Source organism: Xenia sp. Carnegie-2017, unplaced genomic scaffold (genome assembly GCF_021976095.1).
Source record: "Xenia sp. Carnegie-2017 unplaced genomic scaffold, XeniaSp_v1 HiC_scaffold_2, whole genome shotgun sequence".
NCBI lineage: Eukaryota > Metazoa > Cnidaria > Anthozoa > Malacalcyonacea > Xeniidae > Xenia > Xenia sp. Carnegie-2017.
In genome coordinates, this window is record NW_025813482.1 from 2,533,946 (window position 1) to 3,012,500 (window position 478,555).

The 478,555-nt window shown below is 33.7% G+C and overlaps 42 protein-coding genes, 16 long non-coding RNA genes, 2 other non-coding genes and 5 pseudogenes across 86 annotated transcripts in view; 36 read left to right on the top strand and 29 right to left on the bottom strand.

Annotated features, from left to right (window-relative positions):
* The first annotated feature begins 8,504 nt into the window (after window positions 1-8,504).
* On the top strand, window positions 8,505-10,655 carry LOC124439777. The gene is made up of 3 exons (XR_006946453.1): window positions 8,505-8,676; window positions 8,797-8,826; window positions 10,426-10,655. It is a non-coding gene; the product is annotated as an uncharacterized LOC124439777 (long non-coding RNA).
* A 488-nt stretch (window positions 10,656-11,143) lies between these two features.
* Window positions 11,144-11,742, top strand: LOC124440449. The gene has a single exon (XM_046990844.1). The coding sequence runs from the start codon at window positions 11,144-11,146 to the stop codon at window positions 11,636-11,638; it is 495 nt and encodes a 164-aa protein (XP_046846800.1). The 3' UTR covers window positions 11,639-11,742.
* Window positions 11,743-32,014: 20,272 nt separating this feature from the next.
* LOC124440451 lies at window positions 32,015-35,211 on the bottom strand. The gene is made up of 3 exons (XM_046990845.1): window positions 34,589-35,211; window positions 32,586-32,603; window positions 32,015-32,028 (listed from the first exon to the last, which is right to left on the bottom strand). The coding sequence occupies exons 1-3, from the start codon at window positions 35,085-35,087 to the stop codon at window positions 32,015-32,017; spliced, it is 531 nt and encodes a 176-aa protein (XP_046846801.1). The 5' UTR covers window positions 35,088-35,211.
* A 10,619-nt stretch (window positions 35,212-45,830) lies between these two features.
* Window positions 45,831-46,501, top strand: LOC124440452 (annotated as a pseudogene).
* Window positions 46,502-53,490: 6,989 nt separating this feature from the next.
* Window positions 53,491-57,778, top strand: LOC124439785. 2 transcript variants are annotated; one of them, XR_006946463.1, is made up of 6 exons: window positions 53,491-53,593; window positions 54,186-54,348; window positions 55,422-55,466; window positions 55,583-55,686; window positions 56,024-56,125; window positions 57,568-57,778. It is a non-coding gene; the product is annotated as an uncharacterized LOC124439785 (long non-coding RNA). The 2 variants fall into 2 exon arrangements; XR_006946464.1 differs by lacking the exon at window positions 57,568-57,778 and adding an exon at window positions 56,437-57,502.
* Window positions 57,779-64,516: 6,738 nt separating this feature from the next.
* LOC124440453 lies at window positions 64,517-65,112 on the top strand. Its single transcript, XM_046990846.1, has one exon. The coding sequence runs from the start codon at window positions 64,517-64,519 to the stop codon at window positions 65,006-65,008; it is 492 nt and encodes a 163-aa protein (XP_046846802.1). The 3' UTR covers window positions 65,009-65,112.
* A 4,860-nt stretch (window positions 65,113-69,972) lies between these two features.
* LOC124439783 lies at window positions 69,973-71,314 on the top strand. The gene is made up of 3 exons (XR_006946461.1): window positions 69,973-69,996; window positions 70,117-70,146; window positions 71,281-71,314. It is a non-coding gene; the product is annotated as an uncharacterized LOC124439783 (long non-coding RNA).
* A 1-nt stretch (window position 71,315) lies between these two features.
* On the top strand, window positions 71,316-76,894 carry LOC124440454 (short-chain collagen C4-like; the record flags this gene model as incomplete). Its single annotated transcript, XM_046990848.1, has 3 exons — window positions 71,316-71,424; window positions 76,169-76,339; window positions 76,433-76,894. Coding segments are annotated over 3 exons (543 nt in total), but the record flags the coding sequence as incomplete, so codon positions are not given.
* A 3,420-nt stretch (window positions 76,895-80,314) lies between these two features.
* Window positions 80,315-114,593, top strand: LOC124440455 (annotated as a pseudogene).
* On the bottom strand, window positions 87,097-100,442 carry LOC124439789. Of its 2 annotated transcripts, none has more exons than XR_006946470.1 (3): window positions 100,354-100,442; window positions 100,156-100,206; window positions 87,097-87,270 (listed from the first exon to the last, which is right to left on the bottom strand). It is a non-coding gene; the product is annotated as an uncharacterized LOC124439789 (long non-coding RNA). The 2 variants fall into 2 exon arrangements; XR_006946469.1 differs by lacking the exon at window positions 87,097-87,270 and adding an exon at window positions 99,750-99,960.
* On the top strand, window positions 87,242-92,228 carry LOC124439767 (short-chain collagen C4-like). The gene is given in 6 exon segments (XM_046990034.1): window positions 87,242-87,771; window positions 89,598-89,665; window positions 89,786-89,815; window positions 90,792-90,935; window positions 91,562-91,819; window positions 91,822-92,228. Coding segments are annotated over 6 exon segments (837 nt in total). The 5' UTR covers window positions 87,242-87,658; the 3' UTR covers window positions 92,046-92,228.
* On the top strand, window positions 102,997-105,727 carry LOC124439776. The gene is made up of 4 exons (XR_006946451.1): window positions 102,997-103,279; window positions 103,854-103,920; window positions 104,041-104,070; window positions 105,709-105,727. It is a non-coding gene; the product is annotated as an uncharacterized LOC124439776 (long non-coding RNA).
* LOC124439779 lies at window positions 108,348-110,622 on the bottom strand. Of its 2 annotated transcripts, XR_006946456.1 has the most exons (3): window positions 110,386-110,622; window positions 110,093-110,095; window positions 108,348-108,405 (listed from the first exon to the last, which is right to left on the bottom strand). It is a non-coding gene; the product is annotated as an uncharacterized LOC124439779 (long non-coding RNA). The 2 variants fall into 2 exon arrangements; XR_006946455.1 differs by lacking the exon at window positions 110,093-110,095.
* A 739-nt stretch (window positions 114,594-115,332) lies between the features above and the next one.
* On the top strand, window positions 115,333-118,693 carry LOC124439788. Its single transcript, XR_006946468.1, has 3 exons — window positions 115,333-115,475; window positions 115,630-115,705; window positions 118,319-118,693. It is a non-coding gene; the product is annotated as an uncharacterized LOC124439788 (long non-coding RNA).
* Window positions 118,694-121,354: 2,661 nt separating this feature from the next.
* Window positions 121,355-122,840, top strand: LOC124440456 (short-chain collagen C4-like). Its single transcript, XM_046990849.1, has 3 exons — window positions 121,355-121,406; window positions 121,597-121,740; window positions 122,359-122,840. The coding sequence occupies exons 1-3, from the start codon at window positions 121,355-121,357 to the stop codon at window positions 122,838-122,840; spliced, it is 678 nt and encodes a 225-aa protein (XP_046846805.1).
* Window positions 122,841-123,818: 978 nt separating this feature from the next.
* On the bottom strand, window positions 123,819-127,157 carry LOC124439762 (centromere protein P-like). Of its 2 annotated transcripts, XM_046990024.1 has the most exons (3): window positions 126,585-127,157; window positions 126,282-126,284; window positions 123,819-124,412 (listed from the first exon to the last, which is right to left on the bottom strand). In XM_046990024.1, exons 1-3 carry the CDS (start codon window positions 127,081-127,083, stop codon window positions 123,931-123,933), a joined length of 984 nt encoding a protein of 327 aa, XP_046845980.1. In that variant the 5' UTR covers window positions 127,084-127,157; the 3' UTR covers window positions 123,819-123,930. The 2 variants fall into 2 exon arrangements, with proteins under 2 accessions (XP_046845980.1, XP_046845981.1); XM_046990025.1 differs by lacking the exon at window positions 126,282-126,284 and having other exon boundaries at window positions 123,821-124,412; window positions 126,585-127,155.
* A 24-nt stretch (window positions 127,158-127,181) lies between these two features.
* On the top strand, window positions 127,182-132,251 carry LOC124439775 (annotated as a pseudogene).
* A 4,556-nt stretch (window positions 132,252-136,807) lies between these two features.
* Window positions 136,808-148,510, top strand: LOC124440381 (metal cation symporter ZIP14-like). The gene is made up of 10 exons (XM_046990773.1): window positions 136,808-137,179; window positions 138,437-138,697; window positions 138,915-139,295; window positions 140,186-140,384; window positions 140,884-141,053; window positions 141,333-141,467; window positions 141,840-141,944; window positions 146,584-146,815; window positions 147,949-148,136; window positions 148,231-148,510. Exons 1-10 carry the CDS (start codon window positions 136,838-136,840, stop codon window positions 148,366-148,368), a joined length of 2,151 nt encoding a protein of 716 aa, XP_046846729.1. The 5' UTR covers window positions 136,808-136,837; the 3' UTR covers window positions 148,369-148,510.
* On the bottom strand, window positions 137,963-139,743 carry LOC124440382. Its single transcript, XR_006946666.1, has 2 exons — window positions 139,614-139,743; window positions 137,963-138,269 (listed from the first exon to the last, which is right to left on the bottom strand). It is a non-coding gene; the product is annotated as an uncharacterized LOC124440382 (long non-coding RNA).
* Window positions 148,511-151,640: 3,130 nt separating the features above from the next.
* Window positions 151,641-161,505, bottom strand: LOC124440457 (cytoplasmic dynein 2 intermediate chain 1-like). Its single transcript, XM_046990850.1, has 23 exons — window positions 161,275-161,505; window positions 161,109-161,162; window positions 160,890-160,979; window positions 159,174-160,601; window positions 158,564-158,659; window positions 158,076-158,147; window positions 157,926-157,946; window positions 157,698-157,760; window positions 157,061-157,180; window positions 156,592-156,705; window positions 155,894-156,005; window positions 155,121-155,224; window positions 154,771-154,894; window positions 154,383-154,536; window positions 153,480-153,555; window positions 153,231-153,339; window positions 152,875-152,947; window positions 152,770-152,804; window positions 152,570-152,634; window positions 152,423-152,474; window positions 152,140-152,206; window positions 151,981-152,069; window positions 151,641-151,696 (listed from the first exon to the last, which is right to left on the bottom strand). The coding sequence occupies exons 1-23, from the start codon at window positions 161,287-161,289 to the stop codon at window positions 151,641-151,643; spliced, it is 3,189 nt and encodes a 1,062-aa protein (XP_046846806.1). The 5' UTR covers window positions 161,290-161,505.
* A 1,062-nt stretch (window positions 161,506-162,567) lies between these two features.
* On the bottom strand, window positions 162,568-167,900 carry LOC124439957 (origin recognition complex subunit 2-like). The gene is made up of 14 exons (XM_046990267.1): window positions 167,676-167,900; window positions 167,200-167,331; window positions 166,482-166,565; window positions 166,315-166,374; window positions 166,151-166,235; window positions 165,987-166,023; window positions 165,601-165,702; window positions 164,908-165,014; window positions 164,660-164,792; window positions 164,363-164,524; window positions 163,671-163,752; window positions 163,347-163,580; window positions 163,152-163,270; window positions 162,568-162,878 (listed from the first exon to the last, which is right to left on the bottom strand). Exons 1-14 carry the CDS (start codon window positions 167,758-167,760, stop codon window positions 162,792-162,794), a joined length of 1,509 nt encoding a protein of 502 aa, XP_046846223.1. The 5' UTR covers window positions 167,761-167,900; the 3' UTR covers window positions 162,568-162,791.
* A 31-nt stretch (window positions 167,901-167,931) lies between these two features.
* Window positions 167,932-175,925, top strand: LOC124439958 (poly(rC)-binding protein 2-like). Its single transcript, XM_046990268.1, has 16 exons — window positions 167,932-168,105; window positions 168,272-168,362; window positions 170,185-170,208; window positions 170,290-170,322; window positions 170,735-170,778; window positions 170,856-170,928; window positions 172,010-172,123; window positions 172,390-172,410; window positions 173,028-173,079; window positions 173,297-173,352; window positions 173,477-173,584; window positions 174,035-174,077; window positions 174,145-174,212; window positions 174,303-174,352; window positions 174,647-174,766; window positions 175,226-175,925. The coding sequence occupies exons 2-16, from the start codon at window positions 168,273-168,275 to the stop codon at window positions 175,272-175,274; spliced, it is 945 nt and encodes a 314-aa protein (XP_046846224.1). The 5' UTR covers window positions 167,932-168,105; window position 168,272; the 3' UTR covers window positions 175,275-175,925.
* Window positions 175,926-176,934: 1,009 nt separating this feature from the next.
* On the bottom strand, window positions 176,935-179,038 carry LOC124440334. The gene is made up of 3 exons (XM_046990707.1): window positions 178,791-179,038; window positions 177,831-177,941; window positions 176,935-177,458 (listed from the first exon to the last, which is right to left on the bottom strand). The coding sequence occupies exons 1-3, from the start codon at window positions 179,029-179,031 to the stop codon at window positions 177,262-177,264; spliced, it is 549 nt and encodes a 182-aa protein (XP_046846663.1). The 5' UTR covers window positions 179,032-179,038; the 3' UTR covers window positions 176,935-177,261.
* A 357-nt stretch (window positions 179,039-179,395) lies between these two features.
* On the bottom strand, window positions 179,396-182,203 carry LOC124440458 (non-reducing polyketide synthase PKS16-like). Its single transcript, XM_046990852.1, has 5 exons — window positions 182,078-182,203; window positions 181,630-181,929; window positions 181,275-181,410; window positions 180,978-181,162; window positions 179,396-179,677 (listed from the first exon to the last, which is right to left on the bottom strand). The coding sequence occupies exons 1-5, from the start codon at window positions 182,201-182,203 to the stop codon at window positions 179,396-179,398; spliced, it is 1,029 nt and encodes a 342-aa protein (XP_046846808.1).
* Window positions 182,204-201,921: 19,718 nt separating this feature from the next.
* Window positions 201,922-204,256, top strand: LOC124439950. 7 transcript variants are annotated; one of them, XM_046990257.1, is made up of 6 exons: window positions 201,922-202,024; window positions 202,219-202,293; window positions 202,469-202,528; window positions 202,813-202,966; window positions 203,076-203,121; window positions 203,254-203,489. In XM_046990257.1, the coding sequence occupies exons 1-6, from the start codon at window positions 201,941-201,943 to the stop codon at window positions 203,267-203,269; spliced, it is 435 nt and encodes a 144-aa protein (XP_046846213.1). In that variant the 5' UTR covers window positions 201,922-201,940; the 3' UTR covers window positions 203,270-203,489. The 7 variants fall into 7 exon arrangements, 6 of the variants coding, with proteins under 6 accessions (XP_046846213.1, XP_046846208.1, XP_046846210.1 ...); XR_006946506.1 differs by adding an exon at window positions 203,808-204,256 and having other exon boundaries at window positions 202,813-203,418; XM_046990252.1 differs by having other exon boundaries at window positions 202,813-203,121.
* LOC124439951 lies at window positions 203,475-204,838 on the bottom strand. Of its 2 annotated transcripts, XM_046990259.1 has the most exons (4): window positions 204,339-204,427; window positions 204,145-204,163; window positions 204,030-204,067; window positions 203,475-203,842 (listed from the first exon to the last, which is right to left on the bottom strand). In XM_046990259.1, exons 1-4 carry the CDS (start codon window positions 204,395-204,397, stop codon window positions 203,683-203,685), a joined length of 276 nt encoding a protein of 91 aa, XP_046846215.1. In that variant the 5' UTR covers window positions 204,398-204,427; the 3' UTR covers window positions 203,475-203,682. The 2 variants fall into 2 exon arrangements, with proteins under 2 accessions (XP_046846215.1, XP_046846214.1); XM_046990258.1 differs by lacking the exons at window positions 204,145-204,163; window positions 204,339-204,427 and adding an exon at window positions 204,606-204,838.
* Window positions 204,839-207,753: 2,915 nt separating this feature from the next.
* LOC124439947 (pre-mRNA-splicing factor ATP-dependent RNA helicase DEAH1-like) lies at window positions 207,754-215,095 on the top strand. 2 transcript variants are annotated; one of them, XM_046990247.1, is made up of 5 exons: window positions 207,754-208,976; window positions 209,873-210,077; window positions 211,210-212,468; window positions 212,630-213,391; window positions 213,962-215,095. In XM_046990247.1, exons 1-5 carry the CDS (start codon window positions 207,861-207,863, stop codon window positions 214,169-214,171), a joined length of 3,552 nt encoding a protein of 1,183 aa, XP_046846203.1. In that variant the 5' UTR covers window positions 207,754-207,860; the 3' UTR covers window positions 214,172-215,095. The 2 variants fall into 2 exon arrangements, with proteins under 2 accessions (XP_046846203.1, XP_046846204.1); XM_046990248.1 differs by having other exon boundaries at window positions 212,630-213,440; window positions 213,962-214,105.
* LOC124439952 lies at window positions 209,380-211,317 on the bottom strand. Its single transcript, XR_006946507.1, has 2 exons — window positions 211,156-211,317; window positions 209,380-210,090 (listed from the first exon to the last, which is right to left on the bottom strand). It is a non-coding gene; the product is annotated as an uncharacterized LOC124439952 (long non-coding RNA).
* Window positions 215,096-219,783: 4,688 nt separating the features above from the next.
* Trnat-cgu lies at window positions 219,784-219,855 on the top strand. The gene has a single exon. It is a non-coding gene; the product is annotated as a tRNA-Thr (tRNA).
* A 266-nt stretch (window positions 219,856-220,121) lies between these two features.
* LOC124439948 (molybdenum cofactor sulfurase-like) lies at window positions 220,122-227,734 on the top strand. 2 transcript variants are annotated; one of them, XM_046990249.1, is made up of 12 exons: window positions 220,122-220,228; window positions 220,607-220,758; window positions 220,916-221,462; window positions 223,487-223,763; window positions 223,887-224,243; window positions 224,899-225,061; window positions 225,831-225,915; window positions 226,006-226,118; window positions 226,184-226,302; window positions 226,786-226,908; window positions 227,273-227,377; window positions 227,486-227,734. In XM_046990249.1, exons 3-12 carry the CDS (start codon window positions 220,939-220,941, stop codon window positions 227,579-227,581), a joined length of 1,962 nt encoding a protein of 653 aa, XP_046846205.1. In that variant the 5' UTR covers window positions 220,122-220,228; window positions 220,607-220,758; window positions 220,916-220,938; the 3' UTR covers window positions 227,582-227,734. The 2 variants fall into 2 exon arrangements, with proteins under 2 accessions (XP_046846205.1, XP_046846206.1); XM_046990250.1 differs by lacking the exons at window positions 220,122-220,228; window positions 220,916-221,462 and having other exon boundaries at window positions 220,695-220,758.
* An 881-nt stretch (window positions 227,735-228,615) lies between these two features.
* On the top strand, window positions 228,616-241,865 carry LOC124440058 (zinc finger protein 830-like). Of its 2 annotated transcripts, XM_046990384.1 has the most exons (13): window positions 228,616-228,712; window positions 230,918-231,017; window positions 231,856-231,948; window positions 233,507-233,557; window positions 233,770-233,815; window positions 234,118-234,142; window positions 234,321-234,433; window positions 234,748-234,811; window positions 235,029-235,095; window positions 235,163-235,240; window positions 235,424-235,500; window positions 235,715-235,907; window positions 241,530-241,865. In XM_046990384.1, the coding sequence occupies exons 1-12, from the start codon at window positions 228,621-228,623 to the stop codon at window positions 235,881-235,883; spliced, it is 975 nt and encodes a 324-aa protein (XP_046846340.1). In that variant the 5' UTR covers window positions 228,616-228,620; the 3' UTR covers window positions 235,884-235,907; window positions 241,530-241,865. The 2 variants fall into 2 exon arrangements, with proteins under 2 accessions (XP_046846340.1, XP_046846341.1); XM_046990385.1 differs by lacking the exons at window positions 228,616-228,712; window positions 230,918-231,017 and adding an exon at window positions 231,396-231,719.
* LOC124440860 lies at window positions 231,422-231,636 on the top strand. Its single transcript, XR_006946787.1, has one exon. It is a non-coding gene; the product is annotated as a small nucleolar RNA U3 (small nucleolar RNA).
* On the bottom strand, window positions 236,028-245,158 carry LOC124440057. Its single transcript, XM_046990383.1, has 9 exons — window positions 245,017-245,158; window positions 244,078-244,166; window positions 243,525-243,682; window positions 243,379-243,431; window positions 242,434-242,595; window positions 241,267-241,452; window positions 240,922-241,102; window positions 238,114-238,178; window positions 236,028-237,994 (listed from the first exon to the last, which is right to left on the bottom strand). Exons 1-9 carry the CDS (start codon window positions 245,140-245,142, stop codon window positions 236,930-236,932), a joined length of 2,085 nt encoding a protein of 694 aa, XP_046846339.1. The 5' UTR covers window positions 245,143-245,158; the 3' UTR covers window positions 236,028-236,929.
* Window positions 245,159-245,319: 161 nt separating this feature from the next.
* On the top strand, window positions 245,320-248,808 carry LOC124440732. The gene is made up of 2 exons (XM_046991164.1): window positions 245,320-246,211; window positions 248,498-248,808. Exons 1-2 carry the CDS (start codon window positions 245,845-245,847, stop codon window positions 248,599-248,601), a joined length of 471 nt encoding a protein of 156 aa, XP_046847120.1. The 5' UTR covers window positions 245,320-245,844; the 3' UTR covers window positions 248,602-248,808.
* Window positions 248,809-255,081: 6,273 nt separating this feature from the next.
* On the top strand, window positions 255,082-258,444 carry LOC124440461 (cyclic nucleotide-binding domain-containing protein 2-like; the record flags this gene model as incomplete). Its single annotated transcript, XM_046990854.1, has 6 exons — window positions 255,082-255,217; window positions 255,684-255,778; window positions 256,179-256,313; window positions 256,394-256,534; window positions 257,165-257,422; window positions 257,767-258,444. Coding segments are annotated over 6 exons (1,032 nt in total), but the record flags the coding sequence as incomplete, so codon positions are not given.
* Window positions 258,218-261,649, bottom strand: LOC124440591. 4 transcript variants are annotated; one of them, XM_046990990.1, is made up of 7 exons: window positions 261,578-261,649; window positions 260,652-260,706; window positions 260,327-260,473; window positions 259,754-260,057; window positions 258,934-259,184; window positions 258,651-258,852; window positions 258,218-258,372 (listed from the first exon to the last, which is right to left on the bottom strand). In XM_046990990.1, the coding sequence occupies exons 1-6, from the start codon at window positions 261,602-261,604 to the stop codon at window positions 258,656-258,658; spliced, it is 981 nt and encodes a 326-aa protein (XP_046846946.1). In that variant the 5' UTR covers window positions 261,605-261,649; the 3' UTR covers window positions 258,218-258,372; window positions 258,651-258,655. The 4 variants fall into 4 exon arrangements, with proteins under 4 accessions (XP_046846946.1, XP_046846945.1, XP_046846948.1 ...); XM_046990989.1 differs by lacking the exon at window positions 258,218-258,372 and having other exon boundaries at window positions 258,409-258,852; XM_046990992.1 differs by lacking the exons at window positions 258,218-258,372; window positions 261,578-261,649 and adding an exon at window positions 261,177-261,192 and having other exon boundaries at window positions 258,409-258,852.
* Window positions 261,650-262,878: 1,229 nt separating this feature from the next.
* LOC124440036 (major facilitator superfamily domain-containing protein 6-like) lies at window positions 262,879-265,062 on the top strand. The gene has a single exon (XM_046990363.1). It carries the CDS (start codon window positions 263,182-263,184, stop codon window positions 264,790-264,792), a length of 1,611 nt encoding a protein of 536 aa, XP_046846319.1. The 5' UTR covers window positions 262,879-263,181; the 3' UTR covers window positions 264,793-265,062.
* A 3,272-nt stretch (window positions 265,063-268,334) lies between these two features.
* LOC124439752 lies at window positions 268,335-269,978 on the bottom strand. Its single transcript, XR_006946443.1, has 2 exons — window positions 269,840-269,978; window positions 268,335-268,815 (listed from the first exon to the last, which is right to left on the bottom strand). It is a non-coding gene; the product is annotated as an uncharacterized LOC124439752 (long non-coding RNA).
* Window positions 269,468-282,791, top strand: LOC124439750 (metal cation symporter ZIP14-like). Its single transcript, XM_046990016.1, has 10 exons — window positions 269,468-269,791; window positions 269,895-270,176; window positions 271,830-272,225; window positions 272,401-272,566; window positions 276,012-276,190; window positions 276,736-276,930; window positions 277,548-277,679; window positions 278,347-278,599; window positions 278,840-279,030; window positions 282,474-282,791. The coding sequence occupies exons 1-10, from the start codon at window positions 269,585-269,587 to the stop codon at window positions 282,612-282,614; spliced, it is 2,142 nt and encodes a 713-aa protein (XP_046845972.1). The 5' UTR covers window positions 269,468-269,584; the 3' UTR covers window positions 282,615-282,791.
* A 469-nt stretch (window positions 282,792-283,260) lies between these two features.
* Window positions 283,261-284,404, top strand: LOC124439754. Its single transcript, XR_006946445.1, has 2 exons — window positions 283,261-283,480; window positions 284,015-284,404. It is a non-coding gene; the product is annotated as an uncharacterized LOC124439754 (long non-coding RNA).
* Window positions 284,405-284,947: 543 nt separating this feature from the next.
* Window positions 284,948-293,106, top strand: LOC124439749 (zinc transporter ZIP4-like). The gene is made up of 10 exons (XM_046990015.1): window positions 284,948-285,400; window positions 285,501-285,785; window positions 287,495-287,887; window positions 288,092-288,257; window positions 290,045-290,223; window positions 290,645-290,839; window positions 291,142-291,279; window positions 291,692-291,944; window positions 292,177-292,367; window positions 292,773-293,106. Exons 1-10 carry the CDS (start codon window positions 285,191-285,193, stop codon window positions 292,911-292,913), a joined length of 2,151 nt encoding a protein of 716 aa, XP_046845971.1. The 5' UTR covers window positions 284,948-285,190; the 3' UTR covers window positions 292,914-293,106.
* Window positions 293,107-293,865: 759 nt separating this feature from the next.
* Window positions 293,866-295,357, top strand: LOC124439753. Its single transcript, XR_006946444.1, has 2 exons — window positions 293,866-294,003; window positions 294,756-295,357. It is a non-coding gene; the product is annotated as an uncharacterized LOC124439753 (long non-coding RNA).
* A 388-nt stretch (window positions 295,358-295,745) lies between these two features.
* LOC124439748 (zinc transporter ZIP10-like) lies at window positions 295,746-304,050 on the top strand. 2 transcript variants are annotated; one of them, XM_046990013.1, is made up of 10 exons: window positions 295,746-296,063; window positions 296,163-296,435; window positions 297,370-297,912; window positions 298,044-298,209; window positions 300,326-300,504; window positions 300,995-301,189; window positions 301,676-301,816; window positions 302,333-302,591; window positions 302,820-303,010; window positions 303,570-304,050. In XM_046990013.1, the coding sequence occupies exons 1-10, from the start codon at window positions 295,854-295,856 to the stop codon at window positions 303,708-303,710; spliced, it is 2,298 nt and encodes a 765-aa protein (XP_046845969.1). In that variant the 5' UTR covers window positions 295,746-295,853; the 3' UTR covers window positions 303,711-304,050. The 2 variants fall into 2 exon arrangements, with proteins under 2 accessions (XP_046845969.1, XP_046845970.1); XM_046990014.1 differs by lacking the exons at window positions 295,746-296,063; window positions 296,163-296,435 and adding an exon at window positions 296,630-297,116.
* Window positions 304,051-312,191: 8,141 nt separating this feature from the next.
* LOC124439751 (zinc transporter 2-like) lies at window positions 312,192-319,741 on the top strand. The gene is made up of 7 exons (XM_046990017.1): window positions 312,192-312,627; window positions 314,110-314,256; window positions 314,861-315,014; window positions 317,021-317,192; window positions 317,993-318,098; window positions 318,226-318,360; window positions 318,925-319,741. The coding sequence occupies exons 1-7, from the start codon at window positions 312,414-312,416 to the stop codon at window positions 319,083-319,085; spliced, it is 1,089 nt and encodes a 362-aa protein (XP_046845973.1). The 5' UTR covers window positions 312,192-312,413; the 3' UTR covers window positions 319,086-319,741.
* Window positions 319,742-324,110: 4,369 nt separating this feature from the next.
* LOC124440463 (zinc transporter ZIP10-like) lies at window positions 324,111-332,186 on the bottom strand. Its single transcript, XM_046990855.1, is given in 14 exon segments — window positions 324,111-324,491; window positions 324,789-324,976; window positions 325,469-325,536; window positions 325,538-325,662; window positions 325,750-325,791; window positions 325,912-325,989; window positions 326,128-326,331; window positions 326,824-326,993; window positions 327,621-327,741; window positions 328,127-328,573; window positions 329,441-329,575; window positions 330,457-330,756; window positions 331,854-331,871; window positions 331,965-332,186. Coding segments are annotated over 14 exon segments (2,256 nt in total). The 3' UTR covers window positions 324,111-324,353.
* A 3,829-nt stretch (window positions 332,187-336,015) lies between these two features.
* Window positions 336,016-344,920, bottom strand: LOC124440775 (metal cation symporter ZIP14-like). Its single transcript, XM_046991201.1, has 10 exons — window positions 344,584-344,920; window positions 341,928-342,239; window positions 341,200-341,634; window positions 340,806-340,980; window positions 339,554-339,723; window positions 339,043-339,207; window positions 338,623-338,724; window positions 338,102-338,288; window positions 337,257-337,444; window positions 336,016-336,418 (listed from the first exon to the last, which is right to left on the bottom strand). Exons 1-10 carry the CDS (start codon window positions 344,809-344,811, stop codon window positions 336,281-336,283), a joined length of 2,100 nt encoding a protein of 699 aa, XP_046847157.1. The 5' UTR covers window positions 344,812-344,920; the 3' UTR covers window positions 336,016-336,280.
* Window positions 344,921-354,812: 9,892 nt separating this feature from the next.
* Window positions 354,813-358,515, top strand: LOC124440776 (serine/threonine-protein kinase DCLK1-like). Its single transcript, XM_046991203.1, has 2 exons — window positions 354,813-356,914; window positions 357,627-358,515. Exons 1-2 carry the CDS (start codon window positions 355,445-355,447, stop codon window positions 358,179-358,181), a joined length of 2,025 nt encoding a protein of 674 aa, XP_046847159.1. The 5' UTR covers window positions 354,813-355,444; the 3' UTR covers window positions 358,182-358,515.
* Window positions 358,426-380,685, bottom strand: LOC124440777. Its single transcript, XM_046991204.1, is given in 21 exon segments — window positions 358,426-360,236; window positions 360,328-360,496; window positions 360,567-360,857; window positions 361,316-361,635; window positions 361,777-362,647; window positions 363,758-363,988; window positions 365,274-365,657; window positions 366,212-366,385; window positions 366,692-366,940; window positions 367,247-367,468; window positions 368,143-368,265; window positions 368,369-368,539; window positions 368,729-369,048; window positions 369,415-369,656; window positions 369,847-370,344; window positions 370,710-371,392; window positions 371,395-372,459; window positions 372,462-375,653; window positions 376,157-376,329; window positions 376,809-377,507; window positions 380,456-380,685. Coding segments are annotated over 21 exon segments (11,592 nt in total). The 5' UTR covers window positions 380,541-380,685; the 3' UTR covers window positions 358,426-358,806.
* Window positions 380,686-383,723: 3,038 nt separating this feature from the next.
* Window positions 383,724-388,354, bottom strand: LOC124440464 (sterol regulatory element-binding protein cleavage-activating protein-like). The gene is made up of 9 exons (XM_046990856.1): window positions 388,295-388,354; window positions 386,945-387,060; window positions 386,737-386,812; window positions 386,139-386,224; window positions 385,781-386,060; window positions 385,080-385,157; window positions 384,665-384,880; window positions 384,257-384,319; window positions 383,724-383,906 (listed from the first exon to the last, which is right to left on the bottom strand). Exons 1-9 carry the CDS (start codon window positions 388,352-388,354, stop codon window positions 383,724-383,726), a joined length of 1,158 nt encoding a protein of 385 aa, XP_046846812.1.
* On the bottom strand, window positions 386,945-397,027 carry LOC124440377 (sterol regulatory element-binding protein cleavage-activating protein-like). Of its 3 annotated transcripts, none has more exons than XM_046990764.1 (18): window positions 396,858-397,027; window positions 395,913-396,077; window positions 394,909-395,008; window positions 394,654-394,811; window positions 394,158-394,301; window positions 393,511-393,578; window positions 392,961-393,075; window positions 392,776-392,869; window positions 392,172-392,247; window positions 391,687-391,819; window positions 391,449-391,561; window positions 391,273-391,367; window positions 391,097-391,195; window positions 390,466-390,508; window positions 389,664-389,881; window positions 388,692-389,032; window positions 388,295-388,615; window positions 386,945-387,060 (listed from the first exon to the last, which is right to left on the bottom strand). In XM_046990764.1, exons 2-17 carry the CDS (start codon window positions 396,053-396,055, stop codon window positions 388,540-388,542), a joined length of 2,016 nt encoding a protein of 671 aa, XP_046846720.1. In that variant the 5' UTR covers window positions 396,056-396,077; window positions 396,858-397,027; the 3' UTR covers window positions 386,945-387,060; window positions 388,295-388,539. The 3 variants fall into 3 exon arrangements, with proteins under 3 accessions (XP_046846720.1, XP_046846721.1, XP_046846722.1); XM_046990765.1 differs by lacking the exon at window positions 396,858-397,027 and adding an exon at window positions 396,665-396,779; XM_046990766.1 differs by lacking the exon at window positions 396,858-397,027 and having other exon boundaries at window positions 394,909-394,961; window positions 395,913-395,974.
* A 418-nt stretch (window positions 397,028-397,445) lies between these two features.
* LOC124440642 (F-box/LRR-repeat protein 4-like) lies at window positions 397,446-404,179 on the top strand. 2 transcript variants are annotated; one of them, XM_046991049.1, is made up of 16 exons: window positions 397,452-397,493; window positions 397,584-397,811; window positions 398,577-398,670; window positions 398,958-399,075; window positions 399,214-399,306; window positions 400,029-400,257; window positions 400,588-400,658; window positions 400,860-400,929; window positions 401,040-401,149; window positions 401,401-401,513; window positions 401,823-401,952; window positions 402,033-402,122; window positions 402,237-402,344; window positions 402,432-402,515; window positions 402,803-402,907; window positions 403,494-404,179. In XM_046991049.1, exons 2-16 carry the CDS (start codon window positions 397,614-397,616, stop codon window positions 403,621-403,623), a joined length of 1,743 nt encoding a protein of 580 aa, XP_046847005.1. In that variant the 5' UTR covers window positions 397,452-397,493; window positions 397,584-397,613; the 3' UTR covers window positions 403,624-404,179. The 2 variants fall into 2 exon arrangements, with proteins under 2 accessions (XP_046847004.1, XP_046847005.1); XM_046991048.1 differs by having other exon boundaries at window positions 397,446-397,811.
* A 1,615-nt stretch (window positions 404,180-405,794) lies between these two features.
* On the top strand, window positions 405,795-410,585 carry LOC124440466 (stress response protein NST1-like). Its single transcript, XM_046990859.1, has 9 exons — window positions 405,795-405,983; window positions 406,105-406,209; window positions 406,412-406,504; window positions 408,494-408,589; window positions 408,948-409,025; window positions 409,202-409,291; window positions 409,536-409,580; window positions 409,778-410,061; window positions 410,108-410,585. Exons 2-9 carry the CDS (start codon window positions 406,117-406,119, stop codon window positions 410,451-410,453), a joined length of 1,125 nt encoding a protein of 374 aa, XP_046846815.1. The 5' UTR covers window positions 405,795-405,983; window positions 406,105-406,116; the 3' UTR covers window positions 410,454-410,585.
* A 780-nt stretch (window positions 410,586-411,365) lies between these two features.
* LOC124440467 (collagen triple helix repeat-containing protein 1-like) lies at window positions 411,366-412,787 on the bottom strand. The gene is made up of 3 exons (XM_046990860.1): window positions 412,725-412,787; window positions 412,089-412,337; window positions 411,366-412,009 (listed from the first exon to the last, which is right to left on the bottom strand). The coding sequence occupies exons 1-3, from the start codon at window positions 412,785-412,787 to the stop codon at window positions 411,656-411,658; spliced, it is 666 nt and encodes a 221-aa protein (XP_046846816.1). The 3' UTR covers window positions 411,366-411,655.
* Window positions 412,788-418,737: 5,950 nt separating this feature from the next.
* Window positions 418,738-420,961, bottom strand: LOC124440074 (collagen triple helix repeat-containing protein 1-like). The gene is made up of 3 exons (XM_046990403.1): window positions 420,839-420,961; window positions 419,479-419,790; window positions 418,738-419,292 (listed from the first exon to the last, which is right to left on the bottom strand). Exons 1-3 carry the CDS (start codon window positions 420,911-420,913, stop codon window positions 418,939-418,941), a joined length of 741 nt encoding a protein of 246 aa, XP_046846359.1. The 5' UTR covers window positions 420,914-420,961; the 3' UTR covers window positions 418,738-418,938.
* On the bottom strand, window positions 418,738-427,468 carry LOC124440078 (collagen triple helix repeat-containing protein 1-like). The gene is made up of 4 exons (XM_046990408.1): window positions 426,820-427,468; window positions 426,185-426,403; window positions 425,774-426,106; window positions 418,738-418,959 (listed from the first exon to the last, which is right to left on the bottom strand). The coding sequence occupies exons 1-4, from the start codon at window positions 426,907-426,909 to the stop codon at window positions 418,939-418,941; spliced, it is 663 nt and encodes a 220-aa protein (XP_046846364.1). The 5' UTR covers window positions 426,910-427,468; the 3' UTR covers window positions 418,738-418,938.
* A 2,484-nt stretch (window positions 427,469-429,952) lies between these two features.
* Window positions 429,953-431,165, bottom strand: LOC124440091. The gene is made up of 3 exons (XR_006946551.1): window positions 431,069-431,165; window positions 430,641-430,749; window positions 429,953-430,385 (listed from the first exon to the last, which is right to left on the bottom strand). It is a non-coding gene; the product is annotated as an uncharacterized LOC124440091 (long non-coding RNA).
* A 1,278-nt stretch (window positions 431,166-432,443) lies between these two features.
* LOC124440468 lies at window positions 432,444-433,137 on the bottom strand (annotated as a pseudogene).
* An 8,049-nt stretch (window positions 433,138-441,186) lies between these two features.
* Window positions 441,187-442,465, bottom strand: LOC124440075 (collagen triple helix repeat-containing protein 1-like). 2 transcript variants are annotated; one of them, XM_046990405.1, is made up of 3 exons: window positions 442,307-442,465; window positions 441,672-441,890; window positions 441,187-441,593 (listed from the first exon to the last, which is right to left on the bottom strand). In XM_046990405.1, exons 1-3 carry the CDS (start codon window positions 442,394-442,396, stop codon window positions 441,240-441,242), a joined length of 663 nt encoding a protein of 220 aa, XP_046846361.1. In that variant the 5' UTR covers window positions 442,397-442,465; the 3' UTR covers window positions 441,187-441,239. The 2 variants fall into 2 exon arrangements, with proteins under 2 accessions (XP_046846361.1, XP_046846360.1); XM_046990404.1 differs by having other exon boundaries at window positions 441,672-441,920; window positions 442,307-442,438.
* Window positions 442,466-445,904: 3,439 nt separating this feature from the next.
* On the bottom strand, window positions 445,905-446,835 carry LOC124440469 (collagen triple helix repeat-containing protein 1-like). The gene is made up of 3 exons (XM_046990861.1): window positions 446,823-446,835; window positions 446,538-446,785; window positions 445,905-446,459 (listed from the first exon to the last, which is right to left on the bottom strand). Exons 1-3 carry the CDS (start codon window positions 446,833-446,835, stop codon window positions 446,106-446,108), a joined length of 615 nt encoding a protein of 204 aa, XP_046846817.1. The 3' UTR covers window positions 445,905-446,105.
* A 3,765-nt stretch (window positions 446,836-450,600) lies between these two features.
* Window positions 450,601-453,661, bottom strand: LOC124440089. Of its 2 annotated transcripts, XR_006946547.1 has the most exons (5): window positions 453,535-453,661; window positions 452,338-452,456; window positions 451,713-451,898; window positions 451,288-451,396; window positions 450,601-451,033 (listed from the first exon to the last, which is right to left on the bottom strand). It is a non-coding gene; the product is annotated as an uncharacterized LOC124440089 (long non-coding RNA). The 2 variants fall into 2 exon arrangements; XR_006946548.1 differs by lacking the exons at window positions 452,338-452,456; window positions 453,535-453,661 and adding an exon at window positions 452,029-452,074.
* Window positions 452,109-457,433, top strand: LOC124440092. 2 transcript variants are annotated; one of them, XR_006946553.1, is made up of 6 exons: window positions 452,109-452,232; window positions 452,314-452,470; window positions 456,137-456,243; window positions 456,704-456,798; window positions 457,147-457,224; window positions 457,403-457,433. It is a non-coding gene; the product is annotated as an uncharacterized LOC124440092 (long non-coding RNA). The 2 variants fall into 2 exon arrangements; XR_006946552.1 differs by lacking the exons at window positions 456,137-456,243; window positions 456,704-456,798; window positions 457,147-457,224; window positions 457,403-457,433 and adding an exon at window positions 453,005-453,271.
* Window position 457,434: 1 nt separating this feature from the next.
* Window positions 457,435-458,733, top strand: LOC124440085 (annotated as a pseudogene).
* A 5,301-nt stretch (window positions 458,734-464,034) lies between these two features.
* Window positions 464,035-465,547, bottom strand: LOC124440077 (collagen triple helix repeat-containing protein 1-like). Its single transcript, XM_046990407.1, has 3 exons — window positions 465,156-465,547; window positions 464,521-464,739; window positions 464,035-464,442 (listed from the first exon to the last, which is right to left on the bottom strand). Exons 1-3 carry the CDS (start codon window positions 465,243-465,245, stop codon window positions 464,089-464,091), a joined length of 663 nt encoding a protein of 220 aa, XP_046846363.1. The 5' UTR covers window positions 465,246-465,547; the 3' UTR covers window positions 464,035-464,088.
* Window positions 465,548-468,641: 3,094 nt separating this feature from the next.
* Window positions 468,642-478,555, top strand: part of LOC124440088 — a 13,569-nt gene continuing 3,655 nt past the window's right edge. The window contains exons 1-3 of one of the 2 annotated variants that reach the window (XR_006946545.1): window positions 468,642-468,826; window positions 471,276-471,284; window positions 475,553-475,564. This is a non-coding gene — a long non-coding RNA (uncharacterized LOC124440088). Of the gene's footprint in view, window positions 468,839-469,859; window positions 469,863-471,275; window positions 471,285-475,552; window positions 475,565-478,555 lie in introns of both variants that reach the window. The other variant, XR_006946546.1, reaches the window with a different exon arrangement.
* Window positions 471,100-473,629, bottom strand: LOC124440084. Of its 2 annotated transcripts, XM_046990415.1 has the most exons (4): window positions 473,031-473,629; window positions 471,834-471,939; window positions 471,521-471,761; window positions 471,100-471,389 (listed from the first exon to the last, which is right to left on the bottom strand). In XM_046990415.1, exons 1-4 carry the CDS (start codon window positions 473,275-473,277, stop codon window positions 471,351-471,353), a joined length of 633 nt encoding a protein of 210 aa, XP_046846371.1. In that variant the 5' UTR covers window positions 473,278-473,629; the 3' UTR covers window positions 471,100-471,350. The 2 variants fall into 2 exon arrangements, 1 of the variants encoding a protein (XP_046846371.1); XR_006946540.1 differs by lacking the exon at window positions 473,031-473,629 and adding an exon at window positions 472,035-472,532 and having other exon boundaries at window positions 471,521-471,939.

Sequence of the window (478,555 nt, forward strand, 5' to 3'; positions counted from 1 at the left end):
GGTCCGAGCGTATTATAAACTAAATATTGTATTGAATTTAAAAACTTGAACATTGAGGTCAGGGTTAGTTTTGTTAATGTGGAGTGCTTCTTTGATTTTAAGGGTGAATGAGGTGTCGGCAGTGTCGATGATTTTGAAGCAAGAGGGTGAATAGTTGGTTTTACATGAGTGAGATTTAAGAAGGTGTCGGTAGATATGAGAGTTTTTGTCTGTTGTGGTATGTTCCCTGATTCTGGTGGATAAATGGCGCGAAGTTTCGCCAATGTTTTGGGAACTACAATTGAATTCATATACCACTATAGATTTAATTGAATCAGGGATTGGATCTTTGAATGAGAAAAGGTTTTTGATATTGAATGATGTGAAAATTAGTGGAATGTCAATATCTGTACAGAAGCGTTTTATAATGTTTGTAAGTCTGCGTTGTGTGTGTCTTGAGTAATGTCCGATGTATGGTAGTTTGAAGTATAGAGTTGTTATTTTGGAATTTTCATTTGTGTTGGTTGTGATCGTCGTGTCAGTAGTTTCGGTGTCTATTTTGAGGTTGTTGTTTTGTTTGTTTTCGAGATATCGTTTTACGGTTCTGTTAATAAAGTGAAGTGGGAAAGAGTTTCGTAAAAGAGTGGATGTGATGTTTTTTATGTCTCGTTGAAAGCCATTGTTCGTATTGTTAAGTTTGTATGCTCTGTCGATTAGTGTGCGTATAAGTCCGGTTTTGTATGAAAGTGGTGTGAAACTAAAATAGTTCGTCAGAAGTCCTGTGTATGTTGGTTTGTGGTATGTGATGTCGAAACATGTCTATTTTCAAAAAGTTGACGTTTAATTAAAGTGACGCAATAGTGCTTTTACGAAATTATGAATATTTATGCTGTTATAACCTTACGAGCAATTGAATGCAGAGAAAAAATGGCTTTCGTATTATCTACTTTTCTAATGTTAAATGCTTAGAACTCATTTTTCCCATTTCCCTGACCATGTCAATGATTTTTGAAATTTTGTTTTAATTTTAAAATGAACTCTTCCTATTTTTTACCGTATGGGGTTACTAACAGCAAATGAAAAGCAAAAGAAAACTGAACTTAGTGGGAGGAACAGGTATTGCTCAAAGGCCCTTAACTTTTTCTTAGTCTACAGGCCCCCGTAATTATCAATCCGCCACTGATATTTAACAATTCTTGTCATCTTTTGCTTACATTTTTAGATTTGAAAATGATCATAATTGTAGCCAGTAAAACGTTTCGCAAGCATATAGTGCTATATGTTATCTCACATAGTATGTGCAATTATTCAAAAACAACGAAAAACGCATTTAAATTCATGAATACGAATTATACTACCAATAATAAAAATTTTCAGAAATTCTTGTACTTCAATTTTACTCATCCAAATCGTCTCTCAAACCACTTGAACAACATTTAAAACACTGAATATATGTAAAAGTAACATCAAAATTTAATGAACATTGTAGCTACTCTATTATACCTTTCAGTCATATTTAATGATGTTTTATCTCAATATAACACAGAACAGGGCCACCATGAGAATTTGTGAGGCGGGGGTCAAAGTTTTTTTTGGCCTATGACGTCGTTTTTGTCCAACGGCGCAATAAAAAGAATGGAATTGTTGCAAAATTGAGTGAACAATTTGAACTAAAGTGAACAATATAGAACAGAAATAGGCAAATTTATGTTGAGGCCTGAATTTAGTCTCTTAAGACTCTCAACAATTCAACTTATAAAAAATCTACTTCGTTTTGCAGCAAATAATTTGTGCTTTTAAGCATTTGATGTTCTCAACATGCATTTTGCCATCACTATTTAATGTATTTATAGGCAGCCCAAATTTCATTTTATAATCTATATTTTCAGTAGTATGAACGATTATAGTTATAATTATATGGATAAACAAAAACATAAAACACTCAAGTAATTGAGAATGAATCTTATTCATTTATTATAAAACTCTTCCTCAAAGATGCTGCATTTTGTACACTTAAATTTTAATATGCAAACAACCATATCATGTGGGCATGAAACAATCAGCTGAACTGCACAGATGATCAACAAAATTTTTCATTTATAAATCCTTCAGCTTTTACGCGCACATAGAGGTTGATTGCAAAACCTATAGCTTGTAAGCAAACATATTAGTAAACAGAAAACAGCAAAAATACTCAGTTCCAACATTGCTGACATCATTCGACGAAAATAAAATCTGGCACAGATTTCATATTAATCTGACTTAAAACTGTACCTGCAGTAACATTTCTGTGGGGCAAAGTTCATGTCACAGTATTGTCAAAAACAATGGTGCAATTATTAGCGACTTATTTTGTATTTCTTTAGCTATGTTCTATGAAATTGTTTAGGATAAAGTACTTGACTTCATGTTCTTTCCCAAAACAAAGTCTTACAGACGACGTAGAAGGCGCATGAATTGCCCATGTTTTATTGCTGTCTCCCGGTATGATTAATTAGAGATAACGCAATGCTGAAAAATTATTTTAACAGCTTAAAAAGTCTTATGATTCTATAATTTCTTTTAATCCTAGCTGAAATGGACTAAAATGGAAAATATGTAAAAAGCGAGGAGCATAAATCCATCGATAATTTTTCTTTTGGGAGGGGGGTGCTCACGAACTAAAAAAATCAAAGTTAGTGCTTTTTTGTCGAAAAACTTACCAATAGATTTGGAAAAAAAAATTTAAAAAAAGAGAACAATTCAGTAGTTCTTGAACATTATTTTTTGAGAAACTGACATTGTTTTTATCAATTTGAATTTTCTTTGCGTATTATATTTGCGTACTATACAAGTGATAACATGCCCCTTTTTTGGGAAAATTAACTATTACCTCAGAATAGCATATTTGTTTTTCTTTGAAAAAGAAAAACTAGAAATCTCACTTCAATGGGTTGATGACTGCCATAAAGTGTTTTAGAATGTGGTAGTCAATCTTAAAATAAAAATTAATTGTATGACACTCATACTACTGCCATCAGTGCTGTCTAAAATAAGTGTTTGATAAGCCAAAGACAAAAAGACATGTGACTTAGGCATGGATTTTTTAAGTTTGTCATGGAAGTACAGAGAGAATCATCTCTGAGCTTATTCTTGTTTACTATGGTGATGAACACAAGAGATTATGAGAAAAGATAAAATTTTCAATTCTTACAGATGACGTTGTAATTTTTAGTAAGAGAAAGCAACGGGTAAATGACACTCGTGAGACATTGAGGTATGTTTAAAAGATGAAGTAATTACACTAAAAATAAGAGTACGTACATAGCTATGTTTGTAAAAACTAAGTTTTGGACACATTTGAGACAAAAAGGTTTTTACAAGATTTTAAATTTTGAAAAAAATTATCAAGGATTTCATCAAAGGGAAGGCATGAGTTATAATGTGAAGGAAAGATTTTATTCACATGGTGGGAGTGGATCAAATTATCTCTGTTTACCATTGAATCCAATATACGAGAAATACGCTGCTGGCGCTCAGAGTAGAGCAATCATTTATGGTACTGAATACGAGATTACTTCTGCTGAGAAACATATCTTTCCAAATCCAAACTTACACAACCGAGATGCTCCATGTGCTGTATATCATGCTAAGTCACGTGGTAGTCACATGATGATTCCAGCGCACAATATCTGTCCTCCAGGATGGACTATGGAATACAAAGGTTATTTAATGGCTGAACATTATACTCACAAGCGATCTAAGTACATTTGTGTTGATGGCAAGCCAGAAGCAAAATTTGGATCTCATGAAGATAAAAATGGAGCATTATTGTATCTTGTTGAAGGCCATTGTGGTTCTTTACCATGTCCACCATATACTCATGGAAAGGAACTTACCTGCGTAGTCTGTACTCAGTGATTTATTGCGTTTTAATGCACATATGTACGTATTTTTCCATTATCTTTAGCAACACTAATAAAACATAATTTTTAATTTACTTAATAATAACACATCTGTGACGTCACCATTATTTTCCAATAAATATCCTTACACGCACTTAAGTTCAATGATAAAAATACAAGAAGAAATGTTGGTCACCAACAATTAATGACTTGTTTTCCTTTTATGAAGTAAACGTAAGTTCTGAACGTTTTGCACATATGATGTCTGTCTGTCTATAATTCTGTCTATATCTCATGGTACTCATAGTAAAGGCAAAGTGCACAATTATCTGATATTTTCTGTAACATTTTTTTACTAATGTCACTTGCGATTAGTTATGCAAAAGTCTAATTTGTAGTGTTTGGTTAGCCTGTGCTAACCAAACTTGGTGCCATATGCATATCTAATAAGATTACTTATTGCTCTTATTGGTTAGAAAACGCATTCGACTAGTACTGGCAGCCATCATGCCAATTGACAACTTACATGCAACATTAATCCAAATTGATTACTTGGGAATAAGACCAAATATAACAAAAAACACATCCCACTAAGGGTTAAGAAGCCACATGCATTGTTCAAACTGCAGAAAGAAGAATGCCTCTTAAAGAGCAGCATTCCAATAAATATTTTCAGAGGTTACTGACCGAAACATTTCCTTTAAAAGCTTTCATAAATACGAGTCAACCTTTTGACGTTCATTGCATCAACAAAATTGTGAGGTGAAACGCCAAATCCCAACTTTGGGCATAAAGAACTAATGGAAAATCATAATTTCTAATTAGCAGCAATTTGTAACACTTGAGAAAGAGTTTTAGCAGCATGTTTCGACATTATCAGAATGTTATTCAGTGTAGATGAAGAGTATATGATAATATGATATGAATTAATTTATTCATATCATATTCCGTATCATATTACTTAACACTAACCATTCTGCACTGAAGATGGCGTTCTGATAATGTCGAAACATGTTTGCTTTCAAAAAAATCGTCGTTTTTCTCAAGTGTTTTTTATAATGGAAAATCACTCCCCAAATATTCAAAAGCTTAAACTAAACTGGGAGGGAGGGCTCTTCAAGTAATCCTTTCTGTCACCCGTCTTATAAAATGAACAATTACCTTTCCCTGTCAGCGATAGACAAGATCCAGGAGCAAATTGTCAAGTTACTTCTTTCCCTTTTTCATTAGAGGGTCGATAACTGAAACAGGTACTTAAAAAATATTTACGAATATTGGTTTAAATAATTTCAGTATGTAAAATGCAAGTTTGCTGACCTTTCCCCTTGAATTTTGGCCTTGCAACAACGTGACTACTTTCACATTTTCTCTGTCTTTAATAACACGACAGTAAGGTAACTCACAAGTCAATAGCCAATTAGCAGGGAGACTTGTATCCATCAATCGTACTCAACAGCTGTTGTTTGAAATTTAGAACTTGCTTTGCTCTGCATGAAAAAAGAGTACTTTAATGTCAGCTCAGCAAAGACGAACCAGCTGGTGTTTTTTTAAGAGAAATTAATTACATTTGAACAAATCTTGTGTCTGTAAGGGTCAAAAAAATTTGAATGTACATCGTTTGGCTATGATCAATGACTTACTCAAAATTGAGAGGAATCTTCAACTTAAGACCATGCAGTATGCACTACTGCCAAAATCATTGAACATATGGAATATTGAAATCATCATTGACTCCACGATCTTTCATGAGAATGACAAGGCGTTATCAATAAAAAGGTTATCACTTGAAAGCTTATACCCCCATGGTCATTTGCTTATCATCTAATGGCCAAAAGATAACCAAAATATGCAGCAAGATAGAAATTTTTTAACAAATGATATTTATCTGCACATGCGCAGGAGCTACTCTTAAAAACTGTGGCTATTTCTCACACACTCACACACATAAAATTACTGTAGCACATTTTTGTCTATGCTAACACCAAACTTTTTAGTTAATTTTTTCCAGTATTCTAAGATAAAATTGACAATGGGTTTAAGTCAAATTCGATGATCACCGATTCTTTATTATAAAAGAAAAAATAAATCGCGTGCACTGATTGAACTAGCTTGTTTTATAATAGCCTCAGTGTGCAAAGCAATTTGATCACTGTCAATTAAATCAATCTCAACCTTCGATCTCTAGTTCTCTCAAAGGTATCCATGATTTTCATAAGCCTGTGAAAACTTGGTTACATGTTTTATTTTTTTATGAAATATTTACAGAATGTGAAATTATACGTAAACCCTGCAATGTTCTTATCTTCTTGTTAACTCTTCATATTTATATTTGAGTACTAAAATGACATCAATTTATTAGCAGGGATTGTGGTAGTTATAATGGCGTAGCTACTACAAGGTCTATCAAAAAAACTGAACAGTTTGGAAAACGTCACTAAAGTCATCTGCTTGCAAGATCTGCAAAAACGTTTGTTAGAAATAGTTGGACCAATGGTCTATCTGACAGTGACATTATCGCCAACAATGACAATTTTCAAAATGAGAATTGTGTTACCTTCTAAAATTTTTAAAATAGCTTGCGCACGAAAATGAGACATTTAAAAAGCAATTAAAACACACAGATTCAAAATATGGCTCGTTGTTTAAACGTGCTGAATATATAATATTTTTTTGAGTGCTGTTTTATACTCGTTCTGAATTATGCATAATTTTGAACTAAGGACAATACGAATGAAATATGAATAATTAATAAAGATTTGCTAAGCGTTCTTTTATGTTCTTGACAAATTTTGCAAAACTTTTTTGGCTTGAACAATATGTGCCATATTTTAACCCTATGAGTTTAAATTGCTTTCTAAGTAAGTCCTTTTTGTGCGCAATCTATTTCAAAAATGCTTCTCGGTAACACAATTCTCATTCTTAAAATTGTTACTATTTACAAACACTTTACTGTCAGATGATTCATTGGAAGTCTAACAATCTATTCCATCAATAGATTTTGCAAATCCTACAAGCTGACAGCATAAGCAACTTTGTCCTATCCGTTAAATTCTTTTGCACACCGTTTTGTCCACTGCTATAGTCGTACTATAGTCGTATAACAAATTGAATAATAATAGTGTCCTCAAATTCACATTTCAAGACTAAAATTTGCTGGCAGGCTACGCTACTGACTAAGTATTTATCGCCAAATATATTCTCACCGTAAAGCAAATAAACAATTGCTTCTTGCAAAAGTTTATCAGTAAATATAAATTCCCTCGCATGCAGAGGCGTAACTAGAACGTTAATTGGGGGAGGGGGGTGTATATTCATATATTACGTCGGGCCATACTAATTTCTTTTGAAGTATTTTGTATTCAAAAGAAATCAGTAGGGCACAACTAACTATATGAATATACACCCTCCCTCCCCCCCCAATTTAACGTTCTAGTTACGTCTCTGCTCAAATGAACTTTGTACTCTTTATTAAATGAATAGACAATCATCGACATTTAACGATCTATAACATACAAAATAAACAAAATATAGTATACACATTACAAGGAACAAAGTGACCATAATCTTCGCCAAAGTTAAAAAAATAACAACGACGTTGCATGATTAATATGTTGATTCACATTGTAACATTACAGTACTCCAGCTGTTTGTGTGAGTGCAATCTATTAAATAAAATAGAAAAGAAGAACTGAAGGAAGTTTCAATCAAACAAAAGACCGAGCCAATCAAAGGCAAAGGAGACGCTTGACAAATCAAACTTAATGCATTAATATGGCTAACAACGCCCAACGCAGAATTATAAATAAAGGGTGTTTCAATGAATAGTTCTTGTTTTAACTAGAAAAATCATTATGGAGCTGAAGCAAAGCAATTTCACTCATTTGTCTCTTAATGAATCTGATGGAAGCCATCGATTGGATGAAATATGAAAACAAAGCATATGATTGGATGTAACTGATTAAAAATATCACAGACTGCATTGCAAGAGTTTACTTGTAACTGCAATAGCTGACAGAGAGGATAAGTTTCCGTCTTATAAAAAAACGTAAAATAACGTACATCGCTACTCTCCAGATTATTTTACATTTTCTAATAAAAGTCATCTACTGCAATTATAATGATGACAATGTTGAAGTTAAAATACAAAGCAAAAGAAAGGTTTGTGGCCATCACTTGTATTATTATTTGATGTTTTAGATACGATATGTTGTGTTGAAACGTGGCATATTTTATGATTACTGATCATATTCAGGTTGCATTGAAGTAACCTATAAAAGAAGTAATAAAAATCTTAACCAGTTGAAAACAATTTCCGTACTCATACTAACTCACACATACACTAGTACGCACACATTAAATAATGATCTGTAAGATTTTTGTGTTTTGAACTCTTTTTGTACCCCCAATTGTTGAGTTTGTTTTGTCATTGCTCAACTGTTCGAAAAAGTTTGATTTCCCAAGCCTTGGTAGCTGAAGATTAGAGAAACTTGAAATGATTCAGACAGATTTAACTAAGAGAGTATTTATCATCTAGCAAATTTATTTTCGCATTTTCTCAACATTCAGACTTTGCATGGATAGAAAAGTACACAAACTTACTTCGTATGGTGCTTAATTAAAAATTTATGAGTTTTTTTATTTCAAATTTGTACTCCTTTCCATATTTTAAATCGTTTCACGTTTCACTAAATTTAGGCTGGCTGCGAATTATCACTTTATAGTTATGACTTTAACTGTTTGTTAAGTATTTTTAAGAGACAGAATGGCAAAGTAACAAGTTGTCAAGGACTTCCAGGACTTCCAGGCAGAGATGGTGAGTTATACAACATTCTTTACTTTTGAAGTTGTGAAATATTTTAAGAGAATGTTTACTACCACAACGTAGCTCTATTACTACTGAATCTAATTTTTCTAAAATAACCTTAAAATTTAGGGCGTGATGGCAGAGATGCTTCATTGCGTGGTGAGTTTTTTTTAACAGAGGTTATTTTCTTTTTTATCTGTAGTGCAAGTGTGGTTAAATGTATTTCCTGGAAACTACGTTAAATCTTTTATTAACTCTTATACCCCTCTCAGCTAAATAAACTATTTGATCGATTTTGACATAATAGCTTATAAACTCGTATAAAATAAATCACTACCCTTTTGGCTGCGTGCCGTTTACTAGTCCAGATCCTGATTTTATGGATTCTAATTACTTAGATGTTTAATTCAAACGGAACGTAAAAAATCTATTAGAGATTTTTATAGCAGGCTCTTTTCTGAAATGGTCAGAACTTTATACATGCATTTTCCTTTTGTCGTGTTTTGTGTGATAGCAGATTGTGTTAAAGAAATGGATAAGTTATTCAAATCTTTGTGCATTTTTATTCGCGGAATGTTTTTAATGATTTATTAGTTTTATTATTTACGCTTTAGTATAGACGTGTTATAATTATATTCGCCAAAGCATAATGTTATCGCTAAAGTGCGAAAGTTATTCTGACTTGTTTGATATTATATGACTAAATGTAAACATTTACATGACTTGTGACATTATAGATTGCCTGTGCTCTTGGTTTTTGAAAAAGTTGCACCCTTTTTGAGATTATTTTTTAGAAGGGCCAAACAATAAACGCAATGCAAAGAAATTGATTACACCAACAATACATCGAAATAAACAAACACGAGTTTTCAAAACTTGCATTTCACAAAACCTATGAACCACTGTGATTATATGACATAGCATAATAATCATATTTATAGATAACACAATAATCTCTTTACACTTGCATTTGCTCGTCACAAAAAAATGAATGATATAAGAAAAATCATAAATATTGTTATGAAATTATGAAAAATTTGACGCTTTCAAAAGTTGATAACCTTGTTAAACAGTCTCTAGGCGTTATAAATAAACAATATCAATCGCTTATTGCTCTCGCTAATTGGGGGCTCTTATTCATATATGCATGATATGCTGAATTAATATCTTTTGAAATGTATTATCTACGGATTCATAACATGCGTATATGAATAAGAGCCCTCTTAATTAGCGATAGCAATACATCCCTGATTTTGCTGTGAGAAAAAATCAGAAAACATCTTAAAATGCCAGAAGCAAACGTAGTTAAATAGCTAATGGACATAGTTAATTAGCTAATGGGACATAGAATTTATGCTGGAAGCTTTTAAAAGATTAACGTGTTTCATACTCAAAATGTGATCATTTACAATAGTAAAACCTGTAATGAAACTTTTTGATATTAGACATTTTTATTCAGTTTTTAACTGTATCATGTTAGAGGAATCTGTCGATTTTAAAAAATGAGTACACCTGCAAAAAAGTGGAATTCATTCATATATGACAAACGTTCAAGTAAAAAGCCAATTTTTAAGTGTCCTTCATGTAAGGGAACCCCACGATCTACAAATTGTGGTTGTCTGGACACCAATGGGTTACTATAAGCCCAGTAATTTCTAAAAGTCATTTTTCTCACTGTGTCTAACGGACATTAGAAAACTATTCCTGTCTAGGCTTCATATAGTCAAAGGTGCTAATATTAAAGTTAAATATTATAAGGTCCTCGTGGTAAGCAGGGAAAACCTGGTCCAGCTGGTCCACCAGGACCTAAAAGTAAAGCCACGTCAACCGGTGGAGTGGTCTATACCAGATGGGGAAGAAAACATTGTCCTAAAACAACGAAAACTGTTGAGATTTATTCTGGTAAGAAAATCTACGTAATTGCGATTCATGATTTAGCTACAACCAGTATAGGTTTAAACAAGTAAAATAAGCATGTATGAGCGATAAAACTTCTGTTTCCTAGTTTGAGTATTTTTTAATGGTTTAAAATACAAAGAAATCGGCTTTCTGTTTATTTTAAGATGAAGTCTTTTCCTTATGCTTGCATCAACTCACAATCAAACAACAGACTTCTTGACTTCATATTGCATGACCTGCTAATGTTGACAGTTCATCCGACCAATCATCAAACTTTCTTAGAGAGGCTCCCCTCATCCCTTAAGCCTATTTCAAATGCTTTGATGAATGTCGTTGTTTAATCTTGTTAACGCTCTTGATTTTGTTTATTTTACTCGTGTGAATCAGGCATAAGAATTTTATTAAATATGCTCATTAGAATTTTTTATGCGCTCAGAACGTAAACCTGGACTGTCATATTCTTTTTAAATGTAAATGTTCGACGCAATATACGCGAATCGACATTTGTATCATAACATATGTTCTTGTAAAAACCATGTAGTCGTATTCATTAGTTGTAGTTATAAAACACATTTTTATGAAAACAGGAGCAATCGGAGGATCGTATTATTCACACGGTGGGAGTGGATCAAATTATCTTTGTTTACCGTTGAATCCAATATACGAAAAACACGCTGCTGGTCTTCAAAGTGACGCAATCATTTATGTTACTGAATACGAGATTACTTCTGCTGAGAAACATATTTTTCCAAATCCAAACTTACACAACCGAGATGCTCCATGTGCTGTATGTCATGCTAAGTCACGTGGTAGTAAAATGATGATTCCAGCGCGCAATATCTGCCCTTCAGGATGGACTATGGAATACAAAGGTTATTTAATGGCTGCACATTATACTCACAAGCGATCTGAATACATTTGTATTGATGGCAAGCCAGAAGCAATACTTGGATCTCATGCAAATAGAGGTGGAGCATTGCTGTATTTTGTTGAAGGCTATTGTGGTTCTGCCTTACCTTGTCCACCATATACTCATGGAAAAGAACTGACCTGTGTAGTATGTACACAATGATTTAAGGGTTTTAATGCACAAATGTACGTATTTTGGCATTATCTCTAGTAACACTAATTAAACATTATTTTGAATTTATTTAATAACCACATCAGTGACGTCACCATTATTTTCCTTTAAATATGTTTTATGCACTTAAGTTCAATAATGATAAAAATACAAGAAGAAATGTTGATCACCAACAATTAATGACGTGCTTTCTTTATATGTAGTAAACGTAGGTTCTGAACGTTTTGCACTGAGGACGTCTGTCCATAATTCAGTTTTTATCTCATGGTACTCATGGTAAGTGCATAATTGTCTGGTATTTTCTGTAACCACTTTATACCAACATCACTTGTGATTGGATATGCAGAAGTTTACTTTTCAGTATTTGGTTGGCCTGTTCTAGGGGAAAGCTTGTTACGCCTTTTTTCTTCAGATTTAAGGATAGTATTTTAAGCAAGGATTATTTAAGGTAATGCGACGAGGACAAAATACCAATTTTCCAAAAAAAGCCGCAACTAAAGAAAAGTACTCAGCGTGTTCTTTGTATAGTTTGAAGAATTTTGTTAACTTGTCTTCCAGTCCTGTCCTTTAAGCTGTTTTCAAAGGCAACAGATCGAAATTTGATGGATTCGAAAACCAAAGTGTGCAGAAATGGCAAAACTATACAACTTGTCGTTTTTCCCAAAATTTAGAAACTAACATGCAGTAGAAATGGTGATGGAAAACAAAATATCGTCACTTAATTAAGCAATCCTTACATCACTCCCAATTGCAGTCACGCATTTAAATTTCAGTGTGGAAATAAACAGGCGCAGAAAGTTGCACAGACCGCAGATGAAATTTCTCTTGGACGTAAAGGTCTGCGCACACGTTTAAATTTTGAGACTTTACTTTCATCTTTTTCTTCTCTTCTATAAAACGTTGCGGTTAAAAGTGATTTGAAGTTTGTCCCATGGTAGCTACACTAATTAAGTTAATGAATAACCTTGCCTTTTTTAGGGCAAATTCAAAATGTTAATAAGATTTATCTACGTATTTTTTATGACAAATTTATGGAAAATAAACGGCTACTTCGCCTCCATTTATTCTGTCATGGTAAGGAGTATTACCTCAATTGATTTTTCTATACCTACACTTTTCAACAAACCAGTGAATTTCGCTTGCATATTCTTAAGAAAATTACCGTTATCATGTTTTTTTGGTATGACGGCCTGCATAGCAAATGCTGGTTTAACATCACCAGTTCTAGAGACGATTATCTTCAAAAGAATGTTGATAAGAAAATTTGGATGCTGCTTGTTGCAAGCTGTCATGACGTCATCATCTTGTAAAGGTACATACGTCACTAATTCTGGGTATTTATTACGAAAATGGTTAAATGTTTTCAATCTGTCTTTTTTCCTTTTTCCATAACACTGCAATGTTACAAAAAACTGCTGTAATTGTTTTTCTTCTTGCACATATTCCAAAAAATGTTTAAAACATGAAGATACTTGTTCATTTTTCAAACCGACTTCCAGATAAATGACTCTAGGGTTGTTTTCACAAGCATCTCCTGTTTTCGCTGCAAATGAAACAAAAAAGCAGCTGTAGATTTTGCATGTATAAAAGTAAAATTAAAAAAAGGTACGCATAACGTACATGTGGGTAACTTAAATCGATGAATAGATGGCAATGTCGTGAAATTAATTGATGAAAACGGTCAAAATAATGTTATACATTGTTTTTGCTACTTTCTGAATAATATCTTTATGGAATAGAAGTACATTGCAAACGATTCAGTTGTGATTGCAATTAATTCATAGTTAATCTTGAACGCAAAGGCTTCTCTAATAGCAAGTATTTTATTTTATTCATTACCCACAGCTTTAAACTTCATTGTCATGTTCAATCTTTTTTTAAAAATCCACACTGACTTTGACATCATTAGTAGTTATAGAAACTTGAAAGAAAAATCCTCCTTTGCTTAACTTCTTTTCTGTTAACTATAAACTCATTAATACAGAGGGACATGGTTGAGGATTGCACGCACAATGGAGAAAATTTTCATTTTTGTCGAAAATGACCAAGCTCCAAGCTACGCTATTTCAAACATAGAAGTCAAATTATCTGGACGAGATAATTTGTGATCATCATTTTACAGTCAAACCGGATGTTCTGCTCAATTGAAGTAACGCAATTGCTATTGAAATATTGAAAGGCAATTTACGGAGAAAGTTCTTTCGAAAGTTCAACAAAGTTTGCACATCCTTTTAGCAAATACTGAGAGGGTTTGTATACTATACCATAGGTATGGTAAAAAGTCAGGTACCTGACAAACAAGACCAGTTACGTGATGAAAAATAGGGACACAAGTCAGTTAATAAACTTTATAGATACTAATTACATTCATTGTTGTCATATAATCTCAGACCAGAGGAAACAACTCAGTTGTATATTAACATGGAAGTCAGATGATCTTTTAAGACTAAATTATCAGTCTTGCATTTGTTTCCATAAACAAATTAGAAACTATGAAAGTTAATCAGAAAATCTACGTAATTGCGACTCATGATTTAGCTACAACCAGTATAGGTTTAAACAAGTAAAATAAGAATGTTTGAGCGAGAAATGTTTGTTTCCTATTTTGAATATTTTCTAATGGTCTAAAATACTAAGAAATCAGCTTTCTATTTGTTTTAAGATGAAGTCTTTCCCTTATACTTGCGTCAACTCACAATCAAACAACAGACTTCTTGACTTCAAATTTCACGTCATAACTTCTTTATCACTTGTCTTTTTGCCCGACTTGCTAATGTTGACAATTCACACGACCAATCATTAAACTTTTTTAAAGCGGCTCCCCTCGTCCCTTACGCCTATGTCAAATGCTTTGATGAATGTGGTTGTTTAATCTTGTTAACGCTTTTGATTTTGTTTGTTTTACTCGTATGAATCAGGCATAAGAATTTTATTAAATATTCTCATTAGAATTTTTTATGCGCTCAGAACGTAAAACTGGGCTGTTATATTTCTTTATAACTGTAAATGTTCGACGTAATATACGCGAATCGACCTTTGTATAATAACCTAAGTTCTTGTAAAAATCAAGTAGTCGTATTCATTAGTTCAGGGTGGACTATGGAATACAAAGGTTATTTGATGGCTGCACATCATGAACACAAGCGATCTTAGTACATTTGTGTTGATGGCAAGAAAGAAGCAATATACTTGGATCTCATGCAAATGAAGCATAATTGTGTCTTGTTAAAGGCAATTGTTGTGTTGTTGCTTTACCTTGTCCACCATATATTCATGGAAAGGAACTGACCTGTGTAATCTGTACTCAGTGATTTATTGGGTTTTAATGCACATATGTACGTATTATGCCATAAGCTGTATCAACACAAATAAAACATAATTTTTAATTTACTAATAATAACATGTCTATGACGTCACCATTATTTTCCTTTAAATATCCTTACACGCTCTTAAGTTCTATGATGAAAATACAAGAATAATTTTTAATCAACAAGAAATTATGACTTGTAATCGTTTTATGTAGTAAACGTAAGTTCTGAACGTTTTGCACAGATGATGTCTGTCTGTCTATAGTTCTGTCTTTATCTCATGGCACTCATGGTAAAGGCAAAGTGCACAATCGTCTGATATTTTCTGTAACATCTTTTTACCAATGTCATTTGCGATTGTTTACGAAAAATTTTAATTTGTAGTGTTTGCTTAGCTTGTTCGAAAGATATCTCGCTAGGCCTACTTTCTGATTTTACGGAAAATATTTTATGCAGGAATTAATGAACGTACTTTACTGAGGACAAAAGCAAAAAGAAATGGCTGAAGTTGCCATCGTGTTTTTGTATAGTTTGAAGGCTTGTGTTGCCCAGTTGTTCTGTTATTTGCTTTGAGCCGTTTTGTTACCTTTGAAAAATTTAATGTTCGCATGTACTTTGCATTGATAAGAATCAGGTCAATTTATCTTTTGATATCTACGCATGCGCAGCAGCTACTCTTAAAAACTGTGGCTACTTCTCACACACTCACAAACATAAAATTACTGTCGTATCTTTTTGTCTATGCTAACACCAAACTTTTTAGTTTATTTTTTCCAGAACACTAAGATGAAATTTGTATTGGGTTTAAGTCAAACTCGATGATCACCGAATCTTTAATATAAAAGAAAAATAATAAATCGTGCACTGATTGATCTAGCTTGTTTTACAATAGCCTCAGTGTCCAAAACAATCTGATCACTATCAATTAAATCAATCTCAACCTTCGATCTTTAGTTCTCCCAAAGGTATTCATCATTTTCATAAGCCTGTGAAAACTTGGTTATATGTTTTTTTTTATGAAATATTTACGGAATGTGAAATTATACGTAAACCATGCAATGTTCTTACCTTCTTGTTAACTCTTCCTATTTATAATTGAGTACTAAAAGGACATCAGTTTATTAGCAGGGATTAGGGTAATTAGAATGGCGTAACTACTACAAGATCTAACAAAAGAACTGAACAGTTTGGAAAACGTCACTAAAGACATCTGCTTTCAAGATCTGCAAAAACATTTGTTAGAAATAGTTAGTTGGACCAATGGTCTATCTGACAGTGAAATTATCGCCGACAATGACAATTTTGATTGTGAGAATTGTGTTACTTTCTAAAATTATTAATATTGCTTGCGCACGAAAATAAGACATTTAAAAAGCAATCACAGAGATTCAAAATATGGCTCGTTGTTCAAAAGTGCCGATAATATAAAATTTTTTTTTGAATGCTGTTTCATACTCCTCATGAATTATGCATAAATTTTAGCTAAAGATAATCCTAATAATGAAATATGAATATTTAATAAAGATTTGCTTAGCGTTCTTTTATGTTTTTGACAAATTTTGCAAAACGTTTTTGGCTTGAACAATATGTGCCATGTTTTAACCCTATGAGTTCAAATTGCTTTATAACTAAGTCATTTTTGTGCGCAATCTATTTCAAAAATGCCTCTCGGTAACACAATTCTCATTCTTAAAATTAATATTATTTACAAATATTTTATTGTCAGATGATTCATTAAAAGTCTAACAATCTATTCCATCAATGGATTTTGCAAATCCTACAACTGACAGTTTAAGCAACGTTTTCCTATCCGTTAATTTTTTTATACACCGTGTAGTCCATTGCTATAGTCATACTATGTATGATACTATGTTAATTTTTCTTTGTTCACGTACCATGAAAAGAATAAATTTCTAACAAAATGAATAATATGATATTTCTAACATAATGATTACCAGTAAACATAAATTCCCTCTCACGCAGAGGCGTAACTAGAACGTTAATTGGGAGGGTGTACATTCATATATTACGTTGTGCCATTTTAATTTCTTTTGAAAGTATTTTGAATTCATAAGAAATCAGTAGGGCACAACTGAATATATGAATATACACCCTCCCCTCCAATTAAAGTTCTAGTTTCGTCTCTGCTCACATGAACTTTGTACTCGTTATTAAATGAATAGACAACCATCGACATTCAACGATCTTTAATATACACCATAAACAAAATATAGCATACACATTAAAATAAACAAAGTGACCATAACCTTCGTCAAAGTTAAAAAAATAACAACCACGTTGCATGAATAATATGTTGATGCACAATGTAACATTACGGTACTCCAGCTGTTTGTGTGAGTGCAATCTATTAAAAGAATAGAAAAGAAGAACTGAAGGAAGTTTCAATCAAACAAAAGACCGAGCCAATCAAAGACGAAAGAGACGCTTGACAAATCAAACTTAATGCATTAATATGGCTACACAATGCCCAATGCAGAATTATAAATAAAGGGTGTTTCAATGAATAGTTCTTGTTTTAACTATAAAAATAATTCTGGAGCTGAAGATGAGATGCTCCATGTGCTGTATGTCATGCTAAGTCACGTGGTAGTCACATGATGATTCCAGCGCGCAATATCTGTCCTTCAGGGTGGACTATGGAATACAAAGGTTATTTAATGGCTGAAGCTCATACTCACAAGCGATCTGAGTACATTTGTGTTGATGGCAAGCCAGAGGCAATGCATGGATCTCATGCAAATAGAAATGGAGCATTGCTTTTATTTTGTTGAAGGCCATTGTGGTTCTTTACCATGTCCACCATATGTCGGTGGAAAGGAGCTGACCTGTGTAGTCTGTACTCAGTGATTTAAGAGTTTCAATGCACATATGCCCGTATTTTGGCATTATCTGTAGTAAAACTAAAAAAACATAATTTTGAATTTATTTAATAATAACTACATCAGTGACGTCACCATTATTTTCCTTTAAATATCCTTACATGCACTTAAGTTCAATGATAAAAATACAAGAAGAAATGTTGATCACCAACAATTAATGACTTTCTTTCTTTATGTAGTAAACGTAAGTTCTGAACGTTTTGCATTGATGACGTCTGTCTATAATTCAGTCTTTATCTCAGGGTACTCATGGTAAAGGCAAAATGCATAATTGTCTGTTATTTCTGTAACCTCTTTTTACCAACATCACTTGTGATTGAATATGCAGAAGTTTACCTTTCAGTATTTGGTTGGCCTGTTCGAGGGAAAAGCTTGTTACGCCTTTTAAAAATTTTTCTTCAGATTTAAGGAAAATATTTTAAGCAAGGATTATTTAAAGTAATGCGACGAGGACAAAATACCAATTTTCCAAAAAAGCCGCAACTAAAGGAGAAGTAGTCAGCGTGTTCTTTGTATAGTTTGAAGAATTTTGTTAACTTTCCTTCCAGTCTTGTCCTTTAAGCTGTTTCAAGGCAACAGATCGAATCCGATGGATTCGAAAACCAAAGTTGTAGAAATGGCAAAACTTGACAAGTTGTCGTTTTTCCCAAAATTTAGAAACTAACATGCAGTAGAAATGATGATGGAAAACAAAATATCGTCACTTAATTAAGCAATCCTTACATTACTCCCAATTGCAGTCATGCATTTAAATTTCAGTGTGCTAAAATCGGAAATAAACAGGCACAGAATGTTGCACAGACCGCTGATGCAATTTATCTTGGAAGTAAAGTTCTGCGCACACGTTTAAATTTGGAGACTTTACTTTCATCTTCTTCTTCTTTTCTATAAAACGTTGCGTTTAAAAGTGATTTGAAGTTCGTCCCATGGTAGCTACACTAATTAAGTTAATGAATAACCTTGCCTTTTTTAGGGCAAATTCAAAATGTTAATAAGATCTATCTACGTATTTTTTATGACAAATTTATTGTAAAAAAACCGGCTACTTCGCCTCCATTTATTTTGTCATGGTAAGGAGTATTACCTCAATTGATTTTTCTATACCTACACTTTTCAATAAACCAGTGAATTTCGCTTGCATATTCTTAAGAAAATTACCGTTATCATGTTTTGTCGGTATGACAGCCTACATAGCAAATGTTGGTTTAACATCACCAGTTCTAGAGATGATTATCTTCCAAACAATGTTGATAAGAAAATTTGGATGCTGCTTGTTGCAAGCTGTCATGACGTCATCATCTTGTAAAGGTACATACGTCACTAATTCTGGGTATTTATTACGAAAATGGTTAAATGTTTTCAATCTGTCTTTTTTCCATTTTCCATAACACTGCAGTGTTACAAAAAGCTGCTGTAATTGTTTTTTCTTCTTGCACATATTCCAAAAAATGTTTAAAATGTGAAGATACTTCCTCATTTTTCAAACCGATTTCCAAATAAATGATTCGAGGTTTGTTTTCACAAGCATCTCCTGTTTTTGCTGCAAATGAAACAAAGTAGCTGTAGATTTTATTTGTTTAAAAGTAAATTTAAAAAAGGTACGCATACCGAACATGTGGGTAATCTGAATTGATGAATAGATGGCAATGTCGTGAAATGAATTGATAAAAACGGTCTAAATAATATTATACATTGTTTTCGCTACATTCTGAATATCCTAATGGAATAGAAGTACACTGCCAACGATTCAGTTGTGATTGCAATTAACTCTTATTTAATCTTGAACGCAAAGGCTTCTCTAAGAGCAAGTATTTCATTTTATTCATTACCCACAGCTTGATTTGTACGTTGCTATAATGTCTTTAAATTTCATTGCCATGTTCAACCTTTTTTTAAAAATCCACACTTACTGTGACATTATTAGTAATTATAGAAACTTGAAAGAAAAATCCTCCTTTGCTTAACTTTTTTTTCAGTTTAAAATATAAACTCATTAAAACAGAGGGACATGGTTGAGGATTGCACGCACAATGGAGAAAATATTCATTTCTGTCGAAAATGACCAAACTCCTAGCTACGCTTTTTCAAACATGGAAGTCAAACTATCTCGATGAGATAATTCATTTTACAGTTGAACCGGATGTTCTGCCCAATTGAAGTAACGCAATTGTTATTGAAATATTGAAAGGCAATTTACGGAGAAAGTTCTTTCGAAAGTTCAACAATGTTTGCACATCCTTTTAGCAAATACTGAGATGGTTTGTGCACTATAGCATAGGTGTCGTAAAAAGTGAGGTACTTGACAAACAAGACCAGTTACGTGATAAAAAATAGAGACACAAGTCAGTTGACAAAGTTTATAGATACCAATTACATTCATTGTTGTGATATAATCTCAGACCACAGCAAACAACTCAGTTGTATATTAACATGGAAGTCAGATGATCTTTTCAGACTAAATTGTCAGTGTTGCATTTGTTTGCATGAACAAATTAGAAACTATGAAAGTTAATCAGAAAAATTAACGTAGTTGTGATTCATGATTTAGCTACAACCAGTATAGGCTTAAACAAGTAAAATAAGAATGTATGAGCGATAAATTTTTGTTTCCTATTTTGAATATTTTCTAATGGTCTAAATAACAAAGAAATCGGCTTTCTATTTGTTTTAAGATGAAGTCTTTCCCTTATGCTTGCATCAACTCACAATCAAAAACAGACTTCTTGACTTCAAATTGCATGTCATAACTTCTTTATCACTTGATTTTTGCCAGACCTGGTAATGTTGACAATTCACCCGACCAATCATCAAACTCTTTTACAGCGGCTCCCCTCGTCCCTAACATCTGTGTCAAATGCTTTGATGAATGTCGTTGTTTAATCTTGTTAACGCTCTTGATTTTGTTTATTTTAATCGTGTGAATCAGACATAAGAATTTCATTAAATATGCTCATTAGAATTTTTATGCGCTCAGAACTTAAAACTGGGCTGTCATATTTCTTTTTAACTGTAAATGTTCCACGCAATATACGCGAATTGACATTTGAATAACAACCTATGTTCTTGTAATAACCAAGTATTCGTATTCATTAGTTGTAGTTCTAAAGCATATTTTATGAAAAAACAGGAGCAATAAGACGATCGTATTATTCACATACTGGGAGTGGAGCAAAATATCTCTGTTTACCAATATACGAGAAATATGCTGCTGGCGCTCATAGTCAAGGAACCAATTATGGTACTGAATTCGAGATTACTTCTGCTGAGAAACATATATTTCCAAATCCAAACTTACACGACCGAGATACTCCGTGTGCCGTATGTCATGCTAAGTCACGTGTTAGTCAAATAATAATTCCTGCGCGCAATATCAGTCCTTCAGGATGGACTATGGAATACAAAGGTTATTTAATGGCTGCACATCCCGAACACAAGAGATCTGAGTACATTTGTGTTGATGGCAAGCTAGAAGCAATGTATGGATCTCATGCAAATACAAATGGAGCATTGCTGTATTTTATTTAAGGCAATTGTGGTGCTGCTTTACCTTTTCCACCATTTATTCGTGGAAAGGAAGTGACCTGCGTAGTATGTACTCAGTGATTTATTGGGTTTTAATGCACATAAGTACGGATTTTGGCATTATCTGTAGCAACACTAATAAAACATAATTTTTAATTCATCTAATAATAACACATCTGTGACGTCATCATTATTTTCCTTTAAATATCGTTACATGCACTTAAGTTCTATGATGAAAATACAAGAAGAAATGTTGATCACCAAGAATTTATGACTTGTTTTCCTTTTATGAAGTAAACGTAAGTTCTAAACTTTTTGCAATAATGATGTCTTTCTTTTTATAGTTCAGTCTTTATCTCATGGTACTCATGGTAAAGGCAAAGTGCACATTTGTGTGATATGTTCTGTATTATCTTTTTACAAAATGTCATTTGCGATTATTTATGCAAAAATCTAATTTGTTGTGTTTGGTTAGCCTTTTAAAAGATAGCTCGCTTGGCCTATTTACTGATTTTAGGAAAAATATTTTATGCAGGAATTAATTAACGTAATTTACTGAGGACAAATTGAAAAATTTCCAAAAAAGACGAGAAATAAAAGAGAAATGGCTGAAGTTGCCAGCGTGTTTTTGTATAGTTTGAAGGCTTGTGTTTCCCAGTTGTTCTGTTATTTGTTTTGAGCAGTTTTGAAATGTCAACTGATAGAAATTCAAATTGTGTGGAGATTGCAAAACTTGACAAATTGATATTTTCCTCACCTTTAGAAACTTACATAGAAATGGCGACGAAAACAAAACATTGTCACGTAAGCAATGAATAGGTCACTTCTAGTTGCAGTTATGTATGTAAAATTTATTTGCAGTACACAGCATAATTTATACACAAAGTATTGCATCAGGTATCTTCCTCAAAATTTGCTGGAATTGGTATAGCTATCACAGCAAGTTTTCCTTTGAATTTAAACAGACCGCAGACATAACTTTTTGAGTGACTGTCTGCATGCAAGCTAAATTTTGAAACTTTAGCTTGACTTGTTTCTTTCTTTTCTGTTGTTGCAGTTTGTGCCATGGTGGTTAATACAAAAGTACATCAATAAGCTCAATATTTTGATACATATAACCTTGAATAATTAAACTCATTAAATCAATTTTTTATTCAGATTTCTCTTATACTTTTCAGGGCATATTAAAAATGTTAACAAAATTTATCAATAAATTTGTTATCTATGAAAAATTTAATATTTGCATGTATTTTGTGTTGATAAGAATCATAGCATTTTATCTTTTGATATCTACACTTATCAATATCTATCGTCCTATCAACTGAAAAACAACTAGTTTTAAAATATAATACTTTACATGGGATGAGTGTGTATGATGTCTATAGCAAAAAACTGTTTTCAATGAAAATGACAATTTATTCGTTCAAAAATTTGCGAGATATCTTTTACAATATGAGCAACGTCACAGTTACCTGACATGCGGTCTGAGCGATGACGTTTGCGAAATGCAAAAGTTTTGACAGTTGTTGGGTAATTTCACTGAACAGTGAGCACAAAACAGTTATTCAGATTTTGAACAAGTTTGGTGTAAAGAATATTAAATATTTATCATTATTTCAACTACTTTATTAATCTACTTTATTGTGTTTATAAATTTGTGAGCTACCCACAAGTACACAATGTGTACCTATTTTAAATTGCTGTATGCCATAATCACTGTTTACAATTCTCCATCGAGCACCATATGAAGCATGTACACAATGCATACCTATTTTGAATTGCTGTATGCCACCGTCACTGTTTACAAATCTCTAACGAGCACCATATGAAGCAAAAAGTTGTTTGCTCAGTTGACGTTTATTCAGTAAGAAAACAGCCTGGAAAACTGTTGCCTCGTTTAAATGTTTTCCAGCAGCGGTTTTTTCATGTCTTTTAAACCCGATCGTCCCATTACCTTATTATTAAGATTGAAATGATATTACTAACAGTTATTTTAAATGATTGAATTTTCCCATTATAGGACCATTTTAAAATTGTAGAAGATAAAAGGATTACAGTATGAAAGACATGCATTACTTGTATTGCCATGCAATTTAGCTTAAGTAGTTTGGAGCTATAAAATTTGACAGTAAAATATGAATAAAATCCAGCATTCACCTTAAATTTCTAAATGAAAAAACTTGAATGTCCTTCAATGAAATTTTATAAGAGATCATACATTTGATAGTGTAATAACGAATAAGTGAGCCTCTACATAATAAATAAATTAAACTCTGGACTCACTTTACTGTGAAACTTGGTGCTGTATGTATATCTAATAAGATTATTTATTGCTCTTATTCGTTAGAAAACGCACTTGACTGGTACTGGCAGCCATCATGCAAAATGACAACTTACATGCAACATCAATCCATATTGATTACAGGGGAATAAGACGAAATAAGAAAATAACTCATCCCATGAAGTGTTAGGAAGCCACATGCATTGCTTAAACTGCAGAAAGAAGAAAGACACTTAAAAAACAGACCCCCAATAAATATTTTCAGTAGTTACTGACAGAAACATTTGCTTTAAAAGCTTTCATAAAGACGAGTTCACCTTTTGATGTTCATTACATTAACAAATTTTGTGAGGTGGGACGCCAGATCAGAACCTTTGGCATAGAGAACTAATGGAAAAACGCTCCCCAAATATTCAAAATCCTAAATTAACTGAAAGGGAGGGCTCTTCAGGTAATCCTTTCTGTCACCTGTCTTACAAAATTAACAATTACCTTTCCCGTCAGCTAGGGACAAGATCCAGGAGCAAATTGTCAAGTTACCTCTTCCACTTTTTCATTAGTGGTTCGATATATGAAACAGGCACTTACAAAATATTTTCGAATATTGGTTTACATAATTCCAGTACGTAAAATACAAGTTTGGTAACATTTCCCCTTAGATCTGAGCCTTTCAACATGGTGACTACTTTCATATTTTTTCTACTTTTTAATAAGACGACAATAAGGTAACTCACAAGTCAATAGCCAAGTAGCAAGGAGACTTGTAGCCATCAATCGTACTCAACAGCTGTTGTTTAAAATTTAGAACTTGCTTTGCTCTGCATAGAAAAAGAGTACTTTAATGTCAGCTCAGCGAAATTGAACCAGCTGGTGTTTTTTTAAGAGAAATTAATTACATTTGAACAAATCTTGTGTCTGTAAGTGTCAACAAAACTTTGAATGTACATGGTTTGGCTATGATCAATGACTTACACAAAATTGAGAGGAATCTTCAACTTAAGACCATGCAGTATGTACTACTACCAAAATCATTGGACATATGGAATATTGAAATCATCATTGACTCCACAATCTTTCATGTGAATGACAAGGCGTTATCACTTAAAAGCTTATCACTTAAAAGCTTATACCCCCATGGTCATTTGCTTATTCTATAATGGCCAAAAGATAACCAAAATATGTAACAAGATAGACATTTTTTCACAAACGATATTTATCTGCGCATGCGCAGCAGCTACTCTTAAAAACCATTTACTCTTAAAAACTGTGGCTTATTTCTAGGTACACTCACACACATAAAATTCTGTCGCATCTTTTTGTCTATGCTAACACCAAACTTTTTATTTTATTTTTTCCAGTATACTAAGATAAAATTGACATTGTGTTTAAGTCAAATTCAATGATCACCGATTCTTTATTATAAAAGAAAAACAATAAATCTCGTGAACTGATTGATCTAGCTTGTTTTATATTAGCCTCAGTGTGCAAAGCAATCTGATAACTATCAATTAAATCAATAAAGTAAATGGTCAATAAATTCAATCAATAAAGTAAAGTAAAGTAAATCAGTTAAGTAAATCATCATTTACAAACATATAATTAAATCAATCTCAACCTTTGATCTCTAGTCTCTCAGCGGTATCAATGATTTTCAAAAGCCTGTGAAAAAACGGTTACATGTTTTATTTTTTATGAAATATTTACAGAATGTGAATTTATACGTAAACCATGCAATGTTCTTATCTTTTTGTTAACTCTTTATATTTATAATTGAATACTAAGAAGACATCAACTTATTAGCAGCGATTGGGGTAGTTAGATTGGCGTAGTTACTAAAAGGTGTATCAAAAAAACTGAACAGTTTGAAAAACGTCACTAAAGGCATCTGCTTGAAAGATCCGCAAAAAAGGTTTGTTAGAAATAGTTAAACCATTGGTCTATCTGACAGTGAAATTATCGCCAACAATAACAATTTTCAAAATGAGAATTGTGTTATCTTCTAAAATTTTTAAAATAGCTTGCGCAAAAAAGAGACATTTAAAAAGTAATTAGAACACACACATTCAACATATGGCACGTAGTTCAAAAGTGCTGAATATATAAAATTTTTTTTGAATGCTGTTTCATACTCCTCATGAATTATGCATAAATTTGAGCAATGCAATAATTAAAGATTATTCAAATAATGAAACATAAATAATTAATAAAGGTTTGCTTAGCGTTCTTTTATGTTTTTGACAAATTTTCCAAAACGTTTTTGGCTTGAACAATATGTGCCATATTTTAACCCTAGGTGTTCAAATTGCTTTCTAACTAAGTCATTTTGGTGCGCAATCTATTTCAAAAATGCTTCTTGGTAACACAATTCTCATTCTTATAATTCTTACTATTTACAAAAATTTTATTGTCAGATGATTTATTGGAAGTCTAACAATCCATTCCATCAATGGATTTTGCAAATCCTACATACTGACAGCATAAGCAACGTTTTCCTATTCGTTAAATTTTTTTCATACACCATTTAGTCCACTGGTATAGTCGTACAACATATGATAATATGTTAATTTTTCTTTGTTCACGTACTACGAAAAGAATAAATTTCTAATAAAATTAATAATAATAATGTCCTCAAATTCATATTTCGAGACTAAAATTTGCTGGCAGGCTACGCTATTAAGTATTCATCGCCAAATATATTCTCACCGTAAAGCAAATAAACAATTGCTTCTTGCAAATGATTATCAGTAGACATAAATTCACTCGTATGAACTTTGTACTCGTTATTAAATGAATAGACAACCATCAACATTCAACAATCTTCAATATACAGCACAAACAAAATATAGCGTACACATTACAAGGAATATAGTGACTAATATCTTCGTTCAAAGTTAATAAAATAATAACAACGACGTTGCATGATTAATATGTTGATGCACATTGTGACATAACAGTATTCCAGCTGGTTAGTGTCACTGCAATCTTTTAAAAGAATAGAAAAGAAGAACTGAAGGAAGTTTTAATCAAACAAAAGACCGAGCCAATCAAAGGCAAAGGAGACGCTTGACAAATCAAACTTGATGCATTAATTATGGCTACACAATGCCCAACGCAGATTGATAAATAAATAGATTTTCAATGGATAGTTCTTGTTGTAACTAGAAAAATCATTGTGGAGCTGAAGCAAAGCAATTGTACTCATTTGTCTCTGAATAAATTTGATAGAAGCCAACGATTGGATAAAATATGAAAACAAAGCATATGATTGGATGAAACTGATTAAAAATATCAAAGACTGCATTGCAAGAGTTTACTTGTAACTGCAATAGCTGACAGAGAGGATAAGTTTTTGTCCTATAAAATAACGTAAAATAATGTACATCGCTACTCTCCAGATTATTTTACTTTTTCTAATAAAAGTCATCTACTGCAATTATAATGATGACAAAAATGCCATGTTGAAGTTAAAAGACAAAGCAAAAGAAAGGTTTGTGGTAATCACTTGTATTATCATTTGATATTTTAGATACGATATGTTGTGTTGAAAGGTGGCATATTTTATGATTACTGATCATATTTAGGTTGCAATGAAGTACCCTATAAAAGTAGAACTAAAAATCTTAAACAGTTGATAACATTTTCCCCTACTCATACTAACTCACACATACACGTACACTAGTACGCACTCATTAAATAGGGATTTGCAAGATTTTTTTGTTTTGAAGTCTTTTTTTTGACTAAATAGAATGCAATAGCCACATAGAAAATTAACATAATAACAGTAATATCTTTGACAAGTGCTGTTTTGCATTTCCAAATGTAAAAATGACAAAAAATATTTATAAATGATAGGCTATAAAAACATGGGTGGAAAATTTGATCCTGCCTATTCAAATAAACGGTTTTCGGATTTGTAACAAAGAAGAGCGTCATTTTGCAATGAAATTTAATAAAGCTAATTCTTTAATCAAGACATACACAGTAATACATTCATAAATAAGTTTGCTGCTTGTGTCATGTGGGTGGAATTATTGAGTTTGTTTTGTCATTGCTCAATTGTTCGAGGAAGTTTAATTTCACAAGCCTTGGTAGCTGAAGCTTAGAGAAACTTGAAATGATTCAGACAGATTTAACTAAGAGAGTATTTATCATCTAGCAAACTTACTTGTGCATTTTCTCAACATTCGGACTTTGCATGGATAGAAAATACACAAAGTTACTTCGTATGGCGCTTAAGTAAAGATTTATAAGTTTTTTTATTTGAAATTTGTACTGCTTTCCATATTTTATATCGTTTCACGTTTCACTAAATTTAAGCTAGCCGCAAGTTATTTCTTTATAGTTACGACTTTAACTGTTTGTTAAGTATTTTTAAGAGACAGAATGCCAAAGTAACAAGTTGTCGAGGACTTCCAGGACTTCCAGGACTTCCAGGCAGAGATGGTGAGTAAAACAACATTCTTTACTTTTGAAGTTGTGAAATATTTTAAGAAAATGTTTACTACCGCAACGTAGCTCTATTACTACTGAATCTAATTTTTCTAAAATAACCTTACAATTTAGGTCGTGATGGCAGAGATGCTTTATTTTGTGGTGAGTTTTTTTTAACAAAGGTCATTTTCTTTTTATCTGTAGTTTATGTGTGGTTAAATGTATTTCCTGGAAACTACGTTAAATCTTTTATTAACTCTTATACCCTTCTTAGTTAAATAAACTATTTGATCGATTTTGACAAAATAGCTTATAAACTCGTATAAAGTAAATTACTGCCTTTTTGGCTGCGTGCCATTTACGAGTCCAGATCCTGATTTTATGAATTCTAATTACTTAGATGTTTAATTCAAACGGAACGTACAAAATCTATTATAGATTTTTATAGCAGGCTCTTTTCTGAAATGGTCAGAACTTTATACATGCATTTTCCTTTTCGTGTTTTTTGTGATAGCAGATTGTGTTGAAGAAATGGATGAGTTATTCAAGCCTTTGTGCTTTTTATTCGCGGAATATTTTAATGAGTTATTAGTTTTATTATTCACGCTTTAGTATAGACGCGTTAATATTATATTCGCCAAAGCATAATGTCATCGCTAAAGTGCGATAGTTATTCTGACTGGTTTGATATTCATTGTGACTAAATGTATAGATTTAGATGACATCTTAGATTGCCTGTGCTCTTGGTTTTGAAAAATTTGCACCATTCTTGAGCAAATTTTTTAGAGGGTCAATAATAATCGCAATGCAAAGAAATTGATTACACCAACAATGCATCGAAATAAACAAACATATGGTTTCAAACTTGCATTTCACATTACCTATGAACCACTATGAACGTATGACATAGCACAATAATCATATTTATACATAACACAATAATCTCTTTACACTTGCATTTGCTCATCACAAAAAATAAATGATATAAGAAAATCATATTGTTATGAAATTATGAAAAGTTTGACGCTTTCAAAAGTTGATAACATTGTTAAACAGTCTCTAAGCGTTATAAATAAACGATTTCAAATGACATATTGTTGTTAATCAATAATGCGCTCATTGCTATCGCTAATTGGGGAGGGCTCTTATTCATTTATGCATGATATGCTGAATTAATATCTTTTGAAATGTACAGATTTATAACATGTATATATGAATAAGAGCCCCTTAATTAGCGATAGCAATACATCCCTAATTTTGCTGTGAGAAAAGTCAGAAAACATATTAAAATGACAGAAACAAACGTTTTTTGAGCTAACAAAGACATGTAATATAATATAGCATCCATTATCCATATAGGCTTACATAGCTAAATATTTAATGGGACATAGAATTTATATTGGAAGCTTTTATAAGATTAAAGTGTTCCATACTTAAAATGTGATCATTTACAATGGTTAAACCTGTAATGAAACTTTTGATATTAGATATTTTTATTCAGTTTTAACTGCATCATGTTAGAGTGATCTGTTGATTTTAAAAAATGAGTACACCTTCAAAAAGTGGTATTCATTCATATATCATAAACGTTCAAGTAAGAAGTCAATTTTAAGTGTCCTTGTAAGGGAACCCCACGATCTACAAATTGTGGTTGTCTGGACACCAATGGGTTCCTATAAGCCCCTAATTTCTAAAGTCGTTTTTTCACCGTGTCTAACGGAGATTTGAAAACTACTCCTGTCTAGGCTTCATATAGTCAAAGGTGCTAATATTAAAGTTAAATATTATAAGGTCCTCGTGGTAAGCAGGAAAACCAGGTCCAGCTGGTCCACCAGGACCTAAAAGTAAACCACGTCAACCGGTGGAGTGGTCTACACCAGATGGGGAAGAAAACATTGTCCTAACACAGCAAAACTGTTGAGATTTATTCTGGTAAGAAAATCTACGTAATTGCGATTCATGATTTAGCTACAACCAGTATAGGTTTAAGCAAGTAAAATAAGCATGTATGAGCGATAAAACTTGTTTCCTATTTTGAGTATTTTTAATGGTTTCAAATACAAAGAAATCGGCTTTCTATTTATTTTAAGATGAAGTCTTTCCTTATGCTTGCATCAACTCACAATCAAACAACAGACTTCTTGACTTCAAATTCATGTCATAACTTCTTTATCACTTGTTTTTGCCAGACCTGCTAATGTTGACAATTCATCCGACCAATCATCAAACTTTTTACAGCGGCTCCCTCGTCCCTACGCCTGTGTCAAATGCTTTGATGAATGTCGTTGTTTAATCTTGTTAACGCTCTTGATTTTGTTTATTTTACTCGTGTGAATCAGGCATAAGAATTTCATTAAATATGCTCATTAGAATTTTTATGTGCTCAGAACGTAAACTGACAGTCATATTTCTTTTAATTGTAAATGTTCGACGCAATATACGCGAATCGACATTTGTATCATAACCTATGTTCTTGTAAAACCAAGTAGTCGTATTCATTAGTTGCAGTTCTAAAGCATCTTTTATGAAAAACAGGAGCAATCGGGGATCGTTTATTCACACAGTGGGAGTGGATCAAATTATCTTTGTTTACCGTTGAATCCAATATACGAGAAATACGCTGCTGGTACTCAGAGTCATGCAATCATTTATGGTACTGAATACGAGATTTATCTGCTGAGAAACATATATTTCCAAATCCAAACTTACACGACCGAGATGCTCCGTGTGCTGTATGTCATGCTAAGTCACGTGGTAGTCACATGATGATTCCAGCGCGCAATATCTGCCCTTCAGGATGGACCTTGGAATACAAAGGTTATTTAATGGCTGAACATCATACTCACAAGCGATCTGAGTACATTTGTGTTGATGGCAAGCCAGAAGGAATACTTGGATCTCATGCAAATAGAGATGGAGCATTGCTATATTTTGTTGAAGGCCATTGTGGTTCTTTACCATGTCCACCATTTATTCATGGAAAGGAACTGACCTGCGTAGTCTGTACTCAGTGATTTATTGCGTTTTAATGCACATATGTACGTATTTTTCCATTATCTTTAGCAACACTAATAAAACATAATTTTTAATTTATCTAATAATAACACATCTGTGACGTCACCATTATATTCCTTTAAATATCCTTACATGCACTTAAGTTCAATGATAAAAATACAAGAAGAAATGTTGTTCACCAACAAATAATGACTTGCTTTCTTTATATGTAGTAAAGGTAAGTTCTGAACGTTTTGCAATGATGACGTCTGTCCATAATTCAGTCTTTATCTCATTGCACTCATGGTAAAGGCAAAGAGCACAATTGTCTGGTATTTTCTGTAACCTCTTTTTACCAACATCACTTGTGATTGAATATGCAGAAGTTTACTTTTCAGTATTTGGTTGGCCTGTTCGAGGGAAAGCTTGTTAGGCCTTTTTCTTCAGATTTTAGGGAGAATTTTAAAAAGCCGCAACTAAAGGAGAAGTAGTCAGCGTGTTCTTTTTATAGTTTGAAGAATTTTGTTAACTTGTCTTCCAGTCCTGTCCTTTAAGCTGTTTTCAAAGGCAACAGATCGAAATTTGATGGATTCGAAAACCAAAGTGTGTAGAAATGGCAAAACTATACAACTTGTCGTTTTTCCAAAATTTAGAAACTAACATGCAGTAGAAATGGTGATGGAAAACAAAATATCGTCACTTAATTAAGCAATCCTTACATTACTTCCAATTGCAGTCATGCATTTAAATATTAGTGTGCTAAAATCGGAAATAAACAGGCGCAGAAAGTTGCACAGACCGCAGATGCAATTTCTCTTGGAAGTAAGTCTGCGCACACGTTTAAATTTGGAGACTTTACTTTTATCTTTTCTTCTCTTCTATAAAACGTTGCGGTTAAAAGTGATTTGAAGTTTGTGCCATGGTAGCTACACTAATTAACCTTGCCTTTTTAGGGCAAATTCAAAATGTTAATAAGATTTATCTACATATTTTTATGACAAATTTATTGTAAAAAAAAGCCCGCTACTTCGCCTCCATTTATTCTATCATGGTAAGGAGTATTACCTCAATTGATTTTTCTATACCTACACTTTTCAACAAAGCAGTGAATTTCGCTTGCATATTCTTAAGAAAATTACCGTTATCATGTTTTGTTGGTATGACGGCCTGCATAGCAAATGTTGGTTTAACATCACCAGTTCTAGAGACGATTATCTTCCAAACAATGTTGATAAGAAAATTTGGATGCTGCTTGTTGCAAGCTGTCATGACGTCATCATCTTGTAAAGGTACATAGGTCACTAATTCTGGGTATTTATTACGAAAATGGTTAAATGTTTTCAATCTGTCTTTTTTCCATTTTCCATAACATTGCAATGTTACAAAAAACTGCTGTAATTGTTTTTCTTCTTGCACATATTCCAAAAAATGTTTAAAACATGAAGATACTTCTTCATTTTTCAAACCGACTTCCAGATAAATAATTCTAGGGTTGTTTTCACAAGCATCTCCTGTTTTTGCTGCAAATGAAACAAAAAAGCAGATTTTGCATGTATAAAAGTAAAATTAAAAAAAGGTACGCATAGCATACACATGGGTAACCTGAATTGATGAATAGATGGCAATGTCGTGAAATGAATTGATGAAAACGGTCTAAATAATATTATACGTTGTTTTCGCTACTTTCTGAGTATCTTTATGGAATAGAAGTAGATTGCCAACGATTCAGTTGTGATTGCAATTAACTCTTATTTAATCTTGAATGTAAAGCCTTCTCTAAAAGCAAGTATTTCATTTTATTCATTAGCCACAGCATGACTCTTATATAGCTATAATGTCTTTAAATTTCATTGTCAAGTTCAACCTTTTTTAAAAAATCCACAATGATTGTGACATTATTTGTAATTATAGAAACTTGAAAGAAAAACCCTCCTTTGATTAACTTTCTTTTCTCTTTAAACTATAAACTCATTAAAACAGAGGGACATGGTTGAGGATTGCACGCACAAAAGAGACAATTTTCATTTGTCGAAAATGACCAAGCTCAAGCTACGCTATTTCAAACATAGAAGTCAAATTATCTCGACAACATAATTTGTGATTATCATTTACAGTCAAACCGGATGTTCTGCTCAATTGAAGTAAAGCAATCGCTATTGAAATATTGAAAGGCAATTTACGGAGAAAGTTCCTTCGAAAGTTCAACAAAGTTTGCACATCCCTTTAGCAAATACTGAGATGGTTTGTATACTATACCATAGGTATGGTAAAAGTCAGGTACTTGACAAACAAGACCAGTTACGTGATAAAAATAGAGACACAAGTCAGTTGACAAACTTTATAGATACCAATTACATTCATTGTTGTGATATAATCTCAGACCAGAGCAAACAACTCAGTTGTATATTAACATGGAAGTCAGATGATCTTTTGAGACTAAATTATCAGTCTTTCATTTGTTTGCATAAACAAATTTGAAACTATCAACTGCCATAAATGACCTTTAAACAAAAAAACCATAAACAACATTTAAACAAAAAAGCATTGTATAAAAAACTTCAATTGTGAATTTGATTTATCATGAATTTAATTTGAACGTAAATATTAGGCAACCTTTACTGTAACAAAAAATTGCTAATCAATTTAGTTTGGTCACCTTGAAAAAAATGAATTTTGCTTCCTAGTTACAAATCAATTTTAACACTTTTTCAATTAAACCAATTTTCATAATTTTCATAAATTCATATTACTTCATACAGTTGATACAGTAATTTTTTCAGTATCAATAAATATATTTTTCCAATACACCACAGCATCCTGAGTATATCCCAAACAATGTAAATTGTTCTAATGAGCAACGGTAATGAGAATAATTGTGAAATTCTCATGCAAACAAAGAACAACTAAACAAGAATATTATAATTGCTTCACTTGAATGGAATGATGTTTTATAAAGTTGTACAATGTACTTAACAGAAGCAGCAGATTTATTAGCAATTGCTAAGATAAATTTTAACAGCTGATTCATATCACCTCATTTATGCCTCATTGTTCACACATACAGGTTTATAAAATAACAACAATAAAATGCCTGCAATGGTTGGTTAATGGCTGAGTTTGCAATTTGCTTGTGCAAACCGATATGAGCTCAACCACTGGAGCTGAATGAATGAAATGAACTAAAGAGAATTTACAAATCAATCATCAATACATGCTATAAGAAAAATTAAAACATTTGTTTAAATTTATCTGTTTTGCATGATTGGTATTTTATAGAAAAATAAAAGATGTTTTTGTGTTTGCACTTGATTATACAACCAAGGAGAAATTTGTGAGAACTCTCAAGAAGGTGGAAATCACTGATCTGTTCTCAATTTCTTCTATACGTCTCCTCGGTTTGCATAAGACTGTGCAATACTGGTAAACATCTATTATTTGTTGAATAACAAACACTCATGCAGAGACTTGACTCTGCCAGTCTAGCTTGTCTTTATACTGTATTTACCTGACTGACTTTGACTATCTTGCTGAGTGACCTCTTCTACTGAGAATTTCATTTGAAATTCAATTCCACGACAAGCCCCTTGTATTTGATGTTTTCTAATACATTTAACCCCATCATCTTTCTCAACTTGGATTATTATATCATGAATATATAAGCTTGTAAACCTTTCTAGACGTTCAATATCGATATGGCCATCATCATGCAGTTTGCCATGAATATCTTTTCCATCTAACAAAGCCTTTTTGTCTTGCGGTAAGTTTTCAGTCAACTTGTCAAGAGTCTGGAGTAAATGTACAGTTGAAAACGACTGCTTGTCCTCGTTTAGCTCGGCTTCCAATTCAGATATTTCTGAGCGTAATTTATCAATTTCTGCTCGATACCATGATTCGGTGCGGTTGAAGTTTGAACACAAGTAGTCATCCCATCGATCGCGTTTCAGTTTAGTTTTTACACGCAAGTGAGTGGTAGAAAGACTTGAAGACACAAATTCGTCTTCCATTTTCCATGAGAACAACAAAATCAGTGAACATTACAAGTGAGTTCGCGCCAAATGGCTAAAATAAGCATGTCCCGTTTTATCCGTAAGTACTGCCTGTTGCCCAAAAATGTTGCGCAAAGAAAATACAGTATCATCAATAAGCACGACAACGTCAAATGGTCAAAGATCAATTTCATCGTTCAAAATTTCGAATTGAATAGTTTATATCTTTGAATCATGCTAAACACGGGGTAAGTACGAGAAGATTGCTCTAATTTTCGGCATTTCTGTCAAAGCAGAATGTTGGAAGGTTGATTGTGAAGAACAATCATTTGCTTATTTTTGAATGTCATGTCAACTGGCCTTTTTTACCTGATGAATTTCTGTATGACTAGTATTTTAGACAGTTTTATTGATTTTTATTTAAATGATCGCATTAAAAATCCTTCCCGTTTTTGGTCTGAACGAAAGGCAAAGAAACCTTTATTTATGCACTCTGATGATAAAATGTAATAGTTTTTAATCATACATGTATTATTTTCCCATTGGATTTTCTGTTTTGTGATCATTCATTATTCAAGTATCTTAGGTTTGCATAATAAACCAGTGCAAACATGAAAAATATCTTTCGTTTCTATTACTAAATAATGATAATGCATAAACAAATGTTTGAATTTGTCCTCTTACATATATGTATTGATGATTGATTTGCAAATTGCCTTTCAGGAATTTAATTGATTTAGCTCAGATTGGTTTGCACAGGCTAATACAAAGTAAACTCGACTTTAGACCAATCAATGCTAGCATTTCATTGTCTAGACTCTTTTCTCTTGTTTTCTAGAAAACTTGCTGGAAAAACAATTTTTATTAGTGGAGCAAGTCGTGGTATTGGTAAAGCTATAGCTTTAAAGGCAGCACAGGATTGAGCAAATATTGTCATTGCTGCTAAAACAGCTGAGCCGCATCCAAAGCTCCCAGGAACAATTTACACAGCTGCTGAAGAAGGTCAGTTTTTGATGTCTGTTTTGATGTACACAGTCAGCAATGTTAGATGTTTAATTCTTGCAAAAGAAATTTGTTTCAATAAAAAGATTTTCTTGTAGATATGCATATTGTAAAGAATTATGTATCACTTTGAATAAGGAATTTCCAGATATTTATAGGATAGTGAGGGAAATTTTATTACCGTTTGCATAGAGTGCTAAATATTTTTCCTTTTAATAGTATTTGCCTAAAAGGATTCTTTTCTTTTAATGAAGATATTGTTTACAATGACATAATCTAGTAATTTGCTATCTTAAAATGTTACTCTACAGTCTACCAACATTCTGGTTTACAAAACAGCTGAAATTTTCAACTCAAGTTTCCTTTTCTACAGTTTTGACTGCACACATTTTGGAAGTTCTTTACAGGAAATCTGTTTGTTAATGTCTCCATGTTCTTATACATACAGCACCCAAATACGAATACTACAAAATAACTCGCCATGTTTTATTTAGATGTTTCATGTATGTTTTTACTACTTCCGTTTCCTGCAAACCAACTTTCAAAGATCTTTTTACCAATTTTCATAACCATTGGTTATATAGTCTAAAGATGAATAATGATGTTAAGCGACTCGCGTGATCAATTGTTTGATGTAAATCGTTAAAATGTGCCTATTAGTTCAACATTTGTAGCTATTGCTCAAAGGGGAGTTAAAAAAGTAATTCTAACCAAAATTCTGAGAAAGTACAAACGGCTATATTAGTTAAGGAATTGGGTCTAGAATAAGGAATTGTATCTCTAAACATAATGGCGAGAGTCTCTGTGTATCTTATGTATGTATTTAGTAATGTTTATTTTTTCTCAGATACGACCTAATGAATGGTGTCAAAACCAGAGGAACATTTTATGGTAAAATCTTTGTTCTATTAAGTACCCAAATAGCCTAACCTATCCTACTTGGAATTGCTGACTACGTATGGTGTTTTATTCATCTCATTTCTTTACGATGTTTAATTTATGTAGCTCTCAAGCGTGTATTCCATATCTGAAAGTTGGCCAAGAACCCTCATATTTTAAACATCAGTCCGCCATTAAACATGAAACCTCTTTGGTTTAAAGGACACGTAGGTAGGCCATCGTATTTCATTTCAAGTAGGTCCACGTACTTAGCTGTTGAGTCCGAAGGCCCTCTTACACGTATGTGCCGTACATATGTAGCTATAAGGTAGTCAACCAGTTCTGTTTTCCAGCTTTTTCAGTTTGTTCAAAACACTTTTATTCACATATATTCTGTATTTTAGTGGACATTAATTGAATCAAAAGTATTAACAATGCAGTTTTAAAATTAGTGGTGCTCATATTTATGTACTTAGCTACGTGCCCTGCGAACTATTCGAGAAAAGTCAGTCACTTTTGCCAGTGAATTAAAACCGATTTTTATGTTCTGGTATTTTGATAGCATACACGATCGCTAAATATGGTATGTCCATGTGTGTTCTTGGTATGGCTGAAGAATTTAAAGATGATGGTGTAGCAGTGAACGCTCTTTGGCCAAAACAGGTCAGTTACGTGTTACAGTGTCATATAGCTAGGGGTTCATCTTAACATTGTGCTACAGGGGGTATGGCATGCATCATATAGTAGCGATCTAAATATTTTTTTTTATTTTTCTGTCACTTGAACGACTTTATAATCTTTTTATGGGCTTATTTGGTTGAGTTATTTTATGTATTTCTGTATGTAAACATATACGTGTGCTTACTGTGCTTCCCATTCGTGCATTTTAACATTAGTTTCCTCATCCATAGACAACTGCCCTAGAGGCTTACTTTGTGTTTCCTCATCTTTATATAAACGCCCTTCCTCATACTCACAGGACTTTGACAACAATGTTGTATCGTAGGACAGCAGCAATGGAGATGCTTGCTGGTGGAGATGTCTTAACAATGTCGTAAGACAGACATCATGAGTGATGCGGCTTATGTTTACTAACTAGAGACAGTAAATCAAGGACTGGTGAATTTCTTATTGATGAGGATGTTTTGAATTGCTGTATGCCATCATCACTGTTTACAAATCTCCACGGACCACCATATGAAGCATGTACACAATGCGTACCTATTTTGAATTGCTGTATGCCACCATCACTGTTTACAAATCTCCACCGAACACATATGAAGCATGTACACAATGCGTACCTATTTTGAATTGCTGTATGCCACCATCACTGTTTACAAATCTCCACCGACCACTATATGAAGCATGTACACAATGCGTACCTATTTTGAATTGCTGTATGCCACCATCACTGCTTACAAATCTCCACTGAGCACCATATAAAGCATGTACACAATGCGTACCTATTTTGAATTGCTGTATGCCACCATCACTGCTACAAATCTCCACGGATCACCATATGAAGCAAAAGTTGTTTGCTCAATTGGCGTTTAGTCAGTAAGAAAACAGCCTGGAAAACTGTTGCCTCGTTTAAATGTTTTCTTGCAGCTGTTTTTTCATATCTTTTACGACCGATCATCCCATTACCTTATTTTTAAGATTGAAATGATATTACTCAGAGTTATTTTAGATATTTAAATTTTCCCATTATAGGACCATTTTAAAATTTTAGAAGATAAAAGGATTACAGTATGAAAGACATGCATTACTTATATTGTCTTGCAATTTAGGGTATGCAGTATGGAGCTATAAAATTTGACAGTAAAACATGAAAATCCAGCACTCACCTTAAATTTTTGAATGAAAAAACTTGATTGCCCTTCATTGACCTTTTATAAGAGAGCATACTTTTGATAGTGTAATTACATATAAGTGCACCTCTACATAATAAATAAATTAAACTCTGGACTCACTTTACTGTAAAACTTGGTGCTGTATGTATATCTAATAACATTACTTATTGCTCTTATTGGTTAGATAACGCACTCGACTAGTACTGGCAGCCATCATGCCAATTGACAACTTACATCCAACATCAATCTACATTGATTACTGGGGAATAAGACCAAGTAATACAAAACACGCATCCTGCGAAGGGTTAAGAAGCCACATGCATTGTTCAAACTGCAGAAAGAAGAAAGTCACCTAAAGAACAGCATCCCAATAAATATTTTCAGTAGTTACTGACAGAAACATTTGCTTTAAAGGCTTTCATAAATACGAGTTCACCTTTTGATGTTCATTGCATCAACAAAATTGTTAGGTGAAACGCCAGATCCCAACCTTTGGCATAAAGAACTAATGGAAAATCGCTCCCAAATATTCAAAATGATAAATTAAACTGCGAGGGAGGGCTCTTCAGGTAATCCTTTCTGTCACCCGTCTTATAAAATTAATTACCTTTCCCTGTCAGCTGGAGACAAGATTCAGGAGCAAATTGTCTAGTTACTTCTTTCCTTTTTCATTTGTGAGTCGATATCTGAAACAGGTACTTACAAAATATTTACGAATATTGGTTTAAATAATTCCAGTATGTAAAATGCAAGTTTGGTGACCTTTCCTCTTAGAACTGAGCCTTGCAACACCGTGACTACTTTCACATTTTTCTACTTTTAATAAGACGACAGTAAGGTAACTCACAAGTCAATAGCCAATTAGCAGGAGACTTGTATCCGTCAATCGTACTCAACAGCTGTTGTTTAAAATTTAAAACTTGCTTTGCTCTGCATGTAAAAAGAGTAATTTAATGTCAGCTCAGCGAAGACGAACCAGCTGGTGTTTTTTTTAAGAGAAATTGATTACATTTGAACAAATCTTGTGTCTGTAAGAGTCAATAAAACTTTGAATGTACATCGTTTGGCTATAATCAATGACTTACAAAATTAAGAAAATCTCAACTCAAGACCATGTAGTATGCACTACTACCAAAATATTTGGACATATGGAATATTGAAATCATCATTGACTCCACAATCTTTCATGAGAATGACAAGGCGTTATCACTTAAAAGCTTATGCCCCCATAGTCATTTGCTTATTCTATAATGACCAAAAGATAACAAAAATATGTAGCAAGATAGACATTTTTTAACAGATGATATTGATCTGCGCATGCGCAGCAGCTACTCTTAAAAACTGTGGCTTATTTCTCACACACTGACACACATAAAATTACTGTCGCATCTTTTTGTCAATGCTAACACCAAACTTTTTAGTTTATTTTTTCCAGTATACTAAGATGAAATTGACATTAAGTTTAAGTCAAATTCGATGATCATCGATTCTTTATTATAAAAAAAACAATAAATCTCGTGAACTGATTGATCTAGCTTGTTTTATATTAGCCTCAGTGTATCAAACAAATCACTATCAATCAATCTCAACATTCGATCTTTAGTTCTCCCAAAGGTATCCATGATTTTCATAAGCCTGTGAAAACTTGGTTACATGTTTTATTTTTTTATGAAATATTTACAGAATGTGAAATTATACGTAAACCATGCAATGTTCTTATCTTCTTGTTAACTCTTTATATTTATAATTAAGTACTAAAATGACATCAATTTATTAGCAGGGTTGGGGTAATTAGATGGCGTAGCTACTACAAGGTCTATCAAAAACTGAACAGTTTGGAAAACGTCACTAAAGTCATCTGCTTGCAAGATCTGCAAAAACATTTGTTAGAAATAGTTGGACCAATGGTCTATCTGACAGTGAAATTATCGCCAACAATGACAATTTTCAAAATGAGAATTGTGTTACCTTCTAAAATTTTAAAATAGCTTGCGCACGAAAATGAGACATTTAAAAGCAATTACAACACACAGATTCAAAATATGGCTCGTTGTTCAAAAGTGCTGAATATATAATATTTTTTTTGAATGCTGCTTCATACTCCTCATGAATTATGCATAATTTTGAGCTAAAGATAATACAAATAGTGAAATATGAATAATTAATAAAGATTTGCTTAGCGTTCTTTTATGTTTTGGACAAATTTTGCAAAACTTTTTCGGCTTGAACAATATGTGCCATATTTTAACCATATGAGTTCAAATTACTTTTTAACTAAGTTATTTTTGTGCGCAATCTATTTCAAATATGCTTCTCGGTAACACAATTCTCATTCTTAAAATTGTTACTATTTACAAACATTTTACTGTCAGATGATTCATTAGAAGTTTAACAATCTATTCCATCAATGGATTTTGCAAATCCTACAAGCTGACAGCATAAGCAACGTTTTCTTATCCATTAAATTTTTTCATAAACCGTGTAGTCCACTGCTATAGACGTAATACGTATGATACTATGTTAATTTTTCTTTGTTCACGTACTATGAAAAGAATAAATTTCTAACAAAATGAATAATAATAATGTCTTCAAATTCAGATTTCGAGACTAAAATTTGCCAGCAGGCTACGCTACTGAGTATTTATCGCCAACTATATCCTCACCTTAAAGCAAATAACCAATTGCTTCTTGCAAATGTTTATCAGTAAATATAAATTACCTCACATGCAGAGGCGTAACTAGAACGTTTGGAGGGTGTATATTCATATATTACGTCGTCCCATACTAATTTCTTTTGAAAGTATTTTGAATCAAAAGAAATCAGTAGGGCACAACTGAATATATGAATATACACCCTCAATTAAAGTTCTAGTTTCGTCTCTGCTCACATGAACTTTGTACTCTTTATTAAATGAATAGACAACCATCGACATTCAACGATCTTTAATATACAGCATAAACAAAATATAGCATACACATTACAAGGAACAAAGTGATCATAACCTTCGCTAAAGTTAAAAAAATAGCGACGTTGCATGATTAATATGTTGATGCACATTGTAACATTACAGTTCTCCAGCTGTTTGTGTGAATGCAATCTATTAAAAGAACAGAAAAGAAGAACTGAAGGAAGTTTCAAACAGACAAAAGACCGAGCCAATCAAAGGAAAAGGAGACGCTTGACAAATCAAACTTAATGCATTAATATGGCTACACAATGCCCAACGCAGAATTATAAATGAAGGGTGTTTCAATGGATAGTTCTTGTTTTAACTAAAAAAAATGTGGAGCTGAAGGAAAGCAATTTCACTCATTTGTCTCTGAATAAATTTGATGGAAGCCATCGATTGGATGAAATATGAAAACAAAGCATATGATTGGATGAAACTGACTAAAATGATCACAGACTGCATTGCAAGAGTTTACTTGTAACTGCAATAGCTGACAGAGAGGATAAGTTTCGTCCTATAAAATAACGTAAAATAATGTACATCGCTACTCTCCAGATTATCTTACTTTTTCTAATAAAAGTCATCTACTGCAATTATAATGATGACAAAAATGCCATGTTGAAGTTAAAAGACAAAGCAAAAGAAAGGTTTGTGGTAATCACTTGTATTATCATTTGATATTTTAGATACGATATGTTGTGTTGAAACTTGGCATATTTTATGATTACTGATCATATTTAGGTTGCATTAAAGTAACCTATAAAAGAAGTACTAAAAATCGTAACCAGTTGAAAAAAATTTTCCCTACTCATACTAGCTCACACATACACGTACACTAGTACGCACTCATTAAATAGGGATTTGCATGATTTTTTTTTTAACTCTTTTTGACTTATTAGATTGCAATAGCCACATATTAAAGTAATATAATAATAGTCATGTCTTTGACAAGTGCTGTTTTGCATTTCAAAAGTAAAATTACAAAAATATTTACAATGATAGGCTATAAAACATGGGCGGAAAATTTGATCCTGCTTATTCAAATAAACGGTTCTCGGATTTGTAACAAAAAGAGCGTCATTTTGCATTGAAGTTTGATAAAGCTAATTCTTTAATCAATACATACAGTAATATATTCATATAGTTTGCTGCTGTCATGTGGGTTTGCGTGTCATTTGCTCAATTATTGAGTTTGAGTAATTGATTTCACAAGCCTTGGTAGCTGAAGATTAGAGAAACTTGAAATGATTCAGACAGATTTAACTAAGAGAGTATTTATCATCTAGCAAATTTACTTGGGCATTTTCTCAACATTCGGACTTTGCATAGGATACACAAAATTACTTCGTATGGCGCTTAATTAAAGATTTATGAGTTTTTTATTTCAAATTTGTACTCCTTTCCATATTTTAAATCGTTTCACGTTTCACTGAATTTAGGCTAGCTGCGAATTATCGCTTTATAGTTACGACTTTAACTGTTTGTTAAGTATTTTAAGAGACAGAATGGCAAAGTAACAAGTTGTCGAGGACTTCCAGGAGGCTATACAACAGGCAGAGATGGTGAGTTATACAACATTCTTTACTTTGAAGTTGTGAAATATTTTAAGAAAATGTTTACTACCACAACGTAGCTCTATTACTACTGAATCTAATTTTTCTAAAATAATCTTACAATTTAGGACGTGATGGCAGAGATGCTTCATTGCGTGGTGAGTTCTTTTTAACAAAGGTTATTTTCGTTTTATCTGTAGTGCATGTCTGGTTAAATGTATTTCCTGGAAACTACGTTAAATCTTTTATTAACTCTTATACCCCTCTTAGCTAAATAAACTATTTGATCGATTTGACAAAATAGCTAATAAACTCGTACAAATAAATTACTACCTTTTTGGCTGCGTGCCATTTACGAGTCCAGATCCTGATTTTATGGATTCTAAATACTTAGATGTTTAATTTAAATGGAACGTAAAAAATCTATTAGAGATTTTTATAGCAGGCTCTTTTCTGAAATGGTCAGAACTTTATACATTCATTTTACTTTTGTCGTGTTTTTTTTGTGATAGCAGATTGTGATGAAGAAATGGATGAGTTATTTAAGCCTTGGTGCTTTTTTATTCGCGAAATATTTTTAATGAGTTATTAGTTTTATTATTAACGCTTTAGTATATACGCGTTAATGTTATATTCGCCAAAGCATAATGTCATCGCTAAAGTGCGATAGTTATTCTGACTGGTTTGATATTCATTGTGACTAAATGTATAGATTTACATAACTTGTAATATCTTAAATTGCCTTTGATCTTGGTTTTGGAAAAAGTTGCACCCTTTTGAGAAATTTTTAGAGGGCCAAATAATAAACGCAATGCAAAGAAATTGATTACACCAACAATGCATCGAAATAAACAAACATGAGGTTTCAAACTTGCATTTCACATTACCTATGAACCACTATGAACGTATGACATAGCACAATAATCATATTTATACATAACACAATAATCTCTTTACACTTGCATTTGCTCATCACAAAAAAAATAAATGATATAAGAAAATCATAAATATTGTTATGAAATTATGAAAAATTTGACGCTTTCAAAAGTTGATAACATTGTTAAACAGTCTCTAAGCGTTATAAATAAACAAAATCAATCGCTTATTGCTATTGCTAATTGGGGAGGGCTCTTATTCATATATGCATGATATGCTGAATTAATATCTTTTGAAATGTACGGATTTATAACATGTATATATGAATAAGAGGCCCTTAATTAGCGATAGCAATACATCCCTAATTTTGCTGTGAGAAAAGTTCAGAAAACATATTAAAATGCCAGAAGCAAACGTTTTTTGAGCTAACAAAGACATGTAATATAATATAGCATCCATTATCCATATAGGCTTACATAGTTAAATAGCTAATGGGACATAGAATTTATATTGGAAGCTTTTATAAGATTAAAGTGTTCCATACTTAAAATGTGATCATTTACAATGGTTAAACCTGTAATGAAACTTTTGATATTAGATATTTTTATTCAGTTTTAACTGCATCATGTTAGAGTGATCTGTTGATTTTAAAAAATGAGTACACCTTCAAAAAGTGGTATTCATTCATATATCATAAACGTTCAAGTAAGAAGTCAATTTTAAGTGTCCTTGTAAGGGAACCCCACGATCTACAAATTGTGGTTGTCTGGACACCAATGGGTTCCTATAAGCCCCTAATTTCTAAAAGTCGTTTTTTCACTGTGTCTAACGGACATTTGAAAACTACTCCTGTCTAGGCTTCATATAGTCAAAGGTGCTAATATTAAAGTTAAATATTATAAGGTCCTCGTGGTAAGCAGGAAAACCAGGTCCAGCTGGTCCACCAGGACCTAAAAGTAAACCACGTCAACCGGTGGAGTGGTCTATACCAGATGGGGAAGAAAACATTGTCCTAAAACAACGAAAACTGTTGAGATTTATTCTGGTAAGAAAATCTACGTAATTGCGATTCATGATTTAGCTACAACCAGTATAGGTTTAACAAGTAAAATAAGCATGTATGAGCGATAAAACTTCTGTTTCCTATTTTGAGTATTTTTAATGGTTTCAAATACAAAGAAATCGGCTTTCTATTTATTTTAAGATGAAGTCTTTCCCTCATGCTTGCATCAACTCACAATCAAACAACAGACTTCTTGACTTCAAATTGCATGTCATAACTTCTTTATCACTTGTTTTTTTGCCAGACTTGCTAATGTTGACAATTCATCCGACCAATCATCAAACTTTTTTACAGCGGCTCCCCTCGTCCCTTACGCCTGTGTCAAATGCTTTGATGAATGTCGTTGTTTAATCTTGTTAACGCTCTTGATTTTGTTTATTTTACTCGTGTGTGAATCAGGCATAAGAATTTCATTAAATATGCTCATTAGAATTTTTATGTGCTCAGAACGTAAACTGGACTGTCATATTTTTTTAAATGTAAATGTTCGACGCAATATACGCGAATCGACATTTGTATCATAACCTATGTTCTTGTAAAACCAAGTAGTCGTATTCATTAGTTGCAGTTCTAAAGCATCTTTTATGAAAAACAGGAGCAATCGGGGATCGTATTATTCACACAGTGGGAGTGGATCAAATTATCTCAGTTTACCATTGAATCCAATATACGAGAAATACGCTGCTGGTGCTCAGAGTAAAGCAATCATTTATGGTACTGAATACGAGATTACTTCTGCTGAGAAACATATATTTCCAAATCCAAACTTACACGACCGAGATGCTCCATGTGCTGTATGTCATGCTAAGTCACGTGGTAGTCACATGATGATTCCAGCGCAATATCTGCCCTTCAGGGTGGACTATGGAATACAAAGGTTATTTAATGGCTGAACATTATACTCACAAGCGATCTGAGTACATTTGTGTTGATGGCAAGCCAGAAGCAATATTGGATCTCATGCAAATAAAATGGAGCATTATTGTATTTTGTTGAAGGCCATTGTGGTTCTTTACCATGTCCACCATATATTCATGGAAAGGAACTGACCTGTGTAGTCTGTACTCAGTGATTTATTAGGTTTTAATGCACATATGTACGTATTTTCCATTATCTGTAGCAACACTAATAAAACATAATTTTAATTTATTTAATAGTAACACATCTGTGACGTCACCATTATTTTCCTTTAAATATCCTTACATGCACTTAAGTTCAATGATAAAATACAAGAAGAAATGTTGATCACCAACAATTTATGACTTGTTTCTTTTATGTAGTAAACGTAAGTTCTGAACGTTTTGCAATGATGACGTCTGTCCATAATTCAGTCTTTATCTCATTGCACTCATGGTAAAGGCAAAGAGCACAATTGTCTGGTATTTTCTGTAACCTCTTTTTACGAATGTCACTTGCGATTGGTTATGCAGAAGTTTACTTTTCAGTATTTGGTTGGCCTGTTCGAGAAGAAAGCTTGGTAGGCCTTTTTTCTTCAGATTTTAGGGAAAATATTTTAAACAAGAATTATTTAAAGAAATGCGACGAGGACAAAATACCAATTTTCCAAAAAAAGCCGCAACTAAAGGAGAAGTAGTCAGCGTGTTCTTTTTATAGTTTGAAGAATTTTGTTAACTTATCTTCCAGTCCTGTCCTTTAAGCTGTTTTCAAAGGCAACAGATCGAAATTTGATGGATTCGAAAACCAAAGTGTGTAGAAATGGCAAAACTATACAACTTGTCGTTTTTCCCAAAATTTAGAAAATAACATACAGTAGAAATGGTGATGGAAAGCAAAATATCGCCACTTAATTAAGCAATCCTTACATTACTTCCAATTGCAGTCATGCATTTAAATTTCAGTGTGCTAAAATCGGAAATAAACAGGCGCAGAAAGCTGCACAGACCGCACATGCAATTTCTCTTGGAAGTAAGGGTCTGCGCACAACTTTAAATTTGGAGACTTTACTTTAATCTTTTTCTTATCTTCTATAAAACGTTGCGGTTAAAAGTACTTTGAAGTTTGTGCCATGGTAGCTACATTAATAAAGTTATTGGATAACCTTGCCTTTTTTAGGGCAAATTCAAAATGTTAATAAGATTTATCTACGTATTTTTTATGACAAATTTATTGTAAAAAGCCCCTCGGCTACTTCGCCTCCACTTATTCTATCATGGTAAGTAGTATTACCTCAATTGATTTTTCTATACCTACACTTTTCAATAAACCAGTGAATTTCGCTTGCATATTCTTAAGAAAATTACCGTTATCATGTTTTGTTGGTGTGACGGCCTGCATAGCAAATGTTGGTTTAACATCACCAGTTCTAGAGACGATTATCTTCCAAACAATGTTTATAAGAAAATTTGGATGCTGCTTGTTGCAAGCTGTCATGACGTCATCATCTTGTAAAGGTACATACGTCACTAATTCTGGGTATTTACTACGAAAATGGTTAAATGTTTTCAATCTGTCTTTTTTCCATTTTCCATAACATTGCAATGTTACAAAAAACTGCTGTAATTGTTTTTCTTCTTGCACATATTCCAAAAAATGTTTAAAACATGAAGATACTTCTTCATTTTTCAAACCGACTTCCAGATAAATAATTCTGAGGGTTTCATAAGCATCTCCTGTTTTGCTGCAATGAAACAAAAAGCAGATTTTGTATAAAAAGTAAAATTAAAAAAGGTACGCATAGCGTACACATGGGTAACCTGAATTGATGAATAGATGGCAATGTCGTGAAATGAATTGATGAAAACGGTCTAAATATTATACGTTGTTTTCGCTACTTTCTGAGTATCTTTATGGAATAGAAGTAGATTGCCAACGATTCAGTTGTGATTGCAATTAACTCTTATTTAATCTTGAATGTAAAGCTTCTCTAAAAGCAAGTATTTCATTTTATTCATTAGCCAACAGCATGACTCTTATATAGCTATAATGTCTTTAAATTTCATTGTCGTTCAACTTTTTTTAAAAATCCACAATGATTGTGACATTATTTGTAATTATAGAAACTTGAAAGAAAATCCTCCTTTGATTAACTTTTCTTTAAACTATAAACTCATTAAAACAGAGGGACATGGTTGAGGATTGCACGCACAAAAGAGACAATTTTCATTTGTCGAAAATGACCAAGCTCCAAGCTAAGGTATTTCAAACCTAGAAGTCAAATTATCTCGACAACATAATTTGTGATTATCACTTTACAGTCAAACCGGATGTTCTGCTCAATTGAAGTAAAGCAATCGCTATTGAAATATTGAAAGGCAATTTACGGCGAAAGTTCCTTCGAAAGTTCAACAAAGTTTGCACATCCCTTTAGCAAATACTGAGATAGTTTGTATACTATACCATAGGTATGGTAAAAAGTCAGGTACTTGACAAACAAGACCAGTTACGTGATAAAAAATGGAGACACAAGTCAGTTGACAAACTTTATAGATACCAATTACATTCATTGTTGTGATATAATCTCAGACCAGAGTAAACAACTCAGTTGTATATTAACATGGAAGTCAGATGATCTTTTGAGACTAAATTATCAGTCTTGCATTTGTTTGCATAAACAAATTAGAAACTATCAACTGCCATAAATGACCTCTAAACAAAAAAAAACCCATAAACAACATTTAAACAAACAAGCATTGTATAAAAAACTTCAATTGTGAATTTGATTTATCATCAATTAATTTGAACGGTAATATTAGGCAACCTTTACGGTTACAAAAAATTGCTAATCAATTTAGTTTGGTCACCTTGAAAAAAATGAAATTTGCTTCCTAGTTACAAATCAATTTTAACACTTTTTCAACTAAACCAAATTTCATAATTTTTATAAATTCATATTACTTCATACAGTTGATACAGTAATTTTTTCAGTAATAATCAATATATTTTTCCAATACACCACAGCATCCTGAGTATATCCCAAACAATGTAAATTGTTCTAATAAGCAACGGTAATGAGAATAATTGTGAAATTCTCATGCAAACAAAAGAACAACTAAACAAGAATATTGTAATTGCCTCACTTGAATGGAATGAAGTTTTACAAAGTTGTTCAATTTACTTAACAGCAGCACCAGATTTATAAGCAATTGCTAAGATAAACGTTAGAATTGCGCCAACGTATCCTCTGCGTGTCGTAAAAGACGACTAAAAGGGGTTGGTGTAAGGAAGGGCATCCTACCGTAAACTTTTAATTCCAACAAAATTCATGAACTTTGGAAAAGAAGAAATGGCCCCAGCCCCGGCAGCTCTTCAGTGGGCAGGGGGTGCGAAGAATCTCCAGATCGAATGTTGGGGAAGTGTCACCCTTCGGGTAGGCAACAGTGAACGTTGGGACAATGAAGGGAAGGAGTGCAGAAGTTGGCGCAGCGTTGAAGAGAAGGAAAGCGATGCGTGGGTTTCAGGAGGTGGTTTAAAGGTGAAGGTACGAGAGTCATAAAGGGTAGATAATGGAGCAAGATTTTATGGTTTTGGAAGGGAAACGGGGTGGCACGAATGGTGTTGGCTTTAAGCGATGAGAGGATTGGGCGAAGTCGGTTGTAGCAGTGAAGAGAGTTTCGGACAGAGTCCTGAGAGTTGATGTAGTTATTGAGGCCGAAGTTGTGAGTTTCGTTGTGGTGGTGTGCTCCGCAGGTTGGACGAAGCGCGGAGGAGAAGGAAAAGTTCACGACAGCGTGTATGCAGAGCAGACATTAGAGGGCGATGTGTGATGCTTGGTGATTGGAACGGTCATGTGGGAAGCCTAAGAAGAGGATACTGTGCGCGTGGAGGTTTTGGAGTTGGTGATATGAATGCTGAAGGCGAGGCGATACTGGAGTTAGCAGCGAGTTGTGGGATGGTGGAATACGTGGTTTATAAGGAAGAAAGCAAGCGTGACGTATGAATCTAGTGACAGTAGGACGGTGGTGGATTATATACTGGTGAATGAAGAAGAGAAAAACGGAAGGATGCAAAAGTGATTGCAGGAGAAGAATGTGACCAGCACAAGCTGCTGGTCATGGACTGGAGAATCAGAAGGTGAAGAGGAGAAAGGTTGAGGGTAAAGGCAAGCTATGGAAGTTACGATCGAATGAAGGGAAGCAGTGTTCCGTGACGAAATTGCAACATTGGAATGTTGAGGGTGAGACGGTGGAGAACGATGGACGTGGAGAAGGGTGTTTAACGGCAGCGGAGAAGGTATGTTAGAAGTAGTAAAGAATGGTGGAATGGAAGTGGTGGATGCGAAGAAGCATTTAAAGGTGGAGAAAGTGGACTGCAAAGGATCTGACCGGGAAACGGAAAGGAGGTGGCTAAAGCGAAATAGCTTTAAATGCAGGAGAATGGACGAAAAGCGTTGTTTAGAACGGCTAGAAGGAGCAAGAAGGAGGAACGATATTTGGTGCCCGGCGTGCAGAACCACGATGGGGAGTTGAAGGGTTATTGGAAGACAAGAAGTGTGGAGGGCGTACTGTGACCGTTTGATGAATGTAGAGAATGAGTGGAATGAGAAGTTGAAGCGGATGAAGTTTTGGGGCCGTGGGAAACAGTGACTGTTGATGAGGTGGCGGCGGCTTCGCAAGATGAAGAAAGGAAAGGCGACAGGACCGAGGAAGTGGGTAGCGAAATGTTGGACAATGAGCTATGTGAGAGAGTTGTGTAATGTAGCGAACGAGGTTTTGAGGGGCTCAAAGATGCCGAGTACATGGAGAAAGAGTCTAGTGGTCCCGCTGCACAAATGGAAAGGAGCAGGACGGTATGTGGGAATTACAGGACTATTGCTGATGGAGCATGCGTTGAAGATAGTAGAGAGAGTGTTTGAAAGAAGGTTGAGGAAGTTGTTCGGATGGGGAAGAGCAGTATGGATTCATATCGGGGAGAGGAACGACGGATGCGTGTTTTGTTTGAGGCAGCTGCAGGAGAAATTTTGAGAAGGACAGAGAATTGTATATGGTGTTTGTAGATTTGGAGAAGGCGTTTGATAGAGTTCGAGAAAGGTGATCGAGTACGCGCTGCGTAAGAAAGGTGTGACAGAGAATATGGTTCGGGCAGTTATGGAGACTTATGAAGGTGTAGAGGCGGTGGTTACGGAGGAAGGTGTTAGATCTGGTGTTTTTGAGGTAAAAGTTGGTGTTCATCAAGGTTCAGTCTTGTCGCCGTTACTGTTTGCTTGTGTGATGGATGTACTGACAGAGGAAGGGAGAAGAAAAGAAGGATGCTGGTGTTTGTTGTATGCAGATGACATGTCTTGGTGGCGAGTCGAAGCAGAAAGTCATGGAATGGTACCGAGAATGGAAAACGGCAATAGCAGTCAAGGGACTGAAAGTGAATGAGGCAAAGACGAAGGGCATGAGATGCTCGAGGCAGGTGGAGGTGAAGGACAGTGATAAATGGCCATGGTGTGTGTGGGAAAAGAGTTGGAGTGAATTCGATAATGTGTGGAAATGCAGTAAGTGGGTTCATGGAAGATGTTCAGGTGTCCGTGGTGCATTGACAAGAGTAACTGATTTTGAGTGCGGGACGTGTCGAAGTGCTGGGCGAGTCGCGATTGAACGGTTTGAACTGGGTGACGTGAGTTTGAAGGTGTATCGGGTTTAAATATTCTGGGGATGTGTTAAATGATGGTGGAGGATGCGAGCAAGCGGTGAGGAACAGAGTTCAAGCAGTGTGGTGGAGTTTTAGAGTTGTCAGGAATGTTGTGCGGAAAGTCGACGTTGAAGCAGAAGGGAGAATTGTACAAGGATGGGAAGTGTTTTGGGATATGGAGTGTTGAAGGAAAGCAGGGATTGAGAAGATGGATAGGAAAGGAGAGATAGGTTGATGGAGTGTATCGAGAATTGGGTAAGGCGCCAGCGTTTGAGGTGGTTTGGGCATGTGGAAAGGAGGGAAGAAAGTGCTGAAATTCGTAGAACGTTGCATATGAATGTTGATGGAGTCCGCAAATGAGGTAGACCAAGAAGGAGATGGATGGATGCTGTGAACAGTGATATGAAGGTGATGGGTATAACGAGAGATATGGCGAGAGATAGAGACGTTTGGCATAGAAAAGTTCATGGACCGGTCAACCCCCCTGGCGGGGATTATTACTGGCCGGAATACAAATGTTGTTTGTTTGTTTGTTTGTTGCTAAGATAAATGTTTCACATCTGATTCAAATCACCTCATTTATGCCTCATTGTTCACACATACAGGTTTATAAAATAACAACAATAAAATGCCTGCAATGATGGCTGAGTTTGCAATTTGCTTGTGCAAACCCATATGAGCTCAACCACTGGAGCTGAATGAATGAAATCAACTAAAGAGAATTTACAAATCAATCATAAATACATGCTATAAGAAAAATTAAAACATTTGTTTTAAATTTATCTGTTTTGCATGATTGGTATTTTATAGAAAAAAAAAACATGTTTTTTGTGTTTGCACTTGATTATACAACCAAGGAGAAATTTGTGAGAACTCTAAAGCGGATGGAGATCACTGATCTGTTCTCAATTTCTTCTATACGTCTCCTCAGTTTGCATAAGACTGTGCAATACTGGTAAACATCTATTATTTGTTGAATAACAAACACTCATGCATAGAGAGACTTGACTCTGCTAGTCGAGCTTGTCTTTTATACTGTATTTATCTGACTGACTTTGACTATCTTGCTGAGTGACCTCTTCTACTGAGAATTTCATTTGAAATTCAATTCCACGACAAGCCCCTTGTATTTGATGTTTTCTAATACATTTAACCCCATCATCTTTCTCAACTTGGATTATTATATCATGAATATACAAGCCTGTAAACTTTTCTAGACGTTCTATATCGATATGGCCATCATCATGCAGTTTGCCATGAATATCTTTTCCATCTAACAAAGTCTTTTTGTCGTGTGGTAAGTTTTCAGTCAACTTGTCAAGAGTCTGGAGTAAATGTACAGTTGAAAACGACTGCTTGTCCTCGTTTAGCTCGGCTTCCAATTCAGATATTTCTGAGCGTAATTTATCAATTTCTGCTCGATACCATGATTCGGTGCGGTTGAAGTTTGAACACAAGTAGTCATCCCATCGATCGCGTTTCAGTTTAGTTTTACACGCAAGTGAGTGGTAGAAAGACTTGAAGACACAAATTCGTCTTCCATTTTCCATGAGAACAACAAAATCAGTGAACATTATAGTGAGTTCGCGCCAAATGGCTGAAATAAGCATGTCCCGTTTTATCCATAAGTACTGCCTGTTGCCCAAAATGTTGCGCAAAGAAAATACAGTATCATCAATAAGCACGACAACGTCAAATGGTCAAAGATCAATTTCATCGTTCAAAATTTCGAATTGAATAGTTTATATCTTTGAATCATGCTAAACACGGGGTAAGTACGAGAAGATTGCTCTAATTTTCGGCATTTCTGTCAAAGCAGAATGTTGGAAGGTTGATTGTGAAGAACAATCATTTGCTTATTTTTGAATGTCATGTCAACTGGCCTTTTTTACCTGATGAATTTCTCTATGACAAGTATTTTAGACAGTTTATTGATTTTTATTTAAATGATCGCATTAAAAATCCTTCCCGTTTTTGGTCTGAACGAAAGGCAAAGAAACCTTTATTTATGCACTCTGATGATAAAATGTAATAGTTTTTAATCATACATGTATTATTTTCTCATTGGATTTTCTATTTTTTGATCATTAATTATTCAAGACGTATCTGAGGTTTGCATAATAAACCAGTGCAAACATGAAAAATATCTTTCATTTCTATTACTAAATAATGATAATGCATAAACAAATGTTTGAATTTGCCCTCTTACATATATGTATTGATGATTGATTTGCAAATTGTCTTTCATGAATTTAATTGATTTAGCTCATATTGGTTTGCACAGGCTAATACAAAGCAAACTTGACTTTAAACCAATCAATGGTAGCATTTCATTGTCTAGACTCTTTTCTCTTGTTGTCTAGAAAACTTGCTGGAAAACAATTTTTATTAGTGGAGCAAGTCGTGGTATTGGTAAACCTATAGCTTTAAAGGCAGCACAGGATGGAGCAAATATTGTCATTGCTGCTAAAACAGCTGAGCCGCATCCAAAGCTCCCAGGAACAATTTACACAGCTGCTGAAGAAGGTCAGTTTTTGATGTCTGTTTTGATGTACGTAGTCAACAATGTTTGATGTTTAATTCTTGCAAAAGATATTGGTTTCAATCGAAAAAGATTTTTTCTTGTAGATATGCATATTATAAAGAATTATGTAGCACTCTTAGAATAAGGAATTTCCAGGTATTTATAGGATAGTGAGGGAAAATTTTATTACCGTTTTGGCGACAGAGTGCTAAATATTTTTTCCTTGTAATAGTATTTGCCTAAAAGGATTCTTTCTCTTTTGATGAAGATATTGTTTACAATGACATAATCTAGTAATTTGCTATTTTAAAATCTTACTCTACAGTCTAACAACATTCTGGTTTACAAAAACAGCTGAAATTTTCAACTCAAGTTTCCTTTTCTGCAGTTTTGACTGCACACATTTTGGAAGTTCTTTACAGAAAATCTGTTTGCTAATGTCTCCATGTTCATTTAAAAGAAGATTTGTTAATATGTATTTCCATGTTCTATCAAAAGAAAATTTGTCTATATCTTCTTGTTCTCTTGAAAAAAAAATTGTCTCCTAGATTGTCCTCATCTTTTCAAACCATTGTAGTACAAATGTTAGGTAGATGATTTTTTATTCTTTTTCAGTTCCTTGAACCTTTTACCTCACTCTCTTAAATCTTAATAACGTATTTTGACCTACACCACCCAAATACGAATACTATAAAATAACTCGCTATGTTTTATTTTGATGTTTCATGTATGTTTTTACTACTTCCGTTTCCTGCAAACCAAATTTCAAAGATCTTTTTACCAATTTTCATAACCATTGGTTATATAGTCTAAAGATGAATAATGAGGTTAAGCGACTTGTGCGATCTATTGTTTGATGTAAATCGTTAAAATGTGCCTATTAGTTCAACATTTGTAGCTATTGCTCAAAGGGGAGTTAAAAAAGTAATTCTAACCAAAATTCTGAGAAAGTACAAACGGCTATATTAGTTAAGGAATTGGGTCTAAAATAAGGAATTGTATCTCTAAACATAATGGCGAGAGTCTCGTGTGTGTATCTTATGTATGTATTTAGTAATGTTTATTTTTTTCTCAGATACGACCTAATGCACGGTGTCAAAAACAGAGGAACATTTTTATGGTAAAAATCTTTGTTCTATTAAGTACCCAAATAGCCTAACCTATCCTACTTGGAATTGCTGACTACGTATGGTGTTTTTATTCATCTCATTTCTTTACGATGTTTAATTTATGTAGCTCTCAAGCGTGTATTCCATATCTGAAATTGGCCAAGAACCCTCATATTTTAAACGTCAGTCCGCCATTAAACATGAAACCTCTTTGGTTTAAAGGACACGTAGGTAGGCCATCGTATTTCATTTCAAGTAGCTCCACGTACTTAGCTGTTGAGTCCGAAGGCCCCTCTTACACGTGTGTGCCATACATATGTAGCTATAAGGTAGTCAACCAGTTCTGTTTTCCAGCTTTTTCAGTTTGTTCAAAACACTTTTATTCACTACATATATTCTGTATTTTTTGTGGACATTAATTCAATCAAAAGTATTAACCGTGCAGTTTTTAAAATTGGTAGTGCTCATATTTATGTACTTAGCTACGTGCCCTGCGAACTATACGAGAAAAGTCAGTCACTTTTGTCAGTGAATTAAACCCGATTTTTATGTTCTGGTATGTTGATAGCATACACGATCGCCAAATATGGTATGTCCATGTGTGTTCTTGGTATGGCTGAAGAATTTAAAGATGATGGTGTAGCAGTGAACGCTCTTTGGCCAAAAACAGGTCAGTTACGTGTTACAGTGTCATATAGCTAGGGGCTAATTTTAACATTGTGCTACAGGAGGTATGGCATGCATCCTATAGTAGCGATCTAAATATTTTTTTTCATTTTTCTGTCACTTGAACGACTTTATAATCTTTTTAAGGAATTATTTGGTTGAGTTCTTTTATGTATTACTGTATGTAAACATATACGTGTGCTTACTGTGCTTCCTCATTCGTGCATTTTAACATTAGTTTCCTCATCCATAGACAACTGCCCTAGAGGCTTACTTTGTGTTTCCTCTTCTTTATATAAACGCCCTCACTCACAGGACTTGACCTATCGAGACAGCAGCAATGGAGATGCTTGCTGGTGGAGATGCTCTACAACAATGTCGTAATACAGACATCATGAGTGATGCGGCTTATGTTGTACTAACTAGAGACAGTAAATCAAGGACTGGTGAATTTCTTATTGATGAGGATGTTTTACGTGAAATGCTGTATGCCATCATCACTGTTTACAAATCTCCACGGACCACCATATGAAGCATGTACACAATGCGTACCTATTTTGAATTGCTGTTATGCGATCATCACTGTTTACAAATCTCCACGGACCACCATATGAAGCATGTACAAAATGCGTACCTATTTTGAATTGCTGTATGCCACCATTACTGTTTACAAATCTCCACCGAGCACTATATGAATCATGTACACAATGTGCACCTATTTTGAATTGCTGTATCCCACCATCACTGTTTACAGATCTCCACGGACCACTATATGAAGCATGTACACAATGCGTACCTATTTTGAATTGCTGTATGCCACCATCACTGTTTTCAAATCTCCACCGAACACCATATAAAGCATCTACACAATGCGTACCTATTTTGAATTGCTGTATACCAACATCACTGCTTACAAATCTCCACGGATCACCATATGAAGCAAAAGTTGTTTGCTCAATTGGCGTTTAGTCAGTACGAAAACAGCCTGGAAAACTGTTGCCTCGTTTAAATGTTTTCTTGCAGCTGTTTTTTCATATCTTTTACGCCCGATCATCCCATTACCTTATTTTTAAGATTGAAATGATATTACTCAGAGTTATTTTAGATATTTAAATTTTCCCATTATAGGACCATTTTAAAATTTTAGAAGATAAAAGGATTACAGTATGAAAGACATGCATTACTTATATTGTCTTACAATTTAGCGTATGCAGTATGGAGCTATAAAATTTGACATTAAAACATGAAAATCCAGCATTCACCTTAAATTTTTGAAAACTTGATTGCCCTTCATTGACCTTTTATAAGAGAGCATACTTTTGATAGTGTAATTACATATAAGTGCACCTCTACATAATAAATAAATTAAACTCTGGACTCACTTTACTGTGAAACTTAGTATTGTATGTATATCTAATAACATTACTTATTGCTCTTATTGGTTAGATAACGCACTCGACTAGTACTGGCAGCCATCATGCCAATTGACAACTTACATCCAACATCAATCTACATTGATTACTGGGGATTAAGACCAAATAATACAAAACACGCATCCTACGAAGGGTTAAGAAGCCACATGCATTGTTCAAACTGCAGAAAGAAGAAAGTCACCTAAAGAACAGCATCCCAATAAATATTTTCAGTAGTTACTGACAGAAACATTTGCTTTAAAGGCTTTCATAATTACGAGTTCACCTTTGATGTTCATTGCATTAACAAAATTGTTAGGTAAAACGCCAGATCCCAACCTTTGGCATAAAGAACTAATGGAAAATCGCTCCCCAAATATTCAAAATGATAAATTAAACTGCGAGGGAGGGCTCTTCAGGCAATTTTTTCTGTCACCCATCTTATAAAATTAATTACCTTTCCCTGTCAGCTGGAGATAAGATTCAGGAGCAAATTGTCTAGTTACTTCTTTCCCTTTTTTATTTGTGAGTCGATATCTGGAACAGGTACTTACAAAACATTTACGAATATTGGTTTAAATAATTCCAGTATGTAAAATGCAAGTTTGGTGACCTTTCCTCTTAGAACTGAGCCTTGCAACACCGTGACTACTTTCACATTTTTCTACTTTTAATAAGACGACAGTAAGGTAACTCACAAGTCAATAGCCAATTAGCAGGAGACTTGTATCCGTCAATCGTACTCAACAGCTGTTGTTTAAAATTTAAAACTTGCTTTGCTCTGCATGGAAAAAGAGTAATTTAATGTCAGCTCAGTGAAGACGAACCAGCTGGTGTTTTTTTAAGAGAAACTGATTACATTTGAACAAATCTTGTGTCTGTAAGAGTCAATAAAACTTTAAATGTACATCGTTTAGCTATAAACAATGACTTACCCAAAATTAAGAAAATCTCCAACTCAAGACCAATTACTATGCACTACTACCAAAATATTTGAACATATGGAATATTGAAATCATCATTGACTCCGCAATGTTTCATGAGAATGACAAGGCGTTATCACTTAAAAGCTTATGCCCCCATAGTCATTTGCTTATTCTATAATGGCCAAAAGATAACAAAAATATGTAGCAAGATAGACATTTTTTAACAGATGATATTGATCTGCGCATGCGCAGCAGCTACTCTTAAAAACTGTGGCTTATTTCTCACACACTGACACATAAAATTACTGTCGCATCTTTTGTCAATGCTAACACCAAACTTTTAGTTTATTTTTCCAGTATACTAAGATGAAATTGACATTAAGTTTAAGTCAAATTCGATGATCATCGATTCTTTATTATAAAAGAAAAACAATAAATTTCGTGAACTGATTGAACTAGCTCGTTTTATATTAGCCTCAGTGTATCAAACAATCAGATCACTATCAATCTCAACATTCGATCTTTAGTTCTCCCAAAGGTATCCATGATTTCATAAGCCTGTGAAAACTGGGTTACATGTTTTATTTTTTTATGAAATATTTACAGAATGTGAAATTATACTAAACCATGCAATGTCCTTATCTTCTTGTTAACTCTTTATATTTATAATTAAGTACTAAAATAACATCAATTTATTAGCAGGATTGGGGTAGTTAGAATGGCGTAGCTACTACAAGGTCTATTAAAAAACTGAACAGTTTGGAAAACGTCACTAAAGACATCTGCTTGCAAGATCTGCAAAAACATTTGTTAGAAATAGTTGGACCAATGTTCTATCTGACAGTGAAATTATCGCTAACAATGACAATTTTCAGAATGAGAATTGTGTTGCCTTCTAAAATTTTTAAAATAGCTTGCGCACGAAAATGAGACATTTAAAAAGCAATTACAACACACAGATTCAAAATATGGCTCGTTGTTCAAAAGTGCTGAATATTTAAATTTCCTTTTTTGAATGCTGCTTCATACTTTTCATGAATTATGCATAATTTTGAGCCAAAGAAAATACAAATAATGAAATATGAATAATCAATAAAGATTTGCTAAGCGTTCTTTTATGTTTTTGACAAATTTTGCAAAACTTTTTTGGCTTGGACAATATGTGCCATATTTTAACCCTATGAGTTCGAATTGCTTCTTAACTAAGTTATTTTGTGCGCAATCTATTTCAAAAATGCTTCTCGGTAACACAATTCTCATTCTTAAAATTGTTACTATTTACAAACATTTTACTGCCAGATGATTCATTGGAAGTCTAACAATCTATTCCATTAATGGATTTTGCAAATCCTACAAGCTGACAACATAAACAACGTTGTCTTATCCGTTAAATTTTTTCATACACCGTTTAGTCCACTGCTATAGACGTACTACCTATGATACTATGTTAATTTTTATTTGTTCACGTACCATGAAAAGAATAAATTTCTAACAAAATGAATAATAATAATGTCCTTAAATTCACATTTCGAGATTAAAGTTTGCTGGCAGGCTACGCTACTGACTAAGTATTTATCGCCAACTATATCCTCACCGTAAAGCAAATAAACAATTGCTTCTTGCAAAAGTTTATCAGTAAATATTAATTCCCTCACATGGAGAGGCGTAACTAGAACGTTAATTGGGGGAGGGGGTGTATATTCATATATTACGTCGGGCCATACTAATTTCTTTTGAAAGAAATTGGAATTCAAAAGAAATCAGTAGCGCACAACTGAATATATGAATATAAACCCTCCCCAATTAAAGTTCTAGTTTCGTCTCTGCTCACATGAACTTTGTACTCTTTATTAAATGAATAGACAACCATTGACATTTAACGATCTTTAATATACAGCATAAACAAAATATAGCATACACATTACAAGGAACAAAGTGACCATAACCTTCCCCAAAGTTAAAAAAATAAGAACGACGTTGCATGATTAATATGTTGATGCACATTGTAACATTACAGTACTCCAGTTGTTTGTGTGAGTGCAGTCTATTAAAAGAATAGAAAAGAGGAACTGAAGGAAGTTTCAATCAAACAAAAGACCGAGCCAATCAAAGACAAAGGAGACGGTTGACAAATCAAATTTAATGCATTAATATGGCTACACAATGCCCAACGCACAATTATAAATAAAGGTTGTTTCAATGGATAGTTCTTGTTTTAACTGGAAAAATCATTATGGAGCTGAAGGAAAGCAATTTCATTCATTTGCTTCTGAATAAATTTGAGGGAAGCCATCGATTGGATGAAATATGAAAACAAAGCATATGATTGGATGAAACTGACTAAAAATATCACAGACATCATTGCAAGAGTTTACTTGTAACTGCAATAGCTGACAGAGAGGAGAAGTTTCGTCCTATAAAATAACGTAAAATAATGTACATCGCTACTCTCCAGATTATTTTCCTTTTTCTAATAAAAGTCATCTACTGCAATTATAATGATGACAAAAATGGCATGTTGAAGTTAAAAGACAAAGCAAAAGAAAGGTTTGTGGCAATCACTTGTATTATCATTTGATATTTTAGATACGATATGTTGTTTTGAAACTTGGCATATTTTATGATTACTGATCATATTTAGGTTGCATTAAAGTAACCAATAAAAGAAGTACTAAAAATCTTAACCAGTTGAAAACAATTTTCCCTACTCATACTAGCTCACAAATACACGTACACTTGTACGCACTCATTAAATAGGGATTTGCATGATTTTTTTATTTTAAACTCTTTTTTTGACTTATTAGATTGCAATATCCACATATTAAAGTAATATAGTAACAGTCATGTCTTTGACAAGTGCTGTTTTGCATTTCCAAAAGTAAAAATTACAAAAAATATTTACAATGATAGGCTATAAAAACGTGGGCGGAAAATTTCATCCTGCTTATTCGAACAAACGGTTCTCGGGATTTGTAACAAAAAGAGCGTCATTTTGCATTGAAGTTTGATAAAGCTAATTCTTTAATCAATACATACGCAGTAGTATATTCGCAGTATTGAGTTTGTTTTGTCATTGCTCAATTGTTTGAGGAAGTTTGATTTCACAAGCCTTGGCAGCTGAAGATTAGAGAAACTTGAAATGATTCAGACAGATATAACTAAGAGATTATTTATCATCTTGCAAATTTACTTGGGCATTTTCTCAACATTCGGACTTTGCATGGATACACAAAATTATATCGTATGGCGCTTAATTAAAGATTTATGAGTTTTTTTATTTCAAATTTATACTCCTTTTTATATGTTAAACCGTCTCACGTTTCACTGAATTTAAACTAGCTGCGAATTATCACTTTATTGTTACGACTTTAACTGTTTGTTAAGTATTTTTAAGAGACAGAATGTCAAAGTAACAAGTTGTCGAGGACTTCCAGGACTTCCAGGCAGAGATGGTGAGTTACACAACTTTCTTTACTTTTGAAGTTGTGAAATATTTTAAGAAAATGTTTACTACCACAACGTAGCTCTATTACTACTGAATTTAATTTTTCTAAAATAACCTTACAATTTAGGACGTGATGGCTGAGATGCTTCATTGCGTGGTGAGTTTCTTTTTAACAAAGGTCATTTTCTTTTTATCTGTAGTTCATGTGTGGTTAAATGTATTTCCTGGAAACTACGTTAAATCTTTTATTAACTTTTATACCCCTCTTAGCTAAATAGGCTTTTTGATCGATTTTGACAAAATAGCTTAAAAACTCGTATGAGGTAAATTACTACCTTTTTGGCAGAGTGCCATTTACGAGTCCGGATCCTGATTTTATGGATTCTAATTACTTAGATGTTTAATTCAAACGGAACGTAAAAAATCTATTAGAGATTTTTATAGCAGACTCTTTTCTGAAATGGTCAGAACTTTATACATGCTTTTTCCTTTGTCGTGTTTTGTGTGATAGCAGATTTTGTTGAAGAAATGGATGAGTTATTCAAGCCTTTGTGCTTTTTTATTCGCGTAATATTTTTAATGAGTTATTAGTTTTATTATTCTCGCTTTAGTATAGACGCGTTAATATTATATTCGCTTTGGCGTCTATAATGTCATCGCTAAAGTGTGATAGATATTCTGACTGATTTGATATTATGTGACTATATGTATAGATTTAGATGACTTGTGACATCTTAGATTGCCTGTGCTCTTGGTTTTGGAAAAAGTTGCACCCTTTTTGAGATAATTTTTTAGAGGGGCCAAATAATAAACGCAACGCAAAGAAATTGATTACACCATGAATATATCGAAATAAACAAACATGAGGTTTCAAAACTTGCATTTCACAATACCTATGAACCACTATGAATGTATGACATAGCACAATAATCATATTTATACATAACCCAATAATCTCTTTACACTTGGATTTGCTCATCACAAAAAATGAATGATATAAGAAAAATCATAAATATTGTTATGAAATTATGAAAAGTTTGACGCTTTTAAAAGTTGATAAAATTGTTAAACAATCTCTAAGCGTTATAAATAAACGATTTCAAATGACATATTGTTGTTATGTTCAATAAGTGCATGTTTTGCTCAGGGATGTATTGCTAATATTGATTGTGAGGGGGGGGGAGAGGTGATCTTATTCATATATATGCATGATATGCTGAATTAATATCTTTTGAAATGTGTGGATTTATAACATGTATATATGAATAAGAGGCCCCTTAGTTAGCGATAGCAATACATCCCTAATTTTGCCGTTAGAAAAGTTCAGAAAATATATTAGAATGCCAGAAGCAAACGTTTTTTGAGCTAACAAAGACATGTAATATAATATAGCATCCATTATCCATATAGGCTTACATAGTTAAATAGCTAATGAGACATAGAAATTATATTGGTAGAAGCTTTTATAAGATTAAAGTGTTCCATACTTAAAATGTGATCATTTACAATGGTTAAACCTGTAATGAAACTTTTTGATATTAGATGTTTTTTATTCAGTTTTTAACTGCATCATGTTAGAGCGACCTGTTGATTTTAAAAAAATGAGTACACCTTCAACAAAGTGGTATTCATTCATATATCATAAACGTTCAAGTAAGAAGTCAATTTTTAAGTGTCCTTCTTGTAAGGGAACCCCACGATCTACAAATTGTGTTTGTCTGGACACCAATGGGTGGCCTATAAGCCCCCTAATTTCTAAAAGTCGTTTTTTTCACCGTGTCTAACGGACATTCAAAAACTAATCTTGTCTAGGCTTCATATAGTCAAAGGTGCTAATAGCAAAGTTAAATATTATAAGGTCCTCGTGGTAAGCAAGGAAAACCTGGTCCAGCAGGTTCACCAGGACCTAAAAGTAAACCAACGTCAACCGGTGGAGTGGTCTATACCAGATGGGGAAGAAAACATTGTCCTAAAACAACGAAAACTGTTGAGATTTATTCTGGTAACAAAATCTACGTAATTGCGATTAATGGTTTAGCTACAACCAGTAGAGGTTTAAACAAGTAAAATAAGCATGTATGAGCGATAAAACTTCTGTTTCCTATTTTGAGTATTTTTTAATGGTTTCAAATACAAAGAAATCGGCTTTCTATTTATTTTTTAAATGAAGTCTTTCCCTTATGCTTGCATCAACTCACGATCAAACAAAAGACTTCTTGACTTCAAATTGCATGTCATAAGTTCTTTATCACTTGTTTTTTTTGCGAGACCTGCTAATGTTTACAATTCATCCGACCAATCGTCAAACTTTTTTACAGCGGCTCCCCTCGTCCCTTACGCTTGTGTTAAATGCTTTGATGAATGTCGTTCTTTAATCTTGTTAACGATCTTGATTTTGTTTATTTTACTCGTGTGAATCAGGCATAAGAATTTCATTAAATATGCTCATTAGAATTTTTTATGTGCTCAGAACGTAAATCTGGACTGTCCTATTTCTTTTTAAATGTAAATGTTCGACGCAATATACGCGAATTGACATTTGTATCATAACCTACGTTCTTGTAAAAACCAAGTAGTCGTATTCATTAGTTGCAGTTCTAAAGCATCTTTTTATGAAAAACAGGAGCAATTGGGGATCGTCTTATTCACACGGTGGGAGTGGATCAAATTATCTCTGTTTACCATTGAATCCAATATACGAGAAATACGCTGCTGGTGCTCAGAGTAAAGGAATCATTTATGGTACAGAATACGAGATTACTTCTTCTGAGAAACATATCTTTCCAAATACAAACTTACACGACCGAGATGCTCCATGTGCTGTATGCTATGCTAAGTCACGTGGTAGTCACATAATGATTCCAGCGCGCAATATCTGCCCTTCAGGGTGGACTATGGAATACAAAGGTTATTTAATGGCTGCACATTATACTCACAAGCGATCTGAGTACATTTGTGTTGATGGCAAGCCAGAAGCAATATTTGGATCTCATGAAGATAAAAATGGAGCATTATTGTATTTTGTTGAAGGCCATTATGGTTCTTTACCATGTCCACCATATACTCATGGAAAGGAACTTACCTGCGTAGTCTGTACTCAGTGATTTATTACGTTTTAATGCACATATGTACGTATTTTTCCATTATCTGTAGCAACACTACTAAAACATAATTTTTAATTTATTTAATAGTAACACATCTGTGACGTAACCATTATTTTCCTTTAAATATCCTGAGATGCACTTAAGTTCAATGATGAAAATACAAGAAGAAATATTGATCACCAAGAATTTATGACTTGTTATCTTTTTATGTAGTAAACGTAAGTTCTGAATGTTTTGCACAGATGATCTCTGTCTGTCTATAGTTCTGTCAATATCTCATGGTACTCATGGTAAAAGCAGAGTGCACAATTGTCTGATATTTTCTGTAACATCGTTTTACCAATGTCACTTGCGATTAGTTATGAAAAAGTCTAATTTGTAGTGTTTGGTTAGTCTGTTCCAAAGATATCTCGCTAGACCTATTTTCTGATTTTAGGGAAAATATTTTATTCAGGAATTAATTAACGTAATTTACTGAGGATAAAATGCAAAATTTCCAAACAAGACGAGAAATAAAAGAGAAAGGGCTGAGGTTGCCAGCGTGTTTTTGTATAGTTTGAAGGCTTGTATTGCCCAGTTGTTCTGTTGTTTGCTTTCAGCCGTTTTGAATTGTCAACAGATAGAAATTCAAATTGTGTGCAGTTTGCTAAACTTGACAAATTGCCATTTTCTTCACTTTTAGAAACTTACATAGAAATGGTAACAAAAACATTTTCACGTAAGCAATGGTTAGGTCACTTCTAGTTGCAGTTATGTATGTCAAATTTTTTTGCAGTACACAGCATAATTTATGCACAAATTATTGTATAAGATATCTTCTCTAAAATTTCCTGGAATTGGTATAACAATCACAGCAAGTTTTCCTTTTAATTTAAACAGACTGCAGACGTATCTTTTTTTGAGTGATTGTCTGCAACAGTGGCGGATCCAGAGTACGTCAAAATAAATTACGGCAGCACATTTTGGCGTATATTTACATTTCTAAAAACCTTAGAGGCTAATCCATTGGTAAAATTATATTCTTTAGAAATTAAAAACCAATTGTTTTTTTCTGAATGTAAATTGAATTTAAAACTGAGGAGCTATAATATGTTTTGATGTACATCAATCCACATTGATTACTGGGGAATAAGACCAAATAATACAAAAAACGCATCTCACGAAGGGTTAAGAAGCCACATGCATTGTTCAAACTACAGAAAGAAGGAAGTCACTTAAAGAACAGCATCCCAATAAATATTTTCAGCAGTTACTGACAGAAACATTTGCTTTAAAAGCTTTCATAAATACGAGTCAACCTTTTGACATTCATTGCATCAACAAAATTGGTGAGGTGGGACGCCAGATCCCAACCTTTGAACTAATGGAAAATCGCTCCCCAAATATTCAAAAGCTTAAATTAAACTGGGAGGGAGGGCTCTTCAGGTAATCCTTTCTGTCACCTGTCTTAAAAAATTAACAATTATCTTTTCCCGTCAGCTGGAGACAAGATCCAAGAGCAAATTGTCAAGTTACCTCTTCCCCTTTTTCATTTGTGGGTCGATATCTGAAACAAGTACTTACAAAATATTTACGAATATTGGTTTAAATAATTTCACTACGTAAAATGCATGTTTGGTAACCTTTCCCCATGTCTGAGCCTTGCAACACCATGACTACTTCATATTCTTTCTACTTTTTAATAAGACGACAATAAGCTAACTCACAAGTCAATAGCCAAGTAGCAAGGAGACTTGTAGCCATCAATCGTACTCAACAGCTGTTGTTTGAAATTTAGAACTTGCTTTGCTCCGCATGGAAAAAGAATACTTTAATATCAGCTCAGCGAAGACGAACCAGCTTGTGTTTTTTTAAGAGATATTAATTACATTTGAACAAATCTTGTGTTTGTAAGAGTCAACAAAACTTTGATTGTACATCGTTTGGCTATGATCAATGACTTACCCAAAATTGAGAGGAATCTTCAACTTAAGACCATGCAGTATGCACTACTACCAAAATCATTGGACATATGGAATATTGAAATCATCATTGACTCCACGATCTTTCATGAGGTTGACAAGGCGTTATTACTTAAAAGCTTATGACTCCATGGTAATTTGCTTATTCTATAATGGCCAAAAGATAACCAAAATATGTAACAAGATAGACATTTTTTCAGACGATATTTATCTGCGCATGCGCAGCAGCTACTCTTAAAAACTATTTACTCTTAAAAACTGTGGCTTATTTCTAGGTACACTCACACACATAAAATTCTGTCGCATCTTTTTGTCTATGCTAACACCAAATTTTTGTTTTATTTTTTCCAGTATACTAAGATAAAATTGACATTGGGTTTAAGTCAAATTCAATGATCACCGATTCTTTATTATAAAAGAAAAACAATAAATCGCGTGCACTGATTGATTTAGCTTGTTTATATTAGCCTCTGTGTGCAAAACAATCTGATCACTATCAATTAAATCAATCTCAAATTTCGATCTCTAGTTCTCTCAAAGGTATTCATGATTTTAATAAGCCTGTGAAAACACGGTTACATGTTTTGTTTTTTTATGAAATATTTATAGAATGTGCATTTTTACGTAAACCATGCAATGTTCTCTTCTTCTTGTTAACTCTTCATATTTATAATTGAGTACTAAAAGGACAATAATTTATTAGCAGGGATTTTGGTAGTTATAAGGGTGGAGCTACTACAAGGTCTATCAAAAAAACTGAACAGTTTGGAAAACGTCACTAAAGTCATCTGCTTGCAAGATCTGCAAAAACATTTGTTAGAAACAGTTGGACCAATGGTCTATCTGACAGTGAAATTATCGCCAACAATAACAATTTTCAAAATGAGAATTGTGTTACCTTATAAAATTTTTAAAATAGCTTGCGCACGAAAATGAGACATTTAAAAAGTAATTAGAACACACAGAGTCAAAATATGGCACGTTGTTCAAAAGTGCTGAATACATAAATTTTTTTTTGAATGCTGTTTCATAGTCCTCATGAATTATGCATAAATTTGAGCAATGCAATAATTATAGATTATCCAAATAATGAAATATAAATAATTAATAAATGTTTGCATAGCGTTCTTTTATGTTTTTGACAAATTTTGCCAAACTTTTTGGCTTGAACAATATGTGCCATATTTTAACCATATGAGTTCAAATTGCTTTTTAACTAAGTCATTTTTGTACGCAATCTATTTCAAAAATGCTTCTCGGTAACACAATTCTCATTCTTAAAATTATTACTATTTACAAACATTTTACTGTCAGATGATTCATTGGAGGTCTAACAATCTATTCCATCAATGGATTTTGCAAATCCTACCAGCTGACAACATAAGCAATGTTTTCTTATCCGTTAAATTTTTTTCATACACCTTTTTGTCCACTGATATAGTCGTACAACATATGATACTATGTTAATTTTTCTTCCTTCACGTACTATGAAAAGAATAAATTTCTAACAAAATGAATAATAATAATGTCCTCAAATTCACATTTCGACACTAAAATTTGCTGGCAGGCTACGTTACTGACTGAGTATTTATCACCAAATATATTCTCACCGTAATGCAAATAACCAATTGCTTTTTGCAAATGATTATGAGTAAACATAAATTCACTCGTATGAACTTTGTACTCTTCATTAAATGAATAGACAACCATCGACATCCAACGATCTTTAATATACAGCTTAACCAAAATATAGCATATACATTACAAAGAACTAAGTGACCAATACCTTCATCGAAAGTTAATAAAATAATAACAACGACGTTGCATCATTAATATGTTGATGCACATTGTAACATTACAGTACACCAGCTGCTTAGTGTCAATTCAATCTTTTAAAAGAATAGAAAAGAAGAACTGAAGGAAGTTTCAATCAAACAAAAGACCGAGCCAATCGAAGACAAAGGAGACGCTTGACAAATCAAACTTAATGCATTAATATGGCTACACAATGCCCAACGCAGAATTATAAACAAAGAGTGTTTCAATGGATAGTTCTTGTTTTAACTAGAAAAATCATTGTGGAGCTGAAGCAAAGCAATTGTACTCATTTGTCTCTGAATAAATTTGATAGAAGCCAACGATTGGATGAAATATGAAAACAAAGCATATGATTGGATGAAACTGACTAAAAATATCACAGACTACATTGCAAGAGTTTACTTGTAACTGCAATAGCTGACAGAGAGGATAAGTTTCGTCTTATAAAAAAACGTAAAATAATGTACATCGCTACTCTCCAGATTATCTTACTTTTTCTAATAAAAGTCATCTACTGCAATTATAATGATGACAAAAATGCTATGTTGAAGTTAAAAGACAAAGCAAAAGAAAGGTTTGTGGTAATCACTTGTATTATCATTTGATATTTTAGATACGATATGTTGTGTTGAAACGTGGCATATTTTATGATTACTGATCATATTTAGGTTGCATTGAAGTAACCTATAAAAGAACTACTAAAAATCTTAAACAGTTGATAACATTTTCCCCTACTCATTCTATCTCACACATACACGTACACTAGTACGCACTCATTAAATAGGGATTTGTATGATTTTTTTGGTTTAAACTCTTTTTGTACCCCCAATTATTGAGTTTGTTTTGTCATTGCTCAATTGTTCGAGGGAGTTTGATTTCCCAAGCCTTGGTAGCTGAAGATTAGAGAGACTTGAAATGATTCAGACAGATTTAACTAAGAGAGTATTTATCATCTACCAAATTTACTTGGTTATTTTCTCATTATTCGGACTTTGCATGGATAAAAAATACACAAAGTTACTTCGTATGGTGTTTAATTAAAGATTTATGAGTTTTTTTATTTCAAATTTGTACTCCTTTCCATATTTTAAATCGTATCGCGTTTCACTGAATTTAAGCTACCCCGAGTTATTTCTTCATAGTTACGACTTTAAGTGTTTGTTAAGTATTTTTAAGAGACAGAATTTCCAGGACTTCCAGGCAGAGATGGTGAGTTATATAACATTCTTTACTTTTGAAGTTGTGAAATATTTTAAGAGAATGTTTACTACCACAACGTAGCTCTATTACTACTGAATCTAATTTTTCTAAAATAACCTTACAATTTAGGGCGTGATGGCAGAGATGCTTTATTGCGTGGTGAGTTTTTTTTAACAGAGGTCATTTTCTTTTTATCTGTAGTTCATGTGTGGTTAAATGTATTTCCTGGAAACTACGTTAAATCTTTTATCAACTTTTATACCCCTCTTAGCTAAATAAACTATTTGATCGATTTTGACAAAATAGCTTAAAAACTCGTAAGAGGTAAATCTATTAGAGATTTTTATAGCAGACACTTTTCTGAAATGGTCAGAACTTTATGCATGCATTTTCTATTTGTCGTGTTTTTTTGTGATAGCAGATTGTGTTGAAGAAATGGATGAGTTATTCAGGCCTTTCTGCTTTTTTATTCCTGGAATATTTTTAATGAGTTATTAGTTTCATTATTCTCGCTTTAGTATAGACGCGTTAATATTATATTCGCCAAAGCATAATGTCATCGCTAAAGTGTGATAGATATTCTGACTGATTTGATATTATGTGACTATATGTTTATATTTAGATGACTTGTGACATCTTAGATTGCCTGTGCTCTTGGTTTTGGAAAAAGTTGCAAATTTTTTAGAGGGTCAATAATAAACGCAATGCAAAGAAATTGATTACACCAACAATACATCGAAATAAACAAACATGAGGTTTCAAAACTTGTATTTCACAATACCTATTAACCACTATGAATGTATGACATAGCACAATAATCATATTTATACATAACACAATAATCTCTTTACACTTGCATTTGCTCATCACAAAATAATGAATGATATAAGAAAATCATAAATATTGTTATGAAATTATGAAAAATTTGACGCTTTCAAAAGTTGAAAACATTCTTAAACAGTCTCTAAGCGTTATAAATAAACGATTTCAAATGACATATTGTTGTTAAGTTCAATAAGTGCATGTTTTGCTCAGGGATGTATTGCTATCGCTAATTGTGGAGGGCGGCTCTTATTTATATATACATGATATGCTGAGTTAATATCTTTTGAAATGTATTGTTATCTACGGATTTATAACATGCATATATGAATAAAAGCCCCCTTAATTAGCGATTATTATAGCTAATTGGATATAGAATTTATATTGGAAGCTTTTAAAAGATTGAAGAGTTCACTACTCAAAATGTGAGCATTTACAATGGTTGATAATATTAAAGTTAAATATTATAAGGTCCTCGTGGTAAGCAGGGAAAACCTGGTCGAGCAGGTCCACCAGGACCTAAAAGTAAAGCCACGTCAACTGGTGGAGTGGTCTACACCAGATGGGGACGAAAACATTGTCCTAACACAGCGAAAACTGTTAAAATTTATTCTGGTAAAAATTTGTTAGTCAAAAAATCCACGCAATCGTTGTTCATCATTTAGCAGTTGCGGTTCAAAAGAGTATAATAAGCAAAAGACGCCTGTTTCTTTTTTTCGTGAGGTTTACAAGGACAAAGAAATCGGCTTTCATATTTAAAACCTTCAATTGTCCCCAATTTTTGATAGAGCTTTTCTTCATACTTGCACTTTTTTTGATGTTTATGTCATATATATGCCATAGACGTATACGGGAGATATCATTTCCGTGGTGGTAAATATTTCTCTCAACTCACAATCAAGTTTTAGATATCTTGAAATTAAATAGTATGTAATAATTCCTTTCTCCCGTAATCTTTTGCTCTACTAATGCTACAATTTCCTCAACTTTTCAATATTAAAACTTCCTTGTGGAGGGAGGAGGAGAGGTAGCTTTAATTTTGTTTTCGCTTGTGCTTATGTTTATTTTTCCTATGTAAACCATGCATGAGAGTTTCATGACATATGCTAGGCAGAGTCCTTATGCATTCAGAGAGTGTAATAGCTTCAACTATAAATGTTTGACGCAATTTAAAAGAATATGTGGATAAGATACACGTGTATCATAAAGGACTTTAGTACATATATAGAGACCTTGTAAAAACCATTTAGTTATATCAAGTAGTCATAGTTCTATAGTTTATGGTATAATTCTTATGAAAAACAGGAGCAATGGAAGGATCATATTATCAAGACAGTGGTAGTGGATCAAATTATCTTTGTTTACCATTGAATCAAACATACGAAAAATATGCTGCTGGTATTCACAAAACAGGGTTTATTCACGGTGTTGAATATCGGATTATTTCTGCTGAGAAACATATATTTCCAAATCCAAACTTAAACGACAGAGAAGCTCCGTGCGCTGTGTGTCATGCTAAGTCACGTGGTAGTCACATGATGATTCCTGCGCGCAATGTTTGCCCTTCAGGATGGACCTTGGAGTACAATGGTTATTTGATGAGTGAATATGCTTATCATAAGCGATCCGAGTTAATTTGCGTTGATAGCAAGCCTGAGGCGATATTTGGATCTCATGCATACAAAAAAATATGGGGCATTTCTGTATTTTGTTCAAAGTTATTGTAGTTTTTCTTTACCTTGTCCACCATATCTCCATGGAAAGGAACTGACATGTGTAGTCTGTACTCAGTAACTCAGTGTATCGTAGTAATTTTGGTGGAAAGACGTATCTAAATTTGGTAGTCTTACCTGGAAAAAACTATAAAAAAGACAGTTTTTGATTTATCTTGTAAAAATTACGTTCCCATTATTTTTGTTCTAACGTTTTATGTACTTAAGTTTGGGAGAATTATTTCTTATTTTTAGTTTTTTTTAATTTTTATGAATACACCAGAAAAAAATGTTTGTTCTCGCTAATGAGGATTTGCAATGACTTTTTATGAGTTTTTTATGTTACTACACAGTAAATTTTTTGAAACGCCCCGTTTATGTCGAATCGAAAACGCATCGTTTTAATTGCATCCACACCAGCGTTTTCATAGCATTTTCGGCTACCCACACTTAAACACACGAAAACGATGAATATGTGATATATTTAACTGCGCATGCTTATACATAAAGCAGCAACGGTTGCTTGTTGCGGCCACTGATATATATATATATATATAAAGACTGGATAACGCAACCTAATTCTGGTGCCTAGAAAATTTTGAAAGCGGCGGCCATATTGGACTATCAACTTTTAGTATATATTTTATAATAAATTTTTGTCGTATTTTGTATTTTTGTTATTTTCTCTTTCAGAAATCATGCCAAATGTTTTATTATGATAAGATTTTTTTATGAGAAGATTTCTATATGAAATTTAGCAAACATGAGTTTTTGCTCAAAACCGTTCTATTGCAGCCTTGCCATCATAATAATTTTTTTTTGTCCCAAGACTAAAACATATGATCCAAAATAAATGCAAGAGTAGCAGTTTGTTATATAAAACCTATATAAAAAGTGAAAAAGTGGATAGCCCAATATGGCGGCCATTCGGCTTCAAGTGAAGCACTAAGTTGTGTTATCCAGATTCATTCATATCAGTGGTTGTGACATCAAGCGCCATTTTACGCCATTTCAAGACATCATTCACGTCATTATTTTTAAAAGGCTCCATTTTTGATCGTCCACTTCAAAACAAAACGCACAGCTTCCATCTTCAAACAATAACTCATATGTTTTCTTTCCATCAAAAGATCTATCAAACGCTGTCATTTTGGCAATGGCTTTTTCCATAGTTATCTTGCTTTTTTTGCAATATTACCTCTTCATTGCAAGCATTTGAGTAAACCATCTTTGAACCTTTCTAGTACAATAAATGTTTTTACTTCTTCATTTCGGTTCAATTTATAACTTTCTTAGCTGATCGAAAATGTGCACAGTTCTTTTTGCTTGACTTCTTCTTCAAAACTGTACAAATGTGAGTACCTTACTGCAGGTGGTTTCCGGTGGTTATAACACATTCTTCCTTTCATTTTGGTCGAACATAAGACTATGGGAATTTGATCAATTGTTGTACAAGTTAATATAGAGGTTGGTGTAGCTAACTCATAGCTTGATAGATTACGTCTTGAGTTTTTCGTATGTTGCTGTCAGTTTCTGAAATTCAGCCGTGAGATTTTTATGTTCAAATGTTGCCGTGAAATTTTAAAATGTTGCCGTATTTTTAAATGTAGCTGTGAAATTTTTGAATGTTGCCGTGGGTTTTTTAATGTTTCCTTAAGCTTTTCATATGCTGTAATAAATTCATAAAAATTGCTATACATCGTAGCCTTTCTTACATCGTGGACATTTCTTTAGTAGCCTTGTTCAAAATAATGCTATTATCGTCGATGAATGGAAAGACATTGTTATCTTTATAGGATATTTATGTCTCAATATAGGATATTTATGTCTCAATATAGGATCTTGCAGCTTCCAAGGCTTGTATCATTCCACTGATCATCATCTGTATTTTATATGCTGTGGTTTCGCTGGACACCAGAACCGTAGAAAATGTTGTTCGATACACGGCGATTTATTATTTAGGCATGATACTTATCACAATTGGAATTATAGTGGCGTCGAAAATTGTGTAGGGCTTGGACACTTAATTATTCTAACGATAGTTAACTAAGCTCCATGCAAACTTTTATGTTTTGCATGAAGCTCAAAACTACTGCAATAATTATCAAACAAAATATGAAATTGAATGAGGACAGAATTTGCTTTTAGTTCTTCTTTTAAGTGAGTTTTGCGATGTTTGCGCAATAAATTAATGATCTCATATAATAAAAAGAATTTTAGTTAATTTCATTCTCTGTTGAGAATCAGCACTATGATGTACTCTCCAAAATGCCCGCTGTGACGTCACATGCAAACACTGTATAGGCTGTCCTCAAAAAATAGGAACCGCATTGGTCACTCAGAAACTTCAACATGTCTTCTTAAAAAATGGTTGGCATTCCCATTTATGATATTTGTTTCAGAGAAAAACTAGGGTGGAAGGGAATTGCTAAGGAAAAGCAGGTATATTTAAAACATAAAATAATTTGTATAAAGCAATTTTTATCTTTATTTTCATAACACCGTTCAGGGTGCTCCCTGTCAAGCTGATAGCTTGGGTGCACATGGTTCTGCTCATAGCAGGTACGCCACTGACATCATTGTATTCATAAGATAGCAACATAGTTACACGAAGGGCGGTAAATTATAGAGAAGATGGTTTCGCCGATGGTTTCGCTTGCGTGATCTTGTGATTTCTGTAAAGTTTCATAGACATGCATGAGTACAATCATAACATTTGAATTCATTCAATATTAATTTAAACAAACATCGTACAATTTGACGATACAGTTTGAAACAGTTTGATTTTTACTGACGAAAACTATAAAAAGTGAAAGCCAACCCGTACCAAATAGCCAAGACGAGGAACAAAGCAAGCTTCGTTTCATGTCCAATAATGCCATAAAATAAACCTTTTAATAACCTCGCTTTTTTTGTCTTTACTGAGAAATATCGGCCTTTTGTGTTTTTGTACAAACCTCGTCCTACGGGCTCGGTCTGTACAAAAACACCTCGGTCCGATATGTACCCGTAAAGACCTCGAATTCGGTTATTAAGGGCTTATTATCATGTTTAATAATGACTATTTTTATTTCTCATTCTATTAGTAATATTCTTTTTTTATTTGACTTGCTTTTGAGAGTTGATTAATTAGTAGAGTTAATAATTATTTCCGAAATTCTGAAATTCGTTTGTCAGCAAATATCTTTGCAACTATTCAAAAATGATATATTCAACGAGACGTGATATTAACACTAATATATACAAATATACTAATTTCAGTATGGTACCATCAAGTCACCAGGCAAATCCTGCAATGATATTCTTCAGAAAATACCAGGAGGCTGTTGTCTACCAGGACCTAAAGGTAATACCACGTCAACCGTTGGAGTGGTCTACACCAGATGGGGAAGAAAACATTGTCCTAACACAGCGAAGATCAGCGCAGTTATTCCTTCACGACTTAAAATATTTTAGCACTCTCAAACTATTTTCAAACATTTGTTTTTGATCATTTATCAATATACACTAACTAAAATATTTTCGGGAAAATGGAGATGCTCTTTAGTAAAATTAATGTTTTTATGCTTCTTGAAAATTAAAAAGAAATTAAATCATTTCTATTTGATACAAGTTTGCAATAATTTCTTAAACATTTTTGTTAATAGCAACTGGTAAAGACACTTTTGTTTACTGTGTTATTTTAAAAATAGGAGCAATCGTAGAAGCGCACTATACACACGGTGGGAGTGGATCAAATTATCTTTGTTTACCGTTGAATCCAATAAACGAGAAATACGCTGCTGGTACTCAGAGTAAAGCAATCATTTACGGAACTGAATACGAGATTACTTAAGCAGAGAAGCATATTTTTCCAAATCCAAACTTATACGACCGAGATGTTCCGTGTGCTATATGTCATTTTAAGTCAGGTGGTAGTCACATGATGATTCCATCGCGCATCATCTGTCCTTCAGAATGGACTATGGAATACAAAGGTTATTTAATGGCTGCACATTATAGTCACAAGCGATATGAGTACATTTGTGTTGAAGGCAAACCAGAGGCAATGCATGGATCTCATGAAGATAAAAATGGAGCATTATTATATTTTGTTGAAGGCCATTGTGGTTCATTACCTTGTCCACCATATTTCCATGGAAAAGAACTGACCTGTGTAGTATGTACTCAGTGACCAAAAATTGTTTTGGAAACATGCAAACTTTGCAAGGTTTAAGACGCTTTTCAGTATTTCTTCCGGAAAGGATATGTTTTATTTTTTTATAAGCATTAGTTACAACCACACCTTTTCATTAGTTTATATTAGATACGAAGAACTACATTGGTTTGATATTAATTTCTTTTCTGGATAAAATAAACATGGAACAACTTAGCAATGGTTCCCCTTGAGTATGTTTCTCAATAATAATTGAAAATGTATATTTACCAGGGGGGGAATTATCCAGTAGGCTGAGTAGGCTAAATATAGGTTGAGTAGGCTTAGTAAAGTCTGAGCAGGCTTAGTATAGGCTGATTATGCTTAGTATAAGCTGAGTAGGCTTAGTATAAGCTGAGTAGGCTTAGTATAAGCTGAGTAGGCTTAGTATAAGCTGAGTAGGCTTAGTATAAGCTGAGTAGGCTTAGTATAGTATGAGTAGGCTTATTATAGGCTAAGTAGGCTTAGTATAAGCTGAGTAGGCTTATAATGTGTGTGAATAAATTTGTTTGTAGCTGATGATTGGTTGAATCATAGAAATGAATCATATGATGGGACAAACTGACAACAAAAAGAAAAAAAATCAATCACGAAGTATCACTTGCAACTGTATGCCTAAGCAGAGTTAGTGAATTTTCATTGTTTAAGAATACCCAAAATGATAAAAAATAAACTTGTTGTTCTTGTAACTTTTGTTCTGATTTCAATTACATTTGTCAACTGCACATTAAAAGATGACAAAAAAATTGATATGCCAAACTTTCAAAACCAAATTGAAGAAAGGTTAGTGAGACTTTGATCTTGTTAATGTTGACTTACGTTTTGATAACCTTAGTGGTAGTCGTTCGTTTGTTTGAGGTTAGGAATTAAGCACAATACGAATACGTATGAACAAAGGTGGCGCCAGGAATTCCCCCGACGGAGGTGCTAAGGTCTCCGACGGGTGGGGCTGACTTACTTGGCCGATGTGACTATGCGCTTCCATGCAAATGTATTTTTCGGACAAAATTTTTAAAAATAATTATGAATCCTCGCTTTTACCATATCTTTGAAACATATAGTTTGTTTTGGAAATAATAATTTACATCTACATGAAAAATTAACACAACGTATTCGAGTTGTGAGAGCCGCAACGAGAACGCTAATTTGGGGAATGGGTTGTTTTTTGGGTGGTTTTTTGATATATTTAGTTGTGCCTAATTGATTTTTTTGGAAAGAAATTTAATTTTTAAAGAAGTCAGTCTGACAAAACTGAATATATGAATACCTCCACCTATCATCGCTGTACTAACAGACCTGCTAGTCATGCATGCAATCCTGGGATAGGCATATGATAGGCTATAACAAAGCTATACAGTAAGTAGAAAGAAAGACTTGGGTATATTCTAGTAATGTTGGATAGTAATAATCAAATAATAATTATCTCTGTCAAACCTTTATAAATATATACTAAGCTTTAATCAAAGTAAGAAGAGGATCCATTAGTTATTAGATATACTATTATTTTTTTCTTGTTTAACTTAAATATTAAGTTTGGGCACTTTATCTCAATGTTACCCTGCATGTTAAACTATTTTGCTGGTTGGCAGTTTTTTTTTTGACTGCATGTATATAATGAATCAGTGGTGTACAAGAAAATAATTTATAGGCATAAGAGGCAATATTAATAATGTACGAGTAAGATATAACTTCGGTGAATCATTCGATTTGATTGTTTCATGTTCAGAGAACAATTCTACTCTTAGGAAAGCTGGCATTCAACTTGTTCATTACGGTAGCAAAATCCAGTTTGCTCCCTCACCACAATGAATTCCTTACATCATAGGCTGTCCAGACGCTTGATGGTGATTTATCAATGACAATATCTGCAATAAATGTAAACTGTCAGAATCTGATGCTATTGCTCGTTTGAAACTCAAACAGCAAAGTTTTTTCACAAAAAATTTCCTTTCAAAGTTCGAAAGTCGAGTTGCAAAAAATAACAGACAGACAACTAATAGCGGGAAAGCGTTGTGGAGATTGCATATGCAAATATTTCTCATGTAGCATTTTCATTTCTGTTTTCTAATGAACATTCAAAAATAAGTATTTCAGAGTAACTTTATTATTTTTTAAATTTGATGTCGGATAGCTGACATGTATGAAGATTATTGCCAATACCGAGTGCTCACATTATTTTAAACGAACGGAAATAATCGACATTGGAAATTACATTTTTTCGTTATTCATTCCTCGACAAATCGTGAAATAGCTGTACTCCCCCCTTTGGTGCCACCCCTGCGTATGAACAAGACAACTGCTAACACGGCTAGCCTGACGTTTACTCCTTACTTTTTCTCTAAAGATGACTACTATTGTAAATTGTCATGTCAAGTTATGTAGCCTGTGATTGTGTCATATTATACATCATAGGATTATAACTGATATTATTAAATTGATGGAAAATACATAGATAGTTAAAAACTGTGGTTTCAGTGGAAATCGTGCACGTAAAATAAAAGTACTATAGTCATGTCAAGGGAATACTTTCTCTCCGCAATGCGTCGTTGCGGTAGGATGTGGGTAAAAACGAAACTCTACAAACGGAATGGCGAAGTTGCAAGTCATGTAAACGCCTAAAACCACTTCCTAATAATTATTTATAAATATAGCTTGCAAGCTTTGGTTCGGGGTTTCGGAAAAGTTTACTTTATTGGTGTATGAATTGGTCATAAAAAATTGATAAATTAGCAGTCGTATTGCAGAAGGCAATAGAGTTTGAAAACTCAGGTTTAGGATTGAAAGTTGTCCGTAATCTTAACGATATCATTTTAAATATTCCGTATCGCGAAGAACCAACGTAAAAATGTGCAAAACCACTGTAAATATCCCATCAAAGTGTTAAATAGAATTGTAAAAATACAGTCCTGTCGTTCGAATAAAGTTTTGAGAACAGTGAACCAGCACTTCGTAAAGATTGTGCGAAAACTACCGCTAAGGTTATCGAAACTTTAGTAAACATCAACACCAACAGTCCTACTCAGGACTTTATTATTATAGATGACCTTCATTTACAAACATTTAACGATACTCTGTGGTTCAAACTATTCATTATAATAAAAATACGCAAAGTCTTAATAAAGACAATAATAACAAGTTAAGTTTTAAGAAAGACCATTGGAGACATAATTTTTCTTACTGAAGATAGATCTTTTCATCTTGTGATGGAGATAAGCTTTATTTTCTTTTCTTGACCTTGTTCTAAGGAGAAGAATAATCAGTTATAAGTATGCACATTAAAATGAAGTCCTCAATAGGCTTGCAGTCTGTTTCAGAGCCTCATTGCATCAATTAAAAAAATTTAGTTCTTCATTTTAGCACAAGTATTTCTAAGAGAAAGAATCGCAAAGCAACAGCTTGTCAAGGACCTCCTGGACTTCCGGGCAGGGATGGTGAGTTATAATTTACTTAACAAGTCGTGATCGAGACTGTTTAGTTTTTAAATATATAACTACCACAATGACGTAAACGAAGTAGCTTTATTAATGAGTAATTGACTATAATTTCTTGAAAACAAGTTAAATTGATATTTTTATTTAGGGCGTGATGGCCGCGATGCTACATTACGGGGTAAGTTATTTTATTAACTATTAGAAACTTTTCTCTTGCCATATGGACTAAACCTAGTTACGTATATCTGCATGAGTTTCCTTTGATTCAGTTGTTTTTTACCAAGAACTTTACTGGTCGATGAAGTAACCGTACAGAACTTTCTGTAAATACAATACAAAAATATCAAAATTTGAGTCTAAGAAGGCATATTTAAAGGGCCATCAGGAGAACTGTGAGACAGTGTTTAATCAGTTAAAGGACATGTGTAGAGGGCATTATCGTTGATCTAAATTGCATCTGATATTTGATATAGAATACATATGTGTTATGACTAAGAACAACAGACTGTAACTGTAATATAGAATACAACATGATATGACTTTAAACAATAGACAGTAACAAACTAACTTCAAAGCATCGCAAATCTATAGCTTGTTTGCAGATTTCAGCATTATACTAAAGGTCTGTCCTTTCAAATTTAACTTTGAGACTTAAAAGTGTATTTGCCTGGGCACTATACATAATCTTATTTACACAATTTTTCAACAGAGTAACAATAAAATTTTAATTTTTATTGAAAAGGACTGTAATGTTGTGATTAACATTGTTCTTTGCAAAATAAGTAGTACATTCAATTTATTGATGAGTTATGTTAAGAGGACAAGCAAATAATTTTTTGAATTTTGATGTAATTGTCACTTTCCCATTCTGTAAAGAAATATTATGACAGTTTGTGCTGTTTATGATACAAGCTATGTATATGTCTTCATTCTGTATGCGCCCCTTATATTTGGGTCAAATATTTTAATGTGATGGATGTATCAATAATTATTACAAGATACCAATGTGATGGATGTATCAATAACTAATACGAGATACCAACGTGTTAACAAATTCATCAATATAGAAACAGCTTCAAATTAAAGTTGATGAGCATACCAGCAGTTTTTACAAACTAAAATACTGCCTAATGGAGGATGGAAATTTGTTGAAGAGCGAGTGCTCAACAACTGATGAATAGTTTCAGTTTCAGAATAACGGAACAGCTAACAGTTATCGGCCAAAAAATGAGCACTGAAAAGCAGATTTGATTAGAAAGAGTAGATGAACAAGTGCTGTCAACAGGGTTTATTCCTCAAAAAAATTCTGTTATTTTCTGGATCATTCATGCGATCACCATAAAGGAGAACATGTTAATTCAAGTGCACATAATGTCATCCACCTAAAAATATTTTTTGGTGAATATTAGATAATCGTATCAATAGAAAACCAGAGCAACTTTATTATGACCGATGATCCATTATAATATAAAGGAAATCTCAGAATATCACAACAGCTCACAACACTAAAGTAAGCAATGTGTTTGATTTCTCTTTGATAAAGACAACATTTTTTGCCAATTTTATATACACTTTTGCCGATTTATAATGTTCAACAAGACAATCGTTTTTAATGTATTGCAAAGCAAAGTACAACAACAATCAACTGCGTTACGGTTACTGGCATATTAAAGAATGTTCCATTGCTAGCTACATGTATTGTTTTATTTGTTTACCAATTTAGATAGAGTATTCACCAGCATATAAACGATGCAAAAGCACTTTTAAAGCAAAAATGTGAACTAATACAAAAATTGTTTAGAAAAGAAGACAAAGTTTATATATGAATGATGCTGGATGTGAGCAATTAAGAAATGCAATTGCTGCAAAAATTTGTTTTTAGAGAGTTTGTACGTTCAAAAATAAGATAATGCATTTACCATTAGCTTTAAATGTAGGTTGTGGATTATAAGTCACATATAGAGGCGTAACTAGAAAGGTAATTAGGGGGTGGTGGGGTGTATATTTATATATTCAGTTGTGCCCGTTCTTTAGAAGGCCAAATCACATTCTACGTTTTATAAAAAAGTTGCAGTTGGACGAAACCAGAAGTGTTTCATTAAGAATAATCGACATAAAAATCTTTCATGCCAAACTAAATAAATAAATTAGTTGTATGACTTCTACAGCAGATTGGTCAAAAGCAACAAAAGCCATATGTGCTGTTTGTCTACAGGCTGTACATACAAATTCGACTATTCTAAATCAATGAAGGAGAGAAAGTTTTGAAGTGTGATGCAGACAAAAGGTGGTTTAAAATAAATTGTTAATTTCTATAAAAATTTAAAGTCAGCCTTTCGTGAACAACTATGGCAATGTGCTGGAAGAAAAATAAGGGTTGTGCAGTTTCCATCGACAAGGATGTTAGCAATTAAATTGAGTGTATAAGAAGCTGATGGAGGCAACTCTTCCGAAGTAAAGAAAAGCTAAGACGAAATTTTTCAAAACAAGATAGAACTAGAGAGATCAAATTAGTGCTGAAAGGGTATAAGGAGAAAAATTTAAAAAAGTTAGGGAGAAAGAAATGGATTTTAAATGATGCACATTAGTGGATCAGCGAGAATTTAAGGAAAGGTGTGCAGAACTTTCGTGAGAGAAGCAAATGATCGCATGAATTTTCTATGTTTTATTTAAATGATCGCATTAAGAATCCTTCCCGTTTTTGGTCTGAACGAAAGGCAAAGAACCTTTATTTATGCACTCTGATGATAAATGTAATAGTTTTTAATCATACATGTATTATTTTCTCATTGGATTTTCTATTTTTGATCATTCATTATTCAAGACGTATCTGAGGTTTGCATAATAAATCAGTGCAAACATGAAAAATATCTTTCATTTCTATTACTAAATAATGATAATGCATAAACAAATGTTTGAATTTGTCTTCTTACATGTATATATTGATGATTGATTTGAAAATTGTCTTTCATGAATTTAATTGATTTAGTTCATATTGGTTTGCACAGGCTAATACAAAGCAAACTCGACTTTATACCAATCAATGGTAGCATTTCATTGTCTAGACTCTTTTCTCTTGTTTTCTAGAAAACTTGCTGTAAAAACAATTTTTATTAGTGGAGCAAGTCGTGGTATTGGTAAAGCTATAGCTTTAAAGGCAGCACAGGATGGAGCAAATATTGTCATTGCTGCTAAAACAGCTGAGCCGCATCCAAAGCTCCCAGGAACAATTTACACAGCTGCTGAAGAAGGTCAGTTTTTGATGTCTGTTTTGATGTACACAGTCAGCAATGTTTGATGTTTAATTCTTGCAAAAGAAATTTGTTTCAATCGAATAAAAGATTTTCTTGTAGATATGCACATTGTAAAGAATTATGTAGCACTCTTGGAATAAGGAATTGCCAGATATTTATAGGATAGTGAGTGCTAAATATTTTTTCCTTAATCTTTAAAATATATCTGTGTATTATTTCAACAATCATAGCAATTGCTCAAAGAGGAGTTAAAAAAGTAATTCTAACCAAAATTCTGAGAAAGTACAAACTAAAGAGTAACAAACTACGATTGATTTCTCATGTACATCTTCAAAATTTCACTATGTGCCTTGTATTTTTTCATTTGTAAGCAGTTCTGATGATTTTTATTTTCCCCACTCTCAACTCAAGAAAATTTTTTGTTCAAGATGCGTATGTACTTACAAACTCAAGGCTTTCTTCCATTGTATTTTCTACTTTGCTCTGTTGTTAAAGTTGTGCATCTGGATTGCAGGCACATGGATTATAATTTTGCCTGTTGACTTATGATAATGATTTGATGTCTAATTGTAACACCCATCTTTGTTTTATGTGTTGGCTCACGTGTCATCATATATATATATGTTTTTCACTCATGAACATCATTCGTTATATGTAGTTGAAAAAGCTGGAGGACAGTGTCTGCCATGTGTAGAACTTTGACATACGAGATGAATCGGTCGTAAAAACTGCGGTAGAAAAAGCTGTTCAAAAATTTGGTGGCATTGACATTCTTGTAAATAATGCAACTGCTATTTGCTTGACTGGAACATTGGCGACTCCTATGAAGAGGTCAGGAAGCACGTCTTTCACATAGTAGACATTTAGCTATATGGTGACAGTAAAATATTAAATATTTTGCCTTAGTTAATATTGATATCTTTAGATGAAATGAGTAAGTACTTTGAAATAAAGGCTTACTGTTTCCTGGCAACTCGTAATGTCTGATAGAACTGTCAATTGACTGATATCCACACTGTTCACAGTTTTGTAATTAAGTACAGATAGTTGTCATCATAGGCTTATACGTATTTTCAAGACAATGTGAGGTATTAATTTGGAGTGACAAGAATATCAACTTCGAAAGTAAATTATTATTGTGTAATTATATTAAATTGAAGGCTCATTTTCAAGGATGCAAAGCGGTAAAACGCCCCTATGCTCACTGCTTATAAATACGGTGGATGTGCAAGAATAATAGCAAAGAGCAAAGATAAACCCAATAACATAGCCATCAATTTTTAATGAAACGAATATAAAAATAATTGAAACGGCTATAATAGATAAGGAATTGGGTCTAGAATAGGGAATTGTATCTCTAAACATAATAGCGAAAGTCTCGTGTGTGTAACTTATGTATGTATTTAGTAATGTTTATTTTTTCTCAGATACGACCTAACGAACGGTGTCAATACCAGAGGAACATTTTTATGGTAAAAATCTTTGTTCTATTAAGTACCCAAATAGCCCAACCTATCCTACTTGGAATTGCTGACTAAATATTGTGTTTTTATTCATATCATTTCTTTACGGTGTTTCATTTATGTAGCTCTCAAGCGTGTATTCCATATCTGGAGCGGGTGGCTGAATGGTTAATTGCGTGAGCTGTAAGCCAGACGGCGCGGGTTCAATCCCGGCTCGTGGCACATTTGGCAATGTGTCTGTAAACCTAGCCCGGGTCGACCAAAGCCATGTGAGGGAAATTTGGTAGAGGTAACTATGTCCTCGGATGGACTGTATCTGCATCTGCAATGTTGCAGCCTTGTCACACTGTCTCACGCTGATATCAGCGTTGTGGTTGCGTGAAGGGTACGAGTGATTGTAGTCTGGTCAGCTGCCTTCACTATAAGTGACCAGGATGTTCCACTTTGTGGAACCCTCATACGTCGAAATCGACGGAGTCCATTATTATTATTTTTTTTTATTACAGGAGGTATGGAATGCATCATATAGTAGCGATCTAAATATTTTTTTCATTTTCCTGTCACTTGAGCGACTTTATATTCTTTTTATGGGATTATTTGATTGAGTTCTTTTATGTATTACTGTATGTAAACATATACGTGCGCTTACTGTGCTTCCCCATTCGTGCATTTTAACATTAGTTTCCTCATCCATAGACAACTGCCCTAGAGGTTTACTTTGTGTTTTTTCATCTGTATATAAATGCCCATTATCAATATCATACTCACAGGACTTGGACAAATGCATCCCCCAACAAGTGTTGTTAATTTACCTTGTCTTGTGTAGCTATCGAGAGAGCAGCAATGGAAATGCTTGCTGGTGGAGACGCGCTACAACAATGTCGTACAAAGGTATTCATGCTTTTCATAAGCCTGTGAAAACACGGTTATATGTTTTATTTTTTTATGAAATATTTACAGAATGTGAAGTTATACGTAAACCATGCAATGTTCTCTTCTTGCTAACTCTTTATATTTATAATTGAGTACTAAAATACTCAATTTATAAGAACGCAATTTATTAGCAGGGATTGGGGTAGTTAGAATGGCGTAGCTACTACAAGGTCTATTAAAAAACTGAACAGTTTGGAAAACGTCACTAAAGACATCTGCTTGCAAGATCTGCAAAAAAATTTGTTAGAAATAGTTGGACCAATGGTCTATCTGACAGTGAAATTATCACCAACAATGACAATTTTCAAAATGAGAATTGTGTTACCTTCTAAAATGTTTAAAATAGCTTGCGCACAAAAATGAGACATTTAAAAAGCAATTACAACACCCAGATTCAAAATATGGCTCGTTGTTCAAAAGTGCTGAATATTTCAAATTTTATTTTGAATGCTGTTTCATACTCCTCATTAATTATGCGTAAATTTGTGCTAAAGATAATCCAAATAATGAAATATGAATAATTAATAAAGGTTTGCTTAGCGTTCTTTTGTCTTTTTGACAAATTTTCCAAAACATTTTTGGCTTGAACAGTATGTGCCACATTTTAACCCTATCAGTTAAAATTGCTTTTTAACAAAACCATTTTTGTGCGCTATTTAGTTCAAAAATTCTTCTCGGTAACACAATTCTCATTCTTAAAGGTGTTACTATTTACAAACATCTTACTGTCAGATGATTCATTGGAAGTCTAACAATCTATTCCATCAATGGATTTTGCAAATCCTACAAGCTGACAGCATAAGCAACGTTTTCCTATCCGTTAAATTTTTTTCATACACCGTGTTGTCCACTGCTATAGACGTACTACGTATGATACTATGTTAATTTTTCTTTGTTCACGTACCATGAAAAGAATAAATTTCTAACAAAATGAATAATAATAATGTCCTCAAATTCAGATTTCGAGACTAAAATTTGCCAGCAGGCTACGCTACTGACTAAGTATTTATCGCCAACTATATACTCACCGTAAATCAAATAAACAATTGCTTCTTGCACATGATTATCAGTAAACATAAATTACCTCACATGCAGAGGCGTAACTAGAACGTTAAATAGGGTGTGTATATTCATATATTACGTTGTGCCATACTAATTTCTTTCCAAAGTATTTTGAATTCAAAAGAAATAAGTAGGGCGCAACTGAATATATGAATATACACCTCCCCAATTAACGTTCTAATTACGTCTCTACTCACATGAACTTTGTACTCTTTATTAAATAAATAGACAACCATCGACATTCAACAATCTTTAATATACAGCATAAACAAAATATAGCATACAAATTATAAGGAACTAAGTGACCTTAACCTTTGTCCAAAGTTAATAAAATAACAACGACGTTGCATGATTAATATGTTGATGCACATTGTAACATTACGGTACTCCAGCTGTTTGTGTGAGTGCAATCTATTAAAAGAATAGAAAAGAAGAACTGAAGGAAGTTTCAATCAAACAAAAGACCGAGCCAATCAAAGACAAAGGAGACGGTTGACAAATCAAATTTAATGCATTAATATGGCTACACAATTCCCAACGCACAATTATAAATAAAGGGTGTTTCAATGGATAGTTCTTGTTTTAACTAGAAAAATCATTATGGAGCTGAAGCAAAGCAATTTCACTCTTTGTCTCTGAATAAATTTGTAGAAGCCAACGATTGGATGAAAAATGAAAACAAAGCATATGATTGGATGAAACTGACTAAAAATATCACAGATTGCATTGCAAGAGTTTACTTGTAACTGCAATAGCTGACAGAGAGGATAAGTTTCGTCTTATAAAAAAACGTAAAATAATGGACATCGCTACTCTCGAGATTATTTTACTTTTTCTAATAAAAGTCATCTACTGCAATTATAATGATGACAAAAATGGCATAGTGAAATTAAAAGACAAAGCAAAAGAAAGGTTTCTGGTAATCACTTGTATTATCATTTGATATTTTAGATACGATATGTTGTGTTGAAACTTGGCATATTTTATGATTACTGATCATATTTAGGTTGCATTAAAGTAACCTATAAAAGAAGTACTAAAAATCGTAACCAGTTGAAAAAAATTTTCCCTACTCATACTAGCTCACACATACACGTACACTAGTACGCACTCATTAAATAGGGATTTGCATAATTTTTTTGTTTTGAGCTCTTTTTGTACACCCAATTATTGAGTTTGTTTTGTCATTGCTCATTTGTTCGAGGGAGTTTGATTTCCCAATCCTTGGTAGCTGAAGACTGGAGAATATTGAAATGATTCAGACAGATTTAACTCGCTACGTAGATGACACAATCACAGCAGTACATGCAGATGAGATTGATGACTTTCATACTAACATCAACTAACAGAACAGCCACATACAATTTACCGAAGATGTCAAAGAAAACGGAACTCTTCCTTTTCTCGATTGTTTGGTAAAACATGACAATCAAAAACTACGAACAACAGTTTATCGCAAGCCAACACATACTGACCGACTACTAGACCAATCATCTTACAACCCTACATCACACAAAGCCACCACAATCAGAACGTTAACAAGACGTGCACAAATCATATGTGATTCACCGGACGCTCTACACAACGAAAACAACCATCTCGAACGTGTTTTTGACAAAAAAAACTATAACTCTGACTTTATCAAACGCAACACTTACAAACCCAACGAACCCAACGAAACGAACAACTCAGTGACAACAGCAACGATACCTTAAATCAAAGGTACGTCTGAGACTATCTCGCGTATCTTACGACCATACAACATACGTGTCGCACATAAACCAATCACAACGTTACGACAAGTACTAACGAACATAAAAGACAAAGAACAACCCAACGAACGACAAGGTGCAGTTTACAAAATAAACTGCTCCGACTGCCACGCCTCCTATATCGGGGAAACTGGCAGGAACTTAAACATAAGACTTACTGAGCACAAACGAGCTACTAAGAAACAAGACAAAACTAATCACATTGCCGAACATCACCGAATCACAAAGCACAACATTGACTGGGACTCGGCAAAATGCATTACTTACAGTACTGACTATAGACAACGGCTTACATTAGAAAGTTGGTATACCAACTTGGAACAAACCCCCCTGAACAGATCACAGCAATTACCGTCACCTTACAAACGACTTATTCACAATACAAACAAACGATCAACTAAAAACATTACCCTTCACACTAATTCACAATGACAATAAACAATTGACACCCACACATTACAACTAAAAACATCACACCTAAATCACACATCACAACTAAAAATAAAATATTTCACTTCACACTAATTCACAATGACAATACACATTTCCTTTACACACAATACAATGACGTAAGAACCAGATAACAAATACGGCTAACACCTGACGTTTACTCCTCATTTGACTCTGAAGATGACTACCGCTAAGGTTGTCGAAACGTCAGTCAACAACAACAAAAACAGTCCTTCTCAGGACTTTATTAACCTGGACGATCATCATTTACAAACAGATTTAACTAAGAGAGTATTTATCATCTAGAAAATATACTTGGGCATTTTCTTAACATTCGTACTTTGCATGGATGGAAAATACACAAAATTACTTCGTATGGCGCTTAATTAAAGATTAATGAGTTTTTTTATTTTAAATTTGTACTCCTTTCCATATTTTAAATCGTTTCACGTTTCACTGAATTTAAGCTGGCCGCGAATTATCGCTTTATAGTTACGACTTTAACTGTTTGTTAAGTATTTTTAAGAGACAGAAAGGCAAAGTAACAAGTTGTCGAGGACTTCCAGGACTTCCAGGCAGAGATGGTGAGTTACACAACTTTCTTTACTTTTGAAGTTGTGAAATATTTTAAGAGAATGTTTACTACCACAACGTAGCTCTATTACTACTGAATCTAATTTTTCTAAAATAACCTTACAATTTAGGACGTGATGGCAGAGATGCTTTTTTGCGTGGTGAGTTTTTTTAACAAAAGTCATTTTCTTTTTATCTGTAGTTCATGTGTGGTTAAATGTATTTCCTGGAAACTACGTTAAATCTTTTATTAACTGTTATGCCCTTCTTAGTTAAATAAACTATTTGATCGATTTTGACAAAATAGCTTATAAACTCGTATGAGGTAAATTACTACCTTTTTGGCTGCGTGCCATTTACGAGTCCAGATCCTGATTTTATAGATTCTAAATACTTAGATGTTTAATTCAAACGAAACGTAAAAAATCTATTAGAGAATTTTATAGCAGGCTCTTTTCCGAAATAGTCAGAACTTTATACATGCATTTTCTTTTCTCGTGCTTTGCGTGATAGCAGATTTTGTTGAAGAAATGGATGAGTCATTCAAGCCTTTGTGCTTTTTTTTTTCGCGGAATATTTTTAATGAGTTATTAGTTTTATCATTCACGCCTTAGTATAGACGCGTTAATATTGTTTTCACCAAAGCATAATATCATTGCTAAAAAGCGATAGTTATTCTGACTGGTTTGATATTATGTGACTAAATGTATAGATTTAGATGACTTGTGACATCTTAGATTGCCTGTGCTCTTGGTTTGGAAAAAGTTGCACCCTTTTAGAGAGTTTTAGAAGCGCCAAATAATAAACGCAATGCAAAGAAATTGATTTCATGTGTTGGTGTACACCAACAGTACATCGAAATAAACATGTTGATTTTAAAAAATGAGTATACCTTCAAAAAAGTGGTATTCATTCATATATGATAAACGTTCAAGTAAGAAGCCAATTTTAAAGTGTCCTTTATGTAAGGGAACCCCACGATCTACAAATTGTGGTTGTCTAGACACCAATGGGTTCCTATAAGCCCTCTAATTTCTAAAAGTCGTTTTCTCACCGTGTCTAACGGACATTTGAAAACTACTCCTGTCTAGGCTTCATATATTCAAAGGTGCTAATATTAAAGTTAAATATTATAAGGTCCTCGTGGTAGGCAGGGAAAACCTGGTCCAGCTGGTCCACCAGGACCTAAAAGTAAAGCCACGTCAACCGGTGGAGTGGTCTACACCAGATGGGGAAGAAAACATTGTCCTAACACAGCAAAAACTGTTGAGATTTATTCTGGTAAGAAAGTTAATAAGAAAAGCTACGTAATTGCTATTCATGATTTAGCTACAACAAGTATAGGTTTAAGCAAGTAAAATATGAATGTATGAGCGATAAAACTTCTGTTTCCTATTTTGAGTATTTTCTAATGTTTTCAAAACAAAGAAATCGGCTTTCTATTTATTTTAAGATGAAGTCTTTTCCTTATGCTTGCATCAACTCACAATCAAACAACAGACTTCTTGACTTCAAAGTTCACGTCATAACTTCTTCATAACTTGTTTTTTGGCCCGACCTGCTAATGTTGACAATTTACCTGACCAATCTTTAAACTCTTTTACAGCGGCTCCCCTAGTCCCTTACATTTGTGTCAAATGCTTTGATGAATGTCGTTGTTTAGTTTTGTTATTGCTCTTGATTTTGTATATTTTACTCGTGTGAATCAGACATAATTTCATTAAATATGCTCATTACAATTTTTTATGCGCTCAGAACAGAAAACTGGGCTGTCATATTTCCTTTTAACTGTAAATGTTCGACGCAATATACGCGAATCGACATTTGTATCATAAGCTATGTTCTTGTAAAAACCAAGTAGTCGTATTCATTAGTTGCAGTTCTAAAGCATACTTTTATGAAAACAGGAGCAATCGGGGGATCGTATTATACACACAGTGGGAGTGGAGCAAATTATCTCTGTTTACCATTGAATCCAATATACGAGAAATATGCTGCTGGTTTTCAAAGTAATGCAATCATTTATGGTACTGAATACGAGATTACTTCTGCTGAGAAACATATATTTCCAAATCCAAACTTACACGACCGAGATGCTCCGTGTGCTGTATGTCATGCTAAGTCACGTGGTAGTCACATGATGATTCCAGCGCGCAATATCTGTCCTTCAGGTGGACTATGGAATACAAAGGTTATTTAATGGCTGCACATTATACTCACAAGCGATCTGAGTACATTTGTGTTGATGGCAAGCCAGAGGCAATGCATGGATCTTATGCAAATACAAATGGAGCATTACTGTATTTTGTTAAAGGCCATTGTGGTCATGCTTTACCTTGTCCACCATATGTGAGTGGAAAGGAACTGACCTGTGTAGTCTGTACTCAGTGATTTTAGAGTTTCAATGCACATATTTACGTATTTTGGCATTATCTGTAGTAACACTAATGAAACATTATTTTGAATTTAATTAATAACCACATCAGTGACGTCACCATTATTGTCCTTTAAATATCCTTACATGCACTTAAGTTCAATATGAAAAATACAAGAAGAAATGTTGATCACCAACAATTAATGACTTGCTTTCTTTATATGTAGTAAACGTAAGTTCTGAACGTTTTGCATTGATGACGTCTGTCCATAATTCAGTCTTTATCTCATGGCACTCATGGTAAAGGAAAAGTGCACAATTGTCTGTTATTTTCTCTAACCACTTTTTACCAACATCACTTGTGATTGAATATGCAGAAGTTTACTTTTCAGTATTTGGTTGGCCTGTTCGAGGGGAAAGCTTGTTAGGCCTTTTTTCTTCAGATTTTAGGGAGAATATTTTAAGCAAGAATTATTTAAAGAAATGCGACGAGGACAAAATACCAATTTTCCAAAAAAAGCCGCAACTAAAGGAGAAGTAGTCAGCATGTTCTTTGTATAGTTTGAAAAAATTTGTTAACTTGTCTTCCAGTCCTCTCCTTTAAGCTGTTTTCAAAGGCAACAGATCGAAATTCGATTGATTCGAAAATCAAAGTGTGTAGAAATGGCAAAACTCGACAACTTGTCGTTTTTCCAAAAATTTTGAAAATAATATGCAGTGGAAATGGTGATGGAAAACAAAATATCGTCACTTAATTAAGCAATCCTTACATTACTTCCAATTGCAGTCATGCATTTAAATTTCAGTGTGCAAAAATCGGAAATAAACAGGCGCAGAAAGTTGCACAGACCGCAGATGCAATTTCTCTTGGAAGTAAAGGTCTGCGCACACGTTTAAATTTGGAGACTTTACTTTAATCTTTTTCTTCTCTTCTATAAAACGTTGCGGTTAAAAGTGATTTGAAGTTTGTGCCATGGTAGCTACACTAATAAAGTTAATGGATAACCTTGCCTTTTTTAGGGCAAATTCAAAATGTTAATAAGATTTATCTACATAATTTTTACGACAAATTTATTGTAAAACCCCCCCCCCGGCTACTTCGCCTCCATTTATTCTGTCATGGTAAGGAGTATTACCTCAATTGATTTTTCTATACCTACACTTTTCAACAAAGCAGTGAATTTCGCTTGCATATTCTTAAGAAAATTACCATTATGTTTTGTTTGTATGACGGCCTGCATTGCAAATGTTGGTTTAACATCATCAGTTCTTGAGACGATTATTTTCCAAACAATGTTGATGAGAAAATTTGAATGCTACTTGTTGCAAGATGTCATGACGTCGTAATCTTGCAAGATGTCATGATCTCGTAATCTTGTATACGTCACTAATTCTAAGTATTTATTACGAAAATGGTTAAATGTTTTCAGTCTGTCTTTTTTCCATTTTCCATAACACTGCAATAATACAAAAAACCGCTGTAATTGTTTTTCTTCTTGCACATATTTCAAAAAATGTTTAAAATGTGAAGATACTTCTTCATTTTTCAAATCGACTTCCAGATAAATGAATCGAGGGTTGTTTTTACAAGCATCTCCTGTTTTCGCTGCAAATGAAACAAAAAAGTAGCTGTAGATTTTGCATGTATAAAAGTAAAATTAAAGAAAGATACGCATTGCGTACATGTGGGTAACTTGAATTGATGAATAGATGGCAATGTCGTGAAATGAATTGATAAAAACGGTCTAAATAATATTATACATTGTTTTCGCTACTTTCTGAATATCTTTATGGAATAGAAGTACATTGCCAACGATTCAGTTGTGATTGCAATTAACTCATATTTAATCTTGAACGCAAAGGCTTCTCTAAAAGCAAGTATTTCATTTTATTCATTAGCCACAGCTTGAGTCGTACGTAGCTATAATGTCTTTAAATTTCATTGTCATGTTTAACCATTTTTTAAAAATGCACACTGACTGTGACATTATTAGTAATTATAGAAACTTGAATGGAAAATCTTCCTTTGCTTAACTTTTTTTTCTGTTTAAAATATCAACTCAGATTCAGAGATCAAGTGTCTCGGAGACAAACAAGACATTTGCATGCTGAAATTGAAATAAAAACTCGAGTTGAGAGTAGATGCCTTTTAAAAAACGCAGTCTCAGTTAATATAATTAAAATTACGTCAATTGCCTTTGGAACGCTTGCTTTGCTTTAGTGCAACAACTCGATCTTTGACAACAGTCTCTGTTCGCCTTTTCCTCTGATTGTTTAGGAAGACGTTACAAATAATTCTTATCGCCCGGTTATTGGCGATATCTTCGTGCTGTTCGCAGACGAACCCTTCGTTACACAAACGGTTTTCAATAGATCCTCCGCAACAAATCGCGATGGCAAGCTAGAGTCTTGAATAATATTTGTTGCTGCATTCAGTACAGCAAATCCATGAGCAACAAAATTACCCAACGCAGCAGATGGTTCCTTCAATCCGCCGCGAGAAAGTAACTGCACATATGGCGAAACACCCTTATTGGTTAGTAGTTGCTCACAGCAACTATTGCAAAGCTTAATCAGCTTTTTTGCAATGTACCCAGCAACGTTATCAGAAATTTCCTTAGAAGAATCCGTCAAACATATCCTATTAGAGTCAGATATGATTGGCTGCACGGAGTCTCTAAATTCTGCTACTTTTTCCGGTGATTTTTCATCGGTGACTTTGACCCGATCATCAATGTCCAGTCCTTCCTTCACAAGGCTTTTTATTTTTAGAATCTTTTCTAAGAATACCACATCTTTTAAGCCGACCAAAAAACGACCACCACTCATTTGGCGGTACTGACCATACCGTTTTTCAAAAGGATCACTCTGGAAGCGCGAAGTCAGCACATATAAATAACCCTCACTTAAAAGTTCTTCAATTAAAACAGCATGGCAGCGAAGGGCGCATCGAAGCGCATGACTAGTTTGAGCAGTAAGATTGAATTTGTCGCAATTGGGCAACTTAAGGTTATCCCACTCGTCAATCCAATCTGCAAAGGTTCTCAAGAATTCGGGTTTTTTTCTTCGAGAACTGCTGCATTCCCAAGGCGATTACAGGTGTTAAATCGGGATTTTGAATTTGAAATTGTCCACCAAACATCAACAAGGTGCAGGAAACTTGCAGCGTCGTCGGATTTGTCAGGAAAATAATGTCTTATGCCGGTAGCAGTTGAACGTGAAAAAATGGCTAAAGCTACGGGTACATTCTGTTTACAATTTCCCGGGTGTAAAACCTTCGCACTAAGTTCAGGCGCTGCCCTTAAATTTTCCTCAAGATTCTGATCTTTCTCGTACACCTCATGAAGTAACCGCCACGAAATCTCTCCTCCGCCTACTTAAATAGGTTCATAAAACTCAGTAAAATTGAAAGTAGGAAAAAGAAACCTTTTGCGATTCAGCAAATTATTTCTGGTGTTCTTCACCAGGTGAACAGAGTCGAAAAACAGATAGGTCTTCTGACTATTCAGGGTGATATACAGATCATCAACACCGGCGCCACACGCAGAGCGAAATTCCTTGTATGAATTGACGTTCGAAGAATGATCATCCGATACAATTCTTCTGACACGGAATCCGTTTTCTTGAAGTAGTTTCAAACAGGCTAAAAGCTCGTCTTTTAACCATTTCCAGGTTATTTGTTTCTCGGGAAGGGCTTTCCCAACATATGGAATGTTACTATTTAACCCAACGATCATGAAACATACCACACCTTTATACAGCTCACCTTGTTCATCTGCGCCATATGATTCACCAGCAATGTACTTCTGAAGAAACATTTCATCAGAAATATTGCCGTTGTCTTTAAGAAGGTTCGCAGCTTTCAATGCATCGATCTTGCCAGTTGTTATTCGCCGGAGAAGGGAAACAGATGGCATACTTTTACTAGCAATTTACACTGACCCTACGAAACCACTCGTAAAGGAAACGGGGCACCTCGGTGGTAATGGCATACGCGCAGATGAACATCCACTCGGATGCAAACTGTAACTTCAAGCACAGATTGTTTATTCTTTCCATTTTGAAAAAATGGCATGGTCGTCATGGCGTGAAAACGAAAACTGGTGACCAAGTTCGTGGAGCAGTGAGTCGTTAATGTCACCAAAATCTTTGATTATGTCAAGTTGCTTCAACTTGTCAAACTCATCTTCCTGAAAAACGCGTTGAGTCGGAGGTTTTCGAAGCTTTGGGATTGAAGGTTGCACTGAGGGACGATCTTTCAGGCTCTCTGGATGGATGGTTGGAATTGGCTTCATTGACTTGATGAGGCGAGGATACTTGGTATTTCGCTGGATATACTTGTCCTCGTAGTGATGTTCGCATATAAACACGGATATCAGTTCAGCGGTGTCATGAGCTACTCTGTTCAAGAACAAGCGCATTATCGGTTACAGCTCCTCGTCTTTTGTAAACTCGAATACAGTCCCACTAGCGTGTCCTTTGTAGTTGGTGTAACACCCAGCAACGCTACATTTGTTTGGCATTCTGCACTGCAACTGACGAACAACTCAATCAAGATGTTATCACAAACACTCAACTAACCGAGAGAAATTTACTTTTCAAGTGAACAACTTGAAACAAGCATAACAATCTTTCAGAAGAAAACAAGAAACGATTCATGAAAAACTTCCTGCCTGTCATGCTCTATTTTTAGATTTGAGAAGAAAACTTGCTGACTCATTGAAAATTCAGTGGCCTTGCATTTGTGGCCTTGCTATGGCAAGATATCAGGCCGTGTAAATTTGAGTAGGCAATGGGACATGGTTGAGGATTGCACGCCGAAAGGAGAAAATTTTCATTTGTCGAAAATGACCAAGCTCCAAGCTACGCTTTTCTAAATATAGAAGTTAAATCATCTCAACGAGACAATTTGTGACCATCATTTTACAGTCAAACCGGATGTTCTGCCCAATTAAAGTAACGCAATCGCTATTAAAATATTCAAAGGAAATTTACGGAGAAAGTTCTTTCGAAAATACTGAGATGGTTTGTATACTATAATATAGGTGTGGTGAAAAGTGAGGTACTTGACAAACAAGACCAGTTACGAGATAAAAAAATTAGAGACACAAGTCAGTTAACAAACTTTATGGATACCAATTACATTCATTATTGTTATATAATCTTAGACCAGAGCAAACAACTCAGTTGTATATTAACATGGAAGTCAGATGATCTTTTCAATTTAAATTATCAGTGTTGCATTTGTTTCCATAAACAAATTAGAAACTATGAAAGTTAATCAGAAAAATTAACGTAATTGCGATTCATGATTTAGCTACAACCAGTATAGGTTTAAACAAGTAAAATAAGAATGTATGAGCGATAAATTTTTTGTTTCCTATTTTAAATATTTTCTAATGGTCTAAAATACAAAGAAATCGGCTTTCTATTTGTTTTAAGAGGAAGCCTTTCCCTTATACTTGCGTCAACTCACAGTCAAACAACAGACTTGTTGACTTCAAATTTCATGTCATAACTTCTTTATCAATTGTTTTTTTGCCCGACCTGCTAATATTGACAATTTACCCGACCAATCATCAAACTTTTTTACAGCGGCTCCCCTCGTTTCTTACGCCTATGTCAAATGCTTTGATGAATGTGGTTGTTTAATCTTGTTAACGCTTTTGATTTTGTTTGTTTTAATCGTATGAATCAGGCATAAGGATTTTATTAAATATTCTCATTAGAATTTTTATGCGCTCAGAACGTAAAACTGAGCTGTCATATTTCTTTTTAACTGTAAATGTTCGACGCAATATACGCGAATTCACATTTGTATCATAACGTATGTTCTTGTAAAAACCATGTAGTCGTATACATTAATTGTAGTTATAAAACATATTTTTATGAAAAACAGGAGCAATCGGGGGAGCGCGTTATACACAAAGTGGGAGTGGATCAAATTATCTCTGTTTACCGTTGAATCCAATATACGAAAAATACGCTGCTGGTCTTCAAAGTAACGCAATCATTTATGGTACTGAATACGAGATTACTTCTGCTGAGAAACATATTTTTCCAAATCCAAACTTACACGACCGAGATGCTACGTGTGCTGTATGTCATGCTAAGTCACGTGGTAGTCACATGATGATTCCAGCGCGCAATATCTGTCCTTCAGGATGGACTATGGAATACAAAGGTTATTCAATGGCTGCACATCATGAACACAAGCGATCTGAGTACATTTGTGGTGATGGCAAGCCTGAAGCAATACTTGGATCTCATGCAAATGGAGCATTACTATATTTTGTTGAAGGCGATTGTGGTGTTGCTTTACCTTGTCCACCATATATTCATGGAAACGAACTGACCTGTGTAATCTGTACTCAGTGATTTATTGGGTTTTAATGCACATATGTACGTATTTTGCCATTAGCGGCAGCAACACTAATAAAACATAATTTTTAATTTATTTAATAGTAACACATCTGTGACATCACCATTATTTTCCTTTAAATATCCTTACATGCTCTTAAGTTCAATGATAAAAACACAAGAATAATTTTTAATCAAAAAGAAATTATGACTTGTAATCGTTTTATGTAGTAAACGTAAGTTCTGAACGTTTTGCACAGATGATGTCTGTCTGTCTATAGTTCTGTCTTTATCTCATGGCACTCATGCTAAATGCAAAGTGCACAATCGTCTGATATTTTCTGTAACATCTTTTTACCAATGTCACTTGTGATTGGTTATGAAAAAGTTTAATTTGTAGTGTTTGGTTAGCCAGTTCGAAAGATATCTCGCTAGGTCTATTTTCTGGTTTTACGGAAAATATTTTATGCAGGAATTAATTAACGTAGTTTACTGAGGACAAAAGCAAAAAGAAATGGCTGAAGTTGTTTTTGTATAGTTTGAAGTCTTGTGTTGCCCAGTTGTTCTGTTATTTGCTTTGAGCCGTTTTGTTTCTTTGAAAAATTTAATGTTCGCATGTACTTTGCGTTGATAAGAATCAGGTCAATTTATCTATTAATATCTACACTTATCAATATATATCGTCATATCAACTAAAAAACGACCAGTTTCAAGATATAATACTTTACATAGGATTAGTGTGTATGATGTCTATAGCAAAAACTATTTTCAATGAAATGACACGTATTCGTTCATAGAATTTGCAAGACATTTTTAAAATATGAGCGACGTCACAGTTTTCTGTCATGCAGTCTGAGCGATGACATTTAAGAAATGCAAAAGTTTTGACAGTTGTCGGGTAATTTCAATGAACAGTGAGCACAAAACAGTTTTTCAGATTTTGAACAAGTTTGGTGTAAAGAATATTAAATATTTATCATTATTTCAACTACTTTAATAATCTTTTTCATTGTGTCTATAAATTTGTGAGGCTGCCCACATAAACACAATGCGTACCTATTTTGAATTGCTGTATGCCATCATCACTGCTAACAAATCTCCACCGAGCACCATATAAAGCATGTACGCAATGCGTACCTATTTTGAATTGCTGTATGCCACCATCACTGTTTACAAATCTCAACCGAGCACCATATAAAGCATGTACACAATGCGTACCTATTTTGAATTGCTGTATGCCATCATCATTAGTTACATATCTCCACTGAGCACCATATGAAACATGTAGACAATGCGTACCTATTTTGAATTGCTGTATGCCAACATCACTGCTTACAAATCTCCACCGAGCACCATATGAAACATGCACAATGCGTACCTATTTTGAATTGCTGTATGCCACCATCACTTTTTACAAATCCCCACCAAGCACCATTTGAAGCAAAAAGTTGTTTACTCAATTGGCGTTTATTCAGTAAGAAAACAGCCTGGAAAACTGTTACCTCGTTTAAATGTTTTCCAGCAGCGGTTTTTTCATATCTTTTTACGCCCGATCATCCCATAACCTTATTACTAATATTGAAATGATAATACTCAGAGTTATTTTAGATATTTGAGTTTTCCCATTATAGGACCATTTTAAAATCGTGGAAGGTAAAAAGAATACAGTATGAAAGACATATATTACTTACATTGTCCTGTAATTTAGAGTATGTAGTATGGAGCTATAAAATTTACAGTAAAACATGAATAAAATCCAGCATTCACCTTAAATTTTGAATAAAATTGACTGCCCTTCATTGACCTTTTAAGTTCACTCTACATAATAAATAAATTAAACTCTGGACTCACTTAACTGTGAAACTTGGTGCTATATGCATATCTAATAAGATTACTTATTGCTCTTATTGGTTAGAAAACGCATTCGACTAGTACTGGCAGCCATCATGCCAATTGACAACTTACATGCAACATCAATCCACATTGATTACTGGAGAATAAGACCAAATAAAACAAAAAACGCATCCCACGAAGGGTTAAGAAGCCACATGAATTGTTCAAACTGCAGAAAGAAGAATGTCTCTTAAAGATCAGCATCCCAATAAATATTTTCAGTAGTTACTGACAGAAACATTTGCTTTAAAGGCTTTCATAATTACGAGTTCACCTTTTGATGTTCATTGCATTAACAAAATTGTTAGGTGAAACGCCAGATCCCAACCTTGGGCATAAAGAACTAATGGAAAATCGCTCCCCAATTATTCAAAATGATAAATTAAACTGCGAAGGAGGGCTCTTCAGGTAATCCTTTCTGTCACCTGTCTTATAAAATTAACATTACCTTTCCCTATCAGCTGGTGACAACATCCAGGAGCAAATTATCTAGTTAATTCTTTCCCTTTTTCACTATCAATAAAGGTCGATATCTGAAACAGGTACTTACAAAACATTTACGAATATTGGTTTAAATAATTCAAGTATGTAAAACGCAAGGTTGGGGACCTTTCCTCCTAGATCTGAGCCTTGCAACACCGTGACTACTTTCACTTTTTCTCTGACTTTTAATAAGACGACAGTAAGGTAACTCACAAGTCAATAGGCAATTAGCAAGGAGACTTGTATCCATCAATCGTACTCAACAGCTGTTGTTTAAAATTTAGAACTTGCTTTGCCCCGCATGAAAAAAGAGTACTTTAATGTCAGCTCAGCGAAGACGAACCAGCTGGATTTTTTCTAAGAGAAATTAATTACATTTGAACAAATCTTGTGTCTGTAAGAGTCAACAAAACTTTGAATGTACATCGTTTGCTATGATCAATGACTTACCGAAACTTGAGAGGAATCTTCAATTTAAGACCATTTAGTATGCACTGCTACCAAAACATTTGTACATATAGAATATTGAAATCATCATTGACTCCACAATCTTTCATGAGAATGACAAGGCGTTATCAATAAAAAGCTTGTCACTTAAAGCTTATGCCCCATAGTCATTTGCTTATTCTGTAATGGCCAAAACATAACCAAAATATGCAACAAGATAGACCTTTTTTAACAGATGATATTTATTTGCGCATGCGCAGCAGCTACTCTTAAAAACTGTGGCTACTTCTCACACACTCACAAACATAAAATTACTGTCGTATCTTTTTGTCTATGCTAACACCAAACTTTTTAGATTATTTTTTCCAGTATACTAAGATGAAATTGACATTGGGTTTAACTCAAATTCGATGATCACCGATTCTTTAATATAAAATCGCGTGCACTGATTGATCTAGCTTGTTTTATAATACCCTCAGTGTACAAAACAATTTTATCACTATCAATTAAATCAATCTCAACATCCGATATCTAGTTCTCTCAAAGGTATTCATGATTTTCATAAGCCTGTGAAAACACGGTACACGAAAAGAATAAATTTCTAACAAAATGAATAATAATGTCCTCAAATTCACATTTCGAGACTAAAATTTGCTGGTAGGCTACTGACTAAGTATTTATCGCCAACTATATCCTCACCAAAGCAAATAAACAATTGCTTCTTGCAAATGATTATCATTCAAATTGCTTCAGAGTGAAAGAACGTGTTGAGTGTATATTACGTTGTGTGAATTTCTTTTGAAAGAATTCTTGAATATTGAATATACACAATTAACGTTCTAGCTCTCTAACATGAACTTTGTATTATTAAATGAATAGACAACCATCGACATTCAACAATCTTTAATATACAGCATAAACAAAATATACCATACACATTACAACCAACTAAGTGACCATAACCTTCGTCAAAAGTTAATAAAATAACAACGACGTTGCATCATTAATTGTTCACGTACTATGAAAAGAATAAATTTCTAACAAAATGAATAATAATGTCTTCAAATTCACATTTCGAGACTAAAATTTGCTGGTAGGCTACGCTACTGACTAAGTATTTATCGCCAACTATATCCTCACCGTAAAGCAAATAAACAATTGCTTCTTGCAAATGATTATCAGTAAAATAAATTCACATGCAGAGCGTGACTAGAACGTGTGTGTATATTCATATATTACGTTGTGCCATACTAATTTCTTTTGAAAGTATTTTGAATTCCAAAGAAATCAGTAGGGCACAACTGAATATATGAATATACACCTCAATTAACGTTCTAGTCACGTCTCTGCTCACATGAACTTTGTACTCTTTATTAAATGAATAGACAACCATCGACATTCAACAATCTTTAATATACAGCATAAACAAAATATAGCATACACATTACAAGGAACTAAGTGACCATAACCTTCGTCAAAGTTAATAAAATAACAACGACGTTGCATGATTAATATGTTGATGCACATTGTAACATTACAGTACTCCAGCTGTTTGTGTGAGTGCAATCTATTAAAAGAATAGAAAAGAAGAACTGAAGGAAGTTTCAATCAAACAAAGACCGAGCCAATCAAAGACAAAGGAGACGCTTGACAAATCAAACTTGATGCATTAATATGGCTACACAATGCCCAACGCAGAATTATAAATAAAGGGTGTTTCAATGGATAGTTCTTGTTTTAACTAGAAAAATCATTGTGGAGCTGAAGGAAAGCAATTTCACTCTTTGTCTCTGAATAAATTTGATAGAAGCCAACGATTGGATGAAATATGAAAACAAAGCATATGATTGGATGAAACTGATTAGAAATATCACAGACTGCATTGCGAGAGTTTACTTGTATCTGCAATAGCTGACAGAGAGGATAAGTTTCGTCCTATAAAAAAACGTAAAATAATGTACATCGCTACTCTCCAGATTATTTTCCTTTTTCTAATAAAAGTCATCTACTGCAATTATAATGATGACAAAAATGCCATGTTGAAGTTAAAAGACAAAGCAAAAGAAAGGTTTGTGGCATTATCATTTGATATTTTAGATACGATATGTTGTGTTGAAACGTGGCATATTTTATGATTACTGATCATATTTAGGTTGCATTGAAGTAACCTATAAAAGATAAAAATCTTAACCAGTTGAAAACATTTTCCCTACTCATACTAGCTCACACATACACGTACACTAGTACGCACACATTAAATAATGATTGGTATGATTTTTTTGTTTTGGACTCTTTTTGTACCCTAATTATTGAGTTTGTTTTGTCATTGCTCAATTGTTCCAGGAGTTTGATTTTCAAACCTTGGTAGCTGAAGATTAGAGCAACTTGAAATGATTCAGACAGATTTAACTAAGAGAGTATTTATCATCTAGCAAATTTACTTTGGCATTTTCTCAACATTCGGACTTTGTATGGATAGAAAATACACAAAATTACTTCGTATGGCGCTTAATTAAAGATTTATGAGTTTTATTATTTCAAATTTGTACTCCTTTCCATATTTTAAATCGTTTCACGTTTCACTGAATTTAGGCTACCTGCGAATTATCGCTTTATAGTTACGACTTTAACTGTTTGTTAAGTATTTTAAGAGACAGAATGTCAAAGTAGCAAGTTGTCGAGGACTTCCAGGACTTCCAGGCAGAGATGGTGAGTTATACAACATTCTTTACTTTTGAAGTTGTGAAATATTTTAAGAGAATGTTTACTACCACAACGTAGCTCTATTACTACTGAATCTAATTTTTCTAAAATAACCTTACAATTTAGGGCGTGATGGCAGAGATGCTTTATTGCGTGGTGAGTTTTTTTAACAGAGGTCATTTTCTTTTTATCTGTAGTTTATGTGTGGTTAAATGTATTTCCTGGAAACTACGTTAAATCTTTTATTAACTCTTATACCCTCTTAGTTAAATAAACTATTTGATCGATTTTGACAAAATAGCTTATAAACTCGTATAAAGTAAATTACTACCTTTTGGCTGCGTGCCATTTACGAGTCCAGATCCTGATTTTATGGATTCTAATTACTTAGATGTTTAATTCAAACGGAACGTAAAAATCTATTAAAGATTTTTATAGCAGGCTCTTTTCCGAAATGGTCAGAACTTTATACATGCATTTTCCTTTTGTCGTGTTTTTGTGATAGCAGATTGTGTTGAAGAAATGGATGAGTTATTAAAGCCTTTGTGCTTTTTATTCGTGGAATATTTTTAATGAGTTATTAGTTTTATTATTCACGCTTTAGTATAGACGCGTTAATATTATATTCGGCAAAGCATAATGTCATCGCTAAAGTGCGATAGTTAGTCTGACTGGTTTGATATTATGTGACTAAATGTATAGATTTAGATGACTTGTGACATCTTAGATTGCCTGTGCTCTTGGTTTTGGAAAAAGTTGCAAATTTTTAGAGGGTCAATAATAATCGCAATGCAAAGAAATTGATTACACCAACAATGCATCGAAATAAACAAACATGAGGTTTCAAACTTGCATTTCACATCACCTATGAACCACTATGAATGTATGACATAGCACAATAATCATATTTATACATAACACAAAAATCTCTTTACACTTGCATTTGCTCATCACAAAAATAAATGATATAAGAAAATCATAAATATTGTTATGAAATTATGAAAAGTTTGACGCTTTCAAAAGTTGATAACATTGTTAAACAGTCTCTAAGCGTTATAAATAAACGATTTCAAATGACATGTTGTTGTTACGTTCAATAAGTGCACGGGGGTATTGCTATCGCCAGTTAGGTGAAGGGCTCTTATTCATATATGCATGAATGCTGAATTAATATCTTTTGAAATGTACGGATTCATAACATGTATATATGAATAAGAGGCCCCTTAGTTAGCGATAGCAATACATCCCTAACTTTGCTGTGAGAAAAGTTCAGAAAACATATTAAAATGACAGAAGCAAACGTTTTTTGAGCTAACAAAGACATGTAATATAATATAGCATCCATTATCCATATAGGCTTACATAGTTAAATAGCTAATGGGACATAGAATTTATATTGGAAGCTTTCATAAGATTAAAGTGTTCCATGCTTAAAATGTGATCATTTACAATGGTTAAGCCTGTAATGAAACTTTTTGATATTAGATATTTTTATTCAGTTTTTAACTGCATCATGTTAGAGTGATCTGTTGATTTTAAAAAAATGAGTGCACCTTCAAAAAAGTGGTATTCATTCATATATCATAAAAGTTCAAGTAAGAAGTCAATTTTTAAGTGTCCTTGTAAGGGAACCCCACGATCTACAAATTGTGGTTGTCTGGACACCAATGGGTGTCCTATAAGCCCTAATTTCTAAAAGTCGTTTTTTCACTGTGTCTAACGGAGATTTGAAAACTACTCCTGTCTAGGCTTCATATAGTCAAAGGTGCTAATATTAAAGTTAAATATTATAAGGTCCTCGTGGTAAGCAGGAAAACCTGGTCCAGCTGGTCCACCAGGACCTAAAAGTAAACCACGTCAACCGGTGGAGTGGTCTATACCAGATGGGGAAGAAAACATTGTCCTAAAACAACGAAAACTGTTGAGATTTATTCTGGTAAGAAAATCTACGTAATTGCGATTCATGATTTAGCTACAACCAGTATAGGTTTAAACAAGTAAAATAAGCATGTATGAGCGATAAAACTTCTGTTTCCTATTTTGAGTATTTTTAATGGTTTCAAATACAAAGAAATCGGCTTTCTATTTATTTTAAGATGAAGTCTTTCCTCATGCTTGCATCAACTCACAATCAAACAACAGACTTCTTGACTTCAAATTGCATGTCATAACTTCTTTATCACTTGTTTTTGCCAGACCTGCTAATGTTGACAATTCATCCGACCAATCATCAAACTTTTTACAGCGGCTCCCTCGTCCCTTACGCCTGTGTCAAATGCTTTGATGAATGTCGTTGTTTAATCTTGTTAACGCTCTTGATTTTGTTTATTTACTCGTGTGAATCAGGCATAAGAATTTCATTAAATATGCTCATTAGAATTTTTATGTGCTCAGAACGTAACACTGGACAGTCATATTTCTTTTAATTGTAAATGTTCGACGCAATATACGCGAATCGACATTTGTATCATAACCTATGTTCTTGTAAAACCAAGTAGTCGTATTCATTAGTTGCAGTTCTAAAGCATCTTTTATGAAAACAGGAGCAATCGGGGATCGTTTTATTCACACAGTGGGAGTGGATCAAATTATCTTTGTTTACCGTTGAATCCAATATACGAGAAATACGCTGCTGGTACTCAGAGTCATGCAATCATTTATGGTACTGAATACCAGATTTATTCTGCTGAGAAACATATATTCCCAAATCCAAACTTACACGACCGAGATGCTCCGTGTGCTGTATGTCATGCTAAGTCACGTGGTAGTCACATGATAATTCCAGCGCGCAATATCTGCCCTTCAAGATGGACCTTGGAATACAAAGGTTATTTAATGGCTGAATATCATGGTCACAAGCGATCTGAGTACATTTGTGTTGATGGCAAGCCAGAAGCAATACTTGGATCTCATGCAAATAGAGATGGAGCATTGCTATATTTTGTTGAAGGCCATTGTGGTTCTTTACCATGTCCACCATATATTCATGGAAAGGAACTGACCTGCGTAGTCTGTACTCAGTGATTTAAGGGTTTCAATGCACATATGTACGTATTTTGGCATTATCTGTAGTAACACTAATAAAACATTATTTTGAATTTATCTAATAACCACATCAGTGACGTCACCATTATTTTCCTTTAAATATCCTTACATGCACTTAAGTTCAATGATAAAAATACAAGAAGAAATGTTGATCACCAACAATTAATGACTTGCTTTCTTTATATGTAGTAAACGTAAGTTCTGAACGTTTTGCACTGATGACGTCTGTCCATAATTCAGTCTTTATCTCATGGTACTCATGGTAAAGGCAAAGTGCATAATTGTCTGGTATTTTCTGTAACCTCTTTTACCAACATCACTTGTGATTGAATATGCAGAAGTTTACTTTTCAGTATTTGGTTGGCCTGTTCGAGGGAAAGCTTGTTAGGCCTTTTTTCTTCAGATTTTAGGGAGAAAAAAAGCCGCAACTAAAGGAGAAATAGTCAGCGTGTTCTTTGTATAGCTTGAAGAATTTTGTTAACTTGCCTTCCAGTCCTGTCCTTTAAGCTGTTTTTAAAGGCAACAGATCGAAATTTGATGGATTCGAAAACCAAAGTGTGTAGAAATGGCAAAACTATACAACTTGTCGTTTTTCCCAAAATTTAGAAACTAACATGCAGTAGAAATGGTGATGGAAAGCAAAATATCGCCACTTAATTAAGCAATCCTTACATTACTTCCAATTGCAGTCATGCATTTAAATATTAGTGTGCAAAATCGGAAATAAACAGGCGCAGAAAGTTGCACAGACCGCAGATGCAATTTCTCTTGGAAGTAAGGGTCTGCGCACACGTTTAAATTTGGAGACTTTACTTTTATCTTTTTCTTCTCTTCTATAAAACGTTGCGGTTAAAAGTGATTTGAAGTTTGTGCCATGGTAGCTACTAATTAATTATCTACAAACTAAGATTTATCTACATATTTTTATGACAAATTTATTGTAAAAAGCCCGCTACTTCGCCTCCATTTATTCTGTCATGGTAAGGAGTATTACCTCAATTGATTTTTCTATACCTACACTTTTCAACAAAGCAGTGAATTTCGCTTGCATATTCTTAAGAAAATTACCGTTATCATGTTTTGTTGGTATGACGGCCTGCATAGCAAATGTTGGTTTAACATCACCAGTTCTAGAGACGATTATCTTCCAAACAATGTTGATAAGAAAATTTGGATGCTGCTTGTTGCAAGCTGTCATGACGTCATCATCTTGTAAAGGTACATACGTCACTAATTCTGGGTATTTATTACGAAAATGGTTAAATGTTTTCAATCTGTCTTTTTTCCATTTTCCATAACACTGCAATGTTACAAAAACTGCTGTAATTGTTTTTCTTCTTGCACATATTCAAAAATGTTTAAAACATGAAGATACTTCTTCATTTTTCAAACCGACTTCCAGATAAATGATTCGAGGGTTGTCTTCACAAGCATCTCCTGTTTTTGCTGCAAATGAAACAAAAAAGCAGCTGTAGATTTTACATGTATAAAAGTAAAATTAAAAAAAGGTACGCATAGCATACACATGGGTAACCTGAATTAATGAATAGATGGCAATGTCGTAAAATGAATTGATGAAAACGGTCTAAATAATATTATACGTTGTTTTCGCTACTTTCTGAGTATCTTTATGGAATAGAAGTAGATTGCCAAGGATTCAGTTGAGATCGCAATTAACTCATATTTAATCTTGAATGTAAAGCCTTCTCTAAAAGCAAGTATTTCATTTTATTCATTAGCCACAGCTTGAGTCGTACGTAGCTATAATGTCTTTAAATTTCATTGTCATGTTCAACCTTTTTTAAAAAATCCACAATGATTGCGACATTTGTAATTATAGAAACTTGAAAGAAAAATCCTCCTTTGATTAACTTTTCTCTTTAAACTATAAACTCATTAAAACAGAGGGACTTGGTTGAGGATTGCACGCACAAAAAGAGACAATTTTCATTTGTCGAAAATGACCAAGCTCCAAGCTACGCTATTTCAAACATAGAAGTCAAATTATCTCGACGACATAATTTGTGATCATCATTTAACAGTCGAACCGGATGTTCCTCTCAATTGAAGTAAAGCAATCGCTATTGAAATATTGAAAGGCAATTTACGGAGAAAGTTCGTTCGAAAGTTCAACAAAGTTTGCACATCCCTTTAGCAAATACTGAGATGGTTTGTATACTATACCATAGGTATGGTAAAAGTCAGGTACTTGACAAACAAGACCAGTTACGTGATAAAAATAGAGACACAAGTCAGTTGACAAACTTTATAGATACCAATTACATTCATTGTTGTGATATAATCTCAGACCAGAGCAAACAACTCAGTTGTATATTAACATGGAAGTCAGATGATCTTTTGAGACTAAATTATCAGTCTTCATTTGTTTGCATAAACAAATTAGAAACTATCAACTGCCATAAATGACCTCTAAACAAAAAACCATAAACAACATTTAAACAAAAAAGCATTGTATAAAAAACTTCAATTGTGAATTTGATTTATCATCAATTTAATTTGAACATAAATATTAGGCAACCTTTACTGTTACAAAAAATTGCTAATCAATTTAGTTTGGTCACCTTGAAAAAATGAATTTTGCTTCCTAGTTACAAATCAATTTTAACACTTTTCAACTAAACCAATTTTCATAATTTTCATAAATTCATATTACTTCATACAGTTGATACAGCAATTTTTCAGTATCAATAAATATATTTTTCCAATATATCACAGCATCCAGAGTACATCCCAAACAATGTAAATTGCTCTAATGAGCAACGGTAATGAGAATAATTGTGAAATTCTCATGCAAACAAAAGAACAACTAAACAAGAATATTATAATTGCTTCACTTGAATGGAATGATGTTTTATAAAGTTGTACAATGTACTTAACAGAAGCAGATTTATTAGCAATCTCTAAGATAAATTTTTAACAGCTGATTCAAATCACCTCATTTATGCCTCATTGTTCACACATACAGGTTTATAAAATAACAACAATAAAATGCCTGCAATGGTTGGTTAATGGCTGAGTTTGCAATTTGCTTGTGCAAACCGATATGAGCTCAACCACTGGAGCTGAATGAATGAAATCAACTAAAGAGAATTTACAAATCAATCATCAATACATGCTATAAGAAAAATTTTTGTTTAAATTTATCTGTTTTGCATGATTGGTATTTTATAGAAAAATAAAAGATGATTTTTGTGTTTGCACTTGATTATACAACCAAGGAGAAATTTGTGAGAACTCTCAAGCAGATGGAAATCACTGATCTGTTCTCAATTTTTTCTATACATCTCCTCGGTTTGCATAAGACTGTGCAATACTGGTAAATATCTTTATTTCTTGAATAACAAACACTCGTGCATAGAGAGACTTGACTCTGCCAGTCTAGCTTGTCTTTTATACTGTATTTACCTGACTGACTTTGACTATCTTGCTGAGTGACCTCTTCTACTGAGAATTTCATTTGAAATTCAATTCCACGACAAGCCCCTTGTATTTGATGTTTTCTAATACATTTAACCCCATCATCTTTCTCAACTTGGATGATTATATCATGAATATACAAGCCTGTAAACTTTTCTAGACGTTCGATATCGATATGGCCATCATCATGCAGTTTGCCATGAATATCTTTTCCATCTAACAAAGCCTTTTGTCGTGCGGTAAGTTTTCAGTCAACTTGTCAAGAGTCTGGAGTAAATGTACAGTTGAAAACGACTGCTTGTCCTCGTTTAGCTCGGCTTCCAATTCAGATATTTCTGAGCGTAATTTATCAATTTCTGCTCGATACCATGATTCGGTGCGGTTGAAGTTTGAACACAAGTAGTCATCCCATCGATCGCGTTTCAGTTTAGTTTTTACACGCAAGTGAGTGGTAGAAAGACTTGAAGACACAAATTCGTCTTCCATTTTCCATGAGAACAACAAAATCAGTGAACATTATAAGTGAGTTCGCGCCAAATGGCTAAAATAAGCATGTCCCGTTTTATCCATAAGTACTGCCTGTTGCCCAAAAATGTTGCGCAAAGAAAATACAGTATCATCAATAAGCACGACAACGTCAAATGGTCAAAGATCAATTTCATCGTTCAAAATTTCGAATTGAATAGTTTATATCTTTGAATCATGCTAAACACGGGGTAAGTACGAGAAGATTGCTCTAATTTGCGGCATTTCTGTCAAAGCAGAATGTTGGAAGGTTGATTGTGAAGAACAATCATTTGCTTATTTTTGAATGTCATGTCAACTGGCCTTTTTTACCTGATGAATTTCTGTATGACTAGTATTTTAGACAGTTTTATTGATTTTTATTTAAATGATCGCATTAAGAATCCTTCCCGTTTTTTGTCTGAAAGAAAGGCAAAGAAACTTTTATATGCACTCTGATTATAAAATGTAATTGTTTTTAATCATACATGTATTATTTTCTCATTGGATTTTCTGTTTTTTGATCATTCATTATTCAAGTATCTGAGGTTTGCATAATAAACCAGTGCAAACATGAAAAATATCTTTCATTTCTATTACTAAATAATGATAATGCATAAACAAATGTTTGAATTTGTCCTTTTACATATATGTATTGATGATTGATTTGCAAATTGTCTTTCATGAATTTAATTGATTTAGTTCAGATTGGTTTGCACAGGCTAATACAAAGCAAACTCGACTTTAGACCAATCAATGCTAGCATTTCATTGTCTAGACTCTTTTTTCTTGTTTTCTAGAAAACTTGCTGGAAAAACAATTTTTATTAGTGGAGCAAGTCGGTATTGGTAAAGCTATAGCTTTAAAGGCAGCACAGGATTGAGCAAATATTGTCATTGCTGCTAAAACAGCTGAGCCACATCCAAAGCTCCCAGGAACAATTTACACAGCTGCTGAAGAAGGTCAGTTTTTGATGTCTGTTTTGATGTACACAGTCAGCAATGTTAGATGTTTAATTCTTGCAAAAGAAATTTGTTTCAATAGAATAAAAGATTTTCTTGTAGAAATGCATATTGTAAAGAATTATGTATCACTTTTGGAATAAGGAATTTCCAGATATTTATAGGATAGTGAGTGCTAAATATTTTTCTTAATCTTTAAAATATCTGTGTATTTTTTCCAATAATAGCTAATTGCCTGTAAGGATTCTTTCTTTAATGAAGATATTGTTTACAATGACATAATCTAGTAATTTGCTATCTTAAAATGTTACTCTACAGTCTACCAACATTCTGGTTTACAAAACAGCTGAAATTTTCAACTCAAGTTTCCTTTCTACAGTTTTGACTGCACATTTTGGAAGTTCTTTAGGAAATCTGTTTGTTAATGTCTCAACATTTGTTAATATGTATTTCATGTTCTATCAAAAGAAATTTGTCTATATCTTCATGTTCTTTTGAAAAAATTGTCTCCTAGATTGTCCTCATCTTTCAAACCACTGTATTGCAAATGTTAGGTAAATGGTTTTTATTCTTTTTCAGTTCCTTGAACCTTTTTCCTCACTCTCTAAAATCTTAATAACGTATTTGACCTACACCACCCAAATACGAATACTACAAAATAACTCGCCATGTTTTATTTAGATGTTTCATGTATGTTTTACTACTGTTTCCTGCAAACCAACTTTCAAAGATCTTTTACCAATTTTCATAACCATTGGTTATATAGTCTAAATATGAATAATGAGGTTAAGCGACTCACGTGATCAATTGTTTGATGTAAATCGTTAAAATGTGCCTATTAGTTCAACATTTGTAGCTATTGCTCAAAGGGGAGTTAAAAAGTAATTTTAACCAAAATTCTGAGAAAGTACAAACGGCTATATTAGTTAAGGAATTGGCTCTAGAATAAGGAATTGTATCTCTAAACATATTGGCGAGAGTCTCGTGTGTGTATCTTATTTATGTATTTAGTAATGTTTATTTTTTCTCAGATACGACCTAATGAATGGTGTCAAACCAGAGGAACATTTTTATGGTAAAATCTTTGTTCTATGAAGTACCCAAATAGCCAAACCTATCCTACTTGGAATTGCTGACTACGTATGGTGTTTTTATTCATCTCATTTCTTTACGATGTTTAATTTATGTAGCTCTCAAGCGTGTATTCCATATCTGAAAGTGGCCAAGAACCCTCATATTTTAAACATCAGTCCGCCATTAAACATGAAACCTCTTTGGTTTAAAGGACACGTAGGTAGGCCATCGTATTTCATTTCAAGTAGGTCCACGTACTTAGCTGTTGAGTCCGAAGGCCCCTCTTACACGTTATGTGCCGTACATATGTAGCTATAAGGTAGTCAACCAGCTCTGTTTTCCAGCTTTTTCAGTTAGTTCAAAACACTTTTATTCACTATATATATTCTGTATTTTTAGTGGACATTAATTGAATCAAAAGTATTAACAATGCAGTTTTTAAAATTAGTGGTGCTCATATTTATGTACTTAGCTACGTGCCCTGCGAACTATTCGAGAAAAGTCACTTTTGCCAGTGAATTAAAACCGATTTTTATGTTCTGGTATTTTGATAGCATACACGATCGCTAAATATGGTATGTCCATGTTCTTGGTATGGCTATGTGTGTTCTTGGTATGGCTGAAGAATTTAAAGATGATGGTGTAGCAGTGAACGCTCTTTGGCCAAAACAGGTCAGTTACGTGTTACAGTGTCATATAGCTAAGGGTTCATTTTAACATTGTGCTACAGGAGGTATGGCATGCATCATATAGTAGCTATCTAAATATATTTTTTTTTCATTTTTCTGTCACTTGAACGACTTTATAATCTTTTTCAGGGATTATTTGGTTGAGTTCTTTTATGTATTACTGTATGTAAACATATACGTGTGCTTACTGTGCTTCCCCATTCGTGCATTTTAACTTTAGTTTCCTCATCCATAGGCAACTGCCCTAGAGGCCTACTTTGTGTTTCCTCATCTTTATATAAACGCCCTTCATCAATATCATACTCACAGGACTTGGACAAATGAATCCTCAACAAGTGTTGTTAATTTACCTTGTCTTGTGTAGCCATCAAGACAGCAGCAATGGAGATGCTTGCTGGTGGAGATGCTCTACAACAATGTCGTAAGACAGACATCATGAGTGATGCGGCTTATGTTGTACTAACTAGAGACAGTAAATCAAGGACTGGTGAATTTCTTATTGATGAGGATGTTTTACGCGAATTGCTGTATGCCACCATCACTGTTTACAAATCTCCACGGACCACCATATGAAGCATGTACACAATGCGTACCTATTTTGAATTGCTGTATGCCACCATTACTGTTTACAAATCTCCACCGAACACCATATGAAGCATGTACAATGCGTACCTATTTTCATTTGCTGTATGCCGCCATCACTGTTTACAAATCTCCACCGAACACCATATGAAGCATGTACACAATGCGTACCTATTTTGAATTGCTGTATGCCACAATCACTGCTTACAAATGTCCACTGCACTACATGAAGCATGTTCACAATGCGCACCTATTTTGAATTGCTGTATGCCACTATCACTGCTTACAAATCTCCACTGACCACCATATAAAGCATGTACACAATGCGTACCTATTTTGAATTGCTGTATGCCACCATCACTGCTTACAAATCTCCACCGAGCACTATGAAGCATGTACAATGTGCACCTATTTTGAATTGCTGTATGCCACCATCACTGTCTACAAATCTCCACGGACCACCATATGTAGCAAAAGTTGTTTGCTCAATTGGCGTTTATTCAGTAAGAAAACAGCCTGGAAAACTGTTGCCTCGTTTAAATGTTTTCCAGCAGCGGTTTTTTCATATCTTTTACGCCTGATCATCCCATTACCTTATTTTTAAGATTGAAATGATATTACTCAGAGTTATTTTAGATATTTAAATTTTCCGATTATAGGACCATTTTAAACTTTTAGAAGATAAAAGGATTACAGTATGAAAGACATGCATTACTAATATTGTCTTGCAATTTAGTGTATGCAGTATGGAGCTATAAAATTTGACAGTAAAACATGAAAATCCAGCATTCACCTTAAATTTTTGAATGAAAAAACTTGATTGCCTTTCATTGACCTTTTATAAGAGAGCATACTTTTGATAGTGTAATTACATATAAGTGCACCTCTACATAATAAATAAATTAAACTCTGGACTCACTTTACTGTAAAACTTGGTGCTGTATGTATATCTAATAACATTACTTATTGCTCTTATTGGTTAGATAACGCACTCGACTAGTACTGGCAGCCATCATGCCAATTGACAACTTACATCCAACATCAATCTACATTGATTACTGGGGAATAAGACCAAATAATACAAAACACGCATCCTACGAAGGGTTGAAGCCACATGCATTGTTCAAACTGTAGAAAGAAGAAAGTCACCTAAAGAACAGCATCCCAATAAATATTTTCAGTAGTTACTGACAGAAACATTTGCTTTAAAGGCTTTCATAAATACGAGTTCACCTTTTGATGTTCATTGCATCAACAAAATTTTGAGGTGAGACGCCAGATCCCAACCTTTGGCATAAAGAACTAATGGAAAATCGCTCCCCAAATATTCAAAATGATAAATTAAACTGCGAGGGAGGGCTCTTCAGGTAATCCTTTCTGTCACCCGTCTTATAAAATTAATAATTACCTTTCCCTGTCAGCAGGAGACAAGATTCAGGAGCAAATTGTCTAGTTACTTCTTTCCCTTTTTCATTTGTGGGTCGATATCTGAAACAGGTACTTACAAAATATTTACGAATTTTGGTTTAAATACTTCCAGTATGTAAAATGCAAGTTTGGTGACCTTTCCTCTTAGAACTGAGCCTGGCAACGCCGTAACTACTTCACATTTTTTCTACTTTTTAATAAGACGACAGTAAGGTAACTCACAAGTCAATAGCCAATTAGCAGGGAGACTTGTATCCGTCAATCGTACTCAACAGCTGTTGTTTAAAATTTAAAACTTGCTTTGCTCTGCATGTAAAAAGAGTAATTTAATGTGAGCTCAGCGAAGACGAACCAGCTGGTGTTTTTTTTAACAGAAATTGATTACATTTGAACAAATCTTGTGTCTGTAAGAGTCAATAAAACTTTGAATGTACATCGTTTGCTATGATCAATGACTATGATCAATTTAAGGCCATGTAGTATGCGCTACTACCAAAATATTTGACCATATGGAATATTGAAATCATCATTGACTCCACAATCTTTCATGAGAATGACAAGGCTTTATCACTTAAAAGCTTATCACTTAAAAGCCTATGCCCCCATAGTCATTTGCTTATTCTATAATGACCAAAAGATAACAAAAATATGTAGCAAGATAGACATTTTTTAACAGATGATACTTATCTGCTCATGCGCAGCAGCTACTCTTAAAAACTGTGGCTTCTTTCTCACACACTCAAACACATAAAATTACTGTCGCATCTTTTTGTCAATGCTAACACCAAACTTTTTAATTTATTTTTTCCAGTATACTAAGATGAAATTGACATTAAGTTTAAGTCAAATTCGATGATCATCCATTCTTTATTATAAAAAAAACACAATAAATCTCGTGAACTGATTGATCTAGCTTGTTTTATATTAGCCTCAGTGTACAAAACAATTTTATCACTATCAATTAAATCGATCTCAACATTCGATCTTTAGTTCTCCCAAAGGTATCCATGATTTTCATAAGCCTGTGAAAACTTGGTAACATGTTTTATTTTTTTATGAAATATTTAGAGAATGTGAACTTATACGTAAACCATGCAATGTTCTTATCTTTTTGTTAACTCTTTATATTTATAATTGAGTACTAAAATGACATCAATTTATTAGCAGGGTTGGGGTAATTAGATTGGCGTAGCTACTACAAGTTCTATCAAAAAAACTGAACAGTTTGGAAAACGTCACTAAAGTCATCTGCTTGCAAGATCTTCAAAAACATTTGTTAGAAATAGTTGGACTATTGGTCTATCTGACAGTGAAATTATCGCCAACAATGACAATTTTCAAAATGAGAATTGTGTTACCTTCTAAAATTTTTAAAATAGCTTGCGCACGAAAATGAGACATTTAATAAGCAATTACAACACACAGATTTAAAATATGGCTCGTTGTTCAAAAGTGCTGAATATATAATATTTTTTTTGAGTGCTGTTTCATACTCGTCATGAATTATGCATAATTTTGAGCTGAAGATAATACAAATAATGAAATATGAATAATTAATAAAGATTTGCTTAGCGTTCTTTTATGTTTTTGACAAATTTTGCAAAACTTTTTTGGCTTGAACAATATGTGCCATATTTTAACCCTATGATTTCAAATTGCTTTTTAACTAAGTCATTTTTGTGCGCAATCTATTTCAAAAATGCTTCTCGGTAACACAATTCTCATTCTAAAAAATTGTTACTATTTACAAACATTTTACTGTCAGATGATTCATTAGAAGTTTAACAATCTATTCCATCAATGGATTTTGCAAATCCTACAAGCTGACAGCATAAGCAACGTTTTCTTATCCATTAAATTTTTTCATAAACCGTGTAGTCCACTGATATAATCGTACTACGTATGATACTATGTTAATTTTTCATTGTTCACGTGCTATGAAAAGAATGAATTTCTAACAAAATGAATAATAATAATGTCCTCAAATTCACATTTTGAGACTAAAATTTGCTGGCAGGCTACGCTACTGACTAAGTATTTATTGCTAACTATATCCGCACCGTAAAGCAAATAAACAATTGCTTCTTGCAAATGTTTATCAGTAAATATAAATTACCTCACATGCAGAGAAACTAGAACGTTAATTGGTGGAGGTGTGTATATTCATATATTACGTCGTCCCATACTAATTTCTTTTGAAAGTATTTTGAAATCAAAAGAAATCAGTAGGGCACAACTGAATATATGAATATACACCTCCCTCAATTAACGTTCTAGTTACGTCTCTCCTCACATGAACTTTGTACTCTTTATTAAATGAATAGACAAACATCGACATTCAACGATCTTTAATATACAGCATAAACAAAATATAGCATACACATTACAAGGAACAAAGTGATCATAACCTTCGCTAAAGTTAAAAAAATAGCGACGTTGCATGATTAATATGTTGATGCACATTGTAACATTACAGTACTCCAGCTGTTTGTGTGAATGCAATCTATTAAAAGAATAGAAAAGAAGAACTGAAGGAAGTTTTAATCAAACTAAAGACCGAGCCAATCAAAGGCAAAGGAGACGCTTGACAAATCAAACTTATTGCATTAATATGGCTACACAATGCCCAACGCAGAATTATAAATAAAGGGTGTTTTAATGGATAGTTCTTGTTTTAACTAGAAAAATCATTGTGGAGCTGAAGGAAAGCAATTTCACTCATTTGCCTGTGAATAAATTTGATGGAAACCATCGATTGGATGAAATATGAAAACAAAGCATATGATTGGTTGAAACTGACTAAAAATATCACAGACTACACTGCAAGAGTTTACTTGTAACTGCAATAGCTGACAGAGAGGATAAGTTTTCGTCCTATATAAAAACGTAAAACAATGTACATCGCTACTCTCCAGATTATTTTACTTTTTCTAATAAAAGTCATTTACTGCAATTATAATGATGACAAAAATGCCATGTTGAAGTTAAAAGACAAAGCAAAAGAAAGGTTTGTGGTAATCACTTGTATTATCATTTGATATTTTAGATACGATATGTTGTGTTAAAAGGTGGCATATTTTATGATTACTAATAATATTTAGGTTGCATTCAAGTACCCTATAAAGGAAGTAATAAAAATCTTAACCAGTTGAAAACATTTTTCCGTACTCATACTAGCTCACACATACACGTACACCAGTACGCACTCATTAAATAGGGATTTGCATGATTTTTTTCTTTTTAACTCTTTTTTTGACTTATTAGATTGCAATAGCCTTATATTAAAGTAATATAATAATAGTCACGTCTTTGACAAGTGCTGTTTTGCATTTCAATAGTAAAATTACAAAAATATTTACAATGTAGGCTATAAAACATGGGCGGAAAATTTGATCCATCTTATTCGAATAAACGATTCTCTGGATTTGTAACAAAGAAGAGCGTCATTTTGCATTGAAGTTTGATAAAGCTAATTCTTTAATCAATACATACACAGTAATATATTCATAAATAAGTTTGCTGCTTCTGTCATGTGGGTTTGCGTAGACTCATTTGTACCCCCAATTATTGAGTTTGTTTTGCAATTGCTCATTTGCTCGAGGGAGTTTGATTTCACAAGCCTTGGTAGCTGAAGATTAGAGAAACTTGAAATGATTCAGACAGATTTAACTAAGAGAGTATTTATCATCTAGCAAATTTACTTGGGCATTTTCTCAACATTCGGACTTTGTATGGATAGAAAATACACAAACTTACTTCGTATGGCGCTTAATTAAAGATTTATGAGTTTTATTATTTCAAATTCGTACTCCTTTCCATATTTTAAATCGTTTCACGTTTCACTGAATTTAGGCTAGCTGCGAATTATCGCTTTATAGTTACGACTTCAACTGTTTGTTAAGTATTTTTGAGAGACAGAATGGCAAAGTAACAAGTTGTCGAGGACTTCCAGGCAGAGATGGTGAGTTATATAACATTAAAGTAAATGGTTTGAACCCAGGAGTATCGTTAAATGTTTGTAAATGTAGATCGTCCATGATGGTATAGTCCTGAGAAGGACTGTTTTTGTTGCTGTTGGCTGACGTTTCGACAACCTTGGCGGTAGTCATCTTCAGAGTCATTTGACGAAAACGTCAGTCAACAACAACAAAAACAATCCTTCTCAGGACTATACCATCCTGGACGATCTACATTTACAAACATGTAATTATACATTATTCTTTACTTTTAAAGTTGTGAAATATTTTAAGAGAATGTTTACTACCACAACGTAGCTCTATTACTACTGAATCTAATTTTTCTAAAATAACCTTACAATTTAGGACGTGATGGCAGAGATGCTTCATTGCGTGGTGAGTTTTTTTTAACAGAAGTCATTTTCTTTTTATCTGTAGTTCATGTGTGGTTAAATGTATTTCCTGGAAACTACGTTAAATCTTTTATTAACTCTTATACCCCACTTAGCTAAATAAACTATTTGATCGATTTGACAAAATAGCTATTAAACTTGTACAAATAAATTACTACCTTTTTGGCTGCGTGCCATTTACGAGTCCAGATCCTGATTTTATAGATTCTAAATACTTAGATGTTTAATTCAAACGGAACGTAAAAAATCTATTAGAGATTTTTATAGCAGGTTCTTTTCCGAAATGGTCAGAACTTTATACATGCATTTTCCATTTGTCGTGTTTTTTTTGTGATAGCAGATTGTGTTAAAGAAATGGATTAGTTATTTCAGCCTTTGTGCTTTTTTATTTGCGTAATATTTTTAATGAGTTATTAGTTTTATTATTAACGCTTTACAATATACGCGTTAATGTTATATTCGCCAAAGCATGATGTCATTGCTAAGGTGCGATAGTTAGTCTGACTGGTTTGATATTATGTGACTAAATGTATAGATTTAGATGACTTGTGACATCTTAGATTGCCTGTGCTCTTGCTTTTGGAAAAATTTGCAAATTTTTTAGAGGGTCAATAATAATCGCGATGCAAAGAAATTGATTACACCAACAATGCATCGAAATAAACAAACATGAGGTTTCAAACTTGCATTTCACATCACCTATGAACCACTATGAACGTATGACATAGCACAATAATCATATTTATACGTAACACAATCTCTTTACACATGCATTTGCTCATCACAAAAAATAAATGATATAAGAAAAATCATAAATATTGTTATGAAATTATGAAAAGTTTGACGCTTTCAAAAGTTGATAACATTGTTAAACAGTCTCTAAGCGTTATAAATAAACAATATCAATCGCTTATTGCTATCGCTAATTGGGGGGGGGGAGGGGTTCTTATTCATATATGCACGATATGCTGAATTAATGTCTTTTGAAATGTACGTATTTATAACATGTATATATGAATAAGAGGCCCCTTAATTAGCGATAGCAATACATCCCTAATTTTGCTGTGAGAAAAGGTCAGAAAACATATTAAAATGACAGAAACAAACGTTTTTTGAGCTAACAAAGACATGTAATATAATATAGCATCCATTATCCATATAGGCTTACATAGCTAAATATTTAATGGGACATAGAATTTATATTGGAAGCTTTTATAAGATTAAAGTGTTCCATACTTAAAATGTGATCATTTACAATGGTTAAGCCTGTAATGAAACTTTTTGATATTAGATATTTTTATTCAGTTTTTAACTGCATCATGTTAGAGTGATCTGTTGATTTTAAAAAAATGAGTGCACCTTCAAAAAAGTGGTATTCATTCATATATCATAAAAGTTCAAGTAAGAAGTCAATTTTTAAGTGTCCTTGTAAGGGAATCCCACGATCTACAAATTGTGGTTGTCTGGACAGCAATGGGTGTCCCATAAGCTCCCTAATTTCTAAAAGTCGTTTTTTTCGGAGATTTGAAAACTACTCCTGTCTAGGCTTCATATAGTCAAAGGTGCTAATATTAAAGTTAAATATTATAAGGTCCTCGTGGAAAGCAGGGAAAACCAGGTCCAGCTGGTCCACCAGGACCTAAAAGTAAAGCCACGTCAACCGGTGGAGTGGTCTATACAAGATGGGGAAGAAAACATTGTCCTAAAACAACGAAAACTGTTGAGATTTATTCTGGTAAGAAAATCTACGTAATTGCGATTCATGATTTAGCTACAACCAGTATAGGTTTAAGCAAGTAAAATAAGCATGGATGAGCGATAAAACTTCAGTTTCCTATTTTGAGTATTTTTAATGGTTTCAAATACAAATAAATCGGCTTTCTATTTATTTTAAGATGAAGTCTTTCCCTCATGCTTGCATCAACTCACAATCAAACAACAGACTTCTTGACTTCAAATTGCATGTCATAACTTCTTTATCACTTGTTTTTTTGCCAGACCTGCTAATGTTGACAATTCATCCGACCAATCATCAAACTTTTTTACAGCGGCTCCCCTCGTCCCTTACGCCTGTGTCAAATGCTTTGATGAATGTCATTGTTTAATCCTGTTAACGCTCTTGATTTTGTTGATTTACCTTGTGTGAATCAGGCATAAGAATTTCATTAAATATGTTCATTAGAATTTTTTATGTGCTCAGAACGTAACACTGGACAGTCATATTTCTTTTTAATTGTAAATGTTCGACGCAATATACGCGAATCGACATTTGTATCATAACCTATGTTCTTGTAAAAACCAAGTAGTCGTATTCATTAGTTGCAGTTCTCAAGCATCTTTTTATGAAAAACAGGAGCAATCGGGGGATCGTTTTATTCACACAGTGGGAGTGGATCAAATTATCTTTGTTTACCGTTGAATCCAATATACGAGAAATACGCTGCTGGTACTCAGAGTTATGCAATCATTTATGGTAGTGAATACCAGATTACTTCTGCTGAGAAACATATCTTCCCAAATCCAAACTTACACGACCGAGATGCTCCGTGCGCTGTATGTCATGCTAAGTCACGTGGTAGTCACATGATGATTCCAGCGCGCAATATCTGCCCTTCAGGATGGACCTTGGAATACAAAGGTTATTTAATGGCTGAACGTCATAATCACAAGCGATCTGAGTACATTTGTGTTGATGGCAAGCCAGAAGCAATACTTGGATCTCATGCAAATAGAGATGGAGCATTGCTATATTTTGTTGAAGGCCATTGTGGTTCTTTACCATGTCCACCATATATTCATGGAAAGGAACTGACCTGTGTAGTCTGTACTCAGTGATTTAAGGGTTTCAATGCACATATGTACGTATTTTGGGAATATCTGTAGTAACACTAAAAAAACATAATTTTGAATTTATCTAATAATAACCACATCAGTGACGGCACCATTATTTTCCTTTAAATATCCTTACATGCACTTAAGTTCAATGATAAAAATACAAGAAATGTTGATCACCAACAATTAATGACGTGCTTTCTTTATATGTAGTAAACGTAAGTTCTGAATGCTTTGCACTGATGACGTCTGTCCATAATTCAGTCTTTATCTCATGGTACTCATGGTAAAGGCAAAGTGCATAATTGTCTGGTATTTTCTGTAACCTCTTTTTACCAACATCACTTGTGATTGAATATGCAGAAGTTTACTTTTCAGTATTTGGTTGGCCTGTTCGAGAAGAAAGCTTGGTAGGCCTTTTTTCTTCAGATTTTAGGGAAAATATTTGAAGCAAGAATTATTTAAAGAAATGCGACGAGGACAAAATACCAATTTTCCAAAAAAAGCCGAAACTAAAGGAGAAGTAGTCTGCGTGTTCTTTTTATAGTTTGAAGAATTTTGTTAACTTGTCTTCCAGTCCTGTCCTTTAAGCTGTTTTTAAAGGCAACAGATCGAAATTTGATGGATTCGAAAACCAAAGTGTGTAGAAATGGCAAAACTATACAACTTGTCGTTTTTCCCAAAATTTAGAAACTAACATGCAGTAGAAATGGTGATGGAAAGCAAAATATCGCCACTTAATTAAGCAATCCTTACATTACTTCTAATTGCAGTCATGCATTTATATATTAGTGTGCAAAAATCGGAAATGAACAGGCGCAGAAAGTTGCACAGACCGCAGATGCAATTTCTCTTGGAAGTAAGAGTCTGCGCACACGTTTAAATTTGGAGACTTTACTTTCATCTTTTTCTTCTCTTCTATAAAATGTCGCGGTTAAAAGTGATTTGAAGTTTGTGCCATGGTAGCTACACTAATAAAGTTAATGGATAACCTTGCCTTTTTTAGGGCAAATTCAAAATGTTAATAAGATTTATCTACGTATTTTTTATGACAAATTTATTGTAAAAAAACCCCCGGCTACTTCGCCTCCACTTATTCTGTCATGGTAAGGAGTATTACCTCAATTGATTTTTCTATACCTACACTTTTCAACAAAGCAGTGAATTTCGCTTGCATATTCTTAAGAAAATTACCGTTATCATGTTTTGTTGGTATGACGGCCTGCATAGCAAATGTTGGTTTAACATCACCAGTTCTAGAGACGATTATCTTCCAAACAATGTTGATAAGAAAATTTGGATGCTGCTTGTTGCAAGCTGTCATGACGTCATCATCTTGTAAAGGTACATACGTCACTAATTCTGGGTATTTATTACGAAAATGGTTAAATGTTTTCAATCTGTCTTTTTTCCATTTTCCATAACACTGCAATGTTACAAAAAACTGCTGTAATTGTTTTTCTTCTTGCACATATTCCAAAAAATGTTTAAAACATGAAGATACTTCTTCATTTTTCAAACCGACTTCCAGATAAATGATTCGAGGGTTGTCTTCACAAGCATCTCCTGTTTTTGCTGCAAATGAAACAAAAGCAGCTGTAGATTTTACATGTATAAAAGTAAAATTAAAAAGGTACGCATAGCATACACATGGGTAACCTGAATTGATGAATAGATGGCAATGTCGTGAAATGAATTGATGAAAACGGTCTAAATAATATTATACACTGTTTTCGCTACTTTCTGAATATCTTTATGGAATAGAAGTACATTGCCAAAGATTCAGTTGTGATTGCAATTAACTCATATTTAATCTTGAATGTAAAGCTTCTCTAAAAGCAAGTATTTCATTTTATTCATTAGCCACAGCATGACTCGTATATAGCTATAATGTCTTTAAATTTCATTGTCATGTTCAACCTTTTTTAAAAATCCACAATGATTGTGACATTATTTGTAATTATAGAAACTTGAAAGAAAAATCCTCCTTTGATTAACTTTCTTTTCTCTTTAAACTATAAACTCATTAAAACAGAGGGACATGGTTGAGGATTGCACGTACAAAAGAGACAATTTTCATTTGTCGAAAATGACCAAGCTCCAAGCTACGCTATTTCAAACATAGAAGTCAAATTATCTCGACAACATAATTTGTGATTATCACTTTACAGTCAAACCGGATGTTCTGCTCAATTGAAGTAAAGCAATCGCTATTGAAATATTGAAAGGCAATTTACGGCGAAAGTTCCTTCGAAAGTTCAACAAAGTTTGCACATCCCTTTAGCAAATACTGAGATAGTTTGTATATTATACCATAGGTATGGTAAAAAGTCAGGTACTTGACAAACAAGACCAGTTACGTGATAAAAAATAGAGACACAAGTCAGTTGACAAACTTTATAGATACCAATTACATTCATTGTTGTTATATAATCTCAGACCAGAGCAAACAACTCAGTTGTATATTAACATGGAAGTCAGATGATCTTTTGAGACGAAATTATCAGCCTTGCATTTGTTTGCATAAACAAATTAGAAACTATTAACTGCCATAAATGACCTCTAAACCAAAAAAAACCATAAACAACATTTAAACAAAAAAGCATTGTATAAAAAACTTCAATTGTGAATTTGATTTATCATCAATTTAATTTGAACATAAATATTAGGCAACCTTTACTGTTACAAAAAATTGCTAATCAATTAGTTTGGTCACCTTGAAAAATTGAAATTTGCTTCCTAGTTACAAATCAATTTTAACACTTTTTTAACTAAACCTATTTTCATAATTTTCATAAATTCATATTACTCCATACAACTGATACAGTAATTTTTTCAGTATCAATCGATATATTTTTCCAATATACCACAGCATCCTGAGTATATCCCAAACAATGTAAATTGTTCTGATGAGCAATGTTAATGAGAAAAAATTGTGAAATTCTCATGCAAACAAAAGAACAACTAAACAAGAAAATTGTAATTGCCTCACTTGAATGGAATGAAATTTTACAAAGTTGTTCATAGCAACTTGTAATTTGTTTATAGCAACTTGTAATTTGTTCATAGCAACTTGTAATTTGTTCATAGCAAGTTGTTCAACTTGTAATTTGTTACTTCATAGGTAATTTGTTCATAGAACATTTTTCATAGCAACTTTGTAATCATAGCTTGTAATTTGTTCATAGCAACTTGTAATTTGTTCATAGCAACTTGTAATTTGTTCATAGCAACTTGTAATTAACAGCAGCACCAGATTTATAAGCAATTGCTAAGATAAATGTTTCACATCTGATTCAAATCACCTCATTTATGCCTCATTGTTCCCACATACAGTTTTATAAAATAACAACAATAAAATGCCTGCAATGGTTGGTGAATGGCTGAGTTTGTAATTTGCTTGTGCAAACCGATAAAGAGAATTTACAAATCAATCATCAATACATGCTATAAGAAAAATTAAAACATTTGTTTTAAATTTATCTGTTTTGCATGGTTGATGCTTTATACAAGAAATAAACGATGTTTTTTTGTGTTTGCACTTGATTATACAACCAAGGAGAAATTTGTGAGAACTCTCAAGCAGATGGAAATCACTGATCTGTTCTCAATTTCTTCTATACGTCTCTTCAGTTTGCATAAGACTGTGCAATACTGGTAAATATCTATTATTTGTTGAATAACAAACACTCATGCATAGAGAGACTTGACTCTGCCAGTCTAGCTTTTCTTTTATACTGTATTTACCTGACTGACTTTGACTATCTTGCTGAGTGACCTCTTCTACTGAGAATTTCATTTGAAATTCAATTCCACGACAAGCCCCTTGTATTTGATGTTTTCTAATACATTTAACCCCATCATCTTTCTCAACTTGGATTATTATATCATGAATATACAAGCCTGTAAACTTTTCTAGACGTTCGATATCGATATGGCCATCATCATTCAGTTTGCCATGAATATCTTTTCCATCTAACAAAGCCTTTTTGTCGTGTGGTAAGTTTTCAGTCAACTTGTCAAGAGTCTGGAGTAAATGTACAGTTGAAAACGACTGCTTGTCCTCGTTTAGCTCGGCTTCCAATTCAGATATTTCTGAGCGTAATTTATCAATTTCTGCTAGATACCATGATTCGGTGCGGTTGAAGTTTGAACACAAGTAGTCATCCCATCGATCGCGTTTCAGTTTAGTTTTTACACGCAAGTGAGTGGTAGAAAGACTTGAAGACACAAATTCGTCTTCCATTTTCCATGAGAACAACAAAATCAGTGAACATTATAAGTGAGTTCGCGCCAAATGGCTAAAATAAGCATGTCCCGTTTTATCCATAAGTACTGCCTGTTGACCAAAAATGTTGCGCAAAGAAAATACAGTATCATCAATAAGCACGACAACGTCAAATGGTCAAGGATCAATTTCATCGTTCAAAATTTCGAATTGAATAGTTTATATCTTTGAATCATGCTAAACACGGGGTAAGTACGAGAAGATTGCTGTAATTTGCGGCATTTCTGTCAAAGCAGAATGTTAAAAGGTTGATTGTGAAGAACAATCATTTGCTTATTTTTGAATGTCATGTCAACTGGCCTTTTTTACCTGATGAATTTCTGTATGACTAGTATTTTAGACAGTTTTATTGATTTTTATTTAAATGATCGCATTAAGAATCCTTCCTGTTTTTGTCTGAACGAAAGGCAAAGAAACCTTTATTTATGCACTCTGATGATAAAATGTAATTGTTTTAATCATACATGTATTATTTTCTCATTGGATTTTCTGTTTTTTGATCATTCATTATTCAAGTATCTGAGGTTTGCATAATAAACCAGTGCAAACATGAAAAATATCTTTCATTTCTATTACTAAATAATGATAATGCATAAACAAATGTTTGAATTTGTCCTTTTACATATATGTATTGATGATTGATTTGCAAATTGTCTTTCATGAATTTAATTGATTTAGTTCAGATTGGTTTGCACAGGCTAATACAAAGCAAACTCGACTTTAGACCAATCAATGCTAGCATTTCATTGTCTAGACTCTTTTTTCTTGTTTTCTAGAAAACTTGCTGGAAAAACAATTTTTATTAGTGGAGCAAGTCGTGGTATTGGTAAAGCTATAGCTTTAAAGGCAGCACAGGATGGAGCAAATATTGTCATTGCTGCTAAAACAGCTGAGCCGCATCCAAAGCTTCCAGGAACAATTTACACAGCTGCTGAAGAAGGTCAGTTTTTGATGTCTGTTTTGATGTACACAGACAGCAATGTTTGATGTTTAATTCTTGCAAAAGAAATTTGTTTCAATAGAATAAAAGATTTTCTTGTAGATATGCATATTGTAAAGAATTATGTGTCACTTTTGGAATTGCCAGATATTTATAGGATAGTGAGTGCTAAATATTTTTTCCTTAATCTTTTAAATATATCTGTGTATTATTTCAACAATCATAGCTATTGCTCAAAGAGGAGTTAAAAAAGTAATTCTAACCAAAATTCTGAGAAAGTACAAACTAAAGAGTAACAAACTACAATTGATTTCTCATGTACATCTTCAAAATTTCACTATGTGCCTTGTATTTTTCATTTGTAAGCAGTTCTGATGATTTTATTTTCCCCACTCTTAACTCAAGAAAATTTTTGTTCAAGATGCTTAAACTCAAGTCTTTCTTCCATTGTATTTTCAACTTTGCTCTGTTGTTAAAGTTGTGCATCTGGATTGCAGGCACATGGATTTTATTTTTGAGTGTTGACTTATGATAATGATTTGATGTCTAATTGTAACACCCATCTTTGTTTTATGTGTTGGCTCACGTGTCATCATATATATATGTTTTTCACTGTGAACATCATTCTTTATATGTAGTTGAAAAGCTGGAGGACAGTGTCTGCCATGTATAGTTGACATAATGAGATGAATCGGCCGTAAAACTGCGGTAGAAAAAGCTGTTCAAAATTTGGTGGCATTGACATTCTTGTAAATAATGCAAGTGCTATCAGCTTGACTGGAACATTGGCGACTCCTATGAAGAGGTCAGGAAGCTCATCTTTCACACAATAAACATTTAGCTATATGGTGACAGTGAAATATTAAATATTTTGCCTTACTTAGTTATTATTGATATCTTTAGTTGAAATGAGTAAGTAGTTTAAAATAAAGGCTTACTGTTTCTTGACAACTAGTAATGTCTGATAGAATTGTCAATTAACTGATATCTACACTGTTCACAGTAACAGATACTTGTCATCATAGGCTTATACGTATTTTCAAGACAATGTGAGTATTAATTTGGAGTGACAAGAATATCAACTTCGAAAGTAAATTATTATTGATGAATTATATTTAATTGAAGGCTCATTTTCAAGGATGGAAAGCTTTAAAACGCCCTATGCTCACTGCTTATAAATACGGTGCATGTGCAATGATAATAGCAATGAGCAAAGATAAATCCAATAACATAGCCATCAATTTTTAATGAAACGAATTTAAAAATAATTGAAACGGCTATAATAGATAAGGAATTGGGTCTAGAATAAGGAATTGTATCTCTAAACATAATGGCGAGAGTCTCGTGTGTGTAACTTATGTATGTACTTAGTAATGTTTATTTTTTCTCAGATACGACCTAATGAACGGTGTCAATGCCAGAGGAACATTTTTATGGTAAAAATCTTTGTTCTATTAAGTACCCAAATAGCCTAACCTATCCTACTTAGAATTACTGACTACATATTGTGTTTTTATTCATCTCATTTCTTTACGATGTTTAACTTATGTAGCTCTCAAGCGTGTATTCCATATCTGAAATTGGCCAAGAACCCTCATATTTTAAACATCAGTCCGCCATTAAACATGAAACCCCTTTGGTTTAAAGGACATGTAGGTAGGCCATCGTGTTTCATTTCAAGTAGCTCCATATACTTAGCTGTTGAGTCCGAAGGCCCCTCTTACACGTTATGTGCCGTTTATATGTAGCTTTAAGGTAGTCAACCAGTTCTGTTTTCCAGCTTTTTCAGTTTGTTCAAAACACTTTGATTCACTACATGTATTCAGTATTTTAGTGGACATTAATTGAATCAGAAGTATTAACAATGCAGTTTTTAAAATTAGTGGTGCTCATATTTATGTACTTAGCTACGTGCCCTGCGAACTATACGAGAAAAGTCAGTCACTTTTGTCAGTGAATTAAACCCGATTTTTATGTTCTGGTATTTTGATAGCATACACGATCGCTAAATATGGTATGTCCATGTGTGTTCTTGGTATGGCTGAAGAATTTAAAGATGATGGTGTAGCAGTGAACGCTCTTTGGCCAAAAACAGGTCAGTTACGTATTACAGTGTCATATAGCTAGGGGTTCATCTTAACATTGTGCTACAGGGGGTATGGCATGCATCATATAGTAGCGATCTAAATATTTTTTTTTATTTTTCTGTCACTTGAACGACTTTATAATCTTTTTATGGGCTTATTTGGTTGAGTTATTTTATGTATTTCTGTATGTAAACATATACGTGTGCTTTCTGTGCTTCCCCATTCGTGCATTTTAACATTAGTTTCCTCATCCATAGACAACTGCCCTAGAGGTTTACTTTGTGTTTCCTCATCTGTATATAAATGCCCATTATCAATATCATACTCACAGGACTTGGACAAATGCATCCCCCAACAAGTGTTGTTAATTTACCTTGTCTTGTGTAGCTATCGAGACAGCAGCAATGGAAATGCTTGCTGGTGGAGATGCGCTACAACAATGTCGTAAGACAGACATCATGAGTGATGCGGCTTATGTTGTACTAACTAGAGACAGTAAATCAAGGACTGGTGAATTTCTTATTGATGAGGATGTTTTACGCGAAGTTGGTATTACTGAATTTGAACAATATTCTTGTGTTCCCGGTAAGAAAATAATATTTTTTTTCTTTACTCGTTTCTTCAACACACTATTTTGTGAATGTTGTACCCGTCTTTCGCTAGAAACATCGAGCTATCATTATTAGAAAAATAGCGCATTAAGTTTTGTTTAAAATATGTGATTTTGACAATGTACGTAGCTACTCTCCCCTTCTATCACACTAAGAGTTTGCTGTGGTCTCGAATCTTCGATTTATAAACAATATTTTGTCACTGATTGTCAAAGAAGTTAGTGTGCACCAATTTACCACGTCCTTGGTACGTCACTTTATTTTCGGTCTTCATAAACTTTTCAAAATGTTTATGGCTTAAAGTAGCGATGTTTGTGCAACGAATGTTTTCACACCACAGTTTATGCCTTAGTTTATGCAGTAAAAACGTTAAAATGAAAATAAAGTGATAAATGGATGCTCCTTTTGCGTAAATTTTCACGCAGATAACTTATTTTATGGATTGAGTGCCTGAAGAAGAGTGGCTTCGTAACATGTCGAGTTTTTTTCCTGCTATTTTTTGACAGATTGTTTTGTTTTCATTGTATGTATTTTAAGTGATGACGAAGGCTGTGACCATCAGATTAATTTCCTACGTATGGACGTGACTTTTCCGTCTTTTTATAGGCTCAGACTTGCTTCCAGATTTTTTCCTTGATGTTGAGGATATTTCAGCGCGTGATTTTCATAAATTGAAACAAAGTAATACAAGAAAGGCTGCTGATGGTGGTAAAGATGACTGTATTTCTTCTGTGTTTGAAAAGATTCAAGGACTTTGTGATGAAAATGTTGTGGCTGGTACTCAAGCCGTCTACCAATTTAATATTACCGATCATGGGACGTGGTTTTTAGATCTCAAAACAGGAGGAGGTACTAAATTATAAAACACATTAAGTTGATGAAGAATTTTTCTGTGAATACGCGGCATTTGATCACAAATAGTGTGAAACTGTTCGAAGAAAACTTACGAATGGTGTTTTTTTGACTTATACAGATAAAGTGAGTTGCAAATTCTGTGTGAATGTATAGATGCATATTATTCATTATTTAGGAAGTGCTGGAGAAGGAGAACCTTCAACACCGGCTGATTCAATATTTTCATTGAACAAAGACAACTTTATTGCGATGTTTACTGGAAAACTTAAACCTACAGCCGCGTTTATGCAAGGAAAACTTAAAATCAAAGGAGATATGCTAAAAGCCATGAAATTGGAAAGTTTAATGAGTAAATCAAAGTTATAGCTGAAGGTGATGTTCACAGCACAACCCTATTCGCACGCACTTTTAATTTTCTCGCGTAACGAAAAAATGGAAACTTCTTTTTTCTTATGATAAATACATATGAACGTCAAAAATCTTCACTCTTTATTTTCCTGAAGCAGTACTCCGCTGACATTTTTACCGGCTTACATTTAATTCTCACAACTCAAACAGTTGTTTACTTTCTATGACACATTGACATCCAAATTTGCGGCTATTTTTTAATAAAACATTACTTTAAACCCTAAAGAACTGGATTCATTTGGTATTTGTTAGATGACAACAATAACGACCTTTCTTTGCCAAACAATCCACGCGGGATTGTTAGTTTTCTGAAAAATCTTAGGTACGCAGAGGTCACAAGAAATATCTGTTCCATGACAAAAAACTGTCAATAGTAGCTACTTTTTCATTGACAAAACGAATGTATTTGCTCACGAGAAGTTCAGAGGCCGGCTGCACGAAGGCCGAATAGCGCTATCCACTGGATAGCAAATTTTTTTGAACGTTCAAAAAATCTCTTATGAAAGAAAATTATACGATTTTAACTGTGCAATCACTGAAATAAGATATTGTTTCGAAGATTACAAAATTTCTTTGTCGCAAGAAAATATAAACACCATTTCTACAAATTTGAAAATTTTGCTATCCAATGGATAAAGCCTCGGTCACACTGCACCCGATAACGATCCGATAACGATGCAAAAAAAAATTGGCTTGTTATTCAAACTCTTGTGTGCGGTCACATTGGAGCGATAACGATAACGATTTATCGTTAGTATGTGACCATTGAATATCCTTATAGTTTATTGTTATCGTTTATCGTTATCGTCGAACCGAGGCTTGACGCTATCCAGGCTTCGTGCAACCGGCCCAGTTGTTGGTTTTCATGCATTTGCGAATGCTTACGGTACAGCAATAGGCATCAGTCGAAGGTTAATTGAAGGGGACCATATTCATATATTGATTGCTATGTTTCTTTTAAAGTTAAATTGTTTTCATGAGAAATTAGCCATGTAGGCATTGCTGAATATATGAATATAGTCCCCTTGACCAACGTTCGATTGACGCCAATGCAGGTATATATAATATATATAACCGCACATCCTGTGTCCCAAGTGCAGGAGTCACCATTTTAATACACTTTGTATATTACGCTAAGTTTGCGTGCGCAGTTTGAGCACTCTCGGATTGTGTGGAGAGTCTCATAATAAGACGTTCACTGTGTTCGCGATATGCAAAGCTCACCTTTATAGGTTTAAGCACTCTTGTGACTCTACAATACAATCCATACAATGTGTAACCGCACATCCTGTGTCCCAAGTGCAGGAGTCACCATTTTACTATGGTGATAGCCGGGAGAGCACATTGTAATACACTTTATATATATATACATCAGCTTAAGGTGTCAAGGCTTGATATTTGTTATTAGTTCGGTTTATTATATTATTGACGTGGATTGCTGTTGGCATTTTAGAGAAGACAAGTGAAGTATGTTAGACGTATTACACAATCAATATTGTGGAGGTGGTTGCCCTCAGATGTTTTCATGTTATATACAGGAGTTATTTTTCTATCTTTGTTTATAAGGCAACAAGTTTGAGCTTAGATATCGCAGCCAGCCTGACTTCCTGCCTTGCGAATATTTGGGAAATGAAAGATGGTAATGATTCAACATTTAAAGACTAATTATTTGCACATTAAATGAAGAACTTTGGTCGATACTTATGCAATATCTAATATACCCTTGATTTTCTCCAAACAAAGTCTCGTTGCTATGTACAGTAATATCCCTTGTTTATAGTCTGTATACGCCAATATCCATATCTCAATCATTGTATTGATTGATGAGTAAAATTCCGTATATAAATGTAAAATTATCTTTTTTACCTGTAGTTTCAATAATTATATCACTGTGGGAGTAATATCACATGGCTTTTTGATGTTGTACGGTTGTTATGTACGTACAAAGTATTGGAAACATTGTGTCTGTAGAATATTGTCATGATCATTTTGCCTACATTTTCTGTGTTGTTTTTGTGATAGCTAACTCCAGCAAGTTCTTTTAAGTCAATGCGTGTAATATTCTTCCATCTGTTTTACAAAAAATGCACATATTACATGAATTTGATATCAGATTAGATCTTTTAACCAACTTGTGCAATGTGTACTATAAATACCAAAATTTGTTTGCACCAGACTTCACATTAGACTGTCAATGGCTAGATAAATAATTACTCATTTGGGGTTTAAAAATACATTTCCACGTTGAGTAATACACGTAATAATGATTGTATGTACAAAGGGGGTTACCAAGGTGTGCACTGCGTCCTTACGTCGGTCATTATTCCAGCCAGATGATTAGGATTTCTCACTTGTTTCCAACCATTAAAATTACATCACGTCAATACTTAATAATGAATTCAAGAATATTTTGAGATAAGAAATGACTTCGGATCATTTTGAAGGTTTGGAAAAAGTCAAAACCCCTAATGAACTGGCTGGAATAATGGCGGCCACCATGCGCGGCACAACATGTGCGAGGACAAAAACATCAAAGGCTCCGATATGAGTGACTCTTCTGTATATTCTTATTCTGTGCTTTAGGGCTTGTCACTTGTTTTCAACCATTAAAGAAACATAACGTCATTTCTGAATAATGAGTTCGCGAATATTTCGACTTAAGAAATGACTTCGGATAATTCTCAAGGTTGGGAACAAGCAAAAAGTCCTTATCACCTGTCTGGAGTAATGGCGACCGATGTACCGGGACAACCACTGGGCACAACATGTGCGATGACAAAAACATCAAAGAGTCAGACACGAGTGACCCTTCTTTATAACCATTATTCTTTGGTATTATTAAATTAAACTTTCAAAGTTATTAAAATTAGTTTGATTCATTACGAATGGCTCAGCGTATGGCTTTAACGCAATTATAAAATCCCGGAAGCTTAATTATTTGCAGAGCCATTGAAGTTCTAATGTTTGATCTCGTGCATACAAATTATGATATTAGCAGTTTTTTAATACATTCTGTGCAAAAGACGTACGCCTGGATTAAGATGAAGAAATTGGCGTACTGCGATAATTTCATTACTCATCATCATTCTGAGCCCCCGGGTGCACACACACACTCATGTCAGCTACGTGCAAATGTACAGCGTGGCCCAAAAATGTCACCCCCACCCTATAAAAATTACTCATCTCTTCTTGAATGCGCTTTATCTTACCTCTGGAAATTAAAAATAGTTTGCTTCCATCTTAGCGATTAATTCATTGAGGTATAAATTACTTACAACGTTTATGTACAGTTCAATAACGTCAAGAATGATATTTGTATACGTGGGACATTTTTGGGGGACACCTGCATATTACATATCTTTGTTACCATCATAAAAGCTTTTCTGCTCCTGGGAATTTAAATTTCAATATTGTTGTACGTTACGTAAACGTTGCGACTTACATTTGAATAAAACTGATGAAAGTGGAGGAACATATGATGCCACTTTCTCACATACCAGCCTAAATACAAATGCTAATTTTGAAAATCGCAAACACAATTACACAATTAGTTTTATGTGAAGAAAGTTGGAACTAACATGCATACCACTCTTTCCGCACAACCTGACAGCCTTTTACTTCATTTATATTTAAAATTTATTGTTGACAAACTCTATACTGTACATGTTAATAAATATATTAATTGTGTTTGATGTTTGCCTTAAGATATAACTAGCTATTTTAATTTTTGAACAACAGACGTATGTTTAAGGTTCACAAATTCTGGCTTTTATCAGTCCTTGTATCACATCCACTAACTTATTTTCGCAAAACTAAAAAAGTAATACATAAAAACTTGATCCATCTTGGTATGTCACACTTTGGCACGAGAGGAAGTTTTCGCTGTTAGAATAATGTAGATTCTTAAGAATAAATATTCTATACTTTTTTAGTTTTCTTTTTAAGAACGTTCTAAATTATCAATATAGCAGTTGATACATCAACTACTAAACAAAATTTTTAATACAAACATGGACTAATAAGAGACAAAACAAAGTCTTTGAAATAATCTTCAGGTCTCTCACACACCTGACCGAAAAAACCTCTAAGCTGATATGAGATATTTTGTTTTTCATAGACGAAACAAACTTTAATCTGAAAATGTAAAAGGATAATACTGCAATATGAAGATTATGTGTGTTCATCCAGAATAAACATGAATTATGTTTTTATCGAGTTACATAAATATTTTTGCCCATGGACTTGCATTGATTAAACTGTCATTTAATTGTGAGAGTTTAAAGTTTATTTGAAAATTTAGATGAATCAAACGCAAGGTTTGAGCTGATGCTGTCGATTTAAAAGAACGCAAGGCGAGTAAAATTTTAAATGAAGTGGAAACTCATCTTTCAAGTAGTAATCGATCCGAACGAGATATTTTTGCATTTCGCGTTATAGTTTTTGCAGGAAAATAACCTTTTTACAATTTTCAACAAAATTGTGAAACTATTTTGCAGCTATACGTTTGCATGACTTCTAGCATCAAATTTTTCCAAATTTAAAGCAAGGGGATTGGTAACTATCACATAGCGGGCATCATGAAACACTTAAATGTCTTATCGAATGATCTAAGCGATTGGGCATGATGGTTGATGTAATGACGATTGACGTATGTCTGACATCCTTGTATGTAATACATTATGCATAGAACATAATTGTGGCGTGGAGTATGTTAAAGTGTTCGGACCATTTAAGGTATAAGTACAATATTCATTGCTCTGTTATAATATCCTGATTATTTCGGAAAATTCCTCTTTGCGTACTATTTCACAATGGCGCTTCTTGATGCCACTAATTTTCTTTCAGTATTTTGTCTCTGCTTTTTTGTGCTGAGCGTTTTAGAGTCTTCGTATGAAATGAATAACACGGTGAAAGTATACAGCACAACGATTTTCATGAATAGTACTTTTTCTAACAAGGTAAATCCGACACAGCAAACTACACCGAATACAAGAAATGATTCAGATATTCACGGAGAACTTGAGTCTCGCAGAAAGATATTTGAGAATATTTTACAAACATTGCAAGTCGATGGCGAAATGAAAGTTGAGAATCTTGAAAGTCTATTACAGAAACTGGGAATGAAAAATTGTTCAAAAGCAAGCCCATTCAAGGTAACAAAACAATATTCATTTTCACAGATTCTATTACTGTTGAAAAAAAATACGAACCGATAATAATGTGATCGTTTGTTATGTTTCACGTTAAAATAACATGACGAGCATTTCTATAGAAATCTCAAGATCTCCAAATGAAGTTTTTCATTACTAAGGGGTCGTTCTACTTTGTGTGGTACAAGTATTTCAATTTGAAAGTACGATTACATTTGCTGCAAAAAATAACCTATTGTTGCAAAAGTTATTGCACTAATCTTTATTTTGCAAAGGAGGAAACTCCTTGACTCTTGAAAAGTTATAGCTATAAAAGTATATTTAACGCACGACAGCAACTAACGAACAATTATACATTATGTAGACCAACATTTTAATATTGTGGAAACTGTTGTCACCCTGGACACAGAGTGAGATTAAACGTGGATATTGTTATTTTTAATGGCTCAGCAAGTGCGCATGCACGATAAATTAAAATTCTCCAAACAATAAAAATGATTATGCTCTTTAGTGCTGTAGGCATGAACGATTTTCTAGTTTTTTCACTAACTCTACATCCAGTTTTAAGAACTGAACGTGAAATTATGGCGAGCATGGAAATACATGGAGAAGAAAAAGAAATGCACGTAAATTATAATAAGGTTTTAAAAACGCCATGATCAACTTGTGACATCAATAAAATGATGGTATCAGCGTGGTATCAATGGTTAAGGTCTTTCATTTCCCCGCTATTCCCTCGTCACTGTATCCAAGACAAGCTGGCGTTGTTGCAATGTTAAAAAAATATCGAAAGAAACAGAGTAGGAGTATATTAGAAAAAAATAAAAGCATTATTTTTACTGGATTATTATGTACAAACGTATAATAATTGCACTATTCCAAACATTGAAATATGTAAATTCGGCACTCCACTTGAAAAAATTCCATAAAGCTCAGCTGGGCAATTTCGGCACAAGCATCTGTTGATGTGGGGCTTCCTGTCAGTGAATGTTCATAACTGAAATACTTTCTTCGTTTATGGGTGTGCAAAGATTAAGTTGGTGCGTTCCAGCTTTAATTTTTCTTCATGCATATACGCCTGACGTTTTTACTTCTGTAATTCATTTAGAGCTAGTTACTTATATATTATTTTTTTACTTTTTCTAGTCAATAGTTGAAAAGTGATTTGTGCATCACCTTTTCGTGAATATACGTACAAGTTTTACTTTCATTAATGATTGATCTCAAGTTAAGTAATTAATTTTTATTATTTTTTCATAGTGTGTATCATTGCAGTCTTTGAAAAACATCCACAGTTTGGAAGAAGATGTTGTCATCAAAGAAAGTGTTTTTTCTCAGATTTCAACAACGATTATAATTTCTTTGACTTTGCCCAAGTCAAAAACAATTTTCACAAGAGAATTTGATGCTTACGAAGAAATAAAGAAAAAATATTCCACAAGTGCAATATGTGAACAAATTGTTGATCAAATGCTGTACGATTTAAATAGAACACTTGGAATTAAGCTCGAGCGAGAGAAGGTTTGAATAATGATAATTCTATGTTTGCTTTTGAAAGGAGTTTCTGTGAAAGAAATCTTGAATGGTTTTAGATAAATATTCTTCGATAGAGAGATCTGTTTTCACTTTTTCAGCATGCCTTGTGCATGACTACTAAACTTTATGCAACATTTGGGAATTGGGAGCACAATTACTCAAACAAATAATTTTTACACGAATTTTTTGCTGCATTTTGCAGTGTTTTTCAGCAGCTGATTTGCTAGTTGACCTGAATCTTCCTATTAATGGTAATATTAAAAAGAAAATGGTCCCAAAACTACACATGGCAATCATCTCCAAACTTCTTCAAAAACAATGTATCAAAATAAAATACGAAAATCCATTACCTTGTACTTCGTATTTTGCGATCAATCTTTTTCAAGAGTACGCTCATAATAACGTTATTTACAAAGAAAGCGTTCAAGAGCTAATGAAGAACTTAAAACTTGGTCGGCAGCTCAAGAATGAAAATTACTTGCAAGAAGAGTTATCGGAAAACAAGTTTGCTAGGCGCAAAAGAAGACGTTCTTCAAATCTACGCAAAAATCAGCATGGAAATTTCTCCAATGTCTATGAAAAAGTTAGTGATAATAATTATACAGAAATAGCATTTTCTGAAGAGTTTATAATCAAAGTTATATAGTATTAAGGTTGCGTTTGTATGTGTAGGATTCACAGGATCATAGTTTAGTGCAAAAACTTTACACGGAAGATTGGATAATGTTTGCAATTGATCAAAATGGTATACTTCGTATATTTCAAAAATTTCAAATTAGATATTTCAAAGTCACACAGAAAGTCATATATAGGAAATCTGAAGTGTCAAATTCAATATGTTCATGCATCTTGCACAAAACGATTTTGAATGATCTGAAGCTAATATTTGAGGTATACTTACGAACAATAAATTTGAGATCCACATCAGACTTTATAGTGAGATAACTTTGATTTACTCATCAGATTTATAGTGAAATGACCTCGCAAAGACGAACGTCGTATCATACATACCAAAAAAAGTCATATTTGATATGTCTTCCACCTTTTCGAAAAAAGACTATGCACATAACTCAAGTGAACATCGTATATTCTTTCAATTAAGCCATGTTTATGCATGCAAAAAAATTATGATGTTATTTTTGCATCCAGGTGATATGTGGGCGAAGGAAATTGTTTTTTAGCCCACTCCATCTCCCAAGATTGATTGCTCGGCAAGACTTTTAATTGTAAAATCAGTGGTGCATGTAGACATCAAATTGTCTGCAAAAGATTTTCTGCGCTCAATTACTGTACAGTCTAAGAATGTGTAGTGAACATTATTGCTCTGAAACTTACTTTACATGGCAAGCATAGTCTGTGTATACTATCTCTAGCTTTTCTTTCAAATGCTGATTTTTTATTATCTCAAATAATTACATTAGATGAAGACATTATTATTAATAAAAACTGCTCAACATCCATATTCTCTTTCAGTGTTACTCTGTTGACGAGCTTTTCTCAATATATCACGTGAATAAACACGATGGCTTCAATATTAAACGTTTTGAAAGTTTATCAATAGCTCTTATCGATCAAATCGAAAGTAATGTGTGCGTTGATGAACACAATGATAAAGACGTAGGCAATGATGAAAACAACTACGATAAAGAAACAAAAACTCCCAATGTGGCAGGTATTTATAAAGCAAGTATTACGTTTTTGTACTCCAAACTTCAACAATCTTACACAATAGACATAAAGGTCACATGATCACGTTTGCCATCTTTTCGAAAAATTCATTACACGAAGCTTTTAAAGACATTCTTTTTGCTTGCTTTTTACATTTTATTTCAACCAGAGCATGTGCTTAATAAGAGAAATGAAAAGAATGATTGACAAGTCATATGATGTACATTAACAATGTTTAAATTAAATGAAGATATGATCTTCGCACTTTGCTGGACAATTTAAGCAATCGTCTCAGGACCTGAAAAAATCAGGTGACTCAACGGGATTCGAACCCATGACCTCTGCGGTTCATGGGTTCGAGTCCCGTTGAGTCACCTGATTTTTTCACGTCCTGAGATGATTGCTTAAATTGTCCAGCAAAGTGCGAAGATCATATCTTCATTTAATTTCAAACCGCACTGCATAAAACATTCATTAACAATGTTTGTTACTTTTACATAAAGTTTCAGTATGGGGATTTGGAGTTGCTGCTGCTTCGATTGTCAGTCTCATATCCGTTTTAATGATCATACCACTGCTACATACGTCATTCTACAAAAAATCTCTCGTGTTTCTCATTGCTTTGGCTGTGGGTACCTTGGTTGGCGATGCATTGTTTCATCTGCTTCCACGAGTATGTATTTTTTTGAAATTTCACTTCAGAAAAATATTAAATATAGAAATCACTTGGAAGGAGAAAACATTCGATTAAAAATTCAAGACGATCTTTTGTCACTAGTGAATATAGTTTGAACCCGGAAGTATCTTTATACGTTTGTAGATGTAGATTTTCCAGTATAATGGAGTCTTGTGAATGAAAGTTGGTGTACGCGATGACGTATCAGTAGTCACTTACCATTACAAAGATTTGACTATCTTTTAATCAAATTTAATTGAATTTGTCTCGCTTCAGGCAACAGGCTTCAGTTATATTGGAACTGATAAAGATCACTTTTGGAGATTTTTTTCAGTTCTTGGTGGAATTTATGGTTTTTTTATTTTTGAAACAACAGTCCATCTTGTTTTGCGACAAAAACGCACGATACAGGTAAGCTATATTGCTTGACCATTAATTAATATCATGAAGGTAGAATGCTTATAAAATTTTACCTCTGTTTTTCATTGTTAAAGTTCGCCCTTTTTACTCGTAGACAATAGCTTGAGTAAAACCATTCATCCATGCAATCGTGTATAGTAAAATTTTTCAAAAAATCATTTCTTTCTATTTGAATGCATTTATTTTATGCGTTTAAAATTGACGACAAAATTTTTAGTATAAACATTAAATCATCTTGAGTATATGAATGAAGTTAAGTAATTTATATGATTTTTCTTACTTTCGGATGGGTTTACTATCTCTATTATAATATATTAAAAACAACCAAATCATAAAATATTCAAATGTTTTCATAATTCATAGATTACAAGTAAAAAGCAAGAATGCATCGACAAAAATTTGGCGACAAAAACAGATGAAAAGAATGGAAAGAAGATGGACAATCCGATATTCATCATTTCCAACAAGGTAAACAATTATTTAGACAGTCCAACTGTAAAATATAGCATGAAAGGCTTAGGTCGTAAGCCGAGTGACAAAATAGCAATGATTGCGAAAAAATTGTTTGATATTTTATTTTTCTTACTGATTTTAAATTTCGATAAAATTTTAGCTGCGTCTTTTTTTTGCATGCGCCATGCAGTTTTCACTTATTTAAATGCCTTCGTGATTTCAGAAGCAATCACGAAGAATGACGTTTAATTAAATACTTAATTGCGAAAATTGAAAATTTAGAAAAAGCAGAATACAAATTCCCTACTTTTTTGGAATCCACCAGAAAGGATGAAATGCCGCCAATTTAATGGACTCGAAATCAATGCGTTTTTTCATTGCTTTTTACCTTCAACTAAAACACAGGAGATAAAATATCTAATAAAATATTATATTTTATGAATTTATATATCAAAAATACCTTCCCTGGCATTCCACGATCAAAGCAAAAATTTACAAGCATTACACAGCTTTATTTTCATAAAATCTTACGAAAAATTTAACCACGTTAAATCATAGAGTTATCCAGCGAGTAATATTGTAAACAATAGTTGATTTGAATTGAACAATTGCATTTGGTCAAACTTTAAAATTTATAAGAATGTCATATGAACACATGAATCAACTTCGAATAGCAATAATTATTTACATATAATATCGTCAAATTTTGTTTCATAATTGCTAGGCCTAAAACAATTTACTATAAGCAACTGTACGAATGAAGTCGAAAAAAGATTGACGACTTTTTGACAGATTTCCACATATTGGGGAGGAATTCATATATTTTTAAAGTGATCATGCAAGCCAGCCTACACAAACTAGTTTTCGGACATTAATAGCTACATGGTTGTTAAATGGCAGCTGAAAACGTTCAACTGCACGCTACGCCATATGCAGGACGTTATTGATTTCTGTATCTTAGCAACTATCGTAAAATCAACAAAATCTATATGGACATTTTGTAATTATGTTTATAGACTAGTTTTTTCAAATGAACATTCTGTGTGTTTACGAAAATATTAATTCATCGCACAAATTAAATTTTCTGTTGATGTCTTTCTACATTTTCATGCTATATTATTTTCTACAGCGCATCAATGTTGAAATACAACTTGTTTCCATTAAAAATAACACTAAACTTTGAAATTATTATCATACTATCATCATAGATATTTCTGAAATTGAACACTGTTAACTTTGAATTATTTTACTGAAAAATGAATTTAATTGATCAGAAATTTCAATATTTGAAATTGTTTAACCATGTTACAATGATGGAAAAAATTAAAGCTTATGACATATGATTTTCACAGTACACGGCAACAGGCTTATCTACTATGAAAGGAGTCATTGTTTTTTTTTTACATACTACAAGACGAATAATACAAGGTTGAGAATTTTGACAAAAGTCTGCTAGGTTGCTAGCTGTTTTTCGTATGTTCAAATGCAATTCTGAGGAGATTAAGCTCATTGAAAAAGTCAGACGATTTCTAACATTTACGGTTTCGTTTGAAAACATTCTGAAAACTGTATAGAACTTTGATTCCTTCGCTTCTCAAAGCGTTATTTTTCCAAAAAAATATGAGACAGTTTAAGGTTGCATTGATAGTTAAAAGGCATGTGTCATAGTAATGTATTACCGTTCGCATCTCTTTATTTAAATTCTTTAAGTAGGATGTTGCTTTGAGACAGATGATAATAAGTGAAGGAAATGAGCAGATAAATACACACGCAACAGCCAAAGCACATGTTGATGTTTTTTTGACTTTCATCAAAGTAGTTTTGTTTTTCATTATATCGATGCTGGATTCTGAAAAAGAAGGAACAACGACACTTTCTTGCAGATTTCTTGCAATCTTATGCAGCTTAAAGTATACGAAAAACATGACAATTAGGAGAATTGATAACAGAAATATTGACAGGAATGTTCCATCTTTTTTCTTCCAAAAACAAAGCACAACAACTGATATAATCGTCATTTGCAAAACCAACATTACCATAAACAGTCTTCGTTTAGTGACTGATCTCTCGTGGAAAAATGGGAATATCAACGCCATGTATCGCTCCACATTCATCATCAACAATGTAACAAACGAATTAGAATATAAAATTAGACGAATATAACGAACAATATTTTCATTAAGAGGTCTTTTTCCATCTTCATACAGCCGCCATATTGCACGATGCACGAGGTCGGAATGAACAAAACTAGATAGAAGAAGATCATTACAAGATAGCAGTAGAATCATAAAATAACATGTCTTGTTTCGAAGGTTTATTGAGCTTACGAAAGTCAAGATAACCATTGAGTTCAAAAATACGCCACATACTGCAAAGAACAAGTTTATTATGCAGATAATAGCCAAATGAATTTGAAAATGTGTCATCCTCTTTAATCGTATATTTGTATTTCCTGATGCTGTAATGTGGCTTAAAAAAAGAGCGACAGCATACTATTTTTCAAATGAAAGTTTTGAGACTACGTCAATAACTCCTCTTAATTTTTATACACAGATGACATAGACAAAGAAAATAGGAATTTGCATAATCGAAAAAGATGCCGTATAATCGTATAATAAGTATGGAATTAGATATACTAGATAATTAGACAATTTAGTTATAAGTGCAAACAACGGTATCGAGTTGAATACCCATTTCTTAAAAGTAACTAATGATAGCAAAGTAAAAGATAGTGAATCTTTTTACACAGTAGATATTATTTACTATGCAGTACTACAAAACTGTTTGATTGCAAATGTAAATTCAATAATTTATTTAATGAGCTGAGCAAATATTATATTTTTGCAGTACGTACAAATATTACATTCAACAAGTAAAGTTAACATTTTTGCAGTATAAGTAAAGATATATAACTTGAAAGACTAAAGCTTGGACATGATAGAACAAGCCGCAGTACTTCTCGAAACAGATGAGTACAGCTGGCATGCTATTTGCTATGGCAAGGAAAACAGAATTTTTGAAGAGAAGTACAAATATATGACAGCTTCTGAAACAAGTTTTAAATGGCAGTGTTGCAGCGAAAAAGCTGGCCAGTAGAGAAATGGGAAAGAGTGTTTTCAGATCAATCAATTTTCCAGTTAACACTGGAGGAAAAACATTAGTTACAAGGAGGTTAGGGAAGCACTCTCTTCTAGAATGAATTTTACAGAACAGGAAAATACGTGTATGGGGATGTGTGAATTGCTATTGGGGCTGCTGCCTTCATGGTGATTAAGTCGGTTAGATATTTTGAGTTGAGCTAAATACAATGGGCTGTTCTGTCGCAATATTTTGTGTTATAAAAAATCTTCTAATAATGTTTTCATTATCGTGGCTTGCAAGTACAATAATAGCCGTACAATCATCAGATAACATAATTGGTTTCGAAGGGACATTGAGCTAAGGAAAGTCAAGATAACCATCAAGTTCAAAAATACGCCATATAATGCAAAAAAATCTTATTATATACAGATGAGAACAAAGTGAATTTGAAAATATGTTTTTATTTTTTGATGCAGTACTATATGGCTTACCAAAAAAGCGACAGCAAACTATTTTTTACAATTGCATGGTTGACACTCAAGAGAACATTAATTTGAATACATACAAAGAAAATGAGAATTTCATAATCCTATCACTGTAAAAACTGATTGGTTGAAATAACCATATGATTGGTTAAAGTAACCATAAAAATATTGGTTAAAGTGGTTAAATGCATCTGAGGTAACTAATTTTTATGGTTATTTTAACCAATCAGTTTTTCCAGTGAGGGAAAACAGATGTCGTGTAACTACATAACGAGACAAATTAGTGCATAGAACGCACGGTAACATGTTGAGTATCTACTCATTAAAAATAATTTAGGGCAGCAAACTGAAATATAGTGAATTTCTTTACAGAGTAAAATATTGTTTCCTTGTACTGCAAAATTGCTAGGTTACAAATGTTAATTCGATAATTCGTATTTTGACAGTATCAGGTACAAATAAAATATTTCACAAGTAAAATAAGCTCTTTCGCAGGAAAGTAAAGACTTTTATATTCTAAAACCTGTCTGATGTTAAGAAAAGACAGCAAAAAAAACAAAACTTGGTCGTATATATATAGCAACAAATAATAAATATCAACAAATAATAAATAGCAACAAAACGTGACTTGCAAGAAAGAAGATAAATCTTTGTCTCTTTCTGGCAATTGCTAGTGAAAGCCCTGACCTAAGCCCTATTGAATATCTTTGGGACATAATGAAGAAGTTAGATAGAAAGCCTTGTAGAGTTTATTGTGGAATTTATGGCTATTATAAACATAGCCTGTTCACATCAATGATTTATTTGTGCAGCTGTGCAAATGTAAAGAGTTTTAAAATATAACGTTTCTACAATTATGATTATTTTTGTGGGGGAACTAAAACTTTTCTACAAAGCTCTTATGCACAGCATTTTTCAACTCACACACCAACAATAAAATACCAGGCTTAAGTTCCAGTAAAATTCATGTTTGCATGTTTAACATATTCCTTTCAAAACATAAAGGTTTGCATCAGTTCCATATTTCGGCCTCGCCTTGTTACTTTTAAGATGAACGAAAAAATACAATATTATTTCTTTCAATATAGATGAATGAAAAAGAAGAATCTGCTGTGGCAATGAACGGTCATAAATTTGAAATTGAAGATGATATTGATGATGAAAAGCACATTGCACCAATGGCTTGGACAGTTATTATGGGTGATACTTTGCACAACATTGCTGATGGGATTGCTATTGGTGTTGCCTTTAGTGATAATATTGCAGGGGGGATTAGCACATCCATTGCTGTATTATGTCATGAAGTTCCACATGAGCTAGGTAAATCTAAATTTACGTAAAAGCCCAAACGACCTTGCGAACTGAATGTAAAATCAAACTTTTTAGTGGCATATATCTTATGTGCCATTCATAATGACCAGTTCGTGTATTCTAAAAACAAGCTCACACTTGCACTCATTGATTGCGACTCAGAAATGGCGCTCCCACTGATCAACGGCAAATTCATTTTTCTATCAATGGCAAGGTTTTGCATAAATATTTAAAATCAAGCAGTCGATGGAGTGAAAATGCTTTCCTGGAATAATTATAAGATGATTTTCTAGCCCCTTTCAGTAAGTGTGAGCTTTTAGGATACGGTTGTCAATGTTTATATTCAGTTGACAACAGGCAAGCTATTTTTAAGATGTAGCAACATGCCACGGCGAAACGGAATTACCAACTTACATAGCATATAAGGACTAAGTAATTATTTTTTAACATGCTATAGTCAAGTGTCGTTACTACGGACACTCTAGAGACCACAAGTTGTTTGTCCGTAATGGTGGGTTGCGAAATAAATGACTCGTTTATTGTTTAAAAAGGGTTTGTTTCTAACTCGTAGTTTCAAAAATTAAATGTCCAGCACAAATCAATGATGAATTACTCAGAGATTTCTCAAGTGTTAACTCTCTACAGATAAATGGGCAATAAAGAGAAAGTAGCTATATCCTTTAGCACTAACTGAAGAAAATAGACGATTTTTAGGTCACATTCTTCTGGCCGCTATCGAAAAGCTTTTAAAAAGATAAAATTAAATGGCCGAGCAAATATTTGTGGGAAGAGAGTAAACATAGGAGTTGATATGGAACTTGAGACTCTAGGGAAGTTTAAATTAGGTATAGCTATGAAAAAGAGCGATTTACTCGTTTGTTATAGTGGAGGCTGTCAAAATAGACGATTGGGAGAACACAAAGTGTCCAAATTCTATAAAGCCAAAAATCCACAATCGTGAGAGTATATGATTTTAATGCATTTCATAACATTTTTAGTTGTTGGTGAATCTGCCGTCCGTAGGGTCCATTAGGCGAGAGTTGGTTGTTTTTGATACATCAAGAAAAACAAGATTATATAACTATATCTATTTTAACATATGTGAGTATTTTCAAACGAGAAAATATGTGGTTGTGTTTTAGGTGACTTTGTTGTGTTGCTCTCGGCGGGAATGAGTGTTCGACAAGCTGTTGTTGCCAACTTTTTGTCATCGTGTTTCTGTTTTATGGGTCTTGTACTTGGAAAGAAAATTGCTGAGATTGAAGATGCTAATTTGTGGATACTCGGCGTTACTGGAGGATTTTTCTTGTACATTGCTCTTACAAACAAAGTAAGTGTAATTTTATGTATACGCGTCAGACGTGAAAACTCGATTAACTGTAATGCTGCTGATAATCAAAGTACGTATCATTTTCTTTTTTTAGTTACCTGAGTTGATGCACGTGACTGAAGAAAGTGACCAATCAAAGATCACCTTATTTCTTCTACAGAATACTGGAGTTATAATTGGCTTTGTCTGCATGTTCTTCTTGGCTTATTACAAAAAGGAAATAAATATTTAGCTATAGTTATTGCACTTGACTGCACAATTACTTTCATTGCTTTGCTGGACAATGTTTAAATACATAATCTTTTCGTGGCTTTAGCTGTATGTTAACAATGAATAACGATAACTTAGTAATAAATAAACAACGACAAAATGGATTTATATGTATGCCAATCGTTTGAAAAAGTTTCTTCAATTTTTTTTCACAATTGCAATGATTTCAATGCTATCAAACATTTCTTTTCATGAGTATTTAGCGCCCATTTATGTTTTTGCTCTTTACTAGTTATTTTCTTATAAACATAACCACAAACATCAGCAATGAACCGAATGATGAACAAAAGAAACTTCCGTTTTTTTTTGTATTTCATCAGTCTCACGAGAATAAAAAACTTTAGATTTGTTTTTCATACTTATTTTTAGTGGAACTCCATTCATTGATGACCTCAATTTTAAACTATACGCTGAACTTGTCAGAACGCGTCTGTTAACAATAGGGCGGGCATCAAGCCGTATGTTTACAGAATTCGTCGAGCAATTTCTTCTGTTCTACATCGAATTTACATTAAAACTTCAGGATGTAATTCCTTTAAGTTAATATATTTTATATAAATTAAAATTTTCTGGGAGTAGAGTATCTGAGAGCAGAGTATAGAGTAGAGTATCCCCTTAAATTAACGCTAGCTAATCCCGCAAGTTTCATCTGAAAAGCGCATTGCATTGAGGTAATGGATTAAGGTAAAATCTTAAATTTTGCGAGCTGGAAGCTTTAAGGCGGATTTCCATTCAGTGCAAATTTTCGCGCGATCGACTTTTTGCGATCACTTTCTTTTGAACTGTGTGCAGCAGTGTGAAACTGTTCCGGTCAAGACCTTACAATTGAAAAGAAAGTGATCGGGAAAAGTCGATCGCGCGACAGTTTGCACTGAATGGAAAGCAGCCTTTAGGTTGGCTGCCTTTCTCGCTGGCTTATTCCCGAACATCAACTTCACAATAATATAGATGTGAAGATATGACTTTGACATGCTCACTAGACAATATTTAACGTCCACAAGTATGCTCAACAGGCCGACGGGCTAAACCATTTAAGTCGGTGAATGTGATTTTTAACTACATTTCTGGCAGACCCACACTGACTCCTGTAGTGAACTGAATACATGCAATGACGTTACTTCCAAGAGATTAAATGAATTAGGTCAATTGGTCTAATGTAACAAAGATGCATCAAGCAATTTAGTGACTGAATTCTGTGTAGGCTTTTTTAATCACAAAACAAGAAAATGACGGCATGCATGACGTCATATATTTGATGTAAATAATATTAAATCTTTAATTTTAGTTTAACTAGGTTTATTAAATCTACTTCATTCCGTAGCTATGTACTTGCTGGCTACCAACATGTACACACTGCGCACCTATTTTTGTAATGCACACCGTTGTATTTAATAAATGCATTGTTGTAGGAGATATACCCAAAGGTTAAGAAATGAAAAAGAAACGTATTAGAAAACATAAAGAATATTCATGATAGCTACAACAAATAATGTTATGAGAAATGGCCCCTAATTTGGACACCGTTTTTTCCCAAAACAAAACGAAATGGTAGGGGAAACCGGTTGATCCGGTAAAAACCCCTCCAATAAAAGAAAAGATCAAAAATTTAGAAAAATTTCCTTAATTTTTTGTACTCTTAAGAAGTTTCATATTTTTGTTGTTTTCAATGATCCCGATGATCCACTTCAACAAGTAGCGTAGTCAGATCGTGAGTTACGGTCGTATGCATATTTGAATTTACACGGCGAAAAAAAAGCCGGCTGATTACCCAATTGACACAGCAAATATTTTTTACTCGAGCAAAAGTAACGCAAACTTTGGTAGAGAACAAAAAATAAATGAGCTATACTAATAGCAAGAAACTAATAGCAGCCATATCTATATCATATGAAAAAATTATTCAGTACGAACGACCTGACCATTCACCGGTCGAATTGACGTCATTACTTGCAAAAAAATCATTTTTGATGTCTACTAGACTTCATTCGATTCAAAATTTCCATGTTGCTTCATTAAGACCTTCATTAATAGCTGGCTTTCACTCGTGTGTTTGGTCAGAAAATTTAATAATTGTGAAAATTTAGTTTTACGGAAATTTTTAACGGTTGAATTTGAAAATATTAACAAAAGTCGCAAGTGTAAATCTTTCAATAAGAACACTTGTTTCTTGGTGCTTTAGTTGGTCGTTCATTCATTGTCCAGTTTGTAGGCCAATAGAAATATTAATCTATGAAAAAGCACCTTATATAGTTACCAACATAATGAATATTCCAGGTTAATCAAGTGTAGACAAGTTACAAACGTATTTTGATGTTGTTGAATATGGTCGACACCTTAGCGGTAGTCATTGTTGTAGTGATCACTACAACATTATTTACCCAGAAATTCAATGAACCCTACCTACAGCATTGCAATTTTCTTTATAAACGTTAAATAAAATAAGTAAAAGGAAGTGTGTGAAAGCCAGCTATTTTCTCACAGAAAGTGACATCTTTTATTGACATTTTTTTATTTGAATGTTTTGTTGTTTGTGGTTAAAAGAAAAATAGAAATCAGGATCCTTTTAAATGTTTGGTCGAAATCCCATACAACACGTGTTACTTACCTTACAAACCACCAGACATGGATAACAATGGTTTTTCCAATACTTAGTTTATTCAGTATTCCTTAGAACGTATTTACACGATTTATTGTTCTAAATTTCAATGAAAAAATGTTCATAAATACATAAACCGTTATGTGATTGCATTCATTTTATGTTTCATCCAATTGCAACAAACAGAATGTGATTTCATGGCTAGAAGTCTACTCTTTCATAATATTTTAAAACTGCGGTCCATTTCCATATATTACCCATTTAAATGCATTCTTATGGAAACTTATAAGCAAAGAAAAAAAAATCACTACAACATCCCAATTATATCATATGGAAAGAATGATAATGCAGAGTTGATCTTATGAGAGAAACTTGACCATTTTTGGGAGGGCTATATAAAATTATCATCATTATATAAATACAACTGTATTATTGTAAAATAAAAATAAAATAAAATTTTTTGAAAAGAATCCCTGACCACTGTATTGACAATCTAGTAAACTAATTGAAGTGTTTAGCCAGCCCGCAAGTAATTAAACTCTATCCATTTCGGATCTTTACGTTATCATTTCTATGAAACATTGTTTCGTTTTCATGAAAATAATTCACATATGACGTTAATTTATGTTTAATAATTCTTAATCATAAATATTGGATGAGCAAATTCCAATATGAGAACAATTCACGACCCAAATGGAGAATTTGAAAACCTAATTAGAACAAACCTCTTTCAGTCGTTGCACTGTTAAAAAAATTACAGCAATAACGCATGCATGCATTATGATTTAAAAAATGAACATGTGTGGGATGACATGTTCGACTTGGCAAAAAGAGTGATTACCATAACATATAACTATAAGATAAGTCTATTCTCTTGAGCGAGCGTTGGTATAAATGAAAGTGCTTCCACTTTTTGTAAAAAATTTATTTTAAAATTGTATCAATAAATTGAACGTAAAAAAAAACAACTCTGACTAACCCTATCAGTGCCAACATGAAAAATGTTCGTATCAAAATTCGACAATTGCACGACTGAAGCCTGGATTGGATGACCAAAAAACATTTCCCTTAAAAACAAGAAAATCCACCAGCTATCGATGGCGGTAATATTTTATTGATTGAACATTTACAATACACCTTTGAGGTGTCGGAACAATAATAGAAGTAGTCTTAATCAATTTTACTCGTCCTCCAGGTATAAGACCTATACAAACAGAAAAAGATTAAGTAGCTATGGGGGTATTTCTTGATAAAACCATATTAAAAACCGACCAAATTAACAATAGAAGGTCGCACTCCGAAGAATTTCAAAACATTTTGCACTGTACATGCGTATCCAAACGACAAGAGACATTCACAGGAATTTTACAAACAAAACTATTCACGTCAACAATACAAAGTCTGAACAAGTATTTCTTACCTAAATCATTTTCAGATCCTGCTTCATCAGGTCTATCAAATTCAACCACAACCTGGTACAGGAAACAATAGAAAATCAAGACGTAACGAATTGTAAATCGCCAGCAAGATTCATATGAAATATAACAAAAATATAAACTCGACTTACCCAGATGTTAATAGTACCGCTTTCATCCATCGAGGCAACCTGAAATGCTATGCCACCAAAATCATCTACAGAAATCAGTGAACAGAATGAACAGTTGTCATGCATGAAAAAAGACTTTGATACAGAATTTTTTAATAATTAACTAACGTGCTGCGGTAAACAAAGGAAAAATTACAAGACGTATTTTAGTAAATTTATACCTTGAAGAGAAGAGGATTCCGGCAAAGCTTGGAGACTAAAAATAAGACAAACAAGGTGCAAAGGAGATATGGTTATAGAATCAAATATTAAATGAAGAATCCAACCTGTCCATGCGTCGTGTTATTGGTAAAATACAAATCACGGGACTCAGATGGTTTTCATTGAACAAAACCCCGGCTATAAAGTGTTAAAAAATAAGAAAGGACGAGAGAAAGCGACAACCACACAATAAAATGCAATGTCGTTGATGAAACACAGGACATGCAGTAATGAAAAATACACTAGTAAACAATTAAATGATAACTTAAGTTAAATTTTGTTTAATGTCATCATCTAACGTCATCTTACTTTTACAACTTAAACAATAAACTTAAATATTATTACACGTATCATCATCATCGCAAGGAATGTTGTGCAAGTGACCTTTTACATGTTTTTGGTTTAATGCAGTGTAGCTTACCTGTGGAAAACGTAGGTCTACGTACTATCCAATGATGATCTTTGATTTTTATTTTCTTATGAAGAGATGACGATTCACGAACATCCCAAACCACCACAGATCCATCATCCTTTCAAGGATAAAAAACAAGTGTGAACAAGTAAAAAAACAAAAACAATGGCTATCCCTAAAGTCTTTAATAAAGGGTTTTTTTAGGACAAAAAGAACTATATTTTAAGGTCAATCAAATATAGTTTTAAACACACTTACTAAGCCAGCGAAAACAAGTGACGACTTCAAAGGACTGAAACAACAAGCGTTTGGCCAAGATTCGCAAAGTAAGATTCTAGTAAATTAAATCAAATAATCGTATTGTAATGGCTGACATAATAAACAACATACAAAATTACACCAGAAAAAAAACCAACTTAATCAATGTTACTTGGTTTACCATACAACCAAATAGCATTTGAAAAATCAAAAAAATATTATTGAAAATGTTATATTATTGTAGTTATGTGAACGACCAACAAAAAATGACATACGTAACAGTTTAAGTTTACTTTTAACTATTTATCGTACGTAAACCGTACGTCGCCAGAGTTGTGTTAATGTCATTACAAATCCAAAAGTATTGCAGCAAGCATCACAATAATAAAACACTTTTTTCTAGATGAAATGTACAACTTAAATTACACAAAGCCGGAAATTAGAGATATAAGAGCCAACGAACAAGACGGAAGCACGCGGTGATCATCACTATCACCATCTTAATAACTAACACAACAAACATTGCAATGATTATTGTGACCATAGATCAATAGCAATAACATACACAATGACCATTTACAATGACCATCATAAGAGGCACCTACAATGACCATCACAAAGACCATTATAATGACTGTTACAAGACCCACTTACATTGACCATAACAAGAACATTGTAATGGCTACTACAAAGACCATTTACAATGACCATCATAAGAGGCATCTACACTGACCATCACAAAGACCACTATAATTACCCTTACAAGACCCACTAACAATGACCATCACAAGAACATTGTAATGTCTATTACAAAGACCATCTACAATGACCATCATAAGAGGCATCTACATTGACCATTGGAATTTGCAATACAGTAAAGTAATTTGGCTTCAAACCACTAACTTTTGAGGTCGACTTGGTTCATTGACGTTCCAGTAGCAAACTATTCCGCTTCTTGCAAAACAGTCTTCTTCAGTGCTGTTCTCACCATCGTCATGCGCAGTCAGCAACAAATGTGTTTGTACAGAATTAAACTTCATGTCAAGAATACGACGTCCTATGTAAAAAAACATATGATTCCTCGTCATCATCAGGTGACAAAACACGTGACACTAAAAATGTTTGTAAATACGTGTTTACAGTCTTGAAGGCAATACCAATGATTCTTTACTTATGTAAACAAATGAACAAACCGTCCCAAATAAGAGGCGAAACATATTTCTTAATCCCTAGGTAAAGTTTTATAAAGTACGGAAATCATTCATTCAGTTATAGCTTAATTTTATATTACCTTCAAGAAAAGAAAGTTTCCTTGCAAGTTGAATAAATCCATCGCTGATATTCAAATCGTTTTTTTCTTTGAACATCACATCTTTTCTGGCAGAGACTTTTTCTTCCAACAGAATCAGACATACCTAATAAAAATTAAATTTACAAAAATACTCATACAATAACTAAACGGTATCGACTTTCATAAGTACTATCACACATATATATATGTAACCAGCTGAGTTTCAACAGCTCAATCAAAATGATAAGAGTTGATCTTAGATGAAGTAAGTATCTCAAAAAAGTTGTATTTTCCAAGCTCAAAAATGTACCTATTTACACAAGATTTGAGCAATAGTTTTCTAGTTGTACCTGTCCGGCTTGTTGTAAAAAGTTTGTCAGACGAATACTGTCAAAAGAAAGAGATGTAAAATCCTGCTCTTGAAGATTATGTTCTTTCGGATTTTCATCATCGTCTATAAATAATTATACAAGATTGATACGATATCAGCTATACTTTGGCAACGACATATTGCATATTTACAACTTTTCATAGTTTCTTCCATCATATATCATGTACACGTATCGTGCATGGATATTAAAAAATCCAATAATTCAACATGATATAAGGATTAATTTGCGATGCATTGCCAAAGTTAATTTAGTCCACAACGAGGACTTACGCAGCTTTTTATCAATCATATCATGGTTCAAGTGCTTATTACTTACATAACTGAATGCATGTATAAAGCAACAACAAAATATAAGCCTTTATTTTTTTACAAATTCAAATGCCTTTCCTAATATCTGATTGGCTGTAGCAGTGAGCGGAATTCTGTGATATCTGACCGCGGTCCAGAATCCTACAGCTAAATAGCTACTTGAAAGAAGCGTTGTTTTGCTATGTTTTGTTTTGAAAAGGCAATTATTGGCCTATTTGATTGTAATCATCTATTTTAAGTGAATTTTAAGTTTTTTATAGTAAAATGAACATTGGGGGAGGCTAATATTCATTAATCCATTGTATGCTGTGTTAAGTTTCTTTTAACTTCATTGTTTTTACTGACTACAACATGCATGCATATGAATATGAGTCCCCCTTCTCTGACAATTATCGACCTTCCAGTACGGTCACGTGTACCCACCTCCCGATCCCTTGAAATCATCGGGTGGATATTGCGTCCATTTTGTGCGGGTCTCAATAAAGTCAGTCTGCAGTTCCTTCTCAATTACATCTTCACGACATTGTACGTATGCCTAGATTAAAGACAAAATAAACTGATCATTCAGGTTAAAATGTGTTTGCACCAAAGGTATCAAATGTAGACAATTTATCGTCAACTGTGATCAGTTGTATGTGAAGATGTAAAAAAATCATCCTATAAAGAGATCAGCTACAAGATAATTTATCCTGACATCAACTGAAAGATGGCTTATATCTTGTACAACGATCAGCTGCAAGGTGGTTAATCGGATAGCATGATCAGCTATAGGATCGTTAACCATGTGCTTATTCAGGGTGTAAGAATATGTATTTTGTATCAATAGACGTAGGAGGAGGGGCGTTATGTATTATGAGAAATTGTGTGCTTTATTGAAAGCATTAGTTAATCTTTGAAAAAACGTGTATTGGTTGCAGAGAAAATTGCTGGAATCTAAAAGAACATTTAACTCAAATTTAATATAACTAAGCATTTATCAAAAAAATAGTTTTTTAAAATGAACTTGACAGAAATTCATAAAGTAAGAATAAAGAAGTTATGGATCAAATCCATCACAATGAAATTCTTCTTTAAAATGAGGAATTTTGAGCTAAATTCGTGAAAGAATTTCTAAATCTAACCTGTTTACAATCAGACTGACCATAACTTTTTATATATAGTTCATATTCATTTAGAGGTGGGAGATCAAATATATCAAATGAAGCCACATCAAGTTCAATGAGGTGCAATAATTCCTAAACAGAATGTTAAATAAATGAAGATTAAAACGTGACAGTTGTTTGGATAGAGATGGTGTGAACAAAACTTAGGAAATGAATATTGACACGTGACAGATGTTAAGATAGAGATGGTGTGAATAAAATTTAGGAAATGAATATTGACACGTGACAGATGTTAGGATAGAGATGGTGCTAATAAAATTTAGGAAATGAAGATTAACACGTGACAGAAATGGATAGAAATGGCGTTATGAACACATTCTGACATCTGACAAACAAGGAAAGTGAATATAAACTAATTTCATTTCCCAACGATTGTTTAAGTGTTTTCAACACTGCGATTTTTTCATCCGAGTAACAACTATCTTACTTTTGCTCGTTTCTTCGTCTTAGATACAATAATATCTGTCGCGTGTTTTTGTTTTGCAGCAAAAAAATTTATTCTGCCGTGTGGTTCACCATTATTATTATTTTTTGATTTTTCGATTATCTACAAAAAAATAAAGATAGCTGTTTCTAGTCCACTACTAATTTTTAACTGTTCCCATAAAGCTCAACACCTCTTCACTCTAGATAAACAGTCTTTTATATGATAGTAAATCCCTTTATTCTATCCAAAAAATATTCAATTTACTCATTCCGCTTGTTTGGTTTCATCCCCTTCCTTCCCGCACTCCTACAGTTTTAGCATTTACATAGCTCAACATTTTTTTGTGGCGTCTTTGTTTCACCTTCCTTTGAGACAAAATCGTCTCCTTTCATTTTCAAACCCCTACTCTACAAAACGTTTTCTTCTTTTGCGATTAAATCCTTCGTCAGTTCAATTCTTCTACTTCATTCACTCTCGCTGTTCTTGTCAATAAATCCTAATTACGTACATGCATCATGACATTCACAGAGATTCCCAATTATGCAAAGAAAGTTTATAAAATTTACGTAACGCAGTGGACGAGAATATACGTATATCCTAGAAGAAGTGTAATAGATTGAAAATAAACGTTTATTACCTCAACATCTTTTTTTCGTACAGATCTTATGTCGTTGTTTTCAGCATTGATAGCTTCAAAAATCTTAATGAAGAAGATTATGATAACAAAATTAGAAGATGATCAGCGAGAGCATAGATTAATACAGCCATTTATTTACAAACTACACAAACATAGATTTAAAGATTTTAAGTTTGAAATTTCAACCAAGAGCATGTGAAACATGAATAACAGCCTAAGAAAGTGTACCTCGAAAAGTTTTCCTTTATCCTAAAAAAAATAATTTAAGAAAGATGACATAATAAACTCGCAATGGTATACGTTAACAGGAACTTCTTTGGTTTTCGTGTAATTTAGAGTGAATAATTTGCCATTTATAAATAAAATTGTGAAACCTACCTCCTTGTGTTCGCTTTGATCATCATCAATGTCAGCATCTTCATCATCATCTTCAAAATCATCTTCATAATCCTAAAAATGAGGGAAAATTGGGTTTCATTAGGTGAGTGAACTTATGCATGTCACCTTTCCATGATAAGCCCATAATAAAACATGTAAAATTTCTGTAATGTCAGTTACCCATGTCAATTAAACATGTCATTTACACATGTTAGTTACACATGACTGTGTTATAAATATCAGTTAAACATGTCACAGTTAAACATGTCAAGGTTAAACAGGTCAGTTACACATGATAATAACTCAATGTCAACTTAACATGTCAGTTCAACATTCAGTAAAAAATAGCAGACTGAATAAAAATGTTGGTCAGGAGAAGATCCTGTGTTGAAGTAAGCCGATGAAGTTTCATTCAATCCAAGTTGACTAACACAAATACATTATCCATACACAGAAATTTGTGAAGTCGTCTGAAATTTGAATCTAACCTCAAAGTCATCCTCATAATTTTCATTACTGTCTTCATTTTGAATGTCTTCATCAACTTCAGTCGCATTTTTGTTTGCTAAAGTGTCGTTGTTAATCTGCGTAGATAAAATCCATATCATTAATTCGCATTACACATGCAATAAACCAAAGCAGGCGTTGGTGGTAGTGGTCAGAAATCCAGAGCTTAAAATGAATCATAAATTTAGTATAGAATGTTAAAATTTAGAGTAACCTCGAACAGTGTCGTGGTCAGCCTTTTAGTCCAATGATGTTCTTTAAATATTGGATCATTCGATGCATTTGTTTATATGTAAATCTATTATTTTTACAGTGAGTGAGCAACGAAATGTTTTCAAAACCAATGGCAAAGCCAGCCCAAACTTTTATCAAACAAATTATTGTTTATTACTAAGGAAATGACTACCATTCATTATTTTTCCAGTGAGTGAAAGCAAAGATTATTTGCATTGTAGGAAAAAAAAGCGCTACCTTTGCGACTGAGCACGACTAAAATTACAAGATTTGATCTTAATATCGTGAATTATTTAAATAAAATATTTTAGAGTATTATACATTTCTCAAAACGTCTTACCAAAAAAGTGTTCCTACCTGATCTTGCACGCTTGATTTTCTTTCTTTTTTATCATCTTTCAAACTTTCAAGACGATTCCTACTTCTTGTATCTTTCTGTTTTGCTGGATCATAATCACCATCATTTTTTTCTCTTCTTTTTCTACCACCTTCATTATATCCAAGATTGTGGTCTTTATCAGTTTTCTCGCGTTCATTATAATCAATTTTTTGTTTTTCTTTATGCTTTTCATCTTTATCCCGTCGTCTTTCTTTTTTATTTTCATTGAATTCATGTTCATCCTGTCTTCCTCTACCATCCTCAAAAATTTTCCTTTTCCCCTTTTCCCGTTCCTCTTCATCCACTCTACTTCTGTGTTTTCCATTTCCTTCACTTCGATCGTGCCATGTATCAATATCTCTTCGATGTCCACTTTTGTCTTTAACTCTTTCATCCTTCTCTCGTCTTCGAATGTCATTTCCGTATAGGCTACCTTTATTGATACGGGGATCTTTTCTTTTTTCTTTATAACTATCGTGTCTGTCTCGCAGTCTTTGTTCGGTTCCACTGTCATCTTTTTCACGTTTATCTTTGTCATGGTGTGATTCCATTTTTCTCCTTTCTTTGGCTTCTCCATCAAATGGTCGTTCATTGATATCTTCTGAAACTGTAGCCTTTCCTTCATCTCTAGAACTTTTCCTTTCTCTTCTGTCTTCCTTTTGTCCTTTTTTCTGGAGTACTTTCTTATCTTTACTTTCTTCAACATTATACCTCCTATCACCATCATGTCTCCTTTCACCATTATGCCTTCTTCCACCATCATGTCTCCTTTCACTATCATGTCTCCTCTCACCATCGTGTCTTCTTTCACCATCGTGTCTTCTTTCACCATCCTTCCTCCTATCACTTCCATGATTCCTTTCACTATCACGCCTCCTTTCTCTATCATGACTATGCTCACCAACACGCCTCTTTTCACTATAATGCCTACTTTCATCTCCATGAATTTTTTCACTTTCATACCTCTTTTCATCACCATGCTTTCTTTCATCTCTATGTTTCTTGTCACCATCAAGTTTTTGTCCACTTTCTTTTTTTTTATCTTTTTCTCTTTTCCTTGAATGTTGATCTTCTTCACTTTTATGTGGTTTCTCTTTAAATCTTTGTCTATCAAAATTTTCAACATTATGTTCGTCATCATCCCTAAGCCTCCTCTCCTTTTGGCCACTTGTTTCTTTAGAATACTTTTCATGTTTCCTATTTTTCTCTTGAAATCTTTCATCATGATATCCAATATCTTCTTTCTCCCTCTTTTCCATTTTTTTCTTAAATCTTTCCTGACTCCCATCACCATCATCTGGCTGTTTCCTGTTTTTTCTCTCCCTTGTTCTCAGACTTCCACTCGTACCATTGATCTCTGTTAAATCTTTGCCTTTATATCTCTCTGATTTTTCATGTCTACCATCCTATTAGGCAAAATTATCACTATTGAAGGTACTATAGATCATGTTATGTGAAGAAAAATAATTTTTTGGGTTGACTATGCAACAAATTTAACTTAAATTAAATCAAAGTTATGAGGGAAAATGGCATGATGTCAATGACTATTATCATATTTACTGATAATTCCACAAAAAATTCTCGCAAATGCAAAGTAACATGAACAAATTATCATGTAAACACACAATTTTACAAGAAATTCAATAAGGGATAAAATTAATAACTTGATCAATTTTGATCAAAACTTTCTTTACCATATCATCAGTCCCCTTGTGTTTTGAATCCTTCTTTCTCTGCAAATGCGAGTCTTTTCCAGAATCTTTTGTTTGCTTTGCTGTATTCCCCTAGAATGTAGGCAAACTGGTGTCTTCATTCAGTATAGTTTTCAAATTTGATAAATGGATACTACATTGTCAATGGTTTAACAATGCTTCCCATAGAAAAATTGTTACCAGAATTTATAACGCACACACCTGTATTGCATCGGCCAAATCTTTCTCTGTCCATGTATCTTCTTTGCTCTTACTCTAAAAAATGGAAGCATAAAATTAAGAATAATTTTTGACGAGATGTTGTTGATGTTAACGAACAGTTATTTGTAATTTAAAAATATCGTTGTAAAACTTTTTATATACATACTTTTCGTAACGACATTATTTGATAAAAAATCCCATTTTCTAACGTCTTTCTGAAAATCAAAAGCTTTATATATCTGAGCACGTATGAAAACACAGTAACACAAATATATTTTGATGTTTGACAAATGACAAGTTTGCTTTATTTTGCCGCCATAGTGACAGACACCCGATTCATTTAAGAAATACGTCATGTTACTGTGATCACATTAAATCTCGCATGCTTGGAAAACGTCAGTCAACAGAATGTCAACACCTACACCAAAACAGTTCTCGCAGGACACCACCAAACTTGACGATCTAATTCTACCAACATATAATGGTGGACTGTATTTTAAGATACTCGAAGAACATGAAAATATTTGACGACAAATTAACAACGTTTAGTCGCTCATGATCTTCCTTCGTCAAAGTTAATGTGGATGATTAACAGTAACAGTACATAACGGCTAAGTGGCAACAGGTGATGGTTGATGACATTATGTGATAATAAATGACAATGGTCTAGTATAATTGATATTAGGTAATGGTGGTGACTGTAGATGATGGTAGGTTGCCCCAGTTGACTTCCTTGACTAGGGGTGACCGGTGACGGTAGTTGACGGTAGATGAGGGTAGGTTACAGTGGATTACGATAAATAACAATAGATAACAGTAGATTAAAGTGAATTACAGTAGACGGACGGTACACGACAGTAAATGATAAGTAGGTGACGGTAGGTTACATTTGGTCACAGTAGATTATGTTAGCTTGTGGTAAACGATACGTAATAGTAGATTATTGAAGATGAAAATTGATGGTGGTAGTTGTCAGTAGGTTACTGAGGGTGACAATAGGATACTGAACACTATAGACAATGGATGACGGTAGAGAAAGAACAGAAGGTGACGATGACAATGTTATTAATACATGTTGCTTCCTCCAAATTGGCGTATGTAGAATATGGAATTATAACCAAAATTTGTTGGCATAAAAAATCATGCTTGGTAACAAATTGCTATTTACGTATCCATCAATTTTACTAAGTTAATTCAACAATCTCCAAGAATATTGTTAAAAGCGTGAACAACATTGTCAGGCTTTATTGACATAGTACAGCACAAAATTGCTGCAAACTTGTTCTCAACAATCTTTAGCAAAGTTAATGACGTCTTGCGACTATTTATATGATTGAAACCATTTCAACAGTCGACCTCTCCCCCGTCCAACACAGGCACACACGTCAAAAAATGCTCCGCCGTCATTAAACTTCACAAACATAACGCATTAGCAATGCTTGTCACATTCATAGCCTTATTATAGGTTCAGTTTTTTTATTTTGCAATTGCATATGTTATTATAAGTACAGCTTACGTACAGTGCAGAATAACAGATCACTTTTGATGAATGACAAAGTTGGAAAGTGTGAGCAAACCAAGTTATGTATGAAGGTACATTTTTTTCATCTTGCGAAACTCAGTTAATTCACAACAAAAAAACTATACATTCAATATACATTCACTATACAATCCGCTGTACATTCAAACAAGATCTTTGTGTTCTTCAATAAATTTCTTTAAAATTATAACGTCCAACAAAATAAGAAGATAGTCCACGCCATCAGTTCCCTGGAAAAATAAATGTAAAATGTAATCTCAAGGTTTAGTTTGGCGCACGGAAACTACGGAATATCGTATGAGTTGGGCGAAATGGGAATGGTTATTACATTAGTCAAACAGCAAGCATGATAAAGATGGTGTTTCCAAGATACACGTTAATTACCATGCATGACCTAAACAATATACCGACAGAGCTCTTCCGATAGACTTCTTCCGTGATTATACAAACACTTTCTAAACGAATGCGTTTACAAAAATCGTATTTTTCAGAAAATCACAAACCTTTTTTAACCGCATCAACTTGTGATCCTTAAATTCTGTTAATTGAGCTCGAAGTGCTGCATCGCTATTTACAAGAAAAGCCTCGCGACACTTTGTGTAACAATCGGAAAACGACATTCCTAGAGATAGAAACTTGGCTATTAAATGTAGTCTATATTGGTATTAACTAATCTTATTCAGTAGACATGGACTAACCAACATAATTTACTTCGTTTGAACGTTCCAATTGATAATTTCCAATGAGCAGGAATATACCTTTCGCATTCGCGGTTAAACTTTGAAATACGTGAATTAATGAGCTAAGGCCCATTGATCCAGATTGTTGAACCAACAAAGAATTTTCATAAGAAGTTTCTTCAGTATAAGGCTCAAACGTTGTAACATCATACCACAACCAGTTAAAACGGCCCATTTGGGATTGATCCCAAACTACACGTAAACAAATCAAACTTGTTGTTGTCACAGAATCGATTTTAGTAAAGGTGAAAAAAATTGTTGTCATTCAATTTGTTTACTTACTAAGAGGTGCATGTATATGATCTATAGACGCTATAACAAAAATAGACGAGCATTGTGCAAGTAGGCTGATAATCGTTTGAGTCTATATGAAAATATAAAGTAATTTTATAAAACATTTATACATGAAATAGGCTTGGACTACAGGGGCCTGATTCAGTCTTACGTTGTATATGCGATATAGCCCAAAAAATGTCAAAGAAAATGACTGCAAAGTATTACATGGCGTTTTTCATTATTAGGCTCATCACCGAGTCATAATGACTTAGAATTTAAGCAATGAAGCCAGACTGCCTTTAAAACAAAGTTCTACAAGTTCAAATGTTCACATTAATAGCAAGATCATCTTTCATGCTTCAATGTATGTGGTACAAATGGCAGGCACGCTTTGAACAGTCGAAGAAAAATTTTCATTGATTTAGGGACATTGTGTCGACAAAACGTATATTTTGCGAACTTGCAACATGATCTTTAGAGGGCAAAATAAAAATTGAACTCAAGAAAAAGTGAATGTTTTCGTATATTATTCGACTACTTCATGTATGACAAATAACAAATAATCGCCAGCTGATCTCACGTCTTGCACAACTTCCTTCGACAGCATAAATATCATGCAAACTATATTTAGCTGTTCACATGAACTAATGGAACCTGGTTGCAAAGTTCATTTGCTCACAAATTGGTGCAAAACTTACCGAACTTGATCTCAACATTGTCCCATCTATATTGTGAATGGTTAAATATAATTCTTCATCCTTATTTTGTTCAAAGTAATCAGTGATAAATGCACAATGTTCAACAAGATTTTTGAACGTTTCATCGTGTTCAAGAACATCATTCGTGATGGTATTGAGAATCTGCGTAAAACACAAAACCTTAAGAATACACGTACGCAATTACTTCATGTAAAATATTACAAAGGCTCTATGAAAAAAGTTCTTTCGAGAGTATACTTCATTTAATGAAATATTTAATTATATTTATCAACTAACGCTTTTTATAGTGACGCTCGGGAAAAATCCATTGACAACCATTTGCATACGTTGTGAGAGCATTTTTTCTCGAAACTGATCAATGACGGTTCGTTTGGATCCAAGGCCATAAAGTAGCAAATTGAAACCGTTTCTAAAATAGAGTATTATTATCGACTTAATAACAGCACATTGAATCCATTGATACTTGATAACAAGAAATGTGGAGGAAAAAATATACTGAAATATAATAACATCACAATTCTCACCGTAGTTGAAACATCCATTTTGGAAAGTACGTTTTATATTCATTGAACAATCTTAATCGCTCATTTTGATGATCTCCGATTCTGAATTTCAGTACAGAGGACAGCGTCTGGATGAAGAACCATGTAGATGAGATGACATACGAAAATAGCGTTTGCTAATTTTGTTAAAAGATGACAAACAAGAAATACTAATCCATATGAATCAAGTACGTAGCTTATACGTGTATACATACGTATACGTATTACGCTCGCTGCGCTTGCGCAGTTTGAGCGCTCTCGGATTGTGTAGAAAGTCTCATAAAGAGACGTTCACCGCTTTCGCTTTATGCAAAGCTCGCCTTCATAGGTTTGAGCGCTCTGATGACTCTACAAAACAATCCATACAATGTGTAACCGTACATCCTGTGTCCCACGTGCAGGAGTCCCCATTTTACTATGGTGATAGCCGGGAAGGCACATTGTTATACACTTTGTACGTATACGTATTATGTACATACATGATTTCATACAGTACCACCTTAAGATAATATCACTTTAAAAGTGTATGCGAATATAAACTCCGGATTGTTTTACGACGATGGTCATTAAAAAACACTTTAAATTCACGATTCACATCGTAAAAAAAATCATATAATGACGTAATCAACAATTGCGTGAAGTACAAATAAGATAAACTTTATGGTCCAATCAAACCTCTGGATCCATTCTTGGAGTAGGAAGACTTGAGAGGGTTCTGTCTGACGTTAAACAATCCCTTTCATCGTGTGCAAGAAAGTATTCATCTAGCATTCCTTCCTAAATAAATCAAACTATTTAGTATAAACTAAACTGGAGAGAGAGCGGGTGTTTGCATGTAATGGCCATAAAAAATGGCGAACTCTTAAATACAAGACTTTTACCACACAAACGAGAATTTCACTGCAGAAAGGACTCAGGATTTTTTGTCATAACGTGCTCATTTCTGATGCCATTTAAAGTGCCTACACTACGTCTACATTTTCTTCTGGACGTTGTATATACTACGTAAAACACGAGGCAACACAAAAACCATCCTCCAAAAAAAAATTTTGATGACATACCATATTATTTTTTTTATCGCTCCTATTGTTCATTGTTCTATATTTAACACGAAAAAAACAATTTACTTCTTAATTTCTACTAGGGTATTACGTATAAGACGACATTAAAAATATTATGGCCAGTGTATTCACAATCATCCAAATTGTTACTCTACAGTACTTACGTAGCAACGTTTTTCCTCAATTCTTCCATTTCATCATCATTATCAGATTCCAAATGAGAACTTTCATCAGAGGAACCATTGCTTTCTAACAAGAAGACCAATTGATTAGAAGAAAGTTTTTGAAAACACTATCAAATATTCAAAAAGATCTAATTATGACTTACTACGAGTATTTTCTCCTCTGATTCTTGTTTTAGGAGTTTTGGTATGTTGTGCTGCAGATGCTAGTATATCAAAAAAGAATAACAAAAAGTGGAAATAATACGTAAAATACATACCTATAAACTATATTTCTTTAGATAATTCATTCATACTTCATTTTAATACAAACCTGCAGTTGCCAGAGCAGTTTTTCGTTTTGTTTTCTGAAAACTGAAAACATTGTGACTAGATATTGGTGTACAACTTAGGACGGCTTTAAAAAAGAAAGACTATTTGTTATAGAAATAGGTATATCATTGAGAACAGATTCTTAAATGTACAGAACTGTACATAAAAAAAAAATTACAAGGGCAAGCATTTACCATAAAATTGTAATTTAAATTTCATGAACTATGATTGAGTCTCCAACACCTTTCCTTTCTCATGCAACATCGTAGTTCTTGTGTATATCAAACACAAAAAATGTTCTGGTTGTAAAATTTATAGGCATGGAAATCTTGTTATTTTCCATCCAGTGCTAGGAGGAAGGGGAGGAGGGGGGAATCAGGGGCAATTTCCCAAAAACATTTTTAACCACAGTCCTGGAATTTCATTCTTCAAACATTTTTTCTTTGATTTTCTTCAATGTATTTAGGACAATTCTTTCCTCTTTACTATTTAATAACTAAAATTACATTAACACAAGAAAGTATGCTAGTTGCACATTGCACCTGAAATTACATAATAACTTAGACTCAGAAGAATTCAGAGGTTGAAAGCAAGATCTTACAGTGTTGCTTGGTTCAACTATTGAAATTTTGAAGGCTTTCTTGGAAAATTATGATTGATCATGTTCAGTTGTCTTTCTTTTAAAATAATTTTGCAAAGGCAATTTACTGCAAACATACCTTTGCCTGATACATGCATGAATTCAATTTCATCATCTGAACTACTGTCCAATGCAACTGTTTCATAGTAGAGAGAAGCACGATCATCAACCAATTCCAAAGATTTCAGTTCTTTCCTAGCAGATCTTAATCCTAAGAAATAATTCAACAGAAAACATAAACAAATGGGAGAGCAGCCATTTAATACAGAAATGAGCATTTTGACATCAGCATTCACATCAGTTGGCTAAGCAGTGATCCTATTCTATTTCATACTTAATCTTCTTATGAAGAACATTAAGGTGTTAAACATCTACAACTCTGAGAGCACATGCCACTATTATGATAGTGATGATAAAAATACCATCTACATGGCAAAAGTTGACGCTTGTGAGAGAAGTCAGTTAAAGTCATGGATCATGCCTAAGTGTTCTCTGTCCAAGATACGACAGTGTAGGGACCGTTGGCATACAACATTAACACGTGCATACTTTCACCTGTTCTTCGGGGTGTAAAACATTGCTTGACATCGTCATCGTCAATAAATACGATAGGCATATCTTTTTCAATAGAGTTTGCCATTTTTCAATGATATAGCCATTATTGTTGACCAGAGAACAAAAAGTAAACCAGTACCATTTGAACTAGACTCGGTCACCACTCATCATTACATCACACATCTGTCTTTACATCTACTGATGTATGTCAACATCGTACTGTATGCGCTGAGCATGCGCTGTTTAGACCAAAATAACAATTTACAGGTTACACGTCGAACGTAGTGACTGCCATTTTGTCATATATTTTATTCAAAGTTTTTCCTGCTCGTCAACTGTAAAAAGTCGTGTCTGTTTTTCGTGTCTCTTTGGAACGTATGTTTGTTCACAAGGAGCGGTTGTGTTACTCTTTGTAATTACTCGATCGAAGGTATTTAAAAAAGTAATTGCTATTTTTATTTTTTTTGAATTAGCAGATATCAGCTTTGAAATTTAAATCTGCGTACGTGTAAATTGCATAATGCGAAGCTTAACAGGTTTTACTAAACTTTTTTTCTAAATTTGAGCTGTTTCAAAGTCCAAACTACTATTTTTAGAATGAGCGATAGAAGGAAGAAAGCAAGAATGATGTCAGAATCAGATTTTGATGATGATATTGTTACATTGAGATTTATCATGAATGGAAAGGTAATTCACTCAAAAGTAAAAAAGCAAATGCCATTTTGAGCAGTGAAAATCATTTGGATAGCAGGTTGTTGCCATAAAGTTATTAAAGAAATCTTTATTTTAGAATATCCATGCTTTAATTTTTCATGTTTTTGCATATTCTTTATCTGTTCCCTTTCAATTTGTTCCACCAATGATAAGGTCTTTACTCTGACTGGAAAATTGAGTGGTTTTTACTTAGGGAAAGGAGCTAAGACCTTTCCTGAAAGAGACTTTGAGGCCATGGGTTGCAAATTTGAATAATCAACGCATTTCAAATATGTATCCACGTTTTAGCATAATTATCACCATTGTCTTTTTAATCTTGATCAGCTCCTTTATTTTTACTTCCTCATTTTATTCACAATAATTTAGACCACTAGCATATTACACCTTTTCTTTGCATCATTAGTTTTTTGTGGGTAGCCTCTGCGCATGCGCACTATGTTACAATAAAATTCCATGTGTTGGTTTCATGTCCACAGAATCTGCACCTTATTGTAGGTGCATCACAACCACACTCTAAATGTAGGCAGAATTTATAAGATATATGGCGTCTAACCCTTATTGAACTCACATTGTTAGTTGTTATAAGTTTGTCAAAATAAACTTCCACTATTTTCACTGAATCTTGTTCAGCAAATTATCATGATACGTATGGGGTAAGATATTCAATTTGAAGTAGTTATAAGTTCAATTTATGGCATTTGTTGTCTACGACCAACTTACAGATGCTTTCAACAAGTATAGAAATGTTGAAATGCCTTATTATTATGCTGAATAATCTGAATTCACTGGTATTTTCATTATTTGGCCACAGTCAGTTAATGAAAATGTATCTACCATTAGTATTTTAAATGCTTATTTACGATTACTGTCTATATATTTGACTTTGCACTGATACAGCTCTGAATGATACATGTCAACATAGTTAATATTGCATAATATTACAAAGCATACACATACACAACATAACATGATTGGAATTTGGTATTTCGGAACAACACAAAATGTTTGCAACAGGTTTGATTGAGCAGGCATTATTTTTAAGTGTGGTGAGTGGTGTGGCAGTGTGGCTGCAGGCTGAGAAAATTGGATCAGGGTTATTTTATATCTCTGAGGTTAAGCAAGACAAGACAGTTGTTGAGATCAAACCTGCCGATAACATTCTATGCACTATCTTTACTATGCTATAATTTACAAATACTTCAATCAATTTCGTAAACCCCCACAAATATTTTCAAGTCTGCTACTACTAGCAGAAGTTCAAATCATCAAGATAAACTAAGTAGTCAATCAATGAATTAAATGTTTCAAAAAAGTCATATATTTTGAACATAACTTATGTAAGTACTAGGCAAGGATTGCAAAGCTAACATAAATGGGATAAAACATAACTCAACTGACTTTAAAGTGAAAAGCTGTATTATCAATGTTTTTATTGTGCTCTAAGTACAAATTTGAATCTAATAGCGTCAACTATCCAAGTAATGTAACCAAATTTTCAAACCATGTACACATCAATAAGTTTAACACATTTGTGATTGTTTATAACCTGATTCAACAAAGTATAAAATTTCACATAAAAGTGTATCAGTCAATGTTTTTAATAGTGAATGTTACATAAAACAAAATCTCATTATAACAAAATCTACTCATGAAAATGTTAAATACAATGTGATTTAGCATATGACAAAATTTCAACATAATAAAAATGACAATGTTTTCAAACATTTGTTGTTCAAGCTACCCACATGTATGCAATTCGTACCTATTTTTGATTTTAAATTATTTTTGTATTTAGGAAGCTGGTTTGTTGATTGGAAAGGTATGTACGTTAAATTACTTTTAGGAAAGTAAGATAACATTAAGTGGGTTGCCTGCTAACAATTTTTGTGAATTTTCTTAGGGTGGTGAAACCATTAAGAATCTTAGGAAATCTGTGAGTTTGAGATATTTAATTTTTTTATATTAGATATTCAAGGAATGAATTTTTTTAAGAATTTGGGGCTTTTGTTGCAAGTCATATCCAGACTCTTGTGTGCCCAGTCCTATCTAGACTCTTTAGTGACAATTATGTTGCTTGCATGCACAACTGTAGAAAGAGTAAAGCTGGCTATTACAATATAGGTAGAAGAAGTCTTTATTTTGTATAAATGAAAGCATTGATTCTTGCTTAAATTGTTTTAAATTTGCATTCAAGTTAGTTTTGATGACATAGTGAACAAGATTACATAAAATTACAAAAATTTTGTTTTGATTAGATACTTTCACTATACACTGCTCCTTGCGACTCGTATTTCCTTGAATACATGAAGTTTTATGTGACATTTAATTTTTTATGTGTTTAACAGAGTGATGCAATCATTAATATAAGTGATAATACTTCAAGAGAAAGGTTTGTTGCAAATGTCAGGAGTCATTCAACATTATTTTTGTTTTTGACAAAGATTTCTCTTTGTTTTATGTTTGTAGACTGGTTTCTTTAACTGGTCCTGTCAACAGTGTTATTCATGCTTTCAAATTGATTATTGAGCGGTTTGAAGAGGTAATTTTTGTTTTCAATGGTACAAAGTAATTTCATTTCATTGCCTTCACTGATGCTCCTTGCAGTTAAATCAGTTTGAACTTGATGTAGGTTGTTCGTTTTGTTTTAACAAAAAGCTGTTTTCTTTATAGAGAACTGGATAGGGTTTCAGTCTAGTTCCCATGACCACCACCCTTGAAAACATAACAACCTTGTGCTTTACCCATCAGTGTATCCTAATGTCCCTGATGTTCAGTCACTCAAACCTTTTTCCCTACAAGATTTTGGAATCGTTAAAATATGGAACTTGGTTATCCATTAATCCAACATGTTTGATGAATTCCATTTACTCCCTCCCTTTTACCTTTTGAATTGACCCGACAACGTTTGTAGATATTCCCATTATTTTTCTGTAACTAACCTTCAGTAAATTTTCCTTGCTCTCTGGAAGTAGTCGCCATCTACACATTTTGACTCCTTTTCTTTTCTCATTAACCAACAACTCGTCTTTTTTGATTATCCTAGTCCATTTTGCTGCCAAAAATCCTTAACTTGATCTCACGTTAGAACTTTCCTCAACTTGCGTTCCCAAAAATTAACTGTCCTTTGTTCGTCAAGCCTCCCCTACCACCACCCACCCACTCCCACACACACACACATCGGTCCCTTAATCATACTGGAAATCCTCAAATTAACCTTTCATTTATTTGGCATTTAATCTACAATCATAATGTTTTACCCTTGGCTGTCATTCCTTTTTACCTCTCCCTTTCCTTCATCTACGTAAGATTACGTAGACTTGAGTTTGGTTCCCGTCTGCTGCGTCATTGTTGCATTATCAACTTTGCGAGTGGTATTGAACATATACGTACTAAGGGCTTTGACTTACGTCAAACATCAACAGTACATACGTAACTCGCTCAATAACCACGTAGATAACCACTTCCTAAATTCCTCATGCAGCATAGTTAATATATTCCGTTTGTCTTTACGTAAGTACATAACTGTTACGTTTTATGCTAAATTTAACTTTAACTTACGATTTTTTATCTTTGTCCATGTACATTCAACAATTGTTTTACATTTTCCCCACAATGTTTAGGACTACTACAGCAGATCATCCCCTGAAGATATGGTTTTTCAACTGCTGGTCCCATCCGCGCAGTGTGGCTCTCTGATTGGTAGAAGTGGGTCAACGATTAAATATATTCGAGAGGTACGTACCATTAAATTATATGTACTTTTGATAATCAAAAACCATTATTATATTTGCATATGCATGTACAGAATCAGTGACTCTTTAACATAAATTAATGTGAACCAAATTGAGTGCAATTCATCGCAAAATCACCGCATTTCTCCTCTGTCTTGAATGTTTTAAAAAGCATACGCCACAGGATATTCTGTGAGGGTTGGGGGTAACCATGGTTAAGTCAGAATTATGCTCTGAGATATTTATAAAACTGTTCAATATTTTTTTAGAAATCTGGAGCTCACATCATGGTATGATGAATTTTAGTTTGTTGAAGTTAAATGATTTACGTCTTTCACTCTGCTTGCGTACGCGTTGCTAACTGGTAACGCAATTGAAGTCTAGCTAGACCTTTTATTTTTACCATTTCTACTGTATAGTATACTGGTCAGTGGTCTAGACTTGTTAAAAGGTTTAACTTGATTTAAATTTTGATAGCTTTATGATATTTATGTCGAATTTTATTTTACAAGAGTGCTTCAGAGCTTAGATTACATTCGCCTACACTGTATTGAACCTCTTTGTTCAATTTTTTATTAAATTAACTACTTAAAAAAACGCAAATTCACTAAATTTTGTTTTCATGGAACTAAGCAACGATGTCTTGTTAATACTACTAATTCACTCACTATATGTGTATAAAACATGTGGGTGATTAAAGGTAAAACATGTACACACCAATAGAACATGTGGGTGATTAAAGGTAAAACATGTACACACCAATAGAACATGTGGGTGATTAAAGGTAAAACATGTACACACCAATAGAACATGTGGGTGATTAAAGGTAAAACATGTACACACCATACGAAGCCACTAAGTCTATATTTTCGAACTTATTATTATTGACTTTTTGCTCTATGCGTAGATCGATTCTGATCCGATGCCACAATCCTCTGAAAGGATGGTTCATATATCAGGTGAACTACGTAATTGTATAAAACTTTTTGTTTTTGGTTTTTTTACTCACGAAGCTTTTACCTACGTATAGGTACCAGGCCTTTGTTTGTCTGAGAACGAATGCATTACCAATATCAAGTGACATTTTCAACTTCTTCTGTAACCTATCTGTGAATGAGATTTTCAACTGAGGAAATATTGCTTGTTGTAACTCATTTGTATTCTTTCTTATTTCAGGCAGTGCCAGCAGTGTAATTGGTTGCATGAAATCAATTTGTGACACCATGGTTCAGGTAAATTTAACATTTGTAATGTGTACGTAAAACATTACAAAAGATATTTGAATGTTGTCAATCGATTGCTGCATTGTAGAGAACTTTTATATTGCAGCATAAATCAATTTATGTGTTAATTTAGAACCCTGTTTCTTGCCATATTGACCCATATTATCCCGAGAACTCTCCAATGAACAAAAAATCGAACAGACCCGTGAGGAATCATCGATATGACCGAGATTCTTACGAGGTAAATCACTGGTTTATAAATATGTCATTTTTTTATTTTTTATTTATACGTGCATGTAGAATGATATTTTTGATTTTCTGCAAGTTGATTTGTTGCAACTGCGGGCGGCTTTTTACGATATCTTGACCGTACTCAAAAGTGTTATTCTTTTGATATCTTGACCGTGTTCAAAACGTATATACTGCATTAAATTTGTTTACAAGTAAAATTAAATTTGTAAGTGAAGTTTGTAGAAAACAATCCAATTCAGTCTGAACAAGACACTAATCGACAATTTTACAACGTGAATATTGCTTCAATATAAAAATAAAATTATAGAAACTTTAGGTCGCGCGCTTCGTACTTAAAAAATATTCTCCTCTGCCTCAGAAGCGTCCCTTTCCTCGTGAAAATATTTTTTCAGTATGGACCTACCATCCGCTAGATAAGATATATTTATTATTTACGTAGCGTCGCGATCAAGGTCGACCTTTATTGAGAAGTCCCCTCCCAAGTAAGTTTCCATTTTATCACTTACCTTGCCCCATGATTCTACTTCAAACGGCCTTTTTCATATGCAGGAAGACGCAAGAGAAGTGATGACTTTTTAGATGAGTTTATGACTGAGACTATGTCAATACCAAGCCAAGTAAGCACGCGGAGTTTGTTTCTTGTGCATGTGTATTACATTAGTTGAATGAAAATTTCCGCCAACTTACGATAAATTGTTGTTTATTAGTTTGCAGGAAGTTTGATTGGTAGACGTGGCGCTAAAATCAACGAGATAAGGTATTGTTACATAACTTTAAAATTCTAGCCGCTTTTGCATTAGCAAAATTAACCTCATGTTTTAAGGTATAGGTACGTATTTTTAATGTATAACTGAGCTGCTACGTATTTTTTGCTTTGTTGCTCGATTTCTTGTAATAACCGCCATATTAATTGTTCATTCTGCATGGTAGTGTAGGTTAATAAGTACAGCAATTGTGGCCGATTATGATGCGTATTTTCTGCTTGTGCTAGAATGTAGTAAATCTAACCGTATAACCATCTGACAGCTTCTCTTTTTCTGGCTTACTGCAGGACGAAATCTGAAGCTAGCATAAAAATTGCGGATGCAAGAGAAGGTTCAAGTGAACGAATTGTAACGATAAGTGGAAATCCCGAGGCTGTTGGCATGGCTCAATTCCTTATAAAGTCAAGGTTTGTTTCCTAGTGAAGCATCACCCAAAGGGGCTGTAAAATTTTGTTGCGTACACGATCCTTTTCGTATCGATAATTTATTCGGCGTGATCGTTGGCCGTGAGAGAATTAGTTCGCTTTGGATGTTTTTAATATTGTAATCTTAAACAATATGATAAATTAATAACTTTCTTTTATACACTATCGTCAATCTTTCGTATCTTACAGTTCGTAGTTGTCTGCTATCTAATGAAACTTCCGACACATTTGCCTGTGTGTCTTTCCTTTTTATCTATTCCTATACGTATATCACGTGCAATATTCATGCATAATTATTAAATGTTCTATTGTGTCTAACAATTGAATAACTTTTTGTCCCGGAATATGCACTTTCGTCATAAGTCTCTCAGTGAAACAGCATTTAAAGCGGGGTGGTTTAGACAGAAAACTTTTTATATTAATACTTTTTTTGTACTACAGGGTGAAATTTGAAGAAAAGAAAGCTAAAAACGAAAATGCTCTATCGTGATCTTGTAAAAGGATTCAACTCGTTTTACTCCGTCAATATACGTGCACAAGAATACTGTCTTATTTAAACGTTCGTGTTTTCTCATTAAAACTGAGGCAATGGTTGTCACTGTTTGCTGCTAATATATTGTAATATTACATAATCTCTCTATATCACTATGGCTACTTTATAAATTTATAAATTCAGCTTCGGAGGCTTGTTTTATTTATATCTTTTACAGAAAATGGTTGATAAACTCGAATTTTTCATTTCTCTCTCCATGCACGTAATTTAATAAACAAATGTCATTGGTGAGTTAAAATGTAATACATTTATTTTAGCGAAACAGTCAACAAAAAATTGCTGTTTGTTAAGTACGAAACACCATTACCAAAACTGAAGTGTTCATACTTATATTTCTCCTGAGCGTTTTTTTATTTTGATTGTCAAACTGAGATAAAAGTACTGTTAATTAATTGAGTTATGCAACAAAACTCATTTTATAAACACGTTTTAGCCCTTATTCCATGGTTTAAGTGCTCTTTCTCTCAAATACACTGATTGGGACGATTTTAAATGTATGAATTGAGTTAATAATTTGTAAATCTATTTTGGCAGTTTCACAGTATATAGTGAATAAAAATTTAGTGTAAAAATAATACTCCAATGAAAGTTTTGTGTTACCATATCTTATTACGTACGTAATTAACATAATATTTGCCTTTCAATTTCATTTTCTCACCAATAGGTACACTGAGATGGTACCCGTAGGTAATATTCTAATTAAATATGCACGACTATGTTGTGCTGCAAAGTGGACCTATTGTTTGTTCCTTATACTGGAAAAATATTGAGAATATAAATTTGCCTTCTACATGGAATTCATTAATTGTTAGCAAGGAAGCGCTAGGAACGAAGAAAAGAATCTCCAATTTTTATAAGTACATTTACCTGTTTTAAAATTGTAATCACACAGATTACCATAAGATAAACAGCACGTCATTTGAACATGATATTTTTATTGTATCACTTCAATATATACATATATATATAAGTTTGAAAATTTGTAATCCAGGCGTTTAATACATAAAAGATAAAAGTTTCTCCGGATTTTAAGTGATTTTTTAAAAAATCACTCAAAATCCGGAGAAACTTTTATCTTTTATGTATATATATATATATATATGTCATCGACGGGTGTAAAGCGTGATCTCTGAATTAAAAAGATAATTATGAATTCACGGTCTGTATCCAGATACAGCTCAGCAACATTGGTCTGTATCTGATTGTTTAGCATTATTCAGCTCTACGTTTCGTCTGGTTACAGCTCATGCATGGAGTATTGCAAATACATCAACATCCAGCAAGCGTCCATTTTTAGACACCACTAAATACGTGGATAACTTTATACTCATTTAATTTATAATTTTAGCCAATAACGCCAGTGACCACCTGCCCTAATGTGGACGATTGCTTCCAATTTTAGAAACGTTTTGAACGAAAAAGATGAATGGTTTGAACCCGAGAGTATCAGTGCAATTGACCATGTAGTTTTTTTATGATCGGTTTTCTCATTTATTTGTGACCACTGACATGAAATGCATTCATTCCAGTTTGCTAGCTAAGAGACTTTTCAATTTTTGCAATTTTGAGAAAATGACTACAAAATTTCCAGACAAGGTATGATGAAATCATCTTCACATGCTTGTTTTAGGTATTATCATTACTAAACAATTTTCACAAACTTATATTTTAGTAGCTAATAAAAGGACTAATGCGAGAATATGAGTAATTCACAGGAATCAGAACTACTTTTAAAGTTAACAAAAGAATCATAACATCTGAAAACTAAAATGCTGCTCAAATTATTTTGAGAACACATAAGAAAGACTTGACATATCAATTCATTGTTGCTATATGATATATAAATAGCTCATAGTTTAAATTACGTAAAGTTTAAAGGTGTATGATGAGACTAAAGTCATTTGCATCTTGACAGTGCATTTGATTAATGCAAAAAGTTCACCCCAAATATGGCTTGAAATGCGTCGAAAAATTTCTTCATCTGTTGAAAATCTTTGCACTGGAAGATGTACATGCGCCCTTTCTTACCAAGCAAACATACCAAGAGGTCTACATATTCTTGGTTACTATGATGTTTGATGATAACATCCACGTGTTTGCCAGGAAGAATGTTTGATAGCTCTACAAGAATACACATTCGATTAGGAATCTTTAAATTAAGAAAAAATTAAGGAAAACAAGAATCATACCAGCCAAAATTTAGATCGACTACTAAAAAAGTGCGTCATGGATTTGAAGGGTTTTATTTTCAACCGAACCGAATGTTGTAACCTGATAGTTACCAATTGTTACAAGTGTTATGTCTCAAATACAGTGCTGGAATTGTAAGGGTTGGCCAAAGAGATTTTTGGGTATTGTTTATTATATGTTCAACTTTCAAACATAACTATTCAGAAACTTTACTTAAACTGTTCGGATCGACAGCAGTTTTCTCATTCCGAATTCAAAACCGAATTCAATAAATAAAACATGTACAGTAATTTTGTGTTTTACCATTAAGCCAAATTTTTGTCGTTCGCTGTCTTTTTAAAAAGACGTATTCAAAGTTCAATGTCGTTTCTTCATTGTTAAGGTGCAAAACTCCTTTCACTGGTTTTGATGTAACTAAACAATAAAGAGAGAGAACTTAGATTATTAAAAGCTTTAAAAAAAGTACAATTACCATTTCTGATGAATCAAATGTCAGGCCTAATCCTAATGTGCTTTTTATAATTAATACTAGTTTTGTTCACATAATTCCAACATCTGTTTGGATCAAACTCAGACCAAAGTTTTAGAACTATTTTACCAGAATTGTATTTTGAATCTCAAAAGATCATTTTACTCTCTGAGAGAAATTTTTACAGCTTTAAATTCAGTTGCCTGTATTTTAGTTGAAGTTAAATACTTATACATCAAATCAAACCAATAACCTAACCAAGTAATAAGCAAACCCAATAAACGTTAATATTTTTAAATTTGCTACAAGTTTGCCAGCAAAGTTAGATGAAAATATAGGTGAACGTATAATATTTGAGTGGCATGCAGTAAATACACAACAATGGCATTTAATTTTATTATAATGCTTAAAAATAGCCTCGTGCAACATTTGCTACCACTTCGAAATAGATTGTAAATAAATTTCGACCGAACTCAACCAATCAAATCATTATTGTTGAGGTGATTGAATCAATAATGATTTATACAATAGTTAGTTTTCTAAAAGTACTTTGCAGTTTGCACTATTGTAATGTTTAACGATTTCATCACAGCATTGAATAGTGAGCACAAAATGCCCGAGATACAGTGATGTGTCTTAATACAAAGGATGTTATAAGGTGCCCCATATAGATAGTGTGATTAGATTGCATAGGTTTTCTCAGTTACTGTGATACATGTACTATTAAAGGGTTTGTTATTAAAATGAATTGAGTGCCCCAGCTATAGTGATATTTATCATCTCATGTATCATACCTGATGTCCTAAGTTTGAAGACTGTAAGCCCCCTTTTCAATAATTCTATTAAACGTTCTTGAAGCTTGGATCTCGTTGGATGAAGACTTAAGATTTTAAGTGAGGACTGATACTGCATTGCAGCTGTTGTCATCATTATTGTGCCGCAGATCTGGCCACGATTTTCATCGAGCAATTCATAATGCGTTCCAGGAACGTAAAGAATATCCATTTCTTTCACCAACTCCTCCCAAATCTTCATTCCACAAACGAAGTCCGTAACGGTCTGATCACAACTAATGTAGGTTATTTTCTCGTTATAAAATACCTTTAAAGCAAAAAAATTCCAATGTCTGTCAGCAAATTTAGTCGTGGTGTTTTGCTCTTTTAAACTACAGTTATAGATGTACGGGATAGGGGGGGCAGCTTTTCCTCCCCAAGAAAGTTTGAAAATTGAAAAGTTGGGAAAATTTTAAACGCTAGTCGGGCAAAAATATGGTGGAACCTTCATAGTGCGTTAGGGAAAATATTTACTGCCCTCCCACCAAGAAATAATAGCTCCCGTACGCCTATGACTACAGTAAACGCAGGTGAATATAATTCTTTTTCATTTGAAAATATCATTTTTAACTTATAATACTATGACATTTAAGGTTAATGCATGAGGACACTTTCCACCAAACCTTCGCGGGTTGCCATTCAAGATGAGCATCTTTAGCTGATCTCAGTTCATAAAGAACAGTGTCGACATTTTTTCTTAGGAAAAACTCTACATTTCGTTCAGCAGCCATATCTTCTAATGCACCAATGATGGCATGGTAATCTTCGAAGCTCTCGTAAAGATCATGAACTTGATTTTTTGTTACACCCAGAGACGTATAAGCAAAACCCTCAATCAATTGTCGAACCTAAAATATGCGTTTTTAATAAATATGCAAGATGAAGAAAATGACTTATCATTATTTAATCATTTTTTTGTAAATATACTTTACTCAAAATTTTTTAAATATTATCTACTTATAATAAAAAGTAAGTACAGCATTATAAATGTTGCTCAAAAGCAATTTCTGAAAATTGCCGAGAAAAGATAACGAAGACTTTGTCCTGAAGCAATTTAAATATTATAAAGCGTATTGATAAGCAATTATGTGCAATAAGCGATATGCAAAACATAAGTAATAATATACTTTGAGATACTTCTCAATTGTTATTAGTCATGATTGCACTGAGTATAGTATTTATAATTTCACTATGAAAATGTGCAATTGCATTGTGAAAATGAGTATTTGGACGGTAAAAAATCTATAATTGCACTATAAGAATGTGTAGTTGCACTGTAAAAATGTATAATTGCACTGTAAATACTGTAACATGATTGGCTAAAAAGCAGTAAAAGAAAGATTTCGTGTAAAGTTCAAAAATTACAAAAGAATACCAAGAATAAAAACAAAACAGAATTACAGAGAGTAATCCGATATATATTTGTATGTTCTTTCAGCAGTATCAATGTCAATGAGATGACGGATTTTCTGCAACAAGTTCACTCGTCCCCTTGCTGCTTTTCTATAAACTTTATTAAAATATCCGGAATAGGTTAAAATAGGTTCAAGATCAACCCCAGCTATTTATAACTTGTTGTCATATTGATTTGCGTTTCGTTTATATAAACGGTGAGCTTTTAACCTTGTAGATTTATTCTTTTCGCAGTCCCAAAGAACATACTTCTGTCACATGACTTGAAATAAATGCAATGTTGCCCACCAGCAAAACAATTAAAAAATTGTCGCCAGCTAATTTTAATATCGTAACAAATAAAACAGGTATGCAGTCATAACAAAAAAAAACATTTCTTGAGCTTTTTATGCACCGAAATTCAACTATTAATAGAAAAAAATATCAGAGAACATTTGGAAGTCGACCAGAAATGCTGTTGTCACCCTAAGCATTTTGTTAGTAAATTTTGCCGGTCAAATCCACCCTGAAAGACGTTGATTTTATTGAAAATGTTTCGAAGTATATGACCTTTGTTTCTATAATGTTCCTCTACTTCATTTCGGGAAACAAATTGAACCTCTTGGAAAACAAAACTCACTGTTTCCCTCTGGAGCATACATTAAGTGTATATTATTTATCTTGTGTCTAAAGACGCTCAAAAACAATGTACATTGACACTGCACAATGGCGTTCAAAATATAACATAATATTTACCACAATTTCCATTGCATTTTTTAAGTTGCCTTCGGCTTGATTATAAAAGAAATCTTTTGCGTACAGTAGAGAATTAGGAAACCAGGCGTACGTATCGACCATCAAAAGCATTAAAACGGTCTCATTGTTTCTTTTCAACTGACTTGCCATTTCGTAAGCAACCGTTCCACCAAATGAGTATCCCGCTTAAAAAACAATAGAAATTTTTGTCAATAATAGATTTAAAAAATCTATGTCGTTCCATTGTTGGATGTGGTAATAAAAATGGCAATTTCTTCATCTTGTGAAAAATCTTACCCAAATAGTACGGTCCCAGGCGTTGAATACTTTTTATTAATCTAATGTAAGATTTTGCTAAATCTTTTACATTGCCATAGTCTGATGTCTCAAATAAATTTTCATCCATTCCAATACCATAAAGTGAAACGTAAGACTATATAATGTAATAAAAACACAGAATGTAACATATAAAAGATGATTATATGCGGAACCAATGTCGCTTTAGTGACAGTAACGTTATCTATCTACCAGCAAGGTTGGACATGCTAACTGCTAAGAAATTTTTGGTCAATATTTTTTTACTGCAAATATGTTGTTTTTAAAGTGAGTAAATACCACAATATTTACATGTTTTGTATGATTCATTTGCTACCTGATCTTCAAAGCCAAGAGCAAATGAAGCCAATGATAAAGCAGATTTATGACTACCATGAATCATAAATACGTTTACAACAACTTCATCTGGAGAGTAAAGTGCAATCACTTTCTCTTTGCTAATTTGCGAGATTTCGACTTCAGCAATTTCTACACTATTCTCGATATCATTGACTGCTCTATCCGAGTGATCTTTGTTTTCTGTTTGTCTTTTCATTGCTATCAACACATCGATTTGCGCCATAATGTCATTGATAATTGTTAAACCACTTGTTTTGGGTTGAACGAAATAATAGGACTGTAAATAACAAAAAGATTAGTTACGTGAAATTGATATTCAAATGAAAGCATATTTTTAAAACTGATTTTTCGAATCATAAATTGTGTAATTTCCCTAATTCTTTGCCAAGCTAGCAAATGTTACAATTTAGGTAAAAATGACCCACCTCGAAGATAGCTCCAATGTGATTTTGAATTCGGATTTTCATATTAGTGGCTGCCATTGAGTCGATGCCATATTTGTGAAGGCTAATGTTCATATCATAGTCGGCTTCATCAACTCCAGACCACATTCCCAACAACGTTTGAACAATATTTGTTACAATTTTTATTCGTGATTCTAATGGTTGTAGTGATAGGTCTTCAAGTGTCCATATTTCATGTTGTCTTGCGGTAACGCTTTCTGTTTCTCTGATAATTTGTAGTCGTGAGGAATAGTGATTTTGTAGATAAGTTTCCCAGTTTACTGGACATACACAAACAGAAGCAATTGTTCCCTCTCCAAAGAGAAGACGCTCTAAGTATTTGATGGCTATAGAGAATTCATAAGCAAAAATGTAAAGATTTAATGGTTATTTTATTGTTAGGTTAGTTTGTATAATAATGATCGGGAGAGAATTGCCTTTTAAAATCAGTAAAAATGCGGCATTCACATATTTTACTTTTACATGCTTTTTAAGATCTCGATGCCATTTTTTAAAACCTGTGGAAGATGAACTTATAAGATGAGTTAGAATTTCTTTCTCTTTGAAACTTTGAACCTTTGAGCATTTTAATATTTTTGTTATATTGCAATAAATTAATGCAGCTACAAATAACAAACCAGTGAAAATTGTTATTGATCCCACTCTAATTTTTTAAAATGTTTATTCTAATTATTCATTTATGAAGGTTCATACAAAATGCATTGACAATAGATAATAATAGCATACTAATTGTTACAACTAACTTGGCTTGTCAGCAATATACACTTAATTGATGAGTGCACAAACGTTTCGTATTAACTCAATTAAACTTTCTTTTTCGAAGTATTACTTGTATAGAAGCTGCAAATTAATCATTTCATGTATTGTAAGTATGAAAATTGAAGAATTAATCCTGACATTTTTGACAAGCGGATTACATAAAGTTTTTGATTTTGGGATTATTTAAATAGACCATCGGTCAAGTGATGTTATATACCTGCTTTATAATGAATAGAGGTAAGTCCATATGACTCAAGTACCGGCAAAACATTCACTTTTCTACTAAGAACGCCAGCACCAGCAATTGGACCCCATGCAATCGACAAAGCCGGCAGATCCAATTTTTGCTGACGATATTCACAAATTTCGTCCAAAAACGTGTTTGCTGCAGCATATGCTATCTGACCAGCATTTCCAAGAGCTCCAGAGACTGAAGAGAACATGATGAAGAAGTCAAGGTCCATTGAAAGACTAAACTCGTGAAGGATCACACTGCCTGCAAGGAAAACATAAATTAGTATCAATATTGAACAACTCTGATATAAAATTATTATATTTATCTCCATTTTATGCATCTGTTTAAAACAAAACACCAGTTTTGCAAATGATCTTCGACAAAGATGAATGATCAGTTTAAATCTCTTACTAAATTTGCTATGTCGAAGCAATTTTAGTGAGTCCCAAAGGACATTAGTATTACATAGGAAAAGGTTTCCTGCAAAAGTGCTTTATTACAATACAGCTTATGGTCAGAATTCACATTCATTAAACTTATACCTTTAACTTTTGTCTCGACCACTTTTTTGCATGTTTCTAAGTCAGCATCACAAAGAAGTTGATCAGCTAGAACCATCGCAGAGAAGATAATTCCAGCTAAGGGAGGCATATCTTCCATTTCTTTTGCAAGACGTTTCATCTGCTCTATCGATGTGACATCTGTTTGTCGAACAATAATATTCGAAGATGTCTCCTTCTGTAAACTCTGAAGTTCAGCAAGTTTTTCTTGATTGGGAGGAGAGCGGGCGGTGCAGATGACTGTTTTTGCTCCATTGAAAACCATCCATTTGGCAACTTCAAATCCAAATCCACGAACTCCTCCAACCACAAGATAAGAACGATCATGCTTGAAGCCGTTTTCATCCAATGCTTGATTGTAAAAATTAAATTTTTCTGGATGAATGTCAGGTTGCATTGAGATTGTATACAGGCCTTCTTTATTTCTTTCATTAGAACTGAGAACTCCATCACTGGAGTCACTGATCAAGTTAAAGATACTTTCATCAAAATATGGTATATTTAACATCTGTTGCAAACCTTGACAAGTTTCTAAAGCGGTAAAGCAGCTATCAAGGATCTGTGAAAAGAGCTGAGAATTTTTAATAGAATATTTCAGACTGCTCGTTATGACATTCATATCTCTGCTATAAATTGCCAAATTCATCTTTTCCTCTTCATTTTCACTCACAAGAACCACGCTACCTCCAGGTTTCAGGTGCTCCACAAATTTGCCAGTCACAAAACTATCTAAGTTGCTAGGAATGCACAGAGCATCAAATGCAATTGTTCCAAAGTCGTCTCTTAAAATTTCGATGTCAGTGAGAACTGTTAAATCTTTATTGCTTTTCATTATCTTTGTATTTGCAACATTGTTAACATAGCATACAGGCCGAACACCAATGGAAATTGCCACACATGCAATGATGTAAGAAATATTTTGATTTTGATGATATATCAGAACAGTCTCTTCTTTTGACAGTGTCAAAATATTTTTAAGAAGGTAGTATGCCCAAGCCAGAGGTAAACTGAGTAAAGTTGCTTGTTGAATGTTTAAACAAGGTTTGATATCTGCGAAACAGCATTTTTCAGCGTCAATGAAAGTTGCAAGGTCACCAACTTTGCAAAAACCAGTTACAAGACGGCATTCCATTTTTTCTGAAAGTAATTTTCCAGAAAAACTCAGATAATCAGATAGTTTTGCTTTTTTCCAAGGCTTTTGAAGAGCAGTAGCGACATGGTATACTTCAATGGTTTGTTTTATTTCTTCATTTTTTTGTGTCACTGTCATTTCTTTTAGAAAAAATCTCGCTGAATGCAACACTATTTGAAATGGTTGCCTTTTTCCATTCTTTATAAGAGGAGACGATTTCGTCGTTGAGTGTCCATTACCCCATTCATCCATTTTTTTAACTCGGTTAACATAGCGTTCGCCATTCCTATATGCAATTTCTTCTTCCAAATGAATATTCGTCACATCTTTTGCCAATTGTTGAAAATCGTCTTTACATGGACTGCATGGTAAATCTATTATATAAGAATTCAAATTTGGATACTCTTCCTGTAAGCTTCTTCGAAAGCCAAGGATTGATGACGCCCATGGAAATGACGTTAATTTGTTGGCATTTGAATTTACGTTATCGGTTGAAAATGTAACTGCCCCTGAAGTAACAAAAATAATTCGAATGTTCTTCATGTAAGCCTCTTTTTTACAAACTACCTTAGAAACTGTGAGACAGCTTTCGAAAGTATGACCATGAATGTCGTCAAAGTTAGATGATTGCAAATCAAAACCTCTTGCATTCACTGGCATAAAATTAAGCACCAGCAACTTTTCTTTATCTGTTTTGAGTTTTTCAAGGGTTGCATCTATGATATCGGAAAATGTATCCAGTTTTTCGACAATTTTCACGTTGTCTTCTTCTGGGATATTTTGGACAAATTGCTCACTAAACTTAGTTTGATCCTTTATGATGAGCCAAACGTTATGATAACTGTAGTCAGCTGGTGTAGAAACCAATTTTTCCCACTGTAATCTCAGTAGGGAATTTTCAAAAGTTGGCTCCGCAGCTGTTGATCTAATTTCAGCAAAAACCATTTTTCCGATAACTAAAATGGGTCTTCCAATACTATCTATCAGAATGATCTTGCAATCTAAATTCTCCTTATATTCAACGATTGTAGTGAGAGCATATAGATGCTTAAAGTACTGAGGTCTACGAAGCACAGTAAGTTGATTGATTTTCTTTGGGACCATTTTTCCTTTTAGTGTATTGAAAAGAAGAACCGTTTGAAAACAGGCATCAATTATTGTGGGGTGAATGAAATGAGCTGGACATTCTTCTATGATTTCATCCGTAGGGCAAATAAGAGCAAGGACTTGTGTATCCTTTAACCATGCATCTTTGATTAAGTCAAACTTCGGTCCAAAGCGAAAACCTTTCTTATCACGTTCAATTTGAAAGTTTTTTTGACTCCATCTTGTCGCTCCCAATTTGAAATTTTCAATTTCACGATTATTGTCTCCTTGAATATTATCTGCAACATGATATTAACGTGTTAATGATTAAACATATATAGCCCACACAAACTTTCTGTTAGCAATATAAAGATCATTTAAAATGATCTAATAACTCTTTTAGATAGATAGATCAATTTCTAAATGAAAACTGAGCTATCTCAACTTAAAGTTCTCAACAAAAGCTTTCACATGAGCTAAAGATCGTCGCCGTACCTAAAATACTTTAGGAGATAGTACTGAGCATGCGCAGATACAGTCTGTAAATGAGTTACATCAGATGAAAAAATATATTACCTTCTTCTTTGAAATTGCAGTTAGCATTCATTGTTAGCGATCCAGTGGAAAGAACAACCTCGCTATCTTTCTCGTAAACATTTGTGATTTGAAATTGGTGGCTTCCTCCTTCATAAGGCAAAAGACGAGTGCGTAATAAAAGAGAATCATTGTTGGATAATGTGAGCAGATTGTCAAAGCTCAAACTCTCAACATGTGGTGCTAAACCTGGCAATAAATGAATTGACATGGCAAAGATCATCTCAACAAACACTGCACCAGGTACGATAGGAATATCTTGGTCTACAAACTTGTGGTCTTCAATATAATCTACGTCATGTAAGGTGATTTCAGATTCCCATGCTTTTAAACCAGTAAATGCCAAAGTTGGCACAATCTTTCCAAGTAGAGGATGGACGGATGTCTCCGTGATATATGATTGACTTTTTTTTTGATTTTCTGTCTGGAGGAAAGTAACACAATCAATACGAGGCTCTTCGCGGAACCAAAATTCAGTCTCTTGCCATGGATATGTTGGTCGCCGGAAAAACGTTTTAGACCCAGAGCCTTGTATGTTATGCCATGAAAGAGAAACGCCGTTTACAAAAAGCTGACAAACACAATTTTGGAGAAAAGACAAGTGCTGTTTTTTTACCGAACGTTTTGGAATAGTTTGAATCACAGCAAAATTGTTTGTTCTGTTAGACTGTGATTTTTGATAATTTGACCATGTTTGTCGAACATGATAAGAAATCTGTGGTGCCGCATTAATTTCAACAAAGAAGTGATAGCCGTTAGAAAACATGACTCGTAATGCAGGCTCAAGTAAAACTGTTTGACGGATATTTTTCCACCAATGTTCAAGTGAAAGTTCTTGACCAGACAACTGAGTCCCTGTCACAGTAGAGAAAAAAGGAACTTTGCCTTCTTTTTGGTGCACATTAAAAGCAAAAGTTTTACGGAAAAATGCTTCTTTAATTTTCTCCATTTCTTGACTGTGATAAGCCCGTGACGTCTGCAACTTTTTAAAGAATAAATTATCCATGGTGCTTGCCACATGAGTTTCTACCTGTTCCATCAAATCTTTTCCACAGGAAAGTACGACGCTTCTAGGGTTGTTGACAGCTGCTATATCAACTTGATTTTCTAATTTAAGCACGTTTAGCATTCTTCTTGTTTCTTCAAATGAAAGGCCAATGGCAGCCATGCAACCAGTTGTAGAACACTGCTCATGTAACTGTGATCGAAATAAAACTAATTGCAATGCTTTCCTTAAATGCAAAGCACCACATGCCCAAGCTGCTGATATTTCACCAAGGCTGTGACCAATAACAGCTGAAGGTATTAAATTCCAAGACTTAAACAGTTCAGTTATTGCCACATGGACAGCAAACAATGCTGTTTGTCCAATCGGATTTTCATGAAGACGAGACATTTCTTCGGGCTGGGAAAGCTCGTGCATCAAGGACCATGTGGCTTTATATTGTTTTAATAGAACATCAATTTTTTTAATGCTTTCCTTAAATACTGACTCTTGTTTTATCATTTCCCTTGCCATCCCATACCACTGAGATCCTTGTCCCCCATACAAGAAAGCAACCTTTTTGTGATTATTAGTAATTTGACCAACAGCAACTAATTCTTCCCATCTTCTGTCTTGTTTAGAAAATTTCTCCAAAGCCATTGCTGCATCATTTATATCGGCAAAAGCAAGAGCTAAACGATGGGAATGAAGTGAGTACCTTTCATTCAAGGAGTAGCAAATATTATCTTTTAAAAGTTCATCGCCCTCAGCCAATGTTTTAAGCGAACTGCACATTTTTTTCGCCATTTCAATCAAAGCATTTTTTGAAGCAGCAGATAATGTCATTACTCGATGAGTTATCGACCGAGTGGGCAACACAGCAGCTGGCAGTTTTGTAACTTCTTTTAGTATTGCATGAGCGTTTGTACCACCAAATCCATACGAGGAAACTGCAGCAGCTCTTGGTGCACTATTGTTGGTTTTCCATGTTTCACTGCAAACTTGCACCATCATTTTTCTTTCTGGAATTCTCAGTTGAGATTTCACTTCCTCGACGTTAATAGTTGGCACAAACTGGCCATATTTTATCATAAGACAAGTTTTTATCAAACCAGCTAAGCCAGCCGTGGATTCGGTGTGATTAATATTTGACTTCACTGAGCCTACACGAAGAATTCGATTGCTGCTATTTCCATAAACTGATGCCAATGACGCCATCTCCACAACATCACCTACTGCTGTACCAGTTCCATGAGCCTCCACGTATTGTATGTCATCTTTCGACAAACCCGATTCTTCAAGCACTCTTCTAAACAAATGGCCTTGAGCAATATCACTTGGTGAAGTAATTGTACTTTCAGTTTGACCATCGTTGTTTACTCCACATGAAAGAATTTCAGCGTAAATTTCATCCCGGTCAACTAAAGCAGACTCTGTAGACTTTATAATCACAGCAGCTACACCTTCACCTCGACCATATCCATCTCCTTTAACATCAAAACACTTACATCGACCATCCTGTGCCAGCAGTTGAGTTTTACAACATGCCAGGTGGAAATTTCCGCTGTCAAAAATTAAATTGGGTGCACAAACAATAGCTACATCACATTCACCAGTTTGAAGATGATTAAAAGCCAAATCAAGAGCAACCAATGAAGACGAACAAGCGGTGTCGACAGTTAAACTTGGACCAGTTAAATTTAAACAAAAGGAAATTCTGTTAGCAATGATGGATGAAGCAGATCCCGTGGAAGCAAATTGATTAATGTTTCGAGCATTTGATTTATCCAAAATAAGTGCACTGTAGTCCAAGTTCATGACTCCAGCATAAACACCTGTCCTACATTGTTGCAAATCCTCCAAACAAATTCCAGCATCTTCAATTGCTTCATATACTACATGAAGTAGCATGCGTTGTTGGGGATCCATGGATTGAGCTTCGATTGAAGATATTCCAAAAAAATGAGCATCAAATCCAATGATGTGGTCAAGGAAAGCTCCTTTTACAACGTAATTTTTGCCTGGAATGTCTTTATTTGGATTGAAATCTTCCAAAAAGTTCTTAGAAGTTGGTCTGTTTGTAGGGTAAGATCCATGGCCGGAACGACCTTCAACAAGCATGTTCCAAAAAGCATTCTTTGAATTTGCTCCTCCTGGAAAACGGCAACTTATCCCAGTAACTGCAATAGGAATGTTACCTAATGTCTTTTCAGTGATTTTTAGTGAGCCAGAAAGGTGACTTCTTTTAACTTTGCGCTTGCGCCAAGAACTTGACCATCTCTGTATTATTGTAGTGAGGTTCTTTTCACGGAAATCACAGACTTTTCCTACAATTGTTAGGTAAACTGGTAATATTATCAGGCCATGAAACAAACCAAGTCCTACAATCCCAACAAACATCTTGAAAAAAATTTGAAATACAGTTGATGAAGCAAACCCTGTCGGCAACATTCCCAGAAAGGTGCTCAAGCCACCCAGAAGAACACTTCCACCAATATTGCGTAGAGCATCGATTGCACGTAATTCAGGTGACGTCGCTTTTGATGTAACAAAATGATAAGCAATGTGAGTATTGTAGTCGACAGAAAAGCCGAGTGCCATGACTAGAATAATCATGGAGATTGAATTTAATGATACATTCCAAAAGTACATCACTCCGAAAAGTTCAAATATTAAAGCAAAAAATCCCAATAAAAGACAAAATATGACGGAGAAATGATTCAGAAATATTAGTGATATGAAGAGAATTGAAATGGCAGCGACAATTAAGTTGGTGATTGTTTCTTTTAAAACATGGGCATACTGTTCAAAGTATATAAATGGCAACGACGCAGCAAATGCGTTCACACGAAAAAGTGATAAGTCATCCCTAAGACTGGTCATCATGTCTCGCTGAAAAATGGAATCAGCATTACTTTTGGAGTATATCAACATTCTTGATGCTATTATATGGCTTTTATCTTCTGAAAACTTTACGTCTTGTGAGAAACGTCTGTATTCTGGTAATGCAATAAAATGCCTCAAATTTTCATGAAATATTCTACTTTTGTTAATGTCCAAATTACTTTTCTTTGCCCAAGACAAATATTCGTGCAGCCATGATACAGATTTCGCAATAAAATGTTTATTATTTCTAACAACATTTTCAGCCTGCATGTAAACGTCCTGAATTTCAACGCTTGACTGATTTTTTCCAGGAAAAATTATATTAACTTCAATATTAAGATGAAAATTTTCTTCATAGACGTCCAAGAATTTACGAAACTGTGAATCTTTAGTAGTTAAAAGTTGTCTGCTGAAACTTTGATCAATATTAACTGCTCCGTAAATTCCAGTGGATAGAAGAAGCGCGGACGCCAACAAAACAGTAATTTTTCCTAATCTACTTGTTATGAATTTTCCCAGTCGTGTCAGAACGAAGCTGAAATCAAATTTCTTAGATCCCGAGCAACGAAGTATTTTAGGTGAGGCAATGAAACATGGTAGAATATCCATGCGTTGAGAGTTGATTCTTTTGATATCAAACCAAACGCAGGCAATGAAAACTGTCATGATCATAATAAATGCTGCGAATATTGACAGTGCTGCGTAGGTACAGAAAAAGCGGATTGCGGGGAAAAGAGAACGGCAGCTTACGGCAAAAGCAACTAGATCTGTCAGTGTTGTTATGGTGATGGTTGGACCACTGCGAACCATAGTGCCTATTAGCATATATAAAGCTGGGATATCCTTACGAGACATTACATCAAGTTCATGTAATATAATAAATACATCATCAACACCAATGCTAACAACCAAGAATGGTAAAACTCCAACTAAACTTACAAACGGAACTCCAATATACATTAGAAAGCCAAATGCAGCTGTTATACCTAAATATATGCATATCAATGAAGCAAATCCTAACAATTGATGTCCGAACTGTAAATTACCACCTCTGCCATTAACTATTCCACTAAAAAGCCCCATAATAACAAATGTTACTGTAAATAATGTAATATCAGAGCTAGTACTATCTGTCACAGAATCATCAAGGCTTCTTTCAGCTGCAAAATATACCTTGGAGCACGTTGTGTTTTTTGAAAACGAAAAAGACACTTTAAGAAATTCTTTTTCCCACTCTAGAATGTCTTCCCGTTGTTTACTTTTTCTTAAATATTCGTTCATGTAAAAGACCATTCGTAAGGCATTTGTTGAATTATTTGTAAGAGGCGATGCAGATTTTCCAAAAATAGTATTGAAATTCTCGTTTAATGTTCTTCCATTTGCCATGAGAAAACTGTTGTTCTTTAGCGTTGCATGTATTTTTGAAGAGACGTTCATCAAGTTTTTCATTTGAAAATCAAAAATTTCAAGCAGGTTAGTCGAAACACATCCTGTGTTTTGGTCGAACCTAAAGCAATGTTGACTATATCCTTTTATGCTTGTTATCATATTGTGCAAAGACATCATCTCTGATAAACATTCATAAGAAAGAACAGAACTGTTTTCCTTAGGCAAAATGATTACTTCTTCCATTCGAAATTCTAGTTCAAACCCAAGGTATCTTGCTTTCCTAATTTCATGTAATGCTTGACTGTCTTCAGGTAAAAACAAATACTTTACGTTTTCTTCTATTTCCAGCTTGAAAAATCCTGTAGTTAGTGCTATGGCAACCAGAACAATAAAGAATATTACATGAAGTGGTCTCCGTGAAAGAAAACTTGCCATTATTTTAAAAGCTTTTTCAAGTAAAAGCATAAGTATCTTTTGCAACAATAAAAAGTACCCAAAGAATTTATAATTGACTTCTGGCCGTATCTCAGAAAAAGGTGGAATGTCATGCTTGTCATTTCTCTGAAATCTGAAATTCAAAATTATTCATTGGGTGAGCAAGTATGTGTTTAACGTTACGCAGCAAATTTAATATTTTTGTAGCAACCTTCATTTAGTTCATTACGTTTTATTTAAGTGCAGATTGAAATACATCTAAAGGCAGTTTCAACTTAGGGTTACACCAAAGTCATGATTCCTTCTATTCAATTAGTAGCCACGCAAATATCGTATGTGCTTCACTAATAAAATAATTGAATACGTGATAGTGGGTCGGTTAGGTATGACAGAGTTTGCAAAAAATTCTTTAACATGAATTTTAAAATGCTAGAGAAAATTGAACTAAATAAAATTTAAATTTAAATTTATGTTAAATGATAGTAAAAACAGTAAAAGTTTAACTATCGTCAGGAAAAATCCTGTTTTGTATCTTATTTCATTCATTTTTGCTCAAATCATACAAACAGTAGTGTTTTATGATTATACGGAGATAATTCTTATATTAAACGTTGTGATGTTCATTACTCGATAATGTGGGAAAAAACATTTGTTGATTAAATCATGTATACACAGGTTCGGATCAAGGTCTTTAAAACTTTGTCAAAATTGGTTCGATCAACAAATAGTCTGTTGTTTTAAAAAACTGCAAACTGGCCCGGTTGCCGAGATCTCGGCTATAGGAGACGGTAGATCATAAATTTTCCATATGAGTTTGCTAGAACGCTCTCCAAAATAAAGACCAATGGAGTGAAACCGGAATTTAGGCCAAAAAAACTAATTATACGCTTGAATAATGGCATGATTTCAAGTTTAATTAAAAAATTAAACAAAACTCATCTTAAGTTGAAGTTTAATTTGAATTCTACGAGTCATCAGCCGGGAGTGGTAGAGTTGTTTGAGAGAGCATACGCATGCGCAAGTTAGCCACATTTCAAAGACAATCTGAAATCATTGTTCGAGTGGAAGAGTTGGGTGGGAGTGATTGTAAAACAATGGGTTCGGGCGTACAACTCTTCCACTCCCGGCTAATGACTCGTAGAATTCAAATTAAACTTCAACTTAAGATAAGTCTTGTTTAATTTTTAAATTCTACTACGTCATCAGTCTAGGTCGTGTCAAGTTGCATGAGAGTTCACAGTGGACAATGGAATCAGGCTTTAATTTTTTCATTAAGAGAAAACACAACAATTCCAGCAACTCCTAATTTATGAGCTGCACAAGATGTAGACTCGGATACTGTGACAGCCAAATTCCTTTGTATTAATACCAGCCGCTGATAACACTGTCTTGCACCACCGCGATATTGTCTCACGCGAGACCGGTTTGTACGGTTTCGCATAATTTATCAAAAGTTTTTGGCACTCTTGACTTCGTAAATTCTCTGTTCGCTTGATGTATTCCGTTAGGTGCCGAACGATACAGAGCTTAGGCTCATGAGGGTAAGCCTCGAAAACAATTGGTGGAATATGGTGTCCCACCCTTGTTTGTTTGATTTTTTCTTGAATTACAAAGACACATTTCTCCACTGATAGAACCATGTTTCTTATATTAAGGAGATGAATACTTTGACCCCTTTCTCCACTTAGTATGTAAAGCAGAAATGCTAAACGACATGTAAGGTCTTCTAAGGTTAAATCCTGCATTCTGGGTTGTTTCCTTAAATAATCAAAAACGACATTAACATCCCAAATAGAGTTATATGGAGGTAAAGTTGGCTTCATTTCAAATATGCGCTTCATGAAACGTTTGACTAGTGGGTGCTGCCCAAACAGTATAGAATGAACATTTGTCCTGCACAAGGCTGATAGGGCACTACGGGCTGAATTAATTGCCGAATACGATAAACCAGAGTGAAAAAGTTCGGAAAGAAAATCAGTAATTTCTGAAATTTGAGGATTAAAAATTAGTAGCGCTACAAAACTGAGGATTAAAACTATTTGTAGCGCTACAAAACTGGTCCCATTTTGTAATATATGTTTGGTACTGGGAATTTGTTTCCGTCCTCCAAGAGGCCATGATTACATCAGATGATCTCTCCGATACACCTAACTCAGTAAGTTGTTGCCGGATACAAAACAAATTTTCAGTTCTAACTTCTTGGCGAGGGGGTGTATCTCCTCTGGCACAGCTGGTAGATGTAGAAGTGTGTGAGAGGGATGGCATACATATGGTGCCCGTGCTAGCAGGGGTTTAATCAATGGGTATTAGGGTTTTGTTGGACAATTCGGGATCACAAAGATGCCCGTTGCTTGTTCTTGCATAATTTTTTGAATTGCTTGTAAAATACAAATAAAAGGAGGGAAACAATAAAACCTTAGATTTTTCCATGGAATAGAAAAAGGCATCAACATGAGTTGCTTTCGTGTCTGGTTGATATGAGCAGTATTTCTTGACTTGCTTGTTTAGTCGTGAGGCAAAAAAATCAATTTCAGGTTTAAAATAAAACATTTGCAGAGCTTTTCAAATATGGCATGGGTTTAACATTCATTCACCTTCACGGTATATTTTTTTGGATCCTCTATCTGTGACAATATTAGTTGACCCTGGTAAATGGGCAGCTGTAAGTTTAATCTTATTTAACATGCAAAATTCCCAAGTATCTACCACCAAAGCATGTAACTTGTCATTGTGGCTAGTAACCATATTGTTTATGACAAACACCGTTGTGCTGTTGTCAATCATTATTTTGACATGTTTCCCTGCTAAACTTGAAACAAAACATCTAAGTGCCAATAAGGGGCTTTCATCTCAAGGATATTAATGTGATCAATAATCTCCTGTTTGCACCAGTTTCCTCCTGTTGATTGGTGCTCAAGAGCCTCCCCCCCCCCAGCCAGTCATCTAGGAATCAGAATAAAGTACCAAGTCAACTGAGAGTGTCAAAATATTTTCAAAACATCCCTGTAAATTTTCAAGCCACCAATGCAATTCAGTCTTAGCTTCTTTAGAAATAATCATGGAGGCTTGGGAGTTCCCCTTTTTTTTCGATAACGCTATGGTTTCATCTTTTTCATGTTTGCGATAGTAAAGTGGTCCATATTCTACAGCAGGAAAACTTGATACCATATAGCCTTTACTTGGGCAATAGATCTTATGTCAATTGCCTCAGAGGCCAGCATTGTTGTAATAAGGGACATAAGTTTGCTTTTTTTCTCAGTTGTAAATCATACTGTCATTGTTTGTGCATTGATTAAAACACCAAGAAAAACTATTTCTTGGGTTGGAATAAATACCGACTTACTAGGGTAGATGACAAAACCAAGTTTCTCTAATAATGTTAATGTTTCAACGACATTATCAATACAGTGGTCATACGTGCGACCCATTAGAAATGAGTCATCAATATAAACCAAACAATGTGCCCTTTTATCCGTAGCGAAGCTAGTACGGGTTTGATCAGTTTAGTGAACTTCCTAGGGCAAGAAGAGAGTCCATAGGGGAAAGCAGTAAATTTGTATAGATTACTGTTATATGAACATTTTAGAAGTTTTTGGAAATTAGAATGGATTGGGACGCTATAATAAGCATCTTTTATGTCTAATGATGCAATCCAACAGTTTTATGAGATGAGCTTTAGATAGCTGAATCAATGAGGTTGGCTTCTTCCTTTGGAAGCATATTTAAAGAAGATTGGTGCTGAGCAGGATCTATGCAGGTAAATGCAAGCTTAACCCTTGAAATCATTTGTAAAGTGTCTGAATCTGATGTAAGTTTTTTCCATTCCTTATAAAATTTTGAGATTTGACCTGCCTGGGAAGAAGCAGTTTTCCAGTCAAATAAGGCATTAATTCATATTTAATAAAGACAAGAAATTATTTACCTGATGTTTTAATTCTTCTATTTTTTTGTGGATGATTTTCGAGTCTGGTAAATTTGGTTTTTCCTGGGAGGAAACTGTGTCCTTTCTCTCTGGGATAAAAAAGACTTGATTCCCTGAGGTTGTGCAAAACCAGGGGAAAAACGTTTGTTAAAACTATGGCCTCACTGGGAAGTTAAGTTAAATACAATTTTGCTTGAAGCCCTAATGTCTTGTGCTTTCTTAGCTAAATCATCCCCAAAGAGCAAAGGTCCAACTTTTTGGGCCCGTGAACAAAGTGGTTTGTAATCAGGATGAAGGATAGGGCTAATGGCCTCTTTACGTTAATAAGAGAGCTCTTTGCATACGTGGCCAAATAGTACTGTAGTATCAAGCAATTGTGGGATTATGGATTTGTAATCCGGAATGGTTTCACTTCCCCTACAGACGAGTAATGTGTTAATCCAATTTACTAGTCCTGATAGTCCTTTTATCAGGCTATCTTGTAGGCCATTTCAATATCAGCCTTTTTGGCAAATGGCTTCCTTTTTTGCCATATTTCCTGATTTACTCTTGGTACAAACATTTGATCACAATTTTCAGGTCGTTTGTATTTATTTAATTTTTCTTTCAATTTAGAAACATCAAAATCATTTGCAAGTTTGGAATTAATAATTTTCGCGAGAGACGCTGTATTAGGAGGCCCGGTTTGCTCTTTAGAAGACAAAACTTGAGCTATATTTTCGAAGAGATTATCATTGTCAACCTCATCATCTATCTCCTGAAATTCTGCCCCTCCCCCAAATATACTCAACGTGTCAGAAGTTTCATCAGGTTGTTCGTCAGATTCGTTAATTTTATGATTAACATCTAAAGCATTTTGCTCCATTATTAACGGATCATTGTCCTCAAGAGTGTGCCCAGACTTTGGAGCGGACTTTGCTCTCTTTGAAGCTGGTTGCGCACCATTTTCGGCTTCATCTAAGTATACCGTGTCGCTATCATGAGACCGTTTCTCGACGGTCCTGCGTTCCTCAAATATACCCTTTAAATAGTCATTGGTTTGTGACATACTTGCCTGTATTACTCTGAGCACTGAAAGAAAATTTTCCTCGCTGTTTGTAAGAGAACAGGAGGCCGCGTGCTCAGAAGCCGGTGATTCTGATCTATCTTGAGACATAATAATATACGCTAGAAAAAAGTCGCAAAAAACAAAATATGGTTAAATTTATTATTGACTTATCTCTTAGAAGTGAAATGTCCTTCTGAAGTTTCTCAGCAAGAAATTTGCGCCTTAATGAGTAGGATTAAAGTAAAAAATTTTTTTAAAGTCGTTCTCTGTGGCTTTCCTCGCAACAAGACGTACACATGTGGCTAACTTGCGCACTATGCTCTCTCTTGACACGACCTACGCTGATGACCTAGTAGAATTCATTTACACAGACTATATGAACAGCTTAAACCAATACAATATTAAAAAGTCAGGTCTATGATGTGCCATATTATTTTTTAACTCGCGATATTTGAGAAAATTTTTTATATGAAAGCGAGGTAATATTTGGCTCGCTCCGTGGGATGTCTGGCTAACCGGGTTCGTATGAACAGGCCCTTATTCACACTTTCAAACTGTTCCTTTTAATTGCTGACGTCATTTTCCCGTAACAAGTATTTATGACCATGCTTGCTTGTAAACATTCATTCAGCAGTATAAATACGTTGAATATAAAGTGGAAATATTATGAGAGATTATACATAATATAAATTTATATAATATAAATATAGATTTATATTATGTATAATCCCTCTCAAGATGGCTTTGGAATAAAGTCGAAACACGGTGCCATGCAGTAACTGCTATCGTGGCGAGAACATTTCGTCCATACGTAGTTTTAAGAGATTTGACTCGTCTCCAATCCCAGTGGGCTTGGTAGCTCAACAGGTAGAGCGGCGGACTAGTACCCGAAGGTGCGAGTTCAAATCTCGTCCAAGTCACATGTTTTTCATGTGCATGTAAAAAACCGTGTTAGGATTTATATTATGTCTCTCTGATGATGGCTTTGGAATAAAGTGGAAATATAGCTTTGGAAAATCGTGTCTCTTGCTGACATAATACAAATCTTGAGTTAAGAAAATCATACAATTTGACGAAAGTTGATATCCATTATATCTATTCAACCCCCACAGTTCTGCACTATATTATATGCTATTGCAACACAGTATACAACCCCAAAAACTCGAACTCTTAAATTAAGGCCTGTACAACAAAAATTTTTCTATCAAAACTATAGTTTTATTGAAAAGAGCTCGCTTTGGGCTTTCTAAAACAGTTTCGTTATATCTCTTTGTATTCTTAAGGTATTGAAGTTTTTGTGATGTCGGATTTATGAAGAAAGTTACCTCATATTGTGTAATGAGTTGCTGCAAATTTATAAATATACTTTAGTTGCCTGAGTCACCGTTTACACTATACCGGTTTGCTATCGTAGCAATTTAAATATTCTTTGTATTAAAAGGCAGTGAAATTGTTCAACGTCAGAAGCACAATCAAATAGACTAAATCCATCAGCTTAAAAAGCTTTTACTCCGAACAGTTAACCCTTTAAAGCAAATGAAGATGGCGTGATGAGCGAATCCAGTATAGTGTAAACGTATCCTGAGTGACAGCTTTTGGATGAAATACCTATGCAGAATTTCATGCAATTAGCACTTCACAGCAATAGGAAGTTCCGGTTGATGTAACATACAAGCAAATATTCTTAATAATTCAAATTCTTACTATGCAATGGAACGTCTATATAAATTGGTCATTACAAAACGTCAATGTCTTGAGAATGCAAAAAGAAATGAACTGTTCTATAGTTAGTGCATATTTAAGTTTGCGAGGGTGTTATGGTAAATCTCGAATTTAAAGTGTTACTCATTCATTTACAAATGTGGGCTAAAACTAAAAATAGACACATATTTCAAGTGCGATTAAAACACATTGAAATATCCATACTTTATATAAAAACGAAATAAATAAGCTAGATACCTAGATCAGTGCCATGAAAGTTGAAACGCTTTTGAAGAAGATTGTTCATAATGAGTTTTTGTAGAGTTTATTTATGTCTTGTTGTTTAAATCGAATTAATGCTCGCGACTTGTAAAATTTTAACCCAAAAGGTTTACTCGTTAGCTTTTTGGAAATTTGACCAAGGAAAATTGAATTTTGTTCGAGTTAATGAGGAATTCATTGACTTCAAGTTTACCACAGTAAATTACTATATAAAACCGTGCTATCAAATCCATGGAAAATTAAATTTACTTCGAGTTAGCGAGCAGCTCGAGCTGTCAGGGTTTTACTCATATGTATTCTATCAAAGCAGGTGTTTATGTGTATTAGCCTATTATAAGTAAGCACCAATAAATAATATGCAGTATTAATAAAAGCACCATTATACGTCGCTTTTTTTATGAAAAATTATCACGATTTAATATGCTAAAGATGTACTCCAATTTACTGGCAATGATAGAAAATATTCAAACATTATGGTGGCAAACCTGTTTTTATCAATTTTACTTTCCATATTGATGTCATCTTTCTTATCCATGGTGAGCAAATAACTCTGTAAAATTGCAAAATGATCATACAACTCAGTAATATTAGTAACTGCAGAATAATAACGATAATTGAACCAGTTACAAAAATTAACTAGCAGATTTGAATAATATATTTTTAGGATGCGTTCACATTTCACACTAAACCAATTTTGCATGACGGACATTAATAAACCATAATGATTATCAAAATCAGTTCTATCCCCAACAAATGGGCGTACAAAAGAATAAAGTGCGACTTAAAGTAGCTCTTGAAATTATTTAATTCATATTAAGATTTTATAATCGTTGTTTAGTTTCAAATTTGGAATAGTTTTGAAGTTTTTTGCCATTTTTCTGTAAAAATATGCTACTATAAGTACATCTAATTAAATCTGTATTTAATGACGAAATTTTAACGTTTCATTAAAGCGCTCTATTTAAAAAGGATATTAAATTCGTTATGATGGTAAAATAGGACAAATAGCTACTGAAACTGATAAAAACATGTCAAAGTACGTATTAAAGAGAGATCCTGCTAGAACATCTTCAATGTCAGTTTGAAGATACAAACTAAACTAACGCCCTTATGTACAGCATTTTTAATGAACTAAGATATCGAACCTGAACTGTGCCAGGAGTCCAGGAGATCCCCTCTTGTAAGGCTGTGAGCTTTCTTGATATATTGTTGTTGCCAATTGTTGTTTATTCGTTCACTTACTTATTGATGACAATCAAATATATAAATTGTCTTTTAAAATGACTGCAATTTTTCATTAACAATTAATTTGCATATCATATTGCAACATAACTCCAATCTTCTGCTTGTAAATGCTGTTAGTACATTAATCAGTCCAATAACATCTTAACATAAAAACTTCTTTTACCAAACAAATATTGATGAAAAGCAATTTATGCACTGTGTATTTTCTTTGTATGACCACCATAGCAACTAACTGTTGTTTTTTCAAACAATTAGCTAATCTTTTTTTGTGTAAATAAAAAATTTAGTTGCCATCATTTACACCGGGTCAGTAGGCATTTAAATTTACGAATTTCGATTTTCACAAATAGAACTCGGTTTTCTGCCAGTTCAATGTTCAAACCATCTTCATGAATTTAATTTTATTTTGTTGTAAATTATGTAGAAAAATCACCATTTACATATCATGAATGCAATAAATTTTTGCGGTAAGTCTTTAATTTTGCGTTAAATCTTTTAAGTCCTTTTGCGATAGCATCTTTTAAATTGGCCGCATATCATCGAGGAAGGGGGGCGGGGAAGGGATCATGTTGTGAAAGTCTTCAGTCTAAGGATATTGAACTTTTTTAACTTAACTTTACCGATTTAATCTCTGTATTTCTCATTTCACTTTGTTTCATAAATAGCTCCTCATGTTAACATATGCTTTTATATTCTCCCCATCATTAAACACTTAAGTCAAGTGCTATTAAATAACTATATTATTGAGAGATATTTTATTATGAGTAATCACGACAATATTTTTATAGTTTTCTAACATTTTCCTGTCATACCATTAGTATTAAGTAACCATATTTGGTAAAGAAACAAATACTACATTATACGTCAGTAAACCTTGTAAATGTAGAGGTAATTTAACCAATGTAAAATAAACGTTGAACAATAAATATGGGGCGCGAAGTGTTTCTTTATTATTTACGGAATTTTTAATGTTTAATTTCATTATTTATTAAATAACCAAACGTAATAGGTTGGTTATTTCAAATAACCATTTTTTGGACTAGCATAAGTTTGGTTATATCAATAATCAATTGACAAAATTTGGTTATTTAATAAATAACCATTTTTATTTCGGCGCCGATTTGGTAATATCAAATAACCAATTGTACGCTAATTGGTTATTTAATAAATAACCATTTTTATTTCGGCGCCGATTTGGTTATATCAAATAACCAATTGACAAAATTTGGTTATTTAATAAATAACCATTTTTATTTCGGCGCCGATTTGGTTGTATCAAATAACCAATTGTACGCTAATTGGTTATTTAATAAATAACCATTTTTATTTCGGCGCCGATTTGGTTATATCAAATAACCAATTCACAAAAATTGGTTATTTAATAAATAACCATTTTTATTTCGGCGCCGATTTGGTTATATCAAATAACCAAATAATTTTGTTACACTTGGCACACTTGAGATGACGTAACGTTCGTGTTCTACTTACCCTGTGGAAAGTTATGAAACATGGCTTCCGGTTCAATATCATACACTGATTTAAGCAGAAAGCGCGCTAAACAAGGCATGGCGGATAATAAAAATGATATTTCGAGAAGGCTGACAGAAGCGATAGGAAGGGTAATCACGCAAACTTTGGGTACAAGAGAGGTAAATGAGCGAGTTATTTCGCATTTAGTTTATATCAATCCAACAGTAGTCTGTCTTTGTTTATTTGAAACAAATTTAACAGATAAGCGTTGAGCACGAGACAAATGATCCACTGGTCATTCAAACCTGTGGCTCGCTACATAAAATTAAAGATATTTCGTTGATTCAGATTTTAAGTATTTTTACTCAATCAGCAGGCATCAACGGCTGATGACATCCCCAGCCAAAACAGTTCTAATTCTAGTTCTATTACAGTCCAGCCTGTCCAGGTACGTTGACTTTTTACAGCTGACCCCTAGGTTACTAACTTACTATGTGCCTGGTCACTAGAGATGCTTTCCAGAGACACTCTTTTGTTAACATTTTTTTATTTCTCAAAGTTTTAATTCACATGATTAAAAAGAGCAAAACATAATTGTGATATACACAATGTGTTCTCTGTAGCAAAGAATTCCAGCTCAAACATATTTGGAGGCATCAAATTCAAGTTGTCACCTCAGTGTGGTAAGCTTTTTTATAATAAATTATCAATGTGAATCAGATATTCATTGATGAACATTGACAATGTTAATAACCACATTACATTTATCACATGTATGCTATCAGGAGTTTATATTATGTTGTCGTCAAATGAGTAATTTGCAGTGCCAAAATATGAGTTTCCAAAGTTGAATTGTTGTCAATGCCAGTAGGCATAAGCAATGTCTTATTTACTTTGTATATTATGGTTTGGGATTAAAAGTCAAACATGATTAAGCAATCTATTAAAAGTTTAAATTACTTCTTAGACAAGGCAACTGCCTTCACTTTTTGGTGGAGTAACTGGCAAAAAGAAAAGAAAACAATCTTCTGGATGCCTTCCTAAAAGAGGAAAAGTTTACACTAAGGATGTTGTTTGTTTACCACCAACAGATCAAACCTTCAACATTCCTATTCCACGAGGTAATAAAAGAGCACATCTTGCAGAAATGTGCTTGATAGGGAAAGTTTCCATTAACTCTGCTTGGGGGGCTGTAGAAGTTGCAAAAGAAATTTCTAGTGTATTCTCTAGGGCATTTAACCTTCAGCCAGGAGAAGTTCTGTCATGATTATTTGGGGTATGTCATTCATGAATATAAGGTGTTTGCATTGCTCATTGTTGTAATTTTGCTATTAATTTAAGTTATATGTAACGAAAACAAAACAATGAAAACATGTACTTATTAAAGATGTGTTTTAATATAACAAAGGGGACAAAACAGTTGACTTCCCCACAAATATCAAGATCTTTTGTGTGGAATGGGCCAGATGTCATCTCAAATTCATCCCAAGGATGTCTATACATAGTGGCTAAAATCAATCCTGTATCGACTGTTTTCATCTCAGATGATGATGACTGTGATGATCTCATTGAGGTATTAGGCATTATCTTGTAGTAGAAATCAAAAATTATATATGAGATAAATGGTCATAACTGTTCTCAAAACTTTTTAATGACTGTATTATTTATTTTACTGAAAGAGTGTAAAAGGAATTGGTAACCAACCTAAAGATGAAAAGAGTGATGCTGTTAGTGAAACTGTTTTAAATCATACACATCCCTTGTCAGCAACAAGTGTTAAATCAGCCATAGCTGTAAACACATCTTCTCCATCTTTTACTTCAACAGTTTCACTTAGTCAGTATTCCTCCATATATATATAAATGGTAATTCTTGACACTGAAAGATGTCTTGCAATACCACATATAGGAACTTTCAGTTGAAGAAGGTTCAACAAATGTTCTTTGCTAACTCTCTTCCTAGGTCGGCCAGCCCTTCTGTTAATATCATTTTCACCTCTGAAAGAAAAGAAGCACAACTTGCATTTTATACGTCCTTTCTATACCAAGATAATTATCAATAAACTGACTATTGAGGATACTAACTCATATGCTGAGATATCCAACATTAAAATGCACAAATTTATGTGCATAAAGAAAAAAGTATATCTCAAAGAAAACATGATTTAGAGGAATACAATGATACCTTTCATGTAAATCTTGTATATTTTCAGTCATTACTATCTAAACAATCAAATGAAACATTGACAAGCATAGCATCAACCCTAACCTTGATGGCCAAAAAAATTATAAATATATACCTTGAGCTGGAATTCTTTGCTACAGAGAAAACATTGTGTATATCACAATTATGTTTTGCTCCTTTTAATCATGTAAATTAAAACTTTGAGAAATAAAAAAATGTTAACAAAAGAGTGTCTCTGGAAAGCATCTCTAGTGACCAGGCACATAGTAAGTTAGTAACCTAGGGGTCAGCTGTAAAAAGTCAACGTACCTGGACAGGCTGGACTGTAATAGAACTAGAATTAGAACTGTTTTGGCTGGGGATGTCATCAGCCGTTGATGCCGGCTGATTGAGAAAAATACTTAAATCTGAATCAACGAAATATCTTTAATTTTATGTAGCAAGCCACAGGTTTGAATGACCAGTGGATCATTTGTCTCGTGCTCAACGCTTATCTGTTAAATTTGTTTCAAATAAACAAAGACAGACTACTGTTGGATTGATATAAACTAAATGCGAAATAACTCGCTCATTTACCTCTCTTGTACCCAAAGTTTGCGTGATTACCCTTCCTATCGCTTCTGTCAGCCTTATCGAAATATTATTTGTATTATCCGCCATGCCTTGTTTTGCGCGCTTTCTGCTTAAATCAGTGTATAATATTAAACCGGAAGCCATGTTTCATAACTTTCCACAGCGGGAGAGGGTAAGTAGAACACGAACGTTACGTCATCTCAAGTGTGCCAAGTGTAACAAAATTATTTGGTTATTTGATATAACCAAATCGGCGCCGAAATAAAAATGGTTGTTTATTAAATAACGAAATTTTGTCAATTGGTTATTTGATATAACCAAATCGGCGCCGAAATAAAAATGGTTATTTATTAAATAACCAATTAGCGTACAATTGGTTATTTGATATAACCAAATCGGCGCCGAAATAAAAATGGTTATTTATTAAATAACCAATTAGCGTACAATTGAAGAACGCGACAAAGAAGGACGCTGTGAAAAAATAAAGGAGAATTAAGATAACAAAAGATGCAACTATGGACATTCCACGAATGAATCAAACAAATATTTTCTTTTTCGAAATCAGATTTTAATCTTTCGTGTTTTGATAACGAAGCAATAGAATATAACGCATACTCTATGGTTAGGAAAAAGGTTAGAGGCAATACTTGACCAGGCGACAATTTCATTAAATACAAAATAAAACATAATACGAAAAAGAACATTAAAATTAAATTTATACGACAATTAAAAACTGTAATATTTCCGTTTTATTGCAAATAAAATTTAAATTAATTGCAAAAAAACTGAAGTATCTTAATGTATTTAAAGTATGCCAGGGAAAGATAGTTTTTATCGCATCCACAGCTAACATAAGTAAATAAATTGACGTATTCATGGACGCTTAAAAATTTCAGACAGTATCACTGACTTGATAAAATTTCAAAATCATAGCTAATTATCATAACCTATTCCAGAAATAGGTAGATTACTCATCTCTGCAACTTTTCCTAACGAAAAAATGATGGAAAAATCACATTTAAAAACTTTCTAACATTTGAGCAATAGCACAAGAATGCAGCATAAGAGTAGGCAACATGATTTATGTTAGAAATTATGAGAGTTAAAGGTATATTTATATCAGGATAATTGCTGCAGCACAAGGTTATACCCAGTGGCGGACACTTGACGAAATGTGGGAAGCGACAGGCAAAAACGAATCCAGTAATAATCTGAAATATTCCTGAAAAATGTGGTTCAAATTCTTATTCATTATAAAAGTCAAGTTTTAATGACTAAATACTAAGAAATCTTAATAAATGGTAAATTACCAGCTTCTAGAAAATATGCAAATAAAAAATATACACTGATAAATGATACAATAACAGTTCCATGTTTGGTAAAACATAACAATTAATTCTAACATAACATCTACGCCTCTAACAAAAGACGTTTTCTGCAATAAATATTTTTGGCAAAAAACACTTGTCTTCACTAGTTTTATTTGCTTGTTTAGCTTAAAAGATGAAGTATATTAAAGTTAGGGTTTTAATTAGTGATGAAATATGTCATTTTTTTGAGTAACTTGATGCTACCACACAAGAAAATATTACTAATAAAACCTTGACATTTTCAGAACGTTCCGAATACACACCATATATCTGGACAATGTACTTCATTGCAGGGTAAACCTAAACTCTGAGTTGCAGGGTGTTTTGAATGAATGACTTTCAATCCCCATCGAAACGTGATGTCAATCCGTGTTTACATGAAACTAATTGTTGTTTTTCTTCGCACTCATTTTAACCCATTTAGCCTCTTTATTTACTTACGAGCTACAATTTGCCAGAAGACAATAACCATGGCACATGCGTGCTTCGTCATTAATCACAATATCATTCCAGAATGAAACTCAATTCGCGTTTACATGAGATAAAAAGTAAATTTCGATCCGGAATGAAACTAGGAATGAACTTGATCCGGATCGAGTTGTGACTCATTCCGGATTCATGTAAACATGCAATAGGATTTCTTTTAAAGTGGAATGAGTTCATTCCGGATCGAAACTCATTCCGGATTCATGTAAACACCCCCTTAGCTAAATTACATGCTTATTACTGTATTTAATATGAAAACCTCTGAAATGAAAACGTTCTTGCGTTTTTTAAAGTTGGTTAAAATTTTTAAAAAAAAATTAAAGGGGGAGAGGACAGCTGCCATCTTCTTAGTCTCTGCCACTGGTTACACCAAAATCTACCTTCCTTTATCATTTTCACAAACGTCAGCTGTCTTGCTATAACAATACGTGCATGTTCATTAGTTTGAGCCACTGTCATGGTCTCATTGCAATCTTCGCACTTTACAGTGTGCACAATGTTTAACGGTTCTTCCTGTAAAGCAAACAGGTTTTATAAACACATTTATAAACAATGACAGCAAGGTATGCTATATTTTCTTCAAAACACATGCCTTATGATCCAAGTTAATCTTTTTTTCATTAACTTCTTGTAGTCTAATCATAAGCAAAATGATGAAATCAGAAAATTTAAATATATTAGTAGCTTTTAATTCTAACTCAAATGTTTTGGTTAGCTTCCCATATGCTTCACATATACCATTTGTAACCAACAGCTGTTGTTGGAAATTTCTACAAATTGCTTAAACAACAAAATACTACCAATAGGATTTGCTTAAAAGCATTTTAAAATGGAAATATATTTTCCCACTACTGTTATGTTAAGAAATGTAAATGCAAGACCATCATTTATGCAAGTTGAAGAAACACGATGGTAGTTAGTTGCATTTATAAATTGTTTTTAAGCAATATGTTTAATTGACAAGGCTAAAATTTTTAACATAAATATTTTATTTACAGCCATGCGGGTGATACGGCCATGATATTGCCTTATTTGGTTGTGAATGAACGTGTCCGTGTTACATTTCCGTTCACAAATAATATTGGTTTCTGAGTGCCATTCCGAATGAAATAACATCCATGCCGAATGAAATTACTCTAAATGAAATGCTCAACAAAAGAGAGTTTTCATTGCAAAATTGCAGTTAAAAGAATATAGTGAAATGACAGCACTTAATAACGAAAACTTTTAACTTCAAATGTGAATAAATTAGTATTGGCGGATATTACACCTCACATGACCTTGCCATGCCGTGACCACATTTATTCTCGGAGCATGCTTTTCGTTTTCTGATAATTTGTTGGTTAAACATCTGTATTTTTTAAAATTAATGGCAGTAAATATCATTAATCCTTAATAGACAATGAGTGTTATTTCTGTGCGGTCGGAAAATATAGTTGACAAACAATGGGAAATTGTCGAAAAAGAGTTGCAGGACCATGTAGAAGCGTTACAACGGCGCTCTGATCAGTTACTTTTAAGAAATTTGAACAGATTAAAGGATCTTGAGCAGTTATCTTCTAGAAATTCTCGAAAGAAGAAATCTAAATTCGAAGATTTACAACGTTTCGACGCAACCCAGGAGAAAAAGCAAGAGTTAATAGAGCAACGCAAGGAATTTGAAAAAAAATATAAAAACGTATTTGAAGGTTTTTGTAATGAAATTTCAAAGTTGGTGACGTCTCATCAAATCGTTGTTGAAAGAGAATTTAGAAAATTTGAAGCTAGTTTGCCGATCTATTCAAAGAGGTCGACGATTTTAGAAGCCGTTCACTCGACTCAAGTTGTTGTTCTTGTCGGAGAAACTGGATCAGAGAAAAGTACACAGCTTGCTCAGTATTTGGCTGAGGAGGATTCAAAAGAAGGGATAATTTTTGTTACCGAACCTGACAAATCTACCGCTCTGGGTTTAGCCAAGCAAGTTTCAAATGAATTTCTTTGTAAGCTTGGTGATGAAATTTGTGTGAATTCTAGCGTCAATGATAAAACAAAAATAAAATTTGCCACCCATAAAGATTTATTGAATGAGGTAATCAAGGGTGATGAAATTATTCAGCAATGCTCAGTTATTATTATTGACCAAGCTCAGGAAAGGTCTGTTGATGTTGATATGCTTCTTGCAGTGCTAAAGCAGTCATTGCAGTGTTTTTCTCATCTAAAACTTATTATTGTATCAACCCAGCAGAATAGTTGTGTTTTCCAAGATTATTTTCCTGGTTCCACTAAAATAACAGTACCAGGGAAAGTATATCCTGTCAAGACTGTTTATGCAGAAAAAAGGCTCCCTAGATATGTTGATGCAGTTTGTGATAAAGTTGTTGAAGTTTGTCAATCTAGAGAAGGAGGTGATATCTTGGTGTTTTTAGCTCAACCTCATGAGATTGAAAAGACCTGTGAAAAATTGAAGGAGACATTGGATGATGCCAAATATATTATTCTTCCTCTTTATGGCAAGCTTGAATTAGATCAAAAGTCCAAGGTAAAATGCATATGTATATGTTATGTATGTGTCTATGCTCCATTCACTTTCATGCAAATGATTTAATAAAGACTAAAAGAAACTGATCAGAAAACATTCAGTGTTATTGAAATTCGCTAATGCCTTGATTTTGTTTTTTGATAATTTCATCTCCTTGCAGTTTGCTCTATGTAATTATGGTAGTCTATAAATAATGGCAACTTTCTCTAAGCATGCGAATTCAATACCAGTTGACACGGCAAAGTCTTGCAAGTACTTTTTAATTCATTAATGCATTACCTGATTTCAATTTGGAACTACAAAGAAATTTAAGGTCTATGACCTCAGAGTTCTCTATGATATGAGCAATGATTTTGTGTGTTTTTTCTTGATCTTCATGTATTTATGCATGCAAAACACAAAATTTTTCGAAGGATTTGGGACCATTTTAATCAGAGATGCAAGCAAAGTATCTTTTGATTAAAAATTACAAAATTATGTACTTAAGTTCTGGTTAAACTTTATTTTAAATTCATTGAAGTTTTATAATAACATTAGTTGTTTTTAACGCTGAGTGCAATTTTTGCCACTTGCTTTTTTTACCCGATTCTGTGTGGTAAAGAGCAGCAGAATTTTCATAAACTGCATAGCCATTTGAAATTGCACTTGTACAACTACACTTTACCAAATTATTACTTAAGCAAAGTTCCCAAATAATCTGCTTACTTATTGATTAATCCCCAATTGTTTACTATTTACCATTCACTTCTAAATTACTAGCAACACCCTTGTGACTAAATTATTCTGTTGTTAGCTGCTTTTTCATATGCTACATACTTTCTTGACACTCTCTCACTCTTTAACCATTTCCACTTCTTTGCATTTATGCAGTCCCTTACCAGTAAATTTTCTTCAAGGTATTTGAGACAACGCCGGAGGGAAAAAGAAAGATTGTTGTTGCAACAAACATTGCAGAATCATGGATGGTGGTTCCTGGTATAAAAATTGTCATTGATTCAGGAATGAAGATGGAGGCCTCTTTTTATCCATTAAATAACATGACAACATTAGAAGCACAACTTGTAAACCAGAATTCAGCCAAACAACGAGCTAGCAGGGCAGGTACATGGTTTGTCTATAAATTATAATGTAATTTAAAGCTATTACCAACTCTTTGACAAAATAGTTGAAACTCTTTTAATTTAAAGGAGATCTAGGGTCGTTCTTTTTAATAAGTATTTGGATACCCTTGGGTTGTTGAAAGCTGTCGTTGTTACTTCACCTAACTGAAGCGATACTCCTCACTCTAATGACCAATTTTGAAAGTGGAACAGTTCCCCAAAATAGAGCAAAATTTATTTAGACAAGATGCCATTCAAATGCGATATATTGGCTTTTAATGTGTCTTAATTTTTGGTTATTCAATAGTTTGTTTCCCCCGGCCCGATTAGTTCTTGTCACCACAAGTTCTTGTCATCCAAAAAGTCTTGGATGGATAGTTATGAATATGTGACATTTTGTTCACATTGTTAACGGTTAGAAAATGCATTCTTGAAATCGAAATCAACAACATGAATATGACTTTGCTTTCTAATTAACTTTAATGAACATATTCCAAATAATGTGTAAAGTGTTTCCTAGAGACTAATGGTTTAGAACTGCATATTTGTTTTCTGATATGAATTTTCACTTCACATTGAAATGGACATACATCCCAAGCCTTATATAGGAGCAAAGTTCTACAAACTCATGTAATTCTTTGTCACCTATCTTGTAGAATGAAGGAATGTTTATGTTTTTTTCTATCCAGATTGGAGCATTATTATTATTATTTTTAGTATTATTTACACTTTTTTAAACACGCTGGATCCTAAAATACAACTACATATAAAAAATAAAAAGGTTGATTTTCAGATAGCCGTGTGATAAAAAAAAATTAAAAAGGATACTATGTCTATGTATAATGAAAAAACTATAAGCTACTTAAAAATAAAATATTAAATCTATAAAGTTTATGCATGCAATTGATATTTTCTTTTGTCTTCAATTGACTATTCCAAGTTTCTGCTATATGCAAAGCTACGTTTTAAGGCATTTATTTTTCGTTTAGGCAACTTGAGAACGCGATTGTTATTTCGTAATTCATACATTTCATTAGCATGTATTGAGAAAAGCTGTCGAAGATAATCAGTAGAATTACCTCATTCATGAATTACTCTTTCAAAAGAAATTTGATTGAGGTTCCCCTTTTTAGGTCTGACTGGTCCAGGTAAATGCTACTGCCTCTTCACAAAATATGATTACAACAAAATGGAAAAAAGCTCAACACCAGGAATTTCGAATGTGAATCTTGAGTTTCCTGTGCTTCAATTGCTAAGTTTTGGCGTGAAAAATGTTGAAAGTTTCGACTTTGTTGAAAGTCCTCCTCCAGAATCACTTGAGATGGCTTTGAAAAACCTAAAATCATTAGGTACTATTGACGGTTATGGAACTTTGACTGATATTGGCAATGAAATACTTCAACTACCTACTGAACCAAGATTGTCGAAGGCATTGCTTGAGGGACTGGAACGAGGATGTGGAGATGACGCTGTCATTGCGGCTGCTTTATTTTATCGTGGTCATAATGTGTTTTGCAGAGGTACGGTTCATGGGAATGAGGACTGTGCTTTTCAAAAACAATTTTGTTTTAGCAGTGGTGACCTTGTGAGTGCAGTGAATATTTTTAAGAAGTGGATGGCTTTGACACGAAAAAAGAAGATTTTGTTCTGCAAACAGAATGCTTTAGATACAAAGCTACTTCGCTCTGTCAGTGAATGTTTTAAAGAAATTAAGAACGCTCTATTGGTCAAACGACCTAATCTTCAGTTTGAAGTCACCACTGATGATGTACGTAAATCGCTGTGTAAAAGTTTACTGGCAGGATATCCCGAGAACATAGCAATGCTGTGTGATAATAAAGATGGTGACTATATTACATATGTGTCAAAAGTTAACGTAAAGATTCACCCTTCATCTGTGTTATCTTTGCTTGGTGATGAGCCCAAATATGTGATGTACCAAAAACTACACAAAAATAGTAAGACAGTGTTCATGGAAAACGTCACTCCGATTGAATTTGACTGGCTTTCAGAAGTTTCTGGTTATGTTGATATGCCGTTTGCCTCAAAATCTCCCGTTAATCGACAGCGTACCAAACATGCTAACGATACTATTGGATGCAAAAAATCGCGTGCTAAAAGCGTTAAGGAACCAGTCTCGAACGGAAAAAGAGTGGACACTACGCATGCTGAAATTAGAAACGCTTATCCTGGTCATGTTTATGGTGTCAGTGGAAATGATGTTAATTACGTGAAGCGTAATCAGTATCTGGATCATTTTGAAGTCTCCGTTTTCAACGTAGGAGGAATAAAATTGCTTCTGTCCAATGCCTTACGAACGGAATCCATTCTTCAACCAGAAGCCTGCTGCAAGTTTGATGTGTTTTTGAGAAAAGTTGATCTTAATGCAGGGGTTTGTTTTTATCATTTTTTGAAGTTGATACCATTCATATAAATATGTGAAGGTGTTTAGGGGATTAAAAATACTTTGTCTTTTTGACGCCAAATTTGAGGTTTAAGCTAATTTATTTTTACTATTTTCCAAAGTTTTACCAACTCTTACATTTTATGTAGGTGGATGCCCAGAAATTAATTGCAACTCTCAAAAACTATGGTAAAGTTCTTAACACATGTTGCTATCACAGACCGTCCAATGATAATACTTTTTATCACTGGGGAACTGTTACATATTGTAGCAGTAAGGAAGCCAAGAAGGCTAGTGTGTTCATCCAGCCACTGAAAGATTACATAGGTTCTGAAGATTTTGCTGGTCAAAACGTTAAAGGTCTTTGCTTAGAACCTACTCATGCTGAGTGCTTCCCCTCCCACAGCTATTCTGCGTCCTCTGTGCGTTCAACTGTTATTGTGAGCTGGTTTCCGCTTCCTGCCCAAAGGTTTGCATTCGTCAAATGTGAAAATGAAGACATTCTGCAGAAAATATTAAAGAGCTTAGTGCAAAATATGAGACCACCGCTTTCAGGGTCTTCGGGAGCATCGAAAAGGACGGACGTTGGTGATATATGTCTTCCTATTATTGAAAACGCCAACAAGAGAACGGTGAGAGAAATTTTAAAGAAATGTTGTGGCCCTACACTTTTGGAGGGAGTGACTAAAATCAGAATCCCACCAAAGCCATTGTGTCATTTCAACGTCGAAAAGGAGAAAACGAAACTGACGAAGTTGCTAATGAATTATTCATCCGCAAAGTTGCAAAGTATCCGGACTATAAACAACAAAAAAGTCGAAGCTTTTGTTGTATTTGTGAACATGGACAGTGCGCAAACGTTTGTGTCTGAAGTAAACAGAACGTCGGATTTTTTGGCCAGACTCTATGAGGTATGAGATACTGAATTAACTGTCGAAAAAAGAAACCTTCTTATGAAGGGTAAGTTGAGTCATCTGGTCTTGACTACTTTCAGTAAAATAGATGTGGGTTAATGCATTCCTTCAGTCATAGCATTAGAAATATCGTTACCATGTCAGTTTCCCGTACATTTCTAAAAGTAAATTATGTAAGTTGTTTGTTTATTTATACATCCAAAGAAATCACTTAACCGTGGAAACAAGACAACAGTTATGTAGATAGGTTTTACTATAGAAATGTATTGATTGGTCATGAAGTCAATGAATATTTACCTCGCGATACACGAATCAAAATTAAATGGGCTAGGGAAAATGAAATGAAATAAATGTATGAAACATTTTATGGTTGATTCAAACTGCAAGTCATAAGTATAGTAGTTTTTTGTGACTTGCACTATCATTGGATCCCCAGTCGCAATGCTTAGTACAAAATGCAACAGTTTTTATGAAGTACAAGTTAGCCTTACAATGATTACTAATTAGAGCATATGATCAGTTTCCTACTATTAAGCTTTAGTCAAAATTCTTGTTTTTTTTTTGTAGATTGCTCCAGCTGCCAAGCGAAATACCTTTGAGTTGATGAAACCAGAGGTTATAATAATCGATGATCCGGTCACAGCCCGTTATTTTTTCTCCGGTCTTGGTCGCAAAAGACTCGCGTTTATTGAGAAGAAAAACAAAGTCAGCATTTACAGCTGTGATTATGGTCGACGAGTTCAGATTACTGGTTTTCCCACTTCGCACTTGCACTGAAATGATTATGAAATTAATCGAAGAATTTGACAGCAATCGTGAAACAGATGTGGTCGAAGTTGACTTAAGCATTTCCGAGCGACCTGTGGGTACCATCAGAAAAATATTAAAGCAGTTTGGAAATGATTTTTTCAAACTTGTTGAAGACGAGAATTGTGTGGCATCGCTAGACATACAACGACGTAAACTTGTATTTAGCGGTAGCAAACTTTCCATTCTCAACGTGCAGAGAAAACTGGCAAAGTATTTTGACTCTATGTCAAATAATTCCAAAAAATTTTCAATTCCTGAAACTTGTTGTCCTATATGTTTGGCAAACGTTGAAACCAGCTTTACCCTCACACACTGCAAACATAGCTATTGTTTAATTTGTATAACATATTATATTTATGACGTGTTACGTTCTGGGAGAACGAAAAACAAATTCCCTCTTCAGTGTCTCAAAGAGAATTGCACTTCCAGCGTGGTCAAAGACGATTACATTGCCATATTAAAAACAGAAGATATTGGAAAGTTATGCAAGGTATCTCTGGAATGTTTCTTGATCGACAATCCTAACTTCAAATCATGCCCTACCATTGATTGCTCGTGGATCTACGAAGTAAGCGAAAGTCCAAGTGTGTTTTTATGTCCTGCTTGTAATTTTCGTTTGTGCAGGAAATGTGGTGATTCTGCTCATGAGATGTTTAGTACATGCGAAGAATACGAAGCTAGTAAAGATTAATGACATGTCAAAGTTTGGACAGTTTGAACTTGGGCCGGCATTAGTCAGTCCAAGCATTTGTTTATAAATTATTGCTTAATTTTAATTACGTGTATGCTTAAACGCAAACTTTATTTGAACTAAGGGCAGTGTAGACTTAGTAATAGATAGTTTAGCAATATTTTTGTGCACATAAAATATATTTCACTCTTTCTATGTTATTCATTGAAAATTTTTCTTAACAACATAGCTGAATATACACTTAATGCATGCTCCCGAGGGAAACGGTGAGTTTCGTTTAGTCAAACGGCATGTCCGACCCCAAATAAGGCTCAACTACATTTTCGTCTGACTCTATAGTTTGACTTCACCACATACCAGTGATCGCGGAGCTACTTTAAAAGTGGGGGAGGGGGGGAATAATACGAGAATGAACTTTTCATGTGGGACGTTGAATTTTACTCAATAAATTTCTTGTTCACTGACTTAGTGGGAGGACATTTATTTTTTCACTTTTAACTCTTTCACTAATGTACTTTTAGTAGATTATGATATTTGCCAAATGTACAAAAGGCAACAGCATGGTTTTGAGTGCAATTAGGAAAAAAACATTTACGAATGAGTTTTTCAAGATTTGAAGTCTTTGAAAAACTTACGAGTCCATGACTTCCGAGAAACTATGCTATTACTCATACTTATTAGTAGTAGTCATGGAAACATGTCTCAACTCTGTTGATTTTTAACTTCAACGTATGGACATTTTCTTTGGCAAATTATTGATACCGACTGGCTCGTATTTTTCAATTCCGTCAGATGTTTTTGAAAAATTATTTTTATCATTCACTCCCTCCTGATGTGCATCTGGTTCTCATGCAGCATCAAGTGTTCGAAAGTCAATACAAGACACAACCAACACACACAAATGAGGAAAAAAAGTATTTACAAACTAAAAATGGTATTTACGTGGGGAACTTGCTTATTGAGATCGGGTTTAAGTTTGTTAATGTGTAAGGCTTCTTTAATTCTGAGGGTGGAAGAATAATTGTCAGTGTCGATAATTGTAAAGCAGTTGTTGGTGTATTGTGATTTGCAGTCATGTGAGGAAAGAAAGTGTTTGAAGATGTGTGAGTTTTTATCACTGGAAATGTGCTCCTTCATCCTGGTAGAAATATGACGCATTGTTTCGCCAATATAGCGACTATTACAAGCCGACATTTGTTTGGGAATTCGGTGATCAAAATGTCAAGAAATGAAATTTGGTTGTTAGATTCGTATTCAGAAGTAAATTTGATATTAGGGTGTTGAGGTTTAAAAAGTTGAAAAATAAGACGGCATCCCTGTTTTGTGTGAAACATGCAAAAATGTCATCCACATTTGGATGCATTCAAAGGTGGCAAGTATGTCAGTTTGATTCACTTTAGGAGGTTTGATGGAAAAACCTAGACCATTCTTTAATAATTCTAACTCATGCTCTTTGAGTTGGTGAGAGGATAAGTTTGTGACGGTTTCCTTGTGAGTAAACGGCAGAACAACGTTTATTGTCAGTTCTTCAGCTTTTTCCGGTGGGTCAGCAATTGTTTGTCAACTTGTTTGTCTACGTTTCTTTTCAAAGATTTGTTAAGTATCGTCCAATCCAGATAGTTCATAATGTTTTTTAATTCGTTAGATTTCTTCGTACGGTCATAGTTTAACTTGCGCACTTCTCGTAAGCGTTTAATGATGGAAGACCTCAGAAGTCGTTTACGTATAGCGTATGTGTCTTGGTTTGAAACTCCAGGTAATGGAAAGCATAGAAACTTGGGAAATACTCCAAACGATTGGCAGTCTTTGGCAGTCTTTGAGCAGTCTTTGGCGGTCTATCTCAACTAATGATACTAACACCATACGCAGGGGCGGATCTAGAGTATGTCAAATCCGTCGCGCGACTGATGTTTGAAACTCAAAAATTACCTATTCATATTAGATTCTTACTTTATTATCGCATTTACTTCGTGATAAAAATCCAGCTTTATTTATTATTGAAAACTAATGACTAATCCAATGAATATCTCCTTGGTAACCAGATCAGTTGAATTTTAATTGACCTGGAATAACCGACTGATAAACTGGTTCGACGAGTCTAAGAACGCCAGAAACGCTATTTTATTGGTCAATGGCCAGATCAGTGGACAGTCTGGAATAATCTCGACCGTGGCCGGACCTATAAGGGAGTCCAATTGCTATCTTACAATTGGTTCATTTGAATTTTGTCTTACTGTGATTGGTTTGACCTATTTCGACTGATAGCCAACTGAACTAACATAGTCAAGCTCACTGTCTGAATTGAATGTTTGATCGTTTCATAATAATTTTCTAAAGCATGATAGAAACTAAACTACAATCAGATGGAATTTATGGAAATCTTTACAAATTCATATGTTGACATGAATGCTGCTTTCCAAACTGGGAATTTTTCAAGAGGGCGAAAAATTTATGGATGAATTGTAAATGCTTGGCAAAGACGATCTCGAGCGACATTTCAGTCATTGATGTTCAAAAGCAAGCCAACATTGTTTTGAGTTTTATCATCAGAAATTTACATCCAAAATCGTAAGTAAAGGACAACTGAAATGTATGCATGAATGTAATATATCAAAGTCAATTTATGCGAGTGTGTGATGCGATTTATGTTAATATGGCGTATGGTAAGCAGATGATGCTTCTAAAATTGTTTACTTTTAGCTATGATTTCTTTAATGCTTGGTGAATCGTGGCCGTTATATGGCAGCGAAATCCTACATTTCTGCAAATATATTTCAATGGACAAAAAATCTGTAGCCATAAGGTGCCATACTATTATTTACTTTATCATAAACAAATGTTTGGGGCTTTTCAGTTTATGATCATTGATCATTCAATCATTAGACAGTTATACTACATATTGTTTAAGATTTGAGAAAACTAACATTGATTACATGAGAAGCTGTTTACTATAACCTGTGATTTTGAGTCTTATGATCTATGAAGCTTTTTATTTTGACAATTTGACTGGAATGGTATTAAACCTGAGTATTTCACATACATGAAATGTTGTCCCATGTCACATATTGTCCCCTTTTCTAACTGAACACCTCATGTAGAGATGTAAAGTTAAGCTCATACCAGATTGTTTGCCATAAATTCCAAAGGGCTATTGATGTATGAAAAGCATTTTCTATAAAGTAAATGTCTTCCTATGTATGCAGATAAACCTTGAAATTTGGCAAAACAGCAAAGTATTTTCATGATCACTAGGTAATTTTTCTGATGATCATTATAATTTCTAAACTAAATTATTTCAGATTTACATTTAAACGAGCTTTGATCATATGAAATGATATTTATCATAACCAGTAAGCACACATGAACCAATTTTAACATTCATGTAATTATATAATTAAAGACATGTTGGTTACATTCTGTTTGTAATTGATAATACAATGTTACTAGTGATTGCTATCCTTGAAGAAGATAATAGTTGAAATGCCTAATAAACATTTATGGCAAATCTGCAAATTTTCACTCTGATAATTTTTTTAAGCTTTGGCAGAAAAAATTTTGAGTTTTTCCTCATGCTAATACTGATGTGGAGATGGGTAAAGTTACAATAAACATGGTTTGAAGTCTGAGCTTCTATATCTATGAACTGTCACTTGTAGTACCAAATTTCTACTCATTACATAGAGGTTTGAATGGGGTCTCTAGGGGGTCTATGCCTGACAACTTGGTAGAAATTTTAAAAGTATATCTGTTTTGAATATAGCATTATTGTAAAATAAATTTTACGTTCCTAGACATGCTAATGAGCCATATATTTGGCATAATAATGAGCCTAAATATTTGGCAAAACATTCAAGTATTGTTCACTTCTTTTTTGAAAAACAATGTGTTGTATTTATAAAACGATGCCCACAAAATACATTTTGTAATGCTCTGAAACGCTGAAAATGGCATTTTAAGGCTCTGAAATTCAAAATTTCTAGAATGCCTCACCCCATGCGGACGATGTTTTATGACTGATGTTTGAAAAATCCTAGATCCGCCCCTGACCATACGATATTTTAAACTTCCGTATATAGGATATTTCTCTAAAATCACTCAAAAGCGATTAACTATATTGATCAAACGATACTGCGTACCTTTTGAAATCAAATTAATTTTTATGCCCTACATAATTAAAAATCTTTTCAGTTTTAAAGATTCCATTCCCTTTAATCTTAAATCCGGGGTAGTACATCAATTTACTTGTGCGGCATGTAATTGTCGCTATATTGGCGAAACAATACGTCATTTTTATCATTTCCAGTGATAAAAACTCACACATCTTCAAACACCTTCTCTCCTCACATAACTGCAAATCACAATACACCAACAACTGCTTTATAATTATCGACACTGACAATTATTCTTTCACACTCAGAATTAAAGAAGCTTACACCTTACAAAATTAAACCCGATCTCAATAAGCAAGTTCACCACTTTAATATCATTTTTAGTTTGTAAATAATATTATGTCAACTTTTTCTTCCGTTTAATGTATCGTCTAACTTCCATATGTTAATGAATTATAAATATTTGTAATGCTGTCCTCATTTCAGTTAACGTTAAGTCTTTTATCTCTATTTATATATTTAAGTATCACATTCTGTAACACATTTATTTGCACTGATGATGGCATAAGTTTGCCGAAACATGTCTGTAATAAAAATGTAAATCACATATAAACTTCCTTCCATCACATATGTATATATATGTAGTGATGTTGAAAAAAATCACGAAAAAAATCACTCGTCCTTCGGACTTCATCAATTTTGATAGTCTTTGAAAAAGACCATCTTTGTGCTTGTCTAGTTATTGTTTATAAACAACTTTTTCAAGCGGATTTTAGTATGGCTCAGTGGCCAAGTGGTAAGGCGTCGGTCTCGTAAACCGAAGATCGCGGGTTCGAACCCCGTCTGGGCCTAACAAAATGTGTTTTGAAGACTACTGCTAAAAAAAAGAAGAAATTTAGTTTTATCTTTTCCACGAAAAAGTTTATTACTTAAAAGAACATGAAAAGCATATTTTTACTAGGGAATTAATATCAAATTTACATTTCATAGTTATCTTCATCCGAACAAGGTCAAAGCAAATCAAAGAAATCTACTCGCCTCAGTCCCCATAAAAATTGGAAAATAACCATAAAATAAGACAGTAATCTATGTCTTGATGTTGTCATAAACATACCCAAATGGTCATGGATAACCCAAATTTATGTTTTAGAAAGCATATTAAATATAGTAACCATGCGACCGACATCACATCTATGAGAAAAAAGGAATTCCCAAACTTAACTGGTAAGAAAAAGAAACAAAAATATGTCATGCATCTTCTATTGCTTTTATTTTTCCCCACTTTATGTGTTTTGCTTCTCATCCTGTTGAGCTTGTTGTTTTGACATTAGAGCTGTTGGCTGGTATTTGATATTTTCTAACGTACACTTGTTGATGTTTATTGCCAAAATAGCGTTGCCAGCCAGCTAGTTTTAGTCCTGGTACATTTAAATTTCGTGGCCTTATTATTATTCATTTCAATTTTACGTTGAGTTAGCATAGGACCACATTTGCTGGTAGGCTATGCAACTGCATACAATTAGTACAACAAGACTTTACAGCTCAAAAGAAATGTATCTTTAGTTACACAATAATTGTTGTTACATATTACATTGCATTAAGATTCTGTCTACTTGGACCACACTGGTGCTACCTTGTATTCCAAGTCACAACTCACTAACTACCACGAAGACTTGATGAAGAATCTCTATGGAAATCCTCATAGTAGCTGTATGAGCAGTGAAAAGACTTTGTCAATTATTGAGGATGTTAAAGTAAGAATTTTATCATTTTTCAATACCACCCAAGATAAGTACCACATCATATTTACACAGAATACCACTCATGCTATTAAATTGATAGCAGACAATTTCAAATTTCATGATGAAAAACGATTAACATCATCAGAAAGCTGGTTTCTTTATCTTCAAGATAATCATACTTCAATTGTTGGTATGCGTGGTGTTGCTTTGAAAAAAATGGTCAATGTTAAAATGATAGACTATGAAGAGTCTGCTCAAGATCTACTTTCCATTTCACTTGACAGAGAATTAAATTCAAATAATTTTTCAAAAAATGGCCATTGGAAAGTAATTAATGACCATTTTCGAGATGAACCCAATAATTTATTTGCTTATCCGGCTATGAGTAATTTTTCTGGACGTAAGTATCCTTTGGATTGGATTTCCACTGTACAAAACAAAAGTTCATTCTTGGAAGCACATTGTGGAAAGTGGTTTGTTCTTTTGGATGCTGCATCTTTTGTGAGTACATCATTCCTAGATCTTAGCATATATTCACCTGATTTTATACCAGTGTCATTTTACAAACTTTTTGGCTTTCCTACTGGTTTGGGTGCTCTCTTGGTGAATGTGAGGGCAGCAGAGACCTTAGATAAAACCTATTTTGGTGGAGGAAGTGTGTCAGCATATTCAAGTGATTGCAGTTTTCATCGATTTAAATCCTTATTAAGTGACAGGTATGTTAGTTGATCTTTCAGGGTGATTTTTATTTGTTTTTCAGCGATGGCATTTCCTTTTTTTATTATTGAGGCTCAAAATTAGTTTACATGCAAACTTAAACATTCCTTATATGGAGCAACATTTGCAAATTTAGCATTTTTTAAATTATTTTTTCAACTTGTTTACTTTGACATTGAAACCATAAAAAATGTTGAAAAATGGTGACTTTTTCCAATAAAATCAATGCAATAAACACACAATTCTATTGTTATATGCCTAAGATAAATTGCGAGATTTTTGCATCAAAAAGAACTGCAATCAGGGGATTCAGATTTATTTCATAAATATATTAAATACCGGTACTTACCTAGTGCCAGTGCTATATAGTCTCTGATGTGGATGATCTACAAGAAAGAAAGAAAGAATAGAAAGAGAGATTGCACACATAAAAATTTTGTGTCATGAGGTTCGATATTCGGTACGTTTGGCTCCTCTGGAAGAGTTTGAGAAACACTCCTTGAGAATAAAGAAAGTAATTTTCCGAATTGACTTGGTTGACAAACACGCAAAGGTCAAGCTAAATGCTGGTTGAAAATCTATATTTTTACGCAACTGGATGGATGTTAGAGCAAGTGTCAAATGTAATTTTCAAGAGAAAAACTTTAACTGTTTATTGACAGCTGAGCTTGTGACTATTTGTAACTACGTCCTAGAAGGGAAGACGTATTAAAGATACATGCAAACGTATTAAAGATACATGCAGACGTATTAAAGATATTGCCTTATGTTAGCACAAACCATGGTGGAGGGAGGATCTGTACGTAAATGTCTGGAGTTACAGTATAATAGATACTGCAGTTTCTACACAAGTTCGTCGATCTTCAGACAGAAGCTTATTAGAGCCTGTGTCTACAACAGGGCCAAAACTTTGTTTTTCCAACAGAATAATCATCTTAAACACACAGCGATGGTCTTCAAACAATATGTTAAGTACACCTTCACAGTTTTAGACTGGTCCAGATGCTTGTAGTACAGATATGACCATGGAAAATATCTTCGCGTCTTCATGGAAAAGCGTTCCTATTACCTTCGTCTATTTATACAGATTCTGCACGACAGTGTCTGCCTTTTTGTGAAAATAGTATGTAAGAATAATATTGAATGCTAGTGATACAGCAAGTTTTCTAGACCTGAGTGACAATCATGATTGGCTCTTTTTAACTCAAGTTACACGGCAACTGATTTAATTTATCATGAAAGGAGCAATAGGTTTTTGAAGGCCCGATTCAAACGTCGCATTTTACATGGACTGTGTTAGGATGGTTAAAATTCAATGCTGTTTTAAAGCAAATATTTTTAAGTACTTTGTGACCAAGCATTTATTGACGGTAACTTATCATTTTCATCATTTTAATATTCACCCAAACGTTCTAGTATAAAATTTCTCGGTAATGGTTCTTTTATAAAACAGAAAAAGAATTTTTCTTATTTGCGGAAGATTGATAACTGGGGTAGCTGATACTCATTTATTCATGATATGCTGCATTAAATTCCTTTGAATTCCATTGTTTTCTACGGATTATAATAGCGCGTTCAGACTGAGTGCCTTGGCACGGTACTCAGGCATGGGTACCAATGTGAACACAACATTTTGACGATTCCCAAGTCAAAATGCCCGGGTCTGGGCTCCACGAAAAGAGGTAGTACCCAAGTACGGTGCTCGGGCACGGGCACCAATGTGATCGACGATACCTGAGTAACGTGTACAGAGAGGGACGTATTCAGCACATGGTTTCAAAACTTGTTTACAATGAAAAACATGAAATTATAAATAGTCAAAGCTAGTGGGTACTATGTAGTGTGAACTATGTAGTGCGCACTCAGTCTGAACGTGCTATAACATGTATATATGAATATTGCCCTCCCCCCTCTCCTCCAATTATCAATCTTTCGCTTTCCCTGTTCTTGGCGGAGTCTCTTGATGTTTAGCTTTAACTGGACGTTACATTGAAAATTTTCTGACGTATACTGTATTTTTCAGACATGAGGACGGTACAGTACCATTTCTGGAAATATTGGCTGTGAAATATGGTTTTGATGCATTGGCAAATTTGACAGGATCAATGGAAAACATAGCCAAACATACCTTCTTTCTCGCTCAATATGTGTACAAAGAGTTAAAGGAATTGAAACATTTCAATGATCATGACGTTTGCCATTGTTATTGTGACACAGCTTTTAAATCCAGCTCACTACAAGGTCCGATTGTCAACTTCAATGTAATGAAATCAAGTGGAAGCTATGTTGGCTATGCTGAGGTATTATAATATCATGGCATATTATATTTTATAACTTGGTAATATTTCACGAACCAAAACAATCTTATTTATGATCACGTACAAGTTGTGCACGTTGAATTTTAATTCGATACTCTTTTTCAGGTATCTAAACTCGCAGCTACTTATCGCATACATTTAAGGACAGGGTGCTTTTGCAACGTTGGAGCCTGTCAGCATTTTCTGAACTTAACTTCAGCTCAACTTTGCAAGCATTTTGAAGCTGGTCACGTTTGTGGAGACAGCCTGGATCTCATTGATGGCCAGCCAACAGGCTCAATTAGGATATCGTTCGGTTACATGTCTGATTTGTCTGATGCAAATAATTTTCTTCAATTCATCAAGGAGTGTTTTGTTGAGACAACATCACCTATAGCAACACAACGTTACAAGAATGATACCGACGAGGCTTTTCTAAAACGCATATTTATTTATCCAATAAAATCTTGTGCAGCTTTCGAAGTGAGTATAAACCACAAGTTTTTTTTATTGATGAAACATTTAGTTGTACCAGCAAATACTCTATCTGTCATGTAAAACTACACAGTTGTACCAGCAAATACTCTATCTATCATGTAAAACTACACAGTTGTACCAGCAAATACTCTATCTGCCATGTAAAACAACACAGTTGTACCAGCAAATACTCTATCTGTCATGTAAACAACACAGTTGTACCAGCAAATACTCTATCTGTCATGTAAAACAACACAGTTGTACCAGCAAATACTTTATCTGTCATGTAAAACAACACAGTTGTACCCAGCAAAAGTTAGCCGTGGCATTTTTTTGCTCAGGCTCAAACTCCATAAAAATCCACTTACATGTATTTCTCCAACTTTAATTATTCGATGGTATGAGTGGAGATTTTACAGAATACTTTAAATATTTGTCGCTCTTACACAGATGCCCCCATTGCTCCCACTTCAACAACTCTGTGCTGGAAAAGGTCATATGTATTTTTTTTCGTAAAATCAAGCACTAATGTGCAAGATAGAAGACTGAAACACTACAAACTTGGAAGTCGTTAAATATGATCCAAAGTATTTTTCCGCACTTCGAACAATAAACTCAAAAGTTGTTAAATTTGATCAAAAGTTTTTCGTCACATATTTAGGTCAAAGAATGGGATTTATGTGAGAAAGGGTTAAGTTATGATAGAGAATGGTTGATTGTTAATGAATCAGGATCATTTATTAGTCAAAAAAGAGTACCTCGTCTGTGTTACATCACACCTGTCATTGACATGGATGAAGAAGTTATGCGTCTACAAGCTCCAGGTAAATTCATATCTCTCTCTCTAGTTAACGTTTAATATGTTTTTAGTGCAGAATTTCCATGCGAGCGATTAGTGCAAAGACACCACTTTATTGGTATGATATCAACTAGTTAGTCGAGTGGAGTGCTTATGTTGCCTCTCATCTTCAATTTGTTTCAACAAACGCATTTTTAGACTCCTTGTTATTTACCTGACTTTAGTTACCTTGCAATGGCATAGTCAGCTCGATATGAAGGGGAAGGTGGAATATTCATATATTCATGTTCTGCCATATTGAGCTATTTTGAAATCAATTGTTTTCTGCGGATTATAACATGCATATGTCGTCCTCCCCTTGACGATGACATTTACATTACTGCGTGATAAAAACGAAAATCGTATTTAAACATGTAAACCGTGGACAACAAGGGGACAGCTAGTTATTTAAATCATAGCTTGTGCTTTATTTATATTAAAAATGATTTTATTTGCCATAAGTTAGTGGATTTTTACCTCGTGTTACATAAATCAAAATCAAATGTTAATGAAGGATGAAACACGTTTTGGTTGATTCAAATTATTATTCAAAAGGCAGTGTTTTTGAAACTTTGCCCCATCCCTAGTTACATATTGCGGTAAGGTCAAATGAATCTCGTGATATTCTGTGTTCCAAGTAATGAATATTCTTGCTTGCTTTGATAGCCTTATAGTATTAAATTTTGCTAGACTATACCATCTGCTGATATATCATGCTCTTTCTTGCTTTATTTCTATTGTCGTTTCTACGTTAGGTTTGTCCGAATTTGTTCTTCCAATTCACATGTCGCCAGACCAGACAGATGGTAATGTCGTTCAACCAAGAATATGTGGATCTAAGTATGTACCGTGTCCCACATAGACATTAAATGTATTATTTTAACTCATTGTTCTGAATCTAACCTGCCATGCGCGATGTTATGGATTTAGAGTTTCAGGTATTGACTGTGGAGATGACGTTGCCAAATGGCTGACGACCTTCCTTGGACAAAAGTGCCGTTTGATAAGACAGAATCCAAATGTTTTTAGAAGATTGAATGCAGGTATTTTCCCTGGAGCTAGTCAGACCCTCCACTTCACTCTACATCTTATGATATTACGTGTTTAGATAGATTTTGTAGCCAGGCTCTCTCGCTGGCCAACAATTCTCAACTAGTGATGATCAATGAATCGAGTTGCGTAGATCTTCTTAATAATATCAACAGTTCCACTACCGCTCAAGATAAGGTATATCAGAAATGTACTGTTTTAGTCTGTCGTTTTAAACATGTGTATTTTTGCAGTGTTGTGAATATTTTAAAACTTTACTCTGTGTTTGTTTTTGTCAAACCTTCCTTATACGTTCATGCACAAGACAAGTTTCTGGCCAAAATTTTTGTACGTAAAATTCTGTGTAGTGACATAAAAAATGACTTACGAAATTATTTATCAAACAAAAAAGGTTCGTGTACTTGCTATTGATGAAAATACTCCGTATGTAACATCTTTCCACTATAAAACTCCAAGAAATGTAGTCGATTGAAAATTCTCTACTCTGCCATTATCAACTTATTGTAAAGGTCCAACAGCGGTCTTCAGGCCTCTGAAAAACTATAGCTCGTTCTTTTAGTTTTATTTACTGCTATCACTGTATGCATCTGTTTTCTATTTACTCAAACGTTATTTTATAGAAGATGATTAATCGAGCATTTATTTCTGTTATCCTTTTAGACTTGTGAAATGTCGGTGGAATCCCTTGTTTATCGATTTCGACCGAACATAATCATTTCTGGTATTGGAGCCTACGTCGAAGAGACTTGGGGCAGTTTAACTATTTCTGACGTTAAATTTGAGGTAACTATTTTATGTCTACGTCTACGTTCTTTTAGAACTGAAACTAAATTGCTACAGCTACACGATGCCACATGAGGATTACCCTTCAAATATAATGAGGATAATAACTGTTTTGCTTCTCAAATTTATCTGATTATCTACTCCCGTTGAAAATGAAATTTTCATAAAACTTTTTTTCAAAATTTGAGAAAAATTTCAATGAATATACATTTTTGCACTCCACCTTTTCACGAACAGTTTTGGCAGTTCAAGATTCAACGTAAACTAAAGTGCAAAGTTGAGATTGCGCTTTTTGCTTTTACCCAAGAGCCGTGACTGCATGAATAAAATATGAAATTAGCAATGTACTTTTATGTTTTTACAGTGTGTTGGCTTATGTTTTCGCTGCCGAATGATATCAGTTAACCCGGATAGCGGTGAACTTACAAAAGAACCCATGCGAACTTTAGCTCAAATAAGAGGATCAAAAGTATGTAAGATAATTCATACAAGTAATTTTTTCATTAACATTGAAAGTCTGTAAAGCTTTTCAGTGTTCTCACCGACATTTCTGTGGTGATTGTTTATTTTTTCTTAGGTGCCTTTTGGGATCCATCTTCAGCGGATTGTGACTCAAGACAAAGCGATACCAAGACTTTCTGTTGGCAACTATGTCAAATTTCATCAATCGTGATGAGTTTTGTGAATTAGAAAAACTCGGTCAAAATATTACTGAAACTTCTTATGATAAAGCCGCCAAATTTAGCGGCTTTAGCCATAATATCCCATATTTTTAGCATCCTTTTATTGAATGATTCTATAATCATGATTAAATTAATCCTGGATAGCCCAAGTTTGTTTTCTCACAGAGTTTCGTTTTGCAATGCCACTGACTACAAAAAAAACAACAGTTCTTGTGTAAGTTCTTGTTTGAAAAATTGTAGTTGTCGGGTATTTCCATTTACTTGTTATGTATATATTGATGCCAGCCACTGACATGTATTATAATTAATAGAAATCAATGATGCCAGCGCTGCTTTTGATGATTAATTCGGGAGAACTGGGGCCGGTTGCACGAAGCCTGGATAACGTTATCCATTGGATAACAAAAATTTTCAAACTTGTAAAAAGGTGTTTATATTTTTCTTATGACAAAGAAATTTTGTACTCTTCAAAACAATATTTTATTTCAGTGATTGCACAGTTCAAATCGTTTACTTTTCTCCTATAAGGGATTTTATGAACTTTCTGAAAAATTTGCTATCCAGTGGATAACGCTATCCGAGCTTCGTGCAACCGACTCCAGACTTGTAATTAAGACTACATGTTATTCTTCATCTCATTTGTCACAATTACTAATTAGTATCGATCAGTATCGATTCTCGATTATCGATGTTGAATGTAAATGGTTTGAACCCGGGAGTATCGTTACATGTTTGTAAATGTAGATCGTCCAGGTTACACATTTCCTGTACACATGATACAATGACGTAAGAACCAGATTACAAATACGGCTAACCTGACGTTTACTCCTCATTTGACTCTGAAGATGACTACCGCTAAGGTTGTCGAAACGTCAGTCAACAACAACAAAAACAGTCCTTCTCAGGACTATACCAACCTGGACGATCATCATTTACAAACATGATGTTGAATGTCTCCGTATCTAGATTTTGAGATGTGGGTTGTGGAGCGTTGCCCGCGATTTTTGTGATCAGCTGATATAAAACAAGATGGCAGCAAAAACAAAGTCAAAAGATCTTCGAAGTTTAATAAAAGAACAAAGAAGTAAATCTAAGAAAAAAATCGACTCTCCACTCGCAAGGTGTTGTAGCTTCTAGTATTTAAAAGCGTAATTGCGTTTAATAAAACTCTGTTGTTTTCAGTGTATTGTTCAGAATTATTTTCTGACTTTATGTCTACTAATGTCTCTGTCAAAATGACATACCTAAAGAGTTTCGGCCAAAAACTTAAAAATAATATTTATTAGCATTTAAAGCGAAGGCTCTTCTATGATATTTCATTCAAATATTTAAATGAATGACTTTCCTTCAATAATCTGTTGGAGAAAATACCGCTCTTAAAATTTTTTCCGTATGAGCCAGTACTTGTATGTGTATATATCGTTGTATTATTTTATTTGCGTTTTAGTAGATATAGTTTTATTGAACTAGAGCATATATCGTTCAATCTATCGTCATTACTATGCTTTTCATCTTAAACCAGCCATTGAATTTGTACTTTGTATTGTATCTTGATAATCTTGCATGCCTTATAATCATGTACAATACTTGGTCTCTTTGAAAGATCAAAAATACAATGATGACAGGTTGTGGGGAAGTGCTGAAAATTTAACATCAATACCTCACAAAGGAAGATCAATGATCATTGGACAGGAGTGGTGCATATTTTCATAGAAGAAGGGGGGGTGCATTGTTATCCTATCTAAAGTTGTAAGGGCCCTGTGCTATTGTGGATTTTTAGGCTTACAGATGAGTGAACCTTGCATTAGGAAAGTGTTATAAAAGTTGCATAGTAATACTCAATTGAAAATTGTGATAGTATAAAATATGTAGTTGCCTTTGAAATGAGAAGGTCTACCTTTCTTTCATCTTTTAGTCTTTCATAGCCTCTAGTACTGCCATATTAATTAATTGTCTACAGACATGATCCCATTTTAAAATTGTTCTCATGGGGTGCTAGAGAATTTGGAGTGCACCACTTGCACCCCTCAGAAAAGCTGTCACTACATTCTCGGATGTAAGTGAATTGCCTTTCAAATGAAATCAGTCAGGCACAACTGAATATATGAATATTCCCCCTACAAATTACGTTCTAGTTAAACCTCTGTACCAGTTAACCAGGGCAGTTGTTTAATTTTCTGTCTTTATCATTTATAAAATCACATTTAAGTTACAAATGAACCTTTTGTTTTGAATAAAAAGCAAAAGGATATTTATCCATTTGTCTGATTTTTTTCATTTAGCTAATTTTATGTAAAATTCAATCAAGTTAAGTTTTGAAAATAATTACTGAGTAGCTCAATGTATAAAAATAATTTATTATTCTACATAAATAATGTTTCATTTTGTGTAATTTTAATATTGTAAAGCATTTGTAGTTACCACAAATTGCCTAAACTGCACTTGTTATGTTGAAGATCTTGTCCTACTATAGTAATATTATAGTTGTAAACCAGTGAACTATTTTAAAGAAAAGGTTGATGTTGAACTCCAACTTTGAGAAAACAAACAAGACAAATTTTGTACAGTAATACTTTGACATGAGAATTGTCTTGTTTGTTTTCTCAAATAAAGAGTTCAACATGGACCTTTTATTTTGAGTATATTTTCAAAATTTTGGCTTTTTATTGGTTTTTAGCGAAATATGTTCTTTTATAATATTTGATGGTTTTTTGTAAATCTTAAATTCTTATTTTGCCATTATTGAGGCCATTGCTATATACATCCACAAATGTTATTTTTAATAATCAGCTAGTCAGTAGGTAAAAACACACTTTCTTACCCATAATACCAAAGAGTATCGATACATGTCTCTAAATTCTCAATATTGCAAGTATCAACATTGTTTAAAAGATATTGCCCTCCACCAACATTGCGAGCATCTACATTAAACACAACATGTACTTTTTATGCTGACTTGGTAGCTGCATTTTCCAAGTACTTTAAATCTGCTTGGATAATTTCACAATGAAGCATCTAGGATTTGCGCTCCTCTTTCAAACTCTTCTCAAATTTCAGTTATTTCAAATAAGTAACCTTTTGCATTTTGCTGAGATATCAAAGTTTTTCAGTATTATTTTTATTTAATATGGGAAGTGTGCCGCTTCTAGCTGACGTTGTTCGCATACGTCATTGATACGTGTACAAATTTAGTATTAGGCTATAAAGTCGTATAGATGTAAATAAATATTTTTTCCATTCATAATCATTAACATCAAACATGCATTGAAAATAAAAATAATAGATTACTGTACCTCACATGTCAATTTCTGTTCTGTATTTTTAAGGTACAATAATGCAGGACAGTTGTTTTGCATTTTATGCAATGCGGTAATAAAAAGCGATCTTTTGTGGGATGCGCACGTACGTGGAGCGAAACACAAGGAGGTAGGAACTAGTAATGAAATCAAATCTTTACAAGTGTAACTATATTATTAAACATTTAGTTTTCACAAAACTTAATTTCCAGGGTTGTTGTATTGTGTGACTGATATAACTATTATTTTGGGAGGCTGAGCATGTCACAATTATGTGTCGAACTAAAGCTTAAATGGTTGATGCTCCTCTATGTCTTATTAAATCCAATTATTACAATAATTGTTTCATCTTGCATTTTTGAAACTGAATGAAGATCATGTTACGATACTTTTCATATGTGTGTCGATGTTTTTATTAGTTATCACAGGCGGATTTCATTCACTCTGTTGTGCGCATGCGCATTAATAGTTTAACACCACAATTATTTCGTCTCCCATACTTTATTAAAATACCTGGAAAATCCTACAATGATTAAGACCGTACTTTATAGGATCATTTCTATAGTATGCGTCCCGTCTTTGTTTTTCAACTTAGACAACACTCACAGCCACGATGACGAGATTTAACGTCGTCTTCTGAGCGGGAAGCGGGTTAAAGTTCGCACGGTTAACGTCGGACTTTAACCATTGATGACCGTTCTTGACTCGTCTTAAGATGAGCAGGAGGAAGGCGACGTAATCCGAGTGGTCAAATTGTTCTTAATAACTCAATTATATGTTAAAGCGATGCGTTGCTAAATGAGGATGAATACTCTCTCAGCCATAATGAATGGTTAGCATCGGAGAACGTTCTATTGGTATTAAAGTGTAGACTGTAGCAAGGTTTTTCGACTTCTCCTTGGATGTTTTGTATCGTCGTAATTACAGTATAGCTACATAATTTTCCGTCTATATTTTTTCAACCATAGAAATTAGTGTCATTGAAATCCAGTAAAGAAAGATCTGAAAAGACGACTGGCAGAAATTTATCACATCCATCTGCATCTAGCAGTGTAACAAAGGTATATTAGTAATTAAATACTTTTAATCTCTTTCTATGTCAATTTTCACATTGCTTAAAAAGTTTGTCATGTGGCTTAACTTACATGGTGCGCATATATTGGAGCTGTTTACATGATCCCGGCTAACCGGGATTCAGTGAGGCGTTAAATCATTTCGACGCATTGAAAAGAGGCAAAACTTCAAGCGAAAAAATTACAACTGTTTGTTAAGCGCCGCAAGTAATTCCTGTTGTTATTCTCAAATTCGGCCAAATTTATTGTTTGATTTTGAATGTTATGCGTATAGTTGTTAAATCAGAACATTGTGAAAGTGCTGAAGAACATTTATCTGATGATAAGTATTAAATCTTTTCCATTTTCCAAAATCATTTAACGCTCGGCTGAATCCCGGCTATCCCGGGATCATGTAAACAGCCCTTTGAAACTTACATATTGGTAATCGTTGATTAGTTTTACTGTTTGTTGGTTTGCCGACATATCGGTTAAAGATGGAATTAGGAATATATTTCGCGTTTTACTAGAGCACGGAATTATTACCGTTTAATTTTCTCGCTGTTTTCATGAGGTTATTAGGAGTAGTATTTGAACTTTCCAACTGACTTATTCTTTGTAACGCGTTATTCAAGTGAAACTGAAGTTCATTTTGATTTAGCATCTTCAACAATCGAGATTCGAGAATCTATTTCAATTGCAAATGGCGGCCACGCACGCTCACCGCCCACGTGGTAAAAACAAGACCGCAAAGCATCATATGCTAAACTGGAAAAATTTATGCTAAAAATTTATGCTCTCCGAAAAAAATATGTTTTAATTATATTTTTTAATTTCGGCATATATTTTTAAGTTTATCAGATATATTTTGAGTTGAGAACCGATTAATTCGATTCAGAAAATGCAAATTTGAAGTTCAGCACTTATATTTTCTCAAAGACAAATTTGTCCGGCTTGGCGCCTCATAATGTTTGTTTTAAAACATTTTTGTGCCCACGCTCTCTTACCATTTGCTACCAGGTTTCGGCTTTTTTGTTTATGCTCTTGATTGGTGTGTTTTTGATTTTGAATATGGTTTTTCCTTATTTACGATCAAATGTCATCCAACATAGCGAAAGTTCCATTCTTCTTTCACTCCCAAGAGTGGTTGTACCACACCTCGTCATTTCAATACATAACGAGTTTTTATAAACTGACGTAAATGATTTTTAGTCTGAGAAGTTTTGAAATGGCTTCGATTTTCGTTGATGTTCCAATCTTTGGAAAACTGTCAGAAAATACACGTTATTGTTAAAAAAGGTTTTAGAAGTTTTTTAGTTGTATATAAGTGAAATTTATACCGATATTGAAGACATTGTAAATGCGGGCAGTTGTTATTGAGGAGAGACATATATTGTTAGTTATTCAGAAATGTATGAAAGCGAAATATGCAAAACCTGATGAAAATTGTATTTGTAATATATATTAGTCCATGTAGTGGTACTCTTGCCATCTTGAGTTTCGTGTCGCAACTAATGTTTATTATTTTGTGAACATACCTACAAAAAATCTTGCTGGTATCTTTTAGAACAACACAGTTCCTTCATCATCAAATAAAAGACGGGCAGAAGACAACAATGTACAGTAACTTTTTTTATTTGTGTTTCTTTGTAGTGTAGTTAAAATAATTAGCTACATGTTAATTGAGTCATTCGTGTCGATTTGCAACATGTTATTTTTATGATGTTATAGAAAATAGCTCTTTCTCCTGTTGTAACATTCCTTGATGCATGGATAGCTTATTGTAAATAATTCAAACATTCTATTTCATAAAAGCCTTTAAACATTTAGTTCGTTGAAACGTCACAAAGAAAGCCTGTTGTCAAAAAAGCTAAAAGTAAGTTCACTGCTACACATTTTCTTAAGGGAAGGGTCAAATATACGTTACTGCCAAAAAGATTTCAATATGACGTTTGGGAGGGAGAGGGTTTACAGACACGACGTCTTTTTTTCTCGAAATATACGCTCATAAACAATATGTATCAAGAATTTTGACAGCTGATATAAGCCTGTCGTCTTGGGTATGGTGGGTTTGTGAGAGACGTCATATTGACGTCTTTTTGACAGAAACGTTTATTTAACCCTTCCCTAACATATTGTAAAAAAATTGTACGAATCTCTTTATATTATGTATTGTAGTTTCGAGTGCCTTGGACAGCATCAGGTATAGTTAAAGATTCATTACTTGTTTTTCAGTTTTTGAGTTCTAAGTTTCTATGTATTCAATTTTCACTGAATTCATACTACCTGTCTTATGGTTCTGTATCGATGCTTTGTTCCCTAAAGCTTTGTGAACAATGTACATGTATCTAATCGTTGACTACCTCTCTCGCTTTTTGTAGAAATCTTTCTAATTCCTTCGAAGAAACGTCGTCAGTTGAGAATGATGATATGATAGTGGATGATTATGAAAGTCCTAATGATAACACTTCCAACATGGCTGGCTTACCTTCAGGTGTGTCATTAAAGTAATATGAAAATTTTCACAAAGTCATGGCAATATCTTTTCAAAGTCGCAGTTGACGTTTACTTAAGTGTAGCTAGCTTTCAAATTGAGAAAAAATATTTTATGACTTTTTACGCTATAGTTCATTATAAACCCAATAAATTTGGGTTTATGCACTTTAGCTGTAAGTAACATCTCTCATGTCGTCGTCATTTTTTCCTAAAATACTTACTGCCTTTCTATAACAGCCCTCTTATTCATCAAAACATTCAATAAAAATCGCGCATGTTTTCATTCCTTGTTTTATGCATATATTGCCACAGATTTCTTTGACAGTTCACAACCTAAATCAGAAGAAATTATAGATAAGGCGAAACAAGAAAATCTGTAAGTTTAACTTATGAGATTGTTAACTCATTAAATGAAGTATGCCATTGTTCACTATGACTTGGGCATGGTTGGTATGCATGACAATAAAGTTGTATTTGTTGTTACGTAGCTTTTACGAATCAGCAATTTTCCATAGTTCATCGATTCATAAATGTTTTATGTCGGCAATTCAGGTCTAGTGTAATAATTTATAATCTGGTTTGTTTCCATTTAGGAACGAAACTCAAAAACCAGAGGCTATTCCCGAAGGATTTTTTGACGACCCAAAACTTGACGCCAAAGTAATGAATCTTTCTTAAATGTTGGTATCTCTTTTATATTGTACATCATTAAACGCAATTTTTTTAGGCTCGAAAGGTTGAATATAAGGATCCCGCAGATGAAGAGTGGGAAAAATTTCAGAAAGCTTTAAGCACCGAGAATCAGGTATTCATCTTTTTTTATTTGTTTATGGTGAAATAAACATGGAAACAAAAGATTTTGTTGTAATGAATGGATATAACATAACTTTTCAAAGAAATACGTCGTGAATGTTTTTTGCATATAGCTACGTACAACAAACATGTACTTATAAACATAGTCGAAGTAGTAAAATTTGATATATTACAGGTCTCTGAAGCAATTATTTTAGAAGAAGATGAAGAGTCAAGAGTTGATAGGGCTCTTGATGAAATAAGCGAACAAAGGTATGTTGTGGACATCTCTGTCACAAGAGAAGCGAATAAGACTAGATATGAAGAAAATATGTCAGAATTGCTTGTTTTGTTTCAAAAGATGTTTCTGTATTATCGGTTATGGCAATACTAAGGACCTTTATCATCTTCAACACCCCCTCCTCCCCCTCCCTCCGCTGCTTCTTCCAAGGAAAATCTTTTCAACTCGACATTTCTCTTTTTATAGACTGTATTATATTAGAGCTGATGTTCTTCGGGACAAACAAGTTGCGTTAAAAAATAGCAATAAGAAAAACGACGATAAGATACATGAAGAAATGAAAGTTGATAATGAAAGCGATACTGATAGTGACGACATAGATGATATGTTTGATTGGAGAGCAAAAAAAGCTTGATTGATAATCAATGATGTTCATAAGGTACATAATTTGTTCACTATACAGTTTCTTTTTTGCAGTTTAGAGTTTCTCCATAGCTAATAGAACTGTAGCTATAAGAAATAGGTGAACATGTGTCAATCATTTACCAGCGAAATAATGTGCTTCCACATGAAGTGTGAATATTTCACTTTATTCAACAAGTTATAGAAGCGTGTCTATATATTAACCTGTTACATTTTCTACAATTTAATCAACATTGCGTTGATATTGTTAGTGAACTAAATATCAACTACGGATCATGCACCGTTTATATTTTAGTGTTCAATATTTTTGAACAACAGTTTGTTTCTGGTAAAAAAACCTTGTCTTTGAAAGCCTTTTAGCTGCTTAAAATATCAATAAAATGCTGCACTAAAAAATAACTCAACACATATCTTATTGGAGACCATTATTTAACTGTCGTGAAGTGATGTCCATGGCGATTCCTACAGGCGATGACAGAAAATTTTTTTTATACAAGACCAAATACCCTCCGCTTGACACTTTTATGTAATATTATGAAATGAATTGTACGGGGTCCTCATTTCATGATAGTTTGTACGTATTATCACGTTTTTCCTAAAAGATTCCTTGCTAAGTATGAAAAAATCACTTTCTAAATCAACGCTGCCAACGCATAGTAAAAAAACTATAATGCAAAACGTATTTTTCGTATCCATCGTGCTGAAATAATTCACCTATTAATCAGCGGAGAGTACCAGCCTTTAAATACTTTACTTCCGGAAACTATTGAAAAAACGCGAAAACGTGATATGTAAAGTCATTTACGTTGATCGTTTCTGAAATAATAGTAAATTTTAGATAATTATCTTTGCGATTGGCTACCTGCGCAAATATTGATAGGTTGTTGAACAAGCTTAAACAATGTTGTCCTACACACCAATAGTCAAAAATAAAACATTTCTAGCAATTTTCCTCAAAATCATGGTGCAAATAGGTCATTGTTAAAGATCGTTCATATAACAACCATAATGTTTTTACGCAAACTTACAAACATGATGCTACTGAACTGCAGTCGTTGACGAAGCCCTGTCTGACGTAGGCACCTCTGTTTCCATGACAGCAATAGGAGTCGTAAATGAATGAGTGTTGGTTGTACTGTCGCCTTCGGCTGTTGCTGAATATTGCATTATATGAGGGTCAGTGTTAATGACAGTAACAGGAGTAGCACAATAAGATCTTGACGTTGAGGTATCTTCGTGTGTTGCTATTGTTGCACCTGGTTGAAACTGTACAACAGTCGCATCGAGGACAGTAACTGGTGTTTGTTCGGAAATAAGAGGCTGCAAACGCCCCAATGAATAAGAATTAGCTTGTTCAGTACTTGGATCGATTTTGCCTTTATTAGTTATGTTTGCTTCCAATTCTGCTTTCAAAGTTTCACCACCGCTAGACTTGCCTAGAGATCGACGTCTTTCGCTTTGCTTTCGATTACAAAACCAAACTTTAACAGTTACAGGTTCAATGTTCAGTTGCGAAGCTATAGCGGATATTTCGCTTGGATTCGGTTTGGGATTCCTTTTGTAATGATCAATTAATATAGCCAAAGAATCACTCGTGAATGATGTTCTTCTACGACGTTTCTTGCAAAGTCTTACTCCTGTAACCTGATCAGCATCTTTAGCATCCAACCAAGCTTGCAGTAATGGTTTCATCTTCTCTGATGCTTTTGCCGCAAGTTGCTTCGATTCAAAGCGCGATATAAATGATTGACTATAACATGGACCACTACTTCCAGATAATTCTAGACCGACATCTTCTTGCGTATAACCAAGAGTCATTCGCTTGTTCTTAAACATCTCGATAAATTCTTTCATCTCCTCGGACAACGCTGTGTTGTCATTGGAAAATTTAAATTTTGATGTGTAGTTGATGACGTCGCTGTTGTCTGGGTGCAACGAGGCTGTTGACGTCAGAACGCCACCTGGCCTTTTGTAGGTAAATGAACTCGGCACAGTAAATTGATGTGTATCGTTTTGACTTAGCAGCACCGTACTGGTTCCAATTGAGTTTTCCCCAACTCTATTCTGAAGTTGATAATGTGTACCTTCTGATAAATAAATAACCTGAAGATGAAAAAAATTATTGTAGAAAGTTGTTATAACGACAAAAACAAGTTGGAATTGAGAGAGAAAGAAAGGAAAATCTTCGGCATGCAGTATCCAAACTTATCGTTCAATTTTACCTGTCCACTTGTGCTTGAAACTGGAAAGTTCTTATCCAAGACAATATCAGTACCCGAATTGAACTCTGAAAATATCACACAACTATACAATTAAAGTATCCCATCACGTTCATTTCTGCCATTAAAATAATGTAACTTAGTTCACACATGTAACATTTAAACATGTAGTTTGTTCATGTGGCATAGTAACTTAGTTCACACATGTAACATTTAAACATGTAGTTTGTTCATGTGGCATAGTAACTTAGTTCACACATGTAACAATTAAACTTGTAGTTTGTTCATGTGGCATAGTAACTTAGTTCACACATGTAACATTTAAACATGTAGTTTGTTCATGTGGCATAGTAACTTAGTTCACACATGTAACAATTAAACTTGTAGTTTGTTCATGTGGCATAGTAACTTAGTTCACACATGTAACATTTAAACATGTAGTTTGTTCATGTGGCATATTAACTTAGTTCACACATGTAACAATTAAACTTGTAGTTTGTTCATGTGGCATAGTAACTTAGTTTACACATGTAACATAAAAACATGTAGTTTGTTCATGTGGCATAGTAACTTAGTTCACACATGTAACATTTAAACATGTAGTTTGTTCATGTGGCATAGTAACTTAGTTCACACATGTAACAATTAAACTTGTAGTTTGTTCATGTGGCATAGTAACTTAGTTCACACATGTAGCATATAAATATGTAGTTTGTTCATGTGGCATATTAACTTAGTTCACACATGTAACAATTAAACTTGTAGTTTGTTCATGTGGCATAGTAACTTAGTTTACATGTAACATAAAACATGTAGTTTGTTCATGTGGCATAGTAACTTAGTTCACACATGTAACATTTAAATATGTAGTTTGTTCATGTGGCATAGTAACTTAGTTCACACATGTAACATTAAACTTGTAGTTTGTTCATGTGGCATAGTAACGTTCACACATGTAACATTTAAACATGTAGTTTGTTCATGTGGCATAGTAACTTAGTTCATACATGTAACATTTAAACATGTAGTTTGTTCATGTGGCATAGTAACTTAGTTCACACATGTAACAATTAAACTTGTAGTTTGTTCATGTGGCATAGTAACTTAGTTAACACATGTAACATTTAAACATGTAGTTTGTTCATATAACAATTAAACTTGTAGTTTGTTCATGTGGCATAGTAACTTAGTTCACACATGTAACATTTAAACATGTAGTTTGTTCATGTGGCATAGTAACTTAGTTCACACATGTAGCATATAAATATGTAGTTTGTTCATGTGGCATATTAACTTAGTTCACACATGTAACAATTAAACTTGTAGTTTGTTCATGTGGCATAGTAACTTAGTTTACACATGTAACATAAAAACATGTAGTTTGTTCATGTGGCATAGTAACTTAGTTCACACATGTAACATTTAAATATGTAGTTTGTTCATGTGGCATAGTAACTTAGTTCATACATGTAACATATAAACTTGTAGTTTGTTCATGTGGCATAGTAACTTAGTTCACACATGTAACATTTAAACATGTAGTTTGTTCATGTGGCATAGTAACTTAGTTCATACATGTAACATATAAACTTGTAGTTTGTTCATGTGGCATAGTAACTTAGTTCACACATGTAACATATAAACTTGTAGTTTGAACATTTGGCATAGAAACTTAGTTCGCACATGTTAAAAGGTTACTTTGATTTTTACTTGCAAGTTTCAAGTTTCATGTACATGCACTGATGATCACAATCTCCATTGCCTGAAGACAAAATACCATGAAGAAGAAATGCAACAATCTGATCATTACATGAGCCATTTTAGCCTAACAGTGAAAAACAGTTTAAGGATATTTTGAGTATATGAGTTAACCTCGAATGGTTAGTGGTTAGAACGATAGTGTAGTCTTTTAGTAGGAGACCTCGTTTTCTAATTGCAGTATTGAACCATTAGCTAACTCAATACAAAAAATCTAGGTAAGAATGTATAGGAAAAAGGATGCTAACCTCTAAATGAATGCTGTAAGTTTCCTCGTATTTGTAAAAGTCATAGTAACCAAGTGAAATTTATATCTTGCATGGTGAATAAATGATTGAAAATCACACATTTTTTGTATCTTAGGTAAAGATTGATTTTGGATATTGTGGGTTTTTTGTTTGAGAAATAGTATGTGTTTATGAAAATTACTTCAGTTTAAAGTTGTAAGAAAGAGTTATGGTGAATACTGATTCTGTTGGCCTAATAATTCTTTAGAAAAGTATTATTGCTATTGTTACAACGATTTTATAAAAATGAACATTAGAAAATTAAATTCGTTGTATTAGCAAATTAACATTTCCAAACCAGTCATGCAGTTGTAACGTTTATGTGAACGTAGCTAGAGAAGATCTTGTTTTTGTCGCTCTTCATATAATTGGGAGTTCGGCAAAAACGTGATATTAGCGTGTAGATCATTTTGGATTGCAGTGCCACGTTCTTTAAAGTGAACATCTCAAAATTGAAAGCTCGTCATCGATGTGTGGTAGTAAAAAACATATAAAGTAAAGCTGGAACACAATGCAATATTAATAAAAAATATTCATTACAGAATAATGGCTAAATAAAAAATTTGTGCATTAATGGTATAACGAGAAATACATGGCAGCTACTGGAGATCATTAAAACAAACTATACTCCGAGTCTCTGACTTAGATAGGCAGGTCTATGACTTAGATACATAGGTCTATGACTTAGATACGTAGGTCTATGACTTAGATACGTAGGTCTATGACTGGATAGTTGCATAGCAAGTTTAATACGTCACAGCATTACCTGATAAAGAATTTTGAGTGATAAAATCGTTATGTTTCTTTACTAAATCAGCGACAATCTTTTCTTCGATATCTTTTCCTTTCTCGAGTTCGCTGTCCGACATCCATATAGCATTTTCTGCACTTGCAGTTACAATCACGACGGTTTTTCGCCGGGTTTGAAGGATATTCGATATCACGACCTGAAAGGATCATCATGTGAATTTTAGACGGAACCATTTGTTTAGTCTAACGAAGTGAAGAGTTTATAAGATTACATTAAACTATATAGCGGAAGCTTGAACAGCCATATATCTAATGGTGATTTACCAATTACCAAGAATTTCAAATACGAAAGCAATCTAACCTGATGCGAGTTTTTGCTGAGCGATTCCCTTGCTTTTTTAGAGATTATATTTACATCTGTTTCCAATTTGAACGACACTACAAAAGCTCGAGGAGACCATTCCTTTACAAGCGGCTGTAGCAACTTGGGTGTTTGTTGTAAATTTAACACGAGCGGACCTTGATTAGACTGCAGCTTGTGTGTGGACTGCAAGAAATGAACGTGAAATGTATAGATGCGATCCATACTACAAGTTTTTTAATGATTTTAATTTTTTTTTGTAGAAAATGTTGTTGCACCTGGTAAGCAATATCAAATACGCAGGAAATGTGTAACATTTTCCCTACGCAAAATCGCTTGTTCATGGAAGACAAAAAAACGAATAGGTTGGACTTTCAGCCAATTGCTGTACGTAGAAACAAGCAAAGAAAGTTAGAGTAGTTTGCTGGGTACTAAGCCCTATAAATTCTAATAAAAAAGCGCTTTTCATAATAAATAAATTGGGAGTGTAAGTAAAAAGTTGTATCATAATATTACATTATTTCTTATGTTGTAACTTGTAACAGTAGATTTTACCTTAACCTTATCAGTTACCAAATAAACTAACTTTCCAAGTGTAACAAAAAAATCATTTACAGTTCGCCTCCTTAACGGCCAAATGTGCATAACAATAACGTGGGCTTAACATTGGTCATCAGGAACTTTTCACAACAGGTTGATTTTCTAAAGTTCTTTTTTATACTCCTTATGCATAAATTAGAGAAACAAACCTAATTGGGTGCCCTGTGAGACACAGAAAGCATATGTAGAATAAGGCCCTTTTCAAACGTCGAATGCATTAAAAAAAGACGGTGAGGAATTTTATCTCATTTTCTATTGTCTTTATTCATTCGGCTTATGTAAAGTTCGACGTTTGAAACGCCTAAGGAATTTACAAATGGATCACTTAGCACTGCTGCGCAAGTATATTTTATTAGATTTCTGGTTGTGGTTAGTCGTTCCATCATTTCTATTGGTTAAACAAGGTGATCTACTGAGATTTTTTAGAGTTGAGAGTTTATTTCCAAAAATTAAGAAAAATACCAATCGCCTCGTCCATTGGGATTAACCGTTTTTGTCCTGCATTTGTTGAGTAAAAATACAATACACAATTGTTTTCTTATTACATAAAAAATTTACACGACTTACAAGATTGTCACGTGGTATATAGAAGTCAGAAACAGCCGCTGCTAAATAGAACATAACACGCTGCCCAAACGATGCCAATGTTACTGCTGACATGCGCAGAAGGAATAAATAACTGCTGAGAGTTGAAAATTCAATTTGGAGCAAACAACCATTACGTTTCACCTATTGCATTGAAAAGATTGAAAAGCATAAGTCCAACAGCATGTAACTATATGCTAAAATGTTTGTTTGTTTTTTCTACATATATGTGTAAGGGATTTGGTGCGCAGGTCATCCATTAAGAATGAAAAGTACCAACATGGCAATATTGAAAGTCATTTCTGATGAGTCGCCAGTCATGATTTTAAATTTTCTTGGAGCGTTAGAAAGGAACGTTAAAATTTGTGTGAAGATGTTTTGTGAATTTTTTCTTTACAAGCTCATTCAAGTTTAATAAAAATTGAAATGGTCTGTGGGTTTGTGGTATTTTTTTATCAGTTGTGCCGATTCAATTGATGGTGAAGGCAAAGAAGTACACAATTTAAATAATTGTTTGTATTGAATCACTGATGTTGATTATTTATACAACACATAACCAATAAGAATGAAGTAATACTTTAATATATGGATTTTCTGTAAAAAATGAGCAAGGCTGGAGAAATAACATTGAAATACATTTTTAATTCTTAGTTACTCTTGTGGGAGTTGTGTATGTGTAGTAGAAACAACAAACACATGTTAAAAATATAATTTTGATGTTCAGCCAGTAATCATGAAATACAGGAATAACCTCAAGAATGGATTGTCTAGATTTAGAGTGATTTCTTTCAATTTCTGGTGATTTCTCAATTTTCAAGTGATTTCTTTCATTTTCTGGTGATACAAAAACTTCAAAGTTTACCAATGTAGGATTCATGTGCGCTTATCAACTCACTAGGTAACTTCAACAAAACTTAATGTATATACCTCTTTATATTGTGTAAGAATACCTCTGAGGATAGGTATCTTTGATTCATCCACTAAAAAAAACATTGATACATACAATGTAAAAGATGTAGTTGATGACTATGTAAATGTATAAACATAATTCAAAAGTAAGTTTTGACACTCACCAGTTATATTTTTAAGCAGAGGATTCTCGACATGGTCATGAAGATCATGAAGAGTTAAAAATTCTAGTGGATTGTGGGAAGTGAAATGCCTTTGGAATGGCAATGCAGAATTTTGACGGTAGACAAATATAACTGCATATCCTTGTGATAAAAAATATCTTATGTAAAAATTAGTCAAGATAAAAAATGCTTTAAGTATAGTATATATGTATCTATGGTTTTCAATTTAGCATGGTTAACAAAGCTAGTACTAAAGGTTAGTTCTATGAGTAACAATACTTAATCTATGATGCAAAACGAGTACATAATTAAACAAAGCACATCTTGTTTAATATTTGTGACATGCAATATTACAGATTAATCTGCCAGGAGCATTTTTTTTGGGGGGGGGGAGGGGCTATTAACCGCAAATTTTTGATGCTAATAGGGGATTTTGGGACAAATTTTAAAATTTCCAAATGGTGGTAATATTGTAGGGAGGAGGTTATTATATCCCCTGGCAAACCTGCTTTGGAGCCCCTGATATTAGCACCATTTTTTTGAAAAAGGATACTCAGCAGAAGCTGCACCTCTTGAACCAGAACTAAAGTTATCAATAAACCTCACGGTGTTTGCTTCCAAAGGAACTGATGTACCACCAGACTGAAAAGTGATCAATTGAATAATGTGAACAAAATATTTTTTTGTTGATGTTTGACTTCAACGGTTTCATTTTTCTTATGGTGGTAGGAAATATAAAATTGCTTGGCAGGCATGATTAAATTTGAAACTTTAGCCTGTTAAAAAAATCACATATATGTTTTTAATGCAGACCTCTGCATGGCATATCCTAGATTCAAGGTAATGAAAGCCAGAATCAACAAAGGTTAAGTGAAAGCAAATCGTTTCATACGATTTGTAAGAATATAATGATAAGAGAATGATGTTTTAGATTTCCTACGTATTACAGTAACACTTACAGTTTTGACAAATTGAATGTTGAAATATGCATAATAAGCGTTAACAAAATGGTTTTAGAAGCTAAATGTTCGCATTTTTTCTGTCTATAACGTTCCTTAATAAAGTCGCCAAACAACCAAGTACTTGGGTATGCTTAGAAATTAAAATATGAAACATTTGTAAGTTTATTTTGTCTTCCAAAATATGACCAACATAAATATACCAAGAAAAACTAGCAAACGAAATATTTAGTACAGATCCCCAAAAATATATCATTCGCAGACGCTCTGAAGGTTAATAAGCAAATGGACTTTTTCAAAATGAACTCAACGTCGCTGTCTGATACAATTTCATTTCGTGAATAGAAAAACAATTCCCTAAATACACCAGTTAAAATAACAACAACATTGTACATTTCAAGTTATATTGAATAAATTTGAAATTTTTTAGCAAAATACATGCAAAATTATATACTACTTGCAAATTTGTATGCATGGAATGTTGTGCATACATCAGACCAAAAAGGGAATTTTCATATTTTCTTTACGCTTACCGTTATGTACACTATATTTCTGGAATTTTGAACATGACCAGCAGCAAAAGTAAATATAGTCTTACGAGTTTCTTCCAAATTCGTGGGAGGAATTTCAGAATCAAAATATCTTTCCCAGTCGGCCATGATAGTTAAAATTTTGATTGCGTTTCACACATACTGCGCATGTGTGTGGAGACTCCCAATTAATATTTGTAATAATTAAGCCACAATTATAAACCAACAATAATTACATATTACATACATAATATTAATAAGTTAACTCTGAATCTAGCGTATGCAATGCATATGTTTGTTGTGAATACATCTCTTTGAAATACGAAAACTCTTTGTAAATACGTCCGATCGGGATGGGAAATCACATTTACTCTGCAATTCACTCACTTTTGATTCAGAAGTAGCTTTAATAAGAAATTAGTTTGGTTTGAAACAACTGGGCAAGAAGAAATCAGTCGGGCACAATTAAATACGTGAATATAATTTACAGCTGCGTTTGGGAAGGTACTAGCGAAATTCCTGAATCCAGCTGTACAACATATCGTGGAGGGTACTTAACTTTCCAGAGTGTTGTGTGCTTTGAATAGTATCAAATATGTTTAAGACTGTCATAAAACACTTCAAGCGTCTGCTCTATGTGGGCGCAAGTGAGATCACTTAATTGTGTTTCGTAAGTGTTATCATCCGTTACAAAGTGATCATATGACTTTAGACAAGTTGTTTTTATTTCATTTAATCATTTGACAGAACCTCGCGAAGCACATTTGTGCTGTGCATTTTACATAGACCTTTTAACAATATGTAACATTATTTATATCACTATACGACGTTATGGACGACGAATTTGAAGTGGATTTTATATGGCATACTACAAAACGTAGTTTCCAAAACATTGCTTCAGTGGAACTGCTTCTCGCCCCAGCTCGAAGCCTTTGGGATGATTATTTCACCGATGATTACACACACACTACAATGGTATATCATTTGAATTTACAAGATGGCGTATTCAGCAAGAGAATAACTTTAAAGACAAATATTTATCATTTCTTATTTCGTATCAATTATTCCAACAAGTTTGCTGCATCGTGTGCACATGAAGTAACGTATCTTGGCAATGGTCGAAAGTTAAATTATGTCAACGTTGGTGATATTTTATTTTTAAGCCATCAAAGCGAGAAGTCGAATGAACACAAAGAAGGTAATGAGATTAAAATTGTTTTATGAAAGAATGTTTTATGCAGTGCGGTGTTTGAAATTAAATGAAGATACGATCTTCCTGAATTTTTCAGGTTCATGAGACAGTTGCTTAAATTGTCCAGCAAATTGCGAAGATCGTATCTTCATTTCATTTCATTTAATTGAACTTTGACATTGCTAGTTTTGTTGATATACTCCCTATATCCATGCTATTCATATACAATTGCTGTATATTGTAATATCAATGCGATGGTTAGCCAGCCCCAGTTCACGGACAATGAATATAATTTAACATTGAATATAATTAGCACTGAATATAATTTAACATCTTACATTGACACTACATAGTGAATAATCTGCAAACAGTAAAACACTGACTGTGTTTTAGAATCAGCTTTTCACATAGATTTCTTAATAACACTATATATATCAGGCATTTCAAGTGAACAACAAGATTTTTCAAAGTAAACATGTTTTGGCATTCTGTAAACATTGTTGTAAACAAGTAAACATTTAAACATTATGCTATCTTCAGTACAAGGAATGACTATTCTATTGATTTACAGTTATATTTATATTAAAATTACTAAGGTTTGACGTCATAATAATGTATTGTCTTAATTAAAACACTTCCAGCTGTTCATATAATGTGGTAACGTCCTGAACATCTTCAGCACTTGCTTAACTCCTTGATGGTGCTCTGCCAGCTTTAGACAGGTACATGTTTATACATGTAGATTAGTGCAGAGCTTAGAAGGTTGAGGTTAACTGGCATTTCGACCACCAACACCAACAGTCTTCACGACTGCACCTACCAGGGGCATGTGCTAAAACCTGTACTAGACTATTGACTTTGGACAATGGACTAGTTTAAAGGATTTACCAGGGGAAGTAAATATTAGTTTATGAGTGAACTGGGAAGTGAAAATCAATTCCCATCCCAAAGGGCTGCACCCCTTTTTCGTAAAATTTCACTTTCAGCAATTAAATCAACCTATATTGCCTTATCTCAAAACAAAAATGAAACAAAATGATTGAATTTTGTTTTCAAATTGAATACTGTAAGATCAGATAGACCAACGTACAACATTACACTAAAACAGTAGAATTTAGTATAGGAAAACACAGTTAGCTAATGATGTTTATCTCACAGACATTAAAGTAAACATTTTTAAATAACGAATGAGAACATGTACGCGGACAATTGATTTAAAGAGCAGGTGTGCGAATCCCAATACTGGATCTGGATGATGTCATGGTTGTCGTTATAATGAGACGCAACTAAATCAATGCTGCATTGGGAGAAAGGCAAAGGAGACTTGGAAAGTCTTCTATCTTCCCAACCTTGATTTTATTAGGTCAAGGCCTCCCGCTCTACGTTACAAGACATGTAAGAGAGTTAAAGAAACTGACTTCTGCCCACTAACTTTCAAGTTTTCTGCTTTATATGTTAATTTTTCTTTATTTTATTAATACTGTGCATTCATACTCGTACTGAATTTCTTTTTGACATTTGTCCGCTGGCTAACTGGTAAAGTTTGTGGAACTAAGCTGTGTATCTAACAAAATTCAATAATCGTCAAAAATCGCACCGAATGTGCACCAGGCGGAAATCTAGCGAATGATGCGAAAAGCAGACATATTAAATAATGAATTTTCTTTCCAAATTATGTATCTACAATCTACAACGTTTCGTTGTGCGATGTAGAAACGTTTCGCAAATTTTCTGGTCTTTGTCATTCATTTTTAAAACAAATTCAAACATTTCATTTCATTTTCGAGAAATAGCTAATAAGGCAATACAGGGTGTATAAAAAATTTACAGACAATTCTCTATCAAAAGTTCTCAAAATTGTGCTGACGTATAAATATTTTAGCATCTGGTATATACCAATGTATAGGGTACAAACTGTACGAGCAACATTAAAATTTATTGTTTGACGTATATCGTATTACTCATAATTAGGCAGCCAGTCAACTGCATTTTCTGACCAATAGGAGACGTGAGCTGGCTAACTGCAACCAGTAATCTAATCAAATATACAGCACCTGCGCCTAGTTGCACAGCACAATGGTTTTACAGTTTAACATGGTGTCTACCGAAATAACCAGGGTTCGTAATTGATTTCATGTGAAGTACTATACTTGTCTTATTGACCCAATTGGAAAACTGCTCGCATTAGGGAGGCTTTTAACGCGAGAATATAGTGATATAGTATAATGAGCTTTTTTCCACATTTTGAAAAACGCTTATGATAACAATAACCCAAAATCATCATTTCAACAGATAACCCAGTGAGCACAGACGCCGAAAACAGTGGATTGATTAATTCACGTCCAAAGACAAAAGCTACGGGCATAAGAAGATTTTTTATTTGTTGTGATTTCTGAAAATATTATCTATTGCCACAAATGACGTCTTTTTTAAGTCGATAATGTGTAATTCTACGTATCTAATGATAGCTATATGAAAGTACGGTAAGATGCATAAATTTTATGATTTTAAGTCGATTTTTATCTAATAACATCGGAACATGGTTCGTTATAGCTACATTAAAATAGATTTTCTAAAATATATATTAAGTTGAATATCGTTTATCAATATCTGATCATCTTTATAATTGGGTTTCAGTTTAAGAGCAAGTTGCCATAATTAAGATAACAAAAGACATTGGGTTAAAACCACTGAACTATAATAGATGGATGACTATCTGTAATAAAAAGCCTACTAATTTTTTGAAGCCAAATATTACACGCGCAAAGTTACGCGTCATGCGAGACTGTTGATAAAACATGTTTTAGGGAAGACTTTTTTGATTTTGTTATAAGCAATGGCGTAAGAAGGGTGGGCATGGGAGGGCTTCCCAACTTAGTAACGATTTCTGTTACCACTCAACGACGTAAATTTTGAGGCACTAACTTGCAATAACGCAAGTTTGGCGATTTTGAACTATACGCTTTGGTCAGTCCGTATTTAAAAAATATTTTTTCCGTACGGACCTCCCAGTCAGTAAATAACATATATATATATTCCAAGGAATAATTTTATTATATTGATCATTTTCATGGTAATTCCAAACTTCTTTCACTATTTTAGTAAGCTTTGACAGGATGTCAGAACATTAGTAGATGATTTTAACCAAACACTTCATACAAATCACTGTTCAATTTATTACCCATTAAAATGAGAAATAATTGGGATGGTTTTCACGAATATGCGTTGGTATATCTTCAATTCTTGTCGATCTTAATTTTGGTTTTCGTTGAACAATTTTTTGTGCCTCTTCTCTCTTGTATACATCCCAATTTTTCGTTAACATAAACGAATTGAAAATTTCTTCACGTTTCCAACTGTTTACTACAAGAGCAGCCCTCATGTCCTTTATGACTTTTCCACGATTGTGTATTTGTAATATAATTCTTGGGATCAACATTAACTCAGCCTTTAAGGTAATACATAAACAAATCTCATTTTATATAAGAAGCTTTTCTTCAACATTTCGCAATGACAAGCATTGTTTCTCTAACTGCTTATTTGTCGAAACACGAATGTTAGGAAAGCAACTTCATATTTCCTAGAAAAGCTTTCATATTAATATAATATGTCATATATTTTTTGTTTTTCGATACACTTTCGTATTGTATATTTTAAGAAAAAATGAATCCGTTCTTGAATGTGAACCGAATTGTAATTTCATGATTTTTACTCTTGAAGAACCATTAATTCAACCAGTGGATGCCTAAATGCTTTGAAGGTCATAGAAAAAAGCTTGCAGTTGAAATGAAGTATGTAGCATATGTAGTTAATGTTAAAAAATGGTGTATCTACATTACCTTTTCTTTTGTAATGACATACAAATCTTCCATTGGTTCACCTACGCCGAAATAGTCCCCTGGATTAAGTGTTTTGACGACCACAAAGAAAGTCAATTTTTTTTCATTGACTTTTGATCTGCTGGGCTTCTCAATTTTTTGTTCTGGTGCTAGAAAGTACTTTTGCCGACCAAACGGCAAATTCCTTTTTATAAGTTCAATTTTTTTAACCAAAACACACTTTCCAGATTTTATGATATACACCGTTTCTGACTTATCAGTATTATTTTCATCTAGCAGAACCTGTAACAGGTAAATATTTGTAAAACAACTTTAACAGCAAATTGAAGCTCTTTTATCGTAGCTCTTTTTTTATCTTATGACGTCACACCGGGAGAATAGTGCGTTTTCATTGGCTTTGAAACTATTCTAGCTGTCCACTTAACGCAATTTTAGCAAAAAAGCTAAAAGCAATCGCCCAAGAAAAACAGCTCAAGTTTTGTAAAATGCCAAAAGCAATTTAACGAGGCTTAAGTTAAAAAGGAAAACGCGCACAACGCTAGTCAACAAATGAGAAAAATCACGTCGTAATGCATGTAACAAAAATTTAATTATTTTATAGCCGTCATTTGTTTTTGATAACGGTTTCAAAAAATTCAGACAGTTGCATTTCATTTTTTTAGAAATATTACAATCCGGAGGATCAATAAATAAAATGAATATAGGTAGCTATGTGACTCTAGTTTCGCCTTACGGGATCGATTTGTACAATTTGAGGTTATTCTGCTGTTTTAGGCTCATACTTTCGCAAAAACATTGTTGCAGTAAGAAATTTTTTACTAAAAAGAGTTGTGAACGATGTATAGAAAGCTGCGGGTTTTCGAGCCCCATTCGCAGCCTTTTACGCTCCTGCAATACCTATAAACGCTTGAACATTTAACTCACAATAAGGATGGCATGATTTTGCCAAAATGTTTCTTCGATTAAAAGTATTGAAGATTTAAGTTTGTACTTCATGTATTGCGTCAATGCGTTTTGCGCCTTTATAGTTAATGATTTTTCAGTATTAAACATACTTTTGGTTACTTACAGTGTTGTCCGGGTAGTGTGCGATTTTTGAAGCATTGTTTGCGGATCTTAGCTCAAGCTTTGACCAGGTTTGAAAAGCTGGAATTCCTTTTAAGTAGCTCATTCTTAAACTCCATTCTTTTTCGTACGTTTCACGAAGAACCTAAAGAAATCAATGCTTAAAGATTTTTATTGATGAAGAAGATTATGAATCCTCTTTCTTTTCTCTCTTAATACTAAATTCCTCTATGACATTCATTCTATACCTGATCAAAATCGTGCTTGTCCAAACGTAAAAATTGCGATTTTTCCCTGCAAATTACCGAAGCTCCTCTGAATGAGTCGTGAATCAAAGCCAACTCACCAAATGAATAGCCAGCGACAATTTCGCCAATAATCTTAACATAATTCATTGCTAAGTAAATGTGATTTTATCCAAAAAAAATATGTTTTGTCTATGTAAGCAGAGCTTTGCACTTTGTGGGGCCTTAAATTTTACGTAACAAGTATCTCTGTAAAAGGGGGTCTGGAACCTGTGTAGGTCCCCATAATGCACGGTTTACTGGTAGACACCCACACCCTCCAGGTTCTTATGCTGGCGTGAATACCAAACTTTAATATTGTTTGAAATCCAAATATTTATAATTACTATCATATTTTTCTTTCCTGGCTTCATGTATGCTTCCTCTATAACCACATTCACTGAGCCTTGAAGAATGAAATAAAATGAAAGAGCAGGATAGCCTAAAACAAGAAAATACAAAGTTCCAAGTTTCAACACATTTTGTGTTGTGTTTCGTGAGGATCATTGCCTACGCTCGATTGAAAAATAATAAATATTCTTGAAATAACGTGAAAGAAAACAAATACAATAAACTTGACTTCGGGGCTTGTTCAAAAGTGGGAGGGGCAGAATAATAGTACAAGAATATACTCAAAAAGATGAATTTCGTCAAACAAATTGTTTTTTTATGGACACTGCGAGGGCATGCTCCTGCCCTTCCTTTCTGCTCTCTGAATATAGTATTGATTGCTTTACTAGCTTTTGATATTAAAGGAAATGAATTAGTTTACGACATAGTGGTTTGACTATTACCATGATATTTCACTGTGCTTATACCTAGTATATATTTATCAAAGGTACCAAATAAGCACATAGCCAGAACGATAATTGGGGGACCATATATGCATGACATCCCGTATTAGTTTCTTTTGTAATCCATTGTTTTTTAGGCATTATAGAATGAACATATGACTATATTCCCCTCAATTGTCGTTCTGGCAACATGCCTGGCATGAATTAAATATGAAATTTATTTTTTTTAATGACGTGGTACCTTGTTGAACAATCACTCTATCTTTTGAATATTCCTCATAGTAAACAAACTTTGCTAGACCTCGTTTTACCGCACGGGAATATTTTGAAAAACATTTAAGCTTGTCTAGAGCCTGAAATATTTCTTCTACGTCTTTCGATGTGCGTTCGGTGGGAGGTTTGAAAAGCAGTTTTCTGGCTTGCTCATTGAGTCGTCCTGATTGAACACACGCTTTATAACCTGCAAATTTTATTTAAATGCATTTTATTTTGTTGATTTTTTTGATGAAATTATTTTTATGTTCGAAAAGCATGAGGATTTTCCCTTGCTTTCCCTTTCTCGAGCTTTGTTTGCCAAAAATTGTAAAATTTTTATTATAATAAAAATATTTTAAAGGCAGAACTTATCCAAGTCTTTGGCGTAGCTTGTCCGAATTTTATATCAATGACAGTAAAAATAACAAATCTGTAAAAAAATTTGGAATGGGCAGGCTGGCTTCGCTAGTGGCCTACCAGGTCTAGTGCAAAACGAATCTAGTCCAAGATTCACTGTAATCAAGTGCCTTGATTGAAGAACATGTACTGATTGTGTACGATTCGGTTTTCTAATTACATTTTAAATTTCAGAATTTCAATTTTGATCGAGTAACTTAAACTACTGACGTAACTGTGTGACAGTTTGAAAGTTGAAATTAACTTACTATTTGCATCGAATGGAATTTGCTGAACATCTTTTTCTTCCATCCCTTCCCCATCTGCAACATTTAGTGTTTTGGTTATACATTGTTTAGTCCATTTTTTCTGAAAACAAACACGCTTAGCAACACGTCTCCATTTTTCTAAGGGAGATCTTGTTTCACCCTCTGTTGATGGTAGACATTTCTCTGACATTTTAGATGATTAAAAATTTTTTTGATTTTCGCCTCAGTTATACAAATGATTTCCGTGCGCATTAATTGTGATGTCATTAACAAATTTGTGTATATGTTCAAGCATGCGCTATTATAGCATGTGGGCTTTTGCATCCAGCAAATTAGTTAGAATACATTTCTAAGTAAATCATAATGCTCGAATTCATTTTATATGCACTAAAATGAGGCATACAACCGTTACAAATAAGATACACCGTTTGAATAGGATTTTTTACATGGAGTGCCTTTAAGATGTGTAGTTCTGTCATGTGATTTTAAAATTGTAGTAAAAATCTAAATTACGTAAAATATTACTTTATTGTCCTAGTTACTTATAAAAGCCGATTCAGGTTAGGAAAATTCAATACATCAGCTTATTTTTGGATTTATTTAAATTTAAAAACAATTTAGAACTTAAGTTTTATTGATTAAAAATTCATAAACAAAAAAGTAAAAATTTGTTTGTAATAAGTTACACGATATCTTTACTTTGAAATTTTGCCAATTAATTTCGGCTTTGGTGAGTTTATTTATTGTATTCTGGAAAACCTAAAAACCAATTTGTTTAAAGCATTGTCTTCGTCTTTTTTACTTGAAGTATTTCATAAGGCAAGAATTGTGGATTACACACTTGTATGATATTATAAAGCAAACAGTAATACATATCACTACATCTCTTTATTGCATTTAGCTTTTTGTTGTCCAAAAAATGTTATCCTGCAAAAGGCGATGCTTTGTGGAGAAAAGTATTAGCTAATTATTGAAAGTAAAAATTATTTTATTAACTTTTGTAGCTTAGGTCTTTTAGTAACGTTGACGGAAATTCAATTTGTAAATTAGCTTGACGTCATAAATAATTAGACAATATGGTCTCTCAATCAAATAGCAACATGAGTTTTTGAGAATGTTCTCAAAAGAAAACATAAAATTGCCTCCAATCAAGGAGGACAATGATACCAACGCAGAAAATCGGCGCTTGGGAAACATTACTACTTCAAGTAAAAAACACAAGTCATTCAAAACCGTGGGAAACATTGTAGGAAAAAATTGCAAGTGGATGAAAGATGCAAATGAAGAGATACAAGATGATCAATTAAAGAAAATTACGGCAAACGATGGGCGACCGACCTTTAATGTCAGTGGTAAGTTGTATACGGTACATTACTATTCTCATTTACTGATCTTTACACTGATGCTTTTGTCGACAGCAATATTGTTGAACATGGTCGAAAAAACCTTTTTTAGGTATAAAACGATTACTAGTACAGTCCAGTGGTTTTGCCAAATCACAACAATTGGGGGAGGACTTGGACATTTTTATCGATTCATTAACTTAGCAATACGTTATTTCGCTAAATACGTTTTGCATTTTCGTTGGGCTGTCTTATAACCCCTATCATTTGTAGGTTGTTGAGCTGAGTGTTTTGACAAAAAGCCTTTTACCACATTGTTGAATTAATATCCTTTGCACTATTCAAAAGCTATTATTCGTATATTTCACCTGGTATTATAATTGACTAAACTGCAATATCATTGAGGTCAGGAACTAATCGTATTTCAACACTTTTTGTCCTACATGATGATTGGCATTAGTTCTGTAGACGTCACTTAGGCCCACCTCTTAATCCAGTCCTGGCTTAATTATGTCATCTGTGACTAATGTATTGACACTTTTCAGCGTTCAAGTGTCATAATCGCTCAATTCGATCACTGTCATCGGAAGAAAAGTCTGCTTTGGTGAAATTACCGTGGAAAAGAAACTTACACGATTTGGCATTAATGAAAAAGTTGGTAATGAAAATCAAAGCATTTGAACCATATTCGTTTGCAATGAAAACAGAGCTGTCGAGAGCGCTCTTGTATGAGAAATTTGAGAGAGGAAGAATAGTAATACAGCAAGGTAAATTGTTAGCCAGCACTTCAGGAAAAATGAGTTTCAAAACTTTTACTTCTCGAGCAAAACATTTCGCAGCCATCTTATAGATTTTAGGTTGTGATGATGGCCGATACGCATACTGATTATATTTTCTACTTTTGTCCGATATTATAATCATATTATAATCAATAGCCTAGCCAAGGTTTATTCCTGGTATTTAAATTTTAGGGTATTTACTATCATTCATTTTTTTAGAAATATTTTGTTTTCACAAGAAATTCACACTGAAATTAAATTCACGTACAGCTTGTTGTAGCACATGGTAGAATGCAGTTTCATTGAATTTTTTGTTAGTGCTCGCTAACAGAAAATGAATATAGTTAGCGCTATTACTCAAATGTGGCACTTAATGATGTAAAACTTGCATGTGACCCATTGTTAGTCTGTACAAAAACAGTTTTTGGACAACGTGCTCTTTTTCACCATGCAGGACATGTTGGCATCTCATTTTATTTCATCGTATCTGGTACTGTGGTAGTACAAAGAGAAGAGAAAGATCCCAGAACGAATGAAAAGCATGTCCAGGTATACTTTTTACGTTCGAACCACGTATATAGTTTGAAAGAAGCAAGAAATCATATTTGCAGATGGCAGAGTTTTTAAGGGAGGGGGGGGGGTTCAATTACAGAGTGCACATCAAAAAAGTTGGATGCTTTTAAAATAAAAGCAATATTTTTTCCAGATTTTCAGTTTTGGGGAGAATCATGCTTAGCTATCTGAGCTTGCTGCTTGCTAAGGGAGCATGCATGTCAAGCAAGATTACATACTTGGCCTTTTATTAAACAGAAAATTTATACACGTGCTTCCTACCTTACCCCACTCCCTTGTACTCTCTTGCTTTGTTATGACATAATTTTGACTCATCCACTGGGTATGATATTTTGCGCGTAAATAGTTATCTGGCTGAACAGAAATTCTTGTTTAGTGTATAGGCGAAATGTCGGAAGGTGATACGTTTGGGGAGGTAGCGCTACTACAAAGCAGTACACGTACCGCTACCGTCGTCTGTAAAACTACTTGTGAGTTTTTAAAAATTGATCGAGACGACTTCAACCAGGTATGAGCTTATATGATATGCACTGTTTATTTCAACAGATACATTGATGCAAATGTTTTTATGTTCATTTCTGTAAAATTTAGATAATGAAAAAAAGCGAACGATTCGACCATGAAAAGAAACTAAAAGTCTTCAAACAGTTATGTTACTTCCAAAATTGGTCTTTACAAGAAATACGCTCTGCTTCTACACACTGTAAAGTTGTGAAGTATGCCAAAAACTCGGTAAGAATGCTGTAACTGACACTCGACTATTTTAAATGAATCAATATAACTATTAGACGAAATAAAAGGAGTTTTAGAAATAATGTTATAGCTTGCAATTAAGATGTAATCTCCTCTTATACCAATCATCTCAGCATCACTGGCGTAGCTACTGTGGGCTCAGGTAGGCGAACCCCCGGGCCCTTTGGTCTAAAGAGACCCCTATCAAATTAAAAGATTATTATTATACAATGGATTAAAACAGGAAACTTGCACGGCATAAACTTACCTGTAAAAAATTTAAATTTAAAGGCTAAACAGCCCAATCATACTTTGAGGCTAAAAGTACATTATCATTGATTCGTACTAATGGTATTGTATGATGGTGGTTGTTGCATTTTAATATGGTAATCGAAGGAGTGGAGCTTTGAATGTTTTGCCACGGGTCCCCATTTGTGCTGCTACGCCAGTGCACAGCAGACAAAAAATATTCGTCAAAGTCGGCTTACTGGCTTATTATTATTACAAGAAACTTGGTGATTGTATGCACCTTAGATGAATTTATAGATGAAGATAAATTTATAGATGAATTTACGTTTTAAAAATAATTACCGTAAGAAGAACTCTTAAGTGTGATGAACTTTTTTCCAGATGATAATGAAAGAAGTTGATTATGTATATTTTGTGAACTCGGGGAGATGCAAGATAGTTCGTGAGATTATTGCAGTCAAAACAAAATTACCATTTGGAAAATGCCGTCTCTCGCTAGTGCCACCTGAAAAAACAGCAGTTTTGTCAAAAAATCAGACCTTGCAAAAGCGTTATTTGGTTTTAATGACAATTAATGTTGGTGGATATTTTGGAGTGGGCGAAGATCTCAGTAAAATATTTATAATTAGTGATGACGAGGTAAAGAAAGATTTTTGTTTCGGCAACAAGAACCTTATATCAGAAACATGTTATTTATTTAGCACTGCTTGATTCTCTGTCATTGCTAACCTTTATGACTACAGTAGCGCATTACTGCAACTTTCTTACTCTCAGTGTGCAAATATTTTTGTGTTCAGGGACTGCAAAATTCCTTATTCACAATATAAGTGTCAACCAACATGACAAAATTTCAACCAACATGAGAAAAATTCCATTGTTCTTTCACTCTCAGGGTTGTGGTTCTACACAACCTGTACCTTAACGAATTGACGATACGTTATACATTTTTAGTTAGTCTAATGAATATCTTTTAATTTACTCAGGTTGAGTGTCTTCTTGTTCACCAAATTGTTTTTCAAAGACGTGACGGAGGGCGAGAGTTAAGCAGACTGCGCGTAAATTTAGAGTCGTCATATCCTGGCCTAAGACAAGCCTTCAAATGTTTTTTGCTAGAACGAAAATGGCGAAAATACAAAAAGTCGTTGATTGATGAGCTTTTAAAAAAAAGGCGTAAGCAAGTAACCACGAAGCTGAAAGATATACCGCTGACCATACGACAAAAGCATGAAAATTATGTTGAAAATCTGTAACAAGGCCATTGAAAAGCATGTCACATTTGATGTGAACATTACTGAAAAGTGAAATTCAGGCCAAACTATGAAGATGAAAATAGGAAGCGAAAGATTCAAGCTAGTAGCTATAAAGCTGGCTAATTATAAAATGTGTATATAGAATGCTAAGACTGCATGTATTCTTAACAAAACACGTGACTGATAAACATTGTCTATTCATTTAATTGTTGTATTTGTTTTCTTGGTAATTTGATGTCCATCCTTGATCTATTCATTTTTCAGTAACATGAAACAAAATTCATTTATAATTTCATCAATTTTGGCCATCCCACATATTGGTTTCTCAATATGGTTTCTCTGGAAGTAGATAATTGTAACTTTTCTATAACTGCGTTTTGTTTTGACAGTTAATAAATATTTATTGTCAAATTCTTATTGATTACATGCTATTAATCAGCCAATCGATGGTGCTCACGATAATTAAGTTATTGGAAGATAAATATCGTTTATAATTCGAATGTGTAGCTAATGTGTATTTCATTAGCTCACTGGAGATTATACACGCATGTCTCGTTTCTTTAACAAAATTTTGTCTTATTCATCCAATCTTCTGATTAATCTGATTAAAGATTTACCTTTATTATTTTTGCATGATGAAAATAAGCAACGTCATTCCGAGCACTAAAAAGAAATCACACGTTACTGATTGTGCTGCATTACCAAACACTGAATATTTAAGGTTGTCATCTTCTTTACGATTTTGGTAATAAGAATAGTTGTGTCTTTGTGCATTGCATCCATCAAACTGACAGCAAACAAAACATTTCTTTATTTCTCCTGTGAATAGAAATCACAAAATAATGTTGATTGACGAAAACTATGTCACAAGAAAGCAACCTTTGCGAACATCCATCTCACCTTTGCAGGGTTTGGCCTTTGCTTTTTGACACATTTTATGATTTGAACAACCCATTTCATAAATAAGTCCTCGTGTTTTACTCTGAAAGCTCTTAGTATAACAAATATTGTCCAGTCCATTGTTGCATCTCTTCAATGTTCTCTTATTGACACAGTCTTGGTACGACGAATTTCTGGGACATTGATGGCACATTGGGTACATTGTGTGCGAAGGATGGTTAATACTGCCCTCTTGATAAGATTCCGCTGTGCTGAATGAAATTGTGCAAAAAAAATGACAAAATCTTAATTACGGCACATCTATCTACGCGTGCTCCCTAGTAAATTTTATCTTCATGCATGAAAACTAAAAATTCTCCATTAAGAATAAACCTTTTGATCCAAGCAACATCTTTATGCGCTCTTCATAATTATATTACATTGAGGAGAGATAAAGTTCAGTAAATACTCAAATTAACATTCAGTATATAGATTATAAAAGACTATGTCAGTCTATGTCATTTTTTTTAATGAGTAAGTCAGGATCAATTCACAAGTATAACAAATAAGCGATAAAAAATTACATTGTACAAGCTCGATTAACAAAATTAAATTTAACGAGTAACAAACTATGATCAAAATGCACTTCAAATTCCAGTCCAAGTACAGCTGTAGCAAAACGTAAAATATTTCTGACACCAAATATCCTAGGCATGTAATATTGTTACGCAGCTTCATTATAATATTTCATATGATTAGTTACTACAAATAGAATATGTGGCTATATTTTAGTTATATTGTTTTAATAAGGCTTGCGGTAATGGGATTTACATACACTTACTGTTCATTTTTTCTAAGTTGATGTCCACTAAAATGTATCATGTTATGAAGTGGACCAAGACTCCAAGGTTCCAACGTTTTAATTGTCGTTTTGCCTCGATCAAGGTCAACGTCTTGTGAATTTTCAGCCCTTGAAAGACCTTTCTCTCTCTTTTCTTCCTTTTCCAATATCGTATTTTTATTTATAGATTTGGTGATATTAGTCGATAAATTAATGTTTTGTTTACGTTCTTTGAGTGGGTGCACAACTTTAGAAGTGCTACTATTAAGGAAATCTTCTTTTATCTTCTCATGAGCAGACAAATCTGAAAAAAATATCATGTTAAAATAATATGCTTGGTATGATATAAGGCAAAGTCATTTGTTGCTTCATTCGAAAAACTTGAAGAGTAGCCAAATTATGCCTGGTTTCATTTTGTCCGATAAAAAATCATCTGTTTCTAAAATATAAGGCAATTGTGGTGTGATGGTTAAGCATAATCATAAGGAGTTCTAGTGGTTTACAGAATATCAAGATCACAGAGTATACTCATGTGTAGCTCATAAAAAAAACATGCAAAAGTTTTCTCTATACCATCGCTATCCCTTTTTCTATGACTTTTTAAGATTTCGTTGGTAGCTCTATTTGGTAACTTAAAGAATGAAATGGTGTAAGCATTTGGTTCAGGTTCAACTGTAATTCTTGTTTGTTTACTTTCTTGAATTCCATTACTATTTCCCACTGCAAAAGAAATAAAATATCAAGATGTTTTGGCTTACCTACATATAAACACGAACTTAAAAATAGTATTGGCATATATTTCAAAAAATAATAAAGCGAGCGCGATCTCAATTCAAAAGAAAAAATATACATTGGCTTTAATATATACAATTTTGTTCTCTGACTTATTTATCTTTACCTGACAGAGTCCATAGAAAAAGAATAAAAATGCACTTTGCCATAAATATTCCGATCTGAAGAATAAGAAAGATTTCTGTTCAAAGATATTAATGATAAGAAGGCGTAGTTTAGTAAAGAAAACTGCTGATGCAAAGCAAAGCACCTGCAGAGTTTATTATCATATGAGCTAGCGGATGTTACAGTAGACTTGGTCAAACAAATAAAATAGCTTGAATTTGTTTTTAGCTAAATTTGGCCTCGGCTGAAATAAAGAACGTAAATTTTACAATTGTTTCATATGGAATAGAGTTTGCTCTGCTTCTCTTTCCACATTGAGATTTCCAACTGGAATAAAAGTTTGTTCCAATCCAATATAGCTAATTCAGAATACAAGTACGTCATTTCAGAAGCAAGACATAAACAGACATGCGTAGTTGATGAAAATGAAATTGAATGATATAAGAGCCGAAATGCATTATTGTCGAAACATTTTGTTCATCAAAGCTTAAACTTCAGAAAGAGAGAGAAATGATTTTAAGATTACCTTTCTTTATGAAGAGAGGCAAAGTCAGCTAAAACAATGCAAAATTATTATTCATTTTTTACGACATTATTTCCATATTACTGCTATCCCAGTGAATGAAAGCAAGCGTTTTCGCATTCAAGGAGTAAAGGGCTGGCCTATTTCATATGATGCAAGGAAGACATTGCTATAAAAAAATTTGTTCTAACGATGTATTGTCTAAACATTATATATAATGAAACACTGATCTAAATATGATCTCGATAGAAAATGATCCATAATAAAACCGTTGACTACAGATTCATGTAAACAGCCTTATTTCTCTAGGCAATTAGCGAGCGTGCAATTTTTCTATTGGTCAAACTAGTTGTTTCTACAAGGAAGAATATTTTATTTATATTTTAAGGATATGTTTTTCAAACCTTTCTTTTGTTATTACTCAAAAACATGTTTCATCCAAAACGTTGGCAAGACTACCTGCTATTAGCTATAATGTTGTGATCAATATTTCAAAACAAAAACTTGTTTTAATATTATCTGAAGTTTTTACGAACAGGTGATTAGCTCTTTGTAGACGGGTGGCAAAATTCTCGGGTGTGGTTTTTCTTTCAAAAATTTTGCAGTATTTTTTTAAAAAGGTATTAGTGCAATGGATGATTATGGCTAGTACGTAAAAAATTTACTATTTTACTTAAACGCGTCTTTAACCAAAGCAGTCCACAAAGTGTGTATATATATTTTTATAGGTTAAATCTTTGTAAATAAATAAGATATAAAATAAAAGAAAATGCAATAATTTCTCCATAATTTTACTTTTAAAAATTTGAAATTAAAATTTTTTTTTGTTATGAATGTAAAATCCAAAGTAGCTAGAAAGTTTTTGAAAGTGGTGAACAACACGTATAAAGATATTACAAGTTTCCAACTATTAGTTTCAACATTTTAGTTGTGTTTTCTTTTATATTCTCTGTTATATCCAGTATAGGTCCAAATGCTAGGGTTTCACATTCAATATTCAGTTTGAATATCGGAGAACACATTTCCTTACTATAGTAGAGTAAAGCTATTTATGTTGTGATTCATGAAATACACCAGCTAGAGCACATTCAACTTTAAAACGCTCAGCAGGTGCGCCAATCAAGCTGAGCTTACGTAGAGTTATTACCTACCTCATCCTTAGAGCGCGGAGTGAATAGTGTTCAAATAATACACTGCAGAAACTTCTGCACAAACTTGTGCGGTGTGATTGACATGCTGTAGTATAATTTAGGAAAACAGAATCAAAGGGCCCACAGATACTGCTGCCCCAAAATGTAATTAATGGTTGGCATAGCCACCCACCCCCTCACCAAAAAAATTCCCGTCCTTTTATACATTTTACTCTAACTTTTTCTCAAAATTTTCAAAACTGTGTATGCAAGCAGCAAAAGATTGTCAAACTCTGCCAATAACTCAATGGTGAGGCAAACCTGAAAGTTTGATTGTGTTTTGTAAATATTTTTATTAACCTGCTTCCGGTAAAAGTAATAACAATCATGTATTATTGTGTTTTGATTTTTATGGTAAAACTTTTCAAAAGACATGCACAACTTTTAATGTAAGCAGTAGGAGCTTCTTGCAAGAAATTACATTATGAATTGATATTTCAGTTTTATTTTATGAGTCTTATCTCTAAAATACAAGAAGGTCAGATTTCTGCTAAACCGAATTGCCCTCTTTTGTAATCATTTAACCAAATTCTGATTTGTTTGACAGTGCCTCCCCCTCTCCCTTCACCAAAAAAGAAATTTGTCTACGCTGCACTTTTGAACGTCGCTAATAGTCTACATAATATATCAAAACGTTTTTTGATACTACTTGGAAAGCTGCAAAGTGAGTTTAAGTGACTGATGTTTTGTAATGGTACAATGCAACAAAATGAATAATTTATATGCATTGTCCAGCTTATTACTTGTTCCTTCTTTTGTGTGCGCTATCTTATTACTGCTTGCAAGCCATATGAATCGAATATGAATGCAAAAGAATAATGGAAGAGTCAAAGAACAAGGGAAGTCAATCGTGGAAAAAGGTTAATGACTCGTCAAGACATCCATATCATGTAAATAAAAAACTCTTGGTGTCAAAAATATTTTATTTCTTCTACTGGGGTGCTGTGGGATCATTTCTACCGTTGTTAGGAGTCTATTTTAAACAGCTTGGAATGAGCCCAAGTCAAAGTGGGACATTAGTCGGCTGTAGACCTATGGTTGAGTTTATAAGTGCACCAACGCTGGGATCATTGGCTGATAAACTTGACAAAAGAAAGACTTTATTGTTATTTTCTCTCATTTCGTGGATTTCTTTTACATTCTCATTTGCATTCATAAAACCCGCTCCTGTTTCGTGCAAAAAGTATTTCCTGTTGACAAAGAATGTGTCAGAAATTTCAAAACATGCCACTGTAGAGCTAAGAGATTTTCTTGGTCCAAGGACGGCAGAAAAATCGATGCCTCCAGAGCCAAAAGCAAAGAATTCTCTCGTGTTCAGTCCAAACGGTGTGCATCAAGTGTTCCTTGTATTATTGTTTCTCACAGTCATAGGAGAGTTCTTTTCTGCTCCTGCTATAACGCTTGCTGACTCTGCAACATTACAATTACTTGGGAACGAGAAAGATAAGTACGGGAGACAAAGAATGTGGGGAAGTTTGGGTTGGGGATCGGCCATGTTTACCCTTGGCTTTATTATCGACAAAATGAAAGGTTATGAAGTCTGCGGCGAAGTTGTCAGTAGCAACTATACACCAGCATTTTATTGTTTCTTCGTCTTTATGTCCTTTGCTCTACTTGTAGCCACCCGTTTCTTCTTCATTCCAAAAGAACAGCAAGTTCAATATGGTTCTGGTGGCGGATTGCAGCTTTTACAAGTCCTTCTAACTTTACGTTATCTCTCGTTTTTAATTGTTGCATTTTTCATGGGATGTGGCTATGGACTTATAGCAACGTTTTTATATTGGCATCTTGAGGACCTAGGTGGACCACCTACATTATTTGGAATTGCGTCATTGCTGGAGCATATTTCTGAAATCATTTGCTATTTTCAAGTGGAATATTTAATTCAAAAAATTGGTCACGTGCCAGTGCTGTATCTAGGTTTGATAGGAAATGCTGTACGTTTTATATTTATTTCCTTGCTATCAAATCCCTGGCATGTACTACCATTAGAAATTCTTCAAGGCATTACTCATGCTGCAGTTTGGGCATCTTGCACAAGTTACATTGGAAAAACAGCCCCACCAGATTATGCAACATCAGCACAAGGTGTACTGCAAGGTTTATACCATGGACTTGGACGAGCAAGTGGGGCAATGCTTGGTGGCTTGTTAATACATATCTACAATACCGATGTCGTTTTCAGATGGTATGGTATTGCCTGTTGCATTGTTTTTGTAGTTTATGTTATCATCAATGTTATCATTGGTAAAAAGCCATCGACATTATCCAGTAAAAGGAAAGTTTCGCCTACAACCTCCCCAGTTTCTGCCCCTGTTTATAACATCAGATATGAGTTTGTTCAAGATAACGTTTGTAAACAAAAGAAAGAAGGCGTTGTTCATGACATTATGGCTCAACAAAGGCGACCCGATTCCACTCATAAATGACTCTGAGTCGTAGTGGTTGTGCTACAAGGAATAGTTTAATCTTTTGTTTCACTTATGTTAAAATATGTCGGTCAATATTTTGATTGAAAAATATCAACCCTTCAAACTTAAAGATCAGCAGAAACTCAAAAGAGTTAACAAGAATGAAGCATTTTTGATAGAACTAAATTATTCACAATTGACGATTTAAATCAATTACAATAAAATCACAAAGTATTTAATAATTTTCTTTAAAAAAAATTTTGTCGCTTAACACGTTTTGCACATGCACTTTGTCAAAGTTCTGCTTTTGTGTCTGCTTACAAAATAGCTACTGATTGTTTCAGTTAAATGATCTACGATTCCTTCTTTTCCCCATAAGCTATGAGCTTTAGAGAGGTAATCTATGATCGAACATTTCGTTCACAATGAGCACAATGAGCATTTTAATTGTTTTATGGACTGACGTATAAGGCAAGGCAAAGACGAGGGGAGCAGGCTACAACTTATATTTATCATGTTATACTTTGCTTTAAGTTAGGCTGAAATATATAAATATTAGCAAAAAATTTATCCTTGGGAAAAAAAGAGGGTAACTCAAGCCCCCTCCCAGCCCTCTCTCCGTTGGCGCCATGCATGCAACGGTTATTTGAAAGATAACATGGCAATTGAGAATACAGAGGCAATTGAATCCAGTATGAGTACAAAGCAATACAAAAGAATGGTAGTAATTTAACACGTGAAACAATTTTTCTGCATTCAACAATTTATTTGGTTTTAATTCGGCCAAGTTTTTATACAAATAGAACTTTCCAGTGAAATTTAAGCCACTTACAGTGTTGCAGTATATTCAACAACTTGGATGTAAACATTAAGAAAAAACAGTGCATCGTAAGCAGGGCCGTAACTTCGGTGTTGTACTTGAGAGGAGTTGGGACGAAGAGAGTTGGGTGCAGGATGCTTTTAAATGGACGAAAAAATAACAAGGGCAAGGCCCAACGACAAACTAGGGGCGTAAATATGAGCAGCTACAACAAGGTTAGAATTTGCTGGAACTACTTTGTGGTAAGAATGATACTAACCCAAGAATAATGTAGAGGGAGCAGAAGGATAAAATCAATGTAACAAACATTTTACCACATGAATAGGCAGTAAACGTTGCTAATTGCTCGGCAAAGCTGTGGTATCGCAACATTAGAAGTTTTGCACAACCCACCGCTCTCCAGACCTGCACAGTGGATCGACTTGTGTTTTCTAGTTGAAGAGTATAACATTTATTGTATCAACTCTAAAAATTTTGAAACAATGACTGGTCATCTAGTAGCATGGTTGGAAAACTGTCTTGGTCCAAGAGAATTTGCAAATCAATCACGAATACATTAAGCAGCAAAATTAAAACGTCAGCATTATTGTTGTTTTAGAAAAGAAATAAAAGATGTTTTCGTGTTTGCACATGCTTATGAAAACCGAGGAAACCTTTGAGAAAACTCGAGAGCAGATCAGTGCAAGTCTTTCATGCACTAAGTTCTAATCTTTGTAAATGTGAAGCAGTGAGAACAACCCAGGGTAGCCAGATGAGCATAATTTCGGCATGATTTAAAGTCGATTTTCGCTCTTACTATTACTAACTTCCGGTGTCACAGAAGTTGGCAGAAAACTGGCTTATTTTTGTTGAAATTTAGCATAATTGAATTTAATCCATCTGGCAACCCTGAAACAACCAATGAGAACAACCATAGAACAACAAGTACTATTACCAACAAAGGACGTAAAGGAAGGACACGGTGGAGACTAATACCAAATTACCACAGTAACCCAATATGTACGTACATGTACACAGTACACCATTGAAAATGGCGATGGAGAAGGTGTTACGCTTTTGTTTTGATTTGAAATATCAACACAGAAATAACTTATTATTGGCAGTAGACTGTTTGAATTATTGGAGAAGTTTTTTGTTTTATAAAAGCAGAAGTGAAGTTTTGCTCAATGGCCATTTCCAAACAAATGTCCCTGCCTTATCAAAGTTTTTGTTCCAAAACACAATCACAGAAGCTGATAATTTTAAGCATGGTATCTTGTGGATGGCTGCACCCAAAAAACGGACATCAAGAAAGACAAAATGGTTGCGACATCAGAGAAAGTCTATTAAGCAAAGAGAAGATATTGAGAAATGCTCTGTGTGTGGTAATGCAAAACTTGTAAACTATTTGTGTTCTTCTTGCTTTGAACGCATACAGCAAAACAAAGAAATCATATCACACAGTTGTGAGTAAAACTAATGGGAGAGATGCAATGAAATCCAACTACCAAATAAGTAAAATCTGTTCTTTGAACAAATTACTATGCACTATATTTGTCCATGAATCCACGAAGATTCAAACTTGCATTGGGAGTAAAAATAATTAAGTGTTTAAATTATGCCAACGGTTGAGATGAATATAACTTATGGAAAGCAAATTCAACAAAAGTTCTTAGTAACTTACCACATCTTAGTAACTACTGTTGTATGGTACTTTGTTGTTTTTTTATAGATCTGTTAATGATAGGTTACTAACTTGCTTTTTATGGTAAAGTGAAACAAAAGAGATGTTTGTAGTTACATAAATGCCAGTAGAAGCCAATGAAAAGTTATATAATAGAACTTTTTATTTGTAGTTCATCAAGATCACTTTATTTACTGCTGCACCTGAGTGAAAACCTGACTTCAGCTTTTGACAAGTAGCATTGTAAATTCTTTCATTTAGACAAATCATGTGCTTCATATTTCATTTAAGAAATAAAAGATGTTCACTATGTTTGCACAGGCTTGTGCAAACCAAGGATACCTTTGGGAGAACTCGAGAGCTGATCAGTGCAAGCCCGAGACCGAAGCTCAAGGGTTGCATATGCTCGAGAGTTCTCACAAACATCTTCAAGGTTTGCATAAGCCTGAAAAATATCTTTTATTTCTTTTATAAAATAACAATAATGCGAAAAAGATAAACATTTTGATTTTTCCTCTAAAATGTATTTATGATCGATTTGCAAATTCTCTTTGACTGATTGTTTAGATTGATTTGATTGGTTGATCTCAGATGTGTTTTTCACTGGCTAATGTAAACTCAGCTCTAGACCAATCAGCACACACATTTCATTGTGTCACATTTTATTTATCATATTATATAATAAAAACAATAAAATGCATGAGCTGATCGGTCTATAGTTGTGTTTGCATAAGTATGTGCAAACCAATTTGATCTCAACCAATTAAATCAATCAACCAATCAAAGATCTTTGCAAATCATTTATGGAATACATTTTACGGGAAAATTACAACATTTGTTTATATTTGTCTGTTTCGCATTATTTTTATTTTATCAAAGAAATAAAAGAGGTTTTTCACTGACCTGCTCTCAAGTTTCCCAAAGATCTCCTTTGGTGGAAGTTGGTTTGTTTCTACAGTAGCTTGTTGTTTAAATTGCTTGTATCTAAATATCACTTACTTAGTATCTAAATATTCATTGCATGGTATAAATACATAAAAAGTTTTGTGTATCATAGATACTAAGTATGAGGCAATATTGTGTTGCTAAAAAATTTGTTTAATTAACAAAATATATATGCATTATCATACACTTAAGATAAAATATCAACAAATTTACAATTGTAACATGTTTAATGAGATGATTACTTTATATTCTAATGAACATCTTGTTCCTATATGATTTTACATTCAATGAACAATAAATAACGATTATCATTTTGAGCTGCACTGGTAACTCTCCTAACCTATGAAAGACATAAAGCAAATTGGTGATTTATAAAATCAACTAGGTATCAAATGTTCAACTATCATCCTCCCACCACTGGCGGATATCATGTACGTTGAAATGAATTACTACCACACATTTTGCGATAAATATCAGTAACTGCCACCCCTCCTCAAGTGACTGCAGCTCTCTTGTTATCTTATCTTATCTTCCATAATGCTGCATACCTTAACCATTCAGGACTCCAAAGACTCCATTTGAAAATTTCTGTGAACAACACGCATCTGTGAAACTTACTAATTGTAGTTTTTGGATTATGAAATTTTATCTGAGTGTTCAGAAAGGCTGCATGAATGTATTATTCAGAAATGGTAATCTTTTAACATTAGATAATAGTTCATTTCATGGTTTGAAACAAGGTTTGAAATGGGTTTCCTAACAAGACAAGTTTATTTTGATGTCAAAACAACGGTTTACACTGACTACATTACTATTAGCATCAATATCTATCGAGTCTATAATAAAACTATGGATCCAACAGATTGTTTTCATAGCGATTCAATCAGCGGTTTGTTTTTTTTTATTAAGGAAGTATGTGCAAAATGCTTTATCTATTTGTTTACATAGTTGGAGTAAGTAAATAACTGAATATAAGCCATTTAACCTTTAAGGGTTGATAGCATGATTAGCATCGTTCGATTAACAGTAGAAATATAATTTCTGTAGAAGGTACACATTTTGTAAAATAGTAATACACGTAAGAAATTTCATATAAAACACATGTATGGTAAAGAATCAACTTCATTAAGAGCGATTGTAGTGCGAATTCATGCAAAAAAAAAACTTAACCGAGGATAAAGATTGTTTCTGAACACATAAGATTACCGGAAATGGCGAAATTGAACACGTGATACAAACCAATTTGAAAATTGAAACCACTTACAACTGTTTCGGTTGCAGATACTGTTTCTTTCGACATTAAAAGTGTGATTACAATTTCTTAACGCAGTCTTTAGCGATTCACTAGATTCATTTACCAGGATATTACACATTATATAGCAATGTATATTCTATTATCCTGTTTCTTTTTTGGCCTTATTCAAATTTCACTGGGAAGTACGAGCAATGAAGCCACACACTATCATAAGATACTAAAATCTTTAAACAATGCCACTGAATTTGACGTAGATGCATTGGACTTGCTTTTGGAAAAGTTGAATCTTAAACATTGCAAATCTGAACCCAACAGAGAACCATGTCCACAGAAAGTAAGTATTGAGTTGTATCATCATATTTTTATTGAAGAAATACATTACTTTTCATTGTTGTCTTTCATATTTGATCCTTTTTACTTTTAATTTGTTTCATCAGTGTGGCCCTCCTGAACATATATTCTCAACACATGGTTTCGGCAACAACCTCACTATCGCGGAGGTTGGTGAGTTGTCAACAACTTTACTCTACTTTTTACTGCCTGAAAAGAATGCTGGGTTGAACGTTTGTGAACACGGAGACGGCGCCCACGTATCAACGTATGATCGCCTTTTGAAAAACTACAAAACAACTGGGAATATATGCGTCCGCTTTTTAAACCGAATCTTACGAGATGTCAAAAAAAGATTCAATGATTCCAACGAAGAACAGGCTATACAAGTAAGACGCGTTTTTGTTTTCATGATAAATTGTCTCGTCTTCCTAGTTCCTTGTTGATTCGATTGCACCTGCCTGTATATTATTTTATGTTTTTGTACTTTTGTGACCGGCTGTGTCGTCTTGCGTGGGAATTGATTCGAAATCTATCGATAGGATTAGAAAATATTCAAATAATTTGTAAGTTTATTTTTGTTCTTCGCGAATTCAAAAGTTAAAAAGCGTTTTGCGCACAAATTCACAAAGTTTCGCCACAATGTTATGTTGCATCACATCACTGGACTTAAAATTTTGTAGTTTGAACACAAATTGTTTACGCATAATTTTATAGATTAAATTTGACGTGCGAATTTTGATGACATGCTAACAACAATCCATTCATATTTGTTCAGATTATCTTTCATTCCTTTCGATTTAGGGCTCGCATTAACTAGCAAGTTTAAGGTTTTGTTTGTAGTAAACTTTAGATGTAGAAATCATGTGATAAACCACACAGTTTCTTGAACTTTAGACAAACCTGGCTTGTGATGTAAAATCTCATGGTGTGTCATTGATTCAGACATTAACTGTAAGAAACCATGAGTGATTTGTTTGTCAAGTTGAATATTCTGAGAGAAATTTTTATGAAAGGTTTGACACACTCTCTGAGACCTTGATGTTTCTTAAAAAACTTTTCAAATTTTCTGTCAATGGCCCTTTTCCATGTAAATCATAGAATTAAATATTGACTGTGAATGACCTGATTTGCAAATTACTACTCTAATTTTTGCAATGGTTTTTGAGGAAAAGGTTTAACAAAAAGTTTCTGAGACCTTGATGTTTCTTGCAAACTTGTCAAATTTTCTGTGAATGGTCCTTTGCCTTGTGAGTGAGAGATTTATTGATTGGCAGTGAAAGACCTTGAATGACTTGATTTTCAGAGCTTGATTTTCAGAGTACTTCTCCAATTTCTAAAGCATTATTTTGAGAAAAAGATTTGATGCAAAGTTTCTGAGACTTTGATGTTTCTTGCAAACTTGTCAAATTTTCTGTGAATGGACCTTTGCCTGTGAGTCATAGATTTTGAAATTGGCTGTGAGAGACCTTGAATGAATTTGACACTTGAGACCACAGTGTTTCATGTTTGTGGATGTATATTGTCCAGGTTTTTAGAATCCTAAGAAGGACTGTCATTGTTGTTGTTGAATGACATTTCGACAACAAACGTCATTCAACACCAACAAAGACAGTCCTTCTCAGGACTCTACAAACCTAGACGATCTACATCCACAAACATATTATACTCCCTGGTTCAAACCATTTTCTTTACCATGGTGTTAAATAACAATTGTTGCAGGCTTGGCAAATTTTCTGTGAATGGTCTTTTGCCATTTAAAACTTATTCATTTTTTGTAAATGAGACTTTTTGAGGAAAACTTTCTGTGTTTTCATTATTTTCAAAGATCTTTATTCTAGATTGATTTAAAAGACGTTAATATAAACTTGAAGACAAAAATTGTAAAATTTTTGAACATTAGTTTTATATATTCTTTATAACTGCTTGAAATATCTGGGTAAATGATGTTCATATTATTACTCAATAGTCATGATAACATGCACACTTGATAACACACTCACTTGATAACATTGATTGTTTGTTTCTTTGATACTTTTCAGAAGCCATGTTTTTCTGCTGAAGGTATATTCAGAGAAATTGGTGTATCACCTAAGACCAGTGAAATTGACAGAACTCAATTTTCAAACATGAGCATGGTGATTATATCATATCTATCAAATGGACATTGTCTTGAGGTTAATAATGAAGAAGATCTTCCATGTAAATCATATTTTACCTCTGATATTCTCCAACATTTTGGTGGAGAAGCAAACAAAATATCATTTGAAGGATTCAAGGAAGTATTGGGAACTATTGGTGTTGGTAATGTAACTGACCATCATAGCAATGAGGGAAATAAGCATGACCATGGCCATGATCATGACCATGGCCATGACAAATTGCCAAGACGTGAAAAACGTGACCTCCCAAGTCGTGTCCCGTTTCAAATCAAACAAGTAAGTAAAGTAAAACTCAGCTCAGTTTTCAATAAAGTTGTCATTTGATTGCAACCCGTTATGCAATTAAATATATGAGTTATGTTGGCCTCCTTTTTTAATGCAACACATAATTTGCTTATATCCCAGTATTTCTTGATGACTTTTCCTAAATTACTGATTTGTGCATATGTAGTGCTACTCAGCAGATGATTTGGCAATAATTTTTGCAGTCAATAAAAGTGATGGTGTGGATAGTATGAAATTCATGGAGATGTGTCCAGCAATGATTCAGCAGCTTGAGTCTGGAATCTGTAAGCCTAAACCTGCGAAAATAGGTTCAACTCATGACTTTACTCATGGTAAGTTTTACTAACTGTTGTTTTATTGTTTTGATAGTCAATTAGCAAATGAAATATGGGGCTCAATTTTGAAGGATATAATTTCATTAAACTGATGTTGATATTATGATATATCAAAAGATCATTATTAGTATCTATATTTTTTGCTGCACATTTAAACAGCACAACAAACTAGAAGGATATTTTTTGGCTGCATTAATGACATGACCCATAAATTAAACACATTGTAAATGCGTTCAGACTTATGTACTGTGCTTGGAATCGAAAATTGGAAATTAACAAAAGTTGTTATGAGCACGATACTTAATAAATATTTTAGATAAACATCAACATTTTTCAATTTTATGTTTTTAATTACAAATATTTTTTGACTTAACTGTAAGTCATCTTAAGTGTGAATAGTTATGTTATTTGCAATGTGTGATATAAATATATAGAAATATGATACGGTGTGTTGATACTCTGTATAGATTAATTATTTACAAGACATTGAGGATTACTAGCAGGATGTGTTATAGTGGGGATAAAAAAAATTAGGAAGCTAAAGTTTGAAAATGGTGTTAAAATGTTGGACCTGTTTATTCAGGTCAGGTTTATGTTTGTGTGTGTATAGTGCTTCTTTAAGTTTGAGGGTGAATGAAGAGTTGGCAGTGTCTATGATAGTGAAACAGGATGTAGTGTATTTAGATTTGCATTACGAATTTTGTAGATGTTTATGAACGTGAAAGGTTTTGTCGGAGGAGGTTTGTTGTTCGATCCTTGTGGCTAAATGCCTGTTAATAATACTCAACGTCTTGTAAATAGTTAATTCATTCATTAGTATCAACACACTGTATAATATTGTACATTATATATATATCACACATTGTAAATAACATTATTATTCACACTGAGGATGACTTACAGGTAACTTGAAACATGTTTGTAATTAAAAATATAAAATTGAAAAATATTGTCGTTTACCTAAAATGTTTAAAAAATTGTTACTCTGTAAGACTTCAACTTTCTTAGGCCCAGTACTCTCACAATCAAATTTCGTAGTTCCTTAGAAAATGCTTAAAAATTCGTAAAATTTTCATTAAATTCCTTAAATTTGTAAAAATTACTACAAGTCGTGATCACATAGGCTCAAAAAGTGATTTTTCATGGTTTTTCCTCCTCTTTTGCTGTTTTCAAGTTTGTCAATGTTGTATTTGTAAAGAAACATTGAATATTATTAAGTGTATGTTAATTTAAAGTATAAAAACATCCTTAAAAATATCCTTAAAACCTTTAGAAAATCCTATTTTTAAGGATAATTCTTTAAAAGTAAGCGCACTGCTTAGGACTGTTTCATACGTCGCATTTTACATGCGCCGAATGCAATGCAGATTGGTTACAATTTTTGATTGTTTTCACATATATTCAGCCAATCTGCATTGCATAACTTGCGTTTGAGCATTCAAAAATATGACGAATGTTTAGTTAAGTGTCCCCAGTATAGGTTTTGAAAAATATTTGCCACTAACCCTAAAAACATTCGCATTTTTCATATGCTTAGAAATACCTTTCGATGTTAAAAAAAGAGCAAAAATATGGAAATTGTTTGTTAATAATGAGATGTACTTGTTGTTGTTTTTTGTGTTTTACCATTTACTTATTACATATTCACGGTATTATGAAAGTGTTTGTGTTTACGGTCGGTAATTTTGTGTTGAGGGCTGCCATCCCCGCACGCGAGATCGCGGTACAAACATTGTAAATTACTCAATTACTCAAATAGCTTATTAAATATTTACATAAATCGATTGAATAAAAAACTTAAACAGATTTCTAGGCCTCCTATTGTCAAACGGTTCACGATCATTACTGAATTTTACAACTTTTCAAATTTTCAAACAAATATTTACAAATTTTTCATGTTCCATTTCAAATTTCGACTAAATTTTAAACATTAAGCCATTAAATGGTGTTGCATTCAGATTGATTTAATCTAGTAGCTTGCACTTTTAATTTCTTACTAGTTACTAGTCCCTTAAAAGTCAATTTTCGCTCTTACTATTAATAACTTCCGGTGTCACAGAAGTTGGCAGAAAACTGGCTTATTTTTGTTGAAATTTTAACATAATTGAATTTAATCCATCTGGCAACCCTGCACATTTGGCTTCGATTATTTGCACGTATAAGCGGGGCAAAATCGACTCCCGGATGTTAAGCTACAGTGGAAGACTATGATTTTTTGACTTTTTTTGTACATATTATGCTTAAATTACTATAGTGAATACGATCACAATCTAATTGTTGAACAATGCTTTCCTTTTTTTCGTAATTGTGGTTGGTTTGAGCCACTCGTATTTGCATAACATGTTTGTGCATAGGCGGCCTAGTAAATCACTTAGCTAGCTAAGTTGTATAAACAAACGATAACTCGCCCCATTCCATCGTAACAGACCGTACGCCGCAAACTTTGTATTAATTGATTATATATATATAATAAATATTTACCAATGGTAGGCAACTATTATCGCAGTTACGAACACATATCTTTATATAAAGTAATAATACGTAAAAAACAAACATGAATTCACAATAATAATTATATCACTAAAAAATAGGAGAATTTTTCTACATGAATCCTCACTTAGCTTTGAAAAAGACAACGAAAATATGCGTGAACTTTTCAACTTGCTTGAAAAATTTTCTGTCTCCATGCTGGATGCCTTGAAGTGGTGCATACGCCATTATTTTCAAAAAGACGCTCAACTGCAATTAGCTAATTTAATTATTTAATTTTCTATATAGATTCGTCATCAATGGCACCTCTAGTTTCATTTATAATCTTTATGCTTGTGGTTAGGACTCAATAAAATGACTCAGTAAATGGTCATAACTCCTTCTGCATATGTGGAATGCTTTCTCTTAGATTGCACAATGTAACGTACGTGGTAGAAAGTGAGATTTCTCACGAATTTTAATTTAAGATTTCGCACCAATTTCACCGATTGATTTTTTTTAATTTTGATTTGACTGAAAACCATTTTTGAATTAGCTACATATATGTGACACTTGAATTACTGTGTATACATTCCTAGTGTTGTACAGCTGGTTGACTCAAGATGAAAGCTTGGTCTTTATTTCAATCTTAAGTCGAAGAAAAATTAAATTATAAACAACACAAAACCCATAACTGCTGCTTATTTCAATATAAATATATTTCAATATAAATATATTTGTGCCTGTGACCTGGCTGCGATTCATTTTTCTGATTGTTTGTGTAGTCACTATTCGTTGGACAGTTTTCATACCTTTTCATACCCACTTGCGCATAAGTTTGCACAATGAATATTTTGCTATGTTTCGGCTTGTTCCTTTGTAATTTTTAGAATTAGGACCAAGATTGATATCTGCCCCTTTCGAACTACTGTATTGCCATTTCTAACATTCGTTTGTATCATTACACCTCTAGATCAAATAGTGTGGCTGTATGGTTTTTTGTCAGTGTTTATTATCAGTTTGCTATCGCTTGCTGGCGTTGCCGTCATCCCTTCGATGGCTGGAAAGACGTACAAGAAAATCATCATTGTTTTAATTGGGTTAGCTATTGGAACTCTTACTGGAGATGCATTACTTCATCTTATACCACATGTAAGTTAATCGAGTTGTTAACTAAGTTTAGTGTTATATAGTTATTAGTTACGACAGCAACATATTTTATTAGTACGTAAATGTGTTGTTCTTTTACCAAGGCCATTTACTTGAATGAAGTATGTGGTGAATTTGAATGTTTTAACCTTTTCACACGTATCGATGCGGGGCAACAAACAACATATAGTTAGAAGCAGGTGCAACCCTCGACCTTCGGTCTCTGGCTTGCACTGATCTGCTCTCGAGTTCTCCCAAAGGTCTCCTCAGTTTGCATAAGACTGTTCAAACACAGTAAACATCTTTTATTTCTTAACTGAAACTCTCCAAATTTGACGTGACTGTCCCAAAAAAGTGAAAAAAGATTTGGTTTGTTTCTTTAAGTTGTCAGCAAAACTATGAAATTTTACCTGTTTAAATTTATTGTTGTAATTATTTGATCCACCAGAACGCTAATGACACGAAAAGTGGACATAACTTTACATTTACGGTACAAAAAATGCGGAAAATTTGCTTAACATCTTTGTTTGTACTATCTAATTTTGCAGGCAGGTGGTTTTCATGCTAGTGGTCACGGTGATCATGGATCAAAACATGACGAACATGGTTCAGAAGAAGAGCATGATAAGACGATAATATGGAGATTCTTGGTCGTTGCGTTTGGTGTCTATGGCTTTTTTTTGTTTGAGACATGCTCTCATTTGTTTTTACAATCTACTGGAGGAGATCACTCTCATTTAGAGGTTAAAAACCCTTTGCGTTTTGGAGAAAATAAACTAAAGCAACCAAAAAAAATTATTTCTCGATTGGTGATACATGTTTCACGCGGTAACTAAGCCCGGTACAAACGCTCTCAACATGTTGACTTAACATTTGCTCAGTTTTGTAGGCTCAAAATGTTCAGAGCGTTTGCACATCATTTTGAGGGGTTTTGAGTAGCATTTAGCGTTTTTAAGCTTTATTGCGAGAGGTTTGAACTTTCTGAAACTTTACACTCAGCAGCGCTTAATATTTTCTTATGGTTAGTCACTGATGTCTGCTTTAATACAGTTTAGTGCGTATGAACACACTCAACAATGTTAAGTCAACACATGCGCATTGTTCATGATCAATACTAGTGCCGCATTTCTTTTGTTGCCGAATTTACTAAATTGTATGTGTAAAGCTGTATAGACGCATTTGCTACGCATCGTGGAATATTTTATCCCACGATTTTATGTGTTATCATCTGAAGGCTCATGTTGAGAGCGTTAGCACGCGGGTATGCACACTGTTGATAAAAAAAACCTCTCCTGAATAAAATATTCCACTGAAATTGTACGCATCTTTACTTATTAAGTTATATTTTACATACTTTTAGCACACACGAAAGCACAGTCGATTTGAAAGAAACAGTTCTTGTCGAGATAGTAAACGCCATGAGTTGCGAGTGGCAACTTATCCTCAAGGGCCTACTGCTAGTAAAGATACCACAAAGGTTATTTTCAATAAGGTTTGTCTTGCTAATATCATGTTATTCACGAACAAATTTCCCAGATTTCCTATGCTTTAAAAAGACATTTTTTCATTGAGCTGGACATGAAAAGTTATTTAGACCAAACTATATGGTGTATCTATCTAAACCCTATGGGTGAAAATATAACACTGACGGATAATTGTTTTGTATTATTTTAAAACGCAGTAAACAAATAGCATGTTAAAGATGACTCACCCATATTTAGCATCTCTATCACAATGCATCACTGATGTCAAAAGTAAGCAAAGATTGCATAAAGCAAATCTACAGTTTAAAATTTCATGGGACTGTAGTTCTTTTTAAATTTGTTTGAGAATCAATAGCTCAATATAGCGTTGTTGAATTGTGTGTGCTTATGAAAAACCAAAAGCTATTGATAAGACTTTTTTGCTTTTGCAAAAGACCCTTGCCGTGCACACCCTATTCCCTGGGAAAATTTGCTTACACGCGAAGCTTGTTTATATACAAAAGAGTTGACGAGGAATATAGACGAAAGGTTGATGAAGCGTGAGAAGTGTTGTAAACGAATCATACTGAGCATTATTGAATCATGTGAATTATCAAAAGTAATGTCAAGAAGACACTAGGGTGTGGTTTGTGAAGAGCTTTCACTGCCGTATTAACAGTCTATTCCTTTAATCAGGCAAATGGCCAAGCTGAGGAACATTGCTCAAAAGACGATGAACGTCTGGAAGAGAATGTCTCTGATTTATCAAAACATTCAAATGAATCTACAAAGAAATCAATTAAGTCTTTTGGAAAGATGATTCTTATTGGAGATACATTACATAATATAACAGATGGCATTGCTATTGGAGCTGCCTTCACTCAAGATATTGCTGGAGGATTGAGTACTACTATAGCTGTGTTTTGTCATGAACTACCACATGAACTAGGTATTGTCAAGATTTTGATTATAATTTTTTAGAAAAAGGGCTGAGCTTTTTATCTTTTTATTTCATCCTTCTACATTTTTTGAGCAATATTCTTATATTCTAACTGCATTATTTTGCAAGTGTTTAATGAATAAGTATTTGCTAACTAACTTGTTTCATTCGTCTTTTTTGTCCCAATACCAGATTGACAAATGAGCTTAGAGTTGTTTTTATGTCGTTGACATTCTGCTTGGTTTTCAGGTGATTTTGCTGCGTTAGTTTCATCGGGAATGTCTGCAAAACAAGCAATATTTGCCAACTTTTTATCCGCTTGCTCAAGTTTTATTGGCCTTGTCATTGGTATTTTGATTGGTCAGAAAACCAGTGAGGGAAATCAGTGGATATTTGCTATAATGGGTGGGATGTTTTTATACATTGCTTTGGTCGACATGGTGAGTTATTCTAACGTATAGTTATCGTACGTTTTCCACCTCGTGCTTATTCTTAAACCCAGAAAATATCCTTATCTTTCCTCGAATGATCATCGAGATCCACTAAATTTACGAATATCAAAGCCAGCAAAGTGCTTTTAAAAGAGCCATTTAGTGCATAAAAAGAAATATTTATTTAAAAGTGTAACGTTTCGTCTTGACTCTCAAGACATCATTAGACAATATTGAATTACAAATATAGAGGGATATATATATATAATAGCTATTTACATAATATTAAATTACATGGTGGGATGAAAACGTGTTAGTAAATATTGGATAAGATGGTATGACGTGGGATAAGTAGAAACACGAAAGAAACAAAAAACAAACAAAACACAAACAATCATAAAGTATACAGACATGAGGACGGACGAAATTAGATTAATGCAACTGAAGGACAATGGAGTTTCCTTGGACGTTAAGAGATGGTTTCATTTTGTTGATTAAGAGGCTTTCGTGAATAAGAAGTTTTTGTGAGTTTGAGCATGAAGAAAGTATTTTAAAATCCTCGAAGGTGTGTCCTGTGAATTTAAGGTGTGATAGTATGGAAGAATGACAGGGATGTTTAGAAGGTTTACCAGTCAAAGGGGTGATGCTCAAATGCTCTAAAATTCGAGTGTGTAGGTGGCGGGTGGTTTGACCCACGTACGATGCGGAGCAGCATCGACACTTAAAAGAATAGACAACATTCGATTTCAGAGTTTTGGGCACTTTGTCCTTGAAAGGAAACAGGCTGGAGAGGCGTTTGGCGGATCGAAAGAAGAATCGTATTTCACAGTGTGGGAAAGCGGCACGACAAAGGCGATTGATTTGTGTGCGGAATTGGGATGAGTGTAGACCAGTAAATGGAAGGCCGAAGTACAGTATTTTCTTGCGTACGGTATGAACAGGTGGTTTGGGTTGAAAGACTTTGTCAAGAAACATTTTTACACAGTGATCAAATATGTGACAGGGAAATGAATTGGAAATAAATAATCTGCGTGCTTTTTCGATTTCATTATTGAAGTTTTCATAAGTGGAGCAAATATTAAAGAAGCGATGAACTAAACATAATATTAAACTGCGTTTATATGTTAGTGGAATGAAGCTGTGGAAATTAGTAAAAAGACCAGTGAACGTAGGTTTTCTGTATATGGACGTGAAGAACTTTCCATTAAAGCGATGAATAGTGATGTCAAGAAATGGAAGTTTTCCATTGTGTTCGATTTCACTCGTAAACTTTATATTGGGGTGTTTGTGGTTTAAATAGGTAAGAAAGGGTCGCACATGGTCAGCAGTACGAAAAAGGAGAAAACAGTCATCAACGTATCTTCTATAAAGCAAGGGCTTAAAGTGAGAGGGACAATTTTTGAGCCATATTTCTTCATGGAATGACAGGATTATGTTAGCGAACAAGGGTCCTAAGGGGCTGCCCATGGCAACGCCATCGACTTGGTGGTATAGATGACCGTTGAATAAAAGATGACAATTCTTAACTGCGAGATTTAAGAGATTAGTAAAGTTGGGGCGACTGAGGCTTTGAAAAGAATTATGGTGGGCGAACAAACGGTTGGTAATTATTTCAATGGTTTCATCAACGGGGATGTTAGAACATTAACGGAGATGGCCATTACAACATTATCAGTGTTGATGTTCAGGGATAAAATTTCCTGGGTGAAAGAAAAGGAATCTTTGATCATGAAAGAATTGGACGAGATTGGGGTGAAAATGGGTATGAAAAATTTAGCTATCTTATACGTGTAATGATTTATACATGACAGGATAGACCTTAGTGGTATGTCGGTTTTATGTGCTTTGGGTAGTCCATAGAGAATACCTATTCGTGAACCTGTTGGGTAGAGTTCGTCATATGTTCTTTGATCAATCGATTTAGATGCTTTCAAGTTTTTCAGGAGAGTCTTTACTTGGTTTTCACGTTGTATGGTCAATTTGACGAGGTCTTGATTTAAGCGCACGAACTTTGAGTTGTCGGATAAGATTTCATCCATTTTTTTGTTGTAGTCGTCTTTGTTTAAGATGACAACGCCGTTTCTTTATCGGGTTTCATTATGACGATGTTGCGGTCGTTTCGTAAATCATTCAACGTGTTGATGTCTTTCCTTGAATACAAAAAGTTTGGTGGATTATAACTGCGAAAACCGGATTGTGCGATGTCTTTTATCCGAGTCCTTATGAATTCCGGGTAGAATCCAGAGGGCTCATAAATGGGTTCTTGCTTAATCTGGGAGTATAACCTTTCAAAAGGCGTGAGAAAATGGCAGAAATTGAGTTTCGATGGTGGTAAGGCAAAGTTTAGACCTTTTGAAAGAATTTCTTTCTCCTTGTCTGTGATTAGTCGGTGTGAGAAATTAAAGACTACCGAATTAGGATCTATCATGTTTGAGTTCTTTCGTCAGCATTGAGGTGGAAAAGCTTTTTGTCATGTATACGTTGGTGATTGTTTAGTTTCTTTGAATTTTCGCGGTCGGAAGTGTTCTTTAGGTGAATGAAATCAATTTTGGAGCTGAGCGAAGCAAGGTTGGGATGTGCTGTTGTTAGCTGTGCGGATAGGGTTCGTATTCTAGCGTGTTTGGCGTTGATTTCGTCTTGTAATAATTTGTTCTGGCATTGGCGATAGGCGCTGCTGGAGTTCCGTAAACGACGATTGGCAACCTTGAACCACAGGAATCGTGGTATTACTGAGCTGTTCTTACAAGCTTTCAAAAAGGTCCAGTTTGGCTTTGCCAAGTTTCAACTCCAGACGTTGGAATTTTCGAAAAGCTTCAAGTGCTCCATTATCATAGCGTTTCTTCAGAATTGTGACCAGGGATATACCGGGCGGAAAGCGAAGTTTAAATATGAAAATCAAACGTTACACTTTTAAATAAATATTTCTTTTTAAGCACTAAATGGCTCTTTTAAAAGCACTTTGCTGGGCTTTGATATTTATATTTAAACTTTGCTTTCCGCCCGGTATATCCCTGGTCACAAACTTACTAATGATTTCAAGAAAAAGAATACGTTTTCATTTTATTGAAGTGGAAAACCATGGCATAAATGGTTTTGAGCACGAATTAAGTAACTAAATTGTGCTTAAACAAAAGTGAATAAATGATAGCTGATGATGAAACAATAACACAAAAAAAATCAGGAATATTGCAAAAAAAGGGTTAACTTTTCTTTTGTGAAATATTTTTTACATTAGCTTGCGTGAATATTGATGTAAATTTTGATATTTTCACTGTGAACTGAACGACTGTAAGAAAAATGGTCAAATCATTTATTGTTTAACAAATCGTAGCCATATACAAACCTGTTTACTACTTCACATTTTCATTCAAGTCGTTCCATTGTGTTGTTTTGTGTCAAATTTTGACACTTTTCTCGCTGATTTCGATTTATATGGATTTTCGTGTTTCTAGTTACCTGAGTTGATGCACAGCGAAGAACTTGGTGGTATGAGCAAACTCCGAATCTTTCTGTTGCAAAATACGGGGATTTTATGTGGATTTACTCTCATGTTTTTAATTGCATATTTTGAAGAAGATCTTGCCATATTTTGAAAATTGAAGGTTCCATAGAAATCTACAAAAATCGCACAATTTTTTTGAAATTTAGCAAGGAAAGGGGGGGGGTGATGTTTTTGGTGGGATGTATGCTAATTTTTGTTGTTTTGCACTAATTGATATGACAAAGCTTACAATGGATGTAACTTAATCCTAATAGATGACATAAGCTGATTTATTGTGTGGACTTGTTTTCTCATTATCTTCTCTATTTTTTAGCTTGTTAGGAAACGTGTTTCAAAAGCATATTACTAGATTTAGATGTAAGTCTTTAGAGGTGACCTAAGAGAGTTGGTGAAATTTCATAGGCTATTTAGTTGAATATTATAACCATTTTTATAAAATAGAAACAATAATACGCGTGCAGTGAACTCTCGAGCAGGTGCAACCCTAGACCTTCGGTCTCGATCTTGCACTGATCTGCTCTCGAGTTCTCCCAAAGGTCTCCATGGTTTGCATAAGTCCGTGTAAACCATGAGCAAACACAGTAAACATCTTTCATTCTTATGCCTAAAATGCTACGGAAAGTTGTACGCCAATAATAAAATTTTGTCAATTAACACACGGTGCACGTGCACTTTAGGCAAATTTCTGCCCATGCGTGTTTACACAATAGCTATTTATCTTTGTTCAACCACTCATGATTCCTTTCTTTTCTTATCGACCTCATGTTTTGGAGAAGTAATATTTGATACAACATGTGATTTACAATAAGCAATTGTTTTACGGACTGATGTGAAATTGGCGACCCAGGATTATCCCAACACAATAAGAAAAATCCCCGAGAGAGCTGAGGCATTATAAGTATTGTTTCTCAAGCAAAGTTCAGAAACAATATTTCGGTCTTCAAAATCTGCTGACTGGTGCGTAGACATATGAGTAGACTTATGCCGAATGATACAACCAAGCAATAACTATTTAAGTTTGAAATATTCGTACGAGTTTTGTTCGTTGATCATTCCTCGAGAAATTTTTCTCATTTTAAGGGCTAGAGGTCTCCAATAAGCTTTAAAATTGAAAATAATACAACCTTAAAATAAAGCAAAAGTAATTTAGGAGGAGTACATTGCTATTGAGAACACAGACTTTTGAAATCCTCATGACCGATTCACGAGTGCGACCAACATAAGCAAGTCTAAAGTTGTATGTTCTAACACGTTAAAACAAGTTTCCTGCATTCGAATATTTTTATCGTTTTACTGTGAATCTCAGTAAAAATAGAAATAAGTATTGCAACATTCTTTCGCAATGTGGACATGATAAAACAATACACCGTAAAACGATCATTGCTTTTTAGTGGAACTTATCCTTCATTCCTATATACTTGAAGAAATATGAAACAATAGCTGGCAGTATATGTATTATAGCTAACTCATAAATCAATGTCGTTTTGACAGGGCTAAACACATCGAGTTGAACAGAAGTGGCTAATATCAGACACCAACTGTTGTTTTGAATGAATGGTTTTCCTGATGAGAGGAGTTAATTATGAATTTCGAAACAATAGCAACACATGTTGATGCAAATGGCTGGCTGATTCCCTTATGATGGCTTTGGGATGAATAATGAATGCTTTTTGTAGTGATAACGCCCTTATAACGTATCACAAATCCTTACAATCATGAACATCAGATATCATTAAACTGAATAGCGTGTTTATATTTGCTATGCGAATATTAGGCAGTTATATTATTTGAAAATTATAGGAGTAATCGTAGAATGAAGTTTATACTTTGTTGTAGCTAGGATAAGATCAAAATACGACAAAAGCACGAGAGAAAAACTAAGACACAGCAAAAGTAGTACAAAATGCCCGAGTAATCAAATTCAAAACGTGCCGATATTTGCCGAGTCATTATATTCATATTCTTTCATACTTCTTTGCTTGCCATGTACACTCTCTGGGAAAGAATGTAATCTCAAGCAAAGCACACGGCAGCTAAACTTTATTTTACATTGACTGCGTTTTGTTGGTGATTGATTGCTCACTTTCAATACTTGCTTGAATCATATATATTTAAGTATACATTCACAGATTTTCTAGTTTCATGACTAAATAGGAAGATTAGCAGATAAAGCATATATTGTGTACCAACTACAAAAGGGGGCCAGAGGAGTTGAAACGCGAGTGTCAACAGTTTCACCCTACATGTGTTTCGTAAGCTAAAACAAATCTTAAATATTGGGAAAGGGTTTAACCTGTAATCAGCTGCCTTGCTCGCTCGCTGAAGGCTTGCTCGGTGTAATAGCACGTGTACACCTCAAAAATGTCCTATAATTAAACATGTAGAAAATGCTCGAGAAGAGGCAGGCAACTAATAAAAAAAAACTTTCTCAAATACGATTTAATAAATGTTGGGCTTTCCATTTACAACACTCATAAATCTTAAGAATACAATTGACGACCTCACCGGAATTTGCGAAACTTAACACGTGACAAGGAACTTTTTTAAAATCTGCAAGTCTCGAGGAATTAGGTTTAGTTACCGCTTTTATTGTTCGAATTACCTGTTCACATATCAGACTCGTTTTCAGCGAGTGGATAGATTCGTTTACTTGGATATTAAATAGCAATGTTTATTCCATTATACTGTATCTTATGTGGCCTTGTTCAAATTTCTTTGGGAAGCACAAGCAATGAAGCTAAACACTATCATAAGATTTTGAAATCTTTAAACAATGCCACCGAATTTAATGTTAAAGCCTTGGACGTGCTTCTAGAGAAGTTGAATCTTGAACATTGTAAATATGAACCCACTAGAGAAGAATCATGTCCAGAGAAAGTAAGTATTCAATTGTATTATATTTTTATTGAAGAAATACGACACTTTTAATTGTTGTCTTTCATATTTAATCCGTTTTACTTTTTATTTGTTTCATCAGTGTGGCCCTCCTGAGCATATATTCCTGACACATGGATTCGGCAACAACCTTACTACAACTGAATTCGGTAAATTGTCAACAACCCTACTCTACTATTTGCTGCCTGAAAAGAATTCTGGGTCAAACTCGGACACTTGTAAACGCGGACACGGAGATGGCGCCCACGTATCAACGTATGATCGACTTTTGAAAAAGTACAAGACGAGTGGGAATATATGCGTCCGTTTTTTAAACCGAATTTTACAAGATGTCAAAGAAAAGTTCAGCAAAAGCCAGGCTTTGCAAGTATGTAATGTTTTTCGCTTTTATATTAACTTGTAATCTTTCTTGTTGTTTCGTTTGCATATTGCTCAACTGCCTGCCCAATGTATTACTCTGTATTTTTTAATTTTGTGAATCGACAGCTGTCGTGTCGAGAATTTGAAATTAGTGAAAATATTCTTTTACCTTCAATAATTGAAAAGTTCTTTATTTTTTCGTAAATTAGTTAAGATACAAAAATCTAGAAGTTATGTAATAAAGTTACTTTAATACGTATTATATCACCAGTGGGTGTATCAGTGGCGTAGCTAGATAAAAACAACTGGTCGTGCTATAGCGAGAACAAACACGAAGTTCTAGTACCGTTGCTGGCAACATAAGTTGTCTGTGCCACCAGTTATGTACGCTTCATTGTGCGACTTTGATATTTCGTGCTTTTTGGCAATCGCCCAGTAAATGTGCATGTTGCATAATCAATTTGAGTCAATGTAGTGGACTTTGAACGAAACAGTAAATAAAGTCAACAAAATAACCGCTGTTTCTCCGCACTAGCGCACAGTCAATCTTTCCTTTCGCATCAAGATTGTCGGAACCCCTTATCTCTCGTTTCAGTGTAAGCGTAAGGGTTGGTCGTGGCATACAAACAAAATATTTTAGCGTGGCGTGACTGACAATCCTTCGTAAAAGCTCAGAAACGATATTTCTGACTCTTTGAGCTTCAGACGCGACGTTTGACCGTCCTTGATTGATTTCCATGTTCACACACAAAAATAAATCCAATAACACAGTAAAGTGATGAATAATTCGACAATATTTGAAATATTCGTGCGAATAAAGTTGGGCACGATCAAAGGAAATTATTCGGCGAATGAGCATGCGTACGACTCACTGCAGCCTTTAGGTGCCACAGCATCAGCATTGATGCCAATAACGGCGAATGCCGTTCCATGTGCTTTTAGGCAATGATTATGGCAGATGTCGGGCAGAAACATAATATAGTTTAAGTAGTATGAAGTACATGTTTCAAAATGCAAATGAAGCATTAGAAATAGATTTGTTTTCGCTAATATCTGTTAACATTAAAAACAATTGGTTAAAAAAACCTTAGTTTGAAAAATGTTTGGTCGTGCTCAGTACGACCAGCATGACCTCGCGCATTAATCTGTTTGTAGTTGCTCAACTTACATTAAATTATAGCCTGACAAACACTGTAGAAATACTGAAGGGGTTTTTTGTTGCTCAACTTTCAATGATGTTGTAATCATAAGATAAATTTCACAGTCTCGTGAACTTTAACCAAACCAGACCTGTTGTGTGTCATTCATTCTGACATTTAACTGTCAAAGACCTTGAGTGACTTGATTGGCAAAATAGAATACTGCTTTAATTTCAAAGAAATTTTTTGAGATAAAGATTTGACATCAAGTTTCTAAAATCTTGATGTTAGTAGCAGGCTTGACAAATATTCTGCGAATTGCACTTTGCCATCTATAAATCCTATTCATTTTTTGTAAATGAAACTTTTTGAGCAAAACTTACTGTGTGCATTTTTTAAGACCCTTATTCTAGTTTAATTAATATGACATTTGTATAAACTTGAAGACGTGATTTCTAAATTTGAAACAATACTTTTATTCTTTTTTTAGAATTGCTTGAATATATGATCTATACTGTTTTGTTGTTAGTGCACATTATTAAGACTATTTATAGTAGATTTCTTTGATACTTTTCAGAAGCCATGTTTTTCTGCTGAAAGTATTTTCAGAGAAATTGGTTTATCACCTAAGACCAATGAAATTAGCAGAAGTCAATTTTCAAACATGAGCATTGTGATTATATCATATCTATCGGATGGACATTGTCTTGAGGTTAATAACGAAGAAGATCTTCCATGTAAATCATATTTTACCTCTGATATTTTCCAACATTTTGGTGGAGGAGCAAATAAGATGTCATTTGAAGGATTTAAGGAAATATTGGAGACTATTGGTCTTGGTAGTGAAGCTGAACATCACAGCAATGATGAGAAAAATGAGCACTACCATGACCATGGCCATAGCCATGAGGAAACACGCATCCTTAGAAAACGGGATAATTTGAATCATATGCCAATAAAAACTGAACAGGTAAACAAAGTAAGGTTTGCAAGGCAGGTTTGTGAATAAAAAGTTTGTTTTGTTGTGTGATTTCAACTTGTGGTATGGTACGTAAATCTTTTGGTTGCTTTGTCGTTCTGTCGTTTATTGCATCTCAAAATTACACATAAAATTTGCTTACATCCCAGTATTTCTTAATGACTTTACCTAACTTACCGATTTTTGCATATGTAGTGCTACTCAGCAGATGATTTGGCAACAATTTTTGCAGTCAATAAAAGTGATGGTGTGGATAGAATTAAATTCATGGAGATATGTCCAGCAATGATTCAACAGCTTGAGTCTGGAATCTGTAAGCTTAAAGCTGAGAAAATAGGTTCAGCTCGTGACTCTACTCATGGTAAGTTATGTAATCTATTGTTTTGATAATCACATAGAAAATGAAATATGGGGCTCAGTTTTGAAGTATATAATTTAGTTAAACTGATGTAGATATATCAAAAGATCTTTATTAGTATCTATATTTTTACTTTTTTTTTGTTCCACATAAATTATATTATTTGAATATTTCCAGTAGTTTTGTATTTTTTTTTCATAGATTATTCATGTATTTTTACCGTTAAAAATGCTCATTGTGAAAGGTCCCAAAAATTTTATTGTAACTTAGTCTTTTGTCTATAGGCCTTTCCTCCTAAATTCAAGGTTTCCACTTTCGTAAAATTTTCCTTTTTCTAAGTGAGTTTTGACTAAAAATCTGGGTTTGAAACAAAAAAAAGGAAATCTAACGAAATTTTCACAAATATAAAGAAATCTAAAAAAACATTGAAAAATGTTTAGAAGATTTCATTATGATACTGTACTTGTATTCATTACTCAAATCCTCTCAAATCGGCTTGCAAAAGTGCAAAATAATATAAATTAATCAACCTGTCAATCTTGGTCAGTCCAAACGGTTGAATTGAAATCATTTCAATGATTTTTCCATTTCACTTTTTTCATAAAGTAGTTAATATTTGCAAATATGTTATAATTGAAAAACAACAAGTAACATGTTGTTCAACTTTTGTGACGACTGACAATGCTGGCAAGCATAAAATATATGTTATCGCATGTTTCTAAGTGGCACCGAGAGGATAATTCATAATTATGAATTGTAAAATAAACACAATGAAATGCGTACGCTGATTGGTCTAGAGGAGTATTTGCAATTTGCATTAGCCTGTGCAAAACACATCTAAGCTCAACCAATGAAATCAATTATATCAATCAATCAGTCAATGAGAATTTTCAAATCGATCATGAATACATTTTAGAGGAAAAAATCAAATGTTTACTTTAAATTTGTCAGTCTCACATTATTCTTATTTTATAAAAGAAATAAAAGATGTTTTTCGTGTTTGCACTGACTTATGCAAATCTCGGAGACGTTTGGGAGAACTTTCAAGCATGTGCAACCATTGAGTTGTATAATAACTTAGCCCCTCCAGTTATTATAGAAATAAATGATTCCACCCCTCGACCTTCGGTCTTGGGCTTGCACTTATGTGCACTCGAGTTCTCCCAAAGGTCTCCTCAGTTTGCATAAGCCTATGCATACACAATAAACATCTTTTATTTCTTAAATATTAACATAACTAGGTAGGATTTGTTGATAAAATATATTTAAAGAATTTAAGGAATATGTATTCTAACATTTAAGGAACTTGCGTCAGATAGCACATCACGTATGAACTTTGTTTTTATTGCCGATTGGTATTCACGATGAATTCAAAATATGTGTTAAATTCCTAACATTTTAGTGGTTTATTTTTGTGAGCTTTTTTGTACTCTTTACACATCGCTTCCGACAACTTTGAAAAATTTTTCCCATTCGACCAATTAATATTGTTTGCGAATGTATAAAAGGATATATTGTAGTGGGAATGAAAAACATTTTACTCGTTCGTATATTGTGCGTAGAAAGATTGACTAGTTTTTTCGAGTGCAGCTAATTCAAGATGAAAGCCCGCCCAAATTGCTATAACAGCTTGCATTTATAATTTGTTATTTCCTACCCAATTGCTAACGACTTTTGAATATAATGAATCGGTTTTGAACTTTCTTAGAACTGAGACCTGGGTTGATATATGCCCCTCTTGAATTATTGTAATTCCATTTTTAACGTTCATTCCTGTCATCCCTCTTTAGATGAAATGGTCTGGCTGTATGGTTTTTTGTCAGTGTTTGTTATCAGTTTGCTATCGCTTGCTGGCGTTGCCGTCATCCCTTCAATGGCTGGACAGATGTACAAGAAGATTATCATTGTTCTAATTGGGTTAGCTATTGGAACTCTTGCTGGAGATGCATTACTTCATCTTATACCACATGTAAGTTTATGGAGATGTTCGAATCATTTTGAAAAATTCATGTAAAGATAGTTTAACACTTTTTTAGAAGCCATTATTAGAGAATTGTGTGATAAAAATTCATATCTTAATCCCGCATGCTTTGTTATCATGATGCTCTTGGCAATGATAGTGTGTTTTTTTACCTGTAATTTCCATAATGAATAACAGTAATGGAAAAGTGGAAGTATGGATATTCAAAAACCATTATGGATTTTATAAAGCACAAGTGATTAATAAAACTATAAAATTAAAACTGTGCAAAATTAGGATCTAAATTATTTGTCATACTAATAACTCGCTACGTTGCAGAAATGACAAATCAAAATAACTTTTTCATTCTACTGCAGAACAATATTCGAAATTTGCATAAAATATTTGTCTTTACTATCATATTGTGCAGGCAACTGGTTTTCATGACGGTGACCATGGTGATCATGGATCGAAACATGACAAACATGGTTCAGAAGAAGGGCATCATAAGACGATAATATGGAGATTCTTGGTCGTTGCGTTTGGCGTTTATGGCTTTTTCGTGTTCGAGACATTGTCTTGTTTGTTTTTACAATCTACTGGACAAAAATACTCTCATTTAGAGGTTTTAAATACAGTTTGTTTTTGAATAAAATAAACTAAAAAGCAACGAATTAAGAAACGTCCATTTCTAAAAAAATTCATACATTTTTAACACTTCCTCGCTTATTATTTCAAACTTTTTTCAATTTGCAGCTGTTTTTTCTTTTCAAACCCATAGTTGAAATTTCTTTTCACAAAAATATCTAAACAGTACGTACCCCACGAACAATGCACTGAGAATGGCATAAGTTTGTCGAGATATGCCACAATCATGATCATTGCCCTTTATTTGATATGTTTCAATTGTATTTTACATACTTTTAGCACTCACAAAAGGACAGTCAATTTAAAAGGCATAATACTTGTCGAGATAGTAAACGTCTTGAATTGCTACTGGCAACCTCTCCCTATCCTCTAAGTCCAACAGATAGTAAAGATGAAACAAAGGTTAATTTTAATCAGGTATGTCTTGATAATATCATAAATCTTGTGCAGATTTCTTTGCTTCAAATACATGAGCTACACATTATTTGGACCGAAGATTGTATTTTCTTTCGAAGCCCGCAAACAGAGTTATTTTAGATCAGTAAAAGGAAAAGAGCTTCAGGGAAGTTTGAAATAAACATTTGTAAAAACAATTCTCAGAGAAAATGTGCTTGTACGTGAAGTTTAGTAATCAAGTACTCGTCTCTGTCCATGATTAACTCTATGCCCTTGCAACCTATTGTATATATAAATATTGCGTTAAAAGTAAAATAAATTAATCATACTGAGCATTATTGAGCACACGAAAATTTTCGAAAAATCCCAGACGTGTGGGCGTGGCGGACTCATTGCTTTTATTGCCACACTGACAACCTATTCCTTTCATCAGGCAAAGGGAAAAGCTGAGGAACATCGCTCAAAAGATGATGAACGTGAGGAAGAAAATATCGCCGCTTTGGTGAAACATTCATTTGAATCTACAAAGAAATCAATTAAGTCTTTTGGAAAGATGATTCTTATTGGAGATACATTACATAATATAACAGATGGCATTGCTATTGGAGCTGCCTTCACTCAAGATATTGCTGGAGGATTGAGTACTAGTATAGCTGTGTTTTGTCATGAGCTACCACATGAACTAGGTATTGTCAAGATGTTGACTGTCATATAGATGATTTATTTAGTTAGGAATTTACTATTATTTTTGGGATTTCATGCGTAGAATTTCTTATTCATTATTTCTGCAAATTAAGAAGAAAGGATGGAGGGCTTAGTCAACTTATTCATTTAATTTGTGTTCATTTCTCCCAATGCCAAAGAGAGAAATAAACTTTGTGCTGTTTTATGTCGCTGACATTCTGTCCTAATTTTCAGGTGATTTTGCTGCGTTGTTATCATCAGGAATGTCTGCAAAACAAGCCCTATTGGCCAACTTTTTATCCGCTTGCTCAAGTTTTATTGGCCTTATCATTGGTATTTTGATTGGTCAGAAAACCAGTGAGGGAAATCAGTGGATATTTGCTATAATGGGCGGGATGTTTTTATATATTGCATTGGTCGACATGGTGAGTTCTTCTTAGTTATGGTTATGTCTTAAGTACGTTTTGCATCTCGCACAAATCAGCAATATTACCAACAAAAATAAGTTTACGTTTTTTTATGAAATTTGTTTAATATTGGCTTATTTAGCTTGCGTGAATATTGATGTAAATGTCCGTATTTTCATTGTCAACATGACGAAAATGAATGGTAAATCATACATCTGTAGCAAGTGGGTCTTCATTTTTAAAAAAATTCTTTAAAAGACTTGTGTAGTATCTCTTCATATAGTTTTGTTTACTGTGCATAAAATGTAATTTAAGTGGTCGCCAATTACTTGTTTTGTGTCAAATTTCATGTTATAGTAATATATTTTGTCAGTTCTTTTGTTTCGTTGAATTTGATTTTTGTGGCGATTTTTGTTTTTCTAGTTGCCGGAGTTGATGCACAGCAAAGAACTCGGTGGTACGAGCAAGCTGCAAGTCTTTATGTTGCAAAATACGGGGATTTTATGTGGATTTACCCTCATGTTTTTCATTGCATATTTTGAAGAAGATCTTGTCATATCTTGAATGTGAAAGGTTTTCATTGATATCAATGAAGATAGTATAATTCTCACAGCGGACTAGGGAGAAGGGTATTTGATGGTGTGACTAGTTTGGTTGAAACGTGTTCTTTTTTGAGTTTACATATTATTAATGAAACGCAGATTATGTTTTTAACGAAAGATGTAATTTAATCATAATACATGACATAATAATCTGATTGATTTTGTGGACTTTTTTTGCTCATTTCAATAAGTTCAGGTTGCTGCTGGGGAATGTGAAGTGCTACAGTTTTTCTTTTCTAGTCTTTCAATTGCTCGTTATAGAAATTGCCATGTATCTTCTTTGTTGTAAGTACTGAAACGGCAAGTTGTTTTTGTTTCACAATGCCATTGTATAGTAATTTAATTATAAAACAAGAGTCACCATGTTTTTACATGTCAAGCCTCACAAGCCAGCGAGATTCATTCCAAAATAGAATCTTCCCTCTTTTACAAGCTTACCTTTAATACACACCGCAACAAGATTGTTTTTAGATAATAAACGCTCTCGGCGAATTCAAGGTAATTCAATTTCAGTCTCAACCAGCCATATTTTATAACATTTCTTTATTTTAAAAAATGAAAGAATAAAAACGTTATTTACCGTTGAGATTCATCCTCACTGAAAAAAATTTTCTCCAGTCCTCTCAGCCGGTAAATTAAATACATAACCTTTTGCAATGTGTCTTGTAAAGATGAAAAAAAGTGCACTCTTGCCTATTTTCTTGTTGAAAAATAAAAAACATAAAAATTTATTGAGACATTCATAGTGTAAACTAAAAAAGAAATCTGTAATCTGAAACAAGTGGCAGCGTTGAGCGTCCACTGCATTTTTGGTTCATGTGATATTTATGTCCTGACTCCGTTGTACGTATTACAGCGTGAACTATTTATTAAAGCGCTCGGGTTTCAGGTTTCACAGGCTTTCAGCTATTCAACAGAGCTACGTAAAGGAAATGAACATGATCATGTTATGGACTATTGATAGACGATATTTCTAATGAAAATATCTATATTTCCGATATTGAGATTTACTAATTGGTATCGATGAAAACTTTCAGTTGTTGTTCATCAAGGTAATTTTATTTACTGCCAAAATTGAGTAAAAACCTGACAATTGTTTTTGCCAATAGTATTGTTAGTTTGTTATAGTACCAGTTTTCAAAGTTCATTTTTCCCACTGTTTCATTGATCGAGAGTTCGTCCCGCAAGAGGGACGTAATTGAAATGTTTCCTCTCCAAACAGGCTGAGATAATACCATATATAAATCACGTTCGGCATCACGTGAACATGCGACCTTTGCCCGACTTTTGTCAGAAGCGCTGACTCGACCAAAAAAGTGCGGGAATTTTTCCAAAATATTTTTGACTATTTTATTTATACATTATTTTGGGTAAGTAAAGATTCAGTTTGCTCACATCGTTTTCATCTTTCTCTTTGAAAATTGGTGTGTAACAAAACATTAATGACTAAAATCTCGGGAAATTCTGTGTTTTGTTTACCCTCGACAGGCCGCAGTTTCCCTCGGCCTCAATTAATAAGTGATAATTGACAACATTCTTCTATGGTTACTAATCATGTGCTGAACAGTTCCTATAAATAAATATTATGTCTGAATCTGTGACAAAAATATATACCTTGACACTTGATGAGCTGTTTCTATTTTTTAATCAGAACAATAAACAACACATGTTGATAATAATGGGCTAATGCCATGCTGAAATACTGAAAGCGTGTTTTTAACTGGAATTATTGGATGTAACATGGCTTATCGGCAAATCACAGAATAACCTGCCACCTAAATATAAAATTATGCTATATTTTTAGCAAAGATAAGACTCAAAGACGCTACCAAAACACAAGAGGAAGACTGAGACAACAAGGCTAGTAACAAATACATGAAGGAAGGTCAAGCGAACAAAGCACAAATGTCATTCAGTATCAACGAACTGATATTAAATTTCACAACTCGCTTTTGACAAAGAGCGCACGCTGCATGCTAGCCTTTGTTTGGTCAAAGACATAGGCTGCCGCACCACATGGGACGGATGCCTGGATTCCAAGTATCGATAATAGTCGATATTTACATGTTGATATTAACATCAAAAACCATTGTACTCATTAGGTAGACTTTACACTTGTAAATCAAAATTAGTTTCTGACTGTTGAAGTTCTGATAAAACGAAAAGAAACATATGGATCTTTTTAATTTCAATTTCCAACTTCTAGGAACAACCAGCAAAAGCACTTTGTTTGCGGACACGTCATTGTATTAAGGAAATCAGTTAAATTACCTCTATATGCTTGAAAAAAATTCACAATAAATCACCGTTTTAGTTTAATATTGAGAAATTTTATTAAGCTGTTAAAATTTACAGGCATCTGAATCGAAGTTTTGTATTAATATCATTCAAAAGCCTGGTGTCAAAGAGGTATTGTTTTGGTTAATAAAACTGGTGTCATGTATCGCCCATCCCTACTGAATGTGAAAGTGTAGTCCCCAAATGTATTTTCGTTGGCCGCTGTAACAATGGCAGTAACGGATGTAGCCTTAAATCTGCTCCCTTGCCCGCTCGCTGAAGGCTCGCTCAGTGCGAAAGCACCATAGCACATGAACATCGTAAAAAATCTCATATTAATAGCAAGGAAATAAAGTGAAGATTCAAGTTGCACAAAAAAACTTTTTGTAATACGATTTAACACATTTTAGTTTTAATTTATTTGATTTCACAAACGAACGATGCCAATAACGACCGGAAATTGCAAACTAAACACGTGACAAGAAGTAGAGAATTAACAGAACTGAAATTCGGATTAACTTGTCGTTTTTATTGTTCGAAGGTTTGAAGGATTACCTGTTCACATATCAGTCTCGTCTTTAGCGAGTGGATAGATTCATTTACCAGTATTACATATTAAATACTAATGTACATTCTATTATCTTATATCTTTTGTGGCCTTGTCCAAATTTCACTGGGAAGTAGGAGCAATGAAGCCACACACTATCATAAGATACTGAAATCTTTAAACAATGCCACCGAATTTAACGTTAAAGCATTGGACTTGCTTCTAGAGAAGTTAAATCTCGAACATTGCAAATCTCATCACAATGGAGGAAAACCATGTTCACAGAAAGTAAGTTTGAGTTGTATTATATTTCTATTGAACTAATACGTTACTTTTCGTTGTTGTCTTTCATATTTGATCCTTTTCACTTTTAATTTGTGTCATCAGTGTGGCCCTCCAGAGCATATATTCCTGACACATGGATTCGGCAACAACCTTACTATAACTGAATTTGGTGTATTGTCAACAACCTTACTCTACTATTTGCTGCCTGAAAAGAATGCTGGGTTGACTATTTTTGAAAACGGAGATGACGCGCACGTATCAACGTACGACCGCCTTTTGAAATACTACAAAACGACTGGGAATATATGCGTCCGCTTTTTAAACCGAATTTTACGAGATGTCAAGGAAAGAGTCAGAAAAAGCCAGGCTATACAAGTATGTCGCGAGTTTCGTTTTCGTATTAAATTCAATCGTCTTCCTTGTTGTTTCGATTACACCTGCCCGTCTATTCTTTATTTTTGGACTTTGTGACCAGCTGCGCGGCGCCTTGCGTGCAAATTGATTCGACTATCGTCGATAGGATTAGAAATTAATAAAAATATTTGTGAGGTTGTCACGTTGTTCATGTTTTCGTGAATAAGTTAAGAAGCGTTTTCAGTTTTGTACATACAATCACATAGTTTAGTCACAAAGTTACATCGCCGATCACTGGGCCAAAAATTTTGTAGTTTGAAGACAAATTGTTAACTCATAATTTTGTAGATTGAAATTGACCTGCTGATTTGATGACGTGCTTGCAACAATCCATTCATATTTTCGAAGTTTAACATTCATTCCATTCAATTTAGAGGCGCATGAACTACTTTTAGGTTTTGTTTATAGTTCAGCTTTTGATGTAGTAGTTGTTTGATAGTAAACTTCACACTTTCTCGAGCATTAGTTTTCACAGATTCATATATTAACTGTAAGAGACCTTGAGTGACTTCAGAGGCAGATTACTCAACATGTTGCTCAACATTTCAGAGAAAATTTTAAAAAAGAAGCGTTGATTGAGTTCTCTGAGTCTCACAATGAGACGCAGAGAACTCAATCAACGCTTCTAAGAAGCAAGGATTGGTAATTTGCCTTCTAAAAGTTGTTAATTTTTTGTAAACCAAACTAATACCTTTATTCCAAGTTGATTTAAATGAGATATAACAAATAATGACATAATTACTATAATTTTGAACAACAGTTTTATGGGTTTTAATGGTTTTATGATTGTTTAGAATGCCTTGAAGTATCAAAGTCATTGATTTACATTGTTTGGATTGTTATTGTGGGTGCATTATCATGACTATTGATAGTTGATTTCTTTTATGCCTTTCAGAAGCCATGTTTTTCTGCTGAAGGTATATTCAGAGAAATTAATGTATCACCTAAGACCAGTGAAATTGACAAAACTCAATTTTCAAACATGAGCATTGTGATTATATCATATCTATCGAATGGACATTGTCTTGAGGTTAATAATGAAGAAGATCTTCCATGTAAATCATATTTTACCTCTGATATTCTCCAACATTTTGGTGGAGAAGCAAACAAAATATCATTTGAAGGATTCAAGGAAATATTGGAGACAATTGGTGTTGGTAATGTAACTGACCATCATAGCAATGAGGAAAATGATCATGACCATGACCATGATCATGACCGGGACCATGACAGTGACCATGACAGTGACAAAGACCATGATCATGACGAGGACCATGATGGTGACAGTGACCATGACCATGATCATGACCGAGACCAGGACCATGATGGTGATCATGACCATGATCATGATAGTGACCATGATCATGGTGAAATGCATAGACGAAGAAAGCAAGATGACTTGCATCATGTCATTCATGTCCCATTCAAAACAAAGCAGGTATGTGAAATAATAGTTTGTTAACTCCATGCATTTTCGCAAGTTGTTATGAGGTAGCAACCGATGACGAATGAAATAAATATGTGAGTTATTTTGACTTCCTTTTTCTTGATTAAACTTTGCATATGTAGTGCTATTCAGCAGATGATTTGGCAACAATTTTTGCAGTCAATAAAAGTGATGGTGTGGATAGAATTAAATTCATGGAGTTATGTCCGGCAATGATTCAGCAGCTTCAGTCAGGGATCTGTAAGCATGAACGAGAAAAAAAACATTCAACTCATGACTTGACTCATGGTAAGTTTTACTAACTGTTGTTTTGTTTGCAAATGGTTGCTGTGAGGACCACATACCTCATAATATACTAGATGGTGCAACTTATACTTGATTCAGGTCAGTTTGGTGTAAAGTTATTTCCAAAGCCCCACAGCAGCAAGTATCACTATGACTTTCTCTTTTTTCTATTTTTCTTTGATCATCATGAATTTTGCAGTGCTTTAAATGTAGTCATTTCTGGTTGTGTCCTTTCTAGTGTCCAACTAACTATTCTCCTATTGCAGCTTATAGCTTTTTCACTTGTTTAACTGGCACTGCCATTGTTTTTATTGCTGTTACCATACAACAACACTCTTATAAATCTTTCCTTAGCTGATAGTTTTTTTATTATGGGCATTCCACTTGCTAAATCCTACTTTCCTCTTGCTTAACCATCTTGCTAAATAAGTTTCTTTTTACTTCCTTATCATTTCTTCCATCTTATCATCATGGAAATGTTTACTTTCCTCATGCTTGACAATCTTGCTAAATATACATCATTTTATTTCTTCATCATCTTTTCCATCCACTCATTGAATTCAAATGTTTGAAACTTGCCACAAAATCTTTCAGCTTTTTTACTCCATATTGTTCATCCTTTTTGATATAAACTATACTGCACTTTGTCTGGCTTCCACTCATATTAAGGCCCTTCCTTTCCAATCCCTCTCTATTTCTAAAGATTTTGAGTCAATGCTTCGATACGTATCTTGTCAACATAAAACAGTAGCATTAATAACACCCTGATCTTCTGTGCTGACATCCCAGTTGCTCAACATTTCTCCATATTGTTTGTCATGGTACTCTATCATAAACCTTTGTGTTTGAACAACTTTTTCTGTCCTTTCCACTTTTCTATCAGCATTCAAAGTGTATAAAAAGCATCAGTTGTGCCATCTCCTTGCATATTCAAACTGCTAGTATTCTTTACTTATGTATTTCCTTTCTTAGCTCCTTTTCTACAACTTTTTTTACTATGCGCAGAAATTTCCTTTTAAGCTTTATGTCAATTGTACTGATGTATCAAGCACTTACCCAATTTGAATGTGTAAATTCTAAGTTACAGTTCATCCTTACAATAATATACATAAACTCATGATAACTCCAGTTCAGGTTTTAATTATGAAAAGATTGAATTTATTTCATGATTGTTTCAAAGGGGAAGTGTGGATAAAGTGCCAAGTACAATAACTTTATTTATGTTTTATGAAACAGAGAAAGCATACTGCTGTAATTAAGCTAAAATCAAAAGTTTGGGGGCATAAAATCAAAATTTTTGCAAAAGTTTGGGGGCATAAAATATATGAAATGTATTCCACTTTGGATTAAACTGCGAGTCAAAAATGCAGAAATATTTTTTGAAACTTTGCAAAACTCTGAATTCTATCTTTGCATTTCTAATGTACCCATATTATTCACTGCTATCAAAACTGAATGGTTTTTGTATCTTTAATTTCGTTAGTAGCTACTAAATTTAATCATTCATTGTTGATAATTTTATCAAAATTGCTTTTGCTGTAAAAATGTGTGTTTTCTGCCAAGCACGGTTCATTTTTGTTTTATTACTGGTGGTATTGAAAAATACGTACAGTATATAATATGTTTTGAAGAAGCATTAAGGGTCATTATTAAATTTTGACAAATTTTGGCAGTGTTTATACCGAGTTTTTTTGTTGTTTTTTTTTTTACTTTTTGCAATCCATTTCACAACTATCTAGCTAAAGATGAAAGCTCTGCGGTTTGAAATACTACGTAGAACAAGCAATTAATTGATAAACATCATAAAAACACTATCGCTTTTGTTGATGTTTTATGTTTTTGTCTAGCACCTGCTAGAAAGTAACTTTTTTATGCCATGTTTTTCTGTAGTTAATTATCACTATCATTTAACAGTTTTCATGCCTATTCCTTCTCATTTGCTCATGTGTTTGGGTATTAAAAGTCCCGCTATGTTCCTTTGAACTTTCTTTGAACTGAGATCAGGATTGATATCTGCCCCTTCTTAAGTGCGCACTGGATTGCCATTTTTAACAATTCATAATGCGTCTTTAGATAAAATATAAATAATATCTATATTTCTCTCTCTCTCTCTCTTTAGATAAAATGGTTTGGCTTTATGGATTTTTGTCAGTGTTTGTTATCAGTTTGCTATCGCTTTCTGGCGTTGCCGTTATCCCTTCAATGGCTGGACAGACGTACAAGAAGATTATCATTGTTTTAATAGGGTTAGCTGTGGGAACCCTTACTGGAGATGCATTATTTCATCTTATACCACATGTAAGTTATTATACTCCAGTTCGAGTTGCACTTTTTCGGTACTTATCCATTACTTATCCATTACTTATCTATTACTTATCCATTACTTATCCATTACTACTATATCGTACGTGATTCTTATCATGCTCTTGGCATGATCATTACTGTACGTAAATAACTACCGTCCACCTTTATCATTAAGGAATAAAAGTTTGCTTTTTATAGTGTTTTTGACATTAGACAGATTGCATTCATTTGTGAGAGTTAATGACATGTATCTCCATCTGGAATATGTCCATTGACACTAACTAATACAAGTGGTATACAATTTCGACTTGACTGTCGCAAAAGAGCTTAAATGGAGTACGGGTTTTTTAAGTGATTAGAAAAACAGTCAAACTATTTCTGTGTAAATTAAGTGATTAAAGAATTCGTCAAAATAATATTTGTTGCGCTGCAGATAAGACAAATTGACAAAACATTTTTACTTTTACCTTATTGTGTTTTCTAGGCAGGTGGTTTTCACGCTAGTGGTCATGGTGATCATGGATCAAAACATGACGAACATGGTTCAGAAGAAGAGCATGATAAGACGATAATATGGAGATTCTTGGTCGTCGCGTTTGGTGTTTATGGCTTTTTTGTGTTTGAGACATGCTCTCATCTGTTTTTACAATCTACTGGAAAAGAACACTCTCATTTAGAGGTTAAAAACCCTTTGCGTTTTTGGAGAAAATAAACTAAAGCAACCCTAAAGGCCTGAACAAATCATTTTTTAATTGGTACCTGAAAGTTTAAATTAAACAAAAAAATTTTGACTTCCCCTCCCTTTCTCTCTAAACCTACTTGCAGAGCTAGTCATTAGTTAATTTTTGCCAGTTTTTAAATAAATATGTAATTTTTATAAACACCGCGGAAAAACCCATAAACTGTTCTAATTAATGTAATAAATTTCTGCAATTTTGAAACACTTCCTCGCATAATATTTTAAATACTAATTGCAATTTGTACGTACAAATTATAATTTAACATTCTTGTCACTTAATCATTTAACCACTTTATGTATATTTACCTGTGAACATTAACTCACAAAGAATGCATGGGAATGATATAAGTTTGTCGAAACATAACTGCAATTAGAAGTACTGCTATTTATTTGAAATGTCCTAAATTATATTTTACATACTTTTAGCACTCACGAAAACACAGTCGATTTGAAAGGAATAATACTTGTCGAGATAGTAAACGTCTTGAATTGCTACTGACAACCTCTCCCTATCCTCAAAGTAATACGGATCACGATAAAGATCTAACAACAGTTGTTTTCAATCAGGTTTGTCTTTATAGTATCATGTGTTGGACGTACTGAGCTGGACATGAAGAGCTATTTAGACCAATATTTGTTCTATCTAATTGAGCCCTATGGTTAAGACAGATATCCCTGAAATACCATTGTTCAATTAAGTTTAAATTTCATAGTACAACGTAGTAACTTTGAAATTGGTTTGAGAATTCAATATTATTTTTAATTTTGGTATTTTTTACACGGATTTTTTTGTGCTTGTGACGAAATAATAAGCTTCGGATGAGACGTTTTCGCGTGTCCGCTTCATCTAAAACGGTTTCATGCACAGCTTGCTCATGAAGTCTATCAATCAACCACTCGTATCTGTCTCTGATTGACTCCATACCAATGCAGCCTATTGTATAATTCTTGCGTAAAAGCTAAATAAATGAATTGCATTATTGAAAACGCGCAAATTATCCAAATATTACGTAAACAAGACACTTTTGGAAGTTGCAGAATCATTACTTTCAATACCACATTGACAATCTATTCCTTTAACAGGCAAAGGGAAAAGCTGAGGAACATCGCTCAAAAGACGATGAACGCGAAGAAGAGAATACCTCCTCCGCCGCTTTGTTGAAACATTCATTTGAATCTACAAAGAAATCAATTAAGTCTTTTGGAAAGATGATTCTTATTGGAGATACATTACATAACATAACAGATGGCATTGCTATTGGAGCTGCCTTCACTCAAGATATTGCTGGAGGATTGAGTACTACTATAGCTGTGTTTTGTCATGAACTACCACATGAACTAGGTATTGTCAAGATGTTGATTACTATAAAGATGATTTATTTAGTTAAGTGCTTACTGCTATTTTTGGGATTGCATGCGTAGAATTTCCTATTCATTATTTCTACAGTTTAACAAGAAAGGATGGAGGGCTTAGTCAACTTATTTAATTTGTGTTCATTTCTCCCAATACCAAATAGAGAAATAAACTTTGTGCTGTTTTATGTCGCTGACATTCTGTTCTAATTTTCAGGTGATTTTGCTGCGTTGTTATCATCAGGAATGTCTGCAAAACAAGCCCTATTGGCCAACTTTTTATCCGCTTGCTCAAGTTTTATTGGCCTTATCATTGGTATTTTGATTGGTCAGAAAACCAGTGAGGGAAATCAGTGGATATTTGCTATAATGGGCGGGATGTTTTTATACATTGCTTTGGTCGACATGGTGAGTTATTCCAAGTTATTGTCTCAAGTAAATTTTTCATTTCGCACAAACATCCACTGAAATTACTAATAACTTAAAGAAAAAGGAAAATGATACGACACCTTATCATTGAAGTGGAAAAACTTTAGTTTACGCGGCTTTGAGCATGAAATAAGTAACTGAATTGTTTGCGCTTAAACAAACGCACAAAAAAGAAGTCAGCAATTAACAATAACTACGAAAAAGAGTTTACGTTGTTATACGAAGTTTGTTTGGTGTAATATCTTGCGTATAAATATAAACATTACGTAAATTTTCACACTTTCATTGTAAACAGAACAAACATGAATGGCGAAGTATGTAGTTTATTAATTTGGTTGACATGTTTAAAAGAATGCGATTAAAACCAGCGGATTGTGCAGCCATATACAACCCTGTTTACTTGTTCATATTGTTTTACCGTTAAATGAAATGTTATTCACGTTTAAGTGGTCGACATTGTGATGTTTTGTGTGAAATTTTCGTATTGTATTTTGACTATTCTCTCACTGATTTTGATTTTTGTGGTGTTTTTTTCTAGTTGCCGGAGTTGATGCACAGCGATGAACTTGGTGGTATGAGCAAACTGCGAATCTTTCTTTTGCAGAATACAGGGATTTTATTTGGATTTACCATCATGTTTTTGATTGCATATTTTGAAGAAGGTCTTGTCATATCTTAAATATGGGAGAATTCCATAAAAATCAACGAAGATAGAATGAAAATTTTGAAAGTTAGTTAGAGAGGACCGGAGGAGGGGAACTCCTCATTCAATGCAAATCAATTTTCTAAAGAAATTAATGATAGTATTGATGAGAAAATGCTTTTGTAGCTAAGAGCAAAGGTTCGGGCCGGCCTTGGCACTAGTTGATGGTGTTAATATTTTAGTTGAGATGTATTCTAATGTTTTGTTACTAGGGCCCAGGGTTGCTCGGTCGCTCTTTGGACCTAATTGTTGTGTAGCAGTTGATATTTCACTCAATAGATGTAATTTAATTATAATAAATGACATAATAAGCTAATTTGTGTGGACCTGTTTGCTCATTGACTTCTGTTTATGTTTAGCTTGTTGATAGGAAATTCGTTTCAACAGCATAGATTTAAATATAAAAAGTTAGAGTTGAATGTAAATTGATGTAAAATCCTGCGGTGATATGAGTGTATTACTTGCTTATGTGGTTAAATACTGGCTTATGTGGTTTTAAACCTGTATTGGGAATTAAGTTGTTGGTTCTACAATGTACAGTCATTGAAGAGTTTTTGTGTTACAATTAGCTACTAAAGACTGAGAGACTATAATTAAACAGTGCCATCAAAAACACCGCATTTTCGTGAAGCGGAATTTCTTTTCCTTAAAAGACATCGTACTCTCTGACAACGAGTTTTGAACAAAACATCGATAAGCTGGATGACAGCTGCGTGTTTCAGTTGATGGTTTCTGTTGAGAACAATGTTTTCGCGCCAAAATCACCTACTTCGTACTCGTATGCGCTGTCTATGCTAAAGCTTCTAAATATGTAGCGGTCAGCGGGTAACCACTATGTTATGAAAAGTGTCCAATAAGATGTTAGCATTGTTGGCAACCGTCGACATTAAACCGTCAACCGTCGATTGAATATTGATCACTGTCGTGAGTAGGGGAATTGTCGTTAGTTTAATCGAACGGATTTATGTTTCTTTTTTTTTATAATTTTTACCTGTATATAATTATGAATCATTTAATTTGTCCATGCTTGTTGATAAATACAAAAATTGCTTCGTTGGCACGTATAGTCCTAAATCTCTGCTTTCTGGCAATCATTAGCACTAAGTTGCTAAATTTATCACACAGATGCTAGCTTTTAAAGCCATCCTAAACATCACTTATATTTCGCTTGGTCAAATAAATAATTTGGGAACCTTTATACACAGCCAGGACCGCACCGAAGAGGGTGTTGGAGGGGCGTGGCATCCTTCTCCCCCAAGTTCATTACATTACGTAGTATTCTGAAAATTGGATCTTATTCGGTTTGTCTTAGGATTTGGGTAAATGGCAACAATTGTACTTGTTGATTTCACTTTGTGCCTTCTTGTTGAGCCTGGTTCTCAAGTAATTATCAGAATAGTGTCAGTCGTCTCTAGACAAAGTTATATTTCCAAACGACTCAAATGACTTAGACGCATGAAGAATCAGACTTTAGTGGTTTAAATGTCATGTTGATTTTAAGACTGGATTTTCAAGACTTCACCGACAACGAAGACAGCACTATAACTGGTTGATAAATTCGTAATGCCGAATTAACTGCAGAACTGTCTTTCCTGTTATTTCTTGTAATTTTGTCGGCACCCACTCCCCCCCCCCCATTAAATGTCGGAGTCTCGCTACGGCATATGCATAGCATTATATAGTTTTGGTGAGCAAAATATAAGGCAGGAAGCAAACGAATGTGAGGACTGGGGAGTCTTAAATAAATATGGTCCTATGAAAATGTTGTTAAGAAATGCTAACTAGGAAACAACACGGCCCAAACGTTCCATTGTATGAAATTTCTTGTTACCATTTCTTCATGCAGAAGTTAACATGATGGCTTCCGTACTCTGTTTGTAAGTTGAATCAATGAAATCCAGATAGCAAATTTATTTGCTTTTGTTTCGAGTGTTAATGGTTACAAAATCAGTCAATATTACAATGAACATATAACACAATACGATAAAATGTTTGCAATTACATAAGACGTTTGAAGATTTTTGCGTTCATAACTTAGAAACTTTTGTAATGGATGCAGAATTGTAGGAACTACAGAATTGCAGAATTCTTTTAAAAGCTTTTCAAACAAAACAACGCGGCTCGTTAGCCCGAATGTAATCATGCAAAATGAGGCGCTATAGACAATCGTTTTGAAAGAAAAGTAGTACTTAAAGCAAAAATATGTTTCAAATCAAAATGAGAACGAATTTCGCGGGAAATCTGATTTCTCAAAAGGTTTAACTTTCATGCCTTTTACGTGAAAGAATGACGTTGTATGAACTTCTGAGCAAAGTCACGTGATATATAATGCGAAATTCTTTTTTATTTATGAACAGGTGAGTAATCGACTAGAAAGAAAAATGAAGTGATTTCAGATAACAGCAAAAAGATTGTGCACGACATTGCATAGCAAAAAGTGGAAGTTTTTGTTATGAAAACAAAATTCGACTTTCGACTTTTTCAGTTTTGATTTGCAATTTCCCCTGAAATTGGAAAACAGAAAACGAGAATAGAACACCGAATTGTGTTCTTGATATTGATCGCACTGTTGAAAACGAAAGTCGACTTTCAAAAAACGTTTTCCTCTTTTTGAACAAAAAGGAAAAGAAACTTCAAGGTCAGAATTTCGTTATCCGGCCTAAAAGAAAAGCAACAGAAATTCAAATATGTTGATTTAAATTCCGTTTTTCCATTTACTCGAAAAACGGTTTGCACTAAAATACACGCATTTTCATGACATGACAGATCAAAGAAGACTGGATTTCAGCCAATAAGGACGCTGATTTTAGTGTTTTTTTCATCAGAAAATTTTTCACGTGCTACACGTGCACGTTCGACCAAGTTTGGCCTTTGTATGTATTGGATGGTGTTGGCACACAAAAGCATATTGAGCTTATTGTTTCTGTTTGATCATCCACGATTCCTTCATTTTCTCATCGATCACAAGTAACTTTGTATTTGATGGTGTTGGCACACAAAAGATATATTGAGCCTATTGTTTCTGTTTGATCATCCACAATTCCTTCATTTTCTCATCGATCACAAGTAACTATGTATTGGATGGTGTTGGCACACAAAAGCTATATTGGGCCTATTGTTTCTGTTTGACCATCCACGATTCCTTCATTTTCTCATCGATCACAAGTAACTATTTCTACATGCAACATTTTATATTGTTTTATTTAGAATTTTTACAAAAATAGAACTTGCCAGTAATTTTGCAATTTTGACACAGCAAGATATTCACCACATAGTTAATCATAATTAGGTTTATTGTGTAACTTGAGGAAATCAAAAACAATAACTGGCAGTCAAGCAATCAGTGCCAAATGTTTTTATGGTCAAAAAATGTTTCTTTGAGAACTGTATAGATTTATGACAACAATGTTTCTCTTAAAAGCGCATTTTTATCGCATCGTCGTCAATTTCGATATAAAATGAAAGAAATCCTCCTGCAGTTAAAGTGGATCGTTTGACATCAGAAAATACGGAGTATACTGCCAGTTCTGTTTCTAAATTGGATTATTTGTTGGATTTTCTGTAGAGCAAATTATCCACTGGTTCAGTGAATCTTCCAAAAAGCACAAAAACGCGTCAAACTGCGTTTATTATAAATTCAAAATCTCTTTGAAATAATATTTTATAAGATTGTCTCAAAACGTGGGCGACGAAATTCAAACTAACGACAATTTTCATACCTGTTTCAAATATTTCATAATCAGGAAGCCAAACAGTGGCGTGCTAGCAGGGCCTGGGGGCCAGTTAGACATGCCCCCAGCTTTTGATTTTTAAGGACAAAGAAATGAATAAGAGGCTTCAAATTTTGAATTTGAGTTGGAAAAACGCGTTTGTGATGATACAGATAAAATCATTTCATTCCTCAAAGTCCAGGTAATGTCATTTTGGAATTATTAAACAAAACATAATACAAAACAGACATATTTTAAATGCCCCTTTTGGCAAAATTTTTTAAATTAGGTGTGATTTTCAACGTATCAGTAAAAAAAATTTTTAAATTTGTCAAATCGCTCCATTTTTATTGCTATTTAAAGTTAGAAAAAATGTTTCTTTTAATGGATCTTGTCCGTCGTTCGAAAAGTCTGGAACGACTTACCTTTGTGACGTCATGCAAGGGATTCTTCAATATAAGAGATATATATTAACTACCCTGGATGACGTCACAATTTGACTGGACCCAGACTTCATGCCACGACGGACGAGGTCCATTGAAAGGCAACTTTAAACCTTAAACCTCCTTAGAAAGAAGAAAGTTTGACTAAATTGAAAAATTTTTTTCACCGATACGTTAGATATTACACCAAGTTTTTACATCGATAATAAAATTTTTTCCTGATAGGGGCACTTTAAGTAGCAACCAAGACAAGTTAAAATGAATTGTTTCGGTTTTAATTCAAAAGGCCAGACTTGAGTTCAGATAAGAAATTTGATATGTGGTACTTCGAAAAGTAAAAGTTTATTATTGTTAAGTTACAGTAAAGAATCTTGCTGTACGAGTGTACGTTGTTAGTGTGTGAGTTTGTGTTTGTGTAATGATGTGGCGCTGGGTGTGTTAGTCGGTCATAACTCACAAATATTGTTTATGTTAGAAATTTACTGTGTGGGTTTTTTCATTGAAACAAGTGTTGGGCTACAGCACTAGTTTGGTGATTTTTGGCATGATTCGCAATACAAACAGTTAGACCTTGTCCACACGTATCAGCATTTTAAAAATACGGAGATTTTTCCTTCGTTTCTGAAAAGTTTTGCGTCACACGTAGCGTATTCGAATCGTTTTCGCTTGTTCACACGTCTACGCAAAAATGGAGGAAATTTAATGCTTCCCAGCACAGAGCATGCGTATTTACTTGTATTGAGAGATTCTTCAAGCTTTTGCATTTTTTGGGCTGTTCATAAACATATGCACTAGTTAGTTCCGGCTTTATCCAAAGTTCCCACGTTTTAAAACCTTATTTAAACCTCACAACATTCATCCGCTTTCTTAAATATTCTTTCTTAAATATCATTGCAACATGCAAGCTAATGCATGCTATCAAATTTGAAATTATTCCAAGTAAAATAGCTACGTACTTGTGATCCGCCATTTTAAAAGTACTCGATTGACTCCATCATGAGACTGGACTCGATTATGACGTCATCGTTTTCAAAAACCTTCGTTTTTGCCCGTCCACACGTAAACACAAAACCAGCGTTTTCAAAAGTTTTCACTCTGGAAAGCGTAATCGAAAACCTCCGTTTATGGTCACCGAAAACGCCGTTTACGTGTGGACGGAAAGCCAAAACGGAGGAAAAAACCTCCGTTTTCAAAAACATCCGTATACGTATGGTTGGAAACGAAATAAATAGGTGGATGTTTTCGCGTTCTTTACAGTGGGTTATTTCAGTTTATGCTGGTTTGCGTTTGCGCTCGTCAGTCGTCAACTAGTCACAAATATTTCAATTGTGGTGTTGTCAAGATAGCGATGTTCCTACTGCTGAATGACCTTTACGGAATATGCTAAGGCGTGACTCTGCTATTTACCGGTTAGAAGAGGAAAGACGAATGTGCACGTGTAGCACGTGTTTATTGACAAAAATTGTTTGATGAGAAAACTATGCATTAATTTGTTGTGTAGAAGTCATAAATTATTTATTTTTCATACTTTCATTGACATTCCGACGGTTATATGTGAGCAGATGTTTCAACCATAATTTGATGATCATTAATGTATCATGTTTTTGATCTTCCTATTTTTAACAAAGTAACATAATTGGAACCAATAAAGATTGAACATTTCGTAATACAACGTAATACCCCCAGACCTCACTAGCACGAATTGCACCTGCAATGCAGGCTGCGGTGCTTGTTTTAACAATAAAAAGTGAGGTGATACTTAGGTGGATTAGTGACAGGTTATAGGATGTACGTAGGTTGGTAAGAACCAGGTAAAAAATTCAGGAAAACTTAAGGAAGTAAATACCGAAAAACAATATTAAATTGTAATACTTGTTTAAGAAGCAGTATGGACCTTCCAGAGAAATTAGGGGCGTGGGGCGCCTAAAAATTCCCCGGTCTTTTCTCATGTTTCATGAACACACTTTACAAATTTCCTTTCTTTATTCGTTTATCATTTTGAGCTCCCATTTCACCTGTTGTCTTAGGCAAATTGACCGAAGGAATTTTCTCCTTCCTTCCCCTTCCGAACACCCTTTGTAGATGCATGAATTGTACTAAGACTCGCATTCGGATGCTTTAGATGTTTGTAAAAATGGAAGTTTTTGTCAGAGGTGACGTGTTCTTTGATCCTTGTGGCTAGATGTCCGGTGATTTTATCTCTGTTGCAGGAATTAAAGAAAAACTAGCTATTTTATAGACTATGTCATCACAAAATCGTTTGTCAGTGGCCAGGGCTGAGGACTTCGGTAGTTTGCGAGAAGTGTCACATGTAGAAGTTTAGATCATACACTTTATTCACTTTTACTATTTTTCCAATTTTAACTTTCTTTCATTGTCGTCACTCACTTACGTACATATTTTATATCCCGTCACAAACAATCATTGTTTGTATTACATGTGATCATTCATTAAGTATTACCCGTATTACATAACTTGTAATATATTTTTATCTTATACGCACTTTCACGCTGTAACACATTTTTTCATTCACACTGAAGATAAGATTCGCACTTTTATTTGTCCTGCATGTATGGACCTATATTGAGGTCGAAGCGCTAATTACTGGATGAGATACAACAACGTGCCACGGCCTGTGATATGTCAAATTGTGGACACATTGGTACACTCGATCGCAGCTGTGCTTTAGTGTTTTGTGTTCTGTGCAGGGCAAGTACGGAATTTTGTGTTCGACAAGATTTTTCAATATTGCTTGACATTCCCTTAATACACCTGTTATAGACACGATGTAAAATCACACGACAAGAAAACAATAGGTGGTTTGCATGTTGGTGGCCAAGTACAAAAGAATATTTCATCATTGGTATTGTTGCGATGATTGCTTGCGATTGTCCAGCATCCGTTTTATCGTTGATACCTTTGATGTTCACGAAGCATTCGACAAGGACTTCAACTGAATCATGGCCAACTTATCGAGCCAACACCGCTGGTTTATCTTAGTGTCTAACGTCAGGGGTTGTGTCAGCAATGATGAAATCACGATTCGCACTTCAAATTTATTTACTGAGGTATTTATCGTGGGCCTTCCAAAGCTTCAAACAACCACCATTTTTCAACGACATGTTCAGCACATGCCTTATCAACTTTACAAACAGATCGAATTTTGCTGTTCGCTTCATTTTTCTATTTCTTTACGTTGACTCTGCCACGTCAACTTTATTTTGTTAAATATGAGATGTTTTCTATCTCAAAATTGATTTTTTAATCTTTAATTTTTAATCTCCAAAAGCAATAGAAAATTACAATAATTTTTAGTTCGTTTTCGCCATCACTTACATATATATATATACATAATCGTACATCCTGTGTCCCAAGTGCAGGAGTCACCATTTTACTATGGTGATAGCCGGGAGGGCACATTGTATATACACTTTGTATACATATATGCAAAGCTCACCTTTATAGGTTTGAGCACTGTGGTGACTCTACAATATAATCCATACAATGTGTAACCGTACGTCCTGTGTCCCAAGTGCAGGAGTCACCATTTTAATATGGTGATAGCCGGGAGGGCACATTGTATATACACTTTGTATATAGGAAGTTTGTTCATTTGAATCTCCGTAAGTACAGTGCTCGATGCTTAAGAGCAGAGCGTAAATATTGATGACAAGAAGAAAATACACAAAAACTACAATTTCATCCCGAAAAAAAACTACAATTTCACTTTGTATATTACACAAAAACTACAATTTCACTTTGTATATATATATATATTAGCCTAACATGAGGAATAGTAAGACGTAGTAAAGTCGTAGCCCCCCCAGGTTCAGCTTCGTAGTGCCGTCTCTGTACAGGAACTACAACGGAGAAAACAATCTGACATGTTCCTTTATATAATTTATACACGAAACAGTGTTTGCATAATTTTGAGCGGAAACAACCTACCAGTACTATCAATATGAAAACCAGGCTACAACATTTCAGAGATAATTAAAGTTTCGGTATTTCAACCACAGTTTGAGACCGAATGCGTTATTTTATTGGGGTATGTGACACTCTCCCACAACCCTCCCATCCCCCCTACATTAACGCCCCCGTACATTCTGTACCTTGAACATATATCACTAACTTTTAAAAATCATCAAACAAAACAAAAAATTTGCGAATTATTACCTAAAGTACAACTACTAAACCTTAACCACACTGAAATAGCAATTGAAATGACGGCTGTTAATAAAATTTGCGTCACTTCCTAGTAACCATAGTAATCAACAATTGTAGAATTTTGGCGGAGTGAGATTATCAGTTATTTAGCAGCTTGGGCTCTAGGTTATCGGAATAATAACACTGCGTGAGCTTGTCATTTTATACAGGTATATTATATTTCTGTCTGTCTAACTTCTAAGGTCTTCAATCTGACCCTTTCATTTACAAGTTGAAAACGGGACAATAAGTTCATGCGACCATGCTTTGACACCTTGAGTTTTTAATTTTTGTTGTCGATGGAGCAGTAATTTAGGTAGATGAAGATGCGATACTTAAAGAAAGAAGAAGTGCCTTTCATACAAATTATTGAAGGGAACAGTGTGAATGTTGGGTCTATAAACATACCTGAAGTTGTTTCAACATCGATTCATTGTCATGATTTACGACCGGTCTCATCGAACAAGAAAGCGTGGAAGAAACTACTCATTGCGAGCAGTTTGTGTTTTTTATTCGCTGTAGGCGAAGTTATAGGTAATGTCAGGTATTTGTGTAATGTTAGTAAATCTCGTTAAATAGAGGAGTGATGGCTTTTAATATAGGGCATGATTTTGTTGCTTGCTCGTTATAGTCTACTGTTCACTCTACCACAAAGCAACACGTACAAATATTTTTTAAGCTTGGCCTCTGCGATCAATGTTGTTAGGAATCGTTGGGATAATATATTTTTTTCGATATACTTTGATGCCATGAATAATTACGATATTTCAATTTTGTGTTTTTCAAGAACGGACAAGTTCAATTGAAACCAAGGTTTATTCTATTTGGGGGTATAATTTGTCTAATTTCACAATATTTCACTTCCTGTTTTGAAATATGTTGGAAATAGGTATTTCAGTTGATATAAAAATTTCAATGTCATGTCGCAGGTCAAAATTTAATCGTGTTTTGCGCAATGTTTTCGGCATTTTAGCTCTAACATTTTTTAACACTTTAAATTCTTTAATGAAAATAAAAATAGATGTAGTGTAAATAATTTATAATAGTGATCTGAGCATGTGATTTCTGTCAATTTGATGATATATGACCTTCACAAATACTCACAAATACACAGATCAGTGAATTCATGAAATCAAAGTAATGTTTGGAATGAGGAGACATACACAAATATGTTTTTAAAATGTTCTATTTGGCTGAAAGATGTGTTTTTAATGGTTGTAGATATTAGTATATTTTCTTGGTTACAATTATTCTGTTTTGAGATTTACATATTTAGAAAAAGTCTCCCACATTCCCATATTCATAGTGTTTTGCACAAGCTCAAATTCCATTACTTGTTTCTCAGGTTTATGATATCAATCTTCTAGATTTAATATCTGTAGAAATGCTTGATATGCCAGAAAATTAGTTTTTTCAAAAATACAAATTGCTATATGGAAATTTGTTGAAGCTTACACAATAACCATGTGTATAGAACTTGGGAGCAATCATTGTTTTATTGTGTTGTTTATAATGTGAAATGCCAATTGTTTAAGTCTTATGTGTAAATCTTTAAAAACATATGTACAAATAAGTTACAAAAACTTGACTGTAATATGGTATCTTAAAAAGGGTTTTTAGTCAAACCAAATTTATTAATATCCCACTCTTTACATGAGGTTTTTGAGGAAAATTTAATGAATAAGTAAAAGGAACTAATATTTCAATTTCTTCTGAAACCTGACTGATTTCTACTAAGTCAATGAAACAACATTCATGTCCATTGATTAAAATGATTTAATCGCAGTTTTTTTGATGTGTTTAACATATGCGATGAAATAAATCTTGTCAAAATAATCACAGTTCAGATTTGTGAGAAGGTTTTTGGTCATCCATAGAAAAATATGTCCAAGTGAAAAACAGTGAATTATCCCAACTGTTGATTATGTGCAGCAAACTTTTGATAAGGCCTTTTCAGTTTTTGTAGTGATGAAATTTTTTAATTGTTAATATGAATTTTCAAATTGTTTTAACCAGGTGGAATCTATGCGGATAGTCTGGCAATAATGTCTGATGCAGCCCACATGTTTTCAGACTTTGGGACCTTTGCTATCAGTATGATTGCTCTTTATGTTGCCAAAAAGAAAGCCAATCATAAAAAAACTTTTGGATTTTACAGAGCAGGTAAGAAACACACTATTGGGATTTCTATTAATTTATATGACCTTTTATATTTGTAAAGCAAAACATGGAATTGACTGTTCATAGGATACTGAACCTTACAATATTGGATTTTATAAACACTCTATATGATCTGTTGTGCATTTTGATGGTATAATTGACTAACACCAATGATTTTTCACCAAAACCTTAATACCTGAGTTTTTCCTCAGTTTAATTATGCAATAGCTTTATGTATCATACATATTAATGTTGAGCCTAAATTTATGATATATTTCCTGAATTATATAATTATGTACAGTATATGTATGTGCATGTCTGTACATATCAATGTATTCATATATTTAATATTTATTGTAATGTGTATCAATGCAATATTGTAAAATTTTTGCAAAATCATTATGCGTGAAGCACTGTGTATGTTGAGCTATTACTATGTTTTTTACATTTTGAACGTAAATACTAATTAATATGTACAGTTTATTTTTATAACTGTAATTGATAGTACATATGTATTTAACTTATCATGTTTTCAACCAGTTAAACCACGGCACTATGAACTTTTGTTGGCCCATCAATTTTGATTGAGCAATGTTTATTTATTTAGAAATTCTTGGCGCTGTTGTATCCGTTCTTTTAATTTGGTTACTGACAGCTGTTTTGGTGTACATGGCAGCCCATCGAGTCATGCAGAATGAATATAGCATTAATGCAGACGTTATGCTTTTTACCGCGTCTTTTGGAATGTTTGTCAATGTCGTGTAAGTGACATAAATTGCTGAAAGCTCTCTTATTCTGTTTTATTATCGATTAAGTACGCTAAATCACAACTCGAGCAATCTTCTTAAGATTAGAAAAAATTAGGATTGTAGTGTGAGTTTATGAAAATGAGATGAACATGCAGCTGCGACGGTTGAGGATTTGATTGCAATAATCTATGATCAGTTTTATACACCATCTTCATATTCCTGTGCAAATTTAGCACCTTTTGTGACTGGAGTTTTTAATTTTTAAATCGCTAAGGTATCCGGTTAACACACAAATAATCATAATTGCTAAATCCTTTATTTAACGTTCAATCTTATTAAAATGTGATTTTGACTATAAAAACTAAAAAATAATGCACTTCAGTTTATATCGACGGTCATTTAATCCCTCTCCGAAACTGTCTAAAGATACAAACATTAAATGCCCTGAAGCACTTACTCTGTGTGGCCAGATTTTCTAAGCGGTTTTTACCAATCTTCGTGCTTAAATTTTACGAAGATGGATTTTTTACTAAACACTTGCAACTTTTGCACAAGATATTTTTGAAATAAATTAAAATATGGAAAAAAAAGATCAAATGTGTCATTTACATGTTTATGTACGTAATCAGTCCATATAAGGAAGTATACATATCGCTATATCTCAAGGTAAAGTTGAAATATTTCGATATACGAAACTCCAAATGATAATTAACATGTGTGATTTTATCAAGATGAAAAATTCTCTAAATTGAATGTCCTTGTATACAAACGATTTTTGATGATTTCATACTTTGATAGTTTGGTTTACTCTGAGCAGTAACAACTTAATGCAAACATCACGTTCAACTATGCGATATAAAGATCTTGATGACAATGAATGCTCTCTTTATGGTAAATGTTAAACAAAAAGTTGGATTTCAACGATAAGAAACTGACTTTAATTTTAAGATGGTCTAATTGCTCAGTATCTGCTCATTTTACATTTTCTTGTTCCAAAAAGTAACGAACTAGATACATATAGTAAAAAGTAAAGATAACTAAGAAATATTAAGCGCGAGGTCTTATATGGAAACGAAGTTTTTTGTACATATAATATTGCCATATAGCAATATATTTTATTGTTGGTTGCCTGTGTGAATGCCAATTCATAGTAAAATAGAGACTTTGTCGTGGTGATAAATCTAAAACTTGTTTTAAAAATAGCAAATACCACGGTGAATGGTCAAAATAATAACTTAATAAAAGAACTGTTTAAAACCTGAACACTAACTCAATAATTCTAAAAGAACTGTTTAAAACCAGAACACTAACTCAATAATTCTAAAAGAACTGTTTAAAACCAGAACACTAACTCAATAATTCTAAAAGAACTGTTTAAAACCAGAACACTAACTCAATAATTCTAAAAGAACTGTTTAAAACCAGAACACGAACTCAATAATTCTAAAAGAACTGTTTAAAACCAGAACACTAACTCAATAATTCTAAAAGAACTGTTTAAAACCAGAACACTAACTCAATAGTTCTAAAGGAACTGTTTAAAACCAGAAACTAGCTCAATAATTCTAAAAGAACTGTTTGAAACCAGAACACTAACTCAATAGTTCTAAAGGAACTGAAAGACACGATGCATTTCGGCAGACTACTCATCAAGTGTCAACGTCTGCAAAATAGAAACTCCAGAATCATGCGGTATTTGGAGCTGACGGTAACTTTTCCTCACCATTTTAAACAGTTCTTTTAAGAACTGATGGGTTTTTTAAACTTTGTTTTAACTTACTTTTCATTTTGAGTTTTAATTTTTGCCACCTTTCAAAATAGCGTCCTTACCTCGACATGACACGGTAGTTAGACATCTAGAAGACCGGGATCTAAATCATTGGTTATTATTTGACCATTCACCGTGGTATTTGTTATTTTGAAAACATTTTTTGCCAATTCATGGTTTCATATTTATTCCGATTTCATGTGCAGGCCCTGTCGTATAAAGAAGATCTGAAAAACTGTTTTTGTTTCAGTTTGGGTTGTGTTTTACATGGGTGTGATGTGCCTCATTCTCATGGTTCGCATTCGCATGCTCATGATCAGGATGATAATAACATCAATGTTAGAGCAGCGCTCATACATGTTCTTGGGGATATTGTTCAAAGTATTGGTGTCTTTATTGCTGCGCTCATCATTAAATTTAAGGTAAATAAATGTTTTTTGTTTGTTAAGATGGTGTTTGGTTGCTTGTTTGTATATGGGAGTCTCGCTGTATTTTACGATGACTTGAATAATTTCACAATAGACAAAAAAATAAAATGATTCCTACTTGTAGGAAAACATTTATCAACTATTACTCTTGCCTGTTTACTTCGTACTTCATAAATTAAGCGCGCAATGCATGATGGTTGGCTCTCACTCTGTAATACTAATCTGTTCCTCATCCTGCTTGTAATGATCTGCGCCAAGTATCCGTAGATGATTCATGATGTGTGTGTGTGTGGGGTTGGGAGGGTCCTATCCATATCGGCGGCATGTTTTAATCCATTGAAAACAATAGATTTCAGAAACTTTAAACTCTACATATAATGCAAAACAATGATTGTAAGTTCGCTTTTGTTAATGTAACAGCAATTATTTTGAGTTGGCAAATGTTTTAATGTATAGTCATTGTAATGTTGTTGTACATTTGGAGTGTGTATGCATGCATAGCTAGCTAAATTGCATGATTTTTTATAGCTGTATCATAACTTTCCACGTTAGATCTTGCCGCCTTCTCCATATTTAGTGGCAAAGTATGTAGTCATTTAGTGAATGGAATTTTTTTCACGATTTTTTTATCTGTTTTTGTATTATCGAACATATTTTATGCAAAATTGTAAATTAGTGTATAGTTATATATTTTTTCATATCAAAGATTCTTTTGAAGAAAATACTTTATGTGTTTTTTTTTCTCTGCCATCTATGCTTTATTGCTAAGAAGACTTTTTATATTATGATTTCAGCCACACTGGAAGTTAGCTGATCCTATTTGCACATTTTTTTTCTCTTTTTTGGTTCTTCTGACGACCATTACCATCTTGCGTGATGCTGTTCATATTCTTTGCGAAGGTTGGTCTTCATGTCTTCATGTCTGCAACGTTTATTCTTTGCCATTTTGATGCAACAATAAGGAAAACACGTTTGTATTCAGGAGCAAAAGTTATTAAAGAATGTCAGACGTTTGTTTTCTTTGTAGGTGCCCCAAAATCCATCAATTATTTAAAAGTTAAATCTTTGTTGAAAAATCTTCCCGGCGTAATGATGGTTCACAGTTTACAGATATGGTCTCTGAATGTCGACAAGCACTGCTTGACTGCACATTTGGCAATCGGTAGGAAGACGAGTGTTTTTTGAAGGATCTTTTAAATCTGCATTACGCATGACGTGACATTAATTTACTGTATTTGCACTGGCTTTTACAAACCGAGGAGACATTTAGAAGAACTCTAGAAACCCTAACCCTGTAGAAACACGAAAAACATCTTTAATCTCTTTTATAGAGCAACAAAAATGGGGGAAACACTTATTTAAAACAAACGCTTTAATATTTTCTCTAACATGTAGCTATTCGTGATTGATTTGCAAATTCTCTGTAATAAATGTATTGATTTGATTTGTCGGATCTAGATTGGTTTGCCCAGACTAATGTTAATACAGCTATAGACTAACCACGCATTGTTTTTGTAAGTTCGTTTGATTTACGTCAAAATTCATGCAGTTAAATTGTTACCATTATACATATAGCTTAGCTAATTTTCCTGTCTCTGATAGTCTTCCTTTCAGCCCTCACGCTCACAAGTGCTTGTATCTTCGTGCTGTAATTGAAATAGCTACTTCACGAACTTTTAAAAAGTAAATGATTTACATATAATTTTAATTACCTCATGCTTTCTAGACTTGAACGTTGATTCTCAAGAAGTTCTACAGAGTGCATTGCAAACCTTAAAAGAACACTTCCGTATTTTTCACATAACGCTCCAAGTGGAAACATATCAACCATCTGTGATGTCATCATGTTCCGATTGTCTCCTTATGAACACACCAACAAATTCTTAAGGCCCTAACCTTGGTTTATTTGTCTTGTATTGTTCTTTTACTTTAGTTTTAAGTAACATTTTTATTTATTATTTTTATTTTATTCTTATATTGAATCACCCGACAAAGTTATGTATATATGCGAATTCTAAAAACATCCATAAGGACTATAAACAGAGGAGTAGAAAAGTGGTTGTGATACAATTTTAAGCCCTGAGCATAAGGTTTGGGTAATGGGGGGAGGTACAATTTTGGTTAAAACTATTACTGGTGAGCCTGCGCAAAAAGAGGGGGATTTCGAATAATTAGATATGTTAATTTTAGGATTACAAATCTGCAATGGACTATTGATATCAATACTTCTGAAGAAAGAACATGTCCTGAAATGAAAAATAAATAAGATGATATGTATAATATCAGTTATGTTTATATATGTATGTAGACAATTATGTTAGCGTATTTTCGTGAAGCAGATATTTAGATCAAAATTGAAGGTTGCATGATAAAGTGCATAATTAAACGTCCATGTCCATAATAAAAATGTTTTCATTTATCACGCAAGCCATCTGCTTAACGAAAAGTCGTTACTTTTATCATAATTTTTTTATGCATCAATATTTTATGCCATGTAATCTACGTTATCAGATAATTGAAATAATGAATGATTAATTTCTGCATTGACTGTCTTGTAAATTTGTAAACCGTGTGACATAGTGACCAAGTATCAAGTTTAAGGGCCTGTTTATATGGAGCCGAGTTACCCGGCTGAGCGAGTTACTCGCCTAGCCGGGTAACTCGGCCCTTATATAAAATGAATGCATTTCCCGGTGAATCGTTTATATGACACATCCGAGTAACTCGCCTTGCCGGGAACTCGGTTTGTGTAAGCGAGTTACCCGGCTAGGCGGGATGAATTTTTCCATATAAACGCATTTGCCGGGTAACTCGGCGAGGCGAGAAAATTGGCTCTGTTGGTACGCATGTGTACTACGCCTTGTACTTGCAGCATTATTATACAAAAACATACACATATCATAATTTTCAATTTTATATTCACCCATTCCATTTTTGCTGCGAAACTGTGAGGCTTTTTAAAATCTCGCGCCTTTACTCGAAGTTAGCATAGCCAAACTTCATTTAAGACAAATGAACAGAAGTACTAGCCGAGTTACCCGGTGCCATATAAACAGATCACTTTGTCAAACCCGGTTGAGCGAGTAACTCGCTCAGCCGGGTAACTCGACTCCATATAAACAGGCCCTAAGTCAAACTACTAACAATGTTATGCGCTTTAGTGCGCTTTGGAAACATTAATTTTGTTTTGTAATGTTAAAGTTTGCATCTGAAACAGATGTTGCATTGAATTTATTATTTTGTGTATTGCACTTGTGGGCCACCGTAACTTTCCGTAGTCGACAACTAAATATCTTAATGTTAGTGTATAAAGACTGTTATAGTGAATTGCCATTTTAAGCATTTAATTTTAGACATTAGGACCAACCAACTCAAAAAATATCAACTTAGTTTGGAAGAAATGAAACGGACGACAAAATTAAATAATGAACAAAGAAGAAGCTATAGAAGTCCAACAATAAAAATGAAAAAAAGAGATGTTAAGAACAGTTGTTGATGATTTGAAAGTTTATTTAAACAATCAACGAAGATGGAGTGACGCAGACGAAATATATAAGAAAATGTAACTTTGCTGTAAATCATTATAAGTACAATATAATCCTTATACTTGGTGTTTAGGAACAGTAGTTTATTGCCAACAGAGCTTGTTCGATTAATTAAATTGACTTGTAAATAATATATCAAAATCGTGTAAAAAAATGTAAATATTCTACACTAAATGCAACAGAGGATGTTGAAGTGACAGTCAACATTGCCTTAAAGCAATTTGTCGATGGGGAATTAAAAACTCTTCGAGGGAAGAGACTGCCTATATAGGTAAAACAAACATCCAATTATGACAAAACGCGACAAACAGCAAGATCCAAGTGGGAGGCTTATGACCGAAACTTTGATGGAAAACAAAAATATGTTCTACTCTTGAAGGATGGCAGTGAAGCTCATCTCATGCCAGGTGAGCCTAAATGATTATGTTTAATGGTCCATATCAATTTAGTACTATGTGACGGACAAGTGAAATCAGAAAAGTTTTAAAACCTTTCCATGAACCCCAAAAATATATTGAAATGTTATGGATAATTCTAGGTACATGTTCTTCATTATATACAGAAGATAAGATGTGAAAATTGTTTTGTTTTTTGCACAAACCTGTATTTGGTATTTGAGGGGGAGGGCATAAAATATTAATTTTCTGTTTTGAGTTACTATTAACTAAAGCTGATTAAGAATTAGTGAATTTCAATAGAACACGAAACAAACTAATTCATCCTGATCAAATTTCAGTAAATTAGATTGTGATAAAATTTTTGTTTTGCAAGTAAAGCTAAAGACTTTTTTCACTTGAAAGATTATCGGAAAAAGTGGGCAAAGATTGCAAAGGAATTGTGTTTTGTTCATGTCCTGCTAAAGATATTGATGCTTGTGAAGGCTATGGAGTTTTTGATGATTGCCAAAATGACTTATAGAAAGATATCCTATTGATGTTGATAACCTTTTTGGCAATGATGGACCTCAAATGTTTGATGATGACTATGTTGAGATATCTGCAAATGAAATAAATCATCCTTCTGAGATCAATGTTTTGATTACTACCATTACTCAAGCAGATCATTTTTGTGTAATGAACACTGGCATAGAACAAGCATCGTTTGTTGAGGAGACTTGAACTGGAGAATGGAATATACGTAAAATCACACAAAGGTAATTGCCACTGATGTAGTGCAAGTACATATAGTTAGTCCTTGCCATGACTACGAACAATGAGTTAAGTGGACTGTGCATGCTCAACTGCATGTGCAGATGATTTCTTTATTGAATTGTTATTGAAGTGTACCCTGCAAACTTTGTTTATACAGATGGAGTATTGTGAGAAGAGTACTCTAATTAATGCTATTGACACAAGGACCAACAGAGAATGTGGCTGATTCTCTGTGAGATTGTAAAAGGATTAGTTCACGTTCATTCACTTCGTTTCGCTCAATATATAGCTATGTATAAAGACTTATTTTTGCCAATAGGGTATTGTTCAAGTAAACGCGTTTCGAAAGTTTTGGTTTTCTATTGTTACATTTTTAGGTGTTTTCTTTAAAAAGTCAACTAATGTCAAGGAAAAAGAGTTTGGTCTTTGGATACATTGAAAAGCTCGTTTTGGACTTGTAAGTTTCTTTTCATTGAATCGCAGTGTCATAAAGAAAGTTACCTATCTCGGAATATGTATTTGTTAATAACCATGATAGCCATGCTTGAAAACTTGCACTCAAAGCTTACACTTGAAAAAATGAAGATCGCGAAGAAAAACAAGCATTAAAGTGACGAAGAATTTAATGACATATACTTTGTATATAGATGTCTACATCCGGAGAGCCTTAACCATTGCTTAGCACAGCAGCTTTTTGGACATCCTTTTATCTCTCGAATCCCATGTCGCACGGTTTGAACAAATAACATCACTTAGATAAGCTTGACGCTGAAAAAGATCAAGGGAGAAATCAAGATAGCTGTTGTGATGGAGATGAGTATCCTGATTTGATGCCTATTCCTTTCAGCTATGCTGCAAGAAATTCAAGAGTTTGGAATGAATTTGAGGTGTTGCAAATGCTTTGAAAAAGGAAGGTTTGCTTCAGTTGTCAAGGTAACTTTCTAATACATTCATTGTTTAATTAGACGGTAATTTGGTAATGTGAAGAAAGTTTTGTACTTTATTTGGAAATGCTTTACTTACGCTTAGGTACGTGATAAATTGGACGGTTGTCTATATGCAATTAAAAAAATTCGTTTGAATCCGAAAAGTGCACTGTTTAATCGCAAAATTACTCGAGAAGAGAAGTTACTTTCTCTATTGAATCAGGAAAGATTGTAAGGTTAAAAAATTTACTGATGAATGAAAGTTTTATAACAAAAGGGTTGAAAGTGAGGTTCAATTTAGACGATACAAATTGCTTGGCTTATTAATTAGTGTAATCTTTATAAAAACTATTATAAAAAAGTAGATAATCCCTTTTTCCACGAAGCCCATGGATGCTTTCGCTCATGATGAGAAAGTTGTATTGTATAAGGATGCTGTTGTTCATCACTAGGAGTTATGAGAAAGTCACATTATAAAAGGTAACAAGTAAAAAACGTATAAACATGTTTAGAGTTGGTTTAAAATATAAGTCAAAAAGGCAGAAGTTGTTTGAACCTTTGCAGTATCCTTGGATGTTCTAGTTTCTTTTATGGGAAGAACTTTGTAAACAAAAAGATAAATTTGAAAGCATAAAATGCCGTTTTGGTCCATGCTTTTCAATATCTTCTTAAGCAGAAAGGCACTAGAACGCCGTGAAGAGTTCGTATTTTTTTTAAGGAAAAACTAATGCATGGCTTTTCACACAATTTCACGCAGACTATATTTCACGAGTTGTAACACATTTTCAAAAATTTTCACTATAATTTACGAATTTTCACACTAAGACCATAATTCACGCATTTTCACACAATTTCACGCAGACTATAATTCACTCATTTTCACAAATTTTCATGCAAAGACTATAATTCACTCATTTTCACACATTTTCATGAAAAGACTATAATTCACTCATTTTCACACATTTTTCATGAAAAGGCTATAATTCCGCCTTTTCACACATTTTCGAGAATTTCCTGTCATTTCCTTTCAATTCGTTATATTTCCTGTAAGTTTCCTTCGAAGAATGTTTTTCAGTTATTTTTCCTGTCACAGCCAGATATTTCCTTTTGCTTTGAAAAGATTTTTATAGGCTCAAGGACTTTGTGTCAGTCACACGTGATTTGTGCAACTCGCCACACGAAAGGACAAAACGCATTTTCAATTAAACTCGAGCTTAGCTTCGGTAGCCCAAATAAGAAATTAAAAAAAATTCAGAGTTTAGCAAACTGGTTTGGAAATCATCAAGTGTGTAGGTAATTTATAAATTATTTTATTGCAGGAAACACTAAAGTTATTAGAAGTTATAAGTTAAAAGATAAATAAAAAATATAGTGATTATAAATTATCTAAATATGGAAAAACTTACAAATATAGATCACGTACTATTGCAGTATCCAATCGTTACATAGTAAGTCGTTGTATAAGTTTGTCAATACAATAAAATTAAAAAGAGACAGTTACAAAAGTAACGATGAACAAGTTTGAAGTGTTTATTAAACATTAATGTCTTCTTCATAATAAGCAAGTAACATCATAAGAACAAAACCCAACAACATTCCAAGATTTTGGAGAATGATACGTATCATCTTTGGGAGTGCGTTGAAATTAGGATTGTGGATCAATTCCGGCACCTGTCACAAAATGAGAAACATATCATTAAATCTAATGCAGATACTTTTTAACAAGTTATGCGGCCGACATAATGATAGTAATGTGGTCATTTTCTGTGCGCCTTCTAAACTGTACCCTACACTAGTGTGCTTCCAAAAAAATAAGCCCTGAATTGAAAGTTTGTAATGAAATTAGTTTATTGCTTAAAAAAGGCGTAGAGTATAATAAACAACAAATCTAAAACACAAATCATCCCAATAATATACATTTAAGCATGTTGCTTTCTCTAGCTTTCAAGTCAAGCTTTCTTAACCTACCATATCTGTCAGGGCAACATAAATAAAGATTCCTGCAGTAACAGCAAAGATCCACTTATTGGCATCTCCGCCATCAGAAATCGCAACTCCGATCACCAAACCAAGAAAGCAAGAGCAAGCGGAGAGGAAATTTGCCAAAAGTGCCATTTTTACACTCATACCAGCATTGAGCAACACTGCAAAATCACCTAAAAACAAAATGATAAACGACAGATATTAGTATATACGTAGCTGATTCAAAGGCTACTCATCTTCCTCAATTTAGTTCCATAAGTTAAAAACGAATATTAAACTTTCGTCATGAGATTGAATGCGCAAAAAATGACTGAAACAGTTTACGACAGGATATTTTACCACACATTTAAATCGCAAAGAATACTTGAAATGACTTAGCAACATCCTTAGTAAAACTGTGTAAACATACTTCTTTCTGAACATGTTTATTTTCCTGAAGGGAAGGGAAAAAGGGCTCTCCTCCTTTATTTCCCATACTAAGGCTTTTATGTATGTAACTTAAAAATGTCAGTCATACAACAAAGTGCATATAGTATGTAAGTGGCATTTGGGGATGTTTTGCCTCCCCCCAAAAAATCCTACGGGACGCCACTGTATGTTGTCTTTACTGTACCCAAAAATTAAAAATACAGTATACAAGATTAGGCAAAGTAAAATGTACTTACCTAGCTCATGAGGTAGTTCATGACAAAATACAGCAATAGATGTACTGATTCCAACAGACACCTTGGTAGAAAGCCACTCCAATGGCTATACCATCGGCAATGTTATGAATTGTATCCCCAATTAAAATATTCCATGCAACTGTTGCAATCGACGTCTTTCCTTCCTTATCGCCAGGCTTGTCTGGAAGATGAGTCTTAAAGGAAAAGTACACGAATAAGACATTATTTCAACATATATTTTGAAAACTTAAATTAAAAATTTTTTTTTCAGTAAAACGTACCTTTCCATTGGAAAGCCCGTCTTTTGAGTCGTGGTTGTAACCCTAAAAATGTAACATATATGGCTTTTTTAGAGCTACATGTTGCTACAAATTATTTACGTGAAACGCAATTTAATGATTTTGAAGGAAACGTTGCGTCAGAATGAATTATTGATCACTTACAATATTTTTCATTCCAATATCATTATAACTCGGTGGAGAACCAAGTTCTGTGTCATTGTGTTGATGGTTATGGGCGGGCTAAAAAGATAAGTTCATCAAAAAAGACGATTATTTATCTTCCAATGTACTAGCCACCATATATGTAGCTAAGTCGGTAGTCCCATGCTCACAAGATTATTGTTAGAAAGAATTTAAAAAAAAAGATTTTCGCAATACCCCAACAGAGTGTCCACAATCCTTGCGGAAAAAATGTTGAATCACCATTTCGAAAACGAAAAATGCGTAAATAGCCACACATGTAACAAGAAACTTCCATAAATATTCTTTGTCGTCTGACGATTCAGAGCCGTGACCATGATCGTCATGTCCACCATGATCACTATGACCACCATGATCATCATGTTTGTCCAATCCCAATGCCTGGAATGATATGAAGCATAAATTTATACAAACATGCGTGAAATATGCAAGCAAGTATATCTTAGAGACAAGTCTATGATGTTATAACATATTTCATCGTTTCATATGTATGGCAAAATCTTGGACAATCCATACTCTTCTATCACAAAGTTTAAAACATCAAATATATATGCATCTGTGAACTGATTCTTGCACAATCTTTCGTTAACGCCATAATTCAAGTGTTTTTTCACAAGAAGTGTAAAAATCATGCGAATGTTTATTTACAATTTATTCCACCGAAACAACTTTCCAACACTTCTTACAGACGCTTTTACATAATACAGATTTATTTATTTTATTTTTTCAGGTTGTCCAATGAAGAAATGTTGCACAGTCAACGAAGTTCTAATTCCCAACGTTCATTAAGCGTTTGAAATTCAACTGCATAATATTTAAATAGACTGGCGAAATAAAATAAAACAAATTTTATTCCTCAGTTTTGACTCTTACATGAGGGAAAAGATGGAGCATTGCATCACCAACTAATGTACCAACAGCCAGAGCAATCAAAAACAAAACAATTTTATGATAAAACACTTTGTCCATCACAGGAATGATAGCGACTCCAAAGACTGAGCACAAGCTTACAATAGCCACAGCCAAAAAGCCATAACCCCATTCTAAAAGAAAATACAATTTGTTTTCAAATGATAAATTAGTAAATGCATGGCTCATGAATTTGACAAATCATAATAAAAGACAATTAGCGGCTGTTGAAGCCTATTTTAATTGTAAAACGAATAACAGCAGTTTTGATACTGAAAATGCAGTTTGCAAATGCAATAGGTCGTTGATGTTAATAAAAAGATGAAAAAATTGAATCATTTTTTTATGAAAAACCTACAACTACCCCCAACATGATAGTGTTCCAATTAAAATAATCATCTAATAGAATTTATTACTATGATCCTACAACGTATGAAAAACCAATAATATAGCTAATTAGTTTGTTAAACTATTAATATTGACTATAACAACACTTTTGTACATCTAAAACATCAAATGCCTTTCAATTCTTAAGTTTTCAAAATTTTAAAATAAACAAAAAGATTGATTGTACATAACAATTTGTCGAAAAATTTAAAATGAAAGACTGAAACCTTCAACAAAGTGACATGAAATTAACTTCAAAATGGCGATACAACTGAGCAAATAGCTTTGTTTAAAATTCAGTGTATATAATTCAGTCTTGTGTGGTGATGATCTTGCAATCAAACATTTTGTTTTGTGACACATTTAAAACTTACTTTCACTATCGGATGCTTTGTCGGATTTTTCCGTATGGCTGTCAGCAGCACAACTGTTTGATGCAATTTGTTGTACCAAGGCTGGAGTTAGCTTCTGAAAGTTCTCAAAAGTAAAGCCTTTTTACTGCTGACATGATAAATTTGGAAAAATTCACTCGATGAATAACACTACGAGAAAAAGAAAAAACATTTCGGTAAGATTTGCTTGTTCGCCAATAATTTACACACAAACCAAACCGTGATTGCGGAATAAATGTATTTTTCAAGTAATATCAGAAGTAAACTCAATTTGAAAGAGAGTAAGGATTTGGTAGTTAACATAATTTAAAAGATGAAAGGACGGTGTCCGTCAATTGAATTTCAAAATTCAAGACTAATGCAAGCAGCAATGATCAATAAATCTTTCTCGACGCTCTTTTTTAAAAATCTATGTTCATGATTTTACTAATACGATGTCTGCCAGAAATTAAAGCTATCAATCAAAGACATAAAAAATTTAGAATAACCTTTTTGTAGCGCGAAGACTCGTGCATATGGTGATGATCAGTATGGGTGTCTCTACGATATCGTCGTAGTGGATTGGATTGGGATTCTTGAGAATTGAATGAATCACTAATGGATCTACGGCGACGATGATTGTGACCATGATCGTCACTGTGAGAGTCGTGTTTATGATCATCGTGCCCAGGTTTTTCACCAATCTTTAAATGTCCCAATAGTTGTTTGAACTTGGCTTCACTAATAACTGTGTTATTTACGGCATATCTTTGAAACAAATCTTGAGCAAAGTGCGAGGAGCACGGTAAAGGAGTCTCGTGATGAATACGGATGCACGAATCATTCATCAAACGACTTATAATGATGACGCTGACTTCAGGGAGATGAGATTTGTTGACGCTTAAGTTTGTTGAAATGTTCCCAAGCTGACGGTAGATATCTTTAGTAGAAAAACACTAGAAAAAAAATTTCGTGCAAATTGACCACAAACAAAAAACGCTAAAGCAAAAGGCCTGTCTTGCAATATGTGACAATTTTGCTGTTGTAGTTGTATGAAATAATGTATAGTTATGTATTATTAAACAATGTAATATAAAGTAATGTATAAATATCTATTATTAAAGAGTTCATCGCCAGCAGGTTACAGACTCACTGTCTGTCATTTAGGTCACAGTCAATGTATAAAAAACTATAACATCAGTCATTTTCTGATCATTTATAAAAATTATGCAATGAGCGATTGCTCCTGACGTGATCAAAATGATTTCGTCGCAAGCGTTATATTTCGTTGTAATTCGTAAGCAAGGTGACATCAGTGACTGGACATATCACTATCCTGTCAAAGAAACATCGTCGGATATTTTTCTCGAAATTTTTTGATGAATTTTTACCCTCAACCGCAAAAAATTGAGTGGTATTCACGTAATTTGCGTAAGATATGACGTTTCATTTAGACATTCAATTTACCAGAGTGTACGTATAAGTGAATTAAACACCATCAAAAAATCTCATGGATCGATTCACGAAAATGTGTCATTTAATGAGGCCATGAATAATTTGTTTCATATGTTTCGTCTGTTTGACCTTTTATTAAGTCATGATTGTGACAAATAGTGAAAAAATCTTTTGAAATGTAATATGCAAAGGAAATATAATAACTTATACATATTGCCGTTTTCAAATCGCAGGCTTATTATTTAAAATGAAAATGTTTGGTTTATCATATAGCTGACATATAGACTTTTCTAAATTGTTATACTACGCCGTGATTAGGATGTAACTCATTTTGATGCTGATCTTACCCAGTAGAAAAAAATAATTACCTCGGAATGGCTGTGACCATGTCCATGTGCATCTCTGCGGTACCGCTGTTGCTTAGTTTGACGACTATCTGGACTACTAATAGATCTACGGCGACGATGATCGTGATTATCGTGATGATCGTGATCATGTGACATCTGACATATAAATAAAAATTAAGCTTTAACAAAATGGCCTCGCGTTGATTCGTCTATATTTTGAAAGGCGAAAACAGAAAAGAATCATGCATACTACTCTAATACAGCAATTTTATTGGCTATTGTTTTACGTCAACCGCAGTAATTTCACTAGCCGCTGTTATACAGCAAATATTTCTTTACTTCATCAAATTTCTTTGACTTCTCTCCACCCCTTGTCCTTCATAGAAGCGATTGATGATATCGAGAAGACGAATACTACGTCGAGTGATTCACATGCATATATATTTATTGAGCCAAAGATAAGTTAGATAACTCCGTTTATATGAACAATGATGAACACTGAGTCGTTATATGCTATATTGTATCCAAGTAAAATGATACGACAATTGACGACAAATTATGTTTCTGGGATATTTTAAAACGGTTTTTAGTTTAGGAAAAATTGTACGAGTATATGACGTAAATTGCAAAAGCTTTAATTGGATTGGATAAATTGCACCTATCCAAATATTTTTTTATCAAATTGCACTCATACAGTCATTAGTGTTTTTATATAATCAGATTTGATCGTCGCTGAAAAACTAAATTGAATTTCCCTCAAAATCATAGCCATACCTACTTATATAATACTCATCTAAAACATTCCCGTTGTCATGAATACGCATTAATATGTAATAACAGTTGCCAAAACAGAAATAAATTAAGAATACAAAAAATATTACATCTATGAAACACGAACATTTTATTATACATTCAGGATACAAACTTACGTAGCTACGACAAAGGAATATACAAATAAAGTCTAGCAAATATAGACGTAAATGTAAACGAATATATGTCAGTGTACAGGAGAAAGAAATGTCAGAAAACATTCTTACCTTCCCATGAAACGTAGTATTAATATCTTTAAGAAATTGATCAAGTATCTGTTCACACAAAGAGCTTGTTTTGTACTTCTCCTTCAGCTCATCATAGAGACTGACATTTCTTGTGATCATTCTCCCATCATGCTCATCCATATGATCGTCTCCCTCATCATTATGCTTATGTTCGTCTGAATGATTATAAGGTAAAAGTGCGTATACAATAATTGGAGCAAACTTTTTGAAATCTCCTTCACTAACACTTCCATTTGTTGAGATGTTGAAAATCTTAAACAGCGATTCTCCAGTGACGCACTATTAAAATTTTGAATAATTAGTGATTTACTCTGTCATTAAAACATCCTTAAAAACTTTATTTTCAACATGCGTAGACAATAATATTTCTCTTTCCGTGTCTGAAGAACTAAATGCCTGAGCAAATAATTTTCAAATACGCTATTGAATAGTTCGCTCATTTCTCACGATGTTGAGTGGACTAAAGAAAAGAGCTTTTTTTATAAAGGACCATCTTTATATTATAATATTAACTTTCATAATTGGAATACTTCGTGAAGTAAATACAATATATTGCCTAACACGAATTTCAACAAGTAAAACAACAAAATGAAAAAAAGCTCAATAATTTTATCTTTGAAATTCACATGTAGAAAATACATACATACGCCAGTCTGCATAAAAAACTACAGATTTCGCTGAAATATTCTATTCAGCCACCTAAATGTATCAGACAACAACCGACCTTACGAAATCAGAAACTAAATTCTTTCTCTACACTAAAAACTTCGTTTGTCCTTTTCATCAAACAAGAACGAAAATGAAACAACGTTACGCTCGCATTAAGACTATTTTGCCTTTTAAAGTGAAAGTTTCGTATTGAGACATAGCGGAAATTTACAATGTAAATTTTATAACCTATTAACCGTCCGTACCTGTTCTATGGTGATTTTACGTTAAAATTTAACAACTTAAACACTTGTGTGACTATGTAAACGCGGCTACGGGGATCTGAGTCAGTTTAATTGAACAAAACGCTATAAAATCGGTGTGGTATTGCGTAAATATGCATATAGCAACATACACGGATACCGGTATAAGGTGTCGAGTATCGCTGTATCAATTCATGTAAAATATCGCAATTCGGAATGTCTGATCACGCATTTATGTGATTACGGTTATAATGGTGGCCAATCCATCGAAATATAGAAAAACGCAAATATAAATTTTAAGAAATTATTTTAAGTAAACTCTGCGTCTGGTTACAAACACAAAGACAACACACGAAATATATATTGCGATACGCAAATAAATAATAGCGAACTCGAGGTCCTTGTTGAATTGTATGAATTGAAAGGTCAACGTGAAATTAGGAATATATTCGCTCAGTCGTTTACTTGCTTACAAGGCGATGACTAAAATTCAATAAAGATTTAACAAATAGATACATAACTTTTTATAGACAGCTTGAGAGCGCTTATGAGATCTTATAACTTAAAAAACTTTACCTTATGTTGGGTATGATTTGAGCAGTTATTTAGACTAAGTCGTGTGAGAATGTCATTTACGTGGTGAAGTGTTAAATTTTCGTTATGTTCCAATCCAAGTTGTTCCAGTATACTGTGAAACGCATCATGGTCACCCGCATGTTCAAGATCACCCGAAGAGGAACTGACGGCAACGTGGCAAAGCGCAATTACGATAAACACTACAAATCTGAAGAGATCCATTTTACCATTCGGTTAACTCGAATGTCGTCGTTAAAATAATGAAGTTATGTAAATGTTAGGAGTTTTACGAAACAATGTTAAAGTATGCATAGATAAGACACGCATCCGCCCATGTGTCATTGTGAAATATTTAATTTGCATGAAAATATCTTGTTATGGTAAACTAAACCAATGATAGATATAAATTATAGCGGGCTTTTTCGCGCCGAATAAAATAATTAGTGGCAATTATATTTACATTTTTGTGAAGTGAAAAGAACTCTTTTGTAAGCATCTATTTTCATTTCCGTTCATGTGGAATATAGATCATTATACGACTACTAAAATGCAGTGATTAACTTAAAGATTAATGTAAACGATGGCGTCTTGTCGATTGACTAAAATGACAAAATATTGTATGAATGGAAAAGATAACATTATTGTAACCACTATGGACTGATTTTTATATCTGTAAAACTAATCATGGAATGTAGATTGTAGACCATTAACCATTTGATGCAAAATATCAGTTTACGGAAACATGAAGAATGCACGCCAGACAAAACAGATTTTAATCTCAATGCGATAGATTTTTGAAAATGAAATCCAATACACATAAATAATACTTTAAATTGCGTTCAGGTGCGCATTTCATTTTCAAGCGGGGCCTTCTTCACGCTGATTTCGCTATTAAAAATATTTAACATTTTGAAAACAAAACGTCCCCCAAGGCGACGTTTTTTTCTTGATGTGCCTCACCATAACCTGGAGATGAGCACTGCGATTCTTCCGCTGTAAGTTTAACACACAGTAGCCGTAACATAAAGTAATTTACTTTCCTTTTCAATGTGAACGCTTATAATTTTGCAATGAGAAATGAAAAAGTTAATATTATTGTTAATTTCATTTAAATCGTCTGTATATTTACAACTATAAACCCCATTGAGTTAAGAATTCATTGTTTGACTATTTGAACAATTTCTGAATTTGACCAGTTCTTGTTTCGGTGGCAAATGTATATAATGTTTTAATGATAAAAAAATTTTTGTATTGTAAACATAGTGACAAAAAACTGCAACCCTATAATTTGCATTCATCACAGCTACTGAAGATTTGCATAAGATTGTTTGTGCAACTTTTCCCTTTGATTTAAAAATACATTCTTTGCAATCCAGTACTTTGAGGAAATTAGAATAATCAGTATCTTTTTTATTACGATGTAAAATTCAGTTCGATTACGAATGGCTCAACTGAAAACAGAGCAACGAGTATTTAAGAGAATTAGGAGAAAGAAAATTAAGAGAAACCTTTGAATTGTGCAATCACCAGCATATCGCAAGCAGTCAAGTACATTGCAAATCACGAACATATAATTCCTTTAAACTGCGTTTACGCATCCTTGGGGATCAATTGCTGCTGACTTTTGCACTCTATACGCCGGGCGATTTCAAAGGGTTAGAGTTTTTTATACACCCTGTGGTGTTGGTATTTTGTATCACATTCTAGTCCTTAATGATTTAGTACAGTATCTGAGAATATTTGGCATTTTCCCGCTAAAACACCCAAGGTGATCATTGATATTTCGTAACTTCACCTGACCAAAATTCTTTCCTTTGCTGTGTCATCAAATTTTACATTTTTTTCTTTTGCAAGCAACACTGAATTCGAAATTAGACAATGGATTACACCGACGCAGAGTTTAAGAATAAAAATATGATTATTTAAAATGGGCTAAAAGCAAATCTGGTCAGTTTTTGTCAGCTTTTATGACAGACAAGCTGTGTTGTACCTATTATAGATGATTTTGATTAGAGTAGGGGATAAAGTTGCTGATAGTTTGCATGTTTTTGATAATGTAAATGGCTTAGGATAGAATCGTGTTTCCGTCAGTCCGAGTATATATTGCCCGAAGTAAAACGAATTAAATGAAACCTGGCGCTTTTTTACGGGGCAGCTGGGATTTATTAGATTACGACAGCTAAGCGAAGGGAGAAATTCTTTGTTGCATGATTGTACTTTTATATCATTCATGTTTTATGCTGATATTAAAGGCAAGATTTCACGACCAACACAATCATTACAAGTTTATATTTTTCTTGAGATGGGAAATTTTTATTGATCGACTTTTGAGACAGTTTTTTTCAATTTATCAGATACAGTAAGTTGTCCTGCAAGCCTTTCTTATCTAAACAGTCATGATTTAATCGCAAGAGTAGAAAGATACAGTTTACGTAAAAGATGCTTTTCACTTGGACTGTGCACATCCAACAGACAAAAACAGACACGCAAAAACCATTTCTATAATCACTTACACGTCTTCTTCATTTATCCTATCGGTTATATCAAACAGACTTCTTCCGTTGCACCCAGGAACAACCTTAATGTACTAAAAATTACCGCGAGATGCCATATGTAAGTTGCTATCGTTCTTTCAAATAAGTGTAGAAAACGAAAAAGAATAACAAAAATAAATAGCATCAAGATATAGCTAGTAAAATGTTTTTTTAGGAATGGGATTTTAGTAAAATTTACCAAAGGAAATCACCTAAGCAACTTTATAGTCACAACTTGTCATAAAGCAACAACAGGATTGTCAAAACTGACAAAACATGCACTAATGCAGGTTATCCAGTTTCAATAATTTCTTCCTTATCTTCCAAGAATAATAGTAGCGAGTAGCTACATGTTCTTCACTACGTTTTTAAAAGTGAGCTCAAATAAATTTTCGAGACAATTCTGCCTGTTCGTGCGATTGCATTGCGTGTACTGTGTAAACTATGACACGGTGCTGCACAGGAATGCTGAAATCAAGTCTATTAGACTATAGGTGGCTTTTATTTTATCATACGAAAAGTTTAATGAACTGTATCAATAGTGCCTGTTTTTACAACTCAATATCAAGGCTTAATAATTTAATGTAGAAATCATCTTCAACAGAAGTCTATGATAGCCAGCTGTGAAAATATCTTGAGATTTTTCTCACATAAAAAAATTGAACGCTACTTGATCTGAACAATGCATATTAATCGAGAACCATTCCTTTCATACCGGCTCTTATTTATATTTTTCAATATTCTAGTGAATTCTGAGTAAAATCCGCAATGCGGAGGATATTTAATTTCCTCGGAAACTTAACGGTGTGTGAGGTTCCGATTGTAAATAAGCTATGTGTTTTGATGAAACTAATGGGAATTCCAACCAGTAGCAGATCCAGTGTTTGAAAAAACAAATCACATCAGCTAATTTCAAATTTAATTATCTTTTTGCTTTGCCATTCGTGATAAATTTCCAAATTCTTATTTTGATCAAAAAGAAGTCTAAATGTTGTTTCACCGTACGGCAACAGAACTATTAGGACAAAGTTATGAGTAGAGTAGTTTTCATTTGCCAGTTACTGGTGGAAATAGCGAATATTTTGAAGTAACTTCGCTTAAACGGGAAATTCGTTCGAGTGCCATCTCCTCCATCATACCAAAAAGGGTAGTGATGGACTTTTATGGATGGGATTTCCTAAAAATTTCAAAAGCGTCATTTTGGTTTTTGGTCTTCCGCAGTGTTAAAACCACTTAAAACACGGCCTGGTTGATCACGAATGTTTCGATTTCGAAATGGCACAAGACAGGTCAATCAAATTTCACAGACTGATTTACACATGTATGACAGCGAACCTATTTATAATCTCTTTATACTTAGGATATATCACAATTATAATTACGATTTATGCATTTTAAAACCGTTGCGAGTTTCTATACTTCATGAGACCGTGTCAACAAAGGAAACTGTAAAAAACGCAGGAAATTCCACAGATTCTATGATTGCAACAAAGGCGCCCACAAAAGAAAGTTTACTATTGAAAAAGTCATAATACAATTATTATTTGTCAACTGATATTAAAAAAATTGTAAGAAAAAATAAATATGACGATAGTGATGATTAAAATAATCGATATATGGTAGCATGCATTATGAAGTTTATCTTAGAAAATGATTAATGTAGAGATACAAATTAGCAAGAGAAAATATGCAACTAGCTATGTTGAGCAAGTCACTTTAAATAGGAATATAAGAGTTATTAGGAGGTGAATATAGTGGATAAAAAGTAAAATGCAATGTCCATCAAATATTTATGTCATGCTCGTACCAGGAGAGAAGAAACAGGATCGTAAAACCACACAACATTCCTAGATTTTGAAGTATGAATCGGGATAATCTTGGCAGTTCGTCGTAATCAGGATTATTTAGCAACTCGGGCAACTGTCACAAAAGTAGAAAGGAAAAATAGGTTACTATTGTGTAAATGAGGAGATATTTATATGTTCACCAACTCAGTGAAAATTACTCCATTTATCAACGAGATATTGAAATCAGACTTTGGTTGTAAATTATAATGTGCAGACTAGCAACAGGTAAATTCTCATTATAGCCTGTTAAGTGCTGAAAAAAAATTTATTCGTTTAAATCTTGGAGAATTAAAAAAGGCTTCTTTGCGAAGGCTGCTGAAATATGTGGCACAAATTCTCAATAAAATCTTCCATTTCTTATGTTTGATGCAAGTATTGACATAAATCCCACAGTTCCACAATTGTGTATTGGTGTTTATCGCTTCGTTTCGCTTCGTTTTTTTTTGATATTGGTTAGGTTAAACTCAGTAGCATTAAGATACGAAAATGCCTCGTAAAATAACACTCAAAATAACATGAAATGAAATTATATCCGTAAACTAAAACTCGAATGATGGGTGAACATATTTGTTATGACACAACTCTAGAAATTTAACAGGCACCGTAAAGTGTGACTAAACAATACTTTAGGAGGTCAAATATTTTAATTTTTGACTCATCGTCACACTCCTCGTAAGCCTGTTACAGCAATTTTTACTTGATTACTTTGCTTAGCAATTTTTACATGTCTATTTCGTTGTCTGTTGTACTGGAAACAAGAGTGGGCTATATGGAATTCGAGCTTGATTCACTTTTGAATCTTTGGCTCGGTATTTATGCAGACCCCTTTAAAACCAACAATTAGGGCTCATGACATATAGAACATGTTTTTTTTCACTTCAATTACTTCAATAAATACACAGTATTCTCACCATGTTAACTAATGCAATGTAAATGAAAACACCGGCGGTGAAGGCAAAGATCCACTGGTTTGCATTGTCGATTTCACCAATTAAAATTCCAACTACCAAACCAAGGAAACACGTGCAGGCTGATAAGAAGTTAGCCAAAAGCGCCATTTTTACACTTAATCCAGCTGTCAGCAATATGGTAAAATCACCTAATGAAAAAATCATGTGAAAAAATGAGTTCGTAGCTATTATTCTTATATTCCTAAATAATATACTTTAGCCATATAACTGTGAATAAGTTTTCAAAACCTATGAAATTGTAATACTTCCTGCATACACAAAGTGAAAGATCGAAGATTTCATATTTGAGATTAAGAATGTTCTGCAAGGTGCGGGTAATAGTAAAATTGGCGAAGTTTAGAAAAACATCTAACTTTAATGAATTTATTTGCATTGTATAAAATAAAAAGATTTTCCAATAGGCCTAAAAAGTTAGGTAAACACAGTCCAACAACTGTAATAAAGTGTTTGAATGGCTAATTACAAATCGATCATTGCGAGCCTGCCGTCTAAAACACATAACACAGCCCACGATTGAAATGAATTAAAATGTCATGGATGGTAAATTGCAGCTCGTTGAGAAAAATGATAAACATGTCAAAAAATACTATAATAGAAATGAATGTATGTTCATTTGTCCATGCAACATAACACAACATGTTTGCAACTCCCCCTTTTTTAATAAATCATTTAAATACTGAAGGAGACACAAAAATTTCCATTCTTTAACTCCTCAACTTCATGCTTTTTGTTATTACTGTAGTCAAATTATTCCCACAGATAATAAAGCATAAAAGGCTTCTTACCCAGTTCATGAGGAAGTTCATGACAAAATATAGCAATAGAAGTACTGATTCCTCCAGTCGCACTCGTAGAGAACGCAACTCCCATAGCTATACCATCAGCAATATTGTGAAGTCCATCACCAATAATAATATTCCATGCTACGGTTGCAATCGGTTTCTTTTCCTTCTTTTCAGACAAATCTCCACCCTAAATCATAACATACTCCAAGTTAGCTCCATAGTTTCTAAAAAAGTTTGGCATTTACGGACAAAAAAAAGTATTAAGTACATCGATTTTCTGCTCATTTTCTCATGGTATATTTCAGCTGAAGCAAACGATAAACTATCATATGCAAATATAACAAAATTTATGGACTTTTGCTCTTGGATTGAAAAAAACGAACATGTTTAAATTTGACCTTTCTTAAATTTTGAAAGAATTCTCGATCAACCCTTTGACAATTATTTATACTCTTTCATCCCTTACCATTTTATGTGTCACAGCATATTTAGAAAAAGTTGCAAAGAGCAAACTGACTTACCTTACTTTGGGGCGCAACGCCGTTCTCATATATACCGGATTCAGCTGCAACTTCAGTAACGTTGCGCAGATTGCTGCAAAACTGACTGGGTTTTTGATCCAGCTAAAATGATTTTTTGAAAACAGTTAAGTTTCATCGAACATTCTTCATTCCAAGATGTCCATTCTAGGCTTTAGTCAATTAATTTAATAAAAATGCAAAAAGCAAATTAATCCGATCTACCCGAAAAGGTATTAAGCAAAACAGCAAAATGTTATAACTAACTTAAAATATTCCCTATAGCTTCGTCACTAGGGAGAAAGCAATGTAATAAATTTTCCTGACAAAGAATTACTGATCAAAGCCACAAAATACAAACAAAAGTTAAGTAATGTAGTCGCTGCAGTTTTTTCTCAGTCATGCTCTCACAGACTCACTTACCTCATAACTACGAGATTTGCGTACAAACAGATGAATCAGAGTTTCAAAAACAAAGAATGCGTAAATAGCAATAGCTCCACAGGAAAATTTCCATAAATTTTCCCTCTCTTCACTATGATCGTCGCCTCCATGATCGTCATGCCCATGGTCATGGTGTCCAAATGCCTAAAACCAAATATAACATTTCTTTGCCATCTTTTTCTCCTCACAAAACCAGAAATGAGATAAATAAATTTCCAACATGAAAAAAAGACATTTATCTAGCATTCACCAAAATTTCATACATTGCGTAAAAGGTCGTGACTGTTTTAACATTTTGGAATTACAAAATTACCACTAAAAAGTCAACATTTTTTACAATACTACTAACTATCCATTGTTACCTATCCCCAGCGACCTACTTATGTTGACTCCGTTGCTACTTTTCCCAGCGACCTACTTATGTTGAGAAAAACTAGAAAAGCGAAACCAATTGGATAAAACAAAAAAAAACAAAAATTTTCAGACTTACGTGGGGCAGAAGATGAAGTAGTGCATCACCAGTTAATGTACCAACAGCCAGAGCAATGAAGAAAACGACAACTTTATGGTAAAACATTCTGTGCATCACCGGAAGGATCATGACTCCAGCAACTGAACAAAGACTCACAACAAGCACTGACAATAAACCATAGCCCCACTCTAAATGAAAATTAAAAGTTTTAAGAACATATTGATTCGAGAGTACATTGAGCAAGAAAAAGTATATCATACAAATGATTGATGCTTATTGTCGCGTATTTAGCATTTGTCAGAAGTCACTTCACATGTACTTCAGGCAAAGTCAACCTAAATTTTAACTTTAGATATTCTTTAAGTACGTGCTAAGTACGTCTATGTTGCTATTGTTGGCCAAAAAATCGCTTCACAAAGTAAACCTGCCCAGCTTTAAGGGATATACATGCTAATATCTAGAATATATTAAGAATAAGTTTCCACAGACTGTGAGGGAATTCTTTCAAAGAAAGAAAGTGTATATGTTTCGATTCTAAAATGCGAGGCTGGGGAGATATTCATGCTTTTTTTAACAACATCAAAGTTGTGTCAAAGAAAATCAGTCGTGCACGCAATAAATTATTTTTTTTCAATTAAAAACGATGATTTAAAAACGATCACCATTTTGTTTGGTCTTCTTTTATTTGTTGACTTCAGAAAATGAAAGGCTTTGTATTCAACTTAACCGTGTTTTGAACTTGCTAGATGTAATCAACAATTTTTACCCTTTAAACTAAAGATCCTGGCCCGTTTACACATTTTAGTAAGGACATATATGTATAGTCTTGAGAAAAGGTCCGCGAAATATATCGTGCGTTTAATTCTAAATTATTACGTATAAAGTTTTTAAAAAGTCTGTTAAAACCCATTGCCAAAAAGATCATACAGTAGATAGCATTTTTTTAAAAAAAATCCTCGAAGCGCCTGCATTGAATGGTAGTGATCCTTCTATTTAAGCAACACAAACTCGACAAATAAAATAAGACCAAGCATAAAAGTCCTCTTAGAAACAATCGTTTTGAGATTACGTAAATCAGCCGCTGGCGATCCTGTATTGTGATTTTGACAAAGCAAATCGACTTGCTTTAAATGAAAAATCAGCTTTCATGACGCTATATTTTGAAGTGCATAAACGCCACAATCAATTTAAAGAGTCAACTTGCGTATTCTGGACAGCTCACTTTCTTAAGTGATCAAGATTTGCTAAATTTAATAGTAATTAAACATACTTTCAAAATCGGAAGGTCCCTTTTTCTTTGAATTATGACCATGGGAGTCTGAGACGCATCTGTTAGTTGCTTTTTGAAGTACCAAGGCTGGAGCCAGTTTCTTAAATTCTTCAAATTTGAACCCAATGCTTTTTTCGACATGATAAATTTCAAAGAAATGGTCCGCTGAATAACACTTCAAAAAAATTTCAACGAATGATTTCTTTAAACATTTTACGTGCTTGCACAAGAAATAGATCTAAATCTAAAGAGAGTTTTCACACAAAAATCAACAAAGCATAGCAATGCCAGTAAAGAAAATACCCATATTTAACAATAAGTGACTTTACTTCATAATGAAAAAGCGACAAAACTGAAAAAGGATATGCAACGCTACAATATACGATTATGTTACCTGTTCGTACAGTTTAGACTCATTCTTGTGATGATGATCATCATGAGATTCAGCTGCTCTGCGTAATCGTATTTTTACGTTGATATCGGATTCTTGGACACCATATGAAGTTTCTACTGATCTACGGCGACGATGATTGTGGTTATCGTGGCCATGGGAATCGCTCTGTGTTCCTGTTGTCGGCGATATTTTCATGTCTGACATTAATTTTTTGATATTTTCTTCACTTGCTCTTTCATTTTTTGAGTAATCCTCAAACAAATGCTTGGCAAAGTATGTTGAGCACGGTAAAGGAGACTGGGATTGAATGCGAATACATTTATTCTTCATCAATTGATCGATGATAAAGACGCTAACTTCAGGGAAATGAGAACGTTCCATGTTCATTGTGTGTGAAACATTGATATGATCGTAAACATTATGAGCCGAAAAACACTGAAAGAGAGAGAAACAACGTGTTAGATTATGGCATCCATTTTCAAAGCTGGAGAAAGAAAAATTTAGTGGATAATGTCACATGTTTGCTTGAGTATTGTACTCAAATATTGTAAACTGGAATACCACAGTCAGCTTCAAATATAAATTATAGTTATACACACATGCAGCTAAGAGCACATACTTTTGCATAGTTTTAATGGTATATTTTGGTAAACCGATGTAACGATATAAGTTTGTCAAGATAATATTCAAGACTATATGGAAGAAAAACGAAGAGGAATAATTCTTACTTCAGTCATCCTATCCAACGAGTCTCCTTTCGTGCTGTTGACATCCTTGAGTAGTTGATCAATTATCTTTTCACAAAATGAATCAGTTTGGTATTTTTTCAGCAGCTCATCATAGACACTGATATTTTTTGTGATCATTCTCTCCATATGTTCTTTACCACCATGCATATGTTCGTGTGAATGAGATTCTTCACTATGCGGTAAAAGTGCGTATACAATAATTGGAGCAAAATTTTTCTTAAAATCATCTTCACCAACTGTTTCATCTGTGGCGGTTTTAGAAATGTTAAACAGCGATTCTCCAGTGACGCACTATTAAAATATAATTGAAAAACACTTAAGAATATCAAAAAACAATATCAGGAATCTAAGGCAATGAAGTGTTTTAGTGAACGCAAGACGAGTAGATAAAAAAAAAACACGAAAGTTTACAGGTTGAAAGTACAATTATTTTTGATATAAAGTGTGGAGCAGTAACTGAAATGTCCATGATACAATTGTCCTGATTGCTTTTCCTTATATTTAGGTGTTAATACGTTCAAACGTCAGATTTGTAAGCGCCATAAATTTTCTTAGAACTCTACACGTATAGTCTTCAACTGTATACATGTAGAGTTTCTGTTTAAAAACATTTTCAAGTTGATAAAAAAGGAAAGTTTATCTTTTTCGTTTCCCCTTTCGGCTTGTACGACAACATATTAAATCAAGATTGCTAACTTTCACTATGGTTTTCTAGTTTTCGTTCTTTCCGTGAAAAAAGTTGCTTCAAATTGATGATTATACCGAAGTCAGTTTCGCTTTTAGCAACTTGTCGTAAATTCTTGTGTTGGGTGTTTAGTAAGAGTTACAATCTCCATAAATATCTATTCAAAAATTTTTCTTTCATGACGATTTTAAAACGTTAACGAATTTTCGTAGACAACTTACGTGTTTACATCACTTGCAAAGTGTGCAAAAAGCCGCAAATTGTGCAAAATGCTCTCACTTGCTTTCGTGATGAAATACATGAGAGGAAATCACAAGAGATCCCAAAAGGAATGTCAGGAACGTGATAAAAAAGAAAAGAAAAGGAATGCATAGCTAAGTAATCATTTTACATAGATATTTGATGTTTCGTGTAGGTCAACAACTCTTTTTTTATTTTGATAGACATAAGGCTGCGTTTACACTATATACCGGATTTGCTCATCACGACATATAGGAGTATAGTCATTTAGTCCATTTAATTGTTTTCCGACAATGAACGTTATCCCTGCCTATTAATACATGGAAAATTTAGCCTGCTACGATAGCAATCCGGCATAGTGTAAACGGGACCGTAATGCAAGCAGCGAATGACACTAAAATATTAAAAATACAACTCTTTGGTGCAAATCTTCAGGGTAAACAGGTTTTTTTCAATGTTGCGTTAAAATATTTGTCTTTGAATAAAAAGTCTCTTTTGTCGGGTTGCTATGCAATCATAACATATAATAACAATATTAGGACCCCCCCGGAATGTAAATAAGTCTTTTATCTCTTGAGATGCACATTTTTGAGCAACATAAAAAATTCAAAATAGTGTTGCACAATGTATATATGCAGGTTAGGAAGGGAGTGCGTCCCAGGGGTGTGTTCTGTTTAGCTTATTTTGACAAAATTTGAGGAGAAACGAAGCCTGAACAAGATATGGAACAGACACTGAGATCAAGTGTTATATTTTGAGAATTATAGACTAACAAGAAGACATGTTATTAGCAAAACAACAGGACAAGATAGATAAAAAAGTACGATCGCCACGGAAAGAAAAGATAAAAAATCTTAAATGGCAAAATGCCTAACTACACCTAAAACAAGAGATTGCTTAAAGTTACGCCTAAAATTAAAATTAAACATTTCTCCATATTTGACATGTTTACGTAATACAAAAATGAAGCATAAACCGAATAAAAAGTTTATGTTTAACTCAACGTTTGAGAAAGAAACAAGACAATTTTTCTTGAATTTCACACAAATTCATCATTATAATCTGATAATGAATTTGTAGCAAATTCGAAATATAACTATTCAAATAAAAAATTGTCTTGTTCCCTTCTCAAATATTGCGTTAAACATGAACTTTTTATTCGGAGTATGCTTCATTTTGTATTGCATAAAATTGTCGGCTGGTAAAGATTTTGACATGTTTACGCAACAGGAAAAGTACCAATACATGGCCAGCAATATAATGACGTATGAAATAAGAGACTATTTGACGATCACTAGGTCCACTATTTATTCGCCAAAAGGAATTTTCTGTATTGGCGTTGATGTCGAATTATGTAATATACTCGGTTACCATCTTTCAACATATCTAAGCTGAAACCCCAAATCAGACTTTTTGAAACTAGTAAAAATGACCAATTGAATGCGAAATTACTCCGGCAAAGTCGCACAATATCAACGCCACGTATCAAATGTCAGCGCGATTCATGATGGTGCTCATAAAAAGTATATCCTATATATAACATCTACTGCAATGATTTGACGGCTTTATAGTCATTCATCTATGAGAAATAGTACATTTGAATTAAACCAGTATTTTCATACGAAAGTGAATGTTAATGCGACGGAATAATATTTATACCGCAGGTAGATTTTTACGATAAAATTTAAAAGCCATAACCATGTTGATTACCTTGTGTTTGGCTGCATGTGAGCAGTTGTACAATCGAAGTCTTGTGAGAAGGTTATTGACATGAGTAAGGTTTAATGTTTGGCTGAGGGTTGCGTTCAATCCAAGTTGTTCCAATATACTGTGAAACGGGTCTTCGTCAGCCGCATGATCACGATCACCATGAGAGGAACCGCTGGTAACGTGGCACAGCATATTCGTGATAAAAAATAATAATATAAAGCGATACATTTTTGTTTTCTTTAGTTTGATCCGAAGAAAGCAATGTATGAAAATATTCTTTCAAAGAAGATAAAGACGCAGGTCAACTCCAGATGGAATGCGATCGCTTTTGAAGAATTCAAGCGTATCATAGCATAATATATGAAGTTGCGCCGCCCCCTTCTTTATTCTCCCCGGTAGCAAATTCACATAATTTATTCAAGATCGGAATTGCCTTAAAAATTTTAGCATGGGTAAATATTTAAATTGCAAAAAACTGTAACATCTTAAATGATGTACCATAACATCATCTCATTTAAAAATATTCATAAGAATTTGTGGTGATTTACCACCAAATACCTGACGGTGATATTGTATTTGTTAAGTTAAACATTGTAAATTGATATTTCCTTATAGACACGTGAACATTCCTATGTTAATTTTTACTGCATGCTATTATATATTGAGTCGAGTCAGTCGGGTCGAACACATGTAACAGAATGGTGAACTTATATCAAACTAGAATTATATTACCTAAATAGTCTAATTTATTCGCTACCACCATCATGACTTCAACAGGTTATGGGCCCAGCAACAGCCGCCTAATTTTCGATGGTGACGAGAGAAAGTATGAGTTATGGGAAATAAAATTCCTTGGGTATTTAAGACTCAAGAAGCTGAGTAAAACAATCCTGTCATCATTGCCTGCCGACGCTGGACCAACACAAAGAGAAGAAGACGCTGTGAAAATGCCGATGCCTATGCTGAACTGATACAACTATTAGACGATAGAAGTTTATCTCTCATCATTCGTGACGCCGCTAACGATGGAAGGAAAGCTTTGGCCATCTTACGCGAGCACTATCTTCGAAAGGCAAACCACGTGTGATAACGTTATATACAGAATTAACCTCGCTAAAGAAGTCAAGTGATGAAACAGTTACGGATTATATGCTGCGAGCAGAAACGGCATCAACGTCTCTCAAATCTGCTGGTGAAACGATAAGCGATAGCTTGCTGATTGCCATGATTATCAAAGGATTGCCTTCTGAAAAATATAAAACGTTCTCGACGGTTGTGACACAGAAAGACAAGGAACAAACGTTTAGCGAATTCAAAGTCGCGCTGAGAGGTTTCGAAGAAACACTGAAGCTCTCAGATGAAAATAACCAAAAGGAGGACAGTGTGATGGAAGTTCTCGGTAAACCCACGAGCAACAGACACGGCAAAGGAAAATCGTTTGTTACGGATGCGGAAAACCAGGACATAAAATATCAGAATGTCAGTCAAATAATCGTTGGTGTGATTTGTGCAAGAACAGCTCCCACAACACAGAAAAATGTCGCAAGAACAAGAAGAAAACGAGGAATAAGAACGATGCTACTAAATCAGTAAGAGATAATTATGTTAGTAACAATGACATCCATGAAGGTCATTCATATGCATTCAATGTCAACGTGGATATAACGAGCGCTGACTATGTTAACCATGTACTTGTAGACTGTGGGGCAACTACACACATAGTTCATGACATGAGCAAATTTATTAGGTTCGACACAAATTTCATTCCTGAAAGGCATTTCATTGAGTTAGCAGATGGAAAAGGTCAAATAAGGTTGCACAAAGAAGGGCGATGCGGAGATTGAAATTAGTGATAATGATGGTGTAATGCATAAGGCTCTTCTTAAGGATGCTTTGTATGTCCCATCCTATAAACAAGACATTCTCTGTACATGCTGCAGTTAGTAAAGGTGCCACTGTTACTTTCTCGCCAGATTGTGCTAAATTAGTTAGCCCAAATGGGAAAGAATTTCCAATTGAGAGAAAAGGAAAGTTATATTATTTGAATAGTGTAATCTCATCTAGCATGGCTAAGCAAAATGGCAAAACAAAATCTTTAAAGGAATGGCATGACATCTTAGGGCACTGCAACCTAAATGATATTATTGCTTTAGAAAATGTGGTTGATGGCATGAAAATAGACAAGAAGGAAGAATTTGACTGTAAAACTTGTGTAGAAGGAAAAATGACTCAGAGCAGAAGTAGAAAACCGGATAGGCGTGCAAATGCAATTCTAGAACTAGTCCATTGTGATTTAGCAGGTCCAATAGATCCTGTAGCCAGAAATGATTATCGATATGCACTAGCTTTTGTAGATGATTATTCGGGACTAACTATGATATATTTTCTAGTGAATAAGTCTGACACTATTAAGGCAACTGAAAAATTTTAGCTGATATTACTCCATATGGCAAGGTAAAACGCATTAGGAGCGACAACGGAACAGAATTCACTTCACAAGAATTTCAGAATCTTTTGGTCAAACATAGTATTAAACATGAAAAATCAGCCCCCTATTCACCCCATCAAAATGGGACTGTAGAACGAAATGGAGGTCACTGTTTGACATGGCCAGATGCATGCTTTTACAATCCAAATTACAAAAACATTTTGGGTTTATGCTGTTATGACCAGCGTACATAAGGAACCGTTGTTTCAATCATAGGATTAAGAAAACACCGTTTGAAGCCTTTACTGGACACAAGCCAAATATTCAAAACATGCATATTTTTGGCACTATTTGCTATGCATACAAACAAGAAAAGAAAAAGTTAGATGCAAAAGCGGAACAAGGTGTATTTGTAGGCTATGATAAGGGAAGTCCAGCCTATCTCATTTATTTTCCAAGCACTCAAGCTATTAAGCGTTGCCGAAATGTAAGATTTTCCGACAAATTTAATGTTGAAAGTGATGTACCAAAGACTGAAGTAATGATTGATGAACCAGTACTTGTGAGTATGCCTGCAAGCACAACTGAATACAATATAGTTAATGAAAATCCTCCAGTTGAAGTAAACGAAAATGAGCTAAACACATCCACTGAACAACCACACGTAAATAGATATCCAAGACGTGAGCATACAAAACCTAGATATTTAGAGCAATATGTTGATGGAAGTGAGATTGAGGAAAACAATGTAAATTTCACTATTGACTACTGCTATAGAGCTGTAGATGCTCCTAAGTCTTATGAAGAAGCAATGGCTTCTAATGACTCTAAGAAATGGCAACAGGCCATGGAAGAGGAAATCAAAGCTTTAAAAGAAAATGAGACATTTGAACCAGCAATTTTGCCAGAGAATAAGAATTCTGTGGGGGGAAAATGGGTGTATGCCATAAAAACTGCTCCAAATGGGGAAGAAAGATTTAAAGCTCGTTACGTAGCAAAGGGTATTCCCAAATCCCACATGTTGATTATCATGAAACTTTCTCACCAACGCCAGAATGACATCAGTAAGGATATTAATGCAATTAGCTGTACAATATAATCTAACTGTACACCAAATGGACGTTACAACTGCATTCCTTAATGCCCCCATAGATTGTGATATTTATGTTGAACAACCTGACGGTTTTGTTAAAAGGGAAATAATGGAGAAAATCTTGTGCTTAAACTTAAGAAATCTCTATGGATTAAAACAGAGTGGTCGTAATTGGAACAATTTACTGGACTCTTACCTAAAAAGTGAAGGTTTTAGTCGATCTGAGTCTGATAATTGTGTATATGTCAAGGTAACTGATACTTCAGTGACAATTCTAATCATTTGGGTAGATGACATAATAATAGCATCAAGTAGTGCAGAGTGCTTAGCAGAGGTAAAGCAGAAACTTAGTAGTCGTTTTAAAATGAAAGACCTGGGCCTCTCTTGGTTTCTAGGTATAGAATTTACCTGTGAGAAAAATGAGATAATAATGAGTCAATCAAAGTATATCGAGAAGATTCTAGCTAAGTTTAACATGCAAAATTGTAAACCTAGATCTTCACCATGTGAGATGAGTTCTAATAAAATGAAATCTGAAGAATCACCACTAGTAAATAACAAGCTCTACAGAGAAATAGTAGGAAGTTTAGTGTATGTAATGACATCAACTAGACCTGATTTATGCTATAGTGTGACTAAGCTGTCTCAGCATCTGTCTGCTCCTACAGCATCTGACATGAACACTGCAAAGCATGTTTTACGTTACTTAAAAGGTACGTCAGAAAAGGGCTTGTCTTCAGAAAATCTCAACAGCCTCTGTCTCTAATGGGTTATTGTGATGCTGATTGGGGTTCCTCAGAGGATAGACGAAGTATAACGGGATATGGTTTCCAACTAAATAAAACTGGTCCCTTGATTTCATGGAAAAGTAAAAACAGCCTACTGTTGCTTTATCCACATGTGAGGCAGAATACATGTCATTAAGTTCTGCTATTCAAGAGGCGAAATTTCTCTTGCAACTTTTAAAAGACTTTCCAATAGAATCCTCAAATCCTGTTAGTTTGTTTTGTGACAATCAAGGTGCGATAGCTCTAGCCAAAAACCCTGTGCAACATCAACGGTCCAAACATATTGATATTCGCTATCATTTTATTAGGCAAGAAATACAAAAGGGTCTAATAAATGTAAAATATGTTATGTCAAGTGATAATATATCAGATATGTTCACTAAACCAATATCTGCACAAAAATTAAAACTTTTATGTCTACTGTTTTGGTAACAGATCTTGTAAATAATTTTAGATTATGCTTTGTTTACCAATGTAATACATTTATTTGTAGCTAAAGAAACTAATGTTTAAGTGGGGGTGTTAAGTTAAACATTGTAAATTGATATTTCCTTATAGACACGTGAACATTCCTATGTTAATTTTTACTGCATGCTATTATATATTGAGTCGAGTCAGTCGGGTCGAACACATGTAACAGAATGGTGAACTTATATCAAACTAGAATTATATTACCTAAATAGTCTAATTTATTCGCTACCACCATCATGACTTCAACAGTATTTATTGTAATATAATAATGAGAAATCAAACTTCAAAGTTTTAAGACTCCCTTATATGGTATAACATCACAAAATTTATGACAAAATTGAATGCTGAAAAAAGTACATGAAACAATGACAGTTGAAAAAGCCCCATAGCATAACTCTCATATGACTGTCATGTTCCTAGTAATTGTTAAGACACTGCTTGATATCAAAGTTAAAATTAATGTCATTTAAATCAACTCAGCAAGGTATCATTGAGCAATTTGATAGAAATAATGTAGCCTTCAATGCATGATAGAATATAAGGATCTTTAGCTATGTTATTATCAGCCAAATAAGGCTGGATATTTTAATTTCATAAGCTGTGTTTTAAACATTAATAATTATATGTAATAATCTTTTTGTATCATTGAGAATAATACAAATACAAGAACACTATTTACTGATTGCCTTACAATATTAATAAATGAGAACACTTTTCTATCGATATATACCATGGAAACAGACAAATGAATAACATTGTTTGTATTTTTACTAAATTACAAGGTTGTTCCTTAATGTCAGGCAATACATTCCAAAAAAGAACCTATATTGGTCAAATAAAAATGGTTAGCCAGCATTAATCAATTGTCAACAATATTCATACCAAACTAGGAGTTACTATCACCTTTTATTTTCAAATTCTCGCATAACTAAGTCAATTTATAGTAGAACATGCAAGAAGTAACACTGTATGTATGTATAATATGCTTGTATTAAATTGGGAATAATTGGACAAGCAGTTTTCCAAAGCTCATTTTACAAAAATTTGCATGCTAAAGGCAAGCCGTGGCAAAGCAATTGCTTCATTTGATCTTTGCATGTATATGTTTCAGTTGACATGAAAGTTAGAACTCAGCCAACTAAATAATGTTAACTGAAGCTATACAGAAGTTTTCTGTATTTTGTTCAATTTGTTGCCAACCAGCACAAGATCAACACATCCATTAACACCAACAATTATATGGTGTCATATATGTAGCTCTCAATCTCCCAGTGTTTGTGTGTAAGTATATTATTGATTTCATCTGGATTCATGTTACTCAGTTGTTTCCAGCAAGAAATCACTTTTATACACATACAAACTTGAATGGTACATTCCATGTTGCAGTCATAATCATTTCACCATTAGCATTCTATTTACATACATTATACACACAGTGATTTGGGCATGGAGTTGATTAGTTGTATAGGACTGATTACACATTACATTAAACAAAGGGAATGGGACTATTGGACCCCATGTCTTTCGCAAACTGTAATATTTGTTCCTTATAATATTAAAATGCACTGCTATGTAAGTGCCACACGCTTGTAAAGCCAACGGCAAGCTAGAGCGAGCATAAGTTTATCCGCTCCAGTGCTGTACTTGCAACGATTATAGAGAAATTTAGAGAAGTACTTTAAAACTGTTTGCATAAATCCAACTGTCCAATCCCATTATAATTGTCTACACTATACAGTCCGTCAAATTGAGCAGGCAAGCAGTTTATTAGTTATTTTTATTATACGGCATATACCATAGTTCTCATTAACTTTGCATGGCACTGCATTCAATTTCAACACAACTCTGTTGTAAACTTTCCTTTCATATTTAAAAAAAAATATGAACAAATTCTGCCCCATTTTTGGGAGGTAAACTCAATTCAAATCAGGAAAGTTTTGCTTGATCATGTTACAAGATGGAAGCAAAACTCGATAAAAATTGGCAGCTTCGCACGTCTGGCGAGCGATAAAGTGAAGAACAATTAAGACTGAACCAAAATAACTTTAAATTAAAACTTAGTAGTAGAAACACACTTCAAGTATCGTGTTAGAAACAAAATAGTAAAACTACTACTGTGCTACTTACCGGAGTCATGAAATGTTTCCTTTTCAGTCGCTATTTCAGCGTCCGAAAACCACAGAAGTTTGCAAATTGTTTAATAACTAAAATTTTAAAAAGTGTTTATGTTAGGAAAGTAAATAGTTTTGATATTTTCTATACTCCCAATCGTGGTGATCAAATCAGGGTGGGCGACAAAATTTTTATTTCATGCGCCTGGGTCTTTCCGCTGACTTTGACCACCAAAATCTGCCATGTTTTTGACCACGGGCCGCGTGCTAATAATTTATAGTAATTTTGTTGACGTGTTCCCTTCAGGTCTTGAAAAATTCAATGGTCAAGAGTAGTGTGCTGCCTCGCTTATGCTCGGCAGCAATAAGTTAGGAGGGGGGAATGTTGTTTAATCTTGGACTTGGGATGGCTCGGAGTTTAGTTATATTAATATAATAAAGAGAACAAGTGCATTAGAGATGTCAGCAAATTGAATACTTGCATAGTATGTAATGTAGCTATAACAAGAAAATGCAGCCAATAAAGAAGGATGCAAATGGTTAACTATGGCAATCTCTAAAAACTAATGCCGAGAGAGATTATGAGAGCTTCTCAGATATGTAGCATAGGTGTAACACAAAGGATATTTTGAATGTATTCATTGCTTACAAATTTAAGCTTTTAGCAAAACCCAAATAAATTCTTAAACTTAAAAACAGTTTTAAACAGTTACTGAAAGTACTGCACCATATAAAAAAAACATTATTGATTAAGTTGGCTAAGCCAAACAAACTGGCCATAAATATATAATATGAATTTGGAAAGTTTTACATCAAAGCAGCTCAAGAATATTCAAACATTTTACTTCGAAGTTTGAACAGCTTTGGAACCTCTTTGACTTTAAATGACTTACTAAACTATTAACTACTAAAGCTTACACAGTTTATCCTAAGAATTGGTAAAACTAAAACCAAACTGAAACATATGAGAATAATTTGCGATAAACTAAAATTTCGGTACAAAACGAATGTGATATCGACTTATGGTAACAAACTACACTGTATAATATTACCGTAATTCGCTTATATGTTTACCGTGATTAACGTAAAACGATTATCAAGCAAATTGACTATTCTAGTTCGCTACATAATCAATGAGGGTATTTAGAAAACAGCTCATATTTACTTACTATATATCTTCTATATCTATGAACTTCGATTAAATTTTCTATCCTCATACCAGTTTAATATATGTCAGCAGAAATTCATAATGAGTACTTTTCCTTCCAGGCACTGGAACATAATATGAAAGCCGCTATCCTCACCTTTCACGTACTGCTTTCATTTACTTATATACAACATAGGAAATGTCAAATGAGTCTGACACTTCTTCTATATATCTATATATCGATTGAAAATCCAAAAATGATTAAAATCACCCTATATATTTATCAATATTGTTGCCAATGAGGTGCCAGGCGGGAAACGGATTCTCAATATAAATATTAGAGCCCAACAAATAATTTTGAACATAGTCATAAACAATTTGGTTTTATGAAATTTATTAAAGAGTGACGTTTCGTCTTTACTCAAGACATCTTCAGACTAATTAGGAAGTTAACAAGAATATAGATATATATAGAGCTATTTACATAGTTTGAGGTATCAGGTTACTGTGAATGTGTAAGTGTGATATGATGTATGTGTGATGTAAGTGTGATGTAAGTGTGATGTATTGTTAGGGTGAGGTGTTGAAACTAGAAAAGCTTAAGAGGGATGAAGCTGCCTTGGGTGTTAAGTGAAGGTTTTAGTTTGGAGATGAGGAGGCTTTCGTGGATCATGAGGTCGGATGTGTCGTAGCAGGATGAGATGATTTTAAAATCGTCTGGCGAAGCAGGGTGTTTGGAGGAGTTACTATGAGAAATATATCTAGTCTATATCTATCTAGTCTCTGCTTATTAGTCTATATCTGCTTATTAATCTAGTCTCTTAGTCTCTGCTTATTAGTCTATATCTATCTAGTCTCTGCTTATTATGAAAAATATATATAGTCTATATATATCTAGTCTCTGCTTATTAATTTTCTTACATGACCCAAACTCTGGATCTAGTTTTCACTAGTCGACCGACCAGTAAAGGTCACACCCTTTGTCCTCTTTGTCCATAGGATCAAAGCCAAAAGAGCTTTGTCAACTTCGAAAGTTGCAGAATAAAGAAACAAAGAAAAGATATAAAGACCGACTTCTTGTTTAGCATATCGTAAATATTTAAAACTGTTAGATTTATAAGAGAAAACATTTTCCAAAAAGCAACATCTTGTTAACTCAAGTTTCGAGTTATCATTGACAAGCGATGACATTTTCCAAAACGATATTTTGACTTTATTTAAGCTAAATGATTATTTACAAGCAAGCACGATCTTAAATAATTGTTACAGGGAAACGACGAATGCAATAAAAAAGTTAGAAAGCTAATAATTACAAATGGATTAAGAGATCAAGGGAAAATAGCATGCTCTTATTGTCATTCAAACATAAGGTCTACAGAGACTTTTTTAAATGTACATAAATGGCCTAAAGGAAAAAATAACATTTTTTACATATTATGAAGTCTGCACAAAGTCTTGATTGATTAGTGTTATTTAAAATATGATCACAAGTAGAAAAGTGATGTGGTGAATTTATGTCATTGATTTTGTCACCTAAGTTAAAAATGTCAGTTGAAAATGTTTTCTCTTATATTTCTTTAAATTGTCGGCTATAAAAGGCTAGTGTTAGATTTCCCAGTATGCTTGAGTAATAAAATCTCGTATAAAAATAATAAAATCACAAAATCATAAGCTTATTGGTGTTGAAGAATTAAAACAGGGGGGGCTAGCCCACAACTTGATAATGATTTCTAACAAGAGATACTACCCCTCCGATACACCCCTATGATATAAGAAAATAAAAACGATAGTTTTTGCATGACAACCGAGCTGGAAAGTTATATTCTTCCCACCACCTTGTTGGACATGATTTACAAATCAAGTACTAGCTGTAGCACAACACAAGAAATTTGTCCCATAATGAAGTGAATAGTTTTGCTTTTAATTTACGGACTACTAAGTGTGGTTTAAACAGCGTAATCTTCTTCATTTTGTCACACTATTTTTTCGTGTGTTGCACGCGTGAAACTTTGTTTTCAAAATTAATAAATTAGTAAAAAGTTATATCCATAAATAAACCTTTTCTTGATAATGGGCTTTTGTGAACATTGCTATTATTCCTTTTTCAGTAATGTTCAATAGAAATTACTCTTTTCTGTCGTAAATTGCGTTTTCAAAAATGAAACATGTACGATGTATATTTGCTGGCAAGCTATGAGAACTAAAAACATTATCGACGATACAATTCGATTCGTGAAGATCACCACATTTTGAATATCAAAAGTTTTAGTTGAAACCACAGTTGAAAGTTGAAACTTCAACACAATGATCGTTTATATTATTCATTATAGTTGCCATGGTTATACATGCTCTATTGAATAATAATTGCGATTAGAATTCATTTATGCTGTAACATTCAGTTAAGGGCATTAATTGCAACATTGTACGTGTTGCTTTTTATGATTAAAGATTTATCTTCATATCGGAACGTTTTATTACACTGGTAAAAATCCCGTAAAATTAACGTATCGAAGACTTATTTGAAATTTTCTGTGAATTGTCACCGATTGTCAAAATAAAGAAGTCGAAAGATCACTCGTTTGGCAGCGGAAGCAATAACTTGTCCTATCCTGGGAATATTGTCAAACGTTTCCCACAATTAACATTTGTTCTAAATTCATCTGATAACTGGTTACGTATTGTTGCACAAGACTTGATCGAAGAAACGTTTGAGTCAAGGAGTTGTAAGAATACAACTCTATAGAAAATGACTTGTTTAAACTCGTGATGTGTATGCGGCATGACAAATAGTCAAGACATTTCTGATTTTTGGCATTTTTTGCTATGGCAGTTCGGGCCAATGTTGCGTCAAAAGTTGTGACCTTTTACAAGAATGGCGATAAGTTTTTTAGAGGTTATAAATTGGCTATAAGTCCCATAAAATATCGAAGTATGGACACTTTGTTAAATGATCTTACGCGTCTGTTGAACTTACCTCTTGGAGCGAGATATGTACTAACGAAGTCAGGGAAAACAGTTGAAACACTGCATGAATTTGAACATGGTCAAGGATACATATGCTCTTCCTTTCCCAGGCTCAAACATTTGAATTATGGTATCGGTGAAAATCTTCCATATTGGAAATCGTCAAAGAATATAAGTAAGAATCCTGATGTTGGACATCAAAAAAAAATTAGCAAGTATCATAGTGATGAATTTGTAAATAGAAAACAAACTGATACCATAAAACCACGAATAGTCACTGTAATACGTTATGGACACAAGCCCAGGAGAAGTGCCAAAGTGTTATTAAATAAACGAACAGCCCGGACTTTAGATCAAGTGTTAGATGAGGTGACATATGCTATTGGGGTTTGGGGAACCAATGGTGTTCGTCGTTTGTACGATACATCTGGAAAACGTGTTACAGATGTGTCTGATCTTTTCAAAGAACATGATTGTTTTATTGCTGTTGGAAGTGAAAAGCTAAATTCATCAGATTTACAAGAGATCATTCATGATGTTCATTTAAGAAAACCTAAAAGCACAAGGTTTCCATCTATAAATAGTGGTGAAGAAAGCGAAGTTAGCCAGCATGATCAGTTGAATAGAATGACAGCAAATAGACATAAGTCAATAAAATCAGTAAAGCTACCATCATTAAGAAAGAAAAGTAATGATCAAACTAACTTTACATCGCCTAGAAGTGACTTTGGATCAAGAGAAGAGAAAAAGACACTAAGTGCTGTAGTTAGAAAAACCCACAGGAATAGCGATAATGAAAGCAATGCCTTAAATGTCAGTGATAACAATAATTGCAATGGGGTTTTGGACGATTTTTACACTGAAACAAAGATATCTCCTGGGAGTTTAAGCAGAGAAATGCTATCAGAAGTAAATAAAACTGTGGAAAGTATTGAGGATATTTACATGCTTGGGGAGAAAATCGGTGATGGAAATTTTGCTGTTGTAAGAATCGGCATAAAGAGTGACACTCAGCAGAAACATGCATTAAAGATAATTGACAAAAAGAAAATTATTGGGAAAGAAAGCATGCTGACAGATGAAATTCGCATCATGAAATCCTGCAATCATGAAAATATTGTCAAGTTATATGACACACTGGATACAAAATGTGATGTTTATTTAATAATGGAGCTTGTTACCGGTGGAGATTTGTTTGATGAGATATCAAGTGCGGTAAAATTTGATGAAGTAACAGCAAGCTCTTTTTCATGCGATATTTCTCAAGCCCTTAGCTATCTTCACCATAGAAATATTGTCCATAGAGATTTGAAACCTGAGAATTTATTGGTATGTGAATCCAATTACTTTGTGCATTTTTTACCAGCAAAATTCATTCCTTATAATTACTTTAAATCCAATTTGTACGTGGAATTTTGCTGAAAGTAGAAAGCAATTCTGAGCTTGTACTCCACTTCAGAAACAGAACTTTTTATGCAACCGTATTTGGAATTTTTTCCTACCAAAAGCAAGGAGTTTGTGCATTATTTTTTTTGGTTTTATCAAAGCATAGGAAGATTATAATTAGGTAGGGCTCATATTCATAAATGCATGAGATGCAGTGTTGAGCTCTATTGAAATTCATTGTTCTCAATGGATTATACCATGCATATATGAATATGAGGCCCCCTAACTATTGATCCTCCAATGGTTCAACCACTTTGCTTCATTTTTACATGATCAAGTTTGATTTGTAATTAAAGACAATCTTAAAAGCTGATTTATTCAAACAACCTTTAATTATTGTTTGCAATTATCACAAATTTATTGCTTCATGCTTGAATATTTTTAACCCGCAATTGGCAGCCAATATGTAACCATGAAGCAACAGACTAGCATAAGATGTGTATTGAATGCTTTCTTGAGGCCAGTTCAACATCTTGCTAATTTTGCTGTTAAAATACGTAAATAGAATGCATATCAGCATATGGTGTAACATACTCGAAATTTTTAACAACCTAGGTGGTCATTCATACAGAAATGAAATAAAATCTTTTTGTAGGTCCATATTATGGTCAATGGCAGTAAAAGACTAAAACTTGCGGATTTTGGTCTTGCTGTTGAAGTCAAGATACCCTTATTCACCGTTTGTGGGACGCCAACGTATGTTGCACCAGAGATATTGGCGGAAACGGGATATAGCTTGAAAGTAGACGTGTGGGCTGCTGGTGTTATTACGTACATTATGTTGTGTGGTTTTCCTCCGTTTCGTAGTCCAAACAAAGACCAGGATGAGTTATTCGATCTCATTCTTGCTGGCGATTTCGAATTCCTGGCACCATTTTGGGATGACGTAAGTGATATTGCAAAAGATTTTGTAAAGAAATTGTTGGTTATTGATCCTAAACTACGATATACGGCTGCACAAATTCTTACTCATCCCTGGATACACCATTACACGAAGGAAAGGATAAATTCTAGTTCTTCAAAACGCGAGTTTAATGCCAGGAGAAAGTTTAAAGGTGCTGCCATTGCTGTGGCAGGCTCAAATAGACTTCAAAACATCATTCAATTTCAGTTCAAACGTGGTGAGCGTTTACTAGGTCAAAGAACTTAATGACTAATTTGATCCGGAATACCTATCATCAGCTGCCATCGAAGTATTTATTTGAAATATAGTTACTTGAAGAAGAAATCACAGGCTTGCACATTAGCGTGATGTGATTATCATACAGAACTGACACAAGGGTAAGCTATTGAACTGCGTTAAATCGTTCAGTAAAAGAATGATGTTAATTTATTTGGACGTGGATTATTGAGTGTACGTTGGGGGTTGAAATTTTTTTAAAATGTGTCACAACTTTCATCATGATATTTTATTAATAAAGTGCAGTGCACATAATGCGAATTAAAGTTCTCCATCATTGAAGGACTTTTTTCGTATTACAGTAGTTTTCTATTGTGTTATACCTATGCTAATATTTTAGTTAAAGTAATGTTTCGTAATTTGTTCTGTGGTGAACATTTAAGGGAGTTTTTTTTTAAATCTATGTTACTCCATGCAATAACTCAAAACAATATGATAGTGATAGTTTCAATCTTTACGTTAGACTAAATATCTAAAATATATATTTACTACAATCACGCAGCAAGCGAGCATTAAGACACTCAAAAGAAAAACAGTCAACAAGCTTTGCTAAAGCTGCAGAGTACAAATAATGATTGGGATAGTTTTACGTTTATCAGCTCAACAGCAATACCAATGCTTTCTTGTTGAATTCATCGCCTGACTGATCAATACGTATATTCTCCATATCATCACGACGTACCTGTTTGTCAACAACATGTAGTAACTCTTCAAGTTTTTGGTCCAGAATGGCGGTTGAAGGTACTTCATATTTCTTTTTAAGTGGAGGGACGTATGTGGGCTTGAATCCGTACTCATACTCAAAATCTGAAACCTGGGGCGATGGCTTAGAATGGAAGCCGAGCCATGATTTCAATCGTGATATCATATAATCCACGATCTCGTGCTCATTTTCTTGAAGGTCATTGTCATTTTTTACATTCTTGAAAGCCTCGTTCAGTATAACAAGGAATACATTCATGAGTATGAATACAACAACGACGCAGTAGACAGACAAAATAACTGCACTGGCAAGAAACGTGTCATCATAAAGACTGACGTACTTGAATTTCCCGAGAATGATGTTCAAAAGTGTTTCAGCCGTGCTTAAGATGCTTGAAAACATGTCGATGTTTGTATGAAAGAGAAGATAAGCAACGCTAACGCAAGCGAAGAAGGCGACAGCAAAAAGAACCAGAAAGTTAAACATATCCCAGACAGCGTATCTCAAGGTACTGCCAAGTAACGACATGCGTCGATTGAATCGGAATAAGTGTATGAACTTTATAGAAGTGAGAAACGCCAACAAGGCGACTATCACTCCATACAACTCGTCAGCGGTCGCGACATAACGAAAGCTCACAAAATTATCTGGATCTTTGTTGAATTTTGACTTTGTCCACTTGTTCGCGATAAAACGAAGAATGTAAAATGCCAAGCAGGTCCAACCAAGAGCAATTGTACTTATCTCAATCAAGTTCCAAAATTGATGAAAATATTTCACTCTAGTCTTAATTATTTTCTTGACCTCTCTGTACGTGAAAACAGCAATGGCAACAATAAAGACGACTTCACATGCCAAGACGAATATTCGATAGTTGCCAATCATCTCATCCAATCTGGTTGGTAGTATTTGAAAGTACGTCGAACAGCCGCCAGACGCAGGACATTCAAATACGATTGTAGCGATACAATGGAGATTGATTCCTGCATAAAACATAGCAAATTCAACAAAAACTGCTCGTGTATTACCATCTAACCACCAAGTCTTGTTAATTTTCTCGATCTGTTCAATTGCTTCGTGTTTGTTTTTGCTAAGTTCCAAGACATATCCTCCTCCACGATATATAGCAAGTTTTGCCCAATATGGCCTTTCATACAGCTCTCTTTGAGATTTGTAATGCCACATTTCACCAGGTGGATCGGAGTCGTTGAAAGATTTCCAGTTTATATCATTGAATTTCTTTTGATATTCATTTGAAAACGAATATTCTGCTTCACAACCGTTAATCAGTCCTTTCACTTCATTCGCTAGACGACACGTATCTATAAATGTAGTAAACCATGTCAATAACCTTCCTCTTGCAGTTTTCGTCATTTATTAAACAAACTATGTAATATCAGATTGTTTTCATACCATTCTTTACCCTCAGCAATCGAAGTCTGGGATTCCCAATGAGATATCCAACACCGTCAGATATGTAGAATTGATCTTTATCAGTTTTGTTATTATACCACGTGTGATGAAACAGTCCGGGAATTATTACTTCGCGAATCCAGAAAAATAAATCTCTCTTGTTTTTTGTCTGGAAATATATTGAGACGATGTTGTTACATTTTTCATTTAAAAAAATCGACACTAAATGATCTTTTTACCAAAGCAATATCGTGTGCTGCAGATCCTCTTGGAAAATTGAAAAGATCGCTGTCATCTCCGAGATCTAGAAAGGCTTTTTTTATGGATGTAGACAGTTGAAAAGCTGAAGGATCGCGTTTGCCATATGCAATCATGAGCACGATCCACCAAAAAAAGAAAAATTGCAAAACTTCACGACAAACATGGAACATTTTCCTTTCTTTTTGACGGAGGATTCGCATCTTGTTCAATATTAACTCATCTGGTGGCTTCCTTTCCGTTCTTCTTCTCAAAACTCCTTCTGGATTAGCCTGAAACCGCATTAGACAATTAATCAAAATCTATTTTCGCAAAAAGAGCATGTACCTAGGTTTGCTGCGAAAAGGGCGATCAAATTTTCATTTTGGGAAAGGCGCAAGCGTTCAAAGTTTACAGCCGGTTGACGGAAAAGGAAATGTGCTGTTATTTTTTCATTCGTTATTGAAACAATAGCTCACTGAATTCTTTCATTTTCTTGTGTGGCAGTTTTCCTTTCTCACATGACGTTAGCATTGTTAAATTTATGTGTATGACAAAATTAACGGTTTTAATAGATATTACTAGATAGATGAACTAGAACAATGAACAACAAACTACTATCCTTTTTCGTACTTGTATATGAAAAAATATCACTCTCGTACACTTAATAAAAAATGTTTTCGACAACAATAAGAAAAAGTTGAACTAATCACAGCGTGTATATGTAACAATTCATCAGATAATTTTTTACCTTTTGCCAGCTTTCTTGTATCCATTGATCATCTTTCATCAAAATATCGTTTTCTTCGTTCACATCAACATTGTTTGGCTTTCGTATCACAAATGCAATAAACATTGCGAATGCGAATATTTTTATTGGCTGAGAGACGAAGACATCTTGAGAAACAGAGATCAACAAAGCCAGAAGCCACTTTTCTTGTTGTTTTTTCTCAAATTGCAGACCATATAGCATGGTAAAGAATGCAGCGGTAAGAGAGACGATAATGACCAAGAACCAACCAACAAAAATGAACCACCATGGAAGCATGAGCGTTTTTGGTTTAGGAGTATCTATAAAAGAAAAAAATACCTTTGTTATTAGCTAGAATCAGTTTTTCTTCCTAACTGAACCATTTCTCATGCATCCAGTAGCATTCAATGTCTGCCATCTATAAGAAATCAAGAACAGGTCATCTTTATTCTTATTCTTACTTGAGTCTTTTTTATCTTGCGATTCAGTTTTTGTCTTTTCAAGGCTTCCCAAACTTATAAACATTTTTGATGAAGTTACAGGTTTTGTCGATGCGGTGTCATTGCTGACGTATTTTGAACTTTTTGTTGGTCTCATAGCAACACGTCGAAATATTGTAACGATAAGCAAATTGATGGGAAACACAATCAAACTAGATTGTATTCCAACCATTACATCATGCCAGGTAAACTGGAAAGGTCCCGCATCCACCTTGACGTTGTTCTCAGCAGCAACAGGTACTCTAAAGAACATTGCATTTGTTAACATGGTACACATGAGGATACTAAGGCAGCATGTCACTCGTTGCGCGTACGTAAACCGACTTTGAACAGGTCGTAAGAGAACCGAAAACCACAAGTGGCCGTCGCTGAAGCCTTGAGTTGAATTCTGCATGAAAAGATATTGAAAATCTTTTAATTCATCTGAGCTTGCAACCGGAACAAGTTTTTCTACCAAGCCATTTCCTTGATCGCAGGCCAACCAACTGTTACATAAGAAAAAGTACTGTTCCCCACTTTCCACATCACGAATTATCACTTCAGACAAAAACCATGAGGGATCAGAGCCGGAGTTGTCGTGCCATACACGAATATGTTGTAGTGCACCAAGTGAATAAGGAGTGGTTACTAAGTAAGAATCCTGGGCTGTTCTCGAAAATGACAGAGATGATGTTCTTTGAAGTAACCGTGGCTCACTGCTTCCGTAATCGCCAGTCATAATGATCGAAGGCTCAGCAGTAGAACCAGCGTTACGTCTGCTTCCAGTGAACAGCGTTACCTCGTATTTGTAATTGTCGTATAGGTCATTATCGGCAGCACAATGAACTGATGTCTAAAATATATAAATGACAGAACGTTGATTGTCATATAACACAGATTTTTGGTACAAAGATTAAGATGCAACAAAACGGGATGAATATTTCATGTAAAGGCTTGATTATTTGGAATGGGGACAAGTAGCAAGGCTTCACGTGCCGTCCCTGATTTCGACTGATTGCTACAACACGCGCAACACTTCCAAACTTCCAGCCCGAGTTTGGATCGCCCTGGCGCGAAAATATATGATGATGATGATGATGATTATTTGGAATGCGATGAACTTATTTAAACATACACAAATAAAAATTCGTGTAGACGAAAAAAATTAAAGAAAAAGCCGGTAGTGCAGTTGAGTATCAGGACTTTGCAGTCGCACGTTTAAACTTGACAGGTAAAAAATTTGATTATTTCATGAAATTTAGTTCATATAAAGGTTCTACAAGTGAATCAAATGTTTGGTGTTATGGTTTGCCGTGCTATGATTGGCTTTAGTCACACATCCACCTTGGCAATACTTCTTTATCCATTCATCTCCAGCCTTACTGTGAATGGTTTTAGTCACACATCCACCTTGGCAATACTTCTTTATCCATTCATCTCCAGCCTTACTGTGAATGGTTTTAGTCACACATCCACCTTGGCAATACTTCTTTATCCATTCATATCCAGCCGTATTGTCAATGGTTTAGTTACATATCTACCTTTGCAATACTTCTTTATTTATTAACCACAATATATGATCCTGGTTTGCCAGTAACGTTACCCTTTTATAGCTACATCATCCATTCTTTTCATGCATTTGCTGTTTTTTTAAAGACCTACTTGAAATGGAAATCTAGCAGTCAATAATTTTCAAAAAAAGGGTTTAAAACAATCGGAGCAATAAAATTTGAAATTTCGCAAAAATGTTTTTGCTTGCGTTGAAACTCGACATGGTCCGCTTTAACGCAGTTAACATATCACAATGGTTGTAGAGAAACTACATTTATAGCAGAAACCGTAAGCATACAATAATTTTTTCTAATTTTCAGTTATAAACCAGTTTTGCAACCGAAGTTGTAATGTTAAAATTATATAAGTACTTATGGAAGCAAATCGAAAAATGAAAATAATTTCAACTTACTGTGTGGGATTGCTTCCGATCTCTTCTGACCGCCCAAATCATCGCGATAAGATAAGATCCACCAATGACACAAATTGTAGCGAGAAGTGCCGGATACTTGGCAAGTTGTTCGAATTTCAAAATTGAACTACTAATATCCAACTTATTAGGTTTCACAAAGAAGTTTGAGCCAAAAAAAGTAAGATGATTGCACATACATTGAACAAGGAACTCGGTTGACTCATTTGATGGCTGAAAGATAGACAAATGCATGTAAGCAGAGGCAATCATCGATATACAAAATGAAAAAGATGCATTAAAATTTTCTCATGATCATTTAAATTTAGATCAACGTTGTCGGTTATCCCACATTTATAGCCAAGTAGAAATGAAGTAATTAATAATGTTTATGAGCTTATTTTAAAATAAACATGGTGGAAACGAAAAAATACCAAAATATATATCCATGCAGCGCCGCGTTTACACACCTCGTGGCAAGTGGCATTTTCTTCCTGGGGGCCCCAAATTTTTGTCTTTATAGCGACGTAAAATGCAGTTAATTCAACTTTTTGCCGGTCCATTATTTTCCCGTAATCGACCACGGTCCAAAACGCGTAATTTTACAGTCAAATGTAAACAAACTTCGTAATGCAAACAGGTAAACGCAAAATAAAGGAAACAAAAAACCATTTACGAATGTGATTTGAAGGAAAAACATTTGGAAAACAGTTTAACTATTTAGACGATACAATTTGAAACGATTTATTTTTTAAGGACGAAAACTAGTAAAGTGAAAGCCAACCGGTAAAAAACAGCAAGGACGAGAGAGAAAGCAAGCTTCGTTTCAGATCAAAAAATGCCATATAATAAATCTTTTAATAACCTTGCTTTCTCGGTCTTTACTGAGAAATATCGGACCTCTGTGTTTTTGTACAAACCACGCCCTACGGGCTCGGTCTGTACAAAAAAACGTCAGTCCGATATTTCTCAGACCGGTAATTTGCACAGGTTAAAGCACAATTCAGTTAACTAGAAAAGGTAAAAAGTTCATGTCCTTTGTACCCAAAAATATAATTGTGAATAACACATTACAATGCGCGATAAAATATCAAAGTTCAATTTAGAATTTTTTGTATAGCGTTTACTTCTGGCCTAAATCGCTGGCCCGTGTCATTTGCCGCCCCTGTGTAAAATCGGCGCTGTATATATCAAGAAACAAAAGCTGAATGTAGACGATTGCTCTTTAAAACACCCATACGTCAGTTTTCTCCGCATTTCGTCAAGTTACTAACTTTTTTTCCTTAATCATATTTTTTAAATCTTGAGCATTTTGTCCACTCGTGTGTTCTGTACTTATTCCGAAGTCAATTGACCAATAAAAAACGAACTCGATACATGTTCAACATACTGATGTCCAATCAAAAATTTGACTGTTTTTAATATCATATTAATCATTTTCTCTTTTTCACAAAACTTACAAAAATGACTTAGACATAAAAGTTGGCAATGTGATGATATAGCTATATACAGAACTTACCGTACAGCCATCTGTTGACCAAGTTTCACTTCTATTGTCGTAAAAATAACAGCCAAGTTCTCGAGGTGTAAATGTATAGTTCATTACAATTGGTTCACCATTCACTTGAGCTTTTATCCCAACGTAGTACTCCAGACCATCTATTGTTCCATTGCTTAGAAAACGAACTATAGATTTGGTTGAGTTTAGAAAATGCGTTTCGTTAAAGTCATATTCTCCGATAGTTGGTCTTCCATTTTTTCTGAAGTACAAACCAATTTCTTTTATTTTTGAACAGTTGTCTACGATGTTTATTTCAATGAAGAATGCATTATTTGGAGAAGTTGAATTGAAAACATGAACAGTAAGGTCATCTATCCTTGTCGAAGATACGTTGACGGCCGTCTGAAAAAAATATTTACTCATGTAAGACTCGTTAAAACTGATAATGCTACAATCATTTTATTCAAGGAAATACTTCATGAAAGATGTCTAATATGATTTGAAAATGTGTGGGTTTTTTATTCTACAATAAAATTATTATATGTAAAATTGTAAGCAAGTGGTTCAAAAGCCCATGTCAATATTTCGCGTTTCTCAAGCGGTAGCTGAAATAACGGCTAAGGGACTTCTCTCGCGAAAAGATGAAATCCGGATAGACATTAGAAGAGGACGATTACTAGTTGAGTACCTATGCTACTGCTTAGCTATAAAAATCCTCACATCAGAAACACGGGAAACTTCTATTAAGGAATGCTAGATGAAAATTTTTCACTGGGGCACATCCCCAGTTTTTCTATAAATGCTCAAACCTTATGCCCGCCCAAAATCTTCATGTTTGCTTACACCACTTTTTTCAAGTGATCCACAGAACTGAATTAAATGCTTATATACACAGCTTCAAAAAAGGAGTATATTTTACACTGTAGAATTTCATAACAATATTATTAAGCAAATACCTTATTTATAATTTTCTGTGAGATAGGTCTTGGCACAGTGATACGGAAATTGTTAGGCAAATTATCGATCGCAATAGTACCACTATCACCCTTTAGTTCTAACGACACAGTGTTGGAATTAACTTGACTGGATGAATTTGATGATTGATGCGGATTGTCAGTCAGGAAGAGACCCTATAAGTAATTTTCATGTAGGAATGAAAATGTGTTGAAAGCCACTAAGTGGAACAACCATTAGCATTGCCTGCATTCAGGTTTATTCTCTAAATGAATACATGAATTATTTCTACTACTCATTTCTTTAGAAATCTTTTGTTTGCACATCCAGTGAACGAAAAAATAATTCCATAGCTGTTGAGTGAAACAATAATTGAGATGGCTACGCCATTAATAGCACATCAATTCTTGATTTATATTGCTGTCGGCAAAATGGTTTATGTTGTGTTGATAAATTACAATGTTTACTAAGTAAATACTCACAATAACATTTACTTCCTTGGAGCCATTTAAATGCTCCGTTAAGTTGTCGGGGAATTGAATTTTTGCTCTGCTTTTATTGGAGAATTGCACAGTAGCTCCTTCCGTTTTTTCACTGCTGGCTCGTTGCAATGAAGTTTCCAACTTTTTTGTTTCCATTAGCAACACGTCTTCATCAGCTACTTTCTTTTTAAAAATAGATTGCACAACACTTTCAAAGGCTAAGAACGATTTCTGTACATTTTCCGTAGCCTACAAAAAATTAATGATTACTTACGGCATACGTAATCTTTAATCGTTTCAAATAGTTCCATACAAAATCTAAGCATTAGCTTTCTCCAAATAAGCGGACTGAAGTAGTATAACTGGTATAATATTTAGTCATTCTTTAGAAATAAACTGTTTTACAGTCAATAAATGCTGTGCTACTGCATGCAAGGGCGAAAAACAGTAAAACCTTAGATAACTGGTGATTCCCCTCTACATGAAATCACAGCGTTAAATAGCTATTACATGCCGTTTATTAAATTAAGCAAAATGACAAATAATTAAGCTCACTTTTTTAGCTGTTTCCTTAATTTCCTCAAAAGATATCGTAGTATGGTTGTCGCTCTGTAGACGGATTGCTCGAGATTGAGTTGATGACGAAGCTTCAAAAATATATCCTAATCCATCCAATATATTTTTTGAAACACCTTCAATGAAACTACTGCCAATATCCTCATCTGATTCTTTTGATAATTCCTCAGTTGTCTTCTTGAGTGCAGACAAAACAAGATTCTGAAGAAAAAATTGTGTTTTGTATTCATTTGTATGCACATTATCATCAGGAAAACTTTATGCTAACATAATTTCAGCAATGGTTTTGCTGAGGTCGACAAAAATACCATGATGAAATGTCTAAGTAACCACTTTTTTACGACGTAAGAACCTGGAATAAAATTCCATTATCGTGTGGGTGAGTCGACCTGTAATTCCTACAGGTAATCCTAAACAGAACTCCCTGTTCAAAGATACAAAACGTCCAGGTTACGCGTTTTATATAAAGATATATTGCGCTTAATTAAATTCTGTGAATAACACATGATGTCCACGAAAAGAATAACATCATTGCTATAGGAAAAGTCACAAAATACTTGTATTCGTAATTGGACAAATTGCCACAGCAAAGGAAAAATATGAAAATGGAAGTTCAAGATTTGTTTCAAGAAAGTGTTCAAGTGAAATTCAAATCAACCTAAACATTCGAAACAAGTGATAAGTTGTCAATCAGCAAAATAATCCTCTCATATTCTACTTTAAATTTTTTAACTATAATTTCCATGAAAATGTTTTCCCAAGACCCAGTACGCAAATAACGTAGTAAATGGGACAAAAAAGTCAAAAATATCTTTAAGTCGACTCGTCAATTAAGTAAAATCATTAAACATATAAGCCTGTAAAGATATACAAACCTGAGTTTCCTGAGGAGACTCTTTCTGAGAGTCTATAGCAACAACAATAGTCTCAATGCTTTGCGTCATTGAGTTGAGATCACCTGGAAGATTATCTGCAATATTGTTTACAATCCTGTTTATCTAGAAACGACAAAAGAAGTATTCAATCATCAAACATTGTGCGTCTTGTAAAAACTGGAAGTACTTAAGTGCAAACACAACATTAATATCATTTTTCATTAACCTGGTGGTTTCTCTTCTTTTCTCCCTTTTCTGTCGAGTTCTTGGAATCAAGTCCTTTCACGAGAGCTAATGCCAAACGATTAGCCGCCTGTTTGTCACCAGACTTTATCAATTTTTCGATCTCATTGGTAAAATTCTCAAATTGTTTCAGACTTAGCGGACGTGAGTTGACCTGTATGATGCATAATTACAAAACAAAACGAACATGAATGAGACGTGTGAAAGGCGGCTCTATGCAATATGTCACGAAACTAAAATGAATTCACCAATCTCTCGATTTGAAAATCATTTTACTTATATAAAAGCAAACATACAGCTATAGAACAACAAAAAACAACAAAAATTATCATTTACAACTCACGGTGACTTTGAGTTCAGTCACAGCAAACGCTTTGAACGCATCTTCAACATATATGGTCAATTTAATTTTTCCAGCAGGTAATTTGAGACCAGTCACGTTTTTCTGAGGTCCATAATAAAGTAAGAATTGTTGTTTTTCTCCCCACAACGAGTACATAACTTTGTAACTAAAAATTGGATTCACAACATCATCTTTCCAATTTTCACAACCAAAAGAAAAAGACGTGTTCATGGTGATTCCAACTTTCGGCAAAAAGGTACAATTTCCACCATACGGAGCTGCATTGGTTTCAATTTTGTACCACACAAACCCTTGTTTATCTAAACAACAATAGCAAATAAGCTATCAAAACCTCAAGCAATGTAACGATACCAATATTATTTAATGGACCAGCATAGCAAAAAATTTGCTATTAAAATTATTATTTCATTGAAAGGACTCGTAAAATAACAGCGGACTTTTTATAACAGTTTATAGAATTATAGTCGTATCACTTTGAATTCTCGTGATATTGAAGTTTTGTGATGCGAAATTTATAGAGAAAGTGACGTCACATTGCTGCAAATTTATAAATTTCCTTTAGTTGCCTGTCAGTACTTTGAATTTAAAATCAAATAGCTAGAATTCATTTTGACTAACGCTGGATCCAGCAATATTAATCAGAACAACATACACTGAAAACTAACCGTGATCGTTTTCAATCATTAATTTGAACTTGTAAACTCTATTGGGTGAAAAAACGTTAGTTTTTACAACCAGATTTGCGGAATTTTGGGTCGTCAAAGTTTCGTTTGGCCAGATATTTTGCACTTCACCAGACGCGACCAAACTCCAGTTATATTTTAAGCCCTCGCAGTTTTCTTCACAAATTGACTTGATTGAAAGCCGAGCGTCGGGATTCACTTTGCTTGCACAATTTGAGATACAGCTTGAAAAATTCAACATTTAAATAAAAGAATATCAATGCTTTCTAAAATATCTAAATGAGTTTGAGTTAACTAATTAACTGATGGACAAAATTAGTCTTCTTTCTAGAGCTGTTTTCACGAAATAACACAGATTTACTAAATACGCTATGCAGGAAGGGTTTCGTTGTATGGTTTATTTTTCACATTTACCTCAATCTCACCAAAGGAGGTTTTCCACTGATTGCCTGAATTTCTTGACTATAATTTTGCGATAAACCGTTGTCAGTAGCAGTTACTGTAAACAAGTAAGGTCTTCCTTCCAGCAAGATTTTTTCACGAAACTCAGTAATTTTCTCTCCTTTCCTATAAGTAAGTCTTTCACCTCCCCCAAAGCAACCACCATCCCCAGAATCTCCGATGATTTTACAAGACCAATGGAAAGTAAGTTTTGGATTGTCACCCACAGGATCTTTTGATTTTGACGCATCCAAAATAAATTTGCGATTCCACGGAACAGAGCGCGCACTTCCTCCATCAATAAAGACGATAAGAGGAGGTCTTTTAATTCTAACATACACAAGGTGTTGAGAGCTCGTATTTAAAGCATTTATTTCAATGTTCAACTGAAAGATATACAAACTTGGTTTTAAACTTCTACGTGCGATGACAAACGAAGGTTGATTGCGAGTAGCTGGATATTCAGAGTACCTGAAAATATAAAATAAAAATAAAGATGTACTAAAAATAATCGTTTAACATAGATACATCATGCAAATGAAGCAAACAGCTCTGTTTGTCAGGTTAAACTTTGAACTTACTACAAAACTTATGCTGTAAAAAGTCTAGTGAAGTCTTTTCACTAATTTTTCATTGATATCGTATACAGAAAGCTGAAAAAAGTTTCAGAAAACTTCAAAATTGCACAATCCTACATTGCAAGCTAATGTTGCAGTTTTGTAATTTTTGTAAACGTGATCACACTGTAATAGTAAAAGACCTTATGAAAACCACAACAATACTTAGTACAAGTTGAAATTATCCAAAAACATAGTTATTTTTATTATTTTACTCACTTCAACTCAAGGTTTTCATTTGGGGGGATTACAGACAGGCCTGTAGCATTCAAAAGGTATTCATCAGCCTTAAAGATCCTCCAATTGAAGTCAATTTTTATATCAGAACTGCATTTCGTTGTTTCAATTGAAGAAGATATCAAGTACTCTACTTCAAAAGGAATTGTTGGCGCTTTTAACGCATTCTGGTGTCCTCCATGTATCTTTATCGTAGGTGGAGGACATGGATCTTTGGAAATAATCATGTAGGTCACAAGGGAGTCTTTTCTATCGTCCACAGTCAATTTCACTTTAAATTTCCCATCTTTTGTAAAGTTATGATTAAAAACTATACCATTCAAACCTTTAGGATCAAATGGAATTTGGCCAACATAGTTTTTAAAGACGGTCGTCGGATGGTGTACATCTAGTTCTTCTTTTGTCTCATCCCCATAGTCAATCTTAAAACTTGTATCCTTTCCCTTGGTTGCCCAAAGTAAAATAAACTGGGTAGTTTTATTCACTTTGCCAACTCCTTGACCAGAAAAATACAGTCCGCTAACGGAATAATCAAGAGAAAAATCACTCTCATCAGCAACGTTTTCATTTTTGTCATCGCTATCGTATGCAAGGAATTTAACACGATATTTGCCAGCTTCGTTGAAAGTATGGACAAAAAAAACTGAGTAAAACAGAGCTAACGTTTCATTTTTGGGCCAATAACAGTCCAGATGTATTTGAGGCAAGCGTTGTTGATATTTGAGCTGAATTTGACAGGGTATTCAAGAGGTAAAGATGAGGTAGAGGCCTTTAAATTGTCTGGTTTTAAGCTTTCAATGTTTATTCTAGCTTTTGAATATTGTCCACGTACTTTTACTTTAGCTTCAAGAAAAACACTACTGACTTTGTTTCTCATCTTTACTCCAGCAAGAAAGCATCCACTCGACATGTAAGTAGAATTTTGCACGAGGTCTCCATTTGTTAATGTTTTTTCCTTACTGAACTTTTTCTTCTCGTCAAAACGTATGGAGTACGTTGCATTGGTAGGAAAATGAAAGCTGTTATTGCGATACATTTTTAATGTCGTCAGGTCATTTTCACGGCCGATTCCGACTTGTTCGAGTTCCCATCCTCGAATAGGATATAATATATTAATCGTTTTTTCTGTCGAATATTTACTTATGGAATTTTGAAGAAAAGCAGATATTAAATAATTCCCACTTTCTTTGTACTCATGTTCCATGTAACAAGATTCTTTCCAAGTACAATTCGAGATGAGTTTGGGCGTGCCATCATCAAAGTCCCACGTTACAATTATATCACTACCTTTCTCACGTAAAATATACGCACGAAATTTATACCCTACTGAGACAAACTCGTTAACCAAAATTTCAACACCCTTTATCGATTCTACAATTTCAATTATTGCTGTCACCGGTTCATCCAAAGAAGACACGCGATTAGAAGCGTTTACGGAGAGGAGGTACAAACCAGGCTCAGGAAAATAATCCTTTCCCAAAGTAATCTTTCCTGTACGTGAAGTGTAGTTTAATTTAACATCCAAAGTACCTTCGTCATCGTTATAGTCATGTTTAGTAGAGTAGGTTACATTTAAATTAGATCCGTTGAGCCATTCGAGAAATACGGTAATTTCTTTTTGAAACTCTTCACGAATAAAGGAATTATTTATTTTAAATTCTTCAATAGGTGCATGGACATAAGCTGTGGCAATTGCTTTTTCATGGCTATATTTATTACTGCATGCTATCTCTGCAACGAAATCTCCAGTTTCTTTGTATTCATAAGAATTCCTTCATTTACCTCAGACTCTGTTTTGCTCTTCGTCGTTTTATCACCGTAATTCATTTTGCAAGAAAATAACGCTCCTTTCTGATAGTCAAATTTGAATTTTGTCACTTCTCCAAACTTTGTCGGCTTCACTGACATTGTCAAATTTACAATTTTTTCAGGTTCTCTGGGTTTCTTAACGACAATAACTTCCACATTGCTGCCATTTACCCATTCAGTTTCGCTTACGAGATTTTTTGCTCGAAACTGTGGAATGAAGCTGCCTTCTTTAGTGTATTTAATGAAGTCAGTTTCTTCCTTCTCAATCTTGTTGTAATATTTTATCTCATACTTCACATCTTTGCGACTGTTTGTACTATACTTGACTGAAATTTTCGTATTCATATAGTATGTAGTCTTATTCTCTATGTCGACGGAAAAGTTAAGAATAGCATCTTGTATGATAACGGTTATTCTGGAATTTTTACTAGAAACCAAATTATAGCTTTTAATGAACAACTGATATTCACCTAACTTCGACCATGTATATTTCATGCGACAGCGATACCCAAAATTGTATTCATCACAGTATGTATGGTTTACAGTTGCAGTATGTCCATCATCAAAATTTACATCACTTAGAGGATGAATACCATCGGTAACATTCCATCTTATTTCGACTTTGTGACCTGTTTTCTGCGGGCGGATTGGGTTAATGTCAACAGCAGTTATCTTTTTTTGCACAACTATGGAACGTGAGAAAATTTCTGAGCTCAGCAAGTTGCTTGCATTGCATTCGATGAGGAATTTGCCAACGTTTGAGTAACTATGATTCGTGACAGGGGAATTGGTTATTGTAGAATTTCCATCGCCAAAAGTATAAGCATACGAAACGTTGGATCCTTTTGACATAGTTGTGACGATTTCGACATCAGTGTTTATAGTTGTAATGTTATTGTTGTAAAAACTAAAACCAGAAATTTTATGGAGCGATTCAACTGCGAGACTATTATATTTTGAGCTGATGTTATTTTTGGCCGTGACAAAGATCAAAAACTTGCTCGCAGTTTGAAATGTTTTTTCTTTAGTTGATATGACACTTGCATTGTTGCTCTCTGGAGATTTGTCAACGTCAACGTCATTTTCCTTCCATTTCCATTCAAACGAAACATTTGTCGCATAAGTTATTTCAGCTGTGAACGATATAGGTTCATTTGTAGGTACAACACAAGTTGCATCAGAAAGCAAAATATGACGACATTTAATTTTTGGATTACTCTTTATCGGCTCTTGGACAGCGATGGAGTAAGTAGCGTTTGATGTGCTGATCAAATTCTTAGATGAAACTAATGCATCATACCAGCCCTCTTTTGAAAATATATAACTGAAATTAGGATTAGGCCCTAATTCTTTATCATAAACATAAACTTTGGCTTTTGTAATGCTTATTGTATAATTCACTTCAGTTCCTGAATCTTTGCTGATTTCGAAGAAAATCGTCGAATTTGCTTTGGCTGGGTTTTGAGATGCATTGATCCTCAACTTTTCAATGCTTTCTTGAACTATCACTACGATCTCTATACTAACCATTGATAATACATTTGATGCATTAAGCTTTAGATTTACTCTTCCGTTGCCACGCTTGGAAAACACAATAGACTGTGAACTGTTCAAAAAGTTACTGTACGTCTCATCATAAACTTGCCATAAGTAAGTAACATTGCTACCAGCACTGATATTTGCTTTAACCATGTATGACGAGTTGACTTTCAAGGGAGGTACATCGAGTATTGATAATCCTTGAATACGTTCTATAACATATACAGTTTTACGAGCGTGCATTGCGATACCAAATTCAATATGGCAATGAATATGATGCAAGCCTGGCGTCAAGGTGATCTCAATCGTACTACAGTTAGAGAATGCTAAATACTCTTCGTCAATTTGCAATATTGTTACGTAGACCAGTGGAGAGTTCTCGGGCATTAAACTGCACGTGATATTAGTTGAAACGTTGCTCTCGATGTGTGTTGGGGTAATGACTTCGACTGGGTTTGTAACGTTGATGTTAATCGTAGCGTTCACTGCTGACACCATATTCAAAGCTTCAACTGTCGTGTTTATGCGCCCGGATTTCAAATACGCATGCGTGATGGTGTTGTTAGTGGATGTCACAACATCACTACCATCACCAAAATACCACTTGTATGTAACATTTGTTCCTCTCATCACCTTTACTGATAATTGAGTATCAAATCCTTGATAAATTGTACTGTTTTGAATGAGCTTGCCTGCGTTTACACCTTTTATTTTCTCTTGAACGATGACTGTTGTAGTCAACAGCCTTCCATTTAATCTATTCGCAACAACAACAACTAGCAAATGTTCGCCAAGGCTGGTCAACGTAAAATTTTGATGATCAGTCATTTCTTCCTGATTACCCATTTTTAAATAGGGGGAAGACATAGTCGTAACATTGTTAATACGCCACGAAACTGTAGCGTTCGTCCCGTTTTGAAAGGTCAAAGAAACCATGAATTCTTCATTTAAAGGTCCGTAAATGAAGCAAGAGTTAGTCGCAGTAACAAATGAAACATTCCCAACTAAATACAAAACAGATACTGACTTCAATACCTTGACGGTATCACCTTTTGTGGAATAAGTGAATACAATATTCTTTAATCCTTGAACAGCATGAGGAGCGATACTTGCAGTAAACTCAGACTTTCTTAAAGCAATTCCAGATAAGAGGATATTTCCAGTTGTCGTTTTTTTCATAGCATTATCGATCACAAACTTATCAGACAATGCGACAATATTCTCCCACACGCTATACGCACCATGACTAGAATCCACGGCAATAGTCGCGCCCCCTGGTGAATTTAACAAACCCATGATGTCTCCAGGTAGATACTCAAACGTTTCATCAATAGATAACTTTTTTAGGTTATAGCCGACTGTGACAAACAACGAAATATTAAAAACAAGTGCGTATTGATCGAATAATGGCACTGGGTCACTATTGAATGAACAGTTCTCCTGAACTAAACGGAAATTTGCCATTCCACAAACTACATCGTTTTCATTTAGTTGATGCAAGAGTTTGTAGTCGATTGGGCAACATGTTTTCGACGATGGACAATAGGTTTTATTACTAGGGCAGATTGGCCTCAGTACCTGCAAAAGATGCGAATTTTTATTTAAAGAAATTGTGATAATGTTTTTCGTGTTCCAGGAAGCAAGGATTAAAGAAAATACGGCACATTTAATGACCCTCGCCAATTTTTAGAAAAACAGATCATTAGTACAGTTGAACTTAGTTTTTCATGGCAATGTCTTAAATTTACACTATCTTTGGTGGCCGCACTACTCGACCAAACATGAAATTCTTACTTTCTTTACTTTGTCTTATGTCATTTATTGACAACCTCACCCTCTAAAATTTTTAGCACCACCCCTTGTAAAAATACATATGAAAATCTGTTCATGTTACAGATAATTATCCTTTACAAGTAATCAAACTTAAAAGCGAACACTCCAGCAGAATTTAGAACTAGTTATAAAAAACTTTAAACATGAGTGTATGATACATGAGGGTGTGTGACAAAAATTGATACATTACATCCACACGTCCGAAAAATTGAACAAGTAAGAATGTTGCAATAAATTGAAAATCTTACCACAATTTTTAGTTCTCCGGGCTTTTTCACGTTCATCTCCCAAGCATGGACAGTTACAGGTTGAGAGCTTAAAGTTGCCAATGAAACGACAAGACCAAGATTAAGATCAGAAGAGCTGGTATCATTAAACTTCCAACGTGGAACGGGACTTCCAATGTTCAAACTTACTGGATCTGTAATTGTTTTTCAAATTAATTATTATTTACATTTGATCATTTTCAGCAACATAATCGTCATTGAAGGATAATATGCGCTATAATCCACCCAAATAATTTTTTATGCAGTCAACAAGCACGTTTTAATAAATACACATGCTAGAGAGCTCGTTCGTAGAAATCTTGAGGGTTCAGCAACTAAGGAGCCAGAAGAAGTTTTGAAAAGAGCTGTTTTAGAGCTATAAGTCATCAAACAATCACACAAGAGACCTAAAAAGAGCTGTTTTAAACTCAAAGATACAAAACTATGCCGTGAGAGAGAAAAACTGAAAAGTCCACAAACTTAGGAAGTTTATGAATAAATTTCTCATAAAATTACGAAGAAATCAAGATGTCTTAAAATATCAAAATATATATAGTGGGATGACAACGCTCATTTCATCATCTTATGATAAATATGCAAACGTTTCTTCGTGTGTAAAATGTGTTTTTTCTACCTGGTATAACCATCCATTCATCAACATTATCTAGAATCCACGTCATGTTCGTTTCTTTACCAAAATTCAAGCTTCCACGGCATATTATAGACAAACCAGCTTGTACATAAGTTGGGCAGTTTATATCTCCAACTTGCAGGGAGCTACCAACATTTTCTGATTTTTTAAATGTTTGAGTAATTCTACCGAGAACAATTATAACTATTTCAACATCGTCACCCCATGTTGTAAAGTAGAAAGGGTAGCTATTTCCAAACGATTTGCCTTCTTCTGGTGCAATATTTTGTCGAGGTGATTCGTAAGATAGTTCGTACTTGTATTGATAACTGGAACCCTCTAAAGAAGTTACACTAAGAAGAGATTCGCTTAAGATCATTGGCTGTGAGAGAAAGTTGATTTGAGGCTCGCTTCGAAGTAATGAGCTGAGATTGAAAACTTTCACTGACGCGAAGCCAACACAGTTTCCTGATGAATGGTTGAAACCAGCCTGATCACAACATAGTGATGGTAGGTTTTTAACAGTATCATTTCCACAAAGACATATTGAGCCCGTCATGATAGCAGCGAACTTATTTCTGCCCTCAGAAGAGCACATCTTCACACACTGATAAGGTGTGACTTTGTTAGGATCATATGTTTCGGGAGATGACTGAAAACTCGACGTTGATGCGAGTGCAAAACATCCTTCATAGTTTTTAGCTAAATAGAAAAGACAAAATTTCTATGGCATGAAGTTTTTTTCTTCACTAAAATATTTTTTAAAACTTCAAAGGACTTTCTTTGCAACTGTAAAGTTTGCATACTTATTTCCTAAACTACATTCTAATGTTATGACACTTTTCAAAACGTAAGTTAGAAAACATACGGTCAGTCATTTCCGAATGAGTAAAATCATGCTCATTTTCGTTGCAATCCTCTGCAATGATATTTATTTAAATTTCACAAAAACTGCACTAAATAGTTCCAGAAGTAAGAGTGCAATCATGCAATAATGTTGAAAAGAAAGTCCATTACAGTTTTAGAAGATCATTTATTTACGCGTTGATGAAATGCTCAGTATCATATCGGCAATCAATTTAATATAAACTTTTGTGCGATAGTTTATTAGTTGTTGGAGCAAATAATTCATTTACACAAAACAATATATACCTGCAAAGTGTGCAAAACTGGAGGTATTAATAAATTGATCAATTATTGAAATTTCAATGTTTGCATGACCACTATGCTGCTATAGCCAAGCGTCAATTATTTTGCAGATTTTGCTGTTTTAACAAGGTCATTGTACATAATAACAGGTAGCAAAACTACTTTGCTCATAATGCAAAATGCAAAATGACGGGGCATTGAAGTTCTAACAACAGTTATATTTCTTAAGGTCACGATATTCATAGAAAAATCGACAGTTGTATTGATTGATATAATTATAAACTCTTTCTTAAAAATCAAAATTTGCTTGTTGGATTCAAAATCGCCATTTTGGATTACTTATATCATTTAAGGCAAATAGTTGGTCAAAAATTTTGAGAGAAACTCCATTTTTCACAATGTTATTTAAATGTTTTAAAACATTACCATTAAAGCGAAAAATTATCGCTTGCACATATCACGAAGTTACGGTGGCCCGTACGAAGCATTTCAAAATACGACAAGACACTAACGGCGACAACAGAAATCATGGAAGTTAGGGGTTCTTTACATGAGCACGACAGGCAGGGCTAACCCTTACCAAGCAAGATCTCGCATGCTATTAAAATTCGGTAAAAAATCACGACTCGTTTACATGAACCCTACCAACCTACATCTCGCTATGGTTTACCCGAGATCTCGCCATGTAGGTCTGGAAATTTCCCATGTAAACGTAGGGATAGACCTCCCTGTAGGACTGTTAATTTAACACATTTGCATGCGATAAGGTATCGCTTTTTAGAAATGGCGACAGGAAAAGTCATCAACGGGAGCAAACAAACTAAGAAAGCGTACAAAAGCAAAAGGCGATAACTGTTTTGTTTTGTTTGCAGCTGTTTTGTATTTTAGCGCCGAAACTTGCTGTTCAAGCCGAGCTCTTGATGTAGGGCTAGAATTTGCATGCAAAAGAGAGGTTAAATACAGCCCTACAGAGAGGACTGGCTCTTTCCGTAGGGCTCAGTCTGTAAACAGCCCCTTAGTTAAAATATTTGTGTTTTTGGAATTAATTTTATGATCAGCTTAACATTACAATCTGTTTTTATCTTCTTCGATCGCCACAATATATATAAATCGCTAAATTATAAAAACAAAGAATGCCAAGCAGTAAAAGCGTTTCCACATCAAAGTAATAAAACGCCCATAAAAAAATATATAAACGATGCGTATAATGTTGACATTTGTCATCATAAAGGCTTTCACGTCAATATAATTTCAAGACAGGTAATCGATCATCTGCCAAATACACATGTGTAGAAATAACATTAAATCATCAAATCCATGGAATTTTATTTGAATAATATAACTAATTGGAGAAGCTGATTTATATGGTCTAGCAGCGTACTTTTTTCCTGAGGTTGGTTGTGCTGTTCATTGATCCACCTCAAAAACCTTGGCTCATTAGATGAAGAAATATTTATTTATGTCAGAATGAATGACATTCGTGATCACGCGATGTATTATACGTGTCGAGAAATGACGCAACTGCTAAGTGAGTTATAAATGTTTTTAGTACGGAACTGATTCTTAAAATATTCGACAAAGATTGTGGAACAAATATAAAATAGCTAAAGGATTAAAAATTAAAGGTATGCTTAAAATGCACCCTAAAAAGTAATGAAATAAACATGTTAGGTTCAAATTGCGACAAAACCTGCTTCCTTTTAATAAAACGAAGCGGCTTTTAAGGCAAGCGTTCTCACCTTTCATAAAAGAAGTTTAAAAGTTTCACGCTAAATTGATGATGAAAATAGTTGAACGGAAAACGCCGTCAAAATGATTGTCACTCTCAATGGATAGTTGGATAATTCTAGCTCATATAAGTTCATTTTGTCAAGTAGCGTTCAACATACCTCGCGTTTCTGTGTTGGATAAGTGTGTTAGACAAACATGAAGTAAAATACTTAGCTATTTTTTGGCGAGCTACGTTGTCACACAAATGGCAAAAAATAGAGCACAAAAAGTCTTATCAAACAAAAATATGTTTAACGGGTTATCAGTTCAAAAGGTGTAAAGATTTTAATAATTTGCTTCAAGAAATTTTCGTTGCTGAAATTTCTCGTTGCATAATTGACACATATGCACATAAAAATCTTAAAACATCGTAGCAACAGCAAGTAGCTACATGTGAGAAAGACAAAACTTAGAAAAATGTGAATGCTATTCAGCAAATAATCAGGAAACCTTCATACACGAAAAAAGTGGATTATATCCTACAACTACTTGCGCGGTGGAAGCAAATAGAAACATCATAAATGAAGCTACAAACACGGCAAAAACATTACAGGATTTACTACATTCATCAACTTTCAACATGCAATAAAAGTGAAAAAGTGCGGAGTTAGATAGTTGTAAACATTTTGCCGTTGCCAAGTACGCAGGTGCAAGCAATTTTATAGTTTGAATATAACTTTATTTGGAAGCAGCAATTTTCACTATTTAAATATTGAACAAGAAAAACTTACCAACATCAAATTCTGTAGCGTAGACATCGCAAGCAAAAAAGATTAATAAAATTGCTCGAGATAAAGGAGATTTTATCATATTCATGGTGCTTGGCCTGTCTTCTCACATCCGCAGTCTCAACTATAATGGAGTTTAAACTGCATCTGAAAAATACAATCAACTACTAGGAAATACAATAACTTGCGCACACAAAATGACGGATGTTGGTTTTACTAAGAGCTTTCCTTCACTAATGTCGTGTTTTTACATAAATGTTTAATAGTAAAAACCTTTTACGCTCTCATTGGGCGAATTCCCAGCAACAAATTACCTGCTGTTATTTGACTTGTCAAGCAATTAAGACAAAATTGGATATTTTTTCTTCGTTTTTTAGTAAAGCCGATATTGCGTATGGCAACCAGACGTACTCCTGTGAAATTTTTCATTTCATAGGCACAAGTTAAAGCGCATGTGACTCGAAAATTTACCATTTTAATTATGTTTTCACTCAACAGAACTTTTGAAATGACAGTATATGTTCTAAAGCAGTTCATGCATGTCTTTTTTCATTCTCAAGCCATGGAAGTTTTTGTAATATTCGATTTACACAACTTTTGACGTCATTTTGCACAATAAGTCGCTGCTAAGTTTCAAACATCCTTTAGTATCATGGTAACTTTTGGTTGAAATGATCAGACAATTGATCAGACAAATGATCAGTCAAGAATTGTATGGATGTATACACTAGACTACAACAGCATGCAAGTTTTCTGTCGGAAAATTCTCAAATACTACAAGCGTCCACAGAATATTCAACAAAAGAGAGACCTGTAAAATGTCAGGTGCAAGTATAGTTGCAATTAGGGCTAATAGACACGGCGACTAAGTAATTTACCGATAAATTCTAAACAAACATATTTTGTTTCGACATAAGTGATGAATAATTTATTTTCACATCACGATTCTCTGCCAAATTTAACTAATGTTTGAATACTTTAGTAATTCAAAAAGGTCGGTGCAATCAAAGTAATGAAAACTCCGGTTGAGCGACAATTGAATAATATTATCACGAACATTTGTAAACACAAATGAGTCCGAAAAACTATTCGTGTATATTGAAAAATTAAAACGTTAGAACTGAAATTGAAAGAATAATACAAGAATTTGCAAGCGCAATTAATCCTTGCTCATACTTACAATGCAATCACACTTGTATAATCTACTAAAGTGAAAACATGAGCATTGAAGGCTATATTGAAATAGTTATGATTGTTAGAATGGTTAAACGCACTATCCCATTAACATTAGCTATGTTGACTTTTTTAAAGTGCATATATACAGGTTTTACGTATTAGTCAAAATATTTTTTTACATTAATAAATAACGCACACTTATCTTTGAAAAGAGCACCGATGAAGTAGCTAGCAATTAAACATTCATCAAACAACGTTGTTAAGTCGACTTTTAAGAACTGAACAACTAAGATAAGCATTTTGATTCGACTTTATCTAGACATTATCATGACTAAAAAAGGGGGAAAGGTTGAATCAAAATGCTTACATTATTTGGAGTTACCGTTTTTATGTATTTTATTAAAATAGCTACTCAGTGGTTCCCGAAACATTTAAAGTAGCTACTGACTTGTGGCAAAAATGCGTTTTGAACATAGTACATTTAACACGAAAAGTTATGCATTCAATAAAGTGTCAATTGCGAGTTGAATGTTTGTTTTAAATTTGTCTGTTTTGCATTATTGTTATTTTATAAAAGAAATGAAAAATGTTTTTCGTGTTTGCACTGGCTTATGAAACCTCGTGGAGACATTTGTAAGAACTCTTGAGCAGATATAACCCTAGACCTTCTGTCTCGGGTTTGCACCGATCTGCTTTTGAGTTCTCCTAAAGGTGTCCTCGGTTTGCAAACACAGTACACCATGTTTTAATCCTTAAGCCTGCAGCGCAAGAGAGCTATCACGTGAGCTAATAGCTACTTGTGCCCGTTAGCTCAGGCGATAGTTCACAGTGTGTGGTAAATTTTCCTGAGTTCATGCAAAATTTAATGTCAAATATTTTTAATATTCTTGGCCACGCGAAGCAAAAACCCATCGTTTTGCTGAATGTATTGATATTGACACATAACCAATTAAAGAACCAATAGCGACGCGTTCTTTTAACTCGTGAACAGACATCAAAATATCAGTCAGTGACAAACTCGTTGTCTTATGGCCAAATTACCCCTGTGTTTGATGGTAAATTGATGTAAGTTCGCCAGACTTTAAAATACAAAAGGCTAAATTGCGTATGATAAAATCGCAAAGGAATTAAAGCAGACAAGTGACAAAATCTTCGGAATAAAATCATCTGCATGTCGACCGTTAAAACATACTTTATTCTCGACTTTATTCTCATAACATCATGAAATTTTTGAAAATATGTAGTTGAGCGGGTAAAAGCATGAATGGGTATTCGTTCATTACTTCGTTTGTAATCGATATTTTGCTGTTTGTTCACGAGATAAAAAGACGCGTCACCATTGGTTCTTTAAATGGTTATATGTGAGCATCCAGCTCACATTCTGCGCAAACGGTGAAATTTTTTGCCTCGCTTGGCCGAAAATATCAAACATGTTTGATATGAGAGAAAAGGTTGCATGAGCCGTAAAACTCAGTAAAATTCATGCGCACACAGTAGGTTATCGTCTGAGCTAACGGGTACAAGTAACTCAGCTGATAGCTCTCGTGTGCTGCACATCGGGTGACCAGGCACTTGATGATTGTTATGCAAGCACCGTCAGATAACAAAATTGAAAGATTAGGCGCATTGTTGGTTGCGGGTATAGAGAAAAGTAGACGATTTTGAGCTTATGCAAGAAAGGGAAGAGATTGAAAGGGGGCTTAGTTAGAGTCGTGGGCTCATACAGTTATTAATAAAGACAACCCCAGCATCCGTTAACAATACGTACACACAAGCGACTAAAATATTGGCAAATTGCTTCTTTAAATCTGAAATAGAGTCTAACTTTATACTAAATATAGTTTACAAATGCACATAGTTCATAAATCATCAATACTTTATTAATGTTTATACCGTATATCGAAGGTCTCCTTACCATTAGAGCAAATATGAATTCGACTTATATTGCAGGTGAATTGAAGAAGGTCCTGAAATGGCTCCATCCTGTCAAAGGGTCCTGAGACTCCTAACCTATTATTTAACGTTTTGAGTCTGCATGATGTATTGAAACATTTATGCAGACTACCACAAAGCATTTGAATGCATGCCGACATGCCTAACTACTCTTATCTTCCTTTTCATAAAAAGTTAAAATAACAAGTCTTTCGCCATAATCACAAACCACACTATTTTCTTCGCACTTCAATACGCGAGTTATAAAAACGTGGTCATATTTCTGCTCTAGTTCAACAACTCTTAATACTTGACCTCGAGTCAGTTCTACGACTGCCAAACTATCCTGGAAAAAATAAAATTTTAATGCTCAACTTCCCGCAAGTATAAATAACTAATAAATAAAATGAGCGGAGAAAAATTCGATATGTTTTCGGAAAGGGATGTATTGCTTATCACAGATGATATAAATACTAAAATCTTTTTTTAAAAGATTAAATCCAAACAAACAACCGGCTAAAAACTATGTCGTTTTCTTAATATGTTCAACTATACAGTTGTAAAGAAAACGCCTATTTTTAAATACATTTATGTATATTGCATGATGAAGGTTGCATGCTGGTGGAATTTACTTAGTTAGCAGGTGAAAATTAATTAATAAAAAGAAAAGTTGAATAAATAATCGAGCACACTTACTCTACCAGCACAAACAATTGTATTTCTTGACATTTCAGTAAGACTGAGACAACCACCAGGAAACTGAAAACATGCAAATCAAGATAAACAGTCTCAACAAAACGAACAAAAAAGCACGAAAATGAGTTAGGGTTTGCAGGACAACAAATAACTTGATTACTGCATCAAAATGTTATCTAATGTTTGAATGTGTGCTTCATTAAATATTTAACAAATTTTGTCTTATACTTTAATGAACAGCATCAAACCACGTGTTTTGACTTCCCAAGGCAGGTGATAGTCACGCAACAAATATTAGTTTTTACGCAAGTTGAATATAACCAAATACTTTTCCCAAAATTATTAGTGAAATTGAAGCTTAAACAGGTTGCTAACTATACAGATATATTGAATATATAATCGACTCACATGCGTTCTTGACCATCTATAAAGACAACGTCTCGTATTAAGATCCCAAATACATAACATTTCAGCGATGTCGAGACTTGCAATACACGAAAGTGTAAAAACTATCGCGACAATAGAAGCTGAATGTTTGGACGAAAAACGATCACTTTCACCTGAGATCAAACTCCACATCCGCATTTCACCATTCGACGAGCCACTAATGGCACCTATTTCAGGCTGCAAAAATACACAAGATATAGATTGCATGTGTTTACACAAAGTAGAACTATGTTTTACAGCTCATCCAACCAATATTATTGCAATGTAGGAATTGGTCTTTGAAAAGCAAATCAAGAATAAGGTTACTGTATAATAAATACTTTCTTTCATGAAGAGTTTCTAACGACAATAAGCTCTGAACTGAGGAATGCTTTACCTGGGTTTGAAGAGCAGTAACGGTCGTCGTATGCCCTCGAAGTGTAAATAGACAAACACCATTCTGCGAACGGAATACCTTCACATAAAAGACGATTTTTTTAATGAAGTCATCCAAAAGGTTAAATACGAAATAACTCAGGAACAAGTAGCTAAGAAATACACAGTATATAGAGATTACAAGGTCCTTTGACAAAGACTCCAAAAAACAATGAGTCAAAATTATTTGATGTCCTGCAAGATTAGGCTAAAATTCGAAAAATCGTTTCATTCACATGCAAATTTTGACAAAAATTTGATTCAGAGCATTTTTTTTGTAACTCAACTACAAACATTTTGAAAGAAAAAACCCTTTTCCTATATTTCGTCCGTCGTTTGTTGGCATATTTGTTAAGAGATAATGGCGTGCAAAACAAGATGTTTTAATAAAGTCATACATACTTATTCCGAAAAAGCAAGTTGTTAACTTCATTTGCACACAGAAATATACGTGTCAAGAAAAAATGATAGCTGTAACTGTTTTAATGCAAATAATTTCACTTTGAGCCACACTTTAATGCCAAAACTTAAAACCAAATGAAGACGCATAGAAGAAAGATTTCTTAGTTTGTGAATGGAAATGTGTCTTAAAGCAAGGCCACTTAACCAGCTGAAATAAGTTTGTCAATCGAAAAACATACACTTTGCGAAATAAAAAGTTACCTTCAACAGGCTATCAAAACTTGCAGTGATAACCAAATCCTTACATATTTCAACAACACTGACAGTCTTCCCATGAGCTCGATTAAAATGACAGATAAACTGTTGATTTGAGACGCTGTCTTTAATAAATCTCCATGATGATGGATTGGATTGCGTCTTTTTTCGCAAGTTCGCAAGTAAACCATTTTTATTGCTAGCTGATGAAAAATCAGGAAGCAATCGATTTCCAAGCTCGGTAAATTCAATGTAACCATTCAGTCTACATACAACTATAGTGCGGCTACAAAACAAATAACCAAAATATATTTGCATTGGAAATCATTAAGCGAACATGTCGTCAGAGTAAAATAAATTTTACTTTTCAGGAATATAACGGATAGCAGTTACTCCTGAAGAATCATCTTCATAAAGGAAGCAATTTACTCCAGTAGAAATGTTCCAAATCTATGAAAAGTCAATGAGCAATGTTCATGAAATGCAAACACATCAATTGGAAACACGAACAATGTAGCTAGGATGTATCAACTAAGAATTGAAATTATTAATTATTAAACTTGGGATTCAAGGATAGTGCAAAGTTTGAAACTAAAACTCTGCCTTTTGACTTGTAATTGAATCCAACCATAAAAAAACTCATACAATTATTTCATTAACTTCCATTTAATTTTTTTGATTCATGATTTCATGCATCACGAGGGAAACATCCAGTTCAGTTAATAGTCATGTGGCAATGACCAATTGGATTAACTGTTTCGTTTCGTTATGATTTTACAAATAACAGGATGCATAGTTACTATTTATGAAAACGTATCGTAAATAATTACAAAATTTTTAACAAGTATACTTGTTCATCAAGAATATTTTAATCTTTTTCTTGGTAAATTTTGTGTTTTGGTAGTGTTTTCTTTTTGAATAAGGATTATAAAGTGGTCAAATGGAAAATTTATACCAAGTACCTCAAGATTCCCATTAGTACATCCAACGGCGATAAAACATTCCCAGGTACATAACGCCCAAATTTGTGATAGATTACTAAAATGCAATAAAGACTGCTGTAAATAAAGCATCCTTGCTTGTACAGATTAAATTTCTCATGGTGATTGCAACTAATCTAAATAAGTCGACAAATTCCATGATAAATAAATGTATACTTAAGTAAACAACCTTTCTCTTTCATAAACGTTGATACATTCAGTTGTTTTAGCATCCCACACGCGAACAATGCCTTCAAGACACGAACTAACAATGACACCATTGCTGCACTCAAGACATTCAATATTCTGTGAAGAGATAAAGAGCAAAATCAATGCTTACACCATGCAGTATTCTACGTAATAGCTCGCACACACTCACTGAGTGACTTATATCATGCAGTATTCTACGTAACAGCTCGCACACACTCACTGAGTGACTTACATTATGCAGTATTCTACGTAATAGCTCGCACACACTCACTGAGTGACTTACATCATGCAGTATTCTACGTAATAGCTTGAGCACACTCACTGAATGACTTACATCATGCAGTATTCTACGTAATAGCTCGCACACACTCACTGAGTGACTTACATCATGCAGTATTCTACGTAATAGCTCGCACACACTCACTGAGTGACTTACATCATGCAGTATTCTACGTAATAGCTTGTGCACACTCACTGAGTAACTTACATTATGCAGTATTCTATGTAATAGCTCGCACACACTCACTGAGTGACTTACATCATGCAGTATTCTACGTAATAGCTCGCACACACTCAATGAGTGACTTACATCATGCAGTATTCTACGTAATAGCTCGCACACACTCACTGAGTGCAACCTAAAAATAACACTCTCTCTAATCTATAGCAAAGTCCTTGCTCTATTGATGGCAAGATTTTTGCAAAAATTTTGGAAACTCAAGCAATCAGTTGAGCAAAAATGCCGTTTACGAATAATTATGAGGAAATTTTGACGCAACACTCAGTGAGTCCGAAGGACAGAGTGAGGTGTTGGACTTTACAGTTCACACAATCTAAGTCAATAAGAACGTTCAACAGTTTTTTCTACATCTTGTGTTTGGCTAGCCTATAACTATGAAAAATTCACGGAAAATCTGATTCACAGCTATCTTGACCACAAAAAAAGAGATTTCATGACTAATTTCTTCCCATTCTCTTTTTTTCCAACATACAAGAGTTGCATTTAATGAAGAGAAAAAAGAAGGTAGAAAACCGCTACAGTCATTGCAAATTGAGTTTACTTTCAAATGCAAATTGGAGGAGCTAAGCAACAATATACTTGTAGGGCTTCTTTCCTTTGTCCTATGTTGCCCTAAACTAAAACTCAGGGTTTTGTGCGAACAGTTTCAAGTCAATGAAACGCCGTTTTCTTGACTTAGTAGAGAGGTTGGACACAAATTAGGTTCAGCTACGTCAAAATAAAAATTTAAAATTTCCCTAGGAATTTAGTGAAAGTGCTTTGGCTATACCAAATAAACTGCAAATAATTGTCGAGATAAATATTTGATACCTGACGATGGCCATCTAGAATTATTGGAGATGTGAGAAGCATGACAGATTTCGGTTTCATTTTTCTCAACTTATGTCGGGGTCTTGTGGATAGTAGTTGATAAATGAGGTAAACAGAGATAATTACAACGATAGCCGTTATAAGATACACGATCTTCACAAGACCAGCCAGTTCAACAGCATGATCTCGAGACGAGCGCCTAAAGTCTTTGCTAAAATCTTCATAGAACTTTGACAAATTGTCAGTTAATTTGTATTATCGGTGAGACGAGTTTTGTTCATTTTAAACTGAAGATTGATTTGAGGTAGGACAGTGATATATCTATAAAATATAGAAAAACTTTACCATCAGTACATGAAGTAAAACAAGCGGAGAACATTGAGAGACAATGGTTTACCTATCCATCAAATTAATGCCATAAAGGTCTAAAAACTCCGGCCAGTGTTGTCGCGAAAGATTTCTCCAAAATCCCGTACGCTTGAATTTATCATCACAGGAATCAAGATTTCTACGTTCTTTTTTTATACGTTTTTCTTTGGATTCCGTTACGTAGGAATAAAGAAATTTGACTTTATTAAAAGAAGCAGATGTGTTGAAAAGTTCTTGTTTTGAAACGTTTTTAGAATGTGTATTTGAGTGATTTCCATTGGAGTTTTTTTCTTTCATCCCTGTGGAACTTTCCTCCGTAAAAGAAATCGTCGACGATGTGATATATATAAAGTAAACGATGGCGAAAACCTAACAAAAGCAAAGTGTGAGCAAAATTGCACATTAACAAAAACAATAAAACGCGAGCGCTATAGTCGTGCTTGCATTAGTCTGTGCAAACTGATCTGAGTTCAACTAATTAACTCCATCAATGAAGGAGAGCTTGCATATCAATCACGAATACATGTTAGAGGAGAAATTAAAATGTTCATTCAAAATTTGTCGATTTCGTGTTATTGTTATTTTATAAAAGAAATAAAACATGCTTTTCGTGTTTGCACTTGCTTATGCAAAAACTATGAAACGTTTGTGAGAAATCTCAAGCAGGTGAAACCATCGACCTTTGATTTCGGGGTTGCACTGATCTGCTCTCGAGTTCTCCCAAAGATCTTATCGGTTTTGTTCAGTATTATTATGCATGTATATTATTACACAGCACGGATTAGATCAAAGGATTTTCAACAAAAATGCTTGTTTGTAGTAATAAATGCATGTGATTGACTCATAGAAACGACAGTGACTTGAATTATAATAAATGGTACTTTAACAAACAGCGTACAAGTGCAGACAACACACAATGTAACAAATAACAAAACACATTTTTATTCATAGAAGATGAAACTTTTAGATACGCCCTAAAACAAGAACAATTTTAGCATACCATAATTCCTCTCTGAGCTATTCTTGTCCTTGCCCAAAAATAGGCGAAGTTTAATCTCTTTGGAAGATCTTGACGCAAAGAAAATATCTTTTTTGGATTACAGAGATATGCCCAAACATCACTCCAGTTGTTTGCTTTATGTACAGCGGTCTTTTCAGGTAACGCTTTAGCTTCTGTAACATTACTTGGTTTTTGAGTTGGCCGCATACTGTTGGACACTAGAATGGTGACAAATGGTTTAAACTGAGGACTCTTTTTCTAAATATCCCAATAAATCAAACATTTAAACTAGATCTATAACGATTAAGAAACTGTGGGGTAACTTGAAGCATAAAAGCTACAACTTCGGGTATAACATGACGTCACAAGTTTTCTTTGTTAAACTATGAAAATTATTTACAAATTAATAAAATTCAGTTATAAGCAAACATCAAACATATCAAGGAGTACCATGTACTACATTCCCTATTGTAAAGTGTAACAAAAGTAAAAAAAGCCAAACAAGGGAAAAACATTTATGATTAAAAAAATGGAATAACATAGTAAGATACGTGACATATGAAAGGACAAAACATAGATTTGGTTCGAGACGAGTTTTTCCATGCTTTCTTCGGGAAATATTCCACTACATTTAATGGTTATGGTATGACTTACAAATCAGTTTAACGGCTACTTCAATCTTAATGTTGTTTTTCTTTTGTTAAATAAAAATCGCCACGCTTTGACTAACTTTGCTGCAAGTTGCCCCACAAACATTTCTAGCGTGGAAGCACAACTGTAAACTCAAGTGTAAATCTTTTACCATTAATTTCAACATGCGGAGACTTCATGTACTGCGTGGAAGGCTAAATATAAAGAAATAAAATTTCTATGAAGAATATGCATTTAAGTCTGTAAAGCAATACCGCTTACAAAAAGTATTAAAAAATTTGACGCATGGACCTCTCATGCAAGTTACATTACCATATGAACGAAAAAGAAACCTATGAAAATTGTCTATGGCGTAGTTTATGAATATTAAGACTTAAAATTACATGACTTCATGAGTTCACATAGGAGCAAATGACGTCACATGAGCTATAACATAAGAAAACATGGCTTCAAATTGAATAAGCCGACTTAATAAAACCTTTATAAGAATTGAGATAAAACAACATAACATAATATAATTTCAAATGAGTTCACATATGATCACATGACTTCACATGAGTTTAAACACGATCATATGCCTCCAAGTAAACGGATGAATATTTAACTTAAGCAAAAATATATTATTTTCATCACGTAAGAACGCTGTCATAACATATAATATATACATAGATGAAGATGAGAACCTCTACTCATTGGCAAACAATTCGAAAATATAAACATCTTCACATACGAGGTTGCAGAAAAATGGTTACACTGTCTGATTTATGACATCATATATTTACCTCAAGACGACTTAGATCAATGGAAAGAACAGTCGCAAAGAATACTATTTGCAGGAAAAAGTCAGTAAGAACGCCCACACCTCCAACCATACAAAACTCCTATATGAAAATAAACGAAAGCCAAAACAACATTAGCACAAAAGTGAAGAGCCAAATCTAGATAAGATTTAATGCACCTGAACAACAGGTACGAAAGTGAAGTAACCAAACAGAAGCAACAGAAGTTCGGTAACTAAGTTTAACGTGATGGATCGACCTTCTCTACTCAAACCTGAAAATATCAAATAGCCACGAGTCAGAAATTTAAAAAGATGTTGAAAAATTGAGAACGCAAAACAAAACGAATATTAACCTTCGGCAACACGAACGGGGACAGGAAGACACGGATGCGTGGAGACGATAGATCGCGTTATCACCAAAATATTCTCTAGTCCAATAATGATAACGAGGTATGGGAAGATTTCACTATACGCAACGAAAAACTCAGTTGTTCAATTAATTCATAAAGATATAGTACAGAACTAGAGTAGAGTTCGAATTTAAGTGGAACTACATCACGTAAGAAAAACAGAGAAAATCAAATGAATTACCTCAGTCTACTGCTTAGAGAAGGAACCACACCAAAAAATACACACAATCCTGCAGCCATTGCAAGTGAAGCAACAACAGTCACAACAGCACTAAGTGCAAGACCAAGTTTAGATTTCACCATCTCTATTTTGGCTAAACAAAATACAAAAAAATTATACACGTTGCATATGAATATATATATATATATATATCTTGGAGGGAGATAAATCTCCGTTTTAGACATGTGTGCGTGGGTGTGGATACTATTTTAGCGTTACTGCGTACGACTTACGCCGACATTTTAAAAGCTAAATCACTCTCACTGAGTGAGGCATCAAAATCACCTCGGATCAAATGACTCTATACTCTACTATAATTGCTTGGTTTGAAATATTTCAGCCAGAGTCTTGGCAATGACGGAGAAATGAGTTTGTTATGAATTGGTGACAGCACGATTTCTATGTGGGACTCAGTGTGAGAATAAATACATTGTTCCATTACTTACATAATGAAAAACCAAGATATATGAAAACGATAAAATATACAAAACACAGATGGTATATTTCAATGATATTTTCACCCTAAAATAAAAAAGCAAAAAACGTACACAACAAGACATGAATCTCTATAGAAACAAAACTGGACAATTTTCTAAAATAGAGCATGTATGAAAAAAGTTTTGAAACAGCATGTATGTTTTGTTATGTTAATATCTCTATTTCAGTTTGACTAAAGAATATTTTATGTACTCTCAGCAATATCAAAATGTGACACTTGTTAATACAACATGGAGAACGTCACTTTTTGTTTGTTACACACGCGAAGCAACACATTTGCCTTTGTATATCTTCGAGAAAAACAGTAAAAAAATTTGAAAGCAGTAATTTGTAAAGTCTTCGCTATTTATTGTCAAGAGTAACAACAAAGTTACGGTGTATAAATGCCATACGTCGCCATCGTCACGTGAGATTGGCCCAACACGTTTTCATTACGTAAGTGCGATTAATAATTAAAGCTTTTAACATGTTTCCTATACTGAATAATATTTCTCAATTATCACTTAGTTGAAGATGGACAACATGGTGATAAAAAAACAAACGCTATATTACCTCGTAATGTATATGAACCAAAGTAGAACTTCTTTCAACTTCGACTATGGCTGGAAACTTGTTGTGCAAATTTTTCTTCATATTCTCCATAAAGCTGAAATTCGCATAAAATATAATTATAACATCCCATTATGTCTCAAATTTCAATTATCCAAAAAAATATGTGCATGTACATAGATACTAACTTTTGGTGGAATTCCTCCAATACAATAGTGACGGCATAACGAATGACAAGGCACTCATTACTTCCGGGCAAAGGAAACAAACCTATTGCTTGAAGAGGTACTCCAAATATATTTTCTGAAAGAAATACCAACAAGAAATCATTGTTAGTAAAAATGATAATTTAATAATCTTTGAGAATAGTCTTCATATCTTTTCACAGTCCGTGGCGAAGCCATCACTACTAGGCAAATTTTTCGGTAAAATTATTATTCATTTCTTTAGAAAATTTATTCCAGTCATTGTTTTTCCAGTGACAAACACAAAAATATTTATATTTTAGAAGTAAAAAAAGGCTGGCTTCGCTACTGTTTACAATAAGTATCAATTTAATATGAATGGTTTCTCATTGGGTCAATCACACATGAATAGCTAGAAACACAGTCACAAGCTATTCGCCTTTTGGTTTTCCATTTTCGCAGCATATTGTACTTTACTGCATTTTGAACCAACCAGAAATATTCCCTATTACCCCAAACATGCAAATTTGAGTATATTAAGCATCATGTTTACCTTTCAAACTGACGTTATCCCTTGACTTTCCATATATTTTACTTACAATATCTTTATCAGTATGAAAACTGAAATTAGAAACATTCGTTAAGTTTATAAATGACACAAAAAGACTTCATTACATAATGCAAAATAGAAACAAAAAGAATATGGCAATTACTGATATTTCTTAGGGTTACTCATAAAACAAGTACGTAGTTGTTGAATTTGAAACCAGTAAATTATAAAGTGTAAATAGGAGTTATTTCAACGGTTGCTTAAGTGAATGAGTGCATAAGTAAGAACTGGCAGTCCAAAGGTGACAACTTTAAATATCAGTAGATATCAAAACAAAAAGAAGAAAGAATATTAGTACAGATTTCAAAATTCAAAAGGGTCTTTGTGAAAGTGGAAGTTAATAGACCTTAGACCAACTCACATACGTACGTAAAGTTTAGGTTGTGAACTTGTGGAGAAAATTCATGACAGGAAAGGAGAAGTGAATGATAAAAGTGTTTTTATAATCTTACCAATGTATCTACGTGAAAATCTTATCAACGTAATGACACTCAAAAAAAACATATAAAGATACCTATGACCATTTTATATTCCAATATTCAAACACGTTTATCTTTTATAACAAAATCAACACAGGGAAGGTTAGTTACCTAGCAACGTCATTCCAAAGATTGGCTGGAGATATTTGAAGACATCCATCTCTTGGTAAAAATTTTGCCTCTTCACCAAGCAAGAATGAATCATAATGACGTATAAGAAAGCAAAGATCAGTTATCTTCATTCTTTTTCCATTGCTATGCATGTTAAAAAATGGAAAAAAAAACTATTTAAAATTGAATTTATTCAAAAATTCCCTAAATATGTTCACAAGGCAGTAACAAATATCATAAATAAGAAGCAATTTAGTATTTATAAATACTAAACTTTTTCCATAATTTTGTAGAAGCACTATTGCTCAAAAGCACTATTGCTATATGTATAATGTACAAACACATGCTGAAAAAAGTCTTTTGAAATTCTATTGCAAAAATTAATGCATAATAAATAACTATAAGGCATTAGCAATAACTATAATGCATTAGCAATAGTGCTTACTACAAAATTATGGAAATACCTAACTAAAGTTCATTCATTGACAAGCCTTACCTTTCAGTAAATTGATATTCATTCAAAAAATCAACTATCTCAAAAACAGGATGGAAAGCTTCATGTAATCCATAGGGTAACATCAAACTGTTGTTTACTTTACCAAGTAAAACACTAACAGCTACTTGTTGAATGTATACAGCAGGCTTTTCTTTTAACTACAATAAAATATCAAGATATGCTAGATGTGTGTGTGTACAAAAATTAATTCCAACAAGTTGATAAATCAAATGAGATAAACAATTTTTGGGTTACCCAGTTTGGCTTATTTTCATTTACATTCTTTGCTGATATTGTCTCATTCCATTCTGAAGGAATTTTGGCATCCAATGAAAAGAAGATAAGAATTGGTGCACTGGAATTTTAGAATAACACAATCAATGGGCTTACTAAATGCAATTGAAAATATATGAATGGCAAAATCAAAAGTGATTAATAAAGTAGCTGGATGGCAGAGAGGTTCAAAATTTAATGCTGTTGATAAGATAATAAGGATATGCATGCACATACAAACCATACTGTATATGTATATGCTAGAATACACAGGGCAATAGGGTAATTAGGCAATGTTTGTATAGGATTTTATTTCTGAATTATACTTAAGATATTGAAAGGATTCTACACAAGATCTCTTGCAGGATTTTAGTTAAGATTTTTACAGGTGATTATACTAATATCGTGAACAAAATGATTATTATGATTACAAAAAATACATATATTAAAAAATTACTTAAATGTGGAATGTAATTGGCTACAAAAGCAATAGTTAGTTGTAATATAGAGTGAAGCAAAAATATGAAAAGGCTTGTTATTGAAAAGAAATGTTGACTTTTCAAATAAGTTTTAAATGCTCCTTATGTAGCTCATATGGCTACCAAGTAAGAAATCACATTACCAACCAACAATTTTTTTTAAGAATAATAAGAAAAATATTCTGAAGAAAAAGTTCAACTCAATATTTGAGAAAAGACAGTTTTTTTATATAGTTATAATTCAAATTCATTGTAAATTCATTGTTAGACTCTACTTAAAAGCTAACTGTGGTTCTAATTATACATGTGCAATTACATCAATTCCAAGAAAGTATGAGTATGGAAGTGTGAATTTAATGGGAAGGATTTGTTGATTCTGTGGCTGTGAAATCAAATAGTGAAAATTTCTTGCTAGCTTTAAGCCCATTATTGTACCTTTTCTTCAGAGTACATATGTTTCTTATTATGCATTTATGCTACCAAGTAATGAACATGAATTTTCCTTACCTGCATGTAAATACAAAAACTGCACAAATGCATATAATCACACCAGGATGATTGGCACAGAAAAGACCATGATGATAATAAATTCTTTCTAATAAACTTCTATCTGAAACTGCAGGATAGTCATCCTCACTGACTTCTTGCATCTGTTGCTTAATGTCTTCTTTTCTAAAACAGAAGAACATAAATAGGAATTAAACATGGGGGGTTATTGGGAGGGGGTGCTAGGAGGAGAGATGCTAGAGGGGTTGCCACCAAAATCTAATTCAAAATAGCACCTCCCTCCTCTTTAACAAAACTATTCTGCACCTATCCCTGATTTCAAATTTCTGGGTGCAGAGTTAGGATTCAAATGAATCACAGCAGAGATTCAAATGGATTGCAAACTCGGTAACTCAGTAACTTCATATGAGTTTTGCCCATCAATGAAAACATTGTAATTGATATGCAGGATAAAAGCCACAAACGAGAGACAATAGTTATCATGTAAATTCATCACCAAAGGTGTATAGACCAAAGAAATATAAAATGACATGAGTTGATTCTTCATTTTCAAATGCTCAAAATATAGGTACAAATGCAAGCACTTGTGATACTTCAATATAATTTTTTGCTGCATTTTGCATGCAGATCATATAAATCTGGCCGCCAGATTTTAAAGATTCTAATCAATGATTTTTCAAGTGAGTTTACAATCAACATGATTGTTTCATACATATTTTACTACAATCATACCAGCTACCAAAGAAACTGACCGCTATGACCGCCTGACCGGTACAATCGTCAATTAAAACAATTGCGTTAGTTGTGTCTGCCACCAATGCTAATACTGAAATTGACGGTTGACCTATCTCTCAACGAAAAATGCCGAAAAGTGCACAATAACATTGACTTCGCGACTCATGAGTTTTGATATGAGAATGATGCAACACCTGGCCTCATACGTACCTTCTAATAAATTATTATATCGCAAAAGCCCTATCATAAAATCAAGATGTGTTCACCAGTACAAATTCTACAGGACAATGTAGAAACGTGTTGGCTATAGTAGTGACTAACAAGTGAAAACAATTGAAATCTTATAACGAGCATCACACCCACGGTTTTAGTCGGGCCGCCATTTTTGGGTATTATTATATAATTATACACGTGTGTTTTCTCGTGTTTTCTTTGTCAGTGTATTGTAAAATACCACAATATAGAGTGTTGAGAATGTCATTAGACCTCTGCTCAGAAAAGAGTTAATTCTTCTTCAATTAGCTCCACGCCCTCGCCGAAAAAACAAAGAACATGTTGGTTGAACGCAAAACAACATCGAGTGACATATCCAAAACAAATTTTTAAAGAAATTGTTAAAAATAGACAACGACGTGGCAACCTGTGCTACCGTACATTTGAAAAACTTGTCTAATTTTTACTTGTGACAATATGACCACGTACATTAGTCTAATTTTCACGGAATGTAAAAAAGTATTCATCTTTGGAGGATGGGCTAATTGGGCTTTGAGGAGTGTTACGCAATAGAGTCATGTTCGGTTCCGGAGATAAACAAACATACCGAAGCACGCTACAAGTTACAACATAGTAAATTTGTAACACTTACATAGCGGTTTTTATTTATCTGCCATTGAAGATTTCAGCACTCGATAGAGATTGTGTGAACCTTTATTTTAGAATATATTAAACTCAGATGGCAATGAATGAATGGCTACCTTCATTACCAACGACATTGTCAAGAATAGACATGTTTCAAGAACTGTGAAACGCCAGACAGTGAATGAAGTTGTAGATTTTTCCAGTCAGTATGGCTCAGATCTGTCAAAAAGTTATACTGTTGCTAACGTTGTGGGAGAAACCAACATTTATCCTAAATATGGTGATTTCACTCAAAGTCTTGTGTTCGTAAGTTCTGCTCAAGGCATTAAATGTAAAATTTCAGTTCGTAAATCAAGTTTTCTAATTCAATTCAATAATTGCGACCAATTTCGTGAATATCAACAACCGTATTTCCTCTAATACACGCAGGGATGTTTATTAACTTTTAAAGAAATAAGATGCGCGGTTTTTTGGAGGGAGACATGCAAATAATGTAAGAGGAGACTGTGCATAAAGAATCGAATACAGGAAAAGACAAACTGCTAATTTGTAGGCAAGAGCTAGAAATAAACAGTTTGTCATGTCTTCATCAATTTGTGCAGCATTTATTAGAGAACACATGTAATTAATTAAGGCGAAGCATAACTTAAAAAACCTGACAATAGAGTATGTTACTGTATGATTGTTTTCACTGAGATCTTTGGGGAGAAAGCTGGAAAACATACATAACAACCCACTGAACCCAGGTGTAAACTCAGAGTTGCAAATGCACTTGAATGCCTTCGTTTTTTTGTGTTACATTTTTTGTTTTCTGCTTAGCAACTTGGGGCCACTAGAACTTGTGTCCTGACAAGTCTCCGGTTCACAATTTACTTTCTTTGCTGTGTGGCAAATAAATTAATTCAGGAAAGTCATAGCTGCTCTATCATAAATGACACTTATACATGAAAATAATACTGGAAAGAAGTATTTGTAGCTGTAATTAATATTTGGTTCTGTTTTTACTATTGACATTAGTAATTCAGATGTCTAAATTTTCATTTCAAATAAAATAAATAATTTTTACTCTAGAGAACATATGGAAGATGGTGGAGCAGTTGCCCCTCATCACTAAAATCATTTAAACAGTATCATCAACCTGATTTTTTAAGTCAAGATTTCATAGGTTTGTTTGTCTTATGAATTTCATTGTTTATTTAAGCTTATACATTTGATAAAAGCTCTGATTCTTGAACATTCGCTACTACAAGTCTCGAGCATCTGAAGGTGAGAAATCATAATGAGATGCAATTTCTTTATATGTTAACTCTCTTTGCTTTGAACGGTCGAAGGTCTTGCAAATTGACCTGTGAGATACTACCCATCTTAGTTAATTTTTTTGAGAGAACTTATAATGAAAATAATGTGTTTTCCTTCCATTTCCAATATGTTTCTTCTGCTTTATTTTAATAGATATAAGGTATTCGTACTCTGTGTATCCGACAAAAATAGAAATATTTGAAACATATAACCCAGGAGCAGTTGTGAGGATACTTGCTTGTGACTCAGAAACCAAATATATTCCTCCTCGGTAAAGATTGATCACTTAATTCACTTTTTTTACGACATAAGATAGCTTTAATAGAGAAGATGAATGAATATCAATAACTTGTTTCGAAGTTTCAAACCCTACATTGTCGCTAATCTTGCAACATGGTTATCGTTGCAGTTGGATTTTATTGTGGGCTGGCTCCCCAAGGAAATGTGCAGCTAAAGCCAGAGTATTTTCACCTGCGTTAAAGAAATGTCCTTTTAAAACAAGGTATGGTTTTATGTCTTATACGTACATTGTTTGTTACAAGTTTCAAATACCCAATTTTTCACTTTCTGATCCTTAGTTTCCATTTGTTATTTCCACCTAACTTACCTAAGAATATTTATACAATTCATCGGTCGACAAGGCCAACAATTTTTTGTTAGTTTCTCTTTGTATAGCTGCGTATTATTTTAGACGATGTTCAACCTCGAATGCATGCTCTGAGGAAATGCTGTAACTTAAGAACCTCGTCACATTTTTAATTATTGCCCGACATGTACGAATAGTAAAATTAAGAAAAATCTACTCACCACTAACCATGGACTATAGAACTTGATTTGGTTCATCATTGATTGACGTTTGTAAGTTTGTATCCGCAATAAGAGAGAGCCAATTTAGTTAGTCGAGTTTTGATTGCTCGATGTGTGGTCAATTCATTGTGTGGATGTATAAGAGCAGTTTATTCGACATTAAAAAAGTTTAATGAAAAATCGTGGAGGTGGATACATTAAGAAGGCATCTTAAGATTGAAAGTTATAGCTGCGTAGGGAAGACGAAAGTGGTGTTTGAAAACAATGACGAACAGAAGGAATGTGTTGAAGTCTGTAATAAAAAATCCTGTTCAGTTGTACCGTTTCACCAAATCACGAAATGAAAGTCAGTGATCTCCTAAAAATGGGCTTATTTTCGTGCAATGATTATGAAGATGATGATTTCATTGATAACAGGAGACTAAGATTGGAGTTCAACCAAGAGCAATGCGATTACTTCACTGAGATTGACGCTGTTTATCTTCATGGTGTTGAATCCGAGATTGAATACAATTATAGTGAAGAAAAGGAAGATTCTATTGTTTCAATGACTGAGGCGTTCCATCAACGCATGTCTATGAATAGCAATCTCAATAACGAAAACTCTTATGTGCGGAACGATTCAGTGAATATTTCGATGTTACCAGTAAGTTGCATGCATGAGATGAATCAGTTCAATTTAACTGTGAGAAAGTCCCGAATCATTTTCTGTAAAGTAGCATTATAATTAAATTTACGGCTTGCATATATATATTTCTAAAGTGCAATGCAAAATTTATTGCTACAACACAAACGTCGGTAACCATAGGGCAAGTTTCGGTGGTAAGTTTACCCATTTGGAATTAATTTGCAGTTGATGAGCTAGCTGTGGAAGTGAAGATCTGAAATTGCATAGGCAAATAAATAATATGATTCATGTTTGTTACGTTTTAGTGATAAAAACAATTCATGGATTTTCGTTTGTGTTTTTTTTCAGATTGAAGTATTTAATAAGATATTGTCATACCTAAGATTTTCTGAATTTGGAAATCTTTCGAAGACCTGTAGGTAAGAACATTGTCAAATAAAGTTTTCTTGTTATATATTTTCTCGATGATTTCACAAGGAGAAATTCAGTTTTTGTTTTCCATTAGCGACTTATATAATGACAAAAGCAGAATAATTGTCTGCAAAAGTTAATCCCCTCTCATTTCTCATAGTGTTAAACTCTTTTCTGCCTTGCAATGCATACGATTTTACTTTCTCGAGATTCTTTCGCGATTGCTGTTATGATCCTGTGTACTTTAAAGAATTTAATCTTCAACCCTATTGGTTTAAGGTTAGTGTAGATTACTCTATATAACATCTCAAAGCTTTTCTTTTAATATGTATCGAATTTGGGTTGTATGAAACATATCTTAGTCTTTTATGATATTGATATACTTATAGGTAAATGGCGTGAGTCTTCAGTACTTGACTCACAGATGTAGGTCAACCGAGAAACTTTGCATGTCATGGTGCGGTTCGGATGGGCTTTTCACGACACAGGACTTTGAACGGTAAAATAGAAAGCTTACTTCATACAGAATATTTTTTTATGGTAAGCTGATTTTAGTGCAGTTTTATTCATCTTTTAACTGGTGGTATCAACTCCTGTCTAAGCTAATCGCATTTTCATGCTGTCATCTGTTCATGCAGCTTAGTTTCTGTTCGATTTTTTGTGACAACAGCTAGTGTTGCACAAATCTTGTTAATTTGTGCACATATTGTACTTATATATGAAACTTTGAGTAGGTGATTTTGATTTTAGATTTCTCAAAAACATGAACAGTGGAACACTGAGATGTCTTTATCTATCATGCTGCAGATTTCTTGATGTATCTATTTTAAAGGTGATCGTTGAAGTTTGTCCGGACCTCGAAGGTATAACATAATGCTGTATATAGTGTCTGTGGTTTGACATATGCAGAAATTTCATTGGATTTCGATACAAACAGTGCATGCAATGGCGGCGAATTCGGCGATCAAAATAGATTTTTTTAAAAATTTACCTTAATTATTTTAGTAGCAATGCTGTTGTTTTGAATCTAAAGAATTATGCTGAGCTTACCTCTTACCAATACAAATATAATTGTATCCAAGATTGGGCTGTTGTAATTTATTTTACTAATCCTTGATGAACAACTGAGTACATATTTATATTTGATTGCCTGTTTCATGTTTGTTTTTTAGAACTGGATTTATCGTCTTGTATCCACTTACCAAGTGCTGCATTTGAAAATCTTGCAATGTTGAAAAATCTAAAAAGATTAAATCTTTATCGAACTCAGGTCACCGAAAAAGACTTAGCGATTATTGTCGAGTAAGCGGAATGGAGTTTTCGTCGTAGCATGATAGACACATGTAGCTGGCTAAATCAGTGCTTGTCATTTGATTTTGTAGATCTTGTCCAAAGTTGAAATATATCAATCTTGGTGGATGTTATCAATTTGGAAATTATGATGAGGCGATGACGCACCTGCAATATTGTCCGTAAGTTTGATTTTATTGATCACATTATTTAGTAATTTAATAATTATCTCCTTTCAAATGACTTCTTTTTTGATTGATTTCTTTCTTGCTACGTGTCTATGTGAACAACTATAGAAATATTTTTTCATTGGACTTATGGAGATCAAAATCAATAACTGCAAATGGGATAATCAGCATTATCAACCACTGTCCTAATCTTGAAGAAATTGATCTCGGTTGGTGGTAAGGAATTTTTGAATTTTTATTTTCAGTTCTGTGTACTGTCATTCTTATTATGGATGATACAATGTCGAGATTTTATAACGATAGCAAAAATGTGGCTAGTCATGGAATTATACGTCATTTGGTCACCCATTGTCAAAAGATTAAGAAGATTTTCCTGACTGCTGTAAGGTAGGGTCAAAAATGTTTTTAACCAGTTCATCAGTAAATGATTCATTATTCGTGAAGCATGTTGAAAGCATTAGTGATTACGGATTTCACATCGTAATAGCGAAATATGAGAAATAAATGTTTTCAAGTTTCATTTATGTTTAAAATTACCTACTAAATTATGAAAGCAGGCCTTCAAGAAATATTTTCTTTCTTTCAGCTAGCGATTGCAGAGTTGACAGTGACTGTTTAGTGGTATGTTATAGTACTTAAACTTTTGTGTTTTACATTTCATTTTCTTTGTTTAGAACATTGACAGATGACGATCTTCTCGCTATTTCCGAGAACTGTTCTTTACTTGAACAGTTAGACATTTTGGGAAACTCTAATGTTTCTAAAGAGTCAGCTGAAAGGTAGGAAAAATATAATTGTTGGCCATATAATGTAGTATGCAGTTCAACAAAGTATACAAGAGCAAATTTTGTTCCATGATTTCAACTTTTTGACACTAAAACTCTTCAGCTTGGAGGAAGTACCAAACGGCAACTAATAAACGTAATTTTCACGTCAGAAGAGAATTCTATAGAAGCATTGTTATAACTAAAGGCTTGCGCAACACTTACTGTGAGTCAGTGTCCTAAAAAAACCGAACTAAATCGTCTAGATGTACGCAACCCGATCAGTACTTTTGTTGTAATTATTTAAAAGTAAATCATGAGAGAAACGATTGTATGTAAGTATACTGCGCAAAAGAAACTCTAATTAAATAGCCATCATCCATTCTTCTCACGAAGTCTTTGCTTTATCTCTAATAACTTTTATGTGTGTTTGAGACTCAAGATGATTATTACCAGTGCGGAATGCTATCAACATATGTGTTTGAAATAAAATTTAGCGCTCTTTCAGCTAGAGAATGATATGGTTTTATCACATTTAGCATTTACACTTGTGCACATAGATACATAATGTTTTTTATTCAACATGGTATTTACTATTTAGGGTACTGATGGAGTGCACAAATCTCAAATTTTTTGATGTGTCATTTTGCTCGAAGTTGGACAGTGTATGGTATCATGAAATGAAAGCTCGTTTTCCTCTTGTTGATTTGAAAAAAAGTGTCTCTCATTAGAAGAAGTGGTTGAACGTGGGTTGAGCACCTGAATGTTGACGCCAGTCAAACACATGTCATGAAAGAGATACTCTCGATAAGACTCATGCATCCATGTATGGACGACAGATATACATGTCTAGAAATAACTGACTTTGCATGTTCACACTTTCCTTTTAATTAATCTGTCCGGTGACATTTTATTTTCTTTATTAGCACTATTGCATATTTTTACCAAATCAAGAAATTGTTTGGATTCTGTTGAGAATATTTTTCATAACATACATAATTGATGCCGCGTTAATGGCTAGTTATCTTCAGACAACTGTCATTCTACCTTATTGCTATATCCGATTTTCTACATCGGTCAATGCATCATGCAAGTGAATTTTTATTAAAAGGAGAGGTGAAATAATTTTTTTTATCGAATTCCTCAAATTTTTAATATTTCAAATATCAATAAGAGCTTCTGTTTTTTTTCAACTTGCTTGTAGAATCAAGTGTAAATAGTTTTTTTAAAATATTTCAGCAATGAATATTTCATTTAAACATACAGTTTTTCATATCAAGCGATAACGAATTTGGTGAATATGAATATTTGGTATATATTTTTCAAGTGCGTAGAACTGCAAGACTCGCTAACTCCTGCCTTTCAAAGTTTATGAATGGTTACAAAGTTTTCATCATCATAATGAGACAAACGTGCTTTGGGACTAAAATCGACATGTGGAAGATATGATTTCAAAATAAGTGCTCAGGAGTTTCGAGCAGTGTCATCCACTCACAGCCAGTGACTGGTTGTAGGAAGCCTGGATAGCGTTGTCCCATGGATAGCAATAATTTTCAAACTTGTAAAAAAGATGTTTACATTTATCTGACGACAAAGGAATTTTGTAATCTAGTTCGAAAGAATATTTTATTTCAGTTATTGGACAGTTCAAATCGCATATTTTTGTCTTATAAGAGATTTTTTGAACGTTCAAAAAAATTTACTATCCAACGAACAAAGCTATCCTGGATTTGTGCAACTGGCCCCTGGAGATTAACACGATTTGATAGTAATATGTAATGTTACACATAATATAAATCCTAATACGGTTTTTATATGCACATGAAAAACATGTGACTTGGACGACATTTGAACTCGCACCTTCGGGATACTAGTTGAGCTACCAAGCCCACAGGGATTGGAGACGAGTCAAATCTCTTTAAAACTACGTATGGACGAGAGATTCTCGCCACGATAGCAGTTACTGGATGGCACCGTGTTTCGACTTTCACATGTTTTTCATTTGCTTATAAAGACCGTGTTAGGATTTATATTATGTATAATCTTTGATGATGGCTTTAGAATATGTAATGTTAATGGCACATGTTTTTCAATTTGTGTATGTTAATGTAATTTTAATTGCTCGATGTAAGGAATCAAATTATGAAAGGTCGTTAAACTTTTTTATATGGTTGGTAACTTTCTCCGATTAAAAAATACTCATGACTCACGAGTCACCAGACTCACCAACAAACTTTATTCATGTAAAAGTGTAATCACATTAAAAGTGCATGCATGTTTGAATTGTTCAAGCGTAGTAGAATCGTGTTTATATTACCTGCTATTTGGGGAGGGGCATCAAATCTTTATTAGAAATAGCGGTGAACCCGTGAGTGAAGCATAATATAAGTCTTTTAAATCGGCCTGTAGGATGAACGTGTTAATTCGTGTACGTCAAAGACAGTGCAGCAAATTAGACATTTATTAATAAAAGTAGTCTAAAATTCTAGAGTGTCAAAAAACTGTTTGACGGGAATACGCCGATGAACGTTTTAAGTCTCCAAATATTTGGCAAACGTTGTGCAACGCTGTCCAACCTTTACAACTACCCCCTCCCCCGCAATCTTGTTTCGGCTGTCGATTGATATTTCATATATTTTATTGAATGCTTTATATATAATTTGTAGCTTAAAACTTCGATATCTGTTCACGCTTCATGTAAGTATGTCTAAAATACATAAATTAATATGCAAATACAGACCATAATATTTAATTCTACCAAAACAATTAATATGGTTGTTAACCATTCGACATTCAAAAATATGTTCACAATACCTGCTAACCTGTCTGTGGTTCAAATTGCTTCATTTGAAATGAACCAATAAAAGAATATCATTTATAGTTACGTCATCAAACATACGATCCTTTCGACTTTCGTGCGCAACTCTGCTTCCGAGGTCAACGACTCGATGTTGATAAAAGAAAATTCATTTGGATTCGTGCAATTTGCAACTTAATAGAGTCAAATTTGTGTTATAAATCTGCGAAGCAACGTTATTTTAAAACCTGTGGGTCTCCTTAATCGGCCCTGTCAGAGGATTTTGTTGATTGGGTAGGTTAAAACGAACTTTACTTAATGCGATAAAGTATATGACCTGTGGCGGACATGTACCTTGAACGTCAATGTGTTTGTATATATTCTAAATGACTAACCATTTGGTTTGGTTTTGTAGTCTGTACGTGTAATGGCTGTTGGAAAAGGTTTTCTTGCCCAGTATTCCGTATTTTGTGTATTTGGTTCGGTTGTTGGTTGTGTTGTTGTTCCCTTGATTACTCAGGTATGAAGGCAGTCAGACAAAATACTGATTTGTAGTTATAACGATAAGTGTGCGAGTGATATTGATTCAACTAAAATTCTTCCCACTTGTGGACAGTAGCAGCTGTATAATATGTTAACGTGATTTTACAACAAAGCATGAGTATTTTTCTTGCTTTGTTTTGTATTATGGAAATATTTACAATCCGACTTGTTTTAAATAGTCGATCGAAAGTGTGATTTTTTCTGCCATCCTCATCAGTCTAACTGCCACTCATTGGAGCAGGCGAGCTGTAAACAATGATACATCCAGCAAGGTAAGAACAGAACACATAAGATAATGTATCGTTTTAATCATTGTCGATCACAAACATGAATCATCATGTCATTTTATGAATACGTAATATATCTGAAATAAATAAAAAAATACAACGACCCAAAAACTATATATCAAAAAGGCCATGGAATTTGTGATGTTTCTGTAATTTCATTTAGTAACGTAACGTTTTTAGATATCAGAAGATCAATTATTTCATCTACAATTACATGTGTAGGAAGTTTTAAGATTTACTAATTATAAACTATTTACAAGGTGTTAAATTTCAGGATATTTTAATGGTAATGATATGGAGTATAGGTACATTTAAGATGAAGTTAGTTAAACTGAAGTTAGAGTTAATTAAACTAAACTACCAACCTGCTTGTCTTTAAAGCTAGGATTAACCTTGAAGCTCAGGGGACTTTGTAGATTAGTAATTAGTTGGTGTTGGATGAAGATGACAGACTTTTGGATGACATCGCAAATGGAAGAGTAGACTAGAGTTTATTATTTAAGAAATAAAGAGTAGACTAGAGTCTACTCTAAGAGTCTACTTTAAGAGTAGACTAGAGTTTATTATTTGGTAAGGCGCCAGCATGGTTTGGGCATGTGGAAAGGAGGGAAGAAAGTGCTGAAATTCATAGAACGTTGCATATGAATGTTGATGGAGTCTGCAAACGAGGTAGACCAAGAAAGAGATGGATGGATGCTGTGAACAGTGATATGAAGGCGATGGGTATAACGAGAGATATGGCGAGAGATAGAGACGTTTGGCGTGGAAAAATTCATGGACCGGTCAACCCCCCTGGCGGGGATTAATACTGGCCGGTATACAAATGTTGTTAGTTAGTTAGTTAGTTAGACTAGAGTTTATTATTTACACTGTTTTTGGTACATTACAGATTATGTAATGTAACATAAGATCTAAGTACAACATAAGATCTCAAAACTCAGAAGCTATTAGAATAAAACCTTACCTTTGAAAGAAAGGAAAGATAAAGTGTGTGCAGATAAGCAAGAGAAAACTCAAATGTTGACAATAATTTATAGAAGTTTACGATCGAAGCAATCTTGGTTGCTGACATTTGGTAAAGGAAAGCAAAGAAACTTTTTCTATAAATGTCTATAAATTGTATCACAGTGTCATATTACTCTTACATATGTTGGCAATAATGTTGATAAGGAACATTGATATACAGCATTGTACAGTATGGTGTTTTTTGGTGTGAGTAGATATGTACCAGGAGAGTTCGAACCATCTGTGAAGGACATAATCATGATTTTCATTAGAATGTGACTGTAAACTGGGAGCTTACGTAGTTTCAAACATTTTATGAATCAAATCTATGTGAAAGTTAAATGAATGAGGCATGAAACTAAAATCATTTGTATGTATATAGAAGTAGGTGATTCTGCCCTGGAAGTGACATACCCAGGGAACATGCTCATTTCATTAAGTATAAGCACCAGATAATATAGAATTTTAGTGGCAAATAGCATTGGAACAGTTTTACTTTTATACTTTTATTCTTTACTATAAACCTGTATAATGAAAGATATATCTTCAATCATATGTACTCTTATGCTATGTCATCTACTTCTAGGCCCAAAAGCCCATGAAAATAAAATTTTTGTTTAGTAAAATATATTGCCAATCTACTTAAAATCAATTTCACTGTCTAAATAAGTGATTTTACTGACCCTGATCTAGCTACTTTTGACAGATGCATTTTCAAATCATTTCTCAGCCTCATGTTTTTCATGTGCATACAAGTATGTCAGATCTGACTGTCTTAACGTTGTACATTGTGTTAAAATGCTTGAAGAATTTCAACAAGCATCACACGGTCATTGGTTTTCATTGGCTCATTTTGTTTGGCAATCAACCTTGTCTTAAAAATTAATTTTCCACCTGATAAATCTGTCATTCCAATATTAAATACCGAATACATATTTATTAACCTTTTCTTATGTCTGGATTAATTAGCTTCACAACCAGCCATATCTTAAAGATTTGTCATTGCGGAAGGCAAAAGAAGGTAGCTCAAATAGGAAAAAGTCACCGAAAAAAGCTGTAAATCAGGTTTGTAATTGATATTGACTTAACTGCACATAGCATAATGTTACCAATACAAAGACTAACATCTTGAGTGATGGAATCATGTACACGGGAATATGAATCTGTGAATATAATGGAGTTTACATTATAAATAACACCTAATTATGTATTATGAGTTGATGCATGCAATGTCAAACATATTCAAACTTTCAAGTTTGTGTCTTGTATGAAACCTTTCAATTGCTTTTAATAGTTTACATTGGTATGCAGTTAAATCTTCCTCCAATGTTTTCTAGAGAGATAAACCAATATAATGTTTACTTTCTGGCTTGTATATTGTAAATAAACTGAAGAATAAGTCTTTTGTTTATCGTGTTTGTAGGGAGAAGTGCGAACCTATGACTATCGCCAAAGAAAAGAAGAAAAGTTTAAGCGAATTGAAGAAGCTAGAAAGTTGGAGGTTTATCCCTCGTGATTTGATTTATATTCATTTTGTTATTGTCTTAAGTCCAGAGAAATGCTACATTGCATTTTTAATGAGAAATGGAACTTGCACTGATTAAAAAATACATTTTCTGTATTAAACTTAAAATCAATGATTATTTCAATGTCTAGCTGTCTTGTTTCACTCCACAGCAAAGAAAACAAGAAGAAAAACGAGAAAGAAAGGCGAAGAGAAAAGAGGACAAACTAAAACAGAGGGAAGAAGAGAAAAAGATACTGGAGGTGAAGTATTTTCATCCATAAATTGCTGGTGAAAAATAAGAAGTTATGAAAATTGCTTTAAGACGTAGATGTGCTATTTTACGCGTTTGATGTTTTCATGATGTTAAATAAGTCGAATTGTTTAATGAATAGCTATGGTTTGTGCCAAAGCAGTCTTTTTTTATTTACTCAAGGAATATTTTGGTACTGTTAAGGTTATAATTACTTAAAATATGTTTTTTAAAGTGTCAACATGTTTCTGCAGGAGGAAACACGTCGGCGTAAGATTAAAGAAGACAAGAATGAGAAGGTAAGATTATCTGTAAATCGAAAATATTAATGATTGAACTGCTTGATTTAGAATATTGGTATGTCTAAAATCACTTGTAGATAAAATATATAAAAACATAAAAGTTGCTGTTACAAACTTAGTAAGAAAATAATAAACGCATTCGTCACGTGATCGCTTACATTAGACATTTAATCATAAATCATATTTTTTGTTAGACGAAGTTTAAGAAAACGCACGTTCCTCAGAAAGGCTGGACAATCGCAACCAATTCAAGAGTATCAAACACCCGTAAATGTAATCCTGTTTTAGTCAACGATTCTGTAGTTACTCCATTGAATATTATAACCGCGGGAGACGCTTTATACCGTGAGAAAGCGTCAGTAAGCCCAGATTCATGTGAAAGTAAAGCACCTAGTCCTCCACCTTCAGTATGGAAAGTACCTGAATACGTACCCCCAAGATGGAATCCTGAGAAACAAAATGATCATAAAATATCAAGGTGCCATTTCGTTTAAACAATGATGTCATATTGGAACGGAGAAAAGACCAACCACGCCCTTCAATCAATTATATAATCCTGTCATGTTAACTCCAAGTAAATTAAAGAATGAATTTATGAATCAACATATAAACAAAAGTTCCTTAAAAGATTCCGATCCTAATCTCCTAATTGATACCCCTGTAAAGTTCTCAGGAAAAATGGATAATCGTGATCAAGCTGCTGCATCAAGTCCATATTCAAATATTTCTGGTTTGCCAAGTTTTTTTAAATCTCCTACGGAAGGAAATGGTCGAGATTCTCCTCAGAAAACCTACTCTTTGTTTGGACCAGAGGAACCGAATCGTGTTCTTTTTCAGCCTATTTTTCAAAACAATATTCATGTTTCATAATGATGAAAATGAATATTACAGTATCTATCTTTACTTATGAATGAAGTAGCTATATGAGCAATAAATTTCTTAATGAACATCAATTTAATTGAATGTTTTTATTTTCAGTGAGTAAATAAACAAAGAAAAACACATTGTTCAATTATTTTGCAATCTCCATTTGTCAGGCAGAGAAATGCGAAAGAATGAAGAAAATAGAGGCTTATTCCTGTTGACAAACTGGGTGAAAGCTTGGATTTATAGAAATCAGAACGCAAATCAGACATACAGTTTGAGTGGCATAAAATTACAAAAATGTAAAAAAAATTTCCCCCAGTTCGTAAAAGGCATGTGAGATCACAGCAATTGACATGATTTCGAGATCACTTACAAACCGTGCCAACAATTAAGCTACTTATGTCATTGTGCTTTTTGTGTGTAGTTTTGCCTTATTTCTGTGTACAACAATAGTTTGTTCAATATGTCACGCGGGAAATTTTACGCAATTACACAACAACATCACCTAACACAGGTGTTAACAATCTTTTTAAGAGCTGATTGTACATTGTTTTAGTGAAACGCTTATATACACTGCAACTTACAGATATGTCGTTTTTTATATAAACTGGTCAGTGAACTTTCTAAAACTATTCAAAACAGCGGAACAAACCAGTAGAAATAATATTCTTTCAGAAAACTTCCAAGTTTATTATGCAGAATGCGCAGAAAATTAGCAAAGAAGAATTCAATTTGCAGCGTTTCTAACATGAATTGGCATTTCTCAATCAAAAGAACTGAGAAAAAATATAACGTGCAATACTGATGTAAAGTTGCGGTGGAATTCATTTGGCTGAAACGCCGAGTCTGACAAACTCAATGTCAGTTTTCGACTACGACTAAGATGGTTTACCTGAGTAGTAAGCTTATTGTGAATACTTTGAAATGACTTCCAAAATGAGTCAACATATATTGTATGAAAGTCAGTAATGAAACAACACTTTGTAAATGAATGGCAGCAAATACCGAACCATATCAACTATTCCTACTTTTCTCTCTAAGGAAGTCCCCTTTTTTGGTAGTTTAGCGATTATAGATTGCAATATATGTATACTTTTGTAAAATGTATGTTGCATACTAGATGTACAATACAGTAAAAAAACGAAAGAAAACTAGAACGGGAATCATTTAATTTTGATTTACTAGAGGAGAACGTACAAAAGGAATTATTCTTGTGGTGGAGGAACCTCTTTAATAACAATACGAGAAACTGAATTCCATCCACTGTATGCATCTGCGTTACCAAAACCTGCACAATTGCCGACCCGGAATCCAACATGCACTTTTCCTTTATGAATTTTGTTACAATATCCTTCAATGTGACGATGTCGATGGATATCTTGTGAGTTTCCACGGTTCAAGTAAAGAACTCCATCAATAGGAAGAGGGTTTTTACATTCAACTCCATTGAAAGTAAAATACCAACGTTTGCAACAATAATTGCACGCTTGAATTCGCAAACTTCCTCCATAAAACACTTGAAGGGAAGTGTTGTCAAACTTTTTTGTGAATACACAATTCTAAAATGAAATTAAATCATTGCTAAAACGATATGTAATGTATTCATAACAAAAGAAGTATTTCATATACTTGTTCCACCTGAATTAATCCATGATCTTTACCATCGCCTCTTTTCCAAGCACATTGTTTCCAGCTTGAAAAACTAATGTCATTTTTCAATGGAGGACCAGGATTACCTCGCTCACCTTTTTCTCCTTTAGATCCTACGTCTCCTTTTAAACCGTCTCGTCCGGCTGCTCCAGGTACACCGGGAACTCCTGGAACCCCGGGAATTCCACAGCTTGCTAAACATTGAGCCTTGAAAACGGTAGAGAAAAATGTTCTTACCTAAACAGTGAAGGTTCTATAAATATTGAATTGTGGCTCAAGTTCAATATGGTTGAAGGAATAATAACAGCTTCTTTCTATTGCGTTGAAGTTGCTCCGGTCCTAATGTATTTCTCAACGGATAATATGATCTTGTTTTTGTAAATTTCTTTGAGATGTTCCGATTTGAACAACGCCCTTTTCCACCTTAGTTCACATGAATCTATTTGCTGGGCGCTTGTACAAAAGAATTTGCAAATTATAATTTTAATACTCAAGAAGTATAAAAAAACTACACGAACAAAGTTTCTCGCGACCTTAAAAAAAGACTATTGCGTTAAAATATGCATTTGATTCTTGAACCGAAATTTTAACTTAAACCATTTCACAAAGTTAATGCTTCCAAACCTTTGAGTTCTTTTTCTTAAACAATGCACTGACTGTATTTGATAGCAACAACATGGATACCATGATAAGATTCATCTTCACTTTTATCATTTTCCCACCTCAGTTTACTTCTTTAAGTGCTCATCAATTAATTGTTTTGCTTGTAATGAAGAGCTAACTTTAGACCTCTGTTTTAAGTATTTGCAATAAAACGGCTTCATTTCCGTTTCAGCAAATATTGTTTTTTGATAATGGAGAAATGAATAGAGTAGCCACGTCATCTCTAAGCAAATTCATGATTATGATGGTAATGTACAATTGTTTGCTTAAAATTTGCAGTTGAATATGAATGGATTATGAATAATTAGCATAAAATGAGCATAAAATCCTTTATTTAGGATGTTTATTAAACCAAAAATTTCTTCGATTCATACTGACTCACATCTACAATGGTTAACGAGTGCATAAAAACAAGAGAAATAGATATTGTAAAATTATTTTAATTTGTTTTGCTTTAATTGCATCAGTGATTACTTCGAAAAGAAGTTCCATGCAAGTTATAGCGTCATTTTTATGATTCGGATAAATATCTTGCATTTTTACAATTTTCTGTAGCACCAGCGATTCTCAAATCAAAAGCCCCAACTGGTTGCTAAGTATTGGGTCTTAACAAGAAGTATAAAGCATTTTAGCTAGACATATGTTTGACCATGAAAGTTGTTAAATGCACGATCTTCAATCAAAAACTTTATTTTTTATGTAAATGACACTCTCCTTTATATTATCTAGATAATGCACTTTAAATATCAGATGCATTACAGAATAACAATTAGCACCACTCAACCACATATAATCCAGTTCTTCTAACACAGAATTAATAAAACAACACTAAAGTAAATTTTAATCATTGCTACTGCACGTTCTTAATCTATTGACAGTAAGTTTACTTTTACTTTGCAATCCGTGTGAGTTACATGCACGTGTGACACTTAAAAAAGACAATTGTGATTGGTTTAGGACATCGTGCAGATCACGCGTGTTTTTTGCTACTTCGCGAAATGATTGGTTTAGGTTTCAGTGGAACTATGATGTGTTGAACTGTCATTAATAGAGTTCACTCATTATAGTCTAGAGGAGAAGTAAGTACGTAGCATAATATTTCACTCTCTTCACTTTATTTTTGTCTGACCTGGTAGTTGTATTTTTTGTAATGCTACAGATTTATAAGCCAATATAGCTTTCAGGTTTGGAATTGTTTAGGAAGTTGAACGGTAGATTGTAGAAGTTCATTTAATAGGGAGGAATGATTAATTTTAAATCCTGCTAGAAGCAACTGCTATAAAATGAAATTTTTGCAGCTTCGACTGATAAGTAATTGATCATTTTGTAAATATCTTAAGTTATTTGTTATTAACTAAAATTTTTTTCATTGTTTATAAGCTATTCTGCAAGCGTAACTGCTTCAATTGATGGTCTACAAAACCTTCGATATCTCTATGATGCCAAGTTGAAAACTGCCAAAACAGTAAAAACATCCATGACAAAAATTTGATAAAACATGTTTTGTATGGCATTGATTCGTGATTGATGGTAAACAGCGCGGATTCTTTATAAGTATGCAAGCATAAACGTCTATATATGAAGTTAGTTGACATTCTTGTGCGCATTATGTACACATCACTGACTCGACTTCGTTTGCATTTCTGTAAAAGTGCCATGATGTAATATACAAACCTTCACAGTGTTATCTTTTTGGTTTTTATCTTGTGCTATCAAGAACACTTTGTCCTTATTATCATGCACGTACTATGAGACAAAATTTCTTTATAGTTTAAATGTTATGATAAATACTGTTACAATAGTGCAATGACAAAATTTTGAATTATTTCTATTAGGCAGAAATATTTTCCTTATTTAGCTAAGTTTTGCGTCATTCAGTATAGAAAATATAGGTTTTACTTATCTTTATACAATAAAAAAAACTTCACATCTCCTTCAGCAAAAATATTTTAATCGCAGGTGTACTTCAAATTAAAGTAAATTTATGCCACGTAATAATAAATCTTTGTTCTTACATCTAATAACGTGTCTTCTGATATAAATGGTCAAAATAAATAACTGTCTACTTTGCATAACAGGAGAGAATATTATCGCACTGTCAAATCTTTCTTTAGAAGATTCTATTTATTGTTATGCTAAGTCGAAAAATTGCTAAATTGATTTTCCTTGTTGTCTACCACTGCAATGACGGCGTCAACATTAAGATTACTCCCTAAAAGTAGAAAATGTTTGCAGTAAGAAACATGATTTTTTTTGAGTTGTACTTGAGTCACTTGTATGACTTGTATCTCTATCTCACAATTACAGTGTCACAAAAATCTCAAGAATTTATCATAAATAGCCAGTTAATCATGGAAGTCACAAGTTACGATTTTAAGACTTACTTATTTGTAAGTTAAACGACTACTCTGATATTTGCTAATTTCGCTATTTTCACCAACACAATAACACCATCTCCGCAATACAATGTGCTCAAACTTTAATCGCTATAATTTTCTTTTAAAGCTATTACGAAGAATACCTGTAGTACACTGATAAAGGTTTGGATGACGAGTATCTAGACTGATGACACAAATCTTAAGAAATTGATCAAGTTTTCCAATGACAAATTAATATCAATTACTAAAATTTGAATGAAGTTTGTGTACAATAGAAAGAGCAATGATAGTCAAGCAGAAAATATCAAACTAGGAAAAAATACCAACATTGAGCGTGGTAGGGATGATTTCGCTACATATATTAATACGGAACATAAACTCTAAATGATTGAAATGAAATTCGCATTTTTAGTGCATGTATTTTACGTTTGTCAGCAAGAGGTCAGTACGTCACGTTTGAGTGAAAAGTACACTGTGCTTTTGTTCCGACTCTCTTAGGCCGTGATACTAAAGATTACGTCATCTCCATGTGGCATTGAAAAAAGCCTGAGTTCTAGCATTCTTAGCTCACGATAAAATGTAATGAATGAGTGGTTGTTAGTTAAGCCTGTAACATTGCATTACAATTTTGTCAAGTTAAAACGTAATGACTTTGGAGTCTTTGTTTATAGTGAAGGATGTAAAGGGTTGATAAAGGAAATAAATTGTTTTTTATTTGATTTTGATTTTGTAAGTAATACGTAGTTAACTGAATTGTGATGAATGTTAGCTATATAGATTCGAGTTAGCTTAAGTCCATGAATCGATAAAGCCCCCAAACATCAAAAACACTGCGCTTCCAAGAATCAAGGAAGTATCCTAACAACGAAAACTCTGCGCTTGTAAGAATCAAAGAAGCACTCTAACAACGAAGACTCTGTGCCTGCAAGAATCAAGGAAGTATCGTAACAACGAAGACTCTGCGTTTGCAAGAATCAAGGAAGTATCCTAACAACGAAAACTCTGCGCTTGTAAGAATCAAAGAAGCACTCTAACAACGAAGACTCTGTGCCTGCAAGAATCAAGGAAACATCCTAACAACAAAGACTCTGTGCTTGCAAGAATCAAGGAAGCATCCTAACAACGAAGACTCTGCGCTTGCAAGAATCAAGGAAGCATCTAACAACGAAGACTCTGCACTTGCAAGAATCAAGGAAGCATCCTAACAACGAAGCCTCTGCGCTTGTAATAATCAAAAAAGCACTCTAACAACGAAGACTCTGTGCCTGCAAGAATCAAGGAAACATTCTAAGAAGAAAGACTCTGTGCTTGCAAGAATCAAAGAAGCATCCCAACAACGAAGACTCTGCGCTTGCAAGAGTCAAGGAAGCATCCTAACAACGAAGACTCTGCGCTTGCAAGAATTGATGAAGCATCCTAACAACGAAGACTCTGCGCTTGCAAGAATCAAGGAAGTATCCTAACAACGAAGACTCTGCGCTTGCATAAATCAAGGAAGTATCCTAACAACGAAGACTCTGCGCTTGCAAGAATCAAGGAAGTATTATAACAACGAAGACTCTGCGCTTGCAAAATTGATGAAGCATCTTAACAACGAAGACTCTGTGTTTGCAAGAATCAAGGAAGCATCCTAACAACGAAGACTCTGCGCTTGCAAGAATCAAGGAAGCATCCTAACAACGAAGACTCTGTGCTTGCAAGGATCAAGGAAGCATCCTAAGAACGAAGACTTTTTTTCCAAGAATCAAGGAAGCGTCCTAAAATCGAAGACTCTGCGCTTGCAAGAATCAAGAAAGCATCCTAACAACAAACACTCTGCGCTTGTAAGAATCAAGGAAGCATTCTAACAACGAAGACTCTGCGCTTGCAAGAATGAAAGAAGCATTCTAACAACGAAGACTCTGTGCCTGCAAGAATCAAGGAAGTATCCTAATAACGAAGACTATGCGCTTGCAAGAATCAAGGAAGTATCCTAACAACGAAGAATCTTCGCTTGCAAGAATCAAGGAAGCATCCTAACAACGAAGCATCTGAAATATTTTAGATATGCTGTAATCATGCTGTTACACAACAGTCAAAATGGTCGGTGTTTCATTGGTCTTTGTTTCAAATGAAATCGTCTAAGATAGAGTTGCTCTAAAATGTATTACTCCATGAAAATTTTACGAAGAAGCATTCTTATAAAGTTTTGCTAAACTCTTCAAATCATTTAAGTATAATTCATTATTCAAATTTTATCCAAATCATAAAAGTAAAATACTTAAAGTTTAATATTATCAATATTTATGCTCTGCTCTGACGCATCGAGCACTGTAATTACGGAAAATCAAATAAGCAAAACTTCCTATAAATGAAATATGTATGCATAAAGTACATAAATGTATATAAATGAATATAGACGTAATCATTTGTGATGATTTATCATTGCTTGTTAATTTGTTGGTCTTTGAAATCCCTTGTTTACTTCGGATTATAGTATGAATATTTGAACATGACCCCAACCCCATTTATCAATCTTCCACAATCCATATGCATGGACAAACTAGGGAGATGAATACATAATTGTTTAGAAGCAATTTGTTTCATTGATTAAAGTCCTTGAGAGCATCTTTTGTCGTTGTGATTAAGGGACGGATTTAGAATTTTTTCGTTTTAAATCCAATGTAAGTCCATGTAATTTAAAACAGGCTCACATATTACTGAAACCTGCTTTTCTAAATGTAGACTAGAGTGAAATTCACTAATCGTCATCGAATCAGTGTTTAGGGGAAATAGTCAGTACGATCTAATAATCATACATTGCCCAGAGGATATGTGTTCCTTGTTCTTTGTTGAAATGTTGATCCAGTGGCGGGTCCAGACTACGTCAAAATAAATTACTGCAGCACATTTTGGCGTATATTCACATTTCTAAACACCTTACAGGGTAATCCATTGGCAAACTTATATTCTTTAGAAATCAAAAACCAATAGTGCTTTTCTGAAAGCACTTTGAATTTAAAATTAAGGAGCTATAATTCATTTTGACGTACACTGGTTCCGCCACTGTGTTGATCTTTATTTAAACAAAGCAATAAGGCATGGGTGAAATTTAAAGTGGTCTAAATGCTGTGCGAAAAAAATTTTAGATCAAAATGTATGAGCTTCATTTAGTTTGAATTTACCAATGATGCTACTGACATTTTTCACAAAAGATTGATCAAGGAATTTTTTGAGTACGTCTGAAATTGCTTACTTTCTTGTGAACTGACAAGTCCGCAGTAGTCCACAATATGGTATGCTTACCTAAAGTAATTTATTATATCATTCTCGTCATATTTCTTCCAAGCACATTGCTTCCATTTTGTAAAGTATGTTTATATTTGCATCATATAATTATACTCCCCCCCTTAAACCAGAAGTTCTTGGTTCCACGGCGTCTCTTATTTTGCTGAGCTTGCGTCTCTCTTTACTCCATGTACTAAAAAGAAAAGATTCTGAAATTGCAATAATTTTTATTTGGCCTAATTTTCACTCGCAGCAACGATCCGAGTGAAACAGTTCCTTAAAACAAAGATTTATTCATGTAGGTCATCGTAAGAATAATTCATCTTCTATATGATTGAATTTAAAATTTTAATCAACTTATTTTCGTTTTATCTGGCATTAATAGTATTATTCATTGAGGAGTAAATAATAGACTTACTCAACTCGTTAAAATTACAAAACTGAATTATTGTCATAAAATACACATGAATTTTTAACTAAACGGAAGCTTTAACATAAAATAGAGTTAAATGGAAAAGTGAATAAAGGAATTATTCTTGTGGAGGAGGAACCTCTTTAATAACAATACGAGAAACTGAATTCCATCCACTGTATGCATCTGCGTTACCATAACCAGGACAATTGCCGACCCAGAATCCAACTTGCACTTTTCCTTTATGAATTTTGTTACAATATCCTTCAATGTGACGATGTCGATGGATATCTTGTGACTTTCCATTGGCCATGTAAAAAACTCCATCAATAGGAAGAGGGTTTTTACATTCTACTCCATTGAAAGTAAAATACCAACGTTTGCAACAACTATTGCACCCATGAATTCGCAAGTTTCCTCCATAAAACACTTGAAGGGAAGTGTTGTCAAACTTTTTCGTGAATACACAGTTCTAAAATTAAATTCAGGTAGATAATTTCCCATAAAGTTAAGCCAAACTTTTCAAATAAATTTAAGACAAAAATATCAATTATTCAAGTTTCATTCAAATAACAAAATAAACATTACCCTTGTTCTTTATGTAAGAAAAAAAATTAAATATGATGAAATAATTTTTAATTTGTTTTGCTCAACATACCTGTATCAATCCATGATCTTTCGCATCGTCTCTCCGCCAAGCACATTGCTTCCATGTAGATAAAAATATTTCATCGTTTGCATGAGCGTCAGATTCTCCTTTTTCACCTTTTATACCTTGTAACCCGGTACTTCCTGGATCTCCCTTCTCACCTTTAGTAGATTTTAAATTACTTTTTCCAGGATTTCCCTTCTCTCCTGGTGATCCAGCATCTCCTTTTACCCCGTCTCTTCCTGGAGCACCAGGTACACCGGGGACACCGGGGACACCTGGGATACCTGTTGTTCCACAGCAGCTGGTTGAACAATTGTCCTTAATAACAGGAAATAAATTATTTATTATATTTAAATTAAGTTTACATATGGTTACTTGAACTATACACACTAAATCATAAGTCAATATGTGGAAATAGATGCTACATTATAAGTTGTAGGCCTATTTCTTTTTATACTTATTTTAGGTACTAAGAACTTTTTAATGAAGATTTTCCATAGAAATTTCTCACTGTAATAATATATTGTGATATTGAAATGATGATCGTCCATTAATAAAGTGTGAAGGACTGTTTTTGTTGACTTTCGACAACCTTAGCGGTAGTCATTTGACTCTGAAGATGACTACCGCTGTCGAAACGTCAGTCAACAACAAACAGTCCTTCTCAGGACTTTATTAACCTGACGATCATTTACAAACATATAACGATACCCGGGTTCAAACCATTTACTTTAATATACTGTGATACCACTCACTCGTTTTTTACGCAGTTTTTACACTTCAGAATGGAAAAAATAGTTTGTATAATATTTAGTGAAGATTTTCGCTCAGAAATTTGCATGTATTCTTATATTCTTTGTCATGTCATCTTGTTTTTACGTTTTTTTAGGACAACATAGAAAATAGCTTGTTCTCAAAATTAAACCAAATATTCAGCATGTTTGGACTTTTTTATTAATACTAATTTTACCATAACATAATAAATAGCAAGTGTATGAAGTTTTTAAAACTTGATTACGCTGCAAATTTCTGGTGTCGTGTCCAAGTTCTTGGTTTGACGCAATTAATCATTGATCCGATAAAACATGACAAATAAACCGCCTAACATGTCGAGACATGTAAAACATGTCTGAACAGAGGTTTAAAAAGAGAGTTTTTTACGTGGGAATTTCTACTATGAACGTCTTACTTTAGTAAAGGTATTTGACAACTAAAAACATTTATTTATATAAAAAGTTAATTTATCTTTGTTACTTGAACATGATTACAAAGAAAAACAATTCCTACAAATAAGACGCAGCTACTAAATCAAAACTGCTTCGTTTTCATTATAGTTTTTTTAAACAATACATCCAATAAATCTTGCCTTGTTCACTTTAGACATATCAATACTTGAAATCTGCCATACCAATAATAACACCAAGAGATGAAAACAATCCATTGTCTAACTCTTTATATTTATTGTTTAGATTATCAAGTTCCTGTAACCATAACAAAGTAATGGTAAAATACGAGTACTAGCCTCCTATTTTTAGTTTATGTTAGTAATAACACCCGTGCTTCAGTTTTATTCTGGATTCTTATTGGTTTGTCATTGATTATTAGACTGCTTAACAGAGCTACAGGAAGGTCACTTTTTCAACCCTGAGCTGAACCGAGTCCTGTTAAGTGAGTTGAAATTTCATCCCAGTCTTTATACGATATATTTGTTTTATCAGACACACAATTGTATGGCAAATTTTCAACCTCGTGCTGAGTTCAACCCAGTTTCAGCGAACCTGGTTGAAATTTCAGCCAAGTGTTGAACTCAGCACTGGGACGAAAATTACACCATGTAATCGTTTTTCATTCATTTTCCCAGATTTTGTTAACATTTCAAACTGAAGTTTGTTTTACTTAAGTTGACATGGCATTTAGACATGAAAAAATTTTTACGATCTTCTTCCAAACAAAGATAAATAAAAACGACAATATTTATTGTCAAAACGGCAATACTTATTGTCATTTGACTCTGAAGATGACTATCGCTAAGGTTGTCGAAACGTCAGTCAACAACAGCAAAAACAGTCCTTCTCAGGACTATACTAACCTGGACGATCTACATTTACAAACATGTAACGATACTCCCGGGTTCAAACCATTTACTTTACTATTTATTGTTGAATGTTCTATTTAACAAGGAAGTAAATACTTTATTTTCAAGCTTCAAACTGCTTTTGCTTATTTAATAACGAGCTAAAACTATGTCTTTGTCATATTTGAAAAAAGGACAGGTCCAAAGAAAGGTCAGTTAGGATTTATAGTATGATAAATATATCGCCTTTGAATAATTGCACCCATCAATGGATGCGCAAAGTACATCCTCAAAAAACTTGTCTGTCAGACGTTTTCGTATTTACAGTTAATAATTAAGTTTTCGTTTTACCTTAGAATCATATTGATGCATGATGATAAATTAATTATTAGAGCTACAAGGAAAATTATTTTATCTTATTTCCTTATTATTGTTGTAATTCATGTATCATATTATATTTATAGAAACCTTGTATTATTTATTATTTCACTTATACTGAAGATGGCATTATGAGATGTCGAAACATGTATAATTTAAAAAAACTTGTCGTATATAATAAAAACGAATTTTATATTAGAATGAGACACAAAAAAGTTGGCAAAGCATGTGGTGTCAAAATCCATTTAACCTGTCGACAATTTTATGAGGTATAGAGAAACATACTCCGAAAAAGATCCATGCTCAACTCAATAATGATAAATTACGTCGGTTTGAGGAGACATTTGCAACGTTTTCTGAGACAATTATAGTAATTTTTTAGTCTTGTGAGCCTTGATGATAATTTTATCAATATTTTAGGTTGATTTTGGTCGGTGGTTGGAGTTTGTGAGAAATTATTCATTACTTTGACAGTATTCATTATTTTTTCATTGACACTACTATAAAAATCATAATTATTTTTGATACTAAAAATGTCGTTTATTCACTTCCATTAAGGACAAAATCTCTCCCTCTCGTTTTAATGTGTTTTAATGTTTCTTTTATCAAGTTACTTAGCCTGGCTTTAACAAATCCTACATTAGTAAAGCTGAGAGATACCTTAAAATTCTACTTCCCGAACATGCCAAACGAAATTTCATAACACTTTTTACAATGCCAAAAAGTACGAGACATAACTTCTCAAAACAACAACAGAACCGTTCACAAAACATTTTTCGACAAATGTAATTTAAACATTACCAATCTTATATTTAACAACTACAAAATACTTTACTCAAACACAAACTTAAACAGAAACTGACTTTTACTGATAGAACCATTCTTTATTGTAAATCTTATACTAACGAGAACTTAATGTTGGGCTTATGACCAACAAGGAACTGTCAATATTTGATTTTAAAGCCACAAAATCAGCTAATTCTCCCCATTAAATTCACATTTCCGTACTCATACTTTCTTTGAAATGATGCAATCACGCACATATAAATAAAGGCACAGTTAGCTTGTAAATAAATTTTGATGATGAATTTGCAATAAGTTTGAAATATTAATGTGTCATAATATTCAATAAAATGTATTCCACCTGTGGCTGTCTCCACCTCTTCTTATCTTCAGTTGTAGGGTTAAGCGAAACCATGTGTGGTTGGGATCCATAACGATTAATTATTCCCAGACCATCAAAAATACCTGTAACTGATTCTGGTGTTTGGGCAAGTTGTGACGTGTGACGAGAATATATGTTAGTATCATCGTTTTGCTCTCTGATCTTTAACGTTTTTTGACTACAAAAATCATTCAATCAAAAAGCTTTACTCATGAGTGTTAGAAAATTGCAATTTTCCCTTCATTAAATTTGTATCGTAAAAATGAAACTTCATCGAATTTGGTTTTTTCAGAAATATATTTTCTTTGTTATAATTATTCTTGGGAAAATTATATCTAGAGTTTCTATTGTTACTAATACTATTGTGGGCACCAGCCACCGTGGGTGAGCAACACTGTTTGATAATTCCGTGCAGGTTGGTTGCAATCCAAGATTGGGAGATCTATCTGTGTACGTTTCCGAGGTTCTCTGAGCCGTGTCTAAAGCTCGGGTAGGATCAAAAGCTGTCAGAAGATGTTGTGTTCTATTCCCTAGAAGGCGTTGGTGAATATTAGTTGAAAATATCCCTGCTATAAAGGCATCTCGCACATCTTCGTAACGATATTGATTTGACGCACCATCACAAAAATTATAATCTTTGCAAAAACGCGTCTAAACTCTCGCCCTATTGTTGTTTTCGAGTAGCCAACTTATGTCGCCAAAATATTTCATTATACGAGTTTTAATATAACTTGTATAGGAGTTTGATAACTTCTTCATAAATCGTCGTCTCACAGAAGAGCTGATATAAACGTCTGCTGAAACATAATTGATTAAAACGTTTAATTTGCTCACTTCTTCGTCGAGCATTGCAGCCATGCACAAAGTACTGGAAAGTTGCAAACCATTGCTGCCACAACCTGGCAGTGACTACTCAGAAGAGCTCCATAAGCGGAATGTTTTGAGGATTGATGTAAAAGTTTTAGAAAATATTATTCATTTCCTTCTTTCTAAACCTACAGAAGTTATACTAAAGTCTGTATCGAACATCCCTGTATCAAAAATCTTTAATTACTATGCAACAGTATAAAGAACATACAGTAGGGCCACTCCATTGAATTTTTTCGTGCCCTGCATATCTTTTTAAGCATGTGATTACATTATTGGCAGCCACTAAATTGCATTTGGTGACCAATAGGATTGATGATATGGCAAACGGCAGCCAGTAAACTAATTAAATATACAGCAGCAAAGTGCACAGCGAAGTGGCCCTACTGTATATTCCTATACTGTGACTGTGGGTTAACATTTATATATATTTAAATTACTGAATTATAATTGTCCATGTTCTTCACCACAGTAACTAATACCGTCAAAGTTATGGCTTGTAGTAAGAAACATGACTTTTTCAAGTTGTGGCTGAGTCATTTATATGACTTGAGCCCTTACCTCACAATTGCAATGGCCAAAACTCTACTTAATTAACTATCACAAATAGCCATTTACAAATTTCACCAGTAAAGTTTTAAGGCTTCTTCCTTATATGTACTTTGAACCATTGGTTTGATTTTTTTAAGAAAAAAGTGATCATACAAATATCAAGGTGTCATTTTGTTCAAATAATGATGTCATACTCGAACGGAGAAAAAGAGCGACCTCACCCTTTATTCAATTATATAATCCTGTCATTAAACTATAGGCTAGTGGCATTAAACTATAAAACGCAAAAACTCCCATTCCACTAGTTCATAAATGCCGTATTAGTGCACTGCTTCTGAGTTTCAGACTCTGAGATTATGAATTCAAGTTCACTGACTAACAAATATACAAAACAGCAAACTATAGAAAGAGTAGTGCTCATAATGACTGCTTATGTATGTAGTCATGTTTTTTTTTATCAAGAGTCTTACCTTATTTATGGTAATAATGCCTAGCTACTATTGTTTGTTCAACATGTCACTCGAGCAATTCTTTCCATCCAATTAAAGAATTACCTTATACTATCCCCTTACACAGGATTCAACAACGTCCACTCAAGTTCAAAGTGTACATTGTATTAGTGATACTGATACGTGTATACTGCAGCTTACAGATTAGTCATTTTTTAATATACTGCTTGGTTTTTGAAGTTCCTTCAACTAAATACGTAAAATAATGAAGCAACCCGAAAGAAAATGGGATTTTTCTAAAAAACATCTAAGTCTATTTGGCAATTTAGTAGTTTATTCTTAAATGAGTGTTTCTTTGGAGAACTGAGAAAAAATATAGGATGCAATACTGATGTAAAGTCGCAGTGGAACTCAATTGGCTGAAATGCCGAGTCTGACCAACTCAATATCAGTTTTTGACTAAGGCTCAGATGGTTGACCTGAGTACTAAGCTTATTGTGAATACTTTGAAAAGACTTCCAAAATGAGTCAACATAGATTGTATGAAAGTCATATTAATGAAACAACACTTTGTAAATGGATGACAGCAAATATCGAACCATATGAACTATTCCTATTTTTCACTCTAAGGAAGTCCCCTTTTTTGGTAGTTTAGCGGTTATAAATTGCAATATATGTATACGATTGTAAAATGTATGTTGCATACTATATGTACAATACAGTAAAAAAACGAAAGAAAACTAGAACGGGAATCATTAAATAATGATTTTACAAGAAGAGAACATACAAAAGGAATTAATCTTGTGGTGGAGGAACCTCTTTAATAACAATACGAGAAACTGAATTCCATCCACTGTATGCATCTGCGTTACCATATCCAGCACAATTACCGACCCGGAATCCAACTTGCACTTTTCCTTTATGAATTTTGTTACAATATCCTTCAATTTGACGATGTCGATGGATATTTTGTGACTTTCCATTCTCCATGAAAAGAATTCCATCAATAGGAAGAGGGTTTTTACATTCAACTCCATTGAAAGTAAAAAACCAACGTTTGCAGCAACCATTGCACCCATAAATTCGCAAGGTTCCTCCATAAAACACTTGAATGGAAGTGTTGTCAAACTTTTTTGTGAATACACAATTCTAAATAGAAATTAAATCATTGCTAAAACGATATGTAATAATTCATAACAAAAGAAATATTTCATATACTTGTTGCACCTGAATTAATCCATGATCTTTACCATCGCCTCTTTTCCAAGCACATTGTTTCCAGCTTGAAAAAATCATGTCATTTTTCAATGGAGGACCAGGATTACCTCGTTCACCTTTTTCTCCTTTAGATCCTACATCTCCTTTTAAACCGTCTCGTCCGGCTGATCCAGGTACACCGGGAACTCCAGGAACCCTGGGAATTCCACAACTTGCTGAACATTGAGCCTTGAAAACGGTAGAGAAAAATATTTTTGCCTAAACAGTGAAGGTTCAATAAATATTGAATTGTGGATCAAATTCAATATGGTTGAAGGAATAATAGCAGCCTCTTTCTATTGCGTTGAAGTCTCCCGATCCTAAAGTATTTCTTAACAGATAACATGATCTTGTTTTTGTAAATTTCTTTAGGATGTTCCGAGTTGAACAACGCCCTTTTCCACCTTAATTCACAGGAATCTATTTGTTGGCCGCTTATGCAAAAGAGTTTGCAAATTATAATTTTAATACTAAAGAAGTATAAATAAACTACAGGAACAAAGTTTCTCGCGACCTTAAAAAAAGTCTATTGCGTTAAAATATGCATTTGATTCTTGCACCGAAATTTTAACTTAAACCATTTCACAAAGTTAATGCTTCCAAACCTTTGAGTTCTTTTTTTTAAACGATGCACTGACTGTATTTGATAGCAATAACATGGATACCATTATAAGATTCATCTTCACTTTTATCATATTCGAACCGCAGTTTACTTCTTTAAGTGCTCATCAATTAATTGTTTTGCTTGTAATGAAGAGCTAACTTCAGTCCTCTGTTTTAAGTATTTGCAATAAAACGGATTCATTTCCGTTTCAGCAAATATTGTTTTTTGATAATGGAGAAATGAGTAGAGTAGCCACGTAATCTCCAAGCAAATTTATGATTATGATGGTAATGTAGAATTGTTTGCTTAAAATTTACAGTTGAATATGAATAGATTATGAATATTTAAGAAACCACAAAAATCACTCTGGGCATAAAATCCTCCTTTTTGGATGTTTATTAAACCAAAAATTTCTTCTAATCATACTTACTCACATCTACAACGGTTAACGAGTACATAAAAACAAGAGAAATAGAAATTGTAAAATTATTTTATTTCGTTTTGCTTTAATTGCATCAGTGATTACTTTGAAAAGAAGTTCCATGCAAGTTATAGCGTCATTTTTATGATTCGGATAAATATCTTGCATTTTTCAATTTTCTGTAACACTAGCGATTCTCAAGTCAAAAGCCCCAACAGGTTGCTGTGTATTGGCTCTTAACAGGAACAATAAAGCATTTTAGCTAGACATATGTTTGACCATGAAAGTTGTTAAATGCACGATCTTCAATCAAAAACTTTATTTTTGATGTGAATGACACTCTCCTTTATATGATCTAGATAATGCAGTCTAAGTATCAGGTGCATTACAGAATAATATTTAGCACCACTCAACCAAATATAACCCAGTTCTTCTAACACAGAATTAAAGGAACAACACTAAAGTAAATTTTTATCATTGCTACTGCACGTTCTTAATCTATTGACAGTAAGTTTATTTTTACTTTGCAATCCGTGTGAGTTGAATGCACGCGTGACACTTAAAAAAGACAATTGTGATTGGTTTAGGACATCGTGCAGATCACGCGTGTTTTTTGCTAATTCGCGAAATGATTGGTTTAGGTTTCGGTGGAACTATAATGTGTTGAACGGTCATTAATAGAGTTCACTCATTAAGTCTAGAGAAGTAAGTACGCAGCATAACATTTCAGTCTGTTCACTTTATTTTTGTCTGACGTGTAGTTGTATTTTTTGTAATGCTACTGATTTATAAGCCAATATAGCTTTCAGGTTTGGAATTGTATAGGAAGTTGAACGGTAGATTGTCGAAGTTCATTTAATAGGGAGAAATGATTAATTTTAAATCCTGCTAGAAGCAACTGCTATGAAATGAAAATTGTGCATTTTCGACTGATAAGTAATTGATCATTTTATAAATATCTTAAGTTCTTTGTTATTTATCAAGTCAAATTTTTTTTCATTGTTTATAAGCTATTCTGCAAGCGTAACATCTTCAATTGATGGTCTATAAAACCTTCGATATCTCTATGATGCCAAGTTGACAACTGCCAAAACAGTAAAAACAGCCTTGATAAAAATTTGATAAAATATGTTTTGTATGGCATTGATTCGTGATTGATGGTGAACAGCGCGGATTCTTTATAAGTATGCAAGCATAAACGTCTATATATGAAGTTGGTTGACATTCTTGTACGCATAATGTACACATCACAGACTCGACTTCGTTTGAATTGCTGTAAAAGTGCCATGATCTAATATACAAACCTTCACAGTGTTATCTTTTGGGTTTTTGTCTTGTGCTATCAAGAACACTTTGTCCCTATAATCATGCACGTACTATGAGACAAAATTTCTTTATAGTTTAAATGGTATGATTATTACTGTTACAATAGAGCAATGACAAGATTTTGAATTATTTTGATTAGGCAGAAATCGTTTCTTTATTTAGCTAAGTTTCGTGTCATTCAATATAGAAAGTATAGGTTTTACTTATCTTCATACAATAAAACAAACTTCACTTCCCCTTCAGCAAAAATATTATAATCGCAGGTGTACTTTAAATCAAAATAAAGTTAGGCCACGTAATAATAAATCTTTGTTCTTATATCTAATAACGTGTCTTTTGATATAAATAGTCAAAATAAATAAGTGTCTACTTTGCATAACAGGAGTGAATATTATCGCACTGTCAAATCTTTCTTTAGAAGATTCTATTTATTGTTATTCTAAGTCGAAAAATTGCTGAATTGATTTTCTATTTTGTTTACCACTGCAATGACGGCGTCAACATTAATATTACTCCCTAAAAGTAGAAATTGTTTGTAGTAAGAAACATGATTTTTTTTTAGTTGTACTTGAGTCATTTGTATGACTTGTATCTCTACCACTTGTATGACTTGTATCTCTACCTCACAATTACAGCGTCACAAAAATTTCAAAAATTTATCACAAATAGCCAGTTAATTATGGAAGTCACAAGTTAAGATTTTAAGACTTACTTATTTGTAAGTTAAACGACTGCTGTGATTTTTGCTAATTCTGCTATTTTAACCAACACAACAACACCATTTCCGCAATACAATATTATTAAACTTTAGTGGCTATAATTTTCTTTTAAAGCTACTACCAAGAATACCTGTAGTACACTGATAAAGGTTTGGAAGACGAGTATCGAGACTGATGCCACAAATGTCAAGAAATTGATCAAATTTTCCAACGACAAATTAATATCAATTACTAAAATTTGAATAAAGTTTGTGTGCAAAAGAAATAGCAATGATATTCAAACAGAAAATATCAAACAAGGAAAAAATACCAATACTGAGCGTGGCAAGGATGATTTCGCTACATATATGAATAAGGAACATAAACTCTCAATGATTGAAATGAAATTCGCATTTTTTAGTGTTGCTATTTTACGTTTGTGAGCAAGAGGTCAGTACGTGGGATTGAATTTACCACGGGCGGAGAGGGAGGCTGAGCCTGCAGGCAGTTTTACAAACAATGAATAATTGATTACATAGGGATTACATACGAGATGTGGGACAAGTGGGACTATCTCTTAAAAGTTCATTCAACTTTGATTTTGCGTTTGAATTTCGTATCAGAGTAATTATGTAGACGCATTTACATGAATTTTTGAAAATTTTTGGCCAGAAGAATCCTCACAAAGGTAAGAAATAGGAATAAGCCATTTTATTTCAGATATATTTGTAAAACTTGTTGTTTATTGTAACATTTCATCAACAGTTTCAAACTATTCATTGCATGTGTGAGATTCAATTAGTGGCAAGCACAACTGTACCGAATCAATTAAATCTTCCAGTTCATTTTACCTTAAATTAAAGTATTTATCATTCACACATTACTATATTTTGAAGCACTCATTTTAATTGCACAATTTGCACTGATACCATAACAATGATTTTGTTGCATGTCATATAATATTGATAATAATTTTATCTGCATCTAAAATGTGTTGACAAGGTTATGGCAAAGTCAACATTAAGGCAACTTGCATGAAAAAATTGACCACATTGATCACAACCCAGCCAGTCTTCATTGTCATCCTCTCTGCATATTTTGCAAACAGCCACAATTTGCTCCCTAAAGATATTCATAATGAATTCCATATAAAAATATTCAACTAAATGTTATTTATGCCTTATTGTGTAATATCATCATAGCAAGACCCAAGTAATGTTGACAGGATTTGTTTTCTCTCAGTCTCTATGTTTGCTGGGTTTTGATAGTCCAAGCCAAGGGCTAGAAATCAAGCAAACTGAATGGAAATGAGCCGTTACTGAATAATCATGTTTGTAATATAGCTATTCAAGTAAAGTTAGGCTATTTCAAGCTTACCAAGCATATGTACACTCCACAGTTATACATATCTTCCTGTTTACAATGGAGTGGTTCAAAACATTGCCATGAGCTTGAGTTCCAACCTGTTTTTACATCTACCAAAGCACTAAAACAGTGACAAACATGACCACTTTGTTTGTTTATATGATACATCATCTGTTTATCAGGTCTCTTTTTGTCTGCACTTCCTCCAAGTTGGTCAAGTAGAGTCTGTTTTTGAGAACTTATCTATAGCCTATATTACACAAAATTACTGTTGCATTTAGTTAAAAATTTTCTCTTTGTTAATTAAGGAATTAAATTAGTTAATGTTTCTATAGATAGTAATTTTTGCATGTAAATATGTGGACTCGCGTGGGCTAAGTATGCATATAATGCATGTCTATATTTTATTATTGCCTTCATTGATTAGCTCAAATACTTACCAGTAGTGTCCAGTGAATGTCATGGATGTTGATTGGAAAAAGGATAATTTTGGTTTGGTGAAAAGATCTATTAGCCCATGTGCGTCTTGTGCTTGAGTTGTTTTAACAAAGTCCGAAATAAATGATTCTGCTGCAAGAACAGTAGTGTAGTTTTCAGTCAAACTCCACAAAAAAGCGTCAATTACCTAAAATCAAAAGAAAGCATAGTTTTAAGAGATTTCCTCGCCAGTTTTACGTGTACATAGCACTCATGGTTATAAACAATAACTTATAATGATAAATAAGAAGACTATATTAGACGCTTTTTCTCTTACATAGTCAGTCAGCCAACCAGGTTTGAATGTGGTAACTTTTTAATAATTTTTAATTCTTTTTCAGTTATATCTTTTGGACTGACAAGTGACCAAAGATCTACTTTTGATACATTCACAGGACCAAATTCCTGCACAGTATCCCCAAGACACTGTCTTTCTATAAAGACATTTATTCGTTGCCTTGGAGTCAGAAACAATGAATTGTATGTCAACTGTTTGCAAGTATCATTGTTGGTGCTATATTATTTAAAAACATAGTGCATCAAGATACATTCACAATTTCAGCTCGTTTTGCAATGAATCACTGACCTTTCTTGATGTTCCAAGTTGTTGATTGGCGGTACTTCAGTGCTTTCTTGTGATTCCTGGATTTCCTCTGTTTCACTCTCATACAACAATTCTTGCTCAACTGGCTCTTCAAGTGCATTCTGGAACGTAAATTGTGAGTAAAAATTATAATTTGTAAAAAGAGCTCGTCAGTCGAGGTTGCGAAAATGAAAATTATCTCACCTTGTTTGATGATACGCGCGCTCTTAACTTATGTCTGGGATCATTGTTGTGATATAGTTATTAGCATGCTTCTTTTGCAACGAAGAGGCAATTTTTATGAAATACTTGATGATACTCCACACTTGTTACTTTCAAACGCTTTTTGTTGGACTATTTCCAATTGGGAAACCTTCACTGACTGGGCAATTTCGATTTAAGATTTCGTGCAGTTTATTTGCGTAGTCAAGCGCTTCTTTCAAAGGTTTTAGTTTGTTGACGGTGAATGCCTGATTTCGAACAAGGCTCAACTTGGAAACAAAGGGTTGAGTAACTTTCTTACTGACAAGCTCGTGAATTTTACTTATTACTCTATTACTATAGGTAGTTTCACGTAGCACTTTGATGAGGTTGTCATATTGTTTTGAGTCTTAGAAATGTCTGCTCATAGTTTATCTAAAACGGTTTTTTTCGCTTTTTTCAAACTGTTCGCTGTTGGATAAAGAGTCTTGTCAAGATAGTAGTCCGTAAAAACTTTTATTTCACGAATCTGGATTGTTGCTGGGGAGCCAAATTTTTGACTGTTCTGCAATTTTTGATATGTTTTGGTGGCGTAATTGTGCTCAGCAGATTTTTTTTGTTTATTTGCCCCTCCTCGCGAGTCCTAAAAATGGTCATTTTGCTTAGCCTGTTGATTAAAAATGTGATAACTGTTTAATATATCTCGTTGTAATACAGCGTTTGAAATCTGACCTTTTCTGATCCATGTATGCATTGCCTAGTTTATGTGCTTTCTATTGTAAATGGATTTCCGAAAATCGCAATTGGTACATTGCCTTTATTATTTTCGAAAACGGGTGGAGCTATAAAAACACGTAGAGATGATGCTTAGGTCCGTTAGTACTTTTGTAATAATTAGCGTAAATTAAAATTTGTAAAGTAAACTCCAATGAACACTTTTTTCCGTTACATATTGTATTTTTGCAGTGCCGTACTTTTTGATGCTATGCACTGTTTCCTTACCATTTATTGAAAAGCGTTTGTGGTCTTTGCGTTTGTTGTGCGTTTGTGAACAAACAAATGACGTCGACGATAACACAGCTTAAGATTCTAAGATCCCCTCCAAACTTTCAGCACCTCCTTCATATTTTCCAGCAAATAATGCTCTGGTTGTCCAACACTATTGAAATATGTCCTGATGAATTCAATTTCCTTGTTTCGCATATCTGTCGCAGTTATGTCAAGTATTGAGTTCGTATCACTTGCCATTATCCCGTTTTTAATAGTAAGTTAAACAGGCGAGGACCCTTAATGATCGAATAAATTGGAAATTCAGGGCTCTGACATACGTATACTATGTACATAACAATCCCTCTTCAATTTTCGGCCTGGTTTTCAAACCTTACTTGACATCAAATGTAAAATCTGCCAATTTGCTATTTTTAAGTTGTCGTCATTACACTAACACCCATAATTTTCAAACTGTAGTTGTCTCTTGAAGAAAACCTACAAGTTTAGCTTCCTTCTTGAGCGTTCACGAGCCACATTTTTAAATAAATGAACAGGCTCTTTAGTTTGACACGATGTAGTCAAAAGAAAACCCGGTTTAAAAATATAACTAAAAGCATGCAGTTTCATTGGTAGTTTAATTTTCATGCCTGGAATGACATACATACATACATACATACATGCACACATACACACATATATTTACACATTTAAAAAGTGAGACAAACCTTTTCCTCGATTTGGATGTCGAAATTCGAGATACCTGTTGTACAGTAGGTATTGTGTAGTTTAGCGTTGATTTCGTTAAATACTTTTCAATGTTACTGCCAAGTGAGAGTGAATATTGCAACCACGATGTTTTTTTGTGATTTATATTTTTACACTTATGATTCGAGGCATTTATGTTCTAGTTAACTAGGTGCAGTTATGCCACACGGATAACGTACATAAAACTGTACTTAAACTTAAGTGCATTTGCGTAACTAGTTATGTCAAGTACGTGGTTTTAATTACGCGTATGTTTGAAACTAAGATTGGCTATTTCCTCTGATTTTTGTGGATAATTCTAGACAAAGTATTGTGCACTCTTTATGTACGTCAGTATACAATAGTATGTACGTGTATAACCCGACTAGTTGTAAATGACATACCTATAAAGGTTTTCATAAAACAATTTACACAAATACATGTTAAGATTATGAATTATGAACGTTTTACAAATTTTGAATGATGTCTTAATACGAGATGTAAAAACAGTAAAATTAAGTAATACGTAGTTAACTGAATGTGATGAATGTTACCTATATAGTTTCGAGTTAGCTTAAGTCCACGAGTCGATGAAGCCCCCAAACATCAAAGACGCTGCGCTTGCAGGAATTAATGAAGACGCTAAACAACAGACGAAATTGCGATGGCATACATGGATGATGCACACAAAGAAGTAAAAAGGAAGCTATGCAGAATCAACGAATCACCTAAACAAGAAAACATGTTGCGTACCTAGAAACATCCAGCAAACGATGTAGAATCAAGACCATCAAATGGATTTGTTTTGACATAGATCAAACCACAAAAGACGTTACGTTGTGTAGAAAAATTAATAAGCAACTCTAAGTCACCATAGAAAATAAAATTTTTGAAAGCATTGAGACACACCAAATCTTAAAACACTCTCTTTCTTTGCTTCCTTCTGTCTATGCTTCATTTATTGTCTTGTGCTCTTGAATTATTTTCATGATGTCAGTTTGCAAACATTGGTCTGATCACGTGATCGCCTCAAATTAAACTTTTTCTTGAGTTTTGAGATGTTTTTATCTCACATATATGGATTATTACAATATTTTTTCCTTACGGATTTATATGTTGCTATGCAATAGTTCTAGCAAGCTCCTAGCTGCAGATTTGTGGAGAATTACAAGCACAACATGTTCATAACATTAGTAACATTAGTTTTACCCTGATCGTACCTGCATTCTGTTTTATTGCTCATTTACTTGCAGTAAAAAATGTAAGTGTGCAATTGATGTTGCTTTTGAAAAGAGTTTGTTAAGCAATAATGTTTGAATGTGTGCACAAGTTAATGACAAGAAATTCTCTCAGTTTTATTGTCTCTTTCGTGCAACTGATGTTCCTATCAATGCAAATTTAATGTGATAAGTATGGTATTTTTGCTTCCTGTTTACGTTGGATTATAAAAATTTTTTTAAAATTACTTTTTTTAACAACATGGAACAAAACACTATTTTAAACTGCAAACCGAGGCAAGCTTAAACTGAAAATTACTCGGAGTCTCCTACCTTTCCAATTGTATTTGAAAGAGTTTTAGTCACAAAGTATATTTTTTCTGTAGCAATTAGTAAATAATAGACTAAATAGTAGACTAGTAAATAGTAGACTAAATCAGCTCGGTAATGTTAGGTAACTAAATTACCTCATGTCTTGCAATACGCATGTCTTATAAAACATACAAACAGAAACTTTGATACGAAAAAGAGTCGAATAAAACGTGACAAAGGTGAAATTAATCTTGTGGAGGAGGAACCCTTTAATAACAATACGAGAAACTGTATTCTACCCAGTGTGTGCATTTGCGTAACATAAAGATGGGCAATTTCCAACCCAGAAACCAACTTGCACTTTTCCTTTATCAATTATAATACAATATCCTTCAATGTGATGATGTCGATGGATACTTTCTAATATCCCATAAACAGGAAGAGGATTTATGCATTCTACTCCATTGAAAGTAAAATACCAACGTTTGCAACAACCTGTGCATCCAGAGATTTGCAAGATTCCTCCATGAAAAACTTGAAGAGATGTGTTGTCAAACTTTTCGTAAATACACAGTTCTTTAGAAACAAAACTCTAGCGGAATTTTCAAGATTTTGAAATTCATATGATATGATATGCAACATTACTCCAAAAAGCCAGCACAATATTATGAAACCCGTTTTATAATAAAAGGTCTTGCTTTCTCGCTTTTATTTGGTTTTTAATTTCTCGTGTTTTTATCTCATAATGGCTGTACAGTGAACTAATTTTTTCATTCAAGTCTATCGCTCATAGAATTTAGTTCAGTTTTAGCAACGTTTCAAAAAGACTGAAATATCATATTATTAGCTAAGTTGATGATGAAATGCAATATTTCTTCTCGTAAGGTATATGATTTGATAGTTTATTTAAGAAATAAAAGATGTTTACTGTGTTTGCACAGGCTTATGGAAACCGAGGAGACCTTTGGGAGAACTCGAGAGCAGATCAGTGCAAGCTCGACACCGAAGGTCGATGGTTGCACCTGGAAACATCTTTTATTTCTTTTATAAAATAACAATAATGCGAAAAAGACAAATATTTTAATTTTTCCTCCAAAAATGTATTCATGATCGATTTACAAATTCTCATTCACTAACTGATTGTTATGATTGATTTGATTGGTTGAGCTCAGATGTGCTAATGGAAACATAGCTCTAGACTAATCGGCACACGCGTTTCATTGTGTTTATTTTATAAATGTATATAGATGTATGTTGTAAAATATAAGTTTCTCCGGATTTTAAAAAATAATTTTTATTGAGCTTTCGACTCGGTGCTTCTAGCCTTCTTCAGAATCAAAACTTTTATTTTACAACATTAATGCCTAGATTATTAATTTTCAAGATTATAAATGTATGTGTATATGATTTGTAATGTATAATTCTAGTAATGTACATGGCAAGCTTCTTAATTTGATAACTGCTTGTTCCTGAACAAGATCAGAGAACACAGTTCGTTGTCAAATATTTTAGATACCTTACTTGTATTAAAATTCGCGCAGTACTAAATAAACAACTCAATTTTTCAACAAAACTCAATTTTTTTAACATAACTCAATTTTTTAACATAACTCAATTTTTTTAACATGCCTTCAACACGCTGGGTCGCGCAAGATTGCAGTAATAAGTCTGATAGAAGTACAGGCATTTCATTACATAAAAGCCCAAACGACGAGTCTTTGAGAAGAATTTGGGTTAAATTTGTTCAGACGAAGCGCGCAAACTTTAATCCGAGTTCGCGCGAAATACGATTTATGATATGTTCGAATCACTTCTCGGATGATTGTTTTGAGTGTTTATTCCATTTGGGTGGTATGACTAGACGGCTCAAACCTGGTGCCGTACCTACTATTTGGAAGAAATCACAAACACCAACAACGTCAAGAGAGCGGCGTCAGGTTAGCACAAGTTGCGAATTATTATATACTTACACATATTGCAGATGATAAATTTTCACAATTTGAGAGAACCAATAATACATCCAGGCAAACCAATATATAATATACATTTATACTAAGGTTTTGAAGGAAATACAAAATGAAGTGTCTGTATCATGCGATGACCTTTGGTCTTTAAACCAACGAAGCTGCTTGAAGAACAAATCGTTCAGGCAAACTTCAAAGCTTGTAAGTGATCCAAAATGCATTTCCTTTCATCGATTTCGAACTGATACATTTTACCACGGCATTGTCTCTATTTCCATGCAGCATCGGCACTCTTGAGGGTTGACAACAAGATCCAGAACGAACAATGGCCACATTCACACCTTTTAATATTGGCCAAATTGTATGTTTCCATAATTCAGCTAACGGCAGACGATTCAGATCAAAGTAACACAAAGATGACATCTTACCATGAAGTAACATCAACATGGGCATCAAAACGATCTTGCAGCATGTCTTCAACCCGCCGTCTTCTGCGACTGTAGCTTCGTACTCAGCAATTTCATCGAGCGAAGCAATTGTTCAATATTATCGACAAATGGCAAAATTTCCGAATTAGATCGTTCGAATTTGCCGTCACAAATTCCGATGAAGCATCGATGCGTTTGTCTCGATCGAAGACTCAGAGAGCGAGCTAGATCTCGAAATTTGACATTTTTGCTCTATTTATGTATTACTTTGTATACTTTCCAATGTGCGCATTGCCGTAAGCAGACTATGACGTCACAGACTTTGCTGATTGCAAATATTCAAAATGGCCGATTTTAATGGCGGACATGAAAATTAGACATTTCAAATGTTCATAACTCCCTCGTTATATTATTATTTTTGCTTACATTTTACGAAAGCAATAATTGATATGTGTTTAAACTATTGAATGCTAAAATCGATGATTTTTTAACGTTAAGTTTTCGTCATAGAACCACTTTAAAGCTGCGCGAATAATTGTCAACAAAGTGCGCGAAATTAAATCGCGCGAATTTAAAGCTGAGCGAAAATGAGTACGACTTGAATTTCAATACAAGTAAGGTATGCTGTAATCATGCTGTTACACAACAGTTAAAATGGTTGGGTGTTTCATAGGTCTTTGTTTCAAATGGAATCGTTTAAGATAGAGTTGCTCTAAAATGTATTACTCCATGAAAATTTTACGAAGAAGCTTTCTTATTAAGTTTTGCTAAACTCTTCAAATCATTTAAGTACAATTCATTATTCAAACTTTATCCAAATCATAAAAGTAAAATACTTACACCGCGGACACCGGGGATACCTGTTACTCTACATAACGGAGGAAATTATATACGCTGATTTCAGTTAGCAAGCAAATTTTTTATTCATTATATGTATAACATTTAAGTACATATAAATGAAATATTGATAAGAAGAAGAATATACACAAAAACTACAATTTCATCTTGACAAGCCTGTTTCGTGATTTTTCACTCTTCAGGGGATAATAATAAATGAATACAAAAGCATGTGTTTAACTATATATACAAGAGGAAGTTAGGGTAAAAATTAAGGTAGAATTACACAATGAGCTAGATGTACGATTAAAAATTGGATAAAATCGTCTTGTGTCTATGGCGACAAGAGGAGACAAGTTCGTTACGTTTGTTGAGTGAAGATAGTTGTGGTTGGTAGGTGATGAAGAAATTTCTTTCAGGCATAGGTTGCATCTTTTGTTGGCGCTGTTGTACGATTTGTTGTGAGTAATGATGTTCCATGAGATATCGTGAGCGATGTTGTTGTTAGTGTCCATATGTGTTAGTGAGATCGGTAGAGGCAGTGTAGTTCCTGTGTCGAGTCTTAAATTAACTTTTTGTAATTCCGATGTAGGTCAACATTGTTTGATAATTCCGTGGAGGTTGGTTGCAATCCAAGATTGCGAGTTCTATCTGCGTACGTTTCCGAGGTGCTCTGAGCCGTGTTTAAAGCTCCGGCTTGATCAAAGCTGTCTGAAAATGTTGTGTTTTATTCTCTAGAAGGCGTTGGCAAATATTAGTTGAAAATATCCCTGCTATAAATCGCATCTCGCACATCTTCGTAACGATATTGATTTAACGCACCATCACAAAAATTATAATCTTTGCAAAAACGCGTCTAAACTCTCGCCTCGAGTAGCCAACTTATATATTTCGCCCAAATATTTCATTATAGGAGTATTATAATAAAGATTTTTCAACAGTTTGATAACTTCTTCATAAGTCATCGTCTCACAGAAGAGCTGATATAAACGTCTGCTGAAACATAATTGATTAAAACGTTTAATTTGTTCACTTTTTCGTCGAGTATTGCAGCCATGGACAAAGTTCTGAAAAGTTGGAAACCATTGCTGCCACAACCTGGCAGTGACTACTCAGAAGAGGATCTTAAGCGGAGTTTTGTTTACATTGATGCAAAATTTTTAGAAAACATTATTCATTTCCTTTTTTCTAAACCTACAGAGATTCTATTAAAGTCTGTATGGGGTATCTTTAATTACAGTGTCACAGTATAAAGAACCTACAGTAGGGCCACTCCATTAAATATTTTCGTGCCACGCATATCTTATTACGCATGTAATTACATTGGGTTACCAATAGGATTGACGATATGGCAAACGGCAGCCAGTAAATTAATCAAATATACAACAGCCAGTTGCACAGCTAAGTGGCTGTTGTATAATGTTAACGCACTGTATACTTCTTATACTTTGACAGTGCGTTAACATTTACATATATATAAAATACTGAATTATAATTGTCCATGTTGTTAACCACATTAATTAATGCCGTGAATATTATTATTACTGTCCAGAATCAATGGGCTTGTAGTAAGAAACATAACCTTTCAAGTTTTGCCTGAGTCATTTATATGACTTGAGCCTTTACCTCACAATTGCAATGGCCAAAACTCTACTTAATTAACTATCACAAACAGCCATTTACAAATTTCACCAGTAAAGTTTTAAGGCTTCTTCCTTATTTGTACTTTGAACGATTGGTTTGATTTTTTGAGAAAAAAGTGATCATACAAATATCAAGGTGTCATTTCGTTTAAATAATGGTGTCATATTCGAACGGAGAAAAAGAGCGACCACACCCTTCATTCAATTATATAATCCTGTCACTAAACTATAGGCTAGTGGCATTAAACTATAAAACGCAAAAACTCCCATTCCACTAGTTCATAAATGCTGTATTAGTGCACTGCTTCTGAGTCTCACACTCTGAGATTATGAATTCAAGTTCACTAACTAACAAATATACAAAACAGCAAACTATAGAAAGAGTAGTGCTCTTAATGACTGCTTATGTATGTAGTCATACTTTTTTTATGTAAAGTCTTACCTTATTTATGGTAATAATGCGTAGCTATTATTGTTTGTCCAACATGTCACTCGAGCAATTCTTTCCATCCAATTAAAGAATTACCCTATACTATGCCCTAACACAGGATTCAACAACGTCCATTCAAGTTCGGAGTGTACATTGTTTTAGTGATACTGATACATGTATACTGCAGCTTACAGATTTGTCATTTTTTAAAACTGGTTGGTTTTTGAAGTTTCTTCAACTATATACGTAAAATAATGAAGCAACCCGAAAGAAAATGGGATTCTACAAAAAAAGTCCAAGTCTATTTGGCAATTTAGTAGTTTATTCTTAAATTAGTGTTTCTTTATAGAACTGAGAAAAGAAAAAATATAGGATGCAATACTGATGTAAACTCGCGATGGAATTCAATTGGCTGAAATGCCAAGTCTGACAAACTCAATATCAGTTTTCGACTAAGGCTCAGATGGTTGAACTGAGTACTAAGCTTATTGCGAATACCTTGAAATGACATCCAAATTGGGTCAACGTATATTGTATAAACGTCATAGTAAAGAAACAACACTTTGTAAGTGGATGACAGCAAATACCAAACCATATCAACTATTCCTATTTTCTCTCTAAGGAAGTCCCTTTTTTGGTAGTTTAGCGACTATAGATTGCAATATATGTATATGATTGTAAAATATAAGTTGAATACTGGATGTACAATACAGTAGAAAAACGAAAGAAAACTAGAACGGGAATCATTTAATACTGATTTACAAGAAGAGAACATACAAAAGGAATTATTCTTGTGGTGGAGGAACCTCTTTAATAACAATACGAGAAACTGAATTCCATCCACTGTATGCATTTGCGTTACCAAAACCAGCACAATTGCCGACCCGGAATCCAACTTGCAGTTTTCCTTTATGAATTTTGTTACAATATCCTTCAATGTGACGATGTCGATGGATATTTTGTGACTTTCCATTGGCCATGTAAAGAACTCCATCAATAGGAAGAGGGTTTTTACATTCAACTCCATTGAAAGTAAAATACCAACGTTTGCAACAACCATTGCACCCTGAAATTCGCAAGTTTCCTCCATAAAACACTTGAAGGGAAGTGTTGTCAAACTTTTTTGTAAATACACAATTCTAAAATGAAATTAAATCATTGCTAAAACAATATGTAATAATTCATAACAAAAGAAATATTTCATATACATGTTGCACCTGAATTAATCCATGATCTTTCTCATCATTTCTTTTCCAAGCACATTGTTTCCAGCTTGAAAAACTCATGGTATTTTTCAATGGTGGACCAGGATTACCTCGTTCACCTTTTTCTCCTTTAGATCCTACGTCTCCTTTTAAACCGTCTCGTCCGGCTGCTCCAGGTACACCGGGAACTCCTGGAACCCCGGGAATTCCACAGCTTGCTGAACATTGAGCCTTGAAAACGGTAGAGACAAATATTTTTACCTAAACAGTGAAGGCTCTATAAATATTGAATTGTGGCTCAAATTCAATATGGTTGAAGGAATAATAACAGCTTCTTTCTATTGCGTTGAAGTCTCTCCGATCCTAATGTATTTCTCAACGGATAATATGATCTTGTTTTTGTAAATTTCTTTGAGATGTTTCGAGTTGAACAACGCCCTTTTCCACCTTAATTCACATGAATCTATTTGCTGGGTGCTTATACAAAAGAGTTTGCAAATTGTAATTTCAATACTCATGAAGTATAAATAAACTACACGAATAAAGTTTCTCGCAACCTTAAAAAAGACTATTGCGTTAAAATATGCACTTGATTCTTGAACCGAAATTTTAACTTAAACCATTTCACAAAGTTAATGCTTCGAAACCTTTGAGTTTTTTTTCTTAAACGATGCACTGACTGTATTTGATAGCAACAACAAGGATACCATTAAAAGATTCATCTTCACTTTTATCATTTTCCCACCTCAGTTTACTTCTTTAAGTGCTCATCAATTAATTGTTTTGCTTGTAATGAAGAGCTAACTTCAGTCCTCTTTTTTAAGTATTTGCAATAAAACGGCTTCATTTCCGTTTCAGCAACATTGTTTTTTGATAATGGAGAAATGAGTAGAGTAGCCACGTAGTCTCTAAGCAAATTCATCATTATGATGGTAATCTACAATTGTTTGCTTAAAATTTGCAGTTGAATATGAATAGATCATGAATACTTAGCATAAAATGAGTATAAAATCCTCTTTTTTTGATGTTTACTAAACCAAAAATTTCTTACAATCATACTGACTCACATCTACTACGGTTAACGAGTGCATGAAAACAAGAGAAATAGATATTGTAAAATTATTTTAATTTGTTTTACTTTAATTGCATCGCTGATTACTTTGAAAAGAAGTTCCATGCAAGTTATAGCGTCATTTTAATGATTCGGATAAATATCTTGCATTTTTACTATTTTCTGTAGCACCACCATTCTCAAATTAAAAGCCCCAACAGGTTGCTAAGTATTAGCTCATAACAAGAAGTATAAAGCAATTTAGCTAGACATATGTTTGACCATGAAAGTTGTTAAATGCACGATCTTTAATCAAAAACTTTATTTTTTATGTAAATGACACTCTCCTTATAAGTATTTTTAGCCACTTGATCCCTTAATCCCATGCTTAATCCAGGTCTTGGAAACAATAACATTGCTCAGTGAATGCGCGTTGTTGCACAATTTTCTCATAATACTATCCCTAACCCTGACAATATGTTTATTATTCTAATGCTTTCGTTGTGAGGACACAAAAAATTTAATTAATTTTCGGATAAAGAATTCATGATCATTATTCACACAACGAAACAAACTACACCATACCGAGACGAGATTCGAACCTGCAAAAGACGAATAGAAAAATGCTCTTGGTCCTTTCGACAAAACGTCTATGTTAGCTACGGGTATTTCTCCCGCAAGTGAAATATAAGTATTTTTAGCCACTTGATCCCTTAATCCCATGCTTAATCCAGGTCTTGGAAACAATAACATTGCTCAGTGAATGCGCGTTGTTGCACAATTTTCTCATAATACTATCCCTAACCCTGACAATATGTTTATTTTTCTAATGCTTTCGTTGTGAGGACACAAAAAATTTAATTAATTTTCGGATAAAGAATTCATGATCATTATTCACATAACGAAACAAACTACACCATACCGAGACGAGATTCGAACCTGCAAAAGACGAATAGAAAAATGCTCTTGGTCCTTTCGACAAAACGGACTTCGTTCCTCACGCGGCAAATTGTTTTTACTTTGAACTAGGGGCATTTAAAATTTGATTAATTTTTTCCGCTGCTGTGAAGAATTTAACTACGTCGCGTGCTGAATGTGACGTACTTTCAATCCGCCCCTGATTATATATGTAACATTTAAGTACATATAAATGAAATATTGATAAGAAGAAAATACACAAAAACTACAATTTCATCCCGACAACCTTGTTTCGTGAGTTTTCACTCTTCAGGGGATAATAATAAATGAATACAAAAGCATGTGTTTAACTATATATACAAGAGGAATTTAGGGTAAAAATTAAGGTAGAATTACGTAATAAGCTAGGTGTATGATTAAAAATTGGATAAAAGTGTCTATCACGACAAGAGGAGACAAGTTCGTTACGTTTGTTGAGTTATGATAGTTGTGGTTGGTAGGTGATGAAGAATTTTTCTTTCAGGCATAGGTTGCATCTTATGTTGGCGCTGCTGTACGCTTTGTTGTGAGTAATGATGCTCCATGAGATATCATGAGCGATGTTGATGCCTTTTAGTGTCCATATGTGTTACTGAGTTCGGTAGAGGCAGTGTGGTTCTTGTGTCGAGTCTTAAATTCGTTTTAAGTCCGATGTAGGTCTCAGTTGTGTTAGTGTCTCCATAATTTCGTAAAAGCACTATTGCCAATACACATTTAATATAAAAGACAACTTTTTTGAAAATAGACATGTTTCGACATCGAAGGTGGCATCATGAGATGTCGAAACATGTCTATTTTCAAAAAAGTTGTCGTTTATATTAAATGTGTGTTAGTGTCCTAACATTTAACAGTTGTTTGGTAGATGACAGATGATTGTAGGCAGTTGAACTGGCCTGTCGGGATGAAATTGTAGTTTTTGTCTATTTTCTTCTTATTATCAATATTTATGCTCTGTTCTAACGCATCGAGCACTGTAATTACGGAAAATCAAATAAACAAAACTTCCTATAAATGAAATATATATGCATAAAGTACATAAATGTATATAAATGAATATAGACGTAATCATTTGTGATGATTTATCATTGCTGGTTAATTTGTTGGTCTTTGAAATCCCTTGTTTACTTCGGATTATAGCATGAATATATGAACATGACTCCAACCCCATTTGTCAATCTTCCACAATCCCTATGCATGGAACAAACTAGGGAGATGAATGCAAAATTGTTTAGAAGCATTTTGTTTCATTGATTGAACAGTTTAAGTCCTTGAGAGCACCTTTAGTCGTTGTGATTAAGGGACGGATCTAGAATTTTTTCGTTTTAAATCCAATGTAAGTGCATATAATTTACAACAGGCTTACCTATTACTGACACCTACTTTTCTAAATGTAGACTAAAGTGAAATTCACTAATAGTCGTCGAATCAGTGTTTAGGGGAAATAGTCAGTACGATCTAATAATCATACATTACCCAGATGATATGTGTTCCTTGTTCTTCGTTGACATGTTGACCCAGTGGCGGGTCTAAACTACGTCAAAATAAATTACTGCAGCACATTTTGGCGTGTATTTACATTTCTAAACACCTTAGAGGGTAATATATTGGTAAAATTATATTCTTTATAAGTTAAAAACCAATAGTGCTTTTCTGAAAGCAATTTGAATTTAAAATTGAGAAGCTATGATTTATTTTGACGTACACTGCAAACTGCAAAGCAATAAGGCATAAGAAACAAAAGGGGTCCAAATGCTGTGTGAAAAAACTTAGATCAAAATGTATGATCTTCATTTAGTTTGAGTTTACCAATGAAGCTATTGACAACTTTCCCAAAAGATTAATCAAGCAATTTTTTGAGTACGTCTGAAATTGCTTACTTTCTTGTAAACTGACAAATTCGTAATAGTCCACAATACGTTATGCCTACCTAAAGTAATTTATTATCATTCTCGTCATATTTCTTCCAAGCACATTGCTTCCATTTTGTAAAATATGTTTATGTTTGCATCATATAATTATACTCCCCCCCTTAAACCAGAAGTTCTTGGTTCCACGGCGTCTCTTATTTTGCTGAGCTTGCGTCTCTCTTTACTCCATGTATCAAAAAGAAAAAGATTCTGAAATTGCAATAATTTTTATTTGGCCTAATTTTTACTCGCAACAACGATCCGAGTGAAACAGTTCCTTAAAATAAATATTTATTCATGTAGGTCATTGTAAGAATAATTCATCTTCTATATGATTGAATTTAAAATTTTAATCAACTTATTTTCGTTTTATCTGGCATTAATAGTATTATTCATTGAGGAGTAAATAATAGACTTACTCAAATCGTTAAAATTAGAAAACTGAATTATTGTCATAAAATACACATGAATTTTTCACTAAACGGAAGCTTTAACATAAAATAGAGTTAAATGGAAAAGTGAATAAAGGAATTATTCTTGTGGAGGAGGAACCTCTTTAATAACAATACGAGAAACTGAATTCCATCCACTCTCTGCATCTGCATTACCATAACCAGCACAATTGCCGACCCAGAATCCAACTTGCACTTTTCCTTTATGAATTTTGTTACAATATCCTTCAATGTGACAATATTGAAGGATATTTTGTGACTTTCCATTGGCCATGTAAAGAACTCCATCAATAGGAAAAGGGTTGTTACATTCAACTCCATCGAAAGTAAAATACCAACGTTTGCAACAACCATTGCACCTATAAATTCGCAATGTTCCTCCATAAAACACTTGAAGGGAAGTGTTGTCAAACCTTTTTGTGAATACACAATTCTAAAATGAAATTAAATCATTTCTAAAACGATATGTAATAATTCATAACAAAAGAAATATTTCATATACTTATTGCACCTGAATTAATCCATGATCTTTAGCATCGTTTCTTTTCCAAGCACATTGTTTCCAACTTGAAAGGCTCGTGTCATTTTTCAACGAAGGACCAGGATTACCTCGTTCACCTTTTTCTCCTTTAGATCCTACGTCTCCTTTCAAACCGTCTCCTCCGGCTGCTCCAGGTACACCGGGAACTCCTGGAACCCCAGGAATTCCACAGCTTGCTGAACATTGAGCTTGAAAACGGTAGAGAAAAATGTTTTTGCCTAAACAGTGAAGACTCTATAAATATAGAATTGTGGCTCAAATTGAACATGGTTGAAGGGATAATAACAGCCTCTTTCTATTGCATTGAAGTCTCTCCGATCCTAATGTATTTCTCAACGGATACTATGATCTTGTTTTTGTAAATTTCTTTGAGATGTTCCGAGTTGAACAACGCCCTTTTCCACCTTAATTCATAGGAATCTATTTGCTGGGTGCTTATACAAAAGAGTTTGCAAATTATAATTTTAATTCTCAAGAAGTATAAATAAACTACACGAATAAAGTTTCTCGCGACCTTAAAAAAAAAAGACTATTGCGTTAAATTATGCACTTGATTCTTGAATCGCAATTTTAACTTAAACCATTTCACAAAGTTAATGCTTCCAAACCTTTGAGTTTTTTTTTCTTAAACGATGCACTGACTGTATTTGATAGCAACAACATGGATACCATTAAAAGATTCATCTTCACTTTTATCATTTTCCCACCTCTGTTTACTTCTTTAAGTGCTCATCAATAATTGTTTTGCTTGTAATGAAGAGCTAACTTTAGTCGTCTGTTTTAAGTATTTGCCATAAAACGGCTTCATTTCCGTTTTAGCAAACATTGTTTTTTGATAATGGAGAAATGAGTAGAGTAGCCACGTAATCTCTAAGCAAATTCATGATTATGATGGTAATGTACAATTGTTTTCTTAAAATTTGCAGTTGAATATGAATAGATTATGAATATTTAAGAAACCACAAGTATCACTCCGAGCCTCTTTTTTGGATGTTTATTAAACCAAAAATTTCTTCTAATCATACTGACTCACATCTACAACGGTTAACGAGTTTATAAAACTAGAGAAATAGAAATTTTAAAACTATTTTAATTTGTTTTGCTTTAATTGCATCAGTGATTACTTTGAAAAGAAGTTCCATGCAAATTATAGCGTCATTTTTATGATTAGGATAAATATCTTTCATTTTTTACAATTTTCTGTAGTACCAGCGATTCTCAAAACAAAAGCCCCAACAGGTTGCTGAGTATTGGCTCTTAACAAGAAGTATAAAGCATTATAGCTAGACATATGTTTCACCATGAAAGTTGTTAAATGCACGATCTTCAATCAAAAACTTTATTTTTGATGTAAATGACATTCTCCTTTATATGATCTACATTATGGAGTCCAAATATGAGGTGCATTACAGAATAACAATTAGCACCACTCAACCAAATATAATCCAGTTCTTCTAACACAGAATTAATAGAACAACACCACAGTGAATTTTTATCATTGCTACTGCACGTTCTTAACCCATTGACTGTAAGTTTATTTTTAATTTATAATCCGTGTGAGTTACATGCACGCGTGACACTTAAAAAAGACATTGTGATTGGTTTAGGACATCGTGCAGATCACTCGTGTTTTTTGCTAATTCGCGAAATGATTGGTTTAGGTTTCGGTGGAACTATAATGTGTTGAACTGTCATTAATAGGGTTAGCACTATTTTCCACCCAGCAAACCGCCCTTTACTTTACACAATCGGAAATAAATTAAAGATGGCGGCTAATGGGAAAGAACCAAAACCTAAAAGGAAACCATGCATGCACTGGTGCTAGGTCGTTTTGAGATGGCGAGTAATTTTATATTTTTATAATACAGTTTTTAATATCAATATATGAAAATATTTACAGATAAATGTTGCAGTATAAATTTTCATGCAACCACCTTAAGTTATAAACTTATAATCCAGGCTGGAAAATATGTCGTTTTTCGACGATTGTGTAAAATATTATATAAAATATTATATTGTGTAAAATATTAGATTGTGTAAAATATTATATTGTGTAAAATAATATATTTCAGAGTAAAGGGCGGTTTGCTGGGTGGAAAATAGTGCTAACCCATTAATAGAGTTCACTCATTAAAGTCTAGAGAAGTAAGTACGCAGCATAATATTTCAGTCTCTTCACTTTATGTTGGTCTGACGTGATAGTTGTATTATTTGTAATGCTACTGATTTATAAGCCAATAGAGCTTTTAGGTTTGGAATTGTTTAGGAAGTTGAACGGTATATTGTAGAAGTTCATTTAACAGGGAGGAATGATTAATTTTAAATCCTGCTAGAAGCAACTGCCATTAAATGAAAATTTTGCATATTCGACTGATAAGTAATTGATCATTTTTTAACTATCTTAAGTTCTTTGTTATTTATTAGTTCAAATTTTTTTTCATTGTTTATAAGCTATTGTGCAAGCGTAACTGCTTCAATTGATGGTCTATAAAACTTTCGATATCTCTATGATGCCAAGTTGACAATGACAACTGCCAAAACAGTAAAAACAGCCTTGATAAAAATTTGATAAAACATGTTTTGTATGGCATTGATTCGTGATTGATGGTGAACAGCGCGGATTCTTTATAAGTATGCAAGCATAAACGTCTATATATGAATTTAGTTGACATTCTTGTGCGCATTATGTACACATCACCGACTCGTCTTCGTTTACATTACTGTAAAGATGCCATGATCTAATATACAACCTTCACAGTGTTATCTTTTGGGTTTTTATCTTGTGCTATCAAGAACACTTTGTCCCTATAATCATGCACGTACTATGAGACAAAATTTCTTTGTAGTTTAAATGATATGATTAATACTGTTACAATGGAGCATTGACAAGATTTTGAATTATTTCGATTAGGCAGAAATATTTTCCTTATTTAGCTAAGTTTGGCGTCATTCAATATAGAAAGTATAGGTTTTACTTATCTTCATACAATAAAACAAACTTCACTTCCCTTTCAGCGAAAATATTGTAATCCCAGGTGTACTTCAAATTGAAGTAAAGTTATGCCACGTAATAATAAATCTTTGTTCTTACATCTAATAACGTGTCTTCTGATATAAATAGTCAAAATAAATAAGTGTCTACTTTGCATAACAGGAGTGAATATTATCGCACTGTCCAATCTTTCTTTAGAAGATTCTCTTTATTGTTATGCTAATACAAAAAATTGCTAAATTGATTTTCCATGTTGTCCACCACTGCAATGACGGCGTCAACATTAATATTACTCCCTAAAAGTAGAAATTGTTTGTAGTAAGAAACATGATTTTTTTTTAGTTGTACTTGAGTCATTTGTATGACTTGTATCTCTACCACTTGTATGACTTGTACTTTGCTAATTCTTCTATTTTAACCAACACAACAACACCATTTCCGCAATACAATATTATTAAACTTTAGTGGCTATAATTTTCTTTTAAAGCTACTACCAAGAATACCTGTAGTACACTGATAAAGGTTTGGAAGACGAGTATCGAGACTGATGCCACAAATGTCAAGAAATTGATCAAATTTTCCAACGACAAATTAATATCAATTACTAAAATTTGAATAAAGTTTGTGTGCAAAAGAAATAGCAATGATATTCAAACAGAAAATATCAAACAAGGAAAAAATACCAATACTGAGCGTGGCAAGGATGATTTCGCTACATATATGAATACGGAACATAAACTCTCAATGATTGAAATGAAATTCGCATTTTTTAGTTTTGCTATTTTACGTTTGTGAGCAAGAAGTCAGTACGTGGGATTGAATTTACCACGGGCGGAGAGGGAGGCTGAGCCTGCAGGCAGTTTTACAAACAATGAATAATTGATTACATAGGGATTACATAGGAGATGTGGGACAAGTGGGACTATCTCTTAAAAGTTCATTCAACTTTGATTTTGCGTTTGAATTTCGTATCAGAGTAATTATGTAGACGCATTTACATGAATTTTTGAAAATTTTTGGCCAGAAGAATCCTCACAAAGGTAAGAAATAGGAATAAGCCATTTTATTTCAGATATATTTGTAAAACTTGTAGTTTATTATAACATTTCATCAACAGTTTCAAACTATTCATTGCATGTGTGAGATTCAATTAGTGGCAAGCACAATTGTACCGAATCAATTAAATCTTCCAGTTCATTTTACCTTAAATTAAAGTATTTATCATTCACACATTACTATATTTTGAAGCACTCATTTTAATTGCACAATTTGCATTGATACCATAACAATGATTTTGTTGCATGTCATATAATATTGATAATAATTTTATCTGCATCTAAAATGTGTTGACAAGGTTATGGCAAAGTCAACATTAAGGCAACTTGCATGAAAAAATTGACCACATTGATCACAACCCAGCCAGTCTTCATTGTCATCCTCTCTGCATATTTTGCAAACAGCCACAATTTGCTCCCTAAAGATATTCATAATGAATTCCATATAAAATATTCAACTAAATGTTATTTATGCCTTATTGTGTAATATCATCATAGCAAGACCCAAGTAATGTTGACAGGATTTGTTTTCTCTCAGTCTCTATGTTTGCTGGGTTTTGATAGTCCAAGCCAAGGGCTAGAAATCAATCAAACTGATGCGAAATGAGCCGTTACTGAATAATCATGTTTGTAATATAGCTATTCAAGTAAAGTTAGGCTATTTCAAGCTTACCAAGCATATGTACACTCCACAGTTATACATATCTTCCTGTTTACAATGGAGTGGTTCAAAACATTGCCATGAGCTTGAGTTCCAACCTGTTTTTACATCTACCAAAGCACTAAAACAGTGACAAACATGACCACTTTGTTTGTTTATATGATACATCATCTGTTTATCAGGTCTCTTTTTGTCTGCACTTCCTCCAAGTTGGTCAAGTAGAGTCTGTTTTTGAGAACTTATCTATAGCCTATATTACACAAAATTACTGTTGCATTTAGTTAAAAATTTTCTCTTTGTTAATTAAGGAATTAAATTAGTTAATGTTTCTATAGATAGTAATTTTGCATGTAAATATGTGGACTGCTGGGCTAAGTATGCATATAATGCATGTCTATATTTTATTATTGCCTTCATTGATTAGCTCAAATACTTACCAGTAGTGTCCAGTGAATGTCATGGATGTTGATTGGAAAAAGGATAATTTTGGTTTGGTGAAAAGATCTATTAGCCCATGTGCGTCTTGTGCTTGAGTTGTTTTTAACAAAGTCCGAAATAAATGATTCTGCTGCAAGAACAGTAGTGTAGTTTTCAGTCAAACTCCACAAAAAAGCGTCAATTACCTAAAATCAAAAGAAAGCATAGTTTTAAGAGATTTCCTCGCCAGTTTTACGTGTACATAGCACTCATGGTTATAAACAATAACTTATAATGATAAATAAGAAGACTATATTAGACGCTTTTTTCTCTTACATAGTCAGTCAGCCAACCAGGTTTGAATGTGGTAACTTCTTTTTTAATAATTTTAATTCTTTTCAGTTATATCTTTGGACTGACAAGTGACCAAAGATCTACTTTTGATACATTCACAGGACCAAATTCCTGCACAGTATCCCCAAGACACTGTCTTTCTATAAAGACATTTATTCGTTGCCTTGGAGTCAGAAACAATGAATTGTATGTCAACTGTTTGCAAGTATCATTGTTGGTGCTATATTATTTAAAACATAGTGCATCAAGATACATTCACAATTTCAGTTCGTTTTGCAATGAATCACTGACCTTTCTTGATGTTCCAAGTTGTTGATTGGCGGTACTTCAGTGCTTTCTTGTGATTCCTGGATTTCCTCTGTTTCACTCTCATACAACAATTCTTGCTCAACTGGCTCTTCAAGTGCATTCTGGAACGTAAATTGTGAGTAAAAATTATAATTTGTAAAAAGAGCTCGTCAGTCGAGGTTGCGAAAATGAAAATTATCTCACCTTGTTTGATGATACCGCGCGCTCTTAACTTATGTCTGGGATCATTGTTGTGATATAGTTATTAGCATGCTTTTTTTTTGGAACGAAGAGGCAATTTTTTATGAAATACTTGATGATACTCCACACTTGTTACTTTCGAACGCTTTTTTGTTGGACTATTTCCAATTGGGAAACCTTCACTGACTGGGCAATTTCGATTTAAGATTTCGTGCAGTTTATTTGCGTAGTCAAGCGCTTCTTTCAAAGGTTTTAGTTCGTTGACGGTGAATGCCTGATTTCGAACAAGGCTCAACTTGGAAACAAAGGGTTGAGTAACTTTCTTACTGACAAGGTCGTGAATTTTACTTATTACTCTATTACTATAGGTAGTTTTCATGTAGCACTTTGATGAGGTTGTCATATTGTTTTGGTCTTAGAAATGTCTGCTCATAGTTTATCTAAAACGGTTTTTTTCGCTTTTTTCAAGCTGTTCGCTGTTGGATAAAGAGTCTTGTCAAGATAGTAGTCCGTAAAAACTTTTATTTCACGAATTTGGATTGTTGCTGGGGAGCCAAATTTTTGACTGTTCTGCAATTTTTGATATGTTTTGGTGGCGTAATTGTGCTCAGGAGATTTTTTTTGTTTATTTGCCCCTCCTCGCGAGTCCTAAAAATGGTCATTTTGCTTAGCCTGTTGATTTAAAATGTGATAACTGTTTAATATATCTCGTTGTAATACAGCGTTTGAAATCTGACCTTTCTGATCCATGTATGCATTGCCTAGTTTATGTGTTTATTTGTAAATGGATTTGAAAATCGCAATTGGTACATTGCCTTTATTATTTTCGAAAACGGGTGGAGCTATAAAAACACGTAGAGATGATGCTTAGGTCCGTTAGTACTTTTGTAATAATTAGCGTAAATTAAAATTTGTAAAGTAAACTCAATGAACACTTTTTCAGTTACATATTGTATTTTGCAGTGCCGTACTTTTTGATGCTATGCACTGTTTCCTTACCATTTATTGAAAAGCGTTTGTGGTCTTTGCGTTTGTTGTGCGTTTGTGAACAAACAAATGACGTCGACGATAACACAGCTTAAGATTCTAAAATCCTCTCCAAACTTTCAGCACCTCCTTCATATTTTCCAGCAAATAATGCTCTGGTTGTCCAACACTATTGAAATATGTCCTGATGAATTCAATTTCCTTGTTTCGCATATCTGTCGCAGTTATGTCAAGTATTGAGTTCGTATCACTCGACATTATTCCGTTTTTAATAGTAAGTTAAACAGGCGAGGACCCTTAATGATCGAATAAATTGGAAATTCAGGGCTCTGACATACGTATACTATGTACATAACAATCCCTCTTCAATTTTCGGCCTGGTTTTCAAACCTTACTTGACATCAAATGTAAAATCTGCCAATTTGCTATTTTTAAGTTGTCGTCATTACACTAACACCCATAATTTTCAAACTGTAGTTGTCTCTTGAAGAAAACCTACAAGTTTAGCTTCCTTCTTGAGCGTTCACGAGCCACATTTTTAAATAAATGAACAGGCTCTTTAGTTTGACACGATGCAGTCAAAAGAAAACCCGGTTTAAAAATATAACTAAAAGCATGCAGTTTCATTGGTAGTTTAATTTTCATGCCTGGAATGACATACATACATACATACATATATTTCCACATTTAAAAAAAGAGAAAAAAACCTTTTTCCTCGATTTGGATGTCGAAATTCGAGATACCTGTTGTACAGTAGGTATTGTGTAGTTTAGCGTTGATTCCGTTTAATACTTTTTCGATGTTACTGCCAAGTGAGAGTGAATATTGCAACCACGATGTGTTTTTTTTGTGATTTATATTTTTACACTTATGATTCGAGGCATTTATGTTCTAGTTAACTACGTGCAGTTATGCCACACGGATAACGTACATAAAACTGTACTTAAACTTAAGTGCATTTGCGTAACTAGTAATGTCAAGTGCGTCGTTTTAATTACGCGTATGTTTAAAACTAGGATTGGCTATTTCCTCTGATTTTTGTGGATAATTCTAGACAAAATATTGTGCACTCTTTATGTACGTCAGTATACAATAGTATGTACGTGTATAACCCGACTAAGTGTAAATGACATACCTATAAAGGTTTTCATTCATAAAACGATTTACACAAATACATGTTAAGATTATGGATTATGAACGTTATACAAATTTTGAATGATGTCTTAATACGAGATGTAAAAACAGTAAAATTAATAACTAAATATTTTGCTGCGCCAGTGTAATTTTGGGAAAGCTTCTTTAAAATATTTCATGAGTTGTTTGAACCTGCGTCCCGTGTCGCATGCCGCATTATCAAAGAGAGCAATAATATTTAATTATTGTTCTTTTGCTGTATGTGTTTTAAATCTACTATTCTTACTGGTGAATGTCTGCAGGCTCAGCCTCCCTCTCCGCCCGTGGTAAATTGAATCCCTCAGTACGTCACGTTTGAGCAAAAAGTACACAGTGCTTTGGTTCTGACTCTCTTAGGCCGTGTTACTAAAGATTACGTCATCTCCATGTGGCATTGAAAAAAGCCTGAGTTCTAGCATTCTTAGCTCACGATAAAATGTAATGAATCAGTGGTTGTTAGTTAAGCCTGTAACATTGCATTACAATTTTGTCAAGTTAAAGCGAACTGAATCTTTGAGTCTTTGCCTATTATGAAGGATGTAAAGGGTTGATAAAGGAAATAAATTGTTTTTTAATTTTTTGATTTTGTAAGTAATACGTAGTTAACTGAATGTGATGAATGTTAGCTATATAGTTTCGAGTTAGCTTAAGTCCACGAGTCGATGAAGCCCCCAAACATCAAAGACGCTGCGCTTGAAAGAATTAATGAAGACGCTAAACAACAGACGAAATTGCGATGGCATACATGGATGATGCACACAAAGAAGTAAAAAGGAAGCTATGCAGAATTAACGAATCACCCAATACAATACAGTAAAAAAAACGAAAGAAAACTAGAACGGGAATCATTTAATACTGATTTACAAGAAGAGAACATAAAAAAGGAATTATTCTTGTGGAGGAGGAACCTCTCTAATAACAATACGAAAAACTGAATTCCATCCACTGTATGCATCTGCGTTACCAAAACCTGCACAATTGCCGACCCGGAATCCAACTTGCACTTTTCCTCTATGAATTTTGTTACAATATCCTTCAATGTGACGATATTGAAGGATATTTTGTGACTTTCCATTGGCCATGTAAAGAACTCCATCAATAGGAAGAGGGTTTTTACATTCAACTCCGTTGAAAGTAAAATACCAACGTTTGCAACAAGCATTGCACCCATGAATTTGCAAGTTTCCTCCATAAAACACTTGAAGGGAAGTGTTTTCAAACTTTTTTATGAATACACAATTCTAAAATGAAACTAAATCATTGCTAAAACAATATGTAATAATTCATAACAAAAGAAATATTTCATATACTTGTTGCACCTGAATTAATCCATGATCTTTGAGATCATTTCTTTTCCAAGCACATTGTTTCCAGCTTGAAAAGCTCATGTCATTTTTCAACGGAGGACCAGGATTACCTCGTTCACCTTTTTCTCCTTTAGATCCTACGTCTCCTTTTAAACCGTCTCGTCCGGCTGCTCCAGGTACACCAGGAACTCCTCGAGCCCCAGGAATTCCACAGCTTGCTGAACATTGAGCCTTTAAAACGGTAGAGAAAAATGTTTTTACCTAAACAGTGAAGGCTCTCTAAATATTTAATTTTGACTCAAATTAAATATAGTTGAAGGAATAATAACAGCTTCTTTCTATTGCATGGAAGTCTCTCCTATCCTAATGTCTTTCTCAACGGATAATATGATCTTGTTTTTGTAAATTTCTTTGAGATGCTCCGAGTTAAACAACGCCATTTTTCAACCATAATTCACAGGAATCTATTTGCTGGGTGCTTATACAAAAGAGACAGATCTGACTGTCTTATTGTTGTACATTGTGTTAAAATGCTTGTAGAATTTGAACAAGCATCACACGGTCATTGGTTTTCATTGGCTCATTTTGTTTGGCAATCAACTTTGTCTTAAAAATTAATTTTCCACCTGATAAATCTGTCATTCCAATATTAAATACCGAATATATATTTATTAACCTTTTCTTATGTCTGGATTAATTAGCTTCACAACCAGCCATATCTTAAAGATTTGTCATTGCGGAAGGCAAAAGGAGGTAGCTCAAATCGGAAAAGTCACCTAAAAAAGCTGTAAATCAGGTTTGTAATTGATATTGACTTAACTGCACATAGCATAATGTTACCTAACATCTTGAGTGATGGCATCATGTACATGGGAATATGAATCTGTGAATATAATGGAGTTTACATTATAAATAACACCTAATTATGTATCATGAGTTGATGCATGCAATGTCAAACATATTCAAACTTTCAAGTTTGTGGCTTGTATGAAACCTTTCAATTGCTTTTAATAGTATACATTGGTATGCAGTTGAATTTTCCTCCAATGTCTTGTAGAGAGATAAACCAATATAATGTTTACTTTCTGGCTTGTATATTGTAAATAAACTGAAGAATAAGTCTTTTGTTTATCGTGTTTTGTAGGGAGAAGTGCGAGCCTATGACTGTCACCAAAGAAGAGAAGAAAAGTATAAGTGAATTGAAGAAGCTAGAAAGTTGGAGGTTTATCCCTCGTGATTTGATTTATATTCATTTTGTTATTGTCTTAAGACCAGAGAAATGCTACATTGCATTTGTAATGAGAAATGAAACTTGCAGTGATTAAAAAATACGTTGTCTATATTAAACTTAAAGTCAATGATTATTTCAATATATGTAGCTGTCTTATTTCACTCCACAGCAAAGAGAACAAGAAGAAAAACGAGAAAGAAAGGCGAAGAGAAAAGAAGACAAACTAAACAGAGGGAAGAAGAGAAAAAGATACTGGAGGTAAAGTATTTTCATCCATGAATTGCTGGTCAAAAATAAGAAGTTATGAAAATTGCTTTAAAACGTAGATGTGCTATTTTACGCGTTTGATGTTTTCATGATGTTAAATAAGTCGAATTGTTTAATGAATAGCTATGGTTTGTGCCAAAGCAGTCTTTTTTTATTTACTCAAGGAATATTTTGGTACTGTTAAGGTTATAATTACTTAAAATATGTTTTTTAAAGTGTCAACATGTTTCTGCAGGAGGAAACACGTCGGCGTAAGATTAAAGAAGACAAGAATGAGAAGGTAAGATTATCTGTAAATCGAAAATATTAATGATTGAACTGCTTGATTTAGAATATTGGTATGTCTAAAATCACTTGTAGATAAAATATATACAAACATAAAAGTTGCTGTTACAAACTTAGTAAGAAAATAATAAACGCATTCGTCACGTGATCGCTTACATTAGACATTTAATCATAAATCATATTTTTTGTTAGACGAAGTTTAAGAAAACGCACGTTCCTCAGAAAGGCTGGACAATCGCAACCAATTCAAGAGTATCAAACACCCGTAAATGTAATCCTGTTTTAGTCAACGATTCTGTAGTTACTCCATTGAATATTATAATCCGCGGGAGACGCTTTATACCGTGAGAAAGCGTCAGTAAGCCCAGATTCATGTGAAAGTAAAGCACCTAGTCCTCCACCTTCAGTATGGAAAGTACCTGAATACGTACCCCCAAGATGGAATCCTGAGAAACAAAATGATCATAAAAATATCAAGGTGCCATTTCGTTTAAACAATGATGTCATATTGGAACGGAGAAAAGACCAACCACGCCCTTCAATCAATTATATAATCCTGTCATGTTAACTCCAAGTAAATTAAAGAATGAATTTATGAATCAACATATAAACAAAAGTTCCTTAAAAGATTCCGATCCTAATCTCCTAATTGATACCCCTGTAAAGTTCTCAGGAAAATGGATAATCGTGATCAAGCTGCTGCATCAAGTCCATATTCAAATATTTCTGGTTTGCCAAGTTTTTTAAATCTCCTACGGAAGGAAATGGTCGAGATTCTCCTCAGAAAACCTACTTTGTTTGGACCAGAGGAACCGAATCGTGTTCTTTTCAGCCTATTTTTCAAAACAATATTCATGTTTCATAATGATGAAAATGAATACTACAGTATCTATCTTTACTTATGAATGAAGTAGCTATATGAGCAATAAATTTCTTAATGAACATCAATTTAATTGAATGTTTTTATTTTCAGTAAGTAAATAAACAAAGAAAAACACATGGTTGAATTATTTTGCAATCTCCATTTGTCAGGCAGGGGAATGCGAAAGAATGAAGAAAATAGAGGCTTATTCATGTTGACAAACTCGGTGAAAGTTTGGAGTTATAGAAATCAGAACGCAAATCAGACATACAGTTTGAGTGGCATAAAATTACAAAAATGTAAAAAAATTCTCCAAGCTCGTAAAAGCCGTGTGAGATCACTGCAATTGACCTGATTTCGAGATCACTTACAAACCGTACGAACAATTAAGCTTTTTTTATATCATTGTGCTTTTTGTGTGTAGTTTTGCCTTATTTCTGTGTACAACTATAGTTTGTTCAATATGTCACGCGGGAAATTTTACGCAATTACACAACAATATCACCTAACACAGGTGTTAACAACCATTTTTAAGAACTGATTGTACATTGTTTTAGTGAAACGTTTATATACACTGAAACTTACAGATATGTCATTGGTCATTTAAGTTTCTTCAACTATTCAAAACAGCGAAACAAACCAGTAGAAATAATATTCTTTCAAAAAAACTTCCAAGTTTATCATGCAGAATGCGCAGAAAATTAGCAAAGAAGAATTCAATTTGCAGCGTTTCTAACATGACTTGGCGTTTCTCAATCAAAAGAACTGAGAAAAAATATAGGATGCAATACTGATGTAAAGTTGCAGTGGAATTCAATTGCCTGAAATGCCGAGTCTGTCAAACTCAATATCAGTTTTTTGACTAAGGCTCAGATGGTTGACCTGAGTACTAAGCATATTGTGAATAATTTGAAATGACTTCCAAAATGAGTCAACATATATTGTATGGAAGTCATAGTAAGAAACAACACTTTGTAAATGAATGACAGCAAATACCAAACCATATGAACTATTCCTATTTTTCTCTTAAAGGAAGTCCACTTTTTTGGTAGTTTAGCGATTATAGATTGCAATATACGTATACGATTGTAAAATGTATGTTAGACATACTAGATGTACAATACAGTAAAAAAACACGAAAGAAAACTAGAACGGGAATCATTTAATACTGACTTTACAAGATGAGAACATACAAAAGGAATTAATCTTGTGGAGGAGGAACCTCTTTAATAACAATACGAGAAACTGAATTCCATCCACTGTATGCATTTGCGTTACCAAAACTTGCACAATTGCCAACCCAGAATCCAACTTGCACTTTTCCTCTATGAATTTTGTTACAATATCCTTCAATGTGACGATGTCGATGGATATTTTGTGACTTTCCTTTCTCCATGTAAAGAACTCCATCAATAGGAAGAGGGTTTTTACATTCAACTCCATTGAAAGTAAAATACCAACGTTTGCAAACAATGATTGCAATTATGAATTCGCAGTTTCCTCCATAAAACACTTGAAGGAAGTGTTGTCAAACTTTTGTGAATAAACAATTCTAAAATGAAATTAAATCGTTGCTAAAACGATATAATAATTCATAACAAAAGAAATATTTCATATACTTGTTGCACCTGAATTAATCCATGATCTTTACCGTCGTTTTTTTCCAAGCACATTGTTTCCAGCTTGAAAAGCTCATGTCATTTTCAACGGAGGACCAGGATTACTCTGTTCACCTTTTTCTCCTTTAGATCCTACGTCTCCTTTTAAACTGTCTCGTCCGGCTGCTCCAGGTACACCAGGAACTCCTCGAGCCCCAGGAATTCCACAGCTTGCTGAACATTGAGCCTTTAAAACGGTAGAGAAAATGTTTTACCTAAACAGTGAAGGCTCTCTAAATATTTAATTTTGACTCAAATTAAATATAGTTGAAGGAATAATAACAGCTTCTTTCTATTGCATGGAAGTCTCTCCTATCCTAATGTCTTTCTCAACGGATAATATGATCTTGTTTTTGTAAATTTCTTTGAGATGCTCCGAGTTAAACAACGCCATTTTTCAACCATAATTCACAGGAATCTATTTGCTGGGTGCTTATACAAAAGAGACAGATCTGACTGTCTTATTGTTGTACATTGTGTTAAAATGCTTGTAGAATTTGAACAAGCATCACACGGTCATTGGTTTTCATTGGCTCATTTTGTTTGGCAATCAACTTTGTCTTAAAAATTAATTTTCCACCTGATAAATCTGTCATTCCAATATTAAATACCGAATATATATTTATTAACCTTTCATGTCTGGATTAATTAGCTTCACAACCAGCCATATCTTAAAGATTTGTCATTGCGGAAAAAGGAGGTAGCTCAAATCGGAAAAGTCACCTAAAAAAGCTGTAAATCAGGTTTGTAATTGATATTGACTTAACTGCACATAGCATAATGTTACCTAACATCTTGAGTGATGGCATCATGTACATGGGAATATGAATCTGTGAATATAATGGAGTTTACATTATAAATAACACCTAATTATGTATCATGAGTTGATGCATGCAATGTCAAACATATTCAAACTTTCAAGTTTGTGGCTTGTATGAAACCTTTCAATTGCTTTTAATAGTATACATTGGTATGCAGTTGAATTTTCCTCCAATGTCTTGTAGAGAGATAAACCAATATAATGTTTACTTTCTGGCTTGTATATTGTAAATAAACTGAAGAATAAGTCTTTTGTTTATCGTGTTTTGTAGGGAGAAGTGCGAGCCTATGACTGTCACCAAAGAAGAGAAGAAAAGTATAAGTGAATTGAAGAAGCTAGAAAGTTGGAGGTTTATCCCTCGTGATTTGATTTATATTCATTTTGTTATTGTCTTAAGACCAGAGAAATGCTACATTGCATTTGTAATGAGAAATGAAACTTGCAGTGATTAAAAAATACGTTGTCTATATTAAACTTAAAGTCAATGATTATTTCAATATATGTAGCTGTCTTATTTCACTCCACAGCAAAGAGAACAAGAAGAAAACGAGAAAGAAAGGCGAAGAGAAAAGAAGACAAACTAAACAGAGGGAAGAAGAGAAAAGATACTGGAGGTAAAGTATTTTCATCCATGAATTGCTGGTCAAAATAAGAAGTTATGAAAATTGCTTTAAAACGTAGATGTGCTATTTTACGCGTTTGATGTTTTCATGATGTTAAATAAGTCGAATTGTTTAATGAATAGCTATGGTTTGTGCCAAAGCAGTCTTTTTATTTACTCAAGGAATATTTTGGTACTGTTAGGTTATAATTACTTAAAATATGTTTTTTAGTGTCAACATGTTTCTGCAGGAGGAAACACGTCGGCGTAAGATTAAAGAAGACAAGAATGAGAAGGTAAGATTATCTGTAAATCGAAAATATTAATGATTGAACTGCTTGATTTAGAATATTGGTATGTCTAAAATCACTTGTAGATAAAATATATACAAACATAAAAGTTGCTGTTACAAACTTAGTAAGAAAATAATAAACGCATTCGTCACGTGATCGCTTACATTAGACATTTAATCATAAATCATATTTTGTTAGACGAAGTTTAAGAAAACGCACGTTCCTCAGAAAGGCTGGACAATCGCAACCAATTCAAGAGTATCAAACACCCGTAAATGTAATCCTGTTTTAGTCAACGATTCTGTAGTTACTCCATTGAATATTATAACCGCGGGAGACGCTTTATACCGTGAGAAAGCGTCAGTAAGCCCAGATTCATGTGAAAGTAAAGCACCTAGTCCTCCACCTTCAGTATGGAAAGTACCTGAATACGTACCCCCAAGATGGAATCCTGAGAAACAAAATGATCATAAAAATATCAAGGTGCCATTTCGTTTAAACAATGATGTCATATTGGAACGGAGAAAAAGACCAACCACGCCCTTCAATCAATTATATAATCCTGTCATGTTAACTCCAAGTAAATTAAAGAATGAATTTATGAATCAACATATAAACAAAAGTTCCTTAAAAGATTCCGATCCTAATCTCCTAATTGATACCCCTGTAAAGTTCTCAGGAAAAATGGATAATCGTGATCAAGCTGCTGCATCAAGTCCATATTCAAATATTTCTGGTTTGCCAAGTTTTTTTAAATCTCCTACGGAAGGAAATGGTCGAGATTCTCCTCAGAAAACCTACTCTTTGTTTGGACCAGAGGAACCGAATCGTGTTCTTTTTCAGCCTATTTTTCAAAACAATATTCATGTTTCATAATGATGAAAATGAATACTACAGTATCTATCTTTACTTATGAATGAAGTAGCTATATGAGCAATAAATTTCTTAATGAACATCAATTTAATTGAATGTTTTTATTTTCAGTAAGTAAATAAACAAAGAAAAACACATGGTTGAATTATTTTGCAATCTCCATTTGTCAGGCAGGGGAATGCGAAAGAATGAAGAAAATAGAGGCTTATTCATGTTGACAAACTCGGTGAAAGTTTGGAGTTATAGAAATCAGAACGCAAATCAGACATACAGTTTGAGTGGCATAAAATTACAAAAATGTAAAAAAATTCTCCAAGCTCGTAAAGCCGTGTGAGATCACTGCAATTGACCTGATTTCGAGATCACTTACAAACCGTATGAACAATTAAGCTTTTTATATCATTGTGCTTTTGTGTGTAGTTTTGCCTTATTTCTGTGTACAACTATAGTTTGTTCAATATGTCACGCGGGAAATTTTACGCAATTACACAACAATATCACCTAACACAGGTGTTAACAACCATTTTTAAGAACTGATTGTACATTGTTTTAGTGAAACGTTTATATACACTGAAACTTACAGATATGTCATTGGTCATTTAAGTTTCTTCAACTATTCAAAACAGCGAAACAAACCAGTAGAAATAATATTCTTTCAAAAAACTTCCAAGTTTATCATGCAGAATGCGCAGAAAATTAGCAAAGAAGAATTCAATTTGCAGCGTTTCTAACATGACTTGGCGTTTCTCAATCAAAAGAACTGAGAAAAAATATAGGATGCAATACTGATGTAAAGTTGCAGTGGAATTCAATTGCCTGAAATGCCGAGTCTGTCAAACTCAATATCAGTTTTTGACTAAGGCTCAGATGGTTGACCTGAGTACTAAGCATATTGTGAATAATTTGAAATGACTTCCAAAATGAGTCAACATATATTGTATGGAAGTCATAGTAAAGAAACAACACTTTGTAAATGAATGACAGCAAATACCAAACCATATGAACTATTCCTATTTTTCTCTTAAAGGAAGTCCACTTTTTTGGTAGTTTAGCGATTATAGATTGCAATATACGTATACGATTGTAAAATGTATGTTAGACATACTAGATGTACAATACAGTAAAAAAACACGAAAGAAAACTAGAACGGGAATCATTTAATACTGACTTTACAAGATGAGAACATACAAAAGGAATTAATCTTGTGGAGGAGGAACCTCTTTAATAACAATACGAGAAACTGAATTCCATCCACTGTATGCATTTGCGTTACCAAAACTTGCACAATTGCCAACCCAGAATCCAACTTGCACTTTTCCTCTATGAATTTTGTTACAATATCCTTCAATGTGACGATGTCGATGGATATTTTGTGACTTTCCTTTCTCCATGTAAAGAACTCCATCAATAGGAAGAGGGTTTTTACATTCAACTCCATTGAAAGTAAAATACCAACGTTTGCAACAATGATTGCAATTATGAATTCGCAAGTTTCCTCCATAAAACACTTGAAGGGAAGTGTTGTCAAACTTTTTTGTGAATAAACAATTCTAAAATGAAATTAAATCGTTGCTAAAACGATATGTAATAATTCATAACAAAAGAAATATTTCATATACTTGTTGCACCTGAATTAATCCATGATCTTTACCGTCGTTTCTTTTCCAAGCACATTGTTTCCAGCTTGAAAAGCTCATGTCATTTTTCAACGGAGGACCAGGATTACCTCGTTCACCTTTTTCTCCTTTAGATCCTACGTTTCCTTTTAAACCGTCTCGTCCGGCTGCTCCAGGTACACCGGGAACTCCTGGAACCCCGGGAATTCCACAGCTTGCTGAACATTGAGCCTTGAAAACGGTAGAGAAAAATGTTTTTACCTAAACAGTGAAGGTTCTATAAATATTGACTTGTGGCTCAAATTCAATATGGTTGAAGGAATAATAACAGCTTCTTTCTATTACGTTGAAGTCTCTCCGATCCTAATGTATTCCTCAACGGATAATATGATCTTGTTTTTGTAAATTTCTTTGAGATGCTCCGAGTTGAACAACGCCCTTTTCAACCTTATTTCACAGGAATCTATTTGCTGGGTACTTATACAAAAGAGTTTGCAAATTGTAATTTCAATACTCATGAAGTATAAATAAACTACACGAATAAAGTTTCTCGCAACCTTAAAAAAGACTATTGCGTTAAAATATGCACTTGATTCTTGAACCGAAATTTTAACTTAAACCATTTCACAAAGTTAATGCTTCCAAACCTTTGAGTTTTTTTTCTTAAACGATGCACTGACTGTATTTGATAGCAGCAACACGGATACCATGATAAGATTCATCTTCACTTTTATCATTTTCCCACCTCAGTTTGCTTCTTTAAATGCTCATTAATTAAAGGTTTTGCTTGTAATGAAGAGCTAACTTTAGTCCTCTGTTTTAAGTATTTGGAATAAAACGGATTCATTTCCGTTTCAGCAACATTGTTTTTTGATAATGGAGAAATGAGTAGAGTAGCCACGTAATCTCCAAGCAAATTCATGATTATGATGGTAATGTAGAATTGTTTGCTTAAAATTTGCAGTTGAATATGAATACATTATGAATATTTAAGAAACCACAAAAAATCACTCTGAGCATAAAATCCTCTTTTTTGGATGTTTATTAAACCAAACATTTCTTCTAATCATACTGACTCACATCTACAACCGTTAACGAGTACATAAAAACAAGAGAAATAGAAATTGTAAAATTATTTTTCTTTGTTTTGTTTTAATTGCATCATTGATTATTTTGAAAAGAAGTTCCATGCAAGTTATAGCGTCATTTTTATTAAGGATAAATATCTTGCATTTTTACAATTTTCTGTAGCACCAGCGATTCTCAAATCAAAAGCCCCAACAGGTTGCTGAGTATTGGCTCTTAAACACGAAATATGAAGCATTTTAACTAGACATATGTTTGACCATGAAAGTATTTAAATGCACGATCTTCAATCAAAAACTTTATTTTTGATGTAAATGACACTCTCCTTTACATGATCTAGATAATGCAGTCTAAATATCAGGTGCATTTCAGAATAATAACTAGCACCACTCAACCACATATAATCCAGTTTTTCTAACACAGAAGTAAAGGAACAACACTAAAGTAAATTTTTATCATTGCTACTGCACGTTCTTAATCTATTGACAGTAAGTTTATTTTTACTTTGCAATCCGTGTGATTTAAATGCACGCGTGACACTTAAAAAAGACAATTGTGATTGCTTTAGGACATCGTGCAGATCACGCGTGTTTTTTGCTAATTAGCGAAATGATTGGTTTAGGTTTCGGTGGAACTATAATATGTTGAACTGTCATTAATAGAGTTCACTCATTAAAGTCTAGAGAAGTAAGTACGCAGCATAACATTTCAGTCTCTTCACTTTATTTTTGTCTGACGTGATAGTTGTATTTTTCGTAATGCTACTGATTTATAAGCCAATATAGCTTTCAGGTTTGGAATTGTTTAGGAAGTTGAACGGTAGATTGTCGAAGTTCATTTAACAGGGAGGAATGATTAATTTTAAATCCTGCTAGAAGCAGCTGCTATGAAATGAAAATGTTGCATTTTCGACTGACAAGTAATTGATCATTTTGTAAATATCTTAAGTTCTTTGTTATTTATTAACTCAAATTTTTTTTCATTGTTTATAAGCTATTCTGCAAGCGTAACTGCTTTAATTGATGGTCTATAAAACCTTGGATATCTCTATGAAGCCAAGTTGACAACTGCGAAAACAGTAAAAACAGCCTCGATAAAAATTTGATAAAACATGTTTTGTATGGCATTGATTCGTGATTGATGGTGAACAGCGCGGATTCTTTATAAGTATGCAAGCATAAACGTCTATATATAAAGTTATTTGACGTTCTTGTGCGCATTATGTACACATCACCGACTCGACTTTGTTTCATTGCTGTAAAAGTGCCATGATCTGATATATAAACCTTCACAGTGTTATCTTTTGGGTTTTCATCTTTTGCTATCAAGAACACTTTGTCCCTATAATCATGCACGTACTATGAGACAAGATTTCTTTATAGTTTAAATAATATGATTAATACTGTTACAATAAAGCAATGAGAAGATTTAGGCAGAAATATAGATATTAGGCTGAAATATTTTCCTTATTTAGCCAAGTTTGGCGTCATTCAATATAGAAAGTATAGGTTTTACTTGGCTACATACAATAAAAACAAACTTCACTTCATACAATAAAACAAACTTCACTTCCCCTTCAGCAAAAATATTTTAATCGCAGTTGTACTTCAAATCAAAATAAAGTTAGGCCACGTAATAATAAATCTTTGTTCTTATATCTAATAACGTGTCGTCTGATATAAATAGTCAAAATAAATGTCTACTTTGCATAACAGGAGTGATTATTATCGCACTGTCAAATCTTTCTTTAGAAGATTCTATTTATTGTTATGCTAAGTCGAAAAAATGCTAAATTGATTTTCTATGTTGTCTACCACTGCAATGACGGCGTCAACATTAAGATTACTCCCTAAAAGTAGAAAGTGTTTGCAGTAAGAAACATGATTTTTTTTGAGTTGTACTTGAGTCATTTGTATGACTTGTATTTCTACCTCACAATTACAGTGTCACAAAAATCTCAAAAATATATCACAAATAGCCAGTCAATTATGGAAGTCACAAGTTGCGATTTTATGACTTACTTATTTGTAAGTTAAACGACTGCTCTGATTTTTGCTAATTCTGCTATTTTCACCAACACAATAACACCATCTCCGCACTACAATATGCTTAAACTTTAATGGCTGTAATTTTCATTTAAAGCTACTACCAAGAGTACCTGTAGTACACTGATAAATGTTTGGAAGACGAGTGTCTAGACTGATGCCACAAATGTTAAGAAATTGATCAAATTTTCCAACGACAAATTAATATCAATTACTAAAATAGGCCGTATTCTATAGTGGATTATTGTTCAGGTTGAGATGCAGAAATTCATGACTAAGTAAAAACAACATAGATGTACTGATATGTACTCACTTAATATAAATCTGCCTGTTTACATCCCGAAAACTTGCAATCAAGAGAGCTAGAGCCATCAAAAATTCGACATTTATTTTCTATATCCGCCTTATTGTTTTGTGTGAAATTCGCTAAATTTGCTGGCTCATATTCAAAAGAACGGTGCTAAATAATGATTAAGGATCAATTTTTCTAAGTTAATTTGAAATGATATGTTTAGCTATAAATCTTCCATAGCAATTTCTATGGTACTTTAACTCTCCACGGTACTCAGCCAAAGGACTTTTCATGGACTGAATTTTTTTCATCAAATTTTTGTTCTTTTCAGCGATGTCTCTCTGCTCACCATTGTATAGTAACCAAGGCTCGTGACAATGTAAAACTTTTTTCAAAGATGTCTCGGTAAAATCAGTCAATGGCCCATTTTCACCTTTAAAATGGATTACACATCCCTGCAAGCTCGCCTTTTTGTTGTTTTGATCATTGTGCAAGTTACGTGCGTGGTCCCGAAAGAATAACTATTAATTTTGGTTCTATTTCCACACGCAACAAAGATAGTGTGAACCAGTTATATTTATCAAACAATTTATTAATCAACGCGTAAATATTAAAGTGGATAAGTGTCTTAATAATAATATCAATAAGTATGAGTAAAACTTATCTCCTCTGTCTGAGTACAACCGTAAGTCTTTATTCTTGAGCGTTCGTGAGTCCAACAATGACTCACAATAGTTTTCCAAATTGATTAAAGGCACAAAAGCCAAAAGATAGTTATGGCACAAAAGCCAAGATAGTTGTCTGGTAGATTATAGCTTGTCAACCTACTTCGGTAGGCTATGCCTCCTAAGTTTATCTCCTCGTAGCTTGTGCTCGTAGGTTGTCCTCGTAGGTTGTACTCAGTGGTGTAAACTACTCATATATATATATCTAATGGGAAGTATTGTGGTTTTGTGACCTACATCCCATACGCAATACAGTATGTTACAGCAAGATATAGTTAACCACAATAACAACAATGCGGTTGGGGTTCTAAAATATGTTTACGCATGTAAGCAAGCTTCTAGCGCATGCAAGCAAGCATGCAAGCAAGCTTCTAGATAATGTCCTAATTAGTAATGACATTGCAAAATGGATTTTAAAGTTAAAATATAAAAATATGGAATGCTTAGTAATATAATATAATATAACATAATAATAGGTCATAAATGCTATTACATGATAGCAACTACTATCATGTACAGTGCACCCGCAATTTTTGCTATATTATCAGCAGTTTCACAAATAAAACAAGATGGCGACAGGTAAAACTTTAAACGAATATTATGAAACTTTGGAGTACTGAAACACCAAAGATTGCAATTTCAAGAGATGCAAACAACTTAAATCATATTCAGTCAGTAAAAATAAGTAGTTTTCTGTGATTTTTATGTAGTCATGAATTTCGGCATTTAGAAATCATTTTTTAGCACATTTTCTTGATACAGAATACGGCCTAAAATTTGAATAAAATTTGTGTGTAAAAGAAATAGCAATGATATTCAAGCTGAAAATATCAAACTAGGAAAAAATACCAATACTGAGCGTTGTAGGGATGATTTCGCTACATATATGAATACGGAACATAAACTCTAAATGATTGAAATGAATTTCGCGTTTTTTAGTGCATGTATTTTACGTTTGTGAGCAAGAGGTCAGTACGTCACGTTTGAGTGAAAAGTACACAGTGCTTTGGTTCTGACTCTCTTAGGCAGGGTTACTAAAGATTACGTCATCTCCATGTGGCATTGAAAAAAGCCTGAGTTCTAGTAATCTTAGCTCACGATAATATGTAATGAATGAGTGGTTGTTAGTTGAGCCTGTAACAATGCATTACAATTTTGTCAAGTTAAAACGAACTGACTTTAGAGTCTTTGTTTATTGTGAAGGATGTAAAGGGTTGATAAAGGAATTAAATTGTTTTTTATTTATTTTGATTTTGTAAGTAATACGAAGTTAACTGAAATGTGATGAATGTTTGCTATATAGTTTCGAAGTCCGTGAATCGATTACATAGGAGATGTGGGACAAGTGGGACTATCTCTCAAAAGTTCATTCAACTTTGAGTTTGCTTTTGAAATTCGTATCAGAGTAATCATGTAGACGCATTTACATGAATTTTTGAAAATTTTTGGCCAGAAGAATCATCACAAAGGTAAGAAATAGGAATAATCCATTTTATTTCAGATATATTTGTAAAACTTGTGGTTTATTGTAACATTTTCATCAACAGTTTCAAACTATTCATTGCATGTGTGAGATTCAATTAGTGGCAAGCACAATTGTACCGAATCAATTAAATCTTCCAGTTCATTTTACCTTAAATTAAAGTATTTATCATTCACAAATTACTATATTTTGAAGCACTCATTTTAATTGCACAACTTGTATTGATACCATAACAATGATTTTGTTGCATGTCATATAATATTGATAATAATTTTATCTGCATCTAAAATGTGTTGACAAGGTTATGGCAAAGTCAACATTTAGGCAACTTGCATGAAAAAATTGACCACATTGATCACAATGCAGCCAGTCTTCATTGTCATATATTCATAATGAATTCCATATAAAAATATTGAACTAAATGTTATTTATGCCTTAACATGTAATATCATCATAGCAAGACCCAAGTAATGTTGAAAGGATCTGTTTTCTCTCAGTCTCCATGTTTGCTGGTTTTTGATAGTCTAAGCCAAGGGCTAGACATCAAGCAAACTAATGCGAAATGAGCAGTTACTGAATAATAATGTTTGTAAAATGGCTATTCAAGTAAAGTTAGGCTATTTCAAGCTTACCAAGCATATGTACACTCCACAGTTATACATATCTTCCTGTTTACAATGGAGTGGCTCAAAACATTGCCATGAGTTTGAGTTCCAACCTATTTTTACATCTACCAAAGCACTAAAGCAGTGATTAACAATGACCACTTTGTTTGTTTATATGATACATCATCTGTGTATCAGGTGTCTTTTTGTCTGCACTTCCTCCAAGTTGGTCAAGTAGAGTCTTGTTTTTGAGAACTTATCTATAGCCTATATTACACAAAATTACTGTTGCATTTAGTTAAAAATTTTCTCTTTGTTAATTAAGAAATTAAATTAGTTAATGTTTCTATAGATACTAATTTTTGCATGTTAATATGTGGACTGATGTGGGCTAAGTATGTATATAATGCATGTCTATATTTTTTTATTGCCTTCATTGATTAGCTCAAATACTTACCAGTAGTGTCCATTGAATTTCATGGATGTTGATTGGAAAAAGGATAATTTTGGTTTGGTGAAAAGATCTATTAGCCCATGTGCGTCTTGTGCTTGAGTTGTTTTTAACAATCTCTCTGAAATAAATGATTCTGCTGCAAGAACAGTAGTTTAGTTTTCAGTCAAACTCCACAAAAAAGCGTCAATTACCTAAAATCAAAAGAAAGCATAGTTTTAAGAGATTTCCTCGCCAGTTTTACGTGTACATAGCACTCATGGTTATAAACAATGACTTATAATGATGAATAAGAAGACTATATTAGACGCTTTTTTTCTCTTACATAGTCAGTCAGCCAACCAGGTTTGAATGTGGTAACTTCTTTTTCAATAATTTTTAATTCTTTTTCAGTTATATCTTTTGAAATGACAAGTGACCAAAGATCTACTGTTGATGCATTCACAGGACCAAATTCCAGCACAGTATCGCCAAGACACTGTCTTTCTATAAAGGCATTTATTCCTTGCCTTGGAGTCAGAAACAATGAATTGTATGTCAACTGTTTGCAAGTATCAGTGTAGGTGCTATATTATTTAAAAACATAGTGCATCAAGATACATTCACAATTTCAGCTCGTTTTGCAATGAATCACTGACCTTTCTTGATGTTCCAAGTTGTTGATTGTCGGTGCTTCAGTGCTTTCTTGTGATGCCTGGATTTCCTCTGTTTCACTCTCATACAACAATTCTTGCTCAACTGGCTCTTCAAGTGCATTTTGGAACGTAAATTGTGAGTGAAAATTATAATTTGTAAAAAGAGCTCGTCAATCGAGGTTGCGAAAATGAAAATTATCTCACCTTGTTTGATGATACAGCGCGCTTTTAACTTATGTCTGGGATCATTGTTGTGATATAGTTATTAGCATGCTTCTTTTTGCAACGAAGAGGCAATTTTTTATGAAATACTTGATGATACTCCACACTTGTTACTTTCAAGCGCTTTTTTGTTGGACTATTTCCAATTGGGAAACCTTCAATGACTGGGCAATTTTGATTTAAGATTTCGTGCAGTTTATTTGCGTAGTCAAGCGCTTCTTTCAAAGGTTTTAGTTCGTTGACAGTGAATGCCTGATTTCGAACAAGGCTCAACTTGGAAACAAAGGGTTGAGTAACGTTCTTACTGACAAGCTCGTGAATTTTACTTATTACTCTATTACTAAAGGTAATTTCACGTAGCACTTTGATGAGGTGTTCATATTGTTTGGAGTCCTAGAAATGTCTGCTTATAGTTTATCTAAAACGGTTTTTTTCGCTTTTTTCAAGCTGTTCGCTGTTGGATAAAGAGTCTTGTCAAGATAGTAGTCCTTAAAAACTCTTATTTCACGAATCTGGATTGTTGCTGGGCAGCTAAATTTTGGACTGTTCTGCAAGTTTTAATATGTTTTGGTGCCGTAATTGTGCTCAGCAGATTTTTTTGTTTATTTGCTCCTCCTCGCGAGTCCTAAAAATGGTCATTTTGCTTCGCCTGTTGATTAAAAATGTGATAACTGTTTAATCTATCTCGTTGTAATACAGCGTTTGAAATCTGACCTTTTCTGATCCATGTATGCATTGCCTAGTTTCTGTGCTTTCTATTGTAAATGGAAAATCGCAATTGGTACATTGCCTTTATTATCTTCGAAAACAGGTGGAGCTATAAAAACACGTAGAGATGATGCTTAGGTCCGTTAGTACTTTTGTAATAATTAGCATAAATTAAAAATTTGTAATGTAAACTCCAATGAACACTTTTTTCCGTTACATATTGTATTTTTGCAGTGCCGTACTTTTTGATGCTATGCACTGTTTCCTTACCATTTATTGAAAAGCGTTTGTGGTCTTTGCGTTTGTTGTGCGTTTGTGAACAAACAAATGACGTCGACGATAACAAAGCGTAAGATTCTAAGATCCTCTCCAAACTTTCAGCACCTCCTTCATATTCTGCCAGCAAATAATTCTCTTGTTGTCCAACACTATTGAAATATGTCCTGATGAATTCAATTTCCTTGTTTCGCATATCTGTCGCAGTTACGTCAAGTGTTGAGTTCGTATCACTCGCCATTATTCCGCTTTTAACAGTAAGTTAAACAGGCGAAGACACTTGATGATCGAATAAATTGGAAATTCAGCGCTCTGACATACGTATACTATGTACATAACAATCCCTCTTCAATTTTCGGCCTGGTTTTCAAACCTTACTTGACATCAAATGTAAAATCTGCCAATTTGCACACGTTTGCCATTTTTAAGTTGTCGTCATTACACTAACACCCATAATTTTCAAACTGTAGTTGTCTCTTGAAGAAAACCTACAAGTTTAGCTTCCTTCTTGAGCGTTCACGAGTCACATTTTTAAATAAATGAACAGGCTCTTTAGTTTGACACGTTGCAGTCAAAAGAAAACCCGGTTTGAAATTATAACTAAAAGCGTGCAGTTTCATTGGTAGCTTAATTTTCATGCCTGGAATGACATACATACATACATACATGCACACATACATATATATATTTCCACATTTAAAAAAAGAGAAAAAAACCTTTTTCCTCGATTTGGATGTCGAAATTCGAGATACCTGTTGTACAGTAGGTATTGTGTAGTTTAGCGTTGATTCCGTTAATTACTTTTTCCATGTTACTGCCAAGTGAGAGTGAATATTGCAACCACGATGTGTTTTTTTGTGAATTATATTTTTACACTTATGATTCGAGGCATTTATGTTCTAGTTAACTAGGTGCAGTTATGCCACACGGATAACGTACCTGAAACTGTACTTAAACTTAAGTGCATTTGCGTAACTAATAAAGTCAAGTGCGTGGTTTTAATTACGCGTATGTTTAAAACTAAGATTGGCTATTTCCTTTGATTTTTTGTGGATAATTCTAGAAACAGTATTGTGCACTCTTTATGTACGTCAGTATACAATAGTATGTACGTGTATAACCGGACTAAGTGTAAATGACATACCTATAAAGGTTTTCATTCATAAAACGATTTACACAAATACATGTTAAGATTATGGATTATGAACGTTTTACAAATTTTGAATGATGTCTTAATACGAGATGTAGAAACAGTAAAATTAATAACTAAATATTTTGCTGCGCCAGTGTAATTTTGGCAAAGCTTCTTTAAAATATTTCATGAGTTGGTTTAACCTGCGTCCCGTGTCGCATGCCGCATTATCAAAGAGAACATTAATATTTAATTATTGTTCTTTTGCTGTATGTGTTTTAAATCTACTATTCTAACTGGTGAACGTCTACAGGCTCAGCCTCCCTCTCCGCCCGTGGTAAATTGAATCCCTCAGTACGTCACGTTTCAGCAAAAAGTACACCGTGCTTTTGCTCTGACTCTCTTAGGCCGTGTTACTAAAGATTACGTCATCTCCATGTAGCATTGAAAAAAGCCTGAGTTCTAGCATTCTTAGCTCACGATAAAATGTAATGAATGAGTGGTTGTTAGTTGAGCCTGTAACATTGCATTACAATTTTGTCAAGTTAAAACGAACTGAATTTGGGAGTCTTTGCCTATTGTGAAGGATGTAAAGGGTTGATAAAGGAAATAAATTGTTTTTTATTTTTTTTGATTTTGTAAGTAATACGTAGTTAACTGAATGTGATGAATGTTAGCTATATAGTTTCGAGTTAGCTTAAGTCCACGAGTCGATGAAGACCCCAAACATCAAAGACGCTTGCAAGAATTAATGAAGACGCTAAACAACAGATGAAATTGCGATGGCATACATGTATGATGCACACAAAGAAGTAAAAAAGAAGTTATGCAGAGTCAACGAATCACCCAAACAAGAAAACATGTTGCGCACGTAGCAACAGCCAGCAAACAATGTAGAATCAAGACCATCAAATGGATTTGTTTTTACATAGATCAAACCACAAAAGACGTTACGTTGTGTAGAAAAGTTATTAAGCAACTCTAAGTCGCCATAGAAAATAAAATTTTTGAAAGCATTGAGACACACCAAATCTTAAAACACTCTCTTTCTTTGCTTCCTTCTGTCTATGCTTCATTTATTGTCTTGTGCTCTTGAATTATTTTCATGATGTCAGCTTGCAAACTTTGGTCTGATCACGTGATCGCCTCAAATTAAACTTTTTCTTGAGTTTTGAGATGTTTTTATCTCACATATATGGATTATTACAATATTTTTTCCTTACGGATTTATATGTTGCTATGCAATAATTCTAGCAAGCTCCTAGCTGCAAATTTGTGGAGAATTACAAGTACAACATGTTCATAACATTAGTAACATTAGTTTTACCTTGATCATACCTGCATTCTGTTTTATTGCTCATTTACTTGCAGTAAAAAATGTAAGTGTGCAATTGATGTTGCTTTTGAAAAGAGTTTAAGTTAAGCAATAATGTTTGAATGTGTGCACAAGTTAATGACAAGAAATTCTCTCAGTTTTATTGTCTCTTTCGTGCAACTGATGTTCCTATCAATGCAAATTTAATGTGATAAGTATGGTATTTTTGCTTCCTGTTTTACGTTGGATTATGAAAATTTTTGTTTAAATTACTTTTTTTAACAACATGGAACAAAACACCATTTTAAACTGCAAACCGAGGCAAGCTTAAACAGATTTTATTCGGAGTCTCCTACCTTTCCAATTGTATTTGAAATATTTTATTTCCGTTCTTTCCATGTGTAGATACGAGGTTTGTTTGACATTTCCAAACGACGGTATTAACTTGATACCATCACTTTACAATTTCTCATTAAGAGAAGTCAACAAAAATCGTTTCCTTTCTCCAAAAACAAAAATTTTATTAAATATTGCAGAATTAAGTAAAAATTTGCAACACGGATCGAACTGACAAAATCATCAGAAATCAATCGTTAATAAGAGCACTGAGATCTTTTATTGGTTCTAAATTAAGCATTATACAACATCATCAACATATCTCACTATTTCCAAAGTATTTTTGTAATAGTTACAATATATAATTTTTTCTGCAGAACGATTTCTTTGTGTTGAAAAGAATGCTAGCCTCATTTTGGTTCGCTCTTCATGACAGTCAGAGTCAAATGACGTCACAATTATTAGACTAAATAATAAAATATTTCCTTGAAAACTGATTTAAATCCTCAAAAAATTAAAAAGAAGTACATAGCTAGCTATATATATATAAAGTCGAATAAACAATAATTTAACAAGGAAATATTGTTGGAAAATTTTTACTTTAGACATAAGAATTTTTAGTCACAGGTATATTTTTTTCTCTAGCAATTAAATTTTTTCATCACAGGTAAGTTTTTCGACGCTTGCTGAGCTGAAATTTTTTGAGGCAACGTAGCCAACGTTTCTTCATCGACAAAAATGACTTTTCGACAAGGAAACATTGTCAAATCGTCAAAATGCATGTCAATGTATGAAACTAATTATAATAACATTAACTTTAAATAACATTAACATTAACTAATTAAAATTAACTTCTCAAAATAACCAGGAATATGTTGCCTCCGCATGGAATTCTTTCTTGGCTCAAATTTTTAACCAAGATGTTTGGTATTTTCGATACGTTCAGCTGGAAAAGTCGAATCTTACACCTTATGCCTATATAATTACCTATCAAAACATTGTCCTGTGCATGTAAAACTATTCATTATTGTCTGAAGATATCTTGAATAAACATAAAACGTCACATTAAATTATACTCTTACAGTTTTTCACTTTGTAATTTGTTTTGAGGGCTCTATCTAAAGTTTTTATCTTTTGTTATTACCATGAAAAAATATTTTAAAAAAGACAGAAACTTGGAATTTCAACTAGATATTTAAACCCCAACAACGTGATCACAATCACAATCGATGTGAGGAGCTACTCAAAACAAATAAATATTTGGTAAGTCGCTTTAAGAATAATTCATTTACTGTAATATGGAATGTAAAATTTTTAATTATTTGCGAGCGACGAGTAAATAGTTGACTAAATTAGCTCGGTAATGTTAGGTAACTAAATTACCTCATGTCTTGCAATACACATCTCTTATAATACACGAAACAGAAACTTTGATACAAAAAAGAGTCGAATAAAAACGTGAAAAGGGTAAAATTTGTCTTTTGGAGGAGGAACCTCTTTAATAACTATACAAGAAACTGTATTCCACCCAGTGTGTGCATTTGCGTAACCTAAAGATGGACAATTTCCAACCCAGAAACCAACTTGCACTTTTCCTTTATAGATTTTGTTACCATATCCTTCAATGTGATGATTTCACAGGATACTTTCTAAGCTTGTAGATTCCATGAGAAATATCCCATAAACAGGAAGAGGATATATGCATTCTACTCCATTGAAAGTAAAATACCAACGTTTGCAACAACCTGTGTATCCAGAGATTTGCAAGATTCCTCCATAAAAAACTTGAAGAGATGTGTTGTCAAATTTTTTCGTAAATACACAGTCCTTTCTCATTTTTATTTGTTTTTTAATTTCTCGTGTTTTTATCTCATAATGGCTGTACAGTGAACTAATATTATAATTAAATTTTTTCATTCAAGTCTATCGCTCATAGAATTTATTTCATTTTTATCAACTTTTCAAAAAGACTGAAATATCATATTATTAGCTAAGTTGATGAAGAAATGCTATATTTCTTCTCGTAAGGTGTATGATTTGATAGTTTATTTAAGAAATAAAAGTGTTTACTGTGTTTACACAGGCTTATGGAAACCGAGGAGACCTTTGGGAGAACTCGAGAGCAGATCAATGCAAAATGGAGACCGAAGGTCAAGGGTTGCACCTGCAAACATCTTTTATTTCTTTTATTAAATAAAACAATGAGAAACAGACAAATATTTTAACTTTTCCTCCAAAAATATATTGATGATCGATTTTCGAATTCTCATTGACCGACTGATTGTTAAGATTGATTTAATTGGTTGAGCTTAGATGTGCTTTGTACAGGTAAATGGAAACACAGCTCTATACCAATCAGCACACGCGTTTCATTGTGTTTATTTTATAAATGTATATAGATGTATGTTGTAAAATAAAAGTTTCTCCGGATTTTAAAAAATGATTTTTATTGAGCTTTCGACTCAGTGCTTCGAGCCTTCTTCAGAATCAAAACTTTTATTTTAGAACATTAATGCCTGGATTATTAATTTTCTAGATTATAAATGTATGTGTATATGATTTGTAATGTATAATTCTAGTAATATATATGACAAGCTTCTTAAATTTGATAACTTCTTGTTCCTGAACAAGATCAGAGACCACAATTCGTTGTCAAATATTTTAGACATGCTGTAATCATGCTGTTACATAACAGTCAAAATGGTTGGGTGCTTCATCAGTCTTTGTTTCAAATGG

What these genes read in the sequence shown, in the direction of transcription:
- LOC124439957 (XM_046990267.1), bottom strand. Translation starts at nt 167,760, where the DNA reads ATGGCAAACTCTATTGAAAAAGATATGCCTATCGTATTTATTGACGAT. An exon ending in CAGAGGAGAAAATACTCGTA is followed by an intron (nt 166,236 to 166,314) that starts GTAAGTCATAAT and finishes TCTTCTTGTTAG; the next exon opens with AAAGCAATGGTTCCTCTGAT. An exon ending in AAATGGATGTTTCAACTACG is followed by an intron (nt 164,793 to 164,907) that starts GTGAGAATTGTG and finishes ACTCTATTTTAG; the next exon opens with AAACGGTTTCAATTTGCTAC.
- LOC124440775 (XM_046991201.1), bottom strand. Translation starts at nt 344,811, where the DNA reads ATGTATCGCTTTATATTATTATTTTTTATCACGAATATGCTGTGCCAC. An exon ending in CGTTGGATAGGATGACTGAA is followed by an intron (nt 341,635 to 341,927) that starts GTAAGAATTATT and finishes TCTCTCTTTCAG; the next exon opens with TGTTTTTCGGCTCATAATGT. An exon ending in GGGACCTTCCGATTTTGAAA is followed by an intron (nt 339,724 to 340,805) that starts GTATGTTTAATT and finishes ATTTTCATTTAG; the next exon opens with AGTGGGGCTATGGTTTATTG.
- LOC124440456 (XM_046990849.1), top strand. Translation starts at nt 121,355, where the DNA reads ATGAGTGCACCTTCAAAAAAGTGGTATTCATTCATATATCATAAAAGT. An exon ending in CATATATCATAAAAGTTCAA is followed by an intron (nt 121,407 to 121,596) that starts GTAAGAAGTCAA and finishes AAATATTATAAG; the next exon opens with GTCCTCGTGGAAAGCAGGGA. An exon ending in AACTGTTGAGATTTATTCTG is followed by an intron (nt 121,741 to 122,358) that starts GTAAGAAAATCT and finishes TATGAAAAACAG; the next exon opens with GAGCAATCGGGGGATCGTTT.
- LOC124439950 (XM_046990251.1), top strand. Translation starts at nt 201,941, where the DNA reads ATGGCGGATAATAAAAATGATATTTCGAGAAGGCTGACAGAAGCGATA. An exon ending in TTACAGTCCAGCCTGTCCAG is followed by an intron (nt 202,294 to 202,468) that starts GTACGTTGACTT and finishes TGTTCTCTGTAG; the next exon opens with CAAAGAATTCCAGCTCAAAC. An exon ending in CAAGTTGTCACCTCAGTGTG is followed by an intron (nt 202,529 to 202,812) that starts GTAAGCTTTTTT and finishes ATTACTTCTTAG; the next exon opens with ACAAGGCAACTGCCTTCACT.
- LOC124439951 (XM_046990258.1), bottom strand. Translation starts at nt 204,746, where the DNA reads ATGGCTTCCGGTTTAATATTATACACTGATTTAAGCAGAAAGCGCGCA. An exon ending in AAACTTTGGGTACAAGAGAG is followed by an intron (nt 204,068 to 204,605) that starts GTAAATGAGCGA and finishes TTGATTGTTTAG; the next exon opens with ATAGTAATGACTGAAAATAT. An exon ending in ATACAAGATTTACATGAAAG is followed by an intron (nt 203,843 to 204,029) that starts GTATCATTGTAT and finishes CTTTTCTTTCAG; the next exon opens with AGGTGAAAATGATATTAACA.
- LOC124440457 (XM_046990850.1), bottom strand. An exon ending in GAACCAAGTCGACCTCAAAA is followed by an intron (nt 153,556 to 154,382) that starts GTTAGTGGTTTG and finishes TTAATTTACTAG; the next exon opens with AATCTTACTTTGCGAATCTT. An exon ending in ATTGTTCCGACACCTCAAAG is followed by an intron (nt 152,070 to 152,139) that starts GTGTATTGTAAA and finishes CTTGTTTTTAAG; the next exon opens with GGAAATGTTTTTTGGTCATC.
- LOC124440077 (XM_046990407.1), bottom strand. Translation starts at nt 465,245, where the DNA reads ATGATAAAAGTGAAGATGAATCTTATCATGGTATCCGTGTTGCTGCTA. An exon ending in TTAAGAAAAAAAACTCAAAG is followed by an intron (nt 464,740 to 465,155) that starts GTTTGGAAGCAT and finishes ACCGTTTTCAAG; the next exon opens with GCTCAATGTTCAGCAAGCTG. An exon ending in AAGATCATGGATTAATTCAG is followed by an intron (nt 464,443 to 464,520) that starts GTGCAACAAGTA and finishes ATTTCATTTTAG; the next exon opens with AATTGTTTATTCACAAAAAA.
- LOC124440458 (XM_046990852.1), bottom strand. Translation starts at nt 182,203, where the DNA reads ATGTGGTCTGGAGTTGATGAAGCCGACTATGATATGAACATTAGCCTT. An exon ending in ACATTGGAGCTATCTTCGAG is followed by an intron (nt 181,930 to 182,077) that starts GTGGGTCATTTT and finishes TGTTATTTACAG; the next exon opens with TCCTATTATTTCGTTCAACC. An exon ending in CCTGGGACCGTACTATTTGG is followed by an intron (nt 181,163 to 181,274) that starts GTAAGATTTTTC and finishes TTGTTTTTTAAG; the next exon opens with CGGGATACTCATTTGGTGGA.
- LOC124440449 (XM_046990844.1), top strand. Translation starts at nt 11,144, where the DNA reads ATGAAAACAGGAGCAATCGGAGGATCGTATTATTCACACGGTGGGAGT.
- LOC124440381 (XM_046990773.1), top strand. Translation starts at nt 136,838, where the DNA reads ATGGCGCTTCTTGATGCCACTAATTTTCTTTCAGTATTTTGTCTCTGC. An exon ending in TATTCATCATTTCCAACAAG is followed by an intron (nt 141,945 to 146,583) that starts GTAAACAATTAT and finishes CTTTCAATATAG; the next exon opens with ATGAATGAAAAAGAAGAATC. An exon ending in TGAAGTTCCACATGAGCTAG is followed by an intron (nt 146,816 to 147,948) that starts GTAAATCTAAAT and finishes GTTGTGTTTTAG; the next exon opens with GTGACTTTGTTGTGTTGCTC.
- LOC124439762 (XM_046990024.1), bottom strand. Translation starts at nt 127,083, where the DNA reads ATGGAAGACGAATTTGTGTCTTCAAGTCTTTCTACCACTCACTTGCGT.
- LOC124440464 (XM_046990856.1), bottom strand. Translation starts at nt 388,354, where the DNA reads ATGAAACCGAAATCTGTCATGCTTCTCACATCTCCAATAATTCTAGAT. An exon ending in TTACTGCTCTTCAAACCCAG is followed by an intron (nt 384,881 to 385,079) that starts GTAAAGCATTCC and finishes GTATTTTTGCAG; the next exon opens with CCTGAAATAGGTGCCATTAG. An exon ending in CAATTGTTTGTGCTGGTAGA is followed by an intron (nt 383,907 to 384,256) that starts GTAAGTGTGCTC and finishes TATTTTTTCCAG; the next exon opens with GATAGTTTGGCAGTCGTAGA.
- LOC124440075 (XM_046990404.1), bottom strand. Translation starts at nt 442,396, where the DNA reads ATGATAAAAGTGAAGATGAATCTTTTAATGGTATCCTTGTTGTTGCTA. An exon ending in TTAAGAAAAAAAACTCAAAG is followed by an intron (nt 441,921 to 442,306) that starts GTTTCGAAGCAT and finishes TTCACTGTTTAG; the next exon opens with GTAAAAATATTTGTCTCTAC. An exon ending in AAGATCATGGATTAATTCAG is followed by an intron (nt 441,594 to 441,671) that starts GTGCAACATGTA and finishes ATTTCATTTTAG; the next exon opens with AATTGTGTATTTACAAAAAA.
- LOC124439948 (XM_046990249.1), top strand. Translation starts at nt 220,939, where the DNA reads ATGCGTGGTGTTGCTTTGAAAAAAATGGTCAATGTTAAAATGATAGAC. An exon ending in AAATCCTTATTAAGTGACAG is followed by an intron (nt 221,463 to 223,486) that starts GTATGTTAGTTG and finishes TGTATTTTTCAG; the next exon opens with ACATGAGGACGGTACAGTAC. An exon ending in CCAAGAATATGTGGATCTAA is followed by an intron (nt 225,916 to 226,005) that starts GTATGTACCGTG and finishes TTATGGATTTAG; the next exon opens with AGTTTCAGGTATTGACTGTG.
- LOC124439750 (XM_046990016.1), top strand. Translation starts at nt 269,585, where the DNA reads ATGTATATTCTATTATCCTGTTTCTTTTTTGGCCTTATTCAAATTTCA. An exon ending in GAGAACCATGTCCACAGAAA is followed by an intron (nt 269,792 to 269,894) that starts GTAAGTATTGAG and finishes TTGTTTCATCAG; the next exon opens with TGTGGCCCTCCTGAACATAT. An exon ending in AACTCATGACTTTACTCATG is followed by an intron (nt 272,567 to 276,011) that starts GTAAGTTTTACT and finishes TTACACCTCTAG; the next exon opens with ATCAAATAGTGTGGCTGTAT.
- LOC124440036 (XM_046990363.1), top strand. Translation starts at nt 263,182, where the DNA reads ATGGAAGAGTCAAAGAACAAGGGAAGTCAATCGTGGAAAAAGGTTAAT.
- LOC124440591 (XM_046990990.1), bottom strand. Translation starts at nt 261,604, where the DNA reads ATGTTTTTGAGTAATAACAAAAGAAAG. An exon ending in TGAGTAATAACAAAAGAAAG is followed by an intron (nt 260,707 to 261,577) that starts GTTTGAAAAACA and finishes CTTATTCTTCAG; the next exon opens with ATCGGAATATTTATGGCAAA. An exon ending in TTTTCTATGGACTCTGTCAG is followed by an intron (nt 260,474 to 260,651) that starts GTAAAGATAAAT and finishes TTTCTTTTGCAG; the next exon opens with TGGGAAATAGTAATGGAATT.
- LOC124439947 (XM_046990247.1), top strand. Translation starts at nt 207,861, where the DNA reads ATGAGTGTTATTTCTGTGCGGTCGGAAAATATAGTTGACAAACAATGG. An exon ending in ACAACGAGCTAGCAGGGCAG is followed by an intron (nt 210,078 to 211,209) that starts GTACATGGTTTG and finishes TCCCCTTTTTAG; the next exon opens with GTCTGACTGGTCCAGGTAAA. An exon ending in TTTTGGCCAGACTCTATGAG is followed by an intron (nt 213,392 to 213,961) that starts GTATGAGATACT and finishes TTTTTTTTGTAG; the next exon opens with ATTGCTCCAGCTGCCAAGCG.
- LOC124440453 (XM_046990846.1), top strand. Translation starts at nt 64,517, where the DNA reads ATGAAAAACAGGAGCAATTGGGGATCGTCTTATTCACACGGTGGGAGT.
- LOC124440466 (XM_046990859.1), top strand. Translation starts at nt 406,117, where the DNA reads ATGGCTGTTGGAAAAGGTTTTCTTGCCCAGTATTCCGTATTTTGTGTA. An exon ending in ACAATGATACATCCAGCAAG is followed by an intron (nt 406,505 to 408,493) that starts GTAAGAACAGAA and finishes TGGATTAATTAG; the next exon opens with CTTCACAACCAGCCATATCT. An exon ending in AATGATCATAAAATATCAAG is followed by an intron (nt 410,062 to 410,107) that starts GTGCCATTTCGT and finishes AACGGAGAAAAG; the next exon opens with ACCAACCACGCCCTTCAATC.
- LOC124440084 (XM_046990415.1), bottom strand. Translation starts at nt 473,277, where the DNA reads ATGGCGAGTGATACGAACTCAACACTTGACGTAACTGCGACAGATATG. An exon ending in CAAACGCTTTTCAATAAATG is followed by an intron (nt 471,940 to 473,030) that starts GTAAGGAAACAG and finishes ATGCACTTGAAG; the next exon opens with AGCCAGTTGAGCAAGAATTG. An exon ending in CTGGTTGGCTGACTGACTAT is followed by an intron (nt 471,390 to 471,520) that starts GTAAGAGAAAAA and finishes TTTTGATTTTAG; the next exon opens with GTAATTGACGCTTTTTTGTG.
- LOC124440074 (XM_046990403.1), bottom strand. Translation starts at nt 420,913, where the DNA reads ATGGATTGTTTTCATCTCTTGGTGTTATTATTGGTATGGCAGATTTCA. An exon ending in ATATGTCTAAAGTGAACAAG is followed by an intron (nt 419,791 to 420,838) that starts GCAAGATTTATT and finishes CCTGTTATTAAG; the next exon opens with GACAATTGTTCAACCAGCTG. An exon ending in AAGATCATGGATTGATACAG is followed by an intron (nt 419,293 to 419,478) that starts GTATGTTGAGCA and finishes ATTTAATTTTAG; the next exon opens with AACTGTGTATTCACGAAAAA.
- LOC124439748 (XM_046990013.1), top strand. Translation starts at nt 295,854, where the DNA reads ATGTACATTCTATTATCTTATATCTTTTGTGGCCTTGTCCAAATTTCA. An exon ending in GAAAAAGCCAGGCTATACAA is followed by an intron (nt 296,436 to 297,369) that starts GTATGTCGCGAG and finishes TATGCCTTTCAG; the next exon opens with AAGCCATGTTTTTCTGCTGA. An exon ending in TATTTCATCTTATACCACAT is followed by an intron (nt 300,505 to 300,994) that starts GTAAGTTATTAT and finishes TGTGTTTTCTAG; the next exon opens with GCAGGTGGTTTTCACGCTAG.
- LOC124440451 (XM_046990845.1), bottom strand. Translation starts at nt 35,087, where the DNA reads ATGGAAGACGAATTTGTGTCTTCAAGTCTTTCTACCACTCACTTGCGT.
- LOC124439751 (XM_046990017.1), top strand. Translation starts at nt 312,414, where the DNA reads ATGAAGATGCGATACTTAAAGAAAGAAGAAGTGCCTTTCATACAAATT. An exon ending in GGAATGTTTGTCAATGTCGT is followed by an intron (nt 315,015 to 317,020) that starts GTAAGTGACATA and finishes TTTTTGTTTCAG; the next exon opens with TTTGGGTTGTGTTTTACATG. An exon ending in GACTGCACATTTGGCAATCG is followed by an intron (nt 318,361 to 318,924) that starts GTAGGAAGACGA and finishes CATGCTTTCTAG; the next exon opens with ACTTGAACGTTGATTCTCAA.
- LOC124439958 (XM_046990268.1), top strand. Translation starts at nt 168,273, where the DNA reads ATGAGCGATAGAAGGAAGAAAGCAAGAATGATGTCAGAATCAGATTTT. An exon ending in TTATTGAGCGGTTTGAAGAG is followed by an intron (nt 170,929 to 172,009) that starts GTAATTTTTGTT and finishes CACAATGTTTAG; the next exon opens with GACTACTACAGCAGATCATC. An exon ending in CGATTAAATATATTCGAGAG is followed by an intron (nt 172,124 to 172,389) that starts GTACGTACCATT and finishes ATATTTTTTTAG; the next exon opens with AAATCTGGAGCTCACATCAT.
- LOC124440057 (XM_046990383.1), bottom strand. Translation starts at nt 245,142, where the DNA reads ATGGCCGACTGGGAAAGATATTTTGATTCTGAAATTCCTCCCACGAAT. An exon ending in GAAATATAGTGTACATAACG is followed by an intron (nt 244,167 to 245,016) that starts GTAAGCGTAAAG and finishes ATCACTTTTCAG; the next exon opens with TCTGGTGGTACATCAGTTCC. An exon ending in TTCTTACACAATATAAAGAG is followed by an intron (nt 242,596 to 243,378) that starts GTATATACATTA and finishes TCAATGCAATAG; the next exon opens with GTGAAACGTAATGGTTGTTT.
- LOC124440334 (XM_046990707.1), bottom strand. Translation starts at nt 179,031, where the DNA reads ATGAAGATTTGGGAGGAGTTGGTGAAAGAAATGGATATTCTTTACGTT. An exon ending in CTTCAAACTTAGGACATCAG is followed by an intron (nt 177,942 to 178,790) that starts GTATGATACATG and finishes TTTATTGTTTAG; the next exon opens with TTACATCAAAACCAGTGAAA. An exon ending in GACAAAAATTTGGCTTAATG is followed by an intron (nt 177,459 to 177,830) that starts GTAAAACACAAA and finishes GTATTCTTGTAG; the next exon opens with AGCTATCAAACATTCTTCCT.
- LOC124439749 (XM_046990015.1), top strand. Translation starts at nt 285,191, where the DNA reads ATGTTTATTCCATTATACTGTATCTTATGTGGCCTTGTTCAAATTTCT. An exon ending in TACTTCATCTTATACCACAT is followed by an intron (nt 290,224 to 290,644) that starts GTAAGTTTATGG and finishes CATATTGTGCAG; the next exon opens with GCAACTGGTTTTCATGACGG. An exon ending in ATATTGCATTGGTCGACATG is followed by an intron (nt 292,368 to 292,772) that starts GTGAGTTCTTCT and finishes TTGTTTTTCTAG; the next exon opens with TTGCCGGAGTTGATGCACAG.
- LOC124440058 (XM_046990384.1), top strand. Translation starts at nt 228,621, where the DNA reads ATGGCAGCAAAAACAAAGTCAAAAGATCTTCGAAGTTTAATAAAAGAA. An exon ending in TGTTGTCAAAAAAGCTAAAA is followed by an intron (nt 233,816 to 234,117) that starts GTAAGTTCACTG and finishes TATGTATTGTAG; the next exon opens with TTTCGAGTGCCTTGGACAGC. An exon ending in CTTTAAGCACCGAGAATCAG is followed by an intron (nt 235,241 to 235,423) that starts GTATTCATCTTT and finishes GATATATTACAG; the next exon opens with GTCTCTGAAGCAATTATTTT.
- LOC124440377 (XM_046990764.1), bottom strand. Translation starts at nt 396,055, where the DNA reads ATGCAAGAAGTCAGTGAGGATGACTATCCTGCAGTTTCAGATAGAAGT. An exon ending in GGATAACGTCAGTTTGAAAG is followed by an intron (nt 393,076 to 393,510) that starts GTAAACATGATG and finishes TATTTCTTTCAG; the next exon opens with AAAATATATTTGGAGTACCT. An exon ending in TTGATCTAAGTCGTCTTGAG is followed by an intron (nt 390,509 to 391,096) that starts GTAAATATATGA and finishes CTTTATATTTAG; the next exon opens with CCTTCCACGCAGTACATGAA.
- LOC124440642 (XM_046991048.1), top strand. Translation starts at nt 397,614, where the DNA reads ATGGCTACCTTCATTACCAACGACATTGTCAAGAATAGACATGTTTCA. An exon ending in TTCAACCCTATTGGTTTAAG is followed by an intron (nt 400,930 to 401,039) that starts GTTAGTGTAGAT and finishes ATATACTTATAG; the next exon opens with GTAAATGGCGTGAGTCTTCA. An exon ending in ACGACACAGGACTTTGAACG is followed by an intron (nt 401,150 to 401,400) that starts GTAAAATAGAAA and finishes TTTTGATTTTAG; the next exon opens with ATTTCTCAAAAACATGAACA.
- LOC124440467 (XM_046990860.1), bottom strand. Translation starts at nt 412,787, where the DNA reads ATGGTATCCATGTTGTTGCTATCAAATACAGTCAGTGCATTGTTTAAG. An exon ending in TTAAGAAAAAGAACTCAAAG is followed by an intron (nt 412,338 to 412,724) that starts GTTTGGAAGCAT and finishes TTCACTGTTTAG; the next exon opens with GTAAGAACATTTTTCTCTAC. An exon ending in AAGATCATGGATTAATTCAG is followed by an intron (nt 412,010 to 412,088) that starts GTGGAACAAGTA and finishes ATTTCATTTTAG; the next exon opens with AATTGTGTATTCACAAAAAA.
- LOC124440732 (XM_046991164.1), top strand. Translation starts at nt 245,845, where the DNA reads ATGGACGACGAATTTGAAGTGGATTTTATATGGCATACTACAAAACGT. An exon ending in GTCGAATGAACACAAAGAAG is followed by an intron (nt 246,212 to 248,497) that starts GTAATGAGATTA and finishes TCATTTCAACAG; the next exon opens with ATAACCCAGTGAGCACAGAC.
- LOC124440776 (XM_046991203.1), top strand. Translation starts at nt 355,445, where the DNA reads ATGGCAGTTCGGGCCAATGTTGCGTCAAAAGTTGTGACCTTTTACAAG. An exon ending in TGAAACCTGAGAATTTATTG is followed by an intron (nt 356,915 to 357,626) that starts GTATGTGAATCC and finishes ATCTTTTTGTAG; the next exon opens with GTCCATATTATGGTCAATGG.
- LOC124440469 (XM_046990861.1), bottom strand. An exon ending in AAGATCATGGATTAATTCAG is followed by an intron (nt 446,460 to 446,537) that starts GTGCAATAAGTA and finishes ATTTCATTTTAG; the next exon opens with AATTGTGTATTCACAAAAAG.
- LOC124440078 (XM_046990408.1), bottom strand. Translation starts at nt 426,909, where the DNA reads ATGATAAAAGTGAAGATGAATCTTATAATGGTATCCATGTTATTGCTA. An exon ending in TTAAAAAAAAGAACTCAAAG is followed by an intron (nt 426,404 to 426,819) that starts GTTTGGAAGCAT and finishes ACCGTTTTCAAG; the next exon opens with GCTCAATGTTCAGCAAGTTG. An exon ending in AAGATCATGGATTAATTCAG is followed by an intron (nt 426,107 to 426,184) that starts GTGCAACAAGTA and finishes ATTTCTATTTAG; the next exon opens with AATTGTGTATTCACAAAAAA.